The 448,032-nt window shown below is 37.7% G+C and overlaps 1 protein-coding gene and 2 long non-coding RNA genes across 8 annotated transcripts; 1 reads left to right on the top strand and 2 right to left on the bottom strand.

Moving 5' to 3' along the window:
• Positions 1-25,402: 25,402 nt before the first annotated feature.
• On the bottom strand, positions 25,403-412,124 carry PDE4D (phosphodiesterase 4D). Of its 6 annotated transcripts, XM_051788285.1 has the most exons (16): positions 310,188-311,635; positions 309,274-309,535; positions 145,947-146,138; positions 130,630-130,666; positions 122,542-122,615; positions 121,258-121,307; positions 78,248-78,360; positions 42,770-42,863; positions 39,094-39,266; positions 38,048-38,146; positions 37,798-37,962; positions 35,984-36,083; positions 32,210-32,364; positions 31,492-31,614; positions 30,836-31,018; positions 25,403-30,272 (listed from the first exon to the last, which is right to left on the bottom strand). In XM_051788285.1, exons 2-16 carry the CDS (start codon positions 309,318-309,320, stop codon positions 29,862-29,864), a joined length of 2,016 nt encoding a protein of 671 aa, XP_051644245.1. In that variant the 5' UTR covers positions 309,321-309,535; positions 310,188-311,635; the 3' UTR covers positions 25,403-29,861. The 6 variants fall into 6 exon arrangements, with proteins under 6 accessions (XP_051644245.1, XP_051644241.1, XP_051644242.1 ...); XM_051788281.1 differs by lacking the exons at positions 309,274-309,535; positions 310,188-311,635 and adding an exon at positions 411,643-412,124; XM_051788282.1 differs by lacking the exons at positions 309,274-309,535; positions 310,188-311,635 and adding an exon at positions 371,398-371,840.
• LOC127471438 (uncharacterized) lies at positions 153,016-163,908 on the bottom strand. The gene is made up of 2 exons (XR_007904647.1): positions 159,475-163,908; positions 153,016-153,417 (listed from the first exon to the last, which is right to left on the bottom strand). It is a non-coding gene; the product is annotated as an uncharacterized LOC127471438 (long non-coding RNA).
• Positions 186,598-193,832, top strand: LOC127471440 (uncharacterized). Its single transcript, XR_007904649.1, has 3 exons — positions 186,598-187,101; positions 188,122-188,197; positions 193,480-193,832. It is a non-coding gene; the product is annotated as an uncharacterized LOC127471440 (long non-coding RNA).
• Positions 412,125-448,032: the final 35,908 nt, after the last annotated feature.

The following is a 448,032-nucleotide window of genomic DNA, read 5'->3' as shown; positions in this document are numbered from 1 at the left end:
AGAGTAAGAAAGGGAAAACAAAATATCCCAGTGACGTGAGGGTGGATGACTTAGCAATGTGATCCACCAAAATCGAGAAAGACAAACTGTGGGCTTACACCCAACCAAGGGGACTCAGCAAGGTAATGGAAAACTGAGACAGTTAAGTGCAAGGAGGGTTAGTTGATTTCTGTACAGACCTGTGCAACTCTTGAGCTGCAAAGTGAAAAACAGAGGTACCTTCAAAAATCTTCTCAATTGCCTTTCTATATCTGCGTGTCTGTTGGCACTCATGCAAGATCCTGAAGAATTAAAGTATAAGACAGGAGATTTAGAAAAAAAGATTGCTTTATGTCATGGTGAACGTAGGTTGTGAGTGGCAGGCACATGCAGTGGGAAGCTGGTATGAGGTCCTGTGCTCCATGATATCCTAGCCAGAGAGTGTGCACTTGGGTCTGGTCCCAATGCTCCACTGAGACTTGAGAATGTGGATGTGCTGAAGGAGTGGCAGGATGCAGAGACATGCCAGCCCTGGCTAAGCCTAAGAGTGAACTCAGGCAGCTCTGCAAACCACTGCAGTGCAATGAAAAATGAGACCAGAGGCAATGTAGAAAAATGCTGTGGAAGGGTCAAAGCCTACCCAAACTCTCAGTTGTTAGGAAGATAAAAGCCATCTTCTTGAAGAGTTAGAAAACCTAATATTACACTCTTCACTTTGCAACAGCTGCCCCAGAGGAGGGTATCTGGAACCTCCACAGGCAGCATCACACTCTTCTGAGGAGATACAACCTTTTCCTCATGCACAAGCACACATGGACTGGCAAATTATCCCCCTTAATGAGGCAGTGCAGCTTACCTGATACAGCTTGGCCAGGTGCAGACATCATCACGTTCACAGCAGAGCAGAGCAGCCTCACTCTGTGGCCCCTGCAAGGTTTTCTGAGGCCCCAGGAAGTGTGTCCTCACTTGTTTCAAATCAATGCCTGTGGTTAGAAAATAAGTCTATCAATAGCTGTAGAGCATCTGGAGATGCCACACAGGATATGTGCCTCTGACCAGACTCTTGAAGTTTTAAAGTTTAGATAATGTTTTAGGAACGTAAGATCAGGCAGCTATTTTTTAAAAAACTCTGCCCTGTTCTTCTTTCAAGATGTACCCTAAGAGATACAGCATATATTTGTTTTAATTGTTATCTTTAATACTCAGCAAAGCAAGGAGAACGCTTATCCCCCGACCCCAGCCCTACCAGCCCCTGTGCAGGCCAGCAGCATGATGCACACAGCCTTCTCTGCCAGCCATGCCCTGCAGCTGCAAGGCAGCCGTCAGCTCAGGCAACATCTGGTGTGTTGGGTGGAACCTGCCTTTGGGCCATCTCTTCTATTCCTGTTGGGGAACAACACTAAAAATTGTGTAGAAAATAAAGCCCATTTCAAATTGCAGTTTCTCTCTTCAGTAATTAACAATGAGGAGATGAGTTTTCTGATGTCTTCACTGCGTGATGGCACATAACCATCCACATGCCACCTGGCAAAGCAGAAAAACACTAAGGTTTTAGTGTCTAACTAGAGTCAACAAGGAACAAATGTTACCTTGTGTCTGTGCAGGATAAAATTATCTGCACTAGCATCACTGACAAGCTGATTAAAAAGCTTCCTTTTACCTCACAGGTGCCTCACCTTTACCTCACAGGGAATGGGGACCATCTACCAGGATGGAGGTACTTGTTGTCCATGTTAAGTCTACAGAAGGTCACGTAACGTAGGGCACACACAGGATTTCAGACACAGCCTTTCATTTCAAGAGTCCTATGCCCTTGGTCGATAGGCTGGCTGCACATTCAGGGGGTCCCACAGAGCATTTTCCTCCTTAAGAAAGAGGCATGCACGACACCAGAGCTCCTGGAGCTGAGCGAGAGCCCGGCTGCTGCCCTGGGGAGCACCACTGCCCAGGAGGACTATTGCTCCCCGGGGTGCTGCGCTGAGCCGGAGCCGGAGCCGGAGGGGAGCCCCCGGCCGTGCCTGGACACCAGCGGCGTCCCCTGCGAGCACCCTGGCGAGCCACACATCCAGGAGAAGCTCAAGCAGCTGCAGCTGGGCAGGGGTGCAGCCCCAAGGCTGGCACGGCACCCACAGACTCCTCCTGCCTACTGACACCTCCCACTGCCTCCCTGAACTTCGGCTCCGGGAGCCCGGAGTCCCCACAGGGCACGGGCAAGGGGCTGCAGGGCCCCCGGAGGAACGGGATGAGCGGCACCAAGGGCAGCACCCCCGAAGGTACAGAACGCTGGCGCTGCCCAGGGGTGGTGAGGATGGGTGTGGGCGGTGCCAGAGCCGTAGGCCGGTCTCTCCGCTGCCAGGATGTTCGCCGACCCCCTACGACTACCCCACGGCGGAGTCTTCCAGCCGCAGCTCTGCCACCGACGACTTCTGCTACGTCTTCGTGGTGGAGCTGGAGAGTGGACTCAGCGGGCTGGGCATCTAATAAAAGATGGGTGCTTTCTATACCGTGTTATTAGGGGACATAAGTACCTGGCCCTGGGATGAACATTTCCATCTGGAAATGGCCTAATTCCCCTTCTATGTGAGACTTCCACTATTCTTCCACTATTTACTTACCTGAAATATAATAATAGAGATTCCAGAAGTATAAGAGCAGGGATTTTTTCCTATTTCCTTAGCATATAAAATCTTCACCATTACATTTCTGAGGAAGCCAAAAAGACAATTTATTAATCTGCCAAGCCTTCTTTTCTGTGTTATCAGTCTTGGCTAAAGGTAATCTGTCTGCACAGTCCTGTAGTTCAGAAATCACTAACTCAGAGTGGCAGGTGCCTGGCAACTGCTAACAATGAAAAATGGAGAAATCACAGAACTACATTTTGGAGATGTGCTGGCAACAGACATCCCTCCTGCAGTGGGCTAATTAGTGGATTAACCTCTTCAGTTTGGGTAAGAGGCCTTTGTGTCTCAGTGCTAAGCAAACAGATGCTTTCTCCTCCATTCACCACTTATACTCCAAAGAGAAACTGTGACCTTTTAGTGCTGGGATTCTGGGAAGTGAATTTTTTTTTTTCTTTGAAAATGAGGTCTCATAACCAGAAGAACCATTCACTTTACCAGGAAAGATGTGAATAAATGCGGCACTCAAATAATAAACCATGACATACAGGCATGGTGATGATGACAGGTAAGCCATAGCAGGGAAAAGGAGCTGGGCCTGGATGGTTTTGATGACGACAAATACTGTTCAAGGCCACTTCCAACTATGAGCAATGGAAACTATGATCTTGTGGGCAGCCACTTTCCTGGTTGTCTGTTTGCCTTCAACCACTCTTCATAATCCAGCCATGAGGTTTCCGAGCTCTACATTTGCACAGAAGGTGCTGCTTCAGCCCAACAGTGGGGTATCACAAAGCTGATATAATGGCCTCATCTCATAGTGCTAAAAGAAGGTATGAGAAAAGGGAAAAAGGAAGGTACAATCTTGGTGTAAAGGCAATACTCTTCAGGAATAGGAGTAAAGTTGATAAATCAGGAATTACCTAGTCCTTTTGTCCATTTTAGAGCTCCCAGGGCATTTGGCAAGTCAGAGGCCTGATATGAGCACTTGGTAAAGCTTGCCATGGGTCTTACACCCCAGGCTATGCACACCTAAATAGAGAGATGCCACGTTTGGTCAACAGAACAGCATGCTGTAGCCCCATGCTGCCAGTCCTCAAATTAGTTGTGTTATTTCAGCATAACATGGAACTGCCTGGTGTTAATGGGCTTATCTAAAAATTTTACTTTTTTCTTTCTTTTTCCTTTTTTTCATTGAAATGAAAATCAGAAGCCAGAAATGTCTTTTAGCTCACTGTCATTTCTGGTCTCACAGCAAGAACCTGCCAACAGCCCATACAGATCCTATGGACTAAAATTTACCCTGGCTCCCTCCCAGTCCCTTTTTCTCCTGGCCCTTCAGGAAGGAGCAGTGGATGTCTCTCTCTGTGCAGTTTATGGTTGCATTAGATAGCCCTCTAATGTGTGTGTGCCACAACCGCACTGCGCTATGCAGTGCAGCTGCTCTCAGCTGCCTGGGAGGGACTTGTCCTGTCTGCTGTCACCTGCCAAGGGGAGACAAGGGGAGACACAAGAGAGGAAAAATTAACCTTTTTTGTAATAAATTGCCTAAGAAAGGAAGAATCTGTAAGAGAAGGGACTTTCCTGAATACGTCTGCAGGCTGAGAGTCACAGCAGCAACTTCAACCTTCAAAGCTGGAGTTTTTAGAAACACCACAGATATCCATACTGGGAGAAATCAGGGGACAGGGCAGAGGCTGATGCAATGCATGGAGCAAGATGGGCACCAGGATGTACCCTGGGCACAGTCAAGAGGAAGGATGCAAGGAGGCAGCTTTGAGGTATGTAGCTGGAGCTGGGCAGCAACAGGGGAGATGGCATGGGCATGTAGAGGTATGAGGAGAGCTGGTAGACAGAGGGACAGAAGAATGTGGACTTCAGGAAATACTTGATGAAGAGGGAGAAACTAAGCAGTCTGAGGACTATGAAGAGTAGGAAAGAGATGGAGGAGCTGGCAGAACACCCTGCTAATGGGAAGCAAGAGTGATGTCTCACTGTAGGGCTGCTGAGTACACCTGTGCTGCTACCAGTGGATCTGAAGCTGAATGTCACATTGAGATGTTCATAGGGGCTGGAATGGTTTATCCAATTTGGTTCAGCAAATGTGTATAAAATACTTTGATTAAGTCATGACAATTTTTTGTTTGAATTAAAAATGAGGATAAAACAAATCAAAATACTGTGATCATTTACAAAGGCCAGATCTGGGCAATAAACAGTCTGAACTTCTTTTGTTCAGTAAGGAAATCCCTTTCTCCAAAAAGCAAATTTTTTTTTAATTATTTTTTTTAGAGCACTTTGCCTTGGGAGCAGTTTTCAGCTTTCATGGGAAAAAGTTTCCACTTATAACACACTCACTCAACACTAAAGTGAGTGCTCAGTGAGCTTGCAATGCACACTGCTGCACCATGTACAGTCACTTTGACCACCTGCCCAACCCTGGTTGACAGTGGCTGAACATGAGTCAGCAGTGTGCCCACAGGGCCAAGAAGGCCAGTGGCCTCCTGGCTTAAATCAGAAACAGCGTGGTCAGCAGGACTAGAGAAGTGATCATCTCTCTACACCAGTGAGGCCACACCTTGAATCCTGTGTTCAGTTCTGGGCCTTCACTACAAGAAAGACATTGAAGTGCTAGAGCAAGACCAGAGAAGGGCAACAAAGCTGATGAAGTGTCTGGAGCACAAGTCTTATGATGAGTGGCTGAAGGACCTCAGAGTGTTCAGCCTGGAGCAGAGGAGGCTCAGGGGAGACCTTATCACTCTCTACAACTACCTGAAAGGAGGATGTAGCAAGGTGGGGATCAGCCTCTTCTCCAAAGTAACATGCATGTAACAGGACAAGAAGAAAAAGCCTCAAGTTGAGCCAAGGGAGGTTTAGACTGGATATTAAGAAAGATTTCTTCACTGAAAGGATGGTCAGGCATTGCAACAGGCTGCTCAGGGAAGTGGTGGAAACACCATCCCTGGAAGTCTTCAAAGAACATGTGGATATGGCACTTGAGGACATAGTTTAGTGGTGGATTTTGCAGTGCTGGGTTAATGGTTAGCCATAATGGTCTTAGGAGTCTTTTCAAACCTAATGATTCTATGACTATTCTGCAGTTCCTCCACCTTACCCCATAGCTGTGTGCTGGAGGACAGACTGTACGGACGAGCATCACTATATTCTCTTAACAGGGCAGCTCTAAAACCAGGTCTAAACCCACCACACCTGATGAACGTGCATTTTGTGGTTCCCCTCCCGAGTGCAGCAAGGCAGGACATAACTCTCACCGGGAGCAGAAGCGGCGGCAGAGGGAGCAGCGGAGCCGCGCAGCGCGCCTCCTCCGCCATCTCCTCCCTCCTCCCCCTCCGCCCCTGTCGGCACGCAACTGGGGTCGCTCTGCCCCTTTCATACTTTGCCAGCATCTTCGTGGGTCGCTCCCTGCAGCTTGCCTTTATGTGTGTGCACAAAGCTTTCCCCATTCTCGTGCTCAGAAAGAGCGGCAGGAGGGCTGTTTTCTCCACGCCAGAAACGAGCGGCCTCGCTTGGCCACACTGTGGCGGCATGGCCTTTTTTTTAGCTCGGTGCTTTCTCATGGATTCCTGGCAGATGCCCTTATCTGCTACCTTTACCTGCACGGATCTAGGCGTGAGAAAGATTTCTTCTCCACTCCAGCCCTCTCATTTTTATTCCCACACGTACCCCATCCCGCTCTGCCCACAGCACATATTTTGGCAGCAGCTGCTAACACTTTTCAACTCTGTCCTTAATTAAAGACTTCAATAATGTCAATTCAATAATGTTCTTCTAATTTCCCATATAACATATTGGCTTCATCCCTTCTATTGTCTGGTGCATAGGGTTTCTTGTCCGTACTCCAAGTGTGTCTGGGTTGTGTGTTTAGTGTATTAAGAGTTTCTGCTTAGGTGAAGGATGGAAAGCGCAAGAAGGAAAAACATTTCATGCTGTCAGCTCTCAAGAAAAGGAAAAAAAAAAAGCTCTGAAGAAAAATGACCAACGATGGTCTCACACCGTCCCTTGTGGGCTTCCACCTCCCCATTTAAGCTCAGCACTGTAGTGCTCCATCTGCTTGTGACACCTCCCACAACCAGCCTTTCTCCAAGCACCAAGGGCCAGAAATTCCCTGGACAACTAATGTGAAGAGACTCTTTAATCATTTTCTACCAGCTCCAAGACAAGAACTTATAGTTCCACAGCCAGAAAAAACTCAGGATTTACAAGCTTGGAGGCTTACCCAAACTTCAGCATTTTTTTCAGGCAGCAAGGATAGTTGTGCATTTGCAAACACTTCCAGGTGGGTTCACAGGTTCACCCAAACACACTTTCCAGTTTAGGCCCTGCAATTCAGCCAGAAGCAGGAGTTGCCGCTGCACAGGACCCATAGCAGTGGCCTGGGCAGGAGGCTGGCAGACAGTCAGAGCTTCCCACTCACAGCAGCTGCAGAGAGGGGGAAACACACAGCTTTAATGTAGGCCCTATGATGCACAGTGTACTGTTTTTGTGAGCAGAGGTTTCATATCTCTCCATTTCTCTACCATTTATTGCCTCCATCTTCTGACCCTAGGGATAGGAGTAGGACATAGCTGGTTTCAGGGGCAAAATAGGAAACACCTTTCCCCCTTCTTTGCAACCTAATGCATCCCATTTTGTAGCAGAAAAAGTATCCTGACATGTCATGGGAAGAGATTTTGCCAAGAGAGCAAAGCAAGGAAATTTTACTCAGTGTATAGGCAAAACGCCCTTTAGCACTCTATGAATGATCCCCTTCTACCTTTGCTTTCCCATGTTGTTGGCATGTGATACATGAGGCTACAGTCTGCAAATATGGTGTATTCCACTGCTAGTTCCCATGATATTATTGGAGTTCACACCCTTTCCAGGATTTATCTTAAAATCCTAACTCTAATGCTAACTCCTCAGAATGCTGACAATTTCCAAAACATTTATTATACAAGTAAATTTTCAAACCACAATTTTAAAGGTTACCAGACAGACCCACTAGTGAAAGGACAGGAACACTGAGTGTGTTTCTTATTAACTCATTGCCCAGTAGAAGTGGGCCTGTTGCTTACTTGTGCTCTTCCACCTGGGCAGTACTCTGCCTGGGATGTGGAGGGATCAGGGATAGGCTGGTCCTACTCTTCACTGGGCAGAGACTGTATATCTCAGACCTCCTCATCCTTCTGTCAACCCCAGATATGAGGGCCACCAGGTTTGAAAGCCTTGGGTAGGCATTTACATTCACTGGAGTTTTATAGCTTTGAGAGAGAGCAGAGCTGGCTTCAAATTCTCAACTAACCTCCTCCAAAAATATCCGGAGACCTTGCCTCATCCCTGTATGGGAGAAGTGACTGCTTCTCTGCTCACGCATAACATATCTGTTATAGGTTAGAAATTCAGGAGAATTTTTCTTCCCCCTGCCCCCCCACTGTAGGAAAGATGGAGTTTGAATGAAAAGGGGGAAGGGAGTTAATTAGCCTTACAAAAGAACTAGCTAGCCAGGCTGCATTCCTCGCTGATGGCCCATCAGAGGCTGGGGAGAGAGGGGAGGAGTTTTGGGAGGGGGTGGCTGGCTCTGCTCGGAGGGGAGAGATTCAGACTGCTGGGTTCTCTTTCGGGGACGGAGACAGGATCTGTGTTCAGTCCATTTGGAGAGAAGGCCTGGAAGCTGGGCTTTCTGGCTTCCCAGCCCTGACTGCTGGCCTCAACAGCTGAGAAGGTCTGTCATTGTGATGACTATCTCTGGATCGAGTTCACAGTGTGTAACATTTTCTCTTTTCAGCAAAGCAAAAGAATCTCCTCGGAGGGTCAGCCTCCTCTATGCTATGCTCCTCTAGCTCATCAAACTTTTCATAGGGTCATGGGGGAAACAGAAGTCTGCAGAAAAATGCAATTTTTCATGTAATCCAACTAAATGAAGACAAGCACTTCCCAAAGTTTTTACATTGCTACATGACTTTTTTGTTCAGTTTTTTGGGTTTTTAAAAATAGTTTTGCATTGACGGGAAAACAAAAATTGAAGTCTGCTGTTATGTGCTAACAAAGGTCGCCTTGCTCCTACAAAAAGGTCAGAATTTACACAAAAAGAAAGGAAAAACAGAAACATGTATAAATAGAGGTGTTCAACACAAGACAATAGTAATTAACACAGCATAGAACATGAGTGCATAGTGAATGTGTGAAATCTGATTCACCTTTTAAACAATGTTAAACATGAGTTTCTCAATAAAACTTAAAAATTAGCTACTGAAACGTTACCAGTTCAGAGTGTTTTATTTTCAAAAAGGGCATTTTAGTGCTGTTGCATATAGAATGAAATACAGGGTGTAGGTGTGTTACTTGCTTTAGGATATGGTAGTGATATAAAGCCTAACCACAAAATCCTTTGTTATAGGTTAGAAATCCGAGATGGGGGATTTTTCTTCCCCCTGCCCCCACCGTAGGAGAGACGGAGTTTGAATGGAAAGGGGGGGCGATTACCTTTACAAAAGAACCCAGCTGGCTGGAGTTTGAATGGAAAGGGGGGGCGATTACCTTTACAAAAAACCCAGCTAGCTGAACCCCATTCCTAACGGATGGCCTGTCAGAGGCTGGGGGAAGAGGGGAGGAGTTTTGGGGGAGGGGTGGGCTGGCTCTTCTTGGAAGGGAGAGGGCAGTTTGCTGGGTTCTCTCTCTGGGACGGAGACGAGGTAGCTGTCTTTGTCTCCAGCTCGGATCTGCTGCGTTTTCATCGGAGGGTTTTTGTGCGAGACAGCGTCATCTGAGGACAACAGTGAGTTCCGTGGGGGTGGACTGCTTTCCTTTCCCCCTTCTTCCACTGGGGGAAGGGTCCCCATTCTCTTTTCGGCTTCTCCCACGACCCGAGACCCCCCCCCCCAGAGCCCAACAGCGCCCCCTGCAGGCCAACACAGGGTACTGCAGGCTCTGCACCTCCAGTGACCCAACAGTGCCCCCGCCAACCGTGATTAGAACTGCGCTAAAGGACAGAGAAGTATTCAGAGTTTTTCTTTTGTTTGAAGGGGATTTTTTGGGTACAGGACTATTGCCTAGTTTTTTTGTGTGTTCTGTTACTGTTCTTGCAAACATACATATATCTTTTAATAAAGGGTTGTTATTTCTTCTGTTTTTTTTCCGCACTTCCTCGATTAAAGCCCCTTAATTTTGAATTTACAGTTGCTGAGAGACAGGAGTTTGGTCTGTCTCATAACTCATCCTCTTTAGCAAACATTCCAGTCTCTTCAAACTGAGACATCCTTATTCATTTAAATGCTGAAGATTACTCTCAGTTTGCTATTTTTATGCATTGAGATCTGTGGGTGTGCCTCAGGTGCATTTTTTGTTTAAGATTTAGGAAACCAAATGCGTACAGTAGAGAGAAAAGAGAATCAAAAGCTGAACTCTAAGGAAGAAGTGCTGCCAAAGTCTGTGCAAAAGCAAAGGACACACAGAGGGTGTGTGTCCTATATCAGACCTACCATGCAGGTAGGTCTGATATAATCAGATTAATTTTGACTTGGTTTTGAGAGGAAGGGAGACTTCAGTAATAGTCAGGAATCACTACGAGAAGTAATTTGTATACTTCAAACTCCTGTACCTATTCAGTCTTCAGCTACTCCTGGCTTGACAAAGACATTGGTATCAAGTCTGCAGCTATCCAGACAGGTGTCCATGTATGATAATTTCATAAAAAGCTGAAGTTATTGGTGGTCTCATGTTATCTCTCTGGTCAGACAGAAACAACCACATTGGTATTATTTTTCAAAGGCCTGCTTGGTGTATCAGCTCTCCTTTCTTGTATAGCATAGGATCAGGATACCTGTACTATCCACGTCCTTCTTTCTACAAGACCATTTGCACCAAAGCATTACCTGTACATGCTTTGCCGTGTCCCTTTTCACACTCCAATGAGGCTTTCTAGGAATTCACATTGTCTCTGTACCATTACGTACTGTAGGGTTCTCAGAGATCCCTCTCTTTCCCCCACAAAGATGCTCTGTCAGATTTAGGCAGGGTGTTGACCATGCTCATATACGTTTTATACAAACAAATCCTACTCTAATCACGCACTGCTCAGCAGCACTGTGACAGCTGCACTGACTGATTCCTCAGTCAGCATGGAAACTTGGACAGTGTGTAATGTAGAGACTTGAAGTGGGACTTCCTAGTCCTCAGTGACATCCTTGTGCCCTTGCTCAGACATCAAGGGGCTGTCTTGCCAGCTCAGACAAAGCTTCAGCATATAAGCGAATTTCACTTTTGAAGATAATGATTAGTAAAAGAATGAATCATAGTGCAGCTGGGAAGCCTGTCAGCCCTGCTCTGACAAAAATTACCCTCTAGAGAAAGAAGTCTCTTCAGAAGAGAAGGAAGTCTCTTCAGAAGAAGCAGTTTCTCCAAAAGAAAGATAAAGCACTTTGTAATAAGAGCTTAAAAGAAAAGTATTCCAGCTACTTGAACGTAATACTGGAATACTTTCTTTTTTTTAGTCAAACACTGCTTTGAATAACTATGTATAAGTAAATGAGGGGGGAGCTGGGGATTTTGGCTCTTCTTAGCTTAATCACACCAAAGTCAAAGCTGCAAAGAATTCCTGCCTCCACTTTCAGTATCTATGGCGTTTCCATCACCGGGATTGACAGTTTCTTCCACACCAGATCATGTCATGGCTTTCACCAGTGGATTCACATGTTGCCTGGTTTGTATAGGACATGCTAACTAGAGAGCATCTTTAAAACAGGCATTTATGAGTCACTTGCTATTCAGCCATGCTGTCAAAAACCCACACTTTGAATACATAAGGGCATGAAAGAAACACTCTTAAAACCTTGAATCATTTTCCCTGACACCATCTTTCTCAAGCACTCTGAAAATGCTGCATGTTCCTGGAGCAGTGCAGCCTGGTTTTATCACAGCAAGCACATCTGAACATAGGTCAGGGCTATTTTATATTCCTCAGGATGACAACTTTGACCAGTACATCCAGAAGCACAAATCAAATCTCAAGGCAACGTGCCCAGCTTCCCTTTGCTGCCTGCTGGGAAGCCTCTCATGTTTTCCTACTGCAGGAGCTGCTAAAAGCTGGAAATATCAGGGAAAAACAAAAAAAAAGGAAGATTGAAACTGTGCATACTTTTGGCTTTCAGCTTGTTTTCACATGGTGACATATTAGAGCATGCATTTTCAGTACTTATAGAAAATAATTTCATGAATTAATTTACTGCTGTCAGCTTCCTGAAAGTAAGCTTTAATCAGTTTTCCATGGCAGGCATTTAAAATTCTCCATATTTCTAAGCCTGCATAGCTTCAGATGAAAGAAAAAAACATCCTTCAGATATGTAACTGTTTCTGTGTGCCCCATGAGGTTTTACTTTCAAGATTTTTACTTTCGGTTGACTGAATTACATTATGATCAGGTGACAGTGCCATTCCTAAATGCGACATATGATGCTGGTTGTGTTGGAGGTGATTCCATAGAGACAATGAATTAAATTATAAAACGCACTCTCTAGTTCCTGTTGTGCTCACTAGGAGCCTGAATTTCCAAGGTACATTTATGGCTCTAGTTACAAGACAGCTAGGTGAAACTTAAACCTACTCAGGAGATCCAGGAAGAAGAGTGCTCCACTTATGTCTCACTTTTAAGCAGTGTTTTGAACAGCTTACTGGTTTGTAGTGATTCTTGGAAAGAATCTCATCCATTTTTGATATCAGAAGTGAAGCCACTGTGTGCATGGTGGTTTACAATGGTTCTGCCAGGTCACAACACAGATTCAGACCTAACCATGACCTCCTCAGGCAAAGATGTTATCCTCAGCTCTGTGTTCTGTTCCAAACATCCCAACTTGCTGGGAGGAGAGGGTGATGGCCAAGCTGGACCTCAAGCTTCTGCAAGGTATTGGGAAAAATGGACACATCGAGCCAAAATATCTGCTTCCTTATGCTTGTTCACAGCATTAAATCATAAAAGGAGCAGGGACTGATTGCTTTGTGCTGGCCTTCCAAGTGCTCTAAGAGTACATTGTAAATAAAACTTCTCCTGGCACAATTTTTTGCTTTTATACCAGGGTATCTTCTGTGTGGCTGAATTAAAAGCCTGAGTCAAGATGCAATACTGCTACGGGAAGTGAAGTCTGAGGCTGTCATGGAAAAACGATTTGGAAAGTTGGGTAATGGATATCAGTCCAGAGGGACCTTGGCAAAAAGCTTTTCCCCAAAGCACAAGGAAGCTGGGTCTGGTCATCAGCATGAGCTGGACACAAGCAGCCCAAGGTAAAGCTCTGCCATGGTCAAACTGATGCTGCAGAAAAATGGGGAAAGGAGGTGATGTAATTTTGCCTTGGACAGGTTGGCACAGCTCTCACTACTTTAATGGGCATTGCACACATTCACAAGAGCCCTGCACCTGAGACCTGGTTCAGGCTAACAAAGTTATGCATGTTTGCCTTGACCTGCCACTGCTGCTTCTATACAGGTACCTGGAATCATCAGATGTCACAATGAGAAAGCAGAAAATGGAAAACTACCTTGTTTTTCCTACCTAGAAATACTCATCAGTTGATTATCCTCTATTCATTCCCCCATTTCCTGGCAAGCTACATATACCTGTTCAGAAGACAGAGGCGAGAAAAGAGAGTGGGAGATATCAGTTGTTGCTTCAAATGATTTGGCATTAGCATGTCACCAGTGTATCAGGGGGTTCAACAAAGGAATAGTAGGTGACTCACAGGCAGTGTGTCTGTGCTTGTGTACATCCCTGGTTCAGGCAGCATATTTATTCACTGGATTTTATGTGTCATGCAAGTGAAATGGGGGATTTGTCAAGGCTGAATGCACCTGGGGTTGACTGTCAGAGCAGAAAGGCTCCTCGTGGTGCAGCTCCCTGAAATGGTGGGTCCCTATGGCACATATCCTACTTGCAGTTCTGAACAGCTACATCCATGACACAGAAGGGCACAGTGTGCATCGCCCCAGGAGGAGCACCTGTGCCTGCATAGGTGCTCACTGCACACACACGCATATCCTCAAAGAGCTTGTTCAATGGCCCGTGCTGCACAGTTCCCATCCTAATACATGGACTCTGATCTAGGTCATCAAACTTGCTTATTACAGTGGTAGCTGGCAGAGGCTGTGGGAAAAACTACCTTGCAGTTATTGCTTTTCTTAATCCCTAAAGGAAAATGGGTCTTATGAGCATCTTTTCTCTCCCCTGCCCCCTATCTCTTCTGCTTTTTTCTTCAGTGTGGCAGATGGAATCCTTTCAGAGACAGATGGCATTTCCCAAGGAGTGCCTTGCTCTATGTCAGGTGTGAGTGAGTTATGAGTGTCCTGGGGACCTCGTGGCATGATCTTTGCTGGCTTGGCTGGCTCTGCTGGCTCTGTTCATAGCAGCAGAGAACAGCATGCTATTTTCATTACTGTCTCTAATTAAATACTGTGAGGGTGACCAGGACTAGCACTAAGGCACCCAGCCACAATACAGCTACTACCACATTTCCCCATGCTCCAGGTGGTATCTAGGCTTCAGAGGAACTTCTTTTGGCTGGGAGATCCCTCCATGGGATAGGGCAAAGCCCTGGTCTGTCTCCAGGAGCCAGAGGAAGCCAGGGTGCATAGCACTGCCCTTCATTCTCTTTCACTTTTCTAGAGCCTTGTAGGACCTCTCCTCTTGGAACACAGACAGGGGCTCTTAGAGCCTGATGCCCTATGTCCAGGCCAGCCACTGCCCTCAGACGCTGTTCTCTGCTTGAAGCATTCCTGTGGAGTGCTCTCTGCAGTTAGTCAGCTGGTCCTATCCACATTTTATCTTGGTGACTACATGAAATCCCTTCCTCAGACCCAGTCAATGGACCATTGTGCCAGGGTGCACCTGGGATTGGCTGCTCGTATACAACACCTTCCCCCTAAAAGGACACCAAGTGACCTGCCTTAGTCACCAACTACATACCTGGTTCTGGGGGGTCCAGGCACAGCACTCTCAACTAGAGAGCCCACATTAAGGCATGGTGTGGGCACCAACACCTCCTCCTTTTCCATTCAGTTCCGTTTCTGGTTGTAGCTATCTCTCCAAATGCAGCATGAGGAGAGGTAGAAGCAAGCAGGGCTTTGTAGCATGGTCCGAGTCATACAACCTTAGATTCAACAAGTACTCTTCCAGTTAGTGGTAAACTTCTGCCTGGCCCAGGCTCTGTCTTGCCATGTCTTCCAGACATGCCCTCTTCCAGACATAGGCAAACAGCTTCAGTGCAGGCAGAGGATGATCTTTCCCCCACCAAACCGATGCAGCTCAGAATATGAGCTTTAGCCCAGGTTTCATCCCTTTCTAAGTGGATCACCAGCTTTTCTGCACTGAGAGCTAGGGTTTACAAGTTTTTACACTACTGGGCTTCCTTCATCCATCCCACAGTTATACCTGGGCACTCAACTTATATTTTCCTTTTCTTTTCAATTTTTTCTTTGCTTGTTTGTTTTTACCTTTCTATTATGCTGATGTCTACCAAGCTCAGCTTTTTACCTTCATTTTTTTTTGTTCTTGTCACAATTCTCCAGGCAGAGGAGAAGGCTACTGGGTGCTTCAGTGCAAGATGTCATCCTTGTACTGATGGACCACAGCCTTCTGCTCAGTGAGCAGCAGAGAGGCTGTGTGCCTGCAGTGACCTGTCCCAGTCCGTGCTGTAGAAAGATGTGGATGGCATCACTGTGAACGCAGATACTCCTATCTACGTGGGCAGAAGTGTGTGTTGACAGCATGACATCAACACTGGGCTGGCTGCTACACTGTCTGATGAGTGTCATCTCCACTGTTTGAGGAGCTGCCTGCCCGTTTCCTTTGCAAAGATACAGTAAGGGAACAGGCACCCAAACATTAGTTGCTTCAGTGCGCATTTCCATGTCTTTGTGCATCTCCACATTTGGTGGCAGTGTAATCAGTGATGCTTGGGCTTTGTGTGGTAATGGTTGAATCATGGGCAATGTTCCCTGTGTGTGACTGTGCTGTGGGAGAAGTACCTTTCCCAGGGGTATAGGAGACAAGTCAGAGATCCCACATGCTCTGTGTGTACTTCATCCAGAGTCACCAGAGGAAACCTCGCACCTGCTGGTAGCTGGAATGAGACAGCTTATGCTTTGATGAGAGAACAGAGCCAAAATCCTTTTGAATAAATGCTATAAGGGTTCATTTGTAACTCAGCATCAAAGATACACTTCATGGTTGAAAAAATTTGTTGTTGAATGATGTTTACTAGGCAGGAACATCAGAGGAGGTTATTTCCAAGAGACTCAGAGACATGAGAAAAATGTTTGTTCGTTATGTACCTATTTACCAGTATCACTTACTATAGGTATCCATTCCAAACAACATAATTTGGTAGAAGCAAGCTGTCCCATCCTGGCAATAGCAAAGCGAGCAGAACAACAACCTTCACAGTGTCTAACCTAGGAATTTGAAGGTGTGAGAATATCGAGATGATGACATACAAAGTACAAAGAAAGAAATCTTGTGGGACCAGGCAAAGCAATGGTGACTGAATGACCCAACCTAAAAGGAAACAACCTATGCATGTAGCAAAATTTTGAGAATACGGAGAGTTACTGAAAGATGTGAGCAGTGATAACAAAATGTGGTGAATATGATGAGCTGCAGTTAAAATACAGTGGACAAGTGGTTTAGTTCTGCAGAGCTGTGAAAGAAGTGGGTTTGGAGGGAGGTCAGACTGAGGCTATAGCCCCCTCCTCCAACTCTGCACCCTCTTCTAGCTCCTTCCCTTCTCCCAGAGGGTGAGCACTGCTTTGAGAAGCGGTTTTGTTGCAGCCTAACTATTGGAAGATGAGAAGATTTTTGATTCCTCTTCCAGTGCCTGACAGAAAAAGGAGGTAACATGTCTGGGAATGGGAGAGCAGAAGCTAGGAAGATGAATATACCACTAACACAGTCACAGTGACACAGTGACAGCCCTTTGCCCTCTTCTCATAGCATAAGATTGGCAGGACAAAAAGAGCACTCTGTTATTAAAAGTGCCTGGGCTAATGTGCATTATATATACAGAGAGACATATATATATGTGTATATATATGCTTTATCACACCAAACATAAATTATTTCATATGTCTTTCACTGATAGAAATGTAATAACCTTTCCAAAGGTATCAGTTTCAAAAGCTCACTTAAATAATAGTGATTTTTGTACCGTAAAAGCTTTTTGGAAGGCCTTAACTTGTAGATGTGCAACCAACTCTGTGCTGAACTAAAGCTTGTTAACTCATGTCAAACACTAATGCACCATCTTGATATGGACAATAACTCAAAGTAATCAGACAATAATTTCCCTCTGTATCAGAGGAAGTTGCTACTTTATTCTTGGTGAGAAGAGATGATAAACTAATGTGTAGAGGGACTAGAATAGGATCCTAATCTGCCGTGCCCGTGGTTAAGCTGTTCACCACTGCTGTTTTCCAGGGCCTGACTTACTCCACACAAACTATCCTTTAGACATTCCTCCAAGGACTTTTTCCCCCCACCTCCATGCTGCAGGACCGTGAAAGCAGGAGGTCCCTCCCTCACCTTGTAAATAAGCTATGAAATAATTCCTCAGCAAGAATTATGCTCCCCTGTACTTCCCTGCACCAGCCCTCCCTGAGAGATACCCAGGTGGGAGTTTGGGGCCAGGCAAGCAGCAGAGCTAGGCACCTTTGCAGAGTGGGTTCAAGAGGTTGGGAGGCACCTAAGGCTGGGCAGCCCTTATCCTGCTGCAACCTGCCTCATGAACAAAATCAGGTTTTTTTAGCTGTTAATTAAGAGATTCTCAGAGGTCTGGTGCTTCCCTCTCCTTTAACAGGTTGTGCTGCTGTATGAACTGTGCTGCAGATGTCAAGGTTGTGTTTTCTATTGTGTGCTTGTTTTCTCCCCCTGCGGAATGTTCACTTCACTTTGTGTGGTTCGTTCACCTTTTGTCATCTGCCACTGTTAGCTACAGCAAGAGGCACAGATTTTTGTTCACTTCTTTTACACACTCAACTGTCCTTTCCAGAACCTTGATGTAAAAGCACCTGTGTGGATGTGCAGACATCCTCTCTCTCTGCTTTGGCTGTGACAGAAGACAGTGTGGCTGAGCCCCACTTCTCCACTGCATTAATGAAGCTGAACGTAAGAGCAGTTCATCTGAAGCAGCACAAAGGAGAAAGGAGTGATTCATTCCCACTCTTGCTAATGCTTTCAGATTCGCTGGATTTGCAGTGACCCACAATTAAATCCCCCCCTTTTTATTTTCCTAGATCAGGTACAAAGCTCTACCCTGATAGATTAAATTTCAGTTTATCAGAGGCAGACTGGTCTGTACATGACACCATCAGGTCACGTACAAAACAGTCCAATAGCAATACCTGAAAAGCAAGATGGGGTCTTGGATATGAAACCTACTTCAAAGGGTTTTCTGATCTATTTTTCACAGTAATATGTTCTGTACTGCACTGAATGTGTAGATATTAGCATGTGCCTAAAGCAGCGTTTTCCTTCTGCCATGAACACAAAAAATCCCATCATGTCAGCCAGCAACTGGCCCAGCTGCTCCTTTGCAGTGCCATGCCAGCAGCACAGCACCAGGTTGTGCAGCCCAGGGTTGCAGCACAGCTGGCAGCACCCCTCCATCGCAAGTCCCTGCGAGGGCATGTCCTGTCCCCAGAAAGCAGTGGGAATGCACTGCCTGCTACAGGGTAGGGGGAAGGGAGACACTGAAAAGGTAAGGGGAGGCACTGGGATTTCATCTCCATTCTCCCTGAATCCAGTGCACCAGAAGAAAGCGTGGGTACCACCATGAGGATACCTTTTGCTAAAAGGAGCCAAATTCAATACTGATGGTGCTTGTTCCCCAAGCACCATTAGTAATGCCAAGGAGGGCTGCAGGATTTTGCAGAAAGCAGATACAGCAGAAAGTTGTTCAAATCTATTTAAAAAAAAAAAGCCCTCCAAGCTTTTAAGGTTGGCTGGGGGTAAATAACAGTACAGATATCCCAAAACACAACTTGCCATGTCACCTCCCATTCATCCCCACAAAACAGTACCATTGCACTCGGTTGTGATTTTCACCAGTCTCCAAGCACAAAGCCTGAGGATTCTGTCAGCATATCAAACCTGCCAGAGAAACATCCCACACCACTAGCCATGCTTCCTCCCACCCGGAAGCTTGTGCAAAGAGCCCATCTGCAGCAAGGACTGCTGCCAAGCCATCCCATGAGAGAATGGTGCTGGCACCATTCCTGGCTGGCAGAGCACTGGAACAAGAAAACCCAGCAGACCGGAGGATCTGAGGCTTGAAGCCACCTTAATCAAACACAAGGGCCGAATGGTTCTGCAACAACATATTTTAAAAGGGAGTCACCACTAGTGTCTATGGACAGATACAGACTAGTGAGAAGCACCAGGTGGGTATTAATATTTATGAAGGGAATTTTTGTTGGGAAAAAATGGACAATGATATCAAATATTTCTAATAAAGCATGAACTTGAGAGTTACTTTGCTTACCTGCAGGGAAAAGAAACCAAACCAGGACCAGCTCAGGTACAAGTCATGCCGCTGAAGCCTTTTTCAATTTGGACAATCTAATGGATAAATTGAATACTAATGGTGTTCATTATTACTAATTACTGACTGTGGAGGAGGGCACTAGGAGGCAGTCTGGGTCTTTTGGCCCTTCTGGGCACACTGCCTGTGGCATCATATCTTCCCCGACCTTGCTGTGCAGTTGAGTGTTGCAGATCAGAGGCTGTAGTTCACTCCAGACACACGCATTTTGGGAAACAGGATTTAAAGATCTTTTAAATTTACAGACTGCTCCAGCCAGTGCTGGTTGGCTCCAAGTGAGGAGGCAGTGGGGGCAGCAATGCTCCATGGCAACCCACAGGAGCACAGCAGTTTTTGCTCCACCGTGGTTGCTGTTGGCAGCACCTGGGAGACTTTTGGTTCCCCAGAGAAATGGTCACAGCACCAAGAGTACCAGAGTTCAAGAAGCACTTGGACAATGCTCTTGGATACATGGTGTGACTCTTGGGGATGGCCCTGTGCAGGGCCAGGAATTGAACTCGACGATCCCTGTAGGTCCCTTCCAGCATGGCATGTTCTGTGATTCTGTGATTGAGCCACTCCTTGAGTGAGGGCTTTTTTTTCACTTTCACTCCCATTTCTCCTCCTCTGTCCACAGCACACCAGCTCCTCCACTTCTTTTCAGCACAAAGGCCCAGGTGCCTACTGCACAGGGGGACTTCAGAGGACACAGCTGGAGGTTGTATCCCTGCTAAGAAATGTCAAAACTCTGAGCCAGATCACAATAATCTCTTTTCCAAACTTTTTTCCCTTTTTTTCTCTACATTTGCTTGAAATAGTTTCCCTTTCTCTCTCCTCTCTTGTGTATTTCCCTGAAGGTTTCATACTCCACTTCAAGGCAATCTCAACAGACCACTTTTGATAGGTTTCAATGAAATCTTGTCATGGTTTAACCCCAACCATCAATCAAGTACCACACAGTCACTCACTCCTCCACCAGTGGGATCAGGAAGAGAATCAGAAAGGTAAAAGCTGGAAAACTCGTAGGTTGAGGTATAGACAGTTTAAAAGGGAAAGCAAAAGCTCCACAAGTAAGCAAAGAAAAACAAGGAATTCACTGCTTCCAATGGGCTGGCAGGTGTTCAGCCATCTCCAGGAGAGCAGGACCCCGTCATGTGTAATGGTGACTTGAGATGACAAATGCCACAACTCCAAACATCTCCCATACGATACATCATTTGATATGGAATATCCCTTTGGTCAATTTGGATCACCTATCCTGGCCATGTCTCCTCCCAGCTTCCTATGCAGTCTCAACTTTCCTGCCAGTGAGTCAGTATTAAAAGCAGTAAGGGCCTTGGCTCTGTGTAAGCACTGCTCAGCAGTAACAGAAATGTCTCTATACTATCAACCCTGCGTTCAGCACAAATCCAAAACACAGCCCCATACTAGGCACTGTGAAAAAAATTAACTCTACCATAGACAAAACCATCACAGATCTCATTAGCTAATTGCACATGAGGGTGACTTATATAAGTAATCTTCAGCAAAACTGGAGATATTACAAAGATACCATTTTCCTGAAAAACATGCTAGCAAAAAATCTAAAGAAAACCCCAGCTGACACCTGCTGTATCCTAAGCATGCTCCTTCTACATGCAGACACTAACTTGTTAAATGAAATGGAAGTGTATCACAGGGCAGCATGCACTGCCCTGCATCTCTCCTCACTCCACATGGCACCTTCCCCCTTCCTGAAGCTACCTGGTTCTGGGGGGTGCGAGGTGGAGTCCCTAAAGAGGGCATCTATCACTTGTTCCATATTTAGGATGCACCAGGAGCCACTTTGCCAGGGACATGATGCCTCCAGCAAAGCAGCTTTTTCCTCAGGGGTCCAGGAGGCAGTTGCTAATTGTAAGCAGTAGTGTCCCTGTGCCCCCTGTCTCCATGGAACGCAGCCGACACCAACACCAGCTGCCTGCAAAAGTGTCCTTTAACTTTTGAACTTGTGAGCCAAATTTTACCACAATTAATGACATATATTTTTAATAGTTTCATGAAAATAAAAAGCCAGCTGGAGAGGAAAAACCCCACATGTGTATCTACTCGTGCAGGGAAAGGTTCAGCCAGGAGCTTGCAGGTCCAGAAGAAACACCAGAGCAGAAGAAAACCGGCCTCATAAGCTCTGCAACTCACAGTAACCTGTGATTACCTTATGGCAAGTGTTCATCTCCCACTGAGAAGTCCTTGAGAAGCAGAGACATGGATTATGATTTGAAAATTACTGTAATAGAAAAAGCCCCTCCAAAGAGCCATTCTCTCTCTTTCACCACCCACCCCCTCCCTATCATCTTCACAAAGGACCAGGCCATTCTTAGGCAAAGCGAAACCAGAGTGAATCCTACAACATCACTAAGCACCCTTAAGGGTGGGACCCGTGGCACTAAGAAGTGTGTGTAGCTCCCAGCACGCACAGCACATGGATCACTTGCAACAGTGTTATTTTCCCGGGTCCTGGTTCCTAGCAAGGTGGTTGAAGGCACAAAGAGTGAATGAAACCGGCTGATGCAGTAGCTCCTTCCTGCAGCCTGAATTTGGCACGTTAGCTCGCTGTGATGTGGCTGGCTTTGCCTGCTAGACAACAAAATGGACTGAGGGACTATCACTTTTCTGTCCCCACATGATCAATCCTTATCTTAACCTTCTCTTGGATAAGTTAAATAGGTCATATTCATGGAATCCCTAGACTGCAAGATTCCAGGTTGTTTAATTATTTTTCTATTCCACTTTTTTGTCCTCTCAAACTGCATCTTCAAGCATCACTACCAAACTTGAACACCATGCTTTCAGTAACATCCTCGGTAATACTAAAGGTGTTCAAATAGTCTCCCATTTACTGCTTCTCAAGCATCCTTTTAGACCTTTTACCCACAGAGCTTTCTAAGGAACATTTCCCTGCAGCTGCCATCAGCACAGCAGCATTACACACAGGCTGTATGACTGATTCTCTGATAGTCTCTCATCTGACAAATGTGTCCCACAGTCTTGATTCCCAGATGCATGTGGTTATCATGGACATACTACCCCTGCTTATGGGAGGGAATGAGAGAGAAAATGAAATAGCAAGTAAGAGTCTTTCAAGCAGGGCTAGGGGTACTTCTTTGTACTACTTTGTAGGGGTACTGCTTTATGTGGGACCCTGTAACAAACCCAGGTGCCACAGGGGGTCCACAGGCATCTGGATTATAAACGCAGCTCTACATCAGCTGGTCCTGCTTGTCTCAGTAGAGGAAGTGTGAAGGAGCAGGAATCAGAGTGCAAATGGTTCCAGGCATGGAAAAAGATATGCAACAATTGAAAAAGGACTTTATTATATGGATTTTACAGTTCTTATGTGGTTTCAAATATGTGCATTGTATGTTACCCCTACAGTTGTACTGCCTAGGCATGTCCAGGCATGCCTCAAGTTGTCAGTTCCCAGCTTTCCCTGCTTCTCCCTCTGACTGGCTGAAAAAGCTGCAGTGAGGAGAGAGCTACCATTGGTCCTGTCCTTTCCCAGTTCCTCCCAGTTCCTCCCTCTTCCCCCGAGTCCTTACTCCTATTCGTTCTCCTGGTTGTCTGTCTCATGCTTCACCCCATTTTCTGGCCCTTTCCACGCCAGAGTTTATATAAACCCCCGCATGCCCTCAGTAAACCACCATTGCACCCGACCTTCAACCTCGACTCAGAGTCTTTGTGCAGTGTCGCGGTCCCACTCCCCTCTCCCCCGGACCGTGGCAAGGAAGGGCACTGCTCAGCATCTCTGCACTCAAACGATCCCTTCTATCAAGTAGACTTTGTATCAGACTTCAACCAAGACCATGGTTTAAGAGGCCCAATCCTGGCTGCAGTCAGGACAGACAACATAAACCACAAACCAGAGTCTGAGAGTGCAAAGGGCTGTCTGTGCACAGGTCTTAGTTTGATCAGTGCTGCAGTCAAGGTTTTGAAGACTTAAGTTCTTAAGAGATTTGGCTATCAGTTTTGTGGAGTTTCAGCCATCTGAAGATACTGAAGTTTTTAAGCCACTTCTGTCTCTGTCTAGCCCCATGTAATGATGGCTTACAGGCATTTGTTATAAGCCACGTCCTACAGATGTACAATGCACGTGCCCACTGTACTTTGACTACTCAATGCTGCACAACCTGTATTTTATTTTCCAGACTTGTTCAGATAAAAAAAACAATGGTCTCTACCACGTATTTGAGATGCTGATACTGTAGGCATCTGAACTCAATGGATATTGGAGTTGAGGGCAGGCTGGAGGGCAGGCTGGTGGTAAGTGTACAACATGACTGATGAGTCTCTGATCTTCATTTGCTGTCTGCACAGCTCATCAGCATTAGACAATTAATGCTATCTAGTCTCCTGTATCTTCTCCTTCTTGCTCTCACTAAGGGCTGCTTACTCAGGCATGATGTCTCCCACGTTTGGTTGGATATTAGGAAGAAATTTTTTACAGAGCGGGTAATCAGACATTGGAATGGGCTGCCCAGGGAGGTGGTGGATTCACAGTCCCTGGAGGATTTTAAGATGAGACTGGATATGGCACTTACTGCCATGGTCTAGTAACCACAGTGGCGCTGGATCAAGAGTTGGACTTGATGATCTCAGAGGTCTTTCCTAACCCAGTTTATGATTCTATGTTAAAGGCTTGTTTATCTGAGACAGTCATCCCACCTTTTTAGTCTTTAAAGCTGAGCTGAGCATTGTATCAAACTATTTTTTACTTTTTAAATGTACATCTTAACTAGAGATATAGTTCTTACCACCACCACAATAAGCCCAAGGACCTCAAAATATCTGCTCTGCAAGAAGGCAAAAAATACAGCTTTGCACCCAGGGAACTGAGACAAAAATCAAACTCAAACTCAGTTTTCCTAATGTCCATATTCAAGCTATGGGATGTCTTTGACAGGATGGGATTATTTTAGTTGGAGGGTATTTCTTCCTGCCCAAGTTTTGCTCCCAATTTGTCACTCTGATTTCTATTTGGACCCATCCCCCTTTATTACTTTTGCAGATTTCTCAACCAGTTTGACAGAAAGAAGCTGGATACTGTCTTTATCTTGCAGGATAAACTAAATTGAACTAACTAAAGGGTTAGTACATCTTTGAACTTCTGTGGTTTTTTCCCCTGGAAAAACTAAGCAAAATCAATCACACCTGGTAGAGAAATTGGACTGATCATTCCAGTAAACACTACATGTGCTAGTAGCTGTAACTTTCATTTTCCAAGCAGCAGAGAGATTAAGCAAACAAAGCTGCAGCTATTCAGACTGTTTGTCTCATTAGGAAAGAGAAGAGTCATTTGTTCAAAAATACGTTGAACTTCTACAGCAGCAGTTGTCTGCAGTGGGATACATTTTGCTTTTGCTCTGAAACTTGCCTATTCTGATTCATAATTTCCATGCACAGAGTGACAAAGTGCTGACAGAGGATGCAGGAAGCAGTGGCCTAACGCTGCCAACTTCACGCTTACCACGTGCATGGCTGTGGTACCTGACCTGCTTACTGAAAAGGTTTTAGTAGTGCCAGTGATAATTTGGGACTCCTTCTTCCTTATTGTAATAGCCATGATGTATGCATTTCTCATTAAGGCTGCTGGGAGCATGTGAGGAGGATGCTGACAGGAGTGACAGTTTTATTTGCCCACTGCTCAGTGCAGCATCCTTCATCTTCCCAACACAGCCCTTGTCAGGCTTTTCTGCCACAAAAGTGTGACTGAAAAGGAATCCTAAGGAATTGGTTCTCCTTGCAAACTAACCCCCCAAACCCAAAGAAGGATCTAAGGACTTAAGAAAAAAAAGAACACAGACTTCTTTTGCATTCAACCAGAAACTGTTTTCAGTTAGGTAAACAACTCCACAGAACAACAGAGACTGACACTATCATGAAAGCCAGTTCAGAAGCTGAACCTGCATTAAGACCACATTTCTTCCTCGAGAAAAAAGCTGCAATTTATGAATTTTATTTTTAAGAGCAATTTCTTTTTATCATCCACTTGGGGCAGAGATTGTGACAATATTTAACTGATACCTTTCTTTTTTTTCCTCTTTGTGGTATCCCAGCATATTGCTCCTCTAGACAATCTCTAGACTTGTAGTTTCTTTAAAGACATTGAAGCCAGTGGTAAAGCTTCCTGAAAACCAATAGAATGCCTTTCCAATATAACTGTATGTCACACCTCTGTGGATTAGACTCCTGTATGAAATACCATATTTGACTGACTTTTACAATTTGCTCACGTTTATTTTGTATTATCTATGCAAAACAATATTGTGACAAAAATGTGGTAATGAAATTATTCTGGAAATAGATTTTCTCTTAAGATGTCAAAACTATGGGATATATGTAAACAAAGTTAACTTGCAAAAAAAAAATCAAATACAGTAACTAGGCAGAATCAACACATGCTTTTATTTCCATTGCATATAAAATTTCATATGAAGGTATCGATGTACAGTACTATCCCATAGGCTGTAAAGAGAGGCTAAGAAACCAGTGAAAGAATAGCCATGTGCAATGTTCACACAAGTTGCCACTCTCAAGACATCCCCAAAGAAAATATTGAATTAAAACAGTAACAACAAATTGTTCAAGATTTCTGTTGTTATAGTGTCCCTTTTATACCATATAAAACAAAAGCATTCAATTTCCTTTGGGCCAGGGCTGCTAAAATCTACAGTTTGTGTCAAAAAGGAGATCCTATTTTTCCTTGAAAAGGACTCTCCTTTTATGAAGAAGTCACAAGTTATGAGGGCTGGGCATCACTGGAATGGAGGAGAGGTATTTACCTTACTCTGGCACATTCAGTGATACCAGCTCTAAATAGCCTGGAGCAATGTGACAAGTCAAACAGCAAGAGATGCTCAGTCCAACCTGCAAATCTAATAGTAGTGTTATTAAAACATCTAACTGTTTACCGCTCTTCTGCAGAGCTAGTGCATTATGCTACACACACCTGTACAAAGCCTTAGCTACACCTATATAAAATAAAACTTTGGCTACTAGTAACACTAATATTGGTGTTGGAAAGCATTTCCAAGACTGAAACTGTCTTTTGTGCTACTTTATGGACTCTGCTTATACAGTGATAATTTGTGCTACTAAAGAAGAGACATTACAGACAATTGTAAAAGTGTATGAGTTATACCCTTTTAATTCTCATTATTCCATTTCTCAATATGAATTGAAATCAAATGCTTATCAGAGATGCTTTCCAAAGCTGTTTCAGTGCAACACAGTACTGAAATGCAGCATCATTTATTTTGTTAGGAACAAAAAACGTCTGCAATAATCCCCAATGACAGGCTGTAAAAAGATAATAAGAGAGACAATACAATTACATTACCAGAAGTCTGGAAAAGCTCGAACTTCCAGCAGGGTCAAGAATGAACGTTTATTGTAGTATCACATATATTAGCTCATAAGAGTATCCCCCATCAGTTAGCAACTAAAAATACGGTAGAAATGCCCAGCCCTAGCCCCAAGGCTACCTTACTTTCCAATGCAGCAAAACAAGAAAATATTGTTTAAAGTTAAGGCACAGCCCTGGGACCAAAGACCTGAAGCTTTTTAAATTTATATATCTTTACTTATTTTATACTTTTCGTGAATCTTCCATAAATGAGCTCTATGGTGACACTGAATATATTACAGGAGAAAAAAAATGTACAAGGAATATGTATACACAATAATCATTCTCTCACCAAGAGTTTCCAAATACAGCAACACCACCCTGACACGGATGATGTTATAATAAGAACTGATAATTTACAATTAACATTACAGTATGTACATTACAATAAATACATGGTTGTAAACAGAGACAAACAAGACTGTATTACAGGTAAGGTCATTTGGTGAGAAAAATGCATGGCACAGAAAATAAATAATGCATTTGAAAGAACTGTCAAAGCTTTCTATAAAATCTATCTCATTCAAGTTTTTTAAACTTCTGAATGCTATTTGTTCTATTGATATTCTTTCATTATCATTTTTAATGACACAAAACAATTTAAGAATTTAAATACAGCATTACTGAGTACAGCAACTTGCAAGCTAAAGTGTACTGTTATAAACAAGGTGGTTTTTCTTTTTTTTCCTCCCACTCATTACTCGCCCACAGCATTTTCTTATGGCAAAATATTCACAACACATAAAGCCACTCGTAAATTGTATTGTTTTAAAGCAGTGTACAATGCTAAAACACACTTTGGCAAAAGAGAAAAAAAAGATTGTACAGTGCGTTATATCCCCAACTCTAAGAAATTATATCATTTTCTATGATTTGATTGTCCACATGTATAGGTGTATATTTCACAATACGGTCTTATGTCTATTTACTTTCAATTAGTGCAGTTACAAAACCTTCCAGGTCCTACGGGTTATTCTGGAATTTATATTGCTTTTGCATTACTGAGGTTCCAGGCACTCTAGGGGACTTAAAGGAGTTTTAGATGGATCAGGTTCAGGAAGAAATAACAAAGAAAAAAAGATTAAAAAAAAAAAAAGCCAAAGCATGAAAGAAGCCCCATGAATTATCTTCATTCTTTTTCCTCCTTCAGCATCTTCTGTGCTAAGGCCCTGTGAGGGCTAATGGTAGAGAAAACTACGACCTGGACACAGAAGAATGCAAAATGCATTTAACAGCTCAATAATTAGCATTTTGAAAGAGGCTTTTATTCTAGATCTCTGACACCTTAAACCCCCTGTATTCATATCTGCAAATTTGCTACAAAATGAATCCAAAGGAAAAATAATGGCTGTTGCTATCATCTTTTGTTAAGAGATTATCTTGATAGTGTAATTTCAAAAGAATTTTACAGTGTTGGAGTTTGCTTGCCTCCCTATGCAACTATTTCCCATCTTCTACACTCAAAACTACAATTTTAGTCAAGAGTAAAGTGTAGGAAATAAATTTTTTTTCTTCTTTTAATGTGAAGAAACAACAGGACTGGAAAATGTCAAATACGAACTCCCTACCTCCCTTTAGCTTTCCAAGTTATGAAAGCTTTTATACCAATCAAACTGAAAGGCAGGATTCCCTTAGCACAAGCTGGATAAAGGTTGAAAATATTTAAGATTGAAATAATATGGCATAAACTACAACTCTGATGATGCATTGCTCATTTACTTAAAACACAAAAAGACAAGACTGGCACAGCTCTTTTTGCAACAAAGACGTGACAAAATAATACTAATTATTATTTTTATGTTTACACGTCTCAGATTAGCAAATGGTTTAACTAGATAGCTACCCAGATTAAAAGTTGCTAAGTCAAAATTTGAAATATTACACTAATGCTTTTTTCACCAGAACAAATATTCCATACATTGTAATAGCCTGTTCTGATTTAGCAGTCTGTCTTTCCCAGCTAAAAATAGTCTGAAACCCCATGTTTCAGGGGAAAAAATTTATCAGTATAGCAAGAGAGCTGCTTTTGTACTGATGACAATTCATTACTCTTTTTACAGGCTCAGGTTCTGTAAATCTTAACGTTAGTGGCTGTAGTTGGTATCAACAGGACCACTTCTTGTGGTAAGAGAGAACTGGCAGGATCAGGTCACTATGAGGGCAAGAGCACTATGTAAGTCCACTAATACATTTGGGAAAATTGTGATGAAAAACAAAGAAACAAACAAAAAAAAGCTATTATACAAAAAAATGTAACACAAAGGATATTCCTGGAACTCACTAATATATAAAATAGACTTTTACAACTCAATAATACCACAAGATTCTAAGGTAAAAATAACAAAACCAAACCAACCAGCCAAACAAAAAAACCCAAAACAAAACAAAAAAATGAACAAAAAACCAACCAAACAAAACCCCAAACAAACAAAAACCACAAAACCAAACAACAAACAAACAAAAAACCTCAAGCAAAAAAAAAACCCTAGAAGTATTATCCAGTGTAGCACAGATCTGTATTGAAAACTTGCAAGTTCCTCTTTGGAAAAAAAATAACCATTGTCAGACGAAAGTGGTTTGTTTTTTTAATATAATACCTTGGTACACTTAATAAAAGTAAGCTCTACAAAAGGTCTCTCACATATTATACAAAATGGAGAGGTTAGTGCAACCCACTGGGTCACACTTTTTTCAGTCATGTCTCAGGAAGACTTGAAGTTAGAAAATTATGCAATTTTCACAGCTCATCTTCCTGTTGGTAACAATCATGTTGTGTCCCATCATTTACATGAATTTGTTTTCCAGTAGGAACCTCAATTTGTTTTCTATCTGTTTCCTCTCAAGATGAACATTATGCAATGCTTTGCTTGCAAAATACAATGAATTCAAAAACTATCAAAGCACACCAGCATTTGGTTGCAGGTGGTACTCCTCTGAAAATATTTGCTTTATTTAAGTGAATCTGCCAAATGCAGAGCTTATTAAAATGTAGTTTATGGATGTTCTCCCCCTGCTTTCTGATGCCACTGAGGTGAAAATTCTGGTTACGATATTCCTGAGTGCCAAACTGAGTCATCAATGTCAGTTTTGATCAACAATTGTCCTGGCAGATGACAGCAAGTTGTGACCATGGTTGTAGTATATGACACACACTTTGGAAACCACTACCTAAATTAAAAAATAATATCCAAAACAAAACGAAAAAACTCAGAGAGAAAGAGGAAAAGAAAGGGAGAGAGTATAAGAGAGAAAGAGACTGCATTTTCATTGTTACGTGTCAGGAGAATGATCTTCGACCACACAGGGTTCTGTTTGGTTCTCCTCCTCTTCTACTTCTTCCCCTACTTGCTCATCAAGAGGAATTTCAGTGGATTCTGAATCCTGGGTGCAAAGAGTCTTGGAGTCACTGAAGCTGGTGTCTTCTTCTACTTGACTTCCACTGTCCTTTTCAGTGTCTGATTCACCATCTTCCTCCAGTGTTAGTTCAAACTGAAATTTCTCAGTTTGACCCTGCCTTCCCTCTTCCTGGTCATCAGGTGCAGGAGAGGGACTTCGAGGGATTGTGCTCTGGTACCATTCTCGATTGTCCTCCAGTGTATCTAGGATATCCTGGGCATCTGGGTGAACAAGATCTGCCCACGTCTCCCACAAAGGATGAACAATGTAGTCTATAAAACCCACCTGTTTCAAATAATAAAAAAATATAATTATTAATAAATAATTATGCTTATAAGTCATGCAAAGTATGAGAAATAGAATGCTATTAAGAGACACTATACGCATCACCCTTAAAGTTGGCTGACAGGAAACCATACCAGTTTATGTAGTAAATAAAGTCTTTTACATTTCAAAAGTCTGATTCAGGATATTGGATAAGAACTTGGAAAGGATTTGTTTTCAAGTGAACTGTTCAATCCAAATAACTGTACTGCATCTAGTCAGCCAAACAGCTGCTTTATACATAATTCTCATTTTGAATGAAACCCTAGTGAGCAGCTGTACAATAATCTCTTTTGATGCGTATGCTGCATTGCAAGTCATGACACTGATGGAATCCCTTCAGCAAATACAGAGATGCACTATGTTTTCATAGTAAAAATCTCAGTTCCCTGCACTTACTACTCAGGAGTTGATTTAATAACTCAGTAGAAAAAAGGAAATAGTGCATTCAGAAATTATTCAAAACATGGCTATGTACCATCCTTTTCTGTCAAAATGTTTATGTGCCTACTGAAATCAATTACCTGTGATTTTTCTACAGATGCATTGTGCTTATCACACATGGGACTTATCTCCATTCCCCTCTCTCTTTCCCGATCTCCCTGACGGAAAAATTCCTCCATTATTCTGTCCGTCCATTGGCGGTAGAGATGGAGCGGCTTGGTTGGATTGCTTAGATCTGCACAGTGCACCATATTCTGAAGAACCTGAAATAGATTGAACACATTGTGGTGTTATTACACTGCAGAATAGCAGCTCCCTTTCCATTTACACTTCTGGTGACTCTGAAACCTTCTTGAAAATGTAGTAAAAGATTTATTCTAAACAGCAAGACCTTATGTGCTTGGGTGTTTTTCACATTTGCAGTAACAGCCATGAATTACCTTGCTTCTGCTGATCCTGGCCTGTATAAAGGCCAGGATATCTTTCTGAGAAAGACAATCACATGCTGATAATTTGAAGGGAAGGCCAAAATTTCATTCAGTTCAGAACTACTCTAGCACTTCATTGTTCTCTCAGAGAGTCACTCAGACCATGACATAGTTAGGAAACAGAGGGAAGTAGCAAGTCATGGTGCGAGAGCACATAGCTTATCTAATTCATGCTGGAGAATGGGGAAGCCAATGTTATTAAGTTTGTAAATTAATACAAGTGACCAATTGCAGATGAATTTTCTTACCTGAATCCTGTCTGAATAGTTATCAAGAAGTAGAACACCAGAACTGGTCACTTTTTTAGTTTCAACCATAGTTTTTAGATCAGCCAGTAGATTCATATGCTTAGACATATCTGTTGCAAGGACCTTGAAAGAAACAAACAAAAAATGAACACTATGTAAATTATTCTACTGTGTTTTTTGGTGTGTGTGTTTTTGGGTTTTTTTTTTGTTTGTTTTTTTTTTTTGTTTTTGTTTGTTGTTTTTTTTTTTTAAAAAAAAAACTTTGAACATTTAAACAAACAGTTTTAGGAGGAACCCATAACTTTTGTGTCTGAATACAAGCTAAAAAGCTGAGCCATGTAAGTCACTTGTGTCCGTAATAGTACGTTTTCCTTTTAGTTACTTTAAGACTATGATAAAATGATTGTTCAGAATTGTTCAAAATGATCTGGTCAGCCAAGATTCACCATCAATTCAGTATCAAATTTCTTACTGTGATGGTGGAATGACATACATGTCAGTATAAAACCAGCTTGAAACGGAATTGTATACCTTCTAAAAATATTATTCGATGATTACTGAAACTTAAAGGAACCCACTGTTCATGTTTGGATATCACATGATAAAAATTCAAACTTTTACTTCATTGTTTACATGCCTAATTTATCATAATATGCTTCTGCACTTTATTATTCAATTTACTAGCTCTATGGAAGATGGAATCTCAAGCAGAACTCACAATATCAATGACCATTTTCCTCAATGACTGCCTTTGTTTTTTGGTCAAATTCTGGAAAATGTCACAATTTTCTTCTTGCAGCAGCTTGAAACCCACAGCTAAGTGATGATTCTCCAGTACTGATGAGTCATTGTACATCAAGGCAAGTTCAGAATCTGCAATAACAATTGCCCGCCAGAACGTTACTAAAGCCTATGCTTCTACAAAATCCCTAAAGATTTTTTTTTAAATTCATTTTCATTCATAATAAGATTTACAGATAATCTTTTAGAAATAGCCTTCCTGTAGTTCACACTGTATCAAAAGTTACAGAATTAATGACTGAACATCTTAACAGGTCGAGGCAAAGCACATTGAGAAAACCAAAGACAATGCTTTGCAGTGATGCATGTACATGTGCCTTGAGTGGCAAGCTAGAAAAAAACCTGAGAAAGTAATTTTCAGAATACCTTTTCATATCTGCATGCGGTCACTTGGAAAATATTACATACATAACCACACCTCAACTAAAACACACTCTGATGTGTTCTCATGCCTCCATCCAACATGACAACTAAAATTCTATTGTTAGGCAAGTTTCAGCTTTCCAGCACTCAGACCTGGAAATACATAGCTGAGGCTTTGTTGCTAGTCTGCTGCAGCTAGCAGACATCTTGGTTTTCAAATAATTTCTTTCTGCAGTTAGCTAAGACACTCAGATGCCTACTGAACTAGGCCTACAGTCATTAGTCCATGACAACTGGGTATGTTGAGAGGAGGCTCATTAGGATGGTAACAGCTATGCTTCTGGTCTTTTAACGTCATGTGGCTTGAAAATGCACACAGTGGCCTTGCCTGCAGCCTCATACTCAAGGCATGGTCAGTGCCTGATTCTGGCTGTAATGCTGCCTTTGCCAACAGAAGTATTCTTAACTCTGTCACCCCACATGGCTGTGAGAATAATGTACACCTGCACAGCCACGCCTGTGCTAAGGCACACAGATAAGGTCTACATTTGTCTGCTTAGAACTGCTGAACAGACAGCTCTGACAAAAGCAGTTACTAAAACTTTCTGCACAGCTTTAGCTTCTACCCAGGAATACCATGCAGTCAGCTTGCATATACTTTAAGACTTGTAAATAAATGTGTCATAAAAATCCCTAATACTTTTTATGCAATCATACTTGTCATGTGCAATATTAACTTAACATTAACTATTTATTACAGCTGTTCTATCCTAAGTCTAACCACACATCAGTCTATTCTACTTTTTTCCTCTTTATTTCTTTTAAGACAGCTATGTTTTAAAATGCCTCTGTCTCAATGGGAGAGCTCTAAAAGCTCTGGATCTTCAGATTTCATTAATCTCATTATCTATTCTCCTGCTATCTTCCTCTCCTGTCTTAAATAAACCGATCTGTTGAATCAGGAAACTCTTCCTCTGTCTTTCCTTATCCCAATGGCAGCAAAACTATAACAGCAGAAGTAGAAAGAAAGCAAGTTTGTAAAATGATCTCTCATCTTTCACAGAACACATACAAAGCTTGCCTACTTATTTTTGTTACAAAGGTGACTTTCCTTTCAAAGCCTTCTGATGAACCACAACTGCAAAACACTCAACATTGTCAAAATACTTTGGATGTGCTGGAGCTACACAGAGCTCAAATGTACTCAGCTTTGAAATAGATGTGAAAACGGAAGAAAGTTCCCCCTTGGTAACCTCTGTAACACATTATAAGCTTCAAGAATATTTTTCTGGAAAGACAGTTACAGTCATCAAATAAGCATCTCTGTTGATGCTAATGCGATTCATTTTTTTTTATTCTTTAATAGCATTCAAGAGGGTCAGTTTCTTTGACAATTCTGTAATAGACTTTAAATAGGAAAATAATATTCAGAAAAATCATGATACTAATTATAAAAGAATAAGCCAAAAATACGGCAAATATGTACATACTTTAAATAACTAAGTCTATGATTTTTTTTTAAAATGTATTCTAATACTTCTTAGTGAAATCTTAATACATTTTTAAGGTTCACTGGGAAAAAAAAGTAGAGTTTTTTTTTGGATTTGAGAGACCTACATTAGATGGTCTTTTTCTGTCTCTGTCCCTACAGTTTATTCCCTGTACACAGAAAAATTTAAAAGGGACAAAATCCCTTTGTTTCTTCCAGCTTGGCAACAGCTGTTCCAATTAATTAGGTTAGCTGACTGACAAAGGAGCCTCCTCTATCAAAACCTGAACTGAGAAAAACAAGACATTTCTTCTAAGTATCAGCATCAGAATGACTATCTTAGCTGAATTTTAACCATCTGCCTGAAAGTGAAAGCTTTATGTAACACCACTCTCCCTTCAACTAGCCAGTCGTCCCACTTAAACCTGAACAACTCTGTTATTTCCTCATAAAACCTCAGAGACACTAATATATCCTGATACTCAATATCAGATTAAGCAAGCAAAGAAAAACTTTACTTACATATGCCCACTCTTAAAAATTCAGGTATTATACATTGGTTTGTGCCCAAATTTTGATCACTCTCTGCCTATCCTATGTTGCTTAACTGTACTAGTTACCAATAAAGCACAGAAAAAACCAAATAGAAATCAAGAGTTAATCCCAATCCTCCTCCATGCAGATGAGTCATCAAATTTGATTTCATCATAGGGTGGCCCTCAGGCCATTAAGACAAACAAAACTGGATGAAGACTAAACTGGAATGAACATCTTTGAATACACAGCAGCAATGAGCCAGAGGAGGAGCTCCCTTCTTAAAACTGTACTGCTGATTTGGGGTCATTCTATTTTAGCACCAGTGCAATATATATATACACTCATGTGCAAAATATCTATAAATGTGCAACCAAATGGGTAAAAGACACAAACCTAGGTATGTTTCCATTTCTGTTGCTTTTTCTTCTTCTATGCTTGGACTGTTATCATTATTTCAACTCTAAACTTCTGGGTCAGTTATCATAAAAGAAGTTCAGACAGCAAAAGAAATAACAGTATGATGTACTGACCTATGAAGTACTACACACTGATGATAGTGACATATGCCAATGAAATCAAAGCAGGTTACACTGGGGCAACAAGCCGTTCAGTAAATGTGTCACAATCAGGTTCAATGAAGCTAACAGTGTCTTTCAGTAGAAGACTAAAAAGTGGAGAGTGGTTCAGCAATGCTGCAGACAACAGCCTTGAGAAATGCAGAACAAGTACGCTGGGTTTCAAATTTGTAGATGACATTAGGGTCAAAAAAAGAACAAACAGATTTGCCAGAGTCTTCAGGAACAGGCTGAGAAAATTCAGTCCACTATGCATGAGAGATGAAAAGCCAAGTACAGCATCCAAGCAGAGAGAGAGATAAGCCTGACAGTTAGTTTGCAAAAAAGAAACCTGTTTTCTGAATTTCTGTTATTGGTCATATGATATGCTTCCAATAAAAACAAATAACTATTGTCTTCCTTTTAAAATTTTTTTTATTTAATCTTCCTTCATTTTTCTCCTACAAGTTTATTCATTTAATGTAAATCAGCTATTTTCTGGGAGAGACCACATCCAATAAATTGAAAGAATGCCAGGTTTATAGTTCTTGCTAGAGGGTACTATGTAAAGTATTTCTAAAGTTACAAGAAATGCAAAATAACATCCAGTTTAAAATACAAATACCTGTCTATTTACTGAGAAAAGTTACAGATAGAAGCAAACAAGGAACGAACTGTATATTTTTCAGGTGCTATGTAGCAGATCTTGCAGCAAATTTCTGAAAAAAACACCGAACATCAGACTTACTTGTGTTGATAAGAAACTGGTTTGAAACCCCAGGATGATCTACATCATGTATGGCACTGGCAAAAATTGCTGCAAGAATTTCCAAATCAGTGAACACTGCCTAGAAAATCACGAAACAGAAATGACAATCACTAATCAGTGAGAAAGGGTTTTCAATAAAAAGGACCCTACTTTGAATCTAGATCAGAACAAGCAAAAAAAATCTGAAATACACTACCAGCTCTAGAGACTTTATACATACGCTATCACAACCTTTTGTAAAATCATCAAATATGTACAATCTCATAAATATTTTGAGTTTCACCGAAGTAAATTGATCTGTATTTCATACTGAAAGCATCGCTAAATTCTGTCACAACTGAAGTATTTCCAGCTTCAGTCTGTAAATAAATCCACTTTTATTAGACAATTAAGGACAGTTTTCTAACTTACAGAACAAATTGAAGTTAAATATTTCAGCTTGACTCCTATGTATTGTCCTGTACTTGAAATGTGCACATCTCCTACATGATGCTAAAGAAAATGGTGACAGCCTACAAGACATCTTACTTAACAGTTAGTGATTTTTCCATTTGCATGAGATTATTAGGAAGAGGAAGAGAGCACTGAAACGGACTTGGAATGTCAGTGAGCCCAGTCTCCTGTTGTCAGAAGCACCCACATTATATAACTGCTTTCATAAATGATCAAGAACAGCTCAGGAGTGTGTAGAGCAGCAGTGGCACCGGGCAGACATTGCCATTTTACCAGCTAAAGCTCTGCTGAAAAAAAGGCCATGAGGAAAAAAACCTGATGTAGAAAAAAACCCCAAAAATGTTACTAATGACTAGTCCAGCTGTTTGGTGAAGCCAGTGGTGTTTTAAGAACATTATCTATCTTCCTTCTCATGAGCAAGAAAGTTCCCAAGTCTCTGAGGATCAAAACCTTCCAACAGTCTTAATGTCCATTTATAACCCTCTTTTTAAGAAGAAAGTAGATGTACCAGTAACATGAAAGACTGGTCATTATGAAAAACAGACAAAACACAGACAAAACATTCTTGAAAATGAAGGCAAATCTTTTTGAATTACTAAAATCTCAACAGCTTGCTTTAGCTGCCTTTTCCCAACAGTATGCTAGAATATATCGATGTTTGCTATAGTAAGATCTGAACTGCACTTAAAAAAGAGAAAATCTCCCTTTTGTCCAACTTCAGAGATTTAAGAACTTTCAACAAGAGAATTACTATGAGAAGAACATATGATTTTTTCTAAACAATTTAAAAATATTTAAGGAAAGAAAAAAAAAAGATAGTCTAGTGAAAATTTAGTATATGTTCCAATCTGCCTTAGAAACAAATAAAAAATTAGTCTTTTAGGACCAGAATAAATACGCAAAAGTAAAAAATACCCTGAAAAATAAACAAAAACCCCAAAAAGGCCCTACTGAGGAAACCCTATTTTATCACTATCTTTCCTAAGCAATTCCACTCACTGTGGTTAGTGAGAATCCCACATGGGCAATAATGATAGAACAGAATGCAGTATTAATAATGTGATGGTGGAAACAAGATATGCGTTGTGTTACAATGAAAAAGGTTATGACAGCACAAATCTGCATGATTTAAAAGAAAAATATGTGATGTTTTTTGACCAATATTTACATGTAAATAAACTTTGATCCTCACAAAGTATCTTTAAAAAAAAAAAGATACTCATGGAAGAAATGTTAAGATTTCTTTTAAAAATATGGCCAAAACTAAGATTTGGTTTAGAAGACTCTCAGGATGTCCTCTTCTCTCATGACTACCACTTTTCCTCCTCAGTGTAGTTTACCTCTAACGCTGGGGTTGATAGCAGCACATGGGTTGACTGAACAACATCTGCAGCATGTATGTTATTGTGATATGCCACATCTGCATGGTAATGGTCTTCAAGGGTCATCAAGTAAGTTATTAAAGTATCTACTGGAATCTTAAAAGTTTTTAACAAGTCCCGTTCCTTTAAAAGCAAAAGAAAAACAATTAGATTACAAAGCACAGAAAAATCTCCAAGACAAGCAAAAACCCTACTTGCTCCTACTTGCCTGAAAAATAGTGTGCATGATGACAGTCAAAGGTCTGTTTCCAGATAACTCTGCTACTCTGAAAACCTGAAGGCCCCACTTGTTCACATCTTCTAGTTCCTAGAGTAGAATCAAGCAATAAACAGGTCAAACAACCTAACACACAAATTCCAGCAATTTTTAACTGAAACAATTGCAAACAATATTCATGAAGATTCAAACCTTCCACTGAGAAAGTTACATGCTAAACTTCGGAATGGCTAAACTCTGGTGCTGCTACTAATCTTGAAACTGGAATTTGTATCTAGCAACTTTTCAGATTTTAATTCCCTAAGTAGGAAAGAGTGCCAGAGGGAAACATACTATAGTGTCTTGAATGAGTTTAACCAACACACTTTGCTATCTCATTGCCCACTGACAACAACGTTCAGTGAGGAGAAAACCTCCAGAGATGCTACAATTCTGCTGCTCTCTCCTCAGAAACACTCTTCAAATAAGATTCCTGAAAATGTAAGGATAGGCATATTTTAAAATGCAAAACTCAATAAAAAAATGCCTTCATACCAATTTTCTGTTATTGCCAAGTAGTTAGCTGCTCATGCAAAAACATCATAGGAAATTTCACTAAAAAAAAACCACTAAGGATGTACATAAAATGATACAACTAAAAATAGGAAGGATAGCTCTAGTGCTATATACCAGTTGTGCATATTTAAAAATTAGGGTGGTTGTATATTTTCATTCCTGTGACAGTACATGGTATATTTGCTTTTCATTTTTCAGATACTATTTACAAATAAGCAGCTTTATTAATGCATACACAAATGCTAATTTACATTCCATCTCCAGATGAAATCCTGTTCGTGCTGAAATTAACCCTTATGGTTTGATTCTAATTTTACTTGCTATTCTTCCACTTCAGCAAATTTGGATTATTTCAAGTGAGACCAGCACTTGGTGCTACAGTTTGAAATCAATGTTTATAAGCAGAGGATGGAATAAGACTGACAAGTCCATGCTCTCTTTTAATTCAATGGTTTAGATTCAAGAATTTATATATTCTCTACCTTGGCAAGGACATCTTCTTGGTCTGTTTTAACTCCAAATCTGGGAATACTGGAATTAGTTAGGCTAGAGCTGTGCATGAGTTTTTTGACTCCACTGATCTGGGACATCGGCCTCTTCTTTTTCTCTTTCTCTTTCTGTGTTGGAGAAGGGATTTCAACTTCATGTTGTTTGTCTTCAAAAGAATTAATAAAAAGATAATTATTTAAAAAATTACAATTATTATAAAATTCACTGTTGAGTTGCATTGTATGGATATTGTAACTCTTTACAAAACCTTTTTAATGTTAGAAGATTTTGCAACAGATACTTTATATCAAGAGTGGTGAAAACATGAAAAGATAAACATAGACCTATACTTCATTACAAACAGATCTCTATTACTCAAATTGCTTTATTATTTCTGGACTGGCTTTAAAAGGAACTTGTCTCTGTCTGATTACAACTTCTCCCGCACCCCTCATGCTGTAAAAAGGGTCAATCTTTTAGTTTTAAAAGTGTTAACAGGAATCCATTTTGCAAGAAAATTTAATTTTTTTTTCTTTTCCAGGAAAAATACTCTCTGAAATTGTGTTTCAAAAACAATCCAAACAGTGTCTTCATGCAAATCTTTAAAAACTTTTTCAGGATTCAAAGGACCTAATATTTGGGGACTGGTCCTGTCTACTAAGGACCACAGGACTTAGTAACTTGGAAAGCCTTTTGTCAGCCACATCTACTGCACTTTGTAGAGGCAGTTCATGTCAGCAGCGCAGTGTGTTTCTGCACCTCCAAACCAGAGTCAATAACGACAACAAAACAACAGCTTTGCTAAAACCCTGATTTTTTTGATGGGCTTTTGCCTCTATAGCAGTATCAGTAGCATCTCTTCATATAACTCATCAACATATGTGCCAGCGAAACTTTAGACAAGGATTAAACTGAGAGTAAAGCATATTTGCAAGATAATTGCTGTAGACAAAGCATGGGGTTGTGGAGCATTGAAGACATCTGTGGTCCCTGAAAAAACCCAAGTTAGTTCAACAAAGGACTCTCTTGCCAAAACAGTTAGGAACTTGCATTATTTTTTTGTTCCTTTTATTCATACTGTATTTCAATGTAGACTTCTAATTATTCCCTTTAAATGTACCTGAAATGTTGAAATGTACCTCCACCTATTCTAGCCCTTAAGGAACATACCAGTAAAACCAGGAAAATCCAGAAAAGATGTTTTTAACACAGGAGGTGAGCCAAAACAAATTTAAAAAAACCTTAAATTTTAAAAATGAAAATAAGAAAATTTGGGTTTTTTAAAATATGTCTTTTTTTTTTTCCTGCAATATTCATTTTCACTATAGAGTTTGAAACCAGATGAGGTCAGCAAGTCTCTTTCTAGTTACCAGCTTGTTAAGTGTTTGCTTCTTCACTTTTCTTCCTCTTTTTTTTTAATTACCCTTTAGCAGCCACATTTAATAGACATCTCACAGAAATGTCACCAAGTCTTAACCTGCAGCTCCAAGTTACCTGATTGCCCCGATTCTTCACCATTCTCCTCATATGGAGAAAAGGGGAGGTGCAGCACTGCAGCCTTTGTCTGGTACAAACTAACAACAGATGAGGAGCAGTGACTCGTGTTTGTGCTTTGATGTTTATGGTTTTGGTCATATGCACAAAAGTTTAGACCCATCTAAGAAAAATGCATAAGCTGAGCTGTCAGACTAACTCAAGTGGAAGGAAGTGTCTGTCTGAATGACTTCAGATCTCCAGAGAAATTAGACAGGACTTTTGCTTTTTTAACTGTGAGCACATGGGGCTGTACCTATCTGAACAACCAGAGAAGACAGCTTGCCATTTTGACCCTGTTTGTGCTATGCTCAATGACAGGTTCTCAAACATTTTCCATTCATAGAAAACAGGTTAATGATGCTGCAAAAGAAAAACCTCACATATTATTATAAGCAATGTAGGAGCCTTAATTCTTACACATAGAATGTATTTGTTGCCATTATAAATAGCTTCACACATGTCATTTAGCCCTATGGGAAACAGACCCTTTTTTTTAAAGTATAAGAAGAACAGAAAATACTGTTTTCTCATGACACATTCCTAACTTACAAATGTGAGAAAGTCTGTAGATGTTCAGGAAATAGATTATATATTAAAAAAAAAATTAGACAATAACTAATAAGTAGAGTTACTAGTCTGTATTTAATGCATCTAATAACTAGAATGATTAAATTTTTCTATGGAGAGAATGTTTTCCCTCTTTACATAGTTGCTCACAACCTATATACTTAGACTGCATATTTTGAAAATACTCTATTTAAGCAATACATCTGTAAATGAGGTGTTTCCACCATTGTATTGCTCTTAGGTCTACATTTTTAAGTATCCAAGTTTTTCATGAAGACGCAAAACAGTCCCCATGGCTCAGTAACTTAGAAGTGATTGCCTTTCCAGCCCTCTTGCTGCTCACGAGCTCATGCGAAAGGCTGCCAGATGCATTTCCTTACCCTGTCAAAGTAAGTCTTAAGTTTTCAAGTAAAAGCAAGCAGAAGCTGGCATCTCAGTCTTTTCAACCTAAGTGGATCATCCTCTCAGGCAACTGTACAATGTGACTTTCAGGTCTTCTGAAGCTGGGCAGTATTGCCTCTTCTCCATGACAAAGGCTCATCCCCCTCTCACTATCTGTAACCCTGCTGTGCCGCAGCTCTCAGCTCTCGGCCACTCCTGCAACTGTGGGCCAACTGAACAGACACTAAGCAATTAATTTAGGACATGGTGAGAGGATAAAATGTACTTTAAAAAACCCCGCTTCTTTAAAAAAAAAACCAAACATGAAAAGCATCAGCTATTGTATCTCACACAGAACAAGATGGATCTTAACACACAGGACTGGCACTTTGTAAAGGACTTGTTATCCTGATTGGGATGTATTCAGCTGCGCCTCTCCTTATATGCACAGCCTTTATGAATAAATGGTGTTTTGCTCAAAGCATGTTTGAGATTGGTGTAGTATCTTTATCTTCATATTCAAAATCAACACCATGGAATGAAGTTTTATTGATTTTCATGAATTTTAGGAAAGAAAAAAAAAAACATAGAGGAGGAACCACACTCTGTAATATTGCGCTGGGCTTTTGTTAATGCTCACATCCCACCAGATCAGGCTCTTCAGCTGCACAAATTTTCCCGGCAAAAGTTTGTTTAGATGCTGACTTAATTATTCATCTACCCACACACGTGCAGGCAGGGAATACCAAAGTATCTTAACTGCATGCTATGAGGTTTTGTGAGGTTATTTGTTCTTGCATGCTTCTAGCACACTGAAACCTCTGCTGCAATTCCTGTAAGGAAAATATAGGGGAAGACTTCTTTTTAACATATAATTAATTCATTATGTATTACTTTCTTAATACGGTAGCAATATAGTAGTTGTAATGTTACAGGAAAATATATATATGAATATTTATCTGTAATTACATACACAGGGAAATTACATACACACACTGACTGAGCTGTGAGGAAATGGATCTAAACTGATTTCTCTGCACAAACACTGAACAATGAGATGCTAAATGCACAGTTTCTGAAAGCAGAAATTAATATGTAAGGCCACTTGCTTTTAAGCTCTAAAACAGCCCAGAGAGATATAAAAAACATCCACAAGGCAAAAAAGTTAACTCTTCATAGTCTTACCTAAGAATGTGTTTGATATATATTCTGAGACCTGATTGCCTGACCTGCTCATTTCAGATAGGTGGGTTAGCTCCCGGTTGAGCATTCTTTTAAACTGGAAAACAAAACAAAAAAAAGCATAAAGTCAGTGATTAAGATGTAGGTTAGGACAAGAAAATGCAATCAATTTATAACTGGGGAAAGGACATGATGTCATGAATATATACTACAGTAAGATAACTCTGAAAGTAGAAATCCATGTAACGTCGCTATACCTACCAACTTATTCATGGGTTGGAAAACATCAATCATAATTCTTAACCTCCTAAAATGCACCACAGGGATTCAATGTCCTACTAGTAACTGAAAACTCTAAGACATACGTATACACACAAATAATGTTATTGTCTTTCCAATTTTTTTATTTTCATTTCAAAACTAAATACAAAGGTATTTACCTGTTCGCTACCAGCTTTCTCATCATATTTGTAAATTAATCTATTTTTTGCATTTTTTTTGCAATTCATGTGGTAATATTTCAGTTTTATCTTACCTCTCCTCATTAATCTACTCAAACGTACTTGACAGCATTGCTCAAAACAACCAAAATATCATACTGATTTCCTACAAGCCAATGTGTTTCTTACAAGCCAATAGGTAATGTTGTCTCTGACCTAAAATTATTATACCTGATCACCCCAATGATTTGACTTCAGAAAACTATATTCATCTCTATGAAACACTGGCATAGAAAATACCCACCTGTGGAAACACCTTCCACTTCCCTCTAAGTTAGCAATTCACTCTAGGCACTTCATAGGGTAGAAGTGGACACTAATATTCCAGGAAATGTATAATTGATTAAGTACTCATCACTGAGCCTCTCTTGGTTCCTTTTAGACTCCAGGGTGAAATGATATACTGTGTCATTATGCTTGACAGGTTAATAGCATAATACAGTTCTTCCTGTCTTAGATGCATTTTCACTGACTATAGCTCTGCGCTGATATAGCCAACAAAGAGAACTCAGCAATACTATTAACAATTGCAACAACTCTTGCCAGTGCAAATTAGCATGCATCTGTCACTACTAAATTTTGCCACATATTGTGCCACCCTTTCATTTTGTTGTTAGATTTCTTGGTCATCTTTTTTCTTAACAAAGGCAAATGATTTGTGCCATTTTCAGAATAATCTTTCACCTTGTTCAGCCAGTTATGAATATTTATTACATCAAGCAATAACTATCCTTAGTATATATACCTTAAAACATTCACCTATGTTGAAAACTGGTAATTTATAATTTATTCTTCTTCAAAGCAGATAAAACCACTGGAGTAAACATCAACCACTGCCTTTCCATTCTACTGGAATTATCAAAGCCCTCTCTTCAAAGAGGCCTTGCATAATGAAAGGTGTTATTTTCTTCAAAATATCTTTGTAAGTCACCAATTACTGCATTGCTCACACTGTACGAAATAAAAATTACCTTTAATATAACACTCTAACCATTAGCCACTGCGTTTTCCTGCCATCTTGACATGCCATCAGCTCAGGAAGTTCCAGAGCCACAAAGACTGAATCCTGCTTTAGTCACAAGCCAAAGGCTCAGCTTTGATCTCAGATACAGTTGTGTGCTAGCAAGTGCTCAACACATGTCTGAAAATTAGGACCATACTGCAAATACAACTACACACACTGTGAGCTACAGACCTATACATTCTGGACAAAAACAGTGTCAGCCTCTTTAGCGATGTTTAATGTTTGTCACCAATGTCAAATGTTGAAAAAAGAAGCCAACTTTGCCAAGCAGTAAAATGACTGGTCCAAAAATCCCAAGACCATTTTTAAAAGTCTATCTTTAAACTTTTAACACACTTAAGTCATGCTTGCACACTTTATCTTCTGTTCTCATAAAGGTGAGAAATGGAATTGAGGCAAAAACTGAAGATCTCATGGATTAGCTTGTCTCCAGATGGCATTCAGAAACTGCAGCTTCAGTATTTATTGTACAGTTGTGTGCTAGCAACTGGAAGGTACGTAACAGTCTTTTCTAATGCTTTGTTCCCCATCAGTTTGACACAAACCCTCATCTTCCCACCTTCCATCACCCTACAAGTCAGTAGAACATAAAAGCTCAATCATCTGCATGAGAACTGCAGAACAGTCTATGCTGCTGCTGAACATGGGTGTACAGTAAAATAAGTCCCTCAGCTTCTGCAAGGCCCTCCTGCTAAGAGCAAATTCAACTGGAGAAGCCTTTGGCTTTGAAGAGCTGTAGCTGTGTGATTTCCTCACAGTCTTTCATATATTACTGACACCACAGCAACAAAACTTTGACATTTTTTTGCAATCTTCTGGACTAAGCAAAAGTTTAGAGAACTGTTCTGATTTTCGCATTATATGACAAAGCCTTAAAACCCTCATCACCACTGGATCAGATAAAGTTGAAGACCATATGCAGACCACAGTTCCTGATGCAGAACAATAATGGGTCTTTGAGAACATTACAAAACCGGAAAACCAAACCAAAACCATAAGAGATAAACAGTGATCAAGATATTCGGGGATTTTTATTCGTTATACCCTGTTTCAGTATATCTATATATTACTTAATCCTCTGATTAATAACTTGCCTTTTAGCAAAAAAAAAAAAATGCTCTTTCTAAGAAAAAAAACCCCCAAACACAAATCTCCCACTTTTTCCTGATTTTACCTATTTCTCAAAGATTTCATTGGGCCCAAGTGCACCCATACATAGTTGCTCCTTCAATGATCCACATATTTATACAGCCCTGCACAATTACTTTATAATAAAATTCTGCCTCTGACATGGTTCCCACAAAATCCTATTGCCAGTCAGAGAAGTTTGTTACATCCATGAGCCAACACTTTTTCAGTCATCCAGCAGACACCCCTAGGTGCTTGAAAAAAGCACTTCATACTCATCATTTGTCTTCCTGGAAACAACACTTTCCTGGAAACAACAACAAAACAATTCAAACAAGACATGAAACCATCTTTTCCCCAATAGTGGTAAATCTTAAGGATAATATCTTAAATAAGAATTTTAAAAATCTGAATGCCATCTACTTTCCCAGTTGATGAAAATAAATCAGAGTGATCAAAGCTCTTGTTATGAATAAACATATACACCATGCACTTTAATTATGATATTGTCAGCTCAGCAAGGGGAAGAAGCAGAGGTTTTTGACTGATCTATGCATATACTGTATTCTTCTTCAGACAGAGAGATTTTCCCACCTTAAGACTAGGCATTGTTAGATTTGAAAAATTACATCCTTTTGGAATATCACACTCCTTGACTATAGTCTTACAAATTCCCCCTAGAAATGGAGATACGCAGATATAAAACATGCATTAATATACAGTTCTGCACTGCTGAATACTGATGTCACAGCAAAAAAGCCATAAAAATTGTCTAAAATATCCTAAAAATATTCTCTTAAGCAGAATTTGTAAAATTTCATTTGTTTCTATTGATTTTAGTGATTTTTATCTCGGCTGAGGTGTGTGGTGGGGGAGAGAGGATAAGAAGGTGCAGAACCCTCAACACAAATACAGACAGAGCATTCAAATAACTTTACAAGTCTCTCCAAAGTGACAGAAGTACATATGCAATTTTATCTCCATTTAAAAACCTAGGAAGTCTGTTGGAGTGAAAACTAATACATGACAATAGAAGTGCACACATTGATGATAATGAACTGAGAACAATATCCCAAATAGTGTTAACCTCCTAAGAACAGGTTTGTTGCTTAGGTCCTTCTGAGCTGAAGCCCAGTGTGTGCGTATCTCTGCTTATATATATTACTGCTGTCAACCTAGGATAAATATACATTTTTTTGGAGAAGATAAGGTACTTTTCTGATGGCAGCAAAGACACATAGAAAAAAAAAAGACAAATATTTGCAGTAACCATTTTCCCATATGGCAGCAAGAGCACTGATACATTTTTGGGAAGACTTCGCATGTATAGTATAAAGAAATTATCAATTCCAAGATCTAACTAGAGTCAATACATGGTCATGAAAGAGTTTGGGCTGCATGCTTAATATACACAGGGTTATTGTTTACACATAAGAACATTTTACAAATTTTGTATAAAGTTCTTGACTCAATAACAAAAAGCTTAAGTCAAACAATCAGCCAGCAGTTAGGTGTATTGAGAAAGGAAGCACAAAGAACCACTCTCAGGGCAGATACCCTGTTCTGGTATTGTCTTTTCCATGCAGGCCTTCTGTTCCTCAAGAGAAACCTGCACCATCCGAAGGACTGTAAGAGGCTGTCACCACCACAGCCTATGGCACCAGTACTGAAGGCGAAGCTAGGGCTAACTAGGCAGTCCATGGACCAAAAAGCTCCATCTTGTCCTTCAGTTTCAGCATTAATCAAGCTCCAACTCCAGTGAAGGCTGAAACAAAAGTGGTCAAGGGCAACTGAAGACTTTCACTGCACTGGTTCCCAAATCCACATGGCAACAGATCCCAGTTTCAACCTTTCTGGCTGCCTCTTTTCTAGGTAACATTTGTAAAAGCTTACATGAATAGAATACATCCATGAAACATTCATTCAATACTTGGAACATTCAACTTATATGACTGTATTTTGTTTCTGAAACAAATTTTTTTTAAAAGACGTTTAACTCAAAAAAGAATAAACTATACTATTTTACTGGACTTAAAAAGTCTTGTATTCTACAATAAAACAAACAAGGAATTCAAAATAGGTCAGCTTTACCAATTAATCTAAGGCTTCTGTCTATATTGCTTATCAATGCAAAATTATCTTGGATTTTAGCAGTATTCCTAATACATAAACAAAATTCTTAATAGGTACAGATTTGCGTTAAAGCACTTCATGTGTTTAACTAATATGAAGGTCAGACACTAGTTTTTATACGTAAGCTATGAGAGGCTAGCATTAGGATAATATCACTATCAAGAAAAAATACTCAACAAAAACAGAGGACAAATACTCCATATGACAAGCATTATCTGAAATAAAATTCACAGGAGATAAAAGTACAGCCTGAAGCATACGGAAATATATGTATAATAAGGGATGTAAACATGTACAATGATCTCTGAGAATAAGATGTTTCAATCTTTAGAATTTCATAAATACTCTACATGATTGTTTTGAATGTCACAAGAAACAGATCATCTTTTCTTCTCAAATTTTTCCTCTATTTGTAGTGTGAATTCAAAAAGCACTGTACTAAAAGGGTGCTCAAGCCCTACTTAGCTTCTTAACTAAAATCATTGTCTATAGACAGTATAGGACACCGCCTATAAAAAGAACATTTTTTTGTCACCTGTGTACTCAATTATAGCTACCATGCTCTCTCTTGAACTTCAATTAGCAAAAAAAGTCTCTCAATTTAAGGGCTAAACAGTTAAGAGTGAACATTTAAATCAGTGATTGAATTTTTCCAATTTAGCAAGGAGAAATGTGACAGCAGCTGTTTGGAAATGCAGGAAAGACTTTCTATAAATTAGAATAAATACCTCACCTTTTGCTGAATGCAAAGTGATTTCATCTTATTATTTTGGTAAACAAGAAAGAAATCCACCTAGTTAGCATAATGGTATTAATTTTTTTTCACAGATGACTGACCAAAATCCTTGCAAATATATTGTAACAAGTCAGCAGTAGCTGACAATGCTCACAATTGGACATAATCACCTAATGAGAGCTTTGCATTTCCACATTAAGAAATATATATCTATCATAAAACTAGCTATTGATACAAGAAAGCTTTAAGAGATTCAGTCATGTGTGAATATAATGTTTGTGTTATTTTCAGTAATTTAATTCAATACTTGCATTATTTACTTCAGGAGAAATCAGAATTTTCTTTAAAATCAGATGATTTGGTACAGTTATTGTATGTCAAGCACAGGATGATGTTTCTTTTTTTTTTTTTTTTACAACTTGATAATGATTATAAGAGCAGCATCATTTTTTTAAGCACAAACATAATTTTTTATGGCCATAACAAAGCTCAAGTGTAGTTTTCTATTATGTGGATTTCAGTTCTGTGTATTGACAGGCATATTGATTTGATTCCTTGGTGCTAAACTTTTCCATAAAAAGAGATAAAATCTTATTTAATTTCATTTTCTAGCAGTACTATAGTCTCAAGCGAGTTCAAAGCTGCCCCACATAAAATGTAGATCAGTATTAGAAGTTGGCAATTTCAGTGTTTTAATCAATAAGATGTCACACACACATAGGCTACCACAAAATGCTGTTGAAACATACTGTTCAAAATTTCACCTTTCTTCAGCTATTAAAACCAGTATGAGTCATGCATCCACCCAGTATCCTCAGTTTCTTTACTCATACCCTATCCCATTGTAATGGTATCGCAGTTTTTTAAATCTTTTAATGTCTGGAAATACAGTTTTGTATCAACCTTTATCTGAAGGAAAAAAAATTCTTCTGAATTTCTTTGGCTTTAGACTCAGTCTGATCATTCACTGAAGGAATGTTATTTTAAAAGTCCCAGCACAGTTCTAAGAGACTGTATACTGTGCAGTTCATTCTTCTTGCTGAACAAAGGCTTGTTATCTCATTTTTTACTTTATGTTTCTAGTGCTCATAATCATATCACCCACAAATTACCACGTTATCCAGTGAACACGCAATGACATGCCACAAATAAAGGTTCTTAAAAGGTAAAAGAAAATCCTACCTTTATGTAGCCCCAAGAAACTGAGAGTAAATAGTTGGCCTCAGGCATTTTTGGTATTTTTTCCTATGCTACTAATCTAAGGTAATCAGTTCTTTTTTATCTGACACTGCAAAAGACTTCCAAGAATAAAGACTCCTTCTTTCCTAATTCTTTTTGCTAATCTTCAGGTTCTCAGCAACTGTGTGCACAGGAGGCATTCTGAAATGAAATCCAAACGTGTGGTCTTCTGATTGTAGAAATGCCATTTGTGAAACTCCAAGCATTCAGAGGCAACGTTGAAGAAACATATTGTACAAGCTGAAGAAATTTCTGAAGAGCTAGGGATATGCATATTTCCTGAACACCAGGACTTAATGAATAATGTATGTCAAGATGCTCAGCTGCTCAAAGACTTGCTCTATCAACAGCTACCAAATAAGGACCTGAAGAGGAAGCCACAGACAGTGGCAGTGATCCCTCCCATAGAGGCTAACTAGCAGCCAATAGTATGTCACCCTAAAAGATATAAATCTGTAGGGCTGGTGTCATGATGTATGGTAATTTCCCATCAACCAACGCTGGGGACTCTCCTGGGCACAGGGTACGTTGTTTGTTTGTTTTTTTTTTTAACAGCAAATGCCCTTTATTAACGGCATCCCTGCCTGCAGCATTCACATGCCATTCAAAAATAATCAGACTAAAGTCTTGTCAGTTCAGCAGCATTTAACACTCTCTTCAGTGGATGCACCATCCAAGCAGTTAAAATGAGCATTGTGTATATCCATGTGGATTGCCCAGTGGTTTTAATTTTTCATATGGAAGAAAATTATATTTTGAGGGTTTCTTAAGGGGGGAAAAAAAATCCCAAAACAAAATCAATAGAGCTATCTAGTTTCTTGAGCAGTCTGTGATGAGATTTTTTTGGCTTTTATTCCACCTAGATTAAAAACTGACCCACCTCAGACTACTGAGCCAGGCTTCTAGCTTCTACTGTTTTTTTCATTTTAAGAGATAAAAGCAGTTCTTATTAAGCTAAGTAAGTCACATGTCCTACAACTCCCAATGAGTATTAAGCTTCCATGGAGACGTAAGAAGTGATTTAATAAGAGTCCTCAAATTCTCACTGTATTTCTTCAACTTTTGCTCTGCCTCAGCAGATTATTAAAATCAATTGCAGCTATACATCACAGAAAAAAGAAAAGGATTAACTGAAAGAGGAGTGTGTCAGTGAGCTGACTCAGCCATTAAACAAAATATCCCACCATCTGCCACTCAAGAGACCAAAACTTGAGAGGAGGAATACATTCTGCCCACAGCAGGAGTGTCGGAACTAGATGATCTTTAAAGTCCCTTCCAACCCAAGCCATTCTATGATTCTATGATTATCTTGCACCATTCTGTGCAACACACATGCACAACTGCAGCAAGTTTCTTAGTCTTTCTTGCATCAAAAGAAGAAGGAAGAGTTTCCCAATATGACAATGGGCAAAGCCTAAGGACAAACTGAATGAGGTTCAGCGTTCAGCCTAACTCCATACTGCTGATTCACTGGGAGATGCTGAGAACAGTCATAGGACAGGTTTTGGCTGAAATAGTCAGCGACACTAAGTGCTTGCAAAAGAACTGAACTTGTAAAAATCAGTAGGGCAAAGTATGACATAAACAAATTTGATCCTTACAGGAGAGAAATCTATAGCAACTGAATACAATCAACAGATCATCAGCACTTAATGTATTTTCATGTGGAAAGCATACTGTTTTCCTTAAAATAGATAACATAAAACATTTCTGACACATTTTCTATTTAATATGCACAGCTACACTTGTTCTGGATCTATGCAGCCATATGTATATTAAGATGTAAATTAAGTTTTGAAATTAAAACTGGAGTTACTAGAGACTCAGCATGACATTAAAGAAGCCAAAAGGTACTTCTGGAAAATATTTATCCTGATTCTCCCAGCTCAGCTTTGTAACACTGCATATAAATCCTGTCTGTGTCTCTGTAGCATTGTCTTCTGATCACCCAGAAGAGAGCACTGCTGCCACCTGCCCAGCATCAACACTGAGAACTAAAAATAAGCTGCCTTTCTTCAGAAGGAAATTTCAAGCATGACTTAGAAAATGGTAAAATAATAGCCACTACCCTTTTGGCTGCTTTAGGAACGAAGCATGAACTATGAAAGTTTGATTGCAATAGGCAGTATTAGCAGACATCGGAAAGCCAAGTTTTAAATTATTTTCTCTTACTTTGCTACTTTAACGGCTATTTCCTCCTTAAATATTAACAACTGTTCCCAATAGTGCAGCACTTGATTCAGATAGGGAATATTTAAAATGGCTGGCATGTAAATTACACTAGCTGTTTAGCAGGTATTAAAACATCTTCAATTTTTTTATCCCTCACAAATGTATGAAACAAAGGTACATCTGTAAGAAAAAGAGCTTATTGAATTTATTGAAGTATGATGTTACTACCTAGAACCTTTTGATGTAAAAACATGAAAAAACATTTTCTTCCAGTATACATATATGTTACAACAATTTATTCTAGCTGCATATTAATTATACTAATATTAGGAAGTTACACCTGATATTGGCTGCTTACTACTAATTTGTATGATTTTTTCAAGAACCACAGTCTCAACCTCGTAAAACTACCAACTGCTGTAATATAATTTAATTTTATGACTTCACTGTCTCAGAAAACATGCACTCTGACTTTGGCTACATGTAGAAGTATGACCTTGGACATTTATACTTGGGAAAGTCACACCAGCACTGATTTACAGGAATTATTTTGGTTGATTTTCATGCTCAATTCCCAGACTGCAAAGAATGAATAATTAGCTTTAGAGGAGGTTGTGGTGAATAGCTGAGCACACAGCAAATAGCTTCCACAAACTAAATACTGAGAGGAATTCAAGTTAAGAAAAACAAAAGTCAGAGATTCTTGTTTTTATACAAACATACAGCTGTGAAGATAACGCAGAGGGAAGAAGGGCATAATGACATTTTCTACAATGCTTTGAATCAAGCAAAGAATATGAAAATGAGAAACATATAATTTGAAATTACATTGAGTAATAAAATAATTCAGAAAAAAAGGGGAAGTTTTTAATGAGCATGGTTGTGTGTTTTGAAAGAATTAAGACAATGACCTTGAAATGCAGAAAGATTATGAAGTCACTTAATACCTTCAGCAAATGTTAGCTATTATTTAATCAACGATCCTGGACAACTTTCTCCAAAAGAGTCACAAAAAGAGGTGGCAGAGATCCCAGGAGCTGTGATGTTCAACCATAGCACACTTTTAAAGACTGCAAAAATTTTAAGTTGTGCCATTTAAAATTTGCAAGCAGGATGGATGGGTAACTTCAGGCAACTTCACAAAACACCAGTCCTGAATATAATAACAGAAGAGCTGAAATACACATATTCTACGTATTTGCTTGATAAAGAACCAAGACACAGGAGTGTAATTAATGCCTGTCAATATCATGTATGTATTTGAATGTGTAATATTCTTGTACTGTTGTAGGGCATTTGATTTGTGACTGTAAAATATTCTGCAACAACTCTCCCAGTGTTGAGAGAGGACACATTAAATAGGTTAACACTGTGATTACAGACCCATATCTAATGATCATAAACAGGCTGACTTCATTTAATGGGACTGCTTTAAATCAGGTTCTGCAAGACTTGAAACTATTTTATGATACTCAATTTCTTCGCTGGTGTCTGAAACTAAGCCACTGCCAGGAAAACTTCCAGAGAACAGAAAAACTGGGGGGAGGGGTGATTGATGGGATGAACCAAAATGTTCACACCATTCATGTAAACTACAGTTCAAAGAATTTAACTGCAAAAATACCAGCAATAAGGAGAGTGGTCCATGAGTACAAAATGGTGAACTACACAGAAGAAAGCAGAAACCCTGAAGACTTCATAGAGTCTCAACAGGACATTTCATAGTGATAGTGTCACTCCCAGAAATCTGAATCTTCTAGGATACTAAATAAAAAGACAGATACTCTAAATCTCCCATTCTGCCAACACTAGTGATGGAACAGTGCACAAAGCTCTAGTGTCTCTGTTTTCTTAACTGCTGTCATGTACATTGTGTAGGAAAAAAATTTACAAATATTATTCGGGGGACAGAAAAATTTTTTTTGTAATAAAAGAAAAACCTCAGGCTGTTTAACCTAAACCCCCACATCTAATGTGTAGAATTACGACAATGAGAAAACACAGCACAGCAGACCTGTTTCACTAGCACTGAGGAAGCAACAAGAAGCAATGGAAGACAGCTGAAACTGCCTAAAACTTACTGAGCTGAAACCAACTCATGATACGCACAAGACACAGGGAAGGCTAATGATATCTTGGGGTGCATAAGAAAGAGCGCTGCCAGCAGATCAAGGGAAATATCCTGCCCCTCTACTCAGCCCTCCTGTGGCCTCAGCTGGAGTGCTGCGTCCAGTTTTGGGCTCCTCAAGACAAGAGAGACAGAGTGGGCTCCTGTCCAGGAGCAGGTTCAGCAGGGTGCAAGAAAGATGATTAAGAGACTGAAGCACCTCTTTTACAAGAAAAGGTTGAGGGAGCTGGGCCTGTTCAGCCTCAAGAAGAGACAGCTGAGAGGGGACCTCATCAGCATATATCGATATCTGAAGGGAAAGTACCAAGAGGATGGAACCAGGCTCTTCTCATTGCTGCCAAGCAACAGGAAAAGAGGCAATGGGCAGAAACTGATGCATGGAAGTTCCACCTGATTATGAGGAAGAACCTCTTTACTGTGGAGGTGACTATGCACTGGAACAGACTGCCCAGAGAGGCGATGGATTCTCCCTCACTGGAGATATTCAAGAACCACCTGGACACAATCCTGTGCAATGTGCTCTGGGATGACACTGCTTGAGTAGGGAGATGGAACAAGTGACCCATTGTCGCTTCCAATCTGACCCATTCTGTGATTGGGTGATTCAGTTGCAGTACCTTTCTAAATGTCCCACGGGAAAATTACCATCTGGGTCTTTCCTTCTATGGGTCAGTGATGGGTAATACAGGAACTCCAGCAGAAACACACTTAGCTTGGAGGCTTGTTGCAGCTCTTCACTGCAACCCCCTGGATTGACTATGAAGTTGCACTAGGAACCTTCAGAGAAATATCTGAGCATCAGTCCTGAATACAAGTGTGCTGGATGTAGTGCATATTGTCCAGTAAGCAGCAAAAAGTAAAGCAAAAAGGAAGACAGCTAAGGGTATCACCAGTTTTAGTTTTTAAAGTTGTATGCATTACAAACAAGAACAGATAGCCTGAAGAAATCTCATAAACCAAACTAAGAGCCTGTCTAAAAATATTAAAATACAATGCCCGTGCCAGGGTGTTAAAACTAGATAATCTTTAAGGTCCCTTCCAACCCAAACCTTTCTATATTTCTACAATTTTTAGGCTGCCCTCCAGATACCAGGGAACAGTGATAATTACCCATGGCAAATTCAACTCCTACTTGTCACAAATACAGCACTGTTTTCACAGCATTAGCGAGCTCCATCGGGGCTTATGCTGGCACAGCAGAAAGTCTCTGCACAAAATGGAAAGTCTACTCAGTGATGGAAGATCAAAGCAGAAAAGAATGGTCCTTTCATCCAGCAAGCAAGGGCATGTGGATGGACTCAACTAAGCCAAAAACCAGAGTTGGTCTGGAGAAAGCAGTAGGACAGCTGGACAAGAAAACTCCACTGAATTATCCAGCCTCACCAAACTTCTCTGCATAAGACTCCATGACTAGAAGAAGAAAATGTAGAATTTAAGTAAAAAATCCCAAACGAACAATCAGGAATTTTATGAATACGAGTAAATTGTTCCAGATGCAGGAATCAGCTGCCACACACCAAGTGAGCAGCAGGGGTGGAGACAAAGCTGGGTCTTGTGCTGATATCAAGAAGGCTTAAACTGGTGGCTGAGAACCGACACCTGTAGTTGGAACAAATCCCCAATTCTTCTGAAGGAGCCTCAGTTTTAAGGATGCTAAGGGTAGCACAATAATACTGCTTTAAAAAGACTTCCTTGACAGGCTCCTGCCTGTTAGAACTACATTTATTAAAAATTATGGAATAGCCTATGCTGTATCATTTTCATTTTACAGATCATTTTATTAGGGAATATATAATTCTTATGGATGAAATATGAGAATTTTATGTTGCTAAACAGATTGAGATAAAAATGTTCTGAACTATTTTAGGGTAAATATGTAGTAAAACTCAAGAGCTGAGTTATTTAATAAAGCTTCTTTATAATTTTAAATAAATTAAAAAAAGAAAAATACTTTCTGGTAAATACATAATTCATTGTTTGTATTTACTGCCCTCTAGTGATAACAAAAGCATTAGCATGAATATACAAGATGATACTAAATTTTTTTCAGACCATAAATCTCACAATGTGAGATTTTCAGCCGTACCGGAGCAGTGTCTTTAAAGGTATTCTCTACAACTGCAGTATTTTCAATAGACACTCCTGAGCAATTGCACAACCAACTATTTCAACCCTTTGGGGTCAATCCTTTAAAACACAGTCAATCCTTTAAAACACAATATATACCAAGAATTTTCTTGAAAGTTTTCCACATAATGATGGAGTACATATGTATATCATAGTCTCTAAAAACCACTCTGCAGTAAATGGAATTTAATTTCAAAAAATATTTAGCTAAATATTGGCAAGTGACGGAATCAAATGCATAACCACAACCATATTATTTTGTTCATGAAACTACTACTGTGACCAGTAACTGACATAAACGGAAGGTTTTTCAAGTTTTGCCCTAAAAACAATGTTAAAAAAAACCTTTACATGGATATACATAGGTATATAATCTCACATCACAAAACCCCATTATGTATCATGTCTTTAGACATGTGTCAATATATTGATACAAACATACAGTATGTTTGCATCACAACCAAATAAGCTGTGAAACAACTTGGGAGCAATGACAACTAAACAAAGTAATGCTTCACTCTTTCCCCTTATCCTTGTAGTGGCTCAAACCACCACATTTTTCCACAAGGAAAAGTGAAGCAAGGAACCTGGGTGGAAATCTCAGTCTCAAATATAGCTGCACAGTTTGGCTTATATCCTATTCTATGTTTCATTGAGTTGCCACTTTGCCATACTTTGAGTACGGACATTTTCCAAACAATATATTGATACCCACTCCCCAGTTCCCAAAGTGTAGCCCTAGCTGAGGATGTTTTGCCAGGGCAACTAATATATAAAATTAACAAGTTTTGCTCTAAGTGGAGTCTCAGGGCTACTCCTATGTTCCTCAGCAGTAAGCTCCTATCCTTAATAGACTCTTGCACGTGCTCTACAGAAAACAAATAAAAACAAACAAAAATAATCTAACTCAAAAGATCAGTGTGATCCTCCTATATGTACCTCCTCTGCATGGTTATGCCTAGTTGAGTTCAGCTGTCCAGGGACTTTTAGTCCACAGGATTTAAGAGAAGAAGAGTAAATTTAACAGAGGTACTGCAATGACATTACACTTCAATAATGCACCCAAAATTATGCTATACCAACGCTGAAGGAATGCAGCTGTCAATAAATATATTGTGCCATAGAGATATATAATATATATATCATATATATAATTTATATCATCCACAGAGAGATATATATTGTGCCTCTCACAGCTGCAGCTAAACACCAATGTCCTGCAGCACAGAAATTTCAACAACTTGAACCTGCTACCTTACCTACCGAGAATGACTTTCGACAGCTTATTTGCATAAATAAGATTTATAAGCTACATCAAAGTTAACATCATATAAGGATATTTGTATTTTGGGAGAACACAATGGAGCTTAAAACTTTTCTAAGACTCCCTGTACTAAATACCTAAAGGTATCCACACAAGAGAAACAACAAAGGTGATTTATTCTAATATCAAAATTCTCCCCTACAAAAGAGTACTTGGTCATTTAAATATTGTGAAAAGAGAATTTTTTTTTTCCCTAAAACTCATCTATAGGAAATCCTGACAGTTTCCTTTCTACCAAGTGGAAAAGATATGGCTGTAAACATGTCTGACAGTTTTTTTTCTCCTTTTCCTACCTCATATAGTTTTGCCTAAGACATAGATATGTAATAAAAGGAATATAAAATTCAGAATCATCTGAATAACTTACTTCTATTTTTATATGTATATGGACCCTTCAAGTAAATATGCACCCCATAAATACCTACCATAGCATGCTCACAAAAAAAGTTTATACCCATATTATGCATTTTTCCAGAAAGCTGTATCTAGCAAATGTGCAAACAGGTGTGATGCTTCATTCAGAGAGCTGCGATGGCACACTCATCCTAAGACTAATACAGCTGTGCCAGTAAAAACTAAGGGTATTTTCACACAGAAAGTTGGCTTGCTATGTAAGGACAAAAGACAGTTTCATAGGTATTGCTAGATTAATCTTACTTCTCCTGTAACACGACATTCTTATTTTAATAAAGCATTCCTAGTGCAGACCTCACCAAAGTTAAGCTTTAACAGTTTATCAGAAATATTGCTGAATGGCTGTAATTCCATACTAAAAGAAATGAGTCTTTCAACTGTCTTTCTGCAGTTACGAAAAACAGCAATGATTGTGCAGACAAAAGCAGAGAATTGTGGACTGTGAAGTATGTACTAACATGGCAAAAAGCTCAGTATACACACTGTAGAGACCAACATTTAGAATGCAGACTGCCAGTTGTTTCATGCAATTTTGTTGGTTAAGGCTACAGATCTTACTAAACCATGGCTGTTGTACTTCTTACTAAAGTGCACGTGATAGTATCATTTTTCTTTCAAGGAAGATTATTCACTAATTGCAATGTGTCCTTCCTACCTTTCATTTGATTATTTATTTAGATGCTCTAAACATGCTCTGCATCTATGCAGATACACAAAATAATAAAGATCTATTCATCTGGAAGAGGAGAAACAACTAATCTCACCCATTACATGCTTGCCTCATGCATACAGGGAAACAAACAAATTTCATGGTTTTATTTTGTCTGAGCACTTCACCTGAATGCCTCTAGGTCAAATAAGGCAAACAAGCACAAAACCCAAGTGGTTTTCAGTCCCACAGTCAGGTGTACTGTGAGGTTGGGTTACACGTACACATGAGAGAGACGGAGACAAGATAACATAATTAGGCCAAAGGCAGCTCTGTAGTTTCCTGAATAGCATACTTATTACCAGCATGATTTAAATCCCTCTTACGAGAAGACTCAGTATTTGCATGAGGAAGCTCATGTTATATTCATGTTTCCTTACTCCTTGTCTATCAATACCAGTAATTTGCTTCTCATTCTACACACAAAATCTGAGCACCTTTCTGGGCTCTGTCTTCTTGTGTGTTGTGTGACAGCTTATAGTGGGGTGCTGCTGCTTTCAGATCATGCAGACCTGGTCTGAGGCTCTACTCCATTGCTTGTGCTGGGTTTGTCAGCTGTGGATGACTGCACTACCCAGCCAGCAGGATCAGACCAGCCTATATTGGGAGGTGCTGGCCAAGTGCTGATAAGGACAAGTGACACATCCATGCCTCACTGTCCATCAGAGCAGAAGAGTTCCTTTGGGTTTGGCAACCTTGTTTAACCTTGTGCTGGAGCAGAGCAGTCAGTGCTCAGTCTCAGCTGAGCAGCAACCAATAGCTGAGAAGTAGTTGAAGAAATGGACTGTTAGCATTCTCCATTTTTAGCTACTAATGTTTCCACGTAGCTCACCACCTGTAATACAGACAGGAAGGAGCATACAAAGGATCAGACTGGCTCAGGAGAGAACAACAACTGAAGGTCAGGAGATGCAGCTGGATGCCTGGTTCTTCCACGAGTGCAGACTTGCAGTGTCACTATTCTGTGAGTGTTTTGCTCCTTCCTACTCCACAGCGTGGGCTATGAGACAGGGGCATTAACCTAGAACCACTCTTGTGCTACAAGGCTCACAGCCTGCCAGCTCAGACCCCACTACAGAGCTACAGTTTCGCACTAGTTTTTACTTAAGATAGCTACAAATCACACAACTGTTACATCTATAAGTCTCCAATACAATCATCACAAAAGTTGAAATGGAGCCCTCTCACCTGGGTGAATTTCACTTCTTTTTATAAAACGAAATTAACAATAAAGCAAGCACCAAGGTTATCTCAAATCACACACACGTATGAGTATAAACTTATGCATTTCTCATTACCATTGTAGAAGTGGATTTCATGCGAGAGGGACCCTTTCAGTCATTCTCCAGGGTTGGTTTTTTTTCAACATTTTTGCATTATTCAAAATGCATTTTCACAACTGAAAATGTTTCAAATGTTGAAAACACTTTTATGCTAAGTTTTCTAAAAGAATAAGTGTTGCTCCTGATCAACTACAGTTTGAATATAATAAATTCATATTTACAAGTAAACAATTTTATTGCTAAATCAATATTTTCTTTGAAAATACTCAAATATGGTTTGTATTTAGCAATTTCTAGTATGTACTGTAACACTGTACAGTAATCCCCTTTTGCAAACACTGCTTTTAGCCATGGCTTATAACCAGTTAATATTTTGCATTTAATAATGGTTAAAACTAAAATCATAAATTAATATACTTTAGCATTGATAATTTAGTTCACTTATGAACTTACATAGCATGTCAAAGTCTTAAAGAAAATTTCATTCAAAATGTAAAACTTCTTTTCAATCAATGATAATTCATTATCCTTTTTCTGAACATTAAACTATAATGAATCTCACCATTCATACAAAATTTGAAACCAAAGGTAGATTAAAAACATGAAAGTAGTATCACATACTGCAAATGGATTAGGTTCCCCTAACAGAAGTACATCATTAGATTGAGGTATATTCTCTGATGAACTTGCAATATGGATACAAAATACATTTTTTAAGTAAAAGATTATCTATTAACATTTCATTATTAGTAGGTATTTTATCAAGGAACAAGGTCTTTTTCATATTTCAGTCCTCTTAAATAGGTAATTTTAAGCCTCTATAAAAATCATCACTAGTTTGGTAAAAAAATCAAACAAAAGCAATAAAGTCTAAATAGATATGGCATCATCATCTTTGGTTTACGTCTTTAATCAAAAAGAAAAAAAAAAGCTGGCAAAATTTAGCTGCTGGAAAAGCTCTCAGCAGCACATGAAATGCTGGTAAGACCTCAGCAGATCCAGAAGGACATCAGGCTATTCATTTACGTGGGTACACGTGCACAAGTCCATTTTTGCCATGACAAGGACAGAAATGTTAAAACAGCTTCAGTCTGCAACTCATTAAACTTCCTCCCGCCTTCCAAAGAAGCTTTTGCTTAACAGCTGATTCTATCAACTCTTTATCAAAGCGACAACAATGACAAATAAAAGCAGCTTTGGGCTCCATCCATAGCCTGATAGAATAAATTTGAAGATTCTCATAGCTCCAGCTAGCTGAATTCACATAAACTGCTCAAATGCCCCAGGCAACAGGAATGATGCTCTAGTACAACCTTCCAGGTCTCCCCTTTCCAGCCCCACCCCCCAAGTCCAATGCCATACTTTTGTTCAAACTACAAACCAGAGAATAAAACTGAAAGGGTGTTAAAAGTGCAATTCAGCTGTAGAGGACTGTATAGTTAACTAGGGAGTTTACATCTTGTCTAAGGCAAATTCCATTCAAAATACGATGTAACACTTGATAACTTCAGTGAGTATTAAAGTTAATTTCATACTCATTTCATGAGATTGATATACCTATTCTGTTAATTACTGCTTCATTTACTGCCACAAGCATAAAAAGCATATCCTGGCTTTTAAAAAAACCAAATGTGTTTCTGATTTTAAGACTGTATTCTCAGCTTGTATTATGTGGTAGGACTTCCCAATATTTCCCAGTTCAGTGTAAGCACAACAAATGACTAGAACAAGCATTTGCCTTATCTCTTATCCAGTGTATCACTATATTAATCACTTCATATCAAAATATCAGTATAAATCCACAAAGTCTCAGGTCTTGATTAGAAAATTTCCTGAGAGGAAAAGGAATTATGAAGCAAAGCAAAGCTATTTGTCCACGTCTGCTAACAGACTCCCTGAAGTCTCCTGGTAGTCAAAAAGTATAAGTCAAAATGGATCTTATCACTTCCAGTGCTGTGGCCTATGAGTCCATCGGCAAGCCACTCAGCAGATACAGCAGAGGTCGGCCTGACTCCTGTCATTCCATAATATTTTGTGCATCAGCAATGGCATTTTGTGCATCTCTGCTGGGCAGGACACGGGGTGAAAAGACAGACAGAGGAACAGACAGATGTGTGTGAAGTGTGCTATTTCGCAATAGCCAAGACACTGTAGAAAGAAAACAAAAACAAATGCCATACAACTGCTCCCTCAAGAATAATTAAGGCACCGTTTCATACTTAGGCACACTATTCAAATGACTGAGTGTAACAAGATTTAAGACCCAACACCTGTCCTATCATCTTGCCTCTGATCAGTCAGGCAGCTTTAGTTTTCTACAACCAGAACATTTTTCAAGCTCTGATAATGATTTCGAGAACAAACCTAAACTGTCTATGTACATCAGCATGCTATTATTTATACCACATCTATACAATCTAAAAGACACATAAGAACACAGTATCTACCTGGAAAGACAAAATGTACAGATGTGGTATAAACAGAAGCATGCAATTCCACTCTATCCCAACAGCATAGTTTTATTTTGTGTTGTTATCATTCCTATAACCTATCTTTCACAGCCCTGTGAAACAAAAATCAGAATATAAATGTATATTCCTGACCACCAAAAATAAGAGAAAAATATTTATTTTAGCCCCCAAATGTCAAGATTTGTTTCTGCACAAGTTTTTCAGAGCACTTTGTCATCTTGCATTTTAAATTTATCTGTTCCATTTTAAAAATCAAGGTATGTGCCGAAAGCTCTGCTAGAAATGCCAAGCTCTAACTACGTATCAAACAAATGCATCATCTTCACAGTGACGAGCTTAAAAGAGTTTTCCTATAACAAAGCCTCTGAAACCTTTTCAGCAACCAAAATTAGCTTCACAAAATCCCTCCCAGCTAGAAAATATACATATTTGTTTTTACTGATGCTAAGAAATGGGTAAAAAATAACTACCAAATTATGAAATGCAATCTTATCTGGGTACAATATTCAGACACACAAAACTCTGGCCATGCTCCATAATATAGGAAAAATACATTCATTTTACTGAGAAATCTAGGTGTTGGACTTTAAGCAGTCAAAGATATATTCTATGATTGGTGCAATAATTCATCACACTAATATTTCTCAGGAGTAAATGTGCTTATGAAATTTCCAGCTAAAGCTTCCATTGCAAGTGGAAAAATAATTCATTTAAAGACACCCTTACATACTTAATTTCAGATGTTGTTTTTTTGTAAGTTGTCTTATTGCGAGTGGTGTGTTTCAGAAAATCTCCAACATGCCATACAGAATAACTTTGTAAATTTAGCAAAGGTAATTTCTGCCTTCTTTCTGAGCCACAATAGCCTGCATTTATTCCAAAATGGCACCCTCATCTCTGCTTGTTGCCATGGCCACACCATATGTCAGACTTCCCTTTTTCCCCCAGGACCTGTTTGTTTAAGACAGGCCTAGGCACCTCCTATTAGAGTGCCTGGATCAGCAGGGTGGGCATTCCCATCAGCAGCAGTGGCGTGAGCCAGCACCATCTGCCGAGGTGATCAGCATGCAGCAGAGGGCAGAGATGCTGAGGAATCCAAACACGCCCCAGCCACAGGCAGGGGCTGCTTCCAGACACCTGACAAGTCATGCAAAAAACGCATCTGGATTTGGCTGCAGCAGTAACAGGAGAAGCTGAACATGGGTATGCTAAGAAAGAAGAATCCCAAGGAACTACAAGTTTAGAAAGCAAAATGAATACTTCATTTTGCAAGATCTCAAGACAGACCTGTCTGTCTACCCGTTTCTGAGATGCTTCTACCAAGCTCCAAAGAAGTAAGCATTTGAAAAAATCTGCTCATCATTAACTTTCAAATGTGATTCCAGTATTTTATAGTTTGTTTCATTCATGTCAGCTACCAAACTGAAAATATTGTTTCATATGTTCCTGTAGAGGAGGTTTCTTTGTGCATGGGGAAAAGATGGCCCAAACCAAAACTTTGTCAACTCTCACACTACTCACACATCACACTTCTGATGGATCAGGGCTTACTCATTTTACATTAGATAACGAGGTCACCAATGCCACTATTATGGCCATAAAGCCAACAACAGCCATAGATTCACAATACTACTGACAAACTCAAGAACAAAAAACACCTACAAACCCAGCAGCAGTAAAACTTAGAGGCAAGTCATTATCCTTCAAAATCATTTGCAGAAACCTTGTCATAGGTTATAAATCTGAGAGGTGAATTTTTCTTTCCCTGCTTCATCATCATCATGGCTAGGCTTCGCGAACGAAGATTTGGGAAGGCTCTATCCACATTTGATACAGACACACTGGTGGCTTATGAGGCCAATACGTGACAGACATATCCGATTGCAAAAGGCACAGCAGAAAGACTCCTTAGATGGTATATTCTGCAAGACACGATTCTTTCTGCGTTGCCTTTTCTCCTCAAGAGTGATCCTGCGTGCTTTCTCAAAGGAGACAGCTGCATTATAGATGGTGTGTCTCCAGGCCTCCCGATTGGAGGTCAGAGTAGACCAGTTATGGTGGTCAATATGGCCAAGGCTGAGATGTTGTTTCAGGGAGTTCTTGTATCTTTTCTTCGGGGCTCCTCTCTTGTGGCAAGTTCACCATAAAGCAGGATCTTAGGGAGGCGGTGGTCCTTCATCCTTGAGACGCGCTCTGCCCAATGCAGCTGTGTTCTCAGTAACATGGCCTCAATACTTGTGACTGCTGCCTGTTCAAGAACAGATGTATTGGTCACATAATCTGACCAGTGGATGTTTAGGATCGTACGGAGGCAGCATTGATGGAAGCATTCTAGGAGACGCAGGTGGTGGCAGTAGATGACCCATGATTTGGAACTGTATAAGAGTGTAGACAGCACTATGGCTTTGTAAACACTGATCTTGGTGCTTTTCTTCAAGTGTTTATTACGCCATACTCTTTTGTGGAGTTTTCCAAAAGCACTATATGCCTTTGCTAACCTGCTGTCTATCTTACCATCTGAGGAGATGAGGCTACCAAGGTAATTATACTGCTGGACTGATTTGAGCTCTGATTGGCCAATGGTGATGTGGGGATGACGGAAGACTTCCTGAGGTGCAGGTGATGGAAGACCTCTGTCTTTTTTAAGCTGACTTCCAGCCCAAAAAGCTCAGCAGCGTCTGCAAAGCAGGATGTTAAACGCTGCAGAGCTGCTTCTGTGTGGGCAACAAGGGCGGCATCGTCAGCATAAAGCAGCTCCCAGATAAGATGGTTTAAGGTCTTAGTGTGGGCCTTCAGTCACCTCAGATTGAATAGACTTCCATCAGTACGATATCGAATGTAGATACCATCCTGATCATCAAGGTCTGCTGTGGCCCTTTGTAGCATCATGCTAAAGAAGACTGTGAATAGGGTAGGAGTGAGAACTCAGCCTTGTTTCACACCACTCTTAATTAAAAAGGGCTCAGAAAGTGTGTTGCCATATCTGACTTGGTCGTGCTGATCCTCATGGAGATGATCATTTTAAGGAACTTGAGGGGACACAACCTAGACGCTCCAAAATCTGCCATAGACCTTGTCTGCTCACAGTATCAAAAGCCTTGGTGAGGTCGACAAAGGTTACATAGAGACCTTTGTTCTGTTCCCTACATTCTCTTGCAGTTGTCTGAGAACAAATACCATGTCTGTGGTACTCCTGTTGGCTCTGAAACCACATTGGCTCTCAAGTAGAATTCCTTCTGCTATAGTGGGTATTAGTCTGTTCAAGAGTATTCTTGCCAGGATTTTGCCAGCAATGGAGAGTAGAGTAATACCACGATAGTTTGAGCAGTCTGATTTAATTCCTTTCTTTTTATACAAAGTGATGATGACTGCATCACGAAGGTCTGATGGTAGTTCACCGAGCTCCCAACAGTGCACCACAAACTCGTGAAATTTGGCATGGAGTGCAAGGCCCCCATGTTTCCAGACTTCGAGTGGAATTCCATCAACCCCAGCTGCCTTGGCGATTTTCACCTGCTGTATGGTCTTGAGGGTTTCTCCTAAAGTGGGGGCAGTATCCAATTCATACTTTACTGGTTGTTGTGTGATGGACTGAATTGCTGAGTCTTGGACTACATGGTTGGTACTGAAAAGAGTCTGAAAGTGTTCAGACCATCGATTCAGAATGGAGGTTTTATCTGTTAGAAGGGTTTGACCATCTGCACTGAGTAGAGGGCTTTGACTTGGTATGTAGGCCCGTATGCTGTTTTCAAGGCCTCATAGAAACCTTTGTGATCACCCATATCTGCGCATAATTGAGTTTTTTCAGCTAGATTGATCCACCACTTGTTCTGGATGTCACGGAGTTTCTGTTGGAGCTTGCTGCATGCGAGACGAAAGGCTGTTTTTCTTGTGTGACAGGAAGGCAGTGCAAGGTGTGCTTGGTGGGTGGTTCTCTTCTTCCTCAACAATTCCTGGATCTCTTGATTGTTTTCATCAAACCAGTCCTTGTTCTTCTTGAAGGAGAACCCTAAGGACTGCAGGATGCTGTTTTTAATATGTTGCCAAAGTGTTCCAGTAGAGGGATCTATAGAATCTATAAAGTGATTTTGAGCCTAGTTTAAAGATTTGCCTGGAAGCTGTCTCTCACTGTGGCTGTTTGAAGATTGTTAACTTGGAGTCTCCTCCTTGGAATACCACCCCTTTTAGGTTTGAATGTAAGGTTGAAGTTAAGTTTACAGCGCACAAGTCGATGGTCTGTTTGGCATTCTGCACTGGGCATCACGCAGCTTTGATGGACATCGCAAACATCTCTCTATTGCACCAGGACATAATCGATGAGGTGCCAATGCTTAGATCTAGGATGCATCCTGGTTGTCTTCAGATTACTTTTCTGCTGAAAGATAGTATTAGTGATGGTGAGCTCTTGCTCTGCACAGAATTCTAGCAGAAGGTGATATTATCATTGCAGTTTCCAACACCATGCCTCTCTAAAACTCCTTTCTAGGCTTCAAAGTTCTTTCCTACTGTGGTGTTGAAATCACCAAGGATAATGATCTTATCATCTGTGGGAATCTTTTGGGTAAGGTGGCGCAGGTCAGCGTAAAATTTATCTTTTTTGGCAGGGTCAGCTTGGAGAGTTGGGGCATATATACTAAAGAGGAGAACGTGTTCCTTGTTGTGGAGTGGAAAGCGTAAGGAGATAATGCGATCAGAATGACCTGTCAGCAGATTTTCAAGTTTAGGGACAATGGAGGTTTTAATCATGAAGATTAAACTCCTGAAAGATGCCTTTCGGTTCTGGGTTTACCTGACCAGAAGAGTGTGTAACAGTCACCATGTTCTCTAAGGCTGCCTTCCTCGTGAAGGTGAACTTCACCGAGAGCAGCAATGTCGATGTTGAGACATGACAGTTTGTGGCCAATTAGGGCAGAGCAACGCTCAGGACGTCTGCTACTCGCAGAATCAAGCATGGTTCTGATGTTCCAGCATGCAAGTCTCAATTTGGGTACACCTTTGAAGACAGGTGCATGCCTTTGTCTCTTGATCTTTGTGTGACCGCATTAGAAGAAGATGCCCATTGGCCGCGGTTAACCAACCGGGTGAAGGTGGAGATGAGCTTTGGTTAGGCCACCTTTTCTAGGCCCCTCTCCGAGTGGAACAAGTAGTGCTCTCCTTGAAAAAGGCTGCTTGGTCATTCAGGGTGCTGCCCAAAGAGACTGTCATCTCTGGGGTCAGTCTCAGGCAACCAACATCCTGAACTGCCTGTATGCAGGGTTTGGTCTGCAGCTTCCACTGCACCTTTCACCTGCCATTTCGACCCTCCCCTGTCGCTACAGGGCAGATGTGGGTAAAACCTTTGAGCCTGTGCAGTGGATTTTTTACATGAGACACAGTTTGCACAGAAGTAGACCCACCCTTTAATCCTAAGGTTCATCTGCCAGGGTCGAGCGAGCTTGGACGGTGGCAGCGAGGTCCTCAGGATGTAGATTTAATTAGAGTATCCTTCTCTTATATGGATGGCCTTACAGGACTAAGCAAGCTCCATCTGCCCGGGTTTGGAATAAGAGTTGTCCTTCTCTTAGGAGAAGGACTAGCTAGAAGGCTAGCTAGAAGGCTAGTGAGCTCATCCTGCCCATGGACATATTATATCTGACCTGTCTGGCATGGGAGACCCTGCCGAAGGCATGAAGCACCACCAGCACAGCTCGCAACTGCATAGAGATACACAGGCTTCTTTCCTGCTAAAACGGTCAGGGCAAGCCTTTTACTCCCTACTTTTCTGCTGCCCATCTATACTCTATCCCAGGGAGATACCTAGGAACATTCCTTTGTCCTGATCATCCTTTCAGGTCGCAATCAATATAACCAAAACATACTGAACCAGGGCAGTAGCCGCAGGTGAGCCAAAAACAAATCGTTGCAGCCCTTGCACCCATCCAGGACTTGGGTACCTCCAAAGGCACCTGCCTGGCCAAGACCCCCCAGCCCCCCAGAAGAACCCATTATCCACCCTGACCTTATTCTCCCTGCACCGTGTTACCACAGATCTTCCCACACATTGCTCACCTGTGACACTCCATACAGGACTGCCCTGCCCGCTCTCCCGCCAGTCCAAGGACCCCCACGGCCTGCCCGACACCTCCCCCCTCCCCTAAACTGGACCTGCAAACCTCTGTGTGCTCTGAGGCTCCCCCGCTCCTCTCCCACGAGGGTGCAGTCCCCACCAGCAAAGCTCCCCCCCTCTCCTTTCCCCCGCCGGAGGCCATCCCGTGCGTCTGGGGGCCACACAGCTCCACACATCCAGCGTGCAGCCATTTCATTATAGAATTCTACCTATTCACTTCGGGGTCCTCTTCTTAAAAGCTGATTTATGGTAAAGTATCAGTATTGTTATTCATCTTGCTCTTTCCTGGACATTAGAAAAGATATCTTTGTTACAACTGTTAATTCTGAATCACAAAAATCAAGTTTACAAAAATGTTAGCATCTCATCTGGCAGTGTGAGGTTGTTTGTAATTCTAGGTAAAATTATTGCATTAAGTCTGTACAGTCAACCTTGACCACAAGAAGATCACATTAACACCTGCTTTTACAGCTCCCTTCAATCATGTAAACTAATTCAATTAAAAAGCACACATCATTATATACATCAAACAATACTCCTAGTGCAAAGGTTAGGAGGCTGCAGTTAACCAAATAAATTTCCTGTAAGGTAAGGTTGTTTATTCCAGAATAAAATGAACATTGACTTTGTTTCAAATGCTTTATATGACTTTGAAAAACCTGCTTGTAAATTTATTCAAGAAGACGAACCAGGTAATAAGAAAATGTCACTGGTTAGCCTATGGTGCTTATGAACGCAAGCAAGCAAAACCATTAACACATGTTAAACTAGTGATGGTGAATTACAGAAGAGGTGAAAACCAGCCTGGACTAGCGTACATCAACATAATTGCTGCCTCATTAACGTTTTGCCAATGTCTACTGTTGATGAGAGGGGATTACATTCTGATGTTTGTGAAACCTGATACTGACCTTCCTAGATGAAAAACCTAACTTCAATGTGGATGCAGCAGGGAGCACAGGGAGCCTTGCCACTGGGCTGTGCCGTGCAGACACTGACTGGACAGCACACCTGAACATGTGAAAGCAAGATCCTGTGAAGTACTTCAACTCTTGGACTGCCACAAACACATTGTAACCACTCAGCCTCAGTTGCCCAACCTGCAGAACAGAAATATTTTTGATCTGTATATCAAGTGACGTGAATGTCATTGTGTATCACTATGTGTAGCATAGTACAGGTTTGTCGTTTTCTTTTTTTTTAAAACAGAACTTCCTGTACAAGTAGAGGAAAGAAGGACCTTAAAGATCCATGTTGTTTCACAGGTAAAAAGAAAGCTCAGATATTGGTGTTTTATACTGTAGACTGCTTTACATAGATTCATAAACTGTTTCCATACTTTCTGTACAGATTATAAACTATCCTTGACCAGGAAAGATGACCTATTACTAAGCAAAACTACATACATGTGTTATTTGCAAGTCTGATATTTCTTATTATAATAAAAAAGTAGAACCAATCAAATTTATCTGGAAAGTCTGCTTCCAGTTTAACTTTCCTTTGTCCTCTTGCTTTCCATTCCCAAATAAAACCAATAGCAAAAATGCATAAACCAGTAGCCTTTCCTATAGCAATTATGAGCAGTGTTTAGTTGACAGTACTGTCTTGCTGTGGGATCTTACAGAAGTATTCAGCTAGCTCTCTTTCATTATCTGATCATATATTAGTGGGCTAGAACTTAATTAATAGAAGTAGCAAGCTGTTTAAATTTTATTTGCAGATAATCTTGTAAACAAGTCCTATATATTAGCTTGATTCAGTGTTGCTCCACTGCTGGTGGTTTACAACAGATGGTACCATTGCCTATGCAGCTCCATTTCAACACCTGGAGCAGGCAAGCAGAGACAACAGGCAGAACTTTCACTAGCACAGCAGTGCCTCCCGTGGCTGGAGATACAGATGAAGCAGTAGTCCCCATCACAGCACATCACTGCCACCAGGCACATAACAAGGCAGCCACAGGGAAGCTGTAGCTGAACTGCTCAGAGTTGAACACAGCTCAAGAGGTGCTCACCATCACCCTGCTCACATGGCTTCAAGGCAGTATGAGCATGACTTTCCATCATACCTTATCTTGCCTAGATTCAGTTTTGTAGCTCCTTGCATGACCGGTTGCAAGTTAATCAGAACTGGGATCAAGTTCTACTGAGATATACTCTATTCAAAAACAAAACCAAAAACCAACCAACCAAAAAATGCAGACCAAAAAATATTCATCCACACCACACTTAATTCCATGGTAAGCCTCCTAAACACGGAAAGTTTTGGCAGATGATACCAAAACCCCTACTAATGTAACTGAAACAGGAGAACACTCTCTTAGTGCAGTTTCTTTGAGAGACAGAATCTGAACTGATATTTCAGCAAACACCACATTTATTGTAACAAAACTTCATATAATAGCAGAAGCTGCCTCTTATTGGAAACACAAAATTTATTAAAAAGGAAAAACAAAAAAAAAGAATGGCCACTGCTTTCCAAAATGCTTTATATCTTAGTCTAAACTTGACTAAAGCAGCACACTAACACAAGTACAATGCAGGAGTCCTTGGCTCTAAATACTGTCATAAGGAGCCATAAGTATTTAGATACTTATTATACCTTTCAGTTGTCACAAATATCACCTTATTACTAAGCAAGCAGTTATTAAATACTCATTCCTGTGAAGAACCTTTCCAAGTAAGACCTTCAAAAAAAAAAGTATTTTTTGTAAATGTCACAAAAAGGCACATTGACATTTTAACTTTAAATAATTCAACTCCTGGAAAAACTTTCTAATTTTAAAATCCTTTATTATGGTAGTTGAAAATAACATTATTTTCCCACATCAATTCCAGTTATTTACTTCATAACATTTTGCTTGTATTATTCTGTCCCATTATGCTTAAAGGAAAGAATCTTTCATACTGCGGCATTTCCTGTAATTAAAGAGGCTACAAAATAGAATTGTTTGTATGCTGGCATAGACTATTTGCTTATATTTATGAAAAAATGGTCAAGTTACTAGGAACCGGAAAGCTCAGCAATCCTAGAAGCAGCTAAAAAGCTGGAAAGTGTTAAATAATAGCAACCCTTGGAGAGGAATAATTCTTAGTATGCAGCTCTATCATCCAAGAGCTTTCAAAGAGCACTGAATGAGAGATGCAGAAATCTATTTTTTTCTAAAATTTAAAATACAGACTGAATCTGTGACATTAAGGGTTTCTTACTTGTTTTTGAGCCTTGAAATGCCAGTGTTCTATCAACTGTTATGGGTCACCTCTAGGCTCCTTTCCACTGGCACAGAAAACAATATCCTGTGCTAGGTGTTTCTGTTTGAGAAGAGTCCTAAAAAACAGCAGAAGGGGCTCACCCCAGCACACAAATAAGATGTTTCAAAATCACAAATGCCTGCTCGTCATGGCATAAGGAGGCCAGTGTTTGCCATCACGCACCCACACAAGGAGTAAGGGCTGCTCACAACTCAGTTACTTTGAGCTTAACCCACCATATTTGTTTCTTGCTCAGCAGAAGACCTACAGCTCTATCACTCTACCAAAGCCCCCACTTAACTATCCTAGTAGAAAAAACTGTATTTCATGATCTTTCTCATTTGGCAGCAACCCAACACCCCTCATGGAAACAGCATGGATTTGCACAGAAGAGATTCAGCCATAGCTGAATGGTGCCACTACTCCATCCACTTGTTTCTGAGAAGGTGGAAGTGTTCATAAATTATAAGGAGGGGCTGGTGGAAGCCAACTTCATGAAAGCAGGTTCCAATGTTTATTTTGCTGCAGCAAATCCTTGTACAATACAGACAGCAAAGTGCTATCTCCTTTTCTGTCTATCTATCTGTATACACACAGACACATCACTCATCACTGCAGTTACAGAGGGCTCTCCAGAAGCAGGAGTGGTCTTACACGATGACAAATAAGGTTGTGAACAGGGAACTGCACTACAGCCAGGAGGTCATAAAATCCTTTCAGGCTGGCTTCAGTGCACAGAAAAGGAGGAGTGTTCCCAGAAAAGCAGTCCTTCCTTACCTCCACAATACTCTTGCCCTTTTCTCTTGTTATAAAGTACAACGAAATTGGAGAAGCTGCACAAATACGCATTAATTAAAATTCAGGCTTACTACCTTATCAGTATCTCTTTATTCTGTCACTGTACAAACCAAAATCCTTAATGAATAAAAGATTTCCTGACAGTGTACTCAACAAGCATTTTTCTGCTAAGAGCTGCCCCTTAATCGTAATCTTTATCACAAGCAGCATTCTAAAGAGCTAACCAAATCCTCAGATTTCCTAGAAGGATCTGAGCACATAAGACCCTATTAAGCTATCACGTCAGCCAGCCAAGCCCAGTGGCATTGCAGACATTATATAAGAGGACTGTCACATAACAAACCCCATATTTAGTCACGACAACAACAAATTTCTTTACTGTTACGTTTCCAACACCTATTTTTCATGTGCAATATTTGAAACCCAAGAGCATGACTGATGTTTAAATCCTCTTAAGTGGATGTGGCAAATTATCCTGTCCCTCAACTGGAAACAGGTCACTCTAAACTGCGGCTGTGACAGAAGAGATTACAATTTTACTCCAGCTGAGCTTCCACATTTGAAAAAACCATTGCAAAAAAATTATACTCTCACAAACGAAAGGTAATTTCTGAAGACAAACTCCTAACGGTGCCATGAACCTGGCAAAGCTGGCAGCAAGAATCCAAAAAAGACAACGCTAAAAGCTAGCCCCTTAATGAACAACTGATCCATGTTTATTAGTTCTCGACAAAGCCTATCTAGGACCATACAACAGTACTGATCACCCCAGCACTTAAGCTTTTCCACAAAATAAGACAAAGATAAAAACTGATTAATTGATTAAATCTGGAGTCACAGCCTGTCTGTCATCAGCTCCATATATTCCAGGCATAGGTAAACCCAGAGAGCTGCTGTCAGCCTGTATCACAATGATGCTTCTCCACCCAGTGGGCATCACTCACAAAAGTGAAGTGCTGCCAAGAGGCTAGAGGCACTTTCTGGCCCTGCTCTTTTCATCCCAGCCATGCCAGAATGCAGGCAACAGGGCTCTTCTGGGAAAACACAGTGAAGGTAACACAGCATTGTTTGAAGAATTTTAGGGCTTACACACGGGCCTTTATTTGACCTAAGTAATAAGTTTAGCCTCAGTCTTTCCCCAGATATTATATTAGTCAGCTCCCCATTGCCTGTGTGAGCTTTTCTGTGCTGAAAATATGAAAGGAAAAATATATTTTAGTAGCAAGAAAATGTGATTATAAACCAGCTCAAATTGGCAGGGAACTTTAGGAGGGAAAGTAACTGAACAAATTTCAAGTTGTCTTTGTTTCCTTCAAGTATAATTTTGGTTTACATTAAATACTTGCAGGTAGATAATATTTTAAAATAAAGTATCATTAAGATTACTATTTGAGCGTACACAGTGGGTGTCAAGTGCACAGCTATAAACATAAACTAAAATCCCACTAATCTTTGTGCTATATCACATTGTGTTATACTAGGGTAGTTTTTCAGTGTTAGCTGGTTGATAACATTGATGCTTTGGGCATCTTCAAAGCACTCAAAAAAAAAAATCTTGGAAAGTATTTTTTTAATAGTAACTAGCACTGTAAATAGAGTTCTAATCTGTAAGCATTTGCACATACTGGTATACCAGCTAGAAAACTGTAAAGTAGTCTGTACTTTAAAAGTATATAGTAGTTAACGTGGTCTAACCAAATGAAATCTAAATCTTCTCAGCTTTGATATCTAAGACTGTAGAGGGAAAGAAGTTCCCCATGAATGACATTTTCCAGAGTCTTGATCATTACCATTAGCAAATCCTGCAAAAAACATCATCTGCAGGAGGCTTAAAACTGAAACAAAACCGACGTGAATCGAAACCTTTTCCATGTCTCAATTCATAAGCTCAGACACATAAAAGGAATAAGCATGAGATGTTTGCAAAATCATGATTGCAAAAGCAAAAATATGCTTTTGCATACAAGTTTCATTATAGGTATTCCTTCACATTTGACTAATCTACAAATAATACTGTCTAACAAAGTGGTTGCTCCATCTTTATTACTGGAATTCTTAATTTGTTTCCTGTCTATCACTGAATAACTCTCGGATCCAGAATCAGGACCTTACTCTAGGTACTGCCAAACTGTGTACTGAAAGAGGATAGTTCTTCTCCTAGAGAACTTAAAATCTATTAAATCTTGCTTTAGTATTGTTTGGCAGAGGAAAAGAACAAGGTATTACTCATAAAAAAAAAAAACAAACCCAAACAAACACCTAATTATTTTAAAAAAATAATTAAAAAAGAAAACATCACTCTGCTATCTGGAAATTTTTAAAACTATTATTGGTTTGTACATATGTATAAAAGTACAGCTGTAAATAAAGTTAGAAGTCACAATCACCAAGTTGGTAGCCTCCTAAAAACTACATTTTTCAAGAAATATTACTCACAATTTGGCTTAGCAGAAACTGATATGGATTAGGATCTTTGGAAATCAGACAGCAACATCTAATTATGCTTTAGGATCCTATCTTTATGATCCAGATTTGTAAACTATTTCCTAAAATTAATTTAGATCTGTTCAAGAAAGTATGATGCAGGAAAACACAACAATACAACCACAGTCCACTGATGCTAAGCAATATTAAATAGTATAGAAAATCAGAAATAGTTCTCCAAAAATGCAAGATATTTTAGTCAATTTTCTAAATGTAAGGTGCCTCTCTGTGTTTTCTCACCTTTCAAAACTTCAAAGGGCTTCTAAAAGACTACGATGATAAAATTCTTATGCTTTTAAAAACTGGCTTTGTCTTGCTAGTACCTAATTTCAGAAGCTAGAAATTTAAGAAAACACCAAGTGTAAGATTCATAACAACATAATGACAATTGACAATACATCTAAATACTGTGTCCTTCTGAAATCACATTTATTTACAAACTATGCCTATGGGTGCATCGTGGATGTATCGATCAGTTACTTCATGCGCAATGCCTGCAGGCACTTGGAAATCTGCTTATCAGAAGGATGGCTGGGAAATGAGACATCATCTGGATATTACAGTCATACTGGTGTAACTTGGGCAGCCAAGCACAGCTAGCTTCCTACAGAATAGACCTGTGGCACATTTTCTAAGTCCTCTAGGTAACACTTAATCCCATATGATGCAAGGGCTCATCTAGAGATCGCACACAGCACCCCGTGACTACTGCTTCAAGCAATTTTAAGCAGGGAGAAGAAGGATCTTCTTATGTATCTACGTCATTCCACTTTCAGTCATCCGAAGCTGTCAGCTGGCACCTCATAGACTACTGCTAACTGAGCATGAGGGGCAACCAGACAAAATAAATACCACTGGACTGGGATGTGCTAATGCGAGTCCTATGCAAGCATTACGATGGTAAAGGGATTCCAAACAGATGCAACCAACAGTTCAGACTGCCAACTCACTGCATAGGGAGGGACCAAAGGTCAGACTTACTCCCTGGCCTAATTCAAGTATTCAGGATACTAATATTGGTTCCACCCTGGATTTTTTTCCTTTACTATGGCAGCCTTTCCACAATGTGCAAAAGCTCTTACCTGGTGCAGGGCTCAATTCTTACGGACCCCTTACATCTCACGTGTTCCCATAAATAAGGAAAACTAGCACTGGTGAAAATGCTGTTATATGCAAAATAAAGAGAAAATAAAGGATGCGGGGGGGTGGGGGGGGAGGGGGAAACGACACACAACCACCACCAATCAATCAATCTTCTGGGTTGGTTTGTAGAGAAACCCAGAGAAAAGAAGAGATAAACACAGTGAGAAACCATGTTCTGTACCAACGACATTTCCTTTCCTGCTTTTCTCTTCTGATTTTACAGGACCTACATTTCAGATAGAGAACAGCGTACTCTTGGATACTCATTGCTGTACTAAAGTCTGTCCTCAGCCTTGAGCAAAGTTTTTCTACTTCAGTTTCTCCGTAACCTAAAATAGTATAATTTACTGGTATGCTTCACTGAGATGTCACAGTTTGCAGTTATATGACAATAGGAGTTGTATAAATGCTGCATATGTTGTAGTAATCCAAAGTAAAATGATTCTTTAGAATAACCTGATATACACCTGAAATTAAAATCCTTCTGCACTAAATTTTCTCAAACTATTATATGGGTTTGCTCTTTTATATTCAAAACTGTTCACTTCATAGTTAGTGGCATGGACTTACTTTTTAAAAGTTTCTTAACAAACAAAACAGAACAAACACTGAAAGGTGACACAAATTTCTATACAAATTCCTATACAAGACTTCCCCAAAAAGAATGACAAAGCTTACTAATTCAAACAAATACAAACAGAACATAGTATCAAATGTAGTATGTCTGTGTCTACTTACACACAAAGCAATTGTCAAATTTTATTTTAAAACTGTTCTTCAGTAAAAATTTGTATATATTAGGCAAAACATAAAGACACATCGATTTGCAGTTAGTTTTATCTTATCTTTAAAACAGTTTGCCCTTATTGTTCATAAATTACATATGCATATCTGATCTATTATAGGGATGTAATAAATAAATACTCAAAGAAAGTTGAGTATCTTATGAAAGCGTGGCTATACAGACATCACAAGTCAGGAAACTGACAGGTGTTAAAACTAGTTACCAACAGGTTCTCCAAAACTCTTGACTTTGTAATTTGTGGATACATAAACAATACATACTGAGTAACAAAATCTTTCAAATGGCAATAAAAACTGAAAATGAAGTTCGGAGAATAGTGAAATGCCAGGCAGATAACTTTAAAAAAGAAATTAAATTCATGCTACGAGTCTCTAAAGCCAGGAAAAGCACGACATTGTGGGCCTAATACTTCACACCTGATATGCAGCAGAGTTGAAGAGAGACTTAAAAACGGCCAATAACAAACAGCAGATACTTGGTAAGGGCAGCCAGAGCAAGACAGTATAATTTTAGGAAGGCATAAGCTGAGTCAAAACAACTATTTTCTGAATTAAAAAAAAATACTAATTGCAACCAAAATCATTAGAAGGTGGTAAAATATCTATCAGCTGCTTTTGAAGACATAAGAGATTGAAGACTCTTCAAATTAAAGCTTCTTTCCTATTTCTAATTGTATATGTAGCTGGCCAAATATTCAGACGATGACAAATATAAAAATAAATTCTGAAGCAAAACAGCAGAGTTATTAATTAGTCTGTAAAAATTAACTCCAGAAATCTAAGTACATATTCTTTGCAAACTAAAATTAAGGAAGAAAGTGCATTTATGAATAGGGAACATGGAAACTCGATTTCAAATTGCAAAACAAATGCACATACAGACCACAGCAGATCCCAGCACAAAGTTCCCAGATAATGTGCATCCTCAGCTTCCAGGATGGGAAGGAAGTGTGCACTCTGTCTCAGAAACACACCTCGAGAGGTAGGTGTCTGTTGTGATGGCACCTCGGTTCCGAGCACGTTCTTTCATAACAAATAGCGTTATGAGAGCTGTCAGCATTACTGTTTACAAACAGAATCCAGCATACAGCTCCCTCGGGATCAAGAACTACCTTTGTCACCTTTTCATGCTACTTCGTACACCATCTCCAGGAAAGATCCCTAGTTCTGTACGGGATGCTGTGAAAAGAAAGAGCAACTGAAGGGATTATCGCCAGAAGCTCTAAACAATCTCTTTTTGCTTTTAAGAAGATTCACAGAGAAGCAGTGTAGGTTTCCAAGATCTGCATCACTTTCGCAACTTGCCCTGAAATTTCAGGAAACGGTGTACAAAACCACAACAGAAGCCGCTCCCGCACCCAAACCCGCGTACGGAGACCGCTCGCCTGCGGCAAGTTTCTCCAGCCCCCTGGACCCTCCGGCCGCCCTGGCCGCGGCGACCCCCGGCCCTGCGGCCGCCCGCGCCAAGGGAGAGCGGGGCGGCGGTGCCGAGCCCACGGGCTCCTACCTTGTTCGAGGCCATTTCGCTGACGGAGTGCCTGGTCTGCAGGGTCTCCAGCTGGTCCAGGCACCAGTCCAGCTCCTCCATGGTCTCGCTAGCCAGTTTTTGATAGGCCTCCTCTGCGAAGAGAGAGGGAAAGGCGCGCTCAGTTCGCAAGTGTTTCACAGGGCTACCGGCGAGCTCCAACACGCCCATCCTGCTGCGCTGCCCGGTGCCCAGGCACGGGTGCTGCTCCCTCATAGTGCCAGCGCGGGCAGCGGCCGCCGCAGCTCTGCCCCTCCGCAGGGCAGCGCTTCTCTGCGGGCCACCGGGGCGGCGAGCAGCCGAAAACTTCAGTCCGGCCGGGCTGCTCGCTCGCCTCGCCTCGGCTCTGCCGCCCGCCCCGGAGCCCCGGCCAGCCGCGGATCCGCCCCCTCGCGGCCGGTATCGAGCTCGGCGGCACCGCGGCGGCGGCGATGGGACCCGCTGGTGCCCCTTCCATACACACAGCCCTACCCCGCCGTGAGCCGCGCCGAGCCACCCTCCCCGTCTGCTCTCACCCATCCACCGGGGCACCATCAGAAATTAACCAGCTGGTATTTACAGAAGAGCAGGGAGGAGGTAAGAGCACGTGTAGGCGCTCCGAACAATGATGAGCCGCCGAAGCACCAGCTGTTTAGAGGAGCGCTCAAATAACTGCAATTGTGTTTGCGCTGACCTGTATGTATTTGTGTGTGGGAGTGCTCAAATGACTGCAGTCTTGTTTGCTCTAACCTGAAGCCTCTCTAGGGGTGTGTGTGTTTGCATGCACAAAGTACCACATGTTGTCTGTAAGCAAAGAAAGGACTGATGGACAAGTCTTGGAACTGGACCCAGCAATACAGTATGGGAAATGGACCCCATAACATTATGGAAAACCATGGTTTAACCAAAATTATTGAATGTTCCAATGGAACTAATTGTCTTGTGGAAGTTTCTTACATACAGGAAGATGTTCCCTTCTTCAGTAACTCCCCAACAACAGGAGATCTGTTGGTATGCAAATAATGTCAGAAAAAGAACCCTATATGTAGGGTGCAAGCCTCACCTACAAAGCCTGGCTATTTTTTTTCAATGTAGATCTTAGGGGGAGAGTGCTTCTCCACACTGAAGTCGGAGCTGAGTGAGTTTTAGGCCAGGCATGCTGTCTGTCTTGCAAGCTGTGTACCTGAAACATCAAGTTTTGAAACAGCTGGCACACGTGTTTGAATAAGCTACATGCAAACATGACTCCAAGGCAGAGAAATGTTTATTTGGTGGGCTTGTTATTGCCATCTATAATGTCTCCCTTAACCTATTTCACATCAAATTTACCTTATTTTCAAAATGTCAGACAAATAAAAAAATCAGGCAAAAAAGCTAACTAAAACTCTTTTTCAAATAAAACACCCCAGCATGGACTACTGCCTAATAGCTCATTAGTGCATTACTGTTTGACATCTTGGATACTTGATTCATATTTTTTTTACATTTTTGAGCACATGCTCAAAAACTTCAGGCTCCTTCATAGTTGTTAAACTCACATATATGTGGCTATTGTACAAACACTCCACAATTTCGAATAATGTCCATTTACCTCTGGAAAAAGTAATGCAAGAGAAATAGTTTGAATTGAGATTAACTGACAGAACCATTTAAAGAAAATTTTGCAGTGTAACCACCTCAGTAAACACATTAACCAACACTCAGCAAAAATCCCCATTAAATTGTACACACTGTCTTTCAGATGTATATTACTATAAATGCTATCTGATCTTAAGGAATTCTCAGGCAAATAAAGTCAGGATTTTCCAGCCTGTTTATCTGTCAAAAGAGAATTCATGATGTTCTGCAACAGACATCACAGCTTGCTACTTCTTGAACACGACTGTTTTACTGATCTCACAGTGTAGATTTCAGCAAGATTGCTACTGAAAATAGAAATAGCTTTGTTTATAACATGTTTGTAAGTGTACTGGATTAAATGCTTTTGAGGAAGCAGAGATTTTGTTAACATATGCAAAGTTATCTGATGACCTCATACAACGATTGCCTTGAGGATTCAATGGACAGTGAAGTGAGGTAAAATGAATTTGTATGATGATACTTTGCTGCTAGCCTGTGGTCTGCCCATCAGCGGTTCTTGAAAATCAAATACTAGGAACCATGTTTTTCTTAACAAGATTTTCCCTTCTAATGCTTCAGAGGGTATGCAGGTAACGTTTTTCCAAGAAGTATGAGAACAACAAAATAAACCGAAGGGATGAAATATTTAGGCAAAAGTAATAAAACGCTCAGTTTGTTATGCAATAATATATATCACCAACAGCACCTTACATTCAGGATTCTTTATCTACAACTCACCTTCCCAGTATATCTCAAAGCACATTAGAAAGCAGAATCCATCACTGACAAGGAAGTCCCATCACCCCATCTCATGACCTCTCATTTCAGGCTGCCACACTTCAAGTGTTTGTGACTGGTGTTGGGACCTGACTGACCACTCAGAGTAAGTAAAATTCTGATGGACAATGCTAGGCTAAAGACTTACTGAACTCAGCACCTTCGGACAGTTCTCAGATCTCAGAGCTGTCAAGCCAGTCCTGATATCTTAAATGGAAATAAAAGATTTCCTAAATGATCACAAAGTACTTTCTAAACAAGCACACCTGCAGTTCTGAAGGGCAGAACAACCACAGGAAATCTTTTTTCTGAATGCTACTAAAGCTCTAAATTTGGCCCATGCTATTGTTGATATACAATGTGGTGGAAAATGTAGTGGTTAACAGCTTTTCAAGTATAACACCTCAGTACCACTAAGCTAAGAATAAAAGAATAATTATCAGCTGTGCAGCTTTGAGAGCCTCACAACACTGTTTCTGACTTCTGTGTTACCTCTAAGATATCACCCTGAAATTATTCCCATCCAGGACTGATCTACAGGTTTTTTGGAATAGACACATAATCAAGTTTCCCCACACAGACCATGAAGTCCTAAAACAGATTAACTTATGTGAATGAGAGGCATCTTGAAATTTCAAAAGTTATTTTTATGTCTCATTAGGCTTTAATATGAGGGAGAGAAGTACAGTTGAACACCAACTGCATTAAGAATTTGCATGTTATTTTGTATATGCTTTTAGAAAAAAGGAAGTGACAGCAAGTGTTCTCTTTTCAATTCACAGATTACAAGCAATTCCACTATGTGTAGCTTTTAGTATGCTACACTGAAAAAAAAAGAAACCTAACCTAATGAAAGGCTAGCAGAAAGAAAAAACTCAGCAATAATCATTTAGCACTGCACAGTTAATTTTTTTTCAGGGTGTTCTACTGTATGGTTTTATAAATACTTGATTCTTAGCACAGCTCTAACACACCACCAGAGATAGCTGCACTTGTATTCACATCATCATTCGGGAACAATTTCTGTTCAAAATTTTCAAAGGGAAAAAATTACTATATGGCAACACTTAAGTAGACTGTCCACTTTACTTTATGGTTCTTCATAATTTTCATGAAAGTTGTTCTACTATACCTGAAGAACAAAAAGCAATACTAGACTTTCCTACTAGTGCTCAATTGTATTTGTACTAACCTTTCCAGTAATTTAATGAATTTTAGAACAGAGGAAGGAAAAGGGGAGTACAGATTCTTCATTGTCTGATCAGTTGAAGTCAGCTGAGTGATGCAAAGAGGCTGGAAAGAAGTTGGCTCAGCAAGCACACATCCAAGGGCTTTGACCACTGTGTTGCCTTAAGATAGGAGTGTGTTCAAGGCAAGAAAAGGACACTGCTGAGCAGAGTAGATCACACTATCTGGTGTGATCCAGATAGTCTTGGCATGTGTATTGTTTTTTGGACCTGCAGGCAGCTGGAAGCTCTGAAAACCTCCAGGCTATACTAAATGAGGATGAGCTGAAGATATAACCAGAAGAGGAAGGTCAAAGGTCTATACCCCCTGCTAAACAATGCTGGTTAATTGCTAACATCAGATGGAGAGAAAACTGACATACTCAACTTTTTTTTTTCACTAGTAACCTCTTTCCACACCTCTTGAGTAGATGGACAGCAGGATGGGGACTAGGAGAGAAAAGGCCCTTCCACTTTAAGAGAAGATCAGGTTTGTGACCTTAATCTGATGAGATGCATCCCAGAGTCCTGAGGGAATTGGCTGATGTAGCTGTCAAGCGACTCCAGGATATTTGAAAAGTCATGGCAGTCAGAAGAAGTCCCAGGTGACTGGAAAAGGGGAAACACTGTACCCATCTTTAAAAAGGGTAGAAGGGGGCACCCTGGGAACTACTGAGCTGTCAGCCTTACCACTGTGCCTGGGAAGATCATGGAATAGATCTTCCGAGAAGCTGTGCTAAGGCACATCGAGGATGCAGGGGTGACTCAGGACAGCCAGCATGGCTTCAGCAAGGAAAGTCCTGTCTGACCCATCCAATGGCCCTCTATGATGGAGCAACTACTGGACAAGGAAGGGTCTACAGATGGCATTTATCTGGACTTCTGTAAAGCCTTTGACTGATCCCCCACAACACCTTTCTCTCTAAATTGGATTTGATGGACTTGATGAGTGGACTTTTAGATGGATAAAAAAGCTGCATCTAGAGAATACTGGTCAATGGTTCAGTGTCCCAATGGACATCAGTGACAAGTGGTATCCCTCAGGGGTCAATATTGGGACCAGATGAAGGGATCAAGGGCACCCTCAGCAAATTTGCTGATGACCACAAGCTGAGTGGTGCAGTTAACATACCTGAAGGACCAAATTCCATCCAGAAGGACCTAGACAATCTGGAAAGTAGATCCATGTGAATCTCATGAGGTTTAATATGACTAACTGCAAGGTGCTGTCCCCTAGTGTCAATACATGCTGGGGGATGAACAGATCAAGAGCAGCCCTGATGAGAAGGACTTGGGAGTGCTGATGGATGAGAGGCTGGATGTGACCCAGCAGTGTGTGTTCACAGCCCAGAAAGCCACTTGTACTTTGGACTGCATCAAAAGGAGCATGAGCAGGAAGTCAAGGGAGGTTATTCTGCCTCTCTACTCTGCTCGGTGAGATCCACTTAGAGTGTTGCATCCAGCTCTGGGGTCCCCAGCACAGGAAGGACATGGAACTGTTGGAGCGACTCCAGAGGAGGGCTGCTAAGATGATTAGAGGAATGGAGCACCTCTCATACGAGAAAAGGCTGAGACAGTTGTGTTTTTTCAGTCCGGAAAAGAGAAGTGGACCTGGACTGAACCTAATTGCAGCCTTTCTAGTACCTGAAGGGAGCCTACAAGGAAGATGGAGAGAGACTTTTTACCAGAGCATGTAGTGACAGGACAAGGAGGAATGCATTCAAACTAAAAGAAAGTAGGCTTAGATTAGATATTAGGAGTAGGTTCTTTACTGTGAGGGTGGTGAGGCACTGGAACAGGTTGCCCAGAGTTGTGGATACCCCGCCCCTGGAAGTGTTCAAGGCCAGGTTGGATGGGGGTCTGAGCAGCCTGGTCTAGTGAAAGGTGTCCCTGACCATTTCAGGGGTGTAGGAAATAGATGATCTTCCAACATAAACCATTTTGTGATTCTGTGATACTGTGAGACTCAGACCCTGGAAATCTTCCATGAATTTTCTGATCATCTTTTTGCTTTTCAACCTAGTGTAAGTTGAGTTTGGAGCAACAGAATTGCAGGGCCAAGCATTTCAGTTTCTCTTACAACTAACCTATAGCATTTCAAAAAAGTCCTCTGAGTTTCAAATTAAAAACTTTTCTGTAAATGAGGATGTTTGTACTTAGAGCCTTAACTGAGAGCCTAAAATTGAAGCGACTGATATTTTAGTCAATATTGAGACTTTCTATTAAATATAGACGTTAACACTTATTCAGCATACAAATAACATGTTTTCTTACCATTTTAAAAAATAATTTTTTTATATTTTACTGAGAAAATCCTATACATTGTGACTTAAAAGGCTATCTTTGTGGAGTGTTCATATGTCTTACTGTTGATAAAATGTAATTATAAAACATTTTTTTTAACATATAAAAGTTTGTGGACATCTCTCCACAATCACAAGTAAAACAAAGTACTCTTGAACAGATTTTGGAATGACTATCTGGGAAAACTACTCAGTTGCAGCAGGCTTCTCAGAAAGTCTTTTTATGGTCCCACTCAGAACACTCATTTTCTTCCATGCCAGGAATCTCTCCAAGTTTCCCCTGTAGTAAAGGAAAATTCTTTGTACCAGTTAGTAGCATTATGCATAGGCAGACTGTGTCCAAATGACCAGCACATACTGCTTTATACAAGTAGATCTAGCCTTAGGCTATGGAAACTGCCTTGTCTCCTTGAATGGAGTAACCTCCAGGAAATGATAGGAGCAAAATTAAAAAGTCAAGTTATGCACAACTTGTATAAATACTTGATTATAGTTATATGATAAAAAAGGAGTGCATAAAGAGATGCACGAACAAAACATTCAATAAGAATCTAGGGAAAAAAGTGTTGGGGTTTTTTCCTGAAATATTTTTTATTTCTCCCATGTAACAATATCTCAATGCCCTAAGAGTCTATGTCAAGGGCAAAAGTATGAAGAATATATTCTTACAAAACCAGGTAACAGGAACACTGCAGATATCTAGGAAAAAGTTATCAGGCTCTTGGAACAGGCCTATTACAGTTAGTTGAGAGTAAATAAAACACTTTTGATTCTTATAAACATAGAAGACCTGTATCATTAGGCTTTCACTATGTATTTCAGTTTCTCTGTGTAGGAAAGGGGATGATAACTTGTGCTGGCTTCCTCTTTTTTTCTGTTAATCATTTTATGTACTTCTTGGAAAAAAGCTTTAGAATGAAGTTACTCATACAGATATAATCCCAAAGTCTAGAAGAATTTCTGTATTGGGGCTTTGCAAGTTAATCCTAACAGTCTTGAGATGCCATAGTAGTAAATCAGACTACCGAAAAGTATCTCTCTTGAAGCCAAGCAGGAAAACCCACATTCAGTAGAGACAGCATATTTAAATAATTCACTGCTTTAATGATGGAGCACATTAAATTTTGCAGTGCGAGTGCTTAAATCCACTCTTTGCTGTTATCAAATATCCAACAAGGCCAAATGAATGTTCTTCTGTTACCACACATCCCTAGCCAGTGCTCCTTCCCCTTTTACCAATTTGGCAAAGTACTAATACATTCCTTACTCCACTGCCTGTAAGAATGTGCCAGAAGGACCACTGTCACTCACCTACTGGTGAAAAGAAGTAAGCCCTTCCATCAACCAATCAGCCTTTCTCAAAATAAAGAAAAAGAGGGAACCTCTTGATTTTCAAGAAGCACAATGTCCTTTTTATGTATTTTTACTGCTTTCTTTTCATGAACAAACTGCATTTTGAGAAAAGGTCTGTTTCTTTTTTAAATCTCTTTTTCTCCCAACGGTTGTAATTGTGTCAATTCTGTACTCTGAGATGTGTGGACAAGGAGTTTAATAATGCTTTCATTGCTTAAGCTGCTTTCATATCCTATTTCCTGTATCATACAAAGAATATTTCTTCTAGGTGAGAGTGTGTATTCTTAAGATCAGTTCCCCTTGTAGCTGTAAAACCATTTGTTTCTGAGGAGGATACTGCTGTTGATTCAACATAATGAGAAAAGTGAGAGATTTTCAAAGTAGAACAAAATTAAAGGCAGTGGGCACAAACTAAACCACAGGGCATTCCCTCTGAATATTAGGAAACACTTTTTACTGCAAGGGTGATTGAGCAGTAGCACAGGTTGTTCTGTGAAGTCTCCATGCTCAGAAATCTTCAAAAGCCATCAGGACAACCTGCTCTAGATGGCACTGCCTGAACAGGGGGGATTGGACAGTAGCATGAATGAAATTTCCTTCTTTCCTTTTCTGAAACTGTTCTTCGTTTCACACACAGTCAGCTGGGTTGTTTTTACATGGCACAGATGGGCTACACTTTTGCATTCTTCCCTAAGCTAAGAACAGAGACAGCCAGTAAAAATATTTATTTTAGCTTCAATATTTATTTATTTTTTAATGCTTTGTTCTCAGATCAAGTGATGTTTTAATTGGCCTTTAGGTTAGCAACACACTCCTTATCTCTGGACTCTCATGTCCTACCAAAGATACTGGAAAAATGTGAAGTTCTTGTCTGAATGCATACTCTTGATGGATTATTCCCAGTAGTATGCGATGAATCAGACCCTCACTCTACAAAATGTACAGATCATCTCCTTCATCTCCTGCAAAATTCCGTACTTCTCTCTAACATTGCTAAAGAAGTGAATAATGTTTTTGCCCACAAGTTAGAAGACTAAGGAGGTGGATAAACTTTTTTTGGTTTTAGTAAGGTAATTCTTACATAACTTTTAGTATTCTCGAAGTATTTTTATAATCTCCTTTGTTTTAGTGTAATTGCTTATTAATATATTCAAAACGTTATTGTAGTATGCTCAAGAGACCCATTCAGGATTAGATCTGATTAAATAATAGATGGTACAAATGCATCAAAACTGTGGGTCTTCTCCCCTAATTTTTTAAGCACAATCTCACCTGTTTATTCTGGTTTTAAGATAATAATGCTACCACTGGTTTGATTTTTGGCTTTTGCAGCAGAACGTAAGTATTCCTTGGAAGTCAGATACACCTCAGCGTTATTGGATTTATGTAATGCACAAGAAACAGTTTAAACTGAATGAACTGTGTTAGTCATACAATTTCTTCACACTGGACAATGACTCAGTCATTATTTATGCTGCATTATTTCTGTGTCATATTGCCTCGAGAAATACTAACTCTTGAGTTGATCTTCTGAGTATCAGTCACTATTTCTGTGGCTGTGAAAAGGCCAGGATGCAAGTTTGTTTTGTTGTTTTGGACAAACAACACCCAGCACAACCACGGGACAGCTCAACGGTCTCCTCCACGTGTCGAGTTGAAAACTCAACACCGTGTCAGTCTTTCCCTTACTGCAAATTTCATCTCTTTCACAGTATTCATTAACAGTTCATTTCCCTGAAACCCACAGAAGGATTTTTTTACCACATTTTTTTTTTAGAAGCCCCATGCCAAACACTCAGCATTGATTTATGTGGTGCCACACTCATTCATATTAACTGATGACTTGCTCCTAATTTTACGTAGAGGAAATAAGGATCAAAAGTACTGTAACAATAAAAAGGTCTAGATGAGGTACATAACAGTAATGATTACTCTACCTCATTCTGCAGCTTTTTTTCTTTTTTTTTTAAGAAGATTGTTTTACATGTACTTTTAGGTCCATATTAGAACTGATAGGAAACCTTTTTCCATTCAGAAAGGTTTTTGAGATTTAAAAAGAAAAAAAATCAGAACATAAACATATCCTACACTGCAGAAGGGTAGCAACAAACTAATTCAAATTTTTTGGTGTTGCTGTTTTTTATCTTGAAATGCAATAAAAGAAAATCTTACCCTAAAATAGCCTGATTATTATGCAGCTCTCCTGGAACAGAGAGGTTTCAAAATTTTATACTAGTTTCCCACATCCTGTGTGAGCATCCTGAATGCTGGTATTTGACCATTTTTGAGGTAAGACCAGTTTAGACACATTTTTCCAGGCAAGCCAGGCGTGTATAGATACAAATTTCTTGAGACATATATCATAATATTTTTAAGTGGTAACCATGTGACTGTCTACTAACTACTGTAGCTTAGTGTTAATTTAAAGGAAAGGACACCAGCTCATGATCTAGGAGCACCTTCCCCTGCTGCATATTGCTGAATGCACTGTGTTGGTCTGCCCCAATGTGGCTATACATTTCCTTTGAAACCTGACAAATTCAAAACTTCTGGTAAAGGGGTTTTATTCTGCTTGGCAAATCTTGCTTAAACATCAGTCAGAATCAGTTTTAAAAGCTCTGGTTGTTTCTTGATAGCATTTTAGCTAATTTTAAATTAACTAAGCAAGTGACACTGTGCCCAGGAAAATCAGCTGAAGCTTTCTAGTTGAGGTTGTTTGGGGTTTTTTTTCAAAATCTATTTAGCAGCTTTCCATGTTATGGTATCATAGGTCCTATAATCTATATAGTTTTTTTGTTATGAGTTTCATAGTGCACTTTCCATGTCATGGAAAATTTGCTATGACATGATGTCATACAGCTCACTTTCTTTAATTCTTGCTTAGGAAAGAGAGACATTTATAAACAACAGCAAAAAGCCTCAAAAAAGAGGAAGCACAGCAGACAGCTCTCACGAGTAAGCAATGTCAGTCATTGCTTAAAAGGTTCTCACAAACCTACATTTATTACACCTTCACTGGTAATTTTTGTATCTTTAAATATTTTTTCATTAGCATTTCTAAATTTTTTATAGAAATTCATATGAATAATTAGGGTTTTCTGTGCTACTCATACTTTCATAGATCTCTATCATGTGTGATAAACATTTTATGCACCTGAGCACCTCTGTCCTTCCAAAACATGTTTCAAATTAACTGTACCCAAATATGGGCCATGTGTTCTTCCACCCTAAATCTTCACAGTAATAGTTCCTTCCTGTAAATTGCTAAGGTTACCATATTGCTGGTATGCAAGGCTTAAGAGAGCTAATATGCTTGAAACTGGAAGAGCTAAGGCAGCTCAAACTGCTCAAATTGCTAGTTTGAGCTAAATTAGCCGATTTTGTCTGGAGCTTACTAGGAAGCACACACAGAAATTGCTTTATTGTGAAAAAAATTTGATGAGGAAGTTTTAGCAGCCTGTAGTAGTTACCTCTGTGACAAGAACCTGAAAAAGGACGTCTCCTACAGCTTTACATTTTAGTATTACTTTCCTAAAAGCTAAAAATAAAAAAAAAGTAACACCTGTAGTGCTCCTTAGTTCTCAAGTGTAACACCTATGGTATCTTCAGTTCTCAAGTTCTCAAGTGTTAAGACTTCAGCTTGAGAACAATTATGCTTGTTGCTCTGTCTATTCAACTGAAAAGTAGTTATTTCTTACAAGCTGACACAATGAACATTGGTAGCTTTACTACAAAGTTGTTCCTGCAACCTTATAAAATATTCTTTATTGCACAGATATTTATACAGAAACTCTTGGTTGCATCTGAGAATAATACAAAAAGAGTGAACATCTTTTACCTTTCACCAGAATTATCTTTAAAATTCAAACCAGTTTTTTTTTTGTTTCACAAACCATCCCTATGATTCAGGGAAAAAAAAAAGGTATTAAAAAATGTAAAAACCAGGAAATGAAACTTTCTGAGAACTCATCTATTCGCCAGAACTTTGGCTGCATGCAAAGACAAATATTATGTTAGCATAGATGTGTGAAAGCAATTCACAAAATACTTTTGGATTTGGATGTCTGCCTACGCTTCAATCTTTTGGTCAACTTCAACCAAAGCTAACAGTGTAGAGATTTCAAACATACTAGATTCTGTCAAGTTTCTTGAAAATAAGTAACCAACTAAAGGGAATATCTTCATTAATGTCTTTGCTGAGTGAAGAAATGTAGAGTGCGCTCACTGTATCTGTAGAGAATACAGAAGCTACAATGGAAAGAGGGCTATGCATTGGCAGGGAAAACTTCCCCTGGAATTTGTATCTGTTAGAAATAAAGGAATCCAATAGGAATAAATCCATAGCAAACCAAGCATTGCTTGCAGAATTCCTTGCAGAATTATCTGTTTTCTTTTAAAAGTGTGAGTAAAGTTGGGGGTTTTTATTCTGTCATTTCATGTGGTCATTGGAGTTTTTTCAATGTCATAATAAGAATTTTGGATAGTTTTTTATTTTTCCTGAATGAAATCAATAAGAGTCCTGAATAAACTTTTACTTTCTTCCCCTTATGAAATAGTTTCAATGTTCTGCTTGGATAAGGTTCTGTGATAATACTGAACATGGTGGTGATACACACACAGAAGGTACCCAGCTTTACTCTGAGCTCTCACAGAGACTTCCCTCACAAGAGAGGAAAACCACTTTGGAGGATAGGTAATCTTTTTATTTACAAGCTGTTAAAATATGGTAAAGGCCAATGTGAGAAAATATGGGACAAAGCACCAGCATTTCTATTTCCATGAGGAAAGTAATTCCAAAGTAGATAAGGTATTTTATCCAAGTACTAATGTATTTAGTGTTGGAGATGTGCAGTTATGACACAACTCAATTCTTTCAAGTAATACATAAGAAAATGCCGGACTTGGTTGTACTTTGTCTGCAAGACTGACCACCTCACCCATTTTTGTGGTATTAGTGCTGAGAAGTCAAGAACCAGTGGTAAAGAACAGGAACTAGAGCCTGTGTTTCAAAAAACAAACTCAAATACCTAATTCAAATCCATATTGAAGATATGACTGGAGTTTCTAAAGTATGTTCTCATAGGACAAAGAAAGTAGAGTAACTTGACAAAAAGCATTTATAATTTTCAAAACAGTTGTGAAAGGCAAAGAGGAAGCACTAGCCCCTCTGTGCCTTTCCAAGCAGTTACAGGAGCTATTTTGCCTTTGATGGTAACCAGTGAGTGATCTTTCCCTGTCCTTATCTCGACCCATGAACCTTTTGTTATATTTTCTCTCCTCTGTCCAGTTGAGAACGGCAGTGATAGAACAGCTTTGGTGGGCACCTGCTGTCCAGCAGCATACACATCAAGCTGGAAGCAAGCCCCCCACATGAGGAGTTAAAAAATACCAAATATAGTATATGAAGAAGATTTTCTCTGATGGTTTTCAAAGTCATTGTAGCTAATGAAATTCAATGAAGAATATATGAGCTGATTGAAAAAGAATAAGATTAGCTATAAAACAAGAAGAGATACTCAACTTGGTCAGACTCCAGAATGAGACAATGAATTTTCCAAAAGGGAAAAAGTTACAAACTGGAAAATTGCCATTAGAGCATAAAACCTTTCAACAGGAAAAAAACAGTAATTAAAGCCCTAGCTCCAATGACTTCTTGTGCAAAAGTCCCACTGACTGTAACAGACCAGAATTTCACTGAAGAGTCATTCCACAGAGTTGTCTGGAGTGACAGCAGGAGTGATGAAAAGGGGTCATAAAATGACAGTGGTGATTGTGTTTTCTTTCTTTTAAGGATTTAAAAAATAAACAGCTACTATATGATAATTTGTTTATACCTCAAATGACCTATTTTTAACTAAGAGTTTCCAACAATTGCTATCCAACAGGCAACTGATGTTAGCTCTAGTTGACTACAACATTTTTTGTCTTAAAAAATACTGAAATATTACTGCTCCTTTCGGAAAATTTCCCATGAGAAATACAGTGTACAGTGCCCATTAGTGTGCAGAGCTGCTTTTTCTACCATTTGAAAAATTGCACATTATACCTCTTGTGGAGGAGTTTCAGACTTATGACATTCACAGAATCACAGAATCATTTCGCTTGAAAAAGACCTCTAACATCACTAGTCCAATCTTTGACTAATCACCACCTTGTCAAATAGATCACATCAATGACGTCCAATCATTCTTTGAATACCTACAGGGTATTCAAGGTGACTCTACCACCTCCCTGGGCAGTCCTTTCCAATGTTGAACAACCCTTTCAGTGAAGAAATTCTTTCTGATGTTCCATCTGAACCTCCCCTGGTGCAGCTTGAGGCCATTTCCTCTTTTCCTGTCACTAGCTGCCTGGGAGAAGAGGGCAACACCCACCTGGCTACAACTTCTTTTCATGGAGTTGTAGAGAGTGACAGGGTGTCCCCTAGGCCTTCTTTTCTCCAGGCTAAACAAGTCCAGTTCCCTCAGCTGCTCCTCGTAGGACTTACACTCTAGACTCTTCACCAGATCAGTTGCCCTTGTCTGGATGCACTCCAGCACCTCAATGTCTCACTTGTAGTGAGGGGCCCAGAATTGGCCACAGGACTTGAGCTGCAGCTTCACCAATGCCAAGTACAAGGAAACAATCACTGCCCTAGTCCTTGCCACCCTTTCTGATATAAGCCAGGATGCCGCTGGCCTTCTGGGCCACCTTGGGCTGTTGACCAGCACTCCTGGGTTCTTTTCCACCAGGCAGCTTTCCAGCCACTGTACTCCAAGCCTGTAGTGCTATAGGGGGTTGTTGTGACTCAAGTGCGAGATCTGGCACTTCACCTTGTTGAACTTCATAAAATTGGCCTCAGCCAATGATCAGTGGCCTCAGCCATTGATCCAGCCTATCCAAATCCCTTTGCAGAGCCTTCCCACTCTCCAGCAGATCAACACTCCCACCCAACTTAATAGGGTCCACAAACTTACTTAGGGTGCACTAGATCCCCTCATTTGCATCATCAGTAAATATATTGAACAGGACTGAGCCCAATACTGAGTCCTGGGGAACACCACTAGTGACAACAATCAATTCAAAATTGATTATTTTAAAATGAACATTTACTCATTAGGAACAAACTCATAGCAAGCTAGTACAAGTAAAGTAGCTGAACCTTCTGCCATAAGGAGCACTAAATCAGGCTTTGATTATAAGGCTAACTCCCTTAATCTCTGTGGCATAACTAATGTTGTACTCTAAATTGCATCTTTATCTTAAGGGGTTTCATAACCTGTTTTAACCTTAAATATGGAAGAGTGCTCTGCTTTGAATTCCATTTGGTCTAGTGTAAAGAAAGTCATTGGTTTTTTTAAGGCAAGCAGAGTGTTGTCATCAGAGGTACAGTTTTAACACCTTATTCTCTAAAACACACTACGTCTCTGCAATAGTATAGAAAAATAAAGAGATGTAGCTTAGCCAAGAGGTAGACATCAGTGATTTTAACAGTGGCATACTGATTTACTGCAGCTGAGAATGTGACCCATAGCTTGCATTTGTTTATACAAATGAATTCAAACTCATAAGTAAGAAGATAAATACATAAAATTAGTCAAGTAAACAGGACAAGCCATTTGTTCCCATGAGATTAGACAAGTGGTCAAGGTAATGAAATGTGAAAGGCAAAAATGAGTGTTTCATAACTTACAAAGTTATCTCATAATAGCACAAGCCTTAAAACAGTTTTTTGTCCACACAGAATTGGTTTCACAAAGAGAAGTAACAGAATTTTGGGTTTTTTAATGGGAATCATAATATATTTTTTCAAATTGTATTACTTCCTTAAGAAATAATTTAATCCTACAAAATTTAGTTCTATTTTTTTCTCTTTTCTTTTTTTTCTTTTTTTTTTTCTTTTTTAAATAAAATCCACCAAACTAATCAGAGCAAGGGAATCAGTTCCCTAAAGCAGATTGCTCAACGGCTGAGTGCTAGAGGCACCAACTTATTCCAGTTTAAATAAGGCTACAAATTTAAAATTAAAAAAAAAAAAAGTAAATCTTGTGTACATCAAGCTTTACCACTTTAGCTATTGTAAAGATTCTATCTTCCTGCCTTCTGAAAAGCCTTGCAATGGATCATGCACTGATTTTTCCTGTGAGAAGAGTGCATCCAGCATGCTGGGGCACACAAAAACCACATCCTTGCACCTTATTTTTGGCATGTCCAGATATATAATTGGGAAGGACAGATGGGAATTCTGCTACCAGCTTGTCAGAATCCCTGACCTCGGTTCAGCATTCATGGCCCTGCTTGCCAGGTGCAGGTGGGCAGTGAAGTGCAGGTTGGGCTGCTCCGGTGCCTCTAACATCTACAGTCACAGGATGAGACTGTGGTGGTGTATTCTGTGCTGGAGAGCTCACAGTAGGAAGGTGTGTCCCTGGGAACAAAATCTAATTTCCTTCTCTGGTCCTGCTCAGTGAAGTCAGACCACTTTCAGTCATCAGAGTTGTGCATTTTTTACTTTCTGCCAGAGCTGTTTCATAGATTCATACATGTGGAATTCTGTGGAATAGTTTGAGTTGGAAGGGACCTTTTAAAGGTCATGTAGTATAAGCCCCTTACAATGAACAGAGATATCTTCAACTAGATCAGGTTGCTCAGAGTCCTGACCAGCCAGAATTTTTCCTACAGAAATTCTGTCCTGTAGAACTCTGGGTACAACTCTCAACTTCTTCTGTGATCCAGGTGATCTCTGCCTTGACTGCGGATAGGTAAAAATCTAAGCAGTTTGAAGCCTTTGAGCTCTTTCTTGAGGACTAGAAGAACTACAGTCTCAATCTCTTCCGTGCCTCCAAGTTGAAGGAGAAAAATATCAGAGCACAGTCTAAAAGAATGTGTATAGATTAAGAGTTGAAGAAGCACATAAAAAGTATTAGAAGACAAGAAAAAAAAGACAGATTCAACTGACCAAAGAACTCTAATGTCTCTACATGTTACAGAGGACAAATCTGAACTGCTTTTGAGAAAGTTTAATAAATAGAATCTATATCAGGATCTAACAATTCTTTTAGCAATCCACACAGAGCACCGCAACTACTCTTGCCATTAACATCCATGTGCCAGCACAGAGGCTTCTACATTTAACAGAAAGTCACAAACATGATTGGCAGAATATGACAGTCATTAGAATGCACAGAAAAAAATGCATAGAAAAATGACTCAGATTATTTTCTATCTATTCCAAACAAAGCCCTGCCTGTAGCTGGAAATGACAGTCCCTTTCTCAAGTGTTGCATGTACCTTTCGGTATAAACACATAAGGAGCAGCCAAAAGGGAGCTCAGCTTGCCACTGCAGACTAATGAAATGCTTTGAACTGCAGGCAATATACACACCCAGATTACATACTGTAATACAGGATTTGAGCTGCTCCACAATGCAGAAGCCAATTATTCTTGGCAACCATCCTCATAATGCTTTCCAGCTCCCTATCATTAACATGTGGAGTAGTGCCACATGAAAAGAACCCAGACATAAATTCTATAATTCCTTACAGATAAAGATCAAGTGGAAAAAAATATTCAACCTTTGGGAGTAAGATTTCAAATAGAGTAGCATTCATCTGCTCACAAGTGTTATCAGTATAGCTCTTTGCAGGAAAGAAAAATAGCTAAAAACTCAATTTAGATAAACTTACAATGCTTATCAGTCTAATGACTTTTTGTTACACTACAGAAAAATAAAGCAAGGCAATGAATTACATGAAAAAATAAAATAAATATCCTTCTTTTTATGGACTTGTACATTTCTATAGAACTTTGGTCACTAGTTGGTGCAATATGGATTAATTATACACACTATAATAATTCGAAAGAAATTAAAAACTGAACTTCAAGTCTTTATAGCTACTTACTGCAGAACATTGGACTGAGACAGTCCATGAACCAAAGTATCTGTATTCCAACAGACAGAGAGTCACAGGGTGAAGATTAGTAGCCAAGTGTATACCACATAACTTGTTTCTCTGCAACTGTGACTAGAAGGCATATCTGTGAAATTCAGACTAGGATTCCACCTAGGAATCACACTTACCAGTAAAAATGAAGGTACCCTGTTATTTTCAAAATCTTCTATTTTTCTTCATAAAACAAGAATCATTTTGGGGCAAAATTTGACTTGCAGTTCAAGTTAATAGAGTAGTGGCAACAAGCTATCAGAGAAAATAAAAGACATCTAACTCAAGCGTTCCATAACACTGCACCACCAAGGTCTGTGATACAGTCTTCTGTGTACCCTAAAGAGCAAAATGTCAGGAAGGGAGCAAGTGTTCCATTTGTATCTGCTGCAGTAAAAATATAGAAACTTTCCATTTGATTCTTCCAGGGAATCAAACAAAAAAATAAGGATCTGATTGCTTATCATAAGAAAAATTTTACAGTTAGCAAAACCGTTAGATGGAAGAAAGTATTCATGATGGAAGAGAATGTGAGAAGAAATGCAATTTCTATAGCATTCAGAAGGAATATGATACACTCCTGGGAGACTTTGTACTAACAAAGGTAACAATTTGGTAAATATAGAACAAATATACTTTTCTGATTCCACGTGGTACCTCCTTCCTTGAACAAACGATTCCTAACAGAGCGGTGCATACTGCAATATAATTAAAATTTAAAATCCCACAACAACTATTACAACACTAATGAGGTAAAAAATAATGTCAGCCAACATCCTCTGGCAAGAAGGTTGAAAGAGTAAGGGATAATAGATGCCAATAGACTTCAAAGACAGTGCCAAATTCAAATGTAAACAAATGTAAAGAACTAGTAATAAAATATAAATTAGTGGTTTACAGTAATGTCATCTGGCAGTCTAATGTCAGGCCTGAAGAAAACAAGGTACAGGCAGCAGAGTGAAGCACATTTGTCCAAAGTCCACAAGAAAGGCCTGTATTTTCCCCATAAAAATGCCTATTACTTTTTTTAAAAAGCTATTACTCTGTAAGTGGCAGTGTATCCATTTGTTTTGTTCTTCTTTGTCTATTGGAACTCGCTGACACAAAAGGGACATTTTTGTTACAGTTAATGCAACAGTTACAGTACAGTTCCATGCACATATTGTGAAGGAAATGAAGAGATGTTATTGATTTTATGGTTTCTTTCCAGTTGCAGTTTTGATGTTCAGATAGAGTATCCGGAAAAAAAAAGGGGGTTATTCTTTTATCACCAAGGTAAACACAAGTGTGGCATTTAATAAACTCTCCATAACAACTTCAGTGTATGCCTAACCTTTTTTATTGTTGAACATTTTCTGAGCTTTTTCATTTTTTTACTGTAAACACTTAAAAACCTGTATACTATGTTTTTATTTCATACCCTGTTTTGCTATTGTTTCCCTTACTAGAAATTATGCAAAACTCAGAATGATTTACAAGGAATTCCTGTATTATTCCACTATCAGAAGTTGCAAATAAACATCAAACATGCAGTTTTATTCTCACAGTTTCCTTGAATTCAAGATAAGCACCATTTAATAACAGCACACAGCCCCATTCATTATTAGTCTTTAAACAAAGTCACCAAAGAACCTTCAATTGTACAACTGGCTAATGATGAGGCATGGGCTTTCTAATTTTTCTCAAGATATTGCCAAAACCCCCATGGGATTTTACTATTTATATTGATTAAGTGTAACTTACTTCATGCTTTAAAACCCATTGGTTTTGCTTCTCATGTTGTTAGCATTGATTTGCAGAACCTAATAGTTCAGGCTTTCACAGACAAATCTAGAAAATAAATAGCTGCTGTAATGAGCTATTACCTGTGTTAACCTAATCAGGGAACATCTATGGCATATAACTTGCCTACTTGGCCTTCAATCAGTAGGGGAGACATCAATGCAATTCAGTAAAAGTAACAAAAGCATCATTAAAGTACAAAGAAACACGCCTATTAGGTGCTTCTTAGAAACAATTTCAGAGTTTGAGAAAGAGCAGGTGCTTCATGGCAGTAGGATCTGGCAATAGGCATGACCCAAGTCGTGACTTCCATCAAGACAACAGACAACACAGTTGATGTAAAATTCCATGAAAATAGGAATTACTCATTCACTCTCTGTATGTTCACATTATTCATGACACCTTTCTTCTGGCTGCTTCTTTTCCAGTGTGCCATAAGGGTTTAAGTACTTTACAAACTTTCTCCTCCTGATCTCATTCCTGATTCAGCCCTGAGATTGTTTTCCCTCACTGATCAGCACTATACCTTTTAAGTGAGACATCTGCAACTTTCATGATAAATGTTAATCTTTAAGTAAAACTTACAATTCAATGCAGAGTCACAACTTATTTCAAGGACAGCTCAATTACAATAAAGCTACTGTAACAAATAATGTACACTGAAATAGTTCTGATACAGTCCAAGGATTTTACATAGTAAATGAAATCAGGTCTTGCACCAAATAAAGTACTATGCGTAATACCACTTACCTTGTCCTTAGCCCAGTTATTTCATAGAGCAGAGTATCTATATGCAGGAAATTTATCACTAAAGGGATTTGGAAATTTCCTTTGGTGAAAAACAGAAAGTATAGCTGTTTATTATCTATCTTATTTCTGAGAGATTTTATGGATTACTGAGCAAATAGGTGTGATATTCATGCAGTATCAGATACATGAAGTATAAAGTTAGGCTGAAGAAAACTATAAAAGTAACTAGGAAAATTAAATAGGAGCTAAGTAAGCTCAGAATATTTTACAATGGGTCATGTGTACTTAGCAAATAGGGGCATTCTAATTTCAGGGCAACCACTGCTCTCTGAGAAGTTAGTTTAAAAGTGTTTCATTTAAGTGAATTCACCTCCACATACATAAGGCTATGGGAAACTTAACCAATTTAAGCAGTATTCAGTTATAATGCAGTTATAGGTTGCCACAGCTAGACCAGGCACAGTGTGTTTCTTTTAGCTACATTTTCTAGACTATCTCATGAAGTGTCTACTTTTAAAACACAAGGATTTTCAAAGGTCACAGAGACACATCCAAAGTCAACAGAGGGAAAGGCACCCAGACTTAAAAGATCCTTTAAGCAGATTGTTGACTGCTAGGCATAGGAGGAAAGGTTTTTTTTGATCGTGTGTTGATGTTCTAGATAATGGAAATTTGCCTCTTTCCTGACACTATTGCTGTATAACACCCAAATTAATGGCTCTCAGGTGGACTTAAAGGACAGAATTCTCACTCATTACACAGTCCCTCAAGATCTTTAGAAAGGTACAACACTTCTATATGCCTTAAGTGCAGTACATGACCACAGCCTAAAAGACAGAAAGTGTCATCCTACTGATGCTATATCTTTTTAAACCTGTTTTAAGCACATATTGAGTGATAGGGACACTACAATTATCCAGCATCAAAAAAGGGATAAAGATATAAATAAGGTTAAATGGAATGGCTACAAATTTGATGAGGTTAAATCAGAGATATTGAGATTTAATTGCAAATTGAAAGGCACATCTGATTTTGATTTGACACTTCATACAGAAATCACTGATGACTCTGATGACTTTACAGGGATACTGATAAGTTAAGGAAGATTCAACCATAAAAATTCAGGGAAATAAAAAATTATTTCTACAGTGTGTGGAAGTGCATCAGTTACTACCACAGCCTATTATTAAAGTGACTCCAGTTAACAGACTTTGCTTTCTTCTCCACCAGAAACACATATTTACAAGAGTGTCTAATCCCTCTCTCCTTCAGAGATTCAAGTAAGGCATTGTTCAATCTGGAGAAAAGGCTCCAGGGTGACCGTACTGCAGCCTTTCAGTACATAAAGGCAGCTTACAAGAGAACTGAAGAGGGGCATTTTATATGGGCAAGAAAGGCTTTAAACAAAACGGAGAGAGGTTTAGCTTAGATGTTAGGAAGCAACTCTTTACCGTGAGGGTGGTGAGGCCCTGGCACAGGTTGCCCAAAGAAGCTGTGTCTGCCCCACCCCTGGAAGTGCGTTGGAAGCCGAGTTGGACGAGGCTCTGAGCAACCTGGTCTAGTGGAAGGTCTACCTGCTCAAGACACGGGGGGAGAACTAGAGGGTCCTTCAGGTCGCTTCCAACCAAAACTATTCTACGGTTCCATTAGAAACAGTCCACCGACGTGGCCACACAGATTTCAGACACTCCCCGTGCGCTCCCCGCCTGCAGCGTCCCCGGGCACCGCCCGCTCCAGGAGAGGCAGAGGAGCAGGATGGCCGTCCGGAGCTCCCTCTCGGCCCCGGCCGGGCCCCCCGCTCCTGCTCACGGCAGTGGCATCGCTTATCTCACCGCCGGCCCCAGGGCCGCCCCAACCCTCGAAGCGGAGCCGGCAGCGGAGAGGGCGACTGCGCCTCCCGCTTCCCAGGCCGGGAGGTGACTGCCCTCCTCCCGGCGTCCAGCCGTGTCCCAGCTTCCCGGCAGCGCCCGCCCTCAGCGCAGCTTGCCTGTCTTTCACACGCGCTCCCGGCCCGCCGCCGGCTCTCGCACCCCGCGCTCGGCGGAGCCTGAGCCTGTGCCGGCGGAGCAGGGACTGAGGAGCCTTCTGGCTGCTGCCCCACGGGTGCGCAGTCGTGAGCCGGGGAAAAGTTGTTTTCCTAAAAGCACTGAAGGTCTGAAAAATGCGGCTTCCAGCCGAAGTGCCTAAAAATTAAGCCCCGAGGGGTCAGGTCCCTTCCCCTTCCATGACTGTTTCATGTCACCTCTACCACCTGTTTTCCAGAGTAATTACGGTAATTACGGCAGCAGGAGGGTACTTCTCACCCATTCCTGGCGCCGTATGGTTATTTTGTCACTATAGGTGGTGGAGTTTGAGAACTGGCCTCCCTTCTGGAGCATTTCTGTACGCTTGAACGTTCAACGTGACACTGGGAAAACTGCGGAAAGAACAGGCATTTAGAAGTGCCTGTGGCAGCAGGGAGTTCAAGGCCACTGATACGCAGGCAGGATATTGCATCAAACTGCAGACACTGCGTTGTAGAAGACAAAAAAAGGACAAAACCTTCAAAGATTTTACGAGAGAAAATACATTTCAGCCTGAGCTGGTGTGAAAGCTGTGGGAGAGGATGACAGTTTGTCAGACTGGTTTGATGATGGCAAGTCTAATGGGATTTACATTGAAATCTGCAGCATCCATATAATGTGTAGTCTGATTTGCAAGCTTGCAACATATGGCTCAGCTGATTACCAGCTGTTACTGTAAATGTCCCAAAATGTCTGTTTGTACAAGCCCTTCTCTCTTACACGAACCTCTGCTAAATATCCATGCCTTTATATGTTTTCTATACATACTCACAACCCCTACCTATTCTATAGATATGCATATGTATAAAATCCAACAAATTCAATTTTATAAAATTACCACAGTTTATGTCCTTGTCTCTAAAGCAAAATTCCTCTTTGAATAAAATACATTAGCACTATTTAAGCCTGAGTTTTTTTACATACCAACCCCAATCCCAGGATTGTTTCTTTTTTCTTACAGTCAGATATATGCTAACACAGTGTTTGCAACCTATGCACTGTTACTATACATGACATGAAGCATTAACAGTCCCAGCCACCCAAGCAGTGAGAGCTAAATCGCATTCAGTGCTAGAAAAAAAAACACTTTAAATTCAATTACTTCTCAAGATAATGACAGCTGTTGGCCCTTTGTATGACTTTGGCTCACAAAGTAGGAAGTGACACCTTGATGGACTTGCAGAGGCAAAGCATGACAGACTTGAGAGCTGCAGATGCACCTGCTGCTGCTGAGGTTTTTGCATTGTTTCATCGTAATATCTGTACTTAACAAATATTGTTGTTACTTTTCTCCAGTGGATGGCTATGCACAGGTAGTGAAATTGAAAAATGACACATGCTCCTTTTCTGCTCAGTAAGCACATCACTTATTTCAGATGTCTTTTTTTTCAATTACAGGAAGTGAGTAATTTCCACAGAAGCCAAAAGGACTTAAACGGGTTGAACTATAAGAGAAATGAGTAGAAATTTAGCAGCATTTTCTTAATCTGATAATAATCTATTATTCCTGGATATGGTGGCAGCAGTCTCTTGCAGGACTGAATGAGAATGGAAGGAATAAAATAGAAAAATAGAATCTGCCCTATGTCTACATCAAAATAGTGATTCTTCTTCAGAAGGTCAGATGTGTTATAAATATGTCCTGCTGCATCAACATGATTAAGCCACAGTTGACCTTTGCTTAAAAATTACCAAAAAAACTATCAAAAATGGTTTGTAGCAACCAAGGTAAATCCATTTCCTGACAGCTCCCTAAAACCATGGCTAAAATTCCTTAATTTTTAGAAATGGCCTGTTGTCATCACTCTTCCAGACACAACAATAAAGGGCAAATACAGACGAGATATCACATTTTTCAATGTAAGCAACTGCTATGCACCAAGTGGCATGTTGTGACAGGACTGCTTCATTCATGTCACCTATGGGACAAGATAAAAATCCAGAGAAAGCAAGACAGAGAAAGTAAGTCAAATCTGGGCTAGACCTGAAAAAGCTTAATCAAATTATGCTCACTGAGGTTGTTTCAATCCCACATTGGACAGTCAAATGAAGAAGAGTAACTCAGATGTGAGTAAAATGAAACCCTGATTTCTACTCATTAAAACAGACTTTTTAAAAATGGGTAGGATTTATGCATAATGGCCAATGACAGAATTTTGGAAAACAATTTTGCCTGAATTCTGGTTTTGTTGAATTCAATAGTTTTGTGGAACTGACAGCTTTGGATGGAGTTTTATGGCATAAGTCCACTTTTACAGCCTATGATGAACTCAGAGTCACTGGTACTAGGAAAATAATATTTTGCTCTTTGTTTGCATATAGTTGTTGAATGAAATTCAAAAGTTACTGAGGGATTTCTGAGTCTAAGCTTACAAAACCAAATTTTGATTCTGTAATTCTTTTAAATGGGAAAAGAATTCTATTTGTCTAGGTGTCCATTTAAGAGTCAGTCCATTTTAAGATGATCAGTATAGCAACAAAGCCCATCAGAAAATAGTTTTTACACCATATAAAGTGCTTTGTCTGTGCACTTGCAAGAGTAAATAAAATTATAAAATTGACCCTTCTTACTAGCCTATTTTAATTGTAATGATTTTCTGAGTCTAATACAAACACAGTAGATCATTGAACTGGCAGATAACTACACATACAAAAGTAACTAACACACTGTGTCAGGAATGGATATTAATATATTAAAAATTAAATTTAATTTTAAAATTAGAAGTCAGGTTATATCCCCCCCCCCCCCAGGATTAGTAGCCAGAGGATATTTATTTCCTCAAGTTTACTTTTTGGCTGATTATTTCTGATACATCCAATTTACGCGCATTGGCAACCACTGATGCTCTTTGCCTGACGAGTAGCCTAGAAATTCCATTCCCATTTACAGCTGAGATGGACTACAGCCTATAGTGCTAACATTTCCACTTTGTAGGAGAGCCTGACACTTATTCTTAGCTACAAGTTTCCAAAGTGTTAGTAACACAGATAGACATAGTGGCCATATAAGTTGTCTTCATGGAGAAAGCCTTTACAGAAGAACACAGTAAGCAGAACTTCTTTCCCCCCCTCCTCCCTCACCTTTAAAGAACAATTTCTGTTTCCAGCCTCAGCTAACAGAACAGACTCTATGAAGAGAACAAACTTAAGAACACTATCTTCTGTGTTCTCTTCCTCTGCTAAACAACTTCACAGGTTAAATGACTGATTAGATGCATGGAGCTGTCTTTCTTTTCTATGAAATAGTTCATGCTTCAGTTTATTATGCCAGTTACATAGACTAAAGCCTTTTTGAATGACCCTGACTGCCATCTGGTAACAGTCCATCCTCTAGCAACACAGCACATAACCAACCAAGTTTGAGAACTGCTAGAAGCAATCTTGTGTAACAGGAAAGTGGCTAGTTTGGACTTTACACATGTCGCAAGCTTTATTTAAAGCAATGTTGCTACTGCAGCCAGGGATGCGATCATAGCTACCTTTAATCCGATAGCCATGAAGCTGTGAGACTGTGGGCTTTAGCCTGGAGATTTACTAACACTGGGATCTTACTCTGGTGGATGAAAGTCACTCTTTACTACTTCATTTCTGTTGGTACATGCTCACTACATACAGTGAGCTGAGGTGTATTTATACGTCTTGCAGTCCTTCTTGTTTGCAATGCTGCCCTAGAATGCATTGGGAAAGCTCTTTCCCTGCACTGAAATATTAACACTAGCTTCCAAATAACCTTGTCTGAGCACTGCCAAATGATAAGCTAATCAGTAATTCAGTAAAATAGCAATTTGCTGAAATACTGGGCTTTGACATGGGGAATGTTTGAGCTAGTGTTAACAAATTCATTATTTTTCCTAAAATAAAGTTTATAAGGCTTTTAATATTAATCATATTGTATTTAGGAATGGTGAAACTATTGGTGTAAACTGCAAACAAGGCAAACAAAGAGAATGCTCTAATTGAGCTTGTTACCCAGTAGATAGAGGTATTCCTTGATAAACAGTTCTGAAGGAGTTAAAAAGTCTGGAGTAATAAATACTGATTTGAAAACCATTGTTATTTAATAGATTGAAAAGTATTAAAACATAACGGAATCCAGCATTATAAGTAAAGGTGTAAAGATGTTCAAGTCCAGTTCTGCTTTATAAATGCTTATACTCGATCTGTTTTGTCACGATTTTCCATGTAATTCTAGAAATATTCTACTCTATCAAAGCCTCTGCATCTGATATTTTAATATTTGTTCTTTCTTTTTGGCGGCTTTTGCTGTTGTTTTGCAAAGAGGATTTGAAGGAAAATAAATACAATAAAGATAATAGATCATAAAGATATGAACACATGGCATTTAAAGAAAATCATGAATGCATTTAAATAGAAGAAAACATGCCAGATTTTAAATTAAGTCATAAGAGGGATAGAAGAAAAATTTGAATGAAATAAAAATAGGCATAATGAAAAGAGAGTAAAATAGGGCTTTTCCTTCTTTTAAGGGAATAAAATGAAGCAAATAATATTTTGTAATTAAAAAAGAGCAAACAGTCAACTTAGCAAGATTTTCTGCTTTAACAGAATCCTTTTGCACCCTCTGCAACTTGCTGAACAAATGCTAAAAAAATTACAATAAATCTGTAGTATTTCGGACTGTTTCAAGACATTTTCAGACTTCTTGCCTTCCTCACAGTATTTCTGTATTATCACACAATATATAGACTTACTCCCTCTGTCTCTCTCTGCAATAGGATTTTTAAACAGCTGATCACCAGTTGTCACAGTATCTCTCAGACATTAATGGATTTCTCCTCATGGTAAAGTAGGCAGGACAAGAGAGGAAGCCACAAGTGTGTGCATGACCATAAAAGAACACTTAGAACTCATTCCAGGTGTGAGTCTCAGTGAAGTGCTGTGTCCATGCAGCCAACTTCTGCAGGCGGCCTGTGCTGCTGGCCATAAACAATCTCTGTTGTACAATTATGGCCCAGTTTCAGAACCATGGAATCCTGCTGAGGCTCCAGAACTCCCAGCTACACACCAAGCTCTATGTTCAGGTTGCTGCTGTTTTGACTAAATTGTCTAAGATTTCCTCAGTGGTCAGCCTGAAAGCTGCAACACATGAAGAGGTCTTTCAAGTCCCTTGACTGTTTTATATTGTTGGAACTGTCACTCTGCATCTTGCATCTTTTTCCTAATGAGAAGACTGAAAACTTTCCAAAACAGTTTTAAACCACTATGTCTAAAGTGGAAAATAATCTGCATGATAAAATCTAGTTACTGTATTTATTTACATTTTGAAATATAGGTAATAAGCACTGTTAATTGTCACTAAGATAATTTTTAACAAGACATGGATACTTTAAAAAGGAAGATGAAACTATTTACCTCAGCAAACTGCTCTCTTAGTTAAGCATTTTGGGTGACGACGTTGTTCACTTCAGTTCTTGATCCACTGTACAGTAAAGTCTGTAGAGTTAAATCTCACTTTGGACCTGTCTCAAAATTATGTGTCTTAGTGACAGTCTGCTTTAAGAGGTGGTGAGGGATTGTTTTGTTTTCTTCCTTTCTCAGAGACATGCTTGCTGTGCTCTGCATTTGAGTTTCATGTCTGAATGTCACATCTGGACAGTGATCTCCTGCACTTTGATGTGCAAGACTTTCACATACATGAGAAGAGGGCAGCTAAATCTTTAAATTAAATTGCTGTTGTTTCAGAAAGAAATCTGCTTTGGACAAAGAGGTTAAAAGAAAGTAAAAAAGACATTTTAAAGACGTGAAAGCTGAATGTGTGTTTTTGCATTTCAAATGATGAAAGATGAAAGATATGCAGATCTATGTGACATTTTGTGTAATTTTGATTTTTTCTAAATATTTTTGAAATACTCTAAAGCCCAAACATGATTTCTCTGTTTAACTGAAATTCCAGTAAAATTAGTCTTGTTGTATGAACCCTACTGCCATGTTTTTAATCTACAGTATCATTTTCAGCAATTCTTATTGCCACTTTGTAGGGATTAAATGACAATAGCATGATGAAAAGCAAGCTCATGGGCTCATATACTTCTACACAATTCCTTTATTTATTTTGCAAATATGGCTGTTGAAAAATTTCTTAATTTGCATAAATTTTTAATAGGATTAAATTACTTCAGCATCATGCAGAAATGTTTGGTGTGATCCGAGCCATCTTTCTGCCAGTCAGATAATGGGTTTATGTTTGTGGAAACTTTCTAGACCTGGACTGCAGAATGTCTTGTGCCTGCTAAGGGTTTCAATGGCAGCTAATGATCTTAAGGCAACACTTAAAACATCCGTATCTTCAGAAACCTGCATAAACCCACTACTAGTTTTTTGCAGTAGTATTGCTTATGCTACATTCAAGTTGCCAGGCTATCCCACCATTTGCTGCTCAAATTATCTTTGCATCAGCCTATTCATTTGTTTTCAGAGAAGTATTTGACTAGGTGTGAGGTGAATCAACTGGAAAACTTGCATACTGAAAAAAAAAAAAAGGAAAAATAATGCAAGTTATTTTTCAGTCTTTTGGGTTCCTTGATTATTATTTCACCCTCTGTTGGTACAGACAATTTGATAGCATATTGCAAGGAGTAGCAAGAGGTAAGAAATGAGCGATGGGGTTCGGGAATTACATAAACCAATCCTTTTGCTGAAAAATATAAGTTGAACCATAGTCTATGTCCCATTTAAACCTATGGGACCTAAATACATGCCTCAAGTTTTCTGAAACAAGGCTTAAAGTAGTTGTCTAAATCATAGGCAATTAAAAAGAAGAACAGTTGATTTTTAAACCAATTTAATTGAAATTTGAGGGTGTCTCTCAACTGAGTATTTTAAAATGAAGCAGAATGAGTCCATGTATCAGTGTGAGAAGCAATCCTGGAGAAATCATACAGAACATGAGAAAGTCAAGTAGCCTTCTTTGCTTGGGTTCCAAGCTATGAAAGAAAAATTCCCACTTGTTGCCAACACTTCTACAGGAAGTGTAGATGGAAAATCTGTAAATTTTCAGAAAAGAAAAGGCTCCTGAGAAATATAAAGTACAGATACTGTATATGCTTCTTTCAGTTGACTAAATTATCTAATATGCATTACAGACCTTAGATGGTAGGCCTGAATACTTTTAAATAAGGCTTTAACTCATTGCTCTTTCATGCCACAAGTGACTCCAAAGGAAATTATGTCAGTCTAGTTTTAGGAACACTTCTACAGATATAACTACAAAAGTTGTCTTTAAAATGGGATTCCTGTATCTTCATATGATCAATTTTCATCCCCCTTTTTAAAACTGAGACATTTATTCTATCAGTAGCAGCCAGCATATTGAAATACTGCCTCTGGAAGGCAGCATCTAGCATCTTCTTGGGAGAAATGCAGGGGTTTTTTATGGTGTATTTTTGGCCAATAGAGTTGTTATTTTCAGCCACAGTGCTATAGTTATTGTGAAAAATTTTACTATATTTTGACTTCTTTTCTATGGAATTTTAGTCTTTAGAATACTGATGTAAACATTTTTTATTTTGCGAAGGAAACATGGCTATAGTAGATGTTTTATAATTCAGCTCTACAGGATTGAGCTGTGTTTGGAAGTAATGCCTACAGTACTGCCTCTCACAGAACCATCAAAGCATTCAGTTTCCAAAAGTCAATGTCTGTAAGTAAGCCTATGTATACTATGAAGTACAAATACCTATTCATTTTAACAACCAGTCTTCAACATTATTGGAAAATCTGTGCAATATTTATAGCCTGTGTTTTATAGACAAGACTAACACCATATTTGGAGAAAAGAGATTTCAAAGCAAAACTGGCAAGTATTTCAGCACACCGGGTCTTACCACAAACATGTTATTTGTTGAAACAACATTTACTCCTTTGAGCATCAACTCTGTGTTCCAGTGGGTATGTTTAGACAATAGTATTTGTGAAACAGAATTGTGCCCTTCTATTTTGGAATGTGTGCTGAGGCTACAAGGACCCTATCCTTCCTACTGTCTTCCCATACTATGGCTTTTCACCACATCATATCATACAGTCACCCCTTCCTGCTAAAGAAGAAATAAGATGAACTGGGAAGGTTATGAGATGTGGAACTTAAAGGAGTATAAATCTGCAAGGAGGATAGAACTGCACTAGACTAAAGAAGAGTGTTGTAAAAGATTCATTGGCGTTGCAGTTTCAGGTTTTACTCAGGAAAACAAAGGCTTGCAGACTTCATTATGAGAATCAGCAAAAGCAAGGAAATCACATTTGGTTTCACAGTGTCATACAGCAAATATCTATGACTGATCAGTAATATGGTTACACATGTTTCCAAGTAACAGAAGCACATGAGAACTAAGTGGTTTAACCACCTGACTATTGCTTTCCTGTATGAAAGTCTATGTCAGATAGTATCAGCTGCTTGGTTTTTCTCTGCCTTGCACTGCAAAAACATAGACTGTTGTAGGAATAACCCTCCTCTGCCCATCTCCTGTGTCTGACAGATTTTCGGAATTGAAGACTGAATAAGGAATTACAAGGTTCAAACAAACAGCCTCTTTATCTGATATGCAGTTTAGGAGGCAGGTTTCATTTGCCACTGCTACTGGTTCTATTTGTTGCACTCCAATTAAAAAGCATGAAACCTTCCCAAAATTCTCATCTTGCTTTTCCCCTTTGAGAAGTGAGATTCAAACCCAGTAATATTAATAGCAAAAATAACAGACACATCTACAATAATAATAATAATAAAAATAATAGTATTAAGTGTTCTTCCCCAAGCAAATATTGGTTTCTTTCCCACTAGCTGCCTGCCATCATCTGTTGGACCTTTCTGAATCCCACTGATGACATTTACTTAGCTCAGGTAGTGAGGCTATGTCAAACTGGTTTTTGATTTCTCTCCTTCTTTTCTTTGGCACTGTCTTCTTCCTGGGCTTTTTATTCTGCTCATCTTTGCACTCCTTCAATTAAAGATTAATTAGTCAATAGTACTTACAGCACATCCACAAAGTAAGCTATTAGCATATAACTTACTTCATGCAAGGGGAATTTTTAAAAACTGGCTAATCCACTAGTCACTTCTGTAATATACTCCTGATTTAATTCATGTTTTTTTAGCACAGAAGTAAGTTACCTAGTGTTAAAATTCACTTACTTGGATCTAATCCTACCTTGTTCATTATTATTAAGGAAAGAAACCTTTTATTTCTATCATATTATCCTATAATTTAGGAGAGACTCCCTTAAATTAATGTCTGTCATCTTCATTTTTGGCTTAGCATTCATTTAGCTTCTTATCTAATTTACACTTTCAAATATAGATATCAGTTGCATAAATTAATTTACAATATTGCATGGGGACAGAATAATTAATTGGATTGGCAATTTTATTTCAGCATTTTAATGTAAATATTTGGGAGTAATTTTTAGTATTTAGTAACAACTAAAACTTTATGCATATGGCCATAGCTGCTTCATTAATTCAGAATCTCATTATGATGGGGATAAAACCAAGACATTCCTGGTACAAAAAAAGGTTTGCCACTATACAAGACAGATGAATCTTCTTAACTATGAGCTGATTAAGCACTATGATAAAAACACACAAATTTTCCAATTCTATTAACAGAAAGTAAGAGCCATAAAGCTATACAAACTTGACTGAATACTATGACTTGTGTTTGATTAAGAAACTCTAAAGTCATACCTCGGCACTTTTAAGATTTCAAATGAAAACTCTCTAGTAAGAACTATTGGCTCTTATTCCTCCAAAGTCCCAAAAGTAAGTTTGGTAAAATTCTTGCTGCAGCTTTTCCTGGCAGGTTTCTGCTAGAAAATACTTTAGAATATTTGGGACTATGTTAAGCTGCCCACTGCTGGTGTGTCTTTTATGAATATCAACACCAAGGTGATGTCTATTGGATGACTCTAAAGATTTTGTCCAGGCAGTGTGGGGGGTTAGGGCCTCTGCAGAGCATGTGGATTGCCTGAGACATCTGCTTGCCTCCCCTGGCTCTAAGGAATGTCTTTGGTTGTTCAGGGGCATCTGATAATGAGCCAGCCAACTGGAAGCATGAAAACAGGGGCATGTCTGATTACATGACTGTGCCATTGGTTGCGTCCATGCTGACCAATTACTTCCATGCTTCTCAGTTCCAACCACCACATGTCTTCTGAGGTGAGTTACCTAACATCAGGAAGTCTATTTGCAAGAATACGTTGTAACTTCTAGCCTGAGAGCAGAAGACTGTTTTAGGCATTGCTTATTCTTGAATTTTTTAATCCTAGTTTCTGAGAAAGAAGTCACAAATTGATTTTCCTACCAGGAGACCTGGAATTACATCTTTCAGCCAAAGATGAGTCACTTTGCAGAATGTAGTACAAAACACATTAGGTCAGAGAGAGAACAAGGAAAAAGGAGGTTTTGTTGTTGTAACTTGTCTCCAGGGTTGCCTGACCATGGCTGCTGGCTGCTCTGATCCACTGCTGTGTTTGGGCTCCTTACTCAGGAACCTGCATATAATAAAAGCAGAACTTACGCACTTCAATGGGTGATCCAATCTCAATGCAGAAGCCCTTAATTTTTAAATGAATACTAAGGAAAGTGAATAGGCTTGAATAGGTCAATTTCTCAGTAATCTATTAATGGAAGAGAGATCTACTTTCAAATCCGTCTTTTCAATTGGACAAAGGATAATGTTTCCCTGATCAGAAAAGTCAGAAGCCGAATGAAGTGTGAAATGAAGGTGCACTCCAACATACATCCAATGTTGGATGCCAACCTGAAGCCACATCTGCCCAGTTTTATTTTCTATATTCATCATCCCATTTGTAATGGGAATGAGAAAAATGACACAGGCAAGAGTCCTATTTTTGCTGATTCTTCTCAAGTTGGTCGTACAAACCAAACCACCTTTTATTCTTTTCAGTTGTTCTGCTGTTGTTATCACTCAGTTTCCTAGTTAGAACAGCTGGGACCAGTTCATCACTGGATGGGTGTAACCCAAAACTGTGTATTCTATAGCCTTCCATGCCATTTCCCAGAAACTGTTATCAATAGACCATTTACACCCTCTGCCCAGAGCAGCCTGACTCCTCAGGCTATAAACTGGGTGTTAAGAGGCCTGTGAGACAGGAGGATGCTCCTGTCCTCACACCCATTGTGGAACTCCCCGCCCTGAGAGAGGTACTGAGCATTCCCGCCTGAACTGGAGGATCTGTATAATCTTGGAGCCTTGGGACTTTTTTAACCACTTTTGGGATCCAGAGAAGGACTGTGACCACCACTCAACCAGACTGCAACCACCACTCTTGACTGGACTGCAACCACCACTTTTCAACCAGACTGCAACCACCACTCTCGACCGGACTGCAATCACCACCCTTGACCAGACTGCAACAGCACTCTCACCAACAGGTTTTTCCCTCTCCTTTTATTTTGGACTCAGGGGGTCCAATGAACACCACTCTGTTTATGCCCCAGGGCGCTGGGTTATACATTTGGGGTTTGTGGGTTAAAACCAATTGTTTGTCTGTATAGTCATATTTATTGTATTGTTTTATTAAATTGTTATCCTGATTTATAATCTCTCTTATGAGTTAGCTTCATTTCCCCTGCCAGTTTACCTTTAAACTAGCACACTCAGTAAATACAGCACGGGTTCATGTACAATTCTCAATTACCAGTGCCTGTGACACAGGCTGAAAGGAGAAGAAGCACATGAAGCTCGTCACCCTCTCTGTCTCACCAGTGAAATAGGCAGTTTGGGTCAAATGGTGATATAAGGACTTCTACTGATGCAGCAAAATATAAGACCAGTTTAAATGTAAGAAACAAAGATCTATGTTGGGTTGCATATCAGATTATTGATGTGGAGATTGACTATGCCCCTTGTTTTATTTTTAAATTAATCCCTATTCTAACTCCAAAATGTGTGAGTCAATCAAGGCTGTACTACATTGCAGTGTGAAGGAAAAGTAACCTGAAATGCTGGGTGAAGATAACAAGTAGAGGTCAGCCCTATGATGCATTCTAGTCTCTATCCACTTTGATAACCCCACACATTTCCACTGAAACAAACTTGAAAAATTTAAAGTCATACATAAGAGCCAAGTGTTGTTGTTTACACACTTGAAAACAACTACTGTTATTTCCTAATTTTTGATTCGTGGGTGGTTAGCTTCAATTACATAGATATCCTTGCCAGGAATGTTGTAAACTATGACTGTACTTCTCTGTTTAACTTGTTATTTTATGAAAGCTTGTATATTTGTCTATCAGGTATCAGTGTGGAAGGGCAGTATTCAAATATACAGCTATTTTGTACCCCGATTTTATTCACTTCCTTGAATGTGAGATGATACATAAACAGCTTATGTGATTCAAAACCTTGTCAGTCTTCTTTCTGCTGTTCTGCCTCAAGTAAGGTTTAACAAGCCCACTGAGCCTAAATGAGCACTACATATAGATTTAATTTGAAGTCTTTCAGTTAGAAAACTTTTGGAGATTTTGAAGGAAATTAGTGTGAAAAAGAGAGCCTACTGATTACGGAAAATAGGGCTGGCTACTCAGGAAGAGTTTAGGAATATAGTTAGGTCATGTAGAAAGAAAATTAGAGAGATGAAGGCACAACTTGAACTTAATCCTGCCACTTCTGTGAAGGATAACAAAAAGTCCTTCTACAGATACATCAATAGCAAAAGGAGGGGCAAGGAAAACCTCCAATCTTTATTGGACATGGGCAGGAACATAGTTATCTAAGATGAGGAAAAGGCTGAGGTATTTAACACCTTCTTTACCTCAGTTTTCAGCAGTAGGACAGGTTGTCCTGAGGACAGCTGGCTTCTGGAGCTTGTAGAAAGAGATAAGAAACTGAATAGCCCCCTTGTAATCCAGGAGGAAACAGTTAGCGACCTGCTGAGCCACTTGGATCCTCACAAGTCTATGGGACCAGATGGGATCCATCCAAGGGTGATGAGGGAGCTGGCAGAAGAGCTCCTCAAGCCACTCCCCATCATCTACCAACAGTCCTGGCTCACTGGGGAGGTCCCAGATGATTGGAAGTTGGCAAATGTCACGCCCATTCACAAAAAGGGCCAGAAGGAGGACCCAGGAAACTACAGGCCCGTCAGCCTGACCTCAGTGCCTGGCAAGGTTATGGAGCAGATCATCCTCAGTGCAATCACACAGCACCTACAGGATGGACAAGGGATCAGACCCAGCCAACATGGGTTTAGGAAGGGCAGGTCCTGTCTGACCAAACTGATCTCCTTTTATGATCAGGTGACCCGCCTGGTGGATGGGGGGAAGGCTGTGGATGTGGTCTGTCTGGACTTCAGCAAAGCCTTTGACACCGTCTCCCACAGCATTCTCCTGGAAAAGCTGGCAGCCCATGGCTTGGACAGGGGCACTCTGTGCTGGGTTAGGAACTGGCTGGAGGGCCGGGCCCAGAGAGTGGTGGTGAACGGTGCTGCATCCAGTTGGCAGCCGGTCACTAGTGGTGTCCCCCAGGGATCAGTGCTGGGCCCAGTTCTCTTTAATGTCTTCACTGAAGATCTGGATGAGGGGATCAAGTGTACCATTAGCAAATTTGCAGATGACACCAATTTGGGGGGAGTGTTGATCTGCTGGAAGGCAGGAGGGCTCTGCAGAGGGATCTGGACAGGCTGGAAAGTTGGGCTGATTCCAACAGGATGAGGCCAAGTGCCAAGTGCCAGGTCCTGCACTTTGGCCACAACAACCCCAAGCAGAGCTACAGGCTGGGCACAGAGTGGCTGGAGAGCAGCCAGGCAGAGAGGGAGCTGGGAGTTTGGATTGACAGGAAGCTGAACATGAGCCAGCAGTGTGCCCAGGTGGCCAAGAAGGCCAATGGTATCCTGGCCTGTATCAGGAACAGTGTGGCCAGCAGGACCAGGAAAGTGATTCTTGCCCTGTACTCAGTGTTGGTGAGGCCACACCTGGAGTACTGTGTCCAGTTCTGGACCCCTCAGTTCAGGAAGGATATTGAGGTGCTGGAGCAGGTCCTGAGAAGAGCAACAAGGCTGGTGAAGGGACAGGAACACAAGTCCTATGAGGAGAGGCTGAAGGAGCTGGGGCTGTTCAGCCTGGAGAAGAGGAGGCTCAGGGGAGACCTCATCACTCTCTACAACTCCCTGAAGGGAGGTTGTAGCCAGGTGGAGGTTGATCTCTTCTCCCAGGCAGCTATCAGTAAGACAAGAGGGCATGGTCTTAAGCTGTGCTGGGGAGGTTTAGGTGAGATATTAGGAAGAAATTCTTTATAGAGAGAGTAATCAGGCATTGGAATGGGCTGCCCAGGGGAGTGGTAGATTCTCCGTCTCTGGAGGTTTTTAAGATGAGACTGGATGTGGCACTCAGTGCCATGGTCTACTAACTACAGTGGTAGTGGATCAAGGCTTGGACTTGATGATCTCAGAGGTCCCTTCCAACCTGGCTTATTCTATGATTCTATGATTCTGTGAAGATGGAGAGAGCATTCAGTAAGCCTTTACAGTTGTATCCTGTCAATTAACAACCTTTTCCCTAAACTGAAGGGGATGAACTGGAGGCAAAAATACTGTTACCTTTGAAAGAAAAAACAGTTCAATAGTTATGTTTTTAAATTACCCATTTTGAGCAGATATGTTTTTATTATAGCACATGAAAGTGCTACATCAACTGTGACACAGAGGGCTATTTTTTTCTGAATGTAAGCAAATATAGCCTCCATTTAGTAATATCAAATGCTCACAAACTCTGCATGTGCAAGGGATAAAGCTGGTAGTTCATCCCCAAAGGTGACAAAGTGACTGTGAAAGACTGGGGGGGGAGCAGACTCCTGTCTCTCCAATTCCTTACCTGTCAGCTGTGTACCTTGCTTACTATGGTCAGGAGATGTATGAATGAATTTCAGTCTGAATGTAATTTGTGTCCTGTATCTCACAGAGCTATATGATTTTGTTTTTATTGTGGTTAACAAAGCTATAAATGAGATAACCCTCTGTTTAGTTATCATGTTCTAGATAACGGCTTTAATGATTAACTGAAAGGAGTAGATGATGTAAATGTTGCTGTTTTCCAAATCTGCAAAATATTATTCATTGTTTAAGAAAACAATATACAGGTTACTTAAAGTGTTTTGTACTGTAATGATGGGGAATTCATTCAACTCCTCTAGAATTGGTTCAACTCCACTAAAACTGATGATTGTCAATCCTGTATTCCATACATTTGTTAGCAAATTGTGAGCTTATTTTGCAAAAATGAAATCGCTGAAACTAGCTAAAACAAGGGACATCTGCATTCCTAATTGGCTACTGAACTACATGGACCAGCTGGAGGGATTTCAAGGGAAGCTAAATCTGTGTATGCTCTGGACTCCAAAATATAAATCTGGGGTTCTTTATCTACTATTAGAATTCATAGAAACATTAAATGGTTTGAGTTGGAAGAGACTTTAAAGATCATCTAGATCATCTAGATCCAACATTTTCCACTAGACCAGGTTGCTCCGACCTTCATGCAATCTGGCCTGGAACACTTCCAGGGATGGGGCATCTACAGCTTCTGTGAGCAACCTGTTCCACCCCACAGTGCCTCACCACCCTCACAGTAAAGAATTTCTTCCTAATATCTAATTTAAACCTGCCCTCCTTCAGCTTAAAGCCATTCCCCCTTGTCCTATCACTACACACCCTTGTAAATAGTCCCTCTTCAGCTTTCCTATAGGAAATAGTCCCTCTTTAGCTTTCTTATAGGCCCCTCTAAGTACTGGAAGGCTGCAGTAATGTCACCTCCTCTGGAGCCTCCTCTGGTTCCCCATACAGAACAACTCTCTCAGCCTTTCTTCACAGAAGAGGTGCTCCAGCCCTCTCTGATCATCTTCCTGTCCTTCTTTGGACTGGCTTGAGAAGGTATGAGTCTTTCTTATGCTGGGGGCCCTAGATCTAGATGCAGTGCCCCAGGTGAGGTCTATGAAAACATGATCTGCTGGACATACTTTTCTGATGCAGAGCAGGTGTGATTAGCTTTTTGTGACTGGTTGTAAGCACGCACTGTTAGCTTATATTCAGTTTTTCATCCAGGAAGGAATTGAGTTGGACAGAAGTAATAAAATGATACATACTTATTTATCTGACTGACAGTGACAAGCAGCACTTAACATGTATATGTGCTGTGAGTATCTTCAAAAAAACCACATTTTCAGGACTTCGTTAACATGAATATAGTTTTATCCAGTTTGTCAATTCTTCTCTCTTGTTCTACTACTCTTCACATATTAAAATCCACACTAAACAAAAGAATGTTATGTTTGGGTCCATTTGAGGAAACAGTTGTAATGAATATTGATGTCTTCATGCAATTTACAAAGAAAGGGAATTTTAAAAGCATTCGGAGAAGTTAAAAGGGCACATTTAACTGACTCTTAGTGAGAATTCTGGTCCTAAATGTGAGTATTACACAAAGTCCCCTAGGAAGTAAACTGAAGTGTACTGGCATGTGTGTGCCAGTGATTTCTGTGCATATAAGCACTTGCAAATTTTGAATTCAACCACTGGTGATGTATACTGTTAACCTGCTGTGAGTCTGCAGATACATATGTGCTAACTTCTCAAATAACAGATGGCATCTACCACTGTCTGAATTAGGTGAAAATGCTACAAATCACATTCACACTTGAGAATGTGTCTGTGCTATTTACAGTGAAATAAAAAAAATTGACTGAAGTGAGTTAAATGCATTCAAAATATCCATAGGTGTATGGGTATAAGCAAAAGTACAAGGAACAGAACATTTACATATCACTCAACATACTACACAAAGAACAAAGGCCAATTTATCAAACAAATCCCTCTTTCAAAATAGGCTGTCAGGTTTCTCCAGTGCTTCAGGAAAGCACCCTTCAATCAATAAATTTGAATGAGGATTTCAGGCATTTTACATCACCTCTGCCAAAAAGGTTTGACATTGCAGTTTACCATAGGAATACTTTTGTTGTTGCTGTTGTTGTTGGACATTTTGTTTGGTTTGGTTTTGGTTTTGTTTGGGGTTTTCTTGTTTGCTTATTTGTTGGTTTGGTATGGTTTTGATTTTTTTGTCCACTCCTGTTCTCATGTTTACTTTATTCCTTGTTGTGCTATGGCAGAATCCCAAACATGACTTTTTCAAATACATCAATAACAAAATGAAAACAAAGACTACTTTGGTACTAAATGGAGGGGGGCCCTGGTAACAGACAATGCAGAGAAGACAGAGTTACTGAATGCCTTCTTTGCATCAGTCTTCACTGACAATACCGGCCCTCAGGCATCTCTGACCCAGGAGATCTGGGTAAAAGAATCCTCTCTTGGCCAAGGAGGATTGGGTTGGAGAACACCTAGGCAAATTTGACATCCACAAGTCCATATGCCCTGACAGGATGCATCCATGAGTGCTGTTGGAAACCATAGTGAAGCTGCTCATGATCACTTTTGAAAGGTCATGGCAATCAGGAGAGGTGCCTGAGGATGGGAAGAAAGCAAATATCACCCCTATCTGCAAACAGGGTAAGAAGGAGGACTGAGGGAACTACCAGCCAGTCAGCCTCACCTCAATCCCTGGAAAAGATGGAGCTACTCCTTCTAGAAGCCATTTAGCCACATGGGTGACAAGAAGGTGATCAGGAGTAGGCAGCATGGATTGACTAAAGGTAAATCATGCTTGACCAACCCGATTGCCATCTACAATGAAACAACTACCTGAATGGATGAGGAGAGAGCAGTGAATATTTTCTAACTCAGCTTCAGCAAGTCTTTCAACACTGTCTCTCACAATCTCCTCAAAGGCAAACTCAGAAAGTGTGATCTGGATGAGAGGACAGAATTGTAGTATAAAACCTGCAAGTTCAATCCTTGAGTCACAGATAGTTTCATTTTTTTTGAAAACAAAACATTTATATTTCACTAGTTGTGTTAAGAGAACTATGTCCACTTGAAATGAAACAGAAGTGACCTCTTGGTCACGGCCCAGAAAATATGATTCATAGTGAGAGGAACCTCTCTTCTAGTAGAAGTACAGAACACCAAACATGGAAGTACTGTATAGCAAACAGAGTTATCCCAGGCTGGTCTCAGTCATGGGAGAGAGATGGCACTTTTAGGGAGGAATTCATCTCCCTTTGAAGACAACATCTAACAGAAGTAAGTTTTCATGTGCTCTTATTCACACTGACTATAGATAAAATAGATATTTACAGCCTAGAGTCTAAAGCAAGTACGAAAAGTACAATCTAAAAGGTCTGTTGTTACAGAAAAAGCTCCCATTTCACCCCCAATCTGTCTGCAAAAGGAGTACTCAGTATGGTATAGCACAATTGGCTGATACTGAATTTCAAGTATGTCATTGATATTCATTAGCTTCTATCAATAAAGCTACAAAATGCATTCATGTGGATATATTGTATAGATTTTATTTTGATCATCAACTTCTACATATTTACATTAAAAAATCACTGTAAATTTTAAGGCCACCATGGTTGCTGTTGCTCCTAAGAATTTGAACATATGATTCCTGTGCTACCTGACTTCTCAATTTGACAGTTTCTTCATTTTTTGCTAAGGTATTTTGTCAACAAATTTGTGCCTCTGGGTGAATTCTTAAAATAGGAATTTTGCTCTTACTATTTTAGTCACTTAGCTTTACCAAATTCCTTTTCATATTTCTCTTGTTGTTTCCCCCATATCTTCTGCAGTAGTTCCCTCCTGTGATCATCCGTTTCCTCAGACAGAGTCTTCCCAAAGACATGTCTTCCAGGAAGCTTAGTAACATAAAATCTCCATCTTAAGTGTCTGTTTTCTGGTTTATGTTTTATATAGTTTAGTGACTCTGTTTGTTACCTAGTTTGTTACACTGGTGATCAGTTCCCAATGAGATTGCTAGCTGAGCTGTCTGGATGATGTGATAAGGCTCTACCTGTCTAGTGTATTGTTCTGGGTTTTCCATGACACAAACTCTGAAAACAGCACAACCAGGAGGATTTCTCAGCAGGAAGGATCTGCACAAGCTACATTTTGAACATTCCCCATTCAAAAAGCTTAGTAGTGTCTGAAAGGGTTTTCAAATATTCTGTGAAGAGCAGGAAAAGTGTTTACAATACTTAACATAGTGCTGTAATGCAAGGTGTTTTACTAGGATTTTGTATGCCCCAAGGACATAACCATGCATACTTCTGTGCCTATGCCATGAACTTTGTTGCCATGGAAATACCAAAACCAGGCTGTAACTAAGAGTAGGCAAACCTATTCATGCAAAATAGTATCCAGCCTCAGTCTCCAGAATGAATTGTAGCCATTTTCGTGCTTTATACTGGCTTAATATTTTTTCTTTATCGTTAAAGTCTTTCAACCACTTATATCCACCAATGCACAGAACCCCAGCACATCCAGTCCAATGCATAATTTGGGCACAGCAATTCCAGCAGCATCTCTGAGAAATCAGATAAAACTAAATTAGATTAAATTATCCTTAGTATTCTTTGCCTTTTCTTGCTTCCTTTGAATTTATTGGCAAAGAAGCATTTTCTAATTGCAGCCCTTACTGTACCACCTTCCTTCTAAACATTAAAATTTTGGATGATATGTAAATATCCTCTAAGGATTAATTGAATGGAAACCTTCAGATCAGGGAGAATTTAAAAAGAGCAACAGCATCTTCCAACAGAGACTATCCTTGGTCTTGCTGTCTGAGCAGCTTCTCCTGCTGGAGAAAAGAAGCTGACCTCAGGCAAGTGACTGGGGGAGAGCATGTGAGGTAGGCCCGCTGTGTGTTCACATGTATGCACATCTGCTCTTGTGGATATTGTATTTATTTATTGTCACAAATTTTACTGTGTAATGGGCTTTCTAAAGTTAGTCCCTTGAAACCAAAGAAGGAGTCCTATTTCGAGTATGGAGTATTTTCAAGTAATGGCTTATGGAGAGCAATTTGAAACCAATTACCTCTTAAAGGAATATATTAACAAAGGATCGTGATTATAATTTATTTATATCTATCTATCTTCTTTCTATTTATTTATTTAATTTACATGAATTTAAGTGTGATTGCAGAACATTCTTAAACAAGGATGCCTTTCTGTTTATAGATTTGAAGACTTAACCTTCTGTTTCCTGTTAAGCCCTATACACAAATGGTCATGTTGCATGATTAGTTCCTAGGAGAATAAAGCTGTACAGAACTGCCACGATTGTGTTCTTTTGAGGTAAATATGGATATTGTGGTAGGTTAGCTGAAAAACACCATCCATTTTAACATATTTCAGAGCCTAAAGACAGAAACTATTGAACATTATAAAGGCACGCTTCTTCTCAAAATTGGGGAAGTAGCATTTCTTCCTTGAATTACAAAGCTATCATATAATTAAAAAGGCAAAAGGTATTTTGAAAATTATGGAAAATTATGTTTCTGGCTTTGGTTTAAATGATAATTTGCCTGTTTAGTAACTGTCTTTATACTTTCATCAAGAGGCAAAGCAAATGCTCTTTCACTCTGACAGAACATGATAGAGAAAGTAACTACCTGGAAAATTACTAAGTGTAAGAACATGTGAACTAACATGATGCAAAAAATATCGGGTCAAATAAACTGTATTCTCATAAAGATGACCAAAACCAAGTTACCAAAACAATAACCAAAAGTGCTGTAGGGTAGAATTTTCCAAAGTATTCACATAATTTACAGTGCTAGTTAATGTTTCCTTAGAAATAATAGTCTTTTAAAAGGAAATTACTTTTTTGTCTTAACTACAAATGTTATAGAAATAGAATTTACCATCCTAAATCAGAAAAGTCAGTTTTGATAATTTCTTCTCATTGCCTAAGTGCTTGTAATGCAAAGACTTTGCCCCTTTATAGCTACAGAACTCTATATCCCAAAAAGAAAGATCGATACATTCCTCATACCAGTTTTTTCTACTAGGTTTCATTACAAGAAGGTACTAATGAATGTAATAATGAAACAGTCACACACTGCTATATAAGAAAAAAGAATTGGGAAAGAACTTAAATTAAAACCAGGTTAATAAGACAGAAATCAAAAGCTAACATGATAGAACACTAAAAGTCACCAATTTGAGTCATGACATGACTCAAAACCTCTTTAATAAAACATATAAGGAGATATACAAGGAGACAATATAAGGTTATTTTTATAAAATGCAGTGTTCAGTGAGACGGTTTTATAAATAAATTCTTCTTACCTGTTATAGTTGCTTTGTTAATAGATGGTTGGTTACACATTGGTGATCGTCTATTGAAAAGAAAATAAAAAAGGTCTAAGCCTGATAAACTCAGAGATGACTAAATCCTTGAACAATATAATAGAAAATATTGGGAAAAAAAACCTTGGGAAATTATTTTGGAATGGACTACGCTGGCATTGCCAAAGTTCATTTACAGCAGATATTTCTTTCTGGTGTAGAACAGAATTCCTAACTGACCTCTCTGAAACCTCTCTGCAGATTGGGAACTCTAAGATAGGAATATTTTAGGAACTTAGAAGTTTATTAAAAGCCTGCCGAATCATACACAGAGCTTCTACCTAGTTTAAAATATGATTTATATACAGAGTTAGCATTATTCTAACAAGTCTTGTGCTTCCCATATTCTCTGACTTGAAATGTTTCTTTTAATTATTTTTCACTCTATTATTTTTTCTGTACATTTCACACATTTTTTTGCATCTACGTTTCACAATAAGCTTTAAGGCAAACAGTTCAGTGGAATGTTTTGCCCATTGAAGAACGCTATAAGATATTGGACTGACACAGCTGCATAGGGATGTGAGTTATGGATGAGTGAAAGCAGGGAACACCTAAGGTCTGCATATTCCAACAAAGAGACATGGAAATACCTTCTGGTAGCATTGCATATGCAATGGTAGGCAACTGTCTTTGGAATGCTAATTACTTCTAAGCTCTAGAATGCACATTTTGGGTGAGAGAAATGACTGCACTATGAAATTTGCCAGTGTAGGTAACATTCATGTTCACTGTGACTCTGTAACATGACTGGAGAAAGATCATATTTATAATGCCTCATTTATTATAATTATGAATTACTCTGCATGAGTGGGATGTCACTATCTTGGATGAGTTAGGCAGAGTTCTAGGTTCAGATCATGCAAGCAGCTCTCACTGACTGAAGCTGTCTGCTTACTCAGGATCATTTGCAAGACTCAGACTGTGCCTGAATCATCTTTGAATGATCTTTGACATATGACCAATTTATTGAAAATCATATAGTTGCACAAAACCACTCCAAGTTTATGTGAGGACAGCAATGCAAGATCAGTTAGAAGGCAAGGGGGCTTTTGTCTCAGCTACCAAGAATAACATCTTCAAGGGATTAATAAGCTATTACTCATGCACATTTTATGCAGGTTCAGTGGCACAGGCTGAAATCTGTAACATCTAATCATCATTTTCAGTTTACATTAAAAAGTATCACTGCAAAAATTTCAGGGGCCAAAAAATGACACTCACTTGCTGGGTGCCCGATCTTGTAAATTGGTTAATGCAGCAAAGTTATTCCGTACAGTACGCAGGCTGGCCAGCACCTGGAACAGACAAAGTGATTTCAGTATAAATGTCTGCACAAGTGAGACTGATTTCTCTCTGCTCCACTGTGCTGAACGAAAAAGGAAAGGGCATTGCAAAACAACTGTAAAAGGTTTCCAGGGTTGGTTAGTCTGCAGCCTTTGACCATTATTTAACAATAACATGTCTGTAATAGGAGAGCATAGTTTATTTCTTTTTTTTTCCCCATAAACAACTCATTGTTTGATAAAGGCAAGCTTACTTGAGAAGGAGGAAAGTTTTTCATTTTAGAATACTACTTATTTCTTTAAAATTACCATGAAAGTGTTTGAGTTTGGAAGATCTTAGCCCTTTCAAGCCTCATACTTCATGCATAAGAAATAATTAGAGAATCTTCCATTTGCCATTCAGTCCCCACAAACTCCAAAGGGAATAAGATTGTCTAGACTGCCAGGAAAAATATATGTGTCTCCTTTAAGATGCACAGTTGATTTGAGGACTTAGTGCAGAAGACCAGAAAAAGAGGAAGGTATCACCTCAGAAGAGGGAAAATGGCTGCACTGTAAAGTTCTTACAAACTTTACACATTGGGAAAAGAAAAACTACTTCCTTTCTGGACTTAATTTCATGCAAGATATCATATAGTAGATGCAGTAGAGGAGTGTTTTCTTGTTATAAGTGGCACAGGCACTCTCTTCTGAAGGCAGATGGATAAATGCAATAAATTTTGTACCACATAAGCATAATAAGATGAACCTCTCTAACAAGAGAGAGCTAGTTCAGTTGATGTCAGACAGGAACCATGAGTTCTTTGGAACCATGCTGGAACTGGGAGGAAGCAGACACACTAACCACTGGTGTGTCTGCAGAAGTTGCCCATTTTTGTTTCCCAGCCCAGACTGGGCTGGTGAACTCACCAGAGGGATAATGAAAGCAGGAATGGGAATTTGGGTTTTAGAGGTCTGATTTGAGGAGGACACAACCCTCTTTTCATAGCACCTTAAATTTATATAGGAGATAGGAAGGAGATGGGAGACTGAAAAGAATAAATTAATGAAAGCCTGTAACAGAAAATATTCAGAAGTTAATAATAACTGGCAGTGTTCAAGCTATTGTAAGTAATTACCAAATGAGATAATAAAAATACATTTGTTTAACTAGATGGTATTAATTTCATTATGTTTTTCTTTCCAAAGATCAGGAGGCACAGTTACATATTCTACATTCAGCAAGGAATAAAAATATATGCCATCAGATTTGCATTCCCAGGGAACAGTGACATTAAAAAATATTGTATTTAGATGTTGCATGTAGACAGATGGAAATCAGGCATGAACTGGGCAGGTGAAAGATGATCTTGGAGTTCAGAGATCCAAAAACAAATACTTCAAATACAGTGAAAAAGTACTGAAGCATGAAAATATTGTAAAAGGAAAGTATGAGTTGAAGGTAGAAGGAAAAGGAAAGCATAAAGAAGAAGTTTGGCTATTAAGAGGCTCATTTTAGTGACTGCAGTCCATTTTTACTTCTCTTTTGTCCATCTGCCTGGGTTCAGTTTACATGTGTCAGGATGCTGAGATGGTTTGTGTGTCCTAGTATTTTCAGAGAAAGGTATCTATGTGGCTTCCAGAGCTGTTCCAGGGCATGAAAAAATATAGTCAGTTTTCCTGGCTTCAAGTTCCTACTCAATAAACCCTGTTGGACTCAAACTGGCTGCATATGCAGGTGCACTGAGAATTGGAAGCACATAATTAAGGTAATGAAGTGACTCCTCAGAAAGTGACCTCAGGTATAGCCATGCTTCTCCGATCTGCTTGTTCTGAATGGCAATGAATGGCTCTGTACTTGCTGCACAGAGCAGTTTCAGACAGGTTAGTAGGCTAGACACATTGCCATCTGAAAACATGAAGCTAGCTTAGGTATGTTTTGGATCTGAAATAACAGGACATTAAACAGCAGGGGCGCCGAGAAAAGAAGTGGTCAGAGCTGCAAGGTTGCTCAAGGCCAGTTATGAGTGGAGGCTAACGAGACTTGCTGGACCCATGCTCAGGTCCCAGACAGGCTGCAAGGGTGTGTCTCTATGTGTACACATAACCAGAATTTTCTAATGTCTGAAATAATATGAATCTGTCCTTTTTTCAGAAAGCAGAGTCTTGACTGTTGTTTTGTATCTCCTCTTTATTCTTTAGGTCCAGGAGTGAAATGTCCAGTACCTGCCCAGCATCCTAGATGCTTTTAGCATTAATGGAACACAAGTCTTACAAGGAGAGGCTAAGGGAGTTGGAGTTGTTTAGTCTGGAGAAAAGGAGGCACAGTTACATATTTTACATTCAGCAAGGAATAAAAATATATGCCATCAGATTTGCATTCCCAGGGAACAGTGACATAAAAAAATTATCACTCTCTACAACTACCTGAAAGGAGTTGTAGACAGGTGCAGGTCAGTCTTTTCTCCCAGGTAACAAGTGATAGAACAAGATCACAGAATCACAGAATCACAGACTCACAAAATTAATTACGTTGGAAAAGACCTTTGAGATCATCAAGTCCAACCTTTGACTGATCACCACCTTGTCAACTAGAGCATGCAACTAATTGCCATGTCCAGTCTTCTCTTAAACACCTGAAAGGACAGTGACTGCACCACTTCCCTGGGCAGTCCATTCCAATGTCTAATCACCCTTTCCATGAAGAAATTCCTCCTAATGTCCAACCTAAGCCTCCCCTGGTGCAGCTTAAGACTATGTCCTCTCATCCATCGCTAGTTGCATGGGAAAAGAGGCCAACACCCCCGGCCACAACCTCCTTTCAGGTAGCTGTAGAGAGTGATAAGGTCACCCCTGAGCCTCCTCTTCTCCAGGATAAATAACCCCAGCTCCCTCAGCCTCTCCTCATAGGACTTGTGCTCCAGGCCCTTCACCAGCTCCCTTACCCTTCTCTGGACCTCCTCCAGCACCTCAATATCCTTCCTATATTGAGCAGCCCAGAACTGGACACAGTACTCAAGGTGTGGCCTCACCAGTGCCAGTATAGGGCAAAAATCAGGATGCCATTGGCTTTCTTTGCCATCTGGGCACATGTTTACCAGTACCCTCAGGTCCTTTTTTGCTTTTACTTTCCAGACACTCTGCCCCCAGCTTGCAGTGCTACCTGGGGTTGTTGTGACCCAAATGTAGAACCCAGCACTTGGCCTTGTTGAACCTCATACCACTGGCCTTGGTCCATTGATCCAGCCCGTCCAGATGCCTCTGCAGAGCCTTCCTGCCCTTCAGCAGATAAACACTCCCACCCAACTTGGTGTCATCTGTGAATTTACTAAGGGTAGACTTGATCCCTTCACCCAAATCATCAGTAAAGACATTGAATAGAACTAGGCCCAACACTGATCCCTGGGGGACACCACTAGTGACCGGCTGCCAACTGGATGTACCTCTGTTCACCATCACTCTCTGGACCCAGCCATTCCAACAGTCCTTAACACAGGGAAGAGTGCACCTGTCCAAGCCATGCGATGCCAGCTTTTCCAAGAGAATGCTGCTGGGTGTCAAAGGCTTTGCTGAAATCCAGGTAGACAGCATCCACAGCCTTTCCTTCCATCCACTAGGTGGGTCACCTGGTCATCAAAGGAGATCAAGTTTGTCAGGCAGGACCTGCCTTTCCTAAACCCTTACAGCTGGGTCTGATCTCCTGGTTGTCCTGTACATGGCACATGATGGCACTCAATAATCTACTCCATAACCTTTCCAGACACCAAGGTCAGGATGATAAGCCTATAGTTCCCTGGATCCTCCTTCCAACTCTTCTTTTGGATGGCCGTCACATTGACCACCCTCCACTCATCTGAGACCTCTCTGCTCAGCCAGGACTGATGATAAATGATGGAGAGTGGCTTGGCCAGCTCTTCTGCCAGCTCCCTCATCACCCTATGATGGATCCCATTTGATCCCACTTGTGAGTGTCTCAGTGGCACAGCAGGTCACTAACTGCTTCCTCCTGGATTACAGAGGGTCTACTCTGCTCCCTGTCCCCATCCACCTTTTCAGGGGGCTGGTTGCCCTGAGGATCACTTGTCTTACCATTGAAGACTGAGGCAAAGGTGTCATTTAAGTACCTCATCTTTGGTGACAATATTCCCCATCACATACAATAAAGAATGGAGGTTTTCCTTGACCCTCCTTTTGTTATTAATGTATTTATAAAAGCACTTTTTATTATCCTTTGCAGAAGTGGCCAGAATAAGTTCTAACTGAGCTTTTGCCTTTTTGATTTTCTTTCTAGATGAACTCATCATGGCCAGTCTTCGTGAGCGAAGATTTGGGAAAGGTCTTTACCCTTCGAGCCTGCGCAGTGGATTTTTTAGGTGAGACACAGTGTGCGCTGAACTGAGCCCACCCTTTAATCCTGACGTTCATCTGCCGGGGCCGAGCAAGCTCGGACAGTGGCAGTGAGGTCCTCAGGACGTGGGTTTGTTTAGAGTGACCTTCTCTTAGATGGATGGCCTTACAGGGCTGACGAGCTCCATCTGCCCGGAGGAGTTCCCTGACCGGGAATTGAACCCGGGCTGCAGTGGTGAGAGCGCCGCATCCTAACCACTAGACCACCAGGGGGCCCCCTCTAGATGAACTAATGACATCTTTAACCACTTCCTGAGCTGCCTGTCCCTTTTTCCAAAGATGAGACATCCTCTTTTTTTCCATGAGTTCCTGCAAAATCTCCCTGCTCAGCCAAGGCCTATCGTCTTCCCTCACGACTTGTCTTTTGAGACAAAGGGACAGTCTGCTCCTGTGCCTTTAAGAATTCTCTCTTAAAGTATGTTCAGTCTTCCTGGACCTCTTTGTTTTTAAGGGCTGATTCCCAAGGGACTCTCCGGACCAGTGTAAACTCTCCAGGGTAGAGGTTTTGTTGACACCACTCCTTTATTCACTGAGTAGTGAAAACTCTATTATATCATGGTCACTGCGCCCCAGACAGCCTCTGACCACCACATCTCCTACCAGCCCTTCTGTGTTTGTAAACAGCAGGTCTAGCAAGGCACCGCCCCTGGTAGGCTCACTTACCAGCTGCAACAGGAAGTTATTTTCCACACACTCCAGGAACATCCTAGACTGCCTCCTTTATGTGTGTGGAGTTTCCAGCAGACATATGGCAGGTTGAAGTCTCCCATGACTGAGATGAAATGGCCTCAAGTTCCACCAAGGGAAGTTTAGATTGGATGTTATGAAAAATTTATTCACTGAAAGGTTGGTCTGCATTGGAACAGCCTGCCCAGGGAAGTGGTGGAATCACCATCCTTGGAAGCATTCAAAAAACATGTAGATGTGGTGCTAGGGGACATGGTTTGGTGGACCTGGCAGTTTTAGGTTAACAGTTGGACTTGATGATCCTGGACATCCTTTCCAACATAAACAATTCTATGATTCTATGGTTATAAATGCACATATATTGACAGTTTCTGCAAGTACAAGCCACCCCCACATACATTGCAATAAATGTGTAAGTGAAAACAAAAAGGTTGGTCATTGGCTACAATGGATCTAAACAACTTGATTTCTTGTATAAAGGTATTAATATTTATAAGTGTATTATCTTAGAAGCGCATAAAATAATATTTCAATTTTCCACTACAATTTTCTTTAAGTGACAGTTAATGCTGCCCACAGAGGTTCTACTTGTGCTTAGTATTTCTAGAGTTACATTTGTGGGCATAAAGCAACCCATCACGTGCAAACTGCTTTAGGCTTAATCTCTAAGTAAATATTAATATTTTCAAAATCAAGTTATATATAAACAGTTGCAAACAAATTTTAAATATTGAACTTTTTTTTGGTAATTAAAAACCTACAGATTTTTTCCTTAAGTTTCAAATCCCTCAAATTATTTTGTAAAGTGAAATTCTGTGAATAATTAAATTACAGCAGTTGCTGTATATTAGAATATAGGGAAATGCAACTGACAATATCCTTGTGATAATTTTTTTTTTTAATTTTTGCTTTAAAAATTCCATTCTAGTAAATATAGTAAATTATCACGTCCTGGGACCAGTTTCTATGTGGGGGACACAGTATGCCACTCTGCCTCCACATAGAAAATGCAGCTGCATTACCATGGTGATATGCTGAAAAGAAACTCAAATGCTAAACTAGGATTATTACCACCAGGTGGCTCATGATCAAATGAAATAAGCTTCCTGATCAAGTGAAGAAAATACAGATGGTTTGAAATAACTTGAAAATGTGTTCCTCACACTGTGATGCACACAAAAAATGCACTTACATGTTAAAATATTGCTTTAGGAAGACATTAAAGTGGTAGTTTTTATGATGTGGACATGTACTGGGACGTGTGGACATTGTACTGGGAGATGGCATCCAGTGTCTGAAGTCCTGAGTGAGGTCCTAACACTGCTAATGTAACTCAGAGGGATGGGCTCAGTGCTTCTTCTGTCATCAGGCCCCACTTGGAGATGAGATTTTGCATATTCTATACTTTTTAGATAAAGGTGATGTTTTTCCTAAGAGTCTAGTCAGATGTCACTTCCCCTCTATTAGGCACACTCTCTCAACTGCATCTCAGTTTCTCCTGTGTCAGGGAATGTGACATGATCATTCACCCTGTAAGTGCTTTTTCTCTTGTTCCACAGAAATAAAACCAGGTTGACTTAAATCACTGCTAACAGGGTTTTGCACTGGAAAAGCTCACAATTAATCAATTACAGTACCTTGGTGAAAGTAGCCATAGCATTCAACTGCTTTTGCTCTATTTGCTGAACCACATCCATTAATGCCAACAAGAATACAGAACTGCCCTTAAAAGAAAGGGTGTTTTGTTCCCAGGAAAAGGATATCCATAAATGAGGTGTACTATTTGCTGTTTTCTAGGGAAGCTAGAACCTAGGAAAACTGTGTTCTAGGGAAACTACGTGGCACAATTTGCAAACAAAAATCAGATTACAATGAACAGGAACGATAGTAAATATTACTGGATTGCTTGAGCATCATAAAATTTATATTTTTTTCTGTGCTTAAAAGTTAGGTTTTCAGTTTCCTAAGGAAATAAAACCAGAAGTTGTTTCACTTTTTTTAATTTTTTTTCCTGTAATTTCTTCTCTTCCATTATTGTTTAAGTATATTTAATATTTCAGAGAATTCAGAGTATTTTTATAAAATGCCCTTGCTTAATGTTTTCTCTGCTAATAAAAGATGATGGTATTATTCATATTAAGAACTTGCTCCCAGTTTTATAAACACTGTATCTGCTTACAATATAATTAAATATCTAATAAACTATTAAATAAATATTCTTTTAACAGCTTATTATTAGACCAGAGCAACCTGCATATTGAGACTAAAGTTGCACATTTTATTGTTATTTGAGACTGCTATGTGACTTAACCTTTCTTTTTCCATTCACCTACAATCACATATGACTTTGTAATTACACTGAATTGATTTTCATTCCTATCTATTTCAGAGTAAAACCTATCATCATGAGTTCAAAGAATATCAATATTAACTTTTCATACATGATAAGACAGCTCTATTGTGAAAAATTGTGAAGACTTGATCTGAATTATAAAGAATTTTGAGGTGATATTTTATAAAACAGACTCTGAATAGAAAAACCAAACACATGGTTTTGCAAAAGAACATAAGTATTCTAGGTAAAACTTATGTCTAGAAATCACATTTTATTTAATGCATAAAATATGACCAAATGAAGAAATTGTAATTATAAAAAGTAATAGAATAACAGAAAGCAGAGATTTGTCTTCATTATGACTGCCTGTTACAGTATTTGAAGAGAGATCAAAGGTGTTTATTGTGCTGTTGCACTTCAATTTTCAGATAACCAAAAAGCTTTAAGAAAGAGAGGTGTAAGTAATGAGAGTGGGAAGTTTACACCTTTCTGTTTAGACATTTTTCTTGTTTCAAGCAAACATATCTTATACAATAATAATAATAGAAAACAACTAGTTTGGCCATTTAGTCTTTAAATTACAAGATCATGTGAGAAATATAGCAAAATTGTGCCTACCTGAGCAAACGGCGTCACAATCAAGTCATCTCCATGTCTGAAAAAATAAGCAGAATTGTGAGTTAGGTATTACCAAAAACTTATCCTGCTGCTTCAACAGGAAGAAAATCGGCTTTTAAAATGCTCTGTCGGTAACTCCAGTTTTATTCTTCTGCAATTACACAGTACTATTGCTTTACACATTCTATGAAAATTAAATTTGAACTTAGTTATTGCCCAACTGCCTGGCATGTCTATGGGATGACTGACAGACCAGCTGGTTTCTTCATTGCAGGTTGGGCAGCTGACTGACCACCCAGGACTAATCTTGAGAGATTTCATCCCAAAAGATGGAGGTGAAAGTTCCAAAAATTACTCCATTTACCAGCAGGCTTGTGAGCACTGGATGGGTGACTAAACGCAGATGGCTGGGCAGTGCATTGCAGATGAATGAAAACCTAGTAAAACTTTCAAACTGACTGAGACTTCTGTAGCTATAGGGGGTGTGACCAAGTGTGTGCTGTTGCTGTGGCAACCTCACCTACACCAGGGCTGACATCTGGGCAAGGTGCCAGGATGACGCATTGTAGGGGAAAAGGGAGAAAGCGAAAGCGGAGTTCCTTCTCTTCAGTGCCGAAACCTGCCACCTGAAACTGTTTTAAAAAAATATAGTATTCTAAATACAAGTAGACTGAAGGGCTTAAGAGTAGCATCTGTAGCATTGAGGATATAGAGTCAAAACGTGGGGACAGGGACAACTTGCAGGTTTCAGTTATCTTACCTAGTATATGACAGCAATTGAGGTAAAAATAAATTTTCCAAAGACAAAAATCCAATATGACTCTGTTTTTAATTTTCCTATACTTTTCTGTGGTGAATTTATCATGATGAATTACAAGTTGCAGCTTCTCACAGAAACTACTATTGCTTTGGTGCTGTTTTAATATTTTAAGTTTAAGTGCAATATATGAGTATTTAACAATGGATTTCAAGTCCTTGAAAAGCTAATTAGAAAAAGGCTGATAAAAGGAAAAATATGATTTGTGTCTGAGATGCTACAACATCATTCTTACAATTTATATACAGTCCACAAGACAAAAATTGTTTGCAAGTATTGCAAAAACCCAATAAAAAAGCAGTACATGCAATCTGTACTTCTGTACAATCAGTCTGTAAGGACAAAACTCCCCAATATTAAAAATTATCAGAATACTTAATATCTGTGTAACCATTTTTATTCACATCTCTTTTATTCCTTTTGTAATAGAGGCGTGGATTTTTATGGACTCTGTGGAAGAAGTCTGCAGTTTTAATACAGTCTTTGCAGGTGTGGTTAGAATAGGGTGTTGCTTCAAGTGAAACCACAGTCCCAGACTGGCTGGAAAGCATGTAAGCAAAACTGAGAGAAACATGTCACCATGGGAGGAATGCTCAGCGTCTTTAATAACTCAATGAAGCCAAATCCAGTTGGGTATTAACAGGGGAGTAAATGAGCAGCTGCATTAGTACCTCTTTATGTTTTCACTGGGTCATGAAAACATTAGCAAATGCCCTAGACTATCATTTTAGATTAGGATTGCTTAATGAATTACACAAAGGCTTTAGCAGAAGACAAGCCAAATTCCTCTTGTCTTTTTCTTTCCTATTCTCCACTGAAACAGCCACAGTGTAACTACACTACCTCACTTCCAGAAAAAATTATACTCTTTGTCTTCAAGTTCTGTGAAGTGACATTATCTGATATATGACAACTGGTTTAGTTGTTTCTCAGTAATGCCTGTTAATTTTTTACCTTTTATAAAGAATATTTTTACTGTTTGCATATAGCCACTCCATTTTCACTTCTGTTTTGACACTTAAAAGAGGCACAGCTCAAAACACAAACCCGGTTTTTACTGATCCAGTCAATTTCCCACATTTGGAAATTATGAAGGGGTAGCATTCTGAAGATGAAAATGTTTACAGGTAGCAGCAGGACTGGACAAAGAACACAAATATTAAATGTTTTCTACCTGTAAATAAGCCAGATAGTGTAGAGATAGTTCTTTCTAGCATCTGCCAATGGCAAACACTCTTCTGAATGCCTAATACATGACACAAATACACAAACTATTCATCCATGCCTTAACATCCTGCTACAATATAGTTGTTAAGTGTCAAAGTGCAGATTGGCAAAAAATATGAAAATAAGATTGTCCTCCATCTCAATATCTCTTGTGGACTTCCTTATTAGCAGTGGCATTTTCTTGCTCTTCATTTCTTGCCATTCAGTGCCCCTGTTTGCCAGCCTTTAATTCTGAGGGACTTATAAAAGGCAACAAGTACACGTTCCTGAGCTTTCTGCCTTGGAGGTTTTTTTTTCTTTTACATAAAATAGCATGATTCCACTCCTCTCATTTTCAAACTTTATTCTACTTGAGCTCTTTCTGGATTGCATTTTGTTGGACAACACTGATATCATACTGTAACTTTTTATTTTTTAGAAGATGCATTATTAAGTAACAATTTAATGTACTGAAATCAAGCCAGAATTTAATTTTCACTTTTCAAATGCTCCTTGTGTCAAAAGCAACAATTCCAGAAATTATCATTATTTTGGTGAAAGCACGATACTGGAATTACAGGTATCCACAGCTGTCACCAAATAGTTTAGCACACACCAGACCCACTTGAATTGAAAAGCGACTGTATAATGTGGTGAGTAATTTTTAATCCACACTGGGTCAGAAAATCTGGACAAAGTGAGTATTCAAAAATGGAGTAGACATGTCTAAAGAAGCTGTTATTTCTGTACAGAAGAGCAAGAACGTATGACTCAAAATGCCACTCGTCCACAGAGTACTGCAGTGCAGTAAACACTACAATGTATGAGTATCCTCATACAGATGATACGAAGGTGATAGGGGATTCTTTCTGGATTCTGGGCCCGACAGTGCCACACAGTAGCAGCAAGAGGGAGTGTAAATCCTGCAATATGCCACAAGCTTCTAAATATAAAGAGAGATGTTAGCCTTTAAGGTTAGGAGAAATTGTTCATATCAGTGTTGGACTCTGTTAACTAGAATGCCTGGCACAGTTGTTCACATCTTCATTTTTCAAAGGAAAGACAGGTTTGAAAGCAGAATAATGTTCACATAGCCCCAAAAGTTAAAATGATTAATTCCCCACTACCAAAGAACACTGATAAAGCACACAACAGTCCACATAAGATGAATCACTGTTACATAAAACACAGGACAAATTTCCATTAACAGACCAAAGATTGTATACCACATTGCATGTTATTTGCCACAGTGAAGTAATGAATCCTAGCCTCCTGCAAATTTTCTGTCTTTTGCTTCCTAACATTTCCTATATGACTATACTTGATCTCATAAAACCTATGCTATTCCCTACCCTGGAGGAGAGATGAAAATGCTATACTAAGTTAGAAGTTGGTTGAATATGTCCAGCTGACTGTTGACAAATAAAAAAGTCCAAAAATTCTGCTTCTATCCGAATTACAGAACAGTAATTAACTTTGCCCTCACTAATAAGGAACTTAGAGATGCATGCATGGACAGAGAGAGAAGCAGGCAGGAAGATTAACACGAGGGTAGAAAGGGTGACTGCATAATCTTTATTTTGTAATTAATCTGGGATAATTTAATGTAAGATCTAATAAGAGGAGTAACTAGAGAGATATTCTGCAGATCTGTCAGGATATAGTTAAGAAAGAGAGGGTGATTTTTTAATGTGGTCAGAAAAAACTCAAGATAGCCATTAAGAAGAAGTGAATCCTAGACACTACAGACCACTGGGAGTGTGAGTCTGCACTTGCCAGTGTGGAGCTTCATTCTGGAAGGTCCTCAAGGTTTGCCTTTGCAAAGGCTATTAGTAAACACAGATTAAGACTTTCTGCATACACATAAAGAATATCAGCTGAGTGATCCTGAGGACATATATTGAAGAGATTATTGGGAGATATAAACAGGGTAAATAAGAGTTCTATACTATTTAAATAGTGGGGGGGAAATGCACCAGTTTGACACATACATTTCTCATGGACAAGATAAAGTTACAATAAATTCCTGTTTAATCTTGATAGAATTTTTATAGCATAAATTGTAATACTAGTAGAAAGAATCTTGATGCTTTGTACCAATTTAAAGTATGATCTTACTGGTTTGCCACAGTCCTCCATTTGAATAAAAAACTTATCTCCCCAGGATAAAGAATGGCTGAGGATGCCAGTCAGGCTTTAAATCCAGCTGGCAGACTGTGTTGGATCCTCTGGCTACAGACTTGGGACATAGCCCATGAGAGAATAAAGCTGCCTACAGAGTTTTGAAAAGCCCAAGGGGACAGCGGCTGTCTGGAATCCTTGAACTATGCTCAGCAGCAAGAACTGTGAGAGCAAGAACTTTCGTCACAATGTCACAAGAATTTACTCCATTTTTACAGAATTGTATTTGGGCATTTTTAACTTATTTTTTTAATATAAGAACATAGAAAACAGAAAAGTATGGGAAAATCCATACAATGTACTAAATAAGAAAAAGGATGAACATGAAAGTAGTCTTCTGTTTGAACCAGAAAATATATTACAGTCTCATTTTTCAGTCTAAACATCTAAATTTGAATTAACATGACATCTACTCATCCCTGTATACAAGACTGATTCAGACTTACTGTCCAATGGCATGCTATAAATGCATCTTACATGAGACATTTGTGTTTTGTTCACATATATTCTGGAACACAAATATACCATGAGGAAAACCACAAATGAAGGACAGAGAGTAATGCGACAGTATACCCTAACTGCTAGGATATTTTTATAAATGAAGCCAAATACACACACACAAAACATATGAACTAGGTATGCTGAAATATTCACACTGATTAGATTCAGATTTTAGCATCAATGAAAACTGATTCTAGATTGCACCCTGACAGAGCAGTGGGGAAACATCATGTAATGGTACTAGTCATCAGAAGCTGCATTTAAGGACAGTGAGTGGGAGGGGTGGCTGGCTGCTCCATGCAGCTTGAACTTTGTTATCATCTGCATTTGGAGAATCCAGATGGGCTGGTTTTGTGGAATCAGAAATCACAGTGTTTCAAGTCAGCTTATTCTACAGGAATAACACTTAAGTCATGTCATCTCTATCTTGAAAGACTTTGAAAACAATTTTCTAGCTCTAATATGACCAATATCCCATCCTATCCAAGACTGGATGGGATAAGTGGCAGCTCTGAATATTGTGCCTACATTATGATGTGTGGCAGAAACTGGGTTACAGCTTTTCCCAGAAAGCCAGTGGCTTGTTAGTGAATTGCATTTCTTTGAAAGGTTAAGCTCTATTTGGGGGATGATCAGGCTTTTAAGGCAGGGACTAGAGACTACAACTGTAGGAAGGTTGGGATTTATGGATGAGAGAGCAAGCAATGAAAATTGTTGTTGGAACCATGAGCTAAAGGGGAGTGGGTTGTTTTTCCCAAACCATTTCTTTATTTCTGGGAACAAGTCTCTTAAAGGATTGTTACAAAGAGCTGCTTGAAACCACTTGTTCTCTCTCACAGTATACAGAAATTACACTCTGAATGAAGCAGACTCTCATCAACTACCATATGAGTGTTCCGGAACACCACAATTTTCTATAACACTTACAGTTATGTCCTCCTGACACTTCTGTATAATTCAACAGCACAGCTTGCCCTAATTAGTGAAAAGTATTGCTATAATATTGGGAGTTCAAAATACTAAATTTAATTGAGCTTAACCAGATGCAAGAGGATTGACTCAGAAAAGCCACAGTCCCTGAAAAGACCATTATGCAAGTCAAAACAAAGCTGGTTACAGTAGTTCTCCTTTGACTAACTACTTAATAAAGTGAAACTTAGAAAGACACACCAAAGAGAAAAAACATTTCTCCAGTATAAATCTCACTAGCAAAAACTTCAGATGTATTTCCAAAGACCCTGATTAACTTCATGGGGAGCACAAATCAAGTTACTCCACCATGACATGTTGATGAAGAAAACAATACTTGGCTGGCTTATGATCAGAGATCCAAAAGACAACTCAAAACAAACGTGGGTTGTTACATATGCCTAATACCAACCAAGATATGCTATGTACTAATATACCTGCAGCTTTCTAGATACAATTATATTTTATAAAAGAAAGTACTTCAATGTTTCATGTCACCTTTTTAGTGAAGAAGCCTTTGAATACTTGGAAACTGGTCTCCTGAAGTCATCAGTGTTAGGTTACCCAAACTGCAATCTTCAAGTTGAACTGCATTAGCACCCAAGGTGAGAAGATCTCTCAAGACTTGGAAAGAAAAAATTACAGACTAAAGAACTGGAAAGGAACAGTGCTACCAATTCTAAATCAGTATTTTGAGATTTCATCCAGGGACTACCAGGAAGTAGTATATAGTTACCTGTGGACCTTATTGTGTAGCCACAGCATCCTTTCACATTGCCTTTTAAGTAGCCTAGAAAAGAGATTTTGCTGGCTGACAAGGGCAACTAAGTAAGTTTCTGTGACCCATCAAATCCATAAGCTTCATTCAGGATTGCTGGATAAGCTGGAATCACAATTAGCTGACTAACTCAAAGAATGGGAACTATTACTATTTTTTCCCATTCTGTATAATAAGCTGTAGGAACAATGCTAGGCTTCTTCCATCTCCCATGAAACTCCTAGTACCTTTGGAAGAGTTTGAGGACCACCAGAACCTCTTATGTCAGACCCAGCTGCTTTGCTTAGGAAGCTTAAACCTTTTCCAAAGAGACTGCACTCACACATCCAACTTGTGTAGTCTGCCTGAGGCAATCACGACGACAGTGATACAGTGGGCCCTCACAGAAGGGTACCAGCATGATGTGCAAGATATGGAAACACAGACAGCTCAAGAAATCATCTGTATCTTATTGGTTCAGCCACCCACCAAGCTTCAATGCTTTAATGGTATCATAATATAGCAGGCTATTTAGATTATAGGAGAACAGTGGACAACTCTGAGCAACTGTTCTCGATTAAGTCTGACAGAATTATGCAATCCTGAAGAGAAACAGAGCATGGGTTTGCCAGAGTGTCTCACTGGTGTAAGTGGTTTTCCCATTAAAATCAGAAGGTAGTCTGCCTGGGGGTCACTGGAGCCATGGTAAAGGAAAAGAAGCTACCAGTGTGGGGCTTTGGTTTGTGTGTTGAAGGAGTGGCTGGATTAAGCCAGAGGATGTAGGACTTTGAATCAGAAAAATGCTGAACTCAATCAGAATTCAGGCCAATTCAGCACTGCCGTTGTTGGACTGTTCATACAACCAAAATCATCATTTATCTATAAGCAAGACTGGAAAAAACCTAGAAATGTTGTGATGTAGCTGAAATACCAGCTAAGAATTGGTTTTGATACCATGTTTTTAATAACATGCCACCTTTGACTGAAGAACAGGCATCAGTGACTAAAGGGTAGGTTTGTTTTCTGCTCGGATTAGAGAAAATTAGTGACTGAAAGCAATCAAGTTATTGCCACTTGATGAGTGGCACTTAATCAGTTTTGATTACATTAACTGACACACATAAACTCTTAGTTTATTGCAAATAAAAGTAAAATGTGTTACCCTGGACTGCTTTTAAGCATCAGGCATTTGGTTGCTTGCTTGCCCCTGCCCTACAAGCCCAGGTGTTTAAAACTGAACACTTTCCATGTGAACCTCCCACTGATAAGGCTGAAAGATTTCCTCATTAAAACAAATTAGAGCAGAGCTGCTGAGAACAGCACCTATGCAATGCAACTTCCCAGCCTGAGCAAGCTTGCTATCAGCCAGCCACAGAAAGATAGTCTTAACTTCCAAGATTTAGAAAGAAATGGTCTCCTACCTAAATTCAAAGGTCCCTAAATGGATATATACAAGAAGAAACAAGAAGACTTCAAAAAAAACCAAGGCAAAACCACAAGAATTTCAGACTGTCCATTTTCAGGGAATGAACTCTATAGCTAACACACCATTAGTGCCATTGAAAGAATACAGAGTACTGTTTGTGCCCTGAGGGGTGAAATGCCAACTGTTGTTGTTCTGGGTTGTGAAGTAAATTTGACCTGTGTATGAGCAATCACTGAGCTTGAAAAACAGTCTAAGAGAGATCGCCACATACTATGTTTTTAATAACAGGCCACTTTTGACTGAAGAGATTTAGGAACTCAGTCTGCTTTGTTTAGCACAGGAGCAGTAACTTGTCCTTTTCATTCAAACATCTATCATTTCCAGAATGGGGGGTGTGGGGATGAACCTAACAGCTTAAAAATGTTTAAGGGGTAAGTGATAACTTAACAACTGAGAGTTATGTTTATAGGGTTATGATTATAAGGCTTTAGCACTCAGACATAAATCCAATAATGATGCTGTATTGTCTGAATGTAAATAAACTGAATTCGAATTTTATCAACAAAATTCTCTCCTGAATTAAAAAGCAGATGAAAAGAAGCCTTCTTGATGCAAAAATACTCTTTTTGTTTTACAACATAACTGATTTTCTGATCAACAAATGAAGTTAACACAAATTTGTTATTTAATTTTAAGAAAGCTGGGTTCTAAATTGAGTTCCTTGTTTTGGATTCCATTTGTAAAATGTGCCAAACAACTGGAAAGGACACAGTCATTTTGTTTTCCATATTGTTTTCGTTTGTAGCTCAAAAAAGGATTGTAAATGACTTATAAATTACTTAGGTTAATTTAGGCTGCAATCTGGAACTTAATTTAAGGATCTTAAAAACAAAAAAGCAAAACCCAATGAAGCAAAATATTGCCTGTTTTTCTTAAGTCATGTAAGCACATTTCTTTCCTTGAACAAATAAGTCTCTCAAGCAATTTAATGTATTTTTTCATTAATTTTTTTTCTAAACTGAACCACGTGGAAAATGCATTAAGATATTTTTAAAGCAGGGCTGGACTTTGAAGTTTAACTGGCTCTTTTCAGCCAATAATATCCATGATATAGTAATATGAGAGATTCCTAGAAATAGAATATGATACCTCATAAGGAATTTCAGCAGCAATTTATCTGGAAAGAAAGACAATTATTTCTAATTTGCTAAACTGAGGTGCAATTACTCTGCTCAGTAACTGCATGTCTCGTCTGTCGTCCCAGAGTCTTCGTAAGTACCTTTCAGGAAAAAGATGGGTTTTTTCCTCTGTAACTTCAGATTCATACAACATTTTATTAATAAAACCAGACCTTCTTGGCTCAGAAACAGAATAATAAGCTGTATCACTTGTACTTTGCCTTCCTATTCTGCATGAGAAAATATATCCTCTGTAACTGTCATTATAAGGAAAAGGCCCTGGAGTAAATTACATCCTCTTGATATTTCTTTTATCACAGACAGCAGCAGAGGGATGCTGCTATCTACAGAAATTACTGAGGCAAAATAGCATTAGTTTATCCAGTTCAGGTAATGGGTGTGCTGGTGGCCATTCGGCAGATCATCTGACCAATGACCCTGCAGTGTTCCTTGGCTGAGTTCTGTGCCTTTAAAAGACAGAAGCAAGTGTTAATAGAAATTAGCAAACTCTGTGTAATAATATTAATTAGAGCTTATCTAATTATAAGCTTTTATTATCTTATTATAAGCTGATCAAGAAAACAGTGATGAGCTGCTCTAAGATGAGCCACCTCCCATAGCATATTCCTGAAAAAGCTGGCGGCTTGGACAGGTTGTCTTAGTTTAACAAGGCTACAATTCAGAAATTAAGAAAATTCAGGTGGAAATGCGGAAAAGAACAGCTTTTTATTAACAAAATCTGAATAAACAACAAATGGTGCAATCAAAAACTGTCAGAAGAAACAAAAACAAAGTCCCAATCCCCCAGGTGGGGGGGGGGGGGGGGGAAGAAACCCGCAGCAACCCGGGGCGGGGGGGGACAGAAGGGAGGGGGAAATGCAGGACTGTCCCGGCAGTTCAACAGCTGCTCGCAGCCACGAGCGCCCGCAGCAGCCAGCGGCCAGCGGCTTCACAGCCGGCAATGAAGGAGTCCTTCTTCCCACAGGCAGTCCTGAAAGCAGAATACCGAAAGCTCTGAGATGGGTCGGTCTCTCTCTCTCAGTCGTCCTCCTCGAAGTGTCCCGTGGGGAAAAAAAAACAAACAACTTCCCCTGAGGAAAAGAAAAGGAGGTGGCCGAAACCGGAGCTTCCCGCTCCGTCCGGTCCGCGGACCAAACCCAAAAACCCCCGAACCTAAGACTTCCCAGCCGTCCCCGCGGCAACTGCGTTCCCGAGAGAGCTCGCCCTCTCCCCGCTCCTGCGCTGCCCGGTGTGTGCGGCTTTGCTCCGTTCCCACCCGCCCATTCCGGAAAAAAACGATTGGGGGTGGTGAGGTTTAGACATAGGGAAAAAATTCCAACATCTCTTTTCAAAGCTATGACACAGGTGCACTCTCTGCCCGAGGGTGGTGGTGGTGAACGGTGCTGCATCCAGTTGGCAGCCGGTCACTAGTGGTGTCCCCCAGGGATCAGTGCTGGGCCTAGTTCTGTTTAGTATCTTTATCCATGATTTAGATGAGGAGATTGAGTGTACCATTAGCAAATTTGCAGATGACACCAAGCTGGGGGGGAGTGTTGATCTGCTGGAAGGCAGGAGGGCTCTGCAGAGGGACCTGGACAAGCTGGAGAGATGCTCTGATTCCAACAGGATAAGGTTCAACAAGGCCAAGTGCCACTTTGGCCACAAAAACCCCAAGCAGCGCTACAGGCTGGGCACAGAGTGTCTGGAGAGCAGCCAGGCAGAGAGGGAGCTGGGAGTTTGGATTGACAGGAAGCTGAACATGAGCCAGCAGTGTGCCCAGGTGGCCAAGAAGGCCAATGGATCCTGGTCTGGATCAGGAACAGTGTGGCCAGCAGGACCAGGGAAGTGATTCTTCCCCTGTACTCAGCACTGGTGAGGCCACATCTTGAGTACTGTGTCCAGTTCTGGGCCCCTCAGCTCAGGAAGGATATTGAGGTGCTGGAGCAGGTCCTGAGAAGAGCAACAAGGCTGGTGAAGGGGCTGGAGCACAAGTCCCATGAGGAGAGGCTGAAGGAGCTGGGGTTGTTCAGCCTGGAGAAGAGGAGGCTCAGGGGAGACCTCATCACTCTCTACAAGGACCTGAAAGGAGGTTGTAGCCAGATGGGGGTTGATCTCTTCTCCCAGTCAACCAGCAGTAGGACAAGAGGGCACAATCTTAAGCTCTGCCAGGGGAAGTTTAGGTTGGAAGAAATTTTTTACCGAGAGAGTAATCAGGCATTGGAATGGGCTGCCCAGGGAGGTGGTGGATTCACTGTCTCTGGAGGTTTTTAAGATAAGACTGGATGTGGCACTTAGTGCCATGGTCTACTAACCACAGCGGTAGTGGATAAGGGTTGGACTTGATGATCTCAAAGGTCTTTTCCTTCCAACCTGGTTGATTCTATTCTATTCTATGATTCTGTGATTTAAAGAAGGAGTAAAACTCCCCATACCAGTTCCTTTTTTAGTGAGTGAGGTTCCGTTGTCCAAGTTCTGAGAGGACCAGAATGTTGCATCTGAGCTATGTTCTATGATCTTGTGGAAATGGGAGAAGGATAGACTTAAGGGAGGTACACTCAGAAGATCTATTGGAGCTCAGGCAGACTTGTCTACTGAGAATGTTTTGGTGCTCTGATCTAGTCTGCTACCCCCTATTATGCTTCTTCAGGATCATGGGGGAATAATATTTTTTCTCCCTTTAGAGTGGCAGTAAAACATGGGCTATGATGCAGCCACTGGACTGGTTGTTGGCTTTTTTCCTAGGAATCCCTTTTTTAACCTGGCTAGGGACCTGGGTTTTGCTAAAATGAAAATTCTCTACTAATTTGATTTCTTGCTCCATTAACTAGGGCGATGATCCCTTAGCAAGAAGGGAATAAAAAGTATTACCACTTCTGCTTCTGCCTGCCTTTGCAAGTTCTGGGCAGCCACAGCAGTTCAAACAGGTCAGTATTAAGTAATCAGGCCACCTGGGCAAGACATATGCGAAGCACTCTGCTTTACTGATGTCTTCAAATATAAACCTGGCAATTCTTCCACAACAACACTGATCATTTTGCTCATCTTTCAGCTAGGTTCTCTTTTTCCTCTATGTTGCAACACTACTGCTGGGGACTTGTTTGTTTGTTTTCCATCCTCTATTCCCCCCCCCCGCCCCATCTCCCATCACAGATCCTGTCCTATAATTTCTCATATTGGCTTAGTACCCCTCACTGCTTTGCTCAGTTACTTTTTCTCTTGCACATCCTCATCTCTTTGCTGAAAATCCCACAGCAGGGTTTCACAACACATCAGTGCTCTTCTGCCTTGGACCTTGCATCTTCCTGTCTAGACTACCTGCATCTCCAGTTCACAGCCTTGAACAGCTTTTTCTAATCTCCTCATGTCATCTCCATGTCCTGCTTTTATTCTTCTCAAGAACCACGCTATTTCTTCCAAGGGATAATTGAAAGAATATGTTACTGACTCCCACTCCATTTTCTTTTCTTTTCCTTTCTTACATACAACGGTCTTTTCTGCCTCTCTTAACTGCACCCACATTTGTCCCACTAACCTCTCATCAGAGCAGCCTTGCACTTGTCCTTTTATTCTTTTCCATAGCTAATCCAGCTCCTCACTTCAAAATGTACTTTAGTCTCTCTGATTTTAAGAAACTTTCCCTCTTTCTTCTGTGACCTTGTTTCTGTTACTTTCCACCTCCACTTCCTGAATGAAATTCTCTTTGCTTGCTCTGTGAGGTAATAATGACTTGCATTGTACTTTCTTCTGGGGATACTATCTGATTGTATTAGTCACCTTGTGCTTTGACTTTAAGTTGTTTGTAGTAGAGCCCATCTTTTCATTTTTGGGTTTGCAAACAACTGAGCACAACGTGTTCTCTTCCTCGGCTGGAGCTGTGCACATAATAAATAATGACAGAAGGATGAATTCAGCACTTTAGCACTGCCATCCACTGTCTGTCTTATCATGACTTTCCATACTTGACTAAAATCTTGAAGTTTTGTTTTTGTTGCTACTGACTTAAATGTATTGCTGTAAGCACAGTATTTGAGAGTAATAGAAATGCCCAAATTCTTTATGTTCTATTACTTTCAAATACAAGATGCATGTCTTTTGAAATATTCAGGTTGGTAGCTCAAGTATTGAAGAACTAGGGGATCTAGATTAAACTGTTAAGTACAATTAATCCACTTGAATTACTTGAATGATGTGTATATTTTGTAATATATTTTTCTCATGCTTAAGAAACATGCAATATTTAAGCATGCATACAGACACAAAAGGGAGTAACCTGAAAGTTGTATGATACTTCCCTTGACTACTCTTCCATCCTCCACCTCATTTAGCAATGTCCTGAGCCAGAGCTGTTTCTCTATTTTAATGATCTTCACTGGGTTTCCTTTTCATGAGCACATCCAGTTTCTTGTTGAATCCATATATAAAGACCTCTGTGATTTTTATTTCCTTCCCTCTCTATTTCATCTTTTTAAACTTTCCCCTCTTTCATTCCTTGGTTTTCTTTCACTTCATTTCTCTGATACAACCAAGCTTATTACAATTAGGCTTACTAATATATGATTAATATTCCATACTTAAAACAACTTGCCTTTTACATTTTGTGATGTGGTCCCATACTTAAACAGTTGCAGGAATATTTACACTCTTTATACAACAGCTCATCTGTGACAGGAGACTGTGAAAATCTATCAAGATGTGAGGTTCAATAGATTTTATATCTAAATGTGTTTGAAGAAAGTTTTGAACGGGAGAATAGACAGGGAAAAAAGGAAAAAATGTGCTTGGTGTTTCAGTAATTCAATTGTTTATCCAATTTACTGCCATGTGCTGAAATATTACCCAAAATTCTAGGAAATGAAGTGGATCATGAGTTCAAGGATGGAGTACTAATTGAATTCTTCATTGAAATGACTCATCTAAGCAATGCAGTGACCTGGACTGCCCTCCTGAATGTAAAACTCTTTATAAATGTATCCTGGCACAGGTGCCACACTAAAAGCTTGACTCTTCTCCATCTAAAACAAAGGTTATCTGTTAGAGGAGCATTTGCTGGAAGGGGGGCATTATTTCCAAGAAAAAAGCATTTTTCCTTATAACAAAGCAAGATGACTTGGTCTTGTTCTTACCCATTTTGTCTAAACCACAATTGGTCACACTGGGCACAAATCTTACTGAGTAAGCTACAGGGCTTAACTGAGACATGTACCTTACATTAACCCTCTATAAAGGCAGGATTTTTTCTTACCTTAATACTATACAGAGAAAAAGAGCTATAATTGAATGAACTAACAACAGTTCTAAAAATGCTGAAAATAGGAGCATTCATTTATATTGACTGCAAGTTAAATAACAGATGTGTTTTGAAATCCTTTTCCTTTTTTATGCCTACTCCTATTTTTTTAAAGAGGATATTGATTAGGTTTTGCTTCACTAAAACCAGCATTTATATTAATGTTGGATTTTTAATGCTTTAGACTTATTCATTCACTAAGGGATTCACTCACTTACAAGCCTGGTCCTTTATTTCAGTAATATATACTTGAACCATAAACACCTACTTGGCATGAAATTTGAGCAGATAAGGCAAAGAAGTGTACAAAAAAAAGGAGTTATTAATTTCTCCTACTTAGAAGTGACTAGAAGATAGGGCATTTGAATGTTTTTACTGTCTTACGAATAAGCAGAGATTTGCAGCCGACTTCCACTACACATGCACCCTGGGGTTTACACACACTTGAAAAGTATGACTCACTAGCAGAAAATACACACATCACAGAAGAACAGCGAGAGAGAGCAGAATAACTTTCTGAAGGTCTTCTGTTAAAATTTTGCCTTTTAGTTAAAAGGGTATTTGAAATAATTTTTGTCCCTCTTGAAGTTTTTTTCTGCCAGGTAGTGAATCGCTAGTGCAAATAAATGGAATCTATTTCTTAAGAATATGAAGAAGGAAGATTGAGATTGTATTGTTTGTCTTGAAAATATCTTAATATCCAGAAAATAGGAGTTTTCCGTAGTGTTTTAGTACACCAGTATTGACTGTCAGCATTATTCTGTCAAAGATAATAGAGTGCATACACATGTCAAGTACACTCTCATGATATCCTTACCTCCAGAAAGCTGCAGAAAAAGTATAACCTTCACTAAAGAAATAAGCAAACAATTTTCCATTACTTCAGTATCATAAGTGATTACTGTCTCTGATTTAAAAAAAAAAATTCTTGTGCCTGGAAAAATCTTAAGACAGTGGACAAATTACAGACTAGACGTATTTTATAATGTACTTACATATCACTGGCAATGGAAGAGTTCCTGGACATGGACTTTGGAGACAAGTCATAGTCACTGTCTGACCGGTAAAGGAAAGACTCCCTACGTTGACTGTGGACAAAATTTGCCTGAAGAATTAGCCCTGATCCAGGGCTTGTCATGGGATCCAAGGGACTTCGTCCTGATGATGTACCATTGTCTACATCGAAACTGCAAAAAGAAGAGAAAAATATTTATGCCACTGACTTAAGAATGTTGAAATTAATAAACACTCTTCTGACAAAATTAGCATAGCTAATTGCTTCTTGATAGCAATGGGGAAATAAAGACCTGGTGATGTCCGCTGCTGAGCGAAAACACAAGGCACACAAGAGAAATACTTTAAAATTACTGATAAACAAAACAAACGAGTCTGAAGGAAAAGATATTTGGTAGAGGAAAAACCCCACTATTAGGATAGAGGAAGCTTTATGCTCCTCTGCATGGAGAGTATCCGTGAGGTCTATACCGGAGGAAACATGATGTTTCATTGTTCTTTTCTTCAGGCCCTATCTCTCCTGAGCTGGACCCTCATTATCCTGTCTCCTATTGTTAAGGCAGTTGAGGGCTCTTTTGTTATCAAGTAATCAATCACAATATTTTATTGCTACAAAAATATTTCAAGAATGTATTTCTTCTTATCCCAATAAACAAAGTGCAGGGGTAGCTTTAAGGCATATGTGTGTGCTTGGACACATCTGACTGCATTAGATTTGCTATTTTGCAACCAGATTGAAGCAATGAGTTCTTTGTTCACCACCAAGCTGCACAACTTCTGTAGCCATTTGTGTCTTTGAATGACAGTTTAGATCCAGCACTTCTGCTTGTTGTATTTGGTATGAAGAATGGCTTATCTTTCCTAGGGAACACAATTGTCCCAAGAGGCTGAAGGGCGAGGGGAGGGAAAGAGAGTAGATACTGTTTCACATAGACTGTGATATTTCCACAAAGGGTTTTCAGAATCAGTGGAAAGACCTTGAACAGGAGTCTGCAAACAATTAGACACTTGCACAGGGTGGGTGATGCTGAGAGTATGTGCTTATGGCAACCTATGTTGCTTGGCAGCCCAACAGCTGCATTTGGTACTATATGGAGTCTTTTTGGAGCATATGGATTCATTTTTAGACTTAATGTGTTGTGGTACATAATCTCAGAGGTTACAAATGTGTGGATTAACAAGACTAGGTCTTTAGGCTCATTTGCCATATTATTGGGAACTTAAATAGTACTGCTAAAGTATTTAAGAGAATGAGGGATGAACAAAGGATCTTTCACATGATTTTTTAAACATGGATAAGTGTTAGCACCATAATATGTATTTGTATTGAGCCCCTATAAAGTACTCAATTTGAAACTCATTTGAAGAACACCCACTGGTATTCAGTTACATCTAATGACAGTCGAAGAGAAAAGATGCAGAACAGGTCAGTTGTCGATTAGACTTCAGCCTAGCACTGGTGTCACAGAAGGTACATGCTGCTCTCTACACTAGCTTGTTTTATGTGCCATTGACTTGAGGTTTCAGTGAGGTTGCCACTTGAGTGCTTTACTGAAATGACAACATTCCTGTGGCCTGCTTCAGCTTTGTTAAATGAACTGATCAAAGAAACATATATTGCCTATTTTGACAGAGATGTTCATTGCCTGGCAATGTTTCTCTTTTTTTAAAAAATACAGAAAGTAGTATTAAAAATGTCAAGAAATTTTAGTAATTTAATTATCTTTTCTCTGTAGTTTGCAGAACAATTCACTGCTGTACATCAGAACACATACACTTCTTCCAAAATTTAATTTGATTATGTAACTTTTTCTGTGTACTCAAATGTGCTATACTTTATCAATCTCAAACTAAAATTAAACCATGAGACATCAAATGAGAGTTCTGTCACTATCCTGCTAGATGATCTTGAACAGTGCAAAGCTCCTCTTTACCATTCATTTTCCCTATTTGTTGCATCTTTGTGATCACTGCGAGATCTGCTCACAAAAAATATCTAAAAATGTATTGGAAAGGTCAAGATAGTATGACTCCTACTGTAAAATGTCATTTGCAGCTTGTACTGCCATAAGTTCATAACCCTATTACCCTTGTTACTAGCATGACTACTTTTACTCTCAATCAATATTTTTTGAGTTTGAATTCCTAAATATTCCAGGAGCACAAAATAATCATAATACTAATGAAGGATTTGGCTCATTATACCCAAATTTCCTAACATTTCTATCTCATTGCCTAATTTTTTTTTTCCTTTAAGCAGTTGCAACAAAACATAGATTCCTAAACAATACAGTTTTCTATTTTTGTTGCTCTATTGAGGGCAGGAGGGCAAATCATTCCTGCAATTTGAGGTAAAACAGAAGACGACTGTTTACTCCTGTGCTCAATAAGACTAATTTCTGCAATGGCAACATAATTTCAAATATACATATATATATATAAGCTTGTCTGAGAACTTTAAAGCAAAAGTTAAAAGTTAGATAGAAATAAATGAATATAAATGTAGATGTCTCACAGCAGAAAAACTTTGAATAAAGAGTGACTACTAAATTGACTTTTCTAACAGTGGCCTTAAATATTCAACTGATTCAAAAGCATTTAAGTGGATTAGAGGAATATATGGTTCTCTTTTCAGATTTATTTTCTTCACCCACCTTTTGTGGATATGATACGAGTATTATATTACCAGTCATTTCTTCCAGTCAGAAACTAAGGCAAACTTCTACGAATTATTTCACTGTTAGATTATAAAATAGTGAATTTTTAGAATTTAGAAGTCTGTTAACTAGAACTGCAGTTTCACCAGCTGGAAGAGGCCCTGTAGTTTGCACCACCAGATAACCACAAAGACATTGCTGTTGCGACAGAAATTTTGTTCTGTTGCACTGCGTTGTGTCCACTAGATGGCTGTCAAAAGTAAGGAACAGGATCCAAATACATCAGCTGGATTTGCTTCGGGTTGTTCAAAGAAAATGTCTTTTATGAAAATATGTATCGAGAAAAAAGTTCAGTTCTATGGTCAAAGGGGAATGTGAATGTAACACTGGTTTTTCAGAAACATGTTTATATTAAAAAGTTTCTAAAATGCTAAAGCAGTTAAGTGTCTTGTTTGGGTCTTTCTGGGACGTTTACCAACACTTGCAGATACAAAAGCCTGTAGAACTCTAAATCAAAACAAGTGTTACTACACTGAAAATCAGATAAATTGTTTACTTGTCTGAATCACATGTCTTATTTGTAAGAAACTGTGCTGCTGATTACACTGCACCAAATAATAGAGAATCAGAATGGGGAATTGAAGACTTTCACACCATTTCTTTGCTCTTTCTTGCAGCATACACTGAAAAAATTGAAAGTTTAACATACAAAATAGGATAGATCCTTTAATTTGCCTGGGCAGTAATTGCAAAAAGTCAGCTGTGGTTGCTTCATACTTATCTTTCCACTCCTGTTAAGTTTTAAGCCACAGCAAGAATATGCTGTGAATTAGAAAGAACAGAGAAACTGAACAACGTCTTCACTGAAGTTGTTAGTAAGGAGCACAGGAACCGTTTTGCTTTCATCTCACAAGCAGAAAGTGGCCATTTGAAGACAGAATTTTCCATTGCTCTGCAGCCAGCTTCAGACACTTCGCACAATGCATGCAAACTGAAGCTGACTTTAGTGACAGGAGCATTTGGCACATCACATCACAGAATTTTATATGTTCAAAGAGCTTTGCTGCAACTCTGGAGATGCCAGAGGTATGAAAAGCCAATGGTAATTCAACAACTTTTGTGTCTGCACTTTGACAAAATATTTTACGGCTTTAAGTGGATACTGTTTATCTTTAGAGCCTGCCTTGTTCAGTGTTCGATGATGACAAAGATGACATGAGATTAAATTCAGACTTTTTTTTCCGTGTTTGCATGTCTTGCCCACCATCTGTCATCCAGGCTCTGTACTGAGATGGGGACAAAGGTGGTTAGCTATCTTGAGTGACTTCATGGCTGACCTTTCCTGTGCCCCTAATAGGACGAGAAGTAATTACATCATAAGCAAACTTTAGGAAGATTATTAGTGATTTGTTTTAGACAATAGTAGGACTCTGTGGCAAGCACAGGAAATGTTCTCAATCCTGGATCTCAGCAGCACTGCTTCATTGCTAATGACAGCACAGCTTCTTTGCACATTAAAAGAAATCCTCTGTGCACTTCCTTTTGAGTGCTTAAAAAATGCTTTCCTACTCTGCAAGATTGCTAAAAGAAAAAATGGGGAGGCCTGTGTATAAAATAGGAATAATGACATCATAAAACACAAGACTTTGTAATTAAGACTGCAGAGAAAATTTTCATATTGGTCTTCCTTATTACTGAGACTTATCCTGAGACATTTTTTTTGGTTTTTTTTTTTCCTTTTGATTTGTGTAGGTTTTATTTTTAGAGAAGTAAGCAATAGCAGAAGAGAGAAGGAAATAAATTTCACCCTAAAATTAAGAATTTACTAGACTTTTTAAGAATACAAATTGCACTCCTGATATTCCCCCTTAAGGGTCTCCCCACCTTCATCTTATCTTGAAAGCTGAAGGGAGGGAGAGCCAAATTAATTGACCCTCTGAGGACATCTTATCTTTTAAGGCCATATTTAAATAGAGGAACAAGCAAGTTTTAGAGGAGCAAATTTTGTCTCCCATCAAAGGAGTCCATTGTCCTACTGTCAAGCAATCTCTCCAGCCACCTGTGCTGTGACCTACATATACATCTCAATGTCCTTACTTCCAAGAAGTCCATCCTGTTTTTCACCTGGTAACATAACCCCCACGTCACACTGAATGGCAGATTTTGGCACAACACCTGTAATTCACAGAAATTATCACAGACCTGCCCTGAAGCAACTGCGTTTAGGCAGGATCTCATTTAGAGTTAAAACAAGGTAATAATTGTATATGGTTCTGAGGAAAAGGTAAGTTATTCATCGCTTGTGCCCCAGGACAGGAACCTACCACTAGGGGAAGCCACCTGTAGCAGCTGGAGAAAGGGAAGGATGATTGGATGATGCCTTCAAAAGCAGAATCTGAATTTATTACTTGGATTGCTTGGAATTAAAAAAAGCAGCTGGTGGCACACTGTGGATGTGGAGGATTGTAGAAAGGCCTCTGCGTGCCTGTCTCTAAGATCATTTGGTAGGTCTTTATGACTTCCCTTAACTTTTTTATTGCTTATTATTAAACCAAGCATTAAACTGAGCCAACAGCTGACTTAGGTGTCCCATTTTTTTGCCAGGTCTAGCTATTTCCAGATGAAAGGTGAAAATCTAAAATTTTCTTTATCAGAAAGAAACAGATTGTCACTTATCACCCCTGCCATAGGTTCCCAGTAGATTTTAGATGGTGAATAGGTTAACCTTCAACAGCAGAAAAAAAATAAGTAAAAATAAATCAGTGGATTTATATAATTGAATAGCAGGCCTAAAATTTATTTTTTGCATTAGTTCTATGCTTGGGACCTTTCATAATGTTTCCTTTCTGACAGTGTCTACCTAGTGATACAGAAGAGACCATATCTGCTTTTCTCCTTCCTCTCTGTCTTTTGCCCCATGACTAGTAAAACCTAAAAACCTCAGTAAAATAAGGGGAGAAAAAGAGAAATATTTATACTGATCTTTTAGAAGGAATATAATTATGTTTGAAGACAAAAATAGTTTATATGTGAGCTGATTTTTTTTATTTTCTTTGTAGCATAGTTAACAAAAATTTTACCTTCCATTACTTAAAAATATTTCCAGTCATTTGCAATCAAATGATATTAAAAGGAACATATGATCTAAATCTGAATTTTCATGTACCACTGTGGAATTCAAGCCAGCTATCTGCTTGTGGCTTTGAGTTTCCAGTCAAGCGATTCAAAAAGCAAGCCCTATGATTAACTCCATATTTAGAAGTGGTGTGGATAGATTTTCCATATCAAAATTCCAAGCAAAAGAATAAAATGTGACATTTCATGTAATTTTTTTTAGCAGCAGAACTCAGCTTTTGCTCTTGCAAAACTATTTTTGGAAACATTTGGGTGTAGAAGGCTGAATATAAATTAAGTAGAATATTACAAGGCTCAATATTAAAAGCCCAGATAACAAACAATTGGAAGATGTGTAGGACAAAAAAATACAATGAAACAGACAGGTTTGTAAAAATTAGTCTACTCAAACATGTTAAGAAATGTACTTTACCTATCTATTTATCCTCTGTCTCATGATTTGCTAGTAAGCATCTCAGGAAACACAGCCAATCTCTCAAAACAAGACTGATTCATGTTCTGTTATGAAGTTTCCAAGCAAGGAGTCTCCTGTGATGACTATTCCATTTCTTTGGTACTTTTGCTTTGAACAGTCTCCTTGTACTAAAATGAAGATGTACTTTCGATAATGTCACCTCATTATTCTTAATTATACCTCAGCAGTGTATCCATTCACCATGAAAGCCTTTCTTAGGCACCTATTAAATCAAATTGCCTGTTGTGCTCAGCCATACTGGGATCCCCTTTGTGACTCCTTTTATTTTTTCCTCAGAGAGGATATCATCCCTGACCTGGCAATTAGTATTCTCTAAACTTGGCTATTGTAAGTGAACATCTCCCTACTAATGTGATGTTCAGATAAAATGTCAGATTACAGGTCTTATCCCATGGATTTGATGTTTTGATGTTTCTTTGAAGCTGAAATAGTTGTCTTATTGCTGTATAATAAAAATTCAAACAAAAAACCACAAGAGAAATTAAATGCAAAATAATTTCCAAGAAATGTGGTAATTTGTTTTCATGCTTATACTAGATTTAAGTCACTTTGTATGGTTCTTCTGATCTAATAACCCCAGTGGGACTAGTATCCCTATTTTTAGACAACAAAAAGCCATTGAGACATTAATTGTTTTCTCCAATGCTTCTGGTAAAATCTCTGGCAGCTTGAGGTCTGAATGAGAAAATCTGCAGAAAATATTTTCTGCAGATTTCCTCATTCCTCGGTGTGCTGGTTTAAAGGTAAACCAGCAGGGGAAATGAACTCAACTCAAAAGAGAGATTATAAGTCAGAATAACAATTTAATAAAATAATACAATAAGTACAATTATACAGACAAACAATTGGTTTTAACCCACAAAATCCAAATATATAACCCAGCACCCTGGGGCATGAACAGAGTGGTGTTCTTTGGCCCCCTTGAGTCCAAAGTAAAAGGAGAGGGGAAAAACCTGTTGGTGAGAGTGCTGTTGCAGTCTGGTCAAGAGTGGTGATTGCAGTCCAGTCAAGAGTGGTGGTTGCAGTCTGGTTGAAAAGTGGTGGTTGCAGTCCAGTCAAGGGTGGTGGTTGCAGTCTGGTTGAGAGCGGTGATCTGCAGTCTTCCTCTGGATCCCACGAGTGGTTAAAAAAGTCCCAAGACTCCAAGATTATATATCCTCCAGTTCAGGCAGGAATGCTCAGTACCTCCCTCAGGGCGGGGGGTTCTTTAATGGGTGTGAGGACAAGAGCACCCTCCTGTCTCACAGGCCTCTCTTAACACCTAGTTTATAGCCTGAGGAGTCAGGCTCTATGTGCAGATGGTGTAAATGGTTCATTGATACCAGTTTCTGGGAAATGGCATGGAAGGCTGTAGAATACACAGTTTTGGGTTACACCCAACCAGTGATGAACTGTTCCCAGTTGTTCTAACTAGGACATTATCCACCCCTTATTCTATGCCATCCATGTCATGCCCAAATTAACCCCCTTTAAAAACTATATCCCTTTAAAACTATATACATCTATCTATATATATATACACAATGAAACATTACAGACCATTCTCACTCAAAATTAGGTCCCCTTATGGTACACAACATGTCTCCCCATCTTCTTGCATTACCCACCACGTGAAACCTGGCCCTTGGGCAAAAACAATCCCTCAGATGGGTTGGCCTTTACTTGAGGTGGGACTAATCCAAACAGTCTTCCCTAACATACCTCTCATATGCACCGTGGGGCCTTTATCTCCATCTACAGTATGCAAAGGTTCTGATTGGGCAGGGCCAGCTCGATTGATGGAGCCTCGGGTGTTGACCAACCAGGTGGCCTTTGCTAAATGCAGCTCCCAGTGTTTGAGAGTCTCCCCACACAGTGCCTTCAGGGTGGTTTTCAGCAGTCCGTTGCACCGCTCAACTTTTCCAGCAGCTGGTGCATGGTAGGGGATATGATACACCCACTCAATGCCGTGCTCTCTGGCCCAGGTGTCTACAAGGCCATTCTTGAAATGGGTCCCATTATCAGACTCAATTCTCTCCGGGTGCCGTGTCACCACAGGACTTGTTTTTCAAGGTCCAGGATGGTATTCCGGGCAGTGGCATGAGGCACGGGGTATGTCTCCAACCATCCAGTGCTTCCTTCTACCATGGTCAGTACGTAGTGCTTGCCTTGGCGGGTTTTGGGGAGCGTGATGTAGTCAACTTGCTAGGTTTCCCCATACCTGTATTTCAACCACCGTCAACCATACCATAGAGGCTCCACCCGCTTGGCCTGCTTGATGGCAGCACATGTCTCACAGTCATGGATGACCTGTGAGACAATGTCCTTGGTTAAGTCCACCCCTCGGTCACGAGCCCATCTGTATGTTGCATCTCTCCCCTGGTGACCGGAGGCGTCATGGGCCCATCGAGCCAGAAATAATTCTCCTTTGTGCTGCCAATCCAGATCTACCTGAGAGACTTTAATCCTGGCAGCTCAGTCCGCCTGCTCGTTGTTACGATGCTCCTCATTAGCCCGTTTCTTGCCTACATGAGCATTTACGTGACGGACCTTCACACTCAGCTTCTCTACCCGGCCAGCGATGTCCTGCCACATCTCCGCCGCCCAGATGGGTTTCCCTTGGCGCTGCCAGTTGGCCTTTCTCCATCGGTCCAGCCATCCCCACAGAGCATTGGCCACCATCCATGAGTCAGTGTAGAGACAGAGTCTTGGCCACTTCTCTCGTTCAGCTATATCCAAAGCCAACTGAACGGCTTTAAGCTCTGCAACCTGACTTGACCCACCTTGTCCTTCGGTCGCTTCTGCAACTCGCCGTGTGGGACTCCACACGGCTGCCTTCCATTTTCGGTTTGTCCCTACAATGCAACAGGAGCCATCTGTGAAGAGCACATATCGCCTTTCATCTGCTGGTAGCTTGTCATATGGTGGGGCCTCCTCAGCCCGTGTCACCTGCTCCTCTTCTTCTTCAGAGGATAGTCCGAAACTCTCACCTTTGGGCAAATTGCTGATAATTTCCAGAATCCCAGGGCGATTAGGATTCCCTATCCAGGTTTGCTGTGTGATCAGAGCGATCCACTTACTCCATGTGGCATCGGTGGCATGATGTGTGGAAGGAACTCTTCCCTTGAACATCCAGCCCAGCACTGGTAGTCAGGGTGCCAGGAGGAGCTGCACTTCGGTGCCGATCACTTCTGAGGCAGCTCGAACTCCTTCATAAGCAGCCAGGATCTCTTTCTCAGTTGGTGTATAGCTGCCTTCAGATCCTTTGTATCCCTGACTCCAGAATCCCAGCAGTCGTCCTCGGGTCTCCCCAGGCACTTTCTGCCAGAGGCTCCAGGAAGGGCCATTCTTCCCAGCTGCAGTGTAGAGCACATTCTTCACATCCTGTCCTGTCCTTACTGGCCCAAGGGCTACCGCATGGGCAATCTCCTGTTTAATTTGTTCAAAGGCTTGTTGCTGTTCAGGGCCCCACTGGAAATCATTTTTCTTTCATGTCACAAGGTAGAGAGGGCTTACAATCTGACTGTACTCGGGGATATGCATCCTCCAAAAGCCCACAGCGCCTAGGAAAGCCTGTGTTTCCTTCTTGCTGGTTGGTGGGGACATGGCTGCTATTTTGTTAATCACCTCCGTTGGAATTAGGCGGCATCCATCTTGCCACTTCACTCCTAGGAACTGAATTTCCTGAGCAGATCCCTTGACTTTACTTTGTTTAATGGCAAAACCGGCTCTTAGGAGAATCTGGATTATCTTCTCTCCTTTCTCGAAGACTTCCCCCGCTGTGTTCCCCCATACAATGGTGTCATCAATGTACTGTAGATGTTCTGAAGCCTCATCCTTTTCCAGTGCAGTCTGGATCAGTCCATGGCAAATGCTGGGACTGTGTTTCCACCCCTGAGGCAGTCGATTCCAGGTGTACTGCACACCTCTCCAAGTGAAAGCAAATTAAGCAAATTGTGGCCTGCACTCCGCTGCCAAAGGAATGGAGAAAAAGGCAATGTCAGTGGTGGCATACCACTTGGCTACCTTGGACTCCAGTTCGTACTGGAGCTCCAGCATGTCCAGCACAGCAGCACTCAGGGGTGGTGTGACTTCATTGAGTCCACAGTAATCCACCGTCAGCCTCCACTCTCCGCTGGACTTACGCACTGGCCATATAGGGCTATTAAAGGGTGAGCGAGTCTTGCTGACCACCCCCTGGGTCTCCAGGTCACGGATCATCTTTTGTATAGGGGTCACAGAGTCTTGGTCGGTGCGGTATTGCCGACGGTGCACTGTTGCTGTGGCTATCGGTACCAATTGTTCTTCAACCTTCAGCAGTCCCACAGCAGAGGGGTCCTCTGAGAGACCAGGCAAGGTGTTCAACTGTCTCATTTCCTCTGTCTCCACAGTAGCTATGCCTAAAGCCCAACAAAGTCTTTTTGGGTCTTTGAAATACCCACTCCTCAGGTAATCTATGCCAAGGATACACGGGGCCTCTGGGCCAGTCACAATGGGGTGTCTCTGCCATTCCTTCCCAGTCAGGCTCACTTCAGCTTCCAGTACAGTCAGCTGTTGGGATCCCCCTGTCACCCCAGAAATGGAGATGGATTCTGCCCCTACGTATCTTGATGGCATTAAAGTACATTGTGTGCTGGTGTCCACTAAGGCCTTATATCTTTGTGGCTCTGATGTGCCAGGCCACCGAATCCACACTGTCCAAGAGACCCGATTGTCCCTCTTCTCTACCTGGCTAGAAACAGGGCACCCCTAATCCTGGTCATGGTACTCATTGTGCTCCTCTTGTGAGTATGACCTGGAGGTCCCTTCAAGAGGATCAGACGTATCATCATTCCTGTACCGTCTGGAGTCTTGCCCATGAGAGACTGGAGCAGCATTTATCCTTGAAGAGTTCTTTGTGGTACTTGTTCCTCTTTTCAATTCACGTACCCAGGCTGCTAAGGAAGAGGTGGGTTTCCCATCCCACTTCCTCATATCTTCTCCGTGCTCATGGAGGTAAAACCATAGATTGCCACGTGGAGTGTACCCTCTCTCCTTAGCTGGGGGATGCTGGCTCCTGATAGCAGAGATACTTGTTTGTCCTGGCGAGATATGGAAGATCCCTTCCTTAATTTCTTCTCTTAGCTTCTGGTGTCCCTCTTCAATCTTCTCTTCCAGGCTTTGGACATGTTCAGCCAGTTTGGTTTCCACAGATGAGACGTGGGCTCGTAATGGGGCGGTGACAGTGTCTTCATAAATCCTGAGTTTACTGACCAATGCTCCCACCTTGTCCTCTCCCTCCTTCCATTGCAGCGTTGCTAAGTAGCGGGAATACATTTCTGGTCCGAGTCGTGCAAACTTTAACCACATCTGGGATGTGCACTGTACGCCATCTGGACTTTTAGGGAATCTTTCGTCCTCTGAAAAGATTATCTCCAGTACAGCTAATTTCTCTTAAGCACCGGATACCTTGTTCCATCATGTTCCACTGTCCTTGCTGTACGTGGAGGTCCTCCTTACAAAGGTATCTCTCCCTCACACTGGACAACAGTTGCCGCCAGAGGTTGAGAGTTTCCTGCCTCCTTCCAATCCCCTGATCAATGACTACATCTCGAGACAGGGATCCCAGCTGTCTGGCTTCACTCCCATCTAGAACTGTATCATTAGCTGTGGCATCCCAGATTCGGAGCAGCCAGGTCAGAATGGACTCATTCACCTCTCTTGTGAACTCTCCCCGGAGCTCACGTAGCTCACCCAGGGATAGGGACCGAGTGATTATTTCTGGCTCTGTCTCCTCCGGTGGATGTGAAGGTCCCGCCTCTTCGTCATCATTTGCTATACGGACTGATTTAGTCTTTGATTTCCTTTTCTGGACAGGGGCGACTGCTATTGGTTTCGGTTGTTCTTCTGGCTCCTCAATGGTTTGTGTGGACACGGTGCTGGTTGGTTTATTTCTTTCTCCTTCTGACTCAGCTGTGGTTTGGGTGGACGTGGTGCCTGCGGATTTGCTCCTTCTCTCCTCCCCCTGACAGTGCTGTACCATGTCAAGTGGTGTCCAGTAGGCAGTGGCCAGGGCCCAGCAGGTTGCTGTGAGCTGGCCATCTCTGGAGCTGCCAGAGCATTTTTCCTTCACCAGTCTTATCATGCTAACAGGATCCTGCAGTTGTTCAGGGGTGAATTTCCAGATCATTGGAGGAGAAAACTTCTCCAAATACTGGCCGATGCCCTCTCACTTCCCGTGCCACTCAGCATTATCCACTCCCAGGGCAGGTGTCCAAACAACCTCCCTAAAAGGCCCTATTCTGACCCTAAACATGGTGTACACAGTACAGAGCAGACAAAGCAACACTAACAATAACATTATGCTGTCTTTAACATCAAAAGGGAACTCAATATTTTCAAAGAGTGTTGTAGCAGGTCTGAAGGGGAAGAAGGAGGTGAAAGGCTGGAAACAACCATTCCCTCCTGTTCCCCCAAAGGGCTGGGTGCGATTTTTAATGAGGCCCCAGAGGTAGCAACCCAAACCAGGACAGGCAAACAAGACTGAATACACATTTACAATGAAACTCATTGTTTCTGATGTTATGATGACATAAACATAGTATACTAATAAAGCAATTTGGAATGCTCTCCCTGGTCTTAAAGAGAGCATCAAAACAGGCAAATAGTTCCCCATCTGTGGAAATATGAACAGGCTCAGATACAACATCCATGTGAATACATCAAAGAACATGGTGATCAGGGAATTTCTGTATCCAAATAGACAAATGCTTAAAATGAAATTGTGATTCTGACTTCTCTTTCTGCCCCATGTTGGGTGCCAAAAATGTGCTGGTTTAAAGGTAAACCAGCAGGGGAAATGAACTCAACTCAAAAGAGAGATTATAAGTCAGAATAACAATTTAATAAAATAATACAATAAGTACGATTATACAGACAAACAATTGGTTTTAACCCACAAAATCCAAATATATAACCCAGCACCCTGGGGCATGAACAGAGTGGTGTTCTTTGGCCCCCTTGAGTCCAAAGTAAAAGGAGAGGGGAAAAACCTGTTGGTGAGAGTGCTGTTGCAGTCTGGTCAAGAGTGGTGATTGCAGTCCAGTCAAGAGTGGTGGTTGCAGTCTGGTTGAAAAGTGGTGGTTGCAGTCCAGTCAAGGGTGGTGGTTGCAGTCTGGTTGAGAGCGGTGATCTGCAGTCTTCCTCTGGATCCCACGAGTGGTTAAAAAAGTCCCAAGACTCCAAGATTATATATTCTCCAGTTCAGGCAGGGATCCTCATTACCTCCCTCAGGGCGGGGGGTTCCTTAATGGGTGTGAGGACAAAAGCAACCTCCTATCTCGCAGGCCTCTCTTAACACCTAGTTTATAGCCTGAGGAGTCAGGCTCTATGTGCAGATGGTGTAAATGGTTCATTGATACCAGTTTCTGGGAAATGGCATGGAAGGCTGTAGAATACACAGTTTTGGGTTACACCCATCCAGTGATGAACTGGTCCCAGTTGTTCTAGCTAGGACACTCAGTCTGTTACCCTTCACTTTAATCATGCCATAATTCTATGATTCTATGGTTCTGTGATCTCCAGGGATGAGGCATTCACAGCTTCCCTGGGCAACCTGTTCCAGTGCCTCACCACCCTCATAGTAAACAATTTTTTCCCAATATCTAATCTAAACCTACTATCTTTCAATTTCAACATATTCACCCTTTACATGTTCTTGTAAATAGTCTTGCCCCATCTTTCCTGTAAGTTCTCTTCAGGTACTGGGAGATTGCAATTAGGTCATCCTGAAGCCTTCAGTTTTCCAGGCTGAACAATCACAATTCTCTCAGCCTTTCCTCATAGGGGAGGTACTCCATCTCTCTAATCATATTAGTGGCCCTCCTCTGGTCTTATTCTAACAGGCCCATGTTCTTCTTAGGAGGAGGTCCAGCGAGCCAGAAGGTGTGATCATCACAAGAGAATCTTGCAACCCTCAGCACCACTCAGCTCATAATTATTAAGTCTTTTGCACAACTGACCTTAGGCAAACCTGTCTTCAAAAAATATGTCTTGCAGAAAATTAATAAGAGCTGTGGACAGAAAAGTCCAAAGAGAAGAAACTCAAAGCCAAAACTATAAGAACTCTGCACACAGAAGATGGTTGGTTTCACAAGTACAATGTGCACATATAAATGTCAAAAAAAGAGCATGGCCAGCTTCAGAGAAGAGTGGGCAGGAGGCAGGTGGATAAGAAACTGCAGTTGTCTCTTTAGGTATTGTTCTAGATTGCCTATGACAATGAAAGCTCTACGTAAAGGAGACATAATTTGACAAGAAAAAATTTATTTTCTCGCACTGTTGTAACATTGCTCTATCTGCAATAAGCAATTAATAGCAATAAATCACATACAAATTCTACTTCCACAAGAATTTGTGTTGAGATATGCTAACAGTAATTATCACTGAAAGCAAAATATGTATTTTGTAAAGAATGAAAGCTCAAGCTATTAAGACCTTCAGAATTATAAATTTTTTCTATCTTGTTTTTTTCAAATTATTTCATCCTTTCCACTTGATTTTTTGGGGCTTTTTTTTGTATTCGTATTTTTTATATTTAATTATTTTTTTATTTTATATTGCATTTTTTTGTTGAGTTTATGAAATGTGTTAGGTTTTTTGTGGCTTCCACTTCCCTAGACTTCTACTAAATTTATCAAGGTGCACATAGTGATTTGGGTTCTGGAAGTCTTTTACCGCATCCGAGCAACAACCTTTGAAGGGAAACAAGGTCAGGAGGTAGCCTTGGAAGAATGCTGAGACTGGAATGTCTTAAGTCTGTGCACTCATGTTAGACCCTGAGCACATTCACTGAGTACCTGGTACATCAAGAAAGATAATTCATGTCACTAGTCCAAAGGAAATTATAATCTACAATAATGGATCATTTGGGTCTTATTTTTCCTGATTTTTAGGACATGATTTTAATGCTATATATATTATTACAATGCCTAATAACATTACTTAAGAGAGCTGCCTGATGTTCCACACTATAAGACTTAGTTTTCTTTTTGCCATTACTAAATTCTGTCCAGTGGTGCTGCAATTTTCTTTCCAAGATTTTTTAGAGGGAAAGTGGGTCAACTGTTGATAGCAAGTGGCAGAGAAAATAATATTTTTTCATATTTAAAACAACATTCTGGAAGCTGTTTAGTGAGATAGTCTAGTAACTCATATTTTGCAGCACAAGGTAGAATTTAGCCAAAATTCTGTCTGCAAAATGCCTTTTTTTTTTTCTGATTCTGTGAACAATGTCATAAATTTCAATAATTTATAAGCTTAGGCCAACCTTAAGTCAGTCACCCTGAGTATCTACATTACTGAAAAAATATGAAGTGATACTGTATTATTCTTTTAAAACCTCCTGTCTTGCTCAGAGTCTAAGAGGACTCTGAGGAGGAAGCCCTTGTTGGTGGGATATTTGTCTCATCATGGCAGAAAGTAGGTACTGAATCAAAGGACTACAGAGAAGTATGAGTGCCTTTAACATCAGGAACTGGAAATAATATTTGCCCAAGCTGCAGAGCACCTGATAATGAACCAGTCACTTACACCAACTTTATCATATGTCACTAATTAAGTTTTTTTCATACTTGGGGTATCAACTCTGAAAGGCTATTGCTTAATCCATGTGGGCGTCAGCACTCACAAACACCGATTAACTCAGAACATCTGAGCAGCTGCTGGATGTCAAGGTCCATTCTCTTTCTCATAATGGCCAAAAGTGAAAGCCAATGGAAAAGGGTAAGAAGAAGCAAACAGAAGTGCTACCTTCCTATTGTATCCCAACCCCTCATTTTCTCGCCCTTTTATAAAAACTATGCTCTGAATACAAGTCATTCCATGACAAGGAGATCAAAAAGACAAAGTCCTAGACATCTCATTTTGAACATTCAAGTTAGGGAATACTTTCACTTTAATCTCTGTGTTTTAATTCTCCTATATATTAAGCAAGGATGACAATAATTCCTTCTATCACAAGGATGATAAGAAAATTATTTTAATCATTTGTGAGAAGCAGCAAGTTGTCATAGTGATGAGCACCATTGAAAAGCATTATAACTGCTTTTCCAATAGATGTGAACAGCAGATTATCAATAAGCCATGTGACCATATAATGAGCAGCAAGAAAATAATAGAATACTAAATATCTCATTAGTAGTGTTGCATTTGTTTTGTGCATTGAGTGACGTAAAAACAATATATAACCATATAGGTAAAGTACAAAATTATTTACGCCCAGGACCAAGGTTCCTAAGTCAACTGTAATGTTGACTTTTGTGCTTGACATTTCAAGCCTAATAATGTGAGTATCAGTTTATTGTGTACACATTTGTGCACGTGTTGGAGAGATGGCCTAATCTCTAAACTCTGGCATTTGCTGTTGTTTATCTCCAGTTTTCTTGTTCAGCCTACTGTAGCACTATCAACAATCTCAGACTTCAAATGCAGTGTTGAAGAGTTGCCTTCTAATGGTTAGTATACAGATGAACAAGTGCAGACTGCAGTTTGGTTATAGTGTGTGTTTGATTAACATCATCCTCAGCAGACTTCAAGATAATTGGAACACTTCATTCACAGTTTCATGATGATTAACTACTATTGTAATATAAGCATGTTCTTACTACCATTTCTTGTGCTCCTATATTGTCTGTTTCTGCTAGTCACTTTAAGATCCCTATTAACTGTTGGACTGTGAAAGCAAAAGCAACAAAGCAAAACCTAGAAAGCTATAAATTACAGTGTTTTAACTATTTACAAAATAAAGGAAGTATTATGGTGTAAAATTACTACACATATTATGCAACTCTTATTTGGTAAATTACCTAAATGAGCAGAAGTCTACAACTTCTCAAGGAGTATTCACAAATAAACTGGAAACAAGAAAAACAACCAAAACACTAGCTGCTACAGTCTTTAAATGCCACATACAGAGCTAATCTAAGCATGCCTCAGCAAAGAAATTAGTCTTTCTCTGTGAAGGAATGCAGTAACAGAAATACCAGTTTACACTCTGCTTGTAACAAGGCAGTTTTTTTCCCAGTGTTAAACAAACTTAGAAGCAGATTTGATGTAGTGGGTTGAAACAGGAGCTGAAAAACCCACAGTTTTTATATAAATGTAAGTGATCTGGCAAGCCAAAGCTGTTAAAAATCACTGTGTATTGCAAAACAAAATCAAACATTCTTCTCACAGAGCAAGAGCAAAGCATTCTACTAAAATTTACAACTCAGCCTTGCCACATGCAGAAATATATATCTATAGATCTATCAAGGTCAGCTCAAACTTTTCTCATCAGTTACAGAGTTATCTGCAAGTTAAAGCCAATTCCACAGAATGAACTTTGTGCTCCAGTTTGCACTAAGAATTTTGGAGCGGAGATGACTGATTACTTACTGCAGTGCTCATCCATCAGTCAGCCTCCCTGCTGTAACCACTCTTCTGCTGCCATTGTCCATCAGGCAAAATGTGCTGCCTTTCCTCATCCTTTCCACAAGCCCTCCCACTAACACCAAAGTAATACATGTTTAAACTAACAAAAGCATTGCAAAGTCTGGCCAAATCATAAAATCTGAACAAAATTATTAAAATGCCATTTGCTTACAAATTAAAAAAACATCAAATGCATAACGGCATCTTTTGTATAGAGTACTTTCCTGTTATCAGGAAAGCTGTGTATGCTTTGTTTGACTTTGTGCAAAAAAAGACTTGTTGGGCAACTTGATTCCAAAAGTCTATTTTCTCGATCCCTGTTTCATCAGTAAAATTGGGACAGGACATGCCATAATTGCTGGCACTAAGAAGGGATTATGTCACTCTGGAAACATTACAAAATGTGCAATCCAAGAGACCAAAAAGGAGAAAGCCCAGCATCTCGCATCAGTCCCTACAGCGGAAAAAATTTCACTGTAACATTGTTGCTTTTGGAACGAGCTTTGTCTTCAAATATTTTCCATGATGTCTGGTTATTTCATCCTGTGAAGTGTTCCCAGGAGAATCAACAATTTTGCCAGATAAAACCTACTTTTCAAGCAGTTCTTTTCAGCAAAACTCAGACTATACATGGAAGGCACTGCCAAGCTGACCACACACATAGTTGTGTCATGATGTGCCTCCCCAGCTGGCACTACTGTAGGTGCACCATTCACCATGTCTAACCTACAATTCTGGTGTAGAATTCATGGTCAAAGTTTTTGACTGTCAAAGAGAAACCTTAAGCAGACATGGGTCCCCCCCATGCAGCTGAGGGAGCGTCAAACTATCAGGAAATCCTTTGTTTCATTTGTTTCTTTTGTGGAAATGAAGTAGGATAAGACCACAGGAAAACCTGTTCTTTCACTGGATGAGTCATCCTGAATGAATCATTTTATCCCCTTCTGTGCTTCCACTTCCCTACCTGCAAAATGGGAACCTTGTAAAGTGCCAAGAGTTCTGGTCCTTAAAAACAAACAAAAAACCCAACCAACCAACCAACCAACCAACCAAAAAAAAGCCCTGGTACAACCTAAAACTAACATTACGGGAAGTAATAAGAAGGGCAGTGGAACTATCAGAAACACTGTTTTTAAAAAATGTATCAAAAGCAGATTTGGGTGAGATAAGGAGAAATTTAGAAAATTCACTCTTTTTCCTCATAGGAAACATGTAAAGGAATAAGAAGAAAGACCTGCTTTTTTATTAATTTTGGTACATGTACTTTTCAAGACCTCCATAAAAACAGAGTGGAAGAAGACATTGGATCAGGTATTTCTGTAACATTTGAAAGCAAAGGAAAGGAATAATGGAGGGGAAAAAAAAAACACACAAGGAAAAAAAAAGACAATAAAACAAATGACCAGGAAAAAAAAAGTCACCAAAAACTTGTTATAAGAAATTTTATGAAAAAAAGTTTAGAAAATAAAGAAGAAAATCTTTTTTACTTCAGGTGAGAAGTTGATTAGATTCATCATTATCATCATCATGGCCAGTCTTCGCGAACAAAGATTTGGGAAAGGGCTCTACCCACATTTGTTACAAGTGCGCTGGTGATACAGGGCTTTGCAAATGCGGGTAAGGCCTTCGAGCCTGTGCAATGGATTTTTTAGGTGAGACACAGTGTGCGCTGAACTGAGCCCACCCTTTAATCCTAAGGTTCATCTGCCGGGGCCAAGAGAGCTTGGATGGTGGCAGCGAGGTCCTCAGGATGTAGGTTTGTTTAGAGTGACCTTCTCTTAGATGGATGGCCTTACAGGGCTGACGAGCTCCATCTGCCCGGGGTTTAGAGTGTCCTTCTCTTCTGTGTGTTCCGGGGCTCCCCTCTCATCTCCCATGATGGCACTGTCTGCACAGGCAAAGCTCCCATTCTCTCTCTCCTTTCCACACCCGGGGTCGGGCCCCAGTGCTCGGGGCCGGGCTGTCACGCACGTACCCGGGCCCGCGCTGCTGTGAAGCACGCGTTCCGGGGCCAGCCGGGCCCCATGCCCTGATTAGATTAGCTTTCTTTTAAAATATGGCATTATTTTTTTGTTCACACCATGCTGTACTTCTATAAGAGACAGAAAATCATGAATTATCCTTTCAGATAGAATTATATTTTTTTTCCCAGAACACAACAAAAAGGACTAAAGAATTAAAAAAAAAAAAAAAGGTTAAGGAGTATTTAATGCACCAAATGAAACATTACTGGCAGGGGCCAAATATCCTACTATACAGCCTTGCCAGGACAGCACATGGGCAAGCATCTCCTCCTGGGAATCGGGTAGTTTTGCCTAAAGGAAACCTTGAGAGTACATATTTTCATATACTATTGCTTTTTACCCCCTCTAGCCATGGCTGTTTGCCAACAGAGGACAACATGCCTATCCATGAAAACACAGGCTATTAAAAAAGATAACCAATTAAGAAGGCTTGTGTACTGTTTTCCTCTCTGAATTTTTTTCAGTGATGGTTAAAAGTTAAGGTAATGAAAACAGGAATTAATTTATATCTGATTTCTTTAGTGCATGAATAAAGTAGCACTGAGTGAAATACCCATACAGATCTTGCTAATAAACTTAGGTGTCAACATATAAGTGCAATTTAGCAAGCATAAGTTTTCAGAATGTTCATGGGTTTGTACAATTTCAGAGATTTCTACACGCATGCTTGAGACATGAAATGTTTGATTAAAACTAAATAAACTCCTCAGGGAGTACTTAGAGAAGGAAGGAAGAGAATCTCTGTTTATACTTCAAATATTAAAGTTCATACAATTCCCTGACACCTGAGAAAGTGAAATAACCAGGAGTGGGAATATGTCTATAATTTAAATCTTCATTAACAATTATGTTATGCAGTAATATTTGTGATTGTCTTTATAGTTCATCCTTTATGGAAAGCTGGATTTAATTTTTTTCCAAGCAGCTGCAATAAAGAATATTTCACAAGAGCTGAATCTGCAAAGCTATGTTGCAGGAAATGGGTCCTTTTCTTTTGCTCCAATGAATACAGTGTCTGAGGCTAATTTAACATCAAAAGAACTAGGAGGTAACTCTGGAACCAGATACTGGTTCTGAGCCACACAGCAGTGTCAAAGAGGTTCAAGCTGCTCTTAAAATTGTTATTCACCAGGATATGGGTTACTAATTGCCAATGAATATTTAAACTAAAATACAATCTTATTTTGAAGAAAAAGCCCAAATATTACCATGATCAGTATCTCAAATAGGGAAAAAAAGGGGAGACAGCAGAGGGGACAGCTGGCCTGTCTGAATTTTAAAAGAATTACAGTGTTTTACTTTCAATTACAATTAATCATCCAGAAAATAACTGCTGGTTAGGAAATCAATCAATTTTAGGTGATGAAGCAAAATGTTCTGAAGAGCTACTGGAAACTGAAAAATGCATGCTTCCCATCCATAAAAACCTTGTAATGATACTGGTGGCATAAATACAAACCTATATTTTAATGTTGAAGTAAATAATTGTAAGAAAGTTGCAAATGCACAATATCAAGTAGCAAAGTCATACAGTCATCTTACTGACATGGGGGAGTCGGGGGTGGGGTGCGGGGGAAGGGAAGGCATTTCTGTGGTGAAAAAGCTGTTTGGACAAGATGAAAAGCTGTGATGGCTTTACAAAATGTCATTTCCTAGTTATTCATTTCCAGTCTTTTTTGAGAATGGATATTCCAAGGAGAAAAATACATTGCTTCACAGCTGTGAACATCCTGCTTGCCAAAAATGCAAATGTAATTACTATCTGTGAATCAAAGACAAATTATGGCACTGCTGATAAATATGAGTAAGGCCCTAACCCCTGCATGTTCACCCCATCCCTGGAAGTCTTCAGGGCTGAGTTAAACAGAGCTTTCAGTAGTCTGGTCGAGTGGAAGGATGGTGTCTCTGCCCATGGCAGAGAGGTTGGAGATAGATGATCTTTAAGGTCTCTTCCAACCCAAACCATTCTAAGATACTATGGCCTTAGGAGGGGACATAGACCTCTAGGGCTGAAATACGGATTCATTTGGAAGGGCTACCTGTGTGCATATGTCACAATGAGCACATCAGTTACAAACTGACTTATACTAAGAGGATTATAGTGGTGAGAGAACAAAACCTTTTAATAGGCAATTGTGGCAATTGAGTTGCCACAGATGTTAAGACTTTATGAAGATTCAAAGAATGACTCCTAACATTTTTGCAGCTCATGTCTCTGACCCTTAAAGAATGAAAAACATGTCAGAAATTAAGTCACTAATCATAGTGTTACCAAGCATAAAAACAATGCCTGTGCCAATATCAACCGTCTTTATATGTTTTCTCAAATGTCCTTGACCTTACATGGCATCAAACCTAAACCGTCATTTTGGTCATACTGAAACCTAGGCAATCATGGATCTTTCCTTAACAGCATAGAATTCAGAGCAGATGGCACTGAGGTGACTATAATGTCTTTACTAATGTCAAGAGGGACGTTAAAACAAAGATCAAAACAGAAATTAGCTTGGTCAATGTACCCAAGAGGATAAATCAAAAAATAAACTTCTGCAGACTAGGGTGGAAAGGGCACAGCTTCAATATCACTGAGCCAGCCAGCATCATTTTCCAGCTCATTAAATGAAGGGCATCTGAACAGTTTGCTTGAGAACTGACATAGAATAGGTTGAACTTTTTAAAAGCAATTAATTATGCAGCTGTAGTGCCTATCACTGATCATTAGCAAGCTTTGAACCATGGGTCCCATTGGCTTTGATCCATGTATTCTCTTATCATGCCTTCCATAAATATTCTAACTTTTAAAAGATCCCTTATGCTCTGTGCATTTCCCCTCAAATGTTGTAATTTTTTCCCCCCTCTGTGTCCAGAGGGGAATTGATTCTTGTCAGATTTCCTCTATGGGTGGGTACAAATGAAAGATTATTATCACCGGGATTTCTTGTGAAAACAGGTAACAGCTATAACAGCCTGGTAAACAATTTTACTGTCTTTGGGTTCTATATCACAGAGTACTTTTTTTGTGAAGCTCTGGTAAGTATGTTTTGAACTGTCAGCAACTTAAGGCAGACAAAACTATCAAAGTAGGACTTAAACATAATAAAGAGAGGGAGAAGGTAACAATATAATCACCTATTTGAACACTGACTATCTTCCAGAGTTAGTATACTAGCTGTCAAAATGGGCACTGAGCAATGAGCAGTAATACTGAAACTCTGAGGCTTTGGGGATACTTTAAGTGATCACAAGCTGCTGAGGAGGGAAACATTACATTTCAAATTTTAAAAGCCTGTTTGCTAAAGAAAAGAACTGAATATTATGAAAGGTGAAATAAAGGTGTATCGACAGTATTGAATACTTTGTGGATGAAACAGCCAAAATGTTCACTATCCAATATATAAAAACCAAAAAGCAGCCAGAGTGACTTGAGAAGAATGTTTTTTCCCTTGTCACAGGAAAGGCACACATGTACTATATCATTATCTTATTCATGCAGAGGTTTATACTGCAGAATAAAGATAGAAAAGAAGTCAGGGAAGCATCATTGTTATCCAGTCTGGAGAGAAACAAATCACAATAGTTCCTGATATACACCCAATTTCTCTTTTCAGTCGTGTTCTTAGGAAGAACACAATCAAGTCTAGTTTGACTTTTTCAGAATCTCTGAAAAATTAAATTGTGAAACAGTGAGTATTAAAGGATAAATAAACTTAAATTTAGAGAAAAAGGAACAAAAGCCAGGATATAATTCGGGAATGAAAAGCTATAAAACCCCAACTGTATGCTGCTGTAAATAAGCATTTACTTAATTTATAATGTAGATCTCTTTTCCCATATAAATGAACAAGTAAACAAGATGCCAGGAATGGCTTGAGCAGAGTCTGCTTGAAAGTGCAACCCGTGTTGCATGAATTGTTCAATGCCCAGGTGGTTGAATGACTGGCAAGGGATGAAATGAATGGTAGGAAATAAAACTATTACAGAATTATAGGATACTCCAATTTCAGAATTCAGTACTATTTTAAGGCTGAAGTAATGTAAAATTGAAGGAGACATGAAGAAAACCTGAAACTCATTTGGAAGCACTAATAGCATCTCCCTAAATGTGCCTTTCAACCTAGCTGCCTACTACAAACTACTTTCAAGCTATGCTTTACAGGGGCATGCTCAAATTTTTTATTGCTTTCACATGACTGAACATGCTTTGAAGAAAACTTATGTTCAAAATGGAAGTGGGTGGAAAAAGAAACGTAGTTCTCCAGCATCAGCAAGGGATCCCTTAAGGCCCTTACTTCCATTTCCAGTCTGAAAGAACTATGGTGATTTTTTCCCCTTTCCATTGATGACCTTCTCAGAGTAACTCTGTGTTTTGGTAGACAAAAAAGTATGCAGGGAGAGCAACAAGGGACTAACATGGCCTCTACTACTGAAAAAGCATCTACTGATGAGTATAACCAGAACATCTACCCTCAGAGGTACTGATGTTAGTGCTGTTCTTTTGCGACCTGACCTTTTCATTTGTCATAAGTGAACATGTTCCATTTTACTGTCATTGAGTCAGTCAGAGCTAGCTTAAATAGTACTCCTACACTCCTACTGCAAGTGCAGGCCTGCTAAATTTTAAATGTTCATCTTTATTTCATCATATTTCCCTCCACAATCTGGGGCTATTCCTGCTGACAAATTTTTTATGTAGTTTCAGGCTTAACAGACTAACAATAATGAAAAACTGGATACAGAAATTGGATGAAATCTATCCATTATCTGTGCAACAGCATTTCACTATATTGAATCTCCTTTCTCTGTATTTCCTTTTTTATGTACATTTCAACACCAGCAGATAAAAGCATTATCATACCATCTTTATGCAAAGCATGCAAAATAAATATACACATGAATCAAAAATAAGAATTAAATGCACCAAAAAAAGTTGCCTTTTTCTAAAAAATAAGTTGCTAACATCACAGCTTCAAAACATGAAAAAACATTTGTTTACAGACCACATAGGGAAGAATAACGGCACAGATTTGCAGAGATGTCTCAACTTGGAGGCCAGGCTCCCCAGTGGTCCCTTTGGGGAGAGCTCAAAATTAAGCTGGGAGCACCTGCCTGTGTTAGGATGTCACTCCTGATTATCTGAACAGCCCTCTAGACTTACACCAATTCCTCTATTGACTATACAAGCATGGATGCTGTGATTGTTTTAAAAACAAGTAATGTATCTTTTTCTCACCTTTTAATTTTTGAAATTTACACACATTTTTGTGTAATCATTAGATCTTTAATTTTACATGTGAGAGCTGAGAATGTCACATGACTATCTGACGTGGGTTTATATAAAAATTGCTCAAGCTATGCCAAGGGGAAAATAATAGAAGCAGATATATTTTTATGTATGAAAAATACTTGACTGGAACAAAAGTGAGGATGGGGAAAACAGTATTTATGCATACGGTTTAGTTTAGACACACCTTAGGATGATAGCAGAAAGACTACAAAACGCTATGACAAAGGGGTTCACTTATGGAAATGTGATGAACTTCATATGGTCATACAGAACATAAAGAGTACAGGTTCACACTGTAGCTTCTCACACTAAATATGAAGAAATATAATTTCTGAGACCTAAATCAAAATTTTAGTCCACTGGACACACTTGGAAAATACACAGATACAAATGAGTAATCTGCAAGTTATAGCGTAGATACATACACTTCCACATTTTAAATAGATACATACGTTTCCACAAAAGCACTTTTGATCAAGTTTATGGACATCACACATCTAACCTCCAAGTACACTAAAAGGATTAAGCTGATTAGAACACCTTCATTTGCCACTGGCGAATCAGAGCTCAAATCAGTCCAACAGTTTAATTACCTAGGTAGCCTCATCTCCTTGGATGGTAAGATTGACGGAGAGATAGACAACAGGTTAGCAAAGGCAAATAGTGCCTTCGGAAAGCTTCATAAAAGAGTTTGGCAAAATAAACACCTGAAGAAAAGTACAAAGATCAGTGTTTACAGAGCCATAGTGCTGTCTACTCTCTTATATGGATCTGAATCATGGGTCATCTGCATCTACCTGCGACTCCTAGAATGCTTCCATCAACGCTGTCTCCATACAATCCTAAACATCCACTGGTCAGATTATGTGACTAATACATCTGTTCTTGAACAAGCAGCAATCACAAGTATTGAGGCCATGTTGCTGAGAACACAGCTCAGTTGGGCAGGGCACATCTCAAGGATGAAAGACCACTACCTCCCTAAGATCTTGCTTTATGGTGAACTTGCCACTGGCTGCCGCAAGAGAGGAGCCCCGAAGACAAGATACAAGGACTCCCTGAAACAACATCTCAGCCTTGGCCATATTGATCAACATAACTGGTCTACTCTGGCCTCCAATCGGGAGGTCTGGAGACACACCATCTATAACGCTGTGGATGCTTTTGAGAAAGCACGCAGGATCACCCTTGAGGAGAAAAGACAACGCAGAAAGAACCGTGCCTTGCAGAATATACCACCTAAGGAGTCTTTCTGCTGTGCCTTTTGCAATCGGACATGCCTGTCTCATATTGGCCTTTTTATCCACCAACGTGCTTGTAACAAATGTGGGTAGAGCCTTTCCCAAATCTTCGTTTGCGAAGCCCAGCCATGATTTGCTGTATTTTTGATATAGCAATAATGGCATCAAATAATTTAGAAGATGTTGAACAAGGAAGGATGAAAGCTACAGTAACACAATAATGCAATTACTCCATTTCAGGCATAAAGATGTCTATTTTATATCTGGAAGTTTTGCAGGCAAAAACTGAAACCAAGTGAGTATTTTTTTTGTGAAATAAAGTTAACATTATGAAAATGTTTTGTTGCAGTCTTTCAAAGGCAAATTTTAATGACATTCAATAGAAGGTTATCCCAAACTCCGTTGGAAAGGAAGATTTAAATGCAAAAAAGGATGGCAAACATGCAAATGAGGGAACTAAAAGTAAAACTAGCTATAGAGTTGGAACCCAATAATAAGGTAAATCTATAGGCTTAGGACAAAAGAAAAATAGATTTTGGCCAAGTCAAGGAGAGATCACGTATCAAATGAGAGCTCTACTCACAAGCTTTAAATCACTAAATATGGAAATGTCTGAGACAATAAAGATGATTATGAATACAAAGCTCTGAGAATGAAGATGATCTTATATAATCGATCTCATGTAGGGGATGCTTCAGGGCAGCGGCAAACAGGGATCATAGTGACTGGCTGTTTATTTCTCAATACATACCTCTTGGAAAGAATTTCCGAAAAGTGCTTGCTGTAATCCGCTCTGATGTGTGTGTGGGTGGAAGCTGACAGCAGCTATGAGATGTAGTATGACACCAAGTGAAATTAATCATTGGGGTTCAAAAAGCAGCCTGTCACTGTGTCAGAGGGTTAATTGGCCTTGATACAGCATTATCCTACCAGCTCCCAGGGCAGTACAGCAAACACCAACATGCAAGTTTTGTCTTGTCCTTTAGGTATGTAGCATCTGTGTCCTTTCTTTGAAACATGTTGTGGGTACATTCTGTTAGTAGGGTCTTATATAATTCAACATGAGAATTCCTTCAAAATTTAGATAACCAACCAATATAATTGCCCCCAATGGAAACTTTTCAAAAACACAAAAATAAATTATGATTGTTAAAAGGAATTTAATTTCAGAATTACTTAAAGTTTTTTCATAAAAATAAACTCTTTTCTTTCTAGTCTGACATGAATTTTTATTCAAATAGTTAATTTGAATAATGATTTTAAATTACTAAATTGAAATAAAGCATAATGAAACTACTAAAATGAAATTTTTAATTGATCTCTGCTGAATTTGAGATCTCTGACAAAGAAAAAGACAGTTATTAATGGTTCTGAAACAATCTTCTTTCTTTGCTTAATGCTTAGCACTTTCATAGAAGGGGAAAAGTATTTTTAAAATATCTATAGAGAAAACTCTTTTTGACTTAGTGCTTGAAGTTTTGAGTGTATTAGTATTTGATTGTATTTATAACATCACCACTAGGTGCTGTTATAAAACTAGCAAATTAAATGGAGAAGAAACACATTTAAGTCATGAGTTCCTCTCTGTGCTTCTCAAATCCTCAAAAATAAGGTCACATGAACAAAAACTCTTTCTGCCCTTTAGCTTCTAAAAGTCTGTACTGTTCAGTCTTTTAATATAAGTTTGCAAAGGTTTCATGATTTTTGATGAAAGAAAAAAATATTTAAAAGGTCATACCATAGTATGCACCTATTTAAGTCATGCATGCACACATCTTCACAGTGTCACCAATATTAACAAATAAAGGAATGCAGAAATGTACTGAGTTTTATAATGTGACTTAAGAAACATGCTCTAGTGCATATAAATCTGACTTAAAATCCACTGTAGCTGAAATCTGATGGGAATCACAGTAACGAGGTTGAGTCATTTGTGATGCCATTAGAATGATGATGTCACTGCTTAGTGACTGCATGGATTTGAAGTGCTGAGTTCTTTCAGTATTACATTTAGCCTAAATAACTGGTTTATTCTTGTTACTGTGTTCTAATACTTTTTATTCTGTACTGGACTTGCCTTGTTTTATATGAATACTCTATTTATATTATAAAATAATGCTAAAACTACTAAATATTAAAGCATATATTCAGCATGTTAGTTGCATTAGAAAGAATTAATCTGGTTAAATGTGCACACTGTAGGTGCCCATATACAAGTTAGATTTCATTTATATATATTATTTATGTTGAGTGAAGCTTAGGCTGATAAAATCAATGACATCAAGAGCACATCTTCCTCTGAGGAGACATCTAAAATATGTGATGTAAGTCATATCTGAAAACAGGTACTTCTCTCCAGGAAGAGCATGAGGTTACTAGTTTAGGTACGACAAACATTTGTCTTTACATGAGGTGGATCCCATCTGTTATGCCTTACACTGTAATTGTGCTTCTCAGAAGAGATGGTAGGAAGTAACCCCTCATTGTGAAACAAAATACCACCAACTATTTACATGATGTAACGGAAGGCAGTAAAAGGCAGAGGATTCCATCAAGGCATCTCAATATTGATCTGTGTTAGGACTACCTTCTTTTGTCAGTTGAACCAGCTGTAAGTGGGATTTGTTCATTTAGATTGAGCTGTCAAGTGAACTCCCTATGAAACCAGCTGCCCTTTCTCTTACACTACACTACAGACAGACACTGAAGTGCCTCCTCTCCACTGGCCTTGCGGTCCAGTTACAGAGCTATGTCCACAAGTTGATAACCTACAGATGTGCTCAGGAAGAAGGTGTGAGAATGAACTGTGCTGTAAAGGCAATTATATTTTCAGGAAAACTGAAAGTGAATTGTTAGTACACTAAAGTGAATGGCAAGAACTACATTGTACATCTTGCACGTGCTAGGGAAAGAATATTATGTGTGTTTATCTGGATGTAACTTGAAAGAAAGTGTCTCTGAAGAAGTGCCCTCTCTTTGCTGGAGTCAAACTTTGTTCAGTTTGGCATGGTTTGCAATATTATTTTTTTAAAAAAACAAACACTTGTTATTTCAAGACAGCAGTTCTTATCAAAATGTTAAAGTAATTGGATTTTCTGTTGGCAAGTCTAATACTTCAGCTCTAAAAAAACACACAGAGATAGGAATGTGCCAAAAGATTGTATGGCCAAGGAAAAACACTAAAAATTATTTAAAATCACTGACTCAACTTGAAATGGCAGTTAAAAGCTAACAGCAGACTGGACATCATCAACAAAGGTGCTGAGAAAAAAAGCAAGCATGTTTTACCACTGTGTAAGAACTTTGGTGTGTTCACATCTTGGGTAATGCCTGCCATCTGGTGTCTGTATTTCAAGGACACAGTGGTGTTTGAGGAAGTACAATGAATGGAAACTAAAATGATCAAGGGAGGGGCAGTACCCTTTTTAGAGAAATACAAGAAGGCTACAGCTCTTCAGTTTCTACAGGAAAAGGCTGAGAAGGTTGCAACTGAGCTTGACAAAATCATGAAGCTGGTGGATAAGTGAATGCAGACTCTTTCACCAATTGCCACAATGACAGAACTAATTTTAAAGCACAGTAAATAAAGTCCTTTCTTACACAGGCAGAAAGGTTATCAGAAGGCTGTATGGGAAGATGGTTTACCAGCAAATTTTGAAAAGATATCAAGCAAATCCATGGGCAAACAGGTACATAGATAATACAAAAAAGAGAACAGCCAAGAATGAACCCTATAACATCCCTAATACAACACTAGTAGACGCTGGGCAATATGATGGAAATGGATTGTTGAAATTGGACAGGCACTCATGTTTCCCTGTTGCTGCATGAGACAACAGAATAACAGGTTAGGAAGGCTATTGGTCAAGCCCAGTAGGATATGCCTTATATTGTTAGAAAATAGACTAGTCGATTACATCAAACTCTACCCTTAATTCACTGACAAAATAGCATTTGTTCCCCTTTCACTTTTTAAAAATAACACTGTTTAACATATCACACTATGCAGGTTTCCTCATTATCACCGACACAATAATTAACAGCATATGCATCACCTTGAGTTTCTATAGTTGTCATGATTTGAGGCCCATACTGCTTATGAAAGCCTATTTTCCTTAATGAAGTCACCTACAAATTCCATCAAAGTCAGACTTCATGTAGGAAAGGTCATCTGTAGCTTGCCAGTTTTCTTTAGCACCAGAAATCCCACAATTCTGCATATGATATTTGGTACTTCAATCCCCACCCATGAATTTGTGTGCTGTGTGGCTTGCATTGAACTATCCCAGTGGACTGTATTCAACACATTCAACTAGTAAAAGTGTGACTAGATAGTATGTGAGGTTGTGAACCTGTTTTGTTTAAGATATGGCAAGGGGACAAGTAATATTGCAAACAATGACAACAGGCACTTGGCTTACACAAAAAATCATAATACTGAACAGGAAAAAAGATTGACTCAATAAAGGAATAAAAAAGCTTAACTCTTTTTAACAGCCAAGTGATATGATTGGTGTTAATACTGTTCACAGTTATAATTACAAACATTTACATTCTCTGCCCTCCAGACAAAGACTCCTTCAAGGAATACCCAGGTTTTGCTCTTGATCTCCTCAGCACTCAGATTCCCAGTCTGAAAGGCAGCAGTTACCTTCAAATACAGGTCTAATAACAATAACCTAGAGGTATACGCTTCATTCAGTATCATTTATTGTATATATTTGTCATCTTTATACTGGCAATAGGCTTGCTAGCACCAAGGTATTAACTGAGGAGCTGAATTGTTTTGGGATGGCCAGATCTTAAGCAATGTAATGTGGCCATAGCTTTTTACTGTCACACATGAGTACCAAAAGACTGGGTCACAGTCATGGCAGAGTTCCACTTTATGATACTTTTAAGTCAGGAAGCCAGTGCAGCTACCTCAGGTCAGCACAGCTGATGTCTACAATTCTGTCCTAACACTTCTGCTCCAGAAACAATACTATCCACTGATGTCAAGCCAAAAGTATTTTATTGTCTCCATTCAACAAGACTTTTATTTAGCATCACTCTTGTGATCCACATATTAAGGGTACAGTCATAAAAAGTTCATACCATAGATCAGTTTTGTTCCACTCATCTATAAATGAGTGGAACATCTATTATAGACTGAGAAATTGATACTGGACAACATCCTTCAGTAATTTCCAATATACTGAACTTCATGATACTGCAGACGAGCAATACCACCCACTTCTGGAGGTAAATAAGGATAGAGGCAGTGTTCTACATAATACCACAGACTGAATCATTTAACACCTTTGCTCTCAGGGGCACTGGAGATGTTGGGATGTGCCCTTTGCAGATCAACCAATCCTACGTTCCAAAAACCAGAAAAGCTTGAATTGGCAGACATTACAAAAAATAAATAAAACCCAATAATACCAACCCACAAAGTAAACAGGTAACTCTAGACACACCATGCAGAAAAGCTGACAATATTCCTGAGGCTTACAAACTTTTTGGGCTAGTTATATGAATCATGAAAAACAAAAAAAGTTCTAGAATCTGATCAGCTGCCTCACTTCTAGCCAGTAAGATGCTGTCCAACAACCAAAAACCCTTATCTGCTTGCTTGACTTTCCAGCAGTTAATAATTTCAACTTCTAAAATTTTAATTCAGAATAATAATAGAATAACTAGAATAGTATCTTTTTTAAGTTCAAAATTTTCTTTATCCAAATAGGAAAAAAAATCACCAGAGAAACACAACATCTTCTGTAGAACGCTGCTGCTCTACTATTCAGTGGCAAATTGCTAAGAAAGTGGAACCTTATTCTCATTTAAATTAATGTACTCCTGTCTCAGCCAAAATTTTACCTTACCATAAGTTTCCTTACTTCCTTTTTATTTCTTCTCTGGAATAAAAAGACGTATCAATTGTCTCAGTTGAAAAGTTTGCACCATCATTTATCCCTCCTGGACTATTTTCCAGAAATGTTCCAATTTAAAACCACACTTCGCAATCACTCCTGAAGTGAGGAATGTAACATTAGGATCAATTTTCCAAGGTACCTCAGAAAGAGAAGGTTTGCCTACAGACCCTACTGTCATGTTAAACAGCAGCCATCCTCAACCCAGCCAACTTTACAAAGGGATGCATCAGCACAGCCTGGGCTCACCTGCATCTGCTCAAAGCCACCTGGTGTGCCCATCACAGCACATCAGCAGTGGAGGTACCCTTTGGATGCTTTGCAATATTGATACCAAAAAGATTATCATGCTTTTACTACATACCCTGAACTTACTGTATCTTTTGGACAGACTGAGTGTGATTTCAAGGCAACTAGAACAACTGTCTTTTCTTTACGTCTTTTCTGTCCTCTCACTTGTCTCGATGTGTTGGGAGTCTCTGTGTGTTTCTGCTCTTCATGGGAAGTTTGTTCACATGGGAAACTATAGTGGAAAGTTATCCTGGGATAATTATCCTCAAACTCTTGGAAGAGGAGTATCTATACTTTAAAACACTCCTGTCACTATAGTCCCTGTGTCTTGAGACCCACAAATTCCTGTGTCATCTTCTCACATTCTCCCATTTTTTCCTTCCTGCACCCCTGCTACTCTAACACACAGGAGGATCACTATGTTAACAGACACCGAAAGGAGAAGTCTGTGGTATAGCTTTCACTATCTCCTGGCCTGAACATCTATCGGTGCTCCTCATTTAATCATGTTACTTGTCCCTGAGCGTTAATACTGTAGTGAAACTATAGTGTTGTTATTCTGCCCCAGAGAACTGCAGGAAGTGGTACTGATCTATGGGTAGAAACCCACAGACTCCGATGATTAAGCACACCAGGCAAAGTCATGCAGGTGATTTGGAAACTGGTCTGCTCAGGCCCACCTCAAAGGTTGGGTTGGGTTGAGTTGGGAGGGTTGGGTTGAGTTGGGAGGGGTGGGTTGGGTGGGCTGACCTAGAACTGGCACCTTCCCAGCAGCAACCAGGAGTTGAGCTCAGTGTGGGCGGCCAGCGGCTCCCTCCCATTCTCTCCTTCCTCTGCACTCCATTTTCCCTCTGCCTGGGGCAGGGCTTGCCTGGCTCTGCTCCACACCACCAGGGAACAGCATGTACCTTGTCCAGTCAGCCTCCAAGGATCACCCTGAGAGCCACCTCTGAGCTCAGACAGTGTTCCCAGACAGCAGAGTAGCAGAGGACTCCCAGTTTACAACTAGCAGAACAGGTATTCTCAGCTACCAGATTAGCATTATACCTGAAGGCAACAACAACAAAAGGGAGGCAGGCAGAGACTTCAGACACAATACTTGGTGGTCAAATCAACCTGCAAGTATCAATTCCAACGATTTTTTTCTTTGATTTTTTTTTCTTTTTTTCCTGCAAGATTTAAGGGAAGCAGTCAACAAAGAAATAATTGAAAGGCAGAAGAATTAATCAAAGGTACTGATTTATTTGCACAATTGTACGTAATAGCTAAGGTATGTACGTTTTAGCTTACTTCCTTGGAGACACCCTGCAGAGTATAACTTTACCAATACATAGTTCACCAACAAGGTATTGCATTTTATTATAAAGCTACTACTTACTGCAGTTATTTCAGCCAAACTCTGCCTTAGCAGTTTCTGAGAATAACTAGGATCCTTCTTTAGCTTGAGAAGTGTACTTATTTTCTTATCACACAGCAACATATATGCCATTGATTTCTAAACCAAAGCTATACTTTAAACTACATCATTTTATAGCAGTTAAATATAGCTCTGAAGAGTTAGTCTATTATGTGTTTATTAAAATGATGGTGACTTTATTAAAAACACAGAGAGATAGAAAAATTGCAGGAGACATTAAAAGAGTAAAGAGAATTTATTTCACATACTGAATAGCAACCTGTCCTGTCAGTGCCTATTAAGCTTTAAAAAGCAAAGAATAAGTATCCAAAAGACAGAACTTTGTTGATTGCTAACTGAAAAAATCTGCAAGAAAATCATACTGATTGATCAGTATTACACGCTGCTTCTACTCCTCTGAGCCACAGAGAGGAGGAGAAACACATGAAGCATAAAACAGCACAGTCTTACGCATGCTGCTGCAAGGTCTGTTTCTTCCCAGGGCACATCTCTACCAGTCAATTTATGCAGCCAAACTACATGTAAGTATCCCAAAATAGCTCACAAAATCTTTAGTTTCATTTTACTCTCCAGCCTCCAGAAATGCAAGCTTTATATTATAATTTTGTTTCCTTAAAAAAGTCTAGTGAAGACTTTTAGAAGGTACTTGTAAGTGAAAGGACTAAACCTTACTACTGAATGGGAAAAAAATATAAGCAATGTGTTTAAAAAAAGTATGCAATGGGTTCTCTGTTTAAAAATTATATATAGTGTATTATAAAATAAAAAGCTACCTAATTTTACTCCTTACTAATAACTGTGAAACTCAGCAGTTGAACATCTTCAATAACCATGCAAAATCTGTCAAGTCAAAATTAAAGCCTGTGACTTTCTTGGGACATATCTGTGTGTCATAATAGGAGGGAGAGCCTGAAAGAAACAAACCAAACACATTACCACATTGTGTCGGCAGTCCTTAAGGAGCTGGTAGATCGAGATCTTGGCTTCATAACAATGCTCATTTTGAAAAATTCCTTCAGTATTTCTAGCAGCCAAACTTCAGTTGTCCTTAAAAAGCTTATTCTCAAAGTACTCCATTTCAAAGCATTTTTTAAAATCCTCTTCTTATTAAAGCCTTTCAAATCCGTCTCCTGTAAAAATCCGGAATGTGAAGGAAGAATTCTAACACACTGCAACTCCTTCCTTTTTCATGCTGAGTTTACTCTAGCACTGTGCTCTTCGGAAATGACACTGCTTTTCTCTTCTGTCTTGTATTGCCCTGGGAGGAACTAGTCTATTTTGAATCTGTTCTCCCTGCAGGTCACATGGGAATGAAGGCAGCTGAAAAAAGTCTCTATCTCTTCCTTGCAGTTTGATAACAACAGGTTTAAAGGTCAATAACATTTAAAAAAAAAAAAACAATATTGATGGATAATAAATAAAAGGAAAAGATGAATGTCAGTTACAGTAACATTTGTGAGTTTGCAGGGAAATTCCAATTAGAGGCATGCTAGGTAAATTAGTCTCTGTGGAGTAAAGAAAGGACCAAAGATTTCTTCATTCCAAATTAACTAAAAGCCTTATGCAGAAATTTAATTCTTCCTTTTCTTTTTCTCCTAACACTTGCCTGGATACTGTGAATAAGTACTATTGTCTAACTTTACAAAACAGAAAGTATTCCCTGTCTGAAAGACATTGAGAACACTTGGGGAAAGTTAAGTAAAAATTAAATTCCTTGTTGACTGTTAAAGTCAAACACACATACAGTGATTGTTATAAATCACTGAAGGACCTTAATTAAAGAACCATAATAGGATGTTCTCTCTACTGTACTGAGATCTTTTCCTGTTACAATAAGTACATTAATTGTTTATGCTTTACAAACACCCCTTGTATTTATAATTTCTAGCTAAAAAACTTAAATGTTTTGGGAGTTAATTCCTATGTTAGCATATTTGGCAGGTTCAGCATTAGAAGAGGAAAAATGTAGAGAACTAGACAGGGAATGCAATGTTTAATTTATACATTTTGAATTTGCTCTGAACTATGTTGATTTTAAACTGCAAGAGCAAATTTATTGCTGAACAAGCGGTTACATGCGTAATAGCCATTCCTTTGTACAGTCTCTACAAGTGTTGCAGTGTATTAGTTTTGAAGGTAGTGCAGCTAGGTTAATAATGAAAGCAAGCACTAAAAATTGTATTTATAAAATTTAAATAGACTTGGCAAATGGAAAATATGATAAACGGGCTACACATCGAAATATCAAACAATTCATCAAATAGGAATGTGCGTAAAGTGTGTAAGGCTCTCTATAACCCTTGCACTTTATTTTATAACAGTACAATAAAATACATTAGCAACTACACTGTATATCACCAGGAAAGATCCTAACTGCTCTGGAGGCTTTTGCCGGTGATCTGCATATAAAGTGTTCCACAACAGCAGAAGGAATGTTAAGCATTCTGTTCTTCATGTTTTCTGGCACCTATCTCTCACATATTACCTAGTGACTTGCACAGGACCTTTTGTAAGAGTCCCATGGAATCAAAATGTTAACTTCAAAGAGTGGAAAAAGCATCTGTGATAAATTTAGCTCAAAGGGTCATACAGTCATGGGACCTTTAGTAACAGTCGGGTCTGTTACTGTGCAGGTCACACATCTATAGAAGTACACATAAATCAGGCACCGTGTCATGAAACTTTTTTATTCCTTTAACAGATCGAATAGGTTATGAAGAAAAGCCAAACTCCAAAAATCAGATAAAATAGAGGTGCTGGGCTATTACAAAATAACTGGCCATTTTAAAGCTGATTTTTTAAAGTTTATCTGATTATTTATTATTTATAAATATCAACATTTTTCCTACATCAATGAAGGAACACAAAACGAAGGAAAACCAACCTTTTGACTAAGTGATTTCAAAATACCATACTGGAATGGAATATTCAAAAACTATTTCTGCTGTGCCACAAAGTAAATATCTCAGGATGATTTGTTCTCAACAGCATAACAGTCAAGATGATGCCTTTTACTCCTAGTTAACAGACATTTAAGTAAAACTATACTATAGCATATTTAGATATTAAATATTACTATACAATAGGAATACACTCTAATTTCAAGTACTTAAATAATTAAGGCAGTGTTTTTAAATGCAGATTCAGAAAAAGGTTCTCATGGAGTTACAGATCTCCATCTCACTGACTAAATACTAACACCCATTGTGAACACGCTTTCTTTTTTAGTCTCCATCCTCAGCTCCTTAAAAATAAACTCCTGCCATCCAAGTGCCTACTAACTTCAACTATTTTGAAATGTATATTAAGCAGATACACTCCAAGTGGCCAATTCAGAGCCTGTCCTCAGGTAGCAACCTTAGAAGCATAGGCTTCCTACAAAAAAAAGGAGTCTATCACTAGGAAGGAGAGCTCGTAACCTTCCAGGGAATGTTAATTTTATCCGAAATTCATAAATTGACTTTGGTGAAGATAAAAAAAAAAAGTCAATCAAAAAATCTCTTAATAGTCAGTATGAGAAAGGGAACCTTTTGTCCAAAGAAGTTTCTAGAGAACCCATTAGGCCAACTTTGGCAGTTAACGATAGCTTCTAATTCATACCTAAAACCTCTTGTGCTAACATGAACATCAATAGCAGTTTTGTCTAAGTTTTAAATAAATATAAGAGCATATTAGTCCATTGTGCTTATAGAAGATGATGCAGCATTTATTTTAGTGTTTGACATGGGGACAATTATAAAAACTCAGTTTCTCATAATTTGAGGAATTGAGAGAAAAATTAAGGGAAATTAAGAGAACAAATAGAGGAATAGCCATTGTTTAAATAGCTGATTTGTACATGCAATTCTGTAAGTTGAACAAAAACAATAATATTTCTCTTTCTTTTTGGAATCCTTTTATTTTTTATGGTGGCAGGAAAAAGGCTTTGGAGCGGAGGTTTTTTTGGATTGCCTTCACAGTTAAGGCAAAAGCTGACTGTATAATGAAAATAAGCAAGAAAAGATTTTAAATTAATGAAAATACTAAAAGATGAAGCTATTTGGTACTGTTAAATACACTATTATAAAAGCAGCAAGAAAAGCTACAGTATTTTTTGTCTCTATGTATTGTCAGTGGAATGAGGATTTGACTGTATAATTAAACTGTCTAAGGAAAAAAAGATACAAAAATAATTATAACACCAATACTAAAAAGTGTGCAGGATTCAACCCACTTTGAGGATGCTTACATATTAGTTATTTATCTTCAAATTAGTAACTAATTGAACTAAACCAGTGTTACATTGCACAAAATTGAAAATTAAAATGAATTGCAAAAAGCATGGCTTAGGGAATGAGGCTCAGGACTGACTGTTCTGTTCCATGGCTGGGAACATCTTTGTCTTGAGGGTATGGAAAATCTGCTTAAACATTCTGAGTTTTGTCTTCCTTGTTTGTAAAACAGGGATAACCCATATCCTGCTGCTTGAATAGCACTTGGATATCAAAGAACTGAAAACATGCAATAGGTGGCAGGTTATTATTGCTGTTGTTGTGCGCAAGCTGAAGAAATGGATTCACAATCTCAAGCCTTCAGACAATAATGAATGGGCTCTTAAGTGTGTTGTTTGGAATACACATTAGAAAATGAAAGCTATAAAAAATCTGCTGCCTTTTGATATGCAATCTTAGTTTCATTATGATCTTTTTCAGGTAGGATTACTAAAATATTTTTAAAAATTTGGAGTTGGGCTCATTCACTCAGGACTATCCCTGTTATTGTTTAGCTACTATTGCATCTGCTCTTGTTCACAGTCTGCATCTTTCTTTTCTTCATATATACTTTCCAGTTTACACAGTAATGGAAATATAGTTTTCAACATATAAAGAATATGCACTGAAACCTGAACCCAACCTTTCTAATCTCTAGGAGCACATATTCCACAGTACGAAACATTTTCTCACAAGCTAAGAACCATACCAGTTGGTTTTGGAAACTGTGAGTTGCACAGCTCATTCTAGTTCATTCATAGCACTAGATTATGCTCTTATGTCCTGTACTGCAGAACAAAAGGAACGACAGAAAAGATTAACAAGATGCTCTTGTATTACCTGCATGGGTGGGTCTGAGAAGTAGTAATGGATGTGTAGGGTCAGAAGATGTCTTTCAAAAAGAAACATTAAATCAGAGAATTAGAGAAGTAAATTTTTGACCCACCTGAAGATTTTACCACTGCTCAACATACCAAATTATTTTAAAAGTGTCCTTTGGTAGGGTTTTAATTCCAGAGAATTAAACTCTGTTATTCACGTCTAGGTAACAGGAGGAAAAAGGTATACATAACTGCATAAGTAAAAGAATTACAAAATGTAATAATAACTACAGCACAGAATTCATTAGAATGGAAAAAGGCAAACCAAAAGGCACAGAAGAATTGCAACATACGTCACTAGTGTTTCCTTTCTATATCTACTTCGCTACATGGATTGAGCTACCCAATTTAAGAATAAATATGGTTTATTTGCTCAGTGGCTGCAGTGTAAATAAAGTTACTATGTGCTCTACAAAGGCTTTACCCAGAATCAAACGTGCAAAACTCCTCACAGGTAGAATAACAAATAGGGCCTGCTGTGAGAATACTCTATTCTAACATGATGCCTGGTCTGAAAATGCTTGATCTTTGAAACTGTTGCTGCCTGAGCTGTACCATAAGCAGTGGAGGAGACATGTCTCAGAGATAGGCCTTACGGTGCCTCACTCCCTGGCACAGTTAAGTTCTTGATATATGCCAGGCTGAAAACATGTCCTTCTGACTTTATTCCAGCCTAATTCTCATTTGATTTAATCATTTTTTTATTAATATTAGCAGTCTCAGTATTAACTGATCATTGCTGGTCCATATAGACTCGGATCCAGAAATAAAGATAGTATCTGTGTAAAACTTAATTGTTAGAGACACAAAAGAAAAAAAAAAACCCACAACTTTTTTTTCTGACAAACATTATATTCTAGGCAAACTGTAAACTCATGCTATCAGCTATGGCTGTGGTCTATGGTTACATCTATGATTAACGTTAGAATAAATAATGCCGACTAATGTTGGATTAATACTGCATAACAGTGAATAGCCTAAAATTACTAGCCCTCTGGAAGATGTTGAACTTGAGCTGAGCTAAGACAGCCTAGTGTGTTGGGCTGTGTTTCTCTTTTTTTAAAATAAAAATAAAAAATCCCCCCAGATACTCAACCATGGGTGTACCTATATATGTATATATATGTATGTGTGTGTGTGCATATATATATATATGTATATATATATGTATATATATGAACACATAGATATAAAAAATATGGTTTGTATTATAAAAACATAGTCTTTTTGTCATCTCTAATGGGCATACTGCAATAATTACAGCACTAATTACACAGTTAAAAGGAAAATCTATCAATGTTTCCATCAGACTTTCTGTTTTTCAGCTATTAGCTCCCCACAAACTTGAACTGCAATTTCTTAGCTAAATAGTTGCTTAAAGAGTAAATATTGTGGCTCATACTTAACTTAGTGGGGAGTTAAGCAGTAGTTATGTTTTCCAAGAGTAATATGTCAGTCTTTTAGGCTAAAAGAAAGGTAAACTAACCTTTTTTCCCTTTTGTTAATGAAGCAGTGGCTGCTAGGAAAAGCAAGAGAGAGCTGTATTCCTTTTACAAAGATTTCATAATTAGAGCTGGTTCTGGACAAAATTACTGTTAAGTGTCAGGAACACCAGTTGAGAACAATGATATTTTGTGAGATGTACCCTCTTCCATCATCATTTTGTTCAGAAGAATTGAACAGTTCCGCTGACTATCAATCTCTGATTAAGGAGAGAAGGCTGGAACACACTCAGGAATACCACCATTCCAAGACTACCTGTTTATTTCAAGAATGCAAAATAGATCACCAGTTCAAGAAGACAAAAGTTGTATGTTCAACCTGAAAATTTTAACATAGGCTTAAATTTTAATTATGTTAGCTAATCTTTTATACTAAAGTTCTTTTTTTTCCTAACCTTTTCTTGTGTTGAACAAAACTCTAACATTATCAGCAAAACAGCATTTCCATACTCTAAACTGAATGTTTTTGTAACATTTTGTCTTTTTGGAAGTAGTGAAGCAATCAACATTCACTATCAGAAAGTCTTCCTGAAAGCAAATCTGAGGTGGGACATTTACATTAGTGTAAGAGTACAGTTCTCCACAAAAGAGAAGACTGTATTTGTGTTCTTCATTGGAAACTTGGCATCCACAGGTATGGGACCATGAGTCAGACACGGATAAGACTCTTGTTTGGTAGAATAGCATACTTCTAAGTCCTTCAGAAAAATGTCAGGAACTACAATTAAATCTAAATTATTCATTATGCTACAAAGCCTTTCTTGAAGAGGAACTACACCTCTATAACATTTGTGTTTCAAAAATTGTTATAAAATTTGCTATTCTTCTTCCACTCGTATTTGTTTTTGAGATATGGAAAACTCTAAAGGTTTAATGTGGCTGGTACAAAGAGAAGAAAAAAACAAGCACTTCATACGAACACTCAGAAGTACAAAATGTGTTTGATATTTAACAAAAAACTGCCAACCTCAAAACTGTAATTAAAGGATTAAAAAAGCTATGTATTTAAAAACGTGGGAAGTTACTGGAGAGCATTCTATGAGAACAAATGAAGGTTAAACTTGTCATGAATTATTCACAGAGTTTAACACAGTACATTAAGAAAGAAGTCTTTTCACTAGTCTTGAGCTGTCAGAGGGCTGTTTGCTGATTTAAACTGGTCAGCTACACTCCTGCTATAGACAATTCTGATAGGCACTTGCTGGGGTAGTCTGTTTCCATGATTCAGACATCTATTTTAAGACAGACAGAACTGCTCCTCTCAGCTGTCTGTCTTATCTTTCTGTGGACTATGACTCCCTGCCTATATTACATTATAAATCTAGATTTTGGGCGATTCAAGATGTACTTGATAAATGCTATGGTACCAGCATAAAACCTCTAAGTTTATATAACATGGAGGTTGGATTTTTTTGCCACTTCACTCTTTTACTTGTAGCAGTTGAACTGAACGTAGATAGGATTAAAAATTTTCTTTTCATAGAAATGTAAATTTCAGATAAATTTCATGTTTGGCCTCACGTCTTATCATATTTGGATTCTGTGAGAGATGAACAATGCCAAGATTTCACAGCCTCAGTCCACATCTAATGTAATAATTACTGTGGTTCAAAAAAGCTACACCTCTTAACTCTCACATCTTTCTCCCCTGAAGGGGGACAAGCAAAGTCATCAAAAGGAATACGGATATATATATAGTACATCGGCTATGCCTACCACTGAAAGCTCAGGTAAGACCTACTTCTCCTGATTTACTCAGACAACTAGAGGCAGAGATATTAATTGATTCTAAATTGCTTCCCAGTTTAGGACTAATTTATTAGTTCCGTCTGAACTCTTTATTCTATATTTATATGTTTGAATTTTCTTTTAGTAAACAAGGTACCAGACATGAGAAAAACATGTTGCAGTACATATCCTAAAGAAAGTCACTGGCAGAGATGACAGTTGCCAGAAACTTCATATTATTGTGGAAGTATAAATTGCATAAATTGGATGCAAGCATTTCATTATTGCCAATGCAGTGCCACATTGGACATGGACATTGTGCATCTTTCCTCTTTGCCATTCTGTGAATGAAAGATACTTTGTGTGTCATCTAACATGTCACAGCTTAGCCTATTATATGGATCCCCATAGAGGCATGTTTATATGTAGGACAGCAATTCTGAAAGTAGCAAAGTTTTTTTTTATACTGTTTTACTTTCACATACTCTAATGATAGCCTTCTAATATAACAAATCAATCTGTTCTTTTTTTCTTGGTGCTCTCCTTCAGTACTTGATTAGCAAAGCCACCTCTATTTTTAACACTGAATTCAATCCAGCTAACTTTGTTCTAGATGTCTGCTGCCATGTTAAATGGAGGACAGAAAATCTTACTTTAATTAAAGTTAGAAGAAAGACATCAAGTCTTTCCTGACTTACAGGGTCCTTTTTTTAATTAAAGGGTGTTCGTCCACTTTACAACATATTTCCTTAAAGAAAAATAATAGCAAAAATATAGAATGGCTTGGGTTAGAAAAGACCTGAAATACCATCTAGTTTCAACTCCCCTGTGATTGCCAGGGACACCTTCCACTGGACCAAGCTACTCAGAGCTGCATCCAACCTGTCCTTGAACAAAGCCAAGGAACGGAAGCATCTAAACTTCTCTGTGCAACCTATTCCAGTGTCTCACTACCCTCTGAATAAAGAATTTCTTCCTAACATCTAATCTAAATTTCTCCCTTCTTTAGCTTAAAACCATTCCCCCTTGTTATATCACTATCTGTCATTGTAAAAAGTTACTCTCCCTCTTTTTTTCCAATTCCCTTTTGGCACTAGAAGGCTGCAATGTGCTCTTCCTGGAGCCTTCTCTTCTCCAGGCTGAACAATCCCAACTCTTTCAGCCTGTCTTCAAACCAGAGATGCTCCAGCCCTCTAAATAGCTACAAGGACAGGTCTAAACCTCACAGATTATTTTGCTCTTATAATAAAATTCAGTAATAATTTGCTCACATATCATTCAATGCTTCAACTGTCCTCCTGGACAAACCTTCCTTTTATTCTTCTTGAGCTCTGATATATTTTGAAGCCAAAAACTCTCCCGGACTCTAAACATTCTTTCACACTAAGCATACTCTCTTCTCATATTTCCACTCCACTGCCCAATTGAAACCTTATTTGCTCCTCTAAGTTTTATCCTGCATCTTCTACAAAGCTAATTCCGTAGCCCTCTGGTTTTGGAATCTTATTTCTTATGCACTACCTTAAAGCTATTCTTGAGTAGTTTTAAACACCAGTTATGTTGAGGAGCCATTATTTCACCTCATCTCTATTAAAATCTTTACCTCATTTATGCTTCTCATAAAATTTTATGATATTCCCATACAAACAAAATGTTCAAACTGAGCTTTAAAGTAGCATTATCGCACAGGTTTTTCTGTCACAACAATAGCACTATCACTTATTCATGCTATCCTAAAATGTTTTCAGCCTTGGTACTTCATGTTGGACAACACAACCTTGCTATAGCTGAGTTATAGCATTGCTTCCTCTAGCATAATATTTCTCACTGGACTTGGTTGGAATAATCACTTCCTAGGCAGAAAGACTGTGACATCTTTCTGGCTCACTACTTCAACTGTCTAATTCCATTTGTATGTCCCTATGTATGGCCCCTCCTTGTATGAAATTTATATTTTCTACATAAATTCAATTCTCATTCCTCTAAGCCATTTTCATCTCCTCTATTATTTTTTCTATTATTTTATCTATTATTTTATTATTTTTCTATTATTTTATCTATTATTTTTCATCTCATCTATTATTTTTTCAAACAGTTTACTTTAGTCTGATAATAAAGACTGCTTCAATCACCAATATTTTGCTTCTTCCTCAAGCATTTTCTGGTTTTCATCCTGACCCTGTGTGCAGGGAAAAAGACCCCATCAACTTTCATGTGCCCTCAACTTTCTATTTTAAATTACTTCTCAAAACATGCTCTCCCTAGGATGGCCAGAAAAATGGCCCTGTCTGACAAAACCTAGAGAACAACATTTTATCCTTCTATTTATATAATCTTGAGTAAAATCCTAAGCTTGTTGTGGACATGGAAATTTTTCTACTTCAGTAGATCCAGATTTACATTTGTCTACATTTTTTTAGGCTGACTACTTCTTCTCCAAACACACTTGTTCAAGTAGCCTTTTTACTACTGTCTTGGTTTAATGAGACTGAAGTGTTTTGCTAAGGAGGATGAGTTATGAGCAAGGCCAAATTCTTCTCTCTCAGAAATTGTAAATCTGAAATTAAGAGGCTCCAATCGTGGAAGTATGGAAAAAGGAAGAAGTAACAACCCTTTATTAAAGAATATATGTATATTGGCAAAAACAGCAAAAGAACACAAAAACAACTAAGCAATAATCCTGTACCCAAAAGTCCCCTTCAAAAAGGAAACAGTTTGATACTTCTCTGTCCTCTAGCACGATTCTAATCACGGTTGGCAGGGGGAGCTGTTGGATCACTGGAGGAGCAGGGCCTGCAGTGCTCTGTGATGGCTGGCAGACGGCGCTGTTCAGCTCTGGTGGTCGCTGCATGAGGCCCCAGTGTGTGGGAGAAGCTGACAATGGAGATTCCGCCCCCCACCAAGAAGGGGAAGGGGAAAAAGGGGAAAGGAGGGCGGTTTCTTTCCCATGAAACTCACAATATCTGTGGCTGGCTGTGATCAGGACTCCCCCCTTTCCTCGCCAAGCACAAACTCTCCGATGAAACCTGAGCAGGTCCGGCTGGTGACAGAGCAGACCGTAGCTGGTGACAGAGCAAGTTGAGGCCGGAGAACAGTCAGATGACCAGGTCAAGAGCAAAATGGCCTCAGAGCTTTTCCAGTGCACACCTTGTCCCCTTAAGGCAAAAAGTGAAGTCCCCCTTTCCAAGGAGAGAAGGGGAGAAAAACTCCTCTCCCCACCCCCCAGCCTTAGAGAGGGTAATAAACCTGGAATGTAGTTCTGCCAGCTAGCTCTTTTGTGTAGGTCAATCACCCAATGCAGAAAACTGTCCTCCCCATTCAGTATCCCTCCCCCACACTGCAGCAGGGGAAAGAAAATTCCCATTCGGTTTTTTAGAAGAAGCAAACCCATGACAACTACTGTGTCATATTTCTCAAAAAATCATGAGTATGTCTATTCCATCCCTTGAATCTGCTCCACACATGCCTGAAACTTGACAATATTCAAGAAGTTAAGAAAGAGTTATGCAAGAACTAAACTAATTTTTAATTTTTTTAAATTAAAAACTGACCAGTTAAAGCTGGTCACAGATAAAATGTAAAATTAAAGAAAATGTATTAAATGATGCTTGATAGTTTGCTTTGTGTAAATAGTATCCTTTTTCCAATAGAGATTTATAGTATGCTGCAAAGGAAAAATATATTTAATGATTTTAAAGAAATTTACAGTAAAACTAAATCTAAACTACAGGAGTTATTATTTGAAACTACCTAATTTATGCAGCATCTCTAAGAGATTGTGTACACTATTGGTTGAGACCATCTGGGCTGTATTTCAGTGTGTTTGTATGAAACATAGAAATACTAGAGTCAGCCTTTTCATTCTACTGTCAGCATTTAACATATAACTCTGAAGGGCAGTGTGTTTGGTTTCTCTTACATATTTAAGGGAAGGTTAAAAAATAAAACAGACTGGGGTTTCAAAGATAATTTTGAATTATTATTTTATTTTAATTCTCACCTGAAATTACCTATGAGAGTACTGCAACAAAAGAATATTTCCTAAGAATATGTGAAATGTACATGAAAATAATTGATTCATTTATAGAAAAATTCAGAAAAATCTAGATCTACAAATATTGCAAAAGTGAACTTTTTTTTTATATTCGCAATTTAACAATTCAGAAAACTGTGTTATATTTTATGATGCAAATATTTTTAAAGACTACCACTCACATTAAAAGTTGGTTTTAATAATATATTTTTTAAAATTCCCATGTTCATAGGTACATATTTCATAACTACTACTGAAGTTGAACTAGCATTCTAAATACACTGGCAGTGTTACAAATCACAGAAAGAGGCACATTGCTGTCTCTGGAATATGAAGTTATAAAATGCTGTAAATTATTTCTGCTGTTTAAGCAATTTCTATATATGTAAATAAATTAAGTCCAGCAAAGTAAAGTCCAGCTGATCAATATCTAGATAAAATGACATTTAAGAAGAGAAGAACTGGCTGAGATTTTTTTCCCCTTTTGTTTCTCTCCATTATGTTCTATTACTTTGGACAAGAACATAAATAAATTATTCACTTTTGCTGTTTAGAACTGAAAAAAATGGCATATAAAAGGCATATAAAACCTTTCTCAGTTACGATCTCTTGCAAAGATAAGGATGAGCTACTAAGCTGTTTTGCCTAAAAAGTTCTCAATCTAATACATATTACACTGACTGCAGGGGCAAACCTATGACTTCTTCAATGTTTATTTTAAATTGTAAATAATAGTGTTGATGAATTTAATAATTTTATGAACATTTGAAGCTTAGTTATCCCCTTCTCTCTTGTCCAAAGAAAGTCCTCCAAACAGTGCATTAGAAGTTCTTCTAACACCAGGTTGGCATCTGCACTGTGATTTTCCTTCTAGCATGACAGCTTTCCTACTCAGGTGCTCTGTTGCTTACTTTCTTTATGACCCTTGGCCACGTGGTCCAAAAAGCTCATAATTTTAGAGAAAGCTCAGGGCAGAAATCTTTATTCTGAAAAAGTTTACACAGAAGATTACAGCAACCACTAATTCTGCCAATATTCTTTCTGAGAAAGGTACCTAAGCCAAATAAGGACTCAAGAATCTTTTTAATATTTACTTAGAGAAACAGAAAAGCATTATTTTAACTCAAGTAAAAGAGAAACCCATTTAAAAGCCATGGCTACTAGAATTATGATCACATTGCTCATCTTTGCAGTTCATTAAGGATTCATGTCCTCTTGTCTGACGATATCCATGTGTGTTTTTTAATACAGGATCCTCTGCATGCCCAGTCCCAAATGAAGCAGTTAGATCTGTGGCTGCCTTGCCTAACACAGACTTGAGTCAGGCTGCACATCACTGGTGGCTCAGAGGCCTCCAGGAGGAGGCTGAGCTCTCAAGAATGCAAAGTACCTTCAGATCTACTCGTCTGCAATCTTAATAGAGATGAACACTTATTTCTGAACTGTAGGCCATTACCTATTTGTACCAAAACAATGCCTATTCTTAACTTCTAAAAGAAAACAGATGTCAGAGCAGGATTGGTTTTGTTTTCAAAGTGTAACAGGGTAAGCTCTGTTCTCCTAAGATCTGAATCCAAGTTTTCATAAATGTAAATACTGACAATTAAACCTGTAATACCAAAATAAACCAGAGTTCAAATATGTTAATTTTCCAAGTTCATAATCAATGAAATATATTTATAGAGAAGTCAGATTTGCAGAAAAAGATCTCTTTCAAAAAGTGATTTGACAGTACTGGAAAAAGGAAACAAAGATTGTGATGCAATCCTCTCATGTAGATCAGTAACAAAAAACCTAATATGAATTAGAACCAAAACTGTTTCAGTTTAATCTCACTCTTTTCATTAATTAGACCTAAAGAAAAACAAAACAAAACAAAACAGTACCTAAGAAGAAGAAAAAGATACTGGAAAAAAAAAAAAAAAGAATCTGTGCAAAAAGGGAGAAACTGTGTCTATAGAATAGAAGGTGACCAGTGGGACAGTGAGGAAAATATAAGATTGAAAATGACAATGCCTCTGTGACAACTTTCAATTCCCAGGTTTGCCTTCTAAAGATATTGCTAGATGTCCTTTGCATGTCACACTGAGGGATGAGATACAACAAGGCTCCTGTTGGTTTTGACCTTCCTTCAGAAAGATTATTCTAGATTGCAGAACTTGTCTATTTTGACTCACATTGTTTCTATGATGACATCCAGTGCATGGGATAAAGTATATTACAGTGATGAGAATTCATGGATTTTGATTTAAAAAAAAAAAGATACTGGTTGAGGTAGCTAGCTTTGGAGATGGAATTGGAATTCTTAATATATGAAAACTTAAGAACTCTTTTTGTGGATCTAAGACTTTTGCTTTTAAGCCTGTCAAATCCTTCTGGTGTGGTTTTGCTTTGTTTTCAGAGAATGCTGTTTAAGATAGGTCTCCTTCAAATCAGTGTATTAGGATGTCTAAGGGGTTAATGGTGCATTAGAGAAACGAGTAAAAAAAATCGATTGGAGCTTTAGAATAACATGAGTTATTTCCCTGACACAAAGTTCTCTTCAATTCTTATCAGCAACCAAAATCTTAATGAAGAAAAGCCACTGAACATCAGAATAGTTAAATCACTTTTCTGAATAACCTTTAGGCCTCTCCTATAATACAGTCATCCTTTCATCCTTTACATATCCTGGCTTTTGTCTAGTTTTAGTTTGAACATAAAACTTATTTGAACTTTTGTCTCTTTCAGTATGTAGCATTTAAAATGAAATTAACAACTTAAGTCATTCTCTCCTGCAGGAATTTATCCATGGATATATGGAACTGATAGAACTTCAGTAATTCCAATTTGTGTCATTGACATGACTCTGTGGTTTAAATCCAAATATGCATGAGACCACCACATTCAAAGTTATCCCACTTCAGCTCTTTTAACAAGCAGAGCAGCAGTAATATAATCTGTTGTTCTTCCCTTGGTAGCTATAACACTCAAAAAGGTAACGTGTTTTCCCTTAAGTGGGAAATATGACACATATTACAAAAACATACTACTAATACCACTACTACTACACAAAAAGTAGTTTAAAAAAACCATGTTCCAATAGTACTTTACTTGCTTTAGTTCAATTTAGACTTCAGATCTCAGTTCTGCCCCTATTGTTTGTTTTCCTATTCATGTCTGAAATCAGTCTGGGATCTCTTTCAGGCTCAGCTGATGGGCCATGATTCCTGAGCAACTAAGCCCTGCTACAGCAAACATGGCTATTAAGTACACAAAGTGGTATTTAACTGCTTGATATATCTAGTTTACATGACAGAATTTAAGGTACGCACATTGATTTTTACTCTGTTGCAACTGATTTATAAATTGAAGTTGATGATTGCTAATAACACTTTCCTGCCTCATTTTGCATTATAATGTCAGCAAACACCATCTTTAACCACTCAGAAAACTGGGAGTTATTTACACTGTTAGAGAAAAAAAAGCACCATCAATAATATATTATGATACTTTTTTTTAACGTCAGTTTGCAGAATGAATAAGATAAAAACCTCACTGAACAAACCTCACTGAATAAAGTACACTGAACAAACATGGTCCTATGTTTTTAGCTTAAAATACATATAACTATCAACATCAAAATGTAAACTAAACAATGAAGAACGTTCCAAAGCATTTGCATCATAATTAACCGCGTTTGTATTTGAATGAACAACTAGAGATGCTCTTCATATCCTCAGAGCTGTATCTTTGTTCATGTGTGCTCCACTGTCACTTATCTCTCTCAACATAGAAAAGATAGAAAAGCAAATATATCTATAGTCCAGTATTATCCATTTGAATTTCATGCTAAATGATTCTCAAAACCTCTTGCAGTTCTGGTATTTCCCTTGGTTTTAATCAATCCGGATTATTTTTTGTGGTATGCCACTATCTGGACAATCATCTCAGCAAGACTGTTTCAGTTAACTTAGTTTCACATGGATCTTGGAAAGCATTTTTCCATGTAAATTTACTGGTATAATTAGCACGAAGCTGAATAAATCAGAATTTTTTCCCTGACCACTATTTTATATTTTTTACTTCTTTATATATAAAAATATCTCACAAAATATGCAAGTCTCAAAGTTCAATCAAATGAAATAGAGGTCAAAGAGCCAGTTCCAGAAATTATTCTTCTTTACTTTTGTCTATCTAACGCACCAGTGGACAGTAATTGCAGTGTGCTACAGAAGACTGTTCATGAATTTGAGTGCACACCAAATTATGGGTAAAATGTATTGTTGTTTCTATAGCGTATTTGGTTTCTGATCAGGAATATTTAACATTGAAGAGGGTCCTACAGCTGCACTACACTGTCTAGTTTAACCAGGCCTTTAAAAATTTTTTTTGTTTTTTTTTGGAGAGGAAAAAATGCAAAGTTTGTATTTGAAGTAAAAATGGAAAAGAACAACATCTTCCTCATCAGCAAACACTAACTCTTTGTACCATATCAGAAGGATGGAAGATTAAATGCAAAATTTCAAGGTGATGTTTTACATCAACTAAATTTTACAGCATTGATGAGTTCACTTTGCAGAAGTTCAAAGAGGGAGGAGCTCAAGGAGTACTGGTTTAAAGTGTTCACTGCTCTAAAGAGTACAGACCTAAGAGTGCATGTGGAGCAGGACTGGTTTTTTGGTCCAAATGTCAGCACTTGCAGGCCACGTTGGTGACCTGGATAGCAAGGCAGCTAAGTTTGTAAACTAACTTACCAATAGCATTGCTTAAATGGTATTTCCTTCATTAAAAAGTTCTTTAGAGACCCTTTAATTTTTTGCCATATTTTTGATTAAATTTAATTGACAGAGGCATCAACATGTAGTTTACAAAATTCTGAATATTTGCCAATAAGAACAAACAAAATCTTTTATAGTGATACTTAATTCACTATGGTAGAGTTGCTTTCAAAAATAAAGTAAATGCTTCTGAAATTACAGTGGCTGTGAAAGACACAGAACCGATGAACAAAACCAATGTAAAAATTTTAGGAATATGGTCTGAGGCTGGAACTTTTTGCATGGCAACACAACTGGCCTGCCACTTTTGTCTGTTTCAGGGATTTGGCATAAAATTTTGCCTTGAAAACTGTAATGAAGCTTTTATATGACTCTAATCTACATCTGCACCAAGGTGTTATTTGTTACTGGCAATGAGAGATGGCTCTGACCTATGTCTGGCTGTTACACAAATTATTGGTTGTTTATTATGTAAATACTTATAATCAGTTATTTATATTAATTAGGAAGGGGAATGCATATCTTGATCTCTTGAACTCAGTGAGGTGTATCCATGAAGGTAACTCAGCTGGGCAGACTGTCACCTCTAGGAACTCCTGTTTCTAAGGAGCTGCAAATCTTGTTTTGCTAAAGACACACAGTCTAGATCAAAAGGCTCTAGGCAGCTGGGAAACAATTTCAGCCCTGCAAAAGGGAGAAATGAAAAAATTGAGCTGCAACATTATGATGTAGCTTTTGCTACTGAGTGAACAGACAGTGGTTGTACATCACTGTCGTACACTGTCTCTTTCATCTGCATACTTGTCTCCCCTTAAGAGTTCCTTCTTCTTTCTTTCTGCTCTTTGGGCTATGTTTTCTTGTTATGTTGTCAAATAGAACCTTTATATCTAATCTGTAAAAGTTTATTCTGTGACTTCTTGGAATTTTCTGTAGTTAACCATTTTGTAGATGAAAAATACCAGACTTTCAAATTTTAACTTAAAGAGGTACTGACAAAGCCTAGGAAAACCTAAGCTTAACCTAGATTATTAGAAATACAGAAAATAAAGACATTTTCTTTATTTTCCTGCCAAGTATGAAAAGAAAAGATTTTTTTTTCTATAACTGTCCTATGAACAAAGTGTTAATCTACTAATGGTAAATCAAATCATAGGGTTAGTTCATATTCTTAGTGACAAACACGAAGAAGGGAACTAAAATACGCAATTTGTTATCCAGAAATAAATTCCCAAAACATGGCAGAAATTCTGCAATGACTTCAAAAAGTAATAGGATTAGATAACAGCTATAATGAAAAACAAATATATAGGTTATAAGTAAAAATATCGAATACAGATGAACTAAAGATGTAAAAATTATTGAAATACAAAAATCCCTTAGAACCATAACGTCTTTCTAACATCATACTCATACTTCACTTTCCCAAAGTATCTGGTATAAATACAAAAATGATGCTGCTGCATTGAAGTTAGTATAAACACTGTAGGACTTTGAATGCAGATGCCAAAGAATGCTTCACATTTTTACCATAAACTACTTCACATTGTTTTACATTATTACCATAACTCCTAAAGCCGCTATTTTGAGGGAAATTACTTTATCTGTAAATCAGAAGAGCTGGCATGAACAAGCTCATGTCTTACTGAAACAACGTGTACTTGGAAGCAGTTTTATCCTTTTATAGTAACAGAATGTATGACATTTAATGGTGAATTAAATGTTCCAGGATCAAATAAATACATTGTACCAAAAGGAAATGTTATCTAAACCATTTAGAAGCATGATATGAGGAAATATTTACAATAAACTCCTAATATAATCAATTTATTTCTCTTTAACAAAAGCTGGCAAACTGCAGCTCCATTAGACAGTTCTGCAATAAATAAATTTCACTGACATCCTCTGACTACTTTTTATCCTCCTTTATTTAAACTTATATTAGCTATTATAAACTATGATCAAAACAACATATTAATTCAAAATGAATGGTCCAAATTATGAAGTATTTTCTTGGTCAAAGTTCAAATGTTTCTTTGAAAGGGTGAAGAGAGTGAAAATCCAGCAAATCCTTCTCTCAGCGAAGAGTGAGCACAGCTTTTCCAGGACTGTTTGCTGCTTTCCTTACATCTTAAAACAGCTGCATTATACAGCTAGGAAATCTCCAGCCTGAAAGAATGTAACTGAAGAAGAGGCTGGTGAGGTTTGCATGGTAACATTAGTCTAGGTGAATCCCTTATACTGACACATAACTTTCTACTTTGAATTCCAAAAGAGGAGCTCTTTGATGAAGCACTCTGGGTCACACTTCCACCCTGTGCAGTGAAAAGTAGAATTTTAGATAACTAAAGTTTTCAGGGTGTGATTGTCAAAGTCATGCTATCCTGCCCTGCTAACCTCTGAAATGTTATTTCCAGTCTTACAGACAAAGCATTTTCCTTAAGGCTCCTGAATTCCAGGTTTTAGATGAAAACGTCAACTGCATCTTAAGAAAGCTCCTGGCTTTTCTGGCTTTGGTAAACCCTTTTAGATTTAATCATTTGAGGACAAAGGATGAAAGAAAGATTTTAAAAAGTTTTTTAAAACAAACTCTTGTGATTCTTCAAGACATTTCCATAATTAAAAACAGTTGGCATTACAACTGTAATACAATCAAGCAGAAAATAATACAGTCCTGCAGAAAACTGTGATCAATCTATTTTAATGGAGCAAAAATTGAGTAAACCCTTCTTGGTTTGAATACTACTGTGGACCACCTGATCCCTGGAGCAAGGACCTTTCCAGAAGAGCATTTTGGCCCCTCACATTCTGCTCCAGGGAGGAGGAGAGATTAGCATTACTAGTGCTAACCTTGTCATGTCAGCTAGTCATAGTTCACCAGCTGGAAAGATTCCTGGGCTGTTTTATTCACACTGCAGATAAGACCAAGAAAAAATCAGGGCCCTCACATGGTACTCACTAAAACCAGACCAGCTAGCACTTTCAGATAGCATCAATCTACATCAAAAAGATTTCACATCAGATATTTATAGAAACATACTGGTTTTTGATGTTCAGCATTGATAAGACAATCATATAATTGTATGATTATATGTTTAACAGACATTACTTGGATTACTACGTATTTCTATTTAAGTTTTACATGGATTTGTAAGGTAATATTCAGTGCATTTAGAAGTCCAGACTGAAAATTACGCATAGTATCATTAAAATTTTATGTCTTTTAATCATATTCTAATAGGGATAGCCAAGCAGGGAGAACTGTTAGAGCAAAATTTAAATCTTTTGTGGATCACAGAGGTATCTGTTTCTCTCTGTGTAAGAACAAAATTTTGTCAGTATCTTGAAACAGATTTTTAATGACATCATTCTACATTTTGCTATTGGCCCCATCTATAAATTAGTATACCATCTGTTTTATATCATTTATATTCTTATCTGTAAACAAGAAGTACTTTTTGGCATTAATGTATGCTTGCATTTATATGCAAAATCACCCTGTCTACAATTCCTTCTGTTTTCTGTGATCCCGAGCAGAGTTTATCAGAAAATAGAACTACATGTATTTTTATGCCAAATTTGGATAAGCCTCAAAATATGTCACGTTTCATGTTCCAATTTACACTGTCAAGTGTCATGTGGGAGAGAGCTTAAACAAAGAGTGTGGCCAAGAGGAAACATGGAACAAACATAGTTTGGCACTTATACGTTCATTAAGACTGCATGATTCCCTCATTGAGGGACTCATCTAGATGCCAGGATTAATGTTAAGAAATTACATTGCCTTTTTTTTTTCTCTTTTTTTTTTTTTTTTTGTTTCCCTTTTTCCCCTCCCTCTATCTACAAAAACTGGCATTTTGTTTCAGAAGGCTGACATGAATAACCACACGAGCTAGTGCAATGTAAACTTCTTCCTTATTCTCAGGTACCAATGACATTTCTGTTCAGGAACCCATCACCTGTAGACATTGCATGGCAAATTCATGGCAGTGTTTTCCTTACACAATGCTTAAAAGAAACTTCATTTTATCCTTTGACACCAGTAGAAGCCTAACTCAGTGGATTTTACTTCTGCTTTAGAGACATATTCCAGTTTCCAAATTACCAATTTGCTGACTGTTCAGTCCCTGATTCAGTGGAGTGTAAATGATGTTGAAACCCTTGGCTTGGTTTCCAGTGCATGATATAAAACAGACGAACTTTGTTGCTTAAAACAGCCGACTTCTCTGAGTTTCTCATTTAATGTTTGCATGACCATATTTATGTTTTCTTTTTATGTCACAAGGAAGAAGAGCAAAAAGCATGGAAAGATTATGCAATTGGGTGGTTACCAAAAAGTTTAAATAGGTTTCATATACTTAGGAAAACCAAGTAAATTCAATACCATATGAATTAAGGTAAAAAAAGGCATCAATTTCACAGTGCCACATGATACTACTCCCTTACACTGGAGCTGTCTGAAAAGCAGATTCTGCTCCATCTGCAATATTTGAATAGGCATTTGTGAGTCCCTTGTATTGGCACATATTGCCACATTATGTGAGCTTTAAATTGAACAAAAGTTATTGAAGTATTTCTAATTTGGAAAAAACCCTATAACTAACCACAAAACAACCAACCCTCCTGTACTGTTACCTAGGTGTGCATTCCACTTTGGAAGGCTTGAAAGCTTCAGCCTGCCAGCCATCTGCTCTGCACACATAAAATGATCATACATAAAAGCAGATAATTTACCATTTAAGAAACTGGCAAATTTCCCTTTGAGTGTGAACTTCCCATATTTTCTCTGCAGGTGAGCAAGCTTCTCACAGCAGATCTGATGTGGGCTAAATATAGTTCCTGACACAGCAAGTGTAAAGAAAGTCATTAAAGAGTCAACCTGTTCAGGTGCTTTTGTTTGGTACTAGTACTTCTGCAGACCTGCAGGTGCATAGTTGTGTCTGGAAAAGAGCTTGGTGAAGGAAAAGGTGCTTCCAGATAAAGCATCATGAGGACACTGAAATGTCTGGTATGGCTCATTTCCCAGCAGCTGCCGATTAAGTTGGATTCACAGAGTAACTCATAGAATCTACTAGATTAATGCATATGTAGCTTAAGCCAGAGTTATACATTTATTTATTTGTTATATTTGTCTCTTTGCTTCACCTACATTTGTTAAAACAAACAAAAACCAACCAAACAAAAAGGCCTCCCATTCTCCATCTGGAGGCAATTATATCCCATTTAAATAGTTTTACTTTTTTTCCATTTTAGGTTTCACCACTAGCTAAATAACTTCAGCTAGTGTTAACAGGAGTTTATCCGACCCTGGTATTTGTTTGACTGTGTCATTTACTTTTACAACTTCAACAGATATTTGTACCAAAGCCTATGCAAGCTAAGCCTCTGAAGAGCCAAATATTGACTGGAAATGTTGCAAAAGTAAAATAAATAAAGGAAAGCCAAGTTCATGTGAACAAATGATAAAGTAAGTGCTGTGTATTCAGCTTCTTCCTGGAAAACTTCTGATAGTTTATACATTTCAATGTAGAATGCACACACACGTGTGTGTGTATATGTGCATACTCTTTATATAGTATACACATATATAATGACTGCTTGGGTACGTTGATGGGAACCACCTGTCTCCTACTGCTGAGACCCCCGATTTCTGCAGCTGCACAGATTCTGGCAGATTTCCTGAAGGACTTCCTAATCTCCTAACAAGTCAGAAACAGTCTCTTCCTTAAAACTGAGGCTATAAAAAAGAATAAATAACATATTTCATTGTTTTAAAAAAATGTTCTTTCCATAGAAAGATGTATAAAACTGGTTATTCATCACTGAGGGGTTTTGTTTTGCTTTGTTTTGTTTTTCTCTTTTAAAAATGCAAACTTTCCAGTGAGGTTGAAATTCTACCTCCTGAAATGATCCCTGTTGCCTTTACTCAATACTGTGTCCTTGTAAACTTCTCTCAGTAGAAAGAGAATAGGGAGAGATGAAGAGAAAAAGTACATAATAAATGGAAGTAAGACTATGCCCACAGGGTTAAAATCCCTGAATATCTAGTTTGGTCAGTACAGACACCACCAGGTATTTAATGGAATATGAGGTTATTTTTTATGACTCAAAATCAGTTAATCAGCAAATCTGTTAAAATACATCAGAAATGAGATAGAGTGTAATAAAAGAAATCTCATAATAGAAATGTTATTATTTTTCCATGAGAAATTCATCTAGACCATGTGTCCTCATCAGAAGCTCTGGATTTGCATTAGAAAGAGATCAGCAACATGAATGATACGGACACAAAATGTTTTCATTTGAAAAGATTAGTTAGAAAGCTGATGAAAAAAGAATGGTCCACAAATATATAAAACAACAACAAACCTTTAGCAACATAAGGTGACAATATAACTTAAAATATTTCAAGGCAAAAATGGACAAGAGAATGAAGAAAATCTTGCATATCACATGGAAGTCTCCTGTGGTAGTGAGGGTCAAAAAGTACCATTGAAACAAAAATTCAGCATTTTTTTAAATGAAAAATGATCAACATTTGGTGTGAATAAATAAAATATCCAGACTTGCTAGAGTAAGCAATACACACAGCTGGGAGAGTTCTGGTGTACTCATACATAGGGAGCTACTGAAGATGTTGAGGAGATTGTCCCTCAAGGAAAACTATACTGCAACCACCAAGTTCCTTACTGTTCTCACTCAAAGATTTGGTGCTCACTGCTGGTGGAGACCAAGAGCTGGATTAGTTTGCATGGACTACCCATGTGATCAAGTATAACAGTGCCCGTACTGCTAAGGACGCCAGACTGGTGAGTGTACCAGACCCTTCTAGGTGGGCAGGAGTGTCTTTTTTTTTTTTCCTCTTAATTTCCCTTATTGCCTCATGAAGAAAGGTGCATTAGAGCATTTAATTACCTTTTAGCATATCGCAGAAGTTTTCAAGTAACACTCACAACAATTAACACAAAATGACCTGTAGATTATTAGTGGTTTCTAGTGCACAGAAATAAATTGTATTTACTAGTTCCAGTAAGAAACATTGGGGTTTCTATTTAAAAAAAAAAAATCTACTCAGGTCCACAACTGATATAAGTAAATTCTAGAGCGCCATAAAATAAACATTAATATGTTATCCTTGTATTACTTTTCTTCTTATTTAATGAAGTATCTAGAAATTAATTACAACATTTGGGCATGGTACATGCTGAACTTGCGTCAGCTTGTTCCTGATGTATTTGGTACTGAATTGAATGATAGATCTATTTATAGTGCTCCTAGAATTTGTGATACATCAGGGAATTGAAAGTCAGATACTTCCAACATTAACATAAATCTCCATGGACATCTACAATTTTAAAATAAAACTGAGTATTTCTTGCTGTTTATGGTTAGTGTAATCTTTTTCTTCATCCCAAGAGATGCTAGTGTCTGCTCCTAGCCTAATCTGGAAAGCTGAGTTTTTGTGGGGACTGTTTCAGCTACAAACAGCATGGCCCAGGCATTTATTTATTGTAAACTGTAGCAACACTAGTTGCCATAATTTACTTCACTGTGTATAAAGGAATGTTTCCTGTGGTTATTCATTAGAGGTTCTGGTTTTGGCTGAACTTATTTAAGCATAAATTGGGGGAAAAATCTTGTTGATAAAACCTGTAGATATACTTCAGTTTTCTGTTTATTTCACACTAACTAAATCACTTCCAAGGCTGCAGCAAGAACCACAAAATCCCACTGAATAAGCTCTCAGGTAACACTAAACCAAAGCAGCATAAGAAACACTGACAGACTCAACCTGTACCACTGTGATAGCCTCACTCAACCTATCTGTATGAGGATCAACTATGCCAGAGAAATTTAAAGCAAAAGCTGAAACTTTTAAACATGTTAGTTCTCTGCATTTTTTTTCCTGATGCTTGGGACCTATATACTGGATCTTGACTTTCTGAGCTGCTAGGAAATGGTGTTGAGACTGTTCATATTTATTCCTTATCAGAGATGCTTAGGCAGTTTTGACAAGGAGGTAGGTCTGCAGCAACACAAGAGTCAAGCAGGATTCACTTGCAACTGCTGTCCTATTGCTACTTAATCTTACGCCTTGCTATTTTGCCACTTTTCCCAAGATTTCAAATCAACACCACCAAATGTCTGAATTGGTTATAATGATATTCTAGCATGCAAATTTGTCTGAAATAAATCTGAGTGAGGTTCAAAACATCCTTTTAGTGGTGATATGGCATTCTACGAATTACAGAATTTCTTAGCTGAATATGAAATCAAATGTGTGATTCATTGCATTCACTAGAAAAGTCCACATTTATACATTCGAATATTTCATTTCCCAGAAAATTTTGAATGACTGGTCAAAAAGAAGCAAGACAGTTCCAGTGTGCTGGGACTGTAATCCCTCATAAATAAAATAATAAACTTTAATCTGGTTTCTATTTCCATTTCATTACTAGTCTTGTAATAACAAAAAAGTTAGAATATCGTACTCTGCTCACTAGAAGAGCTTTGACATAATTAAGAAATCCCCTTAGAGAAGGGATTCCTGAAAACTGCTGTTTAAGAGAGATATTCCACTTTCCAGTCCAATTCCCAAGAGTTTAGTGGCTTGGAGTACAATTATCTGGCAGGAGAGAATCTGCCTTCTTATGTACGAATGCTGTGAGCAGCTGGCTGCAGAAGTGGTACTGGCAGTAGCTTCAGCCACATGACTGTTCCTCTAGTCCAGGGAAATGTGCCAGATGGCAGCCAAAGAAGAGAAACAGAAAGAAAGCAGAGGAAGGAACAAAAGAAACTCATATAACCCAACAAAGAACCTTACTTTCTTTTCACCATGAAGGTATAAGTGTCATGATCACTGTCTCAGGAAGCATATCTTCGTAGCTAAGCAAATGAAGATGTAGTTCTGATACTGCAATAATCTGGCAAACATTAATTATTTGATTCTTCAATTTAATGCATGTTATTGCCAGTGTCATTTCTTGTAACACCCAATTTACTTTGGAGCTTACCATCTCTACAAAATTCTCTCCACAAAGAAGTTTTACTCAGCAGATAGTCACTGTGAGCTATTTACAAATCCTTCATTGTGGAAAAAGACACTAAAGACCACACAGACAATCAGAGCAGATCCTCCAGCCTCTGGAGAATCTTCTAAGTGGTCCCGAGGTCCTGTCATTTAGTTCAGTGGGAGGTGTGAGTGTTTAGTATCTGGAAGGATTGAGTGTCATATAACACATTCTTATTCATACACCTCAGTTATGTGCAAGAAATCTTTATAGGTGCTTTAGTTCTTCTTCATCCGTGCATGATAGGATGTAGAGGTCATGAAGAAGGATTCTATCTCCTTTTGTTCTTCAGAGGTCCCAGGAGGCTCTAAAGTGCAATAGTGCTACTCTTAGGATTTCATTTTTACAGTTACATCTAGTGCTATTTTCCTGAGCAATGCTAAATACAGCAGGAAACAGGATTCCTATCTGCCTTTCAGGAAAGGAGGTTTAGTTTAGAGAGACTCAAGGCTTTAAAAAGAAAGGAAAAAAAAAAAGATGAGGGTGAGAGAAAGAAAAAGACATGAGCTTATCTGTGATTTATGGAAACACAATGAAGATGCACACATACTTTGTTTGTATTGGAGCAGAACATTCATCTTCCAAAGAGCAGGGCAGGCATACTTCCGTACAAAACTAAACAACCCTCCCCCTCCCCCCTGCAAAAAGTTGCTGAAATTGTGAAATGTTTTGGTGGTCTCCTGAGTTTCCTTGTGTGTGAAATACCCATTCCTGGTCTTAGTTCTACATCTAATGCTATGAATACTTACATTTCTGGCGTATAGCAAATCATAAGTGTATCTACCAGGTTTTACGGTCTACTTTCCTCTTTTTTTCAGTACAATTTGCTGAAGCTTTAACCTATAGTTTATTTGATGGGACAGACAGAGGAAGAAGAGCTCTAAGTGATGGCATTGCATTCCAGCTCTTCCTAGAAAAATTACGTTTATCTCAAGGTATATTTTTTTCCCTACACTGGGGAAACTTGCATTAGCCTGGGTCTTTCACCATCCTCTGAAAGATGCAACCCCCAGCACTTGCTGATCAGCAAAGAAACTCAATTCATTATTTGACTATACGGGGACATGCATTATTTGACTACAAGAGGGCATCAATGTATTACAGAATCTCCCAGATATTAAATATTTAAATAAAAACATGATGGTCTATTAAATCAATAGATTATAAGCATCTCACAGAAGAAACGTTCTGGGTTTTTTCCAAAATGTAACAAAAGAAAAATTAAAATTACAGCCAACTTCACAATTTAAATGGTTTGCTAAACAATGTTAATCATGGAATACCTAGATGGTACTATCAGATACTCAATTTTAGAAACCAAAGACCCTTGACATCAGATGGTTGAGTAATGTAAGCAGAACTGTCAGTTGACATAAACAAGGTTATTAAATTACATAGGCACTGAGTACTGTAAAATTTTGTAGTGGATTTCTAAATATAACCTACAGTGTGAATGGAGCCATGGCAGTGACATGGCAATATATATTAAGGATTTTTATTTCTCCTTCTAGTAAGAACTTATATTTAAATTAAATAGTAGCAACAAATATGGCTCACATTTAATAATACAACTATGACCTATTTTCTATAAAGCTATCTTCAACCTCATCCTAATTCTTTAAAGCTCCTGAAAAACAAACATGTAACACTTCCTCTATGGTAAGACAAAATTCATAAACTTTAGATAAGGGTTCCTTTCTTTTTATTTTTATTAGCAACTTTTAGGAATATTTTCACCTTGTTGGACTGAAAAATTAGACAATATGCTAAGCTACATAAAGTAATAATCAAAATAATCAGATCCTATATTAACATGCTACATGACATTTTTCTTTTTGCTTTTAAAGCATTGATATATATAGCAGTTGATAGAAATTTGTAAAAGAAACATAAGCTGCTTTCTTTAAACAAAAAGTCCCTGATAAGAAGATTGCCTTAAGAAAATCTCAGTTATATGATCTAGCTTTGAACGGATGCCATAGTTTTATTCTCTATTCAATTACCTTTACCTGTTATTATTATTTTTGTTATAAACCTAGCTCCCTCTGTATGAACAGCCTAGTTTTTCCAAAAGAAAACACTGAGAGAAGTTGGACTGTACCTAATCAGTTTTTTTAACACTACTCACCTATATCGTGTTTGCTATCAATAATCCTACATAAAGCATTGAGCTTCTTAGGCATTTGGTATTGAACAAGTGTGCAAATAAATGTGAACATTGCATCAATTAAAGTTAAAAAGTTATCATTAAGATGATATGCAGTGAATTCTCCAATGAATTATATACAAATGGGAGGATCTTAAGAATTTTATAATTGAAAATGTATACACATCTATTATAAATAAATGCAAAGAAGTTGGAAAAAAATAGTGGTTCAATTGCCAAAAGTAACGCAATAAATAATGGAAAGCATATTTTGCTACTGCTATTTTAAAGTAATAGTTAAGGAAAAATAGAATCTTATTGTCTATACTCAGTTTCAAAAATGTTTAACATTTAACAAAATAACTAACAAATATGATCTTCTGGCAAAAGTCTCTCAACCACTGATATTCAGTCAGGTTTGTTATACTGTATCAGTGTATCAGTCATATTTTTAAATACTCTTAATTACAATAAGTACTGAGAATACTTCGAATTAATATTTTCATAGGAACACTGACATAAATGGTAATCTACTTTTCCCCCCAATTTGGAGTGCAAAAAGCATTCAAAGTTATTATTTACTTGAAAAGTGCAGTTTCATACACTTACATGGTCATTTGTTCATAATATTTTCCACTCACACAGATACAATACCTATTTTCCTGGTATACCATGTTCAGCAGTGCCTTTACAAGTTCAAGAGAGTCACAATTAATACAAGCCATTTCCAAATTTTTATATACTCCAATACTAGAGAAGAATAAAAAAGAGCCACAGTTGCAACTATTATCACCATCAATTACACCGTAAGCCACTAGAAGAGATACCTGTAGGACTTCAGAAAGCGAAATCTCATCTTATTTCTTGGAGATGGATAGGGCACATAGGCTCTGAAAGGATCCCACGGAAAGGCCATTGGCAAAGCTAATTCTAAAATCGTCTAATAATTATATCCTTGAGGGGACACAGGACAGTTGTGCTGGACGTGCCCTGCACTAATCATGAAGCACTTGTAACTGTGTAAGGGAATGTCCTTTTCCTACGGTATGCTTTGGCAGAGATGTTGCTGGCTGAGAGCACAGGCTAAAGGGATAACTGGGATTTCCTGCTGCATGAGGCTTGCCCTTTGCATAAACATCTCCTATATTCAGGGCTCTTATCACATTATTCAAGTGAGAACTCTTATGGTAAATCCTTAGATAGTTATAGCAGGCACTAAAGAGCACAGAACCATGGAGCTAAGGTAGACCAGAAATAGCCAATGCTCTGATTATTCACTGCTACCCAGACAAAACCCTTCAAATTCTTAACAGTCTCTTGAAAGTATTTTTAATATGGATTATAATTGAACAACCTGTTCTGACTGGTATCAGATAGCTACAGAGCATAGAGAGAAAAAAAAAAGGCAAACAAACTAAAGAAACCCCAAACCAAAATCTGCCTGTGTACCAATGTGTACCTCCAGCACAGCAAGGAGCTAGCAAACAGGGAGTAAAACTACTACTAGAAACATGATCACAAATCCCACAATTGCCTCTTTGTTTAATTCTTAACTCTCTTCAAGTGTGTCTTCCACCTTCACAGTTTCTTAAGGGAATCAATTTATAACATTAAGCAGCTTTTCTGAGAGGGCTTAATGATCTACAAGAGATCAGCCACTCTAAGACAGTACATCTCAGTCTGACAGATAATTTTCAGGCGCCTTTGCAGATTTTCTCAGTGACATCACTCCTGTGCTCAATTACCACCAGTGACGTTGAGAACTGAACTCAATTCCTTCCTACCTGGATTCATTCTAGTTCAGTGTCTTTTTGTTGGTTTTTTTTAGCTGTCCGGGTTTTGCTTCTTTTTGGTTTATATTTTATTTTTTATTCAAACCTCAATTCTTCCATGCAATTGTTTCAGCCTACCCCTTGTAGAGCTAAAGGCAAACAACTCTGAATGTGGCTATGATCTGTCAGCACAGATGGGCAGAGTATTCTCTGCTTTCAGTGATCTTTGAGACAAGGTAAACCCAATTATTTTTATTCATAAGAAATATGATGAAGAAGAAATTGAGTATTTACCCAGAGCAAAGTTAAAGATGAAAATTTAGAATTTCTCAGGGCAGTACCAGAAAAGTTAAGAGGCTTAGAGAAATAAATTTCTAGGAATACATCATGACTATCAATCAATTATCTGATGAAATGTGCTATTTTCATGCTAAAGGGTATTATGAGAAAGTACACTCTTCAGAAAAATAATAAATATGCTACAACTGCTTATATTTTGCTGTTTGGAAGAACCATTTTTCTCCTGTTACACTAACAAATGCACTAGAGAATCAACTGACAACAAATGTTTTAACACCACGAAATAAGTTTTCAATATATGGAATTCAAAAGTGAAAGCCTGGATAAGGCAAAAAGTGAGGGTTTGGTTAGGTTGTTTTTTGTGTGATTTTTGTTTTGGTTTTGGTTGGTTGGTTGGTTCGTTGGTTGGGTTTGGGTTTTTTTGTTTTATTTTTTTTTTGGTGTGGATAAAAGTATAGGCTATTTAATTAAATTAATATAGCAACTAATTTTCAAAGAATGGAATTTTGATCATTCCAACAGTAGTTGGTAGTGCTTTCTAAGTATCACATGCTATAGTCTTCTTCAAAATCTTAATATCTTTAGAATCCAAGTGATTAATTGATCACTTTAAACATACCTGAGTGATAATATTGAATGTGAGCATTAGCAAAATCAATATTTCTCTTCTGGCAAAGAAAACCAGGACAGGATGCGTTTTCATATTGCCAGGTATGTTTTCTTTTCACATTCTGTTTCTAAAAAGGATTTTGTACAACACGTTAATGCAGCAGCAGTTGCCTTTTTTTCTTTTTTTAATAAAGAAAACTGAACCAAATGAACTGAACATGTTTATTGTGAGCTCTCTTTTCTCCTTGGCGCCTTTCCTTCACTGTGGCTCTAAACTTGCTAATGAAGCCAACCACAATAAGGTCATAGAAATAAGCTTCTTACAAGATTACTAAAGACTAAATTTATACCTTGATATCAAAACCACTTATTGTCACTGTGTAGTGGCATGCAGTAGATCACTGTACTAAAACATTGCTCAGTGTTTATATACATTCAAGGAAATGAAGGAGCAAATAATTCTGTAATACACCTTGAATTTTACAGAGGAGTTGCTAGACTCTTCATGCCATTTTTTTTCTTCCAGATTAAAAAAACCAAACAAACCCATTCCTAGAATCACTAAAAGAACATAAAATGATTTGACATGAAGTTGTTATCTGTCAGCAGTGTTTTGTGGTAAAAATAGCTCAATATTGTGAGTAAACAAAAACATAATTTTATATAGAAGAGGTAAAATCAATCATTGCACTCAGTGATAATCCAGATCTCTAATAGAAATGAATATTATAATAAACAATTAGGCACAATATCTTTGACATTCTGTGCAGTTCTGTGATTGCAACTTTTGCTCTATATTTTTTGACCAATACTAGGATATCAGCCTCACACTCTTAGTTGGTCAGTGGCACCACTTTAGTGTGTCATTATTGATGGCTTCAGGATCTACAAAAAGTGAATTATTAGAAACACTTTTAATATTCTTCCAGATATGTAAACTGTTGCTACTTTTTTTAGAAAAGGTTCATATAAATAAATAGTAAAATAATATTTCACATAATTAAAAACATGGAACTTAAATTAATAATGAACGAACAAACCCACATGAAATTAAAGATTTTTTTTAGGTCAGTTGAATTCAGGTAAGTGTAAAACCTCTTGCAAGTAACTAGGTCTGGTGATATGCATAAATATCTTTACAGACTTGTTTTACTTTCCTGTTTTGACAGGTGAAGTAGTAGTAGATGTAGGAAACAGAAAAAGATACTGAGGTTATTTTTAAGTTGTGGAAAGCAATGGGGCTTTCCTGCATGCTCCCATTCTGGGTCTCCACAGTCATGCTCTTTCTCTGGGCAGCCTTCCCAAAGCCTCTATCCTCTGTGTTGTTCTATTGTATGCAGTGTTGTACTTTTGAGAAAGAGGATGTTAAGAGTTACTGCTGTGGCATGGCTGAGTCGGGATCTACTGGTCAAACTAAAGAGAAAGAAGCAAATTCATAGACAGCTGAAGGAGAACAGGTGACCCAGGAAGAGTATAGAGATGAAGTTCAGTTGTGTAGGGATGGGGTCAGAAAGGCATTTATAAAGGGTTTTGTGTCATCAGTCATGAACTATTTGTGGCCTCTCATATATCAGTTGTATGGAAATTCCTGTTAAACAGTGGTGAGTAATTTAAAGTGCGAGAAAGTCTGGTGCTCTTGTCATTGCCACTAGAGTCATTCAATGAAGCAGCAGTGTTTGCTCAGAAAGTAAAATGACTATGTCTGTGCTGGAAGCAAATCACATGAATAGATAAGTGTATGAGAGATAAAAACAGTGTGAAATTCTTTCCTACAGATTAAAGCACCAGTACTGGACAGCAAGAAGGGAGATATCAAAAATGTGACAGTCTAAACAGATGCCCAATAGACATGCATAGAGACACTACCTACTATAGGTGACAGATAGCATCAAAAAGGGAATATCAGAACCCAAGTAGGAGAGACAGGGGGTCAGAAATAAATTATTTTAATAATGAAGGTGCTAAACTATGCAGGAATGTTAAGATCCTTGAAATATGTCAAATAAAGTTTTTATGAAGTTTGCACAAACAGCTTTTTCTGAGCAAGATTTTTTCTCTGCATCAATTGACAACTCCTGCAGCCTGTGCAGACAGATCCTGGAACAGAATATTACACTCATCTATGGCCATTACATAAGCACTGTACACTGATACGGAGCTTACAGACTTATAAACTACGGAATTCTGTAAAAAACAAAATTGAAAGTAATGTTTTAAAAAAGGTAGTCAGATTAAATACCATGTGGTATAAAGATGCTGTTATTCCTCATACTTTTCCAATAAATTGTACAACCTATATTTGTAAAAAAAAAAAAATTCTACACAAGAAGTTATGTTGTAGTCATTATTTTTTAAATCACTGCTGAAGTCAAAGCTCTTCTGTTTATCTGTTCTCTCAAAGGATGCTGACAAACTTCAAGGACAAATGGCATCTCTAGAACTACTGAGGAACCTAATTTTAGTGCAAATGAAATCGAAGAGCTTGTACAAACGATTACCAGGCACCTTTGACTCCTGTTTGGAGCTGGTTCACTGAAAGGGGATTTCACAGATAAGCAAAATGTACATTCAGCAAATTACCTAGGAAGGCTTTGAGTTGTTTCTCTGATTCCTCAAAGACCCAACAGAGAATTAGTCTCATTCCTTGCCCTAAACGCTTCCAATCCTATGTTTTAAGGGGGATTTCAAGAACTATTTGGCAAGAACACATTCTACTTCTAGGTGACTGCAACAGAAGTGGCATCAGAGCCACTTAGATCAGAGCTAATTTGAGAAGTGCCTTGGGACAAGGGCAAAAAAGTGGGACAGCTTTGGACAGTACTGAAAAGCAAAAGAAACAACTTTAGTTTACAGTATATATTAAAATTTACTGAATTTACTAATAACACATATAAGAAATTCTGTTTGCATCATATTTAGTATTAAGCAATCTTTTGTAAAGATGGAAATAAAGATACCTGAGCACAAGACGACAGAATTAACTGCCAGCAAGACTTGGGAAATCTGAGTCTTAAAAGCCTTTGCAACTCAGCCCTGCTTGTCTGTGTGACAGTTAAAAAGCACGGATCTGCTTCTCAGATAGGCAAATTCATCCATCTTTCAAAGATGATGAACATTTGTAGATAAGTTCTTAAATGGGGACATATGTGTTATGCATCAAGGTCTTATTCAAAAGAAAGGAGCAATTAAATGGAAAGGCATTAAGGCTGCCCAGAGCTCATTTCCTAGAGAATTAGCGAACTGTGGTTTTCTTTTAGCCTCCATGGGAAATATACTCCATTAACATGAGTGAATTGGTAGTCATTATCGCAGACAAAAATACTGGAAAATCCCAGGAAAGGTGCCTGCAAGAGAAGAGTGGAGATAACTCTCTCTCGTCTAAATACATATATATTGATTTAAAATGCAAAATTCCTAGGAAGTGCTAAGGTTTTTCATTAATAAATTGAATGAACCAACATATTAAACATTTTGTATTTAAACAGAACCTTTAAATAAAGTGTTAAAAAGAATGCTTTAGGTATCTATTTTGTTTTGTGTGTTTCAACAGTTTATAAAAATGCAAACCATCCATCTGTAAGTAAGTATTTTCTCATGTAATGAAAATGGCAGAGGAAGTAGGGAACTTAGTTGATTTAACCTGAACCTAAAAGGATAACAGTTACTTGAACTAGGACTGGAATCTTGCTTAACCCATAATTCTAATGTAATCAAAATAATAATGTAATGCAATAACATAAACTGCATCTTCAAACAACGAATTATACTGCAGGTAGGGAAAAGTATTATATCATAGTTTTAATAAATTTTTTTATATTTATCCCCATTTTCTGCTTAAGCGTATGAAAATTAAACTAATTATATTTGTAATTAATTCTTTTATCTCTAGTGACTTATTAATTGCACAATCTTAACACAAGAACTACAATATAAGATGAACAGAACAGTTTTATTTAGATTTTATACTGAAAGTACTATCATAAATTTCCCAACATAAATAAGAAGAATTAACTTAGGAAGAGAATGAAATAAACAGGTCATGTTTGGCATTGCAAGTTTCCCTGAAAACTGAACAGATCCAAAAGCAGTACTAGACCAACTGTTGTTGCAGGTGACTGAAGAGAATTCACTCGTATGAATTTACTGAAAAATTCTTGATAGAAATAAAAAAATGATCCAAAACATCCAAAACCATAGTGTAATAGTTTTGGTCACTTCATGTTGAGAGCACATCAAAACTGCATGTAAAGTCATAAAGTTAACCAGCAACACGGTCTTGGACCACCTACGACAGGTGACTCTGCTTGAGCAAAAGTAATGGGCTGTCAATTACACGAAATTCACGTTTTAATAACTGAAAAATACTACTAAAGCATTTCCAGAAGTGCCTTCTAGCCTGAGTGATTCTATAATGCTGTAAAGCAATCCCTTTTTTGATAGATTTTGAGATCATGAAATCGGTGGGATTTCTGAAGTGCTTTAACTCGCTTGCAAAGCATTTCTCCCTCCGTGAAAACACCCTATTATGCCCTCTGGTGTTCAGTAGAAAACATTACTCTCAGAACAATCACATCTAAACTAATAACACATCCACAACCAGGTCATTTTCTTCCTTTGGAACGGTTTGTTCAGCTAGCCATCACTAGCTGTGTTTGTATGGTGAGCTCAGCTGACCTTTAAGCTACACTGACAACTGTTGGTTGCAGTAGCTCTGACACCTCTCATACATGCACCTCTTTATATATGGCATTGTCCTAACATGGAGCAAGTCACTTCCCTAGATTCTTAAGGGCTTAAAACCCTCAGAAAATGGGGCTTAGATAACATTTTTAAAGGGAGTATAATGCCTTGCATTTAAGAATGTGATCTGTGTAGAACTCGAAGTGCTTAATATAATATTATTCAATCTCAAAAATATGTGATTGTAAGGTAGGGGCAGTAACAAACATATCAATTCAAAGTAAAGGTAATTACAGCAGCAAAGATGACTTATGCTTGTTTTCTTACAGCTGTGGCTGAAATTCAATTTTTTTAAAAAATAAAAAGCAGCAACTATATAAACTTTACTTACATCTATCTCTTCAATATTTCAAATTGTGAAGAAGAATATTGGGACCATCTCCAAAGCACAATCCCCATACCAATCACTGACATACAACCTCAGCATGAATCATAAATTAGAAGTTAATTCAGCTGCTTGAGAATCAGTCCACCAGTAACAGTCTGTGCTCATTAAGAAAGGATCAAATCCTGGGTTCATGAAAAGCAAAAAATGTACATTTTCAAGTTACAATATGGCAAGAGTTTGCTGATGTCTTGCACAAGGGTGGCTCTTTGTCATTAGCCTCTTGATGTCTCCTGCATGCAGCATCCCTGTCCCAGTGGGAAGGGGCACACTGACACCTCCCACCTCTATCAAGACAGCCCATCATTCCATGAACTAGAGCTAAGTCTTCATACATACTTCAAAAAAAATATTTCACTTACCATGAAAAACAAAATCTAAACCCCAAACCTGTTCACTACTACTACTCTTTCACCTGTCTGTTACTAAAAAAATGAACAGAAATGAAAGATTAATTTTAAACAAAAAATCATTCTTAGAAAAAGATTCTGAAATGGAGACAGTGAAAACTTCTCCTCTCATGCCCTCACAGAATTGAAGGAAAATGTCAGTTACCTTATATCCAAAACATTTCAGAATAGTCCTTTTGATAATGAAAATAAGAACAAGACCTATCACCATTCACTATGTCATGAGGTTGCAAGACAGAGACTGCCTGTAGAGAAGTCAGATACTGCTTTTCATCCATGATGATTTGCTTTAACATGAGTGTCTGAATAACAGAGTTGTATAAAGCTTTCTACCTCACAGAGTTAGAGTCAGAACAGATGTAGCACAAGGATCCAAACAGAACTTTTTAAATTCATTTCAGAAAGAAACTATGAAAAAGCATAAATGAGAACGCATGAGAAAAGGGATAAGTAGCACACATTCCCTGAACAGACAGATGCAGTGGATCTACCTTTGTAAATAAGTTATTAACCTAGTGCTTTTTTCATATTATATTTCTGGTTACAAAGACAGATCATATTTTCTTATGCTCTCTTTTACTTATTGGTACAGCAAAATTTGACACTTTAGTAAATATATCTGTTCCTCAGTTTCACACAAGAAATTATAGAGACTATAGTGTGTGTGTTGAAGCAGATAAATAAAGCCCTTTGTTCAGAAGTGGTATAGCAATGCTGTTTCATGAGAAGTCAAGGCCCAAGAGAATAGTACTGATCCTGGAGTTAGGTGCATTTAGCTGAACTTTTGAGTATTCAGAAGATTTAATTGAAGCCATAGGAAAGGAGAAGAAAAGAGTTTCACACAGGATATTGTAAAACTCTGAGAAAAATGAGGAAAGCTGGAATTCTTCCAGAACTGTAAAAACAGATGAGAGTTACTGGACAAAGACAGAACAAGAGATGTTATAAGAAGCACAGAGATGAAAGAGGAAACATCACTGAAGAGACCTCAACTTTTAATCCACAAATAATTTTCTGGAGGAGGGAGTGATTTTTTGTCTAAAATATTTTTTTATTTTTATTTTCCTTTTCCTTTCTCATTAATGGAAGAAACTGCTTCATTACCATGCACATATTTTCATGAGAGAGAAATGGTGTGTTCTGTATTTCCAATATTTTCATCTAAAAATTATTTTTCCCTCATAAGAAAGACAGTCTTGGTGAAAGCCCATACAAAAATCCAAGCTTCTCCCCAAGATTCACTTGGAATATTTTATGCGACTTTGGCTATATACCTTGAGAATTCATGCTAGGCTTTTATAGTATTACCTAGTACAGAAAATTTATTCATACCAGAAATAAAATTTGGAACAAAATTACTAGTATCTTTAAGAACACAAGTAAAAGGAAAACGGAGGTCTGAAAGTTTCCCAGCAGCAGTTTTCAACTTGGTTTCATAACAGGATTTTTTTTCTTTTTTCCCTATTTGCAAGGTGTAAGTCAGCACTTTTGTTGTTCAATATTCTAACATTATGTAGAAGTTGTGATTATATATTGTATTGCGAGGTTACATTTGAATAAAATGTTGAGTACTATGCTGATTTGTAAAATTAGTTGCCAGCACACTAAAACATTTTTATCAGCTTCAGAATTCCAAAGAACAATATTTAGTTGAATGAATAAAGACATTTTGGAAATTAGTGCAATGATATTTCTGTAAACTGATAGTTGACTGTAACAGATGAAGCTGAGTCATCAGTCAGTCATGGCTGAAACAACGAAGTGCAGCTGTATAGTGCATTGATTTCATGTCTATTATGGTGGTAAGAAAGCTTCAAGACATTTTACCCTTTCTGATCAGATTTTAACTCAATATAGGTCATTTAGTATAATTTAATAATTTTATCTACTTTGTAACAAAAAGCTTTGGTGATTGTTAATGTTCTTCTTATTTTCTTATTTTGTTAATATTTTTCCTCATTAGAAGCCCACCTATTTAAGTATTTTCCATAGACTATTCTGATGGATTTGATTTATGAATCAATTGAATTGTATCTGTTATATTGGACACAAGTGAACAACGTGATTTTTATAAAATAACAGTCTTTTGCTGTCTGTTAGAGCTGCCTTTCCAAAATTGAATTTGCTAGGTCTGCCCATAGGGTGCATTCCTCTGGTAAAAATCTCAAACCTAAAAAATTTCCAGTACTGTTTGTATTCTGGAGGTGTCATGGAGTATCCTGACCATATGATATCGGACAGACAATGTCACCGCAAGAACAGGTGAAGGCTGACTGGCTCACTGCAGTTTACCATGACCTAGTCATTTGGTAACTAAAGACACCATTGGTTGAAGTTAATCCCATAAACTCTGCTGAGTTTTCCTTCCAAACTTCAAAGTTAAAGAGAAGATTAAACACTGCCAATTAAGTAGTAATGCTGCAAAATCTCACTAGTTTCTCTTACAGCATGCTGCAAAAGGTTCATCTTGATTTGAGGGCTACAATGATTTTTGAAGTAGATAATGCTTCTAACACTGTAATCAGAAGTAGATCACCTTATTTAAAATTTATAAATTAGTGAAACTGTTTTCAAGAGCTCTTAGGAGAGTAATAAGAATACACTGGAATTTCAAATTCAAAGCTTACCTGTGGTTTATCTGCTCTAATCTGGTAGCTATGACTGATATCAAGCCTTCTGTTTTAACAAAAATATTACAGTTCCTGTCAGCAAAAGCTTCTTGTGTAGGTAGATCCAATAATACACATTACTTTTTAACATAATTGTCTCCACTGATGAATAATTTACATTTAACAGTTTAATTACATGTTCATGAAGACCCACAATGTAAAACATTTAATTAAAAAATCATAAAACCAGGACAATAAAAAAATTACTTTGTTTTCCAGGATTACACTCTGATAAATACTTAAGAGTCAAGTTTCATACCTGTGAGGGGTTAGTGAAACTACGTCAACTCTGATATAAAAGAAACGGAAAGGAAGTCAGTGCTCTCGCTCGCCAAGAGAGATGGTTTTGGGGAAGAAAGTGTCGGTTGTTTGGGAAGTATTTGCCTTTTTTGCTCTTTGTTGCATACATACTGCCTATAGTGCCTATCTTCGTGTAATATAAATAATCTTTCTTGGCAGTTTCAGTTTCTCATAGGTTTTTTTTTCCCTTTCCTCTGTCCTTCCCTCCCCCCCTTTCTCCACAGGGACGTGGGTGCAGGCCTAGTGGATACCTGGTGTTCCGCCAAAGTAAACCATAACAAATTTGGTGCGTTGGCTGTGAAAACTGCCAAGAAAAATTGTTTATATAAACAACTGCCTCACTTATCTATCTGTTTTTCTAACCCAGGAACATATAACAAAAACATGGCTCTCTGCCTGGTTTTTGTATTCATACCTTTACTTTTACTAACAGTCTTTGTGGCCTGTGAGACCTATCCTCTGAAAAACCACCAGAGGGACGGATACTTCTTTTTTCCCCTTCGTAATTTTGACATAGAAGACCTGGTAATGAAAGCACCTGCAATTCTTACTAATGTGTACCTGAGTTGTCTGTCTTTATTTCTGCTTACAACCAATACTCTTAAAATGCTATGGGGAGTGGGGAAGGTAGTGTTGTTTTTGTTGCCTTGTGTTAGAACAAAACCAACTTCGAGAAAGAATTTACTGGGATGTTCTCTAAAGGGGCCTGTTCCTGGTTGGAAAGGGATGCAGATGAATTTGGGCAGGTTCTTAGGGCGTCTAACCCCCCCTGTTGCCTGGGACTTCACAACAGAACAAGTATTCAACCTTAACAAACAAATACGTTGTTTAATGGAAGGGTGTCTTGCCTACCCCAATCAAAACCAGCAACTTCTTGCCCTGTACTGGGCCTGTGCTTATCGAGCTGCTGTTCAATACTCTGGGAAGACTATGACTGAGACAGGGAACCTAACTATAAACTCTGAAATCACTATTGCCCCTGTAGTGAAAAAGAAGACATATAAGGAAATCTACAGGACCTACAGACCTACCTTGGCAACAAGGAGGAGGAGTAATGGAAGAAATAATAGAAGAAGGAGAGGAGGCAAGACAAAGAGCCAGGGAGTCACTAAGGGAAGGGTAATCAGACGGAGAGGAAATCAGACAGGAAAGCGAAGTTACTCAGTCCCTGAGCCCATCAGAACTTAGGAATTGAGGAGAGATTACAGCCGCCAGCCTGGTGAACGAATTCTTACCTGGATGCTCTGATGCTGGGACAACGGAGCTGGTAGTCGACTGTTAGACGGTTGTGAAGCACAGCAACTAGGATCTATTGGCAGAGATCGTGAAGTCGATAGAGAAATTGGAAAGGAGAAAAGTGTTTGCACTCCTTGGAATCGTCTACTTACATGTGTGAAAGAAAGGCACCCTTTCGAGGAAGATCTAATGAGCCCCCCAAGAAAGTGGACTACTGCAGAGGGAGGTGTCCAGTGCCTGTGGGAATTGGCAATACTGGAAATTATTTACGGTCCCTCATTTGAGGACATCTTCTGCAGCCCAGAGGAGGTCTTTTGCATGCAACCCATGTGGAGAAAGATAATTCAAGGTGCCCCTGCACCATATGTTAACTGTATGGTAACAATATACCATCCAAGGATGGATGAACCAACTGTGGAGAGGATGTCTGCCTAGATACAGAGTATAGAAGAAGGTATAAAAGCCTCCTTGCTCCTATGGACCAGCAATTTAGATTTCAGGGATAGCTCTGATCTTTGCCACCGGCATGCCTACACTGAGGAAAGGATAGAGAGGCCTTATGAGTGCCCCAAATGTGAGAAGTGCCACAGAGACAGCCTAAGGAATCAGTCTCGGTCTCCTCCGGCTCCACTCAGAAGGAAAGGAATCCCCAAGAGTAGGCCACATGGTGAACTACAGCTTTTCCTGCATGACCAAGGGGAAGACATGAAGAAGTGGGATGGTGAACCTACCTTTAAACTTGAAGCCCGGGCATGAGAATTAAGAGTGAAGAAACCTAGTAAGAAGGTCGTCCACGTAGTTAATACAGAGGCCTCAGAAAGAGATCAGTGACCTTGGAGACGCAGAAAGACTGAAATCAATTCCTGTGATCCTGATGAAGGGACTTCCGGCTGGGCAATGCAAGGATTAGATAGTGAATACTCTGACCAAGAACAATAGAGAGGCCCTGCCTTCGACCAGGAGAAGGAAAGGGATGATAGGGTTTCCTGGATTGAGATATAAGGCTTTAGTAGACACTGGTGCACAGTGCACTTTGATGCCATCAGAACATAAAAGCACAGAGCTCATCTGGATTTCTGGAATGACAGAAGGATGTCAAGAATTATCAGTGCTAGAGGCTGAAGTAAGTCTAATGGGTGACAAATGGGAAAAGCACCCCATTGTGACTGGTCCAGAGGCCCCTTGCATCCTTGGCATCGATTACCTCAGGAGAGAATACTTCAAAGATCCAAAGGGGTATTCACGGGCTTTCGGTGTAGCCACAGTAGTTACAGAGAAATTTAAACAATTATCTACCCTGCCTGGTTTATCAGAAGATCCTTTCATTGTGGGATCGTTAAAAGTCAAAGATCAACAAGTGCCAATGGCCACTACAATAGTGCACAGATGACAATACCGAACAAACCGAGACACTGTGATCCCCATCCATAAAATGATCCGAGAACTGGAGAGCCAAGGGATGGTCAGTAAAACTCACTCACCCTTTAATAGCTCCATTTGGTCTGTACGTAAGTCTGACGGAGGATGGAGACTGAGTGTAGATTATCCTGGCTTAAATGAAGTCACCCCACCGTTGAATGCTGCTGTGCCAGACATGTTGGAGCTCCAGTACAAGCTGGAGTCCAAGGCAGTGAGGTGGTATGCCACCATCGATATTGCAAATGCGTTCTTCCCCATCCCCTTAGCAGCAGAGTGCCGGCTGCAGTTTGCTTTCACGTGGAGGGGCGTGCAGTACACCTGGAACTGACTGCCCTGGGGTGGAAACACAGTCCCACCATTTGCCATGGACTGATCCAGGCTGCACTGGAGGAGGGTAAGGCTCCAGAACACATACAATACATTGACGACATTATTGTATGGGGGGGACACAGCAGAGGAAGTTTTTGAAAAAGGAAAGGAAATTATCCAGATTCTCCTCAAAGCCAGGTTTGCCATCAAAAAGAGTAAGGTTAAAGGACCTGTTAAAGAGATTCAGTTCCTAGGAATGAAATGGCAAGATGGACATCGTCAGATTCCAACAGAAGCCATCAACAAGATCATAGCGATGGCTCCGCCAACTAACAAGAAAGAAACACAAGCTTTCCTGGGGGCACTGAAGAATGCATATTCCTGAATACAGTCAAATTGTGAGCCCTCTTTACTTAATGACCCATAAGAAGAATGTTTTCCAATGAGGTCCTGAACAGCAGCAAGCTTTTAAACAGATTAAAAAGGAGATTGCACACGCTGTGGCCCTTGGACCAGTGAGAACAGAACCAAATGTGAAAAATGTGCTTTATTCTGCAGCTGGGTGGAGCCTCTAGCAAAAGGTGCCTGGTGAGACCCGAGGCCGACCACTTGGTATCTGGAGCTGAAGTTACAAAGGATCTGAAGCTAACTACACTCCCATGGAGAAGGAAATCCTAGCGGCTTATGAAGGAATACAAGCAGCCTCAGAGGTGATTGGCACAGAAACACAGCTTCTCCTGGCACCTCGACTACCAGTGCTGAGCTGGATGTTCAAAGGAAAGGTGCCCCCTACCTATCATGCCACATGGAGCAAATGGATTGCTTTGATTACATAGCATGCCTGAATTGGAAACTTGAATCACCCTGGAATCCTAGAGATCATAACGAATTTGCCTGAAGGTGGAAACTTTAGCCTGGCCAATGAGGAGGAAAAACAGCAAGTGAATCGGGCTGAAGACACTCCACCATACAATCAGTTACCCAAAGAGGAAACACGTTATTCCCTCTTCACTGATGGTTCTTGTCGTATTGTAGGGAAGAACCGGACGTGGAAAGCAGCTGTCTGGAGTCCCACTCGACAAGTGGCAGAAGCTACAGAAGGAGAAGGTGAATCGAGTCAATTTGCAGAGCTCAAAACCATTCAATTGGCCCTGGACATTGCTGAACAAGAGAAATGGCCAAGGCTTTATCTCTACACAGATGCATGGATGATAGCCAACGCTCTGTGGGGCTGGTTGGATCGGTGGAAGAAGACTATTTGGAAGTGTGGAGGAAAACCTCTCTGAGCTGCTGATTTATGGCAAGACATCACCACTCAGGTTCAGAAGTTGACTGTGAGAGTCGACCATGTAGATGTTCATGTACCCAAAAACCAAGCTAATGAGGAACATCACAACAAGAAACAAGCAGACCGAGCTTCACAAGTCAAGGTGTCTAAGGTACATCTAGATTGGCAGCACAAGGGAGAGTTGTTCCTAGCTCATTGGCACATGATGCTTCAGACCACCAGGGTAGAGATGCCACTTATACATAAGCATGAGACTGAGGGGTCGATCTAACTATGGAATCTATTTTCCAAGTTATCCATGATTGTGAGACATGAGCTGCCATTAAACAAGCAAAGAGAGTGAAACCCCTATGGTACGGTGGACGTTGAGATAAGTATAAATATGGGGAGGCCTGGCAGGTTGACTATATCGTACTGCCACAGACCCCCCAAGGTAAATGCTATGTGCTCACCATGGTGGAAGCAACCACTGGATGGTTAGAGACTTATTTAGTGCCTCATGCAACTGCCTGAAATACCATTCTGGGTCTTGAAAAGCAAGTACTGTGGTGATACGGCACCCCAGAGCACATTGAGTCAGATAATGGGACTCATATCAAAAACAGTTTAGTTACTACTTGGGCAAGGGAACATGGCATTGAATGGGTATATCACATCCCATATCATGCACCAGCTGCTGGAAAAGTTGAGCGATGCAACGGTTTGTTGAAAACTACTCTGAAGGCATTGGGTGGGGGACCTTCAAAAATTGGGATCAGCACCTAGCAAAGGCTACACTAGAGGCTCCGCCAATCAAGTTGACCCTGCCCAATCAGAGCCCCTTCACACTGTGGATGGAGACAAAGTCCCAGTAATTCACTTGAGAGGTATGTTAGGTACAACACTTTGGGTTAACCCTCCCTCAAGCAAAGGTAAACCCATTTGTGGGATTGTCTTTGCTCAAGGACCCACATATACTTGGTGGATAATGACAGAAGATGGGGGAACCCAGTGTGTGCCTCAAGGAGATTTAACTCTGAGGAAAAACTAATTTGTATTTTAAGTTGTATGTTGCAGGAAAAGTTACTAAACAAGGAAGACCCAAACTAAGCTGATGCTGGTGCTCAGTGATGAGACAAACATAGCAGAGAAGGCCTATATAACCGTGGGATTTAGGCAAATATAGGATATGAGTGTGATGTAACATGTTATGGAATAAGGAGTGGAGATTGTGATGGGTTAGTGAAACTCCTTGAGAAGGAAACAGAAGTGGATTAGATCATCCGATGTGTATTCTGCTAGTAAGATATTCCACACCATACTACGTCAACTCCAATATAAAAGAAATGGAAAGGAAGTCAGTGCTCTCTTCTTTTCCGGTTGCCAAGAGAGACGGTTTCAGGGAAGAAAGCATCGGTTGTTTGGGAAGTATTTGCCTTTTTAGCTCTTTATTGCATACATACTATAGTGCCTATCTTCGTGTAATACAAATAATCTTTCTTGGTAGTTTCAGTTTCTCATAGGTTTTTTTTTCCCTTTCCTCTGTCCTTCCCTCCCCCCCCCCCGCCTTTCTGTGCAGGGACGTGGGCACAGGCCTAGTGGATACCTGGTGTTCTGCCAAAGTAAACCATAACAATACCGTATCTCAGGAATGTTAGGAATTGACTTCTGTGAGGGGAATAGAACATTACAACCACTTGATGTTTAAAGTTTAATTTCTGGCCTTTTAATTCAAAATGTTTCGCATGGCTTTGTTTCAGTGTCTTGGGATTATGTAGGTTTTTTTGTAGTAGACCACCTTTCACTTAGTAACAGCAACAGTATAATACTCACATATTGCACTGGCTACTTAGTTTTATGTAGCTGTTTTATTCTTTGCAAAACTGCCTATCGTGACAGAATGAAGCAAGTGGTAATGCTGTACTGTTCTGATGACTGTGTCGGAAAATGTATTGTGTGAGATGGAGAATCCCTTACTCAAGGTCCACAATAACTCACAGGTCTTGGCACTGTCTCAGCAAACTTGGGTTCAAAAATCTGCAAGAGAACTGGATCAGACAAAACTCTTCCTCATCCTTTAAGGCCTCTTATCAGTTATTACACACAAGTCTTTCTTTCCACTAGCCATTTTATTAATCCAGTCCTGACTGTTTCTCTACTTAGTGTGCCAGTTAACATTTGTTAAATATCTTCAGCTACATTACAATTGTTAAAAAATATTTACCTGACTTTATTTAAAGCAGCTAAGGTGCAAAGAGGACTGTACCCCTTCCTGTGTTAAAGGAACACACTGAGAATTAGAACAGATACATACAGTTGGTACATGATCACTGTAGGAGGCGTGTCCCAAGGGGAGGGGAACCAAGGGACATGCGCAGGGACAGATATCCCCATTGGTTAGAAGGTCACACGGTTTTAGGGGATAAAAGGGAGCGTGACATTCAAATAAACACTTTTTGATTTTCACCTCATGAAGAGAGTACGGCGTTCTTTATCATATAAAGACTGTGACCCCACAGATCACCACTATTTTAAATATATATTCTTGAGGAAAAATCAGGCTAAAGGTTGACTATAAAAATGATATTTGTCCTTCTTGTATATGTGCATCGTGCTACAAACTTTAAGGAAAAGACATCATTCACCTTTTACCCACTGGAGTCTGTCATCCACTAAGATGGAGCTGCAGAGGGGAATTCAGTATGGACAGATAAGACAATAAGAGAGACATGTCCCAAAGCTATGTAGTAAATAAGATGGGAAATTAGAGAAAAAGAAAGAATGACATTATTAAGGAAATTGAATGCAGAACAAAATAAAGTCATAGCAATTATATTTTCCTCATGTTCTGGCTGTCTGCACTTACTTTGCTAATGTACTGAGTTTATACATACAAATGAAGTTAAAGGAAGCTTTTCGTGAACAAGTGAAGATGTTTGCCACAGGTCTTTCAGGCATCCAACCATGTACATAAAATTAAGAGCTAAATTTTGACCATACTTTTACTATAATCAGTACCTATTTACTGAAAAAAAAAAAGAAAGCAATATTAGTCCCTCATCAATCAGTTCCCATTGTGAAGAAAAGTAGCTTCTGCTTTACAGTACTCAAGTATTGCAGCAATGAATCACAGAATCACGCATTAGTTGGACGGGTCTCTGAAATTCATACCTCCTGATCTCCTGCTGGAAAATGGGCTATTACCAGCACTGAATAATGCATCCATGACTTTGTCTATGTGTCTGATAAAACTCCAAGGCTGAAGATTTGACAGCATCACAAGTGACACGCTGAAGCATTCTACTACCCTTCCAGTGAAAAAAAAAGTATGTCAAAATCAGATTCAAAGCCCCAAACCCATAATTTGTGATCATTGCCCCATTTAGATCACTGTGCACTACAAAGAAGAGCTTGATATGTCATTATTTGCAACTATCCTTCAGTAGTTTCTATTCATCATCATGTCTAGGGTTCACGAACAAAGATTTGGGGAGGGCTCTACCCATGTTTGTTACAAGCGCATTGGTGGCTAAAAAGGCCAATACGAGATAGGCACGTTTGGTTGCAAAAGGCATGGCAGAAAGACTCCTTAGGTGGTATATTCTGCAAAACACGTCTTTTGTCCTCGAGAGTGATCCTGCGTGCTTTCTCAAAGGAAGCAGCAGCGTTATAGATAGTGCGTCTCCAGGCCTCCCGACTGGAGGTCAGAGTAGAACAGTTATGGTGATCAATATGGCCAAGGCTGAGATGTTGTTTCAGGGAGTCCTTGTATCTTTTCTCCGGGGCTCCTCTCTTGAGGCAGCCAGTGGCAAGTTCACCATAAAGCAAGATCTTAGGGAGGCGGTGGTCCTTCATCCTTGAGATATGCCCTGCCCAGCGCAGCTGTGTTCTCAACAACATGGCCTCAATACTTGCGATTTCTGCTTGTTCTAGAACAGACGTATTAGTCACATAATCTGACCAGTGGATGTTTAGGATTGTACGGAGACAGCGTTGATGGAAGCGTTCTAGGAGATGCAGGTGGTGACTGTAGATGACCCATGATTCAGATCCATATAAGAGAGTAGACAGCACTACGGCTCTGTAAACACTGATCTTTGTATTTTTCTTCAAGTGTTTTTGGCCAAACTCTTTTATGAAGCTTTCCGAAGGCGCTATATGCCTTTGCTAACCTGTTGTCTATCTCTCCATCAATCTTACCATCCGAGGAGATGAGGCTACCTAGGTAGTTAAACTGCTGGACTGATGTGAACTCTGATTTGCCAATGGTGATATGGGGATGATGGAAGACTTCCTGAGGTGCTGGTTGATAGAGAATTTCTGTCTTCTTTAAGCTGACTTCCAGCCCAAAAAACTCAGCAGCGTCTGCAAAGCAGGATGTTAAACGCTGCAGAGCTGCTTCTGTGTGGGCAACAAAGGCGGCGTCATCAGCATAAAGCAGCTCCCGGACAAGATGGTTTGAGGTCTTAATGTGGGCCTTCAGTCGCCTTAGATTGAAAAGGCTTCCATCAGTACAGTATCGAATGTAGATACTGTCCTGATCATTGAGGTCTGCTGTGGCCCTTTGGATATTTGCAACTATCCTTCAGCAGTTTTTATTAGTCTGTTACTATCTGCAGACTATTAGATCTTTCCTTTGTTCCTCTCTTTCCACTTGAATAAACCAGCCCAACTCCTTGAACCTCTCCTCACTCCGCCTTGCAAGCTCCCCTACTGGATTCCAGATGGCTTCTCCAAATCCTTCTTTGATTGGAATCCCAGAACTACAGAAAGTATTTCAGTAACTCACAAGTTCTTAGGGAAATAACTGCTTCCATTGATCTGCTGGCCACAGGCCTCCTAATGTAGCTTGTTTTGCTCATGATGAAAGTGCACTATTAGCTCATATTCAACCAGATGTCCATCAGAATCTCCAGATGCTTTTCAGTAGAATTGCTACTCAGCCATTTACTCTCTGCCTGGGTTATTCTAACCCAAAACTGCGCATTTCTCCTTACTGAAGTTCATGAGGTTAGCCCAATCCTCATGTCACTCTGACCTGAATTGCTGATATTTGTCACATTAGTCACTTCCCTTTTACCTGATGAATCAAAATGCATCCTGGATGCTTCTTCTGGAATACGTATAGTCTTAATTTTATCTCAGTTTTTAATTCCCAGAAAGTATTTATTGAGCAAGTTGAGTCTGAATTAAAATGCTGAATATTTAAAACTTACGAATTACTTAGTGCTGTATTTTATGCTATTTTGAATTTAAAAGATGGAATGAAAAAAGGCAAGTGAACATCACACTAATAAACAAGTAGTGAATCAATTTTTTTGCACTGGTAGAGTCAGATAAAAAGCTTTTTCATTCTTCAAAAACTTACACATATATTGGCAGCAACCCATACTTCACATGCTCATTTAAACAAGTGACTCTTACTATGGACGTGCCATTTTGTGCCATGGATAATTAATTTTTTTCATTCTTAAAAATGAAACTTCTACCTTGATGGTAATTCTGGGATCTCCAGTCTGGGATTTCTGGAATCCTGGGAGGAAATTCTGGGATTTCCTCTTTTAGAAAAAGGATCTTGGGGGCTGGAACACCGTCACAGCAACAATCGTAAAATGGACCCTTTTAGTAGCAAGCACTACACATGCACAGAGGAAAGGCAGCAAACCTCTATTTCATAAAATGGATATTTTGGGATATTCTTTTACATACTATTAAAAACAATTTTTACTTTTCTTCCAGTGGTCTACATTATTTCTGGTAATTCCAGAAACTGTTCTAGATAGCCTTATTTGTTCATATTGAAAAAAACTATTGTTCCAACAGGAACAGAATTTGCTTTGCTTACTTTCAGTTATTTAAGTTAGTTTAGTTCAAAACATTTTCACTAGTCTGTGTTTAGTAATGAACAAAGACCTTGAAAAAGTGATCCACTCCACCTGCCTTAGAGGTCAATTTTGAACAAAACTTCAGAGGTGCCCTTCTTTTCCAGTACTCACCGAAGACATTTGGATGAATATTAACAAAGAAGCTTGGCTTGGCTTTTAAATGACTGGGTTGAGAGTGGAATCTCAACCCAGATGATTAACTACTGGGATGTAGCTATATTAATTTAATTTCTTTTCCTATCTCACTCCCTCTTCTTCAAGGTTCTAATCTTAAAAACACATTATTTTTTGACAAGGAATTACTTGAGAACCACACAAAAAGGATAAAAAGTTAATTTAGAATTGTGAATATCAGTGGTGGGTTCTTTTTAATTTTTAACCAATACTTTTAAATTCTTTTCTTCATTTTGTGTTCATTGGGTTAGAGAATATATATTCTACACACATCTTGCAACACAGAAAATGAAACACATAGTGTTACTTCTTACTGTAAGCACCTTTCTGTTATTCAACTCATTAAGCAACGGTTGGAGGATTATCTTTCCCATTTTCCAAACAATAATCTTGTTGGCCAGTTTATCACCCATTTTCAAATTCTCAGTACATCTGGTTCTCAGTCATGCCTTGCAAATGAGGGATTAGGAATGTGGGATTGTTTGGTTTGGGATCTTTGCAGGGTGTGGGAAGAAAGGGGAATTGGCCTACAAACTGTCTGGCTGTTCAAGCTCTAAAATGCCACAGCATCATGGGAGAGACTAATATAGCACCAGAGACTTATGATGCACCTATGCCAGATTAAAGTTTGCTCTTTCTCATTGAGGCAGCATATTCTGGTTGCTGTGATAAATCAGCAGAATATTTCCCATTAAAGCTGTCATCTTAGGATGGCATATTTAGTGAGAGTTCTGATATTTCCTTGTGCTTGATAGTTCCTCTGGGAGATGCCATTTTGTGGTAAAGAATCCCCATTTCTAAAAATTTTATTTTGTGAAGCTAAATGCTATTTCCATACAACCTTGAAATGCTCTATACTGTAGTTCAGAACCAACTTCCCTTTGATAAGTAGCATTTCTTCAATAGATGTTTTATTTCAGAGACCTGTCGTATCACACATTTCAGCAATCATCAGTACTAGGCATATCTACCCCTGTGCATTTACTTTCTCATCAGACAGACAATAACTTATCTCAAAGTTCAACAACGGTATTTGTTATTATCGCTGCTTATTATCTGAGTAACTGTAATAGCTAGGAGCCTTCAAAGTGAACTAAGACTCCAGGTTGCTAGCTATGAACCAAGTATATTCTGCTCACAGACAGGCTCTTATATTCAAATAATGCCAGTAGGCCAATTAATCAATATCAGTAGCAAAAAGTTACCTAAATTTAATAAGGTTGATATTTATGTCTACATTCTTTTTCTCCCCCCCAGGAAACCTTTTATAAAGTGCTTTCATGCACACCCTGAAACTCAACAGAAAATCTTAAAGTTTCTAAACTCTCTTGAATAAACTGAGCATAGCTCAGAATTATCTATTTCTGCAACATCTCATAAGCATAAAATACAGATACAATTGCTTTACCAGCCCAAGAAGATGTATTAATGATCCACTCTAATAAAAGCAACTTTTAGTAACCACTCTTAACAGGTATCAGAACAATATATCTGAGTGATGGCTAAATATTTCATTAAAAAGTTTGAAGAGATAATTAAATCATCATGCCATATTCTGTTTAGGAATTGTTATAGGGCTTAATCACAACAGCACTGGAGCAGGTGCAAATTAAAGATACACGTGAGCAGTTGCCGTAATACAGAGGACTAAATTTGTTATGTGAGGTTCCGAATCCTGGATAAAATTTGAGTCGTATAATGGACCAGGAAAACACAAAGAACTCTTTTTCTTCAAATTATTATATCACTGAAAAACCAACTGTAGTAGTTTACCCATGAACAAGAGAGGAAAAAAAAACTACCAATAGAAGTAAATAGAAATTATTGTAAATAGAAGTAATCATACAAATTAGAAACTGAAAAGCGTAGTATTAAAAATCCACTTGAAAAATAACAACCTGCTTTAATTTGGGGCAAAACCTTGGCTGTAAGGAGTTCTAAAGAAAATTCATTTCTCTTGTAGGACTACTTCAGACTGTGTGGATAGAGCAGAGGGATTGACTGAGCAATTTCTTCTGCATTTTTGAGGGCCTTGCCTTGTCATAGCTGGGTACAGACAGTAAAAGATACTGCGTAGTTAACATGGCTTCGGGCTCTGAAGCCAAGACAAAGAAGGTTCTCTGCCAAGGTTAAGGAGGAGTCTCAAGAGGTAAACAAGTTTTCTCATCTCATATGGACACCTGCAACACTCCAATGAGCACTGGACAACACTGTATGTTTCTTTCATGTAGCCAATACTGCAGAAGAGGTGATCACGCGTCGGGGTGTAGTAACAGTATATAACAGGTATCCTTTTTGTAATGAATGGACATTTTGCCGATCATATTGGTATCAGAGCAATCTGTTCGATCCCCTCCGCCGACAAGACTGTCAAAGCAATATAAGGCAAATTGCAAAGAAGAACACAAGAAACAAAGAGAGACACGAAGTCCAAAAGAGTGAACTTTACATCGTTCTGTGTGAACAGAGAAAACCATGACAGAACGAGCAACTGAGACTGAAATGGCATGACAGGTACACTAATACCTTTCCTCAAAAATATAGGAATAAATAGAAGCACTTAGTGCCATGGTCTAGTAACCATGGCAATGTTGGATCAAGAGTTGGACTTGATGATCTCAGAGGTCCCTTCCAACCCAGCTGATTCTATGATTCTATGAAAACTCCATACGAGGGCATCTAAGCAAAACTAATCTTTTTCCTAGAGCATAGGAGTGTAAGTAAATAACTGAAGGAGTCTTCACCTTGTCTTAATATTTCTGTGTAGACACCAAGCACCTATGGCTCTGGAACCAGCCACTTGCAAACTCAAAGGAGTACATGAAAAACAAATGCATGTATTGTCCAATATTTTGCTTTGCATGTATGCAACTCCTGTAATCTTAATGAGTGATATGCACCCTTATCAAGTCATGAACTTAACCCAACAATGTAAGTGTCTAAATTTCCTGGCTTTTGTTGATTTGTCTCAGTCTTAAATCCATTAAAATGTACATTTCCATTATCAAGTAAAAAAAGTAATAATGACGAAGTTCTGCTTATCTATGTGCGAACATTCATTGCTTTTGTGCCTGGTTCTTATTTACTTTTTAGAAGATATTTGTTAGTTGACATCCAATAGGTTTTTCTTATAGCTATTTGATTTTGCTTTTATTGAAATATAATGAGAGGTTAAAGAAAATACACAATTGTGCTACATGTTTACACAAACCATGCATCTTATAATTTATCCAGACTCCTGTCAATTAAGAATCTCAGTGGACAGGTTCCTAATATTTTTACTTCTTAACAGTGAATATAAATTATAAATGCACAATTTGAGAACAATATTATGATGGATATTTGCCAGATGAGTTATAAAACAGACTAGGATTATTAAAAGCAGAAAGGAGAAGCAAAACTAGGACCATATCACACAAAGACCTTTTCCATGTGAGGGAAGCTGCAGCTATAAAACTGAGTATTGGAACATGTTAAGAAATCTTAGCTGAGTTTTTGTAAAACATAAGGGGAAATAAAGGGACAAACTCAAACCTACTACTCAGCTCAACCAGTTTTGGAAAGCTTGCATGAGCTTTTGCCCAATCTCTAGTCTAAAAATTAAAATGTGTACGATATTGGGCAAATTTCTGAATCACTCTGATCTCATTTAATTAGTAGAAATATTTATAAATTAACTTTCCTTGGAATTTTTTTGAAAATATTTCAGCTACCTTAAAGTAACTTAATGCACCTACACTACTCTTTTAAATGACTCATATGCCAACACAAATGTTAGCTGGGAAAAAATATTAGTTATCTTTTAGACAAAACTGAGGTGAAATTCAGTGATGTACGTGTATTGGATCTGGCTGAGACGGAATTAGTTTTCCCCATAGCAGCCCTCACAGTGCTGTGCTTTGCACTGGCAGCTAGAAAGGTGTTGGTAACACAACAATGTTTTGGCTACTGCTGAGCAGTGTTCACAGAGCATCAATGCTGTCTCTCCTACATTTCCTTGCTGCATCATCAGGTTGGGGATGGACAATATCTTGGAAGTGGACACAACTGGGACAGCTGATCAAAGGGTTATTCCACACCATATAATACCTGCTCTGCAATAAAAGCTAATGAGGAGGAAAAGGGGCATTTGCTATTTATATTTGTCTTCCAAAGCATCCACTATTCTTACTGAAGCCCTGCTTTCCGAGAGGTGGTTGGACATTGCCTGCTGATGGGAAGTAGAGAATAAAGTATATTTTTTCCTTTGCTTCCACACATGACTTTTGCTTTTGCTTTACTGCTGCTTTCATTTTGACCTAAAGGGCTTTCCATCTTATTTTCTCCTCCCACTGTCCTGCTGAGGAAAAGAATGGTAAAGCCACTTGGTGGGCACCTGGCCACCAAGGGACCTGGCTGGCATCCAGCCACAGTCAACTTATCACAGTATGTTAGGAGATTCAGATGGCCTCATTTTAATTGTCTAAAATTACCCTAAGTCCAGGAAGCTCTGAATTTTTTTATGACATTAACTCATCTACTTGAATTATATGTTAGCAACAATTAATTTAAAATTATTTTTCTTATGCACTGTGTTAGTAAAAGCAAAAAGGAGGAATTTTTTACTATACAATAATGTCCAGCTACGTGACTTAAGTGGGTATGTTTGTAACACTCACAAAAATAGAAAAGCTGTAGAAAAAGCTACTGGCTTTGCCAAATGTACAAAACAATAGAATGAATTTTGTTTCTTCATACTTTTGCTTTCTGTTTCAACATAATCTTTCCAAACCACATTCTTTCCAGACCACATTCAAAATCCACATGGCTTGCACAACCACTATCCTTTTAGATAGCAAGTTTCATATTGAGTGATAATTGCTGTCACTCAGTATGCTTAGTGTTGCCCATTGATCCCATATTTCACCTTCCCTTTCACATTCCTATAGCCCCCACAGTAAGCAAAGCTCAGTCAGCAGTTCAGCCCAATGCTCACTGTGATAGCTTGTTCATCCTCTTCTCCCTCAAACACATGCAGGACCAGGAGCTGGACTTGATGAGGTTGCTGTTAGGAGACTTAGCTACAAGTGTATTTGGAAATAGGTATATTTCCATTGCTGCCTCTTGCATTATTGTTTTGCTTTTTTTTCCTGTGGATTATAAGTAGAAAGGTTAAGTTTCTAGTCTGTTGTTTATTAACCAAGATTTAATATTCTAAAATATTTTTTTCTTAGTGAAGAAATAAAAGCAACTAAATAGAATTTGTCAGAGTATTTAACTTTGAACAATGTAGTTTCCAAATAATTTGTACTGATATCCTTTTATTGCAAATAAGCTTATATATATATATATATATATGTATGTATATTCCATATAGTTTGAATAAACCTTTTAGTGACTGAAGACTTCCTGAGTTAGTTTGGGAATTTTTGGTTTTTGACCCATGCAAACTGTCAACGTTAACAACATCCTTTGACAAGCATTTCCACAGCTTAACTACACATTTCATGGAGAGATGACTCCCTTGGTCTGTTACAGAACTACTCTCCACTCCTTCTGACCAGTAATTTCTCGTTGTTCTGAAGGAGATACTGAGCAGTCATCGCCCAGCCGTATTCTTCACAATCTTTCTCATACTTTCCAGTTGTCCTTCTTTTCTAAGCAGAAAATCCTAGTCTTTGTTCAGATTTTCATGCTTTTGATCATGTTTGCTATCTTTTACTGCAACTTTTTCAACTACTTGGTTTCTGAAACCAAGAGAAATCAGGGCAGCTAATACCCAAAATATGGCCATAACAGCTATAAATAATGGCATAAAGTTTCCCTTTCCATTTCTTAAACTGTTCATCATAATTCCTAAGATAGTTTTCTCCTTTGGCTGCTAAACAGTGCTGACATAATGTTTTCAGGGAGCTATTAAAACAGATTTTGTCTCTGAATGGAATTTGGTAGTTCAGAGCTCTAAAGTTCTATTTTTTTTCCCCACATGCCTTAACTCATATTTATCTGTTTTTACTTAAACATGCTTATTTGTTAGATATTCAGCACACTGAATCAGCACAATAAACTCCTTCCCCAACTTGTTTCTGTTGGTACTCTTGAGGAAGAGTATCACCACCATATTGTTTGTCATTCACCACAACCTACAAGTTCTCTCCTAATAGCTGCCTGCACACTGCCCACCTATTTACAAAGTCTATTCCTCCTTTCTAAAAATTTTGTGCTTGTCTGCACTGAATGTCATCTAGATTTGATTTCAGCTATCCCACTAAGCCTTTTGACTCCTCAGTTTGTCATCCAAGTACTTCCTACTTCACCACTTAAATCAAGATCCTCACACAAGTTCACTTAAAATTCACCCTACTTGACATTAAATGTTTGCTGTTTTCTGAAAATACATTTAAATCAGATAGATATTCAGTTTGTAATAATTTAATCCAAACCACATTAACTAGTTTACATACAAGGTTCTTTGAGATAAGCACCATAAGCTTTTCTGTAGTATTCCTTTATACTAGTACACTTACCCTACCAAAGAACATCATCACATTTGTTGGACATAATTTGTCTTAGTCCACACTGGCTGTCAGGGTTCTGTTTGACTTAATTGTCTGGTAGATGCATATAAATTGATTCTGTGATAAATCATTAACTAACCTTCTTGGCATGAAAACTAAGGTTCCAATATGCAACTAAGCTTAAAAAGTTTCCATTGTTCTTCAAAGCCAGACTGTTGTTGTGTACACTTTTAGGCCATCATAAGTCCCTGGCTAAATGCTTCAGTTTCAATTTCTGAAAGACAATGTATCAGCTAAAGAATAGAAAGAGCAGAAGGTACTTCTGCCTCATTAAATTGGACAGTAAATTAATACGCAGGGCCAAATGCAGGCATGGCTTCATGAAACAGGGTTCAGAAATTGATTCCCGAAGAGATTCAACATTTGTTTCAATATTAGGAGAAGAACAGCTGGCCAAGAGCACAGATGGAGAGTTTGAGTTATATGATTTTATTGTTTTACTGCACATCTGTCCAAGATCTCAAATCTCACTACTGGAGACTGAAGCTAAGATATTTTTCTTCTTTCTGCAAAAGGCTAATGTCAGGGTTGACAGCAAACCTGTCAGCAGCCTGACATTTATTGATGAAGCAGTGGACATAAACCAGATTACAGTATACCTCTGAAAGGAGCAGAACACAGCATGCAGAAGAATGTGGGCAACTTTCATACAGGAAGAAGATGGAAGACAGAAATGGACTTCCTGTACTTTTTACAAGTCAAGATGACTCGACAAAAACTGTGTTTATTAGTTTGCAACCAATCCTGGTGTGCTTATACATGAAAGTACCAATAACAGGTTGACATGTGGATGGCCTGATGGCCTGATCTATGTTTACCAATGGTAGAGTGATATATGTATGGCCCGATCTACGAAGGCACCAATAGAAAGTTAACTTGTGTGATGTGTGAAAAATAAAAATGTTTGTAATCTGTTACAATAAAGGTTGTTACAATAAAGTGATTACAACCTTCTTGTAATCCTGTCCCTGCTTTGGAAGAAGATTCTATGTCGCATTGGCCGTCCCCGACTTTAACAGCGACAGGCTAAAGGGTTGTTACCAAAGATCAGCTGAAATGTGGTAGCACAGCCCTGTACCTCAGCATCATGAAGATGACTGCTGTACATCAGCCAGCTACTCCCCTAACCTTTAAGGATGTAGTCTTGTTTGTCCTCATTATTTCTCTTGATTTATTTCACTGTATGAAAATATAGAAGTCACCCAATTATTTAGCTGATTTTTTAGACATTTTTAGTTAAAGCTATTAAGAAGCATGCATGTCAACAGTCTAAAACTGTATATTAATGACACCAGTCGCTTTTATGACAGAATTGCTTCAAATGAAATAGCATTTTACATTCCTACTGGTAGAATGACAGACTTCAAGTTTCAGAACATTTTCTGACACATCCCCATGTGCATAAATCCACCGTCATTTGTAGCAATCCAAAACTCAGATATCAGCAGAAAAGAATTATGTAGCAGGCCATGGACAACGGGGGCTGAAAGAAAACCCATCACCTGAGGACCAGATGCTTCCTCACAAGACCTATTGATATTTAGGTCTATGTTGACTGGCCTGTTTCCTGCAGGAAGATATAGAAAGACTTTGTGATGATGTTATCAGACCATGTAGAAACCCCTTTGTTCTCTTCCCCCCATGTAATCCTTGTTACAGGAAATATTAATCAATTGTGTAACTGTAGCAGAAAATTGTGTAACCCTGTAGTTAGCATAATCCATCCCCTACTTAGTATAATCCATCCTCCTCATTAACATGTCCTGCCCCCAAGACCCTTAAATTGCGAAACACATGTTCAATAAAGATTCCAGTTTTCACCCCCAAACCTGGGATTGATTACTTACTGACCTTTTACAGTCATTCATTGGTGTGTTTTGCTGTTGCCTAAGACAAATCATTTAGGAAATATGAGAACATTTTAGAACATTGCTCTTAGTGAAGAAAAGTCAGAAGGAATAAAATGGATTGCTTAATGTAAAAAAAAAAAAAAAATAGAAAACCCTACTATTGGAAATTGGCTAAAAAATAAATGTCCTTAATACATTCTCATTCTAAATCTATGCCAGTACTGATCTCAAAAAAGAAGTTTTTTCTTTCTCCATGTCAAAATTTGTTTTTTGCTATTTAAAATCTACATATAATCTTTTCATTTCAATAAAAAGTACTATGATCTATATAAGCACATGAAGGACTTTAGATATTTATTTAACCAGACTACTTCTGGTCAGGCAGTTGGAATAAAAGATCATTTTTTCTAAAGGTAACTTTTTTTGTTAGAATCTCGTCTTTTACTCAAAAAAACCTCTGATAAAACACTAAGCAAATATCAGTAGTTCTCTGATCTGACATGGAACTTTACATCCTTTGTTTTTTTCCACTAGGACAAAATCAAGGAGAGTGATTGTTTCACACAAGAAGTGTCAGTAAATCTTTCAAATTCATTAATAAAGAAAGTTCTATTCATATCACAGTTTGATAAAACTGAATGGACATTCTGCCACACTGAACAACATGCACAAGGTTGTTTCCACTATTTTGCTCAAATATAGAACAAATAAATTCTAGATAAAAAGGTAGAAAACATTCAATGTAGTGCATAAAATATATGAAAGACTGGATTAAGAATTAATTTGCGACTAATCGAATTCATAGTATATTTTTTACTTGAAATTTAGAGACAATAACCCTAGTTACTTGTATTTTAATAATTAAGTAACCAGTTATCTCTGGAAAACTTTCTAATTATTTGTAGTTGCACATACATACACTACAAATAGAACTTTGTGCAGCTATATTTACTGCTGTTACCTGGTATTGTATCTTCTCCCTTTATCACTGCCCTTCTCTTCCATGATTCAATATTGAACACACACACAGTGAAATGGTTTTTATAGCATGCCCCTTCTCCCCCTCTCTCCACACACAAGAACAGAAGGTTTAAAGACAGCAAGCTGTAGACAATGCAAACACTTTGCTGAAGAATAATAAAGTCTCATACCATCTCCTTTGCTGTTTAATATCAATTGGTTTGTTAATAGCATAAGGAGATCCATGAACGTAAGCATTCTGGAATCTAGCCACTTTCCTCAGAGTCAAGTGCTCACAGCTAGATGGTAAACTCATTTTATCCCAAAAGAAGCAGTTCAAGAGTAACAGCCCAAAGGATGCCTTCCTGGGAAAACTGGAAACATAACGTTACATAATTAACATCATTGAAGTATGCTGCTCCAAAGGAGCCAAACAGTCCTATGCCTGGAAAGCAAATGCTCCTCATCACAGCTGTGGTTGTCACCCTCGTGGGTGCAGGAAGTTAGCTGCTTATTTCCACCCAGTCATACTCCAACCAATTACTGAAAAAGCAGACAAAGCAGAAACTCATTCAAAAACAAGTTTCCCTCATCCTTGGGCACTAATCTTTTCTCTAATCTTGTTCCTTTTTTTTCTTTGGTGGAGACAGACAGCTTAATCAGTTAAGATCAATGTCTAAAAAAGCCACAGACTGAATTCACTTTGAAGCACCACTTGGGCCATGAGAGATGTTTTTGCCCAGATCACTGTGGGAGAAGGAGGATCTACTCACTGCTTCATTTGAAAAAGACAAATAACCTTTAAGATTCACAATGTGAATTCAGACTGATTACATTTGTTCCAGAAATTATTTCAGAGTATAATATATATAAAACCAAAATTATGATCATGTAATTTACAATATATTTTATGAAGTTTTATAATCCGTGGTATGTCTTTTATTGTATAGCAGAGCATTCTAACACCAAGTAAAAAAACGTGTATACCCATCTAAGACCCTCATCTGTCTCAAAATTATCTACAGAATTATCTTTATTTATGAAAAAACATCTACTTGGCCTCCACTATCTCAGCCTCTGTGCAATATCTTAGAGGTCCCAATGACAAAAATCAGAAAAGTAGTACTACAGTGCTACTTTCACACACAATCAGATTATGAAGTGTATTTCACACTATGGCATGAGGATTTGAGGGATACAAAGGAGATTTATGTTCAGCACAGAAAAAGCTCTATCGTGGAGAACAGGAAAACTGGGGGATTTTGTATAAATCACATATAAATATTATATGCAGCTAAACCATAGAATCATAGAATCAGCTGGGTTGGAAAGGACCTCTGAGATCATCAAGTCCAACCCTTGATTCAAGACCACCATGGTTATCAGACCATGGCACTAAGTGCCTCATCCAGTCTATCTTGAAAACCTCCAGGGACAGAGAATCCACCACTTCCCTGGGCAGCCCATTCCAATGCCTGATTACCCTCTCTGTAAAGAATTTCTTCCTAATTTCCAACCTAAACCTCCCCTGGCAGAGTTTAAGACCATGCCCTCTTGTCTTACTGATAGTTGCCTGGGAGAAGAGACCAACCGCCATCTGGCTACAACCTCCTTTCAGGTAGTTGTAGAGAGTGATGAGGTCTCCCCTGAGCCTCCTCTTCTCCAGGCTGAACAACCCCAGCTCCCTCAGGCTCTTCTCACAGGACTTGTGCTCGAGTCCCTTCACCAGCCTCATTGCTTTTCTCTGGACCTGCTCTAGGACCTCAATATCCTTCCTGAACTGAGGGGCTGTCATGGTTTGAGAAGTGGACACAGTACTCAAGGTGTGGCCTCACCAGCACTGAGTACAGGGCAAGAATCACTTCCCTGGTCCTGCTGGTCACACTGTTCCTGATAGAGGCCAGGATGCCACTGGCCTTCTTGGTCACCTGGGCACACTGCTGGCTCATATTAATCCTCTTTAATTATTGGCATTAAATCAGAGGAGGCCGCAAAGGTGGAAACCTAACATCATCATGGCCAGTCTTCGTGAACGAAGATTTGGGAAAGGTCTTTACCCTTCGAGCCTGTGCAGTGGATTTTTTAGGTGAGACACAGTGTGCGCTGAACTGAGCCCACCCTTCAATCCTAAAGTTCATCTGCCGGGGCTGAGTGAGCTTGGACAGTGGCAGCGAGGTCCTCAGGACGTAGGTTTTGTTTAGAGTGACCTTCTCTTAGATGGATGGCCTTACAGGGCTGACGAGCTCCATCTGCCCGGGGAAGTCCCCTGACCGGGAATCGAACCTTGGGTTGCAGCAGTGAGAGCACCACATCCTAACCACTAGAGCACCAGGGGTCCCCAGGAAACCTAACAAGAAACAAGATAAAAAGAAAGATAAGGTTCCTTACAAAAACAATGGATGGGGGAATGTTCCCAAAAGGGGAATACCATATGCTTGGCTTCAGAGAGTGTGGCAACATCTACCTTTCCCAGGCTGCAGAGTACTAGAGGAGGAAATAAAGGGCAAGTGGCAAGAAATTGCCCATGATGACACACAGGTAGCAGAGATGTCCACCAGAACAGGAAGCAGGATGACTCCCCTTGGCACTGCTAAAGTGAATTGGAAGCAGGGATTCAAAAGTTCAGATGCATCAGACTGGTGCTCTGGTTGCAAGCACAATACAGCTGCTCTGCATGCTGACACCTCCAGTGCCTTGCTGGAAACAATAGCAGTCTGTCCTGGACTTTTGGCAGGTGTAAAAGTCCTCACAGGACTTTGTTGGCTAATTAAAAAAAACAGGCAAAAGGTAAAGAGTCAGCTATACTATACCCTTTCCTTGGGTTGAATACAAGCAGATAAATGTAAAATATAAATTTTTTAGGTTGTTCTTAATTCTATTTGTGTTTTGAAATTGTTTTGTCTTCATAACTGGAGTATAACTTTGCATGTACAACTATTAGAAGACTGAATTCAATTCAGGTAAACTTTAAACTACATTAGCAGCCACTCTAAGGAAAGAGGGGTGCATACTCTTGGAAAGATGAAAATTGCTGAAGTGAGAACAGCTGGAAACCTGCATTAGTCTTTTAAATGTGACAATATTAGTATAGGGCTACATCTTATTGTCCTTAGGGTATCAGATACCAGTAGTTAAGAATCCTTTAGAAACTACTTTAGCTTTGTACAAAGAAAGCTAAAATGAACAAATTAGTCTAATCTAAGCCTCAAGAAGCCACTCTCTAACGTGCAGATATAGCTGTTATGAACATATAAAAAACTAAAAAGCAAGCAACCTGAATTCTCTACTTTTTAGCTTTTTAGCTTTAGTTAAGAAAGAAAAACAAATGGATAAAAAGGTAAGGAAAGTAGGGAAATTTAACAATCATTTATGAATAATCAAATCAAAGTAAAATCAAAGGTTTTTTTGTTAGCTGTGGTTGGTTTGTTGGGGGTTTGTTTGGGGTTTTTTTGTCTATATTTGGGCTTTTTTTAAGTCCAACTAAACAGAGCTGTAAATCATTCTTGCTATATATGGAACAGTTTCTGCCTTGTTAATTAAGTGGAATCGTTTCTTCTCATTTCTTAATGGGTACATACACACAACTAGAAATATTTGTTCAAGATACAAAAATTGATTTAATTTATGGGTTGAAGATTCTTCACTGAAGAAGGAAATAAAGTGGACACAACAGCACTTCAGGAGCAGTGCTGTGTCAGTAAATTCTCCATTTCGCTGCTGATGGCTGTCTCCCAGCCCTCAATAGCATTGGGCTGGACAAGCTGGAAGGCTTCAGTCTTCCTCCCAGTCATCTACCCATGTTTAGAGGCAATCTAATTTACCTGTAAATTTATGGTAAATTATGTCTTCCCATCTCATGGTCTGTGGTCACATGTGGGATGAAATATCATATCAACTGCAAAGCACTTTCTGTTGAGCAGCCCGTTGTACACAACTACTTTTATCTTATTTGGGTAGATTTAAAGTATGGAGCCGTTATAATTTTGAAGTCTCACTGATATCAGATATGTTCAATGGAACTTGTCTTTTACCTGAGAGGTCTTTTTCTTTTCCTTAGTGAAGAGTAAGTCTTTGAAATAAGTGAACTTACTTTGACATAATGCTTCTGAAACAATGCATGCTGGTAATTAGACCATAATCAAATTACTGTTCAGCTTTACAAACAGCTACATTTTTATTACCCCTTATTCATGTGCCCAAGTCTCAGTGAACTATAGAATACTAATATTGTGTCTTTTGAGGAATTACATTCCTTTTGGCATATGGTATATTTGTATGACTACTGTCTATATCAAATTTTGACAATGTCTGCAAAGTTTTCACAAGTTAGTTTGATTTGTGTTTGCCACTAGGAAATAACTAGATATTAAAGAATAATTAGCAAAATCTTCTCTTGCTCTATGAGAAAAATTGCATAAGATTTTGACTCATTACTACTATTAGACTGCACAGTTTTGATTAGATGACCTCAGCCAATGTCATCAGCTTCACTAGACAACAGACCGTTTTAAAGAAAAGGAAGGTGTTCCTCATGTTAATAGCCTAAGCCTATGAAAAGATTTTTTTTGATCTATATGCTGTCAGTTCCTATCTACTAACTAAATCTTTTTTCTTGTGACAAGTTTCTTCCCAGAAATATCCTGAGTGACAAAAATTGACAGATGACAAGAAAATGGTTTGGCAACATGTGGCAAATTTTTCTGAAGAAGATATGGTCTATCCAAAATACAGAAATAGTTAAGAACTTACTTTTTTCTATTCTGAGATTAAACAAAGCTCCCCTCCCCTTAATTGTTCTGAAGATTTTCCCTTTATATATATTTATTTGTTTGTCTACTTTAATCTTGCTGTTGAGCATTCACAGACTGCTGAGTATGGGCAAATATTTAACTCTTAGTTTAAAGGCAAAAGAAATATAGGAATATAAGTGTTATTTCAACACATCTCCTTGATTGATGAATATTTGATTGTCCTTCCCATACTTCAGATGATGAATTTCCTGAGAAAAGTACTGCTAATTTACTTATAAAGAAGAATATTGCCAGAATTGTCCAAAACTTGTCTCGTGTGTTTTATTAAGTGCTGAATGTACTCTGATTGATAGTGATCTGAGAAAGGATGCTATGTGTCCTACAAAGTGCCAGCCAAAGCAAACACATAAACAAAAATCCATAATATGATTCATATAATAATGCTGTGAATAAGAACAAGCTCTTACTTATACCACTGCACAGATTACATAGACATATTGTGAGTCTAGCTGCTACATATGGGGGTTACAAAAATGGTTTTATTTAATACATATCAAACACACTGGAAAAGACCCCCAGTGCAAAGGAGTGAGACAAATATTCAGTAATGGCATATGCTTTCACTTTGAAATGTTTAAATTTGCCTTAAAAAGATGAATCTGTTTTTAACATATGCTCCTTTAACTCTGCCAATACACACTTCTGCGATTGAAATGTGGGACTTCATACGGCTGCCTTTGAAGGTCCCTTTTTTCTAAACTGACTCCTACACATTTTGCTTCCCTTTATCTCATTGAATAACACAGGGAATCTTTAATGAAGACCTTCTATTCTCTGCTTCACATAACAATAAGTCGTTAGAATTGTCAATTCAATTCAGCACCCTATTTGCAACACTGGCCCAGAAGCCTACCATTTATTTGGCAGGCATCCTAACAATAAAACCAGAAAGGCTCTAAAGATTTAATTTCTCATTGCAAGGAAATCAGATTGCTCTGACAAAAAAATTATTTAAGGGCAAAAGGCGCTGAAAAATAGAAGCCATTAAAAAATCAGGAGTTCTTATTAAATTCAGTCTGCAATGATAGATAGTGTCACTGTATATAACATTACTCACTAAAAGACATTAATAACCTACTGCAGTAGTTACAACAGCAGAACAATTCTGTTTATTCATCTCTCGAAATGAACATTTTAAAAATCACCCGCCATTATTATATTTAGAATATCAAGTTAGTAATGCCAATGTTGTCTATTGACAGGCGAAATAAAGACATTTTAGAACTGTTAGGTGCTGCGAATATGCCTTATGTCTGTGGCATACTGACTACAAATTTGTCTACTTAGGGTTAAATTTGTATATTCTGTAAAGGTTAATAATCAACTAATTTTTGAGTCCATTTCTTAGGTATACGCCTACTTTCTTTCTATGTGATATCACCTTCCATGCATTTATATCTTGTTTTGCCAAAACTAAACATGTATTGTGTATTTGCACTCTATTCATCAGGGCTAAATTAGAATTTGTAATGTACAGGTGAAAGACTAAGTAACCCATTACAAGTTTCCATGGAAAATTAATTTTCAAGAAAGATATTTTCCATTAGAAATTGTCAGTTTATAAAGGTTATAATTTCTGGGTAGTTTTCAACTTTCATTGATTCTTTTATTAACAACTCCATGAATAAAGCAAAGAACTATGTTGTCCTCTTTAACACTGACATTATCAAGACTTTCTGATTCCCATAGAAAAAGTGCAAGGAGTAGACAACTCTATTTGGTATAAGTTAACCTGCACATTCTGTAAGTTTTGAAAATTTACAGTATACATATAATAGTATTCATTATCTCTTTCCAGCATGATATAACCAGGCTGTCTTAAAACTTTTCTTTAAAAACAAAACTAAATAAAACAAAACTCCCAGTAATATTGTCAACATGGCTCTCTTACTCTCCACACAAATCACCTCTGAGAGAAAGAGCAGGAGGATGTGTCTTCAACTTTGTGTACCTGATGAGAAAAAGAGTAGAAAGACATCCTTTCCCAAAGACAAAGGAGTCATAAATTCTACATTGTCCAGGCAAAAGGATGAACTTTGTCTGTAAAAATAGGGTGATGTAGCATAATTATGGTTTATAGCTTGATGTAGGTCCTAAGAAGGTGAGTTCTCCTTGCTCTGAGTAATTTTCAGAGTACCTTGTTTATAACACTGCAACCTGTCAGAGCTAAGTCTGGATAAAGGTAAAGGTATGCATGCATACATATACCTGAGATGCATCAGCCTCTCTTTTGTGTTGGTTAGGCTGTTCATGTCAGCCCCTAGTGAACTGATTCAACTTATTAACTCAAAGAGAAAAGAAAGAAGTAAAGTTTTCCTACACTAAGTATCTGAATTTCTAGAATGAGAAAAATTATTCCCTAAGAATACTGATGTTTTTCTGTCAATAGTGCCTAGTGTGACATCCCCAAATGTAAAGTCTGCAGTAGTGATGTCTGCCTTAGAGAGGTATTATGTTGAACATTTTCATTTGCAAGTATTGTTGGTGAGAGATGTAATCAAAAAGGCACTATAAAAACCCCACAAAATTGAAAAATTAGGATGCTTTTTAAATTCCATACCCAAAATAATTAATGAATATTTTTGCCATTAATCTTCCCGTGTCTAACAATAGAAGCACTGCTACCATTTTATCTTCAGGTTACTGTAAAGATAAACATACAGACCATTTGTCAAGGCCTCAGATATTATACTGCTGAACAGTTCAGAAAAGTGAACAACAGAAAGTACTAATCTTTTTACTTGTCAGGACTCATAATGTTCTATAGTCTTTAGATCTCAGTTGCTTTTTCTTAAAAAAAATACGGGGATTCTTCACAAAGAACAATGAAGATAAAACCAGAAACTGTCCTGTCTGTCTCATGGAATTCTCAGGGCTAAGGTCCATTGTAAAAGCTCACAATTACACATCTGAATACTCTCAGTCCATGGTCAAAATTAAGTTTATAAAGTAAGCATAATTTAATCCTTTACAAAATTGGAATGTCAAGTGTTGCAACACGTTTCTTAATGCATATTTTTGGGGTTTTAACTAAATGAAATTTTAAGTATGTTGAGCAGATGAATCAAACTGAAAAATGGTGACAATATTCACAGTTATGAAAATATTGCATAAACCACAGTTTGCACACAAGAAACAAAACCCTTTCTTTCATTTGTAAGAGATCATGCACTTTAGTATTTCCACTCTGATAGCTGTAACACTTTTCTTTGTGCTGCACCAACTATATTGAGTATTGGATTCTTTTCTTTGATATCATGATCCCAATTCCTGATCTCTGCTGGAAATTAACTTCAGGTACTATAGAGAAAATTGCATGCTGATTTGCAACTGAAATCAGTAGACTCTGCTTTCACATACAGGGACAAAGCCTCTGCATTACTGTATGTGACACCGTGATAGGTATGTTATTATGATTTGCTTTTTTAAATAAAAGAATGGTTTTATTTCTCTTGCAGAAAGTGTTGGGTGGGGTTTCCTTTCCCTTTTCAAACTGTAGAAAAACAACTAGTATTTAGTTGTCCTCTCTTTCAACCTGTCTCTATTCTATGACTATTATGGGTTAGTTCTGTTTTCTATCAAGATAAACAGAACTCACCCCCATCTCACAGGAAATAAATCTCTACAAAATGGCTTCATTGTATGAAACGAGTCACACTGCTTCCTCAAGTAAGCTGAAGAGCAAGAGTTAAGGAGAACAATGTGGTCACTAAGTATTAGCAAATATTACTTCACACTCCTCTCAAATTTGATGAGCATGTATTGAAGGTAAAAGTGAGGATAAAAATAAAAATGAAGCCACTTGTGTTGTAAATAATTGTTCATGCATAATCATTTACAGTAATGTGCAAATAAACATTGTCACATTTGTACCAAAGGCTGGTTTTCCTTTCATCACCTTAAATTTGAAGTTTATTAAAACTTCTCAGTCAAACTTCTAAACATTAACAATTAAAGACTACATACTCCTTTCTTAAACTAGTGGAGGAAATGAAATAAATCTGCTCTCTAGTGTTGATGCTAATTAGGATGTTGTAATTAAAAATGCTAAAGTGACCCTTGTGAGCATTTGACTGTTTTCTATGGCTTGAGGTTAAAACTGTGAACAGCATCAGATGACATATGATGCCACCTTTGTATAACTGTGAAGTAGGTAAAAAGCCAGAGGGAAATTTCAGGAAAATTGCCTAGCAAGCCCTGAAAGAGAAGCAGGCAACTTATTTCCAGAGCTGGATTTGGGCAAAATATAAAGGTCACAATCCCTTTTGTTTTATAAGTGTCACTGTAGATCTAATTGTGGACAACTGACAGATTTCACCCCAGGATGTTGGAAATGAGAAGTGCCAGTATAATCAGTCAGAAAAGACTGTAATGCCACTTTCAGACTTGCCATATGATCCTCTTAACTTTATATGTTTGACACAGCTGAACATCATGTTGCTTGTTAAGAGTATTTTGTGAATTGCTCTGTCTCCAAGATAGACTTTGACAGTGTTGCTTGAGTGTGGATGAATCAAGCCTTCGCGTTTGATAGAGGAGATACTCAAGGATACATTCTGTGATCACAGCAGGACAGAGCTCAAAAACATTATGTAGAACTTACAGTCTTTTTATCTATTCAGAAAGGCTTTGTCACCTTTTTTTTTTCTTCAGCAAGCATGAGAAGACTCTGGATAGTATTGTTCTTTTGATATAATAAAGCAAGGCTCAAAGTATAATTTTGAAAATGTTACCAATGACTTAATACCTTGATTTCGGTGGAATTTTGAATCCATTTTAGTAACTGATTTCAGGCAATGTCGCTGTGAAGAGTCCTTTATGGAGATTTGGCCATTATTGTGCTCAAAGCCTTTGTGCACTTCCAGTTGAGGAAGTAGCCATTAGAAAAATAATTCTGCAGAAAGAAGTGGTGTAAGCAGAACAGTTTGAAAAAGTCCAAAATGAGACTCAACATGAATCATAGGGAAGTGATTATAAGTCTGAGGAAGGAACAGATTCATTGGTACAAAGAGAAACATTCTTTGGTACAAAGCATTTAACAGTGACGGCATTTGGATGAAGCATCTGACTATAATAATGTGAAACCAGACCTTGGAGCTACATAGGTGCCTATACATATGAGTGAATTTCTACTCTGGATGTAGTCACAGTCCATCATAGTTCCATTACAGACCAAGGTGTGATCTCATCCAAATACAGGTTCAGAATATGGTGGAATTTTCTGCTGAGAACCCCAGCAACTTAAAAGCATCATAGCCGTGACGGTTTACATCTGGCAAGTAATTTCCTTCACAGTGACAAACTCTTGAAGCAAAAAAAGGCTAAGATGGAGAAGTGGCAAGAGTTGAATTTTTCAGGATAGCATTATAATGTAGTATAATAGTGTGCAACTACAAAAGTAAGATCTCAAGATACAGTTTTTCACCTTTCAGAAGACTAAAATGTTTGTAGACAGAGGAGATTGGTTGGTTTGTTTGTTTTCTGGAAGCCGCCACTGAAAAACAAGGTTGGGGAGGATAGAGAATATGCCCAAAGGATGGCTGGAACAGGGGAGAAGATGGGCAATTGAAGTCATGCTGATAAAATAGGGCAAGTTGGCCTGAGAGACAGAACAGAGTGAAAGAGAATGAAGTCCATGATCACCCAGCAATGCTGAAAGTTTCCTGTGTACCTCTGATGACAGGGTGCAGACTAGCATGCTGGACTGTGCATGTTTGTTCTAAGTCCAAACTGGAAGAAAGTAAAGGCCCACAACTTGTAGAAGAGTCAGGAAACAGACTACTTTTCTGACTTCAAAAAACTGATATTAAAAAAATGTTATTAATGGCATCCAACAACCACAGACATTTGTTACAGAGAGCACAGAACACACTCTCTGTAACTGCCACAATCTCATTTGTGTTGCAGGGAAAAAACCAAAAAGCCTCTATCTTTTCATTACTTAAGTGATTTAAAAAACACATTTAAAAAACACAAGGAAATCCTACAAAAGGATTTCTACCCTCCGATCAGTCATAAACCTAAAATTAAATCGAAAAACACAGCTCCTATAATTTCTGTCTAGATGTCTTGTGTTTTCTATATGCAAGAGAATACCAAAGTCAACTAGCTCTATACTGCAGATTTATTTGTAGTAAAATTATTCAGGAGTCTCTCTGAGCATACTATATGGTTAGTCATTCTACATGCATTCCAAATATGGAAAGTATGCAGTATGTTACCTTATGGGCATCTGATGTTATCTTAAACATGCAAGAGTACTTGCCTCAAACTGAGATAGGAACAAAGATTTTGAGCTTATCTCAGCTGCAACAACACAAATCAGGTACATTTCCATTTCTGCTGTGATTAGCTATAACACACACTACACGATTCCTTCTCTTTTATCGGCACATTTGTTCCAATATTAAAATTTATTAAACTCCCGTCCCTATGAGTACACAGGTTTAATTCCTGTAACAGCCTATTAGAAGATAGTTATTTGCTCTTTTGAAGAACACATTCTCAGTGCTTAATTCTGTGTCAGCACCATAATGCAGTAAGTATGGAGATGAGAAGGAAAATGCATTCAAAACCCAGTAAAAGCCCACTGTATGCGAGACAATAAAGGACTCATAAAAATATAAATTGTAATACTCAAGCTTCTAAGTCAAAAAGACTCCACTACTAAATACATGATTGGCATCCAGTTTTTCTCTAGCAGAGAGAACAGCTGCATATTAAATTGGTTCGACAAAACATGTTAGAAAAACATCAGTAGCAGTGTCTACAGCTATTGCATGTAAAACACCAATATTTAAAACCAAAAAAGATTAGGTTAAAAAAACCCCAAAACAAACAAAAAATAAACAACTCCAAAGCAAGGCTGTATTTTATTTCAGCTTGGTCTGTGGTTATGAGAATACAATTATGTTTGTGCCATTTCTCAACATGTCACTTGTGCATGCATGAGTTACTGTAAGATATTATGCGCATACACACAATATTACCTAAATAGTACAATTGCAACAGTTGAATGGCCCCCACACAAATAAATAGAAGAGCTTACTTGAAATACATATGTTTCTTTAGTTTGCACCGTACAAAAGAAACTCGCTCTACCTTCCAAGCCCTGATTCCTTTCCCTTAAGGGCTCCCTTTCTGAATGGTTCTATTATTTGTGCTCTGAGGATGGCAATACAGGGATCACAGTAGACAATACTTAGCAGGCTCCTTGTCGAAGAACTCACTTAAGTCAGATTCAACCTTATTTTCTGCCAAGAAAGCATTCTGCACTATGTAATATGCTTGCACTAAAAACTGCAAGGTTTGTCAGACCCATGTCTGACAAAAATGCCACCTCGTTTTTACCATACCACAGGACCACTCCTCTCCCTCAAAGGTGTTTTAAATCATGAGAATTTTGAGGTTGTAGGGAATGGACATGTAGTCACAGGGGCTTTATATATATATTTGTATGTGTCAAAATACACATTTAACCTCTCCCTTTGCATGTGATGCATTATTTTGAAGGAAAATATGGTGGAACAGTATATTTCTTCACGCCATCAAAAGTTTTACAGGACTGTGATGGTTACTAAAATGTTTTTTCTTTTTTTCTTTCTAGAACTGGAGAGCAAAAGATATTTTATAGGTAAAAAAATCACTTTGAAAGACAGTTTCCATTCCATGACAACTCAGAACAAGATATACTTTTTTAGTATCTTGAGCAGCAAAATCTGGTAACAGTAGGTATTTTGTACGAACTTTTAAACTACTTGTAATGAAGTTTTAGTGAATTTTCTCCTTTCCCTATTCAGTCAACCATTTGCTATGCCAAAATCTCCATATTGCCCTCTACAGGTTGATTTGGTCCATACCAAGCCATTCTTTTTGCCTGAAGCATCATATCTCCTAAACATCTAAACAATTACATCTATTATGATAAGCTTTAAAAATATGTCTTTATCAAAATACTAGCCATTATTATTCTTCCTAACATTCTCAAAACAAATACAGAAGTTTTAAAGATCTCAGTACAGACTGGCTATGTAAATTCACCAAAAGGACATGTAAAATGCGCAAAGAAACAGCACGTTCTTTTGTTTTGATTTGTTGATATTGTTGTTCCTTTGAACTTATTTATTTTTTTTTATTAGAAGAATACTTGATTTTAATAGCTGGATTAAATAATTTAAGTATGTCTAATATACAGAAAGAAGTCTGCATTTAAAATAGACATGACAATTTTGTAGTTTAATTAATCTATAACCTTTTAAGGCAATATTCCTCTATGTCTGAAAATCTATAGTTTGTAGAACTAAATGTTAGTCATTCTTTAAAACAAGGGAAATACTAAAACATTGCCCCTATTCTTTTTACTTTTAGTCAAGATTGAGGTCCTTACCCATCATTCCTACAATTGCAGTAAGTACTGTCTTGTCTTCTCCTTTCAAGCCTTTGAATCTTTCTTCAGGTAAAATGTTTTTTATGGAGGTATTTTAATTTCTATTTTCCAAACTCTCTCACTCAAAAAGAATTTATTTAACTTTTTGTCATTGTTTGAGATACATGCATGTGTGCTTGTGTCTCTGTATGTGTGTGGATACGAACACAGGAAAATTTAATATAGGCAGTGTATAATTAGGTAAACTAAATTCACGGAAGACTAAAGTTAATAATTATTTTTCAGCTATATGTCAGAAAAGCTTTAGTGTCTACCAAGCACACGATCTTGAGTTTTGCAATGAAACACGAGATTCCTAAGCCAGTGTGAGTCCTGGGGCATTCATCAGTTTGACACTGATACTACAAAGGACAGGTAGATGGGTGAGATCCATCTCTGCTAATAAGGCAGCCTTCAGTGGTCATGTCCAGGACCCCTGGAATCCCCTATAGCACCACTAATCTTTCAAAGTTTGCATTTGGAGAGTTCAGAGGACATCACCACTTTAAATATCTCTGGTTAGATCCTGAAAAGCAATGAAGTGCGAGATTCATGTTTCTGCTGCAAAAATACTCACTTCTGTCATTTTCCTTGTAATTATCTTTTCTTCAGTCTCCTCCTCTGGTCTTTCTCTTTTTCCTGTCCTTGGCCTTCTGACTAAAAGCAATCAGTCATAGCTGGCTAAGAGTGCATCCTGCATTTCTGTGACTGGAACTACAATGGAAGCTATCAGTAATATCGTAAATAACTTCAATGCAGCACAGGACAGCCAGATTTTGGAGTTCAAAAGGCCATCTGTTTTATTGCTTCATCAAATGGTTGTGAGACAAACTACAAAGAACCACATCTAAAGGACTTTTCTCCTCTTTTTCACTTTTTCTCTTTCTTGTACTTGCCTTGTTTCCCTTCAAGGAAGCAAGATCAAATTGTACTTTAGTAAGAACATCACTACCATTTCAGATAACTTATGTAACACCTTTCCCAAAAGGGCAGCTTCTTCCATCTTTGATATGATCCAAATAACTTTTAAACATAGAGATTTCTGCCTTGAAAACTCTCTGGGTTTGCTTTATTTCAGCCTTATAGGAAATAAAAAAGCCTTTACACTAATAACATGCTCCTAGACCCTGGAGAGGACGCAGTGCTCCCTGCAGGTCACATGGGCAGCCTGCAAGTGCAATGAGCATTTCAGGAACAGTTACTATAAACAGATTCTATCCTCTTATCAATTCTACATAAACTAATCCTCTGTAACAGGTGCATTCTTTCAATTTAAAAAAAAAAAAAAAAGAAAAAGAAAGTAAATGAGCACATAAACCAACCTTAATCAGCATGTTAAACCAAAGTGAATTCTTACCATATGGCCTTTCATTTTTATTGTCTTGGTTTTTACCTCTTTCATTGAACTTCAAGAAAGCAGAGAAGAATGTTAGGAAGAAAAAGGCAGGAAGTACTTACCTAGAAAACAGAACGTTAAGAAAGAAATTATTAAAACACGGAAGCTTACTATTTTTACTTCTATTAGTAGCATGTAAAAGTATTTACAGAAGCACTAGGAAAAATTATTGTTTCTACTTAGGTACCAATGCTATTTTTTTACACTATTGCGCCATTATTGTGAAATTAGCAGAAAAATATATAAATAAGACACTGTGTTTCTTTGATATTCAAAATTATTTCTGAATTTTTTTACGAATCTTCTTTCTTATAATACTTACCATTTAATACAGCACTTATTTTTGACAGCTTATATATCAAATATTTCTCTTTTTCTGTGGACAATATCACACAAATTTTTATTTCAATTAGCAGCTACAACTATTAGCTTCCAACACATATTTTTGTGCAGTTGAGTTTAAAATTAGTTTTACTTTAGTATTACTGAATATCACTGTATTTACTGATATCAAAACATGTAAGTAAATTTTGAATTCTCATATCTTCATAGAAAAAGAACTTTTGCATTGTATGTATAGATAGAATTTTAGATATACTAAAAATAAAATATTGAAGGCATTTTATGACCTCTAAAGTTTCTTTGCTGTTTAATTCCAACAAAACAATCTTCGTCACAAATTGGAACAACAGAAAAATATTATAAAAATTACCTGAGTTATAGGAAGAACTATGTAAAAGGATACAAGACTGCCTTGCATTTAAAATGTGGCTAGACCACCAGGAATTTTACCGTGCTCAGTACAGTGTTTCTCTCTAGTAATTTCTTCAAATTTAGCTAATTTTTACTAAACAGTAAAGAATTATTGTTTTTAAAATTATCATCTTCAGTAGTCTAAAAACATGCATTCTGTCCCCTCAGTCATTTATGCAAAGAGACTCCTGGCCTAAAAACCCCTCCACAATCAAAAAATAAATCCCTATTATTCAGTGCTACTGAATTTCCAATCTATTACACTTTCAGCAGAAATACTGTGAAAATATGAGTAACAAAAGTCTGAATGCTCAGTCCAGAAGTGACACTGAAGAGCCTCATGAGGAATACAAGATCATAATAAATGGAATTGACACACATTAGAAGTCATTGTCACTGTAAACCACTTCTCTCTATACATGTTTATTCATCATTTTTCTGGCCTGCTTTTGATGATCTCTCCCCCAGCAAATATCAAAATCACACCCTGGTGTTGTCAATAAGCCTAACCTCTGGATTCTTTGGACTTCATGATCTGCCTCCTCCTGGTATTGTCAACTAGACACAATGAATGAGACTCTAAGCACAGACCAATCCAGATGTTAAACAATGACAAGTGCAAAATGGGGAGAGCACTGGAGTGGAAAAGCTATTTGTTAGAGATCCTATAAATCGTCTTGATTAACAATTGTGTGTGTCTGATACATTCCTACAAATGCTGAAATTATACTGTATTAAAACACCATATTTTTTTTCTATTCTTAATATTTTTGCTTAATTATTTAGAAATGGAAACAATAATACAACCCTAGCAGAAAAGTATGATAATAAGCCTTTCATTAGACTTAAATTAGAAATGTTACAAAACTGGGTTCTATATTGGACATAACTCTTACGGGAAAAAAAGGGAGCGGAAATATTTTATAGAGGTAGGTACAGCATTCAGCAGAAACAGGCTGAAGTACTTAACTGGCTGAAGGAATGAATATTATTACCTAAAGTCCTCAGTACATGAAGGTTAGTAATATTTATAGTCGGGAGAAGCTGTCAACTGACACTTCCACGTTTTACATCTGTAGGTTGACTTACATTTTCACTCTTTGTCAAAACAGATTTCTAAGACACCTCTTTTGCTTTCATTATAGCTATTCTTTGGCCCTTAGGGGATAGAAGAAATAAGAAGATTATAAGAAAATACATGTGACAAATTCCACAACGAATATTTTCATATTAAGGATTAAAAAAATCAACAGCTAGCAAAAAATCTTCATTTTAAAGATTTTTTTCTGTTCCAACACTTTAAGACAGCATATAAATGTATGCTGTACTGGTGTAGAGTATAACTCTGCCTAGCAGTGCAGATAGCTTTAGATGCTTCTTCAGCCCTAGAGGATCAAAACAAGGTGAGCATTCCTGTACGCTATACTAAAATAGCACAATCTATTCCCTTCTCCCCCCATACTTGCTTCAGTGATAAAACAGCTGCCAAACAGTTCTTAGAAAAGGAAGATTCTGTATGTTATGCAACCAGAAAAGGGTTTAGGGTAATTGGGTTAGGCTCTAACTGGTTTTAGGCTGTAATTGTAATGCATAAAGCTAGAACATTCATGATTTTCAAACAGCCAGACCACCAAAGGAATCCAGCTTCTGACAAAGAGTTGTAGATTTGCTTGTTAAACTACAGCAGCAATAATTCATGTCCTGCTGGGTGCTATGCAATGTCACAGCTTCTGCTAGCTGACCTGGGTGCAGGAAGAAGCTGGAAAGTTGTGCTGTGTGATTGTACTGGACAGAGTCAAGCCTAGGTTAATGTATTTGCTTTCTCAGTGGGGCTTATTAGCCCAGGTTAATATGTTCACTTTCTCAGTGGGCTTATTTGATTGCCTGCCAGACTGGCTTTTACCTCGAGCACTTCAGACCATTAATGGAGCAATCACAGAACTTTACCATTGACAGTAGGGAACTGATGAGACTAGAATGGAGGAATGTCTTGCTGAGACATGGTGAGGACTGGTGAGTAAAGCCTAGATAAGGGCAGAGAGATATTATTACTGTACTCAGCTAGTTAAAGGGAGGATATAGGGAGGTAAAATTGAACTCTTCTCAGCTGTTCATGGAAAATAGAGAAGAAAAAAACAGTCAAAGTTTCTACAAAGTAGCATTTTGAATGGACATGAAGAAAAAATAATCTTCACAATGATGATGATTAAGAACACAAACCAGCTGCTCAAAACTTCTGTGGAATCTCCACTCTTGTAGATGCTCAAAGTGTTACTGACGAGGACCCTGGGAAATTTGATCAAAATGTCACCCCTGCTCTCGATAGCAGATTGGATGAAATACCTTCCAGAGAACCTTGCCAAGCTAAATTACTTTATGATTCTAACTCTGTAGTTAGAACTAATTATAATATAGTGTTATAGAAAGAGAACAGAAATGAGAAGGCCAAGACATTCTTTATACCTTTCCCTTTCCTTGATGTGACACCATGCATTCAACAGCTGTAGGCATGACTCCATGCCCTCCATGCAGGAGGAAAGAATTTTGTTTTATTCTGCTTAAAATTAACAGCTTCCTTATTGCCATCAGTTTTTGTGCAGCCCGGATGCTCTGCAAACAATTCTCTACAATTAGGCTACAAATGCCTGCTCAGAACACATAGTTTCATTAAGTACCGTGTTATAAGACAGTTTTGAAACTCAGGAAAAGAAATTAAAGACTTCGTAAGAAGCAGACAGAGTTATCAGTGTATCAGAGTTATCAGAGTTATCCATTATCAGTTCTACCCCTCAGGTGTGTAAATTGATACTTGCTTTTGATATTTTCTAATCTAACACACTTAAAATTTACTTTTTAAATACCTAGGACAATTTTAAAATGTGTGTAAACATACATATAGGAACAAACCCAGACTATAATAATATTAAATATATTAACAACAATAACATATTGCTACATTGAATTAAGATTATAAGATACTAAAAATGTTATTTCATAATGTCTGTGTACCTATACTTATTTTGTCAGTCAGACATGCATTCTAATGCCATATTGGAGTGACAGATATTCTGAAAGCATTCAGCAGGTCTGTATTTGTATGTTTTACAGACCACAAATGGAGAATGGAAAGGATGAGCTTCTGTTATGAAATTCTCAAATAGTTTAAATATTACAGTGGACATCTTTGTGAAGCCCAAAATGATATAAAACTTTAGAAACAAGTTCCATCTTTATAAATCTATTTTTGTTACATGCAAGACCATGCACATTTATAATGTTCAAATGTTGGCACTGATGGATGGACTCTCAGTGGTGATGTTGCAGATCTAATTAAAGCCACAGCTGGAGGAAGAATTATAAAGACAAGAAGAAATCTGGAGCAATTTTAGTTCCTTCCCCCAAACAAATTCACATCCTCTTGGCCTTTTTGTAGAAACCAGATGAAGAAGTATAATTTGCTACCCACTAGACCACAGAATAAAAATGCTTGGATAATGAATATTTGATAACTGAATGCTACGTGGCACTGCTTTTCTTTCTTCTCTTTCTTTTTTTGTTCTTCTTAGTGAAAGAGATCAAAGATGCCCACTATGAAAATAATGATTTTCAAATGCTGATGGGGCACATCAGGTGGAGAAAGTCATCTTTGCAAGCCTTCTGCTCCCAGTTTATGCTAGTGTAACACAACAGGTAGAGTAACTGACAACAGAAGAGACACTCCTAATATTTTAGGAGTTTTCATCACAAGAAGGAAATATTAACTGATGTCTACAACAATATTTCTACCACCTAATACTACTTTCTTCCCTCTTTACTCCTCCCACACACATTCTGTCTTTCATATACCTCTTTGTCCTCAGTTTTGCATAAAAACACTGCCTTCATGTCCATTTAGGAATGCTACTTAAACATTTAGGACCAAGACGTACACGTTTTGTAAATGGTTGTGACTTTTGGTTTTATTACACAAGGTACCCCTGTTCTCTCAGGAAAGATTACTGTTTGCAGGGAAGCTGGTGAAATGGAATCTGTGAGTGCCGCTGAAACACAAAGACTCACTTCAATGACTGTTGGAAGGTAGTTTCACTAATTCAATGGATTTTGGACTTAAGCAGAAGTGCTCTCAGACTTCCTCATCTGGCAAAGCTCCTGGTAATGCCAACATTGTGAGGCAATGGGAAAAGTAAGTATTTTTAAAGTGATCTCTACCTCAGCCTAAAAAAGAAACCAATTAAGATCCTGCAGATGCATTGCCAAGAAAGGCGAGGGATTAGAGGAGATTTCCTATCAACAGCACCTCGGCAGCCCTCTTGTCAGAACAGCACCCTCAGTAACAACCCTCTGGAGAGGCAGGGCAGGAGGTGCTGCCTTTTCCTGTAGCATCAGGTTGCCTTGTTGGTACTGCACTTGCAGCCAAGTCCTGCGGGGATCCTGTGTGACTCTGTGGAGTGACTGAGAGTTGCACTTCTGGCTGCGTCTGATTATCCTGCTTGCTGCAACAGCTCTGATGCCAAGGATATCAGGCCTTTTCAAAAAGTCTGTTTCTTGTGATTATCAGGTAAGATAGAGTAGTGATGAATTTTGACCTGCTGAACACATAATTTCCATACCCGTGTTTCTAAGCCTTAACTATGGGCATTCCTTAATGTGCTCCCACTTGAGTGTTATGCAGACTTCTAAATCACATAATATGAAATCATGATGGCTAGAGTAGAAAATATGTTTTAAAGATATGAATTAAAGGATGTCAGAGAAGTTGTAGTATTGAATTGCCTTCTGCCTACTGCTGCTCTGCTCTCTCCACCACTGCAATTCCCTCTTTACAGCCTTCCTCATATTTGGAGAGTGAGTTTGGTAGTTATAATTCCAATAGTTTCCAAACATTTCAAGAAAAGACATACCTCTGGAAAAGAAATACAAGTAGCTGATAGCCTAATCTGATAGCTTTTTTTTCAGGTTTTGTATTACTTCATGCCTAACTATATGACTCTTCCAGCAGTAAGATGTGACCAATATGAAATTTCTGATGTATTTTGCAGTTCAATAGGACTGCATTCCAAAGCAAAGAATGTGTGATACACTATATTTTAAGGATTTCAAAAGTTGCTATGACAATGAAAACAATGTGTTATTCACACAGGATATGAAAAATGGTCAATGACATCATTGAAAGATAATCAAGGTAACAAAAACTGTCTTATGTTTGTTCAAGGGAAAGTACGTAGAAATGTTCTATAAGCAGAAAGGTAGATATTAGCATGATAAGATAATGTTAGTATCATCCTCATTCACAGATTACATATTTTCTATTTATTACTTATTTATTGATAATTTCTGTATCATTTTCTCAATAATAATTACGCAAGCAGGATAAGGAAGTTTTAGATGGGAAATTGCTGTTGTATTGCTTATAATGGGTGACATAGCACTTCCCAGAAATGTGTTAAGGGGGCAAGCAGGCAAATGCAACTCTGGAAACATTTGGCAAGAAATAACTGACACTTACAGAACAGACATTTCCCAGAAGTTCTAGTTGAACCAACCCATCTATGATCCACCCTAGACCAAATCTAAGAACTGATAACCTAAAGTCGCCTTACAATATGAAGCAAACCAAGTCACTGTTCAGCAAGAGTTATACAGATAAATATTTGAAAAGATTAGGTCATAACACATGGCTAACACACTAGCTCTGCAGTCAATATTCCTATTTGTGGCCAGTCAGCCCCTCCAGTACCTTAAGGAGGCTTATAAAAAGGAGGGAAAGAGACTTTTTATAGAGGCAGATAGTGACAGGACAAGGAGCAATGGCTTTAAACTGAAAGAGGGTAGGTTTAGATTAGATGTTAGGGATAAATTCTTTACTCAGAGGTTAGTTAGGCACTGGAACAGGTTGTTGAGAGAGGTTGTGTATGCCCTATCCCTGGAAGTGTCAAGGCCAGGTTGGATGGAGCCCTGAACAAGCTGATCTAGTGAGTGACATCCCTACCCATGGCAGAGGGATTGGAACTAGATGACCTTTAAGGTCCCTTCTAACCCAAACCATTCTATGATACTATGATTCTAATTTTCATTTGTACCTCACTGATTTCAAGTTGTCGGAGATTCCGGAAATATATAGGCAGTTTGAAGAGTACTGTATTATGAAGAGTCGTTCATGTAAGAGCTGATAAACATTCTTTAACATAATTGTGAATATGAATGAAAAACAATAAATTGTTCTTAATATCTTTACAGCATTGCTTACTATATGTTTTTTCTGGGCAACTATGTAAAAACATAAGCCGAAAAGATCCTCAGTTCTGGGCTTACATTTTTTGTTTTCATTTGCTTTGAATTATTTTGCATCTTAAGTACAGCTGCATAGAATCCAAAATTCATACAGCTTTATATGATGCAAAGTTACTCAGAGCAGAAGTCAGTAATGCAGCAATACTGATTGGCAAGAAAACATTCACTGTTGTACCCGTGTCTAATTAATTCAACTGACATTCATCACTATCACTTTGGGTATCTCAGAGTAATGTTAATTACTCTGCAGTTACAATTACTCTGCAGTTACAAATTTTTAACAGTTTATTTTCTAAGCATATTACATTTTTCCATAATAAACATCTTGTAAACATATTGCTTAGATTTATAAGATAATAGTTCTATTACAATTTCTGATCTGTAGGTTGAGATAATAATTGGTGAATTTTGCATCTGAATACAACACACATTAAATATAAACAGATGCAAATTTATGTCTAGAAATACTGAATTCAATGAGGAACATGCATTGTTCTGCATCTACAAGATGATCAGTTAGCACTATACAAAAATCTGTAAACCGACTTCTGGGTAGGAAAACATACCAAAATTATACTTCCTAGAGATGATCTGGTCTACAGTAAACTCATTTTCATTATACTTACTTCTTAGCTCTGCAATACACAAACACTTTAAACTAATACGAAATACTAGGTAATTTTCTTAAAATGGCATAAGAAGTAAAAAATGTCCTTGGACAAGAAAATGTATTATTAGTTTAAAGTTACCAATAGCTATTATTGTGCCTCTTTACAGGTATACTTAGATATTTTTTATGCCCTGCAGAAATCTTGTGATGAAATTACACAATATAATGCGTAATTACACAATAATGTGTCTTCCCTGGTGGTAACAGAATATTACATTGTATTACATCACCATGATGGATGAAACTTGCCCTAGATCACATTGGCCTCTATAGTTTTTAAATAAAAATAAATAACATTTCTTTGCTATTTTTAGTATAGAGAGAATCATGTAAAACATAGTGTTCATGTAATTAAAGACTTCAAAACAGCACCACTAAGACAGGGTGAATTGAAGAAACTATAGTTTCTTCAATAGTTTCTTTTATAGTGACATTTTCTAACTCCTAATACTTCACTTGAAATTTTTTTTTAAAGTAGATACCTATTTTCTCTTCTGAAGTGTGAAGTCCATGACTGTAAGCCAGGAAATCTGAATTCGGTTCTTGTTTCTACCCAACGAGCTTGCATAATTTGTGATAAATTCCTTCACTCCCTTTAATTTGCACATAGGAGCCTGAGACAAGCATGCTTTTAATAGCTGGCATTTCATTATGTAATAATGGGAATACTGCCTATCAAAATAAAATGTATTACTGAAAGTTATACAGACCTCTAGTCTATGAAGTGCCAATAATTAGGGTACCAGAAAGAAGCCATCTGCAATTTGTCATGTCTCTTGATACTAAAGCATCTAGAAGACAACTGCATTTACATTCAAGATTTACAATCTGAAACATCCTTCACTATATTTTAATAAATGTTTTAACCCTTCTGCAAATTTAGCTTTGAACTCCATATACGTTAATTACACTCTAAAATGCACATTAAAAATGTAACAGATCACACATTTTCTCTGTCCTAAATTGCTGAAGAAAAATTCAGGAGCTAGCAATCACCTGTCTTCAACAGAAGTTTTATTTTAATCCTTTATATACTGTGTTGTCAGTCCAAAGAAAACTGAAAGCCCTGTCTCTCACTGCTTTAAAAGGCTATCCTTGAAAAGCCATAAATTACCTTTTTTGTTAAAAATTGTAAAAGGTGAAGCTTTTACCAACAAATAAAAAACAAACCTAGACCCTTGAAACATATTGATTGGATCCCTTTTTTTTTACTAATCGTCCTTTTTCATATTTGTCTGAGGTAGTGCAAATCCTCTAGTGCAAACTCTCCTAATTTTGGTAGCTGTTTATTCAGTGTGACAAACATAATATTGATTTTACCCTCACAAGTAAAGAAGAAAGTAACATTCATGCATGTTTTAACAACCTCCGAAGCTAGGCTCTGTACTATTAGCAGAATAGATATAATGTAAGCTACTAATGCTTAAGAAAAGTTAAATCTGAATTTCTTTGAGAAGTATAAGAGATTTAGACTCCACTAAAAGGCCCAGCACAAAACATCTCTATGAAAACCCAGTAAAAAACAATATTTATTATTAATTTATATTTTTTCACTATAAATTATATACCTATAACTTTATACTCAAAAATTTATATATATACTGATAAGTACATAGTGACATAAGTTGCTTTTTTTTTAATTTTAGAACACAGAATTTGAGGCATATTTACAGTTCAATGATGTAGAGTCATATGAATTTGCAAACTGCATTTCCAAATTGCATCATGAGGATGTAAGAAAGGGCACTAATGACAAGATACTTCAAAGAAAGGTAAAAAAGCATTTCCTTAACGCATTGAACTAGGCAACAATTTTCTCATTTAAATATAGGAACAAATTATTTCTTAATCTCAGATTAGTATGCAAAATAAAAGAATGGGTAGCCAGCATGCCCTTATTTCTAGTATTATCACATTATTAGCATAATATGCTATTATTTTTATTAAATAATTCTGCAACCTTTAAGAAACATTAAACTAATCTCACTAAACCTTTTCTCTCCTTGGAGAGACGCCGTTTTTTCCTGTGAACACTGCCCTTAAATGTTGCTTATGGTTTGAAGTCAGGCAGACTTAGAACAAACAGTATTGTGCACTCAGATATAGAGTCTGCAAGGCTATTATTTATTTTCTTTTCATTGGTGTTGGCTATTTTTGCAGTACACACACACTACCTACATCTACCACCTTTGCCATGTATGTTTTTGACATAACTGCTGCTATTCCAGACATAACTGAAAACACATATGCACAATTCAAGTTTCATTGCAAAAGTATTGTATCCAGACAGCTAACTGAAAACAATTTTGTCTAAAAGTATAGTTTCAGAGAAAAGGATGTTGTTTATCTTAATTTATGAGAAGTTAAACAGGAATGATTTCATTCATATGTCTAAAAGAAGAAGAGTAAAGTTAGGACAGAGCCTTAGCAGAGTTTTGTGAATCACTAATTGGGAAAATTCAGAACAGAATACAGACTCAAAATTGCATGACTATATTTTACCTTCTTTTTACAGTGACTCTCAGGCTATCTTTACATTGCAGAAAATTAAAAGCACAGACATCCTCTTCACCAGAACACCCACAGAAGCCAACTTCCAAATTGCTGTCAGCATTCCCAGTACCAGTGACGACAGGTTGCCTCAAAAGCTCTAACTTTTGTAGCCAGCTCCTGACAACGGTGAGGGTCCTATTTCCCCTAAATTATTTCTGACTTAAAGCTGGCCATCATAAATTTCTTATATCAGCACCAGTGATTACCAGAATCTACTCATTTCTAATATCTTTATTTTTTAATAATAAACATAAAAGTTTCTTTCTCATTAATTTTTATTCAAATTCACAATCAAAATTGTTGAAATTTTTTTGGAAGTGTTAGGAGTTATTTGAGGCTGGTTGAGAAAATTCTTCTCTCACCACAGAAATGCTAGGCTTTGTTTCATATTTTCCTGTATGTTTTGTTTAACATTCTTTAAGAGAGATGCCACCTGTGCCCTGAGAAGCACAATGCCTGTTGCCAAGGAAACAACACTCTTCTCTTGCACTCCCTCCTCTTCCCTCCCCTCTCCTTATTCCCATGCCTCAGCACCAAGGGCAAATAGGAAAAGGTTTCCATGACTGATAACATAAAAATAACACCTTCAAATACTTGCATAAAGTAGCATAATATTTCAGTAATATCACAAATTTGGAAGACCTGTTAGCAAAAGTGCAAATCATAAATTGTGACTTTTCATTAAAACTTTGCCATAAATAGAACAAATCAAAAGAATAATAATAGATAACAGGGTATTTATAAGCATTACACTCCTACTAAGAGCTGTAGAATGCAGATTGTTGATCCTGTTCAAACACAGAGAGAGGAAGATGCTCTGAAGAAAAAAGGTCTTCACCATGACTGTCTGCAGCCCAGTGGAACAACTCAGTTGATTACAACTGGATGTAGCCACAAGTACAAAGATTTTCCTTAACAATACAGCCAAGACTTAGTAGCCAATTACTTATAACAACAACAACAAAAAACTTAAATCCCAATCTAAGCAGTTAATCTGGATCAAAGCAAAGTCGGCACCCTTATCATGCTGGGTTTCCTATATGTTCCTTGGTTCCCATAAGCCCACTTCTAGTTGTCTGAGCACTTAAAGGAGAGGTGACGCAACCTTATCGGTAGATGTTTAACCTCATTTCGCAGAGCCAGAGGAATACACCTGCACATTATCACAAAGCATTTTCTTGGAAAACCAAACTAGTTCCCAAATATTGTACAAAACAAAAACAGAAGAAAAGACGAGACCAGGTTCAATTTAGTCATTAATATAAAGCCACAGAATAAAAAACAAATGCAGAAATGGATGCAGAAATGGATATCATTACTCTGCCCCTAGAGAAATCATAGCTAAACTATTCCTGACTTCAACAATAACTGCATTCATTTCTGGCTCCAGCAGATAGAGCATGAATTGCAACCAGACAGTAAATGTGTTCAAACTTTTGAATGCCATTAGTAAATAGGAGACAGAAGTGCTCTCAGGGCTGTGGGTGCACCAAGCAGCTGTGCCTGCTCTGCCCTCACCAGGCACTCACTTCCTCTCCGGGCACCAGTCCCAGCCCTATCCCCCACAGTGCTTCCTGCACGTGAAATCCATTTGCCTCAATGGTTGAACGTGCAATGCAGAACAGTATTCTGTTGCTCCCCACTGCTGATCAGGGAGATGGAAGAGATGGAAGAGAACAGTCCTTTACTATGAAGAAAGCTTTCCCAGAACTCTTCTGCAAAAGGTTTTAGTTTCCTCTGTTTAAAAACAAACCAAAACAGTGCACATTCTATTAACAATTTAGTAGAAAACAGACGTAACTTATTGATGTGCTGCATGTTGTGCTCAAGTATTTTGCACCTGCAGGTGATAATACCTTCAAAAAGGACAATATCCCAAATAAGAACATGTTTTAGTCATAGAGGGTCCTAAACTACATTGAAAGAATGTGGATCCTTTAAGATAAGCATTTAATGCAAATAACTTTCATTTTTGAGGGACTTCTTAAATATATAGTAACCAAACTGGCCAGCTAAACAAATGCACATATAGTATATGAATGTATAAAGACCCGGCAGGTCCAAGAAACCTGGAGAAGCATCTGCTTTCTCTTACACAAGATCAGTGATGCCTTGTGTGAGTGAAGTTCTCTGTGCACTTAATTTAATTGAAAACTAAAAAAAAAAGTTAGACTTTCCAACAATTGTGTTCAGTTATCAGTGGAACCTTCACAATAGCTAGCTAGCTAGATATTTCACATACTGAAGTATCTCACTGCACACAGTTCCAACTTGTATCTTGGATTGTGATCTTGTATCACTGAAGGAAGTAAAACTTACATTCACAGGCTTATCTAAGCCCGTTGTCTGACTTTGAACTCTAAATCAAGCACATAATATTGCAAAATATACATATTTCTATGTTTGAAAAAAAGACAGTTCTAATGACTTTACTAAGATTCTAATGGAAATGATCTTATTATCTTGTACTAACTGTTGGATTCCAAATTTTGGATATGAGAAAAGAAACTGCTAGGTTTAAACAGAAAACACTGAGTCACAGAAGCTGGGGAAAACCCTCTGTTTGAGGGCCAGACCAAATGTCACTTGTTTGGAATGCTCTGCCAAGAAACAGGGAGATGGTGCTCTGATGTTATCAAACCTGTGCAGAAAAACTTTTGTGTTTTATCTCTCCCTTTGTGTTACCTGTTCCCTCCTATAAAATCCCCCAAGATAAAGTAGGGTTTTTCCTGTGACGGAAGACCCAAAGGTTTGTAATTTAGGTTTTCCCCTTTACCTCATCTCTGCAAAGTCCCCATATGTAACAGAACGAATATGTAACCCCCCTGTTGAATACGTAAACCATGAACCCTTTAAATATGAACTTGTGAGTCCAATAAAGGAATCCAGTTTCTCACCTCCCCGGGATCGTATTAGCTTTACTGACCTCTGCAACTAACTAACAAATTTGTCACTGTCTTTCCAGGAAACATGGTAAAGCCAAAACTAAGCTACAAGGTTTGTTGTTCTTCAAGAGAATGTGTTTGAGTTAAAACGTGCCATTTTGAAGTCAACATATTTTACAGTAATGTCTGACGTGAATTTTGAAAAAGAAAGATTCTAAGGTCCAGAATGATGTGAAAACCATAACAGGTACTTCTACTTATTGAAATAATGGAGAGGAGAAAACCACCACAGCAATCTAAAAATGTATTTTCAAAGTTCTCTGCTAGCCATAAAAGTTGACAGAACGCTTATTTTTATTTTGATTAGATCTGAAATTAATTTTGACTATTGCAAAGAGCATGAAATTGAAACCTCTTTCTTGCGCCTGCTCTGTAAACCATGATTTAAACAGTTCAAATTAAAATTAATATGGGGGTTTTTATCTCCAAATTTGAATGGGGAGTTTACAAGTACATTTATAGAAAGAAATCTCCAATATATTACAAAGTCACATGCTTCTCAGCAACAAATTTCACACTAGTCTTACCAACTCACAATTTATATATGTGCTTCCTAAGAGATATTCTTAAGTTAACTGATCTTTTAAGAAAAGTATATAAGAAGTTCCAAGAGATCACAAGTACCTTGTTAAAGAGTTAGCAGTCCACTAGAGCAAGAAACTAATTTTCTTCCCATCTTTGCCCTTTTCAGCACCAGGCAGAGACAGTGAATGCATCATGGAAAATGTTGGCTAATGGGGAAACCCCAGTTCAGACTGTGAATTGGGGTGAAAAGTTGGTGGAGAGATTAAGGGCTAAAGTGTAGTGGCAATGGGTGGGAGGTGTCTTTCTTGGTTTTTTTTATATTATTTCTGAGGTCATATATGAAATGAATAGCAATCTTAATTCATACTCATACACATGTCCTGAGTCTGAACTATAAAATGCATTTCATGAAGACGGAAATATTGAGTTGATTAAATATCATCAACTCAAGAGTGTTTGTGATGAAGTCCAATTTTTATGGCATTTTTAACTCTTTTGTGTTGCAAGAGAGTCATTGTGCCTATACTTAATACTCTAACAAAAATATTACTTAGTCCAATAATTGCAAGTTTGGAAGAAGTTTGGAATTGCAAGTTTATTCAGGATTTTATTTTAGAAGTCTGGAAGAAAATCAACTTCTCAAGCAGAATTTAATGGAGATGAGCTTCCTAACCATATTTTCTCTACTGGATGTCCTGACGTACTGTGTGATCTCCTCCAATGACTGCAGTGTGTTCATGTCTCCACTAGTATGTTCAAAATGAGTCTCTTTTCACATGATATGGTATATTTAATTTGATGGACTAGCAAATCTGATAACGAATCAAGTGGATAATCCCTGCATATGTTTTGAAATTTGTTTATACAAACTGAATATTCTACATGTTGATTATATTTTTGGTTTATAATATTTCATTCCAAAATACTCTAGGTAAATTAAATACACTAAAGTGTATTTAAAGTGTATTTACACTGAAATATAAAGTTTTGCATGTTCTTCCATCATTTAAGGTCCTACATATATATAATTATAAAGGAATTTTAATCTCTCTTACTTTGCAACAAAATCAAGTTATAAAGAGAAATAAACAAATTATAAGATTAAGTTATTTGTTAAAATCCTTAACAAAGGGCCAAAGAAACTATTATTTCAGCAAGTATTTCCATATAAAAACCAAGCACACTAATATTTTAGAAAACAGTACATTTGCAAAATATTGTTGTGCCCATATTTTAGCTCGTGTAAAATAATGATATCAACATATGTAAGTAAAAGTAATAAGCACACCAGAGTATATCTATTAAATATTTCTACCTTTTTATCAGTTACGTATCTAATTCATTCTACGAGTGAAAACAGTTATGACTAGTTCCAAACCCATAGCCTATAATTCCATAAAAAACATTTTTCTTCTTTCTGGAAACATTTTTCATAGTAATAGATGATGAAAATAACCTCCTAATAACCGAATACGTATGCCCAAGCAGTAATTTTATTTACTTGCTACTTATCCCCTCCAATTAAAGGCATATTTTTTTCCTTAAAGTTAACAATGTTAACATCCTTTCACCATAAATCATAGATTGTTCACAGCAGGAAATGATATAACCATATCCAAGTAACCAAGCTTTTTTTTCCTTTTTTTCTTTCTCACATATTCCAGTCTTGCCAGCAGGTGATGTTGAGAAGCTGAGAAGAGTAAGAATAGATCTAAGTATACTGCAAACTACAACACTGAGCCAAATTATCTGCTTCTAGGTGAACAAAACTCCCACTGAAAACACTTCAATAGATGATTTAGTCTTTTAGGACAACAGAATTTTTTCTTATAATTTAAAACAATTCTTTGTTTCTTATGCAGTAGCTCAAAAAATGTCAATGCTCATACTCTGTGGCATGAAGGGAGCCCTGTTGTTCTTCGGTAGTTTTTGTTCATATCATTGGTGTCCATTTACTCCGACACATATTTTTAACATACTGTGCCACATTTGAACTGCTGGATTGCTACAGCACAGAGGAATGTGCCAACAGGTTCTTAACATTTTGTATGACTAAAAGGGCCTTGGGGATGATTCAAGGGCATTCTTAGTGTTTTCATTTTTGGGTTTTTTGGGGGGGGAAGTGGTGGAGAAAAGAGCCATTTCCTTAGCACAAAAACTGAATACATGCAGTTACTGAAGAAAGTGTATCTTACCAGTGTAGTTGCAACTTTATAAATATGTTCAGGTCATCAAATCTTTCATGACCTTTTTCTTAAATGTATCAACAGCAGTGTGCTGCTAGTACAGTTTCTTTTTATTGTTTTTGTTTTCAAAGTAGGATCTTTAAAGTTTAATGATGCATTGAGGACTATCAGCACACAAGAAAACCAGCATATAAATTACTGAATATCTATTTAGATAATATTTAATACATGGCACTATGAATTTTGTTTTCTATAGTCTATTGCCTTGACAATAGTTTTCATTCCTTATAATCAGTACACATTACTTTTCACAATTTTTTAACTTTTACTTTTTTTCACAAATGGATTTCTGTTCTGCCTGCTTCTCCAACTAAAGAACAAAAATACTAATTAAATTGTTTTGCTTCCATAAAATTAATAGGCTGGCAGCTTTCATCCCATAATGTACAAAGTGGATTGCTAAGATGATGTGCCTAACAATACTGAAAAACTGTTTTAGTTCTCTTGGATTTCCATTTCTCTTTGTATCCTTTCACTTTATGAGGTTTCTACACTGATTAGTTTATAATTTATATACTTCATAGTCACATTCTCTGTCACAATTCACATACAGTTGTTTCAAATAAATATTTGTCTTGCTCAATCAAGATACTTTCATTTATTTTGACTGAATTTTAAGTTTCCGATATACTGAAAGTAAAAAAAAAAATTGTAGACAGTTGTCCATTCTCAAAATTGATGATTGTCAAGCAAGGTTGAATACAAGCTTTGTGACAAAGATTGCTGAGGATTCTCAGGGCATTTGAAAAGTAAAATATTTTTGTGTAAGCTGTTTCTCTGTTAATACATTTCAGGATCAAAGGTAGCCTGCACCTTTCCCTTATCTCAATCCCTTGAGTTCAGGGCACTGGTGTCTCCCTGTTCCTGACATTACATAGTCCTGAGAATCTAGGAAAATATAGAGAACTCTCTGACAATACTTGATAAAGAATAAACTATTATTTCAGTTTTTAAACTTGAATTTTTTTATTTCAATGTTTACTCTTCTTTTCTTTTTTTTATCAGAGCAGATTCTTGCATAAATCTTTGCTCTACATCAGTTAACCTTAAGGAACTCTGCAGGACTTAAAAGTTACAAAATTCTTTCTGAAACACAGTCAGGATCATAGTCTCAGCCTGTCAACTCTGTGTATTACCAAGGATATAACCAAAACAAATACTTCATCCCTTCAAAGATAAAACTTGTCAGCTTAGCATTTTTCCCTCGGTACAGTTCCAGATTTCTCATTCTAGTGGGTTAAAAATATTTAAAGATGCTTTTACAAAATAGCAAATCGAACAATTCTGGCAAACCCTAGGGGAAGAGAGCTCATCAGGACATTTAGCAACATCTATTATTATGACAATACTAGAAAATGTTCACCAGCCTAATAAAGAATTGATTTTCCATTAATTTTCTTCCTGGAAAGACTCCTGAAAGAGGAGCAGGAAATTATATTTCTTTGTTTCTAGACTGCCTCTTGCAAATACATTATGTAGGTGTGCATAGCATCAACTCAAATACCAATATTTATAGAAAAAATATTATCATGGAAAGAGAATGAAACTATTTAGCATATAAATACACATGATTTTTGAAAAAGAAAATAATTGAATTGTTATAAGTATTAATCTTCAGAAATATTTTTTTCTTTCTCACAGATCATGTCTGTTACCAGATCCTTAGGTTAGGTATCAAGAGTAGTTGCATGTCTCAAGATTTATTTCTCAAAGAGAAGCTTTCCTTTCACTGTTTTAAAGTACAGACTGGACTAAGCATCATGGTAAGATTAATAGGGATCCAAGTTACTATGAAATGACTTATTATATATTATTATATATGATTATCAGTAGCAAAAGGAGGGGCAAGGAAAACCTCCATTCTTTTCTGGACATGGGTGGGAACCTAGTTATCAAAGATGAGGAAAAGACTGAGGTATTTAACACCTTCTTTACCTCAGTAGGACAGGTTATCCTCAGGACAGCTGGCCTCTGGAGCTTGTAGAAAGAGATAAGAAACTGAATAGCCTCCCCGTAATCCAGGAGGAAACAGTTAGCAACCTGCTGAGCCACTTGGATCCTCACAAGGAGACCAAATGGGATCCACCCAAGGGTGATGAGGGAGCTGGCAGAAGAGCTCCTCAAGCCACTCCCCATCATCTACCAACAGTCCTGGCTCACTGGGGAGGTCCCAGATGATTGGAAGTTGGTGAATGTCACGCCCATCCACAAAAAGAGATGGAAAGAGGACCCAGGAAACTACAGGCCTGTCAGCCTGACCTCAGTGCCTGGCAAGGTTATGGAGCAGATCATCCTCAGTGCAGTCACACAGCACCTACAGGATGGACAAGGGATCAGACCCAGCCAGCAGGGTTTAGGAGGGGCAGGTCCTGTCTGACCAAACTGATCTCTTTTTATGAGCAGGTGACCCGCCTGGTGGATGAGGGGAAGGCTGTGGATGTGGTCTGTCTGGACTTCAGCAAAGCCTTTGACACCGTCTCCCACAGCATGCTCCTGGAAAAGCTGTCAGCCCACAGCTTGGACAGGGGCACTCTGTGCTGGGTTAGGAACTGGCTGGAGGGCCGGGCCCAGAGAGTGGTGGTGAACGGTGCTGCATCCAGTTGGCAGCTGGTCACTAGTGGTGTCCCCCAGGCATCAGTGTTGGGCCCAGTTCTCTTTAATATCTTTATTGATGATCTGGATGAGGGGATTGAGTGTACCATTAGCAAATCTGCAGATGACACCAAGATGCGGGGGAGTGTCAATCAGCTGAAACGCAGGAGGGCTCTTCAGAGGGACCTGGACAGGCTGGAGAGATGCTCTGATTCCAACAGGATGAGGTTCAACAAGGCCAAGTGCTGGGTCCTGCACTTTGGCCACAACAACCCCATGCAGAGCTACAGGCTGGGCACAGAGTGGTTGGAGAGCAGCCAGACAGAGAGGGACCTGGGAGTTTGGATTGACAGGAAGCTGAACATGAGCCAGCAGTGTGCCCAGGTGGCCAAGAAGGCCAATGGCATCCTGGCCTGTGTCAGGAACAGCGTGGCCAGCAGGACCAGGGAAGTGATTCTTGCCCTGTACTCAGTGCTGGTGAGGCCACACCTGGAGTGCTGTGTCCAGTTCTGGGCCCCTCAGTTCAGGAAGGATATTGAGGTGCTGGAGCAGGTCCTGAGAAGAGCAACAAGGCTGGTGAAGGGACTGGAACACAAGTCCTGTGAGGAGAGGCTGAGGGAGTTGGGGTTGTTTATCCTGGAGAAGAGGTTCAGGGGAGACCTCATCACTCTCTACAACTCCCTGAAAGGAGGTTGTAGCCGGGTGGGGGTTGGTTTCTTTTCCCAGGCAACTATCAGTCAGACAAGTGAGCATGGTCTTAAGCTCTGCCAGGGGAGGTCTAGGTTAGAAATTAGGAAGAAATTCTTTACAGAGAGGGTAATCGGGCATTGGAATGGGCTGCCCAGGGAAGTGGTGGATTCTTCTGTCCCTGGAGGTTTTTAAGATGAGACTGGATGTGGCACTTAGTGCCATGGTCTACTAACCGCCAGGGCAGTGGACCAAGGGTTGGACTTGATGATCTCAGAGGTCCTTTCCAACCATACTGATTCTATGATTCTATGACTCAGGCCTGAAATCAGCCAAGTAGAAATTGTGTTCTTACCTTAATTTTTAATCACACTTGGTTTTAAATTATAATCACATAACAACAACGTGTCATTTTAAAACATAAAGAGTTAGAAATACTTATGAACTCACTCTGGTAAAACAACTTCATGAAATCTTTATTCTCACTTTAAATTTCCATTGAGTGTAAGTGCAACATCGTTTAGACAATTATTCTTATCAGTTATTTTCTATGTGGTTAGGACCACATTCCTTGATCTGACTCAGGATATATACCTGTAAAATAGGCATAAAATTTCGAAGAAAAATTTTATGGCAAGCCTATATTAATGGCTCTAAATAACCAAGCAGAGGAAATCTTAGGGGCATCCTACAGCAGGGGGAGCTCTAACACAGGCTGTGGAATCTAACATTGCGCCGCAGTCAGAAGCGCGATGTGGGAAGGAATGCAGGTGAGAGGGATTTGATGACAAAACAAAAGTCAGAAAACATTTTCAAAACATATTTGAGACGCAAACAGAAAAGAATTCACCGAGAGTAATTAAAAATATAATGCAAAATATAGGACCTTATTTTATGGAACTACCAGTTCCTACTTAGAACTATAGCCTGAGGTGGGGAGGAGGTTAAAGGAAAGTCAATGACAAACATAAAAAGCATTTTGACAGACCCTCTAAAAAAAAGAGTTTCAGAAAAGCAAGTTCTGAATGTTTCAGTGAATTCTTTTTATCACAACAATATCAACAAAAGTATTTGAAGAACAAGTATCTTCATTTTCCCGCTTAACAAATAATTTATATCTCAGTAAACTACACTAGATTTTGTTGGTGTCTTTACTTTGATTTTGCACTTTTTTAATTGATAATTTGAAGATTTCTTTTCAACACTATTGTAAGTTTTTTCAAACTGTTGGGCTTTTTTTTCCGTCATGATTATTGTCTTACACATTAGCCTTAGCCTTGGGGTCAGATAGCACAAAGAAAATAAATCTGCATGTCTAGTCGTTTGAACAATTATGTAGATAATGTGAAATATGATAAAGTTCTCAGGATCTGTCTGGTGAAACCAAGTATTTTATACAAATCATAAGTGAGAATGGAAAATTCTTCTTCAGAAGATGATGGCCACAGATCTCTGTTTTACTGCAATACCATTACCCCTGATTGCAGAGCTAAAAGCAATATACAGCTAATAAGAAACTGTATACATTCTAGTGTCCTAATAAAAATTTGAAATATTAAGTTCTGTGTAGACATAAATTAAAAACAGCAAATATAAATAAACAAATAATAATAATAAAGTAATATGTCGAAAATGCTATCAATGTACATTTTGAAATTAGCAAGTAGTCAACTGGTGAAAATTCATCTACATCAGTATTGGTTTCTTTTTTTTTTTTAATAAAGTATATTGCACACAATTCTTCTACAGAGGAAAAAGTATCCCAAACAGCAACATGAAAAATACAGAAATTTGAAAAACTATAGTAACAAAAGGCTTTTTGATTCATGAGCCAAGGCAAAAGAAAATCTGACACAATGAAATTTAATTACAGTTGTTTCCCACATTCACTAGGAAATGATTTACACACTTCAAGGAAATAATTAAAACTAGCAAAATTAATGAACATCTTAAGATATGTCTATGAATGGCAACAACAACTGTGAATAGGAGACATTGTAAACAGTGTAAGAAGGCAATGACACTAAATCTATTTATTAATCTTTCTCATCCTGAAAGTCTCATTTCGTAGCCTCAATAGCTGTTAAAACAGGGCATGGCCACTATTCTGTTTTCCTTCAGGACAGGCTCTAAAGTCCCAGATATTTCTGACAAGAGTACTCTGTGAACTGTTTTGTGGATATGAGTGAGGGAACTCCTCATATGGACTCCGTAGTAAATCAGCTGGCATTTGGCAGCCTATCTAGCTATACGTCTCCTGGCAGTAAAATGTTAATGCTGGTTTCTAAAAATATCTGGTATCATTTGAAATTCACTACTGCATTTGACTCTATAATATATAATCTCCCAGAGCAGTGAATCACAAAGACCAATTAAAACATTGTTTCCTGAATTTCTCTTATAACTTTCTTGCATCAGAAGGTGTACAATGTCCTTTTCTGTTCTTTCTCTATAGCCTCTGTAGTTTTTTAATAACTCTGAAAATTACATACTAGTAACCACAGGCAGTGAGAGGTCCCATAATTCTAGTGATGATGGTTTTTCAAATTTGAGAGACTGCATAGGAATTCTGCACAAATCCCAGGTATAAAATTATAACTTTGTGGTTGAGGCTTTAGTTTCATTGCTGGAGATTTCTCCTGCCTGAACATCCAGCAACTAAACTACGATGTCAGGTATCATACAAGGTCTTACATATATGTATCTCTCACATATATACATCTTTCTGGAAACTACAGCTGTACGAACTGCAGAGAGCATTTCTGCCACTGAGAGATAAGCTATCACATTTAAAATAGGGACTACAGAGCCCAAAAGAGATGTGACAAGAACTATGGGCCTAATTTGCAAAATAAATGTATTTCCTCCTGGAGAAAGCATACTAAAAAGCTTTTGATAAAACGAACAAAAAGTAGATGCTGCCTGTACTGAAGCTGACCTGCAGAGCACTTTAAAATTGGAAGAAAGGAAACAGATCGCTGTTTGGTACAGAAGTGGGATTAGAGATTAGATTTCCTTTGGATACTCCTATCTTCTTTCCCACCACCCTATCCCAGTTTCAAGACAATGAATTCATTATTGGAAATAGACAAGTAAATTTGGCTTTGAACAGTAAAAACAAAACAAACATTGATGGATCTACCACATACAGTAAAAATACTGAAAAAGCCCCCCAACATGGTGAACCAACAATATTAATTTTCTAAATTACAATTTATATTCCAGTAACTCCTACAGGATTTACCATACTTAATACTGTCTACAAATATGTGAAACTGCAATTTAAGGGGGAAAACACAGAAAGTAACTTGCCAGCTAGACAAGGGAATCAGTAATGGAGATTTGATGAGTTCAATTGTTTTACATTTTTAGCTATTTAAATAATAAAATATAATTAAAGTTACTAAAACAATTTCTCATTTAAAGTTTTTCACATAAGAATAAGAACATTAACAGTAACAAAGAGCTATTTAAACTCAAATGCTTTACTTCTGTGCTGGAGATCAGAATATTCTGAAATTAAAAGCTGGTAAAGAAGGAAGTAATGGCTTGCTGAGCCAAGGAGTTAAAGATACCAGATGACTGGGTAATTCTATTCTCACCCTTATGGGTGAAAAATGCCTGGAAAGCCAGGACAAAAAAATCAACATATATATGTTCCTATGAAATTCAGGTGTATGAGAGTGAATGTACATGTAAGATAGAGAAATTACCACTTAAAAGATTGCATTTACATCTTTTCAGAACACCAAAGATAAACATAAAAAGGAAAATAAACATCACAAAGTACATCTTCAGTTGCTCAAGAAAGTTATGCCCATTAAATATGTTTCAGAGTGCACCTTAGATAACTTCTAGACCTAACTGCCTTTGCTCTCAAGTTTTAGGCTATTTTTCATCAGCAATAATCAATCCACTTGGTTGAAGTGGGCACTAAAATAAAAAACATTTTAATACATGGGGTAATCCATCAAAAGGAAATAAAATTAACAGATAAATTGCTAGAAGTCTAAGATGAGGGTGGGAAACTGAATAATTGTATAATCTTTGGGCTCTTTCAGTTCTGTCATTACAGATACTGCAGTTATAGTTAGGCTTACACAACCCTCTTTTTTTAATTTTTTCACACCTAGAAAATTTGACACACCTTTGCTCTAAACATCTAATGAATGCAGTGGCTTTGGTAAATACTGCAATATAGAGCAGTAAGAGCATGCACAGTCATTGCTTACTTTGTGATCTACGTTAAGTTCAAACTTCACTTTAGAATATGATTCTACAAAACTGATTAATGTGAGGTGCTTTCAGGTTCCCCTATATTTTCTTCTCACAGTTTGCCTCAATTTTCTAAGATTTATTGTGTTGAACAGTCAAAATATCTTTTTCATGTTTACCCATGCAAATAATTCACTATTTTGTTCACTCCAATGAAATAAACCTAAAATATATTTTCATCTACTTACCCCAGAATCAAAAAGAGTACTTCTAATGAAAATTATTAAATGTGGCAGAAAGGTAATGCCATATATTCTGAAGTTAGTTGTCCTTTCCAGATCACTACTACTTTATACAGGAGCCTGCCAGATGCTATCGTATGCTGCAGCCTGCTGCTCCTGGCACAAGGGATTGCTGGGAAGTATAAGGATCCGCACGCTGCAGGGGAAACTGGCACTTAGCAGTGTAGCCACAATATGCCTGAGATACACTACAGCTACCTTGATTCAGAGGACCATGACTTTGAGATGAAGGCCAAAGCTGGTCCACAGTGTTTCATTATGTATTATTGTGTCGTTTATCTATGTTATTTTAAATATACAAGGTTATTGATTTTTGATGCTGACCTAAAGCTACAACAGAAGAACTGTTCAGAGTAAAACCTAAAATCTATTCAACCTGACAGCTAAATCTTTAAAAATTAGTGTTGAGAAATGGATTAAGTTCATCACAGTTCAGGGTGAATCTACATCACACAGTTTAAACCAATTTTGGTTAATTTTTCTCTGTATTTTGAGAATATTTATTATCTATGCTGAAGATCAAAAAAATGCTTAAATATATCTGTCTTACAAGTATTAGTATCATAAGAAGTTTAACAAATTATTAGCAATATTTAAAAATTCTGCTTCAGTACAGCGAAAAGTACAAGTTCCTAACTAAATAATTTAAAAGTCTTCATAATTTTAAAACTCAACACATTTTCTAGTCAAACAAAGCAATGTTTTTCTGGCTGCTCTTTATCATAGAAGGAGTATGGAAATACCTACAGAGTTAACTATACTGCTCACATGATTATCTCCAAGCCAAAGAGCATATTCATACACACATATAAAACCAGTATTTAGTGATTTGTTTTCCTAGGAAACAGTATCAAGAACTGAAGATCCTAGTTTGGGGAATACTGTATTTGCCATGTTATGTAGGCTAAAAGTTTCTCCTAGCATTTTCAGCACACCAGGTATACATATTACATAAAATAGATGAAATCGCTGCATTGCTGGCACTGCAAGTTTTACAGTTTGTCATTACTGAATAATTTGAAGCCATTATGATCCAAAAGACAAGCAGACAAAAAAATATAATTCCGAGTTATAGTAAAAGCTTGTTAATTTCCCAGTTGCAATAACTACTTCAAAGTCTGTTGAAAAACTTTAAAGCACTATTTGACATTTGTCAAAATAATGACAGGATATTCTCTTTTCCCATTTAATATAAATATAATACAAGTATTGTCGTACTGTCAGGTATCAAAGCATTAAAACATAGTGGACAAATAACAACACTGGAAATATTTGGTAGAGAATCATCAGGAGCAAATGAAATTTAACACAGTGGGTTTGTGAAACTACCTGAAATAATACTTAAATAAGTGATGTTTTTCATGAGCTGCAGAATAACTGTAAGAGCACAGGGTACTGGAGAAGGCAGATAATACCAATATGGAAAAAGGACAAGGAACCAGCTTAACTTCAATACAAAAAGCAAATTGCTCATCAGTTTGCAAGAATCTAAAGGATAAGATTATAATAAACAGCCAAAATAGTTTAAAATCTTGCCAGATCATTATGGCTTTCTTTGAAAAAATGACCAATCAGATATAGGTTGAAACTGGAGGCTGCAGGTTTCATCTATCTTGAATTTAGCAAATCTTTGGATACTGCTTTATGTGACATACACAGGAATGAAACAGGAATTCTTGGGTTAGATTCAATCAATATTTGGCAGAAGCAGATATCATGAACAAAAGTAAAAACAGGTAACAACTTCTGTCAAGTAGTAAAAGCACATATTGAATGAAGTCTTAAAGACTGTAACGTTTCCATTTCTGACTTGAAGTAAAGCATGAAGTTATTAAAAGCTGAAGAGCTGATTTTATAAGTAGAAATGGGACGAAAAAATTTGAGAGACGGATTAACATGAAAGTGATCTTAATAACCTAGACACTGAGAACAACAGCATTTAAGAAGCAAGATCTGAGTAAAATACTTTTGGAATGTAATCAGAACTACAAGGTCAAAGAAGAAATTAATGTAATGATACACTGGATCACAGTTCAGTTTCACCCAACAGCAGTCTAATTGGTGTTGCAGTATAGGAAATTCTCAATTTTCGAAATAGTAGTAGAAATGGTTATCTGCAAGGAATGGGCAGCAATCTTATTCTTTAATCTGGACTGAAAAAGTCTCTGGATTTATTAACTTAGCAATTTGGGGCACAATGTTTTAAGAAAAGTGAAGAACAGTGACAGTAACATCCCTCAAACATCCCTCCCTAGAGCCAATGGTTCATCTCTGGCATTTGAAAGATCTGTGTACTGCAATACAAGTCTGCCACCACACGTTAAACTGGAAGATCTATACAAAACCTGTGTTCTGTAAGGTCCATTTAGCATAATTTTCTTTGGGCCTTAATACAAAGTGTTCCGATAAGCGAAGGTGCTACGAACATCCATAAGGAAAGGCCCTGTGCAATTTCAACACATTTGCAAAGACCCTGTACAATTTCCTGGAAGACCAGGAAAAAATTGACAACAGCTTTTGGTGGCTCCTCCAACACGGTTGATTATTCTTCATGCTTTCTGAGCTTAGACAAGAAGCTTGAATAATTTGCAGCCAGGGTAATTTGGCCTAAGTGCCTTTTTAAAGATAATGATGGCCAAAAACTGAATCAGATTTTCCTGCTTGCTGGATATTATACACAACAGGTCAATTAGGTTACTTAAAAACTTCATGAAGTTTCTGAGTATATGTGATTCTGCATCAAACTATTACATAATGACCTCTCCAGTTACCTTCCTCCCTATCGTTCTGGTAGAAATAACACCCATTCAATCCAGTTTTGAAATTTATTTTTCAGGCAATCAATATAAAAGCTACTTTATAAATAATACATGGATATATTAAAATATTAAAGGAACACCTGTAAATTGGATGATAAATGGAGTAAATTACTTAGGTAATCAGAAGTTACAGAAGGGTAAATACTTAGACAGTAAATACTTAGAGGCCCCAAGGGCCTCCTCTTGTTATCACCACCGTTATTTTTCTGTACTATTACACACTTTGGGGACTATAAATCTACTCTGCTAGCTGCTGAACAGAATAGCAACAAATTCAATCACTATCTCAAAGTTCTTAGACTCTAAAGAAAAGAAATGGACATACACAGACCCTGATAAATTAATACATCCAGGGAAAACAAATTAAGACAATGACATAGTACTGGTCAGCATAGTAGGGAGCAGGCACAGCATATCAGAAGTCAAGCAATAGTTTAAATTTTCTGTATGTTGTGGTACCAAGAGTGGCAAAAAGACCTACCAAGCACCTGTGCAACATTTATGAATAGAAAATATTAGTTACTTTTTTGACCTTTAATAGGCTTGGCTGACATTTAGCAGTCATAGCATAAAGGCAGAAAAAAGAGAAGTAGATAGGTAAATTAATTTTTCATTTCCATTTGACTGCTTCTGAAAACTAATGCCTTTTTTCTGGACTCTCTTCAGACTGTTCTCATGGAAAATTAAAATACTGACTGCCAAGCAAGGCACTGGAGATTTTGATTCTACCCTCCAGTTTAGGTACATAATTTCCTGTATCAAAATCAATAAGCATTAGGCACTTAAACAGTTCTGCACAGCACTCTGGCCAGAATAAACCATGCTGAGAAAACAGTCACAGATCCTAGGTGTGTTAGCAGTCTGTATGTGAAAAAACTCTCCTTTATTGCTTATTTCTGTGATACTTAAATTGCTCTTGTGTTTTGGCACTTTTTAGTAACAGACTGAATGATAATTTTAGATTTGGCCTAAATTTTCCAAAGAGGATAGGCTCTCAATTGTCTCAACTATTATTTTGAGGGTATCACTTCAAAATTCATGATTATATATTCAAATAGGAGAGTAAAAAGTCATATAGAGAAGGAACACAAAGATGTGACAGACTCAACTACACACTGAAAACAAGAATATAAGCAAAACATACTTTCATTTCCTCTTTTTATGTAGAAATAGAGAACTGAAAAATTGTTTTAAAATATTCATCTGACCTTTGCAATGCTTGTTAAAGAAATGATGAAAGAAATTCTGGTGAAGCTATGAGATGAAGGCAGTCTAAAAAGTAATGGTGTTGGAAAGTATCATAACAAAGAGGTGAATGACTGCATTTAAATTGAAATGTGCTTACATGACTTACTAAATCACATTGTCAGAAGTATTTATTTTTCTTTTCTGTTTTTTTTCTCTCTCAAGTATATGGTTTCAAATCTAGATTATTACATGTAATTCTTTATGATTTCAGTAGACTCCTAGACTATGTATGTTTAAATTAGATGAATATGCTACACTTAAATAAAATTTTCAAAAGATAGCAGAATCTGAAAAAAAAACAAGGTTGTTCAAACTCAAAAGTACGCTGGAAAAATACGAACGCAGAGAAAGAGAACAGTTCCATTTTAAATACTTTTCCAGCTAATTTAAAAAGAAATACAAATTCATTTAAAAATAAAGAAGTCTGTGAGAAATAATAGAACAACATGAGGAAACATCCCTGGTACCAACTTACTCATTCTAGGACTATAAAAGGTGTAGAGAACCCAAGCATACATCCTGCATGTGGTTTTCAAGCCTTCAATTCTAGCCACAGTGCACTCATTTTTCAAATTCCCAGGCTCAGTTACTTATTCAGGACACCTCATTTCAACAGATAAATAACTGGTGAAGTCAGACCACATTTAGCCTGTAGTATTCCTTGGATGTCTGACCTGTAGAAGTGTATAAAAATTTATTAGAAAAATGTACAAGTCTGAAGTGGTACTGCAGAGGCTATTTGCAGGCTATTTGCCTTGACAAGCTCTCTGCTGATGCCAGTTCAGGGGTGCTCTCAAAGGCGGAAAGACACTTACCCCCTTTTTTAATGAAATGAGAAATAATACAGCCACAACAGCTCGTAAACCATCCAGTATATTTCCATAAAAGGCTTACTAAAACTATTTAGTGAAATATCAGCACAAAGAACTATTTTTTAGTTCTCTTCCCATTGCCTAGCTTGCAGGGCCATTTTCTTACTAGTAATTTCACATTACAGTTACCAGACAATCCTTCAGTTACCTACTGTTATGTTTTTCTGTAAAATATTTTTATTTTTGCAGAACATGTTCTTTGTTTTGTTTTGCCTTCTGTTTTTAAATGTCTTCCTTTCCTGTACATTTTTCTTAATATATGTTTTTAAAGAAGATTTATCACAGTGAGGTTACATACTTGTCAGGGTATATAAAACAATGAAGAAATTGCTCAAAGTGCCAACATTTTCAGAGTAACAGTAGAACTACATAGGTAATTTAATTAATCTCTACACACATTCATGGACACAGAGGAGCACAGAGGCACAATGGCAGAGGCAGTACCTCAACAGACGAATCAGACAAAGGTTGTCCCTGCCTGCCCCTGGCCCTGGGAACCCTAGGCCCCATGAGCTGGGTGTGATACCCTCCATGGTAAGTTGATGGAAGAGGCACCTTTCAGACTGAAAAGCTACTTCCAGGGGCCATGAGACAAGTTACGGGGTGCCAGAGAAGAGCACTTTGGGCTTAGAGGAGACTCAGCATGGGATGGACAGGGGAGGAGAAAAAGTGGGGATAAGGGCAGATCAAGGTGGCTTGCAGAGGAGCAAACATGGACAAATAAAGAGAGAAGGGGTTAAAAGAAGGTGGTCGGTCTCCTTGTCTTATTATGCCCTGTGACAGATCCCCACAGTCTGTCCTGCCCTCTTTTTAAACTGCACATCTTGTTTTCTTCCTGGGCGAGGGGGTCTCTGTTCTGTGTCAAAGCAACAGGCCAGAAAGGCCCGTTTCTGAGGCCGGAAAGATTGTAATCGTGTCCATGGAGTAGGCAACCAGAAAAAATCCTTGTGTGGTCATCAACAAGTATCAAGACAAGCTAGCTGGTGAGTAGTCTGAGTGGCCTGGGGGCCATATGCTGAGAATGAGGCACCTGGAGGAGGCAGCTACCAGAGAGTCCAGGTTATGGGGCTGAAGGTTGACCAAGAGGCCCTTTGCACATGCGAGTGTCTGAGTGGGAGGCAGCAGTGCCAACTGTGATTGGGGTTGGGTCTCTAGGCCTGGTCATGAAGAGATCCAAAGTGTGCGTGGGTGTCCGTGTGCACACGTGCACAGTCATGTAAATGAGGAAACCAGGGACCAGCTACTGATCATATAATTACTGGGACTTTAGACAAGTCCACCTCCTGGATGGACTGTCAACGTGTGTATGTCCCATTAATGGACCTTCATGCTGATCAGTCAGTGCAGAAAACAGAGTGCAAACAGAGCTGTTTGAGTTTGCCTTGAATGCTGAGTGCTTCTATCTGTGCTGGTATGTGTGGCCATGAGCATGTCCTTATCAGCACTGCACACAAGTGTGTGCCTATTGGGAAGAAACGCTCATGTTACACCCAGAGTGCATAGAGCTGCAGCAGCCTCACATCTATCAGACATGTATGAAAATACAAAATCCAAGATCATGTGCAAAACTGTATGCATTGTTACACTGCAAACCCTCGAGGCAAAAAAGAAAAAAAAAGTTACCTTCTTTTATAAAGTTTGAAGGAAATTAAAAAGAGAAGCTACTACATTGTTTCAAGAATAAAAATCAATACAAGACAGGAATAGAAACCATTAATGCAATCAACATTCATGTTGTTGGAAATTTTAGTATCCATGACTAACTAAGTATGAATTATTTACTCTTTTTTGTGATTAGCACTATAGAATAAAGAAGAAAAAAGAATCTGCTCAATCAGATCTTTGGCGGATGGTTTCATTTGAGCTGTTTAGGAGTTTTCAATAATTAATAGCCAGCTGCATGTCCTGATATAATGCCAGATGGGTCCTGCATCATTAAGCATTACCAAAACAAATTGCTATTTATCAGGTAATGGTCCAGGAAAATAAATCCTTGGAAAAGCAAAACAGTTTTCTTAAGAGACAAAGATATATTTAAGGATTAAATTGATGGTCATTATCTAATTCCATTTAAGAAAAAGTAAGTGCATAAAATGCTACTTTCTTGTGCAAATTATTTGTATATGGGAGGGACGAATCTACTCATAATCCACATTTACAATTCAAAGGAAGTTCTCTGACAAAATGACAGCACTGTTGATAGTTAGCATTCCTTGATATTTCTTTTAAGATACTATTTTTTAGTTGTTCATACATTTGCCTAAAATTATTCACCCGGTCAGAAATTTTTTATGTTGGGTATAAATCACAAGGTTGTACATTATTGACATAGTAGTTTTGTAGAATGAGATCTCGAGCTCCTGTGTAATATTGGGATACCTAATCTAATTTACATTCACACCCTTCAAAGATGATCTCCATAGGTATCTCACTCAATTTTGACAGGGCTTAGCTCTGAATTTTGAAGATAGATTAGTAGAAACTAATCTATCTTTTTTACCAACTGCAAAAAAGTTGGATTTGAACAGTATTTGGATTACATTTTGTAATATTAAAGTACTAGAAATGCTGGATAATTAGTTTCTGCATACTGCAAATTACTTACTCCACAGTAGCAGACACTTCTTCATATCCCAAATCCCCACCTGTAGAATGTAACTAACAATATTTTGTCAGTGCTGTTAATCTTTGTGAAGCACACAGCTTCCACAATGGGAAGAATTAAGGAAATCTCATGAAGAAATGGGCCTTTTCAAAACTGGTGCAGGTTTTAAATTGTTTATTTCGAGAAAGAAGCGCTGGGTTTTCTACTGGACAAGAAATATGGGGCAACTGCCAGGGCAGTGAAGGAATAAGGTGTTCTCTGGAAGCTATAGTACGACTTTGTGAGTTTGGAATAAGAAACTCGCACACATAGCAATGCCAACTTTCCAGTCACCATATGGTGCAAATTACCAAAATTGTAACTCCTAACTTTTTTTCCTTCAAACCTTCTTGTTTTTAACAAGATTACATTTGTTTTCATGTAAGCTCATAAACCACAGCTTCAGTCTTTGCTACAAAGGTGACTTGTATATGATGCAAAATTTATTCAAACAGCTGCATGTGAAATCATTCCTCAGTACATTCTGTAACCTTCAATGAGAGGAAATAGAGAGTCTATTAAAAAGCCTCTTTGCAACTAATCAATTTGCATGTGCATAACAAGCTCATGAGAAGGTAACTGGTTATTTCCACCTCCCCCATCACTACACCTTTTGAACACCTGAGATTTACAAGGCACAAAGTTAGTTTGATACAGCCAAGAAAAGTATTTAAAAACTTATAATACTTTTATAAGTGTAGATAGTTTAACTGTGAATCAGACTAATAGCATTATGTCCCACTATGTGTAGGCTGTGAGAGTAGTTGTGGGAAGTATCATATTGTGCTTTCTCCTGTGAATATCTGCTTACAGCTAGAATACCAGCCTAGAGGTACTATTGGTTTTCCCCATTACATCCACTCCTATAGTACTGTTACACTTACACAGTACAGCTTGACCATAAGATTGAACTAAAAAAATTTTATCTGGACATGATGACAGCCAACATGATCTAAAGAATTAAAAAGCAGAAGTTAAATTTCAGAACTCCACAAACATCTTGCTCTTGTCATGCACTTCTCTCTACCTTTGAATTCCATCTTACCCCTGCACCTGCATTTGGATTAAACTCTTTGAGGCAGAGGTTGCTTCTTACTATGAATTCCAAAAATGGATACTATAAAAAAAAAAAATCTTAATCTTGATTATAATCTTTACTGTAATAACAAACTGTAATAGTAAAGAACAAGTCAGATATTTCTTAAAACCAAACTCTACAGGGGAAAGTGCTTTCTGTGTTTCCATTTATCCCTTTGTAAATTTGGTAAACAGAAAGGAATGTTAGTAATTACCTTTCCAAAATGCACTTTGATGTTCTCATAGGAAACACAATATTAAATCAATAAGTTACTGTTAAAATTAAATATTCTGGAAAATACAGAAATAAAATCAATAAATAAGAAAATACATTAATTTTTTCATGTAAGAAATACTTCTAATATTAATCTATTCATGCAAATATAAAAATATGTTAAAAATAGGATGGTTCCTGACTTATCTCTAGAATAGATTTCCTTATACAAATGTGTCATTATTAAACAAAGTGACAGTAGGAACCTTAGAACTGCAAATCCAAATTCCAGATTTCTTAAGACAGGTGAAAACTATTTTTCAGCTTCTGGGAAAAAGATGTTGCATGTTACTTTTTTTTTCTTTTTACCCCCAAAAAGCAAGTTCTAACTCCTACACAGAATGGTACACCTTCTATTATTTTCAAGACAGAAAAAAAAAGAAAAAAAGGTAAAATTCCTGTGGGTTATATAGAAACTAAAATATACCTCTGGCATTTAGGTTAGAAGCTGTCTTGTATTTTGTATCTTCCTAGCTCTGCCTCTGACAGTCTCCTTAGGGGAGATTTGGGGGATATTCAAACTTCACATATATCTATAATCTTCCCACATGAACTGTCTCAGAAGTCACTTTAGTGCCTACAACCTTTCGTGGTCCTTCTCAAATCTATATCTAATGTGACTTGTGCAACAGAATCGTCCAAGAACTGGTGTCAAACATATCAAGCAGGATGCCAAGAAGGCAGAATTGAACAAAGCTGTGTTTTCCAGTATGTGAAGTATCTCTATGTAATCATTAACCTCTGACACATACTCCTTCCTGTAAGCCACCCTATAAGGCTCTACTTCATATCTGCAAATGTCATATTGCATGTAATGGAAGTATTCTCTGCAATAAAAAGTATCAAAATTAGGATACTGGGTTAACATTACAGACATTTCACTATTTCCTATTTCCTCCAAAATTTCTACCTAAGACAAGATGCTTTTTTTGTAGTTTAATCTATTAAAACAATACAAGTGTTTGTGATTCAAAACTAAATATGAGGGGTTTTCAATTTTCATGTTATATTCTTTGAGAATGTTGGCAGATTTTTTTTGCATTTTTTTCCCAATAATGAAATAAAGATATAGCTAAGTCAAAGGTTGAACTCAATGATTTGGAGGTCTTTTCCAGCCTTGATGTTTCTACAATTCTATGATTTTAAGTGTAAAATAAACTTAAAATCAGACACAGCTTTAGTGTTCTGATGACTGAGAAAGAAACAGGATGCTTAATAGAGCATGGAAAAGTGAAAATTTCAAGTATTGCATAATGGAGTTTTCTTAGTCCTTTCAAAAATCACACTTTGTATAGATCTTATGTTCCAAGTTAGTGGTACAATAAATAAGCAGTGAGAGAAAACCATGATAGATGAAACTGTGTTCTTAAGCATGTTGATATCTTTGATATTTATACTGCTCAAATTTTACAATAATGTATTTTTATTGCTAATAAACTGCACTTGTATCTGTTGAAGAAGACAATGATGTAGAAAGGTACTTCACAGTGGAAAGAACGAGTTTGAAGAAAAATTAGTTTCATCTCTTAGTGGTAGTTATCAAAATTTGGTTGAGAAAGATTGTGTTTCCATTATATTCCCACACAAAGTGATAGGTACGAAGCCCTTGCAACGACATATGAGGCACAGCATTTGTTTTCTCTAAAAGTTTCTCTGCTTTTCTGAAAATTTCCAGAAGCCAAAAGCAAATAATAACAAAAATAAGTCCTTTTTTCTCTTTTTATCAATATCATCATATACGACCTTTTCTGTTTGAGCTGGATGCAGAAGTATTCTTGCCATCTAATAATTGAGAAAATTATCTATACCATTTTCTCAGGGAAAAAAAAAATCCAGCCAGATTTTCCTACCTACACTCCCCAAATAATTTCAGCTTTCCTATGAGTACCATAGAAAAATGACATATTCCAATCCACTCTATCTGCATGGAATCTTTCTTTTAACTGTTCCTTATTTCTAAGAGAGAATAAAAAGTGGTACATCAAAATTAAGCAAAATATCTTTGTCTCTCAAAAAAATGCTACCTAATGCACATTTAACCATTTATAATGATCAGTGTCAAGCTTAACCTATAAGTCTATAATCTATAGACTTATATTTGATTACTCCCTCAAATTATATTTTGATCCATAAGGCATCTTGGTTTATTATTGACATGTCCTAAATTAAAATATAACCCTGGAGGATTCTGAGGATTCTTATTTACTGGATCTCATCTTAAAAAAATCTGCATTCAAAAAGAAGTCTGGGTGAAATAAAAACTGACAATTTTTAAAATAATATTAATAGATAAAATTTAGTTAAAATTAAATATTTTAATTGGCATACAACTCTAAGATTTGTAAAAAAGATCTTCTCAAAATACTTAAGCCACAGAGTGACACTGGATATACAGCTTTATTAAGAATAATTAGTGTATGAAAACAGAGGCCAGTGTCTAATTCATATATATATTTAAATATTTAATCCTTATTACTCATGTCCAAGATAGGCTCAACAAAAAGCACCCCTTATGATACAATTATTAATATTTAATCTATAAGATTAATAATCAGCTCTGACAAGAAGAAAACAATGTACTTTAAGAACCCTGTTAAAAGATTTTTTTACTGATATTAGCTCTACACTTATAATGGGTATTATTAACAACATACAACTTTAGGATAGTTAATGTCTTGTGAAAGCATAGTTTCAAAATTATTCAGAATGTTACTAAACAGAAAAGAGTGTGACCTCTAAGAACTACTATCCTTTTACAGAGAACATTATCATGAGTAATAAGCGCATTGCAGCTTTGATGAGTGTGAGCCTCAGGTCTCCCACAACACATGGTTGATTGAGTTAAATGCTGGGCTGTGGGGGGAATTTAGGTTTTTTCCTTGCACAGTATGGCAGGTAAAGACTAGACAATTTCTCAGAGCACCGCAGCTCGGTCAATATGCTATTTCTTATGTCCAGATGGGGGGCCATTTCCAGGTAGAAACACTAACGGTACTCAGTGTCCTGTTTATGACAATCACAGAATCATAGAATCAGCTGGGTTGGAAAAGACCTCTGAGATCATCAAGTCCAACCCTTGATCCACTACCACCGTATTAGACCACGGCACTAAGTGCCACATCCAGTCTCATCTTAAAAACCTCCAGGGACAGAGAATCCACCACTTCCCTGGGCAGCCCATTCCAATGCCTGATTACCCTCTCTGTAAAGAATTTCTTCCTAATGTCTAACCTAAACCTCCCCTGGCAGAGCTTAAGACCATGCTCGCTTGTCTGACTGACAGCTGCCTGGGAGAAGCTGTTTGACACAGCATATTTTGTTTCTTACTGCTAAAAGGTAAGATGTTTATCCTCAGGAATTTGTTGTAACATTGAAAAGTCTACAAGCAATCAGCTTACTAATTTTGGAGATAGCTAAAAGTATAATAACTCTAGACTATCACATTAAAGAAAAGCTATACAGACACAATTTTCAAATTCACAACCTGGAGTTTGGGACATAACATTAGTGCCTTGACTTTGACAAGTATTTAGCAAGCTCAGCTCTCTTTGACTCATGGCCATATTTTCTAAAATTAGAAATTGATTATTTCACTGGTTCTGAAAATCAATTTCTTGTACCAGCAAGTGATTTTTTATTGTAGTTTATTAAAAAGAAACAAACAAAAAAACCCCTGACCCCTTAATTTTCTATTAAGCAGGGGTAAGGTTGCATTTTGTGGGATAGGTACCTGGATTATTTTAAATACCCACTTTTTAACCAAGATTTTTCATTCAAACATGTTAATTTCATTAGATCAGGATTTAGATAAGAAAGAAATTACAGTAAAGGGAAAAAGTGAGAAAACCCCACCCCACACATCCAGGGAAAAAGAGGCTAATAATGTAAAAACAACATGTTTTCTTAAATGGTTATTAACAAAGGTAAAATATAGACTGTAGGCAAACACAGGAAAACCAAACCCATTCTTTTTAATTTTCCCCAACCTGCCTCAGTATGTTGTTCTGTGTTCAGCAGTGCAAGAGGTTGGACCATGGGTTTCTAAGTCTCAGGATAAGGAATAGCTGGGTCTTTCAGTGGCAACATGTATCACTTTAAAGAGAAACAATTAAATGTCAAAGAAACCTAAAAATTGATTTGAAGCCGGTAAGCAATTGCTAGAGAAAAAGAAGGGCAAAGGGAAACACTAATAACACATGATGTTTGATAATCTTATAATTATAAAACAAAACTCATTCAAAAAAGTGTGAAGTCTTGGTTCTTCAGAATCAAGCCTTAAAAAAATTCAGTGCACCGATTACTTCACAATTTTCAAAGACACATAAGCCCACCATTTGAGAACCCTGACAAAGGGTTTTCATTGATGCCATTAGAAATCAAAGAGCTTTTTTAAATGTCAAAAAATGCTACATATAGAATAAAAATAAAATCAAGTATGAAGGGTGCTTTGCTCCTACAATTACAGTAATTTGTCATATACCTTTTGAGAAAATTTCTCTTAACGAAAATCTATCAGAGACAGCAACTATTTTTCTGGTGCTTCTGCAAATTGATTTTTTAACACTGGCACAATCTTCCAATTACCCACATTTGGTCCTTTTAAAGAATATCTAGAGCTCCTCATCCCATCTAATTCTTTTCATAACCTAATCAGGCTTTCCCCTAAAACTACCCTGAGCTTTTAGGTTTCCACAATATCCAATATCTTTTAACCACCTCAAATTGGAATTCTACTTGGTCACACAGATTCATTAAATTACTTTTGCTTGAATTTTTGTTTGTTCCTTCATGACTGAGATGAGAACACAGCTCCTTTTTATCAAAAAATTAGTCCGGGAAATCTGCACGATTCTCCTTTTAACAAGATGTGAATGTCAAAGTAAAGGGGCTAAATGATGACACAGTAGAAATGAAGTCTAATAACATTGAAACAGGCATCTGACGTGTTGCAAAGTTAAAGATATCATTAGGACTAGAGAAAGAGGAGAAGAGCAGTCACATGGGTCCTTAAGAGTGATACCAGTTACATTAGTGAGAATAATAGCTGCTGACGTCTCAATGAAATTAGCTACAGCAGGGCTGGATTATGAGGCACTGAAATAGTACTCAGAGAGCTCAGAACTGACCTATTAATCACATACGGAGCTAAAAAGCCCTGTTGGGTACTAAAAGCTCACCAATGAGAATGTAATTCACTAGAAACTTTTTGATATTTATAGCAAAAGTCTATACACAGAAGTAGGGTATGTGAGCAAAAAAAACAGTGAAGTAAGTATTCTGAAACTTCTACTGAAGAAATTGCATCTTGATTGAGTGAGGGAAAAAAACAAAACAAAACAAAAAATGAAAAAAACCCAGTAAATAAAGTTATAAGCTTGCTAGCTTATTATTTCCAGAAAATGTTTTCTCAAGAATCTACTACTTTTAAAAAAATTATAGAGAGAAAACTCTTTATTAGGTTCCAGCAACAGTCAGTATGTTTTCAATCTTGTATGGTTTTAGTATTGGTGTTCTATAATGCTTGCAGCAGGATGAGCAGCAAGAACTAGAGAGAAAAAATATATCAGAGGTTCCAATGTTGTCTTACGAAGAAAAGCTATAACTATTATATAGGAAATAAAAGTAACTGACAATATCATCATAAAAATACTAAAAATAACAGTGAAAAGTTAAATGTAACACAAATAAGCAACAAATGTACCAAACATTACTACAGAAATAAAAAAGGAGAAAGTATTCTTAAATATTATACAAATTACATGTTTGAAACATTATCTGGAACTTGTTGAAAAAAGATCTTTTAAAACATCAATCTATCTTTTGTATCTAGTAAGGAAAAGCAAAAACAATGTAAGGTATTTCCATGTACACAAGTTAAATCAAAACAAAAACTATTTATAAAATTGAATGAGATAGAAAAAACACAATATGCCCATCACTGTATGTCAGATATTACATTACGCTCCTGACAGAATACACACAAAAGAACTAAGGTGATATAAAATTTCACTCAAATAATTAATGAATAATAAAAGCGAAAATTGGGCTTTCAGTGAAAGATATCCAAGTTGGTAGCAACTGTAGCATGTTATGGGAAAAAAAGCCTACTATATTTCTTTCAGTTACTTAGTTTATTAGAAAACATCAGAATTCAGAAATTACAGAAAAATATGTATTTTTTCTGGACATACAGTTTACACAGAAACTCTTCAGTAAAAATAACAGAATTATTAGATAGGTGATGCATAGATAATAAGCACATTGTATACTTTACATTTTATTTAATAGATTATAATATTTGGACTATTTTAGAGACATATTTTATACCATTTCAGGTTGAAAATACTTTAATTACACAGCATAGTGAAACTGAAAGCTACCATTATGTTCAATTATAGAAAGCAGTTGTGCTTGGTTGTGTTAGGGTTTTTTGATTCAAATGGAGTACGAGCCCTGTGTATTAAAAGATTATAAAATAATCTAACAGAGAAAAGAGAAAAAAGTTTCCAAATAATACTGCTGAAGTAAATAGATTTTTGATTCCATTATCTAATAAAAAAAGCTCTTGAAAATCAATTTGGATTATTCATAAATTATTTTTAATCTGTTTTTCTCACCAAGGTGAAAAACATATTGAGATAAGAAGCTGCTGCTAAGGGTATCATAATTTATTAAACAGCTCTGCCATGAGACAATAGGATCTACATTTAATTGCTTCTGCTGTTTGCTGATTGCCCTATTCACCTTGATAGAGAACTCCTGTGGGAGCATTCTATGTAATATGTGATGGCTTGGTGAAAAAGGACAGAAATAAAGACATGCAAGATTATTATGTGGCCTAGTATTCAGGGCATTCTACAGGTCTATGGAGAAAACAAACTCTCTGCATCCTTGGGATTATTTTGGGGAAAGAAGATACCATCAAAAACATAAACTCTCATTTGAGCTTGGCAGACTGCTCCAGCACAGAACTACAAATCACCTTTTTATACATTAAGACTATTCATGCAATTTAAGATAAAAGTGGTATTAGTATTGACTGAAACCACGTTTCCAAAGAATGCATTTGTGCAAAAGTTTTCTACTGTTATAAATTCCATTTTCAAAGGTTTAAATGACTTTTTGAACTTTCTTCCCAGGTCTATTATTAGATGAATAATCTACTTTGTTTCCTTGTTTTAGTAACTTTAAGAAAAAAAAAATCTTTAAGAAAAAACTTTAATAAAAAATCACTAACCTCTAGTGATTTATTTTCAGAGAGGTAAATAATTGATACATTATTTTAAAAGAACAATATTAATAGTTAAAATAGAAAGAGAACCCAAATGGCTATCAAAGATAACTTAAAGTATACCTTAAGTTTACACATCTTATATATTACTTACATTACAGATACAATAGAATAACTATTTGAAATATATTAGTTGTAACATTAAATTCTACCAGATCCCTATTACTTCCAAAGTATTGGCCTCAGAAATGATAGATAATACTACTTAGTCATTATGTAAGAATACAGCAGATTAAAAAAAAAAAAAATCATTCACCAGAAAGGATATTCTGGGTGACACTGCCTGTTGTCACAGGCTCCAAATTGTACAAACCTTTTCACAGCTATTTTTAACATGCAACAGTCAATTACTTCCATGCATTTCTCCAATATGCTATTCAAAGGCTGTTCAAGTGGCGAATTAAACCCCATTGATTTCTTCTATTTTGCCAAATAGGTATAACAGAGAAGTATTAGAAAATCCAATAGAACTGTAGCTAAATTTGCCTAGCAAGGTTGGTTAAACTTGCCCTTAAAACGCCAAGACAATAAAGGATCCACAGGCAAGACATTTTTTTAACATCTCAAGCACATCTTTATCAAGAGCAACTTTTCTTAAATTTTGGGGGCCTTTCTAAGAAGAATTCTCTTAGACTCTGCCATCAGCCATCTCCCATCACTGCAGATCCATATTTAGAATACAAAAATTACCTGATATTTGCCATTCAATTTCATAGTGCATGAGAAATTCTGATGTCCAAGTGTTGAAAATCTCCGTACAGTAAGAATATGTATCACTGAATACATTGTCATACCATTTCACAGAATCACACAGAATCATAGAATATGCTGGATTGGAAGAGACCTTGTTTATTTTCCTGTCCTGACTTCTAATGTAAAGAAAAATAATTCAACTATATCAGATTTTTTTTTTTCCTGCAAAGGAAACTGCATCAATTCATTAAAGACCCACATAGAAATCTTGATTCTAGCTACCTAAATATTATGACAGTCAGGTGAAGTCCCTAAAAAGGGAAACATTGCACCTATTTTTAAAAATGGTGAAAGGAGGACTCTGGGAACTACTGACCTGTGAGCCTCACCAATGTGCCTGGGAAAATCATGGAACAGATTCTCCTAGAAGCTGTGCTGAGGCTCTTGGGGGACCACGAGGTGATTCAAGACAGCCAGCATGACTTCACCAAGGACAAGTTCTGCCTGATCAACGTAGTGGCTTTCTATGATGGAGCAACTACAGCAGTGGACAAGGGAAGAACTAAGGTTTTTATTTATCTGGACTTCTGTAAAGCCTTTGACACGATCCCCCACAACATCCTTCTCTCTAAATTGGAGAGAGATGGATTTCACAAATGGTCTATTCAGTGGATGAGGAACTGACTGGATGGTCTCATGCAAAGGGTAGCTAACAATCACTTAATGTCTGGATGGAGATCTGTGATGACTGCAACCAGTACTGTTTATTATCTTCATCAATGACACGGACAGCGGGATTGAATGTACCCTCAGCAAGTTTGAAGATGACACCAAGATGAATGGTGTGGTTGACACGCCTGAGGCATGGAATGCCATCCAGAGGGATCTCAACAAGCTAAAAAAGTAAATCCATGTGAATTTAATGAGGTTCAACAAGGCCAGGTGCAAGGTCCTGAATCTGGGTTAGGAAAACAACCAGCATCAATACAGGCTGGGGGATGAAGGGATTGAGAGCAGCTCTGCCAAGAAGGACTTGGGGGTGCTGGTGAATGAGAAGTTGGACATGAGCCATCAATGTGCACTCATAGCCCAGAAATCCTTGTTCTGGGCTGCATCAAAAGCAGCGTGGGCAGCAGTTCAAAGGAGCTGATTCTGTCCCTCTGCTGTGCTCTGGTGAGACCCCACCTGGAGTACAGTGTCCAGGTCTGGAGTCCTCACCACAGGAAAGACATGGACCTGTCAGAGTGAGTTCAGAGTAGGGCCATGAAGATGATCAGAGGGATGGGACGCCCCTATTACAAAGAAAGGCTGAGAGACTTGGGGTTGTTGGGCCTGAAGAAGAGAAGGCTTCAAGAAGACCTTTTTGCGGTGTTTCAGTACTTAGAGGGGGCTTATAAGAGAGGTGGGAACCTTTTAGTAGAGCCTCTAGTGATAGGGCAAGGGGTAATGGTTTTAAAAGGAAAGAGGGTAGACTCAGTCTAGATCTAAACAAGAAATTTTTTGCAATGAGGGCAGTGAAATATTGGAACAAGTTGCCCAGAGAGGTGGTTTCTGGAAATATTTAAGGTCAAGCTAGAACAGTGCTCCAAGAAACATGATCTAGTTGAAGATGTCCCTGCTCATTGCCGAGGGGGTTAGACTAGCTGACCTTTAAAGGTCCCCTCCAACCCAAACCATTCTTTCATTCTGTGTACTCCCTCAAGAGACTCAGAACACAAGAAAAAAAAGTCTTCTTTACTTTTTTAAGACATACAAGCACATCTGTACTTTCTTCAAAGTATTCCCTAACAAATACTAATGATAGTGCAAAATTTATCCAGGATGCCAAAGCCTCTTTTGGTATCAGAAATACGACACATCTTAAAGCCTGTAGCAGTCACTGTTGCTATGAAAAATCTCATTCCAAATGTACTGATATCCTCAACTTATGTTTCTGAAATCTATAACTCAAGCATCTTGAATATTCAGCATTTTTAGAGCACTTAAAGCACTGGTGAAGAGGAAAGGAGAGTAGGTTTTTACAAAATTTATATATGCTTCTAATTATCTCATTCTGTGTTTTCTGTAACTGACAGTTAAAATACTGAGCACATTTCTAGTAAGGAAAATATTATATCATGATTATTCTGAGATGTTCTGGTGCTTTCCCAATCCTTGCTCTTACCTATGTTATTGATAATGTGGAAGAGTAACACAACTGGACTAGATTGCCATTCTGTGAGAGCATTCTTCTTCAAGGTTTCAGAGGCAGCTAAAGCACTTAAGATCTTTATGACAGGCTTTTTAAAATATTCAGAATATGATGTTTAGAGATAAAGTCTCTAGCTATCAGAGATATGGATTTATCATTACTGCAGACTCCATTCTGTTTCTGTCCTGAACATGTCTGCATGGATGATGTTTTGACTCCACAGTTTCCCACCCATGTGTATGTAACAGACTTCAATGGCATCATTTTCACAGTACACCTGAATTGCAATGAAGAATGCGAAGCTTAGACATCTCCCTCTCCAGTGACCCACCTGCAGAAACACGAGTTGAAGGTACAGGAGGCAAGAAGCACTAAGCTGACAGCAAGCTCTGCAAGGGTTTTGCCAGGCCAGCCACTGTCAGGAGTTGCATTGCCAGGTCACAGAAGTCCTTCCTTCAGCACAAACTGAAGGCATTTTCTAACCAACACTGTTGTATAGATGAAGTTAAGTTTTAAAACGTCTATCATCCAAAATTTGCTTGGAATTATAAAACAGGTTCCAAAGGTATAAAAAGGGGGGAATCAGATACATATGATCCTGTAGGCCACATTTCTTTAAGAAATCAGGAAAAAAACTCCCATATATAAATACTTTTACATATAAATTACAATTTCAAAGTACTTCTTCCTGCCCAGCATTCTGTATCTGCCCACTTGTTTGATACCCAGTACTATATACCATGAATATATGGAAAGCAAATGGCATTTCAGGAAAGCAGTGAACTTGAACTCACAGTCACAATTATGCTTACTTACTTTATATTTTCCATATATCAAAATCTTTATCAAAAGTACTACATAAGGAGATAACCAGATCTTTTATTTTTTGGAAGGGGGGGAAAGGGTGGCAGAAATTAAACATTTCAATGACAGTTGAAAGACTTTCAAAGTGCAAAGAAAAAGACTGAAAATCTTCATGTGTTTGGTTTTATTAGTGATTGGTTGATTTATTTATTTATTTATTTATTTATTCTTTTTAATACAAATGCCACTGCTTATCTGATCAGATCTTTTCTATTTTACAGGTTTTAAAGGCAGATTCAGATACATTCATGTATTCTGTTTCAGGAAGTTGTATAATTTTTCAAATCAGAATTTTTTGTTTTCATATATTGTAGAATGAATGAAACAATGGCCTGAGTATCTTATAGTAAGATTGCATTCAAAAATGTTCATTATGCAAAAAAAGTCTTACAACTTCTATTCATAGTCACTTTGCAAGGGATAAGCAATGCTGTAAATCATCTTCTCTAAAATCCTTCTTCTACTACATGGAACAAACAAGTGAGCCTCTAGCTGGTACAATCCCTACCTTATTATGACTTAATCTCTGATTCCTGCTTGGTTGCCATAAATAGGCAGATATTAGCTCAGCCACAGCTCAGCATGCATACCTTTTTGTGACTGTGGCATTTGCAGTGGTAGTTACTTCACCACAAGCCACATTTCCTTTCAAAATGCAATCCTATAGCAAGAAATATTATTAGGCTGCAAGGATTCTACCGTGTATACAGATTTCACTCTTGCTAAAGATACTGTATAGCATATAGCTCAACAACATATGCTTCAATGACTTAAGCATAACAGCAGTTAAAACTTGAAAATATTTATTATATAGATAACCACCATAGCACCCTAACTGTATTTTTATCCAGCTATAATGTCTAATATCCCAAACTAATCCCCCAAAAAAATCTGCCGAATATTGGAAAGGGTATTTCAGTATTTGTGGGCTGGATATTCCAAATACTGTTGGATTAGAAAGGGCAATACAAAACCAAAACCACAGCAGTACTCTCCTTTTCTGAGCAATTTCTAGGATTATTATACCTTCATGGGACAGGTTACTCTGCTACAGATATTCCGTAAGAAAGAACACTTTCTATGTCAGTTATTCAAAAGGCTTGAAAACTCTCTGCACAGTGTCTGCTGTACTTTCAACTTGAAGAGCTTTCCCAGGACACTTGAGGTGAAAAGTCCAAACAGTAAAAGAGAAAGAAAAGGTATTTGTTGATTCATAGCCCTCACCAAATCTCCATGTCAAGATCTCTGTGTTAAAGTACAGATAAGAAAACTACGCTCTCAGCATCTGAGACAACCAGTAAGTGTGGAAGGGCTGAAAGTACCCCAAAAAATAAGTGGACGTAAAGTTGGGTATCTCTCAGCCTGTACACAAAAATAGGCTTTTCTGTATGACACTACCCTAGCATTTAAGGAATTTATCTCCCACTTTTCTCCCACATATAAATTTCTTCATACCTCAAAACTCTAACTAGCTTATGGGGAAAGTGATAATTTTTATTTCACTGTGTCTGTTTGGTGTGTGTCCTATTTGGAAGCAAGAAGGTAAGACACTACAAAGAGGACATTATGGATGCCAGATGAAAAACCGTCAGATAGTAGAATATATATGGAGCCAAATATAGAAAATGAAATTGTATGGCTAATTTGGAATGTCTGTAAAGGTTCCCACCCACTATTTACAAATTAAAGTACTGAGGAAAGGCAAAACATGGGAGCCCAATAGAAGTTATAGGCCATGTTTGTTAGGGCAGTTATGCCATGAGACCCATTGCATGAAATGATACTTTATAATGGGTACGAAAAAAATAGAGTGACAGATTTCAAGAAGGTTGCTGGGAACTTTCAGATCTTCCATGAGTTGAAAAACATTGGATGAAATACCTCTATCAGAGTTTAAGAATTAAATAAAGTATCTGAAGTTGGAAGCCTAAGTTATTATTTAGATGCCTAAATATAAATAAGCTGATGAATGGATGCAATCAAATGCAAAGCTAAATAGATTTACTTCTCACACCGGTACTTTTTTAGTAAATAAATCTGCTGTTAGAGGATGGCATGTACATGTACATTGTTATTTCACTAAATCCAACCTATTAAAATTGCTTTATTTTGTCCTTATTGTGTACATGATTTCCATACACATCTGAATGTATCTAGATATCACATGTTGTTCCTCTGTCTGAAGTTCTGAGAGTAGGTATGGATGACATACCTCACTCCTTTTTCAATTACTATACTTACAATACTAATTAAAGACAAATTAACCCAAGAATTAACACTGGAAGATGACACTGTTTAAATTACAGACCACAAAAACAAAATTTCACAAATGGTCCAAGATGCACAAAATCTTCAGCTTGGAGAATGGTTTGAGAGCAGCCTTGGGAAGAGAGACTTAAGGGTATTTGTGCACGAAAAGCTGAACACGACCCAGCAACGTGCACTTGCAGCCCAGAAAGCCAGCTTGTATCTTGGGCTGCATCAAAAGCTGTATGGCCAGGTCGAGGGAGGGATTCTGCCCACCTACTTCACTTTGGTAAGACTTCACCTGGAGTGCTGCAGCCAGCTCCAGGACACTCAACACAACAAAGACGTTGACCTGTTGCAGTGAATTCAGAGGAGAGCCACTAAGTTGGTCACAGGGATGGAGCACCTCTCCTATGGAGACAGGCTGAGAGAATCAGGGCTGTTCAGACTGGAGAAGGTTTTATAGCACCTTCCAGTACCTAAAGGGGGCCTACAAGGTAGCTGGAGAGGGACTTTCTACAAGGGCATGTAGTGATAGGACAAGGGAGAACGGCTTTAAACTGAAACAGTAGAGGTTTAGATTACATACTAGGAGGAAATTCTTTACTGTGAGTGTGGTGAGGCACTGGAACAGGTTACCCAGAGAGGTTGTGGACTCTCCATCCCTGGAGGTGTTGAAGACAAGACTGGACGGGGTTCTGAGTAACCTGTCTAGTGGAAGGTTCCCTGCTCATGGCGGAAGTTGGAGCTAGATGAATCTTTAAGGCCCCTTCCAACCAAACCATTCTATGATTCTATGATTTGATGAATTAAAATGATTTTAAATTGGTCAGTATTTGGTAAACATAAAAAATATCAACTAAAGTTCAGATCCACCAAATCAAATTTAAAATAGTAGTCAAAAACACAGTTAGCCTGCTATTTTTAATATGTCTCAAGTATTTAATTGTACACTAAATGAAAATAACACTGCAATCAATCATTTGACAACTAAAATCTACTCACTTCCCTTAAGGTATTATTTGCCTACAGAGAATATAGATGGGTGGGTTGTCACAGATACAACAGCAAACAAAACCAACTTTTGAAACATTTCTTCCCTAGTATCCATATGTACATATCACTGGGGTCTATGAGCCTCTGTGCTCAATGCTTCTACTGTTACCAGAAAGCCTATTTCACCATGAAGGGCTTGCTCAGTTCTGAATTTCCAAGATCTGTTACAAGTGAGATGTATATTTTTCCAGTTTAAAGGAAGTTAAACTGAAAACTTTAAGTTGTTTGTAAGTAACCAAGGGTATACTGATATCAACAGAAAACAAGTCCCTCTTAAAAACCCTAATGGTTTAAGAACTTGTTCTTTAAAATCTGTTCAAATAAATTTGTAAAGAACAATAAATCAATTAATAATGCAGAATAAGACACACAAAAGAAATGGAATATAAAATGGCATAAGGAACATTTTTTTTTCTTAAAATGTTCTAAAGATCATATTATTGTTCAACTAGGCATAGAACTGACCCTAGAATTTCATCTAATGACTGTTGTGTCAAGCCCTAAAACTTGTGAAGGACACGCCAATGTTCTGTTAGAGTTACATCCATATGATAATACATATTATTTAATCCTTAGCTACTGACATTAAAAATGTGTCCATATGTGACCATTTGTTAGTGGCTGAAACTAAGAATGTGATCAGTGTTATACAAAAATCATTAAAATAAGGAGCTACATTTCATTGCAGATAGAAAGAGTAAAGTTATCTTTTTTCACCTCTATAAGAATTCTCTGTTTTCATTAAGGGAACAAGCTAACATCTGCCATACCAAAGTAAACCAATTAAAATGACACTATAATAATGCAATCTAAACCAATTTCTTCAGACAATTGAAAATATGAAGCCATGACACTTTGAAAAAAAAAATTGAATCTTCCACATTTTTTGCAATGTTACTGAATAAAGCCTTTCCATAAAATTTAAAGTTGTGGTTTAAGTAGACTAGATATCATCTTTTTGAGAGACTAACTAAGCCAAATAAAACTAAAGAAACAGATTCCTTCACACAGCTGAATTGGAGACTTAGGTATACTCAATTTAACTATAGCTTTCCAGAGTTTGAGTAGCTTTAATATTCAGGCAATTGTTTCATTTAGTTCTCAAGAGCAGGAGGGTTACTGCCTAAATTAGACAAAATACAAACTTTCATACCATTTTTTCATACACATTTTTAAAAACAGTAATAAATTCTCCAGTAATCCAGGAATATCAAGTTAGCCAGTCTTAAAAGTAGAGAAATAAATGCCCCTTCTTTCTGCTTACATGTTTCCAGTATAAATGGATTGGACACTTAAAAATAGTTATCAGTTTCCTACAAAAAACTGTTCATGCTTTTTTCAGATACTCTGCCTGGTTTTATCCACTCCTTTGAAGCCTTTAATTTTGTGCCTTCATTTTGCTAATTTCACAGAGTGAGTCACACAGGGAAAATTATTCTGTTTATTAATATCTACTGACAAGTAGCTTTTACTGGAAATATTCTTATATTTTGTAATGGTTAAAATAACAATTATCTTAAATCATTCTGCTATGATCAAAGAGTTAATTGAGTCACAAAAAATATCAAGTATGATGTACTCAATTTAGGTTTCAGGCAATACTGAATTAATATTAGCATAAAAATTGCCATTTAGTGTAGTGTACCAGTGACACCTATTTCTATTTTAATGAGATGAAAGTATAATAAGCTGTAAATTATAATTCTTAACCAGCCCTCTTCATTTTTTGTCATCTTTCAACATTTTTTGTCATTCTTCTCTCTCCTCCCTCTACTCTTCTCCCTGCCCACAAATACTGAGTTGAAAATATCAGAGAAAATAGTCAGTCTCCACTTACAGACATGGACAATCCTTTGGTTGTCTCTGCATGCCAAATAAAAGGATTTCGAGTAAACGTGTTAATTTACCAAAATATTTAACACTGTAATTTCTTTTCCCAGTAGTAGACAAATTCCTTAAGTGAACTGCTCTGTGAATGAAAGACCATATGCACGAAACTCAGGCCAGAATGTTTAGAAAAAATATAAGCACCCAGAGATCTACTTACAAAATACTTTGTAAATGAAAAAGCATAATTAAGTAATATATAATCAATCATGTTTACTGTAACAATAACTTAAACAGTTTTGAGGTTTTTTTCTTCATTATTAAATTATACTTAGGACGTAGTGGTGTCGGGTAATTTTTGATGAGTCAAACTGCAGCAATGGATTAACTCTTCCCAAAGAAGAGAAAACAATCCTTTGTAAACAGGTAAGAGTGAAAAGACTGGAAAGGAACAGCATGAACACTCAACAGGTTTTTTACGAGTAAAAGAATCTTCAGTTTAATTTCTACTACTGTGACTTGACTTTCCAAGAAGATATAATCAGGATTATACACAGCAACAGCAAGACTTCCTGCAAGTTTACAGGATCCTTCAAGAAATAACATTAATTTAGCCTGAAAACGACTGGTTAAAAGATGTACTCTACTTATAATGAGACATAGTGTTTCAAAGTGTTTTCAATACAAAATAACAAAAATTGTAGAGTGCATCAAAAGGACCAAGGTAGGAAATAACTTCATTTACAGATAATATGCTGAGGACAGAAGAGCAAAAGACAGGGCTTGGCAAGATCTACATCCCAAAAATAAAAAAGTTTAGTTTGACTCAGTTGCGGTAATATAAATATGAGTACAGTAGTAATCCAAAAATGCAGGTTATATGATCTCATTCTGGAACAATAGATTAAAAACCCAACAGGATACTCATCTACACAAATTGAGCAATAACAGTTTATATTAGCTCATGTAGTTAAATTATCTTGCCTGCACAGAAATTCTGCATGAAAAAGTGCCATAACTATTGTATGGAAGACTACAGAGCACTTCTGTGGTGAATGATGTAATTTACATATACAGATATATACCTAACCTACTCACTAGGGGTGCTGTCAGACTTAGCTAAGTAGGGCATGTGGAGTATTTTCAATTTTTCACATGCAAACATTACAGACAGTCAAAAGACTGCTAAGATTAATAATAAACAAAGGAAGCCTTGTCCTATTTTGAAAACAGTAGAAATTATTTCATTTCTTCCCTGATATTCATCATGCTGAATGCTGGTTAGGTGCTACTGGGAAAATAAGGTATTAGAAATACAAAGGAAAAGGTTTAAGATACCTTGAAATGAAACTCTTTGTTTCAGTCAGTATCTTACTACATCTTACTTCACTCATTCTAACTTGGGAAATAAACTTTGACAACGCCTGAAGGCAAGTTACACCTGTCACTGAGCATAAGAAAACAGAGAATAAGGTGATCCTTCATTTTTAGCAGTACTGTGAAAATCTATTGGCCACAGAGACCAAAATTCTTTGGTCTTAAACAGATTGCTTCTGTTCAAGAAATCTCGATTCTTTTTTTCCCAAATTCAGATTCAAATTCAGATTTCTAAAGGAGGCACTGAGATATTCCTCTACGGCTTTTATGTTAAGTATAAAATATCTGAAAAACTAGTTAAATATGTGTTCAAATGCAGTTAGGAAAGAAGCCTTTCTTCTTTCCCCACTATAAAATACAAGTATTTTTAGAACAGGCAGATGAATAAATACCAGCATGAAACACTGAGGTTAGAAGTGAAGAGTTATGTCATGAGAATGGCATAGCACTGGTCAGACTCAGTTCCCCGTAACTTCGTGAGCTGAGGTGACTCATCATGTCCTAAGAACATAAAGAAAAGCTGATTTTACGTATTAGCATAAAGATCTTCATCTACCATCAGTTTTCTTCACAGTTACACATTCTATTTTTATGAAGTGGGAGAACTTACTTAACAATGGAAAGCCAAACCAAAATTTTGGATGGCTGAAAATCATATAAAGTTCCATAAAATGTAAAAATAAACAATTTAGCATGATTATTTTAGAACACTGACAAAAACAGAAGACAGGACCTTATTAATAATTGCATTAATTCAGGAATTTACTAACCACAGAACTATTTAGGTTGGAAAAGACCTCCAAGATCATTGAGTCCAGCCTTTGACTGAACACCACCTTGTCAACTAGACCACAGCACTAAGTGCCATGTCCAGTGATTTTCTGAACATCTCCTGGGATAGTGATGTGCCCACCACTTCACTGGGCAGTCCTTTCCAATACTTTCAGTGAAGAAAAACCCTTTCACTGAAGAAATTCTTCCTGTACTTCCCCTGGCACATCTTGAGGCCATTCCCTCTTGTTGCCAGGAAGAAGAGACCAACACCATCTGGTTACAACTTCCTTTCAGATAACTGTAGAGAGTGATAAGGTCTCCTCTGAGTTTTCTTTCGTCCAAGCTAAACAACCCCAGCTCCCTCTGCTCTGTAGCCCTTCTCTGGACTCACTCCAGCACCTCAATGTCCTTCTTGTACTAAGAGGCCCAAAACTGGACACAGGATTCGAGGTGGGGCCTCACCAGAGCCAAGTGTAGGCACTTCCCTGGCCTACTTTTGCTGATACACGCCAGGATGCCATTGGCTTTCTTGGCCAGCTGGGCACACTACTGCCTCATGTTCAACCACTGTGGACCAGCACCTCTAGGTCTTTTTCTGCCAGGCAGCTTTCCCGCCACTCTGTTCCCAGCCTATGTCACTACCTCAGGTTGTTGTGACCCAAGTGCAGAACTCAGCACTTGGCCTTGTTGAACCTTGTACTGTTGGCCTTGGCCCATCAATTCAGTCTGTCCAGACCTTCTGCAGAGCCTTCCTGACCTCCAGCTGAAGACCGGGTAGATAACATCCACAGCCTTTCCCTCATCCACTTAGGCAGGTCACCTGGTCATAGAAGGACATCAGGTGCTCAGGCAGGACCTGCCTTTCCCAAACTCTGCTGGCTGGTTGTCCTGTACAAGCCACGTGATCACATTCAAGATGATCTGTCCCATGACCTTCCTGGGCACCAAGGTCAGGCTGACAGGCCTGTAGTTCCCCAGATCCTCCTTCCAGCCCTTCTTGTGGATAGGTGTCAAATTGGCCAAACTCCAGTCATCTGGGACCTCCCTGGTTAGCCAAGACTGATGGTTAATGATAAATTTCGATACTAAGATGCTCTTGAAAAATTAGTCAGTAATAAAATTAATACGAGGCAAGGAATAACATGTATAACCATGCATTTGCATTGCTTTTCATTAAATATATAGAGCAATAATAGTCAAGTAAATATGGTGGGATTTCAAAGCAACCAAAAAAGGATTATTTTTTTCTTTACTCATTGTCTTGGTAACCAAACTAAATTTCATTCAATCCTAATAGGCCAAAAGTTGGTAGAAAAGGATGAACAGTCATAGGTTACATTTTAGATTCTGAAGTCAATATATTCACCTGTGGATTAATTTCAAATCTTTGCCAGTTTAAAGACAGTTATTCTTGGACATGGGTTTCTCACATCTGTTTTCCTTATGGTAAAGCTAAATGACACATACAGTATTTGCTTATGCAATTAAGCAAGCTAAAATTGAATGCCATGTTTATCTTTATTTGGTTTGTCATCACAAATGCAGATAAAATGTAATGGAAAGGAAAGCTAGGTTACATAACTCAGCAGTAAATGTTTCTAAAATAACTGTCAGTGTGAATGGCAGTAAGCTGTATACTGTTAATACATAATTTATGTTGTATGGTGTGTAATGCAGTAAGTTGTTATAAAATCCCACTCCTCCTACTATCATCACAAATGTGTCTCAGTATTTCTAGGACTAACTTCATCGTCATCCAAGATATCACTTGCCCCACTCACTGCACCCCTTTAATATAATTTGTATTTACTTCTCTACAATCCAAACTCCTTGAAACAATTTCAGAAAAAATACCTCTTTTTTGTCTATTTCAGTTTCAGTTTTATACACCCTTTAGAGTCCGTTCAGATCAAAGTTACCCTTATCTGTCTGATACAGTTGTGCCCCCAGTCATACTGCCTTGAAACATATAGCTGCTTGAAACATACAGTATTTTATAGCTGCTTTTTGCCAGCAGTCAGTTCCTACCTATTGCTAAGGTTACCAGGAGGGTTCAGATACTGGAATTCTCACTACATGTCCAAAAGTATATGGGTTCCTAACCAAATTCTGCTCTCAGGGCCATCATTCTTTCCCTAAATCCATATACAGGGCCTAATGCAAAAGACACATCCACCCCTTGACTACTTACACAACACTAAATCCTGAATATTTGAAATAATACATTATATTTTAAAAAGGTTTATATTTTTATCCCCCCCCCCAACTCTTTCTCCCCATATTCCACGTGAGACAAACAAGAACTGGTACATGAAGGCATACTGCATGTCTCTAAAGTATCTTTAAAAAGCAACATCTCTAAGATACTGAAAATAGTGAGTCCTACTTCTAAAATATTTGTTTCTGTATGTACATAGAGGTTACAAATATCATGATGCATATAAGGCTGGCCACAGAATACCTTTGATGTGTTGCATCAGCATTTTGGAAACATTATTAAAGACAATCAACTAGTATTTCTATTGAATAAACACAAAATTATTTGTGTGCCATGAAAGATATTCTTTATCTTCATTGTCATCCTTTAAAGAACATCTGAAAGTAGAATGAGAGGACATTATATATATATATAAAACTTTTCTTCATGACAATTTGTATTCACAATAGAAAAGGTTGGCATATCTTACAGGCAATGCATGGATTTTTGAAGGTTCTGAATTAAAACAAAAGCAATGACTGGCAGCTTAACACCCTGGCACCTCTAAATGCTCCTTACGGAACTACTGTAGCATGAATAAGCAAATTTGCCAGTTCTCCAAGAGTTGAGATGAACAGCTAGAAACATCTGCATTCTAAATCAAGGTCTGTGATTAGGTAAGCACATACGCAGGCATAGTATGGTTTGCATTCAGTTAAATTGCAAATATAGCACATATCATTATCTTCCTACATCTTCCCAGTAAACACTTCTGCCAGTCTTCCCCAAACAAGGCTTCACATAATGTGACAGACAGCAAGGGGCTGGCAAGGAAAATCAGGTAACCAGCTTTCAGAGAAGATAAACGGAGAACGTCTAGGTTGTCCCAAACCTCTCTCGGCAGACTTCAGGGCTCATGCTTGAAAAATGCTTAGTCAGAAGATGAACCCCAGGGAGTTAAGACATGCATAACATATTTTTTCTAAAAGTTCTTAAAAAGAGAGTTAAGCCATATTCTTAGGAAACAATGGAAGCAGTCCCCCTGACAGGTGTATGGGCACACCTGCAGTGTCCTTTCCAGCACACTCTGATAAGGAAGACTAAATACATCCAAGACCTCACTGTTCATTGCTTAGGGGATATGTTTTTAAGCCGGCCCTCAAGGGATGTTACAGAGCCTGAGACAGTCCTACGGCAAGGTTATAAAAAGTAATTAGGAAAACAAGCAGAGGGGCTGACACCAACTCCCCCTCACGGTCCGGCCCGCCGGGCACGCCCACCCCCCGCGTGACGCGGGGCGCGCGAGCCCCGCCATTGGGCGCTCGGGGCAGTGGCGGCGTTGACGGCAGCGCGGTCACGGCCCGGCTCGGCCCGGCCCCGGCGTGTCCCCGGCGCTCCGGAGAGCGCGGCCGTGCCCGCACCATCCCCGGGGAAAATCCGTCCTCAGGCTGTCCTGCAGATTCTTGACGCGCAGAGCCTGACGCCCACTGAGGGAAAACCTGCTAAACAAACACGCGCCCAACCCCTCAACTTGGATGTTTGTTTTCTTAAAATAGCTTCCATAACTTTTCCTTCTAATATTCTGAAAGACTCAATATTTACTCAAAGGGCAAGTTTCATGAGGGAATATCTTTGCCTTAGTTAAATTAGTCACTGAGCACTAACCAAGACGTTGGTTCCCAACATCAGGAGCAAGGCATGACGCAACAACCACTGGTAGCATTTATATGCAAGTTAACTGCACTGTATTGCAAGGAAAGTAGAAAGGTTTTTTTCAGTCAGGAAGAACTATAGACACCAGTGATTCAAAGAGGAACCAGATGTTTTAATGATGATAAAGGGATTTTAATGCTATATGATTGACTTTCAAGCAATCACATTTGAGAACCTACCATACAAAGGCATTTATTAAAGATTACTGAATGCCCATATGAATGAGCGTTTTTTCCTGTTTTCAGGTCACTTGAAAGTATATATATAAATAAGTTTCAGGACAAACAAAACAATATCATAGGGGGACAATATCTCTGCTATTTCCTTCAAGTCAGGCTAAGAAATAAATGGGGAAAACTGTTCCTTTGATATAGGAAGAAAACACATCTCCCTGCTCAAAATACTGCTACCATATAAGAAAACACGACCATAACAATACAGTTCTTATAACTTGCCTATTTTGTAAAGGCAAAGGAGTGCCAAACTCATATTACTTCATCACTACTATCTCTGTAAGATTTTAATTTTGCTCATACCTCGATTAGCCCTTTTTGACATTAATTTAGGGAAAAACATAGCAGCTGGTATTTGCCACAGTATTTTGCAAAGAAGCATTTTGCGTCTAACAGTCTATAATGTGTATTGATTACTCACCATATCCATGAATGCCTCCTAAAGGGGAAATTATTCACATGCATCATGTTCACAGATCTTCCAACATTAGCGTTTTCCTTGTCAGCCAGATTTATCTGTTATGGTATTCATAGATGCATGCCAGAACAACTGCATGAGCAGTCAACAGCAGGGATTATTGGAAGAATTACTGTAATCCACAAAAATAAAAATTCACAGGATCCAATGAAAGACTTCTCACAGGGTTTTCTAGGTACACGTCCATCCATTTATGCATCATTTGCTATTTTAAAGAAACATTAAATTAATCAGTATACAGAAACTGTTCTGACAATGCCAACAGTTTGCCTTGATAAAAATCCAAGTGCTTTGACTGTGAATTAAAGCATCTTCATGTGCAGCATTTTGGACAGTTGGAAAAGGTTAGTGAAAAGATAGTTTCTTGCCATCTGTGCCAAATCAGTGTTTAGGGAGAGATGTGTAACTTCAGATTGCTTTGCCATGTTCAGAAATGAATATTGCTTTTTCTTCTTTCTTAGACACATATTCATCAGTGATCAATTTAATGCAGTTCTCCTTTCTTACAAGCCCAGGGAACAGGATGATGTTAATAGCCTTGTACAACAACCCCAAACTTCTTTGAATTTAATACTGTGACTTTGTTTCTTTAGCTAAGAAAGAAAGAAGTATGCTTTTTGCACTCCATAGGACAGGACTACAGTTAGATAACAACGAGAGATGTGATCATATTGTGACCAAATTCATTTTTGCTGTCTAACCCCATAATAAGCCTGCATGCTCCCTTTAAGTAAAATGACTAAGCTATCGACTCTCACTGCAGAATCTAGTTCTGTTTTGGTGTTACACTGTATATAAACCCACGTGCATCAATTTGTAGTGGCAAAACGAAAGCAAAGCTATAAGTCTCGTGTTACCTAAGCATTCTTTCTCTGCTGTCCTTTTTTTTTCCCAATTCAGGTCCTAGACAGTAGTTATCACTCCTTACGGTCTGGTAAGTATCCTCGGAAAGATTCTTAAGCCCAGGCTACAGAGACGGCGTCTATTTTGAAGCAAATTCAGAGTCAACAGGCTCTCTCTTCCTTCTCCCGGACGAGAATTTCCGGCCTCCCCTCGGGCTCCTGGTCTCCCCGCCCAGCAGCAGCAGCGGCAGCCCCGGACAGTGTCGGGCTGCGTGGCACTGGCCCTGCAGTAGACTGGGCTCGGCTGCGGAGAGGGCTCTCTGCCTGGCAGAAGCTGTGCTGGCGTCAAGGGGGCCCTCTAGGTGGGTTCTCCCGGCACCGCGCATTCTGCCCTGCCGCTCCCGCCCGCCCGGGATGGAGGGGAAAGACGGGGCACTGGAGAAAAAGACGCGGGAGAGCCTTCCTTAGAACGGCCTGTGCCTCCCGGGGAACAAAGCACTGATGATTTTGCATGGAAATGCAAAAATCTGCAGGAAAAGAGGCGCGCAGAAGCAGAATTCACCTTGTGGGTCTCTACCGAAATGTAAAACAAGCTTTTATACTTCAGTATGTCCGGGTATACATTGTTCACTTGCCGTCGTTTTTAAATAGTTTAGGCTGTACTAAGACTTCTTAAACTTCCAAAGACCCCTTGTCCTTTTGGGCAGGAAATCCTGGATTATGGAAGCCAGCTGCAACTTCTATGACATTAAAACGTGTAATAAGACTTTGTATTTGATTAGGGTGTGGGTGAACTTGGGAGTCACATGATAAACTACTGAATGTCACATTTATATAGATGCTTTTTCCTTAAGCTCAGTTCTGCTGTTCGTCACAACTCTACAATACCCCAAATGAGCCCTAGTAGACTTGCTTCCACTCTGAAAGAAAAATAAAATATTAAAGTACTTGAATGTCAAGTGTATTGACAGTGAAACGGCATTTATTTCAATCACGTAATAAAAAGGGAGCATTTGTATATTACTGTACTTTGAAGATTTGAAGCACAAAAGTAGAACAGATTCCAAAATTTAAAGGGGATCTAGCATCATTTATGTTCTACTAATCTACACAGATGGGGTTTTCTTTTTTTGGTGTTTAAATACAACCATGATAGAGACCAGACTCTGAGAGTTACGAATAATGAGAATGAAAACTAGCATTTTTTGCTAAGATTACAAAACAAAATATATAATCATGTTCAATGAAAGTATATATTCAATGTGACTTTTAAAGGGAACAGGTAAGCCGTTATTACTGTTATGCTATGTTCATGCTGTATGTAAAAAGCATGCCCATTCCACCCCTCCCAATTAGTTTAGGAATTTATACCAGAGACATTTGAAAAGCAAGCAAACAAAAGTCTGAAAGCTGAAAGATCATGTCATTAATCTGAATATGAGAAAACCCACATCTATTCCAGTTGTCTATTGCTTTCTCTAAGCTAGATATGGTTATTATGAAATATTAACTCCACCAAATGCTACACAAACCTGCACCATCATCATTATTTCATATTGCACTTGTCTCACTGCATACTTGCCCAGTCACTAACGGGGCACTGACCTTTTCAACACCAGACTTACGTAATGACTTGTACTATCTTAAGAAAGAACTTCTCGACACTGACCTGTGTCACCTACCACATTTGAAATCTGTGAAAGAATCTATCCTGCATCTGTGTTACAATCTATTTGGTTTTATTTGGTATTAAGTTCAGCACAAACCGTAGCACCCATTGACTCAGCTAATTTCATTCAGAAGCAGAGTTGCAGAAGGAGTGTGGGCGTGTATGAAGTTACTATACAGTATTACAAACCAGTTAAAGGACTCACCAACAGAGTGGAATGCACAATATATGGGCTTTCCAGAGCAGGATTAACTTAAAGCTAGAGACTTTAACCAGTAGAGAATTTTTGTTACAATTCCAGTAGAGGTTGACTTCTGAAATTCTTCCTGTTCAAGCCAATAATAATTCACTAATCAGTTCACATTAAAAAAAAAAAAAGGCAACAGATAAAAACTTTTAGTGACATTAACTTTAGTGACATCATGGATTTGGACTGGATAAGCATTTTGGTATATCATCTACCGTTAAGGTAGACCACGTTCTTTAAAAAATTGGTTCAAGTACAATTCCTGTTGGGGGGTGGGGGGGGGGGGGGGAGCAATTGAAAGCAGATTTTAATTTGATTCCTTGGTTACCAGAACACTGCTCAGACCATTAGAATTTGGTCTGTAGGACAGTGCAGTCCATCTTCCCTATTCATGCAGAATCTAGACTAGGCATGAAGAAGCTGGAGGGAGACGACAAAGTCTACAAAAGTGATAATGACTCTTTTCTGAGATGGAGGAATCCTAGATTCCAGTCCTCTCTACAAGGTTTCCTTGAGTATTTTCCACTAAAATTGATTAGGTAATGGACAAAGTATATTTGTAGCAGGAACTAGATTATCTGGAAGCACTTCTCAATTCCAGGTAAGTATTTGCATTGGACTCCTATAGAGTGAGGAGCTATCCTCTTTCTCTCTCTTAATAGTCTTGGGAGTCTTGGATTTTTTACTGCTCAATAAAACATCTAAAGAGGGAGAAGTAAAGACTATGTCCTATAAATCTTGTTTTTAATCAACCCATTAACATTGCAAAATTGTAAAGACCTTTCCATTCTATTCTTTGGGGGAAGGAGAACCTGAGAGAATATTGTTTGCATCTGCATTTCCACATAGTCTTCCTCATACAGCACTCAGCTTTTTAATTATTACTCATATCAGAAAATTCACTTAAGAATTGAATAAGGTCTATGTCTGTTAAACTGATGTCTTCTAGATTATTTTCTTTGCCTCTTCTCATAGATGTAAATGCACTAGCAGACACCAGAGGAAGAGTTTACCTTGTTTCATTTCTGGCCATTATCCTGTATAGAATGGTTTGGGTTGGAAGGACCTTTAAAAGCCCCCTGCAATGAGTAGGGACATCTTCAACTAGATCAGGTTGTTTAGAGCCCTGTCCAACCTGAGTTTTGTTTCCAGGGATGGGGCATCTACCACATCTCTGGAGAACCTGTTGCAGTGTTTCACATTCATTCTAAAACATGTCTTTCTTATGTATCTTAAATATATTTATATATATATATTATATTATAGCAAATATCTTATATTCTGAATCAAATATCTTTTAGTTTAAAACCAGTACCCCTTGTCCTATCAATGCAGACCCTACTAAATGATGATAGCGCTAAGAGCAGTAAGAACTGTTGTTCTACCAGTCTCAGATTTTTAATATGAAACTCAACAAAAACAATGAAAATACATAATAGAAACCATATAGGTTTCTATTCGGAAGCAAACTGCACCAGGGGCATATAGAACTAACATTTGTATGCTAAATTGAGTGCAAGTTTTCTAAAGAGAACAGTTTAACTTACTGCATCTTTTAATTTTTACAAAAATGGGGTAAAAAAAAAGTAGTTGAATCAAATATTTTGTTTACAATATAATAATACATAGGGAAAAACATGTATCCAGGAAGGTAAAGCTAACACTTAAAGCAATGATGAAAAGTCAACTCCTAATATAAGTACACAGAATTTCATCAGTGTTATTGCTAAATAGTAATAATGACCAGTGGTAGATTTTTCAAGACTGTGTAAGATGAGCTGGTGACTCATGACCAGTATATTCTGGACTGGTATAAATAAAAAACCTTATCAAACTTGATAATAGTATTAAACATTTCAAAATGCTCTCTGAGATATGAATGGCTGTGGAGCCTGAAATATGCTATCACTGACAAGGAGTACCCATTGAGATCAACTCCAGTGTATGTAGTATAGGCAAAAAACACATGTTGCCAGCCTAAATTACCTGTGCACACAGGTAATTTCATACTTCAGGAAGAAGGCTAAAATAAAAATTCTTGTTAATAAATAGGAAATATAGAATTTTTGCATGCATTAAAAAAAAAAAAAAAAGATTATCCAAACCAGAAGGAAAGAACTGAAAAATGTTAACAGTCACTTACATGTTAATATGGATTCATCTGCAATATTATGGAAATATAATGTATGGATGTGACAATTCTGCATATTTAGAATTAATTTATATATTTTGATTATTAGGATACCGTTATTGTTTATAAATTCTCTATGAAAACGATATAGATTAAAAGATCAACATGATTAAAGAAGTGGTAGGAAATGAAATAAATTTCAATTTATGATTTAAATTATGGTTTAGAATACTTAAATTATCTTATTAATATTCTCATAAAAACTTCTTAAAGCTCTGAGTTGTAGACTACCTATCAGAATCATTAATGAGCAGATTTCTGTTTTATCTGGAGCTGTTTATTCATCAAAAATATTTCTTGTTACCTCTGAGATGGAGACAGACATACTGTGATTGTTTTGCTTTTAAGAAATGAAAATAAATATTTTCTATGTGAGGATTCGTGAAATTTCTTCAGATAAGTTAATGAATTTTGCAATATATTGTTTTCATGTTAAACAGTCTATATCCTCCAACTTCTTATGAAGTTAGGACCTTTGATATAACTGTTCTGAAAAAAAGCCAAAAAAACCCCAGCAAATAAAAAAACCCCACCTGACCCACATTACTATAATTTCTTTTAAATATCAGAATATGAAGTTGGATATTTGAGAGGTAATGTACACTAATGAATGAAAATCTTTTTTATTTGCCCTAATTTGCCTTGGGTTTGTTGCTTTTAATTTAATTTATGAGCAAAAAAATTCTGCTTGTTTGTAACTTAGTCACCAGTAAATGCATTATGTCAAAACCTTCAGGGCTTGCAAAATCAAATCATTTCAATATTGAGATTATGTCAAAAAAGGGTTAGCAATTATGAAAGTTATATAAGTAGTCACTGAACTTGTCTTTCAGTTGTGGTCAGCCTATGCTCATTGCCATCAATAGACTTTCTATTTTCTTTCATAGTTTTGAAAAGTTTCAGGACGTCAAACACATAAGCCTCACATTCCCTCCTGCTGAACTACTGCAAGATCCTGTAACCTGATTCGTCTCTATAGTGATAGTTTCCTAACACTGAGTCATATTACGAGGGCACTTAATGAATAAAAAGAATAAGTAAAATATTGGAACTCTAGTAGCATTTTACTTAGGAAATAATATTTAACTTCTTATAGTCTTTTTTTGTCTTCTCCTATTACCTCCTTATCTGCTTTTAAAAGTCTCTACTTATACGCATGTTTTCCATTTTAAATAGCATTTCCCTAGTAAGGTTATTAAAAAAATCAGCTATGTGAGTCCACCTACGATTTTTTCTGGAAAATAAGATTGCAGAGAGCAAATTAATTTAGTAAACACATGTGATTTTAACTCATTATCTGTTTGTCTTGATGACCAGTAACTTTAGTCTTCAAAATGTTTTTTGTGTGTTTTGATTTTTGGTTTTTTTTTTTGTTTGGTTGGTTGGTTGGGTTTTTTAAATGAAAAAGGCAGTGGACCTGTGTAGATCACTTTTGGTCCCTTAAAATACAAGTAACATGTTTCCTATTTTTCTGTTCCTGATTTTATAATCTTATTAACAATCCCTACTAAAAGACTGAGATTTCCGGTACCAGTTCTTTCAAAGTTCTTGAACAAAGATAATCCAGTCCCCTTAACATTAAGAGCATTAATGCATGAGATTTGCTTCCGTATCAATTATAGCAATGTAGATTTAAATACCTTTGTTCCTATTATCTATCATGCCTGTACTGATGCTTAAAATAGTTCTCCCAATTAACACGTAAGACAGAGATATTCCTCTATTTCTTGTGCTTCCAAAACCAGCCCTATAGCACAAGTCTATGCTGCTGCTCTTCTTTATTTACACTGTTTTTACAGTTTATGCACCTTCTGTTTTCTGTTGGTTCATTGAATAAAGAAATTGAGGAGATTTATCTTGTCAGAGTATCTAGTCCTTACTATAGTTTACAGTCTTTTTTGCAACACAAGCATGAGTTTAAGTTTCTCATAATACCATAATTCCTGGTACTAATTTTAGGTACCATTCACCCAACACAATTTTTTTGCTCTTTGTAACACCTTCCTTTTCATGTCCAGTATTATTTTCAATTCATCCCCCTAGTCCTATCAGTGAGGGGGATCCCATAGAACTGATTTCTGCAAGCTGACACTGTGGTATTTTCTAATTGCCTTTGACATGTGTCTTTAGAACCAGTTCAACAATCCCAGGAGTCTGCAGGACATGTTTGATGCAAAAACAGTACAATGCTGTCCTCCTACCTTTACACAGATGTACTTACAAATACTTTATTATTTGGCAAGAGGGGAATTATCACAGGAATTACCTTTTGTACAGAAGTACTTTTTTTTTCCTTTTTATCAGATGTGTACAAACCATAAATGTGTAATTGTATATTCCTGTCTGGTAATTTCTGGCATTAAGTAAGTGACGACTTGTATTCTGACAGAAATACATATATCTATGATTTGTATTAGAGTATAAGAACTAAAACTCATAACTGAAAAGACAGTGCAGCCAGCGTCTGCTTCTTCGGTAAAAAATGTTTAAGAATTACCCTTAAGCTTCTCTGTTGTCTCAGTATATAAGGAAACTATGTAAATTCAGTTGCTGAGTGCCCAAGTGAAAGCTAATGCAGGTAATAGTTCTGTTTCCAACCTGCAGATGATAGGGAAAAAAAATAGACTTTTTATAGAATTAAGAGATTCCTGCTGTCCCAGGAATAATATACAGATGTTGCTTTAATATATACTGCTGGATGAAAAATTTGTTATTTGTGCATACATGGCTGGGATGTTGCTATGGACAAGTACTTAGCAGTAGTATAGTATTTTATATTTACGTAGAACTAGAGATGCTTAAGGTAACCAAGAAACATAAAAAATACAAGATCTTTATATCGAATGGTTTACAGTCCTAAAATAGGTAGAAAACTGAGGGAAAATATTATTCATTACATAGACAAGTGGACTAAAACATTCTTAACAGAAGCAGAATAATAAGCTGATTATAAAGTACTTAATGAGATTTATAAGATGAATATGGGCCAATACTCCCTGTGTACAAAGCCATTCTTGGTTTCTTTTTAATTTATTATTTAAAGGGGTACAATAAAGAGCAAGCATGTGACAATCTAAGTAGCAAACCTCTGTGATTTGCAGATTGAAGTACAAATTTGCATGGGATTATAGCAGCTTTTTCTGAAAATTGAAGTCCAAATCTTACTACATTACATCACTAAAAACGCTGAATAAACCCAATGTCATCCATGGTGTTAGCCACTAACAGTGTGACTGTGAACAATCTGAGAAATTCTGAGAAGCCTCCACAATTATTCCTCAAATATACATACAAAAAGTAGAAGTCTTCCCCCACATATACCTCAGCCTTTTAGAAGTATAACACTTAGAAACTGGAGCTTTCAAGAAGCACACAAAACATAAAAATACACCTTCTTTTTCCTATATGCTTCCAAAGTTTTTGAAGAAAAACTCCTAAACTCAGTATCTCTGACACAGGCAACATCTTCAGTTGCTTTAGACAGCCCTACTACAGATTGGTCTCTTTTCAGGCTACTGAAATATTCTTCAGAGAAATCCCTCTGTTTGGCAAATTATTTGAGCCAGATGAGATGGCAGAATGCAATGGAACTCATGCACTTTAATTTAGACATATATTTGATGTCTTTGATAAAACAGTTGCATCTAGGCCTCCATTATCCCTGGAGACTGATAGCAAGGTGTTGCACTGTATCCTATACTTACATGCTAAATTTTAGATCTAGTTAGGGAAAGTGAAAACTTATTTACTCTCTAGCTCTGTTAAAATATTATTGCAAACATAAGTTACCTCCATGACATTAAAACTGAGTAAATTAGATTTTCTTCTGGTATTTGATGACTGAAAACAGGAACCTATTACTGGTACAAAGGCAGACATCTACAGGCCCAGTGAGAAGATTAGGTCTCTAAAGTCAAGCCCTCCAGTTACTAGCTATTAACACTTGGGAAATTTGGAAAGCTGTCATGACATAAATTGGTTTTATGTTGTTCTGCCAACATAACTGGTGAGAAATATGGAAAATTTTTAGCACCATGGAAAGCCAAGGTAGCACCGTTTGAACTATATGCTATGCTTGGGCCATTGTAACCACATTGATTTTGCTATGTATCCAAAACTATATATATTAAACCAGACAATGTCTCAGTAATAACTGTCAAGTAAAATGAGTCTTAAGCTGGCAAGAGGAGGTTTAGGTTAGACATTAGGAAGACATTCTTTACAGAGAGACTAATTGGGCTTTGGAATGGGCTGCCCAGGGAGGTGATCCAGTCACCATACCTGGAGAGACTGGATGTGGCACTTAGTGCCATGGTCTGTTTGAAAAGGTGATGTTAGGTCAAAGATTGGACTCAACCTCAGAGGTCTTTTCCAATGTAGTTGATTCTGTGATTCTATGAAACGCTAGTCTGTGCCCAAGGTATTTATTGTGTGGATTAGGAGATAACTTGTTGTGTAAATGAAATTTAGAATGTTAAGTACAAGACAGAAGTATGATATATGTGACTTAGAACTTCCTTTTGCAATACTAAGCTAAAATTGAAAAAAATGACTGAATGAGTTCTTCAAAAAATACTGCTTTAAGTTGTCAACTAAATTATCAAAATGCAATATGTCATTACAAATGAAACCTGATGCCAGCATCTGACTATCTTATATCTTCTTACAGTGTTTTTTCAGGTACTAATTTTAAACATGTTCCAATACTGGACTAAATAGAAAAATGTTACTGTATTCTTTTCTATTATTTATTGTTATAATTCACTGTCACTTCATCCAGAAGACTCCCATTCTCTATAAAATATTCCATGGAGGAAAGAATGCATGAATTTCATATCTTTCATTTGACAGGGGTCAAACAGAAATCTTTTATATTTTATAGATTATTGTTATGGCAAACACAAGTTTACAAGTTTACAAGTTATAAGAAACCTCAGAAAATGTCTAACTTTCTGAAGTGATGTTGAGTTGTAAAAATATTTGGAAAAACAGTTTAAGACAATGTTTAAACTCTAAAAGTAAAACTTAATCTAACTGACAAATTTACATTTGGGGGTTTATTTCTGTTGTTTGATCACTTTAAAGGGTATGATGCAACACACTCCTTTTTAGAAATGAATATGAGTTTTGGGTTTTCAAAATAAAAATTGAAGGGCAAACCAATGTTTTTCAAAATCAAGAGAATAACAGAATTACCTAAATTAAAATTTGAACATCTGAAATTGCCCTCTAGAAGCCTGAACATAGAGCAGCTCCACTGAATGAATGGGAATTTGGAAAGCTCAGTACTTGAAAAATCAGGCTCATTCACTATGCTCGTAACACTGAAACCCAGATTTTATTTTTTATTTTTTTTAAATTGGGACATGCCAAATTAAATTAGTGCAGAAATCATTCCCAACATAAGCCAGTTGCTATTTCAAGAATTATGTAGCTGTTGTAGATTACATCTGGGCAAAAACCATGACATCTGTATGGAAGAGAACGCTAACTAAATCCAAGATCACCTGGTCCTCCTCCCAGTCTAGTCCTTAGAAAGCAGTAGTCAGAAATGAATATGAAACTCCCAGTTCCATTATTTGAGCAGTAAGTACCCATTTTTGTTTATTCTTTAGAAAGCTCATAACTGAATCTATTTTTTATTATTTCTTATACAAAATAAATATTTGAAAGCTTCTGAAAACCTGAAAACATCTGTAGGTACATGATCAATTAAGTTCATAGGAAATTTTCAAACATATTTTGCAATTTTGTAGCAATAACTATTTGCAGTAAGTAGTCAGTCATGCAGTTATAGCATAAATGTATAGCATAAAATGCACATTTATCACAGCTGTCAAGAAGTAAAGTTATGTTTATTAGTTGAAGCAAAGAAGTTCTAAACTGAGAGCTGGTAGTAGACCCAAGTGGAATTTTTGGTGTTAAATCAAGTGGCATGTAGGTTTTCTATAGTTAATCCAGGATGTTTACAATTTAAGTTGCAGCCACTGGTGCAACTCATCTTGACACAAAAGCATGTTTCAGATAACTTTACAAAAATGTATTAAAAGGTAGCAGGCAGAAATTGAAATTGATTGAAGCATCATTTCATAATGTTTCCACTGGTTGAAATATTCTTACACATTCTATTCTGGGATGTTTCATAGGCAACAGTATATAAATGTCTTCTACAGATAAAGAATTAATATACTATATAACAAAGCATTATTAAGGTTTTTATAAAAAATTAAGCATAAGCTCTGCAAAAAAAGATGACAGAAAGTGTCAATATAAAGTTTTTAACTTTAGTATTGTGCAATACCTGATCTGTGCCACACAAAGAAATCCCTCCCAGAGAAAGTATTTTTGGTCTTAGTTAGATCTATCTTACATAATTTTTCAAAGATTAATTTTTTTTAAAAAAGTGTTCTAAGTATGTAAACATAGCCATGACTGCCAAATATAATTAATCTAGTTAATATAATACACAAACAATGCATGTAGTACTGCTCAATGAGTTTGAGAGCCAGTTGCCATTAGCCAGTAGAGTGTGCTATTTTTAGACCATGGCATGCCTTCTGGAAGGCATTTCATGACCCTTCATGAATTTTCTAATGATTCTATATTTAATGTGAAAAGCTGGACAAATATCTTTGAATATGATAGGAATCAGTGCTTAAAAAATATTTCACTAATAACTAAAGCCTTAATATACAAGCATCAGTATTTTCATGTGAAAAAAATTATTACTGAAAATATTTTTAAACTATCAGCTCTGAATGCATTTCTTAACACAGTTGAAGACTGAGTAGAATAGCAATTCTTTATTTTCAAAAAGTAGTCAAGGAACTGGGATCTCACGTGTATACAAGGAAGATCCTCTAACAGGTAGTGGTTTGTTTTACCCATGCAGTTAATACTACACACCTCAAATTAATTTCAGGTTGAAGACTCATTTGATAAAATATATTTGAGTTTGGACAGGGAAGTTTTATGGAAGCAGGCTTCTTCATCTGTTCTAAATTTATTATGATGTTTGAAATATGTCATACTATTATATTGACCCAGATGAAGTAGATAGACCCTCTTTTTATATTAGTGAAAAGACAGCTGCTGTAAGATACAGTAAGCCTTGAACACTGATGTTTTATCTATGAAGTTAGTGGCAGTATTAAAATCAAATGGTATTCAAACACATCTAAAATAATAATCATGCAAATATTCATGATAAAATATATCAATACATAGGATTTTTAAAAAGTGTAAAAATGTAAACAAACCTCATAAAATTTGAGGCATGTTTTTAAGCAAGGCTTAAGAATATCCTCTTGCTCATGTGCATCTTAGCTGAATCTACAGCTCAATCAGGTGACGGAGACTCTATTTTTTACATTCATTTTTCTAGGAAAGATACTTTTTCCATAGGATCCTGTAATTTTTTTTCATTGTTCATGAAAAGTCTTTTTATCATAAAATCCAATTTAATTCATGCATGAAGGCAAGAAAAATATAATTACAGATTTTGAGGACAAAATTATTTGCTTTTCATATAAGAACAACATTTCCTCCTCTCTCCAGCACTAAATCTTTATATCTTTACTTATAAACTCTCAAAAGTTCCAGAAAATAGACTCTATCTTTTTGAGTTTTAATTACAGTCATATGATAATTGTTTTGCAAATAAGCAACGTTCCTGTTGAAATCTCATGGCAAGATCTGGAGGACATAGATTAAGCATTTTGTACTTAGTTTGAAGTACATAGTCTATCTGTGTATGTTCACTAAAAATGGTGTAACTTTCAGGTCTGTAGGCAATTTATAGGCACAAAAATAGGCAGAAATTGCTGAAAATACTGCAGTACAATCATGTTCAAAACTATGCCTGGAGCATCTGATAAACAGCTCACAATCATATTGAAAATAAAACTTTTAAATAATGACAAAGTGATATGAAAAGAATGAAAAGCAATTATCTGAAACATTCAGTGTTTACAAAAAATTGTTAATACACAGACTCTAAAAGTAGAAGCCCTTATCCATTCTATGGAAAGGTTCTGGGACAGTTGGACAAAGCATGTCAGTATGCACTGTAATGGTATGCTGCATCTTGTGGCGTATTTTTAAAAATGGAAAATATAAATTGGCTGTCTTTCTTTTGAAGAAAAACAAATTCTTAGGAAGATCAGTCAGTTCTGGTTTGTTGTTGGGTTTTGTTGTTTTGTCTAGGTTTTGTGTGTGTGTGTGGTTTTTTGGTCAGTTTGTTTTTAATGTAGAGAGACAAGCAATGCTTCACTGATCAACATTTGCACTGAGCTGAAGGTCAGGCTGCCAGCATTTCTGCAAGCCCATATATCTGAATTAATAATTGCCTTGCAGATACTGGTGAACTGCAAAATCATTGCAATGCCATTTAGAGTAATGGAGGCATATAACAGCCCAGGTTGGAATGGACCTCAGAAGATCACCTTGTCCAACCTTTCATAGGAAAGAGAGCTTATATTGGATACAAAAATAAAAAGAAAACAAGTAATTATTACCAAAAAAAAAAAATGGAGGAGTTGGGGAAAAAAAAGAATCTTATGTTGTCATTACTGTTGTCTCCTGGAATTGTCAGCTGGATATATAGAGTAGTATGGTTCTTAGATTTTAAAACTGGGAGAAATAACAATATGCAGCAGTTGGTTTGGGGTTTTTTTAAGAAAAAAACCAAATGTCAACAAAGTCTAGCTCAGGAATTTTTTCACCATTCACAGTAAAATGTAATTTAAACTTTTCAGTTGCTTGCTTACTTTTTTTCTTTTTGTTTTGGAGGGTCGTTTTGTTTTGTGGGTCTTTTTAAGAAAGCTAGTCTAAAGTCTTAAAATGTTGGACAGCTTGTTTCACATTTAAGTGATTAATTTTAAATATCTTTATATATCTTCCTAACTTTATAAATAGTGATAGAAGATTGTCACAATTTTCTCTGCCAGGTTAGAAAGAATATAAATATTAAATATTTTAGTGCTGCTTAGTCTCATGTAGTTTTCCTATTACATGGAAATATCCACGTAATTAATATCCAATAATTATTTTAATAATTATCCAATGGTATTCTTCATGGGCAGGGTTTGATTTTGTCCACCAGTGTCTGCTCAAAGCTTTGGTGCAGGTCCTTTGTAGTGTCTTCTGTTCCCTCTAGGCAATACATTTAATCCTGAGCTACAACAACAAGAAAATCTTTGTTTTGTTTGCATTTTTCTGGTTTGTACCTGAAGAAATTTCATCTCTTTTAAAGATTTTTACTAATCAAGATACATTATACCTACATATATTCTAAGTAATTGCATAGTTCAGTAGACATTTATTTTTCATACTATTTTTATGATGTGAAAATATTAAATGCCACCTCTTCTATCTAAATAAACAAACAGTTTATTCATTTAAGTATACTACTTGAATAAACTAGTAGATTTAATGAAGCTGGACAGTAAGTTGCAAAATCAAGAATATATTTCCCTATTATAAAAATAATTATAAAATATTATTAGATTAAAATGTATTATTATGTATTATGTGTAATTCTATATAAGGCATATATCTCTTTTTCAGAACTGTGATGACTGTATGTCAGAGTTCTTAGGTACAGTATAACTTCTGGTCACTTATTAACTTCTTCCTTAACATAATACTTTTTCAGAGTAGTATTAATAAACACTAATCAGCACCAATAACATTTACTACTTTGATAAAATATTTCTTTACCAATTTATTAAGATAATGCATATTCCATGATAGCTTACAGACCCAACAACATCTTTCGCAGATGAACGCATGTGGAAAAATCTTCCTTTAAGTAGCTATGATATATCTGTTTTTAACAGTAATTTTTCAAAATAGTAGTCCAAGAGATTTAATTTTCAATTTACCATCATTTTTAGAAGTGACACTAAAACCCCTTAGGGAAAATTTAAGGCTCATGTCAAGACTCAATAAGTATTTGTATTCTTTGCATAACATTTTACCCAGTCCTTCTTTCAGGAAAACCTTCCTCTTCATAGTCAAAATACAAATTTTAATTAATTATTTTCTCTTTTGTTTCAGTTTCACAGTTATCAGTTTCAAAATTCTACTGTATTCAAACAAGTTAAAGGGACATTCCCAGCATTGAGACTTACTGCAGAGTCATTATATTATCATTTTCAGCAGCACTCTTTTAAGCTTTTGAACTAGTGACTCAGAAAAATCCTGTATCATTAAAAATCTGCCAAGCAGTCCTGCTTAGTTAAGACTTTACACAACATTTTACTAAAATTCCTTAAATGCATCCTTAAACATGTTGAAAACAGTAATTCATACAATACTAACACATAAAATGATAAAATGCTAATTTGTTCTTGAGATTTAATATGTCAGGCTAAGCATTCTGTAAACTTTAAAAAAAGTTTAAAACCAGTCAAATATCAGTGATCTAATTTATCAACAGATGTATAGCATCACCTCTGATTCCAAGAAACTTTGACCACTCTCTACCTGCATAAATGTAATTGTTTTAAATGTTTATGTTTTGTTCTCCTTAGCCTTTCATCATTTGTTGCTGCTTAACTAGAATTGCAACATCTTCAACAGGAAAGATAAACTAAAGAGGCAATTAAGAACAGATACTTATAAAGTTTTTGCTTTAGCTTTTTCCAATTCAGCAGGAAATGGAATAGCAATGAAACTACTATTTCTACAGGTTGTGGGGTGTGGGGTTTTTCTTGGCTTTTTTTTCGTTTGGGGTTGTTTGGGGTCTTTTTACTATAGTCTGCAATACTGTTTCTTGCAACTTTGGAAGATTTTTTTGGCATTGTATCAGTCTGCCAGGATGTCAATGTCATGTTGCCAAAGTTTGAACACAACTACTAGTCTTACATTTGTTTTATGCAGTGGGATTATATAAAAGTGATTTTTTGTACATTGTTTCCTAAATAAACTTGTTTTGGTTCTAAACCTGGGGATGAGACAGACTTACTTGAAATGCCTGGTAACAATAGTAATACTGTTTTCTGAAGCAAAGGCCCCGAGACAACATTTTTTTAATCCAAAACTATACCTAGGGAATGTGTTGTAAAAATTCTGTGAATAAATGTGTCTCTCTGAGATCTTTTACAGTGCAAAGAAGGAGGGAGTAAAATGAACCTGAAATAGTTGATTTATTGGACTATTTGAAAGACTCTCAATTTATGTCCTAAGATATATAGCTTCCAACAGTGCTAACTTATACTGGGATGACTCTGTAGTGCTAAGTATATTTAGTAAATATTTCAGATGCTGTGGGCCGAAAATTTGTTTCTATTTACAGTTACAGATTTCACCACATTTTACTCATTTTGATGACAATCATATTTTTCATAAACTGATATTCCAGATGTAAAATTTCATATGTTTCCAAAGTACTTTTTTGATGATCAGGTGACAGAGGGAATACTGATATAAATCATATATTATTTGAAATATTGTATTTTAATCCTTTTTGTTCAAGAATTCTGTGTCTCTTGTGTCTGTGGGCTATTGCTCACCTTTGTTTGCTGTCATAATAGAAGTAAGAGTCACAAAATATATTAACTTCTGTAATGTCATCGTTGATACTGTCCATAAATAAATTTAATACTGGATTTACAAAGAAAGGGGTAAGTTTTCTTTCCTGTTTGCAAAGAACCAAGTACATTTTTTGCTGTTATTCAAGGTAAAGAAATATTACATGTTCTTAAACTTTTGGGGCAAGTAGAGAGTAAAATAGACTTATTAATGAGAAAGTTGGGAGTTAAATTTGAATTGTTAAGACATTAGTAGGGAAGCTAGGCAAAATGGAAAAAAAACAACTATTAAGAAAATTAAATATAAAACAAAAGGATTTTGACCACAGCTTTTTAAAGTACTAGCTTAACAAAAACTCAAGAGAAACTTGCCCCAAGTGCATTACATAAATTCATTATTAGTTTAGTGTTTTAGATTAAGTGGTCTTCCTTCCATTAGTGTCTGTAATGTTCTTCTGTCTTTATCCTCTGCTGCTTTTGCTATAAAATTATTTTAGCTGGTGCCATTCTTCAGTGAACCTGCTATCCTGCATGCCAGCAAAACAGGTTCCAAGGAAAAACTAATTAAGACTAATTAAAAGCTGCATCATTATACATGTATACAGGGAGCAAGAATGAAAGCCACCTGTCCAGGCACAGAGCTGTCTTTTTTTGATTTTCCTATATCCCGATCGCTAATTAATACATTTATGCTGCATCTTCCTTTCATGGAAGAGTGAAATAGTAGAAATGTTTTTAAATTTATATACAACTAGATGCAGTTATAGTGCACAATCAAGATAGTGTATTGGAAGCCTTGCAGAAGATGTATTTTAGGTGTCAGGGATCCTTACAAGCCGTGGCTGCTCTATTGGGCCTCGTACTTAGGGCTTGAGAAACCCCTGTGTCACTCCTACCACCTGTAGCTGTGTATCTTTGGGAAGGGTCCTCTGTGTGCAGATCAAGGGGTGGAATGTATTCATACTGACTGAGGGGACACTGCGTTTTTAGTAGGAGATCCCACACAGCAGTTACCTGAGCAGGTGCCAACCAGGGCTGTGCTGCAAAAACCCTATGGCCAGGGATATCCTCAGACAGCAAAATGGCAACAGGGGAGCCTGCGGTAGCTCCCTCTTGGTGCCAGTACTATACCACCTGCATGGCGCTGCCATGAGAATGTCCTTTGGGAACAGACTCGTTTTCTTGTAAAGAAATTATATGATAGCTCAAGAACCAGAAGGGAGAGTTTCTCTCCATGGGCAGGATGTGTTCTGCTCTACATAGTTTGCTGTGGGAAAATCCGCTGAGGCTCCATCGGATGCTGCAGGAATGTAGAGTGACCAGCATCTGAAGGGATGCAAGATTTACTTGCTAGCTGTATTCCTCTTCTTCTTCTGTCTTACTAAATATCATATAATTAAAAACATTTGTTATCATAATTATTATATTAAACACTAGTTGTCATGCTTTTTCTGAAAATCTGAACCATCTTTCTGTCCCCTCACTACCCACACTGGCACAGAAGAGAGGGAGACTATTTAGGACCTTAAACCTTGCAGAGTGGCATGACAGAGTGGACATCTCTTTCCTGGGATACGCAGGGTAGCAACAGAACAGGAGCTGGGTGGTCCTACCTTTTACAGAGCCTGTAAAACTGATAAGCAATGTCTTTAGTCTGAAGTAGGAGTACTGCAACACCCTTGAGTCTGAGTCCCCAGAGAAGCTGACAAAGGAGGGCAGTTGTCACCAATGTCTCTGTACTCACACCATACATACGAGGAAATATTGAGAGCATGCTCCTTTGACATATGTGGACCCTGTGCCATGCAGAGGTGGCATCCTTCTGCTGGAAACAGATAGCCTCTACTGTGGCCCTCCTCTGGAGCTGAGGGCTAGGTGTGAGCACAGCTTAGGAAGCATTAAATCATAATAGTCCTGGTGAAAACCGTCTGCTAAACCTTGATCAGACTGTGAGTTAGTGCTATATGTGTTGTGACAACTCGCCCATCAGCTTCCAGATATGCCCACAAAATCTGCTGCTGTTGCCTTGTTGATGGGGCAAACCTTGGTTTTTAGAAAGTTTGCATGTTTAGTTGTTTTGGTAGGCTACTAAGCCTTTCTGAGGAATGTGGTCAGCAGAAGGAAAATGGTGTGTTAAGCAGTATAATTACAGTTAAATTTAGCAGAATTCACCAGAAAGAGGAACTTCTCTATCCAGAGAGCTTTCACACTGCCGAATTTTAAGAAATCTTGGGGGGTTTTTTTGCAAATATTGGAGGTATCGGAAACTTATTTTGTTTGTAACTCTTTGCATAACACTATGGCTAATTCAGAAGAAAACAACAATAACAAAAGCCGTAGGTTTTATAGAAATTCTCCTATAGAAAATGCAAAGAGCTTTCAACTGCAGAGCAGAAAGAAACAGCAGGACACCAGCTGCAGTTTTTTAGTCATTTTAATGCCTATGGAGTTCTGATTTCGTCAAATCTACATCCTTGAAATCATAATCCAGCCTAAGGTGGTGAGAGCAGAAGAGAGGGGGCAAGGACAAAGCCTGTTAATCATTAAAGAATATAAAAGAGGATATTTTGCTTTGACCTCATTCTCTACAAAATGAAAATTGGACCTGCTGCCCTTCAGATGGTGAAATGTTGAACAGACTAAGGAGGTGCTAAAGCAGTCTGTGGGCTTAGGTTGTCGTTCCGGGAAACCCTAGCTGTTCACTGTCAGCTGTGTTGTAGGAAATGCGTGTTAAAGCCTCAATGCTGGCACATGCAGAGCAAGAACTTGTACCTTGTCTTCCTAGATCACAATTAAATATCTTTTTAGTCACTTCCACGTTGGAAAAGTGTGAGGGACTATCTGACCACTGTCATTTGATTTTATGTTTATAAATTTACAAAGTTGAGGTTTGTTCCAGAAACACAAAGGAAACATTAAAATCTGTTCTCTCCCCAAAAGGCAATTCTTATGCCAGCCAGATCTGGGTGTTCAGGGCCCTTCTTTTGCCCAGTGATAGCACAATTATTGTCTTTTCTATCTTCCTTAGACTCCACAGAGATGCATATATTTCTCATTTTCTTTTTTCTCTTTTCTAGGCAAACTTGTAATTCTCTCCTCATTGTTGAGTATATCAGATATCATTACTAGGCATGCACAGTACTTACAATACTATAACATACTGTTTGCAAGACAGTACAATATTAAATATGTTCATCAACAGTTCTCTGTGTACAATACTGTATTTTATACAAAGTCTTTTGGAAAATAATGTTGACTGTTATAATAACAGTTTCTTTAGGAAGACATCTATATAGTCATGTGTATATGTCTATATACATCTTCATTTGGTCAATCTATGACTAAAACTGTTCAGAAAAATCGGAAAAATATGTTTCAGTATCTACAGTATCTTAAAATAACACGAACAATTAGAACAATATTTTACTCTAGGGAATCACATTTTGTTAAACTTCTGATAACCATCCTCTTTGACATGAAATTATATGGGAAGAAAGTAATAGCAATGTTCATGAAGGCTTTGACAGAATGGGTCCTTCTACAGAAAAACAAAGAAACCAGCATTATACTACAAAAAGAGTAATCCATAAAACTCCTATATGGCCTTTTCAGTTGTATACTGTTCATAAATGTACTGTCATTATCTCTTTCCTGGTAAAATTTTGATAACTTCCTGATAATCATAACCTAGAGTAGAAAGTTCCAATATTAACACCCTATTAATCACTCATTTCTAAAACAAATGATCAGATACCAGACCAGTACAGAAACCTACAGTAGTGGTTGCAGTTAACTGAATGGCCATACGCTTTATCATTTTTTGCTTAAATTTCTCTCATTCTTAGCCTTTCCAGTAAGTTCCTAAGAAATTAAATATCAAAAAGAAGGTATCCTAAGAGAATAAAATGACTGATTTATTTTGTCCTTCAGGAAAAACTTTCAACTTAGCTTCAGAGTTTGTTTTCAGAATGTTTGATATTGCATAAAACTAAAATGGAAATATAAAATGAGGTAAATCTGACAAAGTCTAGTGGCAAATTTGATAGCATGTTTTTGTAGTCACATGCAAAATTCATCTATGTGCTAGTCTCTCAAAGAGACAGTATGCCAAGTTGTTCAAAATATCACTAGGACAAAAAGACATTTCAGAATAAACTAAGAAGGTGATTTGAAAGCACACAATTGACAGAATTCCCATCTCAGTCCTAGTTTAGTGAATTGCCATTGCTAACATCCTAAATTCACTGTTTCTGAGAGAAAGCAAATTTTGGTTTTAAAATTGTTTTTAGAACCAAAACATCTGCTTGAGTTTTTTCAGAAATTGGGAAACCTTAGATCTTTCTCTGATGCCTCACTCCATGATCCAAATCAGACATGAGAAATTTAATTTTTTATAAATGTCTTAATAATAAAGTGATCTCTTGACTTATTACATTATTTTATCTGTCACCTCCTCCAATTCCTTACTTCCTGACTCCAGATTAGGAGGCAACTAGTACCTCTCTTCCTCCCACACACCACTCTTGTACTATCACATTTATCTGAAGACCTCTACTCAACACCTGCACCAGCACTGTTGAAACTCCACAAATTTTTCACCTTCTCAGTCTGTAAACATTTTAGTGTTTTTGAAAGAGATGGGCTGGGTTCAGCGTCATTCTTGTAGAAATTCTTTTGCTGTCCCTGATAATGTCTACTGCTTCCTTATTTCAGTAGGGTGAGCTCTCAGCATCACATCTGCTTCAGCATGGTCCCCAAACTGAAACATCCAAGGGACCTTTGATATTAGTACATCTCACCAGTGAACTGTACATCACTGCTTGTCAACTTACTTGAGGGAGCTGACTGATGAATCCAGTACTGATCATAGAATCACAGAATCATTTAGGTTGGAAAAGACTCTTAAGATCAAGTCCGGTGGTTAACCCAGCATTGCCAAATCCACCACTAAGTCATGTCCCCAGGTGACACATCCCCAGGTTTTTGAGCTCTTACAGGGACAGTGATTCCATTGCTTCCATGGACTTACAGGTTTGCATTTCAGTGAAGAATGTCTAAGCCTTCTCTGGCACAACTTGAAGCCATTTGCTGTCATCCTCTCTCTTGTTACCTGGGAGAAGAGACCAACCCTCACCTCACTCCAAACTCTTTTCAGGTAGTTGTAGAGAAGAGTAAGGTCTCCCCTGAGCCTCCTTTTCTCCAGGCCTAACAAACCCAGCTCCCTCAGACGCTCCTCGTAAGACTTGTGCTCCAGATCCTTCCCCAGCTCCGTTGCCCTTCTCTGAACCCGCTCCAGCACCTCAATGTCTTTCATGGAGTGAGAGGCCCAGGACATCCAAGTCAGGATGCCATTGGCCTTCCTGGCCACGTGGGCACACTGCTGGATCATGTTCAGACACTGTCGATCAGCACCCGTAGGTCCCCTTCCACATTTTTCCAGCCACTATGTTCCAAGCCCGTGCAGTGGGTTGATCCTGGCTGGATGCCAGGTACCCACCTATCACTCCCCTCCACAACTGGACAGGGGAGAAAAATAATGAAAGACTTATGAGATAAGGACAGGGAGACCTCACTCACCAATTACCATCATGGGCAAAACAGCCTCAACTTGGGGATATTAATTGAATTTATTACCAGTCAAAATCAGAGCAGGATAATGAGAAGTAAAATAAATCTTAAAAACACCTTTCCCCAAACCCTCCCTCCTTCCTGGGTTCTGCCTCCTCTCTCCCCCAGCAACGCAGGGAGACGTGGAATGGGGGTTACAGTCAGTCCATCACAGGTTGTTTCTGCAGCTGCTCAGGGAGTCCTTCCCCTGCTCCCAAAGAGACAGTTCTCCATGAACTTCTCCAGTTTAAGTCCTTCGCATGGGTTAAAGTGTGTGTCTCCTCCACAGACTGCAGGTGGATCTCTGTTCTACTGTGAACCTCCATGGGCTGCAATGGTACAGCCTGACACACCATGGTATTCCCCATGAGCTGCCAGAGAATCTCAGCTCTGGAGCACCTCCTTCCCCTCCTTCTTCATTGACCTTGGTGTCTGCATAGTTGTTTGTCTCACATATTCTTACCTCTCTCTTCTCTGAGCACTATTACATCTGCGCAATAACTTTTTTCTTCTTAAATATTTTATCATAGAGGCATTACCACCGTCTCTGATTGGCTCGGCCTTGACCTGTGTTGGGTCTATCTTGGAGCCAGCTGGTTTTGGCTCTTTCAGATATGGGGGATATGTTTCTTGCAGCTTCTCACAGAAGCCATCCCTGTAGCCCCCACCACCACTACAGAAACCTGGCCGTGCAAACCCAATACAACCTGTAGCACTGCACAGGATTGTTGTGACCAAAGTGCAGGACCTGGCATTTAGCCTTGTTGAACTTCATACCCTTGTCCTCATCCCACCCATCCAGACTGTCCAGGTCCCTTTGCAGAGCCTTCCTGCTCTCCAGAAGATCAGCTCTCCTGCCCAACCTGATTTTTCCTAAAAACTGAGTTTGCAGTTGATCCCCTTGTCCAGATCATTCATTAAGATATTAGACAGGCCTGGCCCAGATACTGAGCCTTTGGGAGCACTGCTGGTGACAAGCTGCCAGATGGATGTAACTTAATTCACCACTACTCTCTGGGCCCAACCATCCAAACAGTTTTTATCCAGTGAACAGTGCACCCACCCAAGCCATGAGCAGCCAGTTTCTCCAGAATAATGTTGTAGGAGATAGTGTCAAAGGCTTTACTGAAGTTCAGGCAGAAAACATCCAAACTCATTCCCTCATCTACTAAGTGTGTCACCCTGTCATGGAAGGAGGTATGCTGGTCAAGCAGGAGACCTGTGTTTCCCAAACCCCTACTGGCTGGGCCTGATCCCATGGTTGTCCAGTACATACGATGGGATGGCACTTGAGATGAGCTCCTCTATGACTTTCCCTAACACTGAGGTCAGAGATGCACAGAGGTGTGCAAAAGTCAGGATCCTCTCTCTGTACCCCATTAATTTCCAAAACACAGAACTTTCATTCTCTCCAAACACTTGCATGTTTGATTGTTATTATGCAAACAGAGCACTCAAGATCATAGCACTGTTGATTTGCTAAGACAATTATATGAGGGTTTGTCTTTTAAGGTACGTGCAGGCTTGAGGAGATACCAGCACTAGAGGTGATCACTTTTTTTTTCTGTGAAAGGTAACTAAATGCCTGTCTTATAAAAATATAGACAAACAGCCTAATTTTATTTTGAATAAATATAGATACTAAGAACAAACAAGGATGTTTCAACTCCAACCATTCAAATCTAATTATTTTAAAAGATAAATTGCTTCCAACTTCTGATTCTAACAAGGAATAAAATTGCTATGTTAAAAAGGTTCCTACTGATAATCCATTTTCATGCTTATAATCCCCAAGAATTTAACTTCATTTTTGTTTGTACAGTGCCATGGGCTTTCACAGCTTCAAGCACTATAGCTTATAATTAGGTAAGCTATGTCAGATATATGACAAACCTCCAAGGCCATCCTGAGTATAATAAGAACTATGCTGGTATGTTATTCATTAACATGACAACAAAGTGGTAGTTTTTATTTTTGAGCCTGCAGGGTTCCAGATTTCCTACTTATAGCAAGCACTGTAATGAGGTAGGATATGTGCTGGAATGGAATTCAGTTCAAGACACCAGCAAGTGAAGGTTTTATCAAGGACACTAAAAAGGACCATCTCAAAAACCAAGGCAGCAATTTAAGAAAAGAAAATAAGAACTATGGCTATATTCCAAACCCACTTTCTTATTACTGGTAGTTTTGAAAGATGTTAATGGCAACCACCAGAGATTACTGATGGTGGCCTGTATCCCACAACTAAAAAAGTTAATTCCAAGGAGTTTTTCAAACACTCTTGGGCTCAGTAAAAAGGACAATCAACAGAAGGTAAAGAAGAGAGTTGGGGAACTGTGAGTAGTACCAGTATCTCTGGTACAGTGAATAAATGATTATAGAGATGTTAGCAGTTCTCTTGGGCTCTGCTGAGAGAATTAACTTCAGGCTGGTGGTTGGGTCAAAGTCATGACCTGGGCCATGTAGTCCTGCATTAAGAAGCCACATTCCCAACCACACTCTTTCTTTTTTTTCCTGTTCAATCTATCATTGAAAATGATCACACTAAGAAATTCACTTAGATCTTGAGGATAAGTTACAAATCTGAATCTTTTAATTTGCAGCAATATGAATGAGGTTCACTACAAAAATTCACTTCAATTTCAGAAGGAAAATTCTACCTCTATTTGTTTTTGCCATGATAGACTTGATATTCCTTTCATCTTGAGGTTAAAAAGCCCTTAAAACTCATAGTCTACATTGCAACAATTAATAAATACAGAAACTAAAGGAAACATGTATTTCTGTATTATATAACAGAACTGTACACATTTAAAGTGAGAGAGGATACATATATTCAAGACAAGAAACATTTTAGAAGTGAAAGAGTATATTTATATTATATATATAAAACACAATCATACAAACAAGATAAAAAAGATTTTTAAATATGCGTAGATTAATTTTTCCAAGTATTTTGAAAACATGGTTGCAAATATATTAGAAATGCTTCTATCCAACAAATTTAATACAATCAGCACGACAACCTGTTGTTCACATTTTGTCATGAAGTCCATTCAGAAAGAATGCCTTATAGAAACTTGAAAGTAACTAATTTGTCATTGGAACTACTTATGATATTTTTGGTTAATGTTTCTATTGAAATATCTTTCTGAGATCCCCTTTGTGTCTGCCTGCTGTAAAATAATTTTGAAAGTAACATTTCTTTCCCATAGAATTTAGAAGATAGAACTAATATTATAGCATATAAAATCTCTATGGTAGTTGCTTTAAATATAAGAGCTTAAGATAAAAATTAGCCCTTAACTTGTGAACATATGCATTAGCTACCTAGTTTCAGAAAATCTTCATGAGAGGTTTATCTAGTGAAGGAATAAGAATTAATATACCGGATCTCATTTAAGAAAGTGGAAAATAGGGTTAAAAGTCCTAAGAATTTTCTTTTATAAGTGATCAAATTGTTCTTACCCGGGAAAGAATACGATATAAATACCTATATCTGTGAAAATTGCAATAGTTCCTTTCTTTATAGTAGTGTTGGGCAAATAATATTTGCCCCTCAGTACCAACTTCTTTCCTAATGAATTTAGCATACAGCAAGCAAGAAAACAACATTAACCTGTAACTACTTATAACTTTTATCAACACACAATAAGAAAAAAAGACTAAGATATTCATGTAGAATGTGAATAGAAAAAAATAAAATAAACACAGAAAACAGGAAAGCTTAGCTCTAACAAAAGTGTGTTAGGGACATTTGAAGTAGATGTCCTTTGCACATCCTCACGTCAGATAGCATACCCTAGTGATGAGACCACCTCATCACTAGGTTTCAGAGATCTTCGTCTGCACTTTATCTTTGAGGCAGACACATTGAATACACCAGAATTACTTTTAATCAGTAAAGATAACTTTTCATCAACATTGCTGACCCAGACCACGGAGTGGGTCCTTCCCTTACAGTTCACTTTCAATACAAAAAAAAATCTCCTAAGCATCTGCCAAAAGCATATCCCCAGCCATGTCCCTAGGAGAAGCCTATCTTTCTCCTATTGTTCTGGTCTGGTCATGCATCTCACGCTTTGCTTTACTCAGAATTTGTGCCTCGCTCTCTTAATGTTGTGGTCTCCCTGACTTTTTCTCTCTCAGACTTGCCCCTGTCCTACTTATCTTTAGCTGTTCTCTGCAATGGTACAAACTGTCTGCTTTCCAGAGCTTTGTCTATTCAGTGTGAAGTGGATAGAGCAAGGTGAACAGGCAGCCTTCGTGCCTGCTGCCTAGGCACAGAACTTTTAACAAATAGACAGCAAATCACAACCAACAAACCAGATTATGCAAGACATCTTGCCTTCTTTAAAGAACAGAACTCTGTGCTCTTTATAACTGGTGTTACCTAATTGTATATACTCACTGAAATACTGGACAACTTTTCAAATGTCTACCAGCTATATTCTTGAGAAAAATAATGACACCTAGTGACAAGACAGAAAATCACAACTCTGTCTTCACTATGTAGGACTGAATAAATACACGTTTACCTCTGCACTTATGGCAGCAATATACACACTGCAGCATCAACATTAACTGCTTCTTGTGTTAAAAATCAGCACAAGTGATAGATCAAACAAGACTTAAATTGTCTGATTTCCTTGCATTTAAATGCACAACATTTTAATTTTGCAAATAAATGTCCCCAACACTTTACCTTAAGATCTGATACACTGACATGTCAGAAAACAGTAAACTATAACTTGCACTTGACAGACTCTTTTGTAAAATACTAGCAAAAATTGCATGCACTGTTTACGTTCTCCGCCTTGCCCCTAGTATGGATGCTGCACCAAGAAAGATAAGAATTCTATATTATTCTGCTCACAACATAATGAATAAGATAAAAACTTTATGGTAGTTATAGATTAAAATACATAAGTTTAGGCAATGATAGTCTTTGTAATCTTTTCTGAAAGATGGGGTTTTCTTTCTCCAGAAGGCATAATTTCCCTCCTGGTGTCCTAGGCAGTGAATGAATTTCTAGGATATAAAATTTGTACTCATGTTTCTGCATGTCAGTTCTTCTTAACATTGATATTGGCCTACCAATATCAACCTAGCAATTGGCTGGCCTCTGGTGGTTGCCAACATTTTATGTACCTTTTTCAACTCTTACTTTACTAACTTGACAATATAGCATTGTGTAAAACAATATTTGTACTATTTAGCAGTTCGTGTTCTATTTTACATGATACAAAACTAGGCACTGAACTACATCACATTATTGTAACATAGGTGGCCCTATTGTACCATTCTGAACTCCTTTCTAGGTGTCCTTATGGGAAACTTGTTGTAGAACCTATAATTCTTATTTTCACAGAAGCTACATTATGTATTATGTCCTAAATATCATCTTATGGTTCTTTTCTTTTCTCCTCATAAACTTTAAAATTCACCTAGAAGTCTATTTCAGTAATGCTACAGTTATTTAATTGTCTATTTCATATGTATATGTGTGTATATATATATATATCTATATGAATTCTATTGGATAATTATGAAATTTAGACATAATTGCAAATATGTTCTGAATAGTAACACAAATTAAAATGTACTCAAATTCTGTGCTGACATTAGGTCATCTTTCTCCTGTTATATATATAAAGATATTACATATATATCTTTATATATTACTTATATATCCTGTTGCATATATAAATTCCTAAAAATTGTGAAATAAGAGATTTACTTATATGCATGCTTATTCCCATTAATAGAAGTGGACAAAGATGTTTTACCTTTCAAGTCTGAATCAAGTTTTAAACAGAGCATCTCTGCAGGGATTAAAGGAATTGATAAATACATCTCATTTCATTTTAATCCCATGCTGACTCCAAGAGTGGCACCAGAGAACTTCAGAAAAAGTAACTAAAACAACTACATCAGTAAATTCCTATTATAAATCATGTAAAAACATAGCTTCTAGTTTAAAGACTTCTCCAGGTGCTCTTTTTTTTCCTGCCTAAACAACAAAAAATTAATTATTAATAAATCAATATGTTTCTAATGTTTCTAATGATGATGGAAAATCTGGACCACCAACTTAGCAAAAGTTTATGATGATGATAAAATAATATAGTAGTAAAAGCAACTCCAGTTTTCCTAATAAGAAATAAATTTTATTCAAATATGAGCATTTACAAGAAATTATACTATAAACTCCATCTGTTTTTCCACATTAGAAATAAAATATGAAATTTGTAATTGTAGCTGGAAAAGATGAAATGGCTTCCTTAATTAACTGTTCCATATAGTTGTTCAGAGTGACAACAGTTTCCCTACAAATAACCCCCTTTTATATATATTTGATCAAATTTTACATTTCTGAAGGAAGCACAACTTTTCATTAATTTCAGAGTTCTTCTTCAATACAACCCATGTTATAGTCCTGCTCTTTAAGGAATGTAAACATGTTCTCTCTCTTTAACACTGCTTAGCAAAGTCAGCGATCAGTTAAAATGTCCACAGTTCAAGGTTGCATCTATATTTGTGTTTTAGATTGGCTCAGGAGTGCATTGTGAAGCTAGTCCACCTTTATCTGTTTGACTTGCATAGCAGTCTTGTAGCATAAACAATACGCAAATGAAAATGAAACCAGAAGGTAGGTACTAGGTCTATGTACCCAGTGCACTGTGGTCATTAGGACCTAACTAAAAATAATCTTAAGTAAACACAGACATTTGTAGGAGCTGGTTTCTCAGTACTGAGTGCTTGAAGCTGCAGTAACCTTCCTGCTCTACCTTGTTCAGTTACAGCCTAAGAGATCTTTCAAGATTAAAGACTGAGCAAAGTCCTGACAAATATTGAGGATGTCTACAGTTGCACTGTAGAAATCACTAATGTCTGTTTTATCGTATACCATCAGAGGGACTAACAAATTCTTAGTAGAAAAGTCCTTAATACCTATGTTGGATGAAGTGAATTTTCCAGTCTTCCTTTACACTAGGCTTGGAACACTGAAAGATATGTGGATACAGTCTGCTTCTCCCAACTTCCAGGGAGAGCAGGTCATGCTTTGAAGGCGCAGACATAGAAACGAGTTCCTGACAGATGAGTCTGTATATGAATTTTTAACATGGAACTTGCTCTTCAGTAAAAGTCTAGGAACCTTGCCCAGAGTGAATCTGGGGAGGGTACAAAAAAAAAAGGAAGTAAGCTTGTCCCGTGGTAGAGCAGTAGTGCCTATGTCAATGATTAACATCTTCAACATATACAAATATATCTGTACAGTTAATGTAAGTCTATTGGTCTCTGAACGTGATCCTGCTTTTTAAGGCAGGATGTGCATAGCCAGATATGTGTCAGTTGCAAATAAATATGAAAAATGTTATTTTCAGTCTTGCACCTTGCAAATTTTCTTATTTTTTTTCTCCATCTCCTAGTTTGAAGTGAAAATTTAACTTCTGAGAATACAATATTGTTTTGCATGAGTGTTTAAGCAGCTCATGGTACCTACATATAGTCCAGGGAATGACTCAATAGAATTACTGAAATGTAAAAGGGTGGTAAAAAAGTGGTATGTAAAAGCATATCACTAAGCTTTGTTGTATGCTTAGTGTTTTAGCTTTCACTCATGTCTGCAGGTATTATAGTTAGTAAAGACCACAGAAATTTCACCATTATAGAAGATTTCTGTGTATCATTTGGGTCATGATATATTTAATGATATCATTGTATCTATACTTTAAATCACACATACTCATATAAATTATGAAACTATATATATTTAGCAATTTCCAACTATCCACAGGTAAAGCGATTTATACGTCTTAATTCAAACGTATAACTTAAACATGAAAATTAGACATGAGTAACCTTGAGTTTTACATTTTTCTTAACATGTTTACAATTTCCTTTAAAAGTAGGCCTTGCTATAGTTTGCTGGATCACATCACTAGAACTCAGAATACCAATTTCTGCAAATTCCAGTCAATCCTGAATACCATATTTTTTTGCTGAACACCATAAGACCATGGGGTAAATAGTTTCTATTCTGTCATAGTTATGTTCCTTAAAAGTCTTTGCATATGAGCTTCAAGAACTTTGGAGGAAAGACCATAGAAATTCATTGTATATTTACTGATTTCTTACTGTAAATCTTGATGCAGGTCTGCAACTTATTTTTTTTCAAATGGCAGCATTCAAGGTAACTCATCTGACTTCAGATTTGCAGTAAATTGAGAGTAATGGGCCAATATCATCACTAGTTGTAAATATTGGTTAAATCACCTATAAGTGTTCTTACTCAAGTTCTAAACACAGAAAAGTTCTAAAGAAGTTTCATGAATATTGCCTGGGTTTGCACTGATCTGAAACAGCATGTGTCACAGAAGAGAACAAGAGCATACTTGTTTGATGTGTTCCTAGAAATCTCATTCAAAATCCAGAGAACACCGCAGAGAGACTGAATTATACATGGCAATACGTTCTGATAAGTTAAAAATCTCAAGACATTAAAGGATTTTGTACTCACTGGACATATGAATTCACAGAAAGGCAGAATGCAAACACTCACCAAACTATGTACTTCTTCATATGGTACTTACCTAAAAAGTAAATAAACAGAAAGAAACATTAAATATCTGGGCAAAAACATATGTATATTTTAGTATCCTAAAAATCTCAGGGGATCACAATATTGCACTCACAAATTTTGTACTGGCAAAATGTTCCAGGCAAAACATATTACTAGATTTGCAATTTACACACTATTCATCATGTATAGTCACAGATACTAAAACCATTCTCATATCAGCTTTATTTTTCATTTTTCCCACTTTATTTTGGAAAATCAGCACTTTTAAGGTCTAAAAATATTTTCAAAATTCTCTTACCTACATAACATTCAAATTGCCAGAATAAGTTGCAGTGCAAAAATATGTTGGAAAAGGTTTTAGCCACAAAACTACACAATACCATAAAAACAGTTGTAAGAAGAAGAATTAGCATATTCCTAAACAGGTTATTAAAAAGATTAAGAGTTTATCTTTTTCTTTAATACGGCTATATATTTTAGTTTCAGATAATGCTACTCTGAAATTGCAACTATTTCTAATATCACATAACCTTATTTATTCATAGATCTGACTTTTCAATCCCATGTGTTGCCTGCCTTTGATAGAGTCAGAAAAAAAAACCAACATGGCACAAAATTGACTTAGCCAACTTTGCAAAAAATCAGTCAATAATCAAATTGAGGTAATAGTTTTGTCCTCAAAGATGCAATCGTGTGACATATCATGGCTGGGCTTCACGAACGAAGATTTGGGAAGGGCTCTACCCACATTTGTTACAAGCGCACTGGTGGCTAAAAAGGCCAATATGAGATAGACATGTCCAGTTGCAAAAGGCACAGCAGAACGACTCCTTAGATGGTATATTCTGCAAGACACAATTCTTTCTGCATTGTCTTTTCTCCTCAAGGGTGATCCTGCGTGCTTTCTCAAAGGCATCAGCAGCGTTATAGATGGTGTGTCTCCAGACCTCCCGATTGGAGGCCAGAGTAGATCAGTTATGTTGATCAATATGGTCAAGGCTGAGATGTTGCTTCAGGGCGTCCTTGTATCTCCTCTTTGGGGCTCCTCTCTTGAGGCAGCCAGTGGCAAGTTCACCATAAAGCAAGATCTTAGGGAGGTAGTGGTCCTTCATCCTGGAGACATGCCCTGCCCAACACAGTTGCGTTCTCAGTGACATGGCCTCAATACTTGTGACTGCTGCTTGTTCTAGAACAGATGTATTGGTCACATAATCTGACCAGTGGATGTTTAGGATTGTACGGAGACAGCGTTGATGGAAGCGTTCTAAGAGTTGCAGGTGGTGGCGGTAGATGACCCATGATTCAGATCCATATAAGAGAGTAGACAGCACTATGGCTCTGTAAACACTGATCTTTGTGCTTTTCTTCAGGTGTTTATTACACCAAACTCTTTTATGGAGTTTTCCAGAAGCATTATATGCCTTTGCTAAGTAAACTGCTGAACTGATTTGAGCTCTGATTCGCCAATGGTGATATGGGAATGATGGGAGACTTCCTGAGGTGCAAGTTGATAGAGAACTTCTGTCTTCTTTAAGCTGACTTCCAGCCCAAAAAGCTCAGCGGCGTCTGCAAAGCAGGATGTTAAACACTGCAGAGCTGCTTCTGTGTGGGCAACAAGGATGGCATCGTCAGCATAAAGCAGCTCCTGAACAAGATGATTTAAGGTCTTAGTGTGGGCCTTCAGTTGCCTGAGGTTGAATAGGCTTCCATCAGTACGGTATCGAATGTAGATACCATCCTGATCATCGAGGTCTGCAGTGGCCCTTCGGAGGATTATGCTGAAGAAGATTGTGAATAGGATTGGTGCGAGAACGCAGCCTTGTTTCACACCATTGGTTATTAGAAAGGGCTCAGAAAGTGCATTGCCATATCTGACTTGGCTACGCTGATCCTCAGGAAGTGAGATGATCATTTTAAGGAGCTTGCAGGGACATCCTAAATGTTCCAAAATCTGCCATAGACCTCTTCTGCTCACGGTATTGAAAGCCTTGGTGAGATCAACAAAGGTTACATAGAGACCTTTGTTCTGTTCCCTACACTTCTTTTGCAGCTGTCTGAGAACAAATACCATGTCTGCGGTACTCCTGTTGGCTCTGAAACCACAGTGACTTTCAGGTAGAAGTTCTTCTGTGGTAGTGGGTATTAGGCTGTTCAAGATTATTCTTGCCAGGATTTTGCCAGCAACGGAGAGCAGAGTAATACCACGGTAATTTGAGCAGTCTGATTTAACTCCTTTCTTCTTATACAAAGTGATGATGACTGCATCACGAAGGTCTGATGGTAGTTCGCCGAGTTCCCAACAGCGCACCATGAACTCGTGAAATTTAGCATGGAGTGCTTGGTCCCCATGTTTCCAGACTTCAGGTGGAATTCCATCAACCCCAGTTGCCTTGCCAATTTTCACCTGCTGTATGGCCTTGAGGGTTTCTCCTAATGTGGGGGCAATATCCCCTTCAATCTTCACCGGTTGCTGTGTGATTGACTGAATTGCTGAGTTTTGAACTACACGGTTTGTACTGAAAAGAGTCTGAAAGTGTTCAGACCAGTGATTCAGAATGGAGGTTTTATCTATCAGAAGCATTTGACCATCTGCGCTGAGCAGAGGGCTTTGGACCTGGTATGTAGACCCATATGCTGTTTTCAGGGCCTCATAGAATCCTTGTGATCACCCGTGTCTGCACATAATTGAGTTTTTTCACTAGACTGACCCACCATTGAATGTCACGGAGTTTCTTGCTGCATGCAAGACAAAAGGCTGCTTTTCTTGTGTGACAGGAAGGCAATGCAAGGTGTGCTTGGTGGGTGGTTCTCTTCTTCCTCAACAATTCCTGGATTTCTTGATTGTTTTCATCAAACCAGTCCTTGTTTTTCTTGAAGGAGAACCCTAAGGATTCTTCAGAGGACTGCAGGATGCTGCTTTTAGTATGGTTCCAAAGTATTTCAAGAGAGGCATCTATGAAATCTATGGAATGATTTTCGAGCCTAGTTTGAAGATTTGCCTGGAATCTGTCTCTCACTGCGGCTGATTGGAGATTGTTAACTTGGAGTCTCCTCCTTAGGATACTGCCCCTTTTGGGTTTGAACTCAAGATTGAAGTTGAGTTTACAGTGCACAAGTCGATGATCTGTTTGACATTCTGCACTAGGAATCATTCGAGTATGGTGGACATCGCAGACATCTCTCCATTGCACCAAGACATGATTGATGAGGTGCCAATGCTTAATTCTGGGATGCATCCAGGTTGTCTTCAGACTATTTTTCTGCTGAAAGATAGTATTACTGTTGCTCTGCACAGAATTCTAGCATAAGGTGACCATTATCATTGCAGTTTCCAAAACCATGCTTGCCTAATATTCCTTTCCAGGCTTCAAAGTTCTTTCCTACTCTGGCATTGAAATCACCAAGGATAATGATCTTGTCGTCTGCAGGCACCTTTTGGGTAAGGCGGTGCAGGTCGGTGTAAAATTTATCTTTTTCAGCAGGGTCAGCTTGGAGAGTTGGGGCACATATACTAAAGAGGACAACGTATTGCTTGTTGTCAAGTGGAAGGCGTAGGGAGATAATGCGATCAGAATGACCTGTAGGCAGATTTTTGAGTTTAGGAGCAATAGAGTTTTTAATCATGAAGCCAGCTCCTGAGAGATGCCTTTCAGTTCTGGGTTTACCTGACCAAAGGAGTGTGTAACAGGCACCATGTTCTCTAAGGCTGCCTTCCTGCCGTCCTGAAGATGAACTTCACTGAGAGCAGCAATGTCAATGTTGAGACGTGATAGTTCGTGGGCAATTAGGGCAGAGCAACACTCAGGACATCTACTATGTGCAGTATCAAGCACGGTTCTGATGTTCCAGCAAGCTAGAGTTAGTTTGGGTACACCTTTGGAGGCAGGTGTATGCCTTTGTCTTTTGATCTTTGTATGACTGCATTAGTAGAAGATGCCCGTTGGCTGCGGTTAACCAACTGGGTGAAGGGGGAGAGAGGGGATAAACATGATTAATCTACCTCTTTAAAGTATCAGGCATTCTTTTGGTTTTGGTTCTTGCAGAGAGGAGGGGAAAAGAAGAACGACAAGAACAACAAAAACCCAAACCTAACCAAACAAAAAAAACTCAGGAGAAATTTCTTGACTCGTACAAATTTCTAAGTTGTGAATTTCTTGCTTGTGCTTAGACAAAGTTTAAGAGAACAGATCCAGCGTGTAACATTGTCTCTAAACCAGTGTAGGCTCGTGCATACAAAAAAACCCAACAAACAAACAAAACCAAAGCAACAAAAGGCCAAAGATCAAAACCCCAAATCAATTATTATGACCAAGTACTGTCATTACCAGATAGGGTTGATCCATACTCTGGTACAGATGTTCTTAATAATTTTGTGTTGCTGCATATAATGTTTCCATTCCTACATGTCTGCAGGCATAATAAAATCAGTTATTTCCAGTACTTCACAGCAACAAAGACACCTGACCATTTGTTAGTTAGAGAAAGGTTTCGGTTTCTGTTCAAACTAGAGATAAGAATGAGATTTGATGCGAAAGGTCTGTTATGACACTAGCAAACATAAGACTGTTTAATTTGTTTCACATCATATTTTATGTGTTGTGAGCTACTTCTGCATAGCAAGACAAAGTGTCAGGACCTAAATCAGACTGAGCTATATTATATATTTATGAAATAGCAGTGAAGCTGCTGCACTGGCTATTGTAATGCTGTGCCCAGTAACCTGGTTACAATAGTAATTGGTTTTTCTTTTTTCTTTTCCTTATCTATAACACAAATGCTTGACTTTTGCCAACCTAGGAATTTTGTGGTTCTAGCAAACATGCCCATCTGTGCATAATGTTCATAACAAAGCTGGAAAGATGTGTATATACTTTTAGAAAAACCTCTTTGTTTTTTTGACTCTCCTCATCCCAGATATAATGTACAGCCAGAACAACAGCATATCAGACAAAGTTGACAACAAAGATGTTATTTATCCCAAACTAAAACTTAGAACAGCAGATGTATATATCTTAAGTTCATCCAAAACAGTAGACAGTCCTGCTTCACACAGAGTCTTTTTGTTGCAGTCATTACACTTGAATTAGAAAGCTATTGGAATTATTTCCTAAAGTCTGACAGACATTTAAGAAAGTTTGGAAAAGGCATTATAATTAAGAATTTTCCATTTCAGCCATTGAAAAACTGTTAACCATTGAAAGGCTCATCCAAACAAAGTCTTTAAAGACAAGTAGAAGCTGCCAGCACTGTAGTTGCCTGCAAAACATCCTTGCTCCAGATGTTAAACCAAAAAAATCATACTATTGTCACAAATGCCTTTATTTTTCTAAATACATGCCTAACCTATATAATGCCTCATGAAAGAAATATTAAGTTGAAACTCCTAATCTATGTCAGTACCAATTTCATGAATTTTTTATCACTTGGTATTAATTTTTGAAAATTAGTTACATCAAGCTAAAGAATAATGAAATGGAGATTACACAGATCATTACTTGTTCTAATAGAAAAAAAATCCCAAAGCATTTAAAGGTTCCTGGAAAGATTATTCTTAACTTATTCAACATTTTCCAACATATCATCTGTAAGTCTTTGTAGACTGCAGTGCCTGCTGCATATAGTTGTGGAAACTTCCACCTTTATCATGGAAATCCAGTTCACAGGCAAATTATATGAAGTGTTCAATACTGATTACTGCATATAGCCACAGGAAACAAAAGTAATGTTATTATATTTTTAAATCACAAAGAAAAAAAAAAAAGAAAGAAAAGAAACACACTGAATGATTTCTCCTTTACCCCAGTTCTCAAGAAATTGAAAAGAAATTGAAGGCTCCAGCCCTGCATAGGTTTACATGAGCCTGAAATCACTATTCATATGCTTAATTGCACTGAAACCTTTTCATTGCTAATTTAAGCATAAAACAATGATGATTTTTAATACTGTGTAGTTCCAGGATTTTTGGTTGGGTTTAGTTGATTTGTGGGTTCACTTTATTACCACTGAAATAGCTCAAGAGTGTGTGTCAGCAGGGAGTGGCCATTCTACCTCCACAACTATGCCAAGGAAATTCACTTCCAAGCCACAGCTCACCTCTCATTCCTCTCTTGTATCATTCTACAGAACAAAGCAGTGAGTACCAGTAAGGTGTGCTGTGGGTTTACAAGACAGTGCTAATGTTATCAAAGATCTTTAAATATGAATTTTTGATGTATGTTATAGTATTGAGTTAGCTAAGCATTTGAAATTATGAATAATTCAAAACTGTAAGTAAACTTTCCTTGTGGCTGATAGGATGGAAAACATTAGAGTATTATCCTCCTTTTGTATCAGCCCAAGTGTTGTGTTCTTGGTTGTTACCCAATCAACTGTGGTTTTCTTTTTGGCTTCTCTTTTTTTTCCCCTTAAACATGAATTGTAACTTTTCTAATTTCTCAAAAACCTGAGAATATTTACATTCTTCCTGTAAGGAAACAACATTAAAAATAATCCAAAAACTGATTCGGAACATTCAGACTCTACAAGGATTATCAGAAACAAAACTAATTTAGCCAAATTATACATATTAATTTCATGGTGTTAAAAGGAGTTCAAAATTCTTTGCAAACTACATTTACTGCTTAATTTAATTGTATTAGGATAACAGAAATCATAACAAAATTAACCAGAAAGCACAAGCACATGTTATCCATATCAGTTTGTTCACAGCTGGTTCTAGTTGTTTTTTTTTTTTTTAATTTTCACTTTGAAATATTATAATTAATGCTTAAATATAAGAAAAACAGATATTCACAAAGCATACTAAGCTTTACAACATCAAGAGACATAATTGTGAAAGTCTTCCAAAAAACCAACAACCTAATGCAGTATATGAGATATTATACAACAAAAAAAGAATTATGAGTTTGGTCTGTTGAAAGGACTAATTCTACTTCATTAAACTTATGCTGCTTGTTTTCTTATGAATTGTTAAAATTGGAAAATATGTCCTAAAAATAATGCAAATATTCAGATGGAAAATTATATGTCTTAAGTTTTTTCCTCTCAGATCAATTTATCAAGGGCTTTATAGAGTATTCATTTATTTTCCTCCTTATTTATAAAATAAGGACTTCTAACTAGCCTGAGGTTGACTGCCTACCTACTGAATTTGCAGTAAAATACATAGGAGCTGAGAAAATCATACCTGCCCACAGACATGATCCTGCTGTCACACCTGCATTACCTATCCTCTTTTAAACTTTAGGATCTCATGTGCAGAATGCTGTCCGTCACTGTCCCTTTAGTTCTCAGTGTATACAACTGAGAATGCAACTACCTAAAGCAAATTATAAGGGATGAATTGTTGAATGTTTTTGATACAAAAACAGGGTTGGGGTGGGTTTCTGTGTAAGAATAAGTCTTGTACATTCCCTCTGATGATACCTTTCTGATGCTATTTTGTCTTCTAATGGAGCTACAGGCAACAGCATCCATCGTTATGTGTATTCTTAAAAGCAAAAGAAATTAATTACATCATATACTATCACAGATGATATATTAGTTGAAACTTAAGAGCAGAGTGGATGGACTTTTCTGAGTGCCCACAGGAAGTCCTCTTGGTGAACTTTCATGAGCAAATTAATTCTCTTTTCTCAAGAGGGAAGAAAAATACAACTGAACTGAACCTTTTTTCTTATTATGTATGTATGACATTCACCACAAAATGAAAAATAATCATTGTGCTTTGTGCTGTGCAACGTCACATGAGCAGGACAGGATTACTCCCCTAAGTCTAATAACAAGATATTGTCTACCTCCACTTCAGGAAGGCTTTTGAATGTCTCTTAAAAAGTTCTTCAGAGAGAATCTAGTGAGACATGGGCTGGATGAGTAGACAGTGAGGTTGGATCCATAGGGTGGTAGTCAGTCATATGAAGCCTAGTTGGAGGGCGGTGTTTAGCTGTGTACCCTGGGGATCAACACTGAATCCAGCCTTGTTCAACATCTTCATTACTATTCTGGATAATGAAGAGGAGCATACCCTCAGGAAGTTTTCTGATGACTCAAAACAGGAAGGTGTGGCTGATTTGTCCAAAGGTTCATTCTTCCATCCAAAGGAACCTCAAATGGCTGGAGAAATGGACTGACAGGAATGTCATGTGGTTCCACAAGGAATAGAGCAATAGAGCAGTACCTGATGGGGCCAGCCAGTTGGAAGGCAGCTTTCCATAGAAGGCCCTGGGGGGTCTTGGTGATTACAAAGTTGAATGTGAGCCAGTATTGTGCCCTTATGGCACAGGTTCATGGTCTCTGGGTCACTCTAGGAGGACAGTTGCCATCAGGTGGAGAGATGTGATCCTTCCCCTCTGCTCAGCACTGATGAGGCCACATGTGGAGTACATGTTCAGTTCAAGAGAGATATGTAGCTACTGCAAACAGTTCCACAAAGAACCACTAACAGGATCAAGAGTTTGGAGCATCTCTCATATGAACAAACAGTGGTAGAGCTGAGACTGTTTAACCCAGAGAAGATAAGAGAAGGGTCTGGGCTATTGTATCAGTTTGTACAGATACCTCAGGGCAGGTTATAAAGAAGATGGAGCTAGGTTCCTCCCAATGGTACCAAGTGACAGGACCAGAGGCAAGGGGCACTGAAACACAGGTGATTCCCTTTGAACTTCAGGAAACATTTTTTTGCTGTGAAGGTGAGCACAGGCACAGGTTGCCCAGAGAGGTTGTGCAGTCTCAATGCTTGGATATACTCAGAAGCCCTCTGGAGGGACATCTGGACAACCTGCTCTAGATGGCAGTGCTTGAGCAGGAGGGTTGGACCAGATGACCTCCAGAGGCCCCTTGCAGCCTCCACAATTCTGTGATTCTATTTAAAAATGGGCCGAACAAATAAGTCTAATTCATGTTTCTTGTGCAAGTAAGTTGATAAATTCTTTTATCCTTTCAAATGCCTTTTCCACAAAATTTCTCATACTTATAAATAGCTTCTCATTTTTGGCATATATTTTTAATATTAATTTGAAATATGTGACTCAAAAACATTTTTTGTTTATTTGAAAAGACACCACATAAAATTATTATAAATCATGTATTTTTTCTTTAAATCACATCTTAAAAAAAAAAAAGCCCTGATTATTTTTCTCTCATTTATGTCCTGTAGACTACTTTAAGCATTAATCGTATGCTTTATACATCTTCTTCTTCATAATTTTTTTTCTAGAATATAATTGCTCTGTGGCCTTTTCGGCATTTCTGGAGTAGCACTGTGACCCTTCTGATATTTGTATAACAGCTGAAAAACAGTCTCAAATTTGACAAGGACTGATAACCTGATCAATTGGTTTCTTGCATTACTTTGAAACAGTACTGTTATTACCATTATTTCACAGGAAAAAGCAAGTACAGTCTGCCTTTTACATAAAGAAAGTGTTATCCCCTCACTCTCATTTTTTTTCAGCCGTGAAATACAAAATCACTGTGGACATTTTCATTAAAAAGAAATTGCACTTAAATGTTTGAAAGGTTTTTAAGATGTACTTTACTTATAAATCCTATACATACACTTTTACGCATAAGATGTTTGTCAAAACATGCCTCCTGTAACATCAAAAGAACAAGGGATGGTAGGAAGAAGAAAGCTCAGAGTATGGTTCCATACATTGGGGTATGTTGCTACATATAAACATTCTGCCTCAGACTCTGCCCTAAATTACTGTGTAGACCAGCAGGAGATCACCTTATTTCAGTTTTAGCGTTTCTGCATGAGACTGCTTTTAAGTATATTCAAGCCAATATATAGTTCAATGATTATTATACATTAGCAAGGTACATTATCTTTCATCCAATATTATAGTAGAGTGATTACTTTAAGGACAATAATGGCCTAAAATATATATACAATAATGGATTTGTTTCAAGTCTTTGTTCTGCAAATAATAGGCACTAATTACCCTATGCAAAGAAATCCGAGTCACAATTAAACTTTCTTTAAAAATTGTAATTATAATCTGCATTGTTTCATGACTCCCTTTTTCTAACATAGTGCTGGAACACCACTGCCCAAAAAATCTGAAATTACCTCTCTATAGTATTTTATTTCCTTTTTGCAGCAGTGCTCATAGAAAGCCACATGAGAGAACTTCATAGGTAAATCAGCTTTGGGAGAGTAGGACCTCACAGGCAAGCATGGATAACTGAGCTTTGTCCAAAAGCTGTACAGTTTGTCATGCTTACCTACCTACTTCTTTCAGGTAATTGTGAAAAAGCAACTCATTATTTTTTCTCTCTTTTATGAATTTTACTGAGTCATTGTCTTACAGTGTTTGTAACACTACATTACATTACTGTTACTGTTACTATTACTATTATTATTGCTGTTACTATTACTAATACATTGTATTACTACCACCGCCAAAACCCAAACATTCCACAGCCCAATATATTTATGAATAAACTCTTTTAAACTTCTTATCTTTTACAGCCCGAAAATAATTTTCAGATAATATATTTATATACATAAAGTGACTTGAATCCCTTGAAATGCATGTTTCAATTGTCTGTTGTAGCTTCTTTCCTGATAAGTGTGAGAACCTTCATACTGTGAACTGTTTGTGCTGGTAGCCCAAATGACAAATTGAACTTTGTTACAGGCTTCCATCCACAGTCTCAGAACTCTAGGCTAAGTTCTAGGATGTTAAACTTCAAAGTATGTGGCGTGCTGGAGTGTATAAATTAAAGTACTAGTTTTGTTAGGGCTCAGGTCAGCAGAGTAGAGGCAGTGTCGTTGTTAAAAGGCTCCTGAAACACGACAAATCTTCCTAGGATAACAAGTTTTTGCAAGTTTATTGCTCTGTGGTTCTTGCTTCCATGCTTATTTTTGCCATGATATAGATAAGAAACAATGCAATACAGCTTTTGTTTTCTTAGTGAAAGAAAAGTCAGTTCTCACATCAATCAAGGGTCTGCACTCAAAGTGAGTGATGATTTTTTAAACACACGACAATACCTAGGCTTGCCCAAAAAAGATCCTTTTACTAAGGATCATACTTCTATGATACTTCTGATTTTAAAAAAAGGAAAAACAGCCTCCCCCTAAAGCCCCCTATCCCTTCCCTCCCCCACCCCCAGAAGTTCTTTCTTTCCTTCTGATTTACTGATCTGCTCCTCTGCAAACATCACTCTCAATGAGTGATGTAATATAACTCAGGAAGACTTTGGGTCTGCTCTGTAAAGTGCAACAACAATCACTGCAACCCTCTTGTCTTCCTTTAGCCCTCACTATGATTTCCCATTTTTGCTCTTTTCTTACTTAGGACTCAGCAAACTTACAAAAAGACTGCAAATCTGCTCTGTTCAAATGCATTTCTCTGAAGAGTAAGGAGGAGAGAGTGAGGCTAACCCCTATCATGTTCTTCTGCCTAAAACTGGTGTAGAGGTTCTGTACAAGCAGTTACTGTCAGAGGGGGCCAAGAAAGCAGTGACACAGTAGGACCAAGAAACACTAAACACAGACAATTTCCAAAAGGCAACACAAAGCAAAACAATGGAATCACAGATGCTGGTTTTGTTGCTAAAAGATGCTGTATAGTTTTATATTGTGTAATTATGCTTAAAAGAGACACTGCAATGCTGGAATGAGGTGCATCAATGACAAACATGGAAAGCAGGGAACATACTGCAAATTCACACAGTGATTTACTTCACTAAAACAAGAGCTGAAGTCATAACACCTAATCAATTGTTAATTTCTAATCAATTGTTAATTCAGACATTCTGGGCTACCAATAAATTTTTCTATGTAGCCATTTTTTTCAGGATCTCTCGATCCAGAATATCCTAATTGACATAATCAATATAGATTAGAGAGGGTATGGAACAGCTATTGCCATTTTATCTTGCTTTATATTAAAAGAGACTTGCAGTGAACTTTTGCTTTCTTCATGTGTATAAAGATACAGTTCTATGAATCCATAATTCAGTTAGATACATTTCAATTTCGGGTTTAATTTTTCCACTTGACATATTTTGCCCACACTCTAATACAGCTGTAGATGGGCAGTTGAAAAGCCTTAATTTGCTACAAAAAGTGCCAAATATGCATCAAAATCAGCAGATAAGGGGGAAAATAATTGATAAAATTATGTAACTTAATAAAGGGTATATATAAATATATATATATACACACAAAACCATCTGAAATATTTCCAGATGAAAACAGATAGAAAATTAGTGAAGTCAGTTGTAAAGTAAAATTTTAACCACATTTTATGCCTTCTACAGTAGACCAAACCTTGCATTATAACAGTATCCCGAAATGTCTTTTAAAAGTGAGAAAATGTGTGATAGCTTTTCAATAAAATAAATATAATAAAGAAACAAAAAGTAATCACAGAAAATCTCTACTCATATTCTATCAGATTATGTACTCTCTGGAATTCCTGGTAAGTTGTTTTTACCTGACAGCATGCCACTGCCTCTCTGTTTGCTGATCATTAGAATAAAAAGTCTCTTTTTTGCCTTACACATTTCTGATGCATGTTTACATACATGCCAAGCTAACACACCATGGAAAACAGCAGTGAATTTTACATTATTTTACAAGAAAAATGAAAAAGGGCAACATGATCCCTTCTTGAACATTCTTACTCCTACTCTGTTAACTAACAAAAGCCTTTTAACAAAGGCAACATAATACACCCATCTCCTAAAAATCTTGAAAAAATTCTGCTCTGTAATTATTTAATGACAAGATAAATCGACCTAGGCAAGAGGGACAGCATGGCATTTTCGTTTATTTTCTGCAATATCAAAAAGGCTAGTTTGAGCAATAAAAGAAGAATAAGATACTCCCAAGCCTCTGGTAGTAAACCTTATCAGTGTTGTATAGTTCCAGGCTCACCCCAGACCTATATAAGTTCTTGGTCTTAAACACAAAGAAACTTATATATGCACATTCAGAATATAAGTCAATCCAAGTAAAAGTGATAAATCAGATCAACCAAGTTACTGAAGAACAAAGCATTTAAACCAAATCTTACCAAGTTGCTTGAGTTCTTGGTAAGGGTTTATTAGAGATTATCTAAGTTACTATGTGCACCTTTCGTTTACTTTTTCTCTTCTCAATTTGGTCACTATTTTTCTAAGTACAGTGTTGTTAGACAAATGTAAGATGTGATGTTGCTTCCATTGAAAGCAAATGTAGAATCTTTCAAAAGGAGTAGAATTAGTCTGTGTTCCCTTGGATGAGCAGTTAGATTAATTCAACAGAATTTGAGCCTGCTGCAATACTGTCTAGCAGACAGGTAAACAATATTCAGGATATATGCAAATAACTTGGTTAATTCCGGTGAGCAAAAGAGGCTGTTATTAATTATTAAAGAGCATTAAAAGGAAAGGAAGGATTTCTTGCCTCTGATACAGTCAGTTTCCACACTTGAGTATTGGTGAATAATTTCAGCCATATATGACAACACTGCATTCATATTAAAAGCTCTCAAAATATGTCTTTTTTGTGGGGGAATGTTCCAGGTTGCACTGACTGGACACTGACACACAAACTACTCTCTAGTCACAGACACACACATAGACACAACTTACATGGGTTGGAACATAAGTTGACCTAGATGGATTTTTGACTCTCTGACAGAGGCCACTAATAGGTGCTTATGGAAAAAGCGAAAATAGAACTTCAAGAATAAAATGACATTTCTCTCAATATTTCCTGTCAAAAAATGGAAAACTAAAGTTGTGGTTGAATTCACATCATCATTGTGTTGAATAACTCTCAATAGACTTTTAGTCTTGGGTTTTGTCTAAATATATCTTGAACTCATGCATTCTTTGACATCCACATAAACAACTTTACTATGCATTTCATGAAAAAAAAAAAAAAAAATTGAAACCTGCTGCCTGATCAGCAGAATGACCCAGTTCTTACATGAGAAATAGCAAGTGACTTCTCCGTATTCAGATTTCCTCTTCAGTTCATAATTGTCTATATTTTCTCATAAACCCAAGCCCTTTTCCAAACTGCAGTATCTTGGTCTATATGACCAGTCTTTGCTGTTCTCACTATATGTTTCTCATCTGTGTTTTAGACTACTTCTTAGCACCAAGTTGATATTGTCAGAGGACTACCCACAATGATCATTAGAACACTGTCCTTGGGGTTGTTATTTAAAATGCACTGTTAGTTATGCATAGCTAAAGTTGTATTTTCCATCTTATATTAATTTTTATTTATTGTCAGTGAACTTCCTTCGACATGTTTCTTTGCATGGAATCAGTATTGCATGACCGCTTTGTCTCTAGGAGGCCTTAAAAAGATACAGTACAAAAAGCTATTTTGAAATCATATATATATAAAAATAACTGGATCATCTTTACTTGTGTTTGCTGACTCATTAAAAAAGGAGAACCCAAACAACCACACAAAAGAAATGAAAGCATAAACCCCAACATCTCCACATGACAAAAAAACCAAAAACAAAAACAAGAAAACAAACAAACAAAAAACCAAACCCCACCACATCCTCAAACCAGTTCTGAAGTATGTTTTTCTTCTATAAAAGCCCATTGCACTAAAAGTTTTACTTTCATTCTAAAAGTTTATGGAGTTTGTTCAGTACAGAATTAAGGCATGCTTGCTAACAATTCTCTGGATTCTCCACAAACAGTTGTATTAAAAGTCCAACATCATGTTTGCCACTATCTAATCTTTTGGTAATAACACTAATCTCACCAGTAGATAGAAGTAATAGTTTTACAATTTTCTATTCGAATTATTTTAGAAATATTGAGTGAATAGTACCTGGACCTGTAAACTTATTACTTTTACCCTTTTTTTTTTTTAGAGTAGTAATTGGTCTCTGCTTGAAGAAAGCCTTAAACTCAACACTTGTAAAGAAAAGATTTATTTTAAAACATAGCCTGAGTTATTTTATCTTGAGTGTGGCAGAAACACCTTGGTTTATTTTTCTGATATTACTTTGACTTTTTTGAATACTCTTCTATCTCTCAATCATTTATCAGGTTATGGACAAAATATTATATGTACAACACAGAGTTCTTTTCAAAGAAATTATAAAGTGGGCTAGAAAAATCCCATTATCTACCTGTGTGAAGCCACAAAATGTGAAACAAGCTCTGATGAACTGAAGGTATGTTACTAGCTTTTAGGTGTTACACAACAGACTCGATTCCAATGTGTGACAGACTTTACACAACTATAGAAATACTAATACTGACCTTTAATACTGAGGTTGATTACATATAAAGCCTAACACAGTTAACTTTTTGATATTCAGAGAGGCATGCAGGGATCTAGAATGCCTTACACCAACACTGTAATTCCACAGATTTTTCCAGACAGAAAAATAACACTTTCAGAAAATTATTCTTTTTGTCAAAACATGAAAATATTCCGAAGTGCCTTTGACTAAAAAAATAAAACTTTTCTTAGAAACCATGCATTATGAAACAACATTAGCTTCTATTCTGTAGCTGTTTAAACAGGAAGATCTAGTCTTTGACAAATAACTTGACCAATAACAATAACTTTGGGTTTATGCTTCGTATCATGAATGTAGTAATAATTTTTTTCTCTTTTTGAGGGTGTATACTTGGCACAAAAAATAGCTAACTTTTATTAAACTGTATAGGATTCACTAGTCTTTCATTGAAACTATTAATTTTACTATTTTTAATATATATTTTAAATTATAGATATTGAAAAGTTAACAGTCAAAGACCATTACTTTCTGCTATAGCCATTGGCATAATATGCCGAAGTTTGCCAAGTATGAAACCTATCAGTTATTGAGACAGTATATTGCAATTATGAATGTTGGTTTGGTTCTTTCATTGAAAACACACTACTGATTAACTGAACTGAAACAGCCCTATAATACTGAAAATTTACCTCTTATTTTTTCTGCAGTATTGTACTGAAATGTAGTATTAATCGCACTTTGAAAAGCCATAGTTAATGGCTTTACCAATGTTGTGTTCTACTCAGAACGTATTCTGTTCTGACATATCAAATGCTACAGCAGGGTAGAGCTAGGGCAAGCCACAAATGAACAGGGACATTTCACTTCAGTTTCCAGGCAACACAGGAAAGTGTAATGGCTGTGCAGCATGCTGGTCTTTGTTCCAAAAGGTGCTAGAACTCATAATTATCATGCAGTTTAAATATAAGCATTTGACCCTTCTATCTCATGTATTCCAACCCTCCTCTTTTTTCCTTTTTTTTTCATTTCCTTTTTATTTTCCCTTTCTTTTTCGTTTCCTTTTTTTTTTCTCCTTCTCTTTTACTCATGTTTGGAGGATGTATTTTTTCTGAAATAGCGTCTGCCTCTACGATCAGTGTAGCCACTCCTTGAAGAAAGTCCCTCAGTAAACATCTATTACTAAAATGATATTAAAATCAAATAATACTCCAGAGAAGGGTCACAAAGATGGTCGGAGGGAGGGATCACCTCTCCTGTGAGGAAAGGCTAAGAGAATTGGGAATGTTCAGCCTGGAAAACAGAAGGCTTCAGGGTGACATAATGATGGTCTTGGGAGGTTACAAGGAACACAGGGAGGGACTTTTTACAAGGATATGTAGTGACAGGACAAGGGGGAATGGCTTCAAACTGAAAGGGAATAGGTTTAGATTAGGTTTCAGAAAGAAATTCTCTACACTGAGGGTGGTGAGGTATTGAAACAGTTGCCCAGGGAAGTTGCAGATGCCCCATCCCTGGAAGTGTTCAGGGCCAGGTTGCAAGGGGCTTTGAGCAACCTGGTATAGTGGAAGGTGTCCCTACCCATGGCAGGGGGCTTGGAATTAGATGACCTTTAAGGTCCATTACAAACCAAGCCATTCCATGGTTTTGTGATAGCCACGTAACTTTGCCAACCCAATTAAAATGGTTTTCAGTCATTGCATATCTGAAAACTGCATTTTTGTAGTGACATACTTTTATGTCAATTTTCAAAACACTACATAAGTGCTTGAATATTAATATACAAAATTATGTTAAAAGTAAACAAGCAGAGTTTTTATTTCGTGTCCCTAAATAAATATTTGATATAAATATAGTATGTCTTATAAATATATGAGTTACAAGATAACAGTGATTACATCAAGGCAATTTATTCCTCAAGCTCGTATAATTCTGTGCTCAACTGTGGGAGGAGACCTGCTATGAGCCATGGACAAGTTATCAACCCTCCAGGCAGCAACACTTTGCTGCAAAGTGATTCCTACCCTGAGCAAACTCAACAGCCAACAGACTGCTTCTGACAATGTACCACCCACACCCTCACCCTGCATGTTCAGACCTGGTCTTTTTCTGGCATCTGAGGCCTCCAACTACCAAAGGCAGTGCAGTTCAAAGAACAATAAAGTCTCACAGCTCTAGTATTTATTCTCTGTTCGGTGGCTGAGAAGAATAAGTTTGCAAAGAAATCAATTATTTTGCTGTGCTTCTGTTAATTCCATACATTTATCTCCTTGTACAAATAAAACGGAACTCCATTGGACAGCTAAGCTGGTCAGAAACAATCATACTGAATCCAATACTGAATTAAACGTGAACTAAGTTGTTTTTATAACTGTTTGATCAGTTTCTAAATGGATGATTTTAATAAAAAAATCAAAGCTTTGCAACATATTCATGCAATTTTAATACATACAAAAATACTCTCAGGTTAAGATTCACTTCAACTGAACAAGGCAGTTCTCTTTAATTACACTTCAAGTTGAAATTGGGTGACCTGTGCTTTCTCTCTCTCCTTTTATGTATTTAACTGTTATATTTTCCCTTGTCTTTCATTCCTGATTTGACTTTTTATTATTTTTGTCAAAATATGTTCACTTTATGATTGTATTCTTGTCTTTCTGCATTGGCAGCGATAATTCTATTTAAGGCATAAAGAAATTTAAACTACATTTAAAAAAATACTATTCTGTTGGGCTTAGGCTTTGGAAAAAGCTTATTTACAAAACAATAGTCTTTGCAAAATTAATTTAATATAATTTCTTTTAGGAAAACTATCATGCCATTTTACCCACAGTAAGGACACAGTCAACATCGCATTAATTTTATATTTTCTCTTAATTTTTTTCAACCTCAGAGTGCAAGAGTAAAGAGATTTGGTTGATTTTTTAATGCAAAAAATATTATGTTATTTTATTGAGTCTCCTTTATTTCTTTTCTGAAGTCACTGAAATTGTATAAATCATTCTTTTTATACAGCTCTGAAAACAATAGCAAATGGGGAAGGAGGCAAAAGAAAAGCTCCTTATTCTAATATGATTTATAATGACACTAGAAACACAAAATATTTTTCTTCTAGAGCAAACTAGGACTATTTGTATGGTGGCAAAGAAATCGATATTAGTTAAAAATTCAAGCTGGGAATACAAAATATTATAGTACTGTGAACTAAAGAGATTGTTTAGGAACCGAAAGAAAAAGAACAAAAGAAAAATCTGTTTTAGAAGAAAAATAATTTAAACATAACAAACTTGAATTAGATATTGGAACTTGGATGTATTTACAATTACATGCCAAGAGCCCCTAAAGTTTGTATTAGTTTAGTTTTTGCTACAGTTAAAAAGTTCAAAACAAAGTGTTCTTAGATTTTTGCAATACCTGGGTTGTTGACATCACAAGAAACTATAAATGAATATTTAATATTCAGAAAATGAAAAGTGAACATTTTTTTAATCTGTAAGCAATGATAGCACTTCATACTTCTCAATATTTTTCCCAATGTTTTCCAAAGCATTTCTGAGATAAACATTGTAATGTTTTATTTCTGGTATTTAGATATTAAGACAATAGAGTATAAAAATCTCTGTTGGCTCCAGTGAATAGGAACTGATGGCAGAGCTAAGTTTAAAATCCCAGGATATTTTGACTCAATTTCACAACATATCCATGATGTCATGTGTCCCTCTAATGAATTTGCTTACAACACTCAGTAACCATAACAGACATAATTTGTCTGTTATTATTGTAATTAGGAGTTAGATTTTTATATTTTGTTAATGTAAACAAAATATTTTTCTGCTGAAAACTCCTTATCTAGAGCTTTTATATATATATATTTATATTTTGTTAATGTAAAAAAATATAAAATAAATTTTTATATTTTTTTAATACAAACAAAATATTTTTCAGCTAAAAAACTCCTTCTCAAGAGCTTCTCTAGAGCTTTTATTTCAACAGCACAAAATTGATGCATAACTGCAGTTTACCTTTTTGTTTTCCTTTGTGACCTGATGCTGACATCACTATGATGTCATAGATGCTGATTTCAAAGAGATATTATCATTTTTTTCTAATGATTTAGTTGTTCCTCCATAGATTATTCATTTAATCAAGAAAATATTTCCCAAACTGTACTTTTCAACTCACCTTGAAAATCTAGAGATACACAAAGTTCATCTCCTAACTATGTTGGTCAAGTCACTTCAATTTTTTTCCTCCTCAAAACAATTTAAACAGTTGATAATTAATTAGGTGTTATGATTTAGTAGTCTATTCAAATAAATGAAGGGAGCAGAAATAGATTTTACAGAAATGTTTCCTAGTCATCATCCAAAGATTTTACCTAGAGAAATCAGTCATAAATTATCAGTATAAGCAATATTGTATTAGTCTTCATAGAAAAGCTGGACTTTTCTTTTTGCAGTTACAGACAAGGAAATTAATTATCCAGAAATTTATATTTTGTGGTAGTAATTTTATTTTTTGAACTGTTAAAATTAATTTTTAATCAAATAACATTTTAATCTAAGCATGATAATGATTATTTTTATTATTCATTGTATGAAAATGCAATGACATTCAAGTACCATTATTTCAGGGACAACAAAGCTCCTGACAAGATTAAACAACTTCAAATTAGTACCAAAATCCCTCATGCAATCAGGTTGAGTATGAAAGCAATTAATAAGTTTTCTGGAGAACTACTGAGAAATTAGTTTGCCAAACTTAACAAATAGAACACAGAAGGCGGCCTTGCTACAGAAGGTGTCATGATTTCTCACTCATTAGACTGGATTATAATAGTTGAACAACAATTATATTTAACAGCTTCACAGGAGTTAAAGTAGTCTGAAATGAGATAGTCATTGGTAACACTGTATGTGGCCTGCATCATAACCTGTTTGTCAACATACTGAAGCATCATCAGTCTTCAAGAAGTGAGTCAGACAATTTTAGTGGTTTTCAATCAGATGACTATCATATACACACAAGCATTATAACTCTTGCTTTTCTCCAGCCCTACTAACCCTCAAATCCTAATGTTTCTGACAAGGCTCTACTACTAGGTGGTTGAGCTTTGCCCCTTACTCTCACCCCTGCTGCTTCTTCTGCACTCGAATGCTCCAAAACCAGCTAGGCTGATACTTCCAGTTGTTTATCTTAAATTCCTTATCTAAGACTACTTGTTGCTCGTGAAGTCTTTAGCTTATTGTCTGCAAAATATAATGTCTTTAAGCAGATTACTTCTTCGCAAAAGTCTCAGTTAAATTATGAGCTTCTGCTATGAAAGTATTATATGGATGGATTTACGTATGCAAAAGCCATTCAGTATTAGTTACCTTTGTAGAATCTATTTAACGACCTAGTTCAGGGTTTAAACATCCTTAAAAGGATTAAAGGATTAAATTACATTTTATGTAACTACTTTGTTTTACAAATGAAGACATTAGTAACTACGTCATTGTTCCATTGAAATATTTCTTGCACAGTATATACACTAAAGTCTGGAAGAGTCCTAGTCTTTTCTGGTGGAGGCTTTGTGAACTTTCCAACTAAGTTTTGTTAAGTTCTTGCATAAGTTAACATATGCCACCCTACTGATTGGTGAAGAAAGGACTGCCTTTATAATATTAGGTGATTCTCTTTTGAAGTAATTATTTTTTGTCATCTGTATAACTTCCTCTATGACAACTAAAGCATAACTTTCTATCACATGTGGATAGAAACAACAACTATTGAACAGTTTCAGCTCAGAGCACAAGATTATATAAGAAAAATATTACCAAATAACTTTTAAAGACCAAGGTCACTTCATGGTGACCTGCCCTTCCTTACCTCTCCACATATTTTAACAATGATATTTCATTGTGTGCATTCAAATAATTGATACTATTTTTATAAGGTTTTTAAACCTTAATAAATTCATATTTTATTAGAAAATTCCTCACAAGTCCTATCCTGATTTTTGTGCTTAAAAATCTGCTTTTTCTGTTGAGACAATTTTACACACTGAAAGATTCAGTCCAATCTTGAATTCAACATGCTTCACATTAATGTTACTTTTTAAATTGCTTACAATAATCACATGAGGGGATTTAATTTTTCTCACAGTACGTTCCCCTTCCCCCAACATGTGTTTTAGTATTGTTTGTCTTGGCAAGCTATCGTTGATGAAAAGCCAAAAGTTTGACGTAGTCACAGTTGTTATGTAGTATACTATACTAGTGCCACCAGATAGCACAAACTGTTGTGTGACTCTGGCTGCAGCAACTCCTCTGTTACATGTGCCTCATACAGTCGCTGCAGACAAATATAGTCAACCCGGTGGCAGTGTGCTCCCCCCACCACCAGCCCCAGCTTAAGCCATAACCACCAGTGGGGGCTGTGATGTCTGCATCCAGATTGGATGGCAATACAGTGGCCAGACCTGCCTGGAACAGCGACCCAGACATCTTGCAGGTGTACAGCTGTGACTTACCAGTCACCTTACCCCGTAAATAGTGGACACTCCAGGGCCCATGAGGCACAGCAGTGGCTGCACACCAGGATTGTTCCCTGAGCAGGAGTGTCTATCGAGGTTATGCCTTGAGATTGAGTAATTCCTTGTGGCAGCAAATTCTTGGTAAGTGATTAACTGCATGCTAAACTTTGACATCTCACATAAGTAATACAAAGGATTCATTGTGCACATATATTCCTTCAGACATAAAACATTGTCCAAGTCTGGGACCAGGACTGGATCCAGCTGTACCTGAATTCCTGTCTGAGGAGTTTAGAAAGCAAGGGGGTCCTCTCTGAAGCTGATCATCTAAAAGAAGGACCTCCCTGACAGTTCTGTCTGACCCTGTCCTCTATGCAGTAAATAGTCAAGTGTACCTTGCCATCAAATCTTGTCAAAACACATTCACATCTGCTTAATACGGAATTGTATATTTTTAGATGAAGATGAGAAAATATGATAAAATTTATTCTGAATAAAACTTATTAGCTTCCACATTCTATTTTAGGGAGGGAAGATTAATATATAGACAGATATTCTTAAAAAACCTTGTTGAGATTAATTATCTTGCACACTCTTACTTATTCTGGAGATTAATTGTCAAGTTCAGCAGATGCAGATTTATCACAGAGGCCCAATAAAACATGCACCAGAAGAACCCCACACATATACACAAAATCCATAGTTTACACGCTCAATTAATTCAATCACAATTATTTTTTTTAATTAGCAAGGTAGTGATATCAAGAGATAATTCCAAAGACAAATTAGTGCATGAAAGTATGCACTATGAAGGTTTCTGGATATTACAGCTATAGTCTGGCCCATAAAGACAATGTATTTAATTGTATGCCATAAGTTCTTATATTTTATTGCACCTTATTCCAAGCTTATTTGAACAATAAAAGTCTACGACTACAATTGACCTCACTATCAGGAGTATACCTGTGGAGCACTTGGCACAGTGAAATTCTAACTGATGAGTTCTGTCTGTTATAATAAGAATATTTAATGAGTATTGATAAATCTGGTACACTGAAAAACATAGAAGAGATCTAATTGCTAAGAAAATTACAATCTAAGAAGGAAAAAGGTTATAATTAAAGTATTATAATATGATTAAAGGGGTTTATTTATTAAAAAATAAATGAGATGGAGTATGTCCTTCATGTCTTACATTTCACTCCATGCATGAAAACTTTTACTTTTTTGCTTTATTAATTCTGTACATGTTCTTTTTTTAAATAACTGAATGTAGAGGCTTAGTAAAAGTAAGCCGTTGAAAATAATGGATAGAAAATACCAAGCATTTACTAAGCGGGGAATATACAACTACCAGAAAAAAGTTCTCTGCTGTTATGAAGTGTTAGCCTTGTCTGATGACAGACAAAGAAGACAAGACTGCTTTCTGAATTTTGAGGTTTAGAAAATGGAAAGTCAACTCACGATAAATTTAAGTGTACTGATATATATAGTATAATATACTACATTGTATAAAGCAATAGAGGTTTTAAAAGATTACTCCCTAAAGCTCTGTAGTGAGAGCAGATGGCAATATTACCAAGAATATCTAGGGACTAAGATCAAACAGTAGTTGGGAATGAATGAAAGGACAGGTCTGGCAGTGCATCCCACCACAACAGAGAGACCACACTGTACTGCAGACACAGCCTAAGTAACTAGCCCCAGCTAGAGACCAGTTCTAAGACTGGACTTTTCCCACAGGTCAGGACAGAAAGACACCTTCTGCTAGCAAATATTCAAATGTTTTTGTGAATAAAACAGAAGTCTGACAGTGCGCATTGACCGAGTAAAACTTACTATTTCCACTCAAAAATTACTCCTTAAAGGACTGGTATCTTGACAGACAGAGATGCTGAGATCCCTCTTCCAACACTCTTTCTTACTTAAATGTTAATTTATGTATGGTTGGAATGAACTCTATCAAGTTTCAAGCTCAGTGTTCTCCTTGACCACCAGTGGAAAAAATCATGTGTGGTACTAAATGAAACAGAAGAATAAAAACCAAAAAAGGTCATGAGTTACAGAAGAAATGCCACAATGGTTAAAAAATATTGAGTAATCCTACAAATCCCAAATAGGATGCAGTTCTTCAAGAATGTATGAAAGGAAAAGTCAGACTGTTGCTAGACTGTGATAAAAAAGATGTAGGAGTATCTATTCCCATACCAAAGCCATCTAATAGGAGATATTAGTTGCTATAAGAAAACAGAAAGGGAAATAAACACACTGGAAACTTTAAGGTTATGTATATGGAACCTATGAAATCTTAAAGGCCAACATATAGAGGACTCCTGAGATTCAAATGGAGGAAACAGCTAACATTTGATACAAATTTCAGCTTTTATATAACTTTGAAAATTCATCAAACCGCAGAAAAAATAGACAGGATTGCATGAAAATGGGTAAAGAACAAATAACCTGTTTTAGGAAACCATACCTGAAATACTAATATATTCATGTGAAGTGAAAGTGAAGACAACAAGACTGCAAAATGCAGCCAGAATGATCAAACAAGAAGCAATGGGGAAGACTGTTTGAGTCTAACTGGCTTTGCAAGATATTACACAGCAAGCTAATAGAACCATGTAGCAAAAACTACTGAAAAACTTTGCACATTCTCAAAAGAACAAAAAAACAAAACCTTCTAGAAAACAGGTATTTTATCATACCCAAAGAGTACACTAGTTAAGACATTTGCAGTCACATATAACTTGTGATACAATTAGGGAAAGGTATAATAAAAGGTCTGTTTCACTTCTGCCGAATTATTTAGAATTTCTCCAAAATTCCATCCAGCACAGGACATGCCATTGAAGACAATAAGTAAGAAAATAGTATGATCCAGGTAAAACACCTCAGTAACTAAAACTTATGAAGAAATACCAAATTTACAAGATGAACAGGTCATCCATGAGAGAGAATGACTCAGTGGGGATGGCTGAGATATATTTTATTTTGGAAAAAAAGGAGAGATGAAATAGGTATTGCTACAAAAGATAATTCCTGTACTAGCAAACCTAGCCAGACAAATTTATCATTTTTTCTCCTTCACTTGTTCTTCCTTACTCAGTTACTTGTCCCTGTACAATAAAAACTTAGGATTTAGTCTGACTGTTCGCTCATCTTTCTGAAGTGGTTTTGGATTTCCTATCTCATTCTAGGAGCTCTGCTCTAACACAGTTCTCATTTGAGAAAATGCATCTCCACCTCTTCCTTCTTCATCGGAAGATTAACTTTTTTCTCATCTGCCTCTCTTCAGTTTCGAGCTGTGCAGAAGTAGTATTATTTCTCTGTGGTAAATTAACTTGTGAGTAATTAACACCATTGTGCAGCATCCTCAGCTTATTGCAAACCGTTCTGTAAATACCAGACAGCATCCTGTTCCCCTAGCTTATTCCTTGTCTCTGCCCCACTAACCTATGCATATGTCTGCACAGATCCCATCAAACAATCATACTGTCTTTGCAAGCCTGTTGCCTATTTGTACACAAGCATCCACACAAACACGCCTCTCTTTATATTATAGAATTTCAAGAAAAGAGTGGGTATGTGGATTGAGTTATCTTACACATTGTGGTATGTCTCTGTGACAATACTGTGAATTAAATTATTTCCTGAGAATTATTTATGCATCTGTTATGAATATCTTTACATTTTATGTGAAGAGGATCACATAGTGTTCCAGAAAAGGAGTATGATAACCCATTCTAAAAAGTGTGAAAAACAATAGAAAAGAGTCCACTGTAGTATGCCAGTTGTTACCTTAACTAAAAGTTTATGTGATATTTGGTTGTCTGATTTAGAAAGTGTGAATAAAGCTTACCTGAGAAAAAGAAGGAATTGGTAGAGGAAACTTGGATATTTTCTTAACTGAATAGAAAAATCAAGGTCACAAGCAAATGTGCATCTTATTTTCATAGTCATAGAATATGCTGAGTTGGAAGGGATCGAAAGGGTCCTCAAGTCCAACTCATGGCCCTGTGCAGAACACCTCAAGAATCACACCATGTGCCTGAGAGCATTGTCCAAACACTTCTTGAACTCTGTCAGGCTTGGTGATGTGACCACTTTCCTGGGAAGCCTGTTCCAGTGTTCAGTCAGCCTCTGGGTGAAGAACCTTTTCCTGATATCCAACATAAACCTACTCTGACTCAGCTTCATGCTGTTTCCTCAAGTCCTGTCACTGCTCACAAGAGTGAAGAGAATGGTACCTACCCCTCTGCTTCCCCTCACAAGGATGTTGAAGACCACAATGAGGTCTCCCCTTAGTCTCCTTTTCTCCAGGCTGAACACACCAAGTGCCCTCAGTTGTTCCTCATAGGACTTCCACTCCAGACCATTCACCATACCCGTGGCCCTCCTTTGGACACTCTCTAATAGCTTAACGTCTTTTAAATATTGTGGTTCCCAAAACCTCACAAAGTATGCAAGGTGAGGCTGCACCAGTGCAGAGCAGAGTGGGACAATCACCTCCCTCGACTGGCTGGCAATGCTTTGCCTGATGCCCCCCCAGAATCCAGTTGGCCCTCCTGGCTGCCAGGGGATTGCTGACTCATATTCAACTTGCCATCCACCAGGACCCCCAGGTCCCTTTCCACAGAGATGGCCTTCAGCCTCTCATTCCCCAGTCTATACACACAATCAGAGTTACCCTGTCCCAGGTGCAGAATCCAGTACTTTCCCTTGTTATCTTATTCAATGTAACTTGATGTAACATCATTAACTTATGTTAAGCATCAACTTGATGTTGAACCCCAACTCTCTAAGCCTTTCCTCTCAGGCTGTTCCATCTCTCTGACCATTTTTTTGGCCATTCTCCAGACCTGCTCCAACAGGTCCATGTCTTTCCTGTGCTGAGGACCCCAGAGCTGTACACAGTAATCCAGCTGTGATCTCAACAGTGTCGAGTACAAGGACAGAATCATCTCCCTTGACCTGATGACCATGCTGCTTTTGATGCAGCCCAGGATCCATTTGGCTTCCTGAACTGGTTATATAACTTCCTCAGATAGTTATCTGCTTTAATGGATCTTCCTTTTGAAATTCTTATCATACACAAGTTGTAATTATTTTAGTTCCCTGAAAAGTACTGAGTAGTGAAGAAGAGGAAAACATAGGCATTAAAATCTTCCAGGAAAATTTATTTTGAAAATTGGAAGAAAACTGTAGTGAGAAAAAATATATAGATTCAGTGTGATATATCTTCATTCTAGTTTCGTAGTTCAGAATATATGTACTGAACCAGGCAATGTAGAATCACAAGTTAAATATTGCTCTTCTGCAATCTACCTATAACTAATACTTGAGGTTTTGTTGGTTTTTGCAATTTTTTTTGCAATTAGCAGTAAAAGTGCATGAAAAAATATTATGCAATAAAAATAAAGACAAACCTGACTTTATCGGTGCGCTTATGTCAGTTGCATTCCTGAAACTTAAAATGGCACACCTTGCCCATATCTATCTAAACTATTTCTAAGGCATCTATCATTTTCATATCTGAATGCCAAAGTCAATGTAAAATGTTTACTATGGGTGGGGACAAGGGCTGGCTAAATTCAGATGAAAGTACTCTGTGTAACTGAGCACATACTTGTATTTTTACAGTCACTGATTCTATTAAATGGTTAGGTTTAGGGGTACATGTTTTTTAAAAAAAAGTCTAAAGAGCACAAGCATAAACCCCCCTAAATGGTGGAAAGTGCTAAATGGACCCTGGAAGAGCTGGAGAGGGGACAGATATCAGACAGATATCAAAGGGGAACACTCATGATGGACCCATGAATAACAAACCCATTTTATATAATTTTTTAAAAAGTCTTCTATCACTGTGTGCTGTATCTGAACACACACACAAATAAATCATAAAGGCAGCAAATCTACTCTCCAAGGTTATATACAATGCAGAAAAAACAACTGTTTGATCATTTTATGTTCACTAAGAAATATTAAGGCAAGAAAAAAAGATCAAAAAAATCAAGCACATGTATGCCATGACTTCTTCCTTCCAATTAAATAGATACAATTTAATCATGTTCCACTGATCCTGCTCCAAATATTTATGCTTCTTGCTTTTCTTCCCTTTCGTACAGAAAGGAGTTTTTCATGGATAATAAAGGAAAACTGACTTCCCACATGACTTAATTAAAAGTGTATGATTTAAAGTCTCTAAACATCCTTCCACAGACCTTCAGACAGTGTATGTTTGAGAGATCACGCACACTAGCTGTCAACACAGCTGGGAACTGACAGTTCTTTCCCTGGATCCAAAGGCCTTCTCTTCTCACAAATTTCACACAAGTGATCCCATTCTGGAGATGTCTCCTGCCAAAATGCACTGGGGTAATAGGCAGCTTAGAAAAGGCTTATGAAGTGCAACCCAAGACAATTCCAGAAACTGAATTTGCACATACCAGAGAACTTAACTGATCTTTTCCATTTCCAACTGTAATATATGTTGCTGTGTCATTATATTGGTGAGATTATAAAACATTATGAATACCTTTACAGTAATACAATGTAATGCAGATTTCTGTGGAAATGGGATTGGTTTTGGGTAGAGTTTATTTGCATTTCTGGCCACAAAACTTTCAAATGCTTTCTTTTCAGTAACTATGATTGTTTCCTATAGACTGTAGACCAATAGTTTTTACAGACTGAGAGGAATCCAGGGTAAAAGATCAAAATAATTAGTTTTAATTTCATGGTTTTAGACAGTACTAACTGTAACACTCTCTGATATAAGCTGTAAGATATTCAGAAATTCTCCAGCAAAAATGAAGACCTTATGTACCTCTACCCCTTAACCTCTTCAATTTCAACTCTTAATGACGTATTTTCTCCTCTCTAAAATCCAAGAAGTAGTAGCTTATCTTTCAAGTGCTTGAATGAATTCAGGGTTACAGCTGGGGAAGGATAAAGAAGAAAAGGAAGTAGAGAAGGACTCATAAAATGACTAAAAATGATAACCCAATTGTTCATGTGAAAGCATGATACAGAAAACGCATTTTGGTGTCAAAAGTTCTACAACCCAGGCCATTACAGAAGGAGAGCTATGGATATTACAATAAAAAAGGGGCAGAATGAAATTGCCAGAACAGTTCATTAATCTCCCCCTTACTTCTTTACTGTATCTGAATGCTGTTTCAGAACCCTGAAATCAGGGAGTTAGGTACGATCTAAATGAGGTTTTTTGCTGCACTGGATCTGTGGTAACTATGTTTGGCATTATGTAATACACAGCAGTATCTTTATTGTTATACATTTATTTCCTTTGATACCTATATACACAGAAGCTTCTAATCATGAGAAAAACATGAGAAAATAATAAATTTATAAAACTATTGTCATTTTGTGAAGTCAGAATGGCTTAACAACTTATTGGTGGCTTGAATAAGGTCATGTTATTAAAATTTTTTATGCCTGTGTGAACAATGGACTAAACAAGAAAGACTCATACATGAATTCAACAAGTGTTCTTAAATTACAAAACAGATTACATTAGAAATACAAGAAAAATAGACAGTGAAGATCATAACTATGGTGGGCCAAACTAAACCCAGAATGGATCCTCCATAGTACATTTTGGAGTATGGCTACAACTACTCCATTTGCAAATGCACCATTTTCCTATGGGCTGCCTAAAATAGATTATATGCATATGGAATTAAAACCACTATGCTGCCTGTGTAGCCAAAGCATACAGAAACCCCATGTCTATCACGCAGCATTTCAGTTTTCTAAACAGATAACAAAGCTAGGACATATCAATAGCTACAGACTTGATGGGATTTAGCAACAAATTAATTTTGTAGGCCCTTCATATGCCTGTAAGTCTGATCATGTGTATTACTGCTTTGCCCTCCAGAAATACATTTTTTTTGCGGGTTCTCAGGTAATTCATTGCAACTCGCTGCTTGACTGTCTACTTCTCTACTTGCCAGAAAAAAAAAATCACTGCTATGATAAGCCCATTTTATAAATCATTGGAAAATAACGATGAAGTGTTTTGCAGGTCTAGTATTTCACATATTTAGAAAAACCCCAAGTGTTTCCTATCTCCAAATCTTGGCAAAAAAGTCACTCTACCCAAACTCAAAACTTTCCAAAGTTCACTAGAAGAAGTGCATTTAAACAAAATTCCACATTTTAACACTATGCAAGCCTTAGTCATGTTGCCCAAATATATTTGTTCGCTTCATATCTGTCACTTTTAATACTCTCTCTTTCTCTGTCGCATTCAACTGCCTACATATGACAATTTCCCTCTGTAAACTTTCATAAGTTCTTATTTATTTTTGTCTTACATTGTAAAATATGTCAGCCTGAATGACTTTTTTATCTTGCACATTCTTATGTATAGAATGTTTTATAAACTATTTAACACAAACCAGCAGTTAAAGATACTTAATATTGTTAGGATTTATGCATAATCATTAAAGAAACATGGAATATCCTAATTCCATTCATTTTTCTATTTTACACATGTAATATCTGACCAGGTACATTGGTTTCAAAACAAATATTTTTTAAAGTATAAAGGCATATGTATTTTTTTCTTATCTTTCTCAATAGTAGAAATGTTTGATGAAGGAAGTACTTTACCTATATAAAGTAAAGATTTAGGCACACATGTATACAATGTGCAATACACATACCAATCACATAGCAATAGTGTGGATATAATTTCAGACAAATGAAGACAAACTTGAACAGTATATTCATTTGCTGCTTAGAATGCATGGCTTATTTTTTTTGAGCGTATTTCATTGCCCTTCTTTCTTTAAATTACATTTTTATTTGAAAAATAATGGAAGGAAAAAATCTCAAAAGAAAAAGTCCAGAAACATCAAGATCTCATGACCACCAAAGAAAGCAGGAATGTATTATTGAGTTACAATAATCTCATATGGAACATTTTTAAAAAGAATAAAGTAAGTAATTAAATAATACTGCTGCTTTACAGAAACCCAATGCAAAAAAATGAATGTTTTTTATAGATTTGATCACAAACACATGTCTAAGAAATGATCGAGTTACCAAAATATTAGTACTACTGAATTATTTAACAAAGAGTTCCCTTACCATCTTTCCTCTGTTTAATCTAGCAACTGCTTTAATAAAAATACTGTTTCACATACAATATCTATACTCATCATTCTTCTTTATCACATCTTTCTTAATTTGAGCACTGTTAAAAAATATATAAACTGATTTATTCTGCTTAGGGGCAGAGGGTTAGAAATTGTCAATAAATAAATAAAACATGTTTAAATGATACATTAAAGAAAAAAATTGCCAACTCACTCCAACCTAAACAGCACAGAATGAGATAAACACTCTATTTTGAGGTAAGGAGGCAGAAAGCAATTATTACCTAAGAAATCAGAGAAATTTGGTAACTTTTTTACAAGGAAGTACATGTTTTCTTACTTTACATAAACTACTATTTTAAACTTCAGGTCTGCAATTGAGTAATGAATTAGAACTATCTCTTTCAACCAGAGGGATTAATGCAGAGATCAAACCAAGAAACAGAAGCACTGACATCAAGGAGACAAATGTTCCATAAAAAAAAGTTAATCTGAAATTTCATAACCCCCTCAATGCTTACCAGGTATGTGCCACAGTGAAACGCCGCTGTTTTGGTATGTTGCTATTTAAAAACATCCTGCGCAAAATTCTTGGAGAATTTCGAGGAGAAATAACTGGACACAGTCGGGGAGAAGCAGGTAAAGATTTTTGAGTTGTCCTGGACTTTTCATGTTGCAACAGGTTTTCCCTCAGGGTCTTCACAAGATCTTCATTTAACCATGGATTTTGACAATGTGTATTATCTACTTCAGGAACAGGCAAATTGTCCAGACTTGTCTGCTGAGCCATGTTTCCTAAGTAAGTTTGTTATTAAAGTCTAATACAATCAAATGTTTGTTTAATGCTTAAAATGTTTCCTTTCTAAATCAGTTCCCAAGAACTGTTCAGAGATTCCGCTCCAGTTCAGCCTATTCTGTTCTCAACATGGTGTTGCCTGCCCTCAACGTCTCTCTTATAGATAATGATCTACAAAGGAAAAAGAAAGCTAACTCCTCCACAGAAACCGATTAAACATTACCACTCCTCTCACAGTCCTTCTGCCAAAGATCAGTTATTAGCTATCATAGCAAGTGAGCACGGGAGGAGGAAATTGCTTTAGCACAGCCTTTATCAGAGCTATAAAGCTGCCTGTTAAACTATCGTAACTAATGTGCTGCAGCTGCTTGAATGACTTCTGGTTATGTACATTAAAAGTGCTGGAGGAGGGCTTAAACATCAGATGTGTGCTCCTTTTGTTTGGTTATTCTTTCCATTGCTTATTCCTGAGCCTTCAGGGAGGTGGAGAGGAAGAGGGACTGCTGAATAACCTCTTCTATTTTTCTGAAGATCTATTTATTTTTGTAGTCCCCATGAAAAATTCAGGATTCCAAACTTTTTCCTCTTAAGCTAACTAGGAAATGCTACAATTAAATAGTGTAAAAGGGTTTAGTTTTTCCTTCTCCTCCCTGCTCCCAAGTCAGTTTATTGCAACCAGTTTTTAAGTGCTTTAAAGAAAGTCTAATACATGCTACCTTGTATTTTCCAGGAAAACAATCCAAACATTTAAGATATGCATGCACATAAACTGAAATGAGACTATGCAGCTACTAGTATCTGTTTGAGGAGATGTTCTTATTTTAGTATTTCATCATATTGTGACCACTACTTGAACTAAGGAAATACCTCTTTTCTATTCACAGTTGGTGGGGAGATAAACTATCAAAAGATATTCAAAGAGAACTTCCAAAAGATAAAAAGGCAAAACTACTTGCATTTATTTGATCAATGCATACAGCTATCTAATTTCACTTTTAAAATATATTTATTTTCATGGCATTGTGCAATTGACACATTTGTCAATCAAACCTGAACTTTACATTTTTTTTTCATTTTTAATTAACTCACTTCATCTACCCTGAAAGACAAAAATTTTATAAACATGTTCAACTGTCTTGATAACTCACTCATAGTGGACAAAGAACTGTAACGACTGGTGGTAGGTTAATATTTGCTTAAAGTTTTGACTTACAGCAATAACAACAATAACAATCTTTTCAGTTATAACCATACTTCCTATTCATCCTACAGGAAAAAAGAATCAACATTTTGGGAGAGATACTAAAAAGTATCAGAACATTGGTTTCATATAATTTTCATTGTTGCAACATATTTTTCCTCTTCACTTCGTCTTAGAATCCAGTTTTCCTTTGTGAACAACAATTTCCTTTTGAAGCACACAGTATCCTGGCTTTCATTAGGGTGAAGGGTGTTTGACTGCAATTGTATGACCAGGTGTGAAAGGCAAATAGTGTTTTCTGTCTTGCAGCAAAATCAGAAATACTGCAAAAGCAGCCTTCTGTCACAATGGAGAGGAATCAACTTTGTACTTAGCACTGAAGCCACAATTCCTGATGAGGATTATAAAGAGAACATCGTGATACTGACAGGAGTAGAGTAGAACAGCAACAGAAAGGTCAACTTACATTAAGAATGACACTGCTATCAGGTGTCAGCCCCATTATGTAGACAAGCTTTAACTGTACTGCGTCATATGGGAAATGTGATGATAAAGTTCTTACAAATTTAGCTCAACATTGAACAGCACCATAGAATGCAGAAATCACTGTGCATTATGTTTTTGTGTATTTTTCTAAAATTTTATATTAAAAATTTTATATGATGTAAAAATTAACAATGATCAAATATAGAATAAAGCCCAGATATTATTAAAACTACAAAACCAAAATTTTAAGCTATGTTTTATTAAAAGTTAAATTTAAACTGGAAATGAAGTGTTAATTCACAGGCATAAAAATAATTTGATTAAACCATAACTAATACATAACTAACACAACAACTGCTTCCACGCCTTTTCTGATTGGAAGAGTGGTACACACTGGGCTTCAACCCAGACAAAATAAAAGTATACTGTATTAAACTATATTAATCTATTATTCTTTTTTATTTATTAAAAAACAGTAGCAATTCCATAATAATCAAATAAATTTTTTTCAAATAATACAGACTGTATAACTAGAGCTATATTCTTTTATGCTGTGAAATACTGCCATCTGATGTCTGTTCCAAAGCATGGCCTTCAAATAGCTGCAGTGACTTTATAAAACTAGTCAAACTGACCTGTTGGAGATCAACAAATAATGACATCAGTAAGACCATTAACATTTATTATAGTGGCCCTGGGATCATGTTTGAAGTTGCACTATGCTTCAAAGGTTATTATGGAAGAGGAAAACATTAGTCCACAGATCTGCAGTTTTATTGCTCTTGTTCTTAAACATATTAGAATTAAGTTAACAAGGGCCATTAGCTTGACACCTTGCGTTACAGGTATTGAGTGGGTCTGCTACACTTTCAAAGAGGTAATATGTAATGTATATAGAACATGAAGATAAACCTTTTAACAGGAAAAGTGAACCCAGTCATTATAAAGTAGCACCACTGGCATGAATAGCTAACTGAAATGCTTTTCTTTACTGAGTTAACAGGTTAAATTTCTCAATGTAGATGGTCCATGTCCCCAGACACATTATCTTGACATATGCCTGCCCCTCTTCCCCTCCCCCTCAAAAGAAAAAACATATGCTATGAATACTCTCAAGCATGCTCATAAAGTTAAATGAAGGCCTGTGGACTGATTTTATTATAGACTAGAAACATGAACAGTCTTCACTGTAATAAAGAGATCTAACTTCCAGCAATATCAAATAACCACTATGTGAGTTAGAGAAAATGCTTATCTTAGGAGTCAGGAATCAGGAGAAGACAAAGCAGAGAAATGGCAGTTGCATGAGGTAGTCTACCGAGGGGCTAGAATAAAGCCTTGAAGGAAAACTATTCCACGAGGAAAAATTAGCATTTGCAATTTAATGTGTCTATCCACATGCTGAAAAAAAAGACAACAATGTACAATTTTTTTTCCTATAAATATTAATTAAGGAACAGCCCTACTGGACTATGTTTTAATAAAAATATATCTCAATTTCCTACAAAGATCACCAAAATTATTATCAAAACTGAAAAACATTGTCAGCTATTCCTTTGAAAAACTTCTTCAGGTAAAAATCATGGTATGTGTTTTTCACACACATTAAGAAAGCATAGGGTAAAATTCCAAAAACTGCTCTAGGGATTTTAATCAAAATAACAAAAAAAGGTATTTTTAATTTTTTTTTTCTAATGAGTTAATGAGTTCATTTTCTAGGCTCTTCTCTAGTCTAGTTCCCTAGACTTCATTTCCCTAGCGAAGGAAGACAAATGAAATCACTGAAAGTAGTCTATGAAATTCCATCAAAAGAAATATTTACTGCTTCTTTTGAAATAAGGATATTTAAAATCTGATACATATCTAATTTCCAAAAATTAATACTGATAGTACTTTAAGCACGTACATGTTGTATGTCCTATTTTAAGGCATTAACAATTAGATCTAATTTTGCAGGTTTTGCATAGTCACAGCTCACAGTAGAAGTTCTATAAAGATCAGACTTACTTCTACTTGCTATACACATAACTAAATCATTATAAGCTCACTAGAATATTCTAATAAGAGAGATTCAATATTTAAAAAAAAACTAAAAGGGCCAATAGCTTTTATTCTCCTCCAGTGACAGCTTAAAGATACTAAAAAATGAAGTTCAAGTGTTCAATTCTTGTACTTTTAATAAACTTTCTTATGAAATATGTACCTTATGATAATTACACTTTTAAAATGCAGGCTTAAAGTCCTTTTCTGTTAATTATAGACCTTTTCTGAGCTGCAGCATACAGAAGAGAGTAAGTTAATTGGTTCTGCAGGGAATACTGTGCAAGATTAAACAAGTATTTGATCTCACATAGAAGACTAAACAAGGATTTAAAAGTAATTTCATTGTTAAAACTACTTTGAACACAGAGTATGATAGAGTTACTTTAATATTATAACTACGAATAAACATAAAAAATGTATTATGTGATTGTGTCTATTTTAAATTACCTTGAACAGAGTTTTTCTTATTATAGCATAAATGCTGTCACTCTCAGATTCTTGCTTACTCAAAAGGAGCAAAAGACCTCTTTTTAGATAAAATATGAAAAAAAAAGTCATTAAAATATCTTACTTGGAACCAAGTAGAGAATTCCAGACACACAGGAATGCAAGTGAAAAACAACCCTCTGTACATCTTTGAAAGCAAACAGATCAGTATCACAGGATCATAGAAGAATTCAAGTTGGTAATGACCTCAGGTGATCAAGTCCACTCTCCTGCTCAAAGCAGGACCAGCTGTAAGGTCAGACCATTCTGAGGTACTAGAGCACCTGAGAGTTGTGCAGAAGTAGAGAAAAGAAGAAAAGGTCAGAGGTGATTTTGAAGAATGACTGCATACACCATGGTTTAATTTCCTTGAGCAAATCACAGAATAGTGACTGGGGAGAATTCTCATTCTAGATAAAGTAGAAAATAAGAATCCTAGATGACAATATGATTCTTATTTGGAAGGAGGGGTTAATGCATGAATTCAAGAGCATAGTAGTGAGAAAGAAGAGGATGAAAGAAGAAATTAACAGGGGATTGAAAGTCTCAGTAAAATGTTATGTGTCAGCAAAGATCAATATCTGCCTATTGTTACATTCTCAAAGAGCTGGGATGATATTCACAGATTTGCCAAGTGAAGGGTAGTGCTCATCAGGCTGTTTTTGTAGCAGTTATGTGCGTGGCCTGCTGAGAAGACCATAGGTACCACAGAACTGCCAACAAGTGACTAAAAAGGGGATTAGTTGCAATTAGCATATAAGTGTCAGGCATCCACCTCTCTAACAGACAAAGGTATGGGAAACACGTGCACCTCTAAATATTCCAAGGAAATTTTAGGCTGCTGTATTCAATCTGTGTAGTTGATCTAAGTACATTTATAATAATATCCTAACAAAACAAATGTACCTAAAATGGTATTAAAAGACCCAATCAGGTCAACTTTCCAAATCATAATCAAATAGATATATATTTAGAAGGATATTTTAAGAAGAGGAACAGAATACACAAAGTTGGTCTGGTATTTTTACCACTAAACCCACAATATTTCCTGTCACTTAAAATTCTAGAGCACTTCTATTCTTGAGGAGTTCCTAATAAAAACTTTTCAGAATATCAGACTCAGTACATTGACATTCCAAATTCCTAAATTTTAGAGTTTATTTCTCAGTCTAACAGGGGCAATATGCTTTGCCAAACTAGACTTAACCCAGGCCCTCTAAGCATGGAGGTTAAGCCAGAGTGTAATGTACAAATAAACAAGTACATGTCTGTGAGGTCAGACACATGCACAGAAAGTTTACTTAATAAGGAATCTAGACCATCTGTTATATTTCAAGTAATTTGTTATTTTGACCATGCATTAAAATCTGAGAGGAACTCAAAGAAATATTTATAAAACTGAGAGAGGTTAAAAACCAAGAAAAATAAGTCTGAAAGTCTACAGTAAGATTACATAATTCATTGTTTGGACATGAGCTACTACTTAATGGCAAAAAATAAGTATATTAAAAGAGAAATCATAGCTACTTAAAAGGCTATAATACCACAGGATGCTTCAGAGTTTAGACTGATTAACTCCTAAATGTTTCAATTCAAACTTGTTATTGTAAATTGGTTTTTAGAAGTTTGAACTTCCTAAAATTTTCAGTCAAAAATAAAATAAGACTTTAAAAAATAACCATCACACAATTCACTTAGAGTAATTTCTGTATCTTTTTGATAGGTGATAAACTGGTCACTTTACAGATTTTTAAGAATTGGAACTTAAACAACACAAAGGATTTTTTTCAACAATGTTATTAAGAATTGACACACTGAACAAGTTTTTGGGCAAAAAAGTTCCTTCCCTGCATGGAAAAGCTTGTGATTGTGATACTTTAACTTTTTTTCCTTTATGGAGTTCCTCCAGAAAGTACAATTTTCATAAATCTTTCTGGAATCAACTGTAGGTATTTCCATGTTTGCCAATTCTATAGTATGCCTTTCTCCATCTTAAGTAGGACTTAAATGGTTTCAGGAAATATTTTGTGGATATAAATGGAAATTTAATTCTATCTTGCAGAATTCCGCCTTGCAGTCTTAAATACTGTTACTTTCTTCTGAATGTACATGGAAAAAAACCTTTTAAACTCCTTTTGGTTGCATTTGGCTTATACATTTTTTGTATAAAAGGAGATCTCTTTTTGCATCAAACTAAAGCAAGATGCACAGTAGAAAAAGATAACTCTTAAACAACAATGGAAACAAAGGTAATTTTTTTAGTGTGTATAACTAGAGACATCCCAAATAATTTACAGAATTATATTGTATGTTAAATGTAATTACAGAAGAAAAAAATATGTTTAATTCTGAAAGTGAGTAGTGGCTGCTCTCAGATACTCTAAAGGACTGCAACAGTCTGTAAGGTAAAGAAAACTATTATATTTAGGAAGCAAACATAATTAGCGGACCTTTAAGATCACCTTATAAACTGGCCAAAACTATTACTATAGAGAGGTTTTGTCTGAGTCTATGTCCATTGACTTCAAATGGGAACAGGAACAATCTCTAGGACTAGGATAATGAAAGAAAGGGACTACACACTGCTTAGGAAAGACAGACAAGGAAGATGCAGTGGTGAAGTTGCCATCTGTGTGAGACAACACTTGGAATATATCAAGCTCTGTCTTGAGGTGGATGATGAGTGAGTCAAGAACTTATGGGTTAGGATAAAAGGGCAGACTAGTAAGGGTGAAACTGTTATGAGTGTTTGCTACAGGCCACCTGATCAGGAGAAGGAAGTAGATGAGGCCTTCTACAGGTGGATAGAAGCAGCTGCTAAGTCACAGTTCTTGTGAGGGACTTTAATTACCCTGACACCTACTGGAGAAGCTCCACAACAAAGTATAAGCAGTCCCAGAGGTCTCTGGAAGGGCCTGGTAACAGGATGCAAGGAAAGCAGAGTTACAGAACACCTTCTTTGCATCAATCTCCACTGACAATACCAGTCCTCAGGTATTGACCAGGGTCTTCCTGACCCACGAGTCCAGGGTAAAGGAATGTTGGAAGAAAGACTTTCCCTTGTTTGAGGAGTATTAGGTCAGAGAACACCTGAGCAAACTTGCTAACCACAAGTCCATGGGCCATGATGGGCCATCCACAAGTGCTGAGGATCACAAGTGCACATCATAGTTAAGCTGCCCACAATCACCTTTGAAAGGTCATGGTGATCAGAAGAGGTGCCTGAAGAGTGGAAGAAAGCAAATATCGTCCCAATCTTTAAAAAGGGCAAGGAGGACCCAAGGGACTACCAGGCAGTCAGCCTCACCTCAGTCCCTGGGAAGGGGATGGAGCACCTCATTCTGGAGGTCATCTCTATCCACATGGATGACAAGAAGGTGATCAGGAGTACTCAGCATGGAGTCACTAGAGATAAATCATGATTGATCAACTTGATTGCTTTTTATGATGAAACAACTACTTGGATGGATGAGGGGAGAGCAGTGTATATTGCCTACCTCAACTTCAGCAAGGCTTTCAACACAGTCTCTCACAACATCCTCATAGGCAAACTCACGAAGTGTGGATTGGATGAGTGGACAGTGAGGTGAATTGAGAACTGGCTGAATGGTAGATCCCAGAGGGTCGTAATCAGTGGCACAGGGTCAAGTTGGAGGCCTCTTACTAGTGGTGTCCCCCAAGATGCAGTACCGATTCCAGTACTGAATCTAAGTCTAATTGAATCTAATTAAGTCTAACTTATCAATTAATAACTCGGATGAAGGGGCAGATGTCTCTTCAGCAAGTTCACTGATGACACAAAGTTGGGAGGAATGGCTGATATCCTGGATTGCTGTGCAGCCCTTCAGTGGGACCTCAACAGGTTGGGGAGATGGGCAGAGAAGAAACATCTGAAATGTAACAACGGCAGGTGCATGTCCTGCGCCTGCGGAAGAATAACCCCATGCATGAGTACAGGCTGGGGGTTGATCAACTGGAAAGCACAGCTCTGTGCAGAATGATCTGGGGGTCCTGGTGGACAACAAGTTGTCTGTGAGCCAGCAGTGTGTCCTTGTGGCCAAGAAGGCCAGTGGTATCCTGGGGTCCATTAGGAAAAGCATTACCAGCAGGTGAAGGGAGCTGATTCTGCCCCTCTAGTCAGCCCTAGTGAGGCCTCACCTGCAGTGCTGTGTCCAGTTCTGGGCTCCTCAGGCAAGAGAGACATGGGGCTCCAGGAATGGGTTCAGCAGAGTGACAAAGATGATTAAAGAACAGGAGCATCTCTCCTAGGAGGAAAGTCTGATGGAGCTGAGCCTGTTCAGCCTTGAGCAGAGACCACTCAGAAGGACCTCATCAAGGTACACAAACATCTGAAGGGAGGATGTCAAGAGGATGGAACCAGGCTCTTCTTAATGGTGCCAAGCAATAGAATAAGAGGCAATGGGCAGAAATTGATGCACAGGCAGTTCCACCTGAATATGAGGAAAAACTTCTTTACTGTGTGGGTGACCACATACTGTAACAGATTGACCAGAGAGGTTCTGGAGTCTCCCTCACTGGAGATATTCAAGAACCAGACATAATCCTGTGCAATGAGGTCTGCTTGAGCAGAGAGGTTGGACCAAATGATTCACTGTGGTACTTTCCAACCTTACCTGTTCTGTGATTCTGTGATTCTGTGACTCTAAAACCAAAGGCAAAAGAATCCACTGAGAAAAAGCTGAATTCTTCTTGAGGTTATATTGCTTTCATTGACTAAGGGAATGATATCTGTGTGTATCTATTAGAAGACAGGAAAGGTGATTATTTGGAAAGCGTAGTACCTCAACGTGATGTGCATGGTATACAATAAGGGGCAAATGCTGTCCTGGTTTTGGCTGGGATAGAGTTAATTTTCTTCCTAGTAGCTGTACAGTGTTGTGTTTTGTATTCAATATGAGAATAATGTTGCTCGCATACTGATGATTTTAATAGTTGCAAAGTAGTGTTTATTCTAAGTCAAAGACTTTCCAGCTTCTCATGCACAGCCAACAAGAAGTCTGGAGACACACAAGAAGTCATCAGGGAATGCAACCAGGTCAGCTGACCCAAAGTGGCCAAAGAGTCATACCGTATGACACCATGCTTAGTATATAAACTAGCAGGAAAGCTGGCTGGAGGCCACTGCTTGGAAAGTGGCTGAGCACTGGTAGGCAAGCGGTGAGGAATTGCACTGAGCATCACTTGTTTTGAGTATTCTAATTCTTTCATCATTATTCTTATAGTCATTATTAGTTACTTCCTTTTCTGTGCCATTAAACTCACGAATTTTCCCACCTTTACTCTTCCAATTCTCCCCTCCCTCCCGCTGATGGGGCAGGGGAGTGAGTGAAAGACTGTGGGGTGCTTAGTTGCCAGCTGTGGTTAAACCACAACAGTGCTATTCCAATTTTCCATGCTGCAGCTGCCATTTCCCCTCTTAATTTTTGCCTACTGAACATAACTAGAAATTATAACCTGCAGTACAGATGAGGGGAGGCACAGCTGCAAGTCCTACAGTCTCAAACAAGAGAAAGGCTGGACTTGATTAAAAATGTGATCCAGGGTTTAAAATGGAGGAAGGAAAGCAGAAATTATAAATGGCAGGTTTTGCTGAATGTATCTTGAAGAAGAGTGACATGGAAGAAAATCCTGCGTTTACTGGATAAAGTGAAATTCTGGAAGAGAATAAAAATAGACACAAGACTTGGCAAAGTCATCCCAAATTCAAGGAAAGTGCAGAGCCTTAATCAAATGCAATTTATTCAAGTACCTCTCTAATGCAACCAGTGACACCTTCATCTCAGTTGAACCGCATCTGCTTATAATCACTGGTCATCAAAAAAGGTTTGATGGGTACTTTCCACCTGAAGGGGCAAAATTTGTACATTTCAAGCAGAGTTAAACATGTTGTGCCCTGTCATATCAGCTATACAGGGAAGCACAGAATGTGTTCAACTGACAGTGTTTTTCCTCACAGGAGGCTAATCAGTTCACAGAACTTCATTTTTTTAAACTGATGAAATTGAAAGCACCAAGGGTGTAATTTCTTGTACACAGGGTGTTAAAGTGACTGGAGGATTGGAGGAATGACAGGTCAACTATGCAAGAGGCAAAGTGGCAGGCACTAGACTGAAACTGTAAAATCTGCTTCTAGATGAACTCCTCTGAGAGCACTGTAAATAAATACTGTATGGCAAACACAAGCCACTGCAGAAGCAACTCAATCAAGCATGTAGGGCACATAGGAATCCAGAGAGGGTGAACAACTAAGGTGCCTGAAAACTCCCTAATGCTCATTACCAACGTCTATTTCACCATTTTTCACTCTTGGTTTGCACTGACCTTAGCAAGAAGGTACTCTTTTGCACTTTGTTGCTATTCGGTGGCATTTACCATCACAGTTTTGACTATTCTTTAGTAGTGAAATCACTAGTAGTTTTTAACCATTAATAAAAGATTTCTTTCTTTGTTCAGACACACTTAGTCTTGAGCACTGACAAATCTGAATTTCTATTTTTAATGTCTATCTCCAATTTACCACTAAATCTTAGTTTTCTGCATCTGCAGGAGAGAGAGGGCTGCAGACTGGGGGCGGTTGATGACTGGAAGGGAAGGATGCTATTTTGGACAGAAACAGGCGGGAAAAATTGATGCACAGGAGTGTCAGTGAGTTCAACAATGGTAAGTGCTAAGTGTGGATAACCCCATGCGGTGGCACAGGCATTTTTCTGTCTAGTTACAAAACAGCTTCCCAGAAAAGACCAGGGGCTCCTGGTGGACAGAAACTCATTAGTAAGCTAATAAGTTTCCACAGTGCGCCCTTGTAGCAATGAAGACCACATACTGGACTGTATTAACAAAATGCTCTCAGCAGTTTGAGAGAAGTGATTTTCTCTGTTTTAAGACCACATAGAGAATACCATGTTTACTTTTGGGCTTCTAAGTGAAAGAAAGACACTGACATACTGGAGCAAGTACAGAGAAGGCCTACAAAGATGAGGCTAAAAAAAGTGGGTTTGTTTATCCTTAAGGAGAGAATACTAAGTAGACATCTCACTACTGTCTACAGGAAGGTGTAGAGAAGATGGAGTGAGACTCATAGCAGAGCTGCACAGATGTAGGACAAGTGGCAGTAGATACAAGTTGGAACATGTTATATTCTTATTGGATACCCAAAAAAAAAAATTCCCATGGGGATGGTCGAACACTGGAACGTGTTGCCCAGAGAGGCTGTATATCCGTGGGGATATTCAAAACTCAACTGGACATTCCCTGAGCAACATGCTCTAGCAGGGGGCTGGCTAGAGGTCTCAGAAAGTCTTTTCTGACCTATGCAACTCTATCAGTCTGCATGCTGTCCTATCACTCATTATTGTGGACCAGGAAATGCTTTTTTTAAATTAACACAGGTTTTCATAATTAGGTTAAGCCCATGATACCACACAGCAAATACATAAGAGAACCAGAATGCAAGCAAATACAGGAAAGACAAACCCATCTACAAGATTATGTATAAGGATGTGTTATATGTATTTCTGATTTGAGAAATGGACATGATGTGAAGCTACTGGGGATGAAGTTCAAAGATGAACAATTTAGTTTCTTATGTACAAAATAGTTGAACTGTGGAACTCTGTGAAAAACAGCTATAGATAACAAAAAGTTTCTAACTTGAAGGACGCACTAGGCAAGTTCATGGAAAAGAAATCCATTTCATGTTGTTAAGTCAATAGGACCCACATCCTGCATAGAAAGACTTGCAGATGAAATTGGCTGGGAGACAGGAAAGTCTTAAGTAGGCTCATTATATATGCTTATGCTGTTCTTACACTTTTTCTTAAAGACTTACTCTTAAAAACTTGCTTATTGAGAAAATAAGCAAGTCAGAAAAGAAATTCTATGCTTGATGAACCATTGCTGTCTCCACAAACAACTGGAGACATACAGTGCTCAGCCATTTAACAGTTAAAAGCCATGATGACATGTAAGAGGGAAAAGTGAGCAGAAAAGAATTTCTGAAATGGAAAATGCAGAGATCTGAGGATGAGCAATTTGAGTTTTAACTTCATGTGGAGTGGGAAAAAGAGGGTGAGCAATTGTATTCAATAATATAGTTAGGGTAAAAAGGAAAAACGTAGGTTGAATAACAGGAATGGACATGTTCAGCGTATTACAGCAGGGAAAAAATGAGCTGGCCAAAAGAAAACAATAGATAACTGAAGACATCAGAATAAGCATAAGGTCTGCTTGTGGAAGAAAGTGAGAGTAAGGAATTTAGAAACATGCTTTAAAGCTAGAGAAGACTTTTCAAAGTGTAGTTTTGACAAAAAATTTTATTGCAAGAGTGGACAACAAGATATGCTGAAGTACCAGGAAAGAAAGAGAGAGTAAAAGGAATATACAGATTTTTGGAAAATGATAATGAAATTATGAAAATTTATAGTGATGACTCCCCAGTAGCAGTTATTGCAAATCACGTTTCTTATAAAGATGCTGGTTTTTAGTCATCCTCAATTCTGAATGGACTGTCAGTAGCTTTATAATAAATCTGGACCTGTGTGTATATGAAATGAAGTTATGTCAATGGAAAGAACACTTCTGTCTCCACTTCCATTAAACATGCTTGTTGGGTTAAAAAATAATAGTAATGTAATCATCCTTAAGGAAATCCAGAGGCTCTTAGAGACTCCTAATGACCAATGCTTTATTGTTTTCAAAGTACCAATTGAAGATAAAGCATTTTAAAAATTTGTTTTCCTCTCCCAGAATTGCCATCCTAAGTACACTGCACAGCAGAAGTCTGACCTTTAAAAGTATTTATGGAGGGCTGCATTAAAAATACAGAAATATTGTATAAAAGTCTCTTGAATGTACTTCTTAAAACATTGCTTCAGATTCTTACGTACTTCCTATTTTTAACTGTAGTAAGTGTATAGTAATCCAAATCCCATTCTCCTGTTTTAAAGGGACCAGATATTCAGCTAGTTTGTTGCAGGCTACAGTTAAGAAAATTACATTTCCTTCTTCTATTAATGGGGCACATACTACAGCAAAAATTCTTTCCTCACCTTTTATCAGGATGTTCCAATATTTTCATACTTGAAAGAGCCAACAAATAGGTAAGAGAAATCTTTGTCTTTGCATATCACCAAGACTGCCTTTCACAAATACCTTTCTATTTTTTTTTAAATAAAATCAGAGTCTTTCAAAGGACTTCTAAATTCATGTAGCTAGGCTGCCTTTACTAGATATGAAAATTCATGCAGAGATAAGAAACTGCCTTTATGGTGCTAAATCATGTCTTAAGAAATCCTTTTACTAGTACCTATGAAAGAACTTTTAATGTTCTCACTAATTAAAAAAGAACCCCAACAAACCATCAAGATACTACTCTTAAAACAACTGAAACAGTTCCAGAGAAAGTCATATTTGACAGTGTAATTTCTGTAGATCATTCATCAGTAATTAGGTAAGTAATTTGTACTTGATGTGTCTCTTTTCTTTACCAGTACCAGAAAATAAAATCAGATATTTTTTAAGACATCCATGTAAAAACATGGCTCTCTGACACTCTGTGCTACAATCAAATTTATTTTTAAAAAGTTAATTTTTATCGTAGAAAGAATATTATTCAAAATAGTATTTTGACATCAAAATAAGATTTCTATACCAAAAAAAAAAGTTTCTGAAGCCTCAATGATATCCCACAGTTGGAGGTACAGATGAAAAATAATATTGGTCTAAAGTTCTACAGCCACAACATGGGAGTTTATAGAACTGACAAGTAGTAACCAAGTCCTGTAAGCTTCCTTTAATTTTCCCTGAAACTCTACAGATTGTGATCACATGCATAAAATGAAAATACCATGCCTCATCTTTATGTATAATCCCATGTTGCGTAACAAAAAACAAATAACAAAAAACAAAACAAAAAAAACCCCAAAAACCAAACAAAACAAAAAACCAAACAAATAACAAACAAAAACAAACAAACAAACAAACAAAAAAACAGAGATCTTGATTACTGCATTTTCTTCAACCATGCTGTGTCGTCATCCTCGTATTTGCTCTAGCTTAAGAAAAACCGCCATGGAACAGCATTTACTCCTGTTTAACAGTAGAGGGGGCCCACTGCCTTAGAAAAAAGATCGGTTTCAGGCATCGGCAAAGTCTAATTTAGCCGTTCCTATTACTAGACTAATAGAAGAAGTGAAAAAACGGTTGCAAGCATATTATCGAATAAAGTTACTCTACACTGAAAAATAACGGAGTTATTTTAACTCTTAACAAGTTCTGGTTTAGTGTGAAAACCCATTCTAATTTTACCTAAATTGTTTACATTACAGGTGTAGGAAGAAGTCAAAATGATAAAAAGAAGGAAAGGCTACTACAATACACTATGTACGCAGGACAAATGTGAATCTTCTATCCAGTAGAGGGCATAGAAATTGTACAGGCATTACACTGTGTATCCTAAGAAAGCTACATGTGTGAACCTGTGATCTGAGGAGACAGGAACTTCATCAGGACAGATATTTGTGTTGGATGGCAGTACAAAGAGAAAGGCATGAGTAAGAAGACAATGGAATATGTTAACATGGGGTAGAACTGTTCTGATGGTTGATTTTTATTTCTACTTCCAAAAGCAAATTTTAAAAAATCAAAAGGGCACAACACTAAACGCAGTTTTGGGATATATTTTGGAATATGTCTTGCAACAGACTTAAATTCCCTCTCATCACTATTTTTTTTTCTGAAGGTGAGCATGACAAGGAATTACATCCATTTGTTTTTTAAGCAATCAAATGCAGCATAAAAAGTCTTAAATACTGCCTCCAAGTTACGTTGACTGACTTACAGACAACTGTCAAGGCTTAGCAAAATCATAGGAAGTTTTTTAATTGATTCATTCCGATTTGAGTCATGTTCTTAATTAACTACTTCAAGAAAATTAAGAGTAAATAGAACCATAACCCCATATTCTTTAAATAAGTTCAGTGGCACTATAATGATCAAATCAGCTGACCATCGAATCCCGTCAAGGATTCATAGAAATCCTTCTTATCAGTTCTTCCCACTGAAAATATAATCACCATTCCACAAAAAAAAAAAAAATAATGCTATTTCCCATTTTTACTTCCCCCCCTTTAATTACACATACTGATGTAACAATCTTTTTATTTCTCTACCATAATAAGTAGTTTGCAACTTTCTACTACCTGACCTGTTTCATTCACCATCTATTTAACCTAATCCTATGAGAATAAATGCAAGAATTTAAGCCTACAGATGCCTGCAAACTGTTACCATTTAAAAAAATGTACTGCCCGAGGTGTGATTTAAATACTAAAATGTGAAAACACTAGTTTCTCTATTGGGTGTTTGAATTTCCAAACTTTAACCTTATCATTAAAAAAAAAAACACCAAAACATGTATCTTCTTATGATTTGCATATTATTACCCTAATAATACCATTTATCAATTCTTGCTAAGTTAGTTGAGTTTCTTTGTCATCAAATTATAATAGCATATATTTTATAATAATGGAATCTCACAGGAGGTTTTGGGGTGGAGGGGGAAGATTATTACTAAGATTATTTAACAATGTTCAAGTTAATTTAGAAAAGTGATCTGAGAGCCCCAGTAAAGCATCATAAACAGTTTACAACAAACAGTGGTGATATACCTTAACAATATACCAAAAAAAGTGCTTCAATATAGCATTAAGCAACTTCTTCTCTTAGGAAATGATTAAATATAACATGCTAGTTATAACATGCTAGTTAGTACTAGCACTTGTGAAATGTCACAATTAAAATGTTAAAGACAGATTTTTGTGCATATAAAAAACTATTTTGCTTTACAATGCAATCAAAAACTATTCTTGGATATCTGTTTGTTCTTTCTGATCTTATAACATACAACCTCTTTCTGAGACACTGCTAAAAGTTATAACTGTTCAACCTACAAAGTTGGCACATGATTTTCTCTTCAATCCTCATACCAGAATACAGTATCATAGTTACAATGCCACATTTCCAAACCAGACCCAGTGGTTAATTTTCAAAAACAAAACCAAATAAATTACACAGGTACTTGTGATTTAGGCACATCACTAGAGACTAAACAGTTACCCACACAGTTAAATCTATATAGACTACAAAATTAATTTTACAAACAAAGCTTCATAAGTAAATATATATGCATGTGTGAACAAGGTGGTTAGGGAGTGTAAAGGAGGCTTGGAAGAGCCTGAAACAACAAGATCTTACGAAATCAATTAATTTTTTATATTGGTATTTATTAGTCATGTCTTACATAATAAACATTTTTTACAGAAATATATTTTAAAAAACAAACAAAAAACCAACAAACAAAAACCACAAACAAACAAAAAACCAAACAACAAAAATCCCAGCAACCTAATTAATTTGGAAGCGTAAAATATATATGTTTGCTGTAGATTTGCAATAAGGGCTAAACAAAATGAATTGAAGCAAAAAGAAGTAGGAGGAGACAATCAACTGCCAAATGGCAGAATGATTGCATTAAATATAATAATTTCAAAAAACCTAACAACTGAGGAACTGAACTTTTTCATAAACTATAGATGTCAGCTCTTCTGCCGAATAATATTTATTATGGATACTCACAAAAGATTTATTTCTAATTTGCTGCAGTGTGGGAACCTGGTATAATTAGGTCTAGACAAAATTCTTCCCTAGAAAAAAGTACTGGTACAAAGTACAGAAAAAAATTGCACAAAACTCAGATGCTCTGAATGTTACTCCACTGCAGATTAAGCTGATCACCTCTTGAAACTCGGTCTCCATGCTCCTCAAGCCATATATTTTTAGCTTTTCCTTTGAATCAGCTCTATCATTTGCATGCTAAATTGAGAAAGATGAGTCAGTTGAAATTATTCCCACCAAAACCTGCACAAAATCCCAATTAGTTTACAGGTGAATTAAATACAGAAATCATTTTATTCTATATCATCTGGACTAAAGGAGGCAGCTGGAAGGTAGATTTATTAAACATGCCTTGAAATGAAAACAAAAGTTCAAGCGAGTCCTTGGGTGTAGTTAAACAGGCATCCCTCTCTGAAAACTTAAATTTAAAAGAAAAAGTTTTCTAACATGGATGTAGGATTAAACTTTAACAACTAGATGTTTCTAAATAACAGTATACCCTCTTTTGACAATTCTGGAAACTTGGGGGGTTAGAGGTTTGTTTGGAATATTTTCCATAAATTACAATTTGAATATGAAGAATGGTTTCATTAATAAAAGTTTAAATATATCCTTTAAAGAAAACTTTTTCAATTAGCATTATCAGAAAGAGACCTTCAACTAGAAAAAAAAAATGGGTCTTAGGTTAAAAGATTAAATATTGTGCCACCAAAGATACCTCATTATGTTGAGTCTGATTATGTTAATGTACTACAGAAACAGTGTGTTTTTCTTCATAAAGACTTTGTAAGTAATTGTCCAATTAAAGGAAGAAACTGTAAAGACAAAGAAAGTCAAAGCAACACTATTTATTGATTATAAATTCTGGCAAGGCAGCTGTGTACAGGAGAAAAATTACATTTGCAGCTTCATTAAGTAAGCTAGTGTGAACTTTGCATCCAAAGAACACACACAGATTAGAATATTTATAGATGTCCTAACTTCATTTAAAACATTCATTTTGGGAACATACTGCTTCAGACACCAAAGTCAATCAAACGCAAGATACCAGTCTGTAGCTAAGTAGGTTCTCTTAGTTCCTCTGTCTATTAAACTCATTTTTCAAGCCTAAAGAAGAGTAGTCTGTGGTGTTAATAAGGTAAGTGGTCAGGATTACAGACATACTTGTACCATTGGCTCACATTAGAATTTATTAGTATTTATCTCTATTTCTTAGAAAACACAATTTTAATAGTGGTACACTGGTTGCTAAATTTGCATATACTCTGAACCAACATGGATATCTGTGGCAGATGTTGCAGACAGTTCAGAGGTGAGATCACAGATCTGATTTTTCCAAGTCAGGTTTAGTTTAGTTTGAATAGTTGTCTTGAACTGAGATACTTATTCCAACAGAAACATTCCTGCACTGTAAAAATAGTACAGTACAGCACAGTAGTTGTATTAAGAAGTGTTGATTAAGAACCTAAATCTTAAAATCTCAGGTGCTTCTTGAAGAAATACTTAATTACTATCAAATCCCTGGGTAAAGGAGTATAAAATTATTTATGGTGCAAATATTCTAGGAAAGTGTTGGACTGCGTTCTCTTCTATTGAGAACTGGCTTTACCACGTGTTTTCTCTAGTTGTAACTTCAGGAATGGATCAAAAGTTGTATTAAATATAATAGTTTGCTGGTTAAATATTCCATTCTAAGGATTTACACTGGGGACAACTATTACTTTCTAAAGTAGTAGTATTTTGCTGTCATTGCTGTTACACTTCCTGACCCAATTTAAAAGTATATTCTCTGTTCTCTACTATTGCCTTTTCAGGAGAATTGTTTAACCCAATGCTTTTTGCTGGCCTGAAAGGAAATCACACAAAGCACTTCACAGTCTGACATTACTTCTTGGAATGACCTGCAAAATGAGACTTGTTACCTAAAATGTCTTTAAACACAGACACTCAAGGCAGAAAATTGTAAGAACAGTTTATTGGCAGGAGAAGACAAAGATGCTGTCTCGCTGCTCAGTTTTCTATAGCATGATACTGAGTTCGGATCTGCTTCTATTTATTTGACTACAATTTATATTTATGTCAATGATTAGTATTTGATCCATTTTAGATAGGGAATAGGGATATTTCTTTTTTTTTCATGATAAAACACCTTTTTTTAAAAAGTTCCTGCTATTCTTTCATTCATTTTCTTTGTTTTGTATACGACATTAAATAGCAGTTTCCCTGAGGAAACTGCTGTTTACACACACAATTACACAAGTATAGTTTTTATGACAAATAATAACTGTAAGAAATATTTTTAGAATATTTGGCATAAGAGGTATTCAACCTGCATATGCAAAATATTACTATGCCCAATGTTCCCATTGTTGTCAAGGGAGTCCTGCAAAGCTGAACAGATGTGAAAAGAAACAATTCGATTGGGTGCCTAAAGCAGACAAGACTTCTCTTTAAAAATCTGCCATCTGCCTCACACTACTATGGTCATAATTTTCACCAGCTGTCTGATGGTGAAGTTTAAATTAAGAAAATATGTGAATGCAAAAATAGTATTTTTGAGTTTCTGTATTTGCATACAGAAACACACAACTTCAAAAAAGATTTCTATTACAAAATGAGCTTTAATATAAGGATGAGATACCTTGCCTATATAAATATGGATCATCAATCTTTAAACTACTAAAATGTTAACCCCGAAGGCAGGCGTTCCTATTGCCCACATATGACAGTGTTCACAGACTGGAAGCTACTGCTGTGGCAAAATGATCACTATAATGTAAAAAGGCAATAAGCAACAGAAAGTGGAATATACAAAACTAACGTAAGAGAATATTTCTCTATCTTTATTCCTGGCAGCTGAAGCTCATAAACTTTTTAGTAATGTGAAAACATATCTAAAATTTGGCAGTATCTGCAAGTAATCATTTCCATGTAAAGTATTCCAAACTTGTTTTTCAGTGAGCTGGAAGAATAATTACTGTCAATAAAAAATGAAATGTCGTAATGAACAACATTCTCTAGGGAAACACATGATCTTGAGTGCTTAAGGAAATATCAGTCATACAACAGGTTGCCGTCTACAGAGGTGCACATATGAGTTTATAGTAAAAAATATAAGAATCCTGTGTTCTATAGACTTTTACAATTACAAATACATTGTATCATCACTCTTCCACAGACATTTAATATCAAATTTTACAAATTTCCTATTACCTACCTGTTGGTACTTGTTGTACCAGACAAAGTAACATTTTGTTGAAAACTATAAAAGGCCTGGTGGGAGGGGAAAGCTGTATCTCATTTCACAGTTCAGTATTTTACAGTTTTATGTTATACCCTACTATGGATGTCTAGATCGAGGTATAAGTCAGAGAGCTTTCATTAGCCTTTCAATTTGAAGGTGGTAAAACAGTACTTAGGGTAAACGACCTCATTACAAAAGTAACCTCTGCCATAGCTGTCTTCCTTTGTAGTTAGAAACCTAGAAAGTTCTTCATGGGAGATTTGCAGAATTCGTTTTGTTTTAAAATGTGGTAGGTAAATTGATTTTTCAAAAAGTAAAGCAATGAAAGGTGTTCTTCTAAGTAAGGTACTTCCTCTCTAGTCTTCAGACAGCATACCCTCTCCCTGTATAGAACACCTCCCAGTATGCATTACACTGTCATTTGGCAACACTACCAGTAACACAGCATAAGTAGTGGATTTCAGTGCAAACACATAACTATAACTAGTTCTGCATAATATGTCCTGTCACTAAAAAAAAAAAAAAAAGGAGTACATATGATACACATTCGGATATCATACAATATTTAGATTTTGGAAAATAGCAACTCTCTCTTAGAACTGTTTATCATCTCGAAATTTTATCCTTTAACTAAGGTGATTTCAGATTACCCAGCTACAGGTTTGGGGGGGGTCAGGTTTGTCAATTCCACATTAAGTAGCAAGGAAGTGAACAGTGATCAGAACTTGCTATCAAAAAACAAGGTATAATGGAGAAAACAAAACACATTCATATTTGGCAAAACTGGCCATTCACATGCACTTTTAAAGGAATTCTATGTTTCTAGTGAAACTGGGGAAAAAACACTGAGGAAATGTTTCTTCAGAAATTATCAACATCATAATCAAATGGGACTGGGACTTAGAGTTTCCTTTCTTATATGCAGAGCCATATATAATTGCATAATAGGTAGCTTGACAGTACCTGTGATTCATAACCATTCTCTGAGTAGATCTCTTTCATGGTCTGTAAGGTGAATTTTGGAACACAAAAATGATGCATGTCCCATTTTTCTCATTACTTGTAGGAATTCAGAGTGCAGGTTTAGAAAGTAATATTTCTCTCTTTCTTGCTCACCACTTCGTATGCCAAATAATCAAAGCAGAGAACAGAGAAAATCCCGATATCTCTGCAATTTACAAGAAATTACTTTTACAGCTGTGTTTATCAAACCTGTTTTTATACAGCGACTGCAAGACTAAATTACATATATGGAATTTAAAATTGATCCCTAAAGAAAAAATTGTTTTTGCTAGATTTCCCATCTAGTGAAAGTGTAGAACTTGTATGTCTGTTAAACCTAGTTGTCTAAAAAGTGGCTACTGATTTACTTTATTTCAGTTTCTTCCAACTATTTTTTCTCACCTGTATATTTAATCTCCACTTTAATTGCGGTGTCAATGGCATACTTAATATACATTTCTTAGTCTCAAGATATTTTGTATTTTATCTATTGAGTATTACTGAATCTATATTTTTTATTAAAGTTTATACATAGAGACAGTAGAATGTCCCTGCTTCACAGAGACACAGACAATGAAAGCAGTGCAATTAGTCTTAATACCAACATAGAATAGCTGTTTGTATAGACATTTAACTTACTTTTACAACATCTCTCTTACTGGTCTTTTTATCTACTTTCAAAAAATCACCAGAATCATACATGCACATGAGTGTTCAGATAACACATATATACACATATGAATATTGTATATTTCCAGAAATATAATAAGACCAGAAGAATAAGATATATGAAAAAAACTTCCTGCCAAGCCTATCTACCTGAATATTATATATCACAAGACTCACTGTATTGAAAATGTTCTTAAAGATAGATAATTGCCAAAGAGCCCAAATTTCTGACACCCTTTTTATCATTTGAATGAATGTAAAGGTGAAGCAGGTTTTATGTGCTGAACAAAGCCTGTATGAACAGTACTATACCTTTAGGTATACAAAACCATAGTGTCTATTATTTAGCCATTGCATAAAACTGTATTAACTAATTGCTGAGAATTAAACTTATATGTAGGGTTTATATTGTCACTTTGCCAAAATAGTTGCAATGTTTCCTCGGTTATCATCTCACTGAGAAATTATTCTGTCTTAATTCTAAAAGAAACTTTAAATTTCTATGAAAACTAAAGTCATATTTTGTGCATTCTTCCATTTTAGCTGACAATCCAAGTGCAAGTAATTTTTTGAATCTTCAAAATGGGAGTTTGGTGAGGGTTTTATGAATAATTGAAGTACTTTGCATGCTATAGCCTCTGCAGTGTGCTAGAAAAGTCTAGGTTTGCAACCCCACTTCACTGTAAATGAATTACTTGCAGTTCTTTCCTCAGTCAAGTGTGGGAAAATATATTTGTTATATCACTGAAAGCAGAGAACATCACTGACTGCAAAGAAAATAAAAGAAAGCACAGATAAAAATGGTTTATAACAGTTGCACAAATACATGATACTTCTCAAGGTATCCCTGTGATAAATCAAGTTTGTGCAATTCCTCTGATTATCAGGACATTAATGTTAGCAAAGAAGGCCTGAAAGAGACGGTTTTGAAGAAATAAGAACAGAACATGCCACAATATGATAAAAACATACCAGTGTGTTGAGGGATTGAAAATTATAAATTCTGTATTTGATTGATTGTCATTGTATGGTTTTGTATATGTTATACCTTTTTCCCTGTGTATTTGATTCTTGTGTTCTGATTGGTTGAATTTTGCCGCAGTATTATGCATATTTTTGTTTTTTCCTTATATGGTTATGATTTGCATGCTCTGCCTTAACTCCTCCCCTTGTTCTGGCACCTTCCCTGTCTTGGGGATATAAGGCTGGAGCCATTTTGTGTTCAAGGCTTTTCTATTCTTCCTCCCAGCCTGTTCAGTTGTGCCCTGTCTGGGGCAGCCCCTACAATAAAATCGCTTTACCAATTCCATCTAAGGAGTTGTGGGACTGTTCATTTAGGTGCACACGCCAGTGTAGGAGTCTCATTCTCAAACAGTTGAGCACAATCATCACCCACATGTTGATGAAAGAACAGACCATCCTCGCAAAAGAAACATGGGGTTTCACTGGAGTACGGCACATACTATGAAAATATCTGGAGATGTATTTTTCTGTTACTAATAGGCACAATCCAGACATGCCGGGAGGGCTTTTTTTCATATTTCTCATGCAAATGGATAACAGTTAACGTACCATTTCAAATTTATCTAAAATTATCCTATAATGTTCTAACTGAAATATTTTATAAAATACAAATATTTAGAAAAATATATAGAAAATAAAAGGCAACAACTACTAGAGAAACATACATATGGCTTTGAGCCTACAGAGTTCCCAAAATAAATTCATATCATGCACAACTCCTGTATACATGGTTGAGATAAGATGGTGCAAAGATGCTTCAGCCTGAAGGAGACTAAGGTGACACCTCAGAGCACTCTACAACTTTCTCACAAAGGGAAGTGGAGAGGCAGGCACTGGTCTCATCTCTGTGGTGATCAGTGACAGGACCCAAGGGAATGGCCTGAAGTTTTGTGAGGGGACGTTTAGGTTTGATATTAAAAACAGATTCTTCACCCACAGGGTGGTTGGGCACTGGAATAGGCTCCTCTGGGAAGTGGTTACAGTACCAAGCCTGCCAGAGTTCAACAAGTGTTTGGACAATGTTCTCAAGTAAATGGTGTGATTCTTGGGGCTGTCCTGTGCAGGGTCAGGAGCTGGACTTAATGATCCTTTTGGGTCCTTTCTAATTCAGGACATTCTATGATTCTGTGAACTAAACAAAAGTTAGTGTAGCTGCCTAAGGGTATGAATACATCCTGTAACTGATACTTGTTCAGGGGTGTTCTGTGCGAGGTAATAGGTGCACACTGAAAAGAAAAACCCATTTTGGATGCAACTTTTCCTATTCATCTGCAAAGATAGCATTAACATACAGAGTCTTATTAAATTATATCTACTTTATTCATGTAGAACGCTGCTGCAAAGAAAATTACCTAATCAATTTCTTCAAGATCTCTGTCTCCTTTGGTGCATTCCCCTGCTTTTTCCCCTTTCTATAGCATCAAATAGAAGCTGCTCCTTTCATTTTCAAGATTGGTCATTACTTATTCCCTCCTTATCTACTTCTTATTTCCTCTATGATGACTCCCACTTCGAAATCAGTTCAGGATACCAACTCTAAATTAACATATGTTAAATTTTCAAATAAGCTGAAAATGTTCTTTTCTTTCAGCTAGGGAGAAATCCACCATAGAGCAATTTCAAAACTAACCCCTTACTCTACACTGGAGTGGCTGCTTTCCTGTGATATCTTCAAAAATATTGATAATATTCTACATGAACATGGCTTAAAGTTATTAAGCCTGACCAGTCAAACAGTTCAACAGGGGATTGAGCACTGTAGATTTAATTGCAAACCATACATTCTACCATACATTAAACCTATTAAGATGACAGGTAATAAAATAATCCTTCAATATCAAAAGTAAGGACTGACATCCCCTGATGAAAAAAAGAGAAACAGCAAAAATATTATAGCATTTTGAAACAAAAGCCACCCAAAATTAGCATCTGCACCACTTGGAGAACACACAAATTTCTCTGGTGTTAAATTTTAATATTTTCCCAAAGATCCATTAGGTTCCTCCTAAGAAATGAAAAAAAAAAAAAAAAGGTGATTTTATCTGACTCTACCACATTCTTCCCACTCAGATACCCTTCTGTTTGTACGAAGAGAGAGATGTGCTGACAGATCATACAGAAATTAATATAACTCAGAAGCAGTTACAAAATCAATGGAAGCAGAAATTGAAGTTCATGTAATTTAAAAGATATACAGTGCTTATGGAATGACTTGGAAAAATGTTTCCCTTCAGAGAATGAACATAATCAGAAGGTGATGCTTTTTCAGTATCAACAGTTATTGGAATTTTAGAACTACACTGTTTTATGTAAATACTAAAACACTGATTTCCTGTGCTGACCCAATATTCCACGACATTCTAGCTGAGATGCTTGTCTCCACAGTTTGAAGTGACAAGAAACTTCATCTATGGAAGGAAACCTTTTTGGGATGCCTTGGAATTCTGATCTAGGTTAAGTTGCCCATAAGTTCTTTTCCTTGCATCTGCAATCTTCTTACATATAGCTAAATTCTGTGATCTTCAGCTTATTACAGGATAATTTGATCTTTGGAATGACTCATCATTCTGTTTGAGGCTTCAATGCCACCAAAACCAAGGCAATCATAGCATGATAACAGAAATGACATACAGAAAGGACATAAATAACCACTTTGTGTTACTGAGTCAGTTTTGAAAGTAATACACATTTTCTGGCTTTTAAAATTTAACATTTTCTGGCTTTTAAAATTTAATATTGTGCCTTTATAAAAGAATGATTTAAATTACTTTGAATAACCAGCTACATTCTATGCACATAAAATGAAATGTATTCAATATCCACAAGGTGCCATGCATTTCAGAAATCAGGAATTTTTCCTAAGAAAATGGAGAAAAGTTTGTGCTAGTTTCAAAATCTAATAATGTGAAAGATATAAATTATATTTTTACATATTTTAACGTCCATCTATGTAACATATTTATAAATCAAAACCCCAAATTAAATGGTTTTCACCAGCAATGTGTTTACTATACTAGTTGTTCTATATAGTAAATAAGTTATATAATAAGATTAAATTAATATAATTAAATCTTTATTTATGTAGGATAAATATATTTTATCAAACATAGTCTATCCTGATTCCTTTGGCTGGAACTCTGGGAGTAAAAAGTAGAGCTTATCACCTTTGGAAGAAGGGGTAGGCAACTCTAAAGGACTACAGTGATATTGTGTGGTAATGCAGGGAAAAAATTAGAAGGGCCAAATCCCAGCTAGCACTTAATCTGGCTACTGGTGTAAAAGACAAAAAAAAAATTGTTTCTATAAATGCATCAGCAACAAGAGGAAGGCCAAGGAGAATCATCATCCTTTAGTGGATGCAGGGGAAAACATAATGACAAAGGATAAGAAAAAGGCTGAGGCACTTAATGCCTTCTTTGTCTCAGTCTTTACCAGTAACACCAATTGTTCTTGGGTTCTTCCAGCCCTCTGAGCTGGAAGACAAGGATGGGGAGCAGAATGAAGCCCCCATAATCCAAGAAGGAATGTTCAGCCATCAACTAGACCACTTAAATACCCACATGTCTATGGGGCCAGATGGAATTCACCCAGGGATACCAAGGGAGCTGGCAAAGGTGCTCATCAAGCCACTTTACATCATTTACCAGCTATCCTGGTCAACCAGGTAGGTCCCAGTTGACTGGAGGTTGGCAAATGTGATGTCCCTCTAAAGGAAGGTCAGAAGGAGGTTCCAGAGAACTACAGGCCTGGTAGACTGATCTTGGTGCAGGAAAGGTCACGGACCAGATCATCTTGAGTGCCATCATATGGCATGCCCAGGACTACCAAGAGGACTGGGACAAGCCAGCATGAGTTTAGGAAAGGCAGGTCATGTTTGACCAACCTGATCTCCTTTTATGACAAGGTGACCTACTTAGTGAGTGAGGGAGAGGCTGTGGATGTCATCAGCCTTGCCTTTAGTAAAGCCTTTAACACCATTTTCCACACCATTTTCCTAGAGAAACCAGTTGTTTGTCGCTTGGACAGGTGCAATGTTCACTGGGTTAAAAACTGTCTGGATGGTTTGGCCCAGAGAGTGGTGGTGAATGGAATTACATCTATCTGGCAGCTGGTCACCAGTGGTGTTCCCAGGGGCTCAGTATCAGGGCCAGTCCCGTTTAATGTCTTTATTGATGATTTGGACAAGAGGGTCAAATCTGCTTGCAGTCAGCTTGCAGGTGACACCAAGCTGGGCAGGAGTGTTGACCTGCTGGAGGGCAGGAAGGCTCTGCAGAGGGATGGGCTGGATTGATGGGCTGAGGCCAGTTGTATGAGGTACAACAAGGCCAAGTGTGTCCAGTTCTGGGCCCCTCACTATAAGAGAGACATTGAGGCGCTGGAGAAGGGTAATGGAACTGGAGAAGGGTCTGGAGCACAAGTCCTATAAGGATTTGGATTAAAGGATCTTAAGGGTTTTTTCCAACATAAAAAATTCTATAATAAAAACACAACACTATAAATTCTCTGGTTTTGATCCAGTTCCTTTAAAATATACCAAAATAACTTAATCAGTGCACTGGATTTTATTAATGTGGATTTTAGGAATTACTGAGAAAGCAGTTATTTTACCTACAGTTTTCAGAAAATATTTTTTTAAATTTAAAACAGCATTCTAAATATGAAATTATTTTCTTAAATTACATAACATAAAATTAAACTTAGAGAGAATCAAATTTAATAATATATAAATTACAAAAAAGAGATGCTAAGTATGTGATGATATGATCACAAGTGAAATTAAGCATTTTGAAAGTAACCTATTCTTTTCTCTCTGCTACCATCCTTAATATTAATATGATCTGGGTCATAAACAAAATAGCTATGTAAGTCTTAGAAGAAAACAATGTCTTGGAAGCAAGGAAAATGGTATATGCTTAATATGCAATTGGTAAATCATCATTATTACCTAGAATAATAGAGAAGAAAGTGGAATTCAACACTTAGAAACTATTCAACATTCATCAGCTGTGTTTGTGTTAAGTTCTGCTCAAGAGATGCACTTTTACATGTATATCGTGGTAAGAACTTTGAAAACCGAACAGCAACAGTGCCTTAGGCTGTGTTTAAACATCCTTTCTTCATGCTCAGGAATACATTATCACATATATATTTTATATTCTTATGGCATTTTCATATGTGTGGTAAGAGTGGATACAGCTGGGCATAACCTTCCTTACAGCCAGAGATATAAATGTGGGGATCAGACAATGAGGAATTTACACCTGTTCTACTGAACTCTTTGCACTTAGGAAACCAACACAAAGCACAGGATGTCTTGGCATCTTCATTTCTTTTTCTGCTGAATATGCAACTGCAGAAGGGTGCTCTACCCTAGAGGTTGCCATTCACTTTAAGCTTGTTTTTGGCAAGAGAGCAATTCCACATGGTTTTAAATAATCACTAAGTTCATAATACATTCAACTCTTAGGAACCTGAGGAAGTTCATATTGAGATTCATTATCAATTTTCAGTAATTATTTTAATTTAAAGTGGTGGAAATGTTTTCCATCTAAAAGACTGTAACAATCTTTTTTATGAACTACAAATTAGGGTGCAAATGGAGAATCAAGAATGTGGAAAACTTAAAAATTCACACTTCAGTACATTTGAACTGTATCAAGAATGGTGGGAAATTAGTACTAGAATTTGATATTCTGCATTTCAAACATATGTTCGGTCCATCATATCACACTGCTAATGACCATAATCCCTGCTGTCACAAAGCAGGATCTTGAAAAAGCATTCTCTTTCTTAACTGAATAAAACTATACAGCTAAAAAATGTTAGGACCATTTGAATTGTATATTTCGTAACTCTCTTGATTCTTTCTTTTGATAAGAAGCGCAAACAAGTCATAAAGTTGAATTTGCAATGTTAGGGTTCGTATTAAGCCAGAAGTCTTTTTAGTTCTAACAGACGAGGCATTTTCCTAATACACAAGCTTGTAAAGACAGCAGTGCTCTGGGAACTCTTGGTCTTATCACCTCCCTGTTGAAAAGTCTAAAAAGGTAAATTTTATTAAACATAGCTCTTGGAAGAGAAGGTAGACACAGAAGCAGAAACATTTCCCTTTCACTATCTGGTACATGGTAATAATGCATAACCTAAAAACCAGATGTATCTAAATGTATCTAAAGCAAGAATTTCAGTGGTTAAGTTCTGTGATGTGTAATCAACATGTGAATTTCTCAGCTAATATCCAATTTATGAACCAATAAAAATATTTAATATCATGTGGTTTGAAGACAGAAAACATTTGCATGTGTTTTAGTCTTCTCATTTCTCTAGGTTTCTGTACCAGTTTAATTTCCTTGTTCTTTAAGTTTTGTTACTGCCTGCTCAAACCAATTTTTTTCTCTGACCTGTGTTTCAAATTACACTTCAAGTTTCCTTACCCTTACTAAGTGCAGCTATAAAATTAACAAAAGAGGGGTTCTTTAAATAGAGGTAGAATCAAATACTATAAATTGCATTTTGGGCATCAAGGTTTTCTAAAACAATATAAAAAATATTTGCCGTATTTGATAATGTTATTTTTTTCTGGGTCCATTCATTAATTTTTCAACCACATTTATGGTCATTAAAAGTTAATGGATCTAAGAAAATTTAATGTACACTCTGGACAAGGGTATAGAAAACTTTTAGAGTAGAAAGTTTGCTGATATAAATTTGCTTCTGAGTGTGATCCAAGTAAGGATTAGTCAGTTGTTTCCATTCATGCAGATTATGCTTTACTGCTTCATTGTTTAATGTACATAAAATTTCACAATGAATAATTTAATTATTTGCTGCATATTTCACCCCAGGAAAAGAGACACTTTATGTTACTTCCTTACTTTGTTTTCTTTTCGTATGCATTTCTCACTAAAAATAAAAAAACAACCCTGCATTTTATTTTTATACTACCCCGCACTTTACACTACACTAACACTTCTACCACTATGGTATCAATGTTTGCCTGTTATTTCAATGGGACTATCAAGTCACAAGCTTTTCATCTGGTTGTTTACAGAACACTACATGTTGCATCAAAAATTTTAACAATCTAACAAGATTTCCTACAGACTCAATACTACATGTTGCATTATAAAAATATAGCTGTTTTAATTATAGTCATTTTTCATGCCTCATGAGCTCAAAGAAGTGCTTGATGTCTGTGTATCATCACAGGATTTGCAGCAACATACAACTGGGGGAAACTACAAGATTAGGCAGCAGTTCTATTGAAAAGCATTTCAGGTTACTGTGCATTAGAAGCCAATTATGATAGACCATTGCCATGCTGTTGGGAAAAAAAGATCAATCATCAAACTAGGATAAATATACAGAGGCATACTTTTCAGAACACTTAAGCTATGCCTCTGCTCTATCCACTTCTAGCATTTCCTTAGCTGAAGGTTTTGAATAGTTTTGGGCATGTTATGTAATGAAAGGTATGGATCAGAAATGGAAAGAGTGTAGAAGACAGAAACAACCAGATTAAGACTCTAAAAATATGATATAAAAAGAAAAAAAATAAGTAAAAGATCTGCCACAGCTGTAGCTGATTCTGTTATGAGTTCTATTCTAACTGCAAAATCTCTCCCAACTTTATGATTCTAAGCCAATAAATAGAAGATATTATCACCATCCAGTTTTAAAATCCATATACATAAAAGGTCTGCTATGCCTTTAACATAAAGTAACTTTGAGATATTGCAGAATATTTCCAAAGAAAAAATTAACTGTTAATAAGAAATCCTCCTTAATTTAAGGAAATCTGATAGTCTTCAGAAGACCAACATGGGAAACCAACTTCTTTGTATTTTCCTGAAGGTGTAGAGCTTCTGACAGTATGAGCTGGGAGGAAAACTACTTTGCTCAGAACAAACTCCTGCCATACACCTAAACTGCTGTGTTGGCTATACTAGAAAAATTTACATTTTCCAGCTGAACACCTTTCCTGTTACTGTTTGTAACTGCTAGTTACAGTCAATAAGCATGACTGTAAATTTATTTAGTTCCTAAGGAAAGTCAACAAATCACTGTGGAGATAGATTGATGGAAGCCAAAGCAGCGGCCAAAAGATGGTGAGACAATTTTAGTGAAGATTTAGTGGTGGGCTCTGTTTCCTCAAACCAATTTCTATCTCTCTCCTCCATTTTCTTTGTTTCTTAGTGTTCTCAGAGTGTTGCTATTGGTAAAAACTATCAATTTCTTTTGCATTTTTGTAAATCACACCAAAAGAAAACAGAAATTCAGGTGAATACCTGAGTAATTTAGGTTTTATGCTATACAGTATTCCTTGCTAACTGATAAAAAAGATAGATCTTTAGGTGAGATTTCTGTAATGTCTCAGAGGCACTCTTCTCCTCACATACTGAAAACCCTATACACTATGTAGATATATCAAAATACCTATCTTAAGTGTAGACTGTTTTTATTCTCACAGCCAAGCACAGATTATGCCTAAGAATTCTTAGAACATTGGTGCATAGAGAAATGGATTTGCTGATAATCTAAGGTTTATAAGTGGACTGAGGGAAATTAAATGAACGTAAGTTCCTGTAGCACATATATACATCCAGCAGTCCTTTACATCATTATCCTATCATTAGATGGGACATTACTAATATTTTATTTAATGATATCTCAAGTGTTTGAGAGAGAGAAAGAGAGAGAGAAAGAGAGCACCTACAACTGCATCTGCAAAAAAAATCACAGTCTTAAATTTGTGATATTTTTTATTTGGTATTATAAAAGCGAGTAGAAGTGTTAAAGAGAATGTTTACCCTCCTTCCATATACTGCCACATTTTCTCACTAGTAGCATCTCTTTTAACTTCTACAAAAAGTCACTTCACTGTTTCTTGAGAATCCAACTCTTCCCTTGAAATACTTGGTGCTATGCCACTTCCTAAGTGGAGAGAAAAAATAAGTAAAAAAAAATAGAGGAAATTTAGAGTGTTACTTAAAATGATGAGTTTAAAGCTAATAATTGAAAAGAAAGATGAATACAAAATTACCTTTACAAAACAGGAAAGGTTATTTGAATAGCATCTGCTCTGACTCCCATGACTTTTTATGTTCATCTGCTGTAAACAAGTGAACATGACCACATGTCAAAACGTAAGTGTGATAAACTGTAGTGATAGCTGAGTGATGATCATCCAATGATTTCTCAGTTTCAGAATCTGACAGGAAATTTTCATCCCTCTGTTAGAACACATCCTAGAAGAGTATACATATATACACAGAGAGAGAGAGACTATTATATACCTTTTCCTCATGAACTCTCAGATCCTGTGAGCACAGCTTTGCAGCACATTATATTCTCCTGAAACTCTGCTCTCAGTATTTAATATAAACTTATATTATTAATTGAACCTCCCTAACTTTATTCAACAGCTGGACTGATTTCTCTATGGGTGAATGTGTTTTGGCTGTCATTATATATGTGTGTTCAAATACACATCCAAATATCTCTTTACTCACAGATTTTTTAATGTGGTGATTTTGATTAACCTCCCTCATATATGACCAAGCACTAATTTTACACATTTACTTTCCTATGGGAATGATGCTCTAAGACTTTTTTCTAGGAGGAATAACTAAACTAAGCTAAACTCTCATTCCATATATTTTGAATTTCCTAAGGATTTTCAAGTCCTCAAAGATGGTAGATTTTTGCACTTTTTTTCCCCTCTATAGTCCTCTTTTGTTGTTTGAGATGAGCTTATGAGCAGTTTTTCTGCACTGTACAGTCCAGAAGCAATGGACCTATTTTTCAGGGAAGCCAGATTTGGAAATATCTTTTGGAAGAGGTTATAATGGCAATGGAAAAAAAAAAAAGAAAATAATTGGGTTTCAAGATCCAGTTTGCAATCTCCTATATTCATGGCATTGTATTGTGTAAAAACCGAAACCTTAGAATAGTAGAAATAACAGAAAGTTAGGCTCAGCTGTCAGAGGCATAGATTCAAGTATTGGACCAGGGACTTTTGAATGAGGTTTTTTTTCAAGGTGTTTTAATTTCTTGAATTAGAGGGATGGATGGATGGCCCTGGAGAAAACTGTTCCCACCATGCTTATTTTTCCTGTCTGGAGTCGTATGGCCTTAGATCAACTTGGCCAAGGTAGGACGAGCAAGAGTGGGAACATCTCTGAGAGATACTAAAATCCTCAACAAATTATTTGATAGGAAATCAGAGTTTTATTTTCTCATTTTTATTCCCTCTGATTATTCTCACAGCTGAACTCTCTCCCCAAAATTTGAAAGAGACTACAGGTCTCTCACAAGGAGAAAGAGAGCGAGGGGATAGTCTACGCAAATTAAATAAGGAACATTGTGTAGGTAATAAACAGCACTGGAAAATAACACTTCCACCACTAGACTTTAAAGTAGACCTGTGGAATTGCTACTCCACACTAGTGATCTTGCACCCAGAGAACTATGCTACCTCCCTGATCAGGGAGAGGATGCAAAGAAGATACAACCCATCTCTTGGAAGTGCACAAAGGAAGTACTTCACAAAATGAAGCAAATAACACAAGTCAGAACATAGCAAATTCTGATTAGATATTTGAAAAATGTTTTACCATGAAGTGGTCAAACCCTGCAACAGTTTGTCCAGAGAGACTGTAAAACCTCTGTTCCTGTGCATGTTCAAGGCTGAACGGAACACATCCCTGAGCAATCTGTTCTTAACAGATCTGCTTTGAGCAAAGTTCAGACCAGGTGACCTCCAGAGGCCCCTTCCAACATAAATCATTCTATGATTCCATGATTCTATAGTGCTATATGTCTTTATTTTGTGTTTAGCCCTTTCATATTTGCATGTACTAAGTTAACTGAGCATGTGGACTTGTCTTATTTATTATCAGTCTGCAGCTATTTTTCTTTACTGTACTTGAAGATACCCAGAAACTATGTTGCAAATACTGTAGTGTAACACTGTAATACAGACTTATTTAAAATAACTGGAAGTATCCAGGCACTTATGCATAATAGCAGCCACAGTTTTAAGCTAAAGGGTTAGTTTGACATCTTCAAAGCAGGACACATTAAGCCATTTGGAAGACACAGGAGACAGGAGAGAAACAACCAAAAAGAATCTGGGGAATGAACAACAGTGGGGCAAGTCCTAGCTACTAACAACTGACAGATACTGGTCCCCTACTGTAACCCATGCTAGACATAATTAAGGCCTTAAAATGTCAAGGAAGAGATGCAAGTAACAGGATTACTGCCTTCCAAATAAATAATAACAGAATTTAAAATCTTACCTATATATTTTCATTCCTGTTCACAAGTGTTATTATCACCTTTAAGTATGCAGTCCAAACAAGCATTACTAAATGTAGTTTCTCTAGATTATTGGAAGAATTTTAGATTTGATCGTGACATTGTGATGATCCACTCCATTACCAAAAAAGAACTCTTGTTCTCAGAAATAAACTGTATTCTTGTTCATGAGAATAAACTTTGTAGCAACACTCATCTTTTCTAGATCTGTCAAATACCTCGTACTGACTAAACTGGCAGAGGAACGTTGACATTCTTCATGTTGGCAAGTACCAACCTACTGGGATGATTCAAATCATCCTATCTAATCACATGGAGTGGTGTTTGTCTAACACATTTTCTTCATTAAATTCTTGCCTTCCAGTAGCAAAAAATTCAATCTTGGAACTTGTCCACCAAGGCAAACTATTTAGTGGTCAGAGTATTGCCTTGCTTTCCTATACGTTCCCAGCTTCCTATCACATTTGTAGGTTTAACACATCAGCATAATCTCAAAGGTTTTCCCGCTAGCTCCAAAGTCTTCTCTAAGCAAAGTGTACCATGTAGTTAAATTATTTAATTCCATTTAAAACTAATTTTTAAGGAACTTACTGTTTTACACAGAATTTACATATAAATTACTCCTCAGCTGCACACCTGGTGTCTCCACATGTTCTAAGCATCAGATGAGAGCCACTAAGCTGACACGAAGAGCCTGTGTGCTCAACAGACAACTCTACTAATACTCAAATAATATTGCTATATTAAAACCTCTTTTAAAAATAGGAATACATTAAACAGTTATGTTAATAATTTTAAGGTAGAACTTCATATGGCTATGCCAAAGAAAAAGTGTTTAAATCCTGATTATTCTCTGTTTGATTATGAAGAGACTGTCCTGCTAAATTACCAGATCTATACTCACTAAATTAAGAAATTTGAACCATTCATTCTCAGCAATATTCATATTAAATATATTTGATTATGTGAATTTTAGAAGCATGAAAATAACATTATTCCTATTTTTCAGGTCACACAACAGTAACAATCAAAAAATGTAAGTCTTTCACAACACAAAAACAATACCCTTACAGTCACTTATTTAAAACATTTTACAACATATGTTTCTTATTTAATTTATCTTTATGGACAATTCACAAAGAACATTAATTGAATAATGTTTACTAACTTTAAAATTAATTTGTATCTTTGAGGGAAAGAGAGCATATGCCAATTATCTTAACATCTTGGTTGCCAGTACTACTCAGTAGTAAACAAAGAAATAATACACTGCCAAGTAAACAAAAAAATTCTAAGTTAGACACTGCTACTAAATTCTGAGAGCATTATCTATGGGCCTGTAAGTTGGAAAACATTCTTCTTCCTTTCCCTTAATTTGTATGGAATTAGCTAGGACATAATGGACCAAGAACAGCTTTCCAAACCAAGCAGGAAGAAGGAATGGGGTTTAGGATGGAAAGATGTATGCATTTTATTGGAGAAAAAAACAGACGTTTGCCAAGATTTGCAAAGATTCCATTATTTTTTCAGTGGCTGTATATATAGAAACAAATCCTGAGGGTTTATCTATATAAACGATTACAGTGGCATACAAATATTCCAGACTTGAGAAAGTCAAGACACTAACACACAAAACTCATTTCTGCTCTTAATAGAGAATAAAAGCCTCTGGACAATTGAAACATTATGCTGCATTCAATTTTGAATATTATTTTGGTTTATTAACAATTACTGGGTGGTATAAAGGCAAGATTGACACTTCAAGAAAAATAATCATACAAATCTACATTTGTAACCAATGCAGTAATGGATGCTACCTGGTTAGACATAGTACCATAGAAGAAATGGAAAGAGAGCAAGTAGATTTTTTTTTGACAGCAACTAATTTTAATGGTCACTTATCAAAGTAGGTTTTTAAACGGACAGCAATAGGGAACAAGAACAAGGATTCCTGGATTGTAAAAGACTAATTTTTCTTCACTGTTGTGCAGTGGTTTGCGTGTAAGTATAGATGAAAAGTTGGTTTTGTGAAGAAGCCTAGATCAATACTTCACTTGAGATAAAATTTACAGAAGACCTATTGTAAAATAATAATGGTCTGGGAAACCTGATAAAAAGAAGTCAAAGTTCTAAGAGATTAGGATTTATTTTAAGGATACAACATCCTGGGAAATTCCTCAGCTATTGGTATTAGGACTGGTGCTGTTTGTTCTCTATTTTTCCAGTCTGAAATTTCAGTAGTGAAAAATAGAACACAGAAAGACGATACGGCAGGATGATTTAATTGACATATGACTAATGGCCTTTAAAAATGCTAGGATTTTTTTAAACAACTAAACTGTGTATATAGACCATGCAATAATGCTAATAATGTGCAAAGCACATAGAGGTGCCCGAAATTTTTGCAGATAACCAGAACAGCTTCATTTATTACACTGAATGTTTTGCACTACTGAATGGAAAATTATTTGAGTTGTATTTCCCAATTCCACTACTACTATTAATTATTACATAGTACCTTTTATTCTATGATCTTTGACATGAACCTGTAATTACTCCATTTCTGGTTTTATTTTACACATTAGAAAACATTGTCAGAGAGAGATTAACTGACTTGGACAAGACCACACAGTAAACAACTGGCAAAAAAAGCCGATCACAGATAGCGCCAGCTATCTTCTTGACTCCTCTGGCTTTTGCATAGCTCTTATGTCTATGAATTCAAAGCACTTACCTTCTCATTTGAAAATACAGGAATAATCTTGACTTTTAAGAAGAATACATTGGTCAATGATTCTGATACAGTCTTCTGTATAATGAAAGGACACTGTATTCCTTGAAGAAAATATAGTACTGTACTAAATAAGTTGTGTACAAAGTTACTGATGATCACAAAGAGAAAGCATTAGAAAGATTAGAAATAATACTTAATATCACAGACTACAAGCACATTGTGTTTTTCAACTAGCTCCGTTTAGAATTTTTGTTAATTGATTTTGCCTTTTAAATGTTAAGTCTCTTCGGTTTGAATAATAAAGTTGTACTAGTTAGTTCTAAATTAAAGTTTAACATGTGTAATTTCTTCTCATTTCTTTTGAAAAATATAACTCATATATTTTTAAGTTCTCTACCAAACCTAAAATAGAAAATACTTAAAAGCTGTATATTTGGCTTCTTGAGTGTTCTATTATAGTTTTCATTGATGTTTTCAGAATTATTAGAGTGAAACAAAACAAATTCTGCAGAAACAATTTCATAGATACAATTTTTGCGCATTTGAGACGTTAATGTTTAATACTATCCCTAACACCGGATGTGTTTTCCATACTTCTATACACAATTTTGCCCAGTTCTGTACAGTTCTATACACAATATTCAGAGCAATTTGAAGTCTTCTGAAAGACAAGCTTGTCACCTACACCATGATAAATTCATGGGAATCCACTCAGAAATGGTTTTTTGGAAAGAGGCTAAATAAGGGAGAAATATGAAGAAATCTTAATATGAAAAGGGGAACTGAAATACTTAAAAGGACAGAGGCCTTTCACAAAAATATTGGGGTTTTTTGCCAAAGTCATCACTTTTACAAGAATACTAAGAAGATATTTTGCTTTTCTTTTTATGAGAAAATCCCAAACAAACCAGCAGTTGACTAAAAAGTTGAAATTAAAGTTCTGCAAAGACAAGCCTTTCCTGATATTTCTTGGACATATTTGTAAAGCAATTTGTTACAGTGTGCTTTGTGTTTCCACACTATAGCTATTTGTTTCATTTCACCATGAGATTTTATTCTAAGAAACTCATGGAATGGTGAATTATGTTGGACTATTTTACTCTGCTTTGTTTTACTACTTCTAAAAAGGAGGCACTTCTGAGGCATATTTACCAATCCCATAGAAATAAAATAAAATCCACTGACCTCTCTTAATTTTATAGCAGCATGTTTTGTCAAAATATTTTTGCACTTATAAAAAGAATGGAAGTTTAAAAAACCAAACTATGTTCATACTGAATTTTTATTTCTTACTTAGATAGGCACCATATGAATTGTAATTTAAAATTTAAAGTGGCCCTAAAATATTAACAAAAAACCCAGTACGTGTACTCTGCCTTCCCACCTGGAGTTAGCATCTCGTCAATAACTAAATCACTTATGGAATAATGTTGTATATAATCAAACAAACCATTATAATTTATAAAAATTAAATCCTTTGCATTTAAAAAACAGAAATGCATTCAGTCTTAAAGGTCAAAAGCCCTAGAGACCTAGAGGGATTTTCATATAAAGGAAAGAGGAATGTATTAAAAAAAGCTTTAAATTGAACATTTGTTCATTTTTGAAGCATATGATTTCTGTTTTCAAATCTTACATGGTGAAAAATTTAACATCATTAACTTCAGACAAGCATGAGTTCGCACAAGTGATACAAAGGTATATCAACAGAATGGCTGCGTGAAAACCAAAGATATTAAAAGACATATTTTAAAGACTACTGATTTGAAAATACAGTTCTAATTTACAATTGCCAAACCTCTCTTTATTTCCTAATTATATCTGAAGTGGGAATGAAGTCAACATTAGGTAGAGATAGATCTAACAGTGCCAGTGAATATTCAAGTATGTCTTGTTCAGATTTATGGCCAAGGCTCCATAATAAAGAATCCAGTGTGTACCACAGAAACACACAAAGCAATCTTCATTTAGAAAGGATTCTATTATTTATTCATCAAGCATATCACACTATAAAAATCTAAATATCTAGGAAATCAAAAATCTACAGAGTAACTCAGTATTAAGTGTTGCCCCTCTGCCCACCATTCTCTCCATAAATCCTTTATTCACAATGATTGCTTAAAATTCAAGTGCAAGCGTGTGGCTTTCCACTAAAAGGAATTGGTTACAGCTACTAAAATGAAGACTGAATAATAAATTGATCATTCAGATACGACATCCTACTGATTTTGACAGAGAATTTTATTTTAAAACAGATGCCTGTGATAGCCATCAAGGGCAAAATAGCCATTGGTGAGCTACACCCTGAAAAATAAATCCACAGCTCATTTAGCGGGGAACAATAGACTAGTAGATGACGGACTCCTCCCTCTGGCTAAGAAACCATTAGCCTATTTTCTCAACTAAACCCATTCAAACTAACAGGACCCTAACCCTGGATTTGCCACACTGTCTCCCAGCTCCCTGAGCTCTCATTATTTTAACTTTGTGCGAACATCACACTAATGGGCGTCCTTCCCACTCGGTACCAGCACTGAGGGTTCCCGGGGAGCTCGGGCAGCTCCAGCGAGGAGGGCAGGCGGGGAGGCAGCGGAGCGGAGCCGGGCGGCAGTGGGAAACAGGACCGCGCTCCCCGGCCCGCTCACGGCTCCGTGCTGGCACAGACGCCTTCCCGCTCCCACCCACGTGTTTTGCGACCGCTTTTCCACGCACAGACAGGCGTGTATGGGACGACACGGCGCCGCCCGTGCCCCGGTCACGCCCGCTCCAGGCGAGCCCTGCCCAGGGGGTGCCCGCAGCGTCCCAGCCCGGGCTTCCCGGCACGGCTGCCCATCCCGACCCCACCTCCCTTTCGGAACCTCCGCAACTGCGAGGTCCCCCTTCCTTCTCCTTCCCGCCGCAGGGAGCGAGGCGGGTCGGACGGGCGATCCCGCTGTGCCCACACCTCGGCGGCTGCCGCCGCCGCCCGCCGCCCCCCAGCTCGGAGCAGCCGTGGCGGGCGCGAGAGCGGCCCCTCCGCCGCGCCCCCACCCCCGCGGCCGGAGCGCCGGGCCAAACCCGCTCCTACCGTCTGAGTCCCTGGAAGGAGGAGGGCCAGGACATCCGCGATTTCTTCAAGCCGGGCCGGTGGCCGGTCTCCATGGCGTAGGAGGCGCGGTCCATGGCTTGGCAGTAGAGGTATCGCTCCGTATCGGAGTAGCCGCGGTGCCTGACGCGAGCCCCCGCCAGGCAGCGGCCCCGCGATGCGGTCGGCGGCGGTGGCTGCCCGGGGTGCTGCTGCTGGTGCTGGAGGAACTGGTGCTGCCGCAGCTGCGGCGGGTAGTGCTGGTCGTGCCGCCACAGATGCTTGGGGGCTTTGAGACTCCCTCTGCCCCCGCCGCCGTCGCTGCTGCCGTCGCTGCCGCTGCCGCTGGGCATCGCGGACAAGCCGCTGCCGTGCTCTGCCTCCATGCTGCCGGCTGCCGCGCTGGGCGGGCAGGGGCGGCAGCCACCGCCTTCCCTGCGGGAAGCTCCGGGGAAACTGTGCTGAAAAGTTGGACAGCTCCTGCCGCACCACCCCTCGCCCGGGTGTGGGAGTGGCTGGGGCCGCCGCGCCGCCGGGTCTTGACGGCCACTCGGGAGGGGAGGCGGGGAGAATGGGCAGAGGGGTGGAGGAGGAGGAGGAAGAGGAGGGGGAGAAGGAGGAAGAGGTGCAGGAGAGGGGCTGGCTTCCCGCTCGAAATATTTAAAGCCAGGCTGGAGCCAGCGCGGGGGAGAGCGGAGCTGGTATCGGGTTGCAGACGGGGCGCAGGGAGCGCTGGGGTGTGCAGAAGGCGGGGCAGGGCACAACCCGGGTGCCGGCACGGTTCGGGAGTGGGAACGGAACCAGACGTGAGCGCGGAGGGGTTCTCCCTGCCACTGCCCATCCCGCCTCTCCTGAGGCGCGCCCCTCGCCTCCCGAGGCCGTGGCTCGTGGCCGGACACGACTCCCTCCAGGAGGACTCTCACTGCCAAGCGACGGCAGGTAGCAAAGTTACACACGCCTCAGTTTACCGAGAACTTTGAGGTGGGTTAAAAATGGGTTCTTCCTCCCTAAACTCCTCCACCCAACACCCTTTATTCCCTATAAAGTGCTTCCAATCTTTGCCACATCAGGTTCAGAAATCGTCTGTTTCCCAACTTGAAACCTTCCCCTGGTCTGCCATCTTCACCAATGAGTAAGCTCCCTTCCTGCAAGGAGTAAGACTGGCTGTAAATCAAGGCGAAGAAGGTTTAATTATAGCGATGCTGAGCCTACTGCTACAGAGAAGCTTTTCGATTATATTCCACTATCTTCGGGACTTTGTAACTGCCACGGGGAAAAGATCATTTAAAGTTAAAATTTACAGAACAGGAACTTCATCCTAAGAGAGTTTTAAAATTAGTTTCATATTGCAAATTCTTTTGTGCTCATTTACAATTAATAATTCACAATGAAAGGAAATAACAATGTATCAAGTTTCTTTTTTATTATTTTTTTTTAAAGTAGAATAGACATTTGTTGTGTGTGGTTATATTCTAAAATCTAACACTTCTTGTTCCTGGCAAAATTCTAATATCTACACTCCTGATAAAATATGGAAAAGATACAAGGAAGTGCTCATTTGAAAACTACTAATATGTATTTGTACCGTCCTTCTAGTCTGTTTGCCAGAGTACCAGAACTAAGCAAAAAAGCATGGCAAAAATATCTCTCCTACAGTACCTTTACAAAACCATACATTTTGTTGCAGTCAATGTTCATCTACTCGTTAGACTGTTCTGATTAGCTTCATGCACAACTTCTACTTCCTCAATCATAAAATTGGTCTTGTCATCCCTTTTCCCTTTCCATCACTGATCTGCAATCATTTTAAACCTCATAAATTTCTCTTGGAACTTGATTTCTTCTTCTTCTTTTCTTTATTTCTTACTAATGCAAAAGCACATCTCTGTGAACTCATTTGTGTGTTGATCTACTTTTTTCATTCTCCATCTTAAAGTCAGCCTTCCTTCCTATACATACAGTGCTCCTAAAATTAAGATTCACTCGCTAACCATGTACGTCCAAGCTTTTGTTGGGCAAAACTCCCAGTCTGTGTTTCTTTGAGCCAGTAGTACATTCCTAGATAATCCTGGTAATCATCCACCATCCCTTCATTTTTTCTTTCCTGCCATAATAACTGTTAGTTTCAGCAAACAATTTCAGAAAATAGAAGGTCGTATTGTAAATCCTGGAAAAGAGCCTAAGTAGTACTTCTATTGAATGTAGTCTGAGCTTGAGCTCACAGTTATCAAGTTCTGATTCTTCTGCTATTTATCCAGACATACAAGACTATTTCCAAGCCAGACATCTTAAATGCTACCACTTGCCCAGCTGTGCAAGACTGTGACAGTTTTGATAGTGTGTGCAGTACACAGAAAATTGGAAGGAGATGATATGAGAAAGTATCAGAAGTATATGAAGTCAGACAAGAGGAAAGAATTATATCCAAAATATAACAATGGGGCTAATTGCAGTGTGGGACATAGAATGCAAACCCATTAAAAACTCAGAGAAGAGAAACAACTTTCTATCCTCATTAACTTCCACTGGGATATTGCACAGGGATTGTATTTTAAAATTATTAGTTCTCTCTACTCTTAAAATTAGACAAAATTTCTGTGACCAATCTCTCTGTAATTTCACAGAGTCAGAGAAGAGCCTTTTGGAAGGACCTTCATAAGATTGTCCAGCCTAACTTCAAGCTCAAAATGGGGCTATCATCAATACTAGATCATAGAATCATAGAATCAGCTGGGTTGGAAGGGACCTTTGAGATCATCAAGTCCAACCCTTGATCCACCACCACTGCAGTTACTAGACCATGCCACATCCAGTCTCTTTTTAAAAATCTCCAGGGACGGAGAATCCACTACTTCCCTGGGCAGCCCATTCCAATGTCTGACCACCCTCTCTGTAAAGACAGCCACATCTTTCTCTGAATCTCAAAATCCTCCAACAACAGAATTTCACCAGCCTCTGTGGATAACCTACTATGGTGCTTCACCACACTCCTAATAAGGAGAATTTTCCTGATGTGAACATTTGAACCTCCCAGTCAGGGGCCATTGCCCCTCCTTAAACAGCATGCCACCACTGTCAAGGACTTAAATTTGTTGTCTTTTGCAACTAATCTTCCCAGCTGCAGGATGCCTTCAGATTGTCTCTTACCTCCTCCACACCAGACTCAGCAAGCTCAGCCTCCTTAAGCGCTCATCACTGATCATGTGCTTGAGGCCTCAGCCATCTGGGTAGCCTCCTCTGGGCTCCCAGCATTCCCCTTCATTCACAACCTACAGTCACTTTGGCACGTGGTTTGTTTTATTTTTGATGAAGAGTGCAGTGTTAGCTGTTATCCACGCTACAGTCCACCAAAGCTCCCAGGTTCTTTCCAGCACGGTTGCGACTCAGTCAGTCACTTGCTGGCTTGTGCCAGTGCTTCAGGTTGTCTTGTCTGGGTGCTGAACTCTGCGCTTCATCATGAACTCAAGTAGCAACTCTTTATGGTGATGTACTCATTGCCACCTGCCAGCTAGATTCTAAGAGACTGTTCTCTAGACTTCAGTCCTACTTCAGTCTGTTCATCCAGTTCACATGAGAATGTTTGGGGGGATTATTTCAACATCTCTACTAAAATGAAGGTGTGCTACACCCATTGTTCTCTATTCCAAACACTCTTTTCTTAAAGGAATACAATTAGGTTAACCCCAAAATATTTGCCCTTGGTAAATCTAAATGTTGCGTAGTCCTGAGTATTTTCCTGTCTTTTGCATGTCCAGAAATATATTTAGAGATGTGCTTGGACCAAATCATGTGAGATTGGTAAGTCTCTAGTACTTTTATTTTTCTCTTTGCCTTTCTTAAGGATGAGTGTAGCATCAACCTTTTCCCAGCTGTCAGGGACTTCCCTTACCCATCATGACTTTCCACAAATGAAAAACAGCAGCCTCATGGATGCCCTTTGGATTGACTCTGGCATTGCCCTTTGGATCAGTCTTATCTCATCTTGTGTATTTGAACTTATAAGGACACTTTTGATATTCCCCATTCAATCTTATATTTTCAGAATACACCTAATGTTTTAGACATCAAGTTCAATTTGACAGAAAGTCAAAGCATATTAGCATTTTGAAATAAAAAAATTAACTCTGAGAAACACAGAAAATGCAGCAGATACACATACTTATCTGCATTACACTGCCAATACTTGTACAAGTAGAAAAGAAAGTACTCCATTAGAATTAATCTAAGAAACTACATGAATCCTTTTCAGACAATTTTGATTTGGGTTTTTTGTTGTTGTTGTTTGGGTGTTTTTCTATCTTTCTTTTGGGGAGATATTGTGTGTGTGTATTTTTTCTTGTGCAGAAACCTTATTTTACCTTCATACCAGTGAGACTTCTATAAAAATTTTCTCTTTTTTAGGAATAGCATTGATGTATTCCATTTGAATACCTATTTTACACTTAATAATAGTGTTATGTTGTTAAGAGTAATGTAGTTTTGCACTTACATAGTGTTTTTCAACTATATAATCCAAAAAATACAGATAGAAGGTTGTTACTGTATTTTACACAAAAGGAGACTTAACCACAGGGCCCAAGAAATGGCAATGTACAAAGGCAGAAGTTCAGGTACAGTTAAATACCTGATTCTAATTTCAGTCACCTACCAATCCTTGTATTTAAATTTTTAAAACAACATGTACATAACCAGGTTTTTACTACACAAGTTTGCTAAGTCACTGTCAGAACATTTACACAAAATATTTGCCCTTCCCTGCAAAATATAATATCAATAGGACCTCAAAGCTTTAACTAAAAATCAAAAAACCACATACACACACACACACACACACACAAACAAACAAACAAACAAACAAAAAAACCCCCCAAAACCCCAAGAATAACATATGATACCTTTTTGTCAATATTTCCTTTATGAAGTCAAGACACATTTTTTTCTTACCTGCTTAGCTTATTTCACACAGAATCCTCAAAAGTACTGAGTATGCTGCAGACTCAATAGCTATAGAACATTCTACATTTGAGGCTTGTAACTGAAAATGATCTAGAAAAATACATTTCTTTCCATTTTCCTAGAAAAATGAGCCTCCTCACAGGAGATTAGAAACTCCCTAGTGAGTTGAGGCTCAAATGCAAGAACTACTGTTCCAGCCATACTCACCTACTAGCTTGCAGTATCAGAGCCTTCTGTGTACGTGACACCAAAATGCAGACAGGAACGTAAAATGAAATGTAACATATTACCTCACAAGAGAATGCCATCTTAATTTAGCTAGAATTCTTAACCTTTCAAATCTCTTTTTAAAAACATGTCCTTGCTTTCAAGAAGTACTTAGAATAATAGAAAGAATGGAGCTCAAAAATAACAATTCTCTTTGCTTTTGTAGCTTTATTTACAAAGGTTTGGATGATATTTTCAAGGCTCTCTTCAGCTGCTGGTGGTAGTGTTCACAGTGTACTACATAAACCGCTGATCTCTTACTCCTTCAGAATGGCACTGCAGCTCTCAACAGCCACATGTGATAATAATCCACTGAAGATAAGTAATTCTGACACATAATAAATAATGGGGACCTCCTTATTTTTATGTCTTCATTTCCTGTAGTAATAATGATGTGCAATCCTTCCAAACCACTGTCTTATTTTTGGCCAGAATATAAGGCAAGTATGTTTTCTAAGTGCAACAGAAAACATTCAAACTTGAGATAAAAACATAGCATTGACAGTCAGTATATTAAGGAGATAACAAGTATAACTGGATTAGAAAGGAAAATATGCAGCTTTTTATTAGGAAACTAACAATGTCCACTCACTTCATGTCAGAGAAAATACTTTTTTAATAGTTTACAGACTTTGCAAACAGTGGTAACGGAAGAGAAAATAACTTGCATTGTCTCTACAACAAAAGAAACAATGGGAAAACATACACATTAGATAACTATAAATTTTTTTCAGTAGTATTCACTACTGACTACAGCATTGATATTAGTCCTGTTGTAATTCAGCACAATGGCACTTAAGAAACAGTACTATTGTGCATTTCACTGGGGTCTTTTAAGTTCAATAAGGTTGAATTTCAGATACACTGAACAGTCACTAGCTGTCCATATAAATTTTTGTATCATATCTGACTCACAAGGTGGAAGCACATTTCTGCTGCTAGCAATGAGAAAAGAATTCAGCAGATCATAATTTTATAAATCAACTGAAAGCATGAATTATTAACAAGGAAAAAATCAGTATGAGAACTGAATAAATATAGAATATGTTGTTAGATATAGGACTTCAAATCATAGAAAAAGAAAATATTACAAGAATATACCCTTAGTGGTCTCAAATAATCTACTTGTAGAATATATCGACATTACATGGACTTCTTTACCATGGCAAACAAGGGGCAGTTACAGCAAGAGCACTCTATCTGTTTTAATATGTATTTGGAAATCCTATTACAGAAGGAAATTAACAATCAATAGACTTTTTTTCTTGAATGTCTTTTGTAACTGAATGACTGCATAATGTAATTTTACTAAAATTACTATTAATATGATAAAAAGGGGATTGATCTAGAACTGGATAATTATGCAGGTTTGATGCTTATCACCTATTAGGAAGGCTGTTTTTCCAGTTTGCAGAAGATATTTCTGCAGGTAGCTCCATAGGGATTTATTTTTGACACAGTTTTGTAGTGAGGAATAATACTTTCCAGTTTTGAAAAAGAACCAACGTTGGAATCTGATTAGCTATATAATCTAGAGTCTTCTGTAGATAAGCAAAGTGCTTGCTTTATTACCCTACAGATGACATTTTTGAGTGCTCTTTAACTTTCCCTCTGTTCAGTCACAATCGATTCAAAGATCTCCTTAGAATAGGTGATATATATACAAAGTTAATTTATAGTATAAAGTAAAATGGAAACCCTATAAGTGTTTACTACAATACAAACTACGAAACAATACATGGCTTTCAAAATTTGATTACAAACCCAAAGCTAACAGTTTGTTGTGACCACACAACTTATCAAAGTTTAGTTGCAAAAGCACAGAGTTTATGTATGGATTGTATTCTTGCTCTGCAAAGGGCTGAGTTCAGTCCTGTGGAATACATTCATCACAACCCAGGTTCGAAGAAGAGAAATATCCTGATATACAAGGCCAACCTTCTCCTTTTACCCAGGTAGTTTAAAATATGTCAATATGTAAGAACCATGTGTTTGGTACTGCAGCTACATGGACAGACACAGCTAAAAGCTGAGTTTCAACACCCCTAGGCTGATGAAGAGCTCTATTGATGAAAAGCTGAGCTGATTGAGATGAAAGGCATTTTGCAGCCTCTAAGTTCACAATTTCGTGCAACCTCCACTTAGAGCAACAAGCAAAGATAGTCTGTTTCAGAAGCACACTAAAAATCACAAGCTAGATTCTTGCTAGCACTATGTAATTACTGAGTGTGAAAGGGAGCAAATCTTAAAAATATTGACATGACTGCCTTGATTTGCAGCTGGAATAGGAAACAATAGCAAATGTTATTACATTCCTGGTTGGAAAAGAGCAAGAAAGGAGGGATTTAGCACACTTAGTGCTCTCCTCACTACCTCCTTTTTTACACTGTACAACAGCATCAGACTAAAGGAAGCTTAAACCCCGAGACAGGCTCTGTGAAGTTTCTTCTCTTTTGTAGCAATAGGGGATGGTTCTATGTTCACTGAAACTTTGTTTCCAAAGTAGTTCCCGAATAATACAGCCACACATCTACCATGAGCATCTAGCCCATTTTGAACAAATTCTCCAGTTTCTTTTCCATTCTGTCAGTTAAATTATTGACCTGTTCATTTCAAGCAGAGGACCATGGGTGGCATCCAGGGTATTTTTTCAAGTGTACACTTGTATGAAACATAGTGACTTCGGGTTTCAAGGGTTTATGAGCATTTTATTCCTACCAGACATTATTGCGCAGCATGAAATCCTCTTGATTTTACACTCACTTCTACAAAAAAGAAAGTCTAGGAGTTAGAAAAACCAACATATTTCAACCTAGTTTCCCTCAAGTCTCAGTGAAAAAGCAAAAAACCATGCTGAAATAACAAACCCTAGGGTAAAAAAAATTAAAAAAACCCAAACAAACAACAACAATAAAAAGAGTTGGAGCATTTAATCAAACTCTTGGGCAGGTGGGTTCTGCATGATTTAAAGTTTTAATCAATCTCTTGTTAAAGTTGCTAGAAAATTCAAATTTAAATTGGTAAAGATTGAACTTTTGAATAAAAATTGATAAGATGTTTATTTAGAACTAGGCAGTATAAGTCTTTGGGTCCTTTATATGATTCAAGTTATATATGAAGCCTTACTGTCTTCATTAGTTCCATAATGTCTAATAAAAGTTAGGGTTACTGAGCAATCCCTCACATCTCCTATTTCTCCTATTTAAGTTCTGTTAAGGATACAAAAATAAAAGTCTACTAGGTATTCCACTAGTTCAACTGAATCAACATTTTTTGTAGGGCTAACCTTGAAACAACTCTTGTTTAATTAGAAGTTTTTCCCTCTACAAGCCCTTGATTTCTTCAAGTTCTCATATCAGCTCTAAAAATTTTCTCCAACTTTATCAAGCAAGATAGAAAAGTAAAAATACTTTTAAAATAAGCTTTAAAATAGTCACTTTGCAGGAAGAGTAATACAGCTATTTTGGCTGACTGTTCCTAGGTAACAAGAAGGCAAAAGAATGGAAAGGTTCACATCAGTGTATCACAGCTAATTACAATCAAGCCCTCCTAAAAAGTATATTTTATTATTATTTTATTTGTATTTCTAAATAAAGTAGTAGATTCTACAACTATAAGTAGAATGAATAATAGAGTTTATTTCCTTCTTCGAAACAGCATTCAAAATAAAATTACATTCATCCATATAATATTCTTTAGCTGCTGGACAGCTTAATTGCCGTGTACCTAATCTTAACTTTGTCAGACACAGACAAAAATTTTAAAATATAATACATTGAAACTAATTAAAGTGTCAAAATCTATAATAGAGGAGGAACTACATATTTTTAATTATATACTTAGGATTTGGTATCACTCATTTTTTCAATAAATTATTTTTAAACAAATAAATCATATAGATGTAATTTATCTTAACAAATTCTATTTCCAGTAAAAACTTTCTTAATTACTTGCTTTTGGTGAATCAAAAATGTTAACATTTTGAATAGTAAAATGTAATTTTGCATGTCAGTGAATTACTTGCTATTTAAATGAAGGATAGAGGGGAAAGTAGCATCCATTAATGTGTGAGTGTAAATATTGACAATTTAATTTCTCATCACCCTGGCCCGCACCCGCCACGTCAGATGAGGGGCAGGCCCCTGGCTCGCGCCCTCCATGCTGGGCAGGCTCCCGGTGGCCACCTGGAGGAGGGGAGTAGAGAGGAGGAACTTCGGAGTGCACAGAGGTTTGCCAGTCCAATCTGGGGGAGGGGGGGTGGGGGGGGAGGCTGAGGGGGGTTGGTGGATTGGAGGGGGGAAGGGGGGGGCAAGGTGGGAGGAGGTCTGGCGGGCCGTCTCGGAGGAGGGGAGTAGGGAGGAGGATCTTCGAAGCACACAGAGGTTTGCCAGTCCAATTTGGGGGTGGGGGAGGGGGTCTGACGGCCGTGAGGTCTCAGTGGGGAGGAAGCCTGTGTATCCCTATGAGGTTGCGAGCTATGCTGGTGACAGTACATGCTGTCAGCAGGGTCTCCCGTGCCAGTTATTATATCTAACCCTAACCTAACATAGGGTTAGATATAATATGTCCATGGGCAGGATGGGCTCACTAGCCTTCTGGCAACCATCCTAGGAGAAGGACAACTATAATTCCCAAACTCGGGCAGATGGTGCTCACTTAGCCCTGTAAGGACATCCATCTAAGAGAAGGTCACTCTAAGTAAACCTATGTCCTGAGGACCTCACTGCCACCGTCCAAGCTCGCTCAGCCCTGGCAGATGAACCTTAGGATTAAAGGGTGGGTTCAGTTCCGCACATACTGCATCTCACCTAAAAAATCCATTACGCAGGCTTGAAGGCTTTACCCACATGCAAAAAGTCCTGTAGCGATGGGCAAGGGTCAAAACGGCAGGTGAAAGGTGCACTGGAAGCCGCAGACCCAACCCTGTACACAGGCGGTTCAGGATATTGGTCATTTGAGACTGACTGGAGATGACAGTCTCTTGGGGCAGCACCCTGAACGACCAAGCAGCCTTTTCAAGGACAGCACTCTTGCTCCACTCGGAGAGGGGCCTAGAAGAGGTGGCCTAAACAAAGCTCATCTCCCCCTTCACCCGGTTGGTTAACTGCGGACAACAGGCATCTTCTTCTAATGCGGTCACACAAATATCAAAAGACAAGGTATCCCTGCCTCCAGAAGTGTACCTAAATTAACTCTAACATGCTGGAACATCAGAAGCATGCTTGATTCTGCGGATAGTGGACGTCTTGAGCGACGTTCTGCCCTAATTGCCCATGAACTGGCTCATCTTAACATCAACATTGCTGCTCTCAGTGAAGTTCACCTTCACGAGGAAGGCAGCCTCAGAGAACATGGTGCCAGTTACACCCTCTTTTGGTCAGGTAAGCCCAGAACTGAAAAGCATCTCTCAGGAGCTGGCTTCATGATTAAAAACTCTATTGCTCCTAAACTCGAAAATCTGCCGACAGGTCACTCTGACTGCATTATCTCCCTCCGCCTTCCACTACACAACAAGCAATACGTTGTCCTCTTTAGTATATGTGCCCCAACTCTCCAAGCTGACCCTGCTGAAAAAGATAAATTTTACTCTGACCTGCGCCATCTTACCCAAAAGGTGCCTGCAGATGATAAGATCATTATCCTTGGTGATTTCAACGCTGGAGTAGGTAAGAATTTTGAAGCCTGGAAAGGAATATTAGGCAACCATGGTGTTGGAAACTACAACGATAATGGTCGACTTCTGCTAGAATTCTGTGCGGAGCAACAGCTCACCATGACTAACACTATCTTTCAGCAGAAAAATAGTCTGAAGACAACCTGGATGCATCCCAGATCTAAGCATTGGCACCTCATCGATTATGTCTTGGTGTGACGGAGAGATGTCCATGATGTCCACCATACCCGTGTGATGCCCAGCGCAGAATGCCAAACAGACCATCAGCTTGTGCGCTGCAAACTCAACTTCAATCTCAAATTCAAACTTAAAAGGGGCAGCATCCCAAGGAGAAGACTACAAGTTAACAATCTCCAATCAGCCACAGTGAGAGACAAATTCCAGGCAAATCTTCAAACTAGGCTTGAAAACCATTCCACAGATTCTACAGATTCCTCTCCTGAAACAATTTGGCACCATATTAAAAACAGCATCCTGCAATCCTCTGAAGAATCCTTAGGGTTCTCCTTCAAGAAGAACAAGGACTGGTTTGATGAAAGTAATCAAGAGATCCAGGAATTGTTGAGGAAGAAGAGAACCACCCACCAAGCACACCTTGCACTGCCTTCCTGTCACGTAAGAAAAGCAGCCTTTCGCATTACGTGCAGCAAGCTCCAACAGAAACTCCGTGACATCCAGAACAAGTGGTGGATCAGTCTAGCTGAAAAAACTCAATTATGGGCAGATATGGGTGATCACAAAGGATTCTATAAGGCCCTGAAAACAGCATATGGACCTACATACCAGGTCCAAAGCCCTCTACTCAGCGCAGATGGTCAAACGCTTCTAACAGATAAAAGCTCCATTCTGAATTGTTGGTCTGAACACTTTCAGACTCTTTTCAGTACTAGCCATGTAGTTCAAGACTCAGCAATTCAGTCCATCTCACAACAACCGGTGAAGAATGAATTGGATATTGCCCCCACTTTGGGAGAAACCCTTAAGACCATACAGCAGGTGAAAATCGGCAAGGCAGCCACCAGCGTGCTTGCAACAAATGTGGATAGAGCCTTCCTAAATATTCATTTGTGAAGCCTAGCCATGAATTTCTCATGGGTAATTCTCCAAAGTAAAGGTCTTTACTGAAGGATACTAACTTGAGATCTAAAAAAGGGTTTAAAGTGTTATATTTCAAAATTGTCATTTGTTACTCATTCATCTCATACTTGCTGAAAATACCCTGGTGATATTAATGGCTTTATTTTCTGACCTTAGGTCATATTGGTTTGATAGTCTCCAGCTAAAACCACTAGGAGGTTTTTCTGCTGTCTTCACTGAAGTTTGGACTGTACAGCTCATATTTGAGCTACAAGCGAACATTATTTGAATTGCAATACTTGCCTGAAGCCTGTAAAATATATCAGGTTTAGTTATGCTCTGAAAATATGAAATTCGTTGGCTAAAAATTCTTTCCCATTTGTCAAATTAATCACTTGCATAAGAGGAGTACTGCCCTCCAGAGACAAATGTGAAGGATCTCACAGGCAACTGTTTGCACAGTAAAATGCCTTGTTTTTCAAATTACTTCTTTTACAAAAATGGTGGAATGCTTTTATCTGATCTTATCACTTCAGTTAGCACCCACATCATTCTCTTCAACTCCCTCTTTCCTTTCACCAGTATTTCAAGCAGAAATAAAGATTGAATTATTAAAACATGCTTTTCAGTCCTTAAAAAAAACCCAAAATAACCAAACAAAACAGAAACTTGAGCTTCTGCTTGATATTGCAGAGTTTATAAATCCTATAGGTGTGCTAGCCAGATTGCGACTATCCAAGACAGCAATCACAAAGAGAGAAACTCTAAAACATCGCCAGATGTGTGTCTCCTGGGTCAGCAGTCTCCGAAGTACTGTTGCCCTGCTTCTCTTCTAACTCATCAACAGAGGCAAGAATAGTAGAATTAGAGAAATTATTACCTCTTTTAGAGCGGTGTGACTTCATGATATTTGTACTAACATGGTCCAGTGCAATAAGAACATGTTAAATTTGTACTCAAAAAGGGACTAAGAAGAGGTCAGGGACACTGGAAATTATCAGTGCCTGGCTGCTAGTGTACAAATCTTATTAACACCTCAGAATTAATGGGGAACTCTTGTAAGATTTTCTCTTTTCATTTTTGTTACTAGTGGTTTGGAGGTTGTAAGTCTCAATTTTTTTTTTTAATAGTGGACAATTCAAAGAAAGAAATGTTCATATATTCAGTATCATGAGAGTGTTCATGAACAAAACAGCAGCTTTGCATACACAAAGTTGGTCATGAATACTTTCCAAAAAGGACACATAACCCACATCCTTGTAGGAAGCAACAAATACTGCAATATCTACCTACAGAATGAATTAAGTACCTGTTAATTTTCTTACAATCTGTTAAGTATCATAAAATATGGAGCATTAAATTCTGTCCTCAGGTTTTGCATACAAGGAAACAGGTCCTACTTCAGGGAATCAGGACTTTAATTGTCACTGGTCACTCAGGCAATGAAATCATAGGGTTTCAATCTTATTCATGATGGATAGCTAATAATTATTTAATGTTGAAGAAAAACCCACCACCAGTAGCTCAATACTTATGATTTCTCTGACTGAGATATAGTACCGGGTAAGAAATCATGATCCACTTAACTGCTTTTATTACTGAAATAATTGCTGATAGTAAATGCTGTCATAAAATAGATAGGATTGGGCAATTTGAGTTGAAATGTTTGAGACAAAAAAATCCAACTGTATCTTCTAAGTGAATTTCATATTCTTCATTCTCTTACACCACACTACTGGTAGCAACAACATTCCTACTGTTTTCCAAGCTTTTTGCACTCTTAAATAGGTTGCAGCATACCCTCTTAATTCTTAGTTAAGCACATCATATAATAGATATGTTTGTGTTTAAGTAACTATGTTCATTCATGGCCAGTCTTCGCGAACGAAGATTTGGGAAAGGTCTTTACCCTTCCAGCCTGCGCAGTGGATTTTTTAGGTGAGACACAGTGTGCGCTGAACTGAGCCCACCCTTTAATCCTGAGGTTCATCTGCCGGGGCCGAGCGAACTTGGACAGTGGCAGCGAGGTCCTCAGGACGTGGGTTTGTTTAGAGTGACCTTCTCTTAGATGGATGGCCTTACAGGGCTGACGAGCTCCATCTGCCTGGGGAAGTCCCCTGACCGGGAATCACAGAGAGCACCACATCCTAACCACTAGACCACCAGGGGGGCCCTAAGTAAGTAACTGTGTAGCTATTAAGCATCAGACATGTCTTCGTATTTCATATGGAAAATGCTATAAAAGAGAGGAATTATGCTAATTTAAGCAATTTCAAACCGTTATTTAATTCTCATCACAGTTCCCTGGTAATCCGTGTTACTTCAGTGACACTCCATACACACTTGATTAGTCTTGACCGAATATGCAAAACTGCTAGCATAGCTTTTCCAGGAGGTTTCTTTGTTTGTCTTCAATTTACTTCTTGGGAAAAGCCTTACCACAATCAAGCTTTGCTCATAAATTTAATTTTCTTTGTTTTGTAGAGTAAGAAGATTTTTCCAAATACCTTCAAAAATGTTTATGAAGTATAAGATATTTATCTAATAACCCTTCTAAGCTATCTGTACTACTTATAGTTATTGCCATGGCTAGACTTTGTGAACGAAGATTTAGGAAGGCTCTACCCACATTTGTTACAGGCATGCTGGTGGCTAACGAGGCCAATACGAGATAGACATATCCAATTGCAAAAGGCACAGCAGGAAGACTCCTTAGGTTGTATCTTCTGCAAGACACGGTTCTTTCTGAGTTGTCTTTTCTCCTCCTTTGAGAGTGATCCTGCGTGTGTTCTCAAAGGAGACAGCTGCGTTATAGATGGTGTGTCTCCAGGCCTCCCCATTGGAGGTCAGAGTAGACCAGTTATGGTGATCAATATGGTCAAGGCTGAGATGTTGTTTCAGGGAGTCCTTGTATCTTTTCTTCGGGGCTCCTCTCTTGCGGCAGCCAGTGGCAAGTTCACCATAAAGCAAGATCTTAGGGAAGCGGTGGTCCTTCATCCTTGAGACGTGCCTTGCCCAACACAGCTGTGTTCTCAGCAACATGGCCTCAATACTTGTGACTGCTGCTTGTTCTAGAACAGCTGTATTAGTCACGTAATCTGTCCAGTGGATGTTTAGGATTGTAGGGAGGCAGCACTGATGGAAACGTTCTAGGAGACGCAGATGGTGGTGGTAGATGACCCATGATTCAGATCCATATAAGAGAGCAGACAGCACTATGGCTCTGTAAACACTGATCTTGGTACTTTTCTTCAAGTGTTTATTACGCCATACTCTTTCATGGAGTTTTCCAAAAGCACTATATGCCTTTGCTAACCTTTTGTCTATCTCTCCGTCAATCTTACCATCCGAGGAAATGAGGGTACCTAGGTAATTAAACTGCTGGACTGATTTGAGCTCTGATTCGCCAATGGTGATGTGGGAATGATGGAAGACTTCCTGAGGTGCAGGTTGATGGAGAACTTCTGTCTTTTTTAAGCTGACTTCCAGCCCAAAGAGCTCAGCAGTGTCTGCAAAGCAGGATGTTAAACGCTGCAGAGCTGCTTCTGTGTGGGCAACAAGGGCGGTATTGTCAGCATAAAGCAGCTCCTGGACAAGATGGTTTAAGGTCTTGGTGTGGGCCTTCAGTCACCTTAGGTTGAATAGGCTTCCATCAGTACGGTATCGAATGTAGATACCATCCTGATCATCGAGGTCTGCTGTGGCCCTTCGGATCATCATACTGAAAAAGACTGTGAATAGGGTTGGAGCGAGAATGCAGCCTTGTTTCACACCATTCTTATTTAGAAAGGGCTCAGAAAGTGGATTGCCATCTCTGACTTGGCCGTGCTGATCCTCATGAAGTGAGATGATCATTTTAAGGAACTTGGGGGGACAACTTAAACGTTCCAAAATCTGCCACAGACCTTTTCTGCTCACAGTATTGAAAGCCTTGGTGAGGTCGACAAAGGTTACATAAAGATATTTGTTCTGTTCTCTACACTTTTCTTGCAGCTGTCTGAGAACAAATACCATGTCTGTGGTACTCCTGTTGGCTCTGTAACCACACTGACTTTCAGGTAGAATTCCTTCTGCTATAGTGGGTATTAGTCAGTTCAAGATTATTCTTGCCAGGATTTTGCCAGCAATGGAGAGCAGAGTAATACCATGGTAATTTGAGCAATCTGATTTAATTCCTTTCTTCTTATACAAAGTGATGATGACTGCATCACGAAGGTCTGATGGTAGTTCACCGAGTTCCCAACAGCGCACCACAAACTCGTGAAATTTGGTATGGAGTGCAAGGCCCCCATGTTTCCAGACTTCGGGTGGAATTCCATTAACCCCAACTGCCTTGCCAATTTTCACCTGCTGTATGGCCTTGAGGGTTTCTCCTAAAGTGGGGGCAGTATCCAATTCATACTTTACTGGTTGTTGTGTGATGGACTGAATTGCTGAGTCTTGGACTACACAGTTGGTACTGAAAAGAGTCTGAAAGTGTTCAGACCATCGATTCAGAATGGAGGTTTTATCTGTTACAAGCGTTTGACCATCAGTGCTGGTATGTAGGCCCGTATGCTGTTTTCAGGGCCTCACAGAAACCTTTGTGATCACCCGTATCTGTGCATAATTGAGTTTTTTCAGCTAGATCGATCCACCACTGTGAACCAGCTAACAGCTACTGAATTTCCTGTGTTAAAGCTGCCAGTCCTATCACCTAGAATCACATGAATGATCAGCAACATTTTTTTATTGGATTTCTAAATAGGATTCAAAGCCAAAATAGAACACACAAAAAATTCCTCTCATTGTAATGTTAATAACATCTCCTGAATTGGTGCAAAAGAGAGCAGCAATTGCTACTGCTGCATTGGAGGACTACCATGAATATTACTTCCGTTGTCCTGCACTATCATCAAGGCTCATTGGAAAATATTCTACAGAGGCTTTGCAGATTTTTTTTTATCTGATCATGCTGAAACTCTGTAACTGAAAAACAAAGTTGTATTGTCAATTGAACTGCAGCTATTCAAAGGTCTAAATTAAAATGGAAAACTTTTAGGCTTGGATGTCTCTTCTCTGACATTCTTAGTTACATATCTGTCAACAGAATATATTTAAGCAAAAAAGAAGAAACTCCAAATGCTCTCAGGAAATTGCAACATCTACAATTTTATTTCAATTATCTTTGAAATATATGTTCTCTGGCATTACTATAGCTATAACATTACTGGTTATCTCAGGCTACTTCCACTCAAGACTTAACTTGAAAAGGTTAGTGTTCAGTTTCCTGGATTTTTTTAGTCATAGATCAAGAATATCTGTTGCTCATCTTTACTTTTTCTTTTGTAAAGTGTTCTCACTACTATTTCGGCAGTTTTTTGTTGTTGGGTTTCTGCTGTTGTCTTTTTCAAAATTCAAGGTGTATCAAAGTTAGGCAAAATAACCCAATATTGAAGTGACTGTCCTAAAATCTAGGGAAAACTCTTACATCTAGCAACTCCTAGCAATTCCTCACCTTTCTCAGAAATTTCATATTTCACATCTGTCAGCAGGTATTGTGTAAGGACAAGCACATTTTCTAAGAGCATCAAAGTAATTATGGATCCTCAACTCAGCCTGTAATTGAAATGCCACTTACATTTGATCTGAGATTCAGGTTGTTCAGGTTCTATTCATGTAATGGACATGCAAAAAAATGCAACACCTGCAATTCCATAACTCATTTAGGCATTTGGCAAGAATAGAAATTCTCAGAGATAGGTCATCAGAACCAAAGATCTTCTAATACAAAATCAGTATTAACTAATGTTGATAGAAACTTAATTTTCAAGTATATTCATTTGTAGTAATGAAGATGGCTTTCAGGGTGGCAACTTCTACTTTATTTTGAGTAAACCTTCTCTAAAATACTATAATGAGCTACATCTTGCCTTTGCTTTGTCCAGGAAATCAATAACAATCAACTGAAATACAAGCATGTTGATGAAGAGCTTAAAGATTTTTAAACTACCAGAGAAACCAACTTTGCTTGTTTTATGTTGTAATCTTAATGCCCTAATGTTGGGATTTTAAAGGTTTTTTCTATACCTCCTTAATTTTTTGTGTAATTGTCTCCTTTACTATATTAAAAATATTACAATTATATAGCATTTTTAATAATTTCTATTCACTTTAACCTAGCATGTAATTTTTACTTAACAGAGAAAATCTTAAGATCATTTTATCTCTGTTCTAAATTAAGGATAAATTTATGGAACTATGTCCAGAGGGTACCCCAGGCTACTGATGTCTTTACATTAATCTCACACACACTTTTTAGTACTTCTGTGTAGGTCTCATCCTGTTGCCACTTAATTTAACAGGATTTTGCCACCATCTCTTCATGCAGTACAATCAGGCTTTGAAAATATACTCTACATCAAGAAATTTTACCATCAAGCATAAACATGACAAAAGTGTAGTTATTCTCTGAATTTATACCAATTAATGTGTGAATCAAAAAGCACAATTATATATTCACATTTGGTGCAGAAGAGCAATTGCTACTGGTTCATGCATACATAATAAATGAAGCATTTCAAGAACAACATTTAGGGCTAAGGATTTTTTCATACGTTTTACTTTTGCAATTATAAAATCCGATTAGACCTTCAACTGAGAAAAATTGCTACCATGACATCAAGCTTTGCTACTTTTTACTGAATATATTCCTGTAGTTGTCTCTCTCTATATATAAAATCGTGCTATTTACATTTGAATTTACATTACTCATGAAAAGATGACAATTCATTTTTCAAAATTGCACAAAACATTCATTAATTTCATTGACACAAAATGTCTTAAAAACCATAGTACTGAATAAAGTTATATATAAGTTACTGCATGCAATCTACTCAATGGACTCTATCAGTTGTGCATGTGTCCAGTGGTGATAATTTCAAAACACATTAAACTCAGATCTTCTGTTAAAGATAAGGAACAATTACAAAAATGATATAAAACATGAAAGAGAACTATCTTACATTGTGGCAGGCCAAGAAAAGCAGAACATGTATGACTAATAGATGTTTTAGACAGTGATAGAGATTAAAATAAACACCTGTAAGCATGGAAACATCTGGAGGAGAAAGAGATATGAGTCAAAATAGATTAACAGAAGAAAACTAAGGAAGGAAATACTGCAGCAACTTTGTAGTGTAAGACACGACTCCTTCAAACTTTTCAAACAAAGTTTCGATAAAAAATCCAATTGCTGGTATGTAAAACTATATAAAAGTAGCTGAAAATCCCCACTACTGATTTGTCTCAATTGATATGTCTCAATTCTGCTGTTCAATAAATTTCAGGACTTACGTAGCTATCAAAAATTATCTGATCACTATACCTTTATTTTCCATTATGGACATGCAGACGTCAGACTTATTTGACCTGATAAGGCCACTGATTGTTTTAACGAAGCCTTTTATTGTGAAATCTATGAAGTACTGCAGCAATCTACTCACACTTTTCTCAACATCAAACTGTTGCATTTAATCATCCTGTCACTTATACCAGAAAAAAAGAACAGAGTTACCTTTGAATTAAAGAAAATTATGGTTGGAAAGGGATGTCACAAGGGAGAACAGAACAAGACCATTATATAGCCATTACTGGAGATTGCACAGAAACTTATTTTTTTTAAAATAATAGCAGTCAACCAGATCTTACTCTATCACATAGAGTAGATCATCTGTACTCAGAAGTTCAAGAAACAGACTTATGAAAAACATCTCCTCAAATTGATTCACTTCTGGGAAAGAGCTAAAACCAGAAACCATGGCTTGGTCTTTCTATTTTCTTTGCTGTAACAAGAACAAAAAATTATCTGCCCATACATTTTTGCAAGATAATTTTGAAGTCCTTTCTTTTAATTTCCATTTTATAGACTTTATGTCTTTTAAAGAAGACCATTTTGTGGAAAGATAAATTATGGTATATTTAAGTCTGAAGAGGATCTGATCCATTTGTTTTTCTGAGACCTAATGTCCTGTCTTTGTCAGAAGTGAAAGAGGAACCAGAAGATAATTTAGAGCCTAGACTAGAAACAGAAAAATAAAGTCCATAGGTGACTAAATGTACTTAAAAAACTCTTCTCAGAGAGTATACCTAAGGTAAATTATGTGTGTGGAAATAATTTTCTATGCTTGATCATTTCAATGATATCCTTTTGATTACAAAAGTGAAGAAAAGAACTTCTTCTTTCCAGAAAATCCCATTTATTCCCCTGTGTTCCAAAGTGGAATATTATTCCTTGTCTGTTCTATGAATTTTCCACTTTATTTTTTTAATGGGAATAAAAGCATCAACTCAATAAATTCAAATCTGACTTTCTCCATTTAAGCTTTCTATTTAATAAGAAATAATATTATTCAAATAAAAAATGCTCCATAGTGAAGAGAAAAATTAAGTTCCATCTGTAAGAATACAAATTTTTTTTCTCTAAATATATTTTTAAAAAGTCATTTAATTAAATAATATTTTGATAAAAATTTTACATTATGAAAATGCTCTTTCAATTGAAACAATATATAATCCTACAAGTGAAATGCCTTATCACCACTACCTCAAAGATTCTATGCAAACTTAGAGGTTTTATTTTACACTATTTAAACATCAACATTAAAATCTTCTAGATGTTCAAATTCCAAAGTGAGATTTGGAATCTTCTTTAACTGCATCATTTGCTAGTAAGGTGAAATGTTACTGCAAATATGTTAAAAATATATAAATCATAAAACAAATGAAGGCTTTGATATGCACATGCTTATGTACAAATATGACTTCATTAGTAAAGTTATGGTTAGTAATAGTCTGAACACGGATGAAATTTCTGCAGAATCAAGTTGAAGGAAGGCGTATTATCAACAGATGGCAATGATCTAGAAAAACAAAAACTATTACAATCGATTTTATGAGAGAATAGCTACACTTAGCCAGACCAAGAGTCCTTCTAGACAACATCCTGTAACGTGTACTGTCCATAAGCAGGTACTTGGCAAAAGAAAGAACAGGATAGCCATAATTTATACACTTACCAAGGCAAGCCTTTTCAAGTAACCTCCTAAAAATCCATCCATTGTTTTTCTCAGAGGAATGCTTTAGCTAGGTAAGGTTAAAGTTATAAATAAAATAAGGCTATAAAATAGCATCCAATTTTATTATGAATTGTGTGTACTAACTGCTAGGTTATGTGATCAGATACTTGTCTCCTCACATGATTGTACTATAGTAAGAAAGGTAAGGAACACTCACAACATCTTGATTCACTACATAGTCCAGATCCTTTCTTTGCCTTTACAACTCCTTGTCACCGCTGCTAATTTAGAGAAAGGAACACATGGGAAAAAATAAAACCTGTAAATTGGTCTTAATAAAGATGATACAATAGTGACTGGGCACACAGACCTGTAGAAAGATTGGGTCATGTAAATGTTCAAAATTAATATGCTTCTAATTTGATTCTCTCTCCCAGGTATGCCTTGACTGCATAGAGATTACCACTGTTCACACAACCACACCAGGTGCCTTTGGGCTGTTCTGTGGTCTCTTTCAACAGTCCACTTTATCCTTCTAGGACAAGACAGCTAGGATGAAATTGTCCCAAAGGCTGGATTCACCCATAGTTGCTGGATGGAACACTCAAAGTGATTCCTATCTTTCCCTCAGCTTTATGTGCTGTGACAGTCCAGTTTCTTTTTTGTATTTATGTGCTGCTGCTGTGAGGATAATTGAAATGCCAGTCAGAAAGAGCCCAAGACATCTTCGGTAGTAAAGCTAATTAAAAAAAAAACAATTTCCAACATGAAAAAATCCTCATGAACAAGACACTATGTATCCTCTGACTGGATAAGCTTTCTGATTTCTTTTGTCATTTCTAAATTGATGTAAATATGACATAGTAAAAAAGTATCTATTAGGATATCATTGTGTTATGCAGTACTTTTCACACTACACTATCATTGGTGAGTAACCCTTTGCAAAGTGAGCCATCGTAGCTGTAGACCTTGGCTCCAATAACTATCTAAGCATATGAATGTTCAACAGACTAAGAAGACTCATCAGGAGAAATCATTAAAAGAGATCATTTAGCAAATGACCAGTCTCTTTAACCTGTAATCAAATAAACTATGGAACAAGAAGACAGTCTTCCCTACTCTGTTTAACACAAAGATAATCACATTAATGCAAAAACAGAGAACAGAATGTAGTTACATTTTAAAATCCTCAATTTTATTGGAATGCACACATTAATTTAATAAAAATTGAATATTAAAATAATATTTTCACCATAAAAATACTTCATAATCAACCATTGAGTTACTTCCTGGTAATATGAGGGATAAACTGTGAATAAGGGCTTAGAAACAATAGTAGGACACCAAAATGGCTGAAAGGGGAACCTCTGATAGAGATAAAAAAGGAGAATTACAGGAGGTGGAGGAAGAAACACACTTCCAAGAAGGATACCTGAAGTATCCCCTGGCTTTTCAGAAAAGGCATCGGTGAAGTCAAAGCTCAACTGGAGATGAACCTGGCAATCTCGGAGATGAAGGGAAACAAAAAGGTACCTTAAAGGCAAAAAGAAGAAAAAGGAAAATGTGGGCCTGCTGCTGGTGGAGTAGGCAACCAAGTGACAAAGGATATGGAAAATCATGAAGTATCCAAACCTTCTTTGCATAATTTTACTGGCAAGGTCTGCTCTTACACCTCTCAGGTCACTTAGTCCAGAAGGAAAGTTTGGAGAAGTACAAGATACGACCCACTGTGGGGAAAGATCCAGTTAGGTTAAATTCCTGGGACCACATAGGATATATCCAACTCTGCTGACAAAGCTGGTCAAGGTCATTGTGAGGCCATGTTCTGTTTATTGTCTTTGAAAAGTTGTGATAATCAGAAGAGGTTCCCAGTGGCCTAAAATGGTCTGATGGCACAAATGTCTTTAAAATGGAGAGGAAGGGGACCTGAGGAACTGCAAGCTGCTCCAGCCTCATCCTAGATCCTGAGAAGATCACTGGGCATGGTCTCTCAGAGGTAATTTCTAAGCAGATGAAAAATAAGAAACTGGGAACAGTCAGCATAAATTTATCAAGGACAAATCATGAACTCAATTCCCTTTCACAAAGAAATTCCTGGTTCTGTAAAAGACCAGAGCAGTGGCAGCAAGGTTTTGACAGACTTTCACCAAAATCTTTTAGTTAAGTAGGAGAGATATGGACTAGATCAGTGGACTACAAGGCCAGCAATAAACTGGATGGATAATCAGGGACAAAAGGTTGTGGGCAAGTGGTTCCAAGTCTAAGCCACAGCTAGGTAAGAACAGAGTTCCTTAGGAGTCAATACTGGAGCAAAGACTGATTAACATCAACAACTAACTGGACAGTAAGATGTAAGGCCCCTTACCAAATTTGTAGATGACACCAAAACGGTGGGAACACTTTATGATTTTTGGAGGGCTACCATGCACATGGCCTTGGTAAGCTGGAGGAATGGCATGAGAGGGGAAAAAACCCCAACCAAAAAACAAAACAAACAAAAACCAACTAACCAACCAAAAAAACTCAGCTCAGACTATTACCTTTTCAGCTAGCTTTTGAAAAGTTTATCTCAAAGTTTATCTGCTAATTATATAACCCTGCAGTCAAAGAGGGCTATATCATGTCTTAGATTTTTTTCAGATTATGTATTGATTGAAAGTAACTGTTTCAAAATGGCTATTTTAAATAACAGTTGTCCATTTTTTCTTAAATTAAAAAATACATGCAGATACATGCTATTCATCCAGAGTTTACAGTAACATCTCTTTCCAGTCTGTGTTATGTAAATAATTATGTCAAATTGAAAAATTGGAAATTTTACCACTGTTGAATAAAAACAGTAGCATTTGATCAAAATTCTAATTTTTAAAAAGGATTTCAGAATAGCTAATGCTGGAGTGCACACAGTACCTGCTGTCCTCCATGTCCTCTTCCTGTGCATCAGATCTAAATTATTCACTTAATGCTAGACATAAGTTAAAACAACCCTTTTCTTTGTGAGATGAGGAGTTGAAGATAAGTGTGACATCTGAAGTTATCCACAGGTTCTAAGAAATGCTATTATAAAAGTTTTCTGGTATGGGGCCTGTCACTTTCACAGCTTCCTTACCTCTCTACAGCACCTAGTCAATGCAAGTCTTGACCAACAGAATTAATTTTATATTGTTCTCCAAAATGATTCCAGAATATATACAGCAACATGGAAATTGTTGACACTGGTCACCAGAGCAGAAGACTCTCTTAAAAGCCAGCTTGGATGCCACAAAACACTAAGGTTTCTAGCATCCACTTAACCTCACAAATTCCCACTAATTTTTCCCACTGAGAAGTCTGTGCTTAAGTGCTGACTCAATTTTGCTTTCCACAGTAGTTAAATATGGTTTGCTCTGTGACACATACTGCAGTCAGACAGATGTGACTAAGTTGATAAGATAGAAACACAGGTTCAGTGTGAATCTGGATGTGTAACAAGCATTATGCTTAACTCCTACTACTAACAATTTAAAACCTTCCAAGACCTGATTAGAGAAATTATCCTTGACACACTATGTTTAGTTTTAAAGGTTGAGGTAAACTTAAGGCATACTTTTTTCCAAAGATCTATCCTGAGCTTTCTAACAGGTAGCATAAAGTAGACACAAAACCTTCAAGAGTCAAAACCTCTTGAATTCTCTTCATAGTTTGATTACCAGTTTGTTCTGTAGCCTTGGCCAGTTGAATAACCCCTTTACATGCAGGTGTTCCTATGCATAAAATGAAAATAACACTGCTTTTTCACTAACTGATCTCCCAAAGGTATTGTGAGGATTTTCTCATGTTTATAATACTTCTAAAATTTAAAAAAAAATGCAATAAAAGTACTAAGAATATTGTACTGTTCTTCATTATTCTGAACTGGCAGGTGAGACAAGAAACACAGCTGCTGTTGAAAAGAGCCTAGACGCATGAGAAGCTTCCTGAGAAGAGTTACACCTTTCCACGCCCAATATCATAATTCTGAATTTAAAAACAAATGAAATAGCAAATTTTCTGATTTTTCTCTCTCTGTCTTTCAGAACTATGTAAACCATAGTTCACACATATTTTCACTACAAACACTAACCTACTGAGTTGCAAATAAATAAACCTGAAGAGCAGCTTTTCCTAGCTCTTCTTTTTATTGCGTGTTACTTGGCTAAGGTCAAACATCCTTGCTTTCATGACCTCTCTCTAACACTCATTTCCTTAAGAAAACAATCCAAATTTAGAATCTTAACTGTTGTTTTAAAAATACTTCGTTGGTATAGTAGGTGAATAAGTGCAAAATTATGGCTTAAGGTTTACACATTTCAGCCATCTAACAGATGAAAAAGCTTTTCTTGCCCTGGCTACAGAAGACAAAATCTAGTCTTTGAGGTATTACTCAGACAGGGAAAAGACAATGAGCAAGTGGTAGGCATTAAATCATATTTAATTTGAAATTAGATTCCCAGTCTGTAGTGCCATAGTATCAAACTTACAGTGATGATGCTAATAACAATTTGTTAATATTTCCTTTCAAAAACAGATATTAAAAAGTTTAAGTGCTTGAGGATAATTTTAAATGAAGTTTTTATCTGACTGATTCTTTAGTGGATAATAAAACACAAAAGTTTTAAGCAGCATAGTGACTATCTAGTCCACATAATTTAAATTTAGAAAAAAAAACAAAAACATAAATTAGGACAGAAGAAACATTGCAAAAAAAATACTTCAGAAATTAGCTGCCTCGTAAATTGTTCTTGTAGCTCCCTAGAGTTTCATAAACACAGTAATATACACACTCTCAGTTGTACACAAGCAATATAAAAGCAATTTAAAATAGATTTTATATTGTACAATTATAATAATCTCTCCCAAATGATATTTGAGCAAAGATGAGGATAAATAGTAAGAAGAGACACTATGTATACACCAAGTTACAGATAACTGAATGAAACACCACATTATGTTTTGTTCTGAAAGCCTTTCTAAGCATAACTTTTTCCTTTCAAATAACCCTTTTAATGAAGTCTTCAAGTATTTGATATACTCTTATATTTCTGGAGTTTACATGCAACGAACATGACATTTTCCATCATACTATATTCAGTCACATGTGTTAAGAGGACACAAGTTACACAGCAACAACTGAGATAGTCCTTTGTCACTGAAAAAGCTATTTGTTAAAAGGAAAACAAAAAATACATCAGTCCCTGATACCTTGCTGTACCACTGAGAGTTAGATAGGTATATGTACCCTCACACTTCACAGTGTTCTACAGGTGTCATATCCTGTCCCATCTTCTCCTAACCGTCTCTTCTTCTGAGTTAGACAATGCAGAAAGAGTTTCCAGAACAAAGGTAACTGAGGAGACTTTCAACATATTTCACAGAGCTTTGGACAAATCGGAGTTTGGAACACACGCAGACGATCAATATGATCAGGCGATGTTCAACTTATTATTTAAATGAGTTAACCTTTATACAGTTTAGTTTTTTCCGGGTACGTGCTTACAACAAGGTGATTGGATAGTTCAGTCTGTGCACGCGTCTTATGCTTTCAGTTCATTGGTTCTGGTGCTCTGTCCAGGTGGTCTGACGTCATTCATGCCACCCAAAGTCCCTCCTATTGATCCACCTTTAGAGATTTTCCCGAGATTTTGCAGGTGTCCCTTTATCTCCATTTTCCCAAAACTTTCAGCTATAAACATAGGATTTTCTTATACCTTATAACTATAAACACACAGCTAACAAGTATAAACATTGCATAGTTTCACACAGTTTGTAAGTATAAACACAGAGTTTTTCACACAGTTTGCAGCCTGCAAAGTTATGACAAGCAAGGCCTAGCGTTTCTCAAAAATATGGATTGTTCAGAATATGTCCATTTTTCTGCAAATATCCCACAAATCAATACCATCATTACTCTTAGATTTCATTGACTATCTGTATTAGGGAAGGGTTCGAACATACTGAAGCCTGAAAACCATGACACCGTTAAAAGCTTAACAAAAACCAATATTTATTACCAAGAGGTGGCCAACAAAATGAGCAAACCCAAAAGGGAGGAAGCAGGAGAGAAATAAGCCCCCAGCATGACCTCCCCAGTTCTCCAGCTGTTGCCCATAAAGTTGTCTTACTGACCTAGCATGCCTATAATTACCCATAGCAGAAGCTGCATCCTTGGAGAGTCAGTAAGTTCACAAACTGGCAGGCGTCCCTGCTCAAAGGCAACGTTGTCCTTGAGGTAAAGCTAGCTCTCTTCCAAGAAAGCACTATCTACTTTTATACAATTAACTGAGTGACCACAGCCTCCCAGGTGTGGCCATCACCGCCCAGCCCAAGGCCCTCAGTCCCACCTCCCGGTTATGTAAGTGCACCTCTTCTGCGCATGCATGAGAACTTCAGAAATCCCCTAATGCACACGCAGTATGCTTTGGGGGTCTTTTCTAATTGAGTTGGGGGTCAAGCCTTCCTCCCCTCCTCATCACTTTCTCCTTCAAATGCCCTTGGCGGACAATTAGCCAATGACAGAACACCAATTAAAACAGTTTATACAGAAGTTCTCCCTCCAAGGATGAATCCACTGTTTTATCAGTGAACTTGGCAGGGAGAATATAAACTACTGCAGGTGTCTCGGGCCAAACACAGAGCAAAAGTATCAGCATAAATTCACCCTGGTACATTATCCTAAGTCAATTCTTTGAAATAGCTATTATGAAAGAGGTAAGATAGATACCTTAAATTTCTTCAAACAAATAAGTTTCCATACAGAACAATCCCCCACAGTTTTAATACCAGCTGCTTTGGAGAAAAGCATTCTGCTGTCAGTCCTTTCTTGTTTGCACATCCTATCTTAAATGCCATGAGAGCTTTACCAACATCAAAACTGATGGTAAACTTAGTTACAGTTATTTGAGGAAAACTGGCCAAAGCATGTGTTCACATCCACACCCCAAATAGCCAGGCTATCCTAGCTTACAATAAAATACCATGTTTAATATTCTATTTATACAGGATATATATATTGCTTATTAAATAATAGTAAAAATAAAGGAAGAATTAAAATATCAAAAACAATTGTCTGCCTGTTTCTAATCCTTCCCATAGAAGGTCTGGCAATTGCTACATTTCATAATTTTAATGGATGCTACCAGCTGCAGGCTCAGCCTACCAATTTGCAAGCGCTTATGTTTATAGCACATTAACATTTTTGCACGTGAAACTTCCATAGAAGACATAAATTCTTCATCTTAATAATGATCTTTATTATGGTCTCAGTTTAGCCGGGATGAAAAAAATCAGAATCTGGCTCCCTGTGTGCATGCAAAGAAATCAGAAGGGCTAAAGGAATGGCAAGACAATGTCGGAAGAGTAAGAGTTTTTAAAGCTTAAAACAGTAAAAAGAAATCATTACTGAATATTTGCTTTCTAGTTTTTCACCTAGTTTTTCATCTACTCTGCTGTTTGGGGTTTGTTTGGTTTTAAATACAAGCTTTGTTTGAATTCCTCTACAAAGCTAACATACAACTAGAAACAATCCTGTGACATCGAAAAGATACAAATAGGAGTGTGATATAAAAGGAGAGTGAAAAAGTGAGTGTGCATGTGTGCACACATGCATGCATATGTGCATGTTTAGGAATAGAATTCTGATTTTATTTTAAAATCTACATCCACTGTCATTGTTTTTAATTTTGTACATTCCAGTCATTTAAATCATAGCATAAGATGCTATCTTTGTAATCTTTTAGCATATTCCTCCAAAAACAAACATTTGTAATTTAAGATGTTTTCAGCAGTGAAATTCTTCTGCTTTAGAACAAATTTTTATGACCCGAATGCTCTCTACCTTTATTCATGCACTGAAGACAGAGAATCCTCACGCCCACACTTTGATTTCCTTTTCTCAACTTCACATTTCAAAGGCAAGGAAAATAAGCTGCATTTCCACAGATGTAATAGGACCCCTAAGTTTATGTACTTTCATACAGAAAAGAAGCCAGATAAAAATATGACTTTCTTCAGCTGTTTGACTGGCAGTATAAGCATGTATTTGGGAAATGCATAGCTGCTTGAGAGAGAGCTAACAAACGAAAAATGGCACTAAACATCTAGAGAAATTTAATTTCCTGAACAATAATCTTCCTGTAACACTGTAATTGCACTTTAGCTGAGAAACAATCATAAAAGCTAAAGATTTTATATTACAAAGAAATATCAATATTATTATTGCTTCTGCTGTTGTGTTCAGTTTTGGTTTGTTTGTTTAAAGAGCCTGGCAGCTCCATTCAGCAATCTGTATGTCTGCTGTTTCCCTGTCATTCTCAGAATAAATCTTGTTTTGCCCAGTTTCAAAACACATTCCTACCAACCACAGGAGTAAATGGCATAGACAGGATACAAAGGTATCTCTTAATGCTGAGGAGAGATTCTTACCCACAGAGAAGTCTCTCGTAGAGTATAGCAGATAGCCACCCATAGTAACCAGCATGTTTTCGATTTATTATTTATTTGAATAACCTTCAAACTGTCTTTCTCTAGTGTATTTTAATCCAGCCTAGAAAATAATGCAGTCTCCAGAAATTTATAATCACTTAGCTGTTATCATCAGTCAATGTTTCTCATTCAGCTTTCTGAGCTTTCTGACTTTCTATCACATCAGGAGCATACTTTTTTTTTCCCAATCAGTGTTACTAGAAGCATTGCACCTACACTTATTTTCCTTCCATATCTCAAAGCACTCTTCTGTCCAGACCCATGGATACCAAAAAAAAAAAATCAAGATTCCAATCCATCATCAAAACTTTACTAAATTTCATTATATTTACCTCTCAGAATAATACTTTCATTTAGAAACAGTCTAAATGTTTACATGCTTTTATGGTTGTCGTCAGTGTTTCTATGAGCATCTTTCAAGAACTGGTCTCCCTTATTCCAAAAATAAAGATATCTAGATGGAAATAAGATATGGGAAGTGATACTAGATTTAATGTTAATATTAGCTAGCTTTTTGACTATGCACACTAACGAATACTTATGGGTTTCCTCATGTACTACAAGTCCTACATTATTTATGTAACTATATAATTCAGAATAAAGTATTCTCTCTGAACTTACATCTAAAATTTCTTAAGTACTGCATTTCAGCTCTCAGTGTGTTCATCTCACCTTTTCTTTATATATTATCAAGTTACCAAAATGCTGCACTGCCTTCACCATTGTAAGCCACAACTTCATACTAAACAGTTCACATTTTGGAAAATAAGAACAAAAATTAGGGTGTTATCAGAAAAATTAAGAACAGCAAAGTTTATTCTAGAAAACATATATGATAAAAGAAGTCACAGATGTAATATGAAGAAACTATAATGGAAGTCACTATAAGCAAATAAGTTCAAACCATTTACACTACTAATAATTTAGATATACAAGAGCAGGCAAAATCCTCTCAAGATTCCTTGAAACTAGTTTTGAAACTCTATCATTTAAAAAGAAAAATCTGTGTATAAAGAAGCTCCTACATTCATCATCATCATCATCATCATCATCATCATCATCATCATCATCATCATCATCGTCATCATCATCATCATCATCATCAAGTTAATCATGCCTCCAGAAGCCTTCTTTCAGAATATAAAGTATTAATAATGTTCAGAGAAAATATTTTCTAGTGTTTGTTTTACTAGACATGACCAAGAAGTTTACAAACAGTATTATGAACTGTCAGGCACAAATTTACGTACATTTTATTCTTCTTTTTTATTTAGGGGGTTTAGAAAAGGAATACACTTCTGTCCTAGAAGCAGCATCTGATGTCTGCATCTGCCAGCAGAAATGTTGAATCAAGAACAAGTTGCTGTATCTTACCTGCTGGACTCAGCAGCTGTAACAGCAATCAGAGGAGGCATCCTCAGTGGAAGAGTCATGGGTCTTGGGATAGTCTCAGTATCATTGTTTTTATCCCAGTATGCCTGTTCTAACTGCCTGAAAGCTAGGGGGGGAAGCTGGATGTTACGGGACAATAATCTCCGCACAAGATAGGGCTCCATTCCTTGGGAAGAGTCCTCGTCCTCAGTGTTGTGTTGCAGAGCTTCTTCTGAAACCTATGATGAAGGCAAGAAAATAGGCACCATATAAGAAAATACTTATAAAGCTAATTTGCTAACTCTTCTAATTCTTTTCCATAGCCAAATTTCTTATAAACATTATTTATACTTTAATGTAATTATTGAGAAAATGAAAAAGAACTACAAAATACAGTAAAACATTTCAAGGGTTTAAATAATTTGGGGTTTTAAAAGCAAAGAGAAAACATTTTTATGATGAGATTTTTTTATACCTCTACAGGGAAAAAAAGTGCTCTGCTTTAGACAAATTTCTTTGCCACAGTATGCATGCTTACCTACAAGTTATGTACCTTTTTGAAGAACTGAGAGTCCAAATACTGATAATAAAATTTAAAAATAGTAGTATCAGAGATTTGCAGCTATAGACCTAGACTAAAACCAAGATGAAATTCACCTTAAATATTCTGAGCTGTCTCAACTCCCTTCTTTCTCTCTTGCTCACAGTAATTTCATGCTATTAGTAAGAGATGAGTATTTAAAACCACCATTGCAGTGCTTAGAAACATTGAATAATTAGAACCTCTGAAGGTCAAGCCCTAATGAAATCTTACGTTTAATCATTAATAAACATTATTTTCAATTTAATCATCTAAAGCTATAGTAGCATTCTCTGGGTCATGGAAGAATGACAGACAATTCAGCAAAGAAAACTCCAACTGATAATGATTTTAAGGGGGAGAAAATTTGTTTTGAAAGTTTTTAGAACTTTTAAGAAACAGCTCAACATTGTGAGAGAAAATTCTCAAAAAAATTACTTTTCTGAGAGAACTGGTATTCTGAGAAGGCTGTTGCAATAATGAGAAAGTATTGTCTTTTTTCCTCCATGTCCTATACAAAGTCTTTTACCATTACCTGATAAATTGCTCAGCACAGATACCAGTATCTGCACCTTTTGCCTTGAATACTTTCCTGTGAAGAAACCCAAGTTCTGACCAAGTCTAAATATTTTCCACATCTAAATGAAGAATAAGAATGATAGTGTATATGGCTATATATTATCACACCTCTGTCAAGTCTGCGTAGCTTCATAGCCCCAATACAATACTTGAGACCACTGCACTGAGTATTCACCTTTGCCAAATTAAAGTTCACATGTACATTATGGTATATATAGTATACAAAATAAAGCAAGTTAGACTATGCCCACAATTTACAAGCACACCTCCAGTTACAGTGCAGACATTGCCACTGTTTTGACCCATTCCCTGAGGACTGATAGGCATCTGAAAGAAAAACTTGCACAGCAATGTAGTTATTCTGTGTGCCCAGGGAGAGCCATTTATGAAACATCTTTTATGAGTAATCCTACTGGGTTTGCATAGCCAGGTTCTGGTAGTGGGGAAGCTACAGGGATGGTTTCTGTAAGAAGATGACAGAAATTGTTCCCATGTCTGACAGAGCCAATGCCATGCAGCAGCAAGATGGACCCACAGCCAAGCCTATCAGCAGTAGTGGCAGTGTCTCTGAGATAACTTATTTCAGAAAGGGAGAAAAAAGGTCTATGCAATCACAGACAGTGAGAGGAATGAGAATATGTGAGAGCAATAGCTGCGCAGTCATCAAGATCAGTGAAGAAGGAGGAGGTCCTCCAGGGGCCAGAGGAGAGATTCCTCTGCGGACTATGGTGAAAACCATGTTAAGGCAGGATGTCCCCCTGCAGCCCATTGAAGACCACAGTGGAGCAAATATCCACCTGCAGCACATGGGGGGCCTCCCACTCTCCCACTTGAGCGGGTGGGTGCCCAAAGGGAGGCTGTTACTCCTACTGGAGCAGGCTCCTGGCAGGACCTCTGACCCCATGAAGAGCACATTAGCTATCAGGACTCGTGACACCATGGTGCATCCATGCTGGGGCTGCCTGTTCCTGAAGGACTGCACCTTGTGGAAGGGACCCACTCTGGAGCAGTTAATGAAGAACTCTGTCCTGTGGGAAGGACTCAGGGTGGAGACCTTTGTGGAGAACCTTCTCCTCCAGGAGGGACAACAAGCTGGAGCAGAAGAGTGTGAGGAGTCGTCCCCCAGCTCAGGAAAAGGCAGCAGAAAAAACACGTGATGAACTGCCCTATCCTCTTGCTCCACTTGGTGAGGAGGACATAGAAATTTTTGGAGTGAAGTTGAGTCTGGAAAGAAGAGAGGGGTGGGTGAAAGATGTTTTAAGACTTAATTTTGTTTTTCTCATTAATCTGTTCTGATTTGATTGGTAATATATTAAAGTTCCTCAAGTCAAGTCTGCTTTCCCTGTCATGGTAAGTGGTGAGTGATCTCTTTCTGGCCTTATCTTATCCCATAAGCCCATCATCATACTTCTTTCCCCTGACCAGTTGAGAAGGGGAGTACAGAGTGGCTTTGGTGGACACCTGGGATCCAGCCAAGGTCAACCCACTATAGTAACATTAATAAGCTTCATTTATAGTTGGACCTTGAGCAGTTGCTGTAAGCAAACTATTTCTAATTCAATTTTTAATAATTGAATCTAAATTAATAATTTAGCTATTTTTCTTAATCTAGATGCAATGTAGTTTAAGAAAGCAAATATTATGAAATGGTATGTATTAATGCATATACTCAGAAGCAAACAGCAGTAAAATCAATCACTGTGAAAATACAACAAGAATTAAGTTGCTATTGTCATCCAGGGAGAAGTTTAACTTCATGTTTGTATTTTTAGTGTGTGCATAGTGGATACTTAAGACAGCTGAAAAAATTAAAAACAATAATGAAATTAATTATAGCTCTACAAGAAACGAAAAAAGCTGATATCAAAGTTAAAAATAATCTATCACATGAAGTAATTTGATCCATTTCATTAGTTGTTTTTTTTTTTTGGAAACTCTGAAAATTGTAAAAATCTTTGAATTGCAGACACAGACAATCAGAATGAGATAGCTGAACTGTGAAAATGAGCTCAGTGGGCAGCTTCCTCTTCAACCCCTATTCAAAAATTAGAGAGATAGAGGATTATGACCTGAAGAAAACCACAAAGAAATGGAAGAATTCCAACAAAAATATGAAAGCCAGGCTTTGGAGAAATCAAGCAATAGGCTCATAATGTTTATTTCGGTGACCATGAAAATTAAATCCACGTGTAGAAAAACTGGCCACCTACTCAGGTACGAACACACAGGCATTTAAAACAGGAAATGTTCATCATACTGATTTTATCCACCTTGTCAAAACAAAAGAAAAACGTGCTTTTTAGTTTTGCCTTATTTTTGAACATGATTTTAAGAAGCATTATGTTTACTAAAAGAATTGTAAGCAATTTATATCAGATTATGAAATTTTTGGGCAAAAGCCATTGCTGTCATTACCACAAAACCATCAAGAATGACAACCAAGCTTTGGAATGGTAGGATATGAGTTGCTACATAAAATGATTCAAGATTGTAATTGTTAATAAAGAGAAAGTGATTCCAAGAAATAGTTCTGCTCCTGACATTTCTCACCTCTGAGAATGTACACAAGAAAAAGAAAGTTCCTGTAAAGTGACTGTTCGTGAAATCAGTTAAATGGAACATATTAGGTTTTCTTTTTTTTACCTTACGGGCCTGGAAGACTCTCTGTTAATCCTTGCCTTGTAACCAATTAACTGAATGCTAATACATGACAACTTCTCAGATACCAATTAACTTACTTCAAGTCTTTTTGTCTAGAGCAGACTCTGGGCTGGGACATTTAAAATGTCTGTTTCCTTATTCAATTTTTTTTCTGGTTGGTTAACTTAATGCTCAAGAGATCATTTGCTACCCTTCTAATTAGCAGTCATGTTTCTTACGTCTTATCAGTAGTTGCTTATTAGGAGGATAAATTTTTGTGCAACAATAAGGGATTGTAACCCAAGGAAAAAAGTCAGCCAGATATCACAAGCTTTCTAGAAAATAAAAGTAGCTTGAGAGAAGTCAAAAAGTAAAGAGCCCTGACACTGAAATGCAGGCTGGTTTTTGTCATCTTTTCTCTGGAGACCTCTTGAGAGACTTAACAGGACTATCTGTTTCTCACCTTCCTTAGTGTTTCTTTGAAAACACTTTTAAGAAGTATCACAGTGTACATCTCTAACAAAGTACTTGTGAAGTGTCAGTTCTTGAATCATCCATAACCAGTCCACCCTGGCACACCTTCCCATTCTTTTCAATTGCAGCTCAATCTTGTGATGAGGATCAAATGACTACTGATATCCTAACGATTATTTTCTCTCTTCCAAGAATAAATAAGCAAACTTCTAAGTGCTTAAAAAAACCACAATGCAAACAACTTTGACATGCCACCATGGTGCTCTTTAAAAGAATACTAACCAGGGAAAGAAAAAGGTACTGTGCCTTAACCTCTGCGTGTGTTCTTGCATTACAGTGTCACGGTATACATAATGTCCTCACAATAGTACAACTGAACCATAAGGTATCTGAAAAATAAGTAAAAATAATCACCTCAATTTGTTTATTTGCAACCCAGTGGCATGATGAGCACCAAAGAGCCAGAGGCTACAAGGAAAACTCATTTTGGAGGCAAACTATTTTTCCTAATGAATGATGGGGTTGCTTCTAGCCCACCTACAGGACAACTTCTTGACTCTGTTCTGTGACTCTAGACTGGCTTGAGTCAGAAAATAATAATCTCTAATAATTCTAACTACTTCTGCACAAAAAAACCCTCTTTTGCACCAGAATATTTTGAGGATACAGTATTAGCATCTGGACTTCCTTATCTGTCTTACTCTAAATGTTATTTGTTACACTGGCAATTCTTTCACCATCACCATGCCTGAGCTTCTATACCTGAAGAACTGATACAATTCCATTCTAGCTATAAGTGTGCTTGAGATCCACTAGCACTTTTTATTAGCATGACTATTTTAGATTCAAACTAAATACACTACCATTCTTTCACGTAATTTTGTACTTTGCATTCCTGCATTCTCTTCACTTCTTCAGCAACAATCATTTTAATACTTTGAAAATATAACTCAAGGAACCTATTAAACCAGTAAATGTTCTTGTTCTTGGATTCTCTAATTTTTATTAAAATGTAAATGAGAAAATATTATTCACAGACCATCTCGAAGCATTTCACTGTGACTAGATTTATTGCTGTTCATTATTTGCACTACGGAAAAAGAAAAAATGATGATTCATACTCTCAAAATCATAGTTAAATAAAATTAACTTCTATTCAGTCAGACAATTCTTACTCTTTTTTTTTTTATATGATGCAAATATTTTTAGTGGGGAAAAAA

The sequence above is a fragment of the Manacus candei genome, unplaced genomic scaffold (assembly GCF_025592945.1).
Source record: "Manacus candei isolate 608988 ecotype Guabito, Panama unplaced genomic scaffold, ASM2559294v1 h1tg000024l, whole genome shotgun sequence".
NCBI classification, from domain to species: domain Eukaryota; kingdom Metazoa; phylum Chordata; class Aves; order Passeriformes; family Pipridae; genus Manacus; species Manacus candei.
The sequence above is the reverse complement of the archived record's forward strand: the minus strand, read 5'-3'. Positions and strand labels throughout refer to the sequence as shown.

Excerpts from the sequence above, each read along its gene's own strand:
- PDE4D (XM_051788281.1), bottom strand. The coding sequence starts at position 412,025 with ATGGAGGCAGAGCACGGCAGCGGCTTGTCCGCGATGCCCAGCGGCAGC. Across the intron at positions 130,667-145,946 it reads TCTTCCATTGCCAGTGATAT|ACATGGAGATGACTTGATTG; the intron begins GTAAGTACATTA and ends TTATTTTTTCAG. Across the intron at positions 37,963-38,047 it reads TCATGCACACTATTTTTCAG|GAACGGGACTTGTTAAAAAC; the intron begins GCAAGTAGGAGC and ends TTGCTTTTAAAG.